This window comes from Rhinatrema bivittatum, chromosome 3 (genome assembly GCF_901001135.1).
Source record: "Rhinatrema bivittatum chromosome 3, aRhiBiv1.1, whole genome shotgun sequence".
NCBI classification, from domain to species: Eukaryota; Metazoa; Chordata; class Amphibia; order Gymnophiona; family Rhinatrematidae; genus Rhinatrema; species Rhinatrema bivittatum.
This window is the reverse complement of record NC_042617.1, coordinates 383,776,944-384,353,659: the sequence shown is the minus strand read 5'-3', so window position 1 is coordinate 384,353,659 and position 576,716 is coordinate 383,776,944. Positions and strand designations below refer to the sequence as shown.

At 42.5% G+C, this 576,716-nt stretch overlaps 1 protein-coding gene across 3 annotated transcripts; it reads right to left on the bottom strand.

Annotated features, from left to right (window-relative positions):
- Nucleotides 1–210,666: 210,666 nt before the first annotated feature.
- COL12A1 (collagen type XII alpha 1 chain) lies at nucleotides 210,667–570,488 on the bottom strand. 3 transcript variants are annotated; one of them, XM_029595614.1, is made up of 67 exons: nucleotides 570,248–570,488; nucleotides 528,364–528,455; nucleotides 497,431–497,541; nucleotides 479,939–480,055; nucleotides 476,198–476,341; nucleotides 474,566–474,622; nucleotides 471,431–471,694; nucleotides 471,076–471,240; nucleotides 469,854–470,027; nucleotides 456,331–456,621; nucleotides 442,740–443,342; nucleotides 439,716–439,988; nucleotides 435,384–435,656; nucleotides 432,339–432,611; nucleotides 381,682–381,951; nucleotides 378,003–378,269; nucleotides 377,124–377,316; nucleotides 368,611–368,732; nucleotides 363,889–364,038; nucleotides 363,682–363,801; nucleotides 363,410–363,574; nucleotides 361,304–361,450; nucleotides 358,946–359,085; nucleotides 356,275–356,404; nucleotides 354,178–354,323; nucleotides 352,182–352,311; nucleotides 344,572–344,711; nucleotides 342,784–342,913; nucleotides 331,916–332,055; nucleotides 330,863–330,995; nucleotides 330,206–330,232; nucleotides 328,767–328,903; nucleotides 319,581–319,710; nucleotides 317,708–317,847; nucleotides 313,654–313,783; nucleotides 307,024–307,166; nucleotides 302,263–302,392; nucleotides 299,312–299,454; nucleotides 297,979–298,108; nucleotides 296,614–296,733; nucleotides 295,786–295,932; nucleotides 293,786–293,902; nucleotides 292,547–292,693; nucleotides 292,134–292,208; nucleotides 291,205–291,344; nucleotides 289,514–289,637; nucleotides 289,171–289,314; nucleotides 283,439–283,603; nucleotides 280,796–280,834; nucleotides 280,560–280,698; nucleotides 274,624–274,766; nucleotides 272,152–272,261; nucleotides 257,268–257,417; nucleotides 254,661–254,738; nucleotides 253,174–253,260; nucleotides 252,431–252,484; nucleotides 250,214–250,309; nucleotides 248,034–248,087; nucleotides 247,337–247,390; nucleotides 240,077–240,130; nucleotides 235,225–235,296; nucleotides 226,445–226,480; nucleotides 226,281–226,347; nucleotides 224,273–224,458; nucleotides 221,123–221,200; nucleotides 216,547–216,717; nucleotides 210,667–212,855 (listed from the first exon to the last, which is right to left on the bottom strand). In XM_029595614.1, the coding sequence occupies exons 3-67, from the start codon at nucleotides 497,501–497,503 to the stop codon at nucleotides 212,845–212,847; spliced, it is 9,198 nt and encodes a 3,065-aa protein (XP_029451474.1). In that variant the 5' UTR covers nucleotides 497,504–497,541; nucleotides 528,364–528,455; nucleotides 570,248–570,488; the 3' UTR covers nucleotides 210,667–212,844. The 3 variants fall into 3 exon arrangements, with proteins under 3 accessions (XP_029451474.1, XP_029451473.1, XP_029451475.1); XM_029595613.1 differs by lacking the exons at nucleotides 528,364–528,455; nucleotides 570,248–570,488 and adding an exon at nucleotides 502,284–502,800; XM_029595615.1 differs by lacking the exons at nucleotides 368,611–368,732; nucleotides 377,124–377,316; nucleotides 378,003–378,269; ... (12 more) ...; nucleotides 528,364–528,455; nucleotides 570,248–570,488 and adding an exon at nucleotides 502,284–502,790.
- Nucleotides 570,489–576,716: the final 6,228 nt, after the last annotated feature.

Below are 576,716 nucleotides of genomic sequence, written 5' to 3'. Positions count from 1 at the left end.
GGAGGATAAAGTGACTTGCCCAAGATCACAAAGAGCAACAGTGGGACTCAATTGCTGGTCTCCTGGTTCATAGCCCACTGCTCTAACCACTAGGCTATTCCTCCTCCTTTGGAGAAGAAGTGTAGTGCATGGTTTTTGCTCTTTGGTATTTTTTTACTTTGTGGAGTGAAAGTGTATGTAAACTGGTAGTGGCTGTTTTTTTGCAAAATGTACCGCTCAAATACAATCATGGTTGAATTGTTATCTGTTGAGTATGGATGACTGTATGAATGTGTATTTGGAATCACCTCTATACAAGCTTGGTGAAGCTATGGCAATTTTTGGAAGGAATTTACTATTAATTTGTGCAAATGTGTGGTTTGGCACGTTGAGGTTGGGAAACATCCTAACTCTTTTACAGACTAGAAAGTCTGGTTTATTCTTTTCTTACCACTTTAAGAAATATGGATGATTAAAGGATAGTTTTGCTCAATGTAAATATAATTCACTCCCAATCAAAAGAGAGAAAATATTAAAGTTGTTTAAGAAACCTAAAGCACAAATTACATTTCTTCAAGAAACTCATCTCACTGATAAAGAAAATGGAAGCTAAAGCAAGACTGGGTTGGCCAATGTCACTATGCAATTTATTCCAGCAGGCAACAAGGTATTGGTATTTTGAAAAAATTGTCCATTTAAGAACATGCCATGCTGGGTCAGAGCAAGGGTCCTTCAAGTCCAGCATCCTGTTTCCTACAGAGGCCAAACCAGGCCACAAGAAACTGGCAATTATCCAAACACTAAGAAGATCCCATGCTGCTGATGCCAGTAATAGCAGTGGCCATTCCCTAAGTCAACTTGATTAATAGCAGTTAATGGACTTCTCCTCCAAGAACTTATCCAAACATTTTTTTAAGCTCAGCTACACTAACTGCACTAACCACCATCCTCTGGCAACAAATTCCAGAGTTTAATTGTGTGCTGAGTGAAAAGAATTTTCTCCGATTAGTTTTAAATGTGCTACTTGCTAACTTCATGGAATGCCCCCTAGTCCTTCTATTATCCAAAAGTGTAAATAACTGATTCACATCTACTTGTTCAAGACCTCTCATGATTTTAAAGTCCTCTATCATATCTCCCCTCAGCCATCTCTTCTCCAAGCTGAACAGCCCTAACCTCTTCAGCCTTTCCTCATAGGGGAGCTGTTCCATCCCCTTTATCATTTTGGTCACCCTTCTCTGTACCTTCTCCAGTGCAACTATATTTTTTTGAGATGTGGTGACCAGAACTGTACACAGTACTCAAGGTGCGGTCTCACCATGGAGCGATACAGAGGCATTATGACATTTTCTGTTTTATTAACCATTCCCTTCCTAATAATTCCTAAGTTTCTGTTTGCTTTTTTGACTGCTGCAGCACACTGAGCCAATGATTTCAACCTATTATCCACTATGATGCCTAGATCTTTTTCCTGGGTGGTAGCTCCTAATATCGAACCTAACATCGTGTAATTACAGCAAGGGTTATTTTTCCCTATATGCAACACCTTGCACTTGTGCACATTAAATTTCATCTGCCATTTGGATGCCCAATCTTCCAGTTTCGCAAGACCCTCCTGCAACGAGTTTCAAAAACCGTGTTGTTTTGCCTATATATAACATCTATTAAAACCTCATCAAAAAACTACTTCACAGCGCCTCACATGTGTGTTGCCTTATTCTTTAGGGGTTAACGAAGTAGCACGTAGCATAAGACGCCACTGGAATGTCTTGCAAGTACATCCAGTTTTTGATCTACAACCGATGATTGCTTTTAAACGAGGGTCTAATATAAAAGATCGTGTGGTAACATCACATTTTAGGATGTCCCCAAGAAAGGAGGTAGAACGAGAGGGTCATTCCCCATGTGGGTCTTGTACTATGTGCCCTTTGGCCCATTCTAACATTAATATACCCTTGGAGAAACTTAGTAGGTTTAAACCTATAGCAAGAACTTCATGTAATTCTAACAACGTTGTGTATGCTATATGGTGTTCATGTGGTCTGTTATATATAGGCAAAACAACACGGTTTTTGAAAACTCGTTTAATAGAACATAAAGCGCGTTTTAAAATGTAAAAAAATGGAGGCACCGTTGGTACAGCACTGTCTAGAGAAATCACACGATTTTTGCAGTTTAAAAAGCACAGTGTTAGAAGTAATACAACAGGATGAACGAGGAGGCGATTTAAATCTCCGCCTACTGCAACGTGAACAGAGGTGGATTTTTAGATTGTACACAGTGGCTCCAGCAGGTCTCAACAGAGAAGTTGATTGGTCGGTCTTCTTGTGAAGCCATGCTAATAGGTGCTTTTACTATTCATGATATGAAATAAAAAAACCATTTCCGTTCAAGAAAGTCAGTGAGCGTTTAGGCGCCATGTTTGAAGACAGTGTGGTATCGGAATGGTAGTGCAGAGCTGAGCTGAATTGTAAGTACAATTGAATGAACTGTCTAAAAATTTGTTATTACACAGAAGAATTAAGTAAAAAATATCTGCTTTTCTTATAGGCATTTAGTTGTAAGCCCCTGAAGCAGGCGCGAGTGGCGCGCCGAAACATTGTCAATGTCGGGCAGAAGAACAGCTGATAGCAAGGAGGCAATTTAAAAAACTAGCTGGAGAATTAAGCAGTATATGCATCATAAAAAGATAAGTGATTAAGTAGAGGGTTTCACACAAATGAATGTAAGAATAAGATTTTTAAATAAGTAATTTTATTGGGTAAGTTGGGTTATATTTTTCACAGTTGATATGGAGAAAAGAAAAATTTTACATGGAAAAGGTAGATGACGTGATTCAATAGTGCTAAAAACATGAGAAGGGTTGTAGCCCTGTAAGGGCAAGAGCCCATGAGACTGGGAGCACTTTTACAATCTGATACCATTTCCCGTAATTTTACTAAAAAAATGTTTTTTGTAGAGTGTTTATAAAATAGTTTTCTGCCTGTTAGCAGTAGTCCTCAAGGGATTTTTTTTGTTTTTTGTTTATGGTAAAAATTTTTGAGGAAGTGAGCCATTATTCTAAATATAATAGCTGCATCCATATGTTTGAGCCAGCAAATGCACGTGCATGTGCGCATGCGCACAGGTCTTAAAATTCACCTCATTGAGTGGATCTATAGCAAATCTGAAATTTGCATTTTGTAACATATACTCTATGCCCCAAATGTATTTAATCAGGTCTTCTTCTCTAAATTGCCCATAGAATTAGGACAATTCTTACAATATAAATTGATATTAGGTGGTGATTTCAGTTTACCAGTACAGACCTCATCTGCCACTTTACTGTACTGTACAGTGGAAGGCCCAGCAACCGCTGCTGCGGGATGCCGAGGCCTGGAAGACCTCATGGCTGCCACTGGAGAAGCCGACCCGTGACCTGCAGAGGAGCTAGCAAGGTGAGTTGGCCCCTGCACAGGCCGGGCGCGGATGGAGCGTGCAACAGTACCCCGCCCCCCCCTTTTTAGGCTTCCGCCTACGCAGCCGTGGCTTTTCAGGATAGGTCCTATGGAAGGTCTTGAGGAGCTCTTTATCGAGAATGTTGTGGGAAGGTTCCCATGAGTTCTCCTCGGCCTCATAACCCTCCCAGGCTAAGAGATATTCCCATCTGCCTCGACGCCGATGCACGTCGAGGACCTCTCTTACCTGGAGTGACGAATCTGGTCTGGTAGAGATCTACAGAGGTGAAGGATCTCTACGAGAGGGCCAGGAAAGGACAAAAGGCTTCAACAGAGAGACATGGAATGTGTTGTGGATGCCCATGGCACAAGGTAGCTGAAGTTGATAAGACACACTGCTCCCACTCTTCGAAGCACTGGAAACGGGTTGATATACTTGGGAGCCAAGCGATGAGAAGGGAGTCTCAACCTTATGTATCTGGTGCTTAACCATACCTTCTGACCAGGACAGAAGAGTGGAGCGGGACATCTATGGAGGCAACAAGATGAGAATTAGAAGCCAAGATGTTCAAATTTTAGCTGGGCTTTTTAGAGATATCATTTCCTCAATAAAGAATCTAAAATTTGGACATCTTGGCTTCTAATTCTCATCTTGTTGCGTCCATGGCTTTGTTAGACAGCCTTTCTTGTTGCTTTCTCAGCGGGACATCTATGGGCATCAGAAGTGTGCTTGGCACACTCAGCAGCCTGGGTAAGGCGTTCTTTGACTAGATTCCACACCTGGCGAATGGTGTGGGCCATGAATTGCGCAGCTGGAGAAGGAACAGTCAGAGGAACTGAAAGTGGCAGCCGAGGTTGTCGTCCGAATATCACGGAGAACGGAGATACATCGGTGGCAGCAGCAACTTGGGTATTATGCGACAGCTCAGCCCAGTTTGTGGATCTCCCCCTTACTAGAAATTGCAATATTATCTATAACCCGCCGCTTCAGATCCACAAAGTTATGAGTGTTGGATGCAGTGAGATACAATTGGGGCTTGTATCTTTACTATAGTCAAACAGCTGTGATGCTCAGTTAAACATGTACAAATAGGCCGTTTGGTTCTGCCTACATAGTATTTGTTACAGGGGCAAATGATGATGTAAATGACATGAGAGGTAGTACAGTCTGAGAAGGCTTTTGCTGTATAGGTGTTGCCCATGTAATGTGTCCAAGATGGTTCTGGTAAAATCTGAGCGCACACTGAGCATTTTTGGCATGGCCAATGTCTCAAAGGTAGATGGATCGACAAAGGTAGTTCTGGTCATAAAAACAAATGAGTAAATAGGTCTCGCAAATTCTTGCCCCGACTATAGGCTATAATCGGAAGTTCTGAAAAAATGGAATGGACTTTCAAAACATGCCAATATGTTTGAATTGTGGCCGTGATCCACAAACTTTGCTTAATCTTCAGGAACAGAGATGGATAAGAACATAAGAACATGCCATACTGGGTCAGACGAAGGGTCCATCAAGCTCAGCATCCTGTTTCCAACAGTGGCCAATCCAGGCCATAAGAACCTGGCAAGTACTGATTGAATTGCGTTCATCCGTCTGGCTTAAATGCCGTGATCGAGTGGTACACTATCATTTGAAATAAGGAATCACCTGTTGACAAGCTATGACATCAGCATTACTGCTATATGCGGTTGTCCTACATTGGTTGGGAGACCTTTAAAAATGGCGCATGTGCGGCCCCTCCGGTGGAAGAAACACATTACCGGATGGCCGACGCATTTGCTGCTGAAACATCAACATGTTAGTACCACTTTCTCAGTGTCTTGTGCAAGATAAATACTTTTGTTATAATCTTCTACATTTGCTTTTTCAGATATATATGGCCCCATGATGAAGGTTTCAGCTGAAACACGGACAGTGTCGAAAGCATGTTGCACCAAGCATTAAAAAATTGCATTTTATGACCAATGATTAAAATATCAGCAGAGGAAATGAATTCTGCTTACTAGCATTGCCGATGATGCCCAGTATGAGGTCATCTAAATGAAACAAAAAATATTTTTCATAGGTGAATGATAATTTTGAAAGATGGAGGTATATTAGTCCTGCTATTATTATCTTTAAGAATTTTGACAATTACCTCACTATAAGTTTAAAGGAGACAGTGTAGGCAATATATTATGAACATTCTACACAATTGTGATTGACACTCAAAATGTGGTCTAACATGTTTAGCTACATGGAACAACATGCAACGCAAGCTCTTCAGGGTACTCTTCTTTTAGATGAACCTGATTCATCAGATGATAACAATCACAAAACAGCCCACATACACCGAAAAGTGTACTCCAGTATACAAATGTGTAAACAAAACATAAATGAGAAATATACTGGTATAACTTATATAGCACCCCACTAACGAATATTTGTTGGACCTTTCAATCTCGAGTCAAGATTAATAAACAGACTCGTTTGTGATAAAGGGTCACGTTACTTTTTTTATTTTACTAACATTTCTATTTGATGCATCTTATTTATATATTTTTAATTTTTCATAAAAGTTCAAAACACAAAAGTGCTAATGAATATGCAAATGAAAATGGCAAGGCAATTCACTCGGTCACAATCCCAAAAATGTTTAATATATTTTATAGTACTTCTCACCGAAAAGGATAAGTTTTGGGGGGGTTGGGAGGGTGGGGGATTTGAAATAATTAAATTTAAAGGGTTGCAGTGGGTTGTTGTTTTTTTCGGCAGGAGACAGCTGAAAAAAAAACGCTAAGAACCACGGGAATGAAGATTTCCCGCGGTTTTCCCCAAACCTGATACCGGAAACGAGTCCGATACCGATTCACATCCCTACTGTTTGGGCACCCAATTAGGACACCCTGGCTTTTGGCACAAGCAAGCCTGTGTTTCCACGCTTTATGATGGATGCTACAGCTATGCTAATGTGTAGGCAGGGAGAAAATGACCTTCTGCTTTGTAACCAAACATTCCACCTTGGCCTGACTGTTTATTCATTCAGTCAAGAAGGGGGTGTGAAAATTGGTAGCATCAGAGCTCAGATATGCTGTGCCACTTTGCCGGATGAGCACCTCCCCCTCCCCAGCACCTGTGGTTCTCCCACCCAGTACATGGAGTGGACATATTCATATTGGTATCGAGGAGTGTGCCTGATTGGAAGAGTTTCAGCTATCAGGGGTGCTGTGGTGTTGGGGGGGGGGGGGGATTTAGATGATGTAAACTTATTTGGGGGTTGCAGGGGTGGAGGCAAGGGGGAGGGCAAATGGTGCTGTCATTCCAGGTACTTTCATGTTCATTAGATTAATGGACTGGGGGAGGAATCTGAGCCAGCAGGTTGATGATACCTAGGGGTGGGGGGATTGACAGGAGGCCTGTCCGTATTTGATTTACTCTTTTTCTATACAAAGGCTTAGTTACCCACTTATCTGTAGAAGATATCCTAGTAACTAGACAGTGAGCCTGCCACACAAGGCCGCATCACTTGAGGCTTACTCTACCATATGTATACACTGGCAGGTTAGGCCTAGAGAGAATCTGTCTTATGTAGCTACATTGGTTTTGGGTGCATAGATTAGGTGGCACTTTTATCCTTCTGATTACAGAGGACAGGTTCTACTGCTAACTGGAGCCTCATCACTTGTGCACTATCCAGCCTAATAATTATGCACCTCAGTCTACCTGCAGCCTGCCAAATGAGCAGGCTGCCTCTTCCTCTCCAAAGAGGTGGTGTCCCTCTCCTGGTGCTCACTACCACTCCCTGCTCATCTCCTTTCCTCCCCCCTCCTGCACTTGTCCTGCCAACTGACCCCCTGCCCTTTCTGTCTAGCCCTACCCTGCTGTCCTCTTCATGCCACACTCGCCTGTCTATCCCCTTCCCCCTTCTGCCTTCTTCTATCCCTTCCTATCTCTACTGCGGTCCCTAGTCCTAATCCTCCTCCTACCACTCAGGCCCTCCTCCTCCCTCCTACTCTCCCTCCTCTCCTCACGCCGCTCCTCTCCTCTCTCCCCATGCCTTCCATGCTCCATCCTCTTCAGTTCCAGACATCTCCACCACTCCTCCTCACTCCTCCATCACTCCTCCTCACTCCACCACCATCCAAGACAAACTGACAGATAGGACAAACTAAGAAATACCTCCACACACAGATAAAGACAAGAGACAAAGGTTAAAGGTAAACAGATGAGAACAGAAAACAGGACAACTCACTCAGAAATCGCAAAGAACCTCCACTAAACTCCAACCAAGAACTCACTTCCCTTCCTCCTTCTCCCATGCCTGACACAGCCTCAAAGAGGCAGCTGCAGGAAGCTGGTGTATATATAACCAAAGAAAATAACACACCAGACGTAAAAAGACGCATGACATGTAAAATGACGCAAGACGCATTAAGGCGTTGCAAGTTGCGAAACTTACCTACGCGATGCGGTATATCAGAAATTTCCCTAATCATGCCCATTTTTATTGCAGATGCTAAGCACTATATTTCTGTTTATTTATAGCATTTTGATGACTCTAGGCCATAGTTTGCTACACTGGGAGGCACAATGGCAAACCTGGTGTCACTAAGTTTATAACCACTTAAAATATATAAAATTTAAATCAATTGAATATTATGAGCATGAGAAAGGAGGTTGGGGACCTGAATTAAACCTTTATTCTGGCTTAAAAATGCATTTTAAACACATTTTCCACAGGGTGTTTTGGAATTTTTAAATACTCAAGACACCTGAGGAAAAACTAATTAATGGTTGGGAACATCTGAGGAGGTATTAAAGATCCCTATTTGACTATTATTTGGAGTAAAGATAGTGAAAATTTTGAATTATGGGTATGGTTGTTAATTTTTTGTGAGTTTTGAAGGGTGTTTGAGGATGCTTGGGTGACATGAACATTTCTTGGTGATCTTTGAATGAGGTGGAGTGTGTTGGGCTGGTTTTGGAGTTTGGAGTTTGAATTTTTTGTAGTTTTTGCCTCAATTCCAATGGGATTTTTTAGTCCATTTTGTGTTATCCTAAGTTGAACCTGGTAAAGATGAGGTCCATCAGCTCAGTGAAGATAAAAAAAAAGTCAACATTCTGAAGCCATTAGTATACAAAGAGCTAGCATGCTAACAAGTTAATTTTAAAACAGCTGAACCACACAAACTTTAAACAGCTTTAATAGTTATTTGATGAAAGAGAACTGAGTGAAAGGAAGAAAATATAAATACAACGGTATTTGATTTTAACACTTAAGAAATCCTAATTCCCAATATAATGGCAAGTGCTTTTTGAAATATACAACTAGTTTGGAGATGCTTTCTCATTGTCCCATAGAAAAAGCTTCTGATGTTCTCTCCAAGGGAGAGTTCCCTAATAATATGAGAGTATGTAAATAATGTTATATTTGGCCGTCTGCAGCAAACAACCCACGGCCAGCTTCACTCATCTGAGCGCCATCGTCGCCATGATTTCCTGCCATCACTGTTTTCTATGGCATGCGCACCCCAGGCCCTTGTATCACCACAGCAGGAATCTGATCAGTGGTGCCAGCTGATGATATCACTCTGCTGGGAGATTTAAATGCTGACTTCATAGAATGCCTTCACCTTGACAACAGGTCTCCTGTTCTCCTGTAGTACTAGTTGCTTCAGTGTGTTCCTCTTTTTCCTGGATCCAGTTCCTAATTGTTCCTGATCCTGCTCCCTATGGCTCTCTGTGCCCTGGTTGGTCTCTATCTGTGTTTCCTTGTTCCTGGTCTTGTTCTTGTGTCTCCTGTCCGGCCCTGTTACCAGTACGTCTGCCCTTGTCTGTTTCTTTGTGTTCCTCTTCCATCTTATTCTCAGTCTGCCTTGACCTCATATTGGACCTCGACTATGCCTGCCTGGACTGCAGATTAGACCTCTACTATGCATTGCTCTACACCTGCCTTGACCTTGGATTGGATTTCCACTTTGCTCTGCACTCTTCTGGCCTCGACCTCAGACTGGTCACTGAGCTTGCTGGCCACTACCACTTTTTCCTGGCCCTGGAAAGTCCTGCCAGCCACCAGAAACTGCAAACTCAACCCAAGGGGGAAGTGACTGGCTATGTTGAAGACCTAGTTCTATGGCATGTCTGCCAGTGCCTTTTAAAGCCTATCTTGCATTTGCACAAAATAGGCTGCACAAAATTAACAGCAGTCAAAGGGCTCAAAATAGACAAGCCAGTGTGACAGTGAACTGGTTAGGTTATAATGCTGGGTCTGATTTTAGGTCCGTGGTGGAAGAGTAAACAATAATTCTATTCTGGAATAAAATGTAAAATAATTTTAGGTTACAAAAAGGGAACAGATAGAAACTAAAAATTTTGTTTCTGCTGTTGAAATCACAAATGCTATATAAGTAACAGAAGTGCAGTATTACTGTTTTAAACAAAAGTAGTAAAAAAAATATAAAACCATTTGTTTCTAAATTGATGACAAATTGTTGCATCCGTCGGTCTCAGACAGCTTCGACCTCTGTGCCTCAGCTTTCTTCCTGCTCTCACCACTAGCCTTGGGAAGATGGCTACCACCATCTTCATGCCGCTCCCTCTGGCGTCCCCAGAACGGCAATGGCAAGGATATACACCATGTTTCTCCTGAAGGCCTCCTAGGGTGCACGCACGCATGCCACCAACGTCTTTATCTATGTCATGGTGGGAACCTCGGGGGCGTCCCCTCGAGTGATGTCATGCCATCCAGGTATTTAACCTGCCCTTCATTTGCTAACAAATCAAGTTAGAAAGGATTGGATACGCCTCCGGTCTAAGCTACTCTGCCGCTTCCATGCTGCTGCTGGAAGCTCTCTCTGCCCTTCGGGGTATTTCATCTAACCTGGGTACCTGCTCCTCGGGGGCCCTTTGCTTTCTTTCAGGTGCCTATCTGGGATACCAGGTACTCGCTCCTCGAGGGCCTGCTCTCCCTGCCTTGGTGCCTGCAATCCAACTACTTCTGTCTGCTGGGATCTCCAACAATACAGCTACCAACTCAGTGAGTAATCTAACCTTTTTCAGTCTGTCTCATCTACAGCTCAGCACTGGGAACCTGCATCCAGAATTCCTTAAGAACATAAGAAATTGCCATGCTGGGTCAGACCAAGGGTCCATCAAGCCCAGCATCCTGTTTCTAACAGAGGCCAAAACCAGGCCACAAGAACCTGGCAATTACCCAAACACTAAGAAAATCCCATGCTACTGATGCAATTAATAGCAGTGGCTATTCCCTAAGTAAAATTGATTAATAGCCATTAATGGACTTCTCCTCCAAGAACTTATCCAAACCTTTTTTGAGCCCAGCAAGACTAACTGCACTAACCACATCCTCTGGCAACAAATTCCAGAGCTTTATTGTGCGTTGAGTGAAAAAGAATTTTCTCCGATTAGTCTTAAATGTGCTACTTGCTAACTTCATGAAATGCCCCCTAGTCCTTCTATTATTCGAAAGTGAAAATAACAGAGTCACATCTACTCGTTCAAGACCTCTCATGATCTTAAAGACCTCTTTCATATCCCCCCTCAGCCATCTCTTCTCCAAGCTGAACAGCCCTAACCTCTTCAGCCTTTCCTCATAGGGAAGCTGTTCCATCCCCTTTATCATTTTGCTTGCCCTTCTCTGTACCTTCTCCATCGCAACTATATCTTTTTTGAGATGTGGCGACCAGAATTGTACACAGTATTCAAGGTGTGGTCTCACCATGAAGCGATATAGAGGCATTATGACATTTTCCGTTCTATTAACCATTCCCTTCCTAATAATTCATAACATTCTATTTGCTTTTTTGACTGCTGCAGCACACTGAGCTGACGATTTTAAAGTATTATCCACTATGATGCCTAGATCTTTTTCCTGGGTGGTAGCTCCTAATATGGAACCTAACATCGTATAACTACAGCAATGGTTATTTTTCCCTATATGCAACACCTTGCACTTGTCCACATTAAATTTCATCTGCCATTTGGATGTCCAATCTTCAAGTCTTGCAAGGTCCTCCTGTAATGTATCACAGTCTGCTTGTGATTTAACTACTCTGAATAATTTTGTATCATCTGCAAATTTGATAACCTCACTCGTCGTATTCCTTTCCAGATCATTTATATATATATTGAAAAGCACCGGTCCAAGTACAGATCCCTGATGTACTCCATTGTTTACCCTTTTCCACTGTGAAAATTGACCATTTAATCCTACTCTCTGTTTCCTGTCTTTTAACCAGCTTGTAATCCACGAAAGGACATCGCCTCCTATCCCATGACTTTTTAGTTTTCGTAGAAGCCTCTCATGAGGGACTTTGTCAAACGCCTTCTGAAAATCCAAATACACTACATCTACCGGTTCACCTTTATCCACATGTTTATTAACCCCTTCAAAAAAATGAAGCAGATTTGTTAGGCAAGACTTCCCTTGGGTAAATCCAAACTACCATGTGCTGCTAACATCTGCCACAGACCCCTGGACTGCTTCTACTGGATTACCTCACTACTGCCACCTCTGGTGGTATCATCCAGCTGTATAATAAAAGACAGATCTTCTGTGTTTGCGTGTCTCGAGTCTAGCCTAGTACTGTGTTTCCTCACGGGGCTCCTCCCCGTGGGAGTGGCCATCACCACAGTACCCAAGAATCCACTCTAACACCTCAAAGCCATAACACAAACCAAGAAAAACTTAATAAACTGATTAAGAAGAGATAAAACAAGGAATGAGTCTGTGTGTGTAGTCTGTGAAAACAATATTCTTGTGTTGGAAATTCATTCCTATTTGTCTCATGTTATCACATCTTATAGTCACATGTCTCATTTGGGTTGAAGAAGATAGTCCCTATTTTTTATTTATTAAAGTGAGGATAATAAGTGAAGCCTGAAGTTTGATGAGCGTTTCATGGTCGAGAGTATGGGAGTTCTTATCTCCGATATCAAGCATTGATATCAAGCTTTGATTACAAGCATCCCAGGATATACAGTATCAATGTACTCCAACAGCACTAACAAGTTATGCCTACAAATCTTTGTGTCTATGGAAATTTGAGCTAAGTGTGCACACTATCAAAACAGAGAAAGTGAAAGGCAGTGATTAGATAATAAAGTTTATTAAAGACAGACAAAAGAAATAGAAGAGAAAGGAGAGTATATACATATAGATGAGATACACAAGAAAGTATTGTAATACCATTAAAGTCACAGATCCAAGTTTTCTTAAGATTAAAAGATTTCTCTAAAGTATCTGTTAAAATAGCAGAAAGGAACAAGTCTTGAATTTATAATAGATAATAGCATAGCTAAACTGAAAACAATAAGATATAAGAAGATTAATAATCTGATCATAATCAGTAGTTTCTTAAAGGAACCAGTTCCATAGTAATGATAGTTCTGTAAAATAAGTGTATATTTTATTGATAAAAAGTACTGATACTTACTAAAAGTTTTATTTATATCCTATTCAATATTTTGCATTACATTATTCAATATTTGAACCTCAAATGTTATACATGATTTCACTGAAAGTTGTTTCGGGTATCTTTATGCAAATTCTTACCTTGTTGCCAGCTTGGTTATCTTCTGAACAAAATTTGTTACTTTATTGGAATGTCATTTTTAATTTGATAACTACAAAGTGGAAACCCCTAAAGTCCAAAACCATCGATCATTATTGTGACCATGCAATAATTCCCCACCCAGGTGATTTATATTAACATGCTTGCATAGTAATTTGTAGGGAGGGAGAGGCTTAACAATGCAGAGCCCATGTTTTACATCTTAACGGGGGGGGGGGGGGGGCTGTGTTCTGGCCAGATAACTTTACGCCTAATCAGAGCTATTCAAAAGATAACCAGTTAGGTATAAATGTATTTGACTCTAGAAAGCATGATATCTTTAATCAAGGAAATTCAATGGGATGTTTATTCCACTACTCATCCAGCTAATTTTAGCTAAATACGTTATCTGTTCTATGTTTTTTTGAATATTGGCCTCATTAAGTTTAAACTATGTTCTCAAAAATGTTGAATACATAGACCATGATATTAAACATAGTTAAGAATCCGTAAATTAACAAATTGCTTCTTTTTTATTTTTAAAAGATTTTATCTAATATGAGTCAGCATGCCACTCATGCCTGGTAGTTGTTTCATTTCATCTATAATAAGTCATTTGAAAGCTGTTAATAATAAACACATGGACTGATGAAATCTATAATATAACTTTTTTATTTTCATTTCTAAATTGCTGTGGCTATGATTCATTTTCTCAAGGCTTTTCATTTACAAATGTATGACTGTACATCAAATTCACTGGCTTAGCTTTTCCAAATTTAAATTTAAAAAAATTAAATGCAGCATGTAATAAAGTGTCATGCCAGAGACTAGGTCAGCATTTTACTGGAATCAAGACTTTACATTTCTATCCAGATAGGATGAGCAAAGCTGATTCCCCAGATGGAGAAGTATAGCTTATATCCAAAAAGGACCCATGTGATTTCTCAGAGAATAAAAAACACTCATTAGAGTACAGATCAAAACTTTTTGCAAGACAGGATAGCTCATTAGCTAGTAACCAAGTATTTGACCTTAATAATGTCAAGCAACAATGAAGAGAGGATACATTAATCTATTATAAGAAATTTAAAACTGGCATTGTAGTTGATCAGGTTTGTATTTGTGAATTACTTGTGCATTGAGGTAACTTTGAAAATTTGACCATCATCAATAATAACATACTAAGTAATAAGTATAACCCTTTTTTGGGAGTGGTTATTCCCTTAGGGCAATATCTAATTTATATACCAGGGCTGTTCCGGCTACCTGGCTCCATCCCTAGCTTGTTTCCTGCTCCCTGGAAGAGATTCTTTTTATGGGGGGAGACTCTCGTCTCTGGCCCAGACAGCGAATGATTCCCTTGTGTGTATTGGTAGCTGTGGTGGTGGCAACCCCAGAAGGGAGTTGCTGTGAATAAACAGGCCTGGAACAGGCACTGTGTGCTAAATAATAATTTACTGATTAGTTAAGGCAAAATATAGTCCATCTCTAAATAAGTGTGTGGTTACAGATGATTCTTGTACAATTAGGGTGCTTCATTCTGGGTAGGTGTCCTTTCCGTCAGCAAACTGGTTGAGCTTCCCAAATGGTGATGTGAAATGAGTGCTAAGGTTCTCCCAGCAGCTTACCCAGGATTCCTATGACATGGATCCCCTTAAAATTAAACCACGTAGTATGTGAGAAAAAATATTTGTATAAATAAATATTTTTGCCTAAGACAAACCCTCATATGTGAGCCAACATACACGTAATAGAACGTGTTTCGTAGCGTTCACTACTAAGGATCAGTTGTTCCAATATCAAGTGAACTGCTCACTATTACCTTGTTTCATATAATCATGGGGTTTGATGATTATATGAAACAAGGTAATAGTGAGCAGTTCACTTGATATTGGAACAACTGATCCTTAGTAGAGAACGCTACGAAATCATGGGGTTTGGGGGAGCCTAAGAGGTGGTGAGAGGCTTCAAGTGAGCGTGAGTCCGGAGAGCCTTACCCTGTAACATCTTTCGAAACCCCGGCAGAGCTCGAGAGACCTAGCCAGCCTGTGGAGAGGGAAGGAGGCGGGACCAGGTGACGTGAGCGGCGTGAGGGAAGCCCGTGCCCTATAAGATCAAAGGGCAGACGCCGAACTCCGGGAGCCTAAGAGGTGGTGAGAGGCTTCAAGTGAGCATGAGTCCGGAGAGCCTTACCCTGTAACATCTTTCGAAACCCCGGCAGAGCTCGAGAGACCTAGCCAGCCTGTGGAGAGGGAAGGAGGTGGGACCAGGTGACGTGAGCGGCGTGAGGGAAGCCCGTGCCCTATAAGATCAAAGGGCAAGCGGCACCCCGCCATCGCGCCGCGCTGCCTAAGCCGCGCGCTCCAAAGGGGCGCGCGGCTTTGACCGGCTTAGACCGGAGAAGGCCGGGAGGCAGCTCTCTACGCTCAATTGTCCCCTACACCACCTCAAGGAATTATGGAATAATTGCAGTTATTGCGTGGAATTTGCAGCTTGTTGGTGTACCAGATTGTTTAGTTTCTGATGCCGCACACGAAGCGTAAGGGCAAAGTTAGGCAAGAACCCTCAACCCTTGCCAGACCGTGCCCCAAACAAACAACGCTGACAACATTCTACCCAACTACGGAGATTTTGACCCCGTAGAATCCCGCTACAGATCCGGTAGGTGAGCAAACCTCAGTTCTGTTGGGAGAAGTGACTCTCAGTCCCGGGGCCCCAATTACACCTATACCACCTGCCAGCACCACAAATGTCACTGCAACAGACTTGGTAGAGGAACGGTATTCGTTTCTTCAATCGAGTCCGATTGAGGGGGGCAGGGACATGAAAGTTCCGCTAGTAAGAGGGGAAAAGGAAACTCTCCCTTTGGAGCAGGAGGTATTTCATGTCGGAGGTAGATCCGTCAAGAGATCTGAAACACCTGGAGGAAGTCCCCAATCCATTTCGTGGACTGCATCCAACCAGAATTTGGCAAACCCCCAGGAATTAATATCTATACCAGTAATAGAAAAGGGTACAGTGACTATGGAAATGTTATGGCAATCGATTAATATGCTTCAAAATAATATAACGAAATTAAATGGGAATATCAAGGATATGCAAGATGTCCTGCTAAATATAAATCCATTGGTTACAAATTATGGGGTTACTTTAAAAAAAGTTGAAGATGAAATTAGTACTGTTAAGAAAGTGCAATCGTCTATTATTCAGGGTGAAATGTTAATTACATAGAAAGTTGAAACTTGGAAAACCAAATTAGATACTCTAACCTGAGAATGGTGAACTTCCCTAAATTTAAAATGGTCTCATTAAAAGAACAGCTGAAAATTTATTTTTCAGAGATATTACAAATATCCTCAGATAACTTTCCAGCAGTTCTAAATGATTATTTCATAAATAAAGACAGAGTTAAAACATCCTCCCCAGATGTACAGGAAATAACATTGAATGTAACCGATTTGATTGAGACATCATATAGTTCCCAGGTAGAGGAAAGAGGGACTCTATTAGTAAAGTTTGCTTTATCATCAGATAGAGACAAAATACTTAAATTATTTATGTTAAAAAGATCCTCCCTCTACCTGGGACAAAAAATATGGGTCTACCCTGATGTCTCAAAAGACACACAGCAGAGGCATAAAAAGTTTATAACATTAGCAAATATGGCAAGAACATATGATATTCAAATAATGGTCAGATTTCCATGCAAATGTATCATGTATAAAGAGGGTAAAAAATATGTTTATTACGACCCAGAACATTTGGAAAAATTTTTGGGAGGAATGCAAGAAACCAAAGGAGGATAGTACTTCATAATGTTACTCCAGGTAAATTGGTAAATAAGAGAGATATACTCTGTAATCTGCAATTTATGTATTATTGATTATAGTTCATTACTCTTTTTGCTAAATTAGGCTCCTCAAATATTGTTTTGTAACAGGAATCAGGGTCAAACAAGATGTTTTCTTCTTTTTATTTTTATTTGAATATAAATTTACGTGAAGACCCTGATCCTATAAAATGTTCAATTAGAATATTGAATATATGTACGTTTTGAATTTTTTGTTGCATGATTGTAAAAAAATTCATAAATAAATAATAAAAATGTACCTCTCTGTCTGCCTCAGTTCCTCCAAGTCTGCTACTCTAGCCTCCAGAGATCGGACTCATTCCCTGAGAGCCAGGAGCTCTTTGCACCTAGTGCACACATACAATCTCTCACCAGTGGGTAAAAAATCATACATGTGACACTCAATGCAAAAGACTGGAAAGCCCCCCTCTTGCTGCTGGACTGCTGCCTTCATTTTATTTTTATTGAGTTCCTAGTTAAGTTTAGGATACTAAGGGAGTTGGAATGAGAGTACTTTAAGTTTACAGGTGAATTTACTAATTAATCAGTGTTGCATCCATCGGTCCTAGCGTCTACAAGCCGACCTCTCTGGCTTCCCTGGAATGGCTATGGTGCAGCCTCCTGCCATTGCTCTTCCCAGGTACCTACTAGGGTGCGTGTGCGCGCGCGCAACCCACGTCTTTGAACCATTCTTGGCGCAAACCACGAGAGCGATCCCTCATGCTAACATCATGCCATCTGGGTATATTACCTTCACTAATTTGCTAGCTCATTGAGTTAGCAAGGACTCGTATCCGTTCCTGTCTACGCTACTCTGCCGCTTCCGTGCTGCTGCAGGAAGCTCTCTCTCTGCCCTTCGGGGTAACTGCCAACCTGGGTACCTTCTCCTCGGGGGCCTTCTGCTTTATTTCAGGTGCCTTACAGGGAACAGGTACTCGCTCCTCGAGGGCCTGCTCTCCCTGCCTCGGTGCCTGTACCTTCTACAACATAGCTGGTGGAATCGCATATCAACAGCAAACATCTAGTGAGTACTCTAACTCTCAGTCTATCTCATCCACAGTATCTCCTCGCTGGGAGACCTGCTGTGGAACCTCCTGAAATCATCAAAGAGGTAAGGGCTCCCTCTGCCAAGGTCCCTGAGACTGCAACTACATACTGCCTCACTACTGCCACCTCTGGTGGCTCTCTTCAAGCTGTCTAATAAAGAACTATCTTTTGTTTTGTATAGTACGAGTCTAGCCCAGTGCTGTGGCTCCTCACGGGGCTCCTCCCCATGGGCGTGGTCATCTCCACAGCACCCAAGGATCCACCAAAACACACGTAACCATAACAATCAGCTAGTGTCCTACAAGGGGATGATTAAACTTTCAATAAGGGCTGGTACAATAGTATGATTTAGATAAGACCCTGATTGATTTTTAATGAGAAAGTATCTCGTGCCCTAAAAATCAAGGGTTGAGTGGGTGGGAAAGACAGACACTAGAATTAACTATCTCTGGCTTGCTTATTACCTCAGGCACACACAAATGCTAAAGAATATATCCCTTAATTTCACCTTTCACCAAACTTTTATAAGCCCAAAAATTTCTGAAAGCTATACTTACTAATCCTCTTTAACCACCGTTAAATTCATCTTCACTCAGTTAATGGAATGGTTTGAGATTAACGGTGCGTGCTTCTGGTCCTCCTCTACTGCAGAGGGTGCGGGGCCTCTGGAAGCTGGGGCTGTGGAAGTCAATCCCTCGATCGCTTGTGATGACCTCTGGACTCCTCTCCCGGGGAATGCTGGGAGCAGTAGGCAGATGAGCCTTCTGGTCCTCCTCTACTGCCAACTCTGGAATTCTCTGCCGAAAAAGATGCATAGGATGAGGAAGAGGAGAGGAGGATCTGCTTTCTGAAGTGGGCAAAAATAGTGCCTTGACTGCAAAGGTGGAGATTATTTTCCTTCCCACTATGGTTTCTGAAAAATTTTCATTCTTGGTTTCTGAAAATATTTTCATTCTTTCTTTTTTTTATTTTTTTTTCATGAATTAATATATATGTTGATTTTCAAACAGCCACTGAGCTGCAAAGATAACTGGTTAATTTTAATTGCTTATCTATGAATCCCAACAATAGGTGTTCCCATTCTAGTGAAACAAGGTGCAATATTTGGGATTATGAGTATTAAAGGAGTACTTTCTGTTGGTAAATCTGGAACAGAAGGATTTCTCCATAGATATACCCAGTAATATGGGAAATCCATTCTATAAAAATTAAGAAGAGCAATTTCATGGGAAAGCTGGAGAGATTCCGCAAGATTTAATATCCTGGAGTTTTCTCTGATTAGTTTATCTGATGATGGAGTAAGATAATGAATGATTTTCATGTTTTATTGAGAAGTATGATTATAAAGCTTCAAGGAAAGCCAAAAATAATGAGATCAATAATTATGTATGTTCTGGAATTGGGAAAGAAGTTAAACCTGAATTTTGCATGTTGGCCTGTGAATCTGAACCCAGAAGCTTAACATGGCTTTCTCAGAATTATGTATACGTAATTCTTCCTGTGAAGCAACTTGTAAATATTTTTCCTGTAAATAAAATTCAGGCCAGTTTTGGAACCACACTTTTGGAATGTCTACATATATTCCAGGGTCTTGATTACATTAACATCAGCTAACATCATCAGCTTCTGCTTTTTACAGAAAGGATTGGTCACCCTTACCATGAATGTGTATTTGTAATACTTCCCAAGCTGCCTGGCAGTGGAGGGAGTTTGTGTTGCTGTTAAGAAAATTATACCAAATTAGAATATATTTTTTGTACATTGAGTTGTAAGGGGAAACGTCCTAGTTATGTACTGTACCAATTGTTGGGGTAGTTTCTGTGGATGCAGGGTATATTGGATGAACGGTATATTGACAAAACTCAAGGTGCAGGGTTCATATATTGGTGGCCTATCTCATCTTCTTTCTCTTGTAGCTTCTCTTATCTACCTCAGGTTTGCTTATGTTCCATATTCTCTCTCTTCTGAAGCAAGCCTAAACTGCTTGCACTTGTCCATGGTTCTCGCTCCTCCTTCCTGTCCCATTGACTTCCTCCCTCTCTCATCTTCTTTTTGCGCTCTTTTTCTAATCTTCTTTTTCCCTTTCTTTTTCTCGCTCTTTCTTTCACCTCTATGATGTATATTTTCTCTCCTTTTTGGATTACATAAGATATAATATTACATACAGTTCAAAAATATGAATCCTCTCAGTATAAACATGCACATCAAAAGAATTTAATATGTTTAGAAATGAAAGTAACAAGAGTATTACTGTTATATCTTTCAATGCTAATTTTCCTACCCTTTACTCATAAACACAACTACATATTTTCCTAACCCACAGACCACAGCCAAGAAAACAGTACGCCAAAATATATGGCAATTGTTCTAACATAAGTCCTATGGAATTTTAACAGGTCATTGGCTTGGTCCTGCATGACCTGTTACCAGTTTCTGGAACATACTGCTCAAAGCCAATTACTTGTAATCAAAGCAATTTTATTCCATGAAAGTGTGCTATTTCACACTTAAAGCTTCTATACTTCAGTCTTAAGACACCAGGTTTTTCCCTTAAGATTATGGGTAACTAGCTATAGGCCAGCCCACTTCCCAGGAACATATAGAACCTACTTCCCCACTGTAGTTTGTGCAGATTCAAATCCCTATTCAGAGATTCAGAACATCTTTGCTTTTGCTTCAGAGTGAGCACTCTCTGGCTTTCTGTCTGGTACTTCCTATTCACTCCTGGGACCTGGCTGTGACAGGGGCAGCTGTAGTTGTGATAGGGCAGCCCTCTGGCTGCTCCATGAGCCTTTTCAGACTGGTTGGAGGTAGACGTGAATTCTTGAGGCTGGTGCCAGAAGGAGAAGGTCCAGTTTGGGAACAGACTGACATCAATCAGCTCACAGGTGATGGGTCACAAACAAGCCAGAAAGGTAAAGTCTGAAGAACAGGGAAGGGTCACGACAGGCAGCAGGTAGGGGGAGGTCCAGTAGTAGGCTGAGGTCAAGGCAGGCGGCAAACAAGACAGGAATCCATTGTTTCAAAGACTCTTAACATGCAGGAATATGACCTGTTGTGCAGGTATCACTAAACAGAATGAGCCAGTGTATATGCCTGAACAGTGATGAGATCAGCTTGAATCATAGGAAGTCCAGGGTGCTGGGCTTATAAACCAGGAAGTGAAGAGAGGCTAAGCCAAGTGAAGAGAGGCTAAGACAAGTGAAGAGAGGCTAAGACAAGGAGCTGATGCCAGAGGCTATGCCAAAATCTCCGAGGTGCCAGAAGTCAGCTCTGGAAGTATGTTACATTGGTTTTCCCATATCACCCTAGGGAACTGCCCTCTGCCTTGGCTTCCCTCCAGAGTGTTCCTTAGGGTTGACTAGCTTGATAACTGTAGTCATTCCTTTAAGGTATTCTGAGGATCTCTCATATGTACTCCTTCAAAGTACATATCACTCTCCCTCTCTTCTAATAGTATGTACTGAGATCTTTATTCACACTAACACATAACATAATATCACGGAGTAGGAGGATGAGGGTTAGATGTCACAAAGATTTGCCACAGAGAGGACACCACTAAGGGAGTAGACAAAATGAGGCAGAATGTAAGAAAATTTGAGGAGTGGTCAAGCATTTAGCAGCTATGATTCAATGTAAAAAAGTGAAGAATCACTTTTTATTTCATAGAAAACCATTATTGCTGTGACCCCTTATTTAGTTCCACAAGAATCAACATTTTATTTCCTTCCCATTGTACAGTTGCCTATATCTTGAGTACTTTCTGGATTTCCAATAAATAAGTGATTCTCAAGAGAAATGAAAGTATAAATAAGAAAACATACTTTAAAATATCTGTATGCAAATGCCAGATGTCTGAAAAATATGACAGAAGAGTTAAAATGCATGGATTTATACAAAGATGTGCACTGTACAGACATTTTAAAAACATGTTGGAAAAAGGATAACCAATGGGATATATAATACCAGGGTATAAAGTATAGCAATGTGATAGGAAAGATTGATTTAGTGGAGGAGAAGCACTATATGTAAAAGATGGCAAAAAAGTCAAGCATGATAAAAATCCTCCAGGAAACAAAATGCAGTGAGAAATCCTTATGGATAGAAATTCCATTTATGACAAGTAAGTATATAGTAGTGGGTGTATGTTACTGGCCACCTAGCCAAAATAAAGAAACAGACTGTGAAATGAAAGTTGAAATTTTAAAAACAAATCAGTATTGCAACACTGTAATGGGAGATTCAATTACCCCAGTCTTGAATGGGTCAATGTTTCATTAGGACAGGCTAGAGAGGTTAGCTTTCTAGATGCCATAAATGACTAGTCCTAGAACCAATGAGAGGGGCAACTACATTAGATCTTGCCCTCAATGGAACGTACAATCTGTGCTTCTCTGAAATACTCCCCTTCCACGCACAGGTCACCAGAGGCAGGCAGAGCTCCAGAGTCTCAATGCGTGGATGAGACAATGGTGCAAGGAAGAGGGATTCAGTTTTGTTAGGAACTGGGGAACCTTTTGGGGAAGGGGGAGTCTCTTCCAAAGGGATGGTCTCCACCTTAACCAGGGTGGAACCAGACTGCTATCGCTAACCTTTAAAAAGGAGATAGAGCAGATTTTAAACTAGAACAAAGTGGAAAGCCGACAGTCGCTCAGCAGCGCATGGCTCGGAGAGAGGTATCTTCAAAGGATCCTAATGATGCATTAGAATTAGGGCATCCTGACAGTGAGGTTCCAATAATAAGAAAAGTAGTCCAAGTGCCTGTAACTAAAAACTCACCTGAACTAAAAAAAATTCTAACTTATCCCTATCAATTAAAAAGCAGAATGAAAATACAAACAAAAAACAAACTTTGAAATGTTTATATGCTAATGCCAGGAGTCTAAAAAGTAAGATGGGAGAATTAGAATGTATAGCAGTGAATGATGACATAGACTTCATTGGCATCTCAGAGACATGGTGGAAGGAGGACAACCAATGAGACAGTGCTATACCGGGGTACAAATTATATCGCAATGACAGAAAGGAGCACCCGGGAGGCGGTGTGCTGCTTTATGTCCGGGATGGCATAGAGTTCAACAGGATAAACATCCTTCATGAGACTAAATGCACAATTGAATCTTTATGGGTAGAAATCCCTTGTTTGTCGGGGAAGACTATAGTGATAGGAGTATACTATCGTCCACCTGGTCAAGATGGTGAGACTGACAGTGAAATGCTAAGAGAAATTAGGGAAGCTAACCAAATTGGTAGTGCAGTAATAATGGGAGACTTCAATTACCCAACTAATAACAAAAAGAGTCAATACTGTCCACCATAACCAAATTCTGTCAAATATCAAGGTGGGACCGAATCAATTTCTCAGTGATAGCTATAGAAGGTGTCAGCAAGCCTGACGTTGTGTGACTTTAACCAGGCACCAAACGGTCTTCTCAATCATTCACCTTCTTGTATTTTTATTTTAAAAGATATTTTATGTTGAATTTTTTCATTTTCTTAGTCCTCCGGAAATCAAAAGTAGACTCTTGATTAATTTTACTTTAACATATAATAGCCCAACACAGCCAGTGTTTCACCCTTAAGCTTCTTCAGGGGCAAATGAAAGACGTCTATATCAGAGTCTTTATCCCGTTCCTCAGGACATCACGTCTCAGCGTTTGTAAACGGAACAAACGCTGAGACGCTGAGACGTGATGTCCTGAGGAACGGGATAAAGACTCTGATATAGAAGTCTTTCATTTGCCCCTGAAGAAGCTTAAGGGTGAAACACTGGCTGTGTTGGGCTATTATATGTTTTTCACTCAATGCAGTTAAGCTCTGGAATTTGTTGCCAGAAGATGTGGTTAGGGCAGTTAGTGTAGCTGGGTTCAAAAAAGGTTTGGATAAGTTCTTGGAGCAGAAGTCCATTAATTGATATTAATCAAGTTGACTTAGGGAATAGCCACTGCTATTAATTATATCAGTAGAATGGGATCTTCTTTGTGTTTGGGTACTTGCCAGGTTCTTGTGGTCTGGTTTGGCCTCTGTTGGAAACAGAATGCTGGGCTTGTTGGACGCTTAGACTCTCCAAGCATGGCAATTTCTTATGTTCTAATGTTCTTAACTATGGGAAGGCCCAAACTCCACCAACAGCAGCCATATCCTGGTAGGACTAGAAAAAAAGCAGAGAAAACAAGACAAAGGATCAGCATCAGGAAGCAGGCAGTTACCTGGAGCTTGGTTGGTGGACAGGAGGAGAAACTTGGAAAGAAGAATAGAATAAGACTGGGTGTAAACATCTAAGAAGAGTAAGGTGAATATGGAATTAGACAGAGCTTGGAGAGCAGGGCAGTCACTAGACAAAATGGAAAAGCATTGCTTACAGAGCTTCCCCTTCTTGTTTGGGCTTGCGTACTGGCAGACTGACTCAACAGGGTATCATGGTACATTAATGAAGGTCAGTATAGAAAAGTGTTAAATAAATAAATAAATTACTTGCTCCGTTTAGCTCCCAGAGCAGTAGCCCTGTTATAGAGGAAAATAGATTCAGAGAACAGAGCAAAGATTTGCAAGCAATTCCCAGAACCACAAAGACTGAACGCAATGGAAGAGGTGACAGGGGCCAATACAGTCAAGGGTAACTTTAATAAAACAACTACCATAAAACAATTCAAATATGTCACAATTTTGCCTTATCAGTGGCCTTTAGTATGTTGGCAGGTTTCATTATAGATGTTACCTTGATTAAACTAGTATTCACAATATCTTGATGATTTCCTTCATGGGGCTTTCTCCGTGGCCCAAACAGGAACTTTGAAAGTTTTCAATCTTCCCAGCCTAATGCATTGGAATGCAGAAGACTGTCTGACAGACAGAAAATAGCAAACTAATGGAAAGCTCCCGTTTACACAGGCTGTAATCATTTGGATTATGGAAAGGAACAGCAGCCTAACTATTCTGTTAAACTAAACATAATTTTCTTTTAAGATTGCATATAGAGCCTTAGGACACTCCAGTTAACAAGGAGAAACAAATGTTTGCTGGTGATGTCATTAGTCTCATGCTATAAGCATCACTTTAGCATGAATCCACTGACATGATAGACTGGACTTTTCGTTTATTGCTAAGTTGCTTCCAAGGAACTGGGAGCAGGTAGACGACCTTCACCGTAGTTAAAGTGGGCAGTTTTCAAGCTGTCTGCGCTAGGACAAAGACTGCTCATACTTTTTTGTCTGTGGCTTATCAGCATGTACTTTCACTTTGAAACTCGCCACAGGCACTGAATGCGAGTGGCCACGAGCACATGCTTTTCCTGCAGGTTGAATTTTGCTGGAAAAGCAAGTGTGAAGGATTGAAAATGCCATCTACACGTGTACTTTTCTCCCCCTGACTGGCTTTGTAAGGTGCTTTCATTGTCTGTTTACTCTGTTCTGTGATTCATTGCCATGATCCATTGAGGATAACTGATGTTAAGATCAGCAGAATAGAAATGTTTTTTTAAATCAATAAATAAGTAACAAATGCACTCTCAGAATGCCTCCTTTCAATGCAGCTCTCAAAGCTACGTCAAAGGAGGACAATTCTCAGAAAGCCAATTAACATGGACAAAATACTTTTTACTTGTGCAAATTGCTTTGAAAACGGCCCCCGAAAGTTGAGTAAAATAGTGTTATTTTAGTTCTCTAACTTTTTTATTTTTTAGCAGAAGATTCAATCCTCCTGCTTTAGCAATGATTGTTACATCATCGTGTCCCAATGGGGTTGAGAGGAAGGTTGTTTAAACCCCCTCTCCCCCCCACCCCCCAACTCTTCCTTATTCAACAGCATTCATTCTTGACCAAAAGGCAAAACAAAGGGGACTGTCTTCAGGCCATAGTTCGAAATCCTGTCTTCAGTACTACACTTGATGTTAGACAGAAGGCTGAGAAGCAACTTCAGTACCTTTATACTGAGGTTAAGTGTGATGCCGGGGTGTAGGGTTAAATAAGTCCTTCAAATTCATCTCACTGCAGACTGCCCAAACTGAGCAACCATTTGTTTGTGGGGATCCGTTGATTGATTATTACCCTTGGAAATCTATCTCCTCAACCAGCGTATTATCCTTTTAGTTTAAACAATTTTATTAGATTTTGAAGTATACAGTACAATCAAAGAACAACAGTAGTCCAGAGAGGCTGGAAACTGAGCCTCATCTGGACTTGAACCACAATTTCCAAGACCAACACTGACGTTTGCCCTGTTCCAACCCACCTCCCCGTATACCCTTCCCCCCCGGGTCCAAATAAACATGAAGAAAGTCCATGTAAAGAAAATACTAGCTCCAATTTCAATTTCATTTTTTAAAAAGAAGGTTTTCATTCATTGCTGTGGAGAGCATTTTTTCATCCCTGAAAGAAATTGCAACACCCATTTTCTTCTGTCTAAATGTTGCTTTCTTTTTTGCAGGCACTGATCAGATGATGTAACCAATGCCATTACCACAATACAGAATACTAAAAAGTCACAGATTTTGTATTTTCTTTTTTTGATCTAGCGGTTTCCTTCTTCTCTTTTGAGATTCCAGCTCATTTGGAGCCAGATCTGGGATCAGATGCCATAAAAGCCTTCAGTTACAAATACTGAGGGATTTCTTTTCTCTATTTTATATACCTTTCTGACTTACTTAGTCCATTCATTGCAGTGACAGACCTTGGCTGGGGGCCATGCACCAGGGCTCTTTCTAGAGCAGTGGATCTCTACAGGTGTTTCGGGACACACTAATGTGTCGTGAGGTCCTGGGAGGTGTGTCGCAGACCCAGCAGAAGGCTGCTCTTTCTTCATCAGTTTGGGCTCTTGCTTCCTTCTCCTCTTCCTGGGCCAGTGGGAGGTTGTTCCCTCCTTCTTCACCCAGATCAGAGTGAGATATCACCAACTCCTTTTCATATAGGCCCGGCAGGACACCAACTTTATTTTCCCCTGCCTGGCCTGGCGGTGAGGCTACTGATGCTCTCTTCACCCCATGGGAATTGGATGTGAAAGCAGGAGCATGAGGAAGAGAGGTGCAAGCTCTATAGATCCACTGTCGACTTCCACTGCTGCTGCCTCCTCTTCTTCCTCTCATGAATGCTTCTTGCCTTCATCTGCTGCTGGTAAAGAGGGAGGGAGTCTCTGGATTGGACTGAGGGCTTTTCTGCTGGCTGGAGCCAGGAGAAGTGGGAAATGTGCTAGGCAGGAAGGCATGGGAAGATAAAGAGTCAGGAGTCTGCTGGGTAGGAAGGGGTGGGGGAAAGGAGGTTGGGGTTGTAAGGTAGGGAGAGGTGGAGTAGGTAGGGGTGGGGCTTCTGAGAAGGGGGGAGAGATGGAAATGGAGGGAGAGATGGAGGTGTGGGGGCTGTTGAGCAGCAAGAGGTGGGAAAGAGATGGTCAGAGGTATGCTGGATAGGGAAGGGGAGAGGGAAGGGTGGGATAGTTTAGCAGGGGAGAGAGGGAGCACAGGGAAGAGGGTGGAGGGGGTCAGGAATGTTGGGGAGGGATATGAGCATGTGAAGGAATAATTGAGTAGCTGGGAAAAGTGAGGGGTAATAGAGGTATGGAGGTTAGTGATGGGATACAAGAGCTTTAATATGTCAGTTTTGAGAATATGCGTTTCTGCTCTCTTTGAACTTTGCTTATTATAGGAGTTTCTAGTTCTCCAGCTTTGCACTGCATGCAGAATGGTTTTCTGGGGTTTCCATTCCAATTATTGTTTCCACATTTATTTGTGGGGTTTTTTATTCTATATTTGGTGAAGGTGGGTCTGTCTGTGTTGTTTTGTGTGTGTGTGTGTGTGTGTGTGTGTGACTGAGATCAGGTACTTTACTAGCATGTAAGGATTTGTATTAGTCTTATTTGTAGTATTTTCTCAATATGATATTGCACTGGTGGTAAACTATTGCATTTTCATGGGTAGGGCTATTGCAGTTTCATTTCTTGGCGTTAGTGCTGCTGCAGTATGGCAGGTTTGATAAACATGCATAGAATGAAGTTTGTTTTTTTCCAGGTTTTGTAAAAACTCTTGGTCAGAAACTCTATCCACTGTAAGCTTATAAGTAAATATTATAGACAAGTGGCTATCTCATAGCTACTTAAAATTAAATCCCAAAAAAATGGAAATTCTATTCCTCAGCTCAATTATTGACCCTTCCAACAGTCCCCCCTCACATCTACTATTAAATGGTATTTCTATACCGATCCTTACAAAAACCCGTAATTTAGGAGTTTTACTAAATTCCGACTTGTCACTGTCTCAGCACATTTCCTTAACAGTTAGAAATTCTTTTTAGAAATTACCTCTCTTAAAATGCCTAGTTCCACTTCTATTCTATCGGGATGTCCGCTCTGTCCTTCAATCTTTAATCTTTTCAGGACTTGACTACTGTAATGGCCTTTACTTGGGACTACCAGACTCGGCAATCAAGCCGTTATAACTAATTCAATACTCGGCTGCCCATATTCTTTTTTTTTTTTTGGTCAAAATAATTTTTATTAATAACAAAGGAACAGCATCCCGCAATAACAGGTACATGAATACTATCAAAATATATAAACATAAATTGTGCTATTTGAGTCATTAAGCACAAAACACCAGAAGTCGTAGGAGCATGTACCCTCATCAATTTTTTGAAGAGTAACCTACTCCTACCCCATCACCACCCACCCCCACGAAAATTCACCATCCCATTAACCAACAACTCATCCACACCTACCAGAAGCATGGTGGTTGTATATGGTTTGATAGTGGAATGATTCTGGTAGCTGCCTATATCCTAACTGGTTCACCTATCAAAAACCACATTTCTCCCACATTATACACTTTACATTGGCTGCCTATTAAATTTCGAATACAGTATAAAATCCTGACCATTGTAAATTCATTATTACATAATCCATCCTCAATCTGACTTTGTACTATTCTTCGAATTTACAAACCAGCCAGACATTTAAGGTCTCTGAACAAAAGCCTATTAGATATTCCATCAGTGCACCAAGCACGTTTAAATATTACAAGAAACAGAGCATTCTCAGTAGCCGGCCCACAAATATGGAACTCGTTACCTACACCGCTTTGTCAAATTTCAAATCCAAAAGAATTCAAGAAATCATTAAAAACCTATCTTTTCTCAAAAGCATTTGCCATCCCAGATACAGATCTATTGTAACCTTAACACAGCCATCATTTTTCATTTTGTACTCTAAAGTCATGCAGAACTGATCTTTTTTATCTCTTGTTTGTAAAGTTTAAAGTTAGTTATTATTTTAAAATTTTGTTTTATAACTTTTAATCTTTATTATAATTCATGATTGTATTTTTTCTATTCTTTCATTTTTGTTTGCTTATGAACATTGTACACCATTTTGATCAATATTTTATTGTTAGACGGTATATAAATAATTTTAAATAAATAGATAAATAAATGCCTTAGTTCTGCTCTGCATCCTTTGTTAGAAAGTGGGGCATCCCTGTGGATGCAGAGTAAATATTTAGATTTACTCCCATGATGGCAATGTGTTCAGAGTGTCACGCATGTGAGCATCATCTCTCAGGTGTGTCCTGACAGAAAAAAGGTTGAGAACCACTGTTTTACAGCAGTGGCCCCCAACCCTGTCCTTGGGGCCCACCAGCCAGTCGGGTTTTCAAGATATCCACTTTGAATATGCATGAGAGAAAATCTGCATGTTATGGAGGCAATGCATGCAAATTTTCTCTCATGCATATTCATTGTGGATGTCCTGAAAACCCGACTGGCTGGTGGGCCCCCAGGACAGGGTTGGGGATCACTGTTTTAGAGCACCACAGTCATAGTCTCCAAATTTAGCCCCCAGATGTTGCTATTACATGACGATTTGAACTTTATCCCTCCCAGGGGCTGTGAATACTGCCCTTGCAGCATCCCCAACCCCAGCCAGCCTAGGGAATGCAGACCATGAGCCAGGACTAGACTCTAGGTCCTGCCATCTGGCAGTGGACAACAATGAGCTGGTCCTCAAGTCACTGCTTTCTACAGAAATCTCTGGGCAAATCCTGCTTGGCGCCATGTAAAGTACTTGAATATTCTGTGAGTTTTCTGCTTTTGGAAATGTATAAGCTGAGTGTTTACTGGTCTAAATTATAACAAACAAAATGCCTATTTCTGTTTTAAATGGATTGTGTATTAAAGTATTTTATAAAATATTGAATCGAAGAGATATTTTTACTTTGATTGCATAGTTGCATTGCTTCTGCCCTCCAAAGTCCTACAATTTCAGTCTGAGAAGGTGGTGGTTCTGTCTAAAGTGATGCATCCAAACGAATGATAAACCCTGAGTGGTAAAAAGAAATTACTTGTGATAAATCAGGAAGTATATTGGAGTTTAGCCTAATGAATAAAACTGATGTACTGTCTTGCCCAATGACTTCTTACTTTAACTGAAGGGTTTTCACCGTGACAAATTTTGCTTCCATATTCTCCTTCTCATTGGTCTTTGGTTAACTGTCTTCCTAAGCTCCCCCTCTATCTTGAATTATTCTCTACTAAATTACTTTATAGTTTACATCAATTATACTGAGAATAGAGCCATCACATTCGGGAAAGGATTACCAGTCAATGAAACAATTTATTATTTATTTAATGTTATTATTTAGATTTTGCAATGTTCTAGAATTTCCATTTATAAAATGCGGGTAAAACCCTTCTGTTTTTCACATGCCAAACAATTAGGTCATTTTCAACAGAAGCAAATCATCATTACTGTTAACAGTCTTGTCTCTAAAACAAACACAGCAAGGAAATTTGGATTACGTCTTCTCATAACATCCTGTTCTTGTCTGGGTCCAAACAAACAGGTATCCTTTCCTGGAAGCAGAACATATACCACAGAAGGAGAAAACAACAAGTAGGATACTGTATAAGGATACAAATATCTTACACTAGAATACAGCCTTCTCCTATAATCCAGGCCAGGTTTTCCACCGAGTTGCTGGGAATTTGCAAACCTACTGTGGAAAACCCTAGCACTGGCAGACAGTGTAATGCTAATCGGATGACAAGATGCCTTGATTAGGGACTGTTGTGCGTTGCGGCCGCGTGGGTGCCGTGACCAGGCCTGGTCACCTCTCGCTGCCCTCAACCAGCTCCGGTCTCACCGCTGCTGCCAGCTCCCGGTGTCCCCGTCGCTCACCATGTCCCTCTCCAGCTTCCTCCACACTGCAGGCCTCGCAGTGGAGCTCCCGTTGGGGCTCCGCGTCTTCAGCTGCCTCGGCCCCGCCCCTAGGCACGCACGCGGCCGACGTGCTACGATTTAAAGGGCCAAGCACGGGAACACCGATGGGGGCGCAAATTGATGACATCACTTGAAAGCTCTATATATAGGGAGACCCTGTCCCCAGGACCTCGCCTTGGCAATTGGGTCAACACCATTGTGTAGTAAGCTTGCCTATCCTGTGTTCCAAGTGTCTCCTTGTTCCAGGATCCCCTTGTTCCTGAGTTTCTGTGTGTTCCCGTATCCTGACTCAGGTAGTACCTCCTCAGACTGATCTCTGGTACTGACCTCGGCCTGTCTGACTACTCTCTTGCCTGCTGCCTGGAACTGAACACTGCCTGCCTAACCATTCTCTTTGTCTGCTGCCTGGAACTGACCACTGCCTGCCTGACCATTCTCTTTGTCTGCTGCCTGAAACTGACCACTGCCTGCATGACCATTCTCTGTCTGCTGCCTGGAACTGACCATTGCCTGCCTGACCATTCTCTTTGTCTGCTGCCTGGAACTGACCATTGCCTACCTGACCATTCTCTTTGTCTGCTGCCTGGAACTGACCATTGCCTGCCTGACCATTTTCTTCATCAGAGCTTCCAATTCGGGTCTGCTCCATCCTCTCTGCATCAGCCGCGCACACTTACTCGTGGCGGGAACACCCCTCCACTACATCTCCGGGAGATCATCTGAGGCCCACCTAAGTCCAGGCGGTCCAGGGACCCAATAGCTCAACTTGCAGAAACCCCGGACTGTTATTGGCGAAGCTCCAACTAGCCTCTGTCTCCTCGTGTGCTCCGCCTCCTGGTGGCAGGCGCTCTCTGGGTCCGACCAGAGGGCTGTACCAATCCTGTACCAGGCCAAGGGTCCACCTCCAGCGCAACAGGGACAGGCTGAAAGTGCAGCTTCTGCAGGCCTAGTGCTACTGCTTCTGTCATCATGGTCAGGTGAAAGCAGGGCATTTTTATTGGAAAAAGAACATAAGAACATAAGAAATTGCCATGCTGGGTCAGACCAAGGGTCCATCAAGCCCAGCATCCTGTTTCCAACAGAGGCCAAACCAGGCCACAAGAACCTGGCAATTACCCAAACATTAAGAAGATCCTATGTTACAGATGCAATTAATAGCAGTGGCTATTCCCTAAGTAAACTTGATTAATAGCTGTTAATGGACTTCTCCTCCAAGAACTTATCCAAACCTTTTTTGAACCCAGCTACACTAACTGCACTAACCACATCCTCTGGCAACAAATTCCAGAGCTTTATTGTGCGTTGAGTGAAAAATAATTTTCTCCGATTAGTCTTAAATGTGCTACTTGCTAACTTTATGGAATGCCTCCTAGTCCTTCTATTATTTGAAAGTGTAAATAACGGATTCACATCTACTCGTTCAAGACCTCTCATGATCTTAAAGACCTCTATCATATCCCCCCTCAGCCATCTTTTCTCCAGGCTGAACAGCTCTAACCTCTTCAGCCTTTCCTCATAGGGACCTTTTCCATCCTCTTTATCATTTTGGTTGCCCTTCTCTGTAACTTCTCCATCGCAACTATATCTTTTTTGAGATGCGGCGACCAGAATTGTACACAGTATTCAAGGTGCGGTCTCACCATGGAGCGATATAGAGGCATTATGACATTTTCCATTTTATTAACCATTCCCTTCCTAATAATTCCTAACATTCTGTTTGCTTTTTTGACTGCTGCAGCACACTGAGCTGACGATTTTAAAGTACTATCCACTATGATGCCTAGTTCTTTTTCCTGGGTGGTAGTTCCTAATATGGAACCTAACATCGTGTAACTACAGCAAGGGTTATTTTTCCCTATATGCAATACCTTGCACTTGTCCACATTAAATTTCATCTGCCATTTGGATGCCCAATCTTCCAGTCTTGCAAGGTCCTCCTGTAATGTATCACAATCCGCTTGTGATTAACTACTCTGAATAATTTTGTATCATCTGCAGATTTGATAACCTCACTTTTCGTATTCCTTTCCAAATCATTTATATATATATTGAAAAGCACCGGTCCAAGTACAGATCCCTGAGGCACTCCACTGTTTACCCTTTTCCACTGAGAAAATTGACCATTTAATCCTACTCTCTGTTTCCAGTCTTTTAACCAGTTTGTAATCCACGAACGGACTTTGCCTCCTATCCCATGACTTTTAGTTTTCTTAGAAGCTTCTGAGGGACTTTGCCAAACGCCTTCTGAAAATCCAAATACACTACATCTACCGGTTCACCTTTATCCACATGTTTATTAACCCCTTCAAAAATATGAAGCAGATTTGTGAGGCAAGACTTCCCTTGGGTAAATCCATGCTGTCTGTGTTCCATTAAATGATATCTTTCTATATCCTCTGTGATTTTGATCTTTAGAATAGTTTCCACTATTTTTCCCGGCACTGAAGTCAGGCTCACTGGTCTATAGTTACCCGGATCATCCCTGGAGCCTTTTTTAAATATTGGGGTTACATTGGCCACCCTCCAGTCTTCAGGTACAATGGATGATTTTAATGATAGGTTACAAATTTTAACTACTAGATCTGAAATTTAATTTTTTAGTTCCTTCAGAACCCTGGGATGCATACCATCCAGTCCAGGGGATTTGCTGCTCTTTAGTTTGTCAATCTGGCCTACTATATCTTCCAGGTTCACAGTGATTTTGTTCAGTTCATCTGATTCATCACCCTTGAAAACCATCTCCAGAACTGGTATCTCCACAACATCCTCATTAGTAAACATGGAACCAAAGAATTCATTTAGTCTTTCTGCAATGGCCTTATCTTCCCTAAGAACCCCTTTAACCCCTTGGTCATCTAACGGTCCAACCGATTCCCTCACATGTTTCTTGCTTCTGATATATTTTTAAAAGTTTTTATTATGAATTTTTGCCTCTATGGCCAACTTCATTTCAAATTCTCTCTTCTCCTGTCTTATCAATGTTTTACACTTAAGTTGACAGTGCTTATGCTTTTTCCTATTTTCTTCAGATGGATCCTTCTTCCAATTTCTGAAGGTTTTTCTTAAGCTAAAATAGGTTCTTTCACCTCACCTTTTAACCATGCCGATAATCATTTTGCCTTCCTTCCACACATCAGTCGTTGGAAGCATGGTGCCCCGTTGGGCATCGATGAGTTCCCAGAAACTAGTACTAGCAGAGTTGATAACACACCGATGAGAACATTGAGATGCTCCAGTAGTAGTTCCAGCAGGGAGACCATGGGCACCAATATTGTCAGTGCCATTGGCTCGATCCCCTGCAGTGCCTGATCGACCACCAACTGGACTCTGTGCTCCAACTACTCCTCGAAAGTTGCCGATACCAAAACAGACTGGGAGGCAGGAGGGTTGGCCTGATCTTCCTCAGATCCCTGAGCTGGATCAGCAACTGACATCAGGACTAGTGGAGACCATCTCAGACCCCCGGCATCAATGGAGGATAGGCAATCCTCACTGCAGAGTTGCTTCGGGTGCATTACAGCAAGCGCTAGCACCAACTCGAGCCCAGTACCATGCATCAAAGGTGACCAGTGCTGATGCTTCCTCGGCTTCCCTCAGTGCTCGGCCTGTTCTTTCCCCGGTGCTGAGGTGAAAGATGACGAACCTGATGTCCTTCACCTGGAAGAGACCAAGAGGGGCCGGTCCCCAGAGCCCCTATCCACCAATGATACCAATGGAGCGGATGGCCTCACTGATGTCGATGGCTCGGTGTCCATCAGTGCAGCTCCATGGTCCTTTGGAATCAATGCCGACGCCAACATTAATAGCTCAGACTTTTTCACCCCAAAGAGCTTCTCCATCTTGTCAAGGTGAGCGCAACATCCCTTCGGGGACATTTGGTCCCAGAGGCGGCACCCCCAGATGTCATGCAATGCCCCCAGACAGAGGATACACACGTCATGCAGGTCCATGATGGACATAGTCCTTGGGCACTGAGGGCATCAATGAAAACCCGACAAGGCCATGACAACACATACTGAGGGGGTGAAACCGAAAAACAGAGGCAGCAGACAACCGACACCAGTGGGCACCAAGGCACTGCCACCACAGGAGAATGGAAGTGCAGGAAAACTTACTGAACCATCGAGAAACCTGACTAGGACTCATTAGGTAACTGGAGAGTAACCCGCACCAAAAAAGACGTAAGAAAAACCCTGAAAATGACCGGGAAAAAGTTCTCCAAACACTTTCTATAAAATATGGAGTACGAGCTCAGTAACCATGCAGCAAAAGCTCCACGGAGACCCTGCATGGATGCATGGTCTAGGGCATGCTGGTCTTGCTCAGTATGCCTAGTCAAAGTTCTAGAAACTTTGACATAAGTTTTCCATGCCGGGCTCCATCAGATGATGTCACCCATGTGTGAGGACTGCCATCCTGCTTGTCCTAAGAGAAAGAAAACTCCTTTTCACGCGATATCTGCAAAACCTCATGTGCATATTTCTTAAATAATTAGAGCCCCTGCTCCTCTTGAGGCAAACAAAGAACAGGACAGTCATAGCAAGGATACACCCCCCCCCCCCCCCCCCAAGGACAGAAAGGACTCCATTTCACCTCAAGGCAGTAAGAAATGTGCATGATCATGGCAAGCCCACCCCTACCCTTCCCCAGAGGAGGGGTGGCCAGATCTTCCTCAGATCCCTGAGTTGGATCAGCAACTGACACCAGGACTAGTGGAGACCATCTCAGACCCCCGGCATCAATGGAGGATAGGCAATCCTCACTTCGGAGTTGCTTCGGGTGCATTACAGAAGCGCCGGCACCAACTCGAGCCCAGTACCGTGCATCAAAGGTGACCAGTGCTGATGCTTCCTCGACTTCCCTCAGTGCTCGGCCTGGTCTTTCCCCGGTGCTGAGGTGAAAGATTATGATCCTGATGTCGTTGACCTGGAAGAGACCAACAGGGGCCAGTCCTCTGAGCCTCTATCCACCAATGGCACCGAAGGAACAGACGGCCTCGCTGATGTCGATGGCTTGGTGTCCATCAGTGCAGCTCCGTGGTCCTTCGGAATCAATGCCGATGCCGACGTCAATGGCTCGGACTTTTTCAACCCAAAGAGCTTCTCCATCTTGTCAAGGTGAGCGCAACATCCCTTCGGGGTCATTTGGTCACAGAGGCGGCAACCCCAGACATCGTGCAATGCCCCCAGGCAGAGGATACACACGTTATGCAGGTCCATGATGGACATAGTCCTCGGGCACTGAGGGCATCAATGAAAACCTGACGAGGCCATGACAACACATACTGAGGAGGTGAAACTGAAAAACATAGGCAGAGGGCGACCGACGCCAGTGGGCACCAAGGCACTTGTGTCCGTCGGTGCCCGACGCCCTCTCTCGGCCCTCCATACCTATTTGGCACCTCCCTCTTCGTCCGCGGTAAGATTGGCTGCCGCGGCATCCTCCTGCCAAGGTCCTCCGGCATCCCCGGATCGGCTCCACACTGCAAACTGCCATGTTCCTGAGAGGCCTGGGGGTGCACGCACAGTGCGGCCCCGACAGAAGTACCGGCAATGGCGCGAACCTCGGGGGCGTCCCCCGAAGATGATGTCACCCGCGACGGATATTTAAGGTCTCAGTATTTGCTAACCCATCGAGTTAGCAAGGATATGGATTCTTTCTATCTGAGCTACTCTGCCTCCTCGGACTTAACAGGGGTACCCGCTCCTCGGGGGCCTCGCTCTCTTCTTGTTTTTCAGGTCAGCCTGGAACTGGTACTCGCTCCTCGAGGGCCTATGCTCCCGGACTTGTTGCTGAATTCCCTTCTGCATGGAAGTCTTCACTGCTATCTACTTCAGTGAGTTACCATCGCTATCTCAGAGCTTTCCCTAGAACAAGTACTCGCTCCTCAAGGGCCTACACCTTCCAGCTCCTGGGCTTCTGTGAGACAGTGTGTGAGTGTTACCATCTGGTTCGTTATATGAACTTTGCATACCCTGCCTACTCACTATATTTCAGTTTCTCTCCAGCTCAGCCTCCAGGGATCGCTGTTCCGATATCTGAGGGACTGCAGCCCAGCCAGGCACTCCAGCTCACTACTGCCACCTCTGGTGGTTCAATATACTGTTTAATAAAAGAACTAGTGTGTGTCTGCCTCCAAACTCTGAGCCTGACCTGTGGTCCCTCTCAGGATCTTCCCCCAGGGGCGTGGTCATCTGCCACCGGCCCAAGGATCCACCCACAACAATCCCAAACAATAACAGATTGCTAACTCCTGCAATCCGAGCTCCAACAGATTGCTAACTCCTGCAATCCAACAACAACAGCACTGCCACCACGGGAGAATGGAAGCGAAAGAAAACTTACCGAACCACCGAGAAACCTGACTAGAACTCACTACGTAACTGGAGAGGGACCCGCACAAGAAAAGATGTAAGAAAAACCCTGAAAATGAGCGGGAAAATGTTGTCCAAACACTTTCCATAAAAGATGGCGTACGAGCTCAGTAACCATGCAGCAAAAGCTCCATGGAAAAAAAAGAGACTGAAGGGGGACCCTGCATGGATGCATGGTATAGGGCATGCTGGTCTTGCTCAGTATGCCTAGTCAAAGTTCTAGATACTTTGACATAAGTTTTCCATGCCAGGCTCCATCAGATGATGTCAGTGATGTCCTAAAAAAAAGAAAACTCCTTTTCACGCGATATCTGCAAAGCCTCATGTGCATATTTCTTAAATAATTAGAGCCCCTGCTCCTCTTGAGGCAAACAAAGAACAGGACAGTCACAGCAAGGATACACCTCAAACCCCCTCCCCCCCCCCCCCCCCCCCCCGAGGGCAGCAAGACTCCATTTCACCTCAAGGCAGTAAGAAGTGATCATGGCAAGCCCACCTCCTTCCCTTCCCCAGAGGCAGGAGGAAGAACATTGATCAAAAGAACCAGGCTGCTGCAACTTTTAAGAAGGAGATGGAACAGCTTTTAAACAAAAACATGGGGAAAAGCAGAGTCACTCAGCAGTGCAAGGTTTGTAGGGAGTTATCCTCAATAGATACTGGCAAACCAAGTAAGTTAGAATGTCCCGCTAGAGAGGTGGTTATAAAAGCTGAGAAAACCCAGATGTAGACCATGCAGATAATAATGACTCCAAACTGCCTGAATCATCTGATAATAAGTAGGTTGTGGGTACATATAAAAATAGAAATACAAATAAAACTACTTTAAAATGTCTGTATGCAAATGCCAGAAGTCTTAAAAATAAGGCTGGAGAATTAGAATGTATGGCACTACGGAAGTTACAGACATAATAGGTATCTCAGAGGCCTGGTGAAGGAAGTATAACCAATGGGACACTGTGATACCAGGGTACAAATTATATCGACATGACAGGGCAGATACAATTGGTGAAGGGGTGGCACTATATGTCAAGGGTTACGGATGGCATATAGTCAAGCAGAATAAAAGCTTTGCAAGAGGCAAACTGCAATCTGAAATCCAAAGGTGAAAGGGAAGAATACAGCAGTGGGGAAACATTGCCACCCACCTAACCATACAATAATGGGAGACATCAATTTCCCAAGTATTGGTTAGGTATGTCACATCAAGACATGTAAGGGAGGTAAAGTTCTTAGATGCCATCAACAACTATTTCAAGCAGGACCTGTAATAAAACATAAGCAAACCAAAGGACTAGAGAAAAACAAGGCAGTCCTTTGTCTTCATATCCTTTTCAAAAGATAATCATTAGCCATACACTAGAGCAACGAAATAGGCAAGCTCCAATCAGGAAAAGCCAGTTGGGAGTCAATTTTCAAAGGGTTCAGGCTTATAAATTGGTCCTTTTGAAAATGTATCAGGGCTCAGTGCCTAAATTTAGGCTCCTAGTTGCATTATGTCCTAAATTTTGTGGCCTAAGAAGTGGGTAACTACAGGGGTGGATTTAGAGTGGGAAGACAAGGTTAGGAGCTTAGCAATGAATTTCAGAATTAGGTACCTAATTTAGGTCCCTAAATTCTGGAAAATGTATAGCAGGCCTAAGTTTAGGATGCTAAATGTATGTGAATTTTCTTCTGAAAACTTAGGAGCATAAATTTGGCTGAAAATAAGCTCCTACTTTAGGGACCTAATTTAGAAAGTTAAAATGCCTCTATTTTATCCTTATGTTCAGTGAAAAGAACATAAGAACATAAGAAAATGCCATACTGGGTCAGACCAAGGGTCCATCAAGCCCAGCCTCCTGTTTCCAACAGTGGCCAATCCAGGTCATAAGAACCTGGCAAGTACCCAAAAACTAAGTCTATTCCATGTTACCATTGCTAATGGCAGTGGCTATTCTCTAAGTGAACTTAATAGCAGGTAATGGACTTCTCCTCCAAGAACGTATCCAATCCTTTTTTAAACACAGCTATACTAACTGCACTAACCACATCCTCTGGTAACAAATTCCAGAGTTTAATTGTGCGTTGAGTAAAAAAGAACTTTCTCCGATTAGTTTTAAATGTGCCCCATGCTAACTTCATGGAGTGCCCCCTAATCTTTCCACTATCTGAAAGAGTAAATAACCGATTCACATCTACCCGTTCTAGACCTCTCATGATTTTAAACACCTCTATCATATCCCCCCTCAGTCATCTCTTCTCCAAGCTGAAAAGTCCTAAAATCTTTAGTCTTTCCTCATAGGGAAGTTATTCCATTCCCCTTATCATTTTGGTAGCCCTTCTTTGTACCTTCTCCATCGCAATTATATCTTTTTTGAGATGCGGCGACCATAATTGTGCACAGCATTCAAGGTGCGGTCTCACCATGGAGCGATATAGAGGCATTATGACATTTTCCGTTTTATTCACCATTCCCTTTCTAATAATTCCCAACATTCTGTTTGCTTTTTTGACTGCCACAGCACACTGAACCGATGATTTCAATGTGTTATCCACTATGACACCTAGATCTCTTTCTTGGGTTGTAGTACCTAATATGGAACGCAACATTGTGTAATTATAGCATGGGTTATTTTTCCCTATATGCATCACCTTGCACTTATCCACATTAAATTTCATCTGCTATTTGGATGCACAATTTTCCAGTCTCACAAGGTCTTCCTGCAATTTATCACAATCTGCTTGTGATTTAACTACTCTGAACAATTTTGTGTCATCTGCAAATGTGATTATCTTACTCGTCGTATTTCTTTCCAGATCATTTATAAATATATTGAAAAGTAAGGGTCCCAATACAGATCCCTGAGGCACTCCACTGTCCACTCCCTTCCACTGAAAAAATTGTCCATTTAATCCTACTCTCTGTTTCCTGTCTTTTAGCCAGTTTGCAATCCATGAAAGGACATCGCCACCTATCCCATGACTTTTTACTTTTCCTAGAAGCCTCTCATGAGGAACTTTGTCAAACGCCTTCTGAAAATCCAAGTATACTATATCTACCGGTTCACCTTTATCCACATGTTTATTAACTCCTTCAAAAAAGTGAAGCAGATTTGTGAGGCAAGAATTGCCCAGGGTAAAGCTATGCTGACTTTGTTCCATTAAACCATGTCTTTCTATATGTTCTGTAATTTTGATGTTTAGAACACTTTCAATATTTTTCCCTTCACTGAAGTCAGGCTAACCAGTCTGTAGTTTCCCGGATTGCCCCTGGAGCCCTTTTTAAATATTGGGGTTTCATTTGCTATCCTCCAGTCTTCAGGTACAATGGATGATTTTAATGATGTTACAAATTTTTACTAATAGGTCTGAAATTTCATTTTTTAGTTCCTTCAGAACTCTGGGGTGTATACCATCTGGTCCGGGTGATTTACTACTCTTCAGTTTGTCAATCAGGCCTACCACATCTTCTAGGGTCACCATGATTTGATTCAGTCCATCTGAATCATTACCCATGAAAACCTTCTCCATTACGGGTACCTCCCCAACATCTTCTTCAGTAAACACCGAAGCAAAGAAATAATTTAATCTTTCCGCGATGGCCTTATCTTCTCTAAGTGCCCCTTTAACCCCTCGATCATCTAACGGTCCAACTGACTTCCTCACAGGCTTTCTGCTTCGGATGTATTTAAAAAAGCTTTTACTGTGAGTTTTTGCCTCTACAGCCAACTTCTTTTCAAATTCTCTTTTAGCCTGTCTTATCAATGTTTTACATTTAACTTGCCAATGTTTATGCTTTATCCTATTTTCTTCTGTTGGATCCTTCTTCCAATTTTTGAATGAAGATCTTTTGGCTAAAATAGCTTCTTTCACCTCCCCTTTTAACCATGCCAGTAATCATTTTGCCTTCTTTCCACCTTTCTTAATGTGTGAAATACATCTGGACTGTGCTTCTAGAATGGTATTTTTTAACAATGACCACGCCTCTTGGACATTTTTTACTTTTGTAGCTGCTCCTTTCAGTTTTTTTCTAACAATTTTTCTCATTTTATCAAAGTTTCCCTTTTGAAAGTTTAGCACGAGAGCTGTGGATTTGCACACTGTTCCTCTTCCAGTCATTAAATCAAATTTGTTCATATTATGATCACTATTGCCAAGCAGCCCCACCACTAGTACCTCTCTCACCAAGTCCTGTGCTCCACTGAGAATTAGATCTAAAATTGCTCCCTCTCTCGTTGGTTCCTGAACCAATTGCTCCATAAAGCTATAAACAGAATTTATACATCTTGAACGAAAAAACATCGAAAGAATTCAAAATCCCATTCGACTTAAAAATGACAAATCAGTAGACTTAACTGATAAAGCTAGAAACCTAGGAGTAATTATAGACACGGAACTGAGCCTTAAGCAACACATATCAATAAAAACAAGAGAAGGCTACGCCAAACTAATGGTCCTTAGAAGACTAAAACCCTTATTAAAACAGGAACACTTTCTTACAGTACTACAAGCTTTAATATTTGCCAGCACGGACTACTGCAACACACTTTTCCTAGGATTACCATACACCACTATTAGGCCACTGCAAATACTACAGAACCCGGCCGCCAGAATACTTAATGGTAAAGGCAGAAGAGATCATATCACCCAAACACTTGCAGATTTACACCGGCTCCCAATAGAACAGAGAATTCAATTTAAAGCACTATTCACAGTTCATAAGCTAATAAACGACGAAAACTCGGTCTGGCTAAACACCGCATTACGACTACATGTCCCCCAAAGAAATCTCAGATCAGCCAATAAAGCTCTACTAACCATACCCTCAGTCAAAACAGCAAGTTAGAGAGAGAGCACTATCTTTGGCAGGACCATTATTATGGAACACATTACCACTAGAAATAAGACTAATGAAAGAAATAAAACTCTTCAAAAAAGGCTTAAAAACATGGCTCTTCAAAAAAGCATTTCACAGTGAGGCAACGGAATAACACATACACAAAGCAGGAAATCACCAAGAAAAAGCAGTATTGCTTACTTTTGTTGTTTTCTCACAATTTAAGTATTAAATTATAAAGACAGTTAATAGTAAATGGTAACCACACCCTTTCCCATTTAGAATATATTATCGAACTATGTAACCGTATAATAATGGCACCCTTTGGATAAATTAGAAACCACATATTTGTGCCTAACTGTAAACCATTGTGATGGTGCTCTACTAAACGACGGTATAGAAAAGTTTTTAAATAAATAAATAAATAAATCAATCAATCATTTATTCCATCCAGGAGAATCCATCTCTCTAGCGTGACCCAATGATACATTTACCCAGTCAATATTGGGGTAATTGAAGTCTCCCATTATTACTGCACTACCAATTTGGTTAGCTTCCCTAATTTCTCTTAGCATTTCACTGTCCGTCTCACCATCTTGACCAGGTGGACGATAGTATACCCCTATCACTATAGTCTTCCCCGACACACAAGGGATTTCTACCCATAAAGATTCAATTTTGTATTTAGTCTCATGCAGGATGTTTATCCTGTTGGACTCTATGCCATCCCGGACATAAAGCGCCACACCTCCTCCCGAGTGCTTCTCTCTATCATTGCGATATAATTTGTACCCCGGTATAGCATTGTCCCATTGGTTATCCTCTTTCCACTAGGGATGTGAATCATGTGCCCGATCGTCTTAACAATCGAAATCGTCTGACAGGAGAAGAAAATCGTGTTTGGTACGATGTTTTAGTTAAAAAATCGTTTTTTCCGATTAGTGCGCACTAACAGGAAGTTAGTGCGCGCTAACCATTGTTAGTGCACGCTAACAGAAAATGATACAATTTTATCCTTTTCAGGTCAGTTAAGGTCAGTTTAGGAATGAATATGTATTCCTATTGGCTGCCCTCTTATTTATTCATATTACCAAGGTTCCCACTGACAATATATGGGGGATGGGAAATGGAAACAGTTGGTAGCTTGACAAAAAAAAGTAATGTGATCAGTCAATGTGACTAGAACTTGTGCCCTATCCCTGATACCGGGAGTGTTGTGATCTTCCTGCATGCAGTGTCGTATCCCTGATACTGGGAGTGTTGTGATCTTCCTGCACGCAGTGCCCTATCCCTGATACCAGGGGTGTTGTGATCTTCCTGCACACAGTGCCCTAACCCTGATACTGGGAGTGTTGTGATCTTCCTGCATGCAGTGCCCTATCCCTGATACCAGGGGTGTTGTGATCTTCCTGCACTCAGTGCCATATCCCTGATACTGGGAGTGTTGTGATCTTCCTGCACACAGTGCCCTAACCCTGATACCAGGGGTGTTGGGATCTTCCTGCACACAGTGCCCTAACCCTGATACCGGGAGTGTTGTGATCTTCCTGCACGCAGTGCCCTATCCCTGATACCAGGGGTGTTGTGATCTTCCTGCACTCAGTGCCATATCCCTGATACTGGGAGTGTTGTGATCTTCCTGCACACAGTGCCCTAACCCTGATACCAGGGGTGTTGTGATCTTCCTGCACTCAGTGCCATATCCCTGATACTGGGAGTGTTGTGATCTTCCTGCACACAGTGCCCTAACCCTGATACCAGGGGTGTTGTGATCTTCCTGCACACAGTGCCCTATCCTTGATACCAGGGGTGTTGTGATCTTCCTGCACTCAGTGCCCTAACCCTGATACCGGGAGTGTTGTGATCTTCCTCCATGCAGTGCCGTATCCCTGCTCAGTGCAGGAAGATCACAACACTCCCGGTATCAGGGTTAGGGCACTGCGTGCAGGAAGATCACAACACCCCTGGTATCAGGGTTAGGGCACTGCGTGCAGAAAGATCACAACACTCCTGGTATCAGGGTTAGGGAACTGTGTGCAGGAAGATCACAACACTCCCGGTATCAGGGATAGGCACAAGTTCTAGTCACATTGACTGATCACATTACTGTTTTTGTCAAGCTACCAACCGTTTCCATTTCCCATCCCCCCAACCATCACCTCAGTGGGAACCTTGGTAACATCAATAAATAAGAGGGCAGCCAGCCAATAGGATTACATATTCATTCTTAACCTGAAAAGTGTCAATTTGTATCATTTTCTGTTAGTGCGCACTAACTCGGTTAGTGCGCACTAACTCCCGTTAGTGTGCACTAACCCGATTAACGATTTTTTAACGATAAATCGTTAGAATTCCTATTGTATCGTGTTCTTTAACGATTTAAGACGATTTTAAAATTATCGGACGATAATTTTAATCGTTGAAAAATGATTCACATCCCTACTTTCCACCATGTCTCTGAGATGCCAATTAAGTCTATGTCATCATTCACTGCTATACATTCTAATTCTCCCATCTTACTTCTTAGACTTCTGGCATTAGCATACAAACATTTCAAAGTTTGTTTTTTGTTTGTATTTTCATTCTGCTTTTTAATTGATAGGGATAAGTTTGAATTTTTTAGCTCAGGTGAGTTTTTAGTTACAGGCACTTGGACTGCTTTTCTAATTATTGGAACCTCACTGTCAGGATGCCCTAATTCTAATGCATCATTAGTATCCTTTAAAGATACCTCTCTCCGAACCATGCACTGCTGAGCGACTGTCAGCTTTCCCCTTTGTTCTAGTTTAAAAGCTGCTCTATCTCCTTTTTAAAGGTTAGCGCCAGCAGTCTGGTTCCACCCTGGTTAAGGTGGAGCCCATCCCTTCGGAAGAGATTCCCCCTTCCCCAAAAGGTTCCCCAGTTCTTAACAAAACTGAATCCCTCTTCCTTGTACCATCGTCTCATCCACGCATTGAGACTCCGGAGCTCTGCCTGTCTCTGGTGACCTGCGCGTGGAACAGGGAGCATTTCAGAGAATGCTACCCTGGAGGTTCTGGATTTAAGCTTTCTACCTAAGAGCCTAAATTTGGCTTCCAGAACCTCCCTCCCACATTTTCCTATGTCGTTGGTGCCCACATGTACCACGACAGCCGGATCCTCCCTAGCACTGTCTAAAATCCTATCTAGGTGACGCGTGAGGTCCGCCACCTTCACACCAGAACTTTATAGCTGTATATGTGCTGATTCAAATTAGAAGTCAAAACAATCATATCAGAAGAACATGCATCTATAGAAGCTTCCAGTCTTACCAGCACTATCCAGATGTCATCCAGGGTGTCTATTAGTGGCATGAACTGGGAAACTCTCATGTCCTGTGTTGTACTTGCTGTAGTACACATAAAGGAAGATACCTTGGGTCTCACACAGATGGCAGAACTTTCTCCAATCCATTATTGGCCTCCTATCAGTTCACTCTCCTACGTTTCTCATTGGGTCAGTGTTGCGCTCCACATAACCTCTTTCTCAAACACCATGGAAAAAGGTAACAACAAATCTTTGGCTCCCACACCAACAGCACCAATCACATTATCCAAATAGGTTGGTGTACTTGCCAAAGTCACAAAACCACAGATTTAGGAGCAGAGGAGGTTCTTGTTCTGGGGGGCTTTAGCTAAGCAATCACTCCTCCTCTGATCTCAGCAAATGGACTTTTGCCCCCTGTGCATCGTGTTGTCATCTTTCAGCTGATTCAAGGGAGAACCAAGGGACTCCAAAGGAAGAATCTTATCCTTTCCTGTTCCCCATTTATGAAAACAAAATGAAGGTAAGGAAATGCAGAACAATAAGGGGAAAAGGGGCAAGTGAGCAGGAGAGTTGTAAAGTCTCTGCCTTCTATACTGCCCAAGCTCTGCATATTTGAGCAGTAATGTATATTCAATATCCCAATCAGAGACAATGATGTGAAGACTCAAAAAGGATTTCTATTGCATTGCTACTTTAATGAGATAGTATATTCACTACATGTGTGCAATGGATTCCAACACTCACATATATTTATCTCTTGGTTTCTCCAGAATGGATGTAGAGGAGGAGGAAGGGTTGGCAAGAATGATACCCACAAAGGAATGCAGTGCATATGGTGACCAGCTAGTCAACCCCTAGGAATCTCAGTGCAGATCACATTCTATGTGGCTTCCTCCTAGGTGACACAGCATATGGGTCTCAGCCATGGCTCCTCACACCTGTGAACATCTTGAGGACTCCAGCAAACAGGAGATACTGTGAGGGTCAAGTATCCATATATTCCATATAAGAGTGGACGTTTAGAGTGTTGAAAATCACTTGACGTGTTTGGATAGGACTTTACAACACTCCCCATAGTGGGTATAATTGCTCATACATTAAAAAAACATAGTGCACCACATGCTAACTGATGTTTTAGTACGCATGTTAACATTTTTAGTAAGGTGCACGCTAAAAATTTTAACATGAGTTTTAGCGCACATCACCCAATGAGTAGGATTACAAACTGTCTCCAAGTTGATCCAATCCTAGGTTTTACCCCATGGAATTTATGAATTTATGTTTCTAGTTTTCCTGAAGTTTAACAGGACTCCAAGCCCTTATGGGCAAGGGGGCAAAATCAGTATTAGAGCAACCTGTCCTGAAAAATGCAGCCAGTTGGTATCTCTAACAGGAAGTCACAGAGCAAGGAGTGGCAATCTAAGACATTTCTAAATACTGAAAAAGGCAGGCATCCAAAAGTTATACGGATTCAAGAAAGAGATAAATTGGGACTTTTTTTTTCGTTTTAAAATAGCATGTGAGCCTTTAGAAATTAAAATCTGTATTCCTGTCACTGATCTGGTGCCATGAACATACCTCATTTATCATTAGAAGACTGAAAACATTTTAGAAGCTGGATTATCCTCACAGCCCCTGGAAAAATAGTATTTCTACACTGTGGATAGGATTCTCCTTTTCTTATCAGTATTATTATTATTATTATTATTATTATTATGTTTTAGCTTCCCTGAAACTATTTCCCTGTGAATGCGTAGTGCTTTCATGAACACATCGTGCTGTGCAGTACGCAGCTCTCAGAGACTATGGCTACTGCCAGGCATTGCATTTGAAGGCTTTTATACAACCATTACAAACAGAACTGCTGCACCTTTGTTGTATAAAGGCGTTTTCATCATGAAACAGTTTCCTGGGGATATTTTTCTTTGCCTAGGTATCAGAACATCTAATTAGCATGGATCTAATCTAATAGCCGCTGCTACAGGTTCATTGGCTGGGACAGAATATTTTCAGATTTCTGTTTCCTGAAATTGATCCCATCTAAACAGTTCAGTGATTGTCCATCCACCGTCCAAATGTCCATGGTCTCCAACAAGTCAGTTAATAGTTTTCTTGCCTTTTGGAAAACAACTATTCACGCCTTTTTTTTCTATTCCAGTAAGATTGTTTCAATTTAAAAATTTTACACTGTTAAACCTTGATAAATGGCCCATATTTGGAACCAAAAGAGTGGAACCTCTAGCTTTTTTAAGAAACATATTGCTTGATTGCTATCCAAAAAATAATTCAAAGCACACTTAAAAAATGTTTTCTTAAACAAAGTATTTAAATAGATTTCAATATTCTAGTTGTGTTCAATTTTCTCACTTAGGAAAAATGCTTTCCCCGTTTCTTGTAAGTGTTTACATAGTTGTGAATTTATTTTTTAATCAGGGCTTTTTAAAGTGGACCTGGAGACATATAATTACAACTCTATTCCATTTGTCTATCTGATAACGCCCTCAGAGTTCCAGATGAATTGACATAAAGGTATTTCAAGGACACCACTAAAAATTCCATACAGCCCAAGTCTAGATTACATGACCTTCGCATGGAATGTACCATAGCTTGGCTTAACACACGGCAATGGCTGTAAGGCTACAAAGTCCTAGGGGATGGTTTACTAAAGGTTTGCTCCAGAGGATTTGGCTTCAGATTTTGGGTTTAAATACTCGCCTTTCCAAACTCATGCTCAAGGAGACTTAACAATTCAACCACAGTAGGTAAACCCCTGCCCCACAGCGAGCTTCCAGGGTTAAGTTGATACCAGTGCAAAACTTGTCCCAAATTTGTCAATGAAACTCTCCCAGTATTTTAAATAGGAAAAACACCAGGGCAAAACTAGAGGAATTGTGGAAGTGGAGCAAAGTTTGATTGATCCCCCACCCCACCCCACACATACACAAACACACTTAAAAGATTGGTTTTCAAAAGGCAAATATTCAGGTTCTTGCTATTGAACTGAGCTCTTACTTTCACCAGTCACTCAGTGAAACGTCACCATGTATTTTGGAAATAGAGATCCAACGGCCATATTTACGTTTTGGGTAAAAATAAAGTGCAAAAGATCTTCCAACCAGTCTGCCTGCATAATTTTGAACATGTTATGCTTAAGAATTAATTTTATGCATTTTCTGAAAGGGAAAAATCATCTATAGGAAATAAAAGAAAGCAAAAACTTGGTGCAAAAAGTAGGATGCAACCTCTGTTGCAGTCTTAGCAGGTAGATGTTCAAAAGGGTTTGTCTGGCTAACATTTATGTCAAACAATAATGAAGCAACTACCTCTCCAAATTGATCAAGAAACAAAGGAGAGAGGAGCCTAAACCCACTCAATGATTACAACATACACTTTTCAAAAGAATTTTTGTGCAACAATTAATTACCCAACAAATGACAATATCATAAAGATATCCGCTCAAGTAGTGTAATCTGCAGCCTCTCGCCACGCAATGGGCCGCAGGCTGTTATCAGCTTAAAGAGCTTCCTTTATTTAATCATTTATTGTCATTTGTCCACCCACCGGTTACCTTTATTCAAACTAATTCTATAGCAATATAAATTTTTAAATTTTTAAGTTATCAACCTTTCTTAAAACTGAACGTTCTTTAAATGTCAAATTCAAAAAATAGAATACTTAGCCGTAAACGTTTTCAATCAAGCAGCTACAGTGCATTGCTGTTAAATTTTAAACATCCCAACATGAATCATGTTTCAACTGAAGTATCAGTCTTCTTCAGGGGAATTGTAACTCTCAAATCAGGCCAATATATTCCGTATACCCCGGACCAAAAGTTTTACAGTCTCTCTGGGGATTCAAAAATGGCACTACAGCTTTATTGTGCGTTGAGTGAAAAAGAATTTTCTCCAATTAGTCTTAAATGTGCTACTTGCTAACTTCATGGAATGCCCCCTTAAAGCCGTCTCTTCTCCAAGCTGAACAGACCTAACCTCTTCAGCCTTTCCTCATAGGGGAGCTGTTCCATCCCCTTTATCATTTTGGTTGCCCTTCTCTGTACCTTCTCCATCGCAACTATATCTTTTTTGAGATACGGTGACCAGAATTGTACACAGTATTCAAAGTGCGGTCTCACCATGGAGCGATATAGAGGCATTATGACATTTTACGTTTTATTCACCATTCCCTTCCTAATAAATCCTAACATTCTGTTTGCTTTTTTGACTGCTGCAGCACACTGAGCCGACAATTTTAAAGTATTATCCACTATAATGACTAGATCTTTTTCCTGGGTGGTAGTTCCAATATGGAATCTAACATCATGTAACTTCAGCAAGGGTTATTTTTCCCTATATGCAACACCTTGCACTTGTCCACATTAAATTTCATCTGCCATTTGGATGCCCAGTCTTCCAGTCTTGCAAGGTCCTCCTGTAATGTATCACAATCCGCTTGTGATTTAACTACCCTGAATAATTTTGTATCATCCGCAAATTTGATAACCTCACTCGTCGTATTCCTTTCCAGATCATTTATATATATATTGAAAAGCACCAGTCCAAGTACAGATCCCTGAGGCACTCCACTGTTTACCCTTTTCCACTGAGAAAATTGACCATTTAATCCTACTCTGTTTCCTGTCTTTTAAGCAGTTTGTTATCCACGAAAGGACATCGCCTCCTATCCCATGACTTTTTAGTTTTCTTAGAAGCCTCTCATGAGGGACTTTGTCAAATGCCTTCTGAAAATCCAAATACACTACATCTACTGGTTCACCTTTATCCACATGTTTATTAACTAGTTCAAAAAAATGAAGCAGATTTGTTAGGCAAGACTTCCCTTCGGTAAATCCATATTGACTGTTTTCCATTAAACCATGTCTTTCTATATAGAAACATAGAAACATAGAAATGACGGCAGAAGAAGACCAAACGGCCCATCCAGTCTGCCCAGCAAGTTATGCACTTTTTTTTTCCTCTTACTTGTTACACTTGGCTCTTAGTACCTTTTAGTTTTATTTCCCTTCCACCCCACCATTAATGTAGAGAGCAGTGTTGGAACTGTATCTAATTGAATATGTAGCTTAGTTAGGGCAAGCAAGCTACACCACACTTTTTTGTGAATGCAAATCCTTCTTTTTTTTTTTTCCACATATCCTCTTACCATTGAAGCTTAGAGCAATGTTGGAGTCGCATTAACCATGTGCATGTATAGTGAATAAGGGTATTATCTCCAGGTAGTAGCCGTCATTCCCGCGAGCCACCCCCTCTTCATTCACGTCCTCTAGACTTGATGGATCCACAGTGTTTATCCCACGCCCCTTTGAAGTCCTTCACAGTTCTGGTCTTCACCACTTCCTCTGGAAGGACATTCCAGGCATCCACCACCCTCTCCGTGAAGAAATACATCCTGACATTGGTTCTGATTCTTCCTCCCTGGAGCTTCAGCTCGTGACCCCTGGTTCTGCTGATTTTTTTTTGAAAGAAAAGGTTTGTCATTGTCTTTAGATCGTTAAAACCTTTCAAGTATATGAAGGTTTGAATCATATCACCCCTGCTCCTCCTTTCTTCCAGGGTGTACATATTTAGATTCTTCAATCTCTCCTCATAAGTCATTCAATGAAGACCCTCCACCTTTCTGGTCGCCCTTCTCTGGACCGCTTCCATCTTGTCTCTGTCTCTTTGGAGATACGGTCTCCAGAACTGAACACAGTACTCCAGGTGAGGCCTCACCAAGGACCTGTACAAGGGGATAATCACATTCCATTTCTTACTCGATATTCCTCTCTTTATGCAGCCCAGCATTCTTCTGGCTTTTGCTATTGCCTTGTCACATTGTTTCGCCGACTTCAGATCATTAGACACTATCACCCCAAGGTCTCTCTCCTGCTCCGTGCACATCAGCCTCCCCCACCCCCATCGAATACAGTTCATTCGGATTTCCACTCCCCATATGCATGACTTTGCATTTCTTGGCATTGAATCTCAGCTGCCATGTCTTCGACCACTCTTCCAGCTTCCTTAAATCCCGTCTCATTCTCTCCACTCCTTCCGGCGTGTCCACTCTGTTGCAGATCTTAGTGTCGTCCGCAAATAGACAAACCTTACCTTCTATCCCGTCCGCAATGTCGCTCACAAAGATATTGAACAGGACCAGTCCCAACACCGATCCTTGCGGTACACTGCTTAAAACCGCTCTCTCTTATATGCTCTACGATTTTGATCTTGAGAATCATTTCTAGAGATGTGAATCGTGTCCTCGATCGTCTTAACGATCGATTTCGGCTGGGAGGGGGAGGGAATCGTATTGTTATCGTTTGGGTGGTTAAAATATCATGAAAATCGTGAAAATCATGAGCCGGCACACTAAAACCCCCTAAAACCCACCCCGACCCTTTAAATTAAATCCCCCACCCTCCCGAACCCCCCTCCAATGCCTTAAATTACCTGGGGGTCCAGCGGCGGTCCGGAACGGCAGCGGTCCGGAACGGCTTCCTGCAATAGAATCGTGTTGTCCTCAGCCGGCGCCATTTTTCAAAATGGCGGCGCAAAATGGCGGCGGCCATAGACCAACACGATTCGACTGCAGGAGGTCGTTCCGGACCCCCGCTAGACTTTTGGCAAGTCTTGTGGGGGTCAGGAGGCCCCCCCAAGCTGGCCAAAAGTCCCTGGGGGTCCAGCGGGGGTCCGGAAAACGATCTCCTGCCGCGAATCGTTTTCCGTACGGAAAATGGCGCCGGCAGGAGATCGACTACAGGAGGTCGTTCAGCGGGGGACCGGAACCCCCGCTGAACGACCTCCTGCAGTCGATCTCCTGCCGGCGCCATTTTCCGTACGGAAAATGGCGCCGGCCATACGCATATGGCCGGCGCCATTTTCCATACGGAAAACGATTCGCGGCAGGAGATCATTTTCCGGACCCCCGCTGGACCCCCAGGGACTTTTGGCCAGCTTGGGGGGGCCTCCTGACCCCCACAAGATTTGCCAAAAGTCCAGCGGGGGTCCGGAACGACCTCCTGCAGTCGAATCGTGTTGGTCTATGGCCGCCGTCATTTTTCGCCGCCATTTTGAAAAATGGCGCCGGCTGAGGACAACACGATTCTATTGCAGGAGGCCGTTCCGGACCGCTGCCGTTCCGGACAGCCGCTGGACCCCCAGGTAATTTAAGTCATTGGAGGGGGGTTCGGGAGGGTGGGGGATTTAATTTAAAGGGTCGGGGGTGGGTTTTAGGGGGTTTTAGTGTGCCGGTTTTCCTGCCCTCCCCATTCCCCCGATTTACGATTTTTTGACGATAAATCGGGGGAATTGGTATTGTATCGTGGCCCTAACGATTTTTGACGATTTAAAATATATCAGACGATATTTTAAATCGTCAAAAAACGATTCACATCCCTAATCATTTCCACTATTTTTCCCGGCACTGAAGTCAGGCTCACTGGTCTATATTTACCAGGATCATCCCTGGTACCTTTTTTATATATTGAGGTTATATTGGCCACCCTCTAGTCTTCAAGTACAATGGATAATTTTAATGATAGGTTACAAATTTTAACTAATAGATCAGAAAATTCATTTTTTAGTTCCTTCAGTACCCTAAGTTGCATACCATCCGGTCCAGGTGATTTGCCACTCTTTAGTTTGTCAATATGACCTACTACATCTTCCAGGTTCACAGTGATTTTGTTCAGTTCATCTGACTCATCACCCCTGAAAACCATCTCAGGAACTGGTGTCTCCGCAACATCCTCATTAGTAAACACGGAAGCAAAGAATTCATTTAGACTTTCTGCAATGGCCTTATCTTCCCTAAGAGCCCCTTTAACCTCTTTGTCATCTAATGGTCCAACCAACTTCCTCACAGGTTTCTTGCTTCAAATATATTTTTAAAAGTTTTTATTATGAGTTTTTGCCTCTATGGCTAACTTCTTTTCAAATTCTCTCTTCGCCTGTTCTATCAATGTTTTACACTTAACTTGGCAATGCTTATGTTTTATCCTATTTTCTTCAGATGGATCCTTCTTCCAATTTTTGAAGGATTTTTTTTTGGCTAAAATAGCCTCCTTCACCTCACCTTTTAACCATGATGGTAATCATTTTGCCTTCCTTCCACCTTTCTAAATGTGTGGAATACATAAGGCCCTCCAAGTCTCCTGCTAGGGCAGGCTTCTTCTTTGTGGGGAAGAAAGACGGAACCTTACGCCCATGCATTGATTATCGTGGTCTAAACGAGATCACAGTCAAAGACTGCTATCTCTTACCACTCATTTCAGATCTATTTGACAGACTACAGGGAGCCAAGATCTTCTGCAAGCTTGATCTTAAAGGAGCATACAACCTTGTTCATATTTATTCAGGCGATGAATAGAAGACAGCATTTAATACCAGGGAAGGATACTTTGAGTACTTAGTGATGCCCTTCGGCTTGTGCAATGCCCCAGCTGTCTTCCAAAACATGATGAACGGCATCCTGCGTGACCTACTCTACCAATATGTCATTGTATGCCTAGACGACATCCTGATATTCTCTCAAGACCTGAATACCCACAAGGAGGATGTCAAGAAGGTTTTACAGAGACTGCAGGAGAATCATCTATAAGCAAAACTGTCCAAATGTGAATTCCACAAGGAATCTGTACCTTTCTTAGGGTACATAGTATCTAACAAAGGATTCCAGATGGATCCTCAAAAGCTGGAGAGCATTCATAAATGGACTCAACCCACTGGTCTAAAAGCTCTTAGATGATTTCTGGGATTCACTAATTATTATAGAACCTTCATAAAGAATTACCCCTCACTAACTGTGTCATTAACAGCTCTGAAAGAAAGGTGCCAATGTTGCCAATTGTTCTATTGTGGCTGTCACTGTATTCCAAAATCTGAAGGACGCTTTCTTTACTAAGTCATTTCTCCATCATCCGGATCCTGCATGCCCCTTCATCGTGGAGGTTGATGCCTCAGATGTTGGCGTAGGGGCTGTGCTAAGTCAGACCAGTGACTCCAAGATCCTACATCCATGTTCCTTTTTCTCCAGATGCTTCATACCGGCAGAAAGAAATTACAGCATTGGAGATAAAGAGCTACTGGTGATAAAGATGGCGTTCGAGGAGTGGCATCCCTGGCTTGAAGGCGTTCAACATCAAATCACGGTTTTTACAGACCATAAAAACTTAGAATACCTTTGCCATGCCCAGCACCTCAATCATAGACAGGCGAGATGGTCCCTGTTCTTTAACAGGTTTAATTTTGTCTTGAAATACCGACCTGGAGATAAAAACCTCAGAGCGGATGCTCTATCTCGCTGCTTCATATCTGAAGATGTACCTGATGCTCCGCAACACATCGTTGACCCAGAGAAAGTCATTCTTTCTGCTACTCACCCAGTGCCCTCGGGCAAAACAATTGTGCCTAACAACCTCCGGAAGAAACTACTAGCATGGGCTCATGACTCTAAATTGGCTGGACATCCCGGTCAATGGAGAACTCTGGTGAAGCTAGAACAATACTACTGGTAGCCATGTATGAAAGAAGACGTGTTTGCCTACGTAGTGGCCTGTACCAACTGTGCTAGACAGAAACTTCCGCCCGAACATCCTTGGGACCAGCTTCAACTACTGCCAGTGCCAGACTAACCATGGACGCACATCGCCACAGATTTTGTGGTGGACTTACCACTCTCTGGAGGCAACAATACCATCTGGGTAACAGTGGATCATTTTTCAAAAATGGCTCACTTTGTGGCACTTCCTGGATTACCAACTGCTAGTGAATTTGCAAAGCTTTTCATCAGCCACATTTTCTGCCTGCCCAGCATGCCTAAACACATCATCTCAGACACCTTACTTCTAACACTATCAGATACAATTCTAAGAGGTTTTGACAACCTGTCTTGTCCTGCTTTGTCTTATTCTTGTCCAGCATCTTCAGTGTGTCCTCGTCCTCCCTTGGTCTGACTCTCCAGATGATTGGGCGCTTAACAGGATCTTGACCTTTGCCTGGACATATTTTGCATGCCACCTGGACCTGACCTTTTGCTTGTTCCCAGCCTGCCCCAACCTTGGTCTGTCTCTGCCTCCATCTGCTGCTGCCTGCCCTGACTCCAGTGTGCTATTGATATTTTGTTCTTGCCTCTGCCCTAGGGACCCACCTAAGACTTGCCGGCCAGCAGAACCCAAGGGCTCAACCTACGGGGGAGTCAGATGGTATTGGTGAAGCTCCAGTCTATCCCGCTACAGGGTGCATTTGCCAGCTGCCAGCATAGGCCTCGTAGGTTCGTCTACACAGCTACATCAACTGCACCACAGCACCAAGTGCTCATGTCGACCTTTACACTATGGCCTTAAGGAGTGCAACAATTCATTTTTCAGCCCTGATGGAGGAAGGACAGCAGTCAGGAACAGATTTTTTTCCACCCTAGTCACAGGCCTAGTATGCCTGTGTATATATCCAGACCTGAATTTGTCTCACTGGAAGAACATCTAACATTCCCTGGTTTACAAGTGAGATTCATTTATTCCTGTCATGGTATATACAAAACAAACCAATTTGGAGATACTACCCCTGAAGAAAATTTGAAAATTCTGGATGAATCTTAAAACCAGAAATATGGGGTCATAAGAACATAAGAAATTGCTATGCTGGGTCAGACCAAGGGTCCATCAAGCCCAGCATCCTGTTTCCAACAGATGCCAAACCAGGACACAAGAACCTGGCAATTACCCAAACACTAAGAAGATCCCATGCCACTCATGCAATTAATAGCAGTGGCTATTCCCTAAGTAAATTTGATTAATAGCCATTAATGGACTTCTCCTCCAAGAACTTATCCAAACCTTTTTTGAACCCAGCTACACTAACTGCACTAACCACATTCTCTGGCAACAAATTCCAGGGCTTTATTGTGCGTTGAGTGAAAAAGAATTTTCTCCGATTAGTCTTAAATCTGCTACTTGCTAACTTCATGGAATGTCCCCTAGTCCTTCAATATTTTCAGAGAACAAACCCTCCCAAAAACTCCCCATTGCTTTTAGGGGAAGATGGTTAGAACCTGTAAAATACAACGACAAGGAAAACGTAAAATGAATTTGGCTCCTCGTTGAGTGACCCTATCTCGCATTGAAAGAAATTCTCTTCTTTTAACCTGAGTATTATAGGATATATCAGGAAAGATTCTAATAGTGTATCCGTGGAATTTAACATTCTGATATTTAAAATATAACCTTAGAACTATATCTCGCTGGGACAAATCTGTAAATTGTACTATTAAGGTGGCTCTTGCCTTAATCTCCATGTCTGATGATTTTTCTAATAATTCTGACAGATTAGTATCTTCCTTTTTGTCCTCCTGAACTTGATTTTGCTCCTGCATTTCTTCATGAGATACAGGTTGCGAAATATAATATATTCTAGATATTAAGGGAATAGTTGTCTCAGTGTATTTTAATACCTTAATTAGATAGCTCCTAAATAACTCCTTGGGGGATAGTAGATGAGTTTTTGGAAAATTTAGAATTCTTAAATTAGCTCTTCTAATCTGGTTCTCTAATTGCTCAATTTTTTCTGTATGTATCTTCTCAGATTTAATTAACTGCACTTGTACATTTTCTGTTTCTTTTATCTTGACCCCCAAGGCTGTTACCGAACCTTCTATCTGTTCTACTTTTGTTTGCATTATCTTATTAGCATTCAGGCCTTCCTGAACGAGTTTAGCCAAATCGTTGATAGATTTTTGCATAGCAAAGACCATACTTCCAATTTCTTCTAGTGTGAATTTTGTAGGAGTGATCAATACAACATCCTGCTGAACTCGCACCCGGTCTCCCTCTAGCTCCTTCTCCTTAGACGCCATTAGGGGATTAAATTCTTTCCCCCCCCTTTCAATATTCAAGGAAGGGGTCAGGTTCAATCTAGGTACTACGGAGATGAATTCTCCTTCCCTTTCCCTCATAGGCGGTTCTGGTGTTTTGGGGGCACCAGGGCTCAACGATGTTTCAAATGTCAAAGGAATTTGGCCCTGCTCTTGGCCAAACTCCCTAATGACTTCGCTTCCTGGTGTAATTATAAAGTGGTCCGAAATACATGGCTGATTATTATTAGAAACTGGTGAAGAAGTAGCCACTTTACCCTTTCTTTTGGTATGTGGCATTACCAAAACAGTAAAAACCACAAATTTTTAAGCAAATATGAAGATACGTTAAACCAGGACCCTTAATATACAACGTCCTATTTTACCAGTCTCATGTGACCGCTGTACGTGATCAACGACTTACGATAGTCCCATGCCAACTCCCAACGAATCCCGGCGAAGCCCGGCTAAGCCACGCGCGCCCCTTAGGCGCGCGGCTTTGGCGACGCGCCGACGGCGATTCGCGCCGTCTGGTCGCTGATGATATTGGGGTCTCAGAGCTCCTCCCCCTGACGTCAGAGCTCAGGGGCCAGCAGGGAAATGTAGGAAATGAACAGCCGAAGCAGTGTCAGTCGCTCCAAAAGCAGCAAATTGGCAAAAGAAATCTCAACAAGCAAATTTTCATAAGGAGCAGCGTCTACTACCTCCGGTAAGATCAGGAACAGCGGTAATCCTCACTGCCCGGACGCCGATGATATGCGCGTCTCAGAGCTCCTCCCCCTGACGTCAGAGCTCAGGGGCCAGCAGGGAAATGTAGGAAATGAACAGCCGAAGCAGTGTCAGTCGCTCCAAAAGCAGCAAATTGGCAAAAGAAATCTCAACAAGCAAGTTTTCATAAGGAGCAGCGTCTACTACCTCCGGTAAGATCAGGAACAGCGGTAATCCTCACTGCCCGGACGCCGATGATATGGGCGTCTCAGAGCTCCTCCCCCTGACGTCAGAGCTCAGGGGCCAGCAGGGAAATGTAGGAAATGAACAGCCGAAGCAGTGTCAGTCGCTCCAAAAGCAGCAAATTGGCAAAAGAAATCTCAACAAGCAAGTTTTCATAAGGAGCAGCGTCTACTACCTCCGGTAAGATCAGGAACAGCGGTAATCCTCACTGCCCGGACGTCGATGATATGGGCGTCTCAGAGCTCCTCCCCCTGACGTCAGAGCTCAGGGGCCAGCAGGGAAATGTAGGAAATGAACAGCCGAAGCAGTGTCAGTCGCTCCAAAAGCAGCAAATTGGCAAAAGAAATCTCAACAAGCAAGTTTTCATAAGGAGCAGCGTCTACTACCTCCGGTAAGATCAGGAACAGCGGTAATCCTCACTGCCCGGACGCCGATGATATGGGCGTCTCAGAGCTCCTCCCCCTGACGTCAGAGCTCAGGGGCCAGCAGGGAAATGTAGGAAATGAACAGCCGAAGCAGTGTCAGTCGCTCCAAAAGCAGCAAATTGGCAAAAGAAATCTCAACAAGCAAGTTTTCATAAGGAGCAGCGTCTACTACCTCCGGTAAGATCAGGAACAGCGGTAATCCTCACTGCCCGGACGCCGATGATATGGGCGTCTCAGAGCTCCTCCCCCTGACGTCAGAGCTCAGGGGCCAGCAGGGAAATGTAGGAAATGAACAGCCGAAGCAGTGTCAGTCGCTCCAAAAGCAGCAAATTGGCAAAAGAAATCTCAACAAGCAAGTTTTCATAAGGAGCAGCGTCTACTACCTCCGGTAAGATCAGGAACAGCGTATTGTGTTATTTCAAAATACGAGGTATATTTTTAACATGCCTGAACAACTGCGCTCTTATCTGGAATCTAGCTCTTGAATTCCTTAGTTAATAAGGGATTGATGGATGTATATGGTTCTTTATAACATATTTGATGTTGTATTCTATAGAATTCTGCTCTTTTCGTTTTACCAGAATCTTTTATTACTGAAAAAAAAAACATCTAGACTAGTACAGCTGTATGGGTAAATGAATAGATTATTTCTTTTTCTTTTTTTGAATGTTTTGTATGATAACTTTCTACCTAAGCTGTGTAATATTTCTTTGAAAAATGAAATGCTTAATAAAAATATAATAAAAAAAAAAAAAGAACCTGTAAAATAATGGTGACCACTTCATTCCAAAAGTCATCCCGCTTCAGCCAGTTTGAACCAGAGCAAAACATGAAGAGACACACAGGGAAAAAAAATGAAGCAGACATACACTCTCCTCCATACACACAGCATACCTTTCTCCAAAAATTCACATACACATCTTCCTCTCATATACACACACCCCTGACACACCCTCCCGAACCCATCTACCACCATACGTCCATAAACCTTCTACAGAAACCCTCTTACATACATGCTCACCTTTCACATACACCGTACTTCTCACACATTTCCTTATCCCCTGTACATATACGCTACATATACCCATACACATACCCTCACTCACTCAATTCCCCACACACCATCCCTTCCCACCCACACACCATATACCCAGCAGCACATCCCTTCCACAAACATACTTACAACCATCCCTACACACCTCTACAACATATACACACACATTCATACTCCACAAAACTTCCACATCCCTACAAGATAAACATAACACTCCACAAACAAGATCTCATATATACATATACACAAAACTCCCACACAGTTTCTTCCCAAACAATACCCACTCACTCCTCACACCTCACTATAAAAATATGCACAATTCCATATTGCAGTCATTTTAGTCATATCATTAAAATCATGTTTGTTGAAAATGTTTTATTATAAGTGGAAGGAAGTTAAAGGCTGCAGAATGTTCGTGTTGGGTTTATGGACCCTTGAGCTGGCTTGAGAGCAGATGGATCCACCGAGGAGAGGCCCTCTAATGGTACTCTTAGCCGGGAGGCAGTGCAGAACCAGAAGACCAGATTGGAGCTTCACCTTTACCAGCCCTCGTTCCCCGCAGGTTGAGCTCTTGGGTGCTGGGGCTGGCAGGACTTAGGCGAAGATCTCCTGGCAGGGAGAGTCCAGTAGGTGGTCTAAGTCGAGGCTGGTGAAGATCCAGAAGAACATAGATGGTCCAGGAGTCGAAGCAGGCAGCAGCCTTGCAACACGATAAACCAGGCCAGAATTTGAGGCAGGCTGAAGACAAGCAGGAACCAAAGAACACGCCAGAGGTCAGGACGGGCAGAAGACAGGAGAATCAGGATACCAAGCCGAGGTCAGAGCCTAGGAGACAACCGAGGACAGGAACTGGAAGAGGAGCGGAACCACAGGAGCAGGAACAAGCTGGAACGCAGGAACAAGCAGGAACATGGGAACTGGAATAAGCTGGAACACAGGAACGGAGACTGGAACACAGGAACAAGCAACTAGCTACTCTCAAGGCAAGGAAGGGAAGCAGGAAGAGGGCTTTTACAGCCCTAGCCCGTGATGTCATCATTGGGGGCTGGGCCGAGGTTTCCCGCTGCAGCCCCTTTAAATGTAGAGCTAAGCCGCATGCGCATGCCTAGGGAGGAGGAGTCCAGGAGGGAGTCGGTGGCGTCTCCCTCGTGGGAAAATGCCATGGTCAAGGCCCGATGCGGCCTGCCCAGCAGGACCGCGGAAGCAGACGGAGGCTGGCATCTGCCAGGTGAGTTGGGGAGACCTGTCGCAGCGGTCCACGGCCAGTGTTTACAACAGTTCATAAACGTTCCATTCCAAAAGCACACCTTCTCCCACAGTTTGGCATAGAGCAAGACAAGCAGACAAAACCAAAGGAAAATAAAATGTCTATAACAACTGGTGAAATAAGGCACTAAACGGTGTCTTCCAAGTCAAACCGGAATTTACACCCTTATATCCCCACATCCTCAAATCCCCTTTACCTTCCCCTAAATACATGCTTCCCACCCCTCACATCACTCCCAAAGCCCCAACAGACTACCAGCACCCTCCATACATGCACACACAATACGCACATTCCTCCCACACACATGTACACTGTTCACACATTTTCCCATGTGCATCACCCAACACATCACATATACCACATATACTCCTGCACAACTATACACTTACAGCAAATCCCACACACATCCTCCACAAAGATCACGCATTCACACCAGTACATACATCCTCCATAAAAACACAGCTGCATCCCCCCGCACAAACACACACATGCAGACATACTTTTTCAAAAAACAAATATGGACTCTGACACACACATACTGCCCACACATACACCCACACCCACACACATATACACTTCAATTTACATACTCCCCCTAGCACACACATCTCCTCATATAGCAATCATTTTTATCATGTCACTGATCATGTTTGTTAAAAAAAAAAAGGAGGCACATTCCTAATGCAGATGCATTGATCATAATGAAGTTAGCCACAGAAATGACATGATGTAATTGATATCTAAGATGTTCCCTTTCCAAGTGTAATCTCATTGCAACAGTCAAATGTTTCTTTTGAGGAGCACTAGCATAGTACTGCATTCACATATTTAAAAGAGGACTAGGTTATAAAGCAGCTGCTGTTTCCAGAGTCACAACCTCCTTTGCTAAGTGATTATAGTATTAATTTACATTAACATTCTTTAAAAAAAAAAAAAAAAAAAAAACCCATCTGTGGCTTTTTGTTACTTTGGCCCACTGCAACTTCAGCAAGGAGAAACTATGCTGTTCTTAAGGTTGTCTATTAAGATATAGCCAAGGGCATTTTTAATATAAACTCAGTCATGGTTGACTTGGGGAAAAGAGAGAATAGAAAAGACCCTGTATGATTTATATTGCCCATGGGGAACAAACGGAGAGAAATACAAATTCATCAAGCTCACTGGAATATTTTGTGAGGTTAGTGACTAGACCACAGAGCTATCTGTTTTTGCTCTTTTTTTTATGTGGCGTACCTTTTAAGTTCATGCTGTAGATTGCAATCTGAAAAAAAAAAAAAAAGGCAAGTTGCCTGCTGTATTTTTAAAGCCGTTAAATGGAACATAATGATATGTATCTGATATTATTGATCTAGGACTCATTCACCTCACATCATTTTGGCCCCACTGTCTTAAAAGGAAATATTCATAAGGTATTTGACACACACAAAAAAACGATATCTGTCTCTTCCTGAAAAAGAAGCCACTATAAAACATTCTGTTAATGCTCCACATTGTATCACTATCTATTTATTCAAATTTATATTTGCTTCCTAGAATTGATTTCCTTCTGCTTTAGGCTAAGCCCATGCCAGAGAACTGCCAGATCTATTTGGTTCTTATTACTTCTTCTGGGAGCAATTTTGATATTTTTTTTACCTTTTTTTTTTCACTAGAAGAAAAGTAGAAAACCTAACTGTGACAAACCCATTTATTGTACTCTATCACAAACTGTCTAAATATAATTTTGCAACCTTTTCTTAGTTTTAAAACCTAGTTAAAATTTCTTTTACAAAAGCCACTTTAAAAGGAACTGTGCCACTTTCTCAATCATTGTTTTGCTTTCTAAAAATTACCTTGACGAACCTTAATGGCTAGAATCTCATGCACAACAGGTATAACATCTCGGTTATTCCAATCTAAACTTAATTTTATTTACATCTTTGCCACTTTATAAAACCATTCAGTCATGCCTCACACACTCCCACTTGCATTGCACAGACTCTGCAAGTGTGCAAATCATTTTACACATATATACCTCTCATCTACTCAAAAACATAATATATATCAATATAACTATATAGAGGTAGATTTTTTAAAAAGTGCGCATGCAGGACCTGGCGCGTCCAAATGGAAGCGCGTATTTTATATCATGCATGGCGTGGCTGCGCGCATGTTATAAAATCTGGGGGCCGTGCGCACATGCACACCGGATTTTATAATCTGCACGCACATGTGCACGCGGTGCTTGTGGGGGGGGGGGGTAGATTTTTTCCAATTTATGCACGGCGACGAGATCGGGCCTCCCCCAGTTCCCTCCCAGTCTGCTCCAATTAAGGAGCAGACTGGAAGGGAACTTTCCTACCCCCCTACCTACCTTCCCTCCCTCCCTCTTCCCCTCTCCTCCCTGACCCCTTAAGAGTTCCTACCTTTTTTATTTGTCGTTGTTTCAGAACTTACGCCAGCTCCTGAGCTAGCGTAAGTTGTGCACGCTGGCAGGCTGCCAGCGTGTGATCTGCCAGCACAGCAGCAAATAGCCGCTGTACCTGCCACCTCCAGCCCTGCCCCACCTCCCCCGGACTGCCTTGCCCCGCCCCCAGTCCGCCCCTTTGCTGAGGCCTGGATCTTGTGTGCATAACGGGGGGTTGTGTGCGCAAGGCCCGGCCATGCGCATAACCCCCATATTTTACATGCACGGGCGATTTAAAATCTGCCCAATAATTCCTAGAAAAGTAGGACCATCAAAGCACACATACTGTTGTGGCATATTGTTCAGCCATTATGGATCTGCATTCATTTTGATCCAAATGAATTAATGCCACAAATGAGTAGATTTTTGGTAAGGTGCAGGGCAATTGAACCAAATGAATATGGTCCCAGAAAAATCCAAATTCTATCCAGCTCAATCAGTTCAGTCCCATTCAAGGTTAATATTCAGAAGGGTTTATCTATGTAATTTTGGGAATGAATGAACAAATTTGCAGTTTTAAATATCACCCCCTGATAATTGGATACGTTTTAAACAGATAAGTGACTAACCAGCTAAAGTTAACTCAAATTAAAAAAAAAGGCAATTTTGGGCACTTACATTCATTGTTAACTGATAAACTTACGGGATATCTCTGATTGGATATATCTAAAGATAAAGAGCCACAAAATGTTATTGATATAATTACAAAGGGGCAAGAATAGAATTAGAAAGGTGGACTCAGACAGAAATTTGTTTATTTAGTATCAGAAGAGTGAGAGGGAAGTGAAGGGGTCCTGCCTTTCCACATTTCTATTTATCTTTGGACCGCCAAGGAGGAGGGATCCCACACAGGGCTATTCACACCCACCCCACCCTTTCACAGAAAATAGACAATATTCAGTAAGCCAGTGAGTGCACAAAAGTTATTTGGATAATATTATTCACATAAAATTTAGCCAAGTATATTGAGCTGGAGACTTGTTCCACCGAATATTCAGCTAAATTTAGCTGAATAGCTTTACCCAGATACCTTTTCTGATGATTAACTTATTTAATATTCACCACTTAAAATTTATGGGGGAAGGAAAACAATGCATGTTTTGTATTCCAAGCCAGGCAGAGTGGAATCAGTTGGTAATTAGAGAAGGAAAGAGCAGGATCGATCATATGTCAGCACTTTTTTAACCAGCCTATCTCAGCTGACTGACTTTATAATTTATTTTAGGTGAAAGTGAAACTAAGAGCAGTTTGTGCAGTGAACGTTTTGTTCTGTCATGCCTCTGCTGGCTAAGAATCTGAAGCCTTAGAGAATCTAAGAAATGCTCCACTGGTTCACACCAAGGTCCATGAGGTCCAGCATCTGACAGTGGACAATCCAGGTTGCAAGTATATAGCAGATTCTATGGAGTTAGCGGTTAGCACATTTAAAACAAATCAGAGAAAATTCTTTTTCACTCAATTCACAATTAAGCTCTGGAATTCATTACCAGAGGATGTGGTTAAGCAGTTAGTATAGCTGGGTTTAAAAATGGTTTGTATAAGTTCCTGGAGAAGAAGTCTATAAACTGTTATCAATCAATAGGGAATAGCCATTGCTTGTTGCCAGCATTGGTAGTGTGGGATCTATTTAATATTTGGGTACTTGCCAGGTAATTGTGACTTGGATTGGCCACTGTTGGAAACCAGATACTGGTATGAAGGACCCTTGGTCTGATCCAGTAAGGTATATCTTATGTTCTTATGTTATGCAAAGTTGATCTATTTCATAGAAACATAAAAATGTGAAGGCAGAAAAAGATTATATGGCCTATCTAGTCTCCCATTCACACCAACTACTCAAATCTACAATCTTTACCACTTCTTCAGAGACTCCCAGTACTTATTCCATACTTTCATGAATTCAGAAACTGTCCTTGTTACCACCACCTCCACTAAGAGACTGTTCCATGCCTCTACCACTTTCTCTGTTAAGAAAATTTCCTTAGATTACTTCTGAGTCTACTCCCTTTTATCCTCATCCCATGTATCCTCATTCCAGAGTCTCCTTTCCTTTGGAAGAGGTCTGCTTCCTGTGCATTGATACCTTGGGGTTATTCAAATGTCTTTAACATATCTCCCCTTTCTCGTCTTTAGATCCTTAAGTCTGTCCACATATGCATTAGAATGAAAAACCACTGACCATTTTAGTTGCCACCTTCTAGACCACCTCCATCCTGTTTATATCCTAATTATCCTTTTGAAGATGCAGTCTCTAGAATTGTACACAGTACTCCAAATAAGATCTTACCAGGGACTAATTCAGAGGCAATATCAACATCTTTTTTCTGCTAACTATTCCTCTCCCTTACATATTTCTGGCTTTTGCTATCACTTTATCCACTTGTTTGGCCACCTTGAGGTAATCAAATATGATCACCCCTAGATTTCACTCTTCTTTCATTCTTAGAAGATTTACATCCCCTATACTGTTACTCTCATGTTTTTGCAGCAAAAATGCATAACTCTGCATTTTTTAGCATTAAATCTTAGCTGCCAGACCCTAGACCACTTTAAGTCATACAGAATGAAGGGAAAGGGAAGATATAGTTCGCAGTTATACACATTCAAAGATCCAGAAGGCTTCAACAAGGTACAAGAAAGCATTGTCCATAGAATTAAAAGTTCAAGTACAAGGTGTCATCTTAGAAATAAAGAAATCAGCAGATGCTGACATGATTTGCATTGATTGCCCATTTTTGCCTGCCTACTATGTTTTCATAGGTAATATGATCTATGTCCTTCTTCCTCTCCCTGCCACTAAAATCCTTTTTCACCTGTCCAAGGTATATGTTTTGTTCTGCAGTCCGCAGGCTAACCCCACAAACTGCCACCCTCACCTCTCGGGCCAGGCTCCGGTCACAGCTGGCCTTGCGGCAGGATACCACCAACTCCATGACAGGCCCCGATTTTCTTCATGGAAACACACCACCAGCTTGCTTCTTGGCAGGATGCCGCCAATTCCATGCCACTGTGCCTCCCCTAGGCATGTGTGTGGTCGACACTGCCCAATTTAAAGAGCCTGCGGCAAGAAAGTTCCTACTGTACACTCTGTTGACATCACGCAACTAGGCCTATAAAAGGCCCACCAGACCTCCACTTCCTTACTTCAGCAACAGGTCTCCCTACTTTCCAGTAGTGTGTGCTGCTCCAGCATGCCTCATCTTCATTTTCTGTGATCCTTATCTTCATCCTCCAGTTCCAGTAATCTTTGTTTTTATTATTCAGTTTTTTAGCTTCATTTCTTCAGCTTCAATTCTTCAGTGCATCTATGCCTCCCTTGCTGCCCACCTGTTCTTCTCCATGCCTTCCTGCCTTGCCTATCCATCCCGCCTTTCCCTTCTGACAGATACCCGGTACTGACCACAGCTTGACTCCTGCATACTCTTGATCACCACCTGTCACTGGCCACAGCTTGACTCCTGGATACCCTTGACTGCTGCCTCCAATGAACCTTTGCCTGCCATCATACAAGCCTCTTATACCCACTCTGACCCAACTACCTCAATGGACCCCATCATCAGCAGCAGCAGCAGAGGCCCCCACCTACGACCTACCAGCCCTGGCACGCAAAAGCTCAACACAAGGGGAACGTGAGCTGATTAAAGGCGAAGCTCCAGTTGGGCCTCTGCCTCATCCGGGTTTGCCTGCCGATGGAGGGGACCTGCAGGGCTGATCCTTGCAGGTTGTATTGATCTCACCGTGTCCCAAAGGACAATGAGCGCAGCAGCATACTTGAAGCAGAATGGAGAAAGGCTGCAAAAGAATGTGGGAAAATACTTTTCATTGAGACAGTTGTGAACATCTGGACCAGACTTCCACAGAAGTAGTGGGAGTCAAATCAGTGGATGTTTGGGATAGACTAAGTAAAATTTGTACAGCAGCCATAAATGGGCAACTGGATAGACCAAGTGGTCCTCATCTGTCAACATTTTCTATGCTTTCTGCACATAAATTCAAGAAATTCAAGAAATCCATGGTGGTCATATGTAGAAATCCACTGCATCTTTATTCATTTCAATGGCATCAATTGTGGATTGCCATGCAATTCCTGATAAATCCTCAGTATAATGTGGATTGCAAAACATTACAAGCAGCCAACATTAATATATGAGAGGAATCATTTGAAAATAGGGCCCAAGGCCTTCCAATTGTTTGTGTATGATACTCTATTACATCTTTGTCATATTTACTCTACTTTTTATTCAATTTCCTTTTTTGCAAATTGATTTGTCAGACAATTGCTAAGATCCAGAAAACTAAAATTATTGGCAAATAGTCATCCTATGTACACCATTTATTGGCAAACTACATGTTTACATTTCATATCAAAGTGTAAGGTATTGCTTTTGTTTTGTCTGTGTTCATGCTAACCATATTTTCCAAATTAACATATTACACCGACTCATTCATTCAAGTGTATTGAATCTGCTATTAATTTACATTACTAACATGTCATCCTTGAGTTAACCAGCTGTATATCAAGATACCTTCCTTGAAATCTTGTACATCATATCAGTAATTTTTTCAGTCATGTTGAGACATCCAAACTAGTGTGCCTTCTCATGTATCAAGATGATGACGAGAAAGTAAGATGGGGATTTTGGCTTTGCATAATCAGATGGATATGATGTAGCAACCCTTTCCACTATAGCTATTCTTAAATTAATATTTACCCCTCCCAAAATAAAAAGCATGCAAACACCGCCTGCATTTCCTCAGGGATATCTATTGTAGTGCAACTAGCCAGATAAAAAGGAATCCGTAGTAACTCAGTCAAGGTCAGGAATATGTAACTGTAAAGTAGATGAAGCATACCTGTCTGCTTCTAGACTATTTGATGTTGCAGTAACTTGCTAAGATTTTTATAACTCCACGCCCTTTGGTAATGAGTTGGCTTTAAAGATCACCTGCTGCTCAAATCAAAGCAATTTCTAGCTTTGAAGGTGTACTATACTTGCTCAAGATGAATCTGGCTCCATATAAACATGGCAGCAGCTGACTTTAGGCTGAAATATTTCATTGTATTTAATTACTTTCTGCTATAATTGCTCATATATTTTGGTAATTGCTCTTAAATTATATACAATTCAAGTTAGGGATCACGCATTCATTTTAACCCAGAACTATAAATATTTGTCACAAACCTCTGCTACAAAGCGAGAGGCCTCTATTTTCAATTTTTTGTTTGCCTCAAGAAATTAATCAGTGTTTATTATACTCAACAAAAAGAGGAGAAAACCACTGGGGAAAAAAAAGGAATCATTTTTTTCCACTGACTTCCTTCCATTCGGTTGGTTATAAATAGCACTAATAAATTCCCAGGAAAATAAAAATAAAAATTGTAAAGAAAGGTCCCTGTATAACACTTGCCCTGATTTAATGATGGCTCTTCAATAATTAGCACTGAATCAAAAAAACCACGTCAGGTGGAAAAACAAATCACATTGCACCTAGTATATCCTCCTATATCAATATATACTTCTGGAATTGAGCGTTAACTATAAACCCTCACTATAATTTGTGAAACACGATCGCTAGTGCTATTGAGGGCTAGTGTGGTGGGTGCCCACTATAATCAGTCTTTTTTGTGCTGCTGCATTACAGTGTTTCATAAAATCGAGAGCCACAATATTTATCTCAGAAGTATTGTGGCACTCGATTTGTATACGATAATAATAACACCACAATGCAAAACAAAAAAATACATCAAACAAGACCGCCGATCACGCTGGAGAACCGCTGATTTAGCCCTGGATAGCACTAACCCTTGTGTTCTGTGGACTATGGCTTTTTCAATATATTAGTAAATGTTGAGACATTAGAAAGGGTACAAATAACTTTAGCTTAACCAAAAGCAATAAAATCTGAAAGAATTGCTAACAAAGGATAGAATTGAAGAGAGACTTTAATACCGTAGGAAAATGTTTCCTACTGTGTGTGCCAAGCTTGCTTTTAAATCCAAAACCAGGAGCTAGAAACTTCCATTCTGAGGGAGGGAAGATGTTGTGTAAATATCTGTAGCATTCTGAAAGGAAGGGCTCTCTCCAAAGATTTGTGGCTGCCCAAGGGACAGGAAAATTGGAGGGAAGCCCAGCCAGGCAGTGAGCCCATTACACGGAATAAAATACACTGTGAATTATGGAACCATTTTAAGGACAGAAAATTCTTCAGGCATTTTTTGTCAGCCATGTAAAAAGGATTTTTTCTTTGGTTTTTTTTTTTTTTATGTGGAAATTTCTTTCATTCTGTTATTTCTATTTCTATTTCACTTACTACCTCGACCTTTCAGTCTAGCAAGACTGCCCAAAGCAACTTACAATAATAAAATTTCAAAATGCAAATCAGTGCTTTGTTAATGCAGGACATAGTCTCAAAAATGTTTTTCAACATTTCAGGTTATAAAGGAAACTCAGTAGCTTCTGCTATATGTATTTAGATCAAGAATTCATTGAGCTGTTTAACCATAAAAGACTATGGTGCTGTCATACAAATTGGAATTTTATCATCAGCTTTGCATTTGCAGAGAAAACAATTGTGAAGGCACATTCAGAGCTATTTACATAACTGACCCAGATAATTTGGCTGTCTGAAAATTGCCCTCACTCAATCTGGCTATAAGTACATGTGGGGTTTCATTGGAATATGCATAGTTAGCCAGATTGAGGGAAGGCATTCCCAGAGGCATGTTTTGGCAGGATTGAAAATAAAAGAAGTCATTTTCAAAGGGCCCCTTTGTAATTTGGAGCTAAAACGTAGAGCAGCCACTATCATTCTAGGCGACTTTAATTTGCATATTGATAAGGTCCCTCAATCTGTAGCCTGCGAAACATTAATCGATGCTCTTTCTGGTCTAGGTTATAATTTACTGTGTAAAGATCCCACCCATAAGCATGGACATGCTTTAGATTTAATTTTTTACAATGAATTATTAGGGATAGATTCAACTCCGATAATTACTCCAGTCCAATGGTCAGATCATTTCTTAATTCAAGCTTGTTTCAAATGTTCCAAAGAATATGAAAAGAAACCCACTGAAACAGAGAAATTCAAATGGCGACCAACATTTCAGACGGAAGAATTGAGTAAGGAACTCACAGAAAAATTAGTTAATATTGATCAGTCATCAGCTCAATTGGCTGTTGACTCATGGTTAAACATCACAGAGGAAATAGCGAATAGAACTAACCCGGTTCGTTCAAAAACTTTCGTTAGAGACAGGAAGAGTAATCCCTGGTATAACGAGCAAATCAAGGAAAAGAGAAAAACCCTCAGGAAAAAAGAAAAGATTTGGAGGAAGTTTAAAACGACAGAAACATTAATGAATTATCGTATACTTTTAACAAAATACAAAAAATTAATTGAGGCAACTAAAAAGGATTATTTTGGAAAAAAGATTCATAAATACTCCAACAACTATAAGGAATTATTTAATATCGTGGCCAAATTAACCGATGTGCAGACAGGTGTAAACCTTAATGAAGATCGCTGTAATGAAATTGCCTGTTTTTTTAAAGAAAAAATAGAGAAGGTGCTCTCCAATTTTGATAACATTACACAGCAGACAATAATCCTTGACACTAAAGAGTCACCCAAATGGGACAATTTTGATGATATTTCTGAAATTGAAACTGAATCCTTGCTGAAATCTATGAATCCGGCAAGCCATCCTTTGGATTCCATCGGCATATCAGATTTAAAACTGATTCCAGATGTGATGTGCCAGCGATTACTAAAATTATTAATATGTGTTAAATGAAGGAACTCTCCCTAGTAATCTTAAAAGGATGCGGTAGTGCGTCCCATACTCAAAAAAAACCTTGATCCTTCAATACTGAATAATTACCGCCCAGTTTCTAACCTCTCATTCTTGGCTAAGTTAGTAGAAAAGATAGTTTTGAAACAATTAACCTGTCATTTGGAGTCCAATGATATTTTATATCCATCCCAATTTGCTTTTAGACGTCATTTTAGCACAGAAACTCTGCTTTTATCACTTTCTGACACCGTACTGAGAGGGATGGACCACGGGAAATCTTATCTGTTGATTTTATTGGATTCATCTGTGGCCTTCGATACCATTAACCATCAATTCCTACTAATGAGACTAGCTGAAATCGGAATATCTGGAATCATGCTAAAATGGTTTGAATCCTTTTTAACAAACCATTTTTTCAAGGACAATTGAATAATACATGTTCCAGTAAAATGGATCTTAACACCGGTGTCCCACAAGGCTCTTCGTTGTCAGCCCCTCTATTCAACATTTATATGTTGCCAGTATGTCAACTGTTGTCAGGTCTCTGACTGAAATATTTTTTGTACGCAGACGATATTCAAATTTTATTACCAGTAGAGGATACTTGTAATCTCTTGTCAATATATATGAAGGCTATTAAACAGGTGCTTACTCAGATGAGACTCTTGCTAAATATTGAAAAGACTGAGATCATTCTTCTTGAGAGAAAAACCTCTTCAAGAGAAATAAACCATGTACCTCTGCAAGACAATACCACCCTAAAATTTTCAGTGTCAATTAGGGACCTGGGTTTTATAATCGATTCTGAATTTACATTTAAAAAACATATTTCAATTCAAGTGAGAGATGGCTATGCAAAATTATTAATGCTAAGACGGCTGAAACCATTATTAGACACAAACGATTTCCGCACAGTCTTGCAGGTGCTCGTGTTCAAGAGTTTAGACTACTGTAATTCCCTTCTGTTAGGATTACCAGCGTCCACAATCCAACCACTTCAGGTCCTGCAAAATGTGGCAGCCAGAATTTTAACCAGGGCCAAGAAAAGTGAAAATATCACGCCTGTACTATTTAAGTTACACTGGCTGCCGATTGAATCCCGAATTAAATTTAAGTCTATGTGTATTTTACACAAATTTATCTTTGCTGATCAGATAGACTGGCTGAATGCTGCGATTAAACTACATGTCCTGCAGAGAAATTTACATTCAGCAAATAAGGGTCTGCTAACTTTACCATCTGTCCATGGCGGGAACCTCGGGCTCGTCCCCACCGCATGGCATCAATACCTCCGGGTATTTAAAGCCTCCGCTTCACTACCACCTTTGAGTTAGCAAGGACTTCGGTTTAAGATACTCTGACCGCTCTAAGTTGCACGCTTAGATGCCACTCTACACTCCAAGGGCCTCGCTCCTTTAGAAGCTCTAGACACCCGCTCCTCAGGGGTCTCTCACTTCCATCATCCTTCAGGGCCTCTACTAACTGAGACAACCACTCTGCGGGGGTCTCTTTCTCGTATTCTTTTCACGATCTCCGGACTATCAGGTACTCGCTCCTTGAGGGCCTACCAGTCTATGTATCCCGTACCACAGACCTTCAGTCCCACCATCTCACTACCAGGAAGACACATACACTCCTGTGAGTACCTCTACGATCCAGTGCTCCAACTCTACCCACCAGGCTCAGCGTTGCCCGCACCCCAGGTCCCCACCTCTCTTGAACATCTGGGTGAGATTCTACATCTGAGACTGTTGAACATATTGGCACCTCGTGGACTTCAGTGGTTTACCTTCCTGCTTTATACCATCTATCTACAGCAGTACAATAAAGCCTTCCATTCACTCCGCGTCTGCTACCTGAGTTTAGCCTATCGCTGTGGTTCCCCATGGGGCCCCTCCCCGTGGGCGGAGTAATCTCCACAACGACCAAGGGTCCACAATGCCACAAACACAACAGTGCCTTGCTGCCAAACCCCAGACGTTATACCTTGATGTGCTTCTACCCACTTTTGGGGGGGTTATTGGCATCTCTCATGTTGCTTTGGTGTCTCCATGTCACTCTTTGGGCAGAAAGGGTAATTGGATTCAGATGACAGCCAATGCTGGGCCCCAACTTTTATGATCCAGGGAACTGATATGCAGACATTAGGGGAAAAAGCAAATGTAAACTGTACCCCCTGTGATGAAAATTATTTCCCCACCATTGTGGGGCCTGTAAACCACCTAGCAGAATCTCTCAGGGTTAGTAAGTGAGGGAAGGATGAGAATAAAGGAATAAACTTCCCTCTTATGTATTCTAATTTAATCTTTTTATTTTAGACAACAGTTCTCTATAGCTAGCAAACAACATTATTTTAATTGAATACAGTGTTAAACCACAATAAAAACAACTTCCAATACATTTTCTTTCTTTAAGTTTAGTCCCTAGTTCATCAAGAACACAAAGCCGGAAGACTCTGGAGTTCTGAAATTCTAACAAGTAGCACAATCAGCTAAGTATAAGTTCAGATAATTACTGCTTTTGTTCTACCTCTTGAACGTTCCAACAATGCAACCTTTAGAATTGATCTTTGTGTTTTCTTTCTTGTTGTGTTTCCCTAGAGTACATGAGAATACTTTTCTTCCAGAAGCTTTCTTGGGTAAGTATGTATTTATATTTTTTCATATGACATTTCTTTCTATTGTCTGCCCTTTTCTTGACTAATTTTTTTTCCTTATTCTTTTCCTTTTCCATTTCTTTCAATTTTTATTGCTTCTGGAATATTATCTATTGTTTCTAACAGTACAGGTCTGTAAGAATTGTTGGTGTGTACACACTTATCTTTGTTTTGGAAGCTGACGGGTGTGACTTGAGCTTATACCTGGAGTACACTAGCTGGAACCCTTGACTTGCAGATCTGTTATGCTCTACCAGCCTGTCTTTAATGAAATCATTAAAGAAAACTACCTCCATGGCTCCAAAAAGTCTTCCATCAATTATTTGTGTTCCCTAGTGTGAAGGGTCAGTGATGGCTTGGTGAACTTCTGTTGCTAACTAGAAAACAAAGGATAATTAGGAATTCCCTAACTAAATTACTGTTTGCAGTTGCAACATCTCAAACAAGATATAGTTGCTTTAGAGAAAGTGCAGAGAAAAGGGAGCAAAATGAAAAGGGGCATGGAACGGCTGCCCTATGAGGAAAGGCTAAAGAGGTTAGGGCTGTTCAGTTTAGAGAAGAGATGACTGATGGGGGACATGATAGAGGTCTACAAAATCATGAAAGGACTTGAACAGGTTAATGTAAATCAGTTATTTTCTTGCTCACATAATAGGACTTGGAGGCACTCCATGAAGTTAGCAATAGCTCCTTTAAAACAAATGCAAGAAAATTATTTTTCACTCAGAGCATTGTCAAACTCTGGAATTTATTGCCAGAGGATGTGGATATGTGGCTATGGCAGTTAGTCTAACTGGCTGGGTTTAAAAAAGGTATGGATAAGTTCCTAGAGGAAAAATACATAAACTGCTATTAATCACTAAGAAACAGTAGCTTGAGATCTATTTAATGTTTGGGTACATGTCAGGTATATGTGACTTGGATTGGCCACTGCTGAAAACAGGATACTGGGCTTGATAGACCCTTGGTCTGACCCAGTATGGCATGTTCTTATGTATCTAAGTTACTGAAAATAGGCCTGATTTTAAAAAGCATTTATTTATTTATTTAAGGGTTTTTCTATACCAAGGTATAGCTATCAGCCTTCACCCCAGTTTACAGTTACAACAACATATTACATTTAACAGTGAACTGAAAGAAACAGCAGAAATCAAAACTAAGAATAAATATTAAAAATTAAGGAATTAAAAGTCTTACAAGTAACTTTAAAATGTTTAACACTAAGTGTATTTATGATCAAACCATGTAATTACTAGCTTAAAATGTTCGGTGTCATATTTTAGTTTTTGCCATTTCATGTCTGATAACGGATGTGACTTAGATATGTTGTGTGGTATTAATCAATACCATCTTTGAATGCTTGACAGAATAACCAAGTTTTGAGCTCTTTTTTAAATGCCTTGATATTGGTTTGAGAGGATAAGTGCTCAGGTAGAGAGTTCCATAATTTTGGACCAGCTATGGATATGGCTCTTTTCCTTGTGTTGGCTAGCTTGGCTAATGGGAGAGATGGTATTTCAAGTTGTAATTTACTTGTTGTTCTAATTGTACGTTGAGATCTGTGTACATGTATGACATTGTCAAATGCCGTGTTGTCTGTTATGTGAATTGCATTGTGTAGAATTGTAAGTATTTTGAACTCGATTCTTTTATCGACTGGAAGCCATTGTAAACTGTTGAGAACAGGTGTAATGTGGTCTGATTTCTTTTTGCCAGTTAGGACTCTCGCTGCGGCATTCTGTAATAGTTGAAGTGGTTTTAAGGTCCCTTTAGGTAGACCTATCAAGAGTGAGTTGCAGTAGTCAAGGCTGGTGAAGATGAGCGATTGTAAGATGGTTCGGAGATCCTGGTGGTGAAGCATTGGTTTTAGGTGTTTGAGTATTTGGAGTTTGTGGAAACCTTCTCTTGTTTTAGCTGTGATGTGTTTTTTGTAGGATATTTCACTGTCAATACAGATACCGAGGTCTTTTACGTTGTCTTTAAATTGTATGTGGATGTTGTCTATATGGAAGGATGCGGTGGTATTGGGTCCTGATTTTTTTCTTTCTATTAGGATGTATTCCATTTTGCTTATGTTTAGACATAGTTTTAGGTGGTTTAGCATCTTTTTTATACCATCCAGGTGCGAGGCAGCAAGTATCATTGCATCTTCGATGGTTGATGTAATTGGAATGAGGAGTTGTATGTCATCAGCATACATGTAGTAAGATACGCCTAGGCTAGAAAGGAGTTGGCATAAAGGAAGTAGATAAATATTAAAGAGTGTGGCTGAAAGAGCGGATCCTTGTGGCACTCCTGTTTCGAGGGGGATGGCTTGAGATGTTTCGTTGTTGATGGCAACTTTGTAGTATCTATCTTTTAGATAAGAAGTAAACCATTCAAGAGTTTTGCTGGATAGCCCTATGTTTACTAAACTAGATATTATCTTTTTGTGGTTGACCATGTCAAATGCGGCTGAGAGGTCGAGAAGGATTAATATGTGACCTAAATTGTTCTCAAAGCCTCTTAGTATATTGTTTGATAAGTTGAGCAGTAGAGTTTCCGTGCTGAGGTTTTTCCTAAATCCGTGTTGGGTGGGATATAGTATTTTGTAGTTCTTGAGGTGTTAATTGAGTTGTTTCAGTACCGCTTTCTATGTCATTTTTTCAAGTAGGGGTAGATTTGAAATTGGACGGTAGTTGTTCATGTCGTTTGGGTTCAGGTTCTTTCTTTTTAATATTGGTCTGATTGTTGCTGTTTTTAACTTTACTGGAAGCTCCCCTTCTTCGAGAGATTTATTGATGATTGCTGCTAATGTTGGGGCTATAGAATGAGCAATTTCCTTTAGATCCCATGTGGGGATGGTGTCTAGGTCAAGTCGAGCTGGGTTTATTTTTCTAAGCATTTTTTCTGTTTCTGTTGAGGAGATAGGTTCGAAATTAGACCATGGTGTTGTGGCTGAAGTGCATGTTTGGATTTCTTCAGTCGGGGAGTTATTGAGGGCATCCGTTATTTTGGTTATTTTGTTCTTGAAGAATATTGCTAAGTCTTGGCTTAAATTTTTAGATTCAGTTGTGTTAGGGTTGATGTTGGGTTTTACACATGTAAATGCACTTTACCCATGTAAGTGGGCTTTTGAAAATTGCTACAATATATGCCATTGAATTGTCCAAATGATTTACCTATTTTTCAAAAATAACAAGAAGACATTACTGTTCTGCTCACCAGTTTATCAATGTATATACCTCATCATAATGATTAAATATCTTTATTTCATAAATTCTACATTCACAATGTTTTCACTGTATTCAAATCACCATACACACCTCATTCACACTAAAAATGTACTAGTACATATAAAAATACCACACTTATTTCATACCCCAAATGTGCATATCCCATAAGTCCAAACCTGATTGCTAACTTCTCATTAGCATTTTTTCTTTTTTTCTTGTTTTCTTTGTTTTCTCTAATGGTTCAGAGCTCAATGTCCCATAATCAAAGTTCCAACGATGACTGTCAAATATCTGAATTCACATAATGTTATTACTCCAACAGCCCAGTTCATAGAATGCAGTTTCAATGGGTTCACTCAATTCCCATGGTGGAAGGTAAAAGTATTTCAAAAGCCCGACGCCAAGGCATTTCAGCGGCGTCCTGCCTGCATCAGGAGCACTTCACAAGAATATCAACAAATTCAACTCCACCACAATAATTTTCCAGAGACGCTTTTATATAGGCTATCCATCAGTGTCTCAAACCTGAGCCTTGCATCCCATGTGTACAAACTGCCGCCATTTTCATTCTCAGTCCAAACTATTTATTAAATGTTCAATTCCCGCTGCCGCATTTGTCATGAATGCATTCAATATCTTGTGACAGAAACCGCTGCAAATGATTTACTACTGGTTCACATTATTACAATTTTTAAAGCACCATCTGAATCATCTGAAAAACGTAATATACATAACAAATTCTCATTCCCCATAATGAACATACATATTTTCTTCCCTTTTTAAAATTAATTACCAAACACACATACTGCAGCCCGACTACAGCCCAAATACACTCATACCGTACACTCACCCGCTCTTATCCAACCACACTTTTCTACTGGTCATTTCTCATCGTCAGTGACCTTCACCATATTTACTCTCAGATTTAAACCTTCCAATTCCTCCCCCCGTATATGTCAACATTTCCCACACGTGTATACTTTAGGTTCCTAACGATTTTCATCTTCATTTCTACATTCATACATACTCTTGATACCCAAACACTCAAACTATTACCTCTTCCTCTTATGATAAACCCATCCATACCCACACTAAAATTCATCACTAAACATACAAACTGCGACCCAATCACAGCCCCAAAATACACTAAGGAAATACGCTCACCCGCTCTTGTCCAACCACACCTTTCTACTGATCGTGTCTCAGTGTCAGTGGCATTCTCCATATTCCCTCTCCAATTTAAATCTCCCAACTCCTCCCCCCTAAAACATCATCATCCCCCATGGGAATATACTCAAAATCCCTAACAGTGTTCACCTTCACTTCTACCCAAAACACACATACTCAATCTAAAAATACCCATCAAACATATCCCTCCCCCATTCTATACCCACAATGATACACACAAAAACTCCCAGCGATAGTGAGCCGTACCGCATCATGTCTCTATCCCTCCCCCCTCCTCCCAGAAGTTATGTTATCAAGGACGCTTTACGGATGGGTGTGTCTCATCTCTGTATCCCTTGTTATTACACAAGCACTTTCTACTCAACTTCTTTGTTCAAACCGTGGGGGATCACCGTTTTCCACTGAAAAATGTATCTTTGCTCTTTGAATAAAAGTATTTTATTAATGTCTCCCCCTCTTCCCCGAACCACCTGTTCAATGGCTACAAATTTCAAATCCTCAAGCTTATGTTGTGCAGCTAACCAATGCTCAACCAGTGGAGCTTCCACCCGATTGCAACGAATACAACTCATATGTTCCTGGATACGTAATTTCAATTTTCTTATAGTCTTGCCGATGTATTGCAACCCACATGGGCACCATATCATATATATTACCTGTTCCGATTCACAAGAGGTCTTACTACGTAATTTAAATGTCTTACCCTCTGATAGCTGTATCTCCTTTCCTTGATACGCCTGGGGACAAACATTACACTGGCCACAGGCACTGTGTCCACCATACTTAGACCCACTTCCCCTCTCACTTTTAATTCCTGCATGGACCAAATTATCCCTTAAGTTAGATGCTCTTGAAAATGCAAACAGGAGTTTGGTATTAAATATGGAGTTTAAACCCAAAACTTCCCAATGGCGTAAAATACTTTTTCTAACTCTCCATGAGTCAGGCATAAAGGGTAAAACACAAACTAATTCTGCAAATTTTCTTTCTGTCTTGATGTCAACAATAACTCCCTGTTAGCCCATCTCCCCCATTTCATTGCTCTTTTTAATATTTTTTTGGGATATCCCCATTCCCTGAACCTGTCAAACATTTCATTTGCCTTCAAAAGATATTCCGAATTTGAAGAGCACAGTTTCCTCAAACGTAGAAATTGCCCCGTAGGAATATTTTCTCTTAATTTTAAGGGTGGCAACTCTGGAAATGAAGGATTGTATTCCTATCCGTTTCTTTTCTAAAGATGGAAAACATAAATTCTTTCCCATGTATACTGATCTCAATGTCTAAAAAATGGATGACCTTATTATTAATATCCGCTGTAAATTGTAAATGTCTGTTTTGGATATTCAACCATTCAATAATTTACCTGCCTAAGTGCATTTTATATACATAAATGACTTTTGAAAATTATAACTGCAGTATGTTACATTTACTCACATAACTTCTTTGAAAATTCACCTGTATGAATTTACTGCTGTGCTTTGCAATTATGGGGTAGATTTTATAACATATGTGCACGTGTCCATGATAAAACCATGCTGCCTAAGATATTGCAATCCATTGGATTCCAGAAACTGCATTATCCTCAGTTTTAGCAGCAATTCAATTAATTTGTTCACCACAGAGATTAGAATAGCAGACCGTTAGTTCCCAGCCTCCTCCTTACTTCCACTTTTATGAATAGGAACCATATCTACTCATCTCCAGTCCTCCGAAACTACTCCTGACATTAAAGAAGCACTGAAAAGATCAACCAGCAGAGCTGCCAGAGCGTCTTTAAATTCCCTTAGTACCCTCGAATGTATCCCATCTGGCCTATCGCCTTATCTACTTTAAGTTTAGTTAGCTCCTCATGAACACAGTTTTCTGAAAATCGATGTTTGTTTTATGTGATCCTGTTCCTGGCCCTTCCACAGTGAATAATGAACAGATGTATTTGTTAAGCAATTTCACTTTTTTCTCATCGGCCTCCTCATATTCCTCCCCTTCATCTCTGAGTCTCATAACGTCACTTTTATACCATCTCCTATTACTAAAGTATCTAAAACAAAAGTTGTGTCCCGCTTTTTACCATATTTATGATTGTTATTTCATTTGACTGCATTCCTGACTGCTTTCCCAGCTTCTCTTAGCATTTCCAGATATTGTCGCCTGTCTTCCTTTTTCTGTAGTTTATGAATGCTAACCTTTTTCTCCATTACCTTTCCAACTTTTTTTTTAGAAAACTATAGCGGCCTCTGTTTCCTCTTTCTTTTATTTACTTTCCAAACAAAAAGGTTAGTTGCCCTTATATCTCCTTTTACTTTTGCCTACTGCTTTTCTATTTCCTTTAGATTTTCCCATTCAGCTAATGATTCCTTGAGGTACTCTCCAATTTTAACAGTTTTCCTAAAGTTTAGGACCTTTTCCTTTGAATGAATCTTCATCTTCTGCACTCTAATACCAAACCACACCACCTGGTGCTCACTGGATTCCAGATGATTGCCCATTAAATATCAGAATATCAGAGATACTGCCTCTGTTGGTAAGCACCAGGTCCAGTATTACCTCCTCCCATGTGGGTTCTGTTACTAGTTGACAAAACAATTCTCCTTGCAGAGAATCCAGAATATCCCTGCTTCTAGAAGACACTGCAGCTGGGATGTTCCAATCAACATCCAGCAGATTGAAATCCTCTAGCAATAGCACTTCCCCTTTCATAGCAATTTTCTGACTATCCTCCATTAAATCACTATCCATTTCTTCTGTCTATGATGAAGGTCTGTATATTGCACTGATATAAATAGATGTTCCATTCCCTTTTTCCAAATTAAGCCACAGTGCCTCCTCCTTACCTCATAAATCCTACAATTCTTTGCTTTAATATTATTTTTATATTTAGTACCATGCCTACTCCCTTCCTTCCTGAATAGATTGTAGCCCCATATAACCATATCCCAGTCATGGTTTTCCATATAATACATCTCTGTGACAGCCCTTATGTCTAAATCAGCTTCTTCCAAGACTGCTTCCAGAGCTTGGATTTTATTTCCCATAAAATGAGCATTGGTGTACATACCTTTCTAAATATTGCCTTTTTCCCTTGTTTCTATGTAAGTATTTAGTGTTTTAGTTACAATAGGATTTTGTTCACCCATCCTTAACAATCCTAATTTAAAGCCCTCCTCAGTAGATTTGGCAGCCTATGCTGGAAGACACTGCACTCCTTCTTCAACAGCAGGACCCCCATTTCTGCTCAGCAATTCTTGAAATATCATCCTATGGTCCAGGAAGCCAAAATGCTCTCATCAACATCATCTATACAGCTATTCATTTATCTCCAGAATTTGTCTTCCCTGTCTGGGCCTTTATCTTTGGGAGGATGGAAGAGTATAATGCATGTGCACTTATCTACTTTATCCTATCTCCCAGAGCATTGAACTCATTTTGATATGTTCTGTATGGTACCTGGCAGTATCATTCATACCAACATGGATGAGCAGTTATTGAATAGTTGTCAATAAGCTTGAGGATTTTAGGCAATTGCTCTGTAATGTCTTGGATTTTGGCACCCAGCAGATAGCACACTTCCCAGGATAACATATCTGGTTGGCAGCTGGATATTTCTGTGTCTCTCAGAAGAGAATTATCAACCACTACTACCCTCTGTCTTCTATGTGCAATGGTTGTTGAGTCTGCAGCTTTGTGGTTTCCATATTTGGTTCCTCCTGATCCTGGTATAGAATGAGGCCACTAATCCATGGAAAATTGTTTTTCACTCAGCATATAGTTAAGCTCTGGAATTCATTGTCAGAGGATATATTTACAGCAATTAGTGTAACTGGATTTAGAAAAGGTTTGGATAAATTCCTACAGGAAAAATCCATAAACTGCTATTAATTAGGAATGTGCATCATTTTTTTGACGGATGAAAATATCGTACGATATTTTCTAATCCGTCAAGTATCGGGGGTCCCTGAAAATGATAGGAAAACCCCACGAGATTTCCGTGTGGTTTTCTTATTGTTTTTGGGGGGGGAAGAAAGGGCACACAGAAAAAAACCCCAAACCCACCCCGACCCTTTAGATCTAACTATTTACAATCCCCACCCTCCTGATCCCCCCAAAACTTTCCTAAAGTACTTGTGGTTCAGTGGGGGTCCCGGGAGCGCTCTCCCACTCTCGGGCCGTCGGCTGCCACTAATCAAAATGGCACTGATGGCCCTTTGCCCTTCCCATGTGACAGGGGCTATCGGTACCATTGGCCGGCCCCTATCACATGGTAGGAGCAATGGATGGCCCACGCCATTTTTTAATATGGCGCCGGCCATCCATTGCTCCTACCATGTGACAGGGGCCAGCCAATGGCACCGATAGACCCTGTCACATGGTAAGGGCAAAGGGCCACCAGCGCCATTTTGTTTACTGACAGCCGATGGCCCGAGAGCAGGAGATCGCTCCCGTGACCCCCACTGGACCTCTAGGTACTTTAGAAAAGTTTTTGGGGGGTCAGAAGGGTGTGGGATTCTAAATAATTAGATTTAAAGGGTTGGGGTGTTTTGGGGGTTTTTTTCGGCTCGGGACAGCCGAAAACAAAAACCATCTGGACCACGGGAAACGGAATTTCCTGCGGGTCCACGATCCTCAAACCAAAACCAATTCCAGCACCCGATTTACATCTCTACTATTAATCAATAAGGAATAGTAGCTTGAGATCCATTTAATGTTTGGATACTTGCCAGGTACTTGTGACCTGGATTGGCCACTGTTGGAAACAGGATGCTGGGCTTGATGGAGCCTTGATCTGACCCGGTATGGCATATCTTATGTTCTAAATCCCATGAATTAGTACATCAGCTCCAAAATCTGAAGACCAGGTTATATGTTATTGACATTTGAGTGATTCATTATTACACTGTAAACAAAGGGAGCCCAACTTGCAAGACTGACTGTGGTACATCATCTAATGGGCCTGAAGAGATTTATGCTAGCATTTTATAAACTGTGTGGTAGGAACCATACAGTTTATAAAACAACATGTTTGTGCCTCGAAAGTACATGTGTATGTTTTCAGTCCATACATATTTATAATGCAGGAACACACATATTTTCTTCTCCTATTTTATAAAAATAAGTCTGTATATTTTACATGTGTAATAACTGTAATAATTCACACATAATAATCCGGAATAAAACTTGGAAACAGATATTTTATAAAATATGTTCTCAAAATACTTACTTGTGCATGTACTTGGAATCACCACTTTGTTGATATTTCCACCTGTTCACCCAGACCATCACCAGTTCACCTAAACTATCCAACAATTCATCCTGTACCTCCATCATTGCATCCTGATCTCCCACTGAAAAACTACTGTACTAACAACAGCAAGTCTGATTTTAATTGCATAAGTCAATTAACAAATGTAAAAGTGTATGTACAAGTTTGGTAATGTATGCACGTATACCGCTTAAAAAATAGCAACTTGTGCACATACTTCTGAATCCTGCCCCAAAATGCTCTTTTTACCCTGTACATATATATGTGGGACACTGCAAGTATGTGCATACTCTTGAGGTTTATAATAAATAGTGTATAAGCATACATGCTACTTACTGTCGAGATGACCTCGAAAGGCCTTGTATTCTGTTACGTGAGGGGTGTTTTAGTGTGCCCATGGGCCTCAGCCCGACCCCAGATGGATCCAGGACCAAACCAAGGGTTGACAGCATGTTACACCATGGCTGATGGTCTTACCCTCTGCCAGGTCTGCAAGCTCCCAAGGCCAACAACAGGAAGATGTTGGAATGTGAATGGTCCTCCGACCATTCCGAGCCCTTTCGAACCTGCCGCTTGGATCGGCATGGGGCAGCAGGCCTGGCCTGAGGTCGAGGACAGACGGGCCTTGACACGAAGACATGACAGCAGGATCGATGCAAAGGCATTGCGGATGAAGGCACCAAGGCTAATGCAGACGGCATCAGAGACGAAGGCTGGCACAAGACAAGACACCAAGGTAGCTGAAGACATGACACCAGGTTCGATGCATAGGCATCACGGACAAAGGCATGACACCAAGGCTGATGCGAAGACATCACGGACCATTGATCGATGCAACGGCATCCCGGACCAGGGTCGATGCGACGGCATCCCGGACCAGAGTCGATGTGACGACATCAGGAACAAGACAAGATACTAAGAGTGATGCAACGGCATCCAGGACGAGACAAGGAACTGACGAAGTCCAGGCAAGACGAGAAGCTGGACAGAAGGACATTGGCACTGTCTCTCAGGGTGCCCTACTCAGCCCACCCGTGGGACTGAGTCGCGGACCACCCTGTCCCACTGTGCACCCTACACAGCCCGAGAAGGCTGGTCACGGACCATGCTGGGAGCAGGACAAGCGCAGGGAAGGATCCAGTCGAAGCAGAACTACAACGACGGAGCCGATGTCATCCGAAGCTCCACCAACGGCTGGCAGAACATGACGGCTCAAGAGCACAGGACACCAGTCCACCTGCAGGCTACTCCACGCTCGGGAAAGACGTCATCCAAGAGAGCACGGCCTGACAGGTACCAAAAGGCTCAGAAGCGCTGAAGACGAAGACACAGGAGCAGGACATCGAGGAACCAGGAACAACATGAAGCGGAGAACCAAGACAAGACACCAGGACACCTGGACAGGGACCTCAGGCACGAAGACTTAACTTGACGTGGCGTGATGTGATGTGACAACAACAAGAACTCCATGGAGAAGACAAAGAAGACCTGACGGAGATCTGGCAGGCAGGAGCCTCCAGAGTGAAGCAACTCTGATGCAAGGCAAAGACTGACTGTCAGAGCAGCCCTTTTATAGGGCTGCTACAGGAAGTCCCATTAAAGGTGGGGCCAGCACACTTCCTGTGTCTGGCCCTTTAAATGTAGCAGAGAGGCGCGGCCGCACGCCTAGAGGAAGCAGGAGAGCTGTGCAGGACTGCAGACAGCGGCCTGCACTGACGCACAGCGTGCAGAAGAGGCAGGGCTGGCCTGAGACGCAGGTCCGATGTAGGCAGCAGCTCCAGCCGCTGCAGGAAGCCTCGACGGCGGCTCCAGCCACCAGGAAAGGCCGAGGCTTTTGCGGCCTCCAGCCGCGAAGATGGTATCAGCGTCGGCGGCGGTCCCGGACCACGAAGAAAGCAGGAAAGTCCACGGCTCCGGCCGCGGAGAAAAGGAGAGACATGGGCGGCCTCCGGACCGCAGAAAGGAGTTAAGTCCGCGGCTCCGGCCGCACAGGAGACCCAACAGTGGCATCCTGCTGCGTCGGGAACAGAAGAAGCAGCATGGGGTGAGTGAGCCTGCTCGCAGGGGGACCCGCGGGCAGCGTTCATAACACTTACATGCATATAGGCTAATTATAAGCACACGACCACCACTTAACTCTCTGAAAATTACCTCCTATATTGTTAACATTGTTTTTGTTTGCAAGGGAAATGAGGGCTCTGAAGAATTTTTGTCTTGGCTAAATCAAAACAATCACATATTGAGCTTTACTTGATCAACTGCTTATAAAAAAACTTCCATTTTTGTATATAAAAGTTACATTTATTGATGGGGATATTACTACACTTTTTATTAGACAAACATAACTCAAGATTGGTTGAGTTTTTGTAGTTTTTACTTTTGATCAAATTTAACTGTGGGTCATTATTTTAGGCTATGAAGGATTTGTTCATAAAGGAAAGAATAGGTTATGCATTCTGGGAAAATGGTATCTGAGTTTAAAGATAGAGGGTTCCCAGCATGTTATTCAAAAGGCCCATAAATGGGCATTGAACAGCAATAGAGAATCATTACTGAGAAAACATCATAAGCCTCTTGTTAATAATATTATATACAGTGGAACATATTCTCTTTTAGCTAGAAAAATCATTTCGAAGAGAAGTTATGTGCTATCTGTGTATGATTTTATTAAAGAGAAACCTATTTTTTTTTAATAGGACACATCATATGTGAACAATGCTCTTGTTGTTCTCTGATGCATGTCTCATCCTAATTTGATGTGCCATCAACAGGTGTCACAAAAAAGGAGGCATTTCAGATATGTAGGACCTAATGCTTCATTAGCAGAGCATTTTGTTGAAATGAAACATAGACCTAAGGAATTCAAAGTATGGGTCCTGGAGGAAGAGGTGGAGATCTTGATTTATTATTGAAAGAGAGGGAATGTGAGTGGATCTTCAGTCTGAAGTTGATGTCACCTGAGGGCTTAAATCCTGATTTGGATTTGTCAGTATTCATTTGATTGTTCATGTGAACATACTTTGCCTATGGCCACACTATCTATCCTGAGTGTGTCCAATCTTGTTTGATCTTGGAAACTAAACATATGTGTGCTGGGTTACTTCTTTGATAGGCGACATCTGGTTATGATTACCTCCTGCTATGGGGTTTTTTTTGCATCTCAGGCTTTACTTTCTAAGATGGGTCATCTAATTGTTTTAAAAATTATTTCTTACAGTTGCTCTTTTTGGATCCTTTCCTCTGTATCTTTAATTATGAAATATTTATAGCTCATTTTGATTTTATATTTGAATTGAAATAGTTACTATGTACCCATTCCTTTTTTATATAAAAATGTCAACTCACTTGGCTTTATTATTATTATTATTTTAAATAATCATGTTCAGAGAGTTGATCACCTGGCAACTACTTGTTAAACCACTGTTTGAAGGCTATGAAGAACATTTTAACTTGTGAATTTATAAGTAATTCTTATGGTGAATAGATTTTTCAGTATTAATTTCTTCTAATGTGTTCAGTGAGTTCTCTGCTTTATGTTATGTGATGATATGAATCATGTTAGTACACTTTATAATTCTAGTTTATATTTTAGACAACTAAGCATGTATTTAATTGCAGTGTTCTTTATTTGATGTTGTAGCATAGGGGAATATGTATTAGATTTTTTCTTTTTCTTTCAAAATGTCCAAAATGTCCAAAATGATTTTTTCTTTTTCTTTCAAAATGTCCAAATGTATTTCCATTTGGACATTTCAGCAGTTTGCAAAATGGTCCAAAATATGACAGGCATTGATTTTTTAATCATTTCAAATAATATTTTGACATTTAAATATAGGAAATTGCTTGTTTTTAGAAATATATATATTTATTTCCTCAGTGAGTTTTCCCAAATCAGTCACCTTGCTTACCACTATGCTCATCATGACCACCACTTATTTGTGATTTATATCTTAAAAGTAATGGTTTTTATTTGTATTCTCATGTTTCATGTTTTTTAATGAGTAATTAAATTAATCATACAAATCATTGTTTAATTTTAATTATTAATGTATTTCATATTAATTGCATAGATGCATCTCTAAATGTATATTCATTAACACGTATTTTGATTTATTTATTTTTTTTGCAGACATTAAAGAGAAGAAAATTTACTGAAGAATCTCAGATCTTTGTGTCAGTTTTGGGGTTGACAGTTGTAATTTCTTCAGCTCAAAGAAAAAAGCAAGATGAAAAAAATAGACTTTGTTATATAGATATGATGAACTTGTGCTGTATACTAATTCAATAATAATATGAAGACACCCTGAACTGACCATCACCTATCATACCTGTCCTCACACACTCAGAAATCAATGAATCAACACATACTTGGAGGTCAAAGGCTGCAGTTTTATTACAACTCAGTAACCAAACTCACATAACACAAGCTTCATCTGTAAACTCAAATACCCAGTTCCAAACACTGACCCCCAGTAGCTTAACCACCACAATTCAGGAAGCTACTCCCAGGTCTCCCAACCTATAGGCCACGTCTGACTTCACGCATCCACCACAGCCAGCAAGGATCCCACCATCTGAGGGGCTGGACCCAGACCCCACAGTGCATCTCATTCATCAGATACTTCAACTCCAATGCTCTGCACATCTTGGCTCAGGTACCCTCTGCACTGTGACATCAACCCTAACTATAAGAACTGAAATCCACAATACAGCAATATTCAAAAGGAAAAAGAGGGTGGGTGTGTAGGGACAAACACCCAAGCAGCCAAAGATACTGTGTGAGCCTTTTAAACCCTGTCTGGGTAGGCATCCTTCTCCCCCTGTCCTCGTGGCACCGGACAACTGCAGCCTGTTATGGCTGGTTGCTCCAGCAATGCACGAGGGCTACTCAGCTCTCCAGCCTCCATCCACATTCTTCCCATTCAAGACCCACCAGCCATGAGGACTAGCCTCGTGAAAACGTGGAGGAGGGGGAGTAAGGGCACTGTGTCTCATGGCCATCCAGGGGTCCACATTATCTCAGGCAGACCAAGACCAGCCTAAGCTGCCGTGTATTAGTGTCTTGGAACAGATCAAATTCCTAATCAAAGCATGCACTGTGTGGGCAGGTGAACACTTCAAACACAATTAAAAACAATCCACGTACAGCTGAATTCTGCATGTACAAAAAGTGCCTTTTTACATCTGCTAGAAAGCATAAATGATTTCCCCTCCCCAGCTTCACCCCAGGAATACCTCTTTGCAGTACACATAAATGTACATGCAAAATCGCTTCTGTATGTACTTTTATGTGTACAGCTGCTGGGGTAATTTTCAAAAATGTCTTTTTACTTGCATAAACCATGTTTTACGCACATGAATGCTTTTGAAAATTGCCCTCTTCTGGGGGCTCTTTGGTTCTGTGTGCTTGGTTTTCATCCTTTCAAACCATATATAAAAGGGTCTGTCCCTGATATTAATTGCTTAATTTTTATTTCTCCTTATTTTTTTTCTTTTTAGATTTTATTTAAAATCTTTTATTTAGAATTTCACCAGAGAGCTGTCCAAAGTGGCACACAAACCTGCAGCACACACTGCTTCAAGATATCATCATTGAAACACAAAATCAACACATGAAGCAACTAGCAGAATAAAAGCAATGACATTGAAAATGAATGCCAGGTCTGGAGACCCAGAGACTCGTTCTTATTCTCCCACTAGAAAATGTCCTTCAATGAACCACTATTAGCCCCCCTGAGGTCAGACTGAGCAATAGAAGGCATTCACTCCACAGATAATCCTTCAGACATCAGAGAACACCCAAGTCTTCACCTGTCTCCTAAAGGTGAAGTAATGTGACTCTTTACTATCTATACTATAAGGTGGAGGCTACCAAGATAGGCTGACCCCTGCAGTCAATAGCATGCATCTCCCGCAGGGAACGTTACCATCAGTTGCTGGATCACAAACTGGTGATGTGGCTCATACCACACCAATTTATTTGCCAAGTAGAAGGGCAGAACCCCAGGTCCGGATTTAAGATTATTCTACCCATAGGCAGAGGACCAGGGGTGGGAGATTTTGCCCCCAGAAATCAGACAGCAGTAGATCGTGTCCCGGTTTTTGGATGCCTTTAGAATTTGGTACGCAAGGCAAGTGCCTTTGCTACCTATGCCTAAATCTGGCCCTGACAAAATCCTCTCTACACCCAAAATATTACTGCCAGAAGATAAATTTTGCCCTTTGCAATTTTCAACAACTGGTTTAATTGCCGCAGTAAGGGACCTATACCTGTCCAACAAAGTTTATCTATCACTACACAGGCAGTAATGATTTGAAGCAACTGTAGCTTGCTTGAGTGATTTTGATAGGGAAACCCACATTATAGGGCATTATAGTAGTCTATTTGAAATGTAACTAATGAATATTATATAACCAACTTGAACACATTAATGTACAGTAGGAGATATAAACAACTAATGACATATATCCTAAAGTAAGTCTTGCAAACAACCTCTAATATGTGGGTCTTCAGGCATCCAACCCCATCCACAGATCTTTAGCCCCTGAGCTTAAATAAATTCAGACATGTAAATAAAGCCACAGCAAAAGCTAGAAAGATGCATGGCTGCATAGGAAGAGGATTGGTCAGCAGAAAAAAAAGGAGAAGATATAGCCCCATATAAGCCCATGGTGAGACTTCATTTGGAAAGCTGAATGTGTAAAATTCTGGAGACTGTGCCTTCAAAAGGATATAAACTGGTTGGAGTTGGTTCAGAGAGTGGCTTCTAAAATGGTCAGTGACTTTCACTCTAAAGCATATTGGGACAGACTTAAAGATCTAAACATGTATACTCTAAAGCAAGGGTGGGCAGTTCCGGCCCTCGAGGGCCACAAACCAGTCTGGTTTTCAGGATATCCCTAATGAAAATGCATGAGAGAGATTTGCATGCACTCTGCCTCGGTTGTATGCAAATCTATGTCATGCATATTCATTAGGATATCCTAAAACCTCGACAGGTTTGTGGCCCTCGAGGACTGGAATTGCCCACCCCTGCTCTAAAGGAAAGTGGGATAGGTGAGATATGACAGAGACATTTAAATACCTCCAAGGTTTCCATGGAAAGGAGGCTCAAGAATGAGGAATCATAGGATGAGAGTGAAAGGAGGCAGACTCAGGGGTAATGTAAGGAAATATTTCTTTACAGAGAGGTTAGTGGGTGCATGGCACAATCTCCCTGAGAAAGTAGGGGAGATAAGGACAGTATAGGAGAAATTGAAGAATGCATGGGATAAACACAGAGGATCTCTGAGGAAGTGATAGGGATTGTAAAGATGAATAGCTGGTGTAGATGGGCAGACTGAGAAGGCCATAATGATCTTTTTTTCTGCAGTTATGTTTCTAATCACAGCCCCCTCCTTAGCTGTAGCAACTTAGCAATCTGCTAAACACCTAGATCCATAATGCCCAACTTCATAATTTTGGTTTTTACACAGAGTCAAAACTAATTTATTGATCACTAACCAGTTTTGTAGTTGCTTATAACTCAATAAAAATGAATTTAAAATGTTTAAAAACTATGCATTGCTTTCTAGTTCATTCAAGAACTATCATTTACCTTTATGTGTCTTTTTCTAAATTTTGGCTTTGAATGGTTTCCAAACTACTTCTCAAGCTTTGAGGTTAATGTGCTTGATCTTTTTTTGTTGTATCACTGACCATCCCAGTCAATTAAACTTTGTTGGTAATATAGGCATTTTGATTTAATAAAGTTCTTTCTGCATGCTAAAAATATGGTTATGTTATACCATTTGAATAAAATGGATTTGAATAACACTAGCACAATGGTAATAAATAATTCAAAGAACTGATTCAGTATTCTACTGTCAATGAAGGTTTTCACTGCTGGAAAAAATATATGATTTGTTAATTAATCCTTGCAAACATCCTGGAGCTTTTATTTATTTAAAAAAAAGAAAACGAGAGAAAGAAAAACACACAACTTTGCAAACTGTCTTTCCGTGACAAATTTTATATCCCACATGTTGAACAAATGATTAAAACTTCATCATACTGGAGTCATAAATGTCATTGTCTGAAGGGTTATGACCATTTGCTGAAGAATGCCAGAAGTAAATCAAGTGTTTCTACAGAACAGCTGCAGGTAGTCTACTCCATTCCTTATTGAAATCTGTTTTTCTATGCTGTAACAAAATTTAAAAGTTAGATGTGCCAAAAGCGTGTTAGGGTAAGATAGGGAGGGAATAGGAAGGCTGTGGGAGTGATTTGGGATCCTTCATTGAGATAACCACTTTAAATGCAGTGAGCAAAATGTAAGTAACAAAAGTCAGGAACTGACCAAGGCATCCTGATGAATGATGCTGGGGTCAGAGTCAGTGATGGAGGTGATAGTCCTGAGGTACCAGATTCTGACAGGGGCTCAAGGAGCAGAGACCAGGCTTGCTGTGCTGAGACCATGGTGGAATCCAAGGCCTCTGATGGGCTAGGGGCTGGGGACAACCTGGGAGAGATCTACAAATTGTTCCTAAGGGGAGAGACTGGAAAAGCCAATGACAGGCTCCCCATGAGTCAGCCAGGATGCTATTTAAACCCTGTGAGTAAGGAGAGGCTCCCATGAAAAGCAGATAGATGAGGAAGAAGAGGCAGAGATTGGCAGTACAGCAGCAGACCGTGACAGCTACCATTTTATCGCCAACATCCTGGGCAGTCACAAAAAGGAAGGCCCAGAGTAACAGCTGACCTGCAACTGCCGACAGACTAAGGAGGGCAGGAGATATCCATGAGAGGAGGTGCCTAGAGCGGTCAGCTGGAAGTTGGGCTGCTGATACTGCTGGCCCTTCAGCGACGAGCCAAGCCGCAGCAGTGAATAAAGTGAAGCAGCTCTGTCACAGGTTGGAAGAGGATGGCTACAGGACAGTGGCATACTATGGGGGGGTGCAGGGGTGCGGTCTGCTCTGGGTGACTGTTGCGAGGTCGATGGCCCCGAGCAGATCACATCCCGCTCGTGGTAGAAGAAGAAGAGGAAGACCTCCGGGCCGCGAGCGGTGGGAGCACTGGGTGACCACCTAGAGCGCAATGGGTCTGGAGCCGGCAACTGCATAACCTTTTCTTCTTCCTGCCCCCCGCGGCCCGGAAGAGGAAGTGGTGGGTCCACAGCAGGCAGGAAGAAGGAAAGGTCATGCAGTTGCTGCCCAAAGCAGGAGTAAGAGGAACAGTAATGCCCCCTACCCTACCAACTGCAGAAGCAGGAAGTAGAGCCGCACCAGCTCCCGTGCCACCTCAAGGGGGCTGAAGGAGGAAACTGCGGCTGTGCTTCTGATGGGGAGCGGGGTAGGAAGTAAGAGAAAGTATGTTTGCATCTATGTCTGTGTATGTGTTTGTGTGAGTGAGGGTGCATGCTTGTGTGTGAAAGAGGGAGCTGTGTGAAGGGGTGTACATGTTTGAGAGAAATGGAGGGATCTTGTGTGCAGGGGTGTGTGAAAGTGTGTGCAAGAGAGAGAGAGAGATCACTGGGCGGGGGGGGGGGGGAGAAGGGATGGAGACGTGAATGGGGGGAGGAGGGATGAAGAAGTGAATTTGGGGGGAGTGCCAAAGGAAGTATCCACTCCGGGTGCCAAATTCTTTAGGTTCAGCACTACTACAGGAGGTGTCAAGGCTTTGGGAAAGTCCCTGGTTCAGCAATCAAGATTGTTGTGATCCTGTTGATGTCAATGTTGATGTCAGCGGCAATCATGGATCCATGCCAAGGAGAATTGAATTTAATAAAAAATAAGAACTGAAATTAATAAAAATATGCAAATGGCCCAGGAGACATTGGGGATACCATTGCTATTCCTCCAGAGTATATTTCAAAGGTGCAAAGTTACCCGAAGGAGCCTTGATGATATTGGTGTCAAAAATTTCTTAAAATACCCTAAACCTGTGGAATTCTGGATGGAGTCAACAGAAGGGAACATGAATACTCTGGCCCAAGTGTTATTTAAACTATGAAAGTGGTTGTTTTTAAAAGGTGAACGTTAATACAATGAACAGCTTGGGGATCATTTGGGGGTTTGTGGTGATATAGATGCAAATGAACAGATTTTGGCAATATTTTTGTTGCCTAGAAAAACACCTTTTGAGCATGTTTAAGTGCAAAAACATAATATTTTTGGGCAATGGTAGCTAGAGATGTGACTCGTGTGATCGATCATCTTAACGATCGATTTTGGCTAGGGGGGGAGGGAATCTGATCGTTGCGGTTTTGTTTTTTTTTAAATTGTTTAAATCGTAAATCGGGGGAGGGCGGGAAAACCGGCACACTAAAACAACCCTAAAACCCACCCCGACCCTTTAAAATAAATCCCCCACCCTCCCGAACCCCCCCCCAAAATGTTTTAAATTACCTGGGGTCCAGTGGAGGGGGGGGGTCTTGGTGTGATCTTCCACTCTCGGGCCACGGCTGCGTTAATAGAAATGGCGCCGGCGCTACCTTTGCCCTGTCATATAAGAGGGCAAAGGTAGCGCCGGCGCCATTTTGGTTCCTGTCCCCCGATGTCACGAGCGCAGGAGATCGCTCCCGGACCCCCGCTGGACCCCCAGGGACTTTTGGCCAGCTTGGGGGGGCCTCCTGACCCCCACAAGACTTGCCAAAAGTCCAGCGGAGATCCGGGAGCGACCTCCTGCACTCGGGCTGTATTGCCATATTGCAAAATGGCGCCGGCCATACGGCCATACGGCCGGCGCCATTTTGCAATACGGCCATCCGGCGCCGGCGCCATTTTGCAATACGGCCCGAGTGCAGGAGGTCGCTCCCGGACCCCCACTGGACTTTTGGCAAGTCTTGTGGGGGTCAGGAGGCCCCCCCCAAGCTGGCCAAAAGTCCCTGGGGGTCCAGCGGGGGTCCGGGAGCGATCTCCTGCGCTTGTGATGTCGGGGGACAGGAACCAAAATGGCGCCGGCGCTACCTTTGCCCTGTCATATGACAGGGCAAAGGTAGTGCCGGCGCCATTTCTATTAACGCAGCCGTGGCCCGAGAGTGGAAGATCACACCGGGACCCCCCCACTGGACCCCAGGTAATTTAAAACATTTTGGGGGGGTTTGGGAGGGTGGGGGATTTATTTTAAAGGGTCGGGGTGGGTTTTAGGGTTGTTTTAGTGTGCCGGTTTTCCCGCCCTCCCCCTTCCCCTCCCCCTCCCCCGATTTACGATTTTTGACAATAAATCGGGGGAGTTCCTATTGTATCGCGCCTCTAACGATTTTTGACAATTTAAAATATATCGGACGATATTTTAAATCGTCAAAAAACGATTCACATTCCTAATGGTAGCTTCCACTCACCCAGGTTTATTGGTCCAGTCCAAGCCATCCCTGATGAAAACTAGGACTACCATAGTAACACAGATAAGGTTCCAAAGTCATAATCTTGTTGCCTAGATACAGATTTCCCTAACAATCAGACAGAAGCATTAACGAATTATCGTATACTTTTAGCACAATATAAAAAATTAATTGAGGCAACTAAAAAGGATTATTTTGGTAAAAAGATTCATAAATACTACAACAACTATAAGGAATTATTTAATATTGTGGCCAAATTAACTGATGATTCAAAGCAGACAGGTGTAAACCTTAATGAAAGCCGCTGTAACGAAATTGCCTGTTTTTTAAAGAAAAAATAGAGAAGCTGCTTTCCAATTTTGATAACATAAAACAGCAGACAATAATTTTTGACATCAAAGAGTCGCTCAAATGGGACAATTCTGATGATATTTCTGAAATTGAAATTGAATCCTTGCTGAAATCCATGAATCCGGCAAACCATCCTTTGGATTCCATTGGCATATCAGATTTAAAACTGATTCCGGATGTGATAGTCCCAGTTATTACCAAAATTATTAATATGTGTTTAAATGAAGGAGTTCTCCAAAGTAATCTTAAAGGTGCAGTAGTGCGTCCCATACTCAAAAAAAAAAATCTTGATCCTTCAATCTTGAATAATTACCGCCCAGTTTCTAATCTTTCCTTTTTGGCTAAGTTAGTAGAAAAGATAGCTTTGAAACAATTAACCTGTCATTTGGAGTCCAATGATATTTTATATCCATCTCAATTTGGTTTTAGGAGTCATTTTAGCACAGAAACACTGCTTCTATCACTTTCAGATACTGTACTGAGAGGGATGGACCACGGGAAGTCTTATCTGTTGATTTTATTGAATTTATCAGCAGCCTTCGATACCGTTAACCATGAATTTCTACTAATGAGACTAGCTGAAATTGGAATATCTGGGATCATGCTAAAATGGTTTGAATCCTTTTTAACAAACTGTTTCTTTCAAGTGCAATTGAATAATATGTGTTCTAGTAAAATGGATTTTAGCACCGGAGTTCCGCAAGGTTCCTCGCTAACAGCCGCTCTATTCAACATTTACATGTTGCCATTATGTCGTCTGTTGTCAGGTCTTGGACTGAAATATTTTCTGTATGCAGATGACATTCAAATTGTATTACCAATAGAAGATTCAGTTGAGGACACATGTAATCTCTTGTCAATATATATGAAGGCTATCAAACAGGTGCTTACTCAGATGAGACTTGTGCTAAATATTGAAAAGACTGAGATCATTCTTCTTGAGAGAAAGATTTCTCCAAGAGAAACAAATCATATACTTCTACAAGACAATACCACCCTAAAATTTTTAGAGGCAATCAGGGACTTGGGTTTCATAATCGATCCTGAATTTACTTTTAAAAAAACATATTTCAACTAAAGTAAGAGATGGCTATGCAAAATTATTAATGCTAAGATGGCTGAAACCGTTATTAGACATAAATGATTTTCACACAGTCTTGCAGCCACTCGTGTTTGGGAGTTTAGACTACTGTAATTCAATTCTGTTAGGACTACCAACATCCACTATCCGACCACTTCAGGTCCTGCAGAATGTGGCAGCCAGAATTTTAACTGGGATTAAGAAAAGTGATCATATTACGCCAATACTATTTAAGATACACTGGCTACTGATTGAATCTCGAATTAAATTTAAGTCTATGTGTATTTTACACAAATTGATCTTTGCCGATCAGGTAAAATGGTTGAACCCTGCGATTAAACTACATGTTCCACAGAGAAATTTGCGTTCAGCGAATAAACGTCTGCTAACTTTATCATCTGTCCAATCGGCACATTTGAATCAGGTGAGGGACAGAGCATTGTCACTAGCTGGCCCTGGAATCTGGAATTCACTACCAGCAGTCTTGAGATTGGAGTCCAATTTTAAAAAGTTCAAATGAGAGCTTAAGACTTGGCTTTTTAGTAAAGTTTACTCAAGCCAAGCCTAAATGTGTGCTATGTTGTCGCACCTGATATTAGAATTATCATATGAAAGGACTAATACTGACTGTATTTATATTTGTTTTAATTAATTTTATTCATGTTTTATTCATTAAGTGTTTTAGGATAAGAGTTGAGTTATTTCTGATGTTTTATGATTCCAGGAACCTATGTACTTTGTTAGGAAGTATTTTTTGGTTATGTTATTATGCAGTTTTTAGGCTTTTATTATGTACATTAGCTGCTAGGAACACTGTATTTTAAACTGTTGAGAACCGTTACGATGGATCCTGAGTGACAGTATATAAAAATAATTAAATGAAAATAAATGAAAATAAAAAAATGTAACACCACTAATACAAGCTAAAGCACAAATCTTCATAGGGTAACAGACAGTAAGGGAAATGAAAACAGTTATCAAAAATTGCTTAAGCTATGTAACAGTAGTGCCAAAAGGAGAGAGAGCATCTAGGTTGTTTAATAGCCCAAGAACTACTTTGAATGATGACGTCAGCAAGAGTAGTAATTTCAGTATGCTAGAAGTAACAATAGTTCAGAATTGGGCTGAAGCAGGGTTGACACAACCTGCAAAGCCCTGCAAGTTCCCTCCATTGGCAGGCAGACCTGGATGATGCAGAAGCCCAACTGGAATTCCACCTTTACCAACCCACATTCCCTTTGGGTTGAGCATTTGGGTGCCAAGGCCAGCAAGTCTTAGATAGGGGCCTCTGCTAATGGTTATGGGGTTCATTGAGGTAGCTGGGTATGAGTGGGCATATGAGGCTCGTATGATGGCAGGCAGAGGTTCATAGGAGGCAGTGGTCAAGGGTATCCAGGAGTCAAGCTGTGATCAGTGGCAGGTGGCAATCAAGAGGATCCAGGAGTCAAGCTATGGTCAAGACCAGGTATCCATCCAAAGGGAAAGGCTGGATAGATAGGCAGGTTAGGAAGGCATGGAGAAGAACAGTCAGGCAGCAAAGGAGGCAGAGGTACTGATGAACTGAAGCTGAAGAAATGAATCCAAGGGTCACTGAAATGGAAAAATGAAGACAAAGATCATAGGAACTTGAGAATGAAGAGAGAATCACTGGAACTGGAGACAGGGAACGCTTGAGCAATATGCACTACTTGAAAGTAGGAAGACCTGTTTCAAGGCAAAGAAGTAGAGGTCTGGAGGTCCTTTTATATGCCTAGCTGCATGATGTCATCAGAGCATGCTATGGGACCTTTCCCGCCATGGGAAGTTTTAATTGGGCAGCATTGGCTGTGCAAATACCTAGGGGAGGCATGGTAGTATGGAGTCGGTGGTGTCCTGCCACAAGACAAGCTGGCGCTGAGTTACCATGTAGGAGAGTGGGGCCTGGCTTGGAGTCGGCAGTGTCCTGTACAAGGCCAGCTGTGATTGGGGCCCAACCCAGGTGGCGGTTCATGGGGTTAGCCCGCAAACCACTGAATGCAACACAGATATATGTGTGAACGGTGGTGCGAGTGTGACAGGTGCACATAAGCTATGGAATTCTATCAAAGAAAGATTGGAGATAGCCAAGTTTAATTAAAAATACTGCTGAACTGTGAGAGTTAATGTCAATTTTTGTTAGAGAGTGGCTTGGGTGTAAATTTTGCCAGAGTGTAACTCTCAAACAAATTTAGAAGGAAACTGAAACTCTTGCAAAAATTTGGAAACACCGCCCAAGCTGCAGGGTATGTTGATGGTGGCACTACTAATAAACTTATAAAAAAAAGAAAACCTGTCTACCAATATTCAAATTGGTAAATTCTCTTACAGCCCTAATACTCTAACTAGAGTAGGAGAGAAGAGTTAAGTCAGCCATCATAACTGGTGATTCGATAATTAGGAATGTAGATAGGTGATTGGTGAACGTCAGGATTGCCTGATAACTTGCCTGCCTGGTGCGAAGGTGGCAGACCACACATATCAGCTAGATAGGATTTTAGACAGTACTGGGGAGGAGCCAGCTTTCATAGTATATGTGGGCACCAATGACATAGGAAAATGTGGGAGGGAGGTCTGGAAGCCAAATTTAGGCTTTTAGGTAGAAAGCTGTAATCCAGAACCTCCAGGGTGGCATTCTCTGAAATGTTTCCTGTTCCATGTACAGGTTCCCAGAGGCAAGCATAACTCCAGAGTCTTAATGCATGGATGAGACAATGGTACAAGGAAGAGGAATTCAGATTTATAATGAACTGGACAATTTTTGGGAAAGGTGGAGTCTTTTATAAAAAGGATGGGCTCCACCTTAACCATGGTGGAACCAGTGTTCTGGCACTAACCTTTCAAATGAGGTAGAGCAGTTTTTAAACTAAAACATGGTGAAAGTCAACAGTCACTCAGCAGCACATCATTCAGAGGATACTAATAAAACAGAAGTGTTAGGGCAACCCAACAGAGAGGTTCCAATAAAAGCAAGAGTAGTCCATGTGCCTATAAATAAAAAATCACCTGAGCTAAAAGATTCTAAATTATCCCTGTCAACTGAAAATCAGGTTGTTAATACAAAACAAAACATGTCTGTATGCCACTGCTAAAAATCTAAGAAGTAAGATGGGAGAGTTAGGCTATATAGCAGTGAATGATGAGATAGACATAATTGGCTTCTCAGAATCCTGGTGGAAGGAGGATAACCAATGGGTTAGTGATATATCAGAGTACAAATTATATCGTAATGATGGAAAGGATCAACTTGGTGGTGGGAGTGGGGGGGGGGGGTATTTTATGTCCAGGAGGGTACAGAGTCCAACAGGATAAAAATCATACAAGAGACTAAATGCATTATGGGTAGAAATCTCATGTGTGTTAGGTAAGAGTATAGTGATAGGAGTATACTACCATCCATCTGACCAAAATCATTAGACGATGATGAAATGTTAACAGAAATCAGGGACACTAAACAATTTGGCAATGCGGTAATAATGGGAGGTTTCCATAAGCCCAATATTGACTGGGTAAATATAATGTCGGGACATGCTAGAGAGGTAAAGTTCCTGGATGGAATAAATGACTGCTTCATGGAGCAATTGTTTCAGGAACCGATAATAGAGGTTGCTATTTTAGAATAAATTCTTACTGGAATGCAGGATTTGATGAGAGAGTGGTGGTGGGACCACTTGGCAATAGTGTTCATAACATGATCACATCTGAATTAATGACTGGAAGTTGGACAATATATAAATCTACAGCTCTAACATTAAACGTTCAAAAGAGAAACTTTGATAAAAAATGAGGAAAATAGCTAGACATAAAAGGGTAGTTTTTAAAAAATATGATTGCGTCCATGTGCACACACTACCTGGTGCGCACACATGGATGCGCAATTTTATAACATGCATGTGCCAGTGCACGCATGTTCTAAAATCTGGGGCAGCGCATGCAAGGGGGTAGAAATTTGCATGTTTCATGCAGCGATGAGATTGGGCCTCCCCCAGTTCCCTCCCAGTCCGCTCCAATTAAGGAGTGGATTGGGAGGGAATTTTCCTACCCCCTACCTACCCTCCCTCCCTCTTCCTCTCTCCTCCCCGACCCCTTAGAAGGCCCTACCTTATTTTTGTTTCCTTGTTGTAGAACATATGCCAGCTGCCGGCGTGCAATCCCCCAGCACAGCAGCAAATGGCCACTGTACCAGTCGCCTCCAACCCCGCCCCTCCCAGCCCCCAGACCACCCCTTTTCTTGGGCTCGGCACTTCTGCGCCTAATGGGCCGGATTTTCAAAAGGTTACACGCGCCGGGTCTATTTTAAAAAGGTCCGGCGACATGCGTAAAGCCCTGGAACGTGTGTAAGTCCTGGGGCTTTACTAAAGGGGTGGTCTGGGGGTGGGGCGGGATGGGGTGTGGGTGGGGCCAGAGGCCTCTGACACAGTGGCCATTTGCCGCTGTGTCAGAGGATCGCATGCCGGCAGGCTGCCAGCGCACGCAACCTGCGCCTGCCTCCAGGCAGGCGCAAAAGGTAAAATAATAAATTGGGGGGGGTAGAGTAGGGCTAGGGGGGAAAGGTTAGGGGAAGGGGTGGGAAGATCAGTTTAGGGGGAAGGGAATGAGGGAAGGCAGCGTGGCTCAGTGCACACAAGGTGCACAATTGTGCACCCACTTGCGCGCGCCGACTCCCAATTTTATAACATGCGTGCGCCTGCGGGCGCATGTTATAAAAATTGTGTGCCCATGTATGCATGCCAGGTAGCGCACGCACATGGATGCGCTCGCTCACCTTTTAAAATCTACTCCAATGAGAATTACACACGTTGCCGATCCCATTTGAAGATGCCACTCCTTACTAATTGGAATATCTTATTCAAACCTCAAACCACTCCAGATACTGCAGAACTCAGCAGCCAGAGTCCTAACAGGAACAAAAAGAAATGAACACATAATGCCCTTATTGATCTCACTTCATTGGCTCCCAATTAAAGCACATATCGCATTCAAATCAATGACCATCATTCATAATTTTTTTTTTAACTTTATTTTTATTATGTTTTTTGAAATACATATCAAGACAACATTTCTTGACATTTGAACATTGAAGCATAGGTAAAGATATAAAAAATAAGAAACTAAATAATTACATCCTCTTTTACTGCAACCATTTAACATTTACCTTACTTCACTAAAGATCCTCTATACTTCAAAAAGAGGATCCATCTCACAAAATTGTACTAATTCAATTCAACATAAATCTTAGAAGACAAAATCATATAGCCTATATATTGAGAAGAGGAATATTTCCTGATGAGAGATAATCACAGTTTATTGGGGACTTGGATGAACCTGGACATTTACCCCTTCAGCTCCCTGTATAATAACTTTATCAGAAAGAAACTGAGTTAATTGAGATGGTAAGAAAAAAAGATAGGTTGACCCTTTGTATTTTAATCTGACATTTGCAAGGGAATTTCAGTGTAAAACTAGCCCCTATTTGTAGGGCCTGTGTTCTCAAGAGTAAAAATTGTTGTCTTTTCTTTTGTGTCATTCTAGAGACATCAGGAAATATTCTCACCTGCAAATTCATAAAAGTGTGTAAGCGATATTTAAAAAACAATTTGAATATCTATTCTCTATCTGTCTCTAGTGCAAATGTAACAATCAAAGTACTTTTTTCAGCAATGCTAGAATCAGATGTCTCCAACATATCTGTTAGATTTAAATCTGACTTTTTACTTTCAATATTTAGAGTTTCTCTTAATTCTTCTACACCTTTTTTCTTTTGTGGTAAATAAAAAATTCTAACCAACGGTGGAATACATTTTTCAGACACTTTTAAAATCTCTATCAAATACTTTCTAAACATCTCTTTTGGTGATATATATGAAAGTCTAGGGAAGTTAACAAACCTCAAATTCCTAGACTTTAACATATTTTCCATAATTTCTAACTTATTCAACATTTTTACGTTATCTTTCATTAAAGACTCTTGAGATGTTCTGTTAGCATTTACAGTAGATTTCATTTCTGCACTCTGTAAGAGAACACTTTTAATAGTATTCTCTGCTGCTTGTATTCTCACTTCATGATCTTTTACAACTTCATTTATGGGAAGAATTGTATTTACTATCAAATTACTTAGTCCTTCTATTGCCGCCCAGATTCCATAGTAATTTATGCTGGTTTCTGCAATTTATATGTTAAACTTAAATCAACAGGGGTTGAAGAGCTCTGTCCTTCAGTTCCTCCTTGTTCTCCCCTAGCTGGACTGCCTTCCAACTCATCTGGGTAAATTTTCCCAAAGTCTTCACTTCTTCCACCCAGGTTTGGATTCCCTGCCTGACCCCCATTGCCAGTAGCTTTGGCATGCAATAGGGCCAGTTCCTCCCCTGGATTCCTAAGTGTAGCAGGGTTGGCTGGCGCTTCTCTCATAATCGGGGAAAGCGAGATATCTGAGTCAGGCATTGAGACCTGGGTTGCTTCCCAGGCTCCTTGCTTCAGTGACTGCACTCCCGATTCTGTTCCTCCTCTAATAATATGGGCATCCATAGGACTGGATACATCAGGGATAGGAGAGGCTCCAGGGTTAGCCTTCTCTTTTGCCCTGTGTTTCCTCACACTATGAGGCATAGTAATAATACTAAATACACTTAAGAAACAGGAGGTCTCATATATACTCCAATATTTAGGCTTTTATTTTCCTTGGATCCTCTTGTGCTGGGTAGATGGATAGTGAGCAAAAATTAAAAATAAATGAAGTAACTGCTTACCCGAGATGAAGGTTTTTCTTTTAAATCTCAGATATTGTAGATTTTTTAAAACAAAGCCGTGCGCCCCTTCGGCGCGCGCGGCTTAGACGACGCGCCGGTGGCTCGATGCGCCACTGTACGGCCGATTTTATAGGTCCCAGTCCAGCCGCCCTTTCTGACGTCACTTCCAGGTAATTAAATCGGAGGCTCCCATTCTGGGCTGGGATACAGTCCTCACCCGCAGGGAACCTTGGCAAGGTATTCACATTTGCTCACCTCCACCTCCAGAATTCACAATGATCATCAAGGACTAAATACCTTAAACCTAATCCCACAAAATCCTCAAACAAACCTACGATCAAATAATTCAGGTTGCTTAAACATACCCCCCATCAGAGATGCGCATCTTGCAACAGCAAAAGAAAGAGCCTTCTCCATTGCCTCCCCTAAATTTTGGAACTCCCTACCAAAAGAACTGAGAACCCAGCCTAACATAAAAACATTCAAAAAAGACCTAAAAACATTGGTGTTTCACAAATTCTACACTGACCTTCATACTTCTGAGCATCCTAACTCACAATCGAACTTTTATCCAAAAACATCATAATAACTTCTCTCCAACCAGAACTTTCAAACCCTCCTCCTCCCAAACAATGATTCCTCTGGACTTGTAATGTTTAAAATCTGTTTAATATACACATTGTTATACTTATTGCTCAATTGTTTAAAAAAATTTAAACTTTTTTGTAAACCATTATGATGGCTCTACTGAATGACGGTATAAAAAACTCAAATAAATAAATAAATAAATAAATGTGGCATGCGCAAGGCCTGGCCACGCACATAACCCCCGTTTTCCCCACATGCAGGGGATTTAAAATTTAGCTGAAACTGAAAAGTACAGCTGCAAAAGTTAAGAGTGCACAACAGGCATGGACATTTTTAAAAATTTCATCTTAGATGCTCAGTCCAGAAGTATTCCATGAATTAAAGGTGAGGAAAAACAAGCTATATTAGCCAAAAAAAATCTTCCTTCAAAAACTGGAAAAAGTATCCATCTGAAGAAAATAGGGAAAAGCATAAGCATTGGCTAATAAAAACTTTTAAAAATATATTCGAAGCAGGAAATCTGGGAGGGAGTTGGTTTGACTGTTAGATGATCAAGGGGTTAAAGGGACTGTTAGGGTAGGTAAAGCTATCACAGTATGACTAAATGAATCCTTTGCTTTGGTGTTTACTAATGAGGATGTTGGAGAGATACCATTTCTGGAGATAGTTTTCAAGGGTGATGATCTGGATGAAATGAACCAAATCACAGTGAACCTAGTAGATGTAGTAGGCCAGACTGACAAACTAAAGAGTAGCAAATCACCTGGACCAGATGGTATGCATCCCAGCACTCTGAAGGAACTAAAAATGAAATTTCAGATCTATTAGTTAAAATTTGTGACCTATCATTAAAATCATCCATTGTACCTGAAGACTGGAGGGTGGGCAATGTAACCCCGATATTTAAAAAGAGTTTCAGGGATGATCTGAGAAACTATAGACCGGTGAGCCTGACTTCAGTGCCAAGAAAAATAGTGTAAACTATTCTAAAGAACAAAATCACAGAGCAAACAGGAAGACATGGTTTAATGGAACACAGCCAGCATGGATTTACCCAAGGGAAGGCTTGTCTCACAAATCCACTACATTTTTTGACAGGGTTAATAAAGTTGTGGATAAAGGTGAATGGGTAGATGTAGTGTATTTGGATATTCAGAAGGCATTTGACAAAGTCCCTCATGAGAGGCTTCAAAGAAAACTAGAAAGTCATGGGATAGGAGGTGATGTCCTTTTTTGGATTGCAAAATGGCTAAAAGACAGTTAACAGAGAGTAGCATTAAATGGTTAGTTTTCTCAGGGGAAAAAGGTAAACAGTGGAGTGCCTCAGGTATCTGTACTTGGACTGGTGCCTCTCAATATATTTATAAATGATCTGGAAACAGATATGATGAGTGAGGTGATCAAATTTGAAGATGACTCAAAATTTTTCAGAATGGTTAAATCACAAGCAGATTGTGATAAATTGCAGGAGGACCTTGCAAGAGTTGAAGATTGGGCATCCAAACGGCAGATTAAATTTAATGTGGACAAGTGCAAGGTGATGCATACAGGGAAAAATAGTCTATGCTGTAGTTACACAATGTTAGGTTCCATATAAGGAGTTATCACCCAGGAAAAATATCAAAGCAACATAATGGATAAATCATTGAAATTGTCAACTCAGTACGCTACGGCAGTCAAAAAAGCAAACAGAATGTTAGGAATTATTAGGAAGAGAATGGTGAATAAAACAAAGAATGTTATAATGCCATTGTATTGCTCCGTGGTGAGACTGCACCTTAAATACTGTGAAATTCTGGTCGCTGCATCTCAAAAAAGATATAGTTGCACTGGAGAAGGTACAGAGAAGGATGACCAAAATGATAAAGGGCATGGAACAGCTCCCCTATGAGGAAAGGCCCAATCCTGAAATGGCAGAAGGTGAGCTCTGCCTGGGCGATGAGATGGATTTCCACCATTGGTTCACCGAAATTCACCAGGATATGGTGTACATAATGTAGGAGTTCGACCGTCTGGTTGCAGAGCTGCAGGGTGACGTGGCTGACCTCAGAAACCATGTGACAAAGATGGGATCATGAGTGGAGGAACAGGCCACAGATGTAGCGTCATGCCTGGAAGAACTGTCAGATCTCTCTCATTCAAAGGAAGAGTTGGAGGAGTGTCTAGAAGACTTTGAGAACAGGTCCAGAGGGTTTCATCTCTGCTTTAGAGGAGTTCCTGAACTGCCTGCCTTTAAAAATTGCTTCCAGGTGGCTACTAGCATTTGTACACAATTGCTGGACTCAGATGATGTCACTGCACCTCTGCCTGATATCAAACTTGAGAGAGCACATAAAGTCCTTGGTCAACCTGGTGGTAACCTCCCTCATGACATAGTAGTTTTGTTTTCATGATTTTACTTTGAAGGATAAGGTGGCCACTATGGCCCGGAAAAGGGGCCAGGTTACATGGTATGAACATAAGGTGGACATTTTTCAGGATCTCTCACTGATTTCTATTTGCAAATGCAGAGCTTTCAGGAACATATTATCCATCTTAAAGCGTGAAGATATCTATTACAGATGGACTTTTCCTTTTGGTCTTCAGTTTACTATTCAAGATTAGTCTATTAAAGTAGAAACTGTGGAAGCTGCAGCAGAGTCTCTGCGCAAGGCTGGTATATCTGTTCCAGAGGGAGAGCCTTCAGCATCATCCGGGTCTTGTGTGGAAAAGAAGAGAGATCAGCCTAAGTGGTAGAGCAGGGATGGCGAACTCCAGTCCTCGAGGGCCACAAACAGGCCAGGTTTTCAGGATATCCACAATGAGCACGCATGAGAAAGATTTGCATCCAGTGGAGGCAATAGTGCATGCAGATCTTTCTCATGCATATTCATTGTGGATATCCTGAAAACATGGCCTGTTTCTGGCCCTCGAGAACTGGAGTTCGCCATGCCTCTGGTAGAGGGTTCCAGGGGCCAGTCAGCATTTCAGGAGGCAGCTGTACTCACACTTGTCACCAGGAATGGCGAATGTTGAATGAAGACTTTAATCCAGGGACATTTTATGCTCTTTTTTTTTTTTTGCTTTCTCATGCCCTCTGCTATGAGTTCTATTTCATGCACAGTTGTGATGGGTGAACCAGATGTGCCCTAGGGTTGGGTCTCAGATTCTTATAGCTAGGATGAGTGTTGGGGTGCGTTGTTTTTCAGTCTGAATCTTTTCTTTTGGATTTGAGATGGGTTGGAGGTTAATGCCACAATTGGTGGGGTCTTCCTCTCAGAGGGATTATGCACCCTGTGGGGGTGAGGTATAGTTTAAAAGATAGGTACTGGAGGGGTGGGGGTGCCCATAAGGTTGGGTTGGTGGAGTATGGAGAAGTTTAGGGGCTTTTTTGGGAACACATTTCTTATTCCCTCACTGATGGAGACTCTCAAGATTATATCTTTATATACTAAGGGAAGCAATGGAAGTAAATGTGATCCTCTGCCAAGAAACGTATCTTTGGGCTAGATTTTCCCATCTTCTCGGCAATAAACGATTCCCACTTCAATTTTTCACTCCAGCATCAAAGGAAAATAAATACTGTGCGGTGGGGATCTTATTTGATCATAATTTACTTGTAGATATGAATTCTGTCCTTCGAGATGTCCATGGTAGGTTTTTGATTTTAAAGGTGTCCATTAACGGGGAGTTGCTTACTTTGGGGAACATATATGTTCCGAATACCCACCAAGGTGCATTTTTCCAAACTTTAATGGATACTTTGCATGATTGGGTGGAGGGTCATATTTTACTGAGGGGGAATTTCAAAATTAGCCGCTATCCTTTTTTGGATAACTCCTCTGGTATTGGGGGAGTGTCTCACCCTCAGCGACGCCTTTTAAAAAATTTGATTAATGCTTGGGAGTTACAAGATATTTGGAGATTGAGGAATCCTTCTTCATAGAACTACACTTTCTACTTCAGTCCTCATAATTCCTACTCACAGCATTAATTACTTTTTAGTGAATAAAATGTTGGTGGGAGATGTTAATGATACGGGTATTGGACATATTATGTGGTCCGATCACGCACCAACCTGAGTAGAGATTCATGTGGAGCATGTGCCGCTGGGCAACAGTTGTTGGAGACTCAATAATTCTTTACTTTCTGATAAGGAATTTAATGTGATTCTTCTTCAGGATATAGAGGACTATTTCTCACTTAATAATACAGAGGATGTTAGTCCAACGACTTTATGGGAGGGAATGAAAGTTGTAATCAGGGGGGAAACATTTCTCAGGCTTCCTTTCTTAAAAAACAGAAGGCAGAGCAGAGGCTGCAGCTAATGTGTTGTATAGGAAACTAGACATAAACAGAGTAGGGATCCCCTTGTTAACATGGCCCTAGACGAGGCCTGACAAGATCTGTGAGCTTTGGACATGGCAGAGATTATGTCTCAAATGCCAAGGGTAAAGCAACATTTTTTTTAATTTGGCGCCTTAAATCTCAAGCTATGCAAAATCAGATTCTTAAAATCAAGGATCAAGGGGGCACCATGCAGATCTTGGATTGCTTTGCTCAATTTTATGGTGAACTCTATGCATCAGATCGTGGTATCCTTGATGCAGAAATCACGATTTATCTGGTGTCTACATCTCTACCTTGTCTGCCTGCGTCAGATAGTGGCATCCTTGATGCAGAAATCGCAACTTATCTGGTGTCCGCATCTCTACCTTGTCTGCCGGAAGATGCTAGAGATCGCCTAAATGCCCCTATATGGGAGGAAGAGATCTTTACTGTCATTTCGGAGTTGAAGATGGAAAAAGCACCTGGTCTCAATGGATACTCAATGGATACTCAATGGATACTCAATGGATGGTCTCAATGGATACTCTTCCAGGTTCTACAAAGTTTGCAGGCCAGCTATTGTGAAACCCCTGGCATTTATGTTTAACTTCCTAAGGGAAGGGGGCTCTTTAGAGACAGGAACAAATGTGGCAGGTATTACTGTCCTGGCAAAAGAGAGATGATATCCCACACTCTGTGGTTCCTATCACCCTATTTCCCTTATAAATCTAGATCTCAAGATTTTAGCTAAGATCTTAGCTATTTGTTTTGGGTCTTATTGCTCCCTTGCTCATCTACGGGGATCAGTCTGGTTTTGTCCTGGGTAGATTGGCGGTCAATAATGTTCGGAGAGTACTTAATTTTAGTGGGTTCAGCATCACCAGATTCTGGTGATTCTCTTGGCCATAGATGCTGAGAAAGCTTTTTATCAGGTATCTTTCAGATTCTTGAGAAATTTGGGCTAGAATCCTTCTTTTTGATGTGGGTTAGAGCTAGGGATGTGCAAAGGGACGCCATACGTTGCATTCGTGATTCGGATTTGTCGGGGAGCAGATACATTGCATTTGGCCGTATGGCACCCTGATGTGTTAATACGGCGATTTCTATTTGTGTCCCAGCTAAAATTAAAATTAACTACAACCCCCCACCCTCCTGACCCCCCCAAGGCTTACCAAAACTTCCTGGTGGTCCAGCGGGGGTCCGGGACCCATCCCCTGCACTCTCACACCCTCGGTGCCAGTTTCATCATGGCACCAATAGCCTTTGTCACAGGGGCTACCGGTGCCATTGGTCAGCCCCTGTCACATGTCCATCGGCGCCATCTTGTGCTCCTACCATGTGACAAGGGCTGACCAATGGCACCGGTAGCCCCTGTGACATAGTATGGGCAAAGGCTATTGGCGCCATTTTGAGTACTGGCATCGAACGGCCGGCATGCAGGAGGTCGCTCCGGGACCCCCGTTGGACCCCCAGGGACTTTTGGCCAGCTTGGAGGGGCCTCCTGACCCCCATAAGACTTACCAAATGTCTAGCGGGGGTCCGGGAGCGACCTCCTGCACGTCGGCCATCCGATGCCAATATTCAAAATGGCGCCAATCGCCTTTGCCCTCACTATGTCACAGGTATCGACGGTCGGCCCCTGCCGATCACCTTTGCCCTCACTAAGTCACAGGGGCCGACCGTCGGTACCTGTGACATAGTGAGGGCAAAGGCGATCGGCGCCATTTTGAGTATTGGCATCGGATGGCCGACGTGCAGGAGGTAGCTCCCGGACCCCCGCTGGACTTTTGGCAAGTCTTGTGGGGGTCAGGAGGCCCCCCCAAGCTGGCCAAAAGTCCCTGGGGGTCCAACGGGGGTCCCGGAGCGACCTCCTGCACTCCGGCCGTCCGATGCCAGTACTCAAAATGGCACCGATAGCCTTCGCCTATACTATGTTACAGGGGCTACTGGTGCCATTGGTCAGCCCTTGTCACATGGTAGGAGCACAAGATGGCGCCGATGGCCATGTGACAGGGGTTGACCAATGGCACCGGTAGCCCCTGTGACAAAGGCTATCGGCGCCATGATAAAATCGGCACCGAGGGTGTAAGTGTAGGGGATGGTTCCCGGACCCCCCCCCCCCCCCCACCACCGCTGGACCACCAGGGAGATTTGGTAAGTCTTGGGAGGGTTCAGGAGGGTGGGGGTTTGTTTAAATTTTTATTTAAGTGGCCGTATAATTTGGCGAATATTCGTGTATTCGTGGGGAATCGCGATACGTTTCGCTTCCCCACGAATACTACAAATAGTACAGTATACGTTGCGGATCACCAATATGGCGAAAACGAATGCACACCCCTAGTTAGAGCGCTTTATGAGCAATCTAAAGCCCAGGTCTGTGTGAATGGGATTATTTAGTGTGGGCAGAGGCACCTGGCAAGGATGTCCACTGAGCCCTCTTTTGTTTGTGTTATCTTTGGAACGTTTCACATGTAAAGTCAAGAGTTCAGCCTCAGTTTTAGGAGTAAATGTAGCTGGGAAGTCATATAAAATTACTCTCTTTTCCGATGACAGATCCTGAAAAGTCCTTCCAGGTACTTCTAGGGCATATGAGGTGTTTTGGCTCTGTATCAGGGTTTAAGGTAAATGAGGATAAATCTGAGATTTTGAACCTATTCCTAGATGGAGCTATGGTGGAGCTTCTCCCCTTTAAATGGGCCTCTAGATGTGTGAAATATTTGGGGATCCGATTGGGCTCCGATTTGTCATCTTTATTTGCCTTAATCTATACCCCCTTATTTCAGGCAATTCTTCAAGGTGGGACAGATTTTCGTTATCTTGGTTTGGTAGAATTTCCACTGTTAAAATGAACAATCTTCCACGTCTATGTTACTTTTTTCAGACCTTACCAGTATCCATCCCCTTATGGGTACTAAAATATTGGCAGAAAGCTTTGATGTGTTTTATCTGGAAAAGATGGCTGCCCAGAATTGCAAGACTGGTACTGTTTAGACCTAAAAGCCAAGGGGGGTTGGAAGTTCTGCATTTGGAATTTTATTATGTAGCTACCCAATTTAAAACAGTTTGGGAATGGCATTACCGAAGTAAGATTAAGGTGTGGGTAACTTTAGAATAAGATGTGTTTGGGTTACCTTTAGACATGGTGGTATGGCGAGCAGTAACCTTTGAGCTAGAGTATCATAGGGGTTCCCCTTTTATAGCCCATTCTTTGTGGGTTTGGAGTCGGTATTGTACACAATTGGTGGGGGCTAAGCTTTACTGGCATTCTACATCTTTCCTGTATACTAAGGATTTTCCACCAGGTCAGTCACCTGATACAGCCACCTACTGGAAGAGTTTAGGTATTGAGAGGTTGGAACATGTATGGGGGTGTTGGGTCCATCATTTCTTTTGAGATTCTACATTGATCTTCCCCCCAGAGGAGAAGGATCAATTCCAGTATCTGCAATTAGCTTCTATTGTTTGATTCAAGAAGATTGCTATGGACCTTAGCAGAAGTAAATCTATGTTTGAAGTTTTTTGTGGTAGGGTAGATAAATTAGAAAACATGATTTCCAGAATCTATATTTTGATGATTGGGGATCTTGACTGTAAACCAAAGCATGTCCCGCTTTGGGAGAAAGATATTTCTGCAAGCTTTGAAGATAAGGAATGGGACAGATATTATCAAGCACTGGGGAAAAGCTCTGTATCTTCTCTGATCCTAGAGAATGGTTATAAATTACTATACAGGTGGTACCTCACCCCAGAGAAACTAGCAAGAATGTATCCAGGGACTTCTGATCTATGTTGGTGTACCTGTGGGGCTAGTGGTCATTTCTTTCATGTTTGGTGGTCCTGTTCTATAGTTTCAGGGTACTGGGATATGGTATTAGAATTTGTGGATGAGATTACTGATATTAACTTACCAAAATTCCCAGGGTTACTCTTGCTTTCACAAGGCCTTCTTGAAATTGACAAGCACTTTTGACGTCTTGTTGGATACATTATAGTGGGGGCGAGGTGAACTGGCCACCTGGTGATGGAAAAATCAGGTTCCACAGAAATTGTATTTGGAAATGAGGATGTCTAGACTTTCCACTATGTATAACAGCCTATGTACATGATGATATTCCAAGGTTTGAAAGTACCTGGAGTCCCTTTATACACCGGAGGACAATGACAAGGTTAAGCTAAGGGCCTTGTAATCTGCAGGTCATTATTGCTAGAGTGTCTAATTGTAAGCAATCCATTCCTGGGGGATGAGGGGTAAGGTTGGGGGCTGAGGGTTGCTTGGGATGGGTTGGGAACTGGTTCTCAGGGGTAGTCAAAATGTAGTTGGAGCTACTGACCTGTGTTTGGCATTGTGTTTTTGAAGGCCTGGTTCTGATCTGCTCTGATGTTGATGTATTTTGTATATCCCCCTACTGCTAATAAACAATAAATTACAAAAACTTGGACAAGCTCTCTGTTCAGGTCTCAGGATTTCAACCTCAGATCTCTTCTCTTAAGGACAATATTGGAATTATATTAAAGGGTCATTTTGCTCTGCAATATAAAATGGAATTACTTGAAAATGCGGCTAGATCTTGAAACATCAGATTAATACATTTTCCCAGACAGAAAGCTGCATCATGTTTTAAAACTTCCCGAGTATATATTACCACCTTTGGCTAAAAAGTTTATTATTTAGTATCAGCAAAGAAGAATCCTCATTAGAACTCAGATTTGAACCTTCCTTTGATGTTCTAAATATCACTAATTTATTGGAAAATTCAGGTGCTACAAAGACTTTGCTACAATATTAATAGCTACATTTGTGGTGAACTCAGACTGGATTTGGTGATGAGATATTTTTACCGCAATAGGATCGATCATTCCTTTCTACATTTCCTGATTTAGCTAAAGCAACCCAGGTTAGAAGAAAAAGATGTTTTTTTGTTGTGCTCTGGGGTGTTACAACTGGGGAAATTGTTTTGGTTAAATTTCCCCTGCAAGGGTGTGATCAAATTGCGGGGGTTCAAATATATATTATTTTGACCCCCAACAATTATCTAATTTTATAATTTAAAGGCAATCCTCATTCCCTTCTTTGGATTCTTCTCCTATGATATCAGCTCCTCATAATGATGACTAATATGTATTTATTTATTTATTTAACAGGTTTTTATATACCGATGATCGTTGGGAACATCTCATCGGTTGACAATGAACAAAATGCAGCAACAAGCTTTACAGAGAACAAGGAACTGAAAAAAAGGGGGGTTAGGGAGGAGGGGTAGGGCGAATTGGAGGAAAAAATTAAACGATAACAATTAACAAGGCATATAGATGAGAATAAAGCTATTTACAGGAGGGAATAAAATAAGATTTGCAGAGGCGTGAAATGAAGGAAGAACAACTGAGAGGTTGATTTACCACAGGGCTAAAATATGCTGAGTCTCACTAAGAGAGGTCATTTCTTTTTTTCCTTTTCTTTATTGTTAAAATTCAGTTCTTCTCTCTTTTTCAGTACGTTCCCTCTATTTGTGGGCTAAAGATTGATAGGGAAAATTTTCCTATGTAACTTGAAAGTTATTCCTGTTTTTATTTTTCTTTCTTTCTATACAAGAATTATTTCTTGGAACTATTGTAGAAGCAATAAGGGCCGTATTTTAAAAAGGTTATGTGCGTAAACCCGGAGGATTTACGCACGTAACCGGCCTTAAGCGTGCCGGGCCTATTTTCAAAAGGCCTGGCGACACGTGTAAAGCCCCAGGACGCGTGTAAGTCCCGGGGCTTTACTAAAGGGGCGGGGTGTAGGCGGGGCAGTCCAGGGGCAGGTTTAGGCTCCTGGCACAGCAGCCATATTTGCCACTGTGCCAAGGATCGTGCGCCAGCAGAGGCAGGCACAAAAGGTAAAATAAAGGAGCAGCCTGGGAGGGAACGGGGGAAGGCAACACGGCGCGGCGCACACAAGGTGCATAACTGGGCACCCCCTTGCACGCCCTGAGTAGCGCACGCACATGTAGGCCGCGTGCGCTTCTTTTCAAATCTACCCCTAAATATTTAAAATAAAATAAAGATACAGGGGTTTCATATTAAAAAACAGCAACAAAGTGTGGAAGACTTGATAAACTCCTGAACTATAAGGACAACAGGAAGAGGATTAAAACCATTAAAGCTATATTCATATCTTCCTTTAGTTCATGTACCCCATCAAAATGAGTTAGCTCAGAGCTAAGAAGAGCTAAAGAATGGAGACTTGCCCTGTTAATACTGTTCAAAAAGAGACAAGAGAGAGGAAACCAAAATAGAAAGTGAGCGTGATTGACTGTCGCTTTCCTTATTTAGAATAGCGTCAATCTATCATTTGATTTCTGTAGCTAGTCTTACAGTAACCCCAAGCCATCTGTGATCTCTTACATTAGAGAATACACACACTAGCTGGCAGAAGAATGGTGGGATTAGGAAGATAGACTCTCTTGTTGATTTTGTTTAAAGGTTAGTAGGAGGAAGAAGAAGAACTACCAAGTCAAGAGTTCCTGTCTGTGCTAGTCAGTCTCACGTGCGGGCCACGCCCGCAAGCTGCTTAAAATTAAAGTTGGGTGTACACACAACTGAGAAGATAGGCCTACAGATAGTAGAGACAGTAAGACAAAATAGAAAGAGTAAAGGAGAAAGAAGAGAACATAGTAAAGAAAGCAAGAGAAAAAGATACAAAGGAGACATTAAACAATACAAATATAAGGGAAACATCTGATATGCAGGTCTTTATCTGTAGCTGAAAAACAAAAACAATAAAAAAAACAAAGTATCAACTCTCGTATGCATTAAAACAAATAATATACATAGAAACAAAGATAGATTTGCATACAATGGAGGTAGTATGTACAAACCTATCTCATGCATATTCACTGTATATATCCTGAAAATCAGGCCTGTTTGTTGCGCTCAAGGACCAGAATTGGCTTTCCTCTGGCAAACTGCTGAATTCAAAACAGAGTTGTAGTGAGATCTAAAATGATTCTACACTCAGGAGATAGATAGATGGGCCCCTGAAAGACCTGTTGGGCCATGTTTTTTTTTTTTAAATCAGGTAACTGCAAGCTAGGAAAAGTTATGATAGCAATCATCTGCTAATTGGCTTTACTTCAAATTTTTGTTTTAGAACTGTGCGTCTTATGGGCTATGAAATATGGCTGTTTGGATTTTTATAACATTTAGCATAATTTATTACTGTATGTGACAGGACTCCTAGAAGTGTTTTGCTATTATTAACATTAGTTAAGGGAAAGGAAGTCTTCAGAAATGTTTCTTGTTGTGAATTTTATACTTGCTTTTGAAAAGTTGTGTGAACTGTGGTTGTGGATGGCTGTTAACATCTGAGGTGCATGTAGTTGTTTGCACAATGTTGAGAGAGAAACTGGAAAGTGGATATCATTATTGGCAAACCATTAACACATAGCACCTGGCTTACTTCTTATCAGGATCAGACAGGGATATATTCTGCTTCTCCTTTTAGATAATAAATAGCAGCTAGGGCAGAGGTATTGAGCCATCTTCCCCCAGCCAAAATGGGAGAAACCTTTTAATTCAGGTGGCCTCTAGCATTTTAAAACATTATAGTTTGGTAGTTGACATATCAAGTTGCACCAACAGTGCACAATTTTGGCTGGAAATGAGCAAAAAAATAAATAAATAAAAGTTTAGATCAGAATCATAAACTTTTACCAAAATCTGGGTATTTGCTGGTCATGATTCAAAATTACAAACAAAACAATATTCACAGAAATCACTAGTAAAATAACAAGTTCTTGATCATACTGAGGACTTTGTTATTTTACATGTGATTTTTATGGATCTTGTTGCATGAATTCTAGAGCGAGAGAGGTGACTTAAGAACATAAGAACATAAGAATATGCCATACTGGGTCAGACCAAGGGTCCATCAAGCCCAGCATCCTGTTTCCAACAGTGGCCAATCCAGGCCATAAGAACCTGGCAAGTACCCAACTGGTTCTGGTTAAAATAATGAGTAAGAAACCAGGAGACCAAAGCTCAAATCCTGCTTCTCCTGACACCCTAGTGAACTTGGGTATGTCATTTTGTGCCTAAGTACTAAATTATGCTAACATTGGCCATTAATGTACATAAATATGGTTGTTTGGGTTTTTTTCTCCTTATGCCTTACTGCTTCAGGCAAGGATTGGTGGGGGCCCCTTGTTAACTGTGGAGTCATGGAATACAGCCCTGCTTCCTACGCCTAATGCCAGTCCTGCCCCCTTTCGCTCCTGCTCCTCCTTCTTGTCCTTCTTGCAATTAATTACAAATGTAAAACAAAGCGATGAACAAAAAATAGGCAAAGCTAACAAAGCAATATACAGATAAAATAAACAAAATTAGTAATAAAAACTACAAATCAAATAAAAAAAACAAAACAAACTAAATACAATAAAAAATAACTAAATACAGATAAAATTCAAAGAAGAAAATGTCAAATTAGCTAGTATATGTTTATTTACAGCAGTGGTTCTCAACCTTTCTAATGCCGTGACCCCGTAATACAGTTCCTCATGTTGCGGTGACCCCTCGCCCCGCCCTCGCCCTGCGAGGGCGGGGTGAGGGCGGGGCTTTGGTCATATGGAGGCGGGTTTATGGATGGGGTTGGATTTTAGTGCATACTTATTTATTATGACATTTATAAACAGAACCACCATTCCTCATAAAACAATAAAATTAAGAAACATAAAGCATCAGTTATAATAGTAAAACCATACTAATAAAAGAATATTTTTTAATTACTGATAAATAGAATTTCTATTAATTAAAATCATATACATTTTTATAATTTCCCAAACACCAATAAAATATTTCAAAACAGCACATATATCAAATAACACACAATAATTAAAACTAATAAGGATTTTAAAAAGCCCCTGCTGTCCCCTTCTGTGGGAGCTCTTGATTTCCAGTCACCCTGATATTGTCGAGGATTAGGAGGTTATCCTCTCTCTCTCACACATACTCTCACATGTCCATTCTCTCTCACACATACACTGTCACATACATACACATTCATGCTCTTATACCCACCATAACCTCTCGCTCTCACAGACACTGATACACTCTCAGGGTGTAAGACACTCTCTCCCCCCACTCACACACACTCTTACTCCCCTGGATTTTCTCACACACACTCATGCTCTCACTCTTACTGGCTCCCTCACAACCTCAGAGCCTCTCAGATAAAACTCTATGCAGCAGAAATAATGCTGAATGTTGAGAATTGTGTTATGCAGACTAATCTGGAAAATGCACTAATTTCTACATGAGTCATAATGAATCAGTCCTCAGCTGCAGGCTTCAATTGATTATCCTGGCTCCCTTTAATTTAATGTTTGCCAAATACAGTTCATGTGTAACAGCAATCCTAATTCTCCACCAGATCAAGCTGATTTCACATCCCACTTCATACTTTGTCACCTCCAGCTGAGTCAAACAATTAATCTAATTACTGCCACTGCTGCCACGTGGCTATTGGGGAGGCGCTGATTGCTGCTATTGGCACTGAAGCCCATTCTGCTGCTTCCTCTGTGCAGGCCCCCTGGGTTTCCACTTCCTCCATGCTGATCTCGTACATTGTAAGATCCGCCATAGAGAAAGTGCTACTCTTGCACATTCCCAAAGATTACATGTACCAATCAGTAAAAAGTAATTTTTTTTTTTTTACATCTGCTTCCCTTTATTTTTTTGCCATTTCCTTTTATATTGCCTTTTTTTCTGTTTCTTTTCTCTCCACCTGTTTTCTTCCCTCAAACACACAGTCAGGTTCTCATTCTCATATGCATTTCTCTGTCACACACACATACACACACAGGATCTCACTGTCACATGCTCTTTCTGTCATGCAATCATTCATACACACAGTCTCTCACTGGCACAGGCTGTCTGAGTCTCACACACAGGCTCTCTCACACCCCCACATGCTGCCTTGCTCAAGCACAGGCTCTCACTGTCACATGCTGTCTCTTTCACACACACAGAGGCTCTCACATGCTGTCTCTGCAAACACACACAGTCTCTCAGTTCACTCTCACACACAATCTCTCAACTCATCTCATACTCGCACACAGCTCTCTCTCACCTCTGGGCCTCTTCTTTACGGGTTGCCACAGGATGGGCTCTGCAGCGGTCCTAGTCTTCCCGGCCCCGCTGTTCCTCTTCTGCACGCGGCTGACGCGCCTCCTCCTTCCTGCCCGTGCGGCTCCGGCAACATTTGTCTTCCGGGGCAGGGCGGGCAGGAAGGAAGTAGGAGGAGCACCGCGACGCGCTCTCTTTTGGGGTTGGAGGAGGCAGGTCTCCAGCTTCGCCCCGCCTCCCCGCAGCAGCCGCGGCGCCGCGGACCGGCAAAAAACCCCAACGGCCCGGTACTGGTCTGCGGACCGGGCCGTTGGGGTCGGTCCGCAGACCAGTTTTGGTCGAACGACCTGTGTTTTGGTCGAACGACCAAAACACAGGCGACCCCTGTGTTTTGGTCGTTCGACCCCCGCCGGGGTCGCGACCCACAGGTTGAGAACCGCTGATTTACAGGGTCATTCATCAAAATGTGTTATGGCTCCAATTAAGGAGCAGACTGGGAGGAAACTTCCCTATCTCCTACCCTACCCTCCCTTCCCCACCCCTAAATTTAAATTTATTTATTTATTTTACCTTTATGAATCAACTTACTTCAGCTCCTGAGCTGAAGAAAGTTGTGCATGCTGGCAGCTGGCACTGTCCCAGCCTGCCTCCTGCCCCACCCAAAACATGCCCTCCAGCCCGCCCCTTCCAAGAGAAGGCTGTCCTGAAAGGGGATTGGTCCCTTTCACTGACAAGTGACAGTGAAGGAGTGAATAAATGAATATTAAATGCACGACACAATATTAATCTTTTCACTCCTTCATTTACTGCCGAGGGAGTTTTTGGGGTCTGGCAAGCACTGTTTTAACAACAAAACAAACAAAGAGCTTTGTTGCGAACCTATATGTCCAAATCGCCAAAATAACAAAAGGTATCGCTTAGACACATCCAAAAATGCTCTTCACCAACCAAAAATTATTGTATGAGCCGGAACCGCATCAGCAAGCCTTAGACGACGTGCTTAGTAATGAGCTAAGCCGTCCGGTTTTCTCTATCATTTGCGGTCCGACAAAAACTTATAATTGGCACCATCCGGTGATCACAATATTTCAAATCCTTTATCTATGCCTATCAGACATATATTGAATATTTGATATTTATAAATCTCCAGAAATGAATTTAAGAATTGACTTGACAGCGGCCGTGTTTCGCAACTCTAAGGTTGCTTTATCAGGAGCATGGATAGCTTTATCAGGAGCACAGGTGGATCCTATGCGACCAAGGATCAGAAGAGTAGCCTGCCGAGGTAATCCAACGATGAGATGGCACCCAGGAGGTCAGGAGATACTTCACCCTTGGAAGCCCGCAGTCCCCCCGGGAGGAGACCGTGAGGACCTGAGCCACTGGGGCTTAGGAGAAACCTCAGAGCGGGTGAAGAACCTGCGGCAGTAGAGGGAAACGAAGCCGAAGTCCAGGAACAAGCCAAGGTCGGAGCCAGAAGTCAGATGTTGGATGCCAAAACCAGGGATGAATGCTGAAGCCGAAGTCGAAGAACGAAGCAAGGTCAGGAGCCAGGAATCAGATGTCGAATGCAAAAACCAGGGATGGAAGCTGAAGCCAGAGTCGAAGAACGAAGCAAGGTCAGGAGCCAGGAGTCAGACGTCAGGAACAAGCAGGAACCGGGAAGCAGGAAGCACAACTAGCTACTCCGAAGAGTGAACCTCGTTGTAAGGCACTGGCTGGCTGTGGCTGCCGGGTTTAAATAACCCGGCAGCGTCTGACGTCAGCAGGGGGCTGTCCTCCTGTTTCCCGTGCTGGCCCCTTTAAATCAGAAGCCCCGGCGCGCGCGCGCGCCTAGGGGGCGGAAACAGCCGCGGATCGTCGGCAGCATCTCCCTCACCAGGAGAAGGCCGCGGTAGGCCGCGTTTCAGGCCTGGGTGGCCGAGGAGGATCTCCCGCGGCCGGACCAGGCCGCATGGTGAGTGAAGGGCCCGGGGCCCGGCCCGGGACCGCAACAGCTATAGTACCCAGAATAGCTACCTTTTCATCAAAGACATAAGAAAAGAGCACACAATACTGGAAAGTTAGGACTTAAAGGGACTGGAAAATTCACAGAAAGAACCAATGAGAAAAATAAAATTAAACAGATATACAGAGACAGATAAACAAGAAGAAAACACCTTTCTTTACTTACCTGTAATCTGGGATTAGTAATCTTATCCTGCTAAAATTGTTTCAATAAGAATATAAGAACAAAAGAAAAGAAATTGCCATTCTGGGTCTGACCAAGGGTTCATCAAGCCCAGCATCCTGTTTCCAACAGAGGCCAAACCAGGCCACAAGAACCTGGCAGGTACCCAAACACTAAGAACATCCTATGCTACTGATGCCAGTAACAGAGGCCATTCCCTAAGTCAACTTGATTAATAGCAGTTAATGGACTTCTCCTCCAAGAACTTATCCAAACCTTTTTTTGAATCCAGCTACGTTAACTGCACTAACCACATCCTCTGGCAACAAATTCCAGAGCTTAATTGTTGATGAGTGAAAAAGAATTTTCTCCGATTAGTCTTAAATGTGCTACTTGCTAACATCATGGAGTGCTCCCTAGTCCTTCTATTATCTGAAAGTGTAAATAACTGATTCACATCTACATGTTCAAGACCTCTCATGATTTTAAAGACCTCTATTATATCCCCCCTCAGCCATCTCTTCTGCAAGCAGAACAGCCCTAACCTCTTCAGCTTTTCCTTATAGGGGAGCTGTTCCATCCCCTTTATCATTTTGGTTGCCCTTCTCTGTACCTTCTCCATTCCTCCCCTAGGAAGCAGGATTTCTCAAGGTCAAAATATAGGGTGACAAGTTATAAGGCTGCAATTTGTCAGACCGCTTGCCAATACCAAATTCATGGCAAAATACAAGGAAATGTTTTAAGGTTCTCCACAGCCTCCTTTCCTTTCACAGTTACTTTGTAAACCCCATGCTTCTGTGCAAGCAGTTCTAAAAGCTGGAGGGTATTGCAGAAGGCCACAATAAGTGCTTGTAGTAATATCTAGCTCTTTGTTCTAAGAACATAAGAAATTGCCACTCTGGGTCAGACAAAGGGTCCATCAAGCCCAGCATCCTGTTTCCAACAGTGGCCAATCCAGGCTACACGTACTTGGCAGGAACCCAAAAACTAAGTATATCCCATGCTACTGATGCTATTAATAGTAGTGGCTATTTTCTAAGTCAACTTGATTAATATCAGGTAATGGACTTCTTCTCCAAGAACTTATCCAAACCTTTTTTAAACCTAGCTACACTAACTGCACTAACTACATCCCCTGGCAACAAATTCCAGAGTTTAATTGTATGTTGAGTGAAAAATAATTTTCTTCGATTAGTTTTAAATGTGCTACATGCTAACTTCTATTATCCAAAAGAGTAAATAACCAATTCGCATTTACCCGTTCTAGACCTCCCATGATTATAAAGACCTCTCTATCATATCCCCCCCCCCCCCTCAACCATCTCTTCTCCAAGCTAGGGGCTATGATTCTCACAGAGGGTGTGAAAGGTCCTGGGTTCAAATCTTGCATAAATCTTTTAGCTTCTGTTTCTGCATTCTTGTAATTGAACAGAACTCTAATATTTTCCAGAAAAAATAGTAACTTTGCAGCTCTATAATTGTTTAATTGTATTTTATACTTTACTGTTTCTACCTAAGAGACCGAGGTGGGACTTTTCCTGGCTGTAATTCAGCGCTTTTTTGTTATTGCTGGCTAGTCTCTTCTCAGTGAAGGAGATAGGTTACAGAAAGAACCTCTTTCAGTTAGACAAAGTGGTCCCTGTACTTACATCTAGCATTTAAAAGGCTATATTTCCTAGCAGTTTAAAAGATGCCTAGGAAAGTTTTGAAATGCATCCGACTCTTTCTTACTGAAACAAAAATAAAAGAAAAAGAAAATGTTGGTTGTGGTATAAGAAATGTGGAGCAGCAGTCTTTAGAGAGACCTTCTGTAAACTTTGGAGTTTCTCTTTATAGACAACGCTTTGGAATGAGGATGGAGATGGCTCTACTCAGGGTAGAACCTGCCAAAATTAAAGGAGACACTTTTTAAAAATGCCAAAAAATGAGCTCTGAAAGAGGATTTCTGTCCAACTTTTTCCAGATTACAGTCCAAAGTAATTGGCACAGGTTAGCTCTATAATTTTCCGTGGGAAAAATATAAAATAAAAAATACAGTTTTCCTCCTATAGGCCTCTCAAACATATGCTTGATCTGTGCTGGATTAAATCTATTTGGGGTCAGTAGCTTTGCAAAGATTAATAAAAGCCTTGTATCTAGATTGGTAAATATCCCTTTGGTGGGAAGGACTTGGTGAAGTGAAATATACTAATGAGCAATATAGATGGAGCCTACATTTTGTGCACTTTAAAAAAAATATTTCAGACCTTTCCAAATACATTTTTGAGTGTTTCAATGCTATATGCATAGCATCTGAATAACCCCTTTTATGCCAGCTTTCAGGAACCCTCAATATTCAGCGACTCTTCACCTAATGGAGATCTTAACCATGGAAATGAATTGAGCCCTAGGTGTTCAAATTGGCTTCTCAATCACAGCCCTTTTATTTTCTTTTGTATAGAGCTACTGTATATGGTATTCCCTGAAAAATGTATACATTTTCTTTGCATGCTTTTTGATTGCTATTTGTTTTTAGAGATGTGAATCGGAACCGGAATCAGTTCGGTTCCGGTTCCGATTCAAATCTTATAATTTTTATCGTCCGGCCTGATTGGTTTTTTGTTTATCGGCTGCGCCCGATCCGATAAACAAAAAACCCACCCTGACCCTTTAAAACTGACCCCTTAGCCTCCCCCACCCTCCTGACCCCCCCAAAAACATTTTAAAATTACTTGGTGGTCCAGTGGGGGCACGGGGAGCAATCTCCCGCTCTCGGGCCGTCGGCTGCGCTAATAAAAATGGCACCGATGGCCCTTTGCCCTTACCATGTGACAGGATATCCGTGCCATTGGCCAGCCCCTGTCATATGGTAGGAGCACTGGATGGCCGACGCCATCTTTAAAAATGGCGCGGGCATGGCCAACTCAATCCTAGCTTGATGTTACCCAGGTAGAGAGTTCATCAAGCTAGTTTGAGAGAACATTGCACAAATCTCATCTTTGGCTGAGTTTCCTCACTCCGAAGATCCTCAAATCATCACAAGAGAGCACTGTGCTGTTCGTAGGTCTCACTTTGAATGTCAAAGTGGTTCCTAACCCCTATACTAATAACTAAACCTCGAGTTACTAGGTGGGCTTCCCATAGAGATATAAATACCTATCTAGTGTGAGGACATTATGGCTAGGTTCTCTCTCTCTCTCTCTCTCTCTCTCTCTCTCTCTCTCTGTCTGATATGCGTTGCAAAGTGTGAAAAGGTTAGCATTTCATATAGGTATTAGTATACTTTGCAATAAACTGCCTATTACCATAACACATACCCCTTTTCCTATCACATGTGATATTTTTCGCATTCTGATAAATCCAGGCCTTAGTCTGTTGTTTAACTGTATTCTTCTCTGAAGCCTCAAATAAATCTCCTGCTTATAAATGAATGAAACCTTTGCTCTGTGAATTTTCTGGGCAGTATATTAACATTTAGGTGCATATTTTAGACTGTGTAAAACAAATAACAAACACTAGCTGGCCAGCTTTCCAATTGTATTAGATGATTTGGTTATTCTTAAATGTGTTTTATTAAATGAATTTAGAATACTTTCCATTGTGCATCCCTACTTTGGGTAAATTCTTAGCAATTATAAAAATGTCTTGACATGTGAAAGGGTTGAGATTTCAAGAAATCAAATAGATGAGTCTATCTTCTTCTGTCCTCAAATGGTACCCTCAAAGAAACTAACAGGAAATGAATGTATTTATTCTTTTGTTTATTTGTAAAACTTGTTACTGTATTTTACATTATTTATATAATAGAGATAAATAGTGGTAATTTTCTAAAAAATAATTAAAAATAAAAAGGTACTCACAAAGTTGTTCCTGGGCTTCCTTTCACTCCGATTGGTAGGTAGAAGGCTGGTTGCCCCTCTCTCCTCCTTCCTCCAGACTCCCTAGGTCACAGCATCTGCCGCTAAGTTTTATAGCAGCAGTCGCTTACCGCTGATGTCACTCAGGTCGGGTCCCACCTCTCGAGGAGACTCTCCAGCTGGGCTCGCAAAGTCTTTTATTTCCCTAGGAAAGATACTGTTAAAGTTGGGGAACAAGGAATGGATTTAGCTGAAACATCAAGTATTGGAGTTTCAACATTCCTAGAGGAATCCATTGACATTATTCAACAAAGATCTACACTATTTGTGTCATTTCAATTAGAAACTGATAAAGATAGTTTATTTATTTCAAATACAAAGATATAAGCTTTTGTGGGCAGAGAGTTCAAATTTTCCAGGATGTCTCCTGGGCAATGCAAGCAAAGCGGAGACACTTTCTTTCCCTGAAAGGAAAATTACTAGCAATAGGAGCTATTTTTTTCCTGAAATATCCTTGTCTTTGTTACACTACCTTTCAGGGAAAAAATTCAGTTTCTCTGACCCCTTACAGCTGGAGACCTTTTTGCAAGATAAAGATAATATAGGAGTTAGCAATGATGACCATTAAAAGAGATGACTCTCCTCCTGACTTTTATCTTATATATGTTTATATATTCACAATAGTGATTTGATGTTATCTTACCCTTATTATGGGTTCTGTATTCAGATGAGATATGTACTTTTGTGAAGATATTTTCTTTTTATATATTGGAAATCTGAGTTTACTTTCATTGTTTTTGTTTAAATTTAAATGAAAATTAATAAAGATTAAATTATTAAAAAAAAAAAATTAAAATAAAAAGGTACCAGGTTAACTCCATTGACAACCTCCACCTTCCACTTTTTCCCAATGGGGAAATGAAGTAAGATCAAACAGGTACTGAATTGGTGACCTGACATGACCTGACAGAAAATCATCACTGGGTTACAATATAACATGGAAGAAAATCAGGTATACACAGGGGTAGATTTTCAAAGGGTTGCATGCGTAAGATACGCGTGCAACCCCCGAAAACCTACCCCTGCCTCCCCCTGCGCACGCTGAGCCTATCTTACATAGGCTTGGCGGCGTGCGCAAGCCCCGGGACGCGCATAAGTCCCGGGGCTTGGAAAAATGGGCGTTCCAGGGGCGAGGCTGGGGCGGGGTGTCGGCCTGGGGGTGTTCCAGGGGTGGGACCGAGGCCTCCGGAACAGCCTCCGGAACAGTCTCCGGAGGCAGGCGTAACTTCTTCAATAAAGGTCAAGGGGTGGTTTAGTTAGGGCTGGGGGGCAGGTTAGATAGGGGAAGGGAGGGGAAGGTGCGGGGGTGGAAGGAAAGTTCCCTCCGAAGCTGCTCCGATTTCGGAGTGGCCTTGGAGGGAATGGAGGCAGGCTGCTCGGCTCAGCGCGCGCAGGTTGCACAATTGTGCACCCCCCTGCGCTCGCCGACCCTGGATTTTATAACATGCACGTGGTAGCGCACGCATGTTGTAAAATCAGGCGTAGATTTGTTGGTGCCGGGTTGCGCGAACAAATCTACGCCCATGCGCATGTTATAAAATCTGGCCCACAATGTATAATAATGGAATTATAGCAGCAAAGAATGGCAATAATTTATCAAAAAAATACAGGAAGAAACAAGCTATTTCTGGAGCTTAACCTTTGGGGAAGACAAGACATTGCTACAATCCACCAATGACAGTGCCTTCTCAACATGATTCAGATTTCCTCTAATACACAAAATATTATTCAAGAAATCTCCCATTGTCTATTAGAGGAATTTATATCAGCTTTTTTGGTAGAAAGAGTGTCTCAAGAAATGGAACAACTCCAATGCACTTATGCTGGCACTGGCAAAATCTACAGACTTACTGGTGGCATTATACAATTTAGAAAAAAGTATTAGAAAACAATATATAGGAATCACATCAAGAAAATGAAAACATTATTAGAACATTCTTGGTTCCTGGAGTTATTTAAAGTGGAACAAAATCCCCAATATGTATTTTGTAGTACAATTCTTATTTTAGGGCATGGAGTAGGTGAGTGGGTTATTGTTTCTAGACACTTCTCTTGTTTGTTGCTTTTAGAACATCATTGAATTTGAATTGCTAATGTCTTGGCTTTTTTTTAATCCTAAATTTAGCTCAGCTCAGAAAGATTTATTGCTCAGAAAGCAACATATATTTAAAAAAATTATGCAAACTGACAGAAGTTGTAATGGTTTTTCTTTAATCAAAAGGAAGGTAAAATATATTAAAGTTCTCCAACAGGAGATGTTTAAAGTTACAGGACAGATTGAAACATCCAAGACTGAAACTGGGTCTTTAATTAAAAAGAACATGTTGCAATGTCAGAATGAATCATTAATTAATAAAATCTGTAATTAGCACATTCATCTCGTTGTTTTACCAGAAAAGGCAAAGAAGAGTTTTCTGGTAGTGATTAACTTTGGGAGAAAATTTTGGTTTTGTTGGCATGGCAAATATTTTAGCTGATGACTTAGATAATTTACTTCATGGTGGTAAGGCCTTTTGTGTATTCAGTACTATTTCTCAGGCTTCTTCTGATAATTGACTACCAAGCTTGGAATATAGGATCTAATATTAGTTATATTTTATGAATTTCATTATACACTGCATCAAATGAGAACCTTATACCTTTAGTTAAGAAAATGATAATTACTAAATTTGACCACTTTTGGGTGCACATCTTTTAAAGTCTGTAAATTATTTATTGGGTTGCATCAGGAATGTTCTAGTTTGGGATATGAGATTTTTGTCCATTTCTTGCCAAAATGAGCAGGATTATGCCTGTCAAATGCTTCTTTTCACATTATGATGTGAATGCTAAAATATTTTGCAGAGAAAGAGGGATATTTTTTGAAGATAATTCTGATAACTCCTTATTGGAATAATTACTACCTAAGGCAGAGTTCTCAACCCAGTCCTTAGGACCTACCCAGCCTGTCAGGTTTTCAAAAAAACAACGGAAAGGAAGCAGTGCATGCAAATCTATCCCATGCATATATTCATAGTGGAAATCATGAAAATAAGACTAGTTGGGTGTGTTCCACAACCTTGGTTGAGAACCCCTAATCCTAAGGGGTTGATTTTTGAAAACCTGTAGACCTGATAAAATAACAAACAAATGTACCCAGTTATTTTTCAAGGGATCCAATGAATCTTCCAACTAATTGTGTGGCTGAATATTTTGCTAAATTGCGGCCTATTTTTGCAGCCAGGGTTGTCTGAATGTTGTGCTAACTGGCCAAATTTGGAAAAACTGTCCTAGCAATGACTCTGACCCAGCCCCTTTTTTGACCCAGCTAATTATTTGGAGCTCGCACTTTTTACCACACAAATGTAGCTGGATGGTGCATGTGTGTATGTGTTTGTATGTGTGTGTATGTGTGTGTATACACATTTTTAACTAGGTAGATTTAGCCAACTGAAACCACATTTTCGCCAGGTAAATTTTTTGTATATTGAACTCTACATGTTCCGAAGATATTTTTAATGAGATTATTATTTTATAATTTTTATTATCTGAGGATAATGTTCTGAATTTATTTATTTATTTATTTATTTATTTAGCATTTTTTTATATACCGAGGTATAGCAGAGTTGCCTTCACTCCGGTTTACATACAGAAACAACATGTTTATGATTATATTCTAATTTTTTGTTTTTTAAAATCACATTTTAAGCTAATTAATATTTAAATGGAGGTATTACACAGAGAAGATATTACTGAAAAATAGTTACTATTTTTTCTATGGTATGTGAGCAACTAATCTTATTATTTTAATATTTATGATCCTTCTTTGGTCTCTGATTCCCAACATGGTGTGTGAGCTTATTTTGTCTTATGGCTATGTTAACATATTTTTTTACAATGTTTCATTATTTCTTAAGGTTACTGTGGTTTCTAATGTTTTCCTATATATTTGACACAATTAATAAAATATAAATCATAGTAGATAATATTTTAAAATCATCTGCTCAGTGTTCTGCAGCAGTCAAAAAAGCAAACAGAATGTTAGGAATTATTAGCAAGGGAATGGTTAATAAAACAGAAAATGTCATAATGCCTCTAAATCGCTCCATGGTGAGACCGCACCTTGAATACTGTGTACAATTCTGGTCACCGCATCTCAAAAAAGATATAGTTGCAATGGAGAAGGTACAGAGAAGGGCATTCGGTTATTTACACTTTTGAATAATAGAAGGACTGGGGGGCATTCTATGAAGTTAGCAAGTAGCACATTTAAGACTAATTGGAGAAAATTATTTTTCACTCAACGCACAATAAAGCTCTGGAATTTGTTGCCAGAGGATGTGGTTAGTGAAGTTAGTGTAGCTGGGTCAAAAAAGGTTTGGATAAGTTCTTGGAGGAGAAGTCCATTAATGGCTATTAATCAATTATACTTAGGGAATAGCGACTGCTATTAATTGCATCAGTAGCATGGGATCTCCTTAGTGTTTGAGTAATTGCCAGGTTCTTGTGGCCTGGTTTGGCCTCTGTTGGAAACAGAATGCTGGGCTTGATGGGTCTGACCCAGCATGGCAATTTCTTATGTTCTTGTTATGGAGTCTCAGTTTAGTGGACCCTTGGGCCGACCTGCAGGAGACTGGGAAAGGTGGTCAATGTCTCTTGTATGTGGCAGGCCGGGAGGCAGATGTTCAGGTAGGACGTAGAGGTGCTCTTCACCCTGGAAGCTGGTACTCCCCCGGGAGAAGCCCGTAGGAGCCCAACCGCTAGGACTTAGGCAGCTTCACCCTTGGAAGCCGAAGCCCCCCTGGGAGGAGCCCGTAGGGGCCTGGCCACTGGGAATTAGGTGGGTTGTTGATCAGGCTGGGAACTGGAACCAGACTAGGACTGTCTGGTTCCAGACTAGGACTCAAAATGTGCCATATAAAGACATAGGGAAACCAAGACATAAAGACAAGCAATGTCAGGGACCATGGTGGTTCTCTTGACTTGTTGGTAATATTGATTTTGAAAGCAGAAAAAGTTTTGTGTATGAGCGAAGCAAGTCAGCGTGATCAAGAAAGAAGTAGGGGGCTTGAGAGTCAATCAGTCGCTGGTCTTTGAAGCCACAAGTAAATCTTATGCTTATATATGAATGAAACCTTTGCTCTGTGAGTTTTCTGGACAGTATATTAACATTTAAGCACATATTTCAGACTGTGTGATGTTTAATTGATATGTGCTGGTTCACGCCATTGTTTGGACTTTGCTAATGTAATTTTTCTTGCCTCGTCTCAGCATAAGGCTTCAAAACTGGAAATCAGCAGGAAAATAGTATTTTATATGGACTGATAAAGCTAATGATGGCAAACCTATGCAAATACTCTCTTAGGCAAACATGTGTATAACCCCTTGTACATCTTGGGTCACCTGCCCAATCTCAGGGAGCATAGGGATCTCTATCCTGAGGCGGGGGAAAAGTCTCCAGTCCATGAGATGGGGGCAGGATAATCTGCAGGGCCAGTACTAGGCGGAGAACACTCCACACAAAAGAACCAATGTCCAGTCATAAGTTGTGCTCCAAAATAAAAATAGTTTACTGTAGAATCTTCAGAATAAAACATATTGGGGTAGATATTCAAACTGGCCTTGTAACTAAGTTAACTGGTTAGAATGCATCCAGCTAAGTTACGATGAATATTCAGTGGCACGGTGAAGCCACTGAATATACATGCATATAGCACTTAGCCAGATAGTTTTAGCCTGGTTACGTTTAGAACTGCTCTATGGGGAGTCTAAACTTACACATATACTTATGCGGCTAACTCTGAATATCAGTAGTTAGCTGTATAAGTTATATAGCTAACTTTCTCCGCCTCCGATCTGCTCAGTACACGCCTACTTTATGTGCGTGCAACTTTTAGCCATATAAGGGACGTATATGGCTTAAGTGGTGGCCGCTGAACGTAGGCGCATATTCAGCGGCCACCACTTAAGCCGCATAAGTCCCACTTATCTGGCTAAATAGCACTGAATGTACTTTGAATATCAGGCCCATTGGCAAACTCAAGTACATGCAGAAAAATAAACACTTCCACAGTTCCAGAAAATTGCCCAATTCCTTTCCCTTTAAACTCCTCTTCCCTTGGGAACAGCTACTACTTTTATTAACACAGTGTCTCATTCTATGTTGTTTCATTTCTTTCCTCAGTTTCTTCCCAAGCTTAGCCTGGACCTCTCTTCCGTTTCATAATTAAGTAAAATAGTTACTCACTCACTCCTGTTCAGCTGAAGGAGTAAATCCCCTCTGCTGCAGCTGACAGGAACCCAACAAGCCCTGCAACAAGTCACTGCTGGCAGAGTTTGTCCTCCTGGTCCAGACAGGTGCCTGCAGCAGTTAAGCACAGGTTTTCTTTAAATCTTCCCAGATTGTATTGCAAAGCACTCTCTTTCCTTCTCTTCAAGCCTCCTGAGATTTTTGGAGAAAATCTCTGCCCCACTCCTGCTACTCCCTTCTGTAACCCTGGGGGAGGATAACAGCTCCAACCTATCTGTGTCCTTTTCAGTAGTCAGGCTTTTATTACATTTTTCAGAGACTGAGCCCATAGAGAATGTACTCCACTGTCAGGCAAGAAGGGAATATAATACCCTCTGATCAAAAGATGACCTAGCAGCCCTGGAACATTCTTGCTGTTCAGCTTGGAGAAGAGATGGCTGAGGGGAGGCTATGTTAGAGGTCTACAAAAATCATAAAAGAACTTGAACTAGTTAATGTAAATAGGTTATTTACTCTTTCAAGTAATAGAAGAACTAGGGGGGGCACTCCATGAAATTAGCAAGTAGCTCATTTAAAACAAATCAGTGAAAATTTGTTTTCACTCAACGCATAGTTAAGCTCTGGATTTCACTGCCAGAGGATGTGGTTACAGCAGTTAGAGTAACTGGATTTTAAAAAAAGTTTGGATAAGTTCCTAGAGGAGAAGTCCATAAACTGCTGTTAATCAATAAGCAGCCAAATTTTAAAATGGCCACGCACGCAAATACCGGCACTTTCGTATGTGGCCAGGCCCTACGTGCACTGCGCGCATTTTCAAAAGGGCCCGGCCCCCCTGCGTGTGCCGCCCGCACGTACGCACGCGGATTTTAAAATCCGGCGCTCACGTGCGTGGCCCACAGATTTTATAACAGCACACACATGTTCTAAAATCCACGCACACCTTTTAAAATCTACCCAAGAAATAGTAACTTGGAATCTGTTTAATGTTTGGGTACTTGCCAGGTACTTGTGACTTGAATTGGACACTGCTGGACATAGGATGCTGGGCTTGATGGACTCTTAGTCCCAGTATGGCGCATGATATTTTCTTATGTAGTCTAGCTCCAGGATAACCTTTTGCCCTCAGTACATCCTTCTAGCAGATGATTCATACTTTGTTTTGAACTTTGCAGATTTCCCATAAGGGAAAGGCCTACACTTTACCATAAACCTGTTAACAATATCCATTCCTATACACTCTGACATAGGGGTGCCACATGTGAAAATACTCTCTTAGACAGAAAGTTCACTTACTATGATGCAGAGCTCAGAAAATGTCACGAGTAAAAAAGCCTAATGAAAAAAAGCCCATCTTTGAGAAGGATTCAGAAATCTAAACACAACTTACAGAGACAAATTAAAGTAAATAAGATCATGTCAAGAACATAGTGCAGGACAGTTCTAACAAAAACAGAAATGTAAGATCCTGCCAGACCAATGATGAAGCCAAGAGAATAATGCAGGTTGCCTGTAGGACGCCAACTTTTTGCACAGATGGATCGTACAAGAAATGTCTTCAAAGGTGTAGTTCACGCTCAATCGGTTTGGCCTCTGGATGAAAAAAAAACTAAAAGAATCTCAGTTGTCAAAACTGGACATGTTACAAATATCTGACAAAAATGAAAAAAAAGAAAAAAAGATATTTGTCATGAACTGGAAAGAGATATTCAAAGCACGCAGGAGGAAGAAACAGTTTAGGTGTTTCTTTAACATCGTCCATTCTGCCCACAGAGCTTCTAGCCAACATCCATTCAGGCAAGTAAAAGTATGCTTTCTATTTGCCTCTAGATCTGAAAATATTTACTCCTGCTGAAAGATGGCATAAGCTGAAGCGAGAGCACTATCAGAGGAATGCACCTCATGTATTATTACCAGGGGGCGTGACACGTTTAAAACATTGTTACCTGTGGGGATGAATAATAAAGCTAGTTGTACCAAACCCTCCTCTTTTTACTCTTCACTGCTTCTTCTGTATCCACAGATTTATTACCTCATTCTCACACACACTCAGTTTACATCTTCTGCATTCACGCAAATCCTGTCAGAGTGTGTAATGATTATGAAACATGTTTTAGGGGCTTTTTTTTCTGATTTTAACATAAGCCACTTCCCTAAATTCTAACATTCATTTCTTTATAAAAAAAAAATTTTTTTTGCACTTTTAGATCTTATTTACCAAAATATATTAATGTATTAATGCATGATGACGCAAGCTCCAGTGAAATGAATGGGATGTAGTTACTAACAATACATGTTAATGTGCACTGCATTACTGCATTTTGGATAATAGGCCCCTTTTTTCCATTTATAAATTGTTTCGCCATTATTTCCTATGCAGCTGGATTGTGTAAATATTCTTGAGCATATTTAAATGAGGCAGAGTGATTAAGTATGCACTACTGGTCAATTGATTATGGATTATGTGCTATACTTGTTATTTTATTTTTGGGTGCCTGCCACTTTAATTAATTGGGAGATCCATAAGAATTTTATAAGATACGCGCGTAGCCGCGCGTATCTTATAAAATTCGGGGTCAGCGCGCGCAAGGGGGTGCACATTTGTGCAACTTGCGCGTGCCGAGCCCTGTGCGCGCTGCTCGTTCCCTCCATCCAGCCGCACCTTCCCCTCCCTTCCCCTACCTAACCCACCCTCCTGGCCCTAGCTAGACACCCCCCACACACACACACCTTTATTTGAAAAGTTACTAGTGCCGGGCAGTAGTAACTTACGCGCGCCGGCGCGGCAGGCCCCGACACAGGCCCCTGTTTCGGGGCACTCAGCCATGCCCCTGGACCGCCCACACACACCCCGAACACGCCCCCGATCTGAAACCACGCCTCCTGGTCACGCCCCCGACCGCCCCTTTTTGCAAGCCCCGGGACTTACGCATGTCCCGGGGCGTGCGCAGGGGGGTTTTAAAAGGGTTACGCATGTACCTTATGTGCGTAACCCTTTTAAAATCTGGCCCAATATGTGTAGATGAATTATTTTTTGTGAAAAAAATATGTGGTTTTAAAATACAAAACTGTGAGCATTGTGGCTTCCTCAGATCTAATGTTATGTTGCAGTTGTGTAAAAAGCATCAAGGCTTATTGGTTAAGGCTAGTAATCACCATGTCTTCTATAAAGGGTAGTAACCGCCGCACCAAGCAGGTAACCCCCATGCACCCTTTTCATCATTTCCATCCTCTAGCCTTTAGGGATCTACAGTGTATATCCCATGCCCCTTTGAATTCTTTCACTGTTTTCATCTTCACCACCTCCTCTGGAAGGGAATTCCAGGCATCTACCACCATCTCTGTGAAGAAATATTTCCTAATATTGGTTCTGAGTCATCCCCCCTGGAGTTTAATTTCATGTCCCCTAGTTCTATTGTTCCCTTTCCATCATTAAAACCTTTCAATAAAACCTTTCAGATATCTGAAGGTCGGCATCATATCTCCCCTGAACCTCCTCTCTTCCAATGATAAGCCTTCCGATTGGGCCCCCAATCATTCTGGTTGCCCTTCTCTGGACCGCCTCCATCCTGTCTCTATCCTTTTTGAGATACAGGCTCCAGAACTGAACACAGTACTCCAGATGAGGCCTCACCAAGGACCTGTACAAGGGCATTATCACCTCCTTTTTCTTATTGGTTACTCCTCTTATTCAGCCCAGCATTCTTCTGGCTTTAGCTATTGCCTTGTCACATTGCGTCACCGTCTTCAGATCGCCAGACACCATTTCCCCAAGGTCCCTCTCTTGATCTGTGCACATCAGTCTTTCACCCCCATCACATACTGCATCTTAGATGATTGACTCTGCACTTCTTGTTATTGAATCCCAGCTGCTAAATCTTCAAGCTTTCTTTATTCACTTTTCATTTTCTGTACTCCTTCAGGTGCATACACTGTTGAAGATCTTAGTATCATCCATTAATAGAAAAACATTACCATCTATCCCTTCCGCAATTTCGCTCACAAAGATATTGAATAGAACTGGCACCAAAACTGATCCTTGTGGCACTCCACTTAACTCGGTTCTCTCTTCAAAGTAAGTTCTATTTACCATTGAACACTGTCTCCTATTATTCCACCTCACCCATTTTCTCCCAGTTTTCCAATTATTCCTCCAGATATGTTCCCATTTTGACAAAGTTCATATTTGTGAAATTCAAAACTAGGGTCTTTATGTGACTTCTCTGTATCCTATTTGCAATATTGAACTATACCATCTGATGATCACTGCTGTCCAGGTGAGTCTTTAATTGAATATCAGAGACAATATCCTCATTTGTGAGCACTAGATCGAATATCACACCCTTCCTTGTAGGTTCTATTACCATTCATTGAGAAGAGCCCCTTGAAGGGCATCCACTATCTCTATACTTCTTGTAGACTCCGCAGAAGGAATGCTCCAATCCACATCCAACAGATTAAAATATCCAGTGTCCAACACTTTTTCCTTCTTTCCCACCTTTTGGTTGTCTTTGATCAGATCTTTGTCTAGTTCTTCTGTTTGAGCTAGAGGCCTGTAGATCATATCAGTAAAAATTGAAGCACTTTCTTTTCTCAGGACAGTCCATAATGAATCTTCTGTCTCTCACGTCCCTTGCAGTTCAATTGTTTGGATATTATTTTTGACATAAAGAGCTAATCCTCCATCTTTTCTGTCCTTTTGTCTGGGTTAGCCATATCCCAATCACGAGACTCCATGAATCATGTCTCCATAACAGCAACAATGTCCAATTCCACCTCTACTATTAGGGCCTTCAGGTCTGGGATTTTATTGCCCAGACCTCAAACATTTGTGGTCATAGCATTCCAGCTGTTCTTCCTAGTCATCTTTTCTGTTTTTTTGACCTGATTGGTTTCTCTTCCCACTTCATGTATAGCTTGGGGGTGACATGCCAATTTCACTGGATACCTACTGCCACTCCCTCTCTCTAGGTTAAATGTCTGACAATGTATGATCTGAATTTTTCACTTAGCCTCCCCTTTCCTGCCACAGTTAAATATAGGCCATCCTTACCATATAACCTTTTATTGCTCCATACATGTCCCCAGCCCCCAAAGTATCCAAACCACTTTCTTTACATCAAGTTTTGAGCCAGGAATTGAAATTATTTATATGGCATAGCCTTTCCTTTCCCTTTCCATGAACAGGCAATACTTCCAAAAAGGCAGTAGTCTTTGCCAAGTGTCTAATTTTCTTCCCTAGATTTTGGAAATCTTTCTGTACTTTATGGACACCATTTCTAGCAAGATCGTTGGTTTCCAGATGGATGATAACATTCATAACAGAGTCCTTACTTTCTTATTGTTGCACCAGAGGTGGACCCTTGGACTGAGGTGGGGTTGACGCTACCCGTAGGAGGGACCCTATGGTTCCCCACCATTGGCAGGCAGAGAAGGAGGAGGCCAGCTGGTGCTTCACCAATACCAGCCCTCGTTCCCCACGGGTTGAGCCTTTGGGTGCCGGGGCCAGCTGGACATAGGTGGCCTCCGTCAGTGGTCATCAATGGGTGGATCGAGGTCAGCCCAGAGGCAGCAACTAGTGTAGATATCAGTCTGTACTGGTCAAGGCGGAGTCCCGGAGACCCAGGCACGAATAGGAACACAGTCTAACAGAGGGTGCCCGAGCAAGAGCAGGCCGAAGTCTGAATGAACCACGTCCAGGACAAAAGCTGAAGAGGCATCTTTAAGCAAGTTGGGATCAGGGCTGGTGGCAGTTTGGAAGCAGTGGCAAGCAAGGCTGAGGTCTAGACGAGGAGAGAGTCAAAAGGATGGTCAGATGAAGCAGAAGTCCAGGGCTGGAGAGAAGCAATGGCGTAGTCAAGCGATGCAGAGGTCCAGGGCTGGAGAGAGGCAACGGAGTAGTCATACAGAGGTCCAGGTCTGGAGAGAGGTAATGGAGTAGTCAAGCAATGCAGAGATCCAGGGCTGGAGAGAGGCAATGGAGTAATCAGGCAACGCCGAGGTCCGGGGCTGGAAAGAGGCAACGGAGTAGTTAGGCAATGCAGAGGTCAAACCAGGTTAGCAATCCGAAGGAGAGATGAAGGAACAGGAACACAGGAACAAGGAAACAGGAACAAAGGCAATCAGGATCGGGAACCAGGAACTGAAGAGGCAACGAGTACTCAACTAATGAGGGGATCTGTTGCAAAGGCAATTTTGGAGAACGGAGCCCGGGCCACGGGCCCTATTTAAGGACTAGCTGTATGCGCACCTAGGGGCGGATTTTAAGAGCCCTGCTCGCCTAAATCCGCCCAAATCCGGGCGGATTTAGGTGAGCAGGGCCCTGCGCGCCGGTGAGCCTATTTTACATAGGCCTACCGGCGCGCGCAGAGCCCCGGGACTCGTGTAAGTCCTGGGGTTTTCTGAGGGGGGCGTGTCGGGGGCGTGTCGGGGGCGGGCCCGAACCGCGCGGCGTTTTCGGGGCGTGTCCGGAGCGTTCCGGGGGCGGGCCCGGAGGCATGGTTACGGCCCGGGGCGGTCCGGGGGCGTGGCCGCGCCCTCCGTACCTGCCCCCAGGTCGCGTCCCGGCACGCAAGAGGCCCGCTGGCGCGCGGGGATTTACGCCTCCCTCCGGGAGGTGTAAATCCCCTGACAAAGGTAAGGGGGGGGTTTAGACAGGGCCGGGCGGGTGGGTTAGGTAGAGGAAGGGAGGGGAAGGTGAGGGGAGGGCGTTAGAGGATTCCCTCCGAGGCCGCTCCGATTTCGGAGCGGCCTCGGAGGGAACGGGGGTAGGCTGCGCGGCTCGGCGCGCGCCAGCTATACGAAATCGATAGCCTTGCGCGCGCCGATCCAGGATTTTAGCGGATACGCGTGGCTACGCACGTATCTACTAAAATCCCGCGTACTTTTGCTTGCGCCTGATGCGCCAGCAAAAGTACGCCTATTCGCGGTATTTGAAAATCTACCCCCTAGAGAGGGGCACGGCGCTGGTCAGGACGGCATTTCTCCACGGGCCATGCGGAAAGGCCCGTCACGAAACATCAGGAACTGCAGCAGAGCTGGAGGCCCAGTGGCGGCCTGAGGATGGAGCCGGCAGCCTACAGCTGCCAGAGATGAGGGACCAGATGCTGGATCACTTTGAAAGAGGTGGGGGGTCCAAGCCACGGGTCTGCCGTGGCTGGCAAGCGTAACACTTATATAAATACTTTGATCACCTGGTTAGCATTTCTAATAGCTGAGAATCCTAGAAGGCATTTAACTGTTATGTTCCCATCAAAATTAGTTCCCAATTGACTCCTTGATGATTGAATCGCCCAGCAGAATAGCTTTCCTTTATGACATTTGATCATGTTAAAGGGTTTTCTGATACATTGGGTGACTACTTCCCTTTCAGATGTCTCTTCATATTCTTTTGCTGGGGCTTCTTCATTTTCTAATGCAAAAAATGTGTTATATAAGAGTAACGGAAAAACAATTCGACTGCAGGAGGTCGTTCCGGACCCCCGCTGGACCCCCAGGGACTTTTGGCCAGCTAGGGGGGGCCTCCTGACCCCCACAAGACTTGCCAAAAGTCCAGCGGGGTTTCGGAATGACCTCCTGCAGTCGAATCGTTTTTCCGTACAGAAAATGGCGCCGGCCATACGGCGATGGCCGGCGCCATTTTCCGTACGGAAAAACGATTCGCGGTAGGAGATCGTTCCGGACCCCTGCTGGACTTTTGGCAAGTCTTGTGGGGGTCAGGAGGCCCCCCAAGCTGGCCAAAAGTCCCTGGGGGTCCAGTGGGGGTCCGGGAGCGATCTCCTACGCTCCTGATGTCAGGGGACAAAAAAACAAAATGGCGCCGGCGCTACCTTTGACCTGTCATATGACAGGTCAAAGGTAGCGCCGGCGCCATTTCTACAACGCACGGAGGTCCGAGAGTAAAAGATCACACCGGGTCCCTTCCTCTGGACCCCAGGTAATTTAAGGCATTTTGGGGGGGTTCGGGAGGGTGGGGGATTTATTTTAAAGGGTCGGGGTGGGTTTTAGGGTTGTTTTAGTGTGCCGGTTTTCCCGCCCTCCCCCTTCCCCTCCCCCCCCACTGGACCCCAGGTAATTTAAGGCATTTTGGGGAGGTTTGGGAGGGTGGGGGATTTATTTTAAAGGGTCGGGTGGGTTTTAGGGATCTTTTAGTGTGCCGGTTTTCGATTTACACGATTTACACGATTTACACGATATTTAAAAAACCCAAACTGTGATGATCCGATTCCCTCCCCCTCCCAGCCGAAATCGATCGTTAAGACGATCGATCACACGATTCACATCTCTATTACACACCACACCCAGAAAATCTAGTAGGTAGAGCCCTGTATTTCTTTCTTAAAAATACAAAGAGAATTTAAAAATAATAACTAGCAAAGATAATACCATCTAGAAAACAAGTGTAAGATTCCCAGCAATACACAAGACAGAATAAGAAACAGCAGAAATAAACAGCACTATATATTTTAGAAAAAACATTTTTTTATGGGGGGAGGGGGGGGAAATGTATCAGCCACACAAAGGCAGAAAGCATAACAGTAGAAATAAGCAATATCTATTGGGAAAACAATAATCTTGCCACACAAAAGAACAGAATCCAAACAGTAGAAAATTGTGAGAAACTGCAAGAGGACCTTGCAAAACTGGGAGACTAGGCATGCAAATGGTAGATGCATTTAATGTGGACAAGTGCATGTCACCACCCAGGTAAAGGATCTAGGCATCATTGTGAATAATATGTTGAAATCTTCTGCTCAGTGTGCAGCTGCAGCCAAGAGAGCAAATAGAATGCTAGGGATTATTAGGAAAGTAATGGAGAATAAAACAGAGACTATCATAATATCTCTGTTACACGTGCTGGCTGCAGCAGACCCATGGCTCAGCTCCCTCACCTCTCTCAAGTAAATCCAGTGCCTGGCCCCTCGTCTCTGGTGGTGGTAGGCCGCCGGTTCCGTCCTCGGGCCAATCTTGGTGCCTCCGGCTCAGCTACGGACCCTAGTACCTCCGGTTCAGCTACTGCTCCTGGTGTTCCACGTCAGGCCTCTCCGCGTGGCCCGCAGAGAGATCCTGCTACTTGGCGCAGTGCCCTTCCCTAGGCACGTGCATCACTGTGACTTAAGTAGGGCCCACGGCGGGAACCGAGCCGCAGCCCCAGATGATGATGTCAGCAGAGCTCCGGTAAATAAGCCCGAGCTTCACTGTCCAGCATTGCCTTTGCAACAGGTCTCCTCGCTGGTCGAGTACTCGTTGCCTTCTGAGAGATTCTTCTCGTTCCTGTGTTCCTGATCCTCGCTGACTCCTGTTCCTGGTTTCCTCATTCCTGTGTTCCTGTTCTCCAACCTACCCTCGGATTGCCTTCTGGATTTCAACCTCTGCTTTGCCTGACCACGCCGTTGACTCTATCTAAGCCCAGACCTCTGCTTTGCCTGACCACACTGTTGATGCTCTCCAAGCCCGGACCTCTGCTTTGCCTGATCATGCCATTGACTCTCTTCAAGCCCCGACCTCTACTTGCCTGACCACGCCATTGACTCTCTCCTATCCTGGACCTCTGCTTTACCTGACCACACCGTTGACGCTCTCCAAGCCTGGACCTCTACTAGCCTGACCACGCCATTGACTCTCTCCTAGCCTGGACCTCTGCTTTACCTGACCACACCGTTGACTCTAAGCCTCAACCTCTGCTTCGCCTGACTACTCTGTTGCCTCTCTCCAGACCCAGACCTCTGCATTGCCTGACTATGTTTGACTATCTCTGCATCCAGACCTCGGCCTGGCTTGCCACCACTTCCTGATTGCCGCCAGCCCTAACTCAAGCTTGCGCTACAACACTTCTTCAGTCTCGTCCTGGACTTGGCCTGTTCTTGCTCGGGCACCCCCTGTCTGACTTTATTGCGGGACTCTACCTCATCCAGTACAGACTGTACCATTTCTCTGTTGCTGTCTCTGGGCTGACCTTGATCTTTCCATCAACGACGACATACGGAGGCCCATCTAAGTCCAGCTGGCCCCGGTACCCAAAGGCTCAACCCATGGGGAACGAGTGCTGGTATTGGTGAAGCACCAGCCAGCCTCCATCCATCAGCCCACTTCGCCTGCCGACGGTGGGGACCCGTAGGACCCTTCCTACAGGTTGCATCAATCCCACCTCGGCCCAAGGGTCCACCTCCGGCACAACAGTCTCTTTATCGCTCCATGGTATGACCACATCTTGAAATTAGTGTGCTTTTCTGATCACCGTATCTCAAAAAAGATATAGCGGAATTAGAAAAGGTACAGAGAGGGGAGATCAAAATGATAAAAGGGATAGAAAGATTCCCCTTTGAGGAAAGGCTAAAGAGGTTAGGACTCTTTAGCTTGGAAAAGTGATAGTTGAGAGGAGATATGATAGAGGTCTATAAAATAATGAGCAGAAGAGAATGAATAAACACAAATCAGTTGTTTACTCTTTCAAAAAATGCAAAGACTAGGGGACATGTACTGAAGTTACTAAGTAGCACATTTAAGACAAATAGAAGAAAATATTTTTTACTCAATGCATAATTAAGATCTGGAATTTGTTGCCAGAGGATGTGGTGAAAGCTATTAGTATAGATGGCTTAAAAATGGTTTGGACAAGCTCCTGAAGGAAAAGCTCCTGAAGGAAAAGTCTATTAACCATTATTAAGGTGGGCATGGGAAAGTCCACTGCTTATCCCTAGGATAAGTAGCATGGAATCTATCTACACCTTGGGATCCTGCCATGTACTTGTGACCTGGATTGGCCACTTTTGGAAAAAGGACACTAGGCTTGATGGACCTCTGGTCTTACCCAGTATAGCAAATCTTATGTTCTTATGTAAGGCAGAGATAAAAATAGTATTGGTAGTAATGAGGTTCCCATCTGCCCAGTCAGCTCCTAAAAATAATTTTTCCAGGAGTGAGAAACCAGTTCACAAAGAAGTATAAGCTAAGGTGTTTTCTGATGTCATATATATCTGAAAAATGCATGACAGTCTCTCATGCATTAAGGTATTCGACAGATTCCTCCCCTCCCCCCATCAAAAGATATGTAGTAATACTCCTTTGTGAGCTTTCCAATTTAATGTAGATAAAGGATCAGGCTCTTGTGGGTCTTGGAAATGTGAAATCAGCCTAAGTGCTTCATATTTTCAATTTTCACTGAGATGAAACAGAATTAACAGAGAGAAAATGGCTAATATAAACTTTGCTGTGGAATTCACTGATGTCAATTTATTGTGCTTTTGGTGGGAGTGAAAGCAATTACGCATACAGCTTCAGAGATGAAACCAGATGCATATAAAATACTTCGGTATTAGTGTCAGTGTAAACTGTGATGTAAGATTGTGTGGAAAGTACATTCTCTTCATTTCTTTCTTAGTCAGAGCTTGAGTTGAGTTCAGAATCTGAAATTTGCTCTTGTAGCCATGCTGATGAAAATATACAGAAACAGAGAAACATGGCAGCAGAAAAAGACCATATCTAGTGTGCACCAAGTGCTCAGCTCTGTATTCCCTCTCACTCCTTCAGAGATCTGTGTTTTCCGCATGCTTTCTTATAGAAATATGGTAGCAGTGCCATTTTTGCACTTCCTTCTATCACTAAAAAAAATTAATCAACCCCTCCCCATTTTACCATATTTGCTATTTTCTTCCATTTGCACCTTCACTATTCTGACTACTTTCCTAGCCCTTCTTACCATTTCCAAATAGTCGCCTGTCTTCCTCTTTCTGCAGTCTCTCTTGTAGTTGATGAATGCTAATCTTTTTTCCCTTATTTTTTTCAGCTACTTACTTATTTTTTTTCCTCTTACCTTCATTTTCCTTTCCTAACAAAAAGATTAGTTTCCCTTATATCTCCTTTAAGTTTCATTCACTGCTCTTCTACTTCCCCTGGATTTTCCCATCCAGCTAACAACCTCTTGAGGTACCCCCCCATTTCAATAATGTTAGTTTTCCTGAAGTCTAGGACCCTCATCCCGCCTGCATTCTAATACTATACCACACCATCCTGATGATAAAACAGGGAAAGATGCTTATCCCTATACATTCATTCTGAAGACAGCCCATCCGATTGGAGGAGTCGCCTAGTGGTTACAGCAGCAAGTTATAAACCAGCAAAGCCAGGGTTTGAATCCTATTGGTAATCCTGCAGAAGTCATTTCGCCCTCCATTGCCTCAGGTATAAACTCCCATTAGGTGTCTATAAGCTCTTAGCAAATATGGCCCTAAAATTGTACGCCCTCTGGGGACAGGAAATATCTACAGTACTTAAATGTAATCCTCTTTGAAGTGCCTCAAAGGTGGAACATAAATAAATATTTTAAAACTGTTTAGACAGAGTGAAAAAAAAAATAGACAAAGTTCTTTTGAAATCAGGGCAGCCTAGAGCTCATTTTTAATTTTAGTGTCCATATCATATAGACCAGGTTTACTGGCATACTCATTATTTGTCTTTTTACTGTCAGTGTTCATCGACCATGAAAAGTCATCTGAAACCTAAAAATAAACAATTCAGGAAGGCATAAGTTGAGAACAAAGGATCCTTAGTTGAAAAGAAGTGAAGCGAAAACCAGAGATCAACTGGGGTTTATAGCATTGCAAAATGAAACAAATTGGGCCTTACGGCTCTTATCTACTATTACATTCCCTGTTTCTTGACTAAGACTAGTTGTATTTTAAAGAGATAAGGCATATTATAGACCTCTCTTCTCTGAAAATGTATGAGAGCTTGTGACATGCTTTCCAGGATAACAGACTCTAAAAAGGGAAGAGTCTTCTTGCTCAAAGCTCTGCTGAACTAATTGCCAGCTTGGCAGAGCTTTATGTGGTAGGGAAAAAAATATACCCAAGTTCCTGGTCTTTAATACAAAAAGTCCTGTGATTCCCTGTGATATATATATATCTCAAATTACCATTCTGAAAATTCAAATACACTGTATCAACTGGCTCTCCTTTATCTATATGTTTATTTATACCTTCAAAAATTCTAATAGATTGGTAAGGCAAGACTTCCTTTTGCTAAAAGCATGTTGACTCTTTCCCATTAAGTCATATCTAACTTAATTGCCTGTAATTTTGTTCTTAAGAATAGTGCCCGCTCTCCTGTGCGCACAATACAGTAAAAAAATGTATTTAAATTAGGCCCGGCGGTAAAAAGAGGTGCTAGGGACACTAGCGCGTCTCTAGCACCTCTTTTCGGACAGGAACGGCGGCTGTCAGCGGGTTTGACAGCCGACGCTCAATTTTGCCGGCGTCGGTTCTCGAGCCCGCTGACGGCCATGGGTTCAGAAACCAGACGCCGGCAAAATTGAGCATCCGGTTTTCAAGCCACGAGCCTATTTCAAATTTATTTTTTTTTTTTTACTTTTTTAAACTTTGGGGACCTCCGACTTCCCCTTTTTTAATTTTTTTTTTCTAGAAAACTCAAGCCTACCTATTTGGTACTGACTTACTGTTATTTCCCTCTCAGAAAGTGGAGCTATTCTCCTTAGCCTGTTTAATTCCTGTCCCAGGCAGCCCCTGTCTCTAGGCCTTAGGAAAGAGGAAAAAAGAAAAAAAATTCTTGAGTTTCTGGCTGTGCAATTTTAGCTCATAGATCCCCAAACTGACACCATATGTGGCACTGTGTGCAGTCAGAATGCCAGAGAATAGATGCAGGCCAGGCTCTGGCTGGATATTCATGGACGTTTATTAATTCACAGCAGGTAAATGAACTCTGCACATCTTTGCAGCATATAAACAAAAGAAGTGGTATCACAACTTACCAACTCTCAGTCTGGGCCTTTCCTAGGTTCCTCCTGTTCCCTCCTGGACTTGGCTACATATACACCTTCCTCTAACATGTATTACTCCCCAGCTCTATAGCTTGCATAAATATTTATAGTGACCATCATACTAGACATCATTGACAATGTTCAAAACATATCAAATTCTCTGCCTTCACTTCTTCAATATTTTAAATTTTTTGGCCCCAAGTTGTTCTTGCAGCGCCTGCTGCTGGCCAATTTGAGGTTCAATGTTGTTTGCAATTGTTGCTGTCCTGTAGCAAGGATCTAGATCACTTGCTCCATCTTCCCTGCTTCCTGTGCCACCTCCCCACTGGGTATCTTTCCATAGGAAAGTGAGAAAAGAAAAGAAAACACCTGCTAGCCTGTTCGACCCTGACTCACTGCAAAACCCCTGACTGTACAGGCAGTGCTACCCCCCTTAGCCTGTTGTAGCTTCAGTTGGGAGAGTGAAACTGGGAGGTCCCAGGAGAAAGAGGAAAAAAAAAACTTTGTAGGGTTTTTTTTTCCTTCTGCTACAGTTGTGGGCTTTGCCTGTACTTCCTGCTCAGGCAAGCTATCCCACTGCTACCATTACATGTGATGCCAAGTGATCAGGACTAGCCACAGAACAGACTCCAGGCTGGTTTCTGGCAAACAATCTTTATAAGCTTCTTTATTGTTAAGCAATAATAAACCAAACAAGTTAGATGATTTCAACATTTCAACAAAAGAATTATAACTTTCAGTTTGTATTTCCCAAGGCTTCTGTCCATCTCCCTAGGCCTCCCTCATCTCCCTGGCCCTGGTCTCTTATCCCCACTTGCGGAGATCATCTATCCCAGAATCCCTTGATGGGTTAAGGCTTAAGGAGGACCGGTGCAGATTGCTGTACCCAGTCCTTTAAGATGTTCTGAGGGATACAAATGTCCTACTGTTGAGAACTGCCTGTTTCTCATTATACCAACCCTGACAGTGTTACTGTGTCATATTATGATTTTCATCCACATTCCTTTATTTAGACCAATGGAAATATTTATTAACCAGTCAGATTCCTTGATTAATACCAAAATACATTTCTAAGAGCCTAAATTAATAAAGACTTTCTCCCAGTCTGTGTCCATGGGAAAGAGTATAGTAAATCTGGTCCTAAGTGTAGTTAAAATATATTAGTAATAAGGAAACCATTCAGCATGTACTAACAGCAATCACTGGTCATTCTTTCCAGATGTGTTCCAAGTTTATGGTGGGATCTGCGGAGGCTATTTTATTGGACACATATCAAGATCAGATAAGTGTGTTTTATAAGTTCATGTCTTATCTGAACAAGTATATATAATAATGGGAAATTATACTGATGCTCTACAGCAGAATCATTTCCTTTCAGTCTACTGATTCCCTTTTTTGAATCAAAGTTGCAAAGACTTGGTGTCTATGTACTAAAGCGTGTTAACACTAATGTAGGGATTTCACTCACGTTAATAACTACATTAGGAAACATAAGTTCTGAGGGTATTGTATCTTTTTTAACACAGTTATTTTAACCCTAACAATGGCCTGGGTTAACGTAGTTTATCATAAGGTACTACATTGCACTTCGAATGACACAAAATTATTCAGAGTAGTTAAATCACAAGCGGATTGTGATACATTACAGGAGGACCTTGCAAGACTGGAAGATTGGGCATCCAAATGGCAGATAAAATTTAATGTGGACAAGTGCAAGGTGTTGCATATAGGGAAAAATAACCCTTGTTGTAATTACACAATGTTAGGTTCCATATTAGGAGCTGCGACCCAGGAAAAAGATCTAGGCATCATAGTGGATAATACTTTAAAATCATCGGCTCAGTGTGCTGCAGCAGTCAAAAAAGCAAACAGAATGTTAGGAATTATTAGGAAAGGAATGGTTAATAAAATGGAAAATGTCTATATTGCTCCATGGTGAGACCACACCTTGAACACTGTGTACAATTCTGGTCGCCACATCTCAAAAAAGATATAGTTGCGATGGAGAAGGTACAGAGAAGGGCAACCAAAATGATAAAGGGGAATGGAACAGCTCCCCTATGAAGAAAGGCTGAAGAGGTTAGGGCTGTTCAGCTTGGAGAAGAGACGGCTGAGGGGGTATATGATAGAGGTCTTTAAGATCATGAGAGATCTTGAATGAGTAGATGTGAATCGGTTATTTACACTTTTGAATAATAGAAGGACTAGGGGGCATTCCATGAAGTTAGCAAGTAGCACATTTAAGACTAATCGGAGAAAATTCTTTTTCACTCAATGCACAATAAAGCTCTGGAATTTGTTGCCAGAAGATGTGGTTAGTGCAGTTAGTGTAGCTGGGTTCAAAAAAGGTTTGGATAAGTTCTTGGAGGAGAAGTCCATTAACGGCTATTAATCAAATTTACTTATTGAATAGACACTGCTATTTATTGCAGCAGTAGCATGGGATCTTCTTAGTGTTTGGATTATTGCCAGGTTCTTGTGGCCTGGTTTGGCCTCTGTTGAAAACAGGATGCTGGACTTGATGGACCCTTGATCTGACCCAGCATGGCAATTTCTTATATTCTTATGAAGGTTGATACAGATTCCAAGTATTGTATGTGCAAAATATTATCAAAGGAATCACAATTTAATACCATTTATTGTAAATGAACAGTTACAGTACCAATATACATATCACATAAATACTTCATCTATCATTACAAAATCAAACATATACCAATAGGTTACAAACTTTAGTGAATACACTTCTGCTAAGAAAAACAGCACATAAACACTTCACCCCATATATGTATGCAAATATATTACACCACTCATATGCTATCACACATGTAATCCATAAAATCCACATCATCACTCCATATCAAGCAACATATAGTTGCATCTCATGAACTCATTAACATGGCTATTGGCACTACTTGAACACAGCAAAATATTATTGAAGAAATCACAATTTAATACCATTTATTGTAAATTAACAGTTACAGTACAATATACAATAGCAATACATATCACATAAATACTTAAGAAATCATTACAAAAATCATACACATACCAACAGGTTACAAACGTTAATGAATGCACCCCTGGTTAAACACTCAAAACCAAACATTTATGTACACTCACCACACTGTTGGGCCTTCTAGAGGAGGACGTGGTAAAAGATCAATTGCCATTATGACTTTATATGAGAACCTTAAAGATGACAACAGAACTCTGAAAAGAAGCTCTCATGCTATAGTTGCTCTTGTTGAATTTTCTGGCCTAGGGCACGTTTCAAACTAATGTGGATGTTGTTAGTAGAATGGAGCAGCCTGGCATTATACAACATGCAAAGATAATAAGGAATTATATCAATTTTCTCTGTCCAGAGACAGCAATGGCAGAGTCTCAAAACTGATTTCTATGGCATTGTTGGGCTACCAGACATAATGGCTGCAATTTATTCAGGGATCTTTGTTTATTTTTCCTAGGAAATTATCAGTGTTCATTATAACAGCAAAGTTATATTTATCTATAAAATAGATAAGTCATTGGTTTCTACCCATTTTTATTCTTGAGGTAATAAAAACTGATAAATTCCCAAGAAAAAATAAAATAAAAACTGAAAATGAAGGTCCCTAAATCAGCTGTGCACAATGGGGTAGATTTTCAGAGGGTTACTCGTGTAACCCCCGAAAACCTACCCCAAACCCCCCCTGCGCATGCCTAGCCTATCTTGCATAGGCTTCCGGCGCGCACAAAGCCCCGGGACGCGCGTAAGTCCCGGGGCTTTCCTGGGGGGCGTGTCAGGGTGTGTGTCGTGACCGGCACATCATCGGGGGCGTGTCAGGGGCGTGACGCGGATGGCGCATCATCCGGGAGCATTCTGGGGGCTTGGCTGTGACCTCTGGACCAGCTCCCGGACCGGAACATGGCGCACGGCAGCCGGCCCAGAGCGTAACTTGTTCAACAAAGGTAGGGGGGTGGAGATAGGGTCAGGGGGTGGGTTAGGTAGGGGAAGGGAGGGGAAGGTGGGGGAGGCCGAAAGAAAGTGCCTCGGAGGGAACAGGGAAAGCCATCAGGGCTCCCTTAGGGCTCAGCACGCGCAAGGTGCACAAGTGTGCACCCCCTTGCGCACGCCGACCCCGGATTTTATAAAATGTGTGCGGCTCACACACATGTTATAAAATCAGGTGTAGATTTGTGCGTGCCGGGTTGCATGCACAAATTTATGCCCGCGCGTACCTCTTAAAATCCGGCCCTATATATAGAGAGAGGATAACTTTCAAATAACCACATTTTGTGAATTTTTCTTGTGTGCCTATGGTTCACCCAGGGATATGTTTAGAAGATATGTATACACTGGAAGTTTTTAAGATCCCTGAAACTGCACTTCCATCTATTGCTAGGATTTATTATTTGCCACTTTCTAAAAAAGAAGTTGAAAACAGATCTCAGGAACTCTCTCCTATAACGGACAACTCCCTGGATGTTACTGCCTATTGGAAACATATGATACTGTGTTTGCTAAGCCCTCTACATTGTTGGTTTCTTTGATACTAGACTCTGATAGAGACTGGCTCCGTAGCATGTATTTTAGACATCATGGTTGGTGTTACCATTTTACAAATGTACTGGATGTTGCAAGATTAACTCAATATAAAAGAAAGCAATTCCTTTTGATGAGACCTAGGGTCTGCAATTGTGGGCATAGATTTTTCTTAATTTCCCTTGCAAATGTTGTGTTAAATATAATAGTACTATGTATGATATTTTTTTACTTAGCCAATTATCTTTTTTCTTGCTAACAAAAGTGTATCTTCAGATCCTTCTCATTCTGGACCTAAGGTTCCAGTGTAGGCATTCTTTTTTATTTGATTTGCCCAGGAGATAGCTGTACTGTTCGTTTTTTCTTTTTTTATGTTATTATCTTCGAGTCCTCTAATTATGGACCTGATCTATTGCTGATTATTAAGTATGTTTTTGCTTTTTTTTTATCTGTGTTTATTGAATTTTTGAAGCCAGGAGAATACATTAAACAGAGTCCGTACGAAACCTCCAAAAGAATTCCAATGAACATTTACCATTGAACATTTGCAAAAGCTGGTACTTGCCAGGTACTTGTAACCTGGATTAGCCACTATTGGAAACAGGATGTTGGGCTTGATGGACTCTCAGTCTTATAAACTTTAGAAAGAAAATCACAAGCTGATATAGGAAATAAAAGACAAAAAAAGACATAAAATAAAAAAAGCTTTTTTTATTTTATGTCTTTTTTTGTCTTTTTTTGTCTTTTATTGTCTTTTATTTCCTATATCAGCTTGTGATTTTTATGTCTTTTTTTGTCTTTTATTTCCTATATCAGCTTGTGATTTTCTTTCTAAAGTTTATAAGACTGAGAGTCCATCAAGCCCAACATCCTGTTTCCAATAGTGGCTAATCCAGGTTACAAGTACCTGGCAAGTACCCAAACATTAAATAGATCCTGTGCTACTGATGCTGGTAATAAGCGTGGCTATTCCCTAAGACAGTAACTTTTAAATAGGCAAGTGAGTGCATGTTCATCGGCCTGCGCCCAGGGAAGTGTCCATTTTATAACATACAGACATATATGTGCACATGTTATAAAATAGCCTGAATGCGCACACATTTGCATGCAATTTTAAGTGGACACGCATCTATGGGGCAGGTTTTCAAAGGGGTACTTGCGTAAGATACGCACGTAACCCCCGAAAAGCTGCCCCTTCCACCCCCTGCACGTGCCGAGCCTATGTTGCATAGGCTCGGCGGTGCGTGCAAGCCCCGATTTTGCGCAGCCTTGCGCGCACTGACCCTGGATTTTAAAAGATACACGCGGCTACACACATATCTTTTCAAATCCAGCGTACTTTTGTTTGCGCCGGTTGTGCGTACTTTTTTAATATCTGCCCCTATGTGCGCAAATACCGCTTCTACCGTGTCAGAGGGGGGATTTAAAAAAAACACAAGCACTGATGCCATTAACAGTTTTACCAGCTCATTCCCAGTTCACCCAGATAAAGAATAAGATATCCAAACACCCCTAGTTTAATAGTCTCCCTTCTCCCCTGTTAGCCCCAACCCTGAAAACCCCACTGACGTGTTAGGGTTTTTTTTTGTTTTATGACATACACGTACACGCCATCCACAACAGAAGTAAAGTTACGCAGCAGAGGACTTTGGCACCACACATAGAGGCATAAGAATTTGCATGTAAATTTCAAGGTGAAATCCAGGAATGCCCATGCCCCGCCCCTTTTTGGAACTTTTCATTTGTGCATGAAGGGGAGACATGCGTGCACATGAGCAGCTTTACAAAGTTGCTCTGCATGTGCCGGCCCGAATTGTGCACATATCTCCCAGTTTTGGCTTGTGATGGGATTTTAAAATTCACCTTTAAGTTAACTTGATTAATAGCAGCTTATGGACCAATTCACATTTACCTATTCTACTCCTCTCATGATTTTGTAGACCTCAATCATATCCCCCTTCAGCCATCTCTTCTCCAAGCCTTTCTTCATAGGGAAGCTATTTCATCCCTTTTATTATTTTGGTTGCCTTTCTCTGTACCTTCTCAAGTGCAACTATATCATTTTTGAGATGTAGCAACAAGAATTGCACACAGTACTCAAGGTGTGGTATTAGAATGGAGCGATACAGAGGCATTATGACATTCTCTGTTTTATTCACCATTCACTTCCTAATAATTCCTAACATTCTGTTTCTTTTTTTGACCGCCACAGCACACTGAGCTGACGATTTCAATGTATTACCCATTACGGCGCCTAGATCCTTTTCCTGGGTGGTAACTCCTAATATGAAATCTAACATCATGTAACTATAACATGGGTTATTTTACCCTATATGCATCACCTTGTACTTGTCCATATTATATTTCATCTGCTATTTGGACACGTAATCTTCTAGTCTCACAAGGTCCTCCTTCAATTTATCGCATTCAGCCTGCGATTTAACTACTCTGAATAATTTTGTGTCATCTGCAAAGTTGATCACCTCATTCATCGTATCTCTTTCCAGATCATTTACAATACATTGAAAGGCACCAGTCCAAATACATATCCCTGAGGCACTCCACTGTTTACCATTCTCAACTGAGTGAACTAACCATTTAATCCTACTTTCTGTTTCCTGTCTTTTCAAGAGTTTGCAATCCACGAAAAGATATTGCCTCCTTTCCATGACTTTTTAGTTTTCTTAGAAGCCTCCCATGAGGGACTTTATCAAACAGCATCTGAAAATCCAAATTCACTGCATCTACTGATTCACCTTTATCCACATGTTTATTAAGAACATAAGAAATTGCCATGCTGGGTCAGACCAAGGATCCATCAAGCCCAGCATCCTGTTTCCAACAGAGGCCAAACCAGACCACAAGAACCTGGCAAGTACCCAAACACTAAGAAGATCCCTTGCCACTGATGCAATTAATAGCAGTGACTATTGCCTAAGTAAACTTGATTAATAGCCGTTAATGGACTTCTCCTCCAAGAACTTATCCAAACCTTTTTTGAATCCAGCTACACTAAATGCTCTAACCACATCCTCTGGCAACAAATTCCAGAACTTTATTGTGCGCCTCTAGGACTGTATTTTTAAACAATGTGCATGCCTGTTGAACACTTTTAACCTTTGCAGCTGCACCTTTCAATTTTTTCTAACTATTTTCCTCATTTTATCAAAGTTTCCCTTTTGAAAGTTTAGTGTTACAGCTGCAGATTTACTTATTGTCCCCCTTCCAGTTATTAGTTTAAATTTGATCATGTTATGATCACTGTTGCCAAGTGGCCCCACCACCGTTACCTCTCTCACCAAATCCTGCATTAACCCTATTACAGCAGTTCTGTGAGGCAAGCCTTCCCTTAGGTAAATCCATGCTGGCTGTGTAACATTAAGCCATGTCTTTCTATATGTTCTGTGATTTTTTTCTTTAGAATAGTTTCCACTATTTTTCCCAGTACTGAAGTCAAGCTCGCCAGGCTATAGTAACTTGGATCATCCTGGAGCTATTTTTAAATACCGGGGTTACATTAGCCACCCTCCAGTCTTCAGGTACAATGGACTATTTTAATGATAGATTACAAATTTTTACTAGTAGATCTGAAATTTCATTTTTTATTTTATTTATTTAAAAACTTTTCTATACCGTCGTTAAGTTAGGTACCATCACAACGGTTTACAATAAGGCACAAATATTAATGTTGGAAAAATATCTTGATTTCTATCCACTAAACAGGTGCCAACAATTTACATTAACATAGTTTGTTATAATTACTCATTGGTGGGTGTGATACATCATGTCCATTCTTATCAGTGACAGATTTAAAATAGATAACTTATAGTATCTTACTCTTTGGTGGTGAGCAAAAATATATAAAAATAAAATACATACCCGTATAGATTAGGGTAGTGTGCTTGGGTGTTCTGCAGATCGCCTCCCATTTTCCTTGTGTTCTACTCTCATTTCTCTTTGTTGTACACTTGTTTAAATAACCATGTTTTTAAATTTTTTCTGAAGGTTTTGATGTCTCTTTGTAAGCGGATCTCGACAGGTATGGTGTTCCATAGTATAGGTCCTGCTAAGGAAAGCGCTTTCCCTTACTTGGGTTAGTCTTACTGTTTTAATTGAGGGAATGGTTAGTAAAGCTTTATTTGCTGATCTCAGGTTTCTGTGAGGGATGTGTATGCGAAGGGCTGTGTTCAGCCATTCAGCTTTTTCATTATGTATTAATTTATGTATGGTACATAGGGTTTTGTATTGCATTCTTTGCTCAATGAGTAACCAGTATAGTTCAGCTAGGGTTTCAGTGATATGGTCTCTTTTACTTTTACCAGTCAGAATTCTTGAGGCCATGTTCTGCAGTATTTGGCATGGTCTTATCATGGTATATGATAAACCAAGTAGGACGACATTCTAGTAATCAGTGCTAGCGAAAATTAGAGCTTGTAACACTGAACGGAAGTTATTAGTTGTTAGTAGGGGTTTTAGTCTTCTAAGAGTCATGAGTTTGGCGTATCCTTCCCTTACTTTTAAAGATATGTGTTGTTTCAGGTTAAGCTCTGTGTCAATTATCACTCCAAGGTTTCTTACTTTCTCTGCTAATTCTATTTTTTGGTTGTTTTTGAGTATGATTGGGTTTTGAATGATTTTAATGTTTTTACGTTCTAAATGTAGGAATTCTGTTTTTTCTATGTTAATAACTAATTCCATCTGGTTTAGTAAATGATGATATCCAGATACATGTTGGCTATGTTCAATGTCTTTTCAATTGTGTCATCAATGGGTATAATTAGTTGAATATCATCAGCGTATATGTAGTGTGAGATGCCTAGACCAGCTAGCAGGTGACATAGTGGCAGCAGGTATATGTTGAATAGGGTGGCCGATAAAGCTGATCCCTGTGGGACTCCTGTTTGAAGGTTTATTTTTTTTTACATTATGTCTTTGATCTGTACTTGGTAGTATCTATTATTTAGATATGATTTGAACCATTTGATTGTTTTGTTACTTAATCCTATTTCTTCTAATCTATTTAGTAGGGTGTTATGATTTACAGTATCGAATGCTGCTGATAGGTCTAGCATCATTAAGATGTACTGTTTACCACTGTCAAAGCCTCTCATGATGTTGTCTATTAGGGCGAGCAGTAGAGTATCTGTGCTGTAGTTTTTGCGAAAGCCATGCTGTGATGGGTATTAGGGGTGTGCATTCGGTCCCTACGTATTGGCAATCCACAACGGATGTGGCCATATTCGTTGTATTCGTGGGGAAGCGAAACATATTGTGATTCCCCACGAATACACAAATCTTCGCCGAATTATTCGGCAGCCTAAAGAAACCAATTTAAACAAACCCCCCACCCTCCTGACCCCCTAAGACTTACCAAAACTCCCTGGTGGTCCAGCGGGGGGTCCGGGAGCCATCCGCTACACTCACACCCTCAGTCCCGGTTTCAAAATGGTGCTGATAGCCTTTGCCCATACTATGTCACAGGGGCTACCGGTGCCATTGGTCAGCCCTTATCACATGGTAGGAGCACAAGATGGCGCCAATGGCCATGTGACAGGGGCTGACCAATGGCACTGGTAGCCCCTGTGACATAGTAGGTCAAAGGCTATCGGCGCCATTTTGATTACTGGCAGTCAATGGTCTGAGTGCAGGAGGTCTCTCCCGGATCCCTGCTGGACCACCAGGGACTTTTGGCAAGTCTTGGGAGACCCTCCTGACCCCCACAAGACTTGACAAAAGTCCAGCGGGGGTCCGGGAGTGACCTCCTGCAGTCTGGCTGTCGGATGCCAGTACTCAAAATGGCACCGATCGCCTTTGCCCTCACTATGTCGGCCCCTGTGACATAGTGTGAGCAAAGGCGATCGGCTGCCAGTATTCAAATTGGTGCCGATCACCATTTTGAATACTGGCTCCTCATTAGTAAACACCAAAGCAAAGGATTCAGTCTTTCTGCGATGGGATTACCTTCCCTAAGACACCTTTTAACTCCTCACTCATCTAGCAGTTCAACCGACTTCCTCACAGGTTTCCTGTTTTGGATATATTTTTTAAAGATTTTATTATGGAGTTTTCAAATTCTTTCTTAACCTCTCATCAAGATTTTAAATTTAACTTGGCAGTGCTTATGCTTTTTCCTATTTTGTTCAGATGGATCATTTTCCCAATTTTTGAAGGAAGATTTTTTGGCTAAAATAGACTCTTTCACCTCACCTTTTAACCATGCCAGTAATTGTTTGTCCTTCCTTCCACCTTCCCTAATGCATGGAATACTTCTAGACTGAGCTTCTAAGATGAAATTGTTAAATAATGCCCACGCCTGTTGTGTACTCTTAGCCTTTGGAGTTGCACCTTTCAGTTGTAGTCTATTTTCCTCTTTATATCAAAGTTTCCCTTTTCAACATTTAATGACAGAGCTGTAGATTTATATAGTGTCCCTCTTCCAGTCATTAGTTCAAATTTGATCATGTTATGATCACTATTGCCAAGCGGCCCGTTACCTCTCTCACCAGATCCTGCATTCCACTAAGAATTAGATCTAAAATAGCAACCTCTGTCATCGGTTCCTGATCTAATTGCTCCATGGAGCAGGAACTTTACCACTCTGTCACTTCCCGATGTTACATTTACCCAGTCAATATTGGCTAATTGAAACCTACCATTATTACTACACTGATAAATTGGTTAGCATCCCTGATTTCTCTTAGCATTTCATTACCTGTCTAATCCTTTTGGCCAGGTAGATAGTAGTATACTCCTAGCACTATAATCTTACCCAAAACACACAGGATTTCTACCCATAAAGATTCTACTATGCATTTAGTCAGTCTCTTTATCCTATTGGACTTTATGCCCTCCTGGACTTAAATACCCCACCCCACCCCCCTCCACTAAGTTGGTCCTTCCTATCATTGTGATATAATTTGTAGACTGGTATATCACTGTCCCATTTGTTATCCTCCTTCTACCAGGTCTCTGAGATGCCAATTATCTCTATCTCATCAGTCACTGCTATATACTTAGGGCCGGATTTTAAAAGGGTTACACGAGCCAGGCCTATTTTAAAAAGGCCCGGCGACACGCGTAAAGCCCTGGGACATGTGTAAGTCCCGGGGCTTGCAAAAAGAGGCAGGGAGGAGGTGGAGAGGAGACGGGCAGCCCGGGGGCGGGGGCAGGGTCAGGCTCCCGGCTCAGCGGCCATATTTGCTGCTGTGCCAGGGATCGCGCACCAGCAGTCAGCCAGCGTGCGCAACTTACTTCATCCCCAGAGCTGAAGTAAATTGTGAAATAAAAAAAAGCAAAAAAAAAGGTAGGGGGGAAAGGACGTGGAGGTAGGGGAAGGGAAGGGAAGGTGGGGTGGGGTGGGGTGGGGGGGGTAGGGAACGGGGGAAGGCAGCGCGGCTCGGCGCATGCAAGGTGCACAATTGTCCATCCCCTTGCGCATGCCGACCCCTGATTTTATAACTTGCTCGCACCTGCCACGCAAGTTATAAAATCTGGCATGCATGTGTGCGCCCGAGTAGCACGCACACATCTACGCCACGTGTGTTCCTTTTAAAATCTACCCCTTAGAGTTCTAGCATTGGCATACAGATATTTAAGTGTGTTTTTTGTTGGTATTAACAACCTGCTTTTCAGTTGACAGGGATAATTTGGAATCTTTTAGCTCCAGTAAACCTTTACTTATAGACACATGGACTACTTTTGCTTTTATTGGAACCTCTCTGTTGGGATGCATTAGCTCTTCTGTTTCATTAGTATCCTTTGAAGATGCCTCCCTCCAAACCATGCACTGCTGATCAACTGTCAGCTTTCCCCCTTGTTCTAGTTTAAAAGCTGCACTTGATGAATGTAAACTAAAATTGCATAAATACAAATTTTGCGCACAGCAACAGATACGTCTGTATATGGCTGCTTGCAAATTTACAGTAGTATTGAATAACCTGCACATATTATAAATTATATGCTTCTTTTCCCTGTAACATACATGTGTATGTATGCTTACACACAATGTATTAAAAGTATTTGAATGTATTGAACGTGCATTCTTTTCCTACCTATTTTAAAAATATAGTATATGTGCTTATATTTTATGAGAAAAAATAAAGTAGGACTTACATAAATCAGAATTTATGCACTTAAATTAGTATATCTTAAAACAAGTGCACATAATTTAAATGACGTTTTACCAGTTATTCCACCAGTTCTCCCAGGCCTTCTCCAAATCATCATGACCCTCTTGGTGCTTCAGCCTTAACTCACCAAAGTCCACCCAAATCTCCCACCTAACCGATATTACTCAAAAAACATGTTTAATATCACTTAAGCAAGATAATTATCAGATGTAATATTATGCAAGTTAGCAAATCTACATGCATGTTTTTTAAAATAGCAACTTAGCGTGCAAATGTTAGCCCTGTCCAGAAACATCTCTAGATCAACCCCTTTTTATACGCATATATGTATGCAAGTAGATGCTACTTACTCATGTATATGCTAATTTTTATATACATAAATCTGAAAATTCAATACTAAATATTTAAATTGTCTAATTTCTTTAATATTTGATACATTTTGTTTTATTATTTGCTGTTGCTATTTTGTGTATGTATGTAGATTTTGATATGTGGTGGTATTGTTTTTAGCCAAATAATTATATATGTGAAATATATTGCACACATGAAACACTAATATCCTTTCATGACATTCTACAGCACCATATTTTTTCCATGAGTTTTCAAGTAGAGTGTGATGCATTGCACACATCTATATTCTGAATGTTGTACTCTTACATCCTGCAACAATGAATCTGCTCTATTCTTCCAGGTCAAGGAGGGCATGTATTTAATTTAATTTAGTATTTCTCTTCCATCTTTATGACTCCTTAGCCACTTCAAAATGGATTACATAACAGACTGCTGGGTCAAGTTAGAATAATTAAATTACAGTATAGGTCAAAACAGAAGGGATTCGTTTTGCTTGTGACTGTTATACTCACTTGTAAAGTTTACAAGTAAGATATGGCCAAAGATGGTTCTGGAGTAAGTTATCAACAATGTTTTAAAAAACCTTGATAACACTCACTGCAGTCATGCACATGCCTAAATTATCTTGCCATGAAGATATGATGCAGTCACCACATCATGCCTGTCAGGGACAAACTAAAAAGTATTTTCTCTATATTGCACTCCTACTACTGTATCCTACTCACCTGCTTATATTTCTTTTCCACAGGTAATGCAAGGTATGACGCGCGCCGGGCCAATTTTCAAACAGGCCCGGCTACGCACGTAAACCACGGGATGCGAATAAGTTCCGGGGCCTGAAAGGGGGGGTGGTCCGGGGGAGGAGAGGGGCAGCATGGGGGAAAGGGAGGGGCGGGGCTGGAGGCACCAGAACAGCAGCCATTTGCCACTGTCCTGGGGGCGTGCACGCCGGCCCACTGCCAGCGCGCGCAAGTTGCTTCTGCTCAAGAGGAGCAGCAACTTACAGAACCAAAAAAAAAAAGGTACGGGAGACTAGGTTTAGGGGGTGGGGAGGAGCTGCCCTGCCAGGATTGTTGGTATAACTCTTATTACTTGCCATTCGATGCCACCACTTTAGGTGGTTTATGGCCCCTTTCAAGTCCAGATCCAATATCATAGACTTTCACACAATCCGAACCATGCCACCCTGTAAACATGTGTTTACCTAATATTGCCTGAAATTAATCAGTGTTACTCTGCAGGAAAAGGAGAATAACATCATCACTCTAGAAACTCAGACCATAAATTTTTTTCATTAAGAATCATTCACCAATTCTCACAGGGAACAGGTAGGTAACGGGGCGGATTGGCCGATCAGGGGATCGGATATCCCTCGGTGGGCCGGTTGCTCTAGTCACGTGGTCTGCTGAGCGTGGCTGTGACAGAGCCACACTCATCAGACCATGTGGTATCTCCTGGGCCGGCCTGGGCGGTGAATTCGAGGGCCGGTTGTCATCGGGAATCCACCCCTGGTAGGTAATCATAATTCATAACTCATGGTAACATAGGAACATGGTAAATGGCAGCAGATAAAGTCCAAAAAGGCCCAGGTATTCTGCCCAGCAACAATTTGATTTGCATCTATCCAAAGTAGATGAAACTCCCACGTGGAACCCAACTCCCTCCCAATCCCATTGTGTCCCCTTTAGGGTTGCAAGTGCAATGTGAATGCCTTCTAGGAAGCAAAAGGCAGCTATATCACTCCTTCCTTGGGCTGCTACTATTGCTCAGTGAAGGTTGCCCTGTGCTTTTCATGCTTATTTATTTTATATTCCACTTTTTCGGCACTTCAAAGCAGATTACGTTTAGATACCATAGGTGTTTTATTACCACTCTCTTCTAATAGGGATCCTCTGTCTTATCCCATGGTTTTTTGAAGTCTGTCAATGCCTTTGTCATTACCACCTCCTCCGGGAGGGCATTCCAGGCATTCACCACTCCCTCTGTGAAAAAATACCTCCTGACATTGCTCCTGAATCTACCCCTTGGAGCATCATATTATGACTCCTAGTTCTACAGCTTCCTTTCTTTGAAAAAGCTTGGATTTCTATGCATTAATACATTTCAGGTATTTAAATGTCTGTATCATATCCCCCATCTTGCTTCTCTTCTAGGATATGTTGCAGATCTTATTGCTATCTGCAAAAAGGTAAACTTCCCAGTAATTTCTCTGTAATATTGCTAAGATACTAGTCAATAGAACCAAATCTAGCACTAGTCCCTGAGGTAATCGATGTATCACTTTCCTCTCTTCAGAGCAAATTCCATTGACCATTACCCTCTGCCATCTATCACTCAACCAGTTTCTAATCCAGGCTACTACCTTAGGTAACCTCACCTGGGTGTGCCTATCCCACATGGGTGGGGCCATAAACTTATTTGTATTGACTTCGAGGCTGAATTCTAGGTCAAGAGGGGAGGAAGATTACTTGCAAGGCCCCAACTGCTAAGAGTGTCCATTTTTTTCTCTTAGTTCTTGTCCCTGGGAGAGGGATAACTATGTCCCAATGTGTGCTGAGGGTGCCAAATAATGCCACTAGAGCTATTGTGTTAGTGTCCAAATTAGTCTTTACTGTTGAAATCACTGATGGGATATGGCACAATTAACGTAATTGACACTACTACAGAGTCTTTTACTTTTACCTCTTCCCTCGATCTGTGCATGAATCTCTGGCACCAAAACCAGGGAAACTTCTTCCCTCCAGGACTTGGGAAAAAAGTCCCCAGGTGGGCAGGTAACCCTTAGATGGGCAGGAAACCCTTTCCAAACTGGCTTAAAAAAACATGTTTCTCTCTTCCCCACAGTAGTGGAAACACTGGATGGGAGTCCCCATGATCTTAAAGTTCTCTTTGCTCACAATTATTGGTCTTCTGGATCTCTTTTATGACACAGTCTCTTTATTTGTTCTTTATGGATCCCTGATGGGGAGGACCCACTTGAAGCAAGTAGCTCTCTTGCCTCCAGGAAGTAGCTCTCTTGCCTCCAGGAAGGAAGGGCAGCCAAAACTTCCTCCTGGATCTTAAAATCAAAGTCTTTCCCTTCAACTGAAGTAAACATCGGATCTCCTCCTTGCTGCAGGTCACTGATACCTCCTTCCTCATGGAAGGTATGGAGGGCAGGTCATCCCTAACCTGTACTTTCCCAGACACAGGATTCCCCATGCCCTGAGCCTAGGCAGTGTACAGGCTCTCACAAGGCTCCTACCACTTAAAAATTTAAACCAAAAAAAAATTACCCAGAGGGAAAATCCTAAGGAAACCCTTCCCGATCCTGGTCAGGACCACCATGCAGGGTTTGCCTGGCTCCTCTGACTGGGCCTGAAAAACAACTTAAGTAAAAACTCCTCTCTAACTCCTATCTCTTAGCAAACCTAAAGGGAATGCCCCCTCAACTTTCTGTATGGAGCTGCTATATAGACTCTGTGGGGGGGGGGGGGGGGGGGGCATTCCAGACCCCTCAAAGGGAGGAGCTGCATTTGAATGATAACTTCCCCTCTGCACCAACCTGACCTTCCACAAGCTGACACAGGAGAACCCAAGACTTACTGATAGCATGACTGTAGGATCCACTACACTTAGAAACCACCCCCAAGCTGGGAGACAAGGAGAAGAACTGAGACAGCAGGACAGGACAGAGCAGGGTAACTGAATGACATAAGGCTAGAAAGATGAAGCAGGCTGGGCTGGAGAGATGAGGCAGGAATGAGGTGAGATGCAGAAACAGGAACAGTGGAACAAGCAGCAACTCACTCTACAAGGCTGTAGATGGCCAATTGCTGAAGCAAGATCTGGGAGACTGCAAGGCTCTTATAAGGGCTGAGGGAGATGATGTCATTCGAGGCACCGTGGCCTGTTTCCTGCTGCAGGCCCTTTAACTGCTGACGTTGGGCGCGTGCCCATGCCTAGAGGGAGCAGGGCCAGTCGAAGGATGGAGGCATCTGAGCCATTGATGAGAGGGTCAGCATCAGCAGCATTCTGCCACATGGGGCAGGCCCTGGCGGCATTCATGGTAAGTGCACCAGCTTGTGTGGCTGTCCCGCGAACAAGCAAATGGAACAGTCCTCAGGCAGATCTTTGCAAAAATCTCCTAGATAGAGATGATGTTCTAAGTGTTTCATGTTTGTAAGTGTTTATGCAAATATTATCTAGGCACTGAGGGCTGAACTTTCAAAACTATTTACACCCATATAACTTAATTTTTTCACTTAAATGGCTAATATAAAATTTCCCAGGATTCAGTGCATGTAAACGTATGCACCAGGGCTGGCGGAACCACTAGGCGAACTAGTCAGGGGCCTAGAGTGACAGGGTCCCTGGGGCAGCAACCGTGACAGCAAGATCCAGCAACCCGTCAGTCCTAACCCAACCCAGTGCTTCTCTCAGCCATGCGGTGGCTCCCTTAGGCTGGACCCTAGCTTGTGCCACCTCTCGCCATCTTACTCCGGCTTCCTCCGTGCGGAAGAGTGGGAGAGAGTGCGCAAGCCTGGGCAGGGCGGGGCAGGGGGGTGCGATGGGGGGTGCGGGGTGGCATGACGGGGGAGGGGGGCTCAAGGCAGAAGGGCCTAGGGCGCCTAATACCCTTATACCGGCCCTGGTATGGACGTAACAAAACTCTGCCTGTACTATTATACACATTGAACAGAGGCATTCCTGAGAAACAGAGCAGGAGCAGAGTTGACACTTGTGCATGAAACTATTTTGAAAAGTCTTCTTCATAAGTTCAGCCACACAAGTTATTCCCATGATACAGCACATGAAAATTTATGAGGGTTGAGTTTATGTGTGTAACAGAATTTTCAAAGAGAACTTAGGAGCTATAAGTTTGTTTTGAAAAGTCAGGGTAAGTCTGCTTATGAAAGGTATATGCAGACTTGACCCCTAGCTATACAGTTATAAAATTACCATTCTGATTGTCCATTTTTTTAACACCTATGGCTTTGTTCAAGTGTAGGGTCAAGGCATAAGCTAGATTTGAAGATTATTTATTTGTCCATATCAGTGACAATTGATTTTTCGCCGATAATGTGTGAGCATGCATATGGTCTGGTTTCTGAAAGACTGCCTTCACCACTTGCTGTCACACCTCTGCATGCACATGTGTTGGGTAGATGATGCCCCTGCTTGTGCCACTGTCAGAAATCTAAACATATTAATCCGTATGGCCCAGATATATGCCATTATCATAGGAATATAACATCATGTGGGGGAGGAAAAGGACTCATGGAGATACATGTGTAGGAGGAGGGAGTGGTAAGGTTCTGATATTGTTTTTATTCTTTCCTTTACAGCCCCTATGTAATGTACTTATCCTCCAGTAGTAAGAGGAGAGAAGCATAGAGGACCCTCCAGAATACCAGAAGGAGCAATGGCGAATCATCCATCCCCATCCAAAACAGCAGTAGTGAATGCCAAACCCCCCAGAAAATCTGAAGAATTGTGGCACTAGTCATAGTAGTACTTTTATTATTACCACTCATATTAATAGTTATATTTTTCCTTTATTGGTGTCTGTGTGTTCATTCATGCTGTTGTTGACATAATTAGAATATAAATGGCATGTCTGTGGATTCCAATAATGTGTTTGAATATTAGATGGAATTTTGAAAAAAGCTAACCAGCACCTGGGACAGTCCAAGGAGTGTGACTGGCCATGGAAGATGGCACTATCTGTGGGGAAGTGGGGCCAGCTGCAGGCAAAAAACAGTCCCTCTCTGTTGATGCAGCCAGTCGGGAACCCCCTCAGACAACATGGACTCATGCACAGGAGCTTAAACCTATGAATTCATTCCTTGCCATCTTAGCAGCTGTGGCAGCATGACGTCCTGTCCCCTCCCCCCACCCACGCAGAAGACATGTTGGTGACCGCTGGCACTCCAACCAGTCATGCATCATCGCCTGTCCCTTCTGACACCCCTGGGTTCTATGATAGGAGCATTGAAAAGGAGACTGTGTATTACAAAGCATGAGGGATGATCCTGAGGTAGTGAATTGTGGCTAGGGAGATAGGAGTCTGGTGAAAAGCTATGGAAAAAGGGGGTATGGAAGGAAACAGTGTAAAGCAGAGGAAAAGGTGGGTGAGAGAATAAGGGTTAGGCGGACAAATTCAAAACAATGGGCAATGAGATGATAAATCTGGAGTAAGTCATTCATTTTAGTTGAGAATATGAGGGACTAGATGGGAAAAAAAGAGCTAAAGTATTAAAACAGGTGTGAAGAGAGCGTGGGAAGAACACGGAGGTGGAGGGAGTTCAGCAGTGAAAGAAAATGAGAGAGAAAGAAGGGAATAGAAAAGGAGTGAATAAATGAATGGAGATAGAGAAATGGATATTTATTTATTTACTTATTTAAAAATTTTGCTATACCGTCGTTAAGTTAAATACCATCACAACGGTTTACAGAAGGGCACGATAAAGAGAAATATGGGTGGTATAGATTACAAATTACTCTTGTGCCATCATAGTACGGTAACAATGTAAAATAATAAACTAGGTGTGTAAATTAAACCTGATTGTTAGGAACAAATTCAGCAGTTTGATTTTAACATTAATATGCTTATGTAGGTTACTAAAAACTTCTAGCTTGGTGCATCCTTATCGCTCAACTATTTTTCTCCTTTTCTTTATCTTTATAAAATGCTTGTTTAAAAAGCCAGGTTTTAGTAGTCAATAAACAATGTCAATTGGTTACACAAACACAAAACCCACCAAGCAATAAAACAATAAAAAAGAATAATTGTGCACAATCATAAATTCCAAAGAACATTTTCACAGAGTACAATAACATCCATATTACAAAGAATAAGAAATAAATTGAATCAATTGTTTATAATTAGTACCAACGCAATCTAATTAGGTAGAACAAAAGAAACATAAAATATTGAAGGAGAGTAAAGGGGGATGCTTTAGGGGATGAGAGTCTAGGCACTTATTTGATTATAAATTTAGACACGAGAGTAAAGGGAAACACAGAGGGCAAAATGCAGAGGAGAACCATAATAGAAGGGAAGAAAAAGAAATAGGGATTCATGGGCTAATTGTTAAAGCCCGGTGCGTACCGAAACGAGGGGGATACATGCGTGGCCGGGCCGAGCATGCTCCAAACGCATTTTCAAAATGGCCTGGCCATGCGTATATCTCACGGTACTCGCGGAAGTGCCGGGCCTTTAAAAAGGGGGTGGGCTGGGGGTGGGGGCAGGGTAGGGGCGGGGCAGGGGCTAGCCGGGACAGAGTCATTTTGTGCTGTCCTAGTGAAGCGCGCGTTGGCAAGCTGGCCAGCGCACGGAACTTACTCCAGCTCTGTGGAGCAGCTAAGTTCAGAAACAAAAAAAAAAATGTGCTTAGTTAGGGTAGGTTTAGGGCTCGAGGAGGAGAGGAGAGGAGGAGAGGAGAAGGGAAAAGGGAGGAAGGAGAGGTAGGGGGATAAAGAAGTGCCCTCCCAGTCCAGACTGGGAGGGACCTGGGGATAGCCCGATCGTGTCGCCATGCATGTTTTATAAAATACACCCCCTTGCACGCACAGGTCAGAACCCGCACGAACATGCACTCACCAATATAAAATTGGGCGGCCATGTACGCGCATGCCTTTAAAAATGTACTCCTAAGTTAGTAAGGAAGCAAAGGGAAGACGTGAGTGTTGCAAAAACAGCTTTCATAGGCCTGAATGGAGAAGACAGTTGCTGCAGCAGTCAATTTGAAAAACAGATTACCTAGTGCTTAAACTAATGTATTGGAAACCAGGTATCTTGGGTTCAGATATTGCTTCTCTCATGAACACTGATTGTTACCTTGGGCAAGTCATTTTATCTCTCATTGCCTCAGGCACAGACTCACACCATCTGCATGTAATTAGTTGTAAAATGCCCTGATTTATAATGCTTCTATAATAAATGTCATAAACTGATTCTTGCCTCAGGTAGCAATAAATATATTTTTAAACTCACCTGGTACACAGGAAGCTTCCAAGTATTTTGCTAAATAATTCTAAAATCCATAGTGAGGAGGCAAAGTTGGGAGATGTATATGGAATGTCCATGGAGGTCCCAACATAAGGCAATCCAATATTTTATATAATGGCAAATACATATCAATTTTCTACAATAAATGCACTTCCCATAGTCTTGTCATGTATGGTTGTCTTGACTAGATTGTAAGCTTCATGGAGCAGGAACTGTCTTTTATGTGGAGGACTATTTTAGTGGTAAGAGCAGCAGGCTAGAAACCAAAGAAGCCAGGATTCAAATCTTGCTGATGCTCCTTGTGACCTTGGGCAATTCACTTCTTTTTTCATTGTGTCAGGTACAAATATAAATTGTAAACCCTCTGGAAATATGGAAATATTTGCATATAAGCTGCTTTGAAGTGTCACAAATGGTAGAATATACCTTTTTTAAAAAATGTCTATCTGTACAGCGCTGCATATATCTTTGGGTGTGCACAAGAAAAAATCTCAAACCATGAATAGTTTTTAATATTCACTGACTTATGTGCCTCCTAAACTTAATGGGATTGGCCCCTATGATGCACATGTATCAAGTTGTTTCCTAGTTTTTCATGCATGTAAACTTGAACCAGGTTGGCCTCTGAATTTTCTCATCAAAATATTGGAATATTTTAATGATAAATCTGGAGAAAACATTTGCTATACCTATCCTTCAAAGTGAATGCATCTTTATGTTGGATGAATTTGGCTTCCTGAGGTTCAAAGAAGCATCCCCCTCTAACTGCCTTTCTATTTATGCATCCAGTGCAGATGGCTCACAGTGAGAGACCAAAGTATTTTTGGAACTCCTTAGTCTGTTGGCTGCCTGATTTCTTGGGGAATGTAGGGATCAATGAAAAATTGCTTTGGCTGGATATTGTGAAAGACATCAATGGCTTGTAAACCTTTCTAGAGTCAGGCCCTTAAATTTAAGATATAAACATCCAGTTGTTGCTCTTCAATCCTGTATATACTTTCTAGATAGAAAGATCTTTGATTAGCTTAATTTTAGGGGGACTTTTAATGGATTGCATATAATGTATTTCATACAGGGGCTGAGTTTACTTGCAACATTATCTATTTCTATTGAATCTCCTCGCTTGAATTCTTGCTTAAGAATTTGCACAGACAAGTAAGTCTAAACAAAAGTGCTAACTTTTAAAAACTTGAAAACATCTGGATTCTTCAAGAGTGAATCCAAAATTCACTTAATTTCTCTTCAAGAGAAACTCAAACTTCCCAGCTGTAAACAAGATGTGACCCTGGTTCTAAAAATGTGACCTTTAGGTCTGTAAGGACAATTAACCTTAACTTTTATCTTTTAACCTTAACTTAACCTCTGCCCATTCTGATTAGTGATGTCTTTTTGTTTAAGCAGTCAGGGTTTGAAAAGAGGAATAGTGCCTTTAAGCTTCAAGGTATAGAGTGGAGTAGCCTCCTACTGGTTAGAGCAGCTGGCTATGATCCAGGGTTCAAATCCTCCTGTTGCTTTTTGTGACCTTGGGCAAGTCACTTTACTTCTGTTGCCTCTGGTACAAAATTAGATTATAACCCTGCGGGTTAGGGAAATACCTGAATGTAATCTGCTTTGATGTACACTTTGAAGTGCCAAAAAACAGAATATACAAAATCCATGATGATGTCAGCTGTGACACCTACTGAGTATAAAGGTTGAGACTTGTAGTTTTTTGTGCCTTTTATTGTTTTTCTTCAACTTAATTCCTTTAGTGAAGATCAACTTAATGGTGGTTGAAGAGAATTGATAAGTATAGCTTTGGGAAATCTTAGGACAAAAAAATGTTTGGAGAGAGGTGAAATAGTGGGATATATTCTTTAGGGTTTGTTTGTGTCTGAGATAATAAGCAAGTCAGAGGGAGTTAATTCTAGTATCTGTCTTTCCCTCTCATCCACCCTTAGCTCAACCCTTGATTTTTAGGCAAGAGACACTTTCTCATTAAAAATCAATCAGGCTCTTATCTAAATCATACTATTGCACCAGCCCTTATTGTTGTGTTCCGCGCCCGCGGATGGCTGTGGGCACGCCCCCCTACCTGACCGCGACAGTGACCCGCCGCGGCAAGCACCAGGTGAGGAGCCATGGTCTGGTGCTGTTGCTCCCGCGCATCAGCGCGGGCCCCCGGGGTGACCACAGGGCTGGGAGCCGTCCCTGCTCCTCCTGCGCGACATCTACAGCTTCTCCCCCGCGGCCGGAATCCAAGATGGCCGCCACCATCTTAGGCATGAGGCCGTGCCTCCTCACTAGATTTAAAGGGACCTGATCCCTTTAACTACATCCAGCTGTCTTCAATGTGCCAGAGCAGAGGAAGTATAAAAGGAGGCTTCCTCTGCTCATTCCTTGACTTGGCAACTTTTGGGTTAGTCAGGTCTGCTTGCTTCAGTGAGTTCTTTTACGTTGGATCCTTGTTCCTGTCTTGTCTTGGTGTTCCTGGTTCCTGACTTCGGATCGGCTAGCGGTGATTCCTGGTGTGTGACTTCGGATCGGCTAGCGGTGATTCCTGGTGTGTGACTTCGGACTGGCAAGTGGTGATCCCTCGGTGTGTGACCTCGGACTGGTAAGCGACGACCTCCTGGCACTTGACCTTGGACTTCTTCTTGACCATCGCCTCCATGGGCCCACCTAAGTCCCAGTGGCCTGGGTCTCTATGGGCTCCTCCAGGGGGGACCGCGGGCTTCCAGGGGTGAAGCTCCAGTCAGTCCTTGTACGGAACGCTCGACTTCTTGACCTCTCAAAGGTCCACCACCTATGTCCCAGCGGTCCTCCTGGGGGAACCGCGTGCTTCCAGTGGCGAAGACACAGTTCCTTTCCTCAACGTCACAACTCATCTGCCTCCACAGTCACCTCTGTCTCCAGTGCCGAGGGTCAGCTGGTCACGTCTTCTGTTCCTGCCTCGCCACCCGACGGGAGAACCTACGGATCTTCCTCCTAAGGTATACCACCCTCCCATCGGCCCAAGGGTTCACAAGCCTGAGCATAACACTTATTGAGAGTTTAGTCATCCCCTTGTAGGTCACTAGCAGATTAATTAGTGAATACACCTATAAATTTAACGTAGTCTAATTCCAACTCCCATAGCAACCTAAATTTAACCAAGAACGCAACAAAATTAAGATGAAGGCAGCAGTCCAGCAGCCAGAGGGGAGCTTTCCAGGGTTTTGCATCGAGTGTCACATGCATGATTTTTTTCCCACCGGTGAGAGATCATATGTGTGCACCTGGTGCAAAGCGCTCCTAGCTCTCAGAGATTGAGACTGATCTCTAGAGGCTAGAGTGGCAGACCTGGAGGAGCTGAGGCAGACAGAGAGGTACATTGATGAGACCTTCAGGGACATAGTAGCTAAGTTCCAAATCCAGTCTGGCAGGCCCTGTGCTGCCTTGGATCAGAAAGGTCTCCCAGTTGGAGAGTACCACCCTGATGTAGCAGGAAGTATAATAGGTCCTGTAGCAAGGACCTGCTCTCCAGGTGATGCAATGTCCTCTCACACTAAGGACAAGTCTCCCAGAGCTACTCCCCAGGAGAGAAGGTTTAGGCTGGCCATCATAGGTGGTGATTCGCGTATTAGAAATGTAGATAACTGGGTGGCTGGTGGACTTGAAGTCCACCTGATAACTTGCCTGCCTGGTGCAAAGGTGATGAACCTCACGCGTCACCTAGTTAGGATAATAGACAGTACTGGGGAGGAGCCAGCTATCATGGTACATGTGGGTACCAATGGCATATGAAAATGTGGGAGGGAAGTTCTGGAAGCCAAATTTAGAATTGTAGGTAGAAAACTGAAATCCAGAACCTCCAGGGTAGCATTCTCTGAAAAGCGTACCTGTTCCACGTGCAGGTCCCCAGAGACAGTCAGAGCTCCAGAGTCTCAATGCTTAGTTGAGATGATGGTGCATGGAAGATGGATTTAGTTTTGTAAGGAACTGGACAACCTTTAGGGGAAGGGGGAGACTTTTCTAAAAGGATGGACTCTACCTTAACCAGAGTAAAGCCAGGCTGCTGGTGCTAACTTTTAAAAAGGAGATAGAGCAGCTTTTAAACTAGAACAAGGGGGAAAACCGACAGTCACTCAGCAGTGCATGGTTCAGAGGTATGTATCTTTAAAGATTCTAATGAAACAGGAGTGTTAGGGCATCCCAACACAGTGGTTCCAATAAAAGTAAAAGTAGTCCATGTGCCTATAAGTAATGAATCACAAGAGTTAAAGAATTCCAAATTATCCCTATCAACTGAAAAACAGGGTGTTAATGCAAACAAAAAAATGCTCTTTGAAATGTCTGTATGCTAATGCCAGACGTCTAAGAAGTAAGATGGGAGAGTTACAGTGTATAGCAGTGAATGATGAGATAGACATAATTAGCATTTCAGAGACCTGGTAGAAGGAGGATAACAATGGGACTATATCAGGGTACAAATTATATCGCAATGATAGGGAGAATCAACTTGATGGAAGTATGGCACTTTATGTCCGGGAGGGATAGATTGCAGGAAGACCTTACAAGACTGGAAGATTGGACATCTAAATGGCAGATGAAATTTAATGTGGACAAGTGCAAGGTGATGCATATGAGGAAAAATAATCCATGCTGTAGTTACACAATGTTAGGTTCCATATTAGGAGCTACCACCCAGGAAAAAGATCTAGGCGTCAGAGTGTATAATACATTGTAATCATTGGCTCAGTAATCTGCGGCAGCCAAAAAAAGAAACAGAATGTTAGGAATTATTAGGAAGGGAATGGTCAATAAAATGGAAAATGTCATAATGCCTCTGATTTGCTCCATGGTGAAACCGCACCTTGAGTACTGTGTACAATGCTGGTCACAGCATCTCAAAAAAGATATAGTTGCAGTGGAGAAGGTACAGAGAAGGGTGACCAAAATGATAAAGGTCCCCTATGAGGAAAAGCTGAAGACTCTAGGGCTGTTCAACTTACAGAAGAGACAGCTGAGGGAAATGACAGAGGTCTTTAAAATCATGAGAAGTCTAGAATGGGTAAATGTGAATTGGTTATATACTCTTTCGGATAATAGAAGGACTAGGGGCACTCCATGAAGTTAGCAAGTAGCACATTTAAAACTAAACAGAGAAATTTATTTTTTACTCAATGTACAATTAATAGGGATGTGCATTTGTTTCCAATGAAATAGGAAATAAAGATGATATTTCCTATTTCGTTGCATTTTGGAGGGGCTGACAAAACAAAAGGAAAACCCACGAAATTTCGTGTGGTTTTACTATTGTTTTTTTTTTTGGGGGGGGGGGAGGGAGAAAGGGCACATTTAAAAAAAAACCCAAACCCACCCCAACCCTTCAAATTTAATTAATTATCAACTCCCACCGTCCCAACCCCCCAAGACTTGCCAAAAGACCCTGGTGGTCCAGCGGGGGTCCCAGGAGTGATCTCCTCCTCTCGGGCCGCTGGCTGCCAGTAATCAAAATGGTGCCGGTGGCCCTTTGCCCTTATCTTGTGACAGGGGCTACCGGTGCCATTGGTTGGCCCCTGTCACATGGTAGGAGCAATGGACTGTCGGCACCATCTTGTGCTCCTATCATGTGACAGGGGCCGACCAAAGGATGCAAAGTTTCTAAATACGGTAGCAAGTAGTTCAGTTCTGTGGCAGCCTTCTAGTTTCAAAGAATGTTTCCTTGTTTCCAGAAATCCCTTTGCAATGAACTGTAAGCAACTCAGTTCCTCAAAGATGTAGTTTCAGGGCCATTCTTTCTGGACCTTGAGCTTCCCCCATTGTCATTGTCAAGCTAACATACAGGCCAATACAGTACAGTGCGCTCTGATGGAGTGCACTGTTAACCTGCCCTTGGACGCGCATTTTCCCTTACCCCTTATTCAGTAAGAAGAGGAAAACGTGCATTCAACCCGCGGCACCTAATAGCGCCCTCAACATGCAAATGCATGTTGAGGGCGCTATTAGGTATGCCTGCGCGATACAGAAAGTAAAATGTGCAGCCAAGCCGTACATTTTACTTTAAGAAATTAGTGCCTACCCAAAGGTAGGCGCTAGTTTCTGCCGGCACCGGGAAAGTGCACAGAAAAGCAGTAAAACTGCTTTTCTGTGCACCCTCCGACTTAATATCATGGCGATATTAAGTCGGAGGTCCCGAAAGGTAAAAAAAGTTAAAAAAAAAGAAAAAAATTTTTAAATGGGCCGGCGGCTGTCGGGCCGAAAACCGGACGCTCAATTTTGCCGGCGTCTGGTTTCCGAGTCCTTGGCTGTCAGCGGGCTCGAGAACCGATGCCGGCAAAATTGAGCGTCGGCCGTCAAACCCGCTGACAGCCGCCGCTCCGGGTCAAAAGGAGGCGCTAGGGACACGCTAGTGTCCCTAGCGCCTCCTTTTGCCCGTTTCTACCGCACCACCTAATTTAAATACTGTATCGCGCGCACAGGCGAGTGGCCTGTGCGTGCGCCGGGAGAGCGGGCATTCGTCCGCTCTCTCGCGAACTTTACTGAATCGGCCCAATAGTAGTTAGAACACTTGTCTTCTTTCCCAAGTTATTTTTGGTTCAAGAACAAATTTTAACAAATTCCCAGCAAAAACAAATTCTCACAATGCCCTAAATTCTCTTTGTGGGCCATGCGAAATAAAGTTTTTTAAATATCCCACATTTCTCTAGAATAGTCCCTGTTATAACAGGCATTATTTGGCAAACTCAAATTTCCCCAGATAATCTCTGTCTAGTATTTAAAAACATTGGAGCAATCAACCATTTTATTTTATTAGTCTTTTGCCAGCTGATTGACAATGTGTGAAATAGTATACATCGGAATAAATAATTTTATTTAGGCCGTATGTACAGTAGCCAACTAGCTCCATTTTTTTCATGATCCTGCTTATGATTTCCCTGTTGATTACACTAAGAAAATCAGTGCTGAAAGTTCATGTATGCAATGGGTTAAAGTCAAGATTAGATCAGCCTGTCATGAAAATATGGACTGAGTTGGCAACCCTAGACCTGTCCTTTGAAAAAAATAATGCTAAATTCATTTAAATAAACAACAACATAAAATGATGGCCAAGAAGATATTTGGTGGATGAGATGCATTTGCATTGATGCTGATCCCCCTTGAGTTACTTAAAGCTGTTCTGGGAATATGTTTGTTGGCATTTCTCTCTCCATTGTTACATTTGGCTAGTCACAGGCAGGCCCGTGACCAGTCGCACTTACCCTGTGTACGCCAAGGCACCAGACGCCGCCAATGGGTTCCGCTTGGCAAGGATGCTGCCAAGACTCTGCTCCCCCTCCTCTCTGTGCCAGCCTTAGGCACACGCACATCTTAAAGGCCCTGTGGCTGGAAAGCCGATTCACGGCCCCTAGTGATAACCTTACTTGGTACCTTATTTAAGGCTTAGCCACTCTGCCTAGCATTCCTGATTCCTGTGTTTCTGTGCCTTGTCCAGCCTTCTCTTGTCTTGCCTTGCCTTCCATCCTTGCCTCCTCCAACCTTTCCTTCCATCCTTGCCTCATCCAGCCTTGTCTCCTCCAGCCTTGCCTTGTCTAGCCTTATCTTCTCCAGCTTTTCTCATCCAGCCCACCTTGTCCAGCCTCGCCTTATCCATTTTGTCCAGTGTCTTCATTGTGTCTGGACAATGGCCCTTGGCCTGACTCTCTGGATCTTGACCCCTTGCCTGGACCTGACCACAATTGCCTGCCACCTGGACCTGACCCCTTGCCTGGACCTGACACTCTTGCTAGCTGCCTGCCTTGACCTTGACCTCTCTCTGACTCCAGTCTTCTGCCTGCCCTGGCTCCAGCGACTCTTGACTTTAGTTATGTTCACTGCCCTAGGGACCTGCCTAATTCCTGTCAGCCACCAGAATCAAAGGGCTCAACCTGCAGGGGAGGCAGCTGGTAAAGGCCCAGACTGTCCCTCTCAAAGGCGTATTCTCCAACTACCGGCATAAGACTCGTAGTTTCACCCGTGAGGCTGCGTCATTTACACCACAGCACAAAGGACTGGCACACCTGCTGTCCTTCACACCAATCTACTTTTGATCTTCTTTGCATTAAACATTGATGACAAAACATAAATGCTGGATCAGTGTCCTATGCATTCCAGAAGGCCTGAAGGATGCATTAATCAAGGTAGCAGGATGGCGTTCAAGTGCAGAGATTTCAACAGTCGGTACATGACTGTGCTCAGAAGTCTGAGAATCCCTAAAATATTCAGAATATCTCCTTCCTCAAAGATTCAATGCATTGAACTGTCTCCTATCTCTGGAATACTTGAATCTGAGGCTATGAGCAAGTGTGACTCATTGTCACTTCTGATTGCAGCTGTGTTTTCTCTGGACCAAGACTCCCATGTAGATCTCAGAAGAAGAGAGTGTCCTATAGCAGTCTCATTGATTGCTGAGGATAGTTTAGAAAACAAAAGTATGGTGGACCTTAATTTGCCTGTTTTTTGTACATTTTAGAGACTACTGGTAAAATCATTTTGGAGATAATTTGGAAGACTGTTATAGAAAATAAGCATTATCTGTGAATTTGTCTTATATGAAATAAGCAGCTTAGAAGTTAGACATCAAGCTGGTCTCCAGGGCATAATCTAATCAAAGTTTAGCCAACTAACTTACGGATGGGGCAACAATAAAATAATTACAGGGGGACTTGTTACAAAAAAAGACGAAAGGTTCTGGACTGAAATAATTAATCAGGGATAGAATAGAAAGACAAAACATGTAAGTGGTGAATTAATTGCATTGAATTATTTAAGGTGTCTTCAGACTTCAAGGCCATTGTTCTTCTTAGCATCCCTCCAGTCTGCGAGAAGGATCCCATATGGCACTGTCTCTGATTGTAAGTACTTAGATCTAGCATCCATCCACAGCTCTTCTTTCTTCAAGGTGAGGGCCTCTAATATACTCTGAAGGGCCACATCAAGCTCCAGGTTGAACCAGCTCTGGGCTACTGGGAGAGTGAGGGAACCAGGGCAGAGTGACTCTTCCCTGGCCTTCCACTCACTTCTGATGCTTCTACTTTAAAGTAATTCCTGTATATGGTAGGTTGTATGGCCTACCATATACAGGAATTACTTTAAAATAGTTCTGCTGTGTTAGCTCCTCTCATGACTCTGGCTCCAGGGACTGCTGTCTTCAGCTGGGGGAAAGTTGAACTCTGGGCCAAGACCTGGGCAGCGATGTATTCCCTTGCACGTACATTATCATGTTTTGTTTTTAATTTCTTAAGCATTTATTTATATAGTGCTAATACCAGGGAACTTTACAACAAACTACATATAAGAACAATGAGAGTTTGCCCCAGAGAGTTTACAGTCTAATATGTGGTAACATGAGGAACGGAAGACAAAACAGCTTGTTGAAGGTCACAGTGAATATCATTGGGAAAAGTAGGATTTGCATCAATGTTTTTCTTATTGAAAATACATTAATGTTTTCTTTGATAAATCTGGCCCAATTTTTCACACTGGAGCAATATTGGCACAAATCTTTCATAAAGGACTCTAATTTATTGTCTAGTTTTTGGTGGTATTTGCTAATGAACAAAAACTGTAGAATGTAAAAAGCCACATTTATTTTGCCTCAATAGTAATAACACCATTGACACTACGGTTGTTTATCAGTTATAGTGTCTGTTTATTCAGAGCCGGAAGCCTTTTCTTGTTTCATGTAATCAGTGGAAAAATTTTGGAAGCTTTTCAATCATGTGGCTATATTTACCAGAATGTCCAAATAGTGTTTGAGGACCCTTCTTCCTCTCACCAAACATATATATATATATATATATTTTTTTTTTTTTTTTTTTTCAGCAGTTACCTAATACATGCCAGGGAATGCACTGGCTCTTAGCCCTTTTATATGGAAAATATATTTTGTTTTTCATTTCTTCTCCACAGATATTTCCTGGACAACTGAATCATTGTTATTTTAAATATAGCTGAAGGAGGTAAATAATCCAGCATTTCTGTATTTTATTTTCTATTTGATGTAACATAGTCTCACAGTAACACAGATGATGGCTGAAGAAGAACAAATGGTCCATCCAGTCTGCCCAGTTATCTTGTCCACACCACAAGAATATATTCCCGGCTGTCTGCCACAGAGTGTGACTGAAATGTTTCTCTTTATCCAGCAGATTTTTTTTTGTCATCTTCTTTGTTTGTACTTTACCATCTTGAGCAGATGAGCATGCGAGAACCTTCACTTACATCATGTACAGCATACCTCCTTTCCCATGTCAAACCAGAGAGCTTTGTAATACTCTAAATAGCTACCAATACTAACAGCTCTGTCGTCCAACCATTCAGCCTCCTTGACCTCCTGCACAGCCGGCCAGACAGACCCAGCTGTGTAAGTGCCTATATGTTTGCTGGGACTTCTAACTATACTTGCAGCCTAGCAGACAGACCCAGGTACGTGATTGCTTGCACTTCCACCATTCTATATTATTCACTTTGCCATTGTTTCTGGCAGACATGCCACTTGATTGTGCTTCGGCTATCTTTTCACATTTTGTTGTCTGTTACTGGTGTAGCCTCGGTCACCCACTCCATGAGGGCATGCCATGCATCCACCACCCGCTCTGTGAAAAAAATATTCAGTGGCATCGCTCCAGGGTTTATGCCCTCAAAGCCTCACTTCATGACCTTTCCATTGAAAAATGTTTACTTCGTGAACATTATTAATACATTTCAGGTATCTCAACTTCCCTGTATCTCTAAGTGTTCTCAAGCTAATATATTCTTTATTTTTCTTTCTGTGCAGAAGTTCCTATTTACCAAAACTGAAGGATATTGTTTTTCTATATATAAGGCCCTTTGCTTTCTAAAAGGGTAAGTTCATTATTAACATAAAGGGCCTGATCTGCTATGCTGTTACCCCTGTATACACAGGATCAAAGAGAAGCCTTGCTAAACCCAAAGAGTGTAGTCGTAACTGTTTGGTTTCTGCTAGTAAAGGGCATGCAGAGATCCCTGTGGGAAGTTTCCAGAGCGAGAGAGAGAGAGAGAGAGAGAACTGTTTCCCAAGAGAGGAGAGGGAAAGAGCTGAAAGCTCTCTGCTGGGTAAGATTGCCCAAAAGGGTTTGGGGGCCTCAACCACCTATTTTCCAGGTTAGCCTTGGATGCTCTGCCAGATTTGCAGTGGAAAAATGTCATCCAGCTCCTAGATCAACAAGACTTGGGATCAGCAAGTCAAATCCATTTAGGAAAATATTTCCTAATGGCTTGAGAATCAGAAGTACCTAACCCAAAATGAATCTGTGTGAAGAAGCTGCTTTTCTGTGCTGAGAAGCAGGGAAGAAGAACAGTGTTCCTGCTAAATTAGGAAATGTTATTTTTTATGTTAATAGGCTATTTATCCTGCAGTAAATGTTTGCAACTATTGTACCTTTAAGTAAAGGGATTTTTTGGGGGGAACAACAAGCAAGTGTATGTTTAATTTGAGAGAGACCAGGACTTGTCTCCCCACACATGGGCCTTGATGATCATTTTCCCCCTCTCCCCAATATCAACTTGCAGCCTATCAGACAGACCCAGGTATGTGGTTGTTTGCACTTCCATTTCATAGAGCATATAGAAAGACATGGTTTAATGGAACACAGTCAACATGGATTTACCCAAGGAAAGTCTTGCCTAACAAATCTTCATTTTTTTGAAGGGGTTAATAAACATGTGGATAAAGATGAACTGGTAGATGTAGTGTATTTGGATTTTCAGAAGGCATTTGACAAAGTACCTCATGAGAGGCTTCTAATAAAACTAAAAAGTCATGGGATAGGAGGCGATGTCCTTTCATGGATTACAAGTTTCTCAGTGGAAAAGGGTAAACAGTGGAGTGCCTCAGGGATCTGTACTAAGACCGGTGCTTTTCAATATATATATCTAAATGATCTGGAAAGGAATACGATGAGTGAGGTTATCAAATTTGCAGATGAAACAAAATTATTGAAAGTAGTTAAATCACAAGTGGATTGTGATACATTACAGGAGGACCTTGCAAGACTGGAAGATTGGGTATCCAAATGGCAGATGAAATTTAATGTGGACAAGTGCAAGGTGTTGCATATAGGGAAAAATAACCCTTACTGTAGTTACATGATGTTAGTTCCATATTAGGAGCTACCACTCAGGAAAAAGATCTAGGCATCATAATGGATAATACTTTAAAAATGTCGGCTCAGTGTGCTGTAGCAGTCAAAAAAGCAAATAGAATGTTAGGAATTATTAGGAAGAGAATGGTTAATAAAATGGAAAATGACATAACGCCTCTGTATCGCTCCATGGTGAGACCGCACCTTGAATTTTGTGTACAATTCTGGTCGCCACATCTCAAAAAAGATATAGTTGCAATGGAGAAGGTACAAAGAAGGGTAACCAAAATGATAAAGGGGATGGAACAGTTCTCCTATGAGTAAAGGCTGAAGAGGTTTTGGCTGTTCAGCCTGGAGAAGAGATGGCTGAGGGGGTATATGATAGAGGTCTTTAAGATCATGAGAGGTCTTGAACGAGTAGATGTGAATCGGTTATTTACACTTTTGAATAATAGAAGGACTAGGGGGCATTCCATGAAGTTAGCAAGTAGCACATTTAAGACTAATCGGAGAAAATTATTTTTCACTCAATACACAATAAAGCTCTGAAATTTGTTGCCAGAAGATGTGGTTAGTGCAGTTAGTGAAGCTGGGTTCAAAAAAGGTTTGGATAAGTTCTTGAAGTCCATTAACTGCTATTAATCAAGTTTACTTAGGAATTAGCCACTGCTATTAATTGCATCAGTAACATGGGATCTTCTTAGTGTTTGGGTAATTGCCAGGCTCTTTTGGCCTGGTTTGGCCTCTGTTGGAAACAGGATGCTGGGCTTGATGGACCCTTGGTCTGACCCAGCATGGCAATTTCTTATGTTCTTATGTTCTTATCAAGAACCCATGTGCATGTTTCATGTTAAAGAATGAGCCAGGGTTTTCATTTTTGCTGACAATAACATGTTCACAGCTTTTAGAAACTGCTTTTCCCAAGTTCAGCGCAGACATTAACATGTTGGGCAATCATGATCACTTTAATGAAGTGTAGAATTCCTTTCATCTACTGTGAATGAATTCATGGCTGACAGCATAAATGCCTTGAAGGAAATAAATAAAAGGAAACCAGAGTTTAAAATTAAACTTTGCTCAATGTGTATTCAACTTTGGTACAAAACATTAAAAACAGAATTCATTTGGATAAGGTAAAGAGTTTGATCCTTATGAGATTCTGTGAAAATAATACATTAAACTAGCTTTTCCTCCATCAGCAGAAAAGGAATAACAACTTAAAGGAGATTCTGTAAGGTCTGACTATATCATCTATAGTTAACGGCTACAGTAATTCGGTTCTCAGAATCTACTGAGTAAAACAAAATTATTTTCTAATCACTACTACTACAAGATGTACACAGCACTTAACAGACATACATACATAACAGAGAGACCCTGCTCCACTGGAGCTTTCAATCTAGTTTAGACACACAGACAAGAGAAATAAGAGATTCTGGGAGGTTTTTTGACTAGGAAATGAGTAACATAAAAAAGCTATGGTCTGAAGAAACCAGGGTTTGTTTCAAAAGCAGTCTCAAAGATATGAGTTTTTAGGAATGATTTGAAAATGGTAAGAAGTGAAAGAAATGAGGTGAGGTGCAGTGAGGTGAGTGAGGTGCAGAGCATGGAGTCATTTGGCAATGGAGAAGGAAAAAAACAGCAATAGGTAAAATTCTCATAAATCTCAGCATACCTGTGTATGGGTTGATGTCCTACATCAGAGTTCAAGGGCCCACCATTCAATTACATAGTAATGACACCAGAAAAACCCAGTGGTCCATCCAGTCTGCCCAGCAAGATTCTTATGGTAGTAACTGCCGCTCCGAGCAGGTTACCCCAAGCCTTATGTTAAGAGTAGTAATATTTACAATCAAAAACCAAACAACTGTCAAACTGATAACAAAAATACTGCTAGCAACATTTTTACTGGGTGAGCAGCCTTCTTCATAATTCAGACAATGCTGCTTGATCGTCCTTTACTTTTTGACTTGCCCGAAGGTCCTGTGCTTTTTCCCTAATCTCTGATTTCAGTACCCTGGTCTGTAAAGGTTGGGGTCCAGTCAACCTCTAGTCTTTAGGGATCCTGAATGTTTATTCCATACCTTTTTTAATTCATTTACTGTTTTCGTCCTCACCACCTCTTCCAGAAGTGCATTCCAGGTATCCACTACCCTCTCTGTGAAGAAATATTTTCTGATATTGGTTCTGAATTGTACCCCTTCTAGTTTCATTTCATGACCACTAGTTCTACAGTTTAATTTTCAATGGAAAAAATTCAAAGTTCGTGCATGATTAAAACCTTTCAGATATCAGAAGATCTGTATCATTTATCCCCTGCACCTCCTCTCTTCCAGGGTATAAGAATTCAGATCCTTCAGTCTCTCCTCATAAGTTTTCTAATACAGACCACACACCATTTTAGTCAAACTTTTCTGGACCTCTTCCGTCCTGTCTATATCCTTTTTGAGATACGGTCTCCAGAACTGAACACAGTACTCCAAGTGAGACCTCACAAAGGACCTGTACAAGTGCATTATCACCTCCTTTTTCTTACTGGTTATTCCTCGCTCTGTTCAGTCCAGCATTCTTCTGACTTTAGCTATCGCCTTGTCACATTGCTTCACTACCTTCGGATCGCCAGACACTATTACCTCAAGGTCCTCTCCCTAGTCTGTGCACATTAGTCTTTCACCCCAATCACATACAGATCTCTTGAAGTACCAAACCACTGATGAATGAATCTGCACTTCTTGGCATTGAATCCCAGCTGCCAAATATTTGACCACTCTTCAAGCTTTCTTAAATGACTTTTCATTCTTTCTACTCCTTCAGGCATGTCTACTCTGTTGCAGATCTTAGTATCATCCACAAATAGACAAACTTTACCTTCTATTCTTTCCATAATGTCACTCACAAAGATATTGAACAGAATTAGTCCCAAAACCAATCCCTGTGGCACTACACTTAACGCCATTCTCTCCATGTCAAGCCACCAATTTGGTGCCCACTCCCAAGCTTCTAATTTTATTCATAAGACTCCTATGTAGGTGTTATGGTTATTGGTGTTTGGTTGGATCCTTGGACACTGTGGCAGCTGACCATGCCCATGGGGGGCAGTCCTGTGAGGGACCACAGTGTCAGGCTAATCTCCGGACAGACAAACACAGATTTGAATCTTTTATTAAACAGAATATGGAACCACCAGAGATGGCAGTAGCGAATAGTGGTTGAGGGGCCCAGCTGGGCGTGTCTCTCACAGAACGCTGGAACAGCGGATCCTCTGTAGGCAATGCTGTAGTGGAAACAGTCTGAAAGTTATGAGCACATAATAGAATTAGCATTCAGAGTCCCAAGTAGAATAGGAGAGCTCCGAGCCAGGGAGAACAGGCCCTCGAGGAGCGAGTTCCTGATCCTTAGAGCAGAGAGACTCGGCAGCCTTGTGCTCACTAGCAGTAGCAGAGATTCCACTAGACGAGAGGTCTGGCACCGGAGCAGAGAGCAGGCCCTCGAGGAGCAAGTACCTGATTCCAGTGAAGCAGTACTGTAGAGAGGGATGTTTTCTGTACTCACTGATGGTGACTGTAGTTAATTCTTCCAAGTAGAAAGTAGAAGTTGCAGGCAGCGACAGAGGGAACATGGGCCCTCGAGGAGCGAGTACCAGTTTCCTGATAGCACCTGAAAGAAGCAGAGAGGCCCCCAAGGAGCGGGTACCCCGTTAGTGACCCCGAAGGGTAGTAAGAGTTCCAGTTAGAGCTAGAGTGGCAGAGTAGCTTAGGAATGGAGAGTGAATCCCATCCGTATGAATTCTGTTGCTAACTCAACGAGCTAGCAAATATAGTAGGTAGATATACCCTGGAGTCATGACATCAGAACAGGGGGACGCCTCTGAGGTTCACGCCAACGTAGAAATAAAGATGAGGGCGGCATGCGCGCGCGCGCCCTAGAGGTACCTTGAAGGAGAATGGCAGGAGGCAGCACCAAAGCCGGTCTGGGGACACCGGAGAGGTCGGCAAGCAGACTCCATGGCGGCCATCAGTCCAAGGTGAGCGGGAGGAGCCACAAGTAGAGAGAGGTAGGCGGAGGGAAGCCGTTGAAGACCGATGGATGCAACAGTAGGACCATATCCAAAACTTTGCTGAAATCCAAGTAAATCACATCAAGCACTCTTCCTTGATCCAAATTCTCAAGTCACCCAATCAAAAAAAAAGAATCAGATTTCTTTGATAGGTCCTTTCCCTGGTGAATTCATGCTTCCTCAGGTCCAGCAACCCACTGGATTGTAGTTCACTATCTTTTCCTTCAGCACAGTATCCATTAATTTCCCCAAACTGAGGTGAGACTAACTGGCCTGTAGTTCTAACCTCCTCTCTGCTACCACTCTTGTGAAGCAGAACCATAACCATTCTTCTCCAATCTTGCAGCACTACTCTTCCAGTTTCAGGGATCAATTAAACAGGTCTTTCAGGGGACCCACCAGCACATCTCTGAGCTCCTTTGGCATCCATACACGGAGTTACTTCTACCCTACCCCTTATATGGTCTTGTCAACCAGCAGTGGTCCTTCTCCAGTGAACACTGACCTGAAGGATTTGTTTAATATTTCTCTAACATTGGGCAAGATTCATCAAACTATCGCATGTGATAGGAAAAGGGGTGTTTTTTATGGTAATAGCCTATTTATCACAATGTGCACTATCTTAGCACAGAGTGCAATAACGTTTTCACACTTTGCGGTAATACCACAATTATTGCATTTCCTACCTACAACCACTGTGGAGAGAGAGAGAGGGAGAGAGGGAGAGAGAGAGAGAGCACCTAGCTATAAGGGCCTTCTAGTAGTTAGGTATTTATACCTCTAAAGGAGGCCCACCTGTTATGGCTTTGAGGTGTTGGCATGGATTCTTGGGTACTGTGGTGATGACCACTCCCACGAGGAGGAGCCCCATGAGGAACCACAGAACTAGGCCAGACTCTAGACACGCAAACACAGAGATTTGTCTTTTATTATACAGCAGAATGATACCACCAGAGGTGGCAGTAGTGAGGTGATCCAGAGGTAGCAGTCCAGGGGCCCTCGGCAGAGGAGACCTGTCTCGCAATGATAGTAAAGGGAGTGCAGGATGCAGGTTCCCAGTGCTGATCTGTAGATGAGACAGACTGACAATGTTAGATTACTCACTAAGTTGGTAGCTGTATTGTTGGAGATCCCAGCAAACAGAAGTAGTTGAATACAGGCACCGAGGCAGGGAGAGCAGGCCCTCGAGAAGCGAGTACCTGATCCCTGATAGGCACCTGAAAGAAAGCAAAGGGCCCCCGAGGAGCGGGTACCCAGGTTAGAGAAATACCCCGAAGGGCAGAGAGAGCTTCCAGCAGCAGCAAGGAAGCGGCAGAGTAGCTCAGACCAGAAGCGTATCCAATCCTTGCTAACTCGATTTGTTAGCAAAAAAGGGCAGGCTAAATACCTGGATGGCGAGATGTCACTCGAGGGGGCCGCCCCCAAGGTTCCCAGCATGATGTGGATAAAATCGTGGGTGCATGCACGCGCGCACCCTAGGAGGCCCTCAGGAGAAACATGGCGGATTGCCTTGCCATTGGCATTCCGGGGAAGCCGGAGAGAGCAGCTTGCAGATGCGGCGGTAGCCATCTTCCCAAGGCTAGCAGGGAGAGCAGAGAGAAAGGTGAGGCATGGAGGTCGAAGCCGTCTGAGACCGACGGACGCAACACCACCTAGTCACTCGAGGTGAGGTTTAAGTAGTAGTGTAGGGGTTAGGGGCCACTTTGACATGCAGAGTGAGATGCACGAACAGAACAGTGCACTCTTGTGAAGATTTGATGTCCTTCGGAGTGAGGAAACTCACACAAAGATGAGATTTGTACAATGTTCTCTCAACCTAGCTTGATGTAACCCAGGTAGAGAGTCCAGGGGTCGGGATGGGGCCGCTGTGCTGGGGGCTCATGCGCTGGCACCCTGCCGCCACGCGAAACTTGCTCCTGCTCCTTTGCAGAAGCAAAATGTGATTTTAAAAAATGGGGGTGGGGGTATAGGATAGGGAAAGGGAGGTTAGGAAAGGGGTTTGGAAGTTCCCTCTGAGTCCAGTTCCCTCCCAGTTCCCTTCCAGTTAATTGGAACAGACTGGAAGGGAACTGGGGGAGGCCCCGATGCGTTGCCATGTGAATTTGCTAAATTATACCCCCCCTTGTGCGTGCCGACCCGGAAATTTATAATATGCACGTGACAGCTCGTGCATGTTATAAAATTGCGCGTCCATGTGCATGCGTCGGGTAGTTCGTGCACATGGACACGCGTGCATAATTTTTGAAAATCTACCCCTTACTCTCCAAGACCCTGGGTGCTTACTGCAAGGCCGATACAATAAGGTGCACTCAGTAGATTGCACAGTTTTATCAGCAGTTGTGCACACATTTTTTGTGCACAAATGTTACTCCAAATGGAGCAAGGAGTTTTATGCACAAAAAAAATGTACATGCAGAACTATGTGTCCTGCTTAGCACCCTCATATAGAAAGCCACTGCAAATGAAGGCATTAACTATAAACTCCAGTGCAGAGAGGTGCATTGGCTTAACTTGGGTTTTCCTAGCACTGAAAATTTTGTTCATAGTCAGAGGTGGAATAAGGTTTCTAGCACTTGTGTCAATCTATGGGCAAAAGCGAAAGTTCTGATACCAGGATCTGTAATTGGGATTTATATCCAGAAAACATGCATTACACACAAAAAGCATGTTTTCAGTGCATACATATAATTTATGTGCACAAAAAATGTTTTCTCTGCTGAAACATTTATCTGTGCATAAATCATATTTTATGTGCAAAAATCTTTTTAATGTATAAATCATGTCTGAGAGACTCTCTCACTCCCCTAAATTTAAAATGTGCATTCAGCCTGTGTTAAGTGCACATTTTATCTTGGGGTTTGTGTACACATATTCCTGTCAGCGCTCTTTTTTAACTTCTGCTGCATTAGCATACCATTAGCCTACCGCATCAGAAGTTTAAACTGTAATCTGTGCAGTAAACAAAACTCTGCGTTGAATTTCAGTGTTCACTTTTAACCCACAAGTTATTGCATCAGCCCTTACATTAGTTAAAATCATACTGGAGGCCAGGCTGTGGTTCAAGCATAACTTTACAGAGGTAGATTCAAGCATAAAGCAAACATCATTGACAAGTCCAATTCACAAACAGCTCATTACATCAAATAAAGGTTTTCTGTATAAATCTCTGACTGATTCTTTTCAGGTAGTTTCCCACCCAGATCCTTCCCAGTCACAAATGGTAATTTTTCAAGATTCCCTCCAGTATTAGGGTGGTCTGCTTGTTTTTAGTAGCTATCCCAATTCAATTCCTAGTTGTCTTGAAAAGACATCTGCAACTTCTCCAAACCTCTCCAATACTTTTTTGTACCTGGATGGCACCAGCTCCTCGCTTCAAAATATCTCAGTGATGCATAAAGTGGATTAACACTGGATGGGATGCCACTCTGCTTCTCCTTCTCCAACCCTTTGGTACCTGGATGGCACCTTGCAACTCCTCTTCCCAAAATATCTCAGTGATGAATAAAGTGGTTAACAACAGATGGCTGCCACTGTTCTCTTTTACTCCTGTCTCCTTCTACAGGAACCTGCAGCAAGTGTTCCGGGCTCCTCAGCAGCTCTGTGGCTGTGGGCCTGAATTCCCCACCGGAAAGAATCCAGAGGGGCAAACCCCAAAAATAGGATCACTACAGAAAACCCATGAGATAGGGGAAGGGTGGATACAAATCTTCCCCACTAGAAATAAGGAAAAGGAGACAGAAATGGGAACTCTGTCCCGCCTTCTCCAAAAGAAACTAAAACTCCACACTTATGACTGCAGACAGAGAGCCGTTACCATGGCAGCAGCGCACGAGGGGGAGCAGAGATCAGGTGGCTTGCTCCTAGCACTGGCAATCTGCCTTTATGAATTTCAAAAAATCCTTACAAGGCCCTGCATCAGAAACAAAGTTAGAGAATAATTCTTGTGTCAGGGTACCCAATTCTGCCCCTTACTAGCAGTGGTTGCCCCATTAATGGTATGGCATCAGTGAGGTCAGCTTGCTCATAATGTGAGACAGAGGTCTCCATCCACACCCTGCCCTTTTGTGTGAGGTCAGTGTACGGTAGGTGTGTTAGTGACATGTGTCATTCCCCATTGGCAGAGGGTATGAGAGTTAAAGCTCATGTGACGCAGGCAGACCTGCCAAGTCCCCGGCATTTTGTGGGAGTATTCCACGTTCTCAGGTGATCTCCCGCACTCCCGCTGGGGCAGTTCAAATTTCCACCCACTTACACAGCCCACAGTGTGCCCACATTTCCTGTTGCTCCTCCCTTGTGCATGCCTGTGCAGCCAGATCGTCTGCTCTTTTCATCTGCGTCTCCTGGGGCAGCTGCCTTAATCACTGCTGCCTGCAGCTTTACCAGGCCATGCTGTCAGAGAAAGGCTTCAGTCTCAGAGAAAACACTACAGACAGTTCAGGCAGTGATATGTAAGTGGATCTGGGGAAGGGGAAAGGGGGTGGATGGTGGGGGGGGGGGGTTTGGAGGGGAAGCACTTTGCAGCTGCAGACTCAGCCAAATCTAAACCATGGTTGTTATTTTTCTGTCTCCTAGATCAGGTGAAGGGAGAGGTGAAAGGCAGACATGAGTTGCTATGTGGTGAGGGGAGGGCAAGCTGTTTAAAATGTATTCTATTCCTCGTAAAGGGACAGCACATTTGCACTAGCCACTGCCAGTGAATACATCTAACTCCTTTCCATTTTTAACCAACTAGTTACAATTATCATTTTGTAATCTTTTCCTACTCTTTTGTTGTAATCATTCTTTTTTATTACTTTGGCGGCACATGTGAAATTGTCATACTAATAAATGTAATGCCCCCTTGGCCGCTTACCTCGCAGGGTGTTCCCGGGTCCGGGACCAACCTAGCCGGGAGCCCTCCCAGGGAAGACTCCGTCGGTCCTCACATTTTTGGCGCCTGGTGCCTCTACCTGGGGAAGAAGTTGTTAGTGGGTAGGATTTCCCTCCCTTCACCCCAGGAAATCAAATGGGACTGTGAACATGGCTGACAGTATGTATAAATATATTCAGGTTTATTAGACTACATAGGTATTTACTTTTCTACATGACTATGTACATTGCTAATAGGATGTCAAACAGCAACTTATCTACTCATGGTTAGTAGTCTCATGCCACACAACTATACAGGTAGCAGGAACATTTAATATTTGGCAATTTGGGGTTGTTGGCCCCCACAGTATACCACCATATAGAATAGAAAGGATGTCTTGAGTTCATGCATAATCAAATATTATTATCCTCCCCCTTTTTTCCCAAGTCTTACCCATGTGAAAAGATGAAATTGGGCTGGTGGGCAGTGTTGGCCTGGAGGGTCCATTGTATCTAAACCACTGCCATTTCCTAGCTGCCGCTTCTGCTCTGCTGAAAGGTCTATGCCAATGCTGGAGTCCTCACCCTCCTTGGGACCCAACTCCATCTCCCTGTCTGTCACTGGGGTCCACACCCTCCTGGGGGACCCAACTCTGCTTCCTGGAATGCTGCTAAGATCCATGCCCTCCTGGGGGATCCCACTACACATCTGGACCTGCTACTGGGGCCGCTTCTTCTCTGGGTAGCACTCGATCTGCTGCTGGGGTCCATACCCTCCTACAGGACCATTCAATCTGCTGCTGGGGTCCCCTTATTCAAGTGAAACCCAGGGTCACCTCCAGATCTGCCAGGGACCACTCGATCTGCCACTGGGGTCCACACCCTCCTGGGGGATGGCTTGATCTGCTGCTGGGTTTTCCTTGCTTAAGGGGGACCTAGGCTCACCTCCTGATCTGTTGCTGTGGCCCCTTCCTCCTGGGGGATCACTTGATCTGCCACTGGGATCCACAACCACCTGGGGGACCACTGAATCTGATGCTGGAGTCCACGCTCACCTTGGGTCCCCTTGCTCAAGGGGGACCCAGGATTACTTCCCAATCTGCCACTGGGATCCACACCCTCCTGGGGTCCACTCCAATTTCAGATCTCCCACTGTCCTTTGGTTTCTCCCCCTTGCAAGGAAGGCTTTTCCTGGCTTGGGTTTACAGCTCCATTAGGCACATGGTTTGTTTAGCATTCAGTGATTCAGGCCCTTTGCAGTCTTAGCTTTTAGTGATTTTAGCTCCGTTAAGCTCATAACCAGTTATTAGCTGTTACCCAACCTGGATGGGTCATTTTCTCTTAGCTAAATAGCCATGACCCAGGCAGAATCATGTGAAGATAATGTGTGCACACCGTTTCATCCTGCCTGTTTTTTTTTCTTCTATTGCTTGAGAACTTGGTACCCAAGGGTCTGACTCCCCTTGTTAGTCAGGGTGATAATCTGTTTGCTTCCTAGAACTGTTTTTCAGTATATTTTTCTCACAAATCACTCTCTCATTCAGAATTCTCCAATGTAGGAATTTTCCAATCATAGTTCTGTTTGATTTAAAGAGATATTTCATTGCAAGTTACCAACAGTAGTCCAGGGAACTGTGACATGCAAATTCCCTACCTGAGTCTCTGATCCATCTATTTAATGGTCATTTAAGCACCTTCACAGTAAGAGGTCTGGCAACCTTTTCAATCTCATTCTCTGTTTCCTGGGCTGGTGGCTCATGTTACATAGCTGCATTATCCTCTTTTTTTTCTCTGCTGCATTTCAGTTAAAGCTCTTTACCCCTCTCTCCCTTGGGAGGGGAGATTTCATAACGTTCTCTGAATTTGAATCTACAGTGGCTTCCATGGGAAAGGGTGAAAGATGCATTGCTTTAATGGGGGGAGAAGATGAGGGATATATTGCTACAGTGTGGAGTGTGAGACAGTTGCTCTGGAGATGAGAGAGTGTGTGTTGTGAATTGCTTGGCTGGGAGGCTGTCTGTATGTGCCTGTGAATTGCCTGGGGGAGAGGAGGAGAGAGAGGATTGTGTGCCAGTTGCTCATGAAGGGGGCAATGAAAGACTTTCTCTGATGGAGGGGGTGAGGTATCAAATGCGCTGGGGGTAGATGGACGTTGTATGTGTGTTTGTGCGTGCTTGAGTTGCACAGGTGGGGAATATCAGTTGCTCCAGAGGGGTGTCTGTGTTTGGGTTGCTGAAGGGGGTGGGGGGATAAAATGTGTCAGGGGCATGTGTGTGTGTGTGTGAGTTGTTTGGGAGTGAGAGTAATGTCATTCATTACAGGGGGTAAGTTGCTCTTGGGGGATGGGAGAGGAGAGAAGAAAGTGTGTAATTTGCTTCTACTACTACTATTATTCCACCCTCCATTACCTCAGGTACAAACTTAGGGACCTATTTACTAAAGGTTTTATCCCCATTGTATCTATAAGTTGTACAATATCTCTTCCCCTTGGATAGAGTCCAGCTTACTAATTCACACTCTTTCACATCTTTCTTGCTCTGCTAGCCAGTTCTTTTTGGATGTTCCCTCTCCAAAAAAGGCTGTCTTTCAATTACTCATCAGTATTCATTTTCAATTTATAGTTCTCCATTATGGAACTCCCTTCCCAGTAATATCCACCTTACTACAGATATAAAGGAATTTAAGAAACTTCTGAAAGCCTATTTATTTACTATTGCTTTTGCTGGTACTGAATAATAACTTCACCTGTCCACCGCTTTTTCCATTAGCAGAAATATGTATGGATTGATTTGATTGTACTATATGTTTTATTTTGCTTTTCTTTTATGCTTATTCTGGGTTTGTATTTTTAATAATTTATGTATGTATTGTTGGTTCCCCATCTTGAACTACTTTGTTGGAGGGGCAGGTTATAAATTCTTTTAAATAAAATAAAAAGAAATAAAATCTTAGAAAATAGAACTCTTAGAAATGGATTTATTAAGCCGCAATAAGGCGATATTGCGAATTAACCAACATGTAGTATGTGTTAAATGTTGTTTATCACACCATATCACCATATAAAACAAGATTTCCTCTCCCTATGGAAATAAATTTATTTGCATGCATAAAATTTCCTAATGCATGCAAAGCAGCTTGTGGATAGGAAATCCTATGTTAATAAAATAACGCAGCTGTCTCTGAAAAATGTCAGCACCCTTATTTTAAGCATATTTGAGGGAGCTGTAGGTATTTTTCCAATGGGTCCCCGATAGTCATATGTAAAAATTAAAGGGTTTGAGGCACAAAAATACATCCTCCCCCAAAGGCCACAAATGACCCTGGGCATTAATGGAAACCCCTACTGCCTTCCGAGGCAGCATTGACCCCCCCCCCTCCCAAAAAAAATAATGCTCACTGTGCATTGACAGCCTGATCCCTGCCATAGCCCCTTTCCTGAATGTGAAAAAATGGCTGCTTACCCATACAACCCCCCTCGCCCCATCTCTCCCCACCCTATCCAAATAAAGCAAAATCACTTGGGATCTAGTGGTTCCCAGCGTCCACTCCACCCCAACTCAAAAAATTAGCTTGGTGGTGTAGCGAGGCAGACAGATTCCACCCCCATCTCCTGACCCCCCATACTTCAAAAAGAAGACATTTGGGTTCAATGAGGGCCCAAAATGCCCTATCTCCAAACCCATCAACATCATTTTTCAAAATTTCATCAATCTGACCTTATCCCTATCACATGATGGGGCAAAGTCTGGGGATCAGACCTTGGCGACGTGGCAGTTCTGCACAGGAAGGAGTTCAGCATCAGTCTTAGCAAAGGGCTAAGGGGGTAATTTTCAAAATGATTTACACGTGTAAATGTAACTAGCATTGTACAATTTTAAAAAGCCATTTACGTGCCTAAAGTACACTTACACGTGAATATCCTATGGCCAATTCAATGGCATATATTGTAATAATTTTCAAAAGCCCACTTAAACGGGTAAAGTATATTTACACATGTAAAACCCAATTTTAAGCAAGTAAATGCTTTTTAAAATCGGGCCCTAAGGGAGCACGTGTCCCTCCTTATGGAGAATATTTGTGTGTGATCTGTCCCTCCACAAGGATAGGGCTTGAAAAAAGGGATATTCCTTTTGGGCATGGGTTGCCTGAAAGGGCAGAGAAGTTGCAGAGACCAGGAGGGGTGAAATTCTGGTTCAGAAGTGTGAAAATCCCCTGCATTTGAGGAGCCCCAGAAAAGAAGGATTTCCCCAGAGTCAGAATGCAATGGAGAGAATTATCTTGGAAGTCCCGGAGAGAATGTCCAGGAGTGCTGACTGACTAAATCAGGCAGCCAGAGACCTCTATTGAGAGAGAAAGAGAGAGACTGTGAGAAGAATAAAATTATTGGGAGGTCCCAGGGTAATAAGAGGTCTGATCTCAGTGTTCTGGGTGCTGTTTGGAGGGGGGGGGGGAGAGATGTGTCAGGGGTGTGTGTGTGTGCATGTATATAAGTTGTTTAGGAGTGAGAGTAATGTCATTCACTACAGGGGGAAATGTCTGTATGTGCGTGTGGATTGCTCTTGGGGGAATGAAGAGGGGAGAAGAAGGTGTGTCATTTGATTCTACTACTATTCCACCCTCCATTACCTGAGATCTATTTTCTTGTACTTTAGACTGAGTTTGCTGGAGGGCACCATTATCTAGTGTACTCTGTTCTGGATTTTGTTATTCTTACCATCAGCTCAATAAAGATTTTTATTTTGTACAACAACCTTGGAGTTAAGAGTGATTTTTTTGTGTGACTGGACTGGTGTGCAGAAGAGCGCCAAAGAGAGACAAAACCCTAAGGCCCTTGAAAAATCATTCTTTCCCCCCTGTGCCGTGGTCTAGAAAAGGCCAAAATGCAATTCCAAAAATGTATTGCAAATTGTGTGATGGCCATTTTGGGCATATTGCACAGCCTAACACCAGGAAAAAAGGTGTAGTTATTTCTGGCATTAAAATCGTGCAATAGCATGTGTTATTACATGCTGCGATAATACTCCTAATTTAACTAAATCCTGCCCAAACTTCCTGATCCTACCTCCCCAAAAATTTGCATTTGAGCTATCGACAATACATTTCACATGCGTTAACACATGCATTAACGCGTTATCGCGTGTGTTAATGCCATAACTCATTTTGATGAATGATGGGGCTTGGTTTGCTAGAAAAATCAGTGTTAAAATTAATTTCTTTCCTGTACTGTGCTACCTTTCCCAGATGTTATATTTCCCAGACATTTTTGTGAGGACACAGAGAAAAGTCTTTGACTTTATAAGGAAATAGTGACCATCAAAGATCACCAGGAACACACTCTATTGATCTAGAGAAGGAAGAGGGTTGGGTATTAAATGGTATCACAGTGCATGTCAACTGAAATGAATCAGTAAATGATATGTCTTCACAGCAACTATAGAACATATAACTTAATACCAAATTAGATGACGACAGAAAAATATCAAATGGCCCATGCAGTCTGCCAAATTATTCCTAGCTCACAGTTTGGATATATTCAAGCTCTTAGCCATAGAAACTTGACCACTAATATGATATCATTCTTATCCAAGTCTTCACCTATCACAGGCTAGGCAACAGTGTCTGTTCCAGTTCACCACTGGCCTATCTTTTCCTAGGTCTCTCTGTAGGTAGGTTGATATTGAAGAGCTTCTTTCAGACATCTTTCATGTTCCATTGTTCTTTATGATAGTTGAGTTTCTTATTCACAGAATAGACATTTAATTATTTTCTTATAACTTTATTTACTGTATTTATCCTGCATAATTTTCCATTCTAAGCAGGTCACAAATTCAAATTCATAATTGTATTTTGTTTATTATATCTTCTAAGCAATCTTTAAAAAATGTTGGTGCTGCTGTAACATTATAAAATTAAAGTGGTTTTTATGTTTTAATTTTCCTTTTTAATGTTTTATGGATGGTGTTCTATGATGTCCCTATAGAAAAATTTCATCTTTTTACAAAGGTTCTTCACCTTACATATATGGTTAATCATACACCGTTTACAAAGGCCTGGATGTGTTTTGGAAGTCTGCAATTGCTGGTGTCTCATAGCTGGCAAAAAAGGCATTCATTTCAATTCATGGAAGCCTTGAAGGTTGGCACTGCTCACAAGTTTCAAATTTGTGCTGATTCAACCCCTTTTTGTATCTATTACCATGTGTCCAGCATATGTGCACATATCTTTCAGTGTAATTAACAGCATGACAAACTGCTAATGTTGAGGGATTTTTTAGCATACAGAAGTTCATTTACAGTACTTGGAAAGGTGACAAGGATTTTCTCAAGAAATATAAAAAAGGATGCTTGCACTATTTTAATTCAAAACAAAAGTGACATTTCACAGTTAAAAGTTTGTTTCAGTGTCTTAACTTGATAAACTGTTGATTTTTGTACTTGGTACATTTTTTGTGTTCAGTCTTTTTTATTGGTATTTTTACACATTTAATAATATAACCACAATAAACAAAATATGAAAATAAAAATAACAGGGAATGCAGGGGAATATATGCATAGAATTGAATCCTTAAATATGCATGTTTGGCCATCTTCAGGAATCTAGGAAGATTTATACTAGTTGGTACATTTTTTATTTGTATATTATTTCAATATTCTTTAAAAACAAATAACAGAAATGGTTTTCAATAGGGGTGTGCAGGCCAAAAAATGTTTTGTGCTGTATTGTTTTATTTAGAGACCAATTTTCATTTTTATTAGTTTTCCCTTTTTTTTTTTGTTTTCTTTATATTTTGAAAATAGTGCTCACTATTATGTGAATAGAAATAAAGGACACTATACAGAAACAGTGCATACTAAAAATGCTAGAAGAAAACCACAACATTTTAGTTTGAAAACAAGAAACAGCATAGACAATGTCATTGACATTTTCTATGTCATTTCAAACAAAGGGCCTCATTTTCCAAAGCTAGCTATTGCAGGCTTGCGCTGTTAGCGCAAGCCTGCAATAGCTAGTGAAAGTAGCGCAGGTCTGCGCTACTGAAATCGGGGTGGAGTCGGCCCCAGAAGAGGAGGAGTCGGGGGCGTCACCGGGGTCGACTTCGCAAGGACAGCGCGCCAAGCGAAAAGGTAAGGCCCTTTTCGCTCTCTATTTCGCGCCCAATAACTACACCTTCTATGGTGTAGTTATTGGGCGCGCTGTCGGCAGCGATCGCACCGCGGCGGTGCGATCGCTGCTGGACCGCCCCCCCACTTCGGCCCCCGCCCCCCCGTTAGTGCGATTTTCTAAAGTATCGCAGGCCTGCGATACTTTAGAAAATGAGGCCCAAATGCACATCCCTAGTTTCCAATAGAAAATTGACTTACTTGCATAGTCAGAGGTGTGAATCTTTATGCAAAATTATGCAAATTTGTCACATAAAATTACAGCAGATTTTTTAAAAATCTGCCACACAATTTTTAAATCCAAAGCAGGAAAGTGAGGGCCCTGACACTAGTTTAGGATTTTAAGAACTTCTTTGACCTCAAGTCCTTATATAGCTAGGTACACCTGAATGCCTGTCTTCTTCTTGACATCTTTAATAATTGTATCTTTCTTTTATTCAAGGCATTCTCAATTGCCTTATCTCTAAGGACTGTCTTAGCATCATTCCATAAAATTGCCTGCCCTACTTCTCCTTTATCATTTATTCTAAAAGAATCTTGTATTAAATCTTTCACTTCACCTTTGCCTTCACATGTTTATCCATGTAAAAATGTTTGATTATTATCCCACTGGTATTTCTTATACAATTTTCAGTTGTGTTTTTTTAAATTAATGTGGGCAGAAATGAATGTCTGCAACAGTGAAAGGTTATGAATCAAATAATTTTTTAAAATCTATCAGGAAAATAGTTTTGTATTCCCTAATGTAAGCTCATAGGCGTACATCTCATTAGCTTGTGCTGGGAAAAGTAAAGCTATCACATTGACTCACATTGAAAATCCCCTTGGCAATGTTCCTGACTTTTTAACTTAAGAGGGAGTTCACTTACATTTTAAAGTCAGCAGTTTAGCCTACATAATATCATGGACAAATTGCACATAAGGCCTAGGCTCACTTATCAAATCCTTTTGTGAGTCATTCAAAACATAGAAATATGATGGCAAAAAAACACCAAGCCCTAGCTAGCCCGCCTACTTACATCAAATGCTTAATTCTACAATCCCACCACTTCTGTAGAGCTTGTTCCAAGCTTTCTTGAATTCAACGCTGTCCCTGCTATTTCTACTATATGGAACTGTACAAAAACATAGACAGTCCTTACATAGTAAGGCTTAGAAGCTAATCAAGACAAACTTACAGGTCAAAAGAGACTTTGTGAATTCAATTTATTAAGATGGTTAAAATCACGCATATCCAGCATAGCTCTCTGCTTCAACAGCAGGGGAGAAGAAAAAAGGATTCGCACTCACAAAGCGGGGAGTAGCTGGCTTGTTACGGCGGTTACTACCCCAAACCAAATAAGCCTGATACTTCACTTTCAATGCATATCCTGCTTCAACGACAGGGGAGAAGAAAAACTGATACTACACGCATATCCTGCATAGCTCTCTGCTTCAACGGCAGGGGAGAAGAAAAACTGATACTTCACGCATATCCAGCATAGCTCTCTGCTTCAACGGCAGGGGAGAAGAAAAACTGATACTACACGCATATCCAGCATAGCTCCCTGCTTCAACGGCAGGGGAGAAGAAAAACAACCAATAAGGGCTGAATAACACAGTCTGGGTAAAACAAATAAGCATGGGTGTAGCTTGCTTATTGCGGCGGTTACTTCCCCTACTACCCATAACTAATCAAGCTTGATATTTCACTCGGTTGCAGCTCCATCACTGCTCTCTACATTAATGGTGGGGGTGGAAGGGAAATAGAACCAAAGAGCTAAGAGAAACAGATAAGTATGAGAAAAAAATGTGAAGCTTGCTGGGCAGACTGGATGGGCCGTTTGGTCTTCTTCTGCCGTCAATTCTATGTTTCTATGTTTCTATCTATCAATAAGGCTATAAGAGGTTAAAATTTAAAAGCAGCCTCAAAAAGGTGAGTTTTTAGACTGGATTTAAATAAGGCAAGAGAGAGAGCATGACTCACCAACTCAAGAAATCTTTTCCAAGCATATAGTGCAGAGTTGGGAACTGAGGGTAGAGGGTAGAGGGGAAGGGCATAGAATTGGCTAATCAGCAGAGTTCACTAAGGAGGTGTAGGGAGAGATAAGAGAGGAGTGATAGTGAGGAGTTGCAGAGTGAAAACACTTGTGAGAAAGAGGAGCTTGAACATTAAGATAGGGAGCCAATGTAGTGACTTGAGAACAGGGCTGGAGGAACCACTAGGTGAGTTAGGCCTGTGCCTAGGGCACCGAGACTTAGGGGGCGCCGCGGCAGGTGGCAGAATTTTGAAAGGGCAAAAAGTGCCCTTTCAAAATTCTGCCAGCCCCCAACTCGCCCTGCCTCCCTCCCAGTGCCACCCTCCCGACGCCCCCCTGGTGGTCCAGCGGAGGGCCCGGGAGCTATCTGCCGCTCCCGGGGCCTCAGCTGCCACTAACTCCCCGCCCATTACCTAAAGTATCGCAGGCCTGCGATACTTTAGAAAATGAGGCCCTAAGACTGGAATCTTCCCATTTAAAAGGGAAGATGACTAAGGATGTCTTTCTGTTCCATATCTCCCACATGAATAATCATACAACTGATAGTTTGAAGAAAGACACTTGCTTTATTGCCTGAAAACGTAAAACAAGAGAAGCTGTATGGTGTGGGTGGCTGTTCCTTGGGAGGACAGAACCTGAAGGAAGGGTGTCATTTCACCTTCTGATAGGAATGTGGTTTTCTTATTTAAGGGTTGGGAGCTTCACTTTCACTTTTAATAAAAGTGAAAAATCATGCAAGTCTGAAAGCAAGGTGCTTCTGTTAGAGTGTAATGTGTATGTGAGACAGGGAGGGTGCTTCTGTATGTATGTGGTGTATATGTGAGACAGGGAGGGTGCTTGTGTGTGTGCGAAAGAGATGGAGCATGTTTTTGGCTGGCTTGTGGCTGTGAGAGAGGGCATGTGTGTGATTGAGCCTGTTTGTAAGTGAGATAGAACATGTGTGTGATTGAGAGCTTGCGTGTAAGTGAAGTAGAGAGAGCATATGTGTGATTGAAAGCCTGTGTGTAAGTAAGAGAGAGCGAGAGCATTGTGTGATTGAGAGAGACTGGCCAGAGAGGTGATGTGTGTATGTATGAGAAAGACTGATCAGGGAGATGACTAGTATGTGTGTGCTTGTGTGAGAGAGAGAGAGAGAGAGAGAGAGACTGGTTGGGGAGATGATTGGTGTGTGAGAGACAGAAACTGGTCCTGAGGGTGTGACTGGTGTGAGTGTGTAGGAGAAAGAAGAGACTGGTTGTGGTCCCTAAGGAAGAGGACTGTGAGGACAGCTTCAGCAGCTACTGCTGCTTCTGGTATGGCCTGCAAGAGAAAGGAGTAGGAGAACTGCTGGAGAGGGTAAGTAAAGGTGGCTTTTTAAGTTCATTTTTCTTGATTGACTACCATTTTAATTATTGGGTAGTATGTGATTTGTCTGCTTTTTGAAATATTTTATTGGTATTTGGTAAAGTTTTAAAAATTTGCATGAGTCTTTAATTATTGGATATTCTAGTCATTAGCTGTTTTGAAATTATTTTATTTGTATGATTTTATAATTATTATTAATGATTTATATATCTTGATTTTATTGATTTGTTTCACGAGGAATGGTGAAATTTTTGTTTTTCCATTGTCACACTGAATAGAGTCTGGCGTGATGCGTTTTCCAGTTCAGTTTTTGTCTGCACATTTCTATTTATACTTTATGTGGCTTTATTCTGTATTTGGTGAGGGTTTGTGTTCTGCATGCAAAGACTGAGATGAAGCATTCTTTTAGCATGTGGTTTCTCTGTAGGGATCTGTAGTAGCTTGGCCTGCTCTGTTTTCCTGATAGGAGGTGTATTGATATTTTAGATTCTGGTGTAATATTTGTGGTATTCTTTTTCATAGGTGGGGTTGTTATTCTTTGAGTGTTGGAAAATAGTACTGTGTTGATACGGGAGGACCATGCTGAAATATATTATAATAGGTATGATGCCATATGAATTCCAAGATTCAAAGTTTTCTTGTTGGCATCACAACAGTGCATGAAATTATCACAATAACTTGTATATTAATTTTAAGTCAGAATGTCATTTTTCATGTAAAATATGTTATAAATGCATAATTTAAAACTGTGTGTGGGGAGGGGGCGCCAGACTAAGGTTTGCATAGGGTGCCTAATACCCTTGCACCAGCCTTGCTTGAGAAGAGGGTTTATATAGGTTTGTAACTTTGGTGAAAGATAAATTGTGCAGATGCATTATGGATAGTTTCTGGTGGAGAGAGATGGATCACTGGGAGACCAGTAAGGAGCAGATTGCTGTAGTCTAAGCCGAAGATGATGAGAGAGTGGATAAGGGTTCTGGTAGTGTGTTCAGAAAGGAAGGGATTAATTTTGATTATGTTATAGAGAAAGAAATGATACATTTTAGCAGTGTTTTGGATATGTGTAGAGAAATGAGTTGAAGATGACCCAAAGGTTACAGGCTGGGGGGACTAGGAGGATGGCAGTGTTATCCACATAGATAGAAAAAGAGGGATGAGGGAAATTGGGCTTAAGGGGATAGATAAGGAGTTCTGCCTCGGTCATGTTCATTTTAAGGTGGTGGTGGGATATTCAAGTAGCAATGTCAGACAAGTAGGCTATAATTTGGGAATGCATTCCTGATGAAATTTCTGGTGTAGAGAACAAAATCTTGGAATCATCAGCATAAAGAAGGTATTTCAAAGCCATGAGAGGAGATCAGAGTACCAAAGGAATTAGTATACAGAGAGAAGAGGCCCAGGACAGATCCTTGAGGCACAACAATTGATAGTGAGATGGTGATAGAGAAGGATCCACCAGAGGACATACTAGAAGTGTGATAGGAGAAGTAAGAAGAGAGCCAAAAGAGAATGGAGTCCTGAAATCCAAGTTGATCACTATCCAAGGAGTGGATAGTGATCAACAGGTCAAGGAGAATAAGGATTAAATAAAGGCCTTTGGTTTTAGCCATAAACAGGTTACTAGAGGCTGTTTCTGTGAAGTGTAGAAGGCAAAAACCAGACTGGAGAATATCAAGAATGGCTTGAGATAAAAGAAAGTCATGACAGTAGAGGTGAAGAGAACATGCAAGTAGTTTGGAAGCAAAAGGGAGGGGGAGATGAGACTCTAGTTAGCAGGGCACATACAGTCCAGTGAGGAGTTTTTGAGGAATGGTGTGATCACAGCCTGTTTGAAGGCAACAGGAACAGTTGCAGTGGAAAGTGATAGACTGAGGAAGGGATGGCTGCAGGGAAACTAGAGTGAAAGTACTGGGTTGGAATGGGGTCAGAAGAAGAAGAAGTAGTGAGTTTGGAGATGGAGAAGAGAAGATGTGCCATTTCCTCCACTGTGTTTCAGAAAAGGAGGAGAGTTTGGCAGGGGCCAGGGGAATAGTGAAGGAATGAAGTGGGGAAGAGGGAGGTAGGGGAAACCTGGCTGAAACTTTAATTTTATGAACCTCATCATGCAAGTAGCCAACCATAGTCTGGGCAGAGAATGAAAATTAGGTGGGAGGTAAAGACCCTTTGAGGAGGGAATTGAGTGTGGCAAAGAGAAGAAAGGGTGAATCTCCACTTCCTCCAATGGGAAATTGTTCCATGCATGCACCCTCTTTTTGGTATTTTAGCTTCTTTTCTAAGGGCCTGATTTAAAAAAGCATTTGATGCTTAAAATTGGGTTTTACACATATAAATGCACTTTACTGGAGTAAGTGAGCTTTTGAAAATTGCTACAATAAATGTGATTGAATTGTCCATAAGATTTACTTGTGTAAGTGCACTTTGAGTAAATGGCTTTTGAAAATTGCTACAATAGTATGTTACATTTACCCTTGCAACTCCTTTGGAAATTCAACTGCTAGTGAATTGAAAATAACTAGGGGTGTGAATCGTGTGATTGATCGTCTTAACGATCGATTTTGGCTGGGGGGGGGGAGGGAAATCTGATCGTCGTGTTTTGTTTTGTTTTTAAATCATTAAAAATCGTAAATCGGGGGAGGGCGGGAAAACCGGCACGCCAAAACAACCCTAAAACCCACCCCGAACCTTTAAAACAAATCCCCCACCCTCCCGAACCCCCCAAAATGTTTTAAATTACCTGGGGTCCAGTGGGGTGGTCCCGGCGCGATCTCCCGCTCTCTGGCCACGGCTGCGTTAAGAGAAATAGCGCCAGTGGCCCTTTGCCCTTATCATGTGACAGGGCAAAGGTAGCGCAGGCGCCATTTTGGTTCCTGGCTCCCGACGTCACGCGTGCAGGAGATCGCTCCCGGACCCCCGCTGGACCCCCAGGGACTTTTGGCCAGCTTGGGGGGGGGCCTCCTGACCCCCACAAGACTTGCCAAAAGTCCAGCGGGGGTCCGGGAGCGACCTCCTGCACGCGGGCCGTATTGCCAATATTCAAAATGGCGCCCCATCTTAATGCAACCATACTGCAGATGTTAGGATGACTGAGATATAATTGGTTGCCAGGTTTGAAGGTTGTCGACCAGTAACACTATAATTTTGCATATAGCAAATTACTTATTTATTTATTTATTTCGGGTTTTGTAAACCTTCGTTTCAAAAGAAGATCACAGCGGTTTACAAAATCAGAATCCAAATTAGATACAATAGATCAGGATTTACAGATCCAGCAAAAGTAGGAGAAAAAAGTAAAAACAGTCAGCAAAGCAGTTTGTTTTTGTAATTTTAAAATAGTTCATCTGTGGTCCAAAGCAAAAGATGCAAAAAATGTAACATAGGACTCTTTTCCAATCCTTAAATTTAGCCCTTTTGCACAAATGCCCTACAAGTTTTTGATTGCACAGTTTTCTATGTGGAATTATTTTCATGTACAGTAGATGTAGGAAATTAGAACTTTGAGCAAAATCAGTGCTGTGAGCAAATTTGTACTTTCAGATACATAATACCTCTAAAACCTTTTTTTTTTTTTTTTTTTTTAGCAGTACGCTTTACTGGAAAGGCACAGAGCCAGACCAGCACCCACAGCAACTGAGAGAAGCAGGAGTATCACCACCCATGGGGCTAATGCCCCAACTCTGATGATCAGTGCTCAGAATCGGATGCAGCAGAAAACAGCTATTTTGTTTACTGCTTCAGTCCCTCGCCTCAGCTCTGGATTAACCATTAAGCAAAATAAGCACGTGCATAGGGTACCAAGGGAAAGGGGGCACCTCAGAGTATTGAAAATTTGCATTTTTTTTTCTGTTGTCCCCTACTTATAAGTACATAATTTGCTTATATTGCTTACTGCTATTTAGTGTTAACTACATTTTTTTAAAAGTTTATATTTATTATAGTTGTGGGGACTGGCTTGGGGATGATCGCCTTGAAGAAAATTGAATTTTTAATCTCTTATTTCACCTTCAGCACTTATTGAGTTTTAACATCTCATCATTTAAGCAATGCAAGGGGCCGAGGGGCACTGTTGTTGTGCTGTGCTTAGGGCTTCAGCTGACCCTAATCCGGCCCTGCCTCCCCTTCAGGCAGCATGCAGGAAATAGGGTGGGGAGGTGCTAGAGAAGGAGCAAAGCACTTATTCTCTTCTCTGCTTTGCTGTCTTCAACCTCATCCCTTCCCATTCTGTCCCCACAGTCCTCATGTCAACATGCAGCAAGTTTCCTGAATCTGATCGTGGGAAGAAACAAGGGAAGGGCTGAAGAAGGCATCCCTTGGGATGGGGGTAGAGTGGGGCGAGAAGGGGAGTTGCTGCACAAATACAGCCTGCAGCTTTCTGAGATCCCAGGGCAAAGAGGGAGGGGAGGAGGGAAGGAAGGAACAGTGGTGCAAGTATGACAGTAGAGACAAGTGCGCAATACCAGGAAGATTTATTGCCAGTATTCAACACCTGTAACAACTGAGGAGGGGTCTGTAAAGCAGCACAATCTCTACCTCTCTTTCCAAGGCAAGTGGGGCAGTTTCCCCTATTGCAGAGAGCCTACCCATTTCTGCCACGCTTCCCTTGGTTTTCTGCAGCCAGCATGGACTGATATGTACATTTGCAGTTGGCCATATTTATTTATGTTACCCCTGAACTAGCGTCCCTTCTCATGACCCCAAAGACCACACCTCAAATAAGAGATTGAGCTGTAAAAGTCCTCTCCTGATGTTACTATAATCTGATGTCCCAGATTCCCTGTCAGGGAAGAAGATTACTTCCTAGGCCCTGAGCGTTGTTCAACAGTCCATCCAAGATTACAATTTCTTGTAAACAACAATAATCGTGCTGAAAAATGATTTGGTTTCCAACTTAATGTTTACTGATTAAATATGGAAAGTTGGTGAAAATATCCAATTACAAGTTCTTGTTATTTACAGCCAGTTTTACAGCTTTAGTTCTTCTAATAAATCTGTGACTTTAATCTTCCAATTTAATTTATTCTTTTACTGATGCCAATGGTTGTTTCTTATTTCTGATCTGTTCCAGTTGATGAGATAGTTTTGGAACTTCCTCCAAGAATTTGTTGGATAGGATAATTCTCCAAATCAGAAACCCAAACTTCTTCTACCAACACAGAGGGTCATACAACTTAAGACTTTGACAAATTCTTCACTGAAAAAAATATTAATTCCTCCTTTCATCCTAACACCTCCTCCATCTCACATACCCCTAGCACCAATCAATCCAATAATGCAACAATCATACAGGTAAATTCTATTCAACTCCCTCCAAACTTGATCTTGCTGTTTGTCTTCAGAACAATCACTCCATGAGAAGTGGTGAAGATCCTCCAGTGGATCAAACAGTCTGCTAGCCCATTAGATCTAATTCCCCCAAGATTCATCTGTAACCTGAAAGTTGACCTAGCCCCCTGGCTAACCAATATAATAAATGCCATTCTAACCCAAGACTCCCTACCCAGCTTCCTCAAAACTGCTATCAAACCTATCTTTAAAAAACCTGTGCTGATTCTAAAATAATCAACAACTATTACCCAGTCTCCAGCCTCCCTTTCATATCCAAGATGGTGGAAAAAAGTATTTTACCTTCAACTCTCAGATATTCTAGAGGAGTACAAAATCCTACATCTACATTGATACCAATCTGAGTTCAGGAAAGGTCATAAAACAGAATCAGTTCTGTTGGTCATTGCAAACAGTATCTGCCTCCATGAAGATCAAGATGGTGACCCTGCATTGTCCTACTTGATCTCTTGGCTGCCTTCAATATGGCTGATCACCATCTCTTAATCCAGCATCTCAAGGACATCAGCATTGATGGCACTGCCCTAAAATGTTTTGAATCATTCCTTGCCAACAGAATGTAATAAATTATGTAGGCCAACAACATCCTGCCCTAGAGAACTTACCTGTAGAGTACCTCAGGGCTCGGTACTCTCCCCAATAATTTTCAATATCTACATACGTACTATCTATGAGCTCATCCAGTCCGCTAATATCGAATGCCACTTATTTGTGGATGACATTCAACACTGTATCAAAATGAGACGTCGCCATCCATTACCAAATTCAGTAAATGTCTTACAGAGGTAGCCTAATGGCTTAGTAAACACAAAATTAGACTAAACCCATCTGTGGGACAGATCGGTGATCTCCTGGCTTGCAATAACTCCAGCCCTTCTTAAAACACTTATCTTTATTACAGCTTCACAATTTATTTTATTTTATTTAACAGTTTTTTATACCGACCTTCATAGTAAATTTACCATATCAGATCGGTTTACAATTTAACAAAGGGAAAAACTAGACCCGAAAACAATCATACAACTGTAGACTGTCTTCCCTTTAGAAGAGTGTATTCAATTACTCAAATTTAGTACTGCTTCCCTCAGTACTCACAGTTCAACTTTGGCACAGCTCAGTGTTAGGACAGTGATACTTATAGGAGTTGCCTTCCTCCTGGAGACCCGGACCTGGTCTGACTATCCCCACCTGAGCCCCAGCTCTTATTCCTCCCCTACTGGGTGCCACCCACAGAGATCTTTCCCACAAGAGGAATTAAAGAGGACCAGGCAACTAGCCTGGTCCTATACCAGTATAAGAGAGAACATAGAGGCACTGCCTCACGCCATCAAAATCAGAACTTCTCTGGCTCAGCTGCCAAGGTCATACCCTACAATCGCATCCCTTACTAGCAGACAGCATCTACATTCAAAGGAGTTGGTATGAAGCCTAGGGGTTCAATTCAACCAAAATCTCACAGTGGAACCAAACATTTTGAAAGTGGTAAGGTCCTCTTCATTATTCTGCATCAGATTTGCCAACTATATAATTTCCTTGATAAATGCAATCTTGCTACTGTAAGCCATGCACTAATCACTGCCCAAATTGATTATTGCATTTGCTTATAAAATGGAATCTCACAATACAGCTTGAAACACCTCCAGCCCCTACAAAGTACTGCTATGAGAATTGTGGTAGATGCAAAAGCAATTGATCATATCAGCTCCTGGTAGAAAACAGGATAAAATTTCAACTCTCTGCTTTGACTTCAAATACTTGAATAAACAAGCCCCTGTATACCTCTCTCAACTTCTCTCCCCTTACATGTCCTCAAGGGAATTCCAGTCTACCAAAATGGCTCTTCTTTCTTCTTCTTCTTCCCCGACTACTAACAGATTATCCTGCATGAAACTCCATGCTTTCAGCTGTTAAGCAACAAAGATTTGGAACAAAGTGCCACTAACCCTGCATCTGGAACCATGCTACCTTAAGTTCAGATAAAAAGCTAAGGCATGGCTTTTCAACCAGGCCTTTCCATAAGATCCACATCTTTGATCCAACTTCTGAATCCAGTATGAAGGACTGTGTAATACACAATAGGGACACAACTGGGTATTCATAAATAAGATTTCTACTGATCCCAATACATCATTAATCACAAATTCTGATTTGATTGTAAGCTGTTCCAATGCCTCTGTTCATTTAAATTTATTGTAATCCACCTTGAAACCAACTTCGAAAAAAAAACCAGAATATCAAATGATCATAAAAAATAATAAATAATCTTTTCCAAATTTAAAAATACTTAAGTAAAGTCAATTTTTTCATAACTCAGTCCAGTTATTCAGTCATTTTCCTTACTTCCACTGTTGGTACTGGGAGGGTACCTCCCTACTTCTTTCTTCAGCACCTTAGGATGTAGATGTAATTAACATCTGCTGAGTGTCACAGATCTTCTTCACACTCTCCTCTCTCCTCAGTACTGAACCCAGATCCATTCCTCCACCAGGACTTATGATAGTCCACCTATGCTTTCTGGTTGAGAGACACAGGTCCTCTTAGCTGAACCACACTGAGCCCCGTGGACCTAGGGTACTCAGGCAGGTAGTAAAAATAAACCTAAGGTAAACAGGAAACCCAAACTAGATAAAGGAAGGGTGAAAAAAGTTCTCTGTGAAAAATGAAAGGTTCCCAAAATGAAATGTTAAGGTTAGGCAAAGGCACCCTTTCTACTTTTTCATACCCAGACCTCATCCTTAGAGGTCCAAGAGTCCTTTCCTAAAAAAAACAACAAAACAGGAGCAAGCATGGTGGTATGCTCCCCCTATAAGGGATAACTAAAAAGTCCATACCCTAAAATGGTGGCATGAGTTAATATACTCAGGGGGTTTAACCATAAAGTCTCCCACATGTAGGAGCTACATCCTGCAATATCATTACTCCTGTTTCCGCTATGAAGAATGGAACATCCTCTTCAATAGAAATCATTTAGGCTCTCTACATTTATTTAAACGGTTTGTAATTTGCCTTATTCACAGTTAAAAGCAGAAATGCACACATAAAAACACTCACAATAATGATATTTATGCATGATAAACAAATCATATGAGATTTCAATGTATTAAAGGTGATGGAACATGTCATAGTAAATCTTGCTAAAAATTATTTACTTGATGCTCCTGAAAAACAACATGCAAAGTCCATCTTTGTATATTCATGAAAACAAATTTGTCAAGAACACAGGGGAAGATAGTGATGAAAAGGACTGCTAACAATTAGATGGAAGCAGTATCAACCAACTTCCTCATGCCCCAACCCCCATCCCAATTTACCATTACTGTTCTTTGCTGCCTGTCTGTCTTCCTTCAAAGACACTATAGCCGGCCAAAAACTTGTCAACGCTCTAGGTAGAGCCCGCTGCCCAGGTAATCAACTCCTACTACTGGTCCTGGCAAGGGAAGATCATCTGTGGCCAAGGACATACTTTGTGTAGGGCCCAAAACATTTGTAACTGCTAATTCCTTCTCCAAACTGATTTCATGGGTGCGAGAGGAAGAGACAGCAATCGGTGTGTGTGTGTGGGGGGGGGGGGGGGGGGGGCGCGGGTGTATGTGCTGCAGCCATAAGACACTCCATATACTATAGGGCCAAAACATCCTGCTATTCTGCTTCTGGGCCAATATTGTGAGTGTGTGGGGGGGAGGGGGGGTTAAGAGGCTGCCGGTCCATGAATATTTCAGTGCTACCACAGGCCACACAGCATCCAGTCAAAACTGCCTCTTCTCTACCCCAGCTCCCCAGACTTGGGATTGGAGGGGCAGCAGGGACTGAGTCAGGGGAAATACTAACTCAGGCCAATCCAAATAGTCTGATCTGGTCCTGGTTTTGCCTCATTGAATGCATGGATTAGTCCCTTTTTTTCTTAGATTTCCCTAAAACTAGAATCCCGAGCATTAAATAGGACAAAACTAGGACTGAATCAGCCTTTTCAGGTTGACTTGGGGTGGGGAAGGGGCCAGTGTCTTTTCTAGTTTTGTTTTGTTGCTAGGGCTGCCTGGTTTTGGACTGGACAGTTGGGTTTGGCTTCATTTTGTACAATGTCCAGTTATAATAGTAAACAGACACTAATATCTGTAGTCTGCATAGCACTGCCAATTGGAGCCTGCAACTCCAGTATCAATTCCTGATGCTTCTCCAGGTGCCCAGAACACATTTTTACTTCTAGTTTGTGGTCTCATATTCTGTATCTAGACTCTCTATACCAAGGTAAGATATTCTGCAAACATGTAATTTCTGTGTAAAAATCTATAGCCCTTTACAGCTGATCCTTCCCTTTGCTTCAGGAGCATAGAATGGGGTATGAAGTAGAACAACTGATGGTAGATCCTCTCCGCTCAAGTTTGTAGGGGACGTTCACAATTAGATTTAATTTTTCTCGATTCCAAATCCGAATTTGGATCAGATAGAGTAGGTAATTCCCTGCCTGAGAGGGCTTACATTCTAAGGGCCTGATTCTTCAAAGCTTTGCCTTTTTTCCCATAGACACAGAATGGAAGAAATGCCTTAGTGAATCACGCCCTAAGGCATGGCTTCCCAAACCTTTGGCCAATGTGACCCTATTTTAGCATTTGAAAATTCCCATGACCCCAGATAGCCAAAACAAATTAGTAGAGATGCGGTTCCCTTTCAACAATCACACTACTCCCACGTTTACCACACTCCAGTTGATCCTGTCTCTCAAACTCCACTCTCTCTAGTCAGTCTTTTCACTCAACCTCATCCCCCTCCAAAGGACCTCCTCTATTAATAGCCTGCCCCCAGCAGACCCCGTCTCAACCTCTGCCCCTCCAGCTTATCCCTTCTTGCATCTTCCAGATCATCTCACCTATCTCACCATCCCCTAACTTCCTCCATCCCTTTCTGCATTCCCCTTACCACAAGCCTTTTTTATAACAACCAACTGATCCTCCCTCTCATCTCTATCCTCTCATTACCCCAACCTCATCTCCTCCCTTCCAACCCTTCTTTCACATCCTCCAGCTGATTGCTTCTTCCCCCAGCTCCTCTTTCACATCCCCCAGTTGATGATCTGTCATTCCACTTTTCCCCCCTCCACAGTCAATCCCTCTCACTCATGCAACCCTCATACATTATCCATCCTGCTTCTGATCTCTTCCTTCTAGCAGTCCCTCCTGTAAAGATCCCTCTGACCAGAGTCAGCGACTGCATTTTCATTTGGATCCTAGGCCAAAGGTGGATGACAACTGGTGGGACGAGAGGGAAGGCTGAGGCCAAGGGAACCGTTTTTCTCTTGGGTAAGTTCAGTGATGGGTGAGAAAAGAGGAACAGTGGCAATCTCCACTGGCCCATGTGCACACAGCCCTCTCCTCCCCACATGACTGGTTCCAAGCATGATGGTGATCTGCAAACAGCAGCATCATCAGAACATTAGTAATGAAAGTCAACGCAGGGCTTGTGAGTCAGTGCAAGCTCAGACCCTGCAATGGCCCTAAACCCTCCTGATGCAGGGCTTCCAGTTACCACAAACTCATGCAAGGGTAGGCCTGTGAACACATTCTAGCTCACAGGTCCCATGCTTATACTACTAATGCTGTCGCCAGCTGAGCTACTTGTGACCCCAGTTGAAGGCTTTGGGACCCCATGTGGGGTCCCGACCCATAGTTTGGGAAACCCTGATCTAAGGGCCCTATATTTACTTAGCATTTTTCCCATAGGCACAAAATGGAAGAAAACCTTTAGTAAACAGACCCCTAAGTTTGTACCAGAGTCATTGGAGGGTTAAACTAATTTGCCAAAAGTCACAGCTTTTTAAGTTGAACATAAGAACATAAGATATGCCATACTGGGTCAGACCAAGGGTCCATCAAGCCCAGTATCCTGTTTCCAACAGGGGCCAATCCAAGTCACAAGTACCTGGCAAGTACCCAAACATTAGATAGATCACAAGCTACTATTGCTTATTAATTACCGTCATAGCAGTTTATGGATTTATCCTCTAGGAACTTATCTAAACCTTTTTAAACCCAATTACACTAACTGCTGTAACCACATTCTCTGGCAATGAATTCCAGAACTTAATTGTGGGTTGAGTGAAAGAGAATTTTCTTTGATTTGTTTTAAATGAGCTACTTGCTAACTTCATGGAGTGCTCACTGGTCCTTCTATTATCTGAGAGAGTAAATAACTGATTTACATTTACTTGTTCAAGTCCTCTCGTGATTTTGTACACTTCTATCATATCCCCACTCAGTTGTCTCTTCTCCAGACTGAACAGCCCTAACTTCTTTAGCCTTTCCACATAGGACAGCTGTTCCATGCCCCTAATCGTTTTGAACGCCCTTCTCTGCAATTTCTCCAGTGCAGCGATATCCTTTTTGAGATGGGGTGACCAGAACTGCACACAGTATTCAAGGTGCGGTCTCATCATGGAGCGATACAGAGGCATTATGACATCCTCCATTTTATATTCCATTCCCTTCTTAATAATTCTGAACATTGTTTGCTTTTTTGATTGCCACAGCACACTGGCCCGACGATATATGACACCTACATCTCCTTCCTGGGTGGTAGCTCCTAAAATAGAACCTAACATTGTGTAACTACAGCAAGGGTTATTTTTCCCTATATGCATCACTTTGCACTTATCCACATTAAATTTCATCTGCCATTTGGAAGCCCAGTCTTCCTCACAATCTGCTTGAGATTTAACTTCTTTGCAGAATTTTGTGTCACCCACAAATTTGATCACCTCACTCATTGTACCCCTTTCCAGATTATTTATAAATATATTAAAAAGCACCAGTCCAAGCACAGATCCCAGAGGCACTCCACTGTTTACCTTTATCCACTCTCTGTTTCCTATCTTTTAACCAACTTGCAATCCACAAAAGGACATCACCTCCTACCCCATGACTTTTTAGTTTTCTTAGAAGCCTCTCATGTGGGACTTTGTCAAACACCTTCTGAAAATCCAAATACACCACATCTACCAGTTCACCTTTGTCCACATGTTTATTCACCCCTTCAAAAAATATTGGAGATTTGTGAGGCAAAACTTCTTTTGGGTAAATCCATGTTGTCTGTGTCCCATCAAACCATAATCTATCTACATTTTTTGTGATTTTATTCTTTATAACAGTTTCCACGATTTTCCCCAGCACTGAAGTCAGGCGCACTGGTCTATAGTTTCCCAGATCACCCCTGGATCCCTTTTTAAATATAGGGGCTACATTGGCCATCTTCCAATCTTCAGGTATTTAATTTTTATTTTCATTTTTATAGTAATTATGTCCTGTATTCTGGATACCTAAGTAATAAGGTAACAAATATCTAAAATTAATTAAATAATGAATAAATACAACAAAAATAAATACATTCTGAGCCGGATTTTAAAAAGCCTATGGGCGTAAATCTATTTGATTTAATCATTGGATTTACGTGCGTAGGTCGGGTTATGGACGCTGGGCCTATTTTAGAAAGGCCCGGCGACACGAATAAAGCCCCGGGATGAGCGTAGGTCCAGAGGCTTCGAAAAAGGGGCGGGGCAGAGGCAGGGCAAGGCAGTCTGGGGGGTGGAGGGTGGGGTGGGGCGGGGTCAGAGACTCCAGGCACAGCGGCCATTTGTTACTGTGCTGGGGGATTGCGTGCCGGCAGGCGCAACAGATAAGATAAAGGTCAGGGAGGAGTATGGGTGAGGGCTAGGGGGAAGGGAGGGTTAGGGGAAGGGGAAGGGAGGTTAGGTTAGGGGGTTGGGAACGGGGGAAGGCTGCGGGCATCGGCGCGTGCAAGTTGCACAATTGTGCACCCTCTTGCGTGTGCTGACCCCTGGTCTTATAACATGCGCGCACCTGCACGCACACGTTATAAAATCACGTGTCCATGTGCGCGTGCCAGGTAGTGTGCGCACATGGACGTGCATGCGCAACTTTGTAAAATCTACCCCTCTGTATTTAGCTACTGAGAAGGTTTTTGTATTGATGGCGATGGAACATTTTTTTGTGGGGTTGGGGGCAGAGTCATTAATTGTACCAGTAAGAATTAAAATAAACTGGCAAGACCAGGCAAGATATTCAATATTTCAACATGGACTTGCAGACACTTTGTCCTACGTTTCCCCCCCTGTTTTTGTCTGGTCCTTAAATAGGGCCCAGAAAATGCACCCTTCCCAGTGATGCTGCAGATATTGAACTTGCTTAGTTTTAGAGATGGGTTATAAAGTAGAGAACTTGGAAAAGTTAATGATCAGTTGCTTGTGATGTTCTAAAGAAAATATGCACTAGTAATGTAGCAGTCAGAAGTGAGCGGGTCGTAACGTTAATAGCATTGCTATCATCTTTTGCACTTTTCAATCTGAAATTCCAATGTGTGCCCCTGGAGTTCTGCAATGGGCCCCACATTTACATTAAATGGAATGCTGAAGATTACACATTATCTGCTACATTTTGTCTTTCGATGTTTGTACTGTGTTACCAATGTTTGGTTTTTTTTTGTAAGTTCTTTTTTTTTTTTTTTAACCAATAGTGATCCACCCCGATATGAATCAGGAGATGCCACAATCACTCCACACCGGAACAGCACTGTGAAAGTTTTCAGTAGTTTTATTGAAAAAAAAAAACACCTCTTTTGTTTCAGAAATAAATAAAAATATAAGGCAGTGAAATTCACAATTTGCAGTTAAAAATATAAAAGCAGCAATTCTATATCCATAGTCTTGCAAACGATTTCCAACTGCTTTTGAGAACTGAGAAACACTATATTCTGCAAATAAAAATCCATACTAAATATACAACACAAACATGCAATTCCATCTCTGCAGGATTGTCTGCAATTTGGCATAAATGATGCTGTGTCTACAAATGGAGATTTAAGTTAATATAAAACTGTATCTAAATGATACAGTGCTTTCAGTTATATTATTTAAGGCTTGTGGTTGTTAAAAGAGATGTATAAGAGCAGTATATTCCCTATAAAGTATAACTGAGCATAGGAAAGTAAGATAAATAATAGCAATGAACTAGAACAAATTTGTGGTTTAATAAAGCAATATGTGACGTCAGAGTCAAATGAACTGTCAAACAGCGCTAAGAAAGGAATGGAACAACAAGTACTATTGCTGAAGCAAAGAGCCCCTAGAAAATCTGCAGCAGCTTTGGTTTTTTTGGGGGGTTTTTTTTTCAATTTTTCTTCTCAACACACAATGCTGCGCCTCTGTCAAAAAATGCACACTTTAAAGAGTTCTTAGCAGCCTCTGTAAGCAAAAGCATTTTACAAGCAATGTCAAGGGAGAATGAAAGCGTCTGAGGCCTCTGCATGTTATGACAATGCTGGCTGTCATTGTCACCTATACAAAGTTAACTCCTACCTACCATAAGTGTACTTTCTGCTCTGCTTTCCATGTACCTTCATATGCAATTACAGCCACACATAACAAAGGTTAGCTTTCACGGTTTCACTTTTGAGTTTCTCGATAATGATCTTTTCCATCGCATGTGTTCGGCATATTCTGGTGAGAAAACGTCCATTCCATAATCCTCAAATTCTTCCTCTGGCCTTCCTGCCTCCATTGGTACTACAGGTATGTAGGGGTCACTTTCAGGCTGATAAGGTCCACTTTCAGGCTCATATGGCTCTGGTTGAAAATAGTTGTCCGATTGAACATTATAGTTACCTTATATCTTTGAATCATGCACAATGAAAATTAATAAATTTGTATACTCATATCACCCAAAACTTAATTACAGATCACAGAAGTTAAATGTAAGACTCCATGCATTAATATTGCTCTCTATGAAATGACAAAAAAGCTGGTGGAAAAGAAATGTAAAAACATTTTCTGCTGGAAATACTATATCAAGCCATTGCTCAGCAAATGATGGAATGTTAATAATGAGGGCAAACAGATATGGAACCAACTAAGTCTAGTAACTAAAAAAAAAAAAAATACATTTCAGAAGGGAGTGGATGGGAGGGGAGGTATTGTTGTATGACTCGCTAGCACCACTAGTGAAATTCTACATGCCATATTCTGAAGCTGTTCCTGGGACACAGCTCGTGGTGGACATGCACCACTGACTCAAGCAAGACAGAAGAAAAATAGTTACATAAACATTGTGGGGGTTATCACTGCAATTGCAGAGACACCCGCAAAGGGATTACACACACAAAAGGACGAGTACCCAGAACCAGATTATGTCTCTAACGAGCAACAGACTAGTAGGTTTCATAAGATGTCGAGAGAGGTTATTCTGGCAAACAGCAGGCAGCAGGCTTTAATGCAGAAGCTTAGTGTAAAAAATGTTAACGGAGTTTAGTGGACACAATCCCATACAAATCATTTACAAGCCACAATTAGTTTATTATTTACACAAATCATTTCCATTGTACCAGGTTAAATCTCCCCTTCCCCTACCCCCGACCCCTTGTAACTGTGTTACCTCTGATGTTAGTAGTTTTATAAGCCTCCTTCACAACTGAGGCTTCTGGTTTGTTTTTGTTTTTTGTATTTTTATTGATTGATTGTTTTGATTACTGTAATGCAACAGGCGTTTTGTAAGACGGCATCGCTGTCCTCTTCCCCATTCAAGAGTGTTGTTAGTACCAAGAGTCTCCCCCTTATGATGCCAAACGAGTTCATTAACCGCATCCATGGAGAAATTTCCATACAGACTCATTTCATAATTAGCACGTGCGCAAACATCTCAGAAACAGGATTTTCACGTATTCAAACGGTAAGCAGCACTGACGACTTAGAAAATGTGTTAGCCGGAACCTGAAACAGGTCAAATATGATGTTAGTTTATTGAAAGTCAAACTGGTTTGCAAAACTATATTTTCTTCCACTGTACATTGACTGGGATGAGAATTTACAATCCCAACTGGTTGCAAGGCAGTCCCATGACTTAAAAGATAACTTGATCATTTTCATCAGAAAATCTTGTTTCCATAGTGCTGGGCAATAGTTGCTAAACTATTGACTACTGTATTGTACTTTTTGGATTAGTGTGATTGTATAAATTAAAATACAAATAAAATGGCAAACTCCTTCCTTGTTCACTTCTTTTGCCTCAAATTTTGTAAATAAATTGTTGGTCAACAGGAATCGCAGAGAATGATTTCCTCCTCTCCTGTCTTTCTTTTAAAATCAAACTAAAAGAGAATCTGCACTTTTTGGGAGTTAGATGAGAGGGGGGAGGAGGAGAAGCCATTCAAAATGTCTATCTCCAGGTTAGAAAGAATTAATAAAACAGATTTGGGGATTGTCAATTTCTAGAAGAAAACAATGACTGCTAGTGTGAAAATGTGAGGGCCAGAAAATACTAATAATACTAAAAGTACTGTTCTGTGAGACTCGAGTTCATCCATTCCCATGGTAGCCGATCCTGTCCCATTGCCTTTGAACTGCTGACCATTACTTTTACCTCGAAGGTCTGCTAGTACTTTGAAGCCAATGTACTCAAGTGCACAGAATTGTGCAAATGAAAACTTTGTGCGCTAAAAGGGCAAACGGTACACATAAAATGGGAAAGTGTGCAATATCTGCATTTTTAAAGGTTTATTTTCCAGGTAAATTTTAAGAGGAGCGTGTGTGCTCCCATAAACGAGGCTATTGGGCACGTAAACAAAAATATGTGTAATTTTATATTGTGCATGCAAGTACATGTGTATCATTGAAAATATCCCTATTGTACAGCCTTTACACACATGGGGGGAGAGGGAGAGAGAGAGAGAGAGAGAGAGAGAGAGAGAGAGAGAGCGCGAGAGAGAACTTCTGTTAAAGACACTCTATATAATCTCCCACTGTGAGAGTGGCCACTTTCAACGCAGGGTGGGTTTTGGGGGCGGGGAGGTGTTACAAGGGTCTATAGACCCTTGTGCCCTAGGCAGACCAATGTAACACTGACCCCCCCGCCCCCCCAAAAAAAACAACCCACTCTGAGTTGAAAGTGCCCTTTGATGGGCACTTCCTGGCTTCTTAAAATGTGCGTTGTTTGTGCATAGCCCACATACATGTGTATGGGGCCTTTTTTGCATGAACTTAGGGGGTAATTTTCAAAAGGAGTTACATGCGTAAATGTAGCTACTATTGTAGCAATTTTCAAAAGCCATTTACTCAAGTAAAGTGCACTTATGTGAGTAAATCCTATAGACAAGTCAATGGCATATATTGTAGCAATTTTCAAAAACCCACTTACTCAAGTAAAGTGAATTTACTCCAGTAAACCTGGTTTTTACTCGAGTAAATGCTTTTTAAAATCAGGCCCAATGCTTTTAAAATCTACCTGTATGTGTATTTAACCTAGTTTGTGCACGTATGTCTGATTTTGAAAGTCATCGGAGGGGTGGGGGGGGGATGGGGAGTTGTGCTGGGAAAAGTGTGCACGGAGCTCAATTACACGCATGCGTTTCCCACATCATCAGTAGAGAGTATCAGGGGGCACAGTCGGGGCAGGGAAGGTATTTAGGAGCATGCTTTCAATTTTCAAAAGTATTCATGGAAAATGTACAGTACATGCAGAAAGTTACACCTGCGCGCGAGCAGTTGTATCTTCCTACACATATGTTCATGTGCTTACCCACACAATCAGGCACTTTTCACAGTGGATTAATGCATACACGTCTACTTTGAAAATCTGGGCTGACGTCTGTGGGGGAGGCCGTTGAAAATTACCCTGAGGTGAATTTTAAAAGCCCGATGCGCGACTCAATCGGGAGATGTGTGAATAAGTTGGACTCACACAGGCCGAACGTATTTTATAAAGTGCCCAGATATGCGCGTACATGCCACAATGCGCGCATCTTGAAAGTCTTCAAAAAAGGGGCAGGCTGGTCTGGGTGGCCATGCACCTGAGATGTGCACGTAAATACTTACGCAATCTGACGCATGCCGAGCTCCCCTGCTGCGTAACTTTACTTCTGCTAAAGATGTCGTGTAAATTAAAATTTAAAGAAAACTAGGCAGACCTGTGGGGTTTTCAGTGTCAGGGCTAACTGGGGAAGTGAAAGATATCATTGGTTACCCCCTAAAGAACTCTCATGTCATTTACTTATCTTTATGCAGTCTAAAATAAAAAACCTAGCCTTATGCCGAACATCTGTTCTCCAGCCTTCACTAGACTCCGTAACTTTTACGTTATGTTATTAACCCCATATATCTGTATCCAAGTTATAACTACCTGTTCTTTGTGAGACATCAACTTGTCACTGTTATTGTTTAGAATGTAAACCGAATTGATCAGTAATTCTGTTACTGGAAAATCGGTATATAAAAATGCTAAATAAATAAATAAATATCAAACCAGGGGGGGCTGTAGGACCTCTCTCTTAACTGGGCGAACTGTGAACAAACTGGTACAACTGGGAATGGCATTGGCACGCGCGCCTCTTTTAAAATCCCCTGATTTAAGTGTTGGAAGCGGGATTTGCGGGCACATGTGCGTGCGGCCAGGTTATTTTATAATATGCATGCATATGCATGTTATGTTATAAAATGGTCACACCCCTAGACGCGGGCCGATGTGTGTGTGCAAACAGGCACACATGCGCCGGTTTGAAAGTTACCATCTTTGCACGCAATAGCTTCTCACATGGCTATTTCTCACAAGTAGTTTTTTTTTTTGCTTGCAAAACTTCATTGAAATTCATGGAGAACGAATGTCCATGAAAAATGATGCAAAGCAACTAATTCACTACAAATACATAGCTACATTATGAGCGAAAAAACCCTTTACAAACATGATTTCACAAAAAAAAAAAAAAAATTCAGCTCAATGAGGTGTAGCTAACGTTTCTGCAAACGGTTTCCACTGGGAAAACAAGTTGTGCTATTTTGCTACCAGACTTATTTGCACACTGTTCTGCTCACTTAGGTACATTGGCCTCATTGTGCCGGCACTGCTCCGTGCCAGTCACGGCTCCTACAGAGATCATCAGCTCCATGGGTGTTGCAAGTTAGTGAATACTTCTAATCTCCTACACCGAAATACTGAAGACTTTGTTTATTGGGTTTTCTTGGGGGAGGGGAAGGTTGTTTATTTTTAAAAACATTTCGCTGTGACATATTTTGTTGCCTGTCCTGATATGCCAGGATAAAGGTATTCAGAGATGTTAAACAAAACTGCATATATTAGAATATTCCTTTTCAAGAAAAATATACATAATTTCCCCCCTTATCTGAAGGATTGTATGATGTGTTTGTTAACAAAAATGAAGAAATAGTAAAGCAAAATGTAGTCATATATGCTAACTTTTAAACAAATATTCGTTAGTGTTATAGTAAACTGTTTTTATATTATATAATTTATTCCTTCCAGTCATTCCTTCCTAAAGCAAATCTGAAACTGGTATAAAAAAAAATTATACTCCTTAGACAAAAAAGAAGGATACTAATCTATATTCTCTTTTGAACTAAAACCTAGACTATATAAGAATGCATGCATGATTTTAATAATTCAATATCCTACCTGGGTATCCTTGACCATTATATGGGATGCTTGCACACATAGATGAATCACAATATCCAGGTGGACCAGGAGGACCCCTAATGCCAGGACTCCCAGAGCGACCAGGTGATCCAGGAGATCCCATTGAGCCTGTAGAACCTGGTGGGCCAGTTCTGGAGTCTCCGGGTGGGCCTAATTTTATAAATTGAAAAAAACAAAGAGGATGGAGGAATTTTTAAAATTAATTTTAGGACCTATTCTGATAGAACAGCTGCCGCATCTACTGTCTAGACACCATTTCAGAGCATGTTAAGCAACTGTTTCCATTCGACCGCTGCACGTGTTGTCAATGAAACCACCAAAGTGAACCAAATGAATGATTACACTTCTTCAGCCATGACTCATCAGATGCTTCTCTACATAGAAGGCTTTTTTCTTTTTTTTTCAGGGAAATTGATTTGGCAAGATTTGTACCAAGCTACCGACATCAATGAATCCTTTAATTTGTTTCCATTCCTCGCAAGATACGAAGCTCTCAGGGGAAACTACTGCATTCGACAGGCATACTGGATTGCAGTTATAATATAGAAGGACATCATTTTGCTAGCCTGCAGGTCCAGAACAGATGAGGTAATGTTTTTCTTGGCGTGACTTGTACTATGGTTAAAAAGAAATGTAGTTCTTTAACCAACTGGCACTAAAGTTTGTTGCTAGTTTCTTGCAGACCTTGTAATGAAACAATCATGTTTCAACTAGTAAATTAAAGACAGAAACAACTAAACATCTGCATTATGCTGCCAATACATCAGTATATGAGCGCTGAACAAACTCGCATGAGAGGAAAAACACAATGGAGGAAGAAGCATTATATTCTACGTTAGAAAATGGAACTTTTCTACCTGTTAGTTAGCTTAGAGACCCATCAAGCAGTGTCTGACAGTGGAAGCCTTCTCAAGATAGATGGAAATTCGAAGGTAGATTAATAATTAGAACATTTTGAAACTACCATTTTCATAAAGCAATAGTCCACCATGTGACAGGATCTACCAAGACAGCTGTCCTTGTTTGCTTCCTCTTGATGATATCTTCATCTTTGATATGGAACATCTTACTGACATTGTGGACAATTGTCCGACAGTAGAGTCTACCACCATGGGAGCTATTGCTTAATGAAAAAGAAAACTGTAATATTTGGGAAAATGTTGAAAATTACATTCCAACCATACTGCAGAATCTTTACTTATAGTTTTGGCCATAACACTGTGAAGATGAAATCTGCAAGCTACTTTTCTGCTTCTTCAAGATAGCCAACACCAGACTCTTTACAGCATACTTGCAATTTCATTTCATAGCAGACCCTTCGAGATTATAAGTTTGATGTGGATGTTATCAGGGCATGCCCGAATCAATTGAGATTTGAACAATAAGAAAAACGATACACCTCAAAATGTTCCTGACATATATCTATATCCATACCTTTTTATCAGCAAAGGCATAGAACGTTTATTTTATTTATTTATTTATGTATTTGCAGTAATTTCTTACCGACCCAATTACCAGACATCTGTTCTGGGGGAGATCACAATTTAAACATATAGGGGTAGATTTTAAAAAATAGTGAGATCGCGTACCTTTGTTCGCGCACCAGGCGCAAACAAAAGTACGTTGGATTTTATAAGATACGCGCGTAGCCGCGCGTATCTTATAAAATCCGGGATCGGCGCGGGCAAGGCTGCCGATTTTCGCCCTGCCTCCGTTCCCTCCGAGGCTGCTCCGAAATTGGAGCGGCCTCGGAGGGAACTTTCTTTTGCCCTCCCCTCACCTTCCCCTCCCTAACCCACCCCCCCCCGGCCCTATCTAAACCCCCCCCCCTACCTTTATCCATGGATTTACGCCTGCCGGAGGCAGACGTAAATCCGTGCGCACCAGCGGGCTGCTGGCGCGCCAAGACCCGACCTGGGGGCTGTTCCGGAGGGCGCGGCCACGCCCCCGGGCCGAAACCACGCCCCCCCCAACGCCGCGTCACGTCCCCGACACGCCGCATCATTTGGCGACGCCCCCGACACGCCCCCTTAAAAAAGCCCGGGGACTTATGCGCGTCCCGGGGCTCATGCAAAATAGGCGCGCCAGCGCGCGAGTTCCCTGCTCGCGTAAATCCGGCTGGATTTACGCGAGCAGGGCATTTAAAATCCGCCCGAAACAATATAAAAACCAAAGACAGATAACATGATAAAAATTAAATATCCCCAACACTCACTCAAAGGCCTCACAAAACAATGTGCCTTCACCTGCTTATGAAAAGTCATGTAATCCTGTAGCTGACAAATTTCCATGGGGAGCCCATTCCACAAAGAGGCGGCAACCCAGAAAAATGCTCTATTCCTGGTCTCTTGCAACCTCGCCTTGGTGCCTCCAGAGACTGATAACAAAAAAGCCCCCTCCGAATGCAACGATCGAATTGGAGAATACCATGACACTTGTACCTTTAAGCAGTCCTGCCCCTCCCCATGAACTGCATGATATATCAAGGATAAAATCTCAATTTAACTCTTTGACTGAAAGGGAGCCAATGTTGGGAGCTCAGCACTGGAGCAGCTGTATTCAGCATCGATTGCATTGCCCTCACCTTACCCTTAGGCGAATGGTCTTCCAATTATGGGATCAATGCAGTAACCTGCATTAAAATCGCCCATTAACTCAGGTTAACAGACAATTTTAACATGAGTGTTATCTGCCACTTTAAAGCCTAATAAACTAAAGGGTGTAAAGTCTTTAGTACATTGGTATTAACGGCAGATTTTACCACTGCAGCACATCGTAGCACCTTCTTGCTAGCCAATGCAATAAACTGTGTTCAAATTATGTGCTGAAATTTGGTGCCCAGTTTCTTAAAGCACAAGTTTTATTCTTTTCTTTTACTCCCAATGCAGTAAGCTAATGCTATGCTAATGCATCGGGAGTTAAACAAATAAATAAATACATAGATAAATAAATAAATAAATAAATAAGGGCTCAAACTGGAAAATGTGCATTGAGCAAGGGCTGAACGCACATTTTAAACCTGGGTGCAGGTCCTATAAGAGCAGAGGGGGAGGGGCGGGAGAAAACTTCAGAGATCCGAGGTCTGGCTTTCCCGATGTTTGGCCAGGAGGGGAGAAGAAAACAGCTTGAACAGAGAAAGAGAAAGCGGCTGTGCTGGTGAGTCCATGGAAGGAGAAATCCTTTTTTTTTCCCAACCGTAACAGTGCCAGGGACATGAGGTATGGCACCGTGGGGGGGGGGGGGGGGCTGCTGCTGGGAAGGCCACTGCGAGACTGAGGCAGTTGGTGGGGGGGAATAACAAAACAAAAATAATCTTAAAATGCAGTGACGGGAAGTTGCTGTGTGCTCTCGAGGTCTCTCCCGCTCCCTCTTGCCACATCTGACACAAGCGTTGGAGCCATTACTCCACCTCAGATCTGGAGTAAAATTTCCAGTGCTACTGAAACTTGAGCTGAGCCGGGACACCTCTCTGTACAGGAGGGTGGCAACGCTTAATGCTTTTATTTGCATGGGATTTGCATGCGAGGGCGCTAAGCAGGACGCACAATTTTACACATACATTTTAAGCACGTAAACCTCCTTGTTGCATCGACAGTAAAGGTTTATGCACTCAAAATGCATGCACAACTACAAGAAAAACTGTGCATTCTGCTAACCGCACCTTAGTGCATCGACCTGTAGGGTAGGCGATGGCCAGATCAGGGCATCAGATCCCCTACTTGCTCATTCAGGGATCTAGAAATAAATACAGCTAAGATTAACATTAATACACTTTAGTACATAGAACCCTATGATTGTCCTCAAGGTTCAAACTCGCAATCACTGAGCCCTGACCCTACGGTTCTGCCAATGAAATAATGGGCCTGATGCCATGCAGCTATTAATTAATGCACGGAACTGATTATGTTATTAACCATGTAGCAAATGCAGAAACCAAACATATTAGCTCAGAAGGGTTCTTTCAAGAGGATCCAGTTGTGCCTATTTCTGTTTTTTGAGTTACATAAAATGGCCACAGATAGAAGGAATGTAACCTTACTACTGATGATTTTTTTTTTAAATGCACTCGAACATATTTGTTAGTGTATAAAAAATAAAACACAATTGCAACTTTCACTTCCATGAGACATAAGAATGTAAAAGCATCATAAAACACATTTTTTTTAAAAAAAGGTCCAAGATTAGAGTAGCCTGTCTTTGAATGATCTAGGTATCATTTTTAAGAGATACAAATTCTGTTTGAACAAATGTGCTTCCTATTGATCAGCTAATGATTTTCTTTTGCAATCCAGTCTGTATTCTACTTGAGTTTTAGAATTCACTTTATAACACGAAACTCAGCAACAGACAAGTGGTCCCTTCAGAGTAAAGCAGCATTTTACCCATAGAAACAGCCTTGTTTGGTTGGTGGATTTTGATACTACTAATGAATCATAACTGGTTCCAGGTTTACAGAGTGCCAGCTTGCATTTTCTGGTCAAGTAATCCAGTCTCTCCCAGGGCCAATATGGTTACGAGAACTGTACAGTAAAAGTGAAAAAAAAATAAAACTAACCTGGTGGTCCAATCAAACCTCTTGGACCTTGTGATCCAATACCGGGGTTGCCTCTCTCTCCCTTCTCTCCTGGTAATCCTAGTACAACAATTGGAGAAAAAATGAAATGCAACTCAAAATAAACTATCTTATGAGACTTTATTAACAATGAGTTCTTCTGTTGATATTTCATTTAACTTTGTGAAAGAATTTCATTTTATTTATTTCATGACTACAGGGCTGTAAGTGTAGTTTGATTATCTAGTGGTGCAAAGATGGAGACCTTATGTTGATTCCCTTAACCACCACTCACTATAATATTCAACAAATTACTTAACACCCCTGTGCTCAGGCCTATATGTTAAGTTTTCTGAAGCAAGGATACTACAACAATATAAATTAAATGGAATCACACTGTGTACTCATTAGAGATGTGAATCGTGTCCTCGATCGTCTTAACGATCGATTTCGGCTGGGAGGGGGAGGGAATCGTATTGTTGCCGTTTGGGGGGGTAAAATATCGTGAAAAATCGTGAAAAATCGAAAAAACGTAAAATCGCAAAACCGGCACATTAAAACCCCCTAAAACCCACCCCCGACCCTTTAAATTAAATCCCCCCCCTCAAATGACTTAAATAACCTTCGGGTCCAGTGGCGGTCCGGAACGGCAGCGGTCCGGAACGGGCTCCTGCTACTGAATCTTGTTGTCTTCAGCCGGCGCCATTTTCCAAAATGGCGCCGAAAAATGGCGGCGGCCATAGACGAACATGATTGGACGGCAGGAGGTCCTTCCGGACCCCCGCTGGACTTTTGGCAAGTCTTGTGGGGGTCAGGAGGCCCCCCCCCAAGCTGGCCAAAAGTTCCTGGAGGTCCAGCGGGGGTCAGGGAGCGATTTCCCGCCGCGAATCGTTTCCGTACGGAAAATGGCGCCGGCAGGAGATCGACTGCAGGAGGTCGTTCAGCGAGGGTTCCGGCGCCTCGCTGAACGACCTCCTGCAGTCGATCTCCTGCCGGCGCCATTTTCCGTACGAAAACGATTCGCGGCGGGAAATCGCTCCCTGACCCCCGCTGGACCTCCAGGAACTTTTGGTCAGCTTGGGGGGGGCCTCCTGACCCCCACAAGACTTGCCAAAAGTCCAGCGGGGGTCCAGAAGGACCTCCTGCCGTCCAATCGTGTTCGTCTATGGCCGCCGCCATTTTTCGGCGCCATTTTGGAAAATGGCGCCGGCTGAAGACAACAAGATTCAGTAGCAGGAGCCCGTTCCAGACCGCTGCCATTCCGGACCGCCGCTGGACCCGCAGGTTATTTAAGTCATTTGGGGGGGGGTTCGGGAGGGTGGGGGAATTTAATTTAAAGGGTCGGGGGTGGGTTTTAGGGGGTTTTAGTGTGCCGGCTCACGATTCTAACGATTTATAACGATAAATCGTTAGAATCTCTATTGTATTGTGTTCCATAACGGTTTAAGACGATATTAAAATTATCGGACGATAATTTTAATCGTCCTAAAACGATTCACATCCCTAGTACTCATATAGTCCTATAGACAATCATTATCGTCATCATCAATATATGTCTATATAGGCATGCATATATAATGCACTTAGCCGCATTAAGGCCAGATTTTTAAGTTTTGCAGCCCAGTAGTCATGTGAGTGTGTATGTCTGGGCATGTTTGCACCTGTGTGCCGGGGGTGGTGGATGGTATGTGGGTGTGCCTGGGAGGAGTTTAGCGTGTTTTGCGCACCTGGGAGGGGTGGATGGTTTTGGGGGGGAGGGGATGCCCCTCTGCTTTCCTCCTTGAGCTTTGACATGTTCTCTCCTTCCTCTCACTCCCTTGAACTTCTCCCACTCTTCCTCATTCCCCTTGCCACTCTCCCTTTCCCTTCCAACTCACTTAGACCCCCTTCCCCTTTTCTTCCTTTCAGTGTTTTCTGTATCCCCCCTCACGCATGCCCCTTCCCCCTTTCCTTCAGTGCTTCCTTTCCTCCCTCCCCCCCCCTTCTTTCCCTTCCCCTCTAGTCTTCTTCCTTCTGCCGGCAGATGCAGGGGGGAAGAAGGAACCCTACTGGCACCACAATGTCAACCTCCTCTGGCCCTCCTAGCTCACCTTCGGCTGCCGTAGGGATTAGGCTGTGCCGGTGGCATCACTGCTCTCTCCCTTCTTCGACCCGGTTGTCCTCTAACGCTGGGCTGTGCGCATTTGCACTTTGTGGTAGTACTGGCCATAAAGGCGCACAGCCCAGCATTACGAAGGAATGCGGACTGACTTGGCTATTACAATAAGAATTAGGTTTTCAGGGGCATTAATGGGGGCTTTTTTGAGTTTTCTCTCTCAGTAATTATATGGGAATTACCTTTCTAGATATAGGGGTAGATTTTAAAAATTTGTGCGATCGTGTACTTTTGTTCGCGCACCAGGCGCGAACAAAAGTACGCTGGATTTTATAAGATACGCGCATAGCCGCGCGTTATCTTATAAAATCCGGGGTCGGCGCACAAGGGGGTGCACATTTGTGCAACCTGCGCGCGCCGAGCCCAGCGCGTGCTGCCTGTTCCCTCCGAGGCCGCTCCGAAATCGGAGCAGCCTCGGAGGGTACTTTCCTTCGCCCTCCCCCACACCTTCCCTTCCCCTACCTAACCCCCCCCCCCCCCCCCGGCCCTATCTAAACCCCCCCTACCTTTGCGCGCGCTGGCCGGCAGCCCCGCTCCGTGTTCTGGTCCCGGGGACTGGTCCGGAGGCCGCGGCCACGCCCCCGGAACACCCCGGGCCGAAACCACGCCCGCGTCGCCGCCCCCGAAACGCTGCATCACGCGCGACATGCCCCCGAAACGCCGCATCGCTCCGGGCACGCCCTCGACACGCCCCTTCTACAAAGCCCCGGGACATACGCGCGCCGGTGGCCTATGCAAAATAGGCGCGCCGGCGCGCGAGGGCCCTGCGCGCGTAAATCCGGCCGGATTTACGCACGCAGGGCATTTAAAATCCGCCCCATAGTGAGCATCAAGTCAGTTACCAATTTATATTTCTGATGCTTTTATACCAGCCCAGTTTATCCATGCATATTTTCTTATAGTTTATTAATTGCTTTGATAATAGCGCATAATCTGTTATCCTTTGCTTCTTTTCTAATGGGCTGTGAAATATATCTGCTTTTTTACAGGTTACTCACCTCTTTCGCCAGGTGGCCCGTGAAGACCAGGCGACCCTGGGAAGCCCGATCTGCCACCAGGTCCAGGTTCTCCTCTTTGTCCAGGACTGCCTGGAGGTCCAGGTGGACCAGGAGTTCCAGGTTGGTTGCGATTCGAGTAATCATTTGGAATTTGGTTCAGCATTTGGTTAAACCTATTTATTTGAACTGCAAAAAAATAAAATAATGTATCAGGATTAAGAATAAAAGCTTAGATTAGTAGGGGGGAAACAACCACTTGGGGATAAGTGGAACTGATACAAAGGTGAAAATCAGAATGAGAAAAAAAAGCATGCTAAAACCAATACCAGAATTCTGATAAAAATATCTATTTAACATACATTTTTGAAACATTTTTTAGGAGGTGATGCTTGAAAAGAAAGACCTGTTATCTATAATGGTAGACACATTAGTAGATCCCAGGACATCAAGAACTTGTAAAGAAGAAAGTATGGAGGGTTAAACATACAGTTTCAACAATCCGTGCCATCCCTGAATATAACACGTTCAAAAGATGTCTCATATAAGGGAACTGGAAGGGACGGAAAAGAAGAAAATTACAAAAAAACACGGGTAGAGTTTGTTTCTGTTCATATCCTAGAGTAAGTCAGTTCCCCCAGTCTATCCAAAACGGCTTTAGCAAGCAAACAGGACATTCCAAGAAAATCTTAACTATAGTGGGGTGAACGTGTCCAACTGGTGAGCCTCCCTTGTACTTACTTTCTTTTGACTAGTCTTTTTTTTTATTCAGCACTACCATTCATCATTGCCACAGTCCTGTGAACATGATCAAAATCACCCAACCACTTGTCATATAAAAATGTGGTGAGTAATAGGATCTTAGTAAAATAAATGCGGGAATGCAAGATAAGGATCTCAGTTGATATCTTTGTCACTAAGCTTTTGCAGAAAGACAGAGTCCGTCCGCTAACATAAGGAGACTACTGCGATTCTCCTGTAGTGCCTATAATGGAAATAATGACCGCCGTGGAATTATTCTTTGCTCCACCACCCATTCAAGAAATAAAATGTGAAAGGGTAAAAGTCATAACAATCACATTACACATGCAAACTGCAAGTCCAAAAGAGCATATTTTTAGCAAGCTAAAAACTGGGCCTTTCAAAACCGATTGGGATAAACAAGTTTTGGCTCAATCTAAACTTACATTCCAACCAGACTAACGTAGCACATTCAGGTTCATGAAAAGCTGAGCCTAGGCCGTCCACATGCAAATCATATTCAGAACCCTCCAACTAAAAGTTTGGTGCAGAACAGAAGGCCAAGTATTGTATTGCAGGCAGGTCAGAAAGCATTTGCAGAGCTATGTGCAATATACTCCCAAATAAGCCAATTTGTCCCCCAATTCTCTCTCCCTTAAGATGTGGCAATTCTTGCTCTACAGGAAGAACTTAAAAAAATTAACATAATCTTCCACAGATGTTGCAAAACTGAAAATCTGCTTGTTTCATTATTTATGTGTTCAAAAATATCTTAAAAATGAGGTCACAATATTAGTCCCTCTGATTATAACTCTCCTTCTATAAGCAAGATTACAGATTTATTTTCTTTAAAGCTCTGCCTAACATACCACAGTTTCTCATAAGCATTAAGCCAAAAAAAAAAGAAATACCTGATGCATTCTCCATATGGTATTCCACATAAACATTACAGTTAGTGGGTTAAAAGTGTACAATTGTTTTCAAGAGATTCTAGGGTACAAGGCTCTCAGTGAAGCTGCCTCCAAATATTTATACAATTTCCAGAAAATACTGTCAAGATGCATGGCCATAAATCAGCCATCTATCCTTGATCAATTAGATCTTCTTTCACTAATGGGTCTCTCTAATTCATCAGCTCTTACATACAGAAACTCATATGTTATCTCTTCTGATGAGAACATCTCCTTCCAAAATACGAACACACTTTTCTCATTAAACTGTTATGAAATGAAGAAGGAGGAAAAACAGGAAAATATGAAACCAAGCCTACCATTTATCATTTCCCCACAGACTTGTCTTGCAACAGATCGCATCATATTTTGAGAAGCCATGTCACCCTTAAAAGTAAGATTAAAACACATTTTTAGTAGCTGAATGTGGATGGTTTTATTAGACATGATAAACCAATGTGGAAAAAAAAATAGACACACTTACCCTTTCACCTTTTTCCCCTCTCAATCCTACTGGTCCCTATAGTAAAATAAATTCTGTTAATTCATGCAAAAGAATTCAGTACAGCCTATTGCTTACACATCTTTTAATAGTCAGCAAGGACAAATAAATAGCTTGTGATTAGAGTTGTGCTAATAAAATATCAGATTGTTAGAATCAAATGTTTACAAATCCCTCCTAGCAAGCCACTGCCATTTAATTTTCCTGCAGGAATTGTAACATTGTAGGGATTATGGATATAATTATCAAAGCCATATATGCTCATAAAATATGGGTTCATGCACACAGATGATCCGTTACCGTGCAGGGATTTTCTGCATAAAAATATGCACACGACCTGATTTTATGCCTACTTTTATGCCCTCAAAAAGCAGGCGTGCCTGGGTGAGGGGAGGTGGAAGTGGAGGAAGGGTTGGGTTTTACAGTACGAGCAGACTTTTGATTTTAAAAAGGTAGGCATGTAAATTAACACGCAGAAGTTAGGCCCTTCAGGTTAACTGGGAGGCACTTGGAGATGTAATTTTGAGCAGGTGAGCTGGGGAGCTCTCGGAGATCATTTTCAAAGCGAAAATAGGTGCATTTGTTGGCTTTGAAAATTGGCAAGCTTGTCGTTTTGGCAATGCGAAAAATAAGCAGGATGTTATATTCCTCTATGAATAACAGAATTTGCAATACTGCAAAACTGATTGACCCTACACTTGCAATGCTTTATTCTTACAAGGGGGGCTATGCTGTTGACTGCTTTTTTAATATCATTATAGTAAATAAAAAAAATTGAAAAATTGATTTCATCTGTTTTCTGAGCTACACTTGTTATAGTGGGCAAAATCCATTCATGCAATCAAAATCAGGACTGGACCAGCCTATTCAGATGACCCGGGGTCAGTTGGCAACCCTACAAAAACTCAATAGGACAGTACAATCTGAGTCATTAGATCACAGTTAAAGTTATCCAAACACATTTGAAAAGCTTTCAAAAGATCAAAGAGCTTTTGTTTTCCAATCTGGCTGTGCCACAGACCTTTCAAAACCCCATACTGTCATCTTCATTCATTTGTATGGCAAGTCCCCTTTCCTGACAAGAGCATAACTCCAAGCTTTTGTTACAGTTTTAGGAAAGCAGAGAGAGTTATATTTAGGAAACAAGTTCTTATAATTTATTTAATTATTTCCATTTTTGACTACTTGGACATTCTATATAGACTCCCATTCCTGATCGCTTTACAAGTAACTTTTACATTTGTGGTGTCTTAGCTTTAAAACCCATGGAAGTTGTATGTCTACATAAACACACATCTCACACTCTTATTTTTGGGTGATAAAAAAAACACCCCGCTGTTTCAAAGTGGCACATTTTGTGCTACACACTTTGACATTTTTCTGTAGGAAAGAGTTAACCTCTAGTTGATCCACATTTATTAGCTTGCGAAGCCAGCTCTACTGAAAATATATGACGGTATAATCAGCACCACAGCTTTTCAATACACCAACATGACTGAATGCATTCATTTCCATGTGTTTGGTCAAAACCTGTTAAAAGCTGTGTATGTGGGATGGGTCCCCATGTTTCAAGCTTTTTGATTATTTAGCATTTCTTATATTCCACCATTATCCAACGCATGTTCAATGCGGAGTACAAACACCACCTACAATACTTCGCCTTGTATTGTGGTGCAGGTGGAGCTGGAGGGGGCATCCAGCTTTAGGATCCCCCCATTTATCAGAGGCAGTCATGCCTATGTACATCATGGAGCTCATGCTCTTAGACTCGAGAAGAAAGAGAAGGCAGCTGCTGCTACTGCAGCAGCTCCTGCCAGTCAACGAATGGCTCTGATGGTGCACCTCAAAAGTAGAGCTCCTCGAACCATAGGGCCAGTGACCATCTCATGAGCCATCCAGATGTGTTGTCTGGGGAGAGGTGAGCAGAAGAGACCACTAACAGAGAAAAAAAGTTGGAAAAAATAAAATTAAAACTTTAGTAGACTTAAGTTTCTGGGGGTTTTTGGTTTTTTTTTTTTTTTACCTACAGGGACATGCAGTAAGGTCCAGCCTGCTGCTATCTGCATGTCCATGCGAGGTCCCCTTCAGTCTCATAACATAGCAAAAAATACCAGCAAGAAAAATAACATAACAAACCGAAGGTGAACCCAACATCGTGGGGAGGCGGGCGGGATTCCTGAGGACTAACATCCTGCTGTCCTAGGAGAACACCTGTTACAGGTAAGCAACTGCGCTTTCTCCTAGGACAGGCAGGATGGTAGTCCTCACATGTGGGTGATTACAGAGCTCCAGACTGCCCCCTGTGAACAGAGGGACCCACAGTGGCCGAACAAGGTGCCAACGGGCACAATACAACTGCGGCATTGTGTGAAACAGGGACAGTCTGGCCCCACATAGGGCACGATGAGAACAGCTGGGTTTAGGATTGGAATAGATTGCGCAGGACAGACTAGCCAAAGAGCTGTCCTGGAGACTTATCCTTGTCGAGACAGTAGTGGGCCGCGAATGTATGGAGACAACTCCAGGTCGCAGCCCTGCAGACCTCAACGACAGGGACCACACGCAGATGAGCCACTGACATACAGAATGAGCCTTCACTCTGCCAGCCAGCTGGAGGCCTGCCTGCTCGTAGCAGAAGGCAATGCAGTCCACTAGTCAGTTGGATAGGGCCTGCTTCCCCACTGCTGTTCCTAGCCTGTTGGTGTGAAAAGACACAAACAATTCGGTGGACTGTCTGTGACTCGCTGTATGGTCTAGTAGAAAGCAAGCGCCCGCTTGCAGTCTAGGGTTTGGAGAGCACGTTCCCCTGGATGGGAGTGAGGCTGTGGGAAGCACGTAGGTACGATGATTGACTGGTTGATGTGAAAAGCAGTCACCACCTTGGACAGAAATTTTGGATGCGTACGCAGCACCACACGATCATAGAAGAATTTTGTGTAGGGAACGTACCTAACCAGGGCCTGGATCTCACTCACCCTGTGAGTGGAAGTGATCACCACCAGGAACATAACTTTCCAGGTGAAGAACTTCAGGACACAGGATTTGAGAGGCTCAAATGGATGCCGCAAGAGCCTCGCCAGGACAAAGTTGAGAACACATAGGGTTGCCGACAGGCGAAGTGGGGGCTTCAGTTGGACTAGGCCCCACATGAAGTGCCCGACCAGTGGCTGGATTAAAATGGGCGCCCCAGCAACCCCTTGTGGTAGGTGCTGAGGGCACTAAGATGTACTCGGACCAAGCTGATCTGGAGGCCAGACTCGGACAGTTGCCACAGGTAATCCAGCATGCAGACGGGGGAGCAGGCAGAAGAAAGGGTCCAGTCCATGGCCTCCACACCAGGTAGAGAAACACTTCCACTTTAAGCTGTAAGACTTCTGAGTGAAAGGGGTTCGGGAATCAATCAAGACCCTGGAGACCCCGTCCGAGACCTGCAGGGGCTGGAGGATCATGCGCTCAATATCCATGTCGTGAGGGCCAGGGCCCGGAGGTTCGGGTGGCATAAGGTGCCCTGGTTCTGCGATGGGAAGTTGGGGGCTGTCCCCAGCAGAACCGGTGCGCTCATGGACAGGTCCTGGAGCAGAGGAAACTACACCTGCCTTGGCCAGGAGGGTGCCACCAGAATCATTGTCTCCCCATCCTCTTGCAGCTTCATCAGAGTCTTTGAGAGGAGTGGAATTGGGGGGTACGCGTACAGGAGGCCTTGTCCCCAGTGAAGGGAGAAGGCGTCGCAGGCCAGATGGTCCTTCCCCAGGATCCTGGAGCAGAACATGCTCACCTTGTGATTGGGGGGAGAGGTGAACAGGTCCATGTCTGGCGTGCCCCAGCGGCGGAATAGGCTGGCTGCTACTGCCGGGTTCAAGGACCACTCATGTGGTTGGAAGGACCGGCTGAGGCAGTCCGCCAACGTGTTTAGGTGGCTCAGCAAGTATGTTGCTCGCAGATACATCTCCTTGGAGAGGGCCCAATTCCAGACCTGCACAGGGGGAAGGTGCTTGTTGATGTACCTGCTTGTTGATGTACCACATTGCCACTTAGTTGTCCATTCTGATGAGGATGACCTTGGAGGAGAACCTGTCCTGGAAGGCCCACAGGGCATACTGGATTGCCCGCAACTTCAGAAAATTTATCTGGCAACGGGACTCGGCTGCAGTCCAAAGGCCCTGAGTATGCAGGCTATCCATGTGGGCCCCCCATCCCTGAGGCGAGGCGTCAGTGGAGAGGGTCACCTAGAGTGGGGCAGGCTGGAATGGGAGTCCTATCTCCAAATTGGACAGGGCTTCCCACCAGGTTAGGGAGAGCTGAAGAGGGTCTGTGACCGTCACTGGCGCTTCCAAATCCTGGGATGCCTGCCGCCACTGACACCGCAAGGCCCACTGCCGGTCCCTCATGTAAAGGTGGGCCAAGGGGGTAACATGGACTGAGGCCACCATATGGCCCAGCAGGCGGAGCAGCAAACAGGCTGGTACTGTCACTTTATTACGAATGAGGGTAGCCAGCAGAGGGTGACCGCTCGATCTCTGGGCAGAAAAGCATTCACTTGTGCCGTATCCAACCTGGCACTGATGAAGTCCAGCCGTGGAGACGGATTGAGGTGTGACTTGGGGAAGTTGATAACGAATCCCAGAATCTGTAAGGTGTTGACCGTCAAGGCTAGAGCATTCGTGGCCCCGAAGTGTGAATCGCTCCGGATCAGCCAGTCGTCCAGGTATGGAAAGACGTGGACCGAGCAATGCCTGAGGTAGGCAGCCACCACCGCCAAGCATTTTGTGAAGATGTGTGGGGCTGATGCCAGCCCAAAGGGCAGCACTTTGTATTTAAAATGTGCCGTCCCCATCAGACGTGTGGCTGGGGACAATTACAATATGGGCGTAAGCCTCCTTCAAGTTGAGGGAGCAGAGCCAGTCTCCTCTTTGGAGGAGTGGGATCAGCGTGCCCAGAGAGACCATCTTGAATTTTTCTCTTATGAGAAAGCAGTTCAACGCCCTGAGGTTGAGAATGGGGCGCAGGCTGCCGTTACTCTTCGAAATGAGGAAGTATCTTGAATAGAAGCCATGTCCACATTGTTCACAGGGAACCGGTTCTACGGTGCCCGCCGCTAGAAGGGTGGAAAGTTCTGATTGGAGGACGACCTGATGGGTAGACGAATCCCACGATGGACATGGAGGAGTAGTCTCTGGGAGTCTGCTGAAGTTTAGGCGGTAGCCCTGGTGGACCCAACTGCCCGAAGTGATCGCTTCCCAGTGGCTGACAAAGCAAAAGAGCCTACAACCGACTGGGGAATCTGCCGCCATGGAAACCAGTGTTTGGCTTGTGCCCCCTCACCGCTAGTCAAAAGCTGGCAGATGGGGTCTGCTGGGGGGCTGGTTGGGCCCTCAGTACCCGCTGCTGTCAGCCTCAGCCTCTGGAACTGGGCCGAGATGACCGAGTGCAGGTAGCTGGAGGGAAGTATTTCCTCAGCCGGTAGAAGGGCTTGTGAGAGCCCAGCCTGGAAGACCTTCAGGTTGTGGAAGGGCCTTCAGAGGGGCTGGTGGAAAGTTGCTGAAGAGTATCATGCAAATCCTTCAGTTGCGCCATGACCTCTTTCACCTTGTCCCTGAACAGGTTCTCTCCTGTGCAGGGGAGCTCCGCAAGTTGTCCTGCACCTCCGGGCGGAGGCTCTGAGCCAAGCCAGTCGCCTGGTGCCGACACCCTCGGCGGCTAGGCGGGCTGCGGTCTCAAAGGCTTCGTAGGTCGACCTGACCTCGTGTCTACCTGCCTCCAGGCCCAGCGTAGCGAGGGCCGTAAGGGACTCCTGCTGTTGCTGGAGGAGGTTCACAGTAAATTCCTGGACCTGCTTCCACAAGCTGAGGTCGTATTGTGTCATGTACAGCTGATAGGCTGCAATGTGGACCACCAGCATCACCCCCCGAAACATCTTTCTCTCAATGCCATCAAGCTTCATGTGTTCATGCCCCAGAGGAGCAGAAGCATGTGTCTGGCCTTTTTGAGTGCGGAATCTACCACCGCAGACTGGTGGGTTAAGTGCCGCCTTTCAAAGCCCACTGCCTGTTGAACTAGGTAAGTCGCATCAGCTTTCCTGTTCACCGGGGCCACTAACACCAGGTGTTACCACATGCAGAGGAGGAGCTCTTTAAAGATGTCATGGACCGGCACCGTCACGACCTCCTTTGGAGCGTTGATAAACCGGAGGACCCCCAGCATCTTGACATGAGTCCTCCTCCAACAGGAGTTGGAAGGGGTTGGCCTCTCCCATTGCCCTCACGAAGCTGGCGAAAGATAGTCACTCGGGTGGGGAGCAACGCCATTTCTCCGGAGGGAAAGGCTCCAAGAGGGGGTTGTCTGAGAACTCAGACGATGCATCCGATTCATCACCCCATGGGTCATAGGGGCCCTCCTCCTCACTAGGGTCCAGGTGCTGAGGACAGGGACCGGGAGGGGCACCAGGCCTGGGCCCCAAAGGAATGGAGGACCGTGGAGGCACCGACGGCATCAATGGGCCCTCGGGCATTGAGAGAGGCATTGGCCGTGGAGCACCAGGGGAAACCAGTGGTGGCCCAGGGACCGCAGGCATGGGCACCCGGTCCCCGTGTCCTCAACCTCCTCGGAGGACCTGGGAATAGGGATCACTCGGAAGAAGGCATCGGTGGGCGAAGAGGCATCAGGGACCTCTCGGGCACCGGTTGTATCGGTAGGGTGCCAAGAAGGATGTCAAGATGCTCCAACAGGGGCGCAAGCATGGAAGGCGGAGGCTTGGGCTCCAGTATGGGGACCGGTAGCTCTGGCAGCTCAACGCTCTGAAGCGCTTTGAGCACCGCCGATTGCACCCTGCGGTTCAACTCCTCCTGGAAGTCCAGTATGGTGAGGACTGATGGAGGGGAACAAGGCATCCCCGGCACACCCTCTGAGGAATCATGAGGGGACACGGCGCCCAACAACATTACCGGTGGGTAACACCTTGGGCTACCGGGGGCACTGGAGGATGGGGTTTCCGGTGGCCAGTGCCACTTCAGTGGCGGCTCGGCGGCCGCTGATGCCACTCCGGAACTGTGTCGGGACGGTGACCAGTTTCGATGCTTCCTGGATTTCCGGCGCTCAGCTCGGTCTTTCCCCAGCGCCGAAGTCGACGCCGACCCTGAGGTTAGGGGGAGGGGAAAGACCACGAGGATTGATCTCCCTTTCTTAAACTTTGACTTTCTTAAACTTTTCCGTGCTGGGCTCCATCTAATGATGTCACCCACATGTGAGGACTAGCATCCCGCTTGTCCTAGGAGAACCACTAATTTGTAAGGTCAATTAACTAGCTTTTGTTTCAACGAACATTTGTCCGCCCATGAATTAAGGACAAAAATATAACAATATACATAGAAATAACATCCAAACCTATTCAAGAAATCCAGTTTAGCTTCTAAACAACTCTTTTCTTTCACTTCATTTGGCCAAAAAATTGTGATTTTTTTTATCCTATATGAAATATTAGAAATGTCAATTTCTGACAGAAAGCATATTTCTTAAATTTTGCATATCTGAAGCTGTGAAACCAAATTTTGCCCAATATTTGTAACAATTGTAGCACAGGAAACAGATGAAATTAATGTTTTCAATCATTTTTCTTTCTTTACCTCACTGATATTAAAAGCTCAGTCAGCATGGACCCCCTTATATCCTGAAGGTGTATAGTCAATAGATTGTTTCTTGAACAGTCTTGCAATACTGAAAAATCTATTATTTGCATCAGTAGCAATCGTTGATGGCACCAGACTGAATCAACATAAAGAGCACATTTGTACTTTTCAGGATAGAACTGTATTTCCCAGCCCTATCCTAGACACAACTAACAGTTCTGGTTTTCAATAAAGGAACGGACTAGGAGGGAACTTCCCTAACCCCCTACCTAACCTTCCTCTCTTTTCCCCTTTCCTCCCCAACCCCTAAACCCTACCTGTCTGGAGCGCACTTCTCCTGGACAGCGCAAAATGGTGCTGTCCTGGCCAGCCCCCAGCCCGACCCCCCCCCCCCCCCCCACCCATCTCTTTTCTAAACCCTGGCTCTTCCACGTGTACCGGCAGAAGCACACGTGACCAGGCCATTTAGAAAATGCGCTCGGCCCAGGTACGCGCGTATCTGCCGGGGTTTGCGTGCACCAGGGATTTAAAATCCTTCCATTAGTGGGTGCCAGTGACAAGGGCAAACAACATTTTAGAGACCTGAGGAATCCTTGGTTAAAGGTACAACTCTCCTGCTCTCAGGTTGCCACGCAATGAATCTGATAATCAGCAAAGCTACCTTCGAAGTTCAAAGCGCAGTACATGCACTTTGTTAGAAGACTTCCCTTACGTAAGCGTAAAGCAAACTTTTGAACATCAGAAATTATACTGAATTAACATATTATGGGCTAAAGGGTATTTCGCATTTTATGTCCATGAGGAAAATGCTTAGCACACAGGCCCCATGCAGCATTCATGTAACAATTCTGAGGACCTAACGCTTCGTATTTGTACTGTGTAGAAGTATCTGACTCGATGCCTGTCATTTGCACTCACAACAGTGGAAAAAGATCACCACAATTTCCAGACCCAGCCATTCCAACCACTGAGAAAGATACTCTCTAAGAGCTAAATTGTTTGAAATTAAGGTTGTGGTCTAAGCTCAGTTACAGTGTATTAACCTTCAAAATGAAAACATCCACACGACTTCATGTCTAGCCATACTGTCCTCATACTGAATTGTGCTTCGCATGCCAGAAATTCAAATTGTTATCTTACTGGTAATCCACTATCTCCTGACTTTCCTGGTTTACCACTTGGGCCTGGTGCTCCTTGAGGTCCTGGGGAACCCTGCAAAAGAAGGTACAAATGCAACAGTATAAACCTTTTCAAAATCCTAGTCTAAATCAAACTTTAAATATTGTGATTCATTCTAAAATGATGTAAAAATCTTAGAGATCTACTATATTTATTGAATGAAACACTTTTGCTATACTTTATGAATTTTTATACATTTGCAATATATATATATATATATATATATATATATATATATATAAAGGGGGGACAGAAAATATTTACTTAGTATGCAAATGCCTCTTACTTGATCTATCCACAAACATTTCAAAGCAATTGTTTGTGCATTTTCTACTACCCCAAATGCATACAGTATCTCAGTCAACTGCACTCCAAGAGAGAAGAAAGAACGTAAAACAAAAAAAAAAAAAAAGAAGCATTTAAGCTTCAGAAAATAGAATGTGCTTATTCCCAAAAAGAAAACTTTGACCTTGTTCCCTAAGCTACCACTGTAGGTTTCATGAAGCAGCAAGCACAGGCCTCTTTAGGGCTCTTTCACCCATATAAACAGTTATATTTTTACCTCACCTTTCCAGAAAGCTCAATGAACATAACTATTAAAATAATAAAATCCAGAACAGCCCATTTAATAAAAGAGATATGAAATAGGACCATTTACTGAACAGACATTCATTGAAAGAATCAGGTTTTAGGCATCTGGACATTAAAAACTGGGAGGGTCATATTCAGTAGACTGGTTAGTTGCCAGAGGCTGTGCAGGAAGCCGCAACATGGGAACCTCACTTCTGGTCTGGGTATCAGAGGAGAAGGGGCAGGGCTGCATATAGGGATGGCAAGTGGGTGGGTCGTTGTCATAGGCCCAGATTTATATTTGTTTTGAAGAACAGGGAAAGAGGAGGCCCCCAAACTGCGAGCGCCAGGATCTTTTTTGAACATTTAGGGGGTGCTGGAGGCCGGAGGATGCCTAGCCCGAAGGGGCCAGATGAAATTTTGTGTGGGAAGTTGGGGATCAGGCCACAGGCCCTTTTATATTTTGATTTTTTTTTCCTTGTTTAAAAAACAGTGTTCTTAAGGCCTGCATTGGCCACTGTTGGAAACAGGATGCTGGGCTTGATGGACCCTTGGTCTGACCCAGCATGGCAGGTTCTTATGTTCTTACCCAGATACCTTCAAAAGATACCCGAGTACAATAAGTAGCAAGTCATCTAGCCACACAAGGCCAGGGTTTGGGGGCCAGGTCTACATGCACAGTGAGACTTACGAACAGCACAGAACACACCAGTGAAGATTTGACGTGATTTGGAGTAAGCAAGCTAGGGCGAGAGAACATTGTAGAAATCTCATCTTTGTGTGGTTTTCCTCACTCCAAAATATGTCAAATCTTCACTGATGTGTACTGTGCTGTTCGTACATCTCACTCTGCATGTAAAACAGCCCCAAAAGCCTAGACCACCACCAAAACCTCACCTTGAGTTACTAGCTGGCTCTCCTATAGTGTATAAAGAGTTGACTACTCTGTGGGCCATCCCAAAGTCTCTCTCTCTGTCTGTCTCCCCCTCCCCAATTTCCCTCACTCAGCCTGAAAATGCCCAAAATGGAATTTGCAATATTTATACCTTTATTGCAAATCCTGCATTGGGCCTATCGCCCAGCTTAATGCCAGGTAAATTGTCATTGGTCATTTGTTTAATTCCTTTAGGATGAGTGGAAGGAGAGGGCATTGGAAAAGAGCAAACTTTCCCCATCATACTTCAAATTATTGTTTCCTACCACTACTTCTCCTGGCATTTCCTAAGAATATATATGATCAATCTTAATATTGACACGAGGTGGGTGGCTCCTTATAGACTAACCAGTTTATTGAGGCATGAACTTTCAAGAACAGACACCTGATGAAGTAATTCGTCTCTCAGGTGCCACCCGCCTCATGTCCTTTTTTGCTACACTAGACTAACATGGCTATCCCTCTGAATATCTGATCCACTCCTAATACTGTGCTAGCAAATGTTCTCAGGTTGTACAATTTAATATAGTTGCCACACATGGGTTGAATTTTAAAAGCCATTCAGATACATAAAATATGGGTTTATGCATGGAAATGAAATGGCTTGTTGTAAAATGGGATTTGTATGCATAAAAGTGTGCTTGCCACCCAATTTTGCACATACTCTTACATGCACAAAAATGAGTCATTCTGGGGTGGCATTGAGGCAGAGTTTGGAGTTCCGCACACTATTTTGATTTTTAAAAGTCTGCATGCAAACTCGCATTCACAAGTCACACCCTGCATAGACCAGGTGTACTTTTGTGCATGTGAGTTTGTGCACATTATATTGCATAATTTTACTTTTAAATTTGGGGAAAGTTATGGGGTGAATTTTTGAAACCCTCTGTGTTGGCACATATGCACATAAGTAGCCTCTACTAGCATACAAAAGTAAAAAATTCACGCGTATTTTCACTTTCATGTGCATGTATACACGTGTATAAGAGGGGGAGTCTAGGGGTGTTCTGGGGCAGGGCCAATATTTACGCACATAAATTCCCCAAATTACTTGCTATTTATCTGGCGGAAGAGAGAATAAAAATGTTTATTGTGTAGTACTGACTGGATGGGAGGTCTGAGTGAACTGGGAAAGTTCAGGCTAAAGAATCAGGATGGCCTCGATGTCCTGGAGAAGGACTGGTCAAACTGATGGACTAATTGGTAAAACTGGTCATTTCTTTGCCGCGCGCATGTTTTCAAAAACATCGATTATGCACATAAACGCATTGACTTACGCAAGTTAAGTCCTACTTTATTTTCATGCATTAAATATAATTGCGTATTACTGATATACATACTTTCAATGCATTGCATGTATTCGTTCATAAGCCTACATACACATGTATGTTTCAGGGTAGAGCTATGCATATTTTATAACATGCATGCATATTACAAAATACTTGTGCAGATTTGCTTACGCCCATATATGCGCACATTTGTTTGAAAGTTATACTCCCTGTGTACTGCACAATAAACATATTTATTCTCTCTTCCGCCAGATAAATAGCAAGTAATTTGGGGAATTTATGAGCGTAAATATTGGCCCTGCCGCAGAACACCCTACTGTATAGGTTACCCATAGTGTTATACAATTATCCTCATAATAAATATAGTAACATAGTAGATAACAGTAGAAAAAGACCAATTGGCCCATCCAGTCTGTCCAGTTATTCATATCAACAATACAAGGATATATCCCAGCTGCAAACTATAGAAGCTCTTATCCAACTCAGCTTTTGTTGTCTTCCTCATTGGTTCTCCAAGTCCTGGGTAGATAAGCCTACAAGATCCCATACTTAATCCAATACCCAGCCCCACCCAGTTTCCCTCACCCCTCCATGTCTTTATCACCAAACTCTGTAATAATCTAACTACCAAAATCAATGAGGTTGCTGCTCAAACAGCTGGCCACCTAGATCCCCAAGGCTAATTGCCCAGCTACCATTTGACCACTAGTACAAACTAGAAAAGAGTATGAAGGTCATTTTTCATATCCAACAAGACCATTTCCATGCTGGTACCTAAATCTCTAGTATTCAGACCAATCATAGGCATACTAACTGTACAGAGACAGAAACAAAACGAGCAGTACTACATCCCTTGGAAGGCAGTAACAAACAGGCAGGCTGATCCAATATATCTGCACAGAAAATGGGCACTCAGGGTTGAGCGCCTGCTTTCCTAATGCACACCCAGCCACCTCTCCTGGGCATGGGATCGAATATTTAAGTGAGGGGTCGTGCTAAAAAGGAGGGGCTAGGGACCAATGTGCATCCCTAGCATGCTCAGGAGAGGTGGCTGTCAGCATATTAGGAAAATAGACGCTCTATTTTACGAGCAACTGTTTTCCTAACCTGTGCACAGCCACGGGTTAGGAAAAGGGACGCTCGTAAATTGAGCATCCCTTTTCCTAACCTGACTGCCGGCATGCTTTTTTCTTTTTAAGTTTTTTTTTTTTAAACATTTTTGTCTTTTTTGTACAGAAAAGCAGCATTTTCTGCTTTTCTGTACACTTTTTGGGCTGCTCAGAAATTAATGCCTGCTCTGCACAGGCGTTAATTTATGCGCATAAAAATGTGCACATTGGACGCACTTTTTTTTTTTTTTTAATCGGAGAGAATAGCTAATAGCCTCATCGACATGCATTTGCATGTGATGAGCGCTATTAGTTTTGCGGGGATGGATGGATGGTTGGATGCACGTTTTGGACTCACTAATCCCCTTATTGAATAAGGGATTGTGGATGAGCATCCAAAATCTGCATCCAACCATGGGTTAAACAGTGCGCTCAGCTGAGCGCACTGTATTACATCGGCCTGAGGGTAATTTATTTGCTAATGAGTATGTAATGGCACTAAGGCACTTATTTTTTTCATCATCTGTTTATGAATTTAATAGGATACTAATAAAGAAAGTGAATGTTTTACTAATCAGGGGGTGCTCTGATTTTTTTTTTTTTTTTTTTAGTCTCTGGATTATTTTTCTATGCTTTCTACTTTTTTCCATTTACTAAAGCAACCTCTTTTCCTGTTTGGATTTGAAACATTACAAGCATGCTTCTTTCTAGTCTGTAAATGTAATTGGTCAAAACAGCCTAGGGACTCTGGTTGACCAAAATGAATGAGCAAACATATCCTGTAGCACCTCACTATGCTGGGATATTATACAGCAACGCTCTTTTGCTCAAGCATCTGTTCTTATGTGCAGTCCTAATAGCTCACCGTGGTGTTCCATGGCAGCTCAACATAAAAGCAAAATAATATTTACCAGTGGCCCAGGTGGTCCTATGGCTCCCGCTACACCATCATTTCCTGTCAAGCCCTGTTTAACAAAATGGAAACCATAACAATTTAGCAGTTCATCTAGAGTTTCAAATGAAAAACAGACACGATGCGTACAGCCAGCACCAAACTGTAAAAAGTGATCCAATAAAGTTTACTTGTCTTAATCCCATCATTTCATTCTACAGAACCTGGGATCTGAAAGCACATTAATAAAAAAAAAAGATTTTTAACACAAAAATTCCATTGACATTCATTCACAGCATCCGCACTTGGCACCTTCCCCTCTTTAGGACTGAAATACCATCATTTCCACTGAGATGTGCTTAAAGTGTGTCCTGTATGTTCATAAATCATAAGAAATGTGCAGTCTAATTAATGAAACGCTCTTCTGTGCTTCAATAATCCATTTTATATGGTGGTAAAGCTCCTAAGGCTGGGAAGGCAGTGGCATGGCCACCATCCTGATGAGCCTTCCCTTCCCTTTCCCATACTCAGTTTCTGATGAGGCTGGTGCTGGCGGGTCAGCAGGGAAAAGCAAGGTAAGCCCTTTTCCCTGAAAACCTGCCCAAAAGAGAAAGAAGCAATAGCCCAGTGGCAGAGCATCACACATTAATCAGCCCTGCTCAGGCTAACTTCCTTTTAGATCTACTTCGCTGGTGCAGGAAGAGCTACTCACCCACCCTTTCAAAGGAGTTACAGAGGTGCAAGGTAAAAAAAAAAAAAAAAAAGGGAAGGAGAGACCCTTGTCACAGTTGGTGTGGAAAATACTCTTGATGCAAAGTACAGCCAAGGAGAGATACACAGTCCAAGACGAAAGCAGTGCTCAAGAACAATGGTCCTTCTAAGTTGTTCGGGTGCCTGCCTTCCATGTTCTAAGCCCTCCCACAGTTTGAATGCTTGGGGGCAGGCAGGTCCCACGGGACGCCAATGGGATTCCTTCACCCAATGTAGTTTAAGCAGCAGGAGGGCTGCAACATACCCTGCAGTTAGAATGTAGGCAGCAGACTCCAATGCTGCTTAGACGGAGCATTGTTTCTCAAACCTTATTACCAATGGCAGCTAGGGCTGCTGGTCAGTGCCATGTGCAGAAACATCTGTGGGCTAGTGTTGAGGCAGGCTGTCAGGTAGCTACGCTGATTCAGTCCACTACAAGTTTCAGGAGTCAAATAAGTCCAGATGGGAAGGTCATCTGTGGCTGGGTTCCGTTCAGTGGGCCAAGAAAGAGTCACTGCATATCCAACAGTGCATAGGAAGTGTATTTGAAATGGGCATGTCAACGGATAGAAATATACATTTGTGAACCCCGTTGCTGGTTTCTCCCAGCCACCCTATGCAGAAAACACTAATGGCCCTTGTGAGATCCTCTGTTGAGAGGTAGGATATGGTTTAAGAACTCTCAGGAATGAGGGCTTACTCTCTGGTTCTTCACGCCCCGTTGAGTAAGTTTAAACTCCAGGGAGTAACATAGTAACACAGTAACGACGGCAGAAAATAATCAAATGGTCCATCCAGAAGTTTCTTATGGTAGTTACAACCACTCCTTGCAGGTTACTGTTGCTCCATGCAGTTTACCCCCAAGTCTTATGGGTAGTAATATTTGTAATCAAAACCAAGCAACTGTCACACTCATAACAAAATCACTGCTAGCAACATTTTTAAGGGGTGAGCAGCCTTCTTGATAATTCAGACAATCGTGCTTGAACATGCTTTGCTTTTGGACGTAGCAGTAGAAGCAGTCCTGCACTTTATCCCTAATGTCTATGTATCAGTACCCTGGACCGTAAAAACCGGGGCTCAGCATTGGCTGTCGTCTGACTCCAATTCCCCTTTTTTGCTTTTTTGCCTCCGCGTTGAAGGGGAGAAAAGTGTCGCAGTTGCACCAAAAACCTCAAAGCTAATTGGTTAAGGGTAGCAATCGCCATGCCTTTTGTTAAGGGTAATAATTGCCTCTCCGTGCAGGTTACCCCCATGCACCCTTTTCTTTATTTCTAACCGCTAGCCTTTAGAGCCGCAGCCCAGGTCAATATCATCAACCCCTATTGGATGTTCAGTCTTGGGAGGACCACTCTGGACAGCTGCAGAGAGTGTAAGCACTTCATTGAATCTATGAGTAGTGGTTTAACTCAAGATCAAAATGGATTTAACATCAAGAAAGTTTAAGTCCCACAACTGTGTTCAGGAGTTAACATCTGTTAATGAGCTCAATGTCAATTCTTTCACAAAAAGAAACTACACACAGATACTTTATGTCTGTAGTATCTGTGTGCATTTTATGTGAAATAAAAACAAGAGAGTTGGACCTAGTAAGGTGTGTGCATTGCTGCTCTTTGCTTTCATTGTGCATGTGCGGGACCTCAACATAGAAAGAGGTGTTGCCCTAACAGAAGGAAGGGCACACGAGGTCTAATTTTGAATCTAATCAACCGATAGGAGAATCCTGAGGCCCAGCAGGCAAACACCATGACTAGGGGTGACATAGGCTTTTCCTGAGTTATGTTATGTTAAAGAGGTAAGCAGTATTATTTGGTTACCATTCATAAAGCTGAGACCTATTCTTTCCATAATTTGCACTATGTACTGTGTGTAATTAACTTCTGCTGACAGGTAGAAAAGAAGCCAGTTAGTTAACCTAATTAGGAGTTTCCAGGGGTAGGGAGAGCCAAAGAAACAGGCCGAGCCATAAGTAGACATGTTAAGTAGGGATGTATTTCCCGCGGTTAGGGCCTTTAAAATTCGGGGAGGCCCGAATTTCGGGGTTAGTGCGCGCTAACATTTACTGACTGTTTTTATGACCATGTTTTTGTTTATCACTTTTTACAGAATTTTATAGATTAATTTATTTACCTGATTTATTAATTGTTTTTATAATGATAGATTAATAGTATGCTCTTATGTTTTTATTACTGGCGTCTTATTTTTATTATTATTTTTTGGAATACGTGTATGTTTTTTATTATTGGCTCATGTTTTTTATTGGCTTTTATTATTTTTATTATTATTTCTTGGAATATGTGTTTGTTTTTTGAAATGTTTGCAAACCATTGTGATGACTAGTCTAAACAATGGTATATAAAAGCCTAACAAATAAATAAATAAATAGAAACCCAATGGACCTGGTTCGCTGATTTCGGCGATTCTGCGGAAACCAACAAATTCTGCCAGAAGGAGCAGCTTTGATGGGCCTTCCTGCAGCTGTGGGAATGACAGGAGAGCAAGGGCACTGAGTATTGCCATTAAAAGTTTATCTTTTCTCTTCCAATGAGTTTGTCCCACTCATGTGAGGGGATGTGACATGGTAGAAAAGAGCCCAAGCTACACAATCCATATCATGATGGACTGATTCACTTTCGTAACTCACCTCCACCCTTCCCATAAGAATTTGGAAGTGCATAAAACATTATGTACGTAGTAAGCCTTTACCAGACAAAGTGAAATGGACTCTGCACTATCCAAATTTGGTATTTTGCTGTATAAGACAAAAATGCCAAAGGGTCAAAGTTTGCCTGATCCGTAGTCATTTACAAGGTTCAGGAATTTGGTAGAAACAGCAGTTTGGTGTAGAATTTTTAGGAGTAGCAGCTCTGGTTACAGCAATGTTTGAATACTGTATTTTGTACAGAAACTTTCACTTTTTTTTTAGGGCCCTGTCATATACCTCTATGGCGCTAACCAGGAATAATTATTAGAAACGTACTTTCAAATAGTTTAATATGCCCTTTATAGAAGTTCAGACCTTAGCCTCCAGTGAATGACAGGATTAGTGGTCAAGATTATGCTACTGATTCAAATATTTAGTTGGGGGTGGGGGGGGGGGGAAAGGAAAACCTTTATAAAAATGAAGATCTCTTGGGTTGTGCACAAGCTATAGAATGTCTATTCATAAAGTAACTCATTGAAATGGAACTTAACAAAAATGTTTGGGTTTTGTGAACTCAAGCCAATTATATGCTGACATGGTCCAAAGATAGAAAGTTTCAAAGCAGCTTTGTTTTTTTTACACCACATAATGTACGTACATTACACATTCCTTTCTTACACATGGAAAATACATATTAGGTTTTATGACCCGAGAAAATATTATATTTCAGATTTCGCTCAAAGGGATTCCTTTTGACATGTGGCTTAATTCAAACAGCCAGACTGAGAGGACCTGAGCAGTGCTATTACAGCAGTTTTAGAATTTCCTGTTAGAAGTATAGGCTGAATTCTTTGCGGGTTACGATACCTTCTATTTGACCATCTTAGGAATAATTCAAAGATTGTTGTGCATGCATTTTCAAGACCAAATTTCTAACTTACAAAGGGCTGTTGCCAATAAGGGCAATTGTTTTATTAATTTTGTTCATACACTTTAGTGCAGGGGTCCTCAATCTATGACGCCTGTGGACCACATCCAGCTCGCCCCAGCTAAACTTCCCCTGGCCCGGCAGCTGCAGGAAGCAGGAGGCGTAGCGGGTGTACACTGGTCACCAGGCTGGCAACGGTACCAGCACTGCGGGCATGTTCAGAACTCATGGGCTAGTACTTCCTCTCCGCACAGGTTCAACAGTGAGGACAGGAAAGTAAGTGACGGCCCACAAGGTTAGTACGCGCTCCTGGTGCCAGTACAGTTATTGTCAGAGTGATCAACAACAGCAGGAAGGGTGCAGGACATGGGCCCAGGCGCTGGGGAAGTGGGGGAGGCAGCAGCAGCAGCAGTTTGTACTACTGCCAGTCCCAGGACAGTTCTGATACCTGACAGCACTGTGCGGGGGGTTTGATTTTTAATTCTTTTGGTGGGGAGACTGCCGGGGATGTGGAAGGAAAGAGAATGCTCAGGTCAGGAAGCAGAGAGAGAGAGAGAGAGAAGAGCTCTAGGGTTGAATTGAGGCTCAGACCTGTATACCTTGTTGCCTCCCCCTAGTTAACCGTAAGCCAAACACTAGGCATTCAGGGAGATGCTGGGAAGCGGGAGGCAGGGTTCTTGGGGGTGTGGCAGGATTGCCAACTTCTGAGAAATATGGAAATATTATTATTGATACTCCAACTGCCACCCCCCTGGGAACCCTGCCCCAATATCTACTCTCTGCCCCACCTCCCCCTCTTCCCAGCATTGGAAATCCCCTAAAGGGTTCCTCTTTAGCTCAGTAAATTCCAAAGGGAGGACCTTGCCCCTACTCGCCCAGCAAATTCTCTGAAAGGAACCTGCTTCCCTCTATTCTTGTTCCAGATGTGAAATATCCTACGTGGTCCTTCCCAGGAAAAGTCTGGGGACCCTGTTTTAGTGTGTTGGAGGATGCATGCTATACTTAGCATTCAATCTCAAACACAGAAAGAGTTGGGGAGACCTGTGAAGAAGATTTAGGTAAGATTTCATGCCTGAGCAGCATTCATAGCAGCTGCAGAGGCAGTGTTCACAATTTGTAGGGTGGGAGGGAGTCACAGCCACCACTCAACAGTGGCAGCCACTGGCCCCCCTTTAGGGTAATGTCTACTGAGTTCCAGAAAGTGCCATGGTCTGTGCCTTCCTGCTGAGGGATTGTCACTCTGGTGGTTGGGCTAGATTAGAATGGGGTTAAAATCAAGGGCAAACCCCTGGTTGGTTACAAATTTTGGATCATGATACCATAGACCAAGCAGAGGCCATTTCTGTAGGAGCTGGAAGGCAAGAAAAGCAAAAGAAAGAAACCTACAAGGACCAAAAACAATCAAAAAAAAAGAATGAGCTGAAAAGCTATTGCTCTATTCTTAATTAAAGGGCTGATATGCAGAATTTCCCATGGATTAGCGGTCTTCTTCCTATGCAAGTTCGCTGTGAATGCAAATGAGCTCCATAACAAACCTGCACAAGAAATTTTGCTGCAGAAAAAGATAAGTGCACCTCACTGAAGCGCTGTTCTGATTTTTGGGAAATCTGACATGTGAAGACATCTTTGCACACTGGTCTTGCTTGATTCTGAATTAATGAGCTACTTTGCATGTCGCTGCATCACAGCAGCTCATTAATTTGGAGTATTAGTAAATTATCATGCATAGTGGACTATGTGCAAAAGGAGAAGGAGATATTTTTCACATTTTTTTGCAAAAGGAGCCAACATGTGAAAATGGGCAAATTGACAAAATTGACATTTTTGCAAGTTTCATGGAAAAATGAGGGCAGAAAAAGACCGTATGTCCCATCTTGTCTGCCTATCCACACAACTACTTAGCTCTAGAATCCCTACCAGAGTCAGAGATGGTCGGGGTGCTTTGCACATTTTTTTTTTTTTCAAACATTGGCCCTTTTTGTGATTTAACAAAAAATTTGCAGCTTGGTACATTTGAATCCAGGATTGAGAACCTTAAAAAAGAAACAAGGTACTTGCATGCACAGAAACAAAAGGTTTATAAAACAAAATGGTGACCATAATTTTCTTTAAAAAAAAAAAAAAATGCACCACATAGTGTTCAATAGCTGCTTATTTTTAGTGAATGCAATGAAGTCACGCAGGGATATAAAACCCACAAAAAGAGCCTGAGGCTGGAGCTTGCCTGTGGCCAAAGGCCCAAAGCAGCCACCACCTGCCTGGCCTGGAGTGCCCCTTAGTCCTGGGGTGAGATGGTGGCTTGGCCTCTCCCCCTGCCCCTCAGCATTGCTTGTGGCCAGGAGGTTGGGCCAGCTGAAGCCTAGGAAGAGGGGGATCTATCCAGCCCATGGGGGGACAGAGCCAGCAGCAGACAATAAAGGCCGAGCACGCATGAGGCTTGGCCTCTTCCTTCCAGCGTCTGCTTGCTGAGATTTGTGCAGCTGGACAGGTTGTGTAGATTAGCATGGTCAATTTCTAAAGAACAACAATTCCATCCTTTCTATTTTTCACCGCTTGGAATTGGAGCTACACGGGGAAGGGATAATATTTTCTTTTTGTAGCCAATAAAAAAAAAAACCAGCAAAGAGGCTGATGGCTTTTTATACACCGACTGGTTCGTTGAGGCTTGACTTCTTTGCATTTGACAAAGGGGACTCTTGCTTGAAAGCTCGTGCCTCCATAAATCAGTCCAGTCTGTAAGGTGCCACCAGCCTCTTTGTCATTTTTGCTCCTACAGACTTAACACAGCCATCCATCCCTCTGGAAGCTTTCCTCCTTGTAACTCCTAGTCCGTCTTCAGCTGCAGGCCAAGGATTTCATCACGTGCCAAAACGGAGAGTGAACATGAGACATTGTTTAAGGTTCTAAATGATGCATTAATAGCTCAAAGAACATTCTACTCATGGAGAAAATCTTACCCTAGCACCTGGAGGTCCCATTGGGCCTGGTGGACCACTTACGCCAGGAGGCCCCTGTGAAAAAGAAAAGATATAATTTATCCACTGGAAAAATGTAAAGAAACTGGCTTTCTCGGAGGTAATAGCTAAACCCACTCAGGGAGTCCTTTAGTTACAATATTTTATATACATGTGAGAAATGGAAAAGGAAGTTAGTTACACTGAATATAACAATGTGGTAATTTGACATCAACTTTTAATGGATTACTTCTTTAACTAATCAAAAAATAGATAAAGGAGAACTTTCTCTTTGAAGTTTGAGAAATGATGTGTAACCTACTTAATGAATTCCAGATCTTGCCTTTACGGGACTTTCAAATCTAACTTGCATACTTTGCTAATCATCAAATATTTGATGTTAAATATTTATTCCTAAGGCATTCCATAATTTATTTCTACATGAGTACAATTTGGAGCATGAAGTGGCAAGTCACTAAGTGCAGCTTTTCCTATTTCCTCTCTAAATGTTTCTTTAGCACCTTCGATGCAGCTTATTTTTCTTCTGCTCTGTTTCAGCTACCAGCTGCTACAGTCTACAACTTTCCATCAATGTGTGGCCACTTCACCAACAAAGGAGAACAGTTTAATTCTGCTTGAATCTCTTTTATAGTTTCCAATTTTTTTAGAATACTCTGACACAAAAGAACAAATCATTTACCATTCGGCCGGGCATTCCTGAATCTCCAGGATCACCTTTAACTCCCTGGCGACCCTGTAAGGATATTGAATATATAGCTATTCATTTTTCATACGTCACATTAATATATTCATTAGACATATGAGAATTATTTTATCCATACAAAGCCATTGTTTTAATATTCTAAAATAAAGGAATGTAGACCATGCAGGGATTCTATGGCTATACTTTTTACTGCACCAATTTTTGATCCAGAGTGTGGACAATACAAAGAGTTTTGCACAATAGCTAAAGAGGGTTGCCATCTGGCTCCACCTAATTTTTTCAGGACAGATTAACCCAGTCCTGGATTCACCTTATTGCATGCATGGACTTGTAGTTCTTAATTCCCTAAGAAAAGCCAGACCGACTTAGTGCAATAAAACCAGGACTAGATCAGCCTGTCCTAAAACTGGAGCCAGCAATCAGATTCAGGAATCATAAGGGAACAGTGATTTTTTGAATCACATTTACACTTTTGAGAGCGGTACATTTAACTTGAATTACGTTTTCTGACATGAAAAATACATTAGAGCTTACAGCACATACAGCTCAAATGACTGTAGAAAAGAAAGGACAAGCATGCCTTTTATAAATGAAACCAACACAAAAGCATTGACTCCAGTTGCTTAATTACCACACTATATAATTTGGAAAGAAAAACAATTAAATGTTTGTTTCCACTTTATTTGACAATTAGTTGCAATGATATAGATGCCACAGTTTGTATGTATGTTCTACCACAAAAGACTTATTTGATAGTTTATGCTCATTATTGTGATTTATGCTATCAAGCAAAAGCCCTTGCAAAAGCTCAATCTGATAATAAGAAATTGCACGCAGAACTGATGGAGCCTACTTTCCTGGATGTATGCTTGTGTGTCTATGTATGCATGTGGATCAAAACAAAAAATACCCCTGCCAGGATCCCCCTGATATGTACTGAAAACCTGGAGTGGCAAGGACACTGAACCCCAGCGTTAGTATGGGCTGGAGGGCGACATACACACACAGGGTGATGGAATAGCCTTCTACCCTTCAGAAAGTTGGCTAGGATCTAATCCTTCTTGCTTCATTGCCTTTCACGACACTGACAGACTGACTAGACTAAAATAGTTATACTGAATTATCACCAGGCATGCCAGGATGACACGAATGGCTTCATATCATTTTTAACTTGCATATAACGTACCGTTAAATTCCAGCTGGAGTTAGAATGGTTTCTAACTGTTGGTACAATTTAATTTGCATTCAAGCAATCATCTTTTTAACTTTCAACCTTTTTTTTTTATCTGAGACAGTAAAATTTAGTTTTGACATGAAAAATATTTTTTATGTCCAAACTAACCATCTCAGATTTTAAACAAAGTGAGGTTAAATGGATTAGGCCCTGATGAGTGGTTGGTTCTTGGGGGCAGGGGGGTTGACAGTGATATTTGGCAGGGTGCTACCCTCTTAGATTGGGCTACTTGGTCTGAATATGTAATTTGGTATTGCTGCTAATTGGTTTTATGTTGGGATTTTATTATCTATTTTAAATCTGTAAACCACTTTTACTGTAAATTTTACTGGTTATGAAGGATATATCTTTTTTTTTAAGGAAATAAACCTACCCATTCAATATTAGTTTGGGTAGATTTAGCTGGATAGGCAGTGACACTTTTAACTAGAGAAGTGCCACTGAATATCCAGCCAAAGACAACTGGGTAAATATACCCGATTTCTCTTACTTCTAGGTGGGCTTTTTAATATTGACTTTTGTGCATATGACAAATGCGTGGTGCTTCAGAATTTAGGAAATTTGATCTTCTGAAACTTTGCAGAGGTTTCAGTCCTGGAGTGGAATGGTCACCAGCATCAAATGAAGTCACTTAAAGCTAAGATCCAACCTATTTGGTCTCGTAACAGACAGCACAGAAACAAAACAGCAGCATTGTCCATTAAGAAATAGTGGCCCTGAGAAATCCAACAGGAAGGCAGACAGATCTTTAAAAGCATTGCTCACGTTAAAAGGCCCGCGTATGCGAGTATCTGCGCATGAGCGATGTGTATTTTAAAAGCCGGAAATTATGCGAGTATATATGCGTGCGCGAGTTTAAAAAAAGGGGCGGAATTGGAGGCAATTGTCATGCAGTCATCAAGAGGATGTAATTTTAACTTACTGGTTCTCCTGGTATCGACAGCCCATTAGGCCCTTGAGGACCAGGTGGACCTTGAGGGCCAGGAGGGCCTTGGTCACCACGAGGACCTGCTGGTCCCTAAAATTGAGTATTAAAAGAGAAAAGTCAAAAGCTTATTAGCACAGGATATTTTGCGCAATATGCATCAGTTTAATATTCCAGCTTTACTTTCATACTGGTGGGAGTCAGGTCTAACTCTTCTGAGTGTAACAAGAAGTCGCTCTATTAGTTAACAGCAGGGGGGGGGCACAGTTTATCATTTTTTATTTCATTTTGTTTTCTTTTCACTTTTTTTTCTTTTCAGTTTTGGTTGATTTGGATTCACTTCCTTTATCTGAAACAAAATAAACCTAAAAGAACGAAAACGCAACGCAGAAGAAAATTCAAAACAAAAAGAAAAGAATGGGATCCCCCCCCCCTCCATTCCCCACTGCCCAAAAATAAAAAAATTCCACCAGCACGTAGGAAAAAAAAACTGTATCACTTCACGCCCACACTAGGGCCTTCCCCCCATCCCCCTCTCAACCTATCTTACTCCCTCCATAGGTTTTTAGAAATCCAAATGGGGTGGGAGCGATCACCCCATGGCTCCTGTCCTGTCAGGCTCTTATTAAAAATGGTGCCGGATGACCTTGAGACCAGCGCCATTTTGTTATACCGAGGTGTCTGCCCGCACAGGGCAGGTACACGTCTGGGAGCAGGCACGACTTGGAGTGGTGGTGGTGGCTGTCAGAACTTTGCGGGTTTAGCAAATACCTGCGGCCTTTAGGCCTGTGTGGCCTGTTTCTAAATGACTCTCTAGAGGCACCTATGGGGGCGCATGTGCACCACATATTTCTCCAGTGGACACGAACTGGGAAATAAGACCTTTAGTCCATCCAGCCCACCATCGTTTCTCCCACTGGAACAAGTATTTAGGATTGCAAGGCCATCTCCTAAATACAATAAATAAATAAATAAAAGAACTGTCATTTAAAACCATAACTGTTTTGATTAAAAAAAAAAAAAAAAAACCCCAAAAAAACCCAGGAAATCATACCTCAGTCCTTAAAATTTCATATTTCAGCTCAAATATAAAATGCTAAAGACTGGGTTGAGGGCAAGGAAGAGAACCTCAGATGGAGGAGAGGTACTAAGGCTTATAAAATCCCAGCGACATGACGGTAGAATCTAACACCAAAAGTTGTATGGGTAGATTTATAAGTTACAAGTATTTTCCACTGTTCTACATATTTTTAGATTATTTTGTTTTTTGGAAAGGGAAGGAAAGCTGCTTAGAAGCTTTTTCATACTAGTCGGCCTTCTAGCCCAATCAGAATCCAAACCAGCTGGGGCTATGGCATCATGAGGCTTTATTCACGGCTAACTGGTGGTTACCCCTGGTTTCTGGTTTTTATTCTAGCTCTGTCCTCCTGTCTAGCCAAGCCATTGGAATTACATGGACCACGGTTCCAGCAATGAGCAGCCCCTCCACTGGGCAGTTATACTGTATGTTTCACAATCAAGTCATTTAATTCCTTTCAAATTTGTAGTAACAAGCACTTTATTCTAATCTGGTTCATGAGCTAAGCTCATACCGGTGTTTTTTTAAAGTACAAAATGATTTGGATCATATAGTTGTTGAAACAAAATTTTAACTGATGGAAACTGATAAACTCTCCAACGTTCACAGCTAGAAATATCCTGCCTTGGGTATATTCTGCTACTGTATTTGGTAGTTATTTAAGCTGCATTTCATGAGGCTAAAAATTGCAAATGTTTTATATTTATCATATGGATCATTTTCGTAGCGATTTTTTTCCAAGGTCAGAAAGGGGCCTAGAATTAGTACCATGACATCAGCCAATGTAAATTTGTTTCATGCCAAAAAAGTTAAAGATATGCTTTGAAATTCTGAGGGCAAAGGTTTGCACTTTCATTGACTTGGGTAGCAGGCATTAGCAGACAGGAAATACATTCCCATGTAATGTGTCGACAGATGTTCTCAGATATCATTACTGGCATGTCTGCGTTGACTCAGCCAGGCATGCTGGGCTGTGCTTAATTGATTTCCGCCAAAGAGCTTGAAGCCTATTATCACAATACATTATTATGTCTATGCAAATAATTTATCTTAAGGTTCAAATATTAGAAATCAAAAACCCTGTTTGTAACCTGGAAGTTTCCAAATAACACTGCAAACGCATCTCTGATACTTACAGGTGGACCATTTACACCTCTTTCACCTCTTGAGCCTTTATTACCTGGGAAACCCTAAAACAAATAAAATTGAAAAAAGAAATACAAGAAAAATAAATACTGACATAGATATACACACAAATGAGATGACATTATCCACAAGATCAGCCAATAATGGCACTCTACCAACAACCTCCCCCAAACTCACTAATCTATCCTCAACACGAGCACGTGCTTTCTCCATTTCCGGTCCCACCATCTGGAACGCTATGCCCCTAGACCTAAGGCTGGAATATAACAATAGTAATTTAAAAAAAAAAGCTGAAAACCTGGCTCTTCAAACAAGCCTACCAATAACTCTCATACAATCTACTATCCCCCTCGCAATCTTTCCCCCCACAACCACCTTTCAGAATTTGAGTCCCCCAATCAACATCCTAACCTCTACAGTATTATTAGCTATACAATTTTTAATCTCCCCAGTTAACCACAACAAAGTCAATAGTTATAGTTACTTGTTTCTTCTCTGACTTTGTACGCTTTTGTTACTGCATCCTCTCCGCCCTCGCTGACTTCAGAGTATTCCAATTTTGTTAACTCCCAGTTTTCCAAACTGTTATGATGTAATTTCCTTTCTTAGTTCAATTGTGCTAATGTAAACCGATTTGATGTGTAAACGAATGTCAGTATATAAAAGAGTTAAATAAATAAATACATTTTGTGGATGATCTATGTGAATTTCTGTCATTCATAAATTCACTTACAGATGGGCCGGGAGGTCCTGGAGGTCCCACACTGTCTTGTGCACATGTGCAGGCATGTGGGAGAGCTGGACATTTTGCTTCATCCCTCTGAAAATTTGAACATAATTTGTCATCCTGTACTTTTATGATTAAATTCTATTTCATAAAATAGTATTACACTTGTTTTCACAACAAACGTTATAGACTGGGAATATACAACAGCATGTTTGTTACTGTTTGGGATATGTATAAATATTATTTGATTATGAATTGTATGTATAAATATTATTTGATTATGAATTGTATTTATATAAATTGAAATTATTATATTGTGTTCTGATTGTATTTTATTCATCTGTAAACTGCATAGGATGTTGCCATTGGTTTCAAAAAGGCAAGCTGTAAGTCAGAACAGAAATAGGAGCAGCTGGATGCAACACAGAGGTTCAAATGCTGCATTGGTGACACCAGGAAGCAGATACTCTGGCTGCCTGGGGGTGCTGAAGGCAGGATATGAAAAGCCACATCAGCAGCACTGGAGGGCCAGCTGGTGATTGGGGGGGAGGGCAGGACTTGAAACACTGCAGGTGCTTTGGCCTTCACTGGCTGCCAGAAGTTGCTGGAGGCCTTGAGACACTGCATCTGCAGCTTTGGAGCTGCTGTTTAATCAGCCTTAAAACAGGGCGAAAATTGGTCTAAACCAATTGTAACTTTTGGAAAGATACGGGAATTTATGGGTGAAAATCGGTTTAGACTGAAAATGAAGGACCCTAGCCATAGTCCAGTGTTTCTCAAGTCAGTCCTGGAGCACTTCCTAGCTACTTTGGTTTTCAGGACGGCCACAAGGAACATACCTGAGACAGATGTGCATGCAGTTGAGGCACTGCATGCAAATATCCACTCTTATGCACACAATCACCTGTGAGTGGCATTATTTTCAACAAACAATAAACGGGACAGTAAGACCTGAGTCTAGAAAACCTAACACTATCTTCTTTGAATTTGTTGAGCCCCCTGGTTGCATATTGACATGTGGCTCTTTTTAGTAGTATTCCAATTTTTGGTACCATATTGGTCCCCAGAAAAACTAGACATTGAAGGTTATGATATCTTATTCTCCTAGGTCCCTACTTCAATTGCAGTTAGAGGGAAGGCAGAGTATGTAAGCAGATTTTACTTAGACGGCTGCAAAGACATCTGACAAAGGGACCTATGAGATTCCAAATGCTGAGATTCCACACAAAAGCAAAGTGTAGTGAAGTAACAAGAAAAAAGAGTAGGCATTGTATAAATAATACCTGAATATGTTAAAAAATATATATATATATTGATGGAGATGATTCAGATATCCCCTCTATCCCATAAATGGTACCCATTTATATTTCCAAGCACAGTTACCTTGCTACCTGTGACTATATCAGTGTAATAAAAACCCTAAAACAAGTGACAAATATTGTCCTGACTTCTCTGAACACACAAGAACAGTAGTTCTTTTGAAGTATACTAACCATGGCAGGCAGATCACAGCATCTGTCTCTGCTGGTCCACGTTACAGTGCACACAAAGTCAAACATCTGGAGCTGGAACTACAGGACAAATGAAAATGGTTTATTTGAAATGCTGTTTGTTGTTTTTCTAGCTGCAAATTTCTAAGCATTTTCCCAGACTCAGTATATGACAAAAGGTGCCCATCTGTTTGTTATTTTAAAAGACGAATAAATCAACATGTCAGACTCAAAGGTCAAGCAAACATATTTAATCCTTCTTTCTATATATACCTTCTGAAAATGTTTTTATTCAAAAGAAGTGGCAATATTGTGGCAGCCTTGCAGTTTGTGAAGCATACATGCATACGGAAAACTACAGAAAAGCTCTTTTTCAAAAAAGCTTAAAATGCCATGATAAAAAAATGATTATTAATTTGAAAGTCCACCAATTGAAAGGCTTGTTGATATTCATATCAAGTGATTGCAACCAAGTACACTGCAGTAGGATTTGGAGGAGAATAATAGATCTAAGAAAATAGAAGGATGTGGAGATTGCATCCCCCTGAAGAAGCCAAGACAGGCGAAACAATTGCACCCATTGTTGGGGTTCTATATGTGCAATATTATATGAACTTTAGCGAGATAGTAAGGGGTTATTCACTTTGGATAATATTTTGTGAAATGTGCTAATTTGTAATTTTGTTTGTAAGAGTTGAGTTGAGTTGAGTTTGAGTGTAGAGTGAATGTATGTGTGATGTGTGGTGTAAGTGTTGATTTTTTCATATTGTATGTTTTTGCAATGTTTTTGTATGGAATATACGGAATGGTGAGATCTTCAAAATGATATTGTTAAGCATATTTCACAATTTGTATTTGATGTACTGCATTAAATGGTGAGATCTTTGTAAAGATGCATTGCATAAAATTGGATATAACTCTTGTGTTCTGTAAATTGATATTAAATAAAATGTAATATTGGGTAATACTGCATGTTAAATTTTGGATTCCTTTTGTGATTACATGGGTATATTGCATTATTTGGAATCTACATGTACCTTTGTATTATGATAGTGCCTTATAACATTCATATCGAAACATTTTGGCAGAAAAGGACCATATGGTCCCACCAGTCTGCTCATCTATGGCCTGCCTACTGTGCTGTCAAACATCTTGCTAGATCTGTGGTCTTCTCTCTCTCTCCCTTCTTCCTGTAAGGAATGCAACACTGCCTTTGCTCACTGATTTCTAGGTTACATTTGCTACTACTACTACTAATCATTTTACAACTCTACCAAACATATGCAGTACTATACAGATGCATGCAAGAAACAGTCCCTGCTCCGTGGAACTTCAAATTTATTCAAGTAACACAGACAAGACATACAGGAGGTTTCAGAAAATGTACTTATTGCAGTGAACATGGTTAATATCAACAAGGCTATGATCAAGAAGATCCAGGTATTAAGAATTAAAACCAACTTCAAAAAAGGTAGGTTTATAAAAGGACTTGAGGGTAGTCAGAGAGGGAATGATGTACCAACTTAGGGAAGTTGATCTAGGTATGTATGTGATCAAGCAAGGTGAAAAGTGCAGAGCTGGGAATTGGTTATGAGAAGAGCACAGATAAGAGCAGCTTATCTGATGACCAGAGGTCATGAGAAGAGTGTAGAGGAAAGCAGCAGTGTGAAGGTACCATGAGAAGAGTGTAAGAGGAAAGCAGCAGTGTGAAGGTACTTGCAGGTATATAGGAGAAGTCTGTATGCGAAAGTGAATGGGGAACTATTTTAGTGAATTGAGAAGAGGGGTTACATGGTCATAGCAGCACTGGAGGAAGACAACTTGTGCAGCTGGAGTGGAGATAGATGGCTCAGTGGGAGACCTGTTGTAATAGCTTAAATGAGAGGTGATAAGAGAATGGATAAGGGTTTTGGGTGTGTTCAGAAAGGAAGAGTCAGACTGTGGGCAGAGATCAGAGCACCCACAGAAGAAGGCCAAGTAAGAAATGATGGCTTGGTGAAAAAGAGACAATCTCCACTTCTCCCAGGCATGCAAGGTTCACTTGGTTCATAAGTCAAGCTACATTCCTTCTTTCACACCACTGCCCCTAAAAAATATCTTAACATTGAAAAGACTTACCCATCTTTACAGAAGAAATTATTTTTAACTATACTAAATCCACAGTGCACAAGATTTGAAAGAAATAGGAATAGCACTACAACCCCTTTAATTAACAGTCAAAAAGCAAGCAGATTAGAAAGGGAATATGATACTTTACTAAACAGTTTGAGTCAAACTCAAACCAAGTGAATTGTGGTGTATATCATGTACGAAAAAATCGGTGGATATAGCCAAGATCGGTGGGAAAATTCTGCCTGATTATGTGTCGTGTATCTCAGGGAACTCTACGCAAGCTGGCCAGAAATCTGCCAAAATCCATTTTCTAATGTGTCATTGGCAGAACTCAATGCATCTTTTCAATAATTTTATTTTAAAAATTATTTTCAAACTAATCTCTCTGATTTTACAGGAGTTTGGCAAATTAGTTCATAATCCTCCTTTTAAAGACATTTGCAATCCTTACTTTGGATATCAACCTTTGGTTTGAACAAATGACATGTCAATACTTACTGCTGCTGATTTCTTATCACCTTTTGCTAATTTTCCAAGCACTTCATAGCCATCGGTTGTGATGTTACCAGCTTCTTTTATTGGTTTCTCTGCCACCTCATTGCAATCAACATATATTCGGACATATGTTGGGGACACAACAATGTGAACCTAACAAAAAGGAAAAAAATAAACATTAATAAAACTGGTTTCCTCTAGGAGTCTAGAAATGGAAGCACCCATGATGCTGTAAAGCCAACATGTCAATAGGAGTTAGAAATGAAGTAAATAAAAACCCCATACTGAACTCATACGTTATTATTCATGGAAAACTGAACTGAAAGCTCACATCAAAGTGTGTATTCTTACTATTGCTTTACTTGATGAATCTTTCTGGAAATGGTGGTGATTCCTATTCATTACATTCTAGGATTGCTGTTCCCATTATTTTGTCTTCCGGTCACAATTTCTAACTTTTTTTTTTTTTACAGCCATATCTGTAGGTAAGCTTAACAGCAATCGGTTCTTTTTATTTATGTTATTTATATTTATTCATATTATTTATAGTTATTTGTATAACCACAATTTGTATAAAATTGAGGTGGATAATGGAATTAAAAGCATACAAGGTATGTAACTACGAACATCAGCACAGTACATGTATCGACATATGCCAATAAAGTCTCTGAAGCCACATGTATGGAAGATGTTGATGGGGTTAATTGTAATATGCCACGAGATGCTATACAGTTTCTAATGCTGCCTTGAAAGTGATTGGTCATTTGTTTATTTTTCTGATGTTATGCCCGTATTGTGCAATGCCCAGGTGATAATCGCAAGCCTCTTAATTCTTTGAAACCTTATTCAGTTTAATAAAATAAAATTATCCACCTTTCTACTGCATTAAGCCAAAAAAGCTATTCCAACTTTTCTGGAGTGGCCGAGTGAATCACTGATTATTGTATATTAAAACAGTCAAGTGCTCTGTCTCATGCTCTGAACCTAACAATCCAAACACATCCCTTTTATTCTAAAGAATGAATATGCAACAGTTTAAAAGATGCTTAAAATAAAACTGTTATGCTTTTATCTGAAGCAAATATGATTGGTAACAACTTAAACTTCATTAAAAAGCACATGCAAAAATAAAATGGTGAGACTAAAGGAATGAAAGAGAACGTTTCCTGATTGTAAGCTAAAACATAAATAATAGCAGCGTAATGCTGCCAGTTCTTGAGTATGAAAACTCAAAATTCATGTCATCTGTCATGGGAACCACAACTTTTGCCATCAAGATGAATTCAGACGTTTTCTAAGCATCAAATCCTATACCCTTAGTCACAATAACTTATGTATTGAAGGACATATTAGTCATAGATCTGACTGACGGATAAAATGGACTCTATTTTAAAAACAAGCAAATCAAAGGCTTGATGACTTGGCCATGTTTTACATTTCATATCAGTCATTAGCGCATTCATTTTTAGTAAGCATGTAAATTCAAAGTTTATTCAGGCATCTACAGTAACCAAACGGTAACCCTAGCAAAAAATAAGGGTGTCAAAGGTCAAGACAAGCATGTGAGTCAATTGCCTGCACTTTTTGTTCTGTACCGTTTCCAAACTAGAGCCCCCACCTGTAAGATGGACCCATAGAACAAGAGAATGGCTCCACCAGACATGGTGCTTGACAGCCCCATCAGGCCTGGGAAGTGGAGCAGTAATCTTTTGCAGATGGTCACTGCTCATTTCAGCCAACGAGATCCCATGGTTATTCGAGGCAGGGTGAAATTCCATTTTCATTTCCACATGTTGTCTGCTACTGGTATATTGACCTTGGCTGCAATAGTGTGCTTTTCTTCACATTAGCAACAGTTAATTCTACAATTTATGAGTTCACAACCTCAAATAGAATTATGGTCTTAAAAGTAAGAGTTAAAAACAAGCTGATGTCATTTAGTTCTAAATACATGTATATTAAGTCATTTGGAGAGCAAAACATCCAAAGCCTACAGCATATAAGGAAGAAATGGCTCCAGTGTTTTTGAACAGGAGAAAAAAGTTGAAAGCAAAATAGTCTGGTATATTTTTGTGATGTTAAACTGCAGAACAGGATCATTTAAGCAATTAATGTAAACAAAATCATAAAGATTCACTTCCTCCTACTGATTTTTATTTCATTCCTGAGCTGGTATCATTGTTTTAAGTTTTAGATAGATTTTTCACTCTAGTCATTCCCACCATTTATCTATATAATCTGCTCTGTTTGTGGGTTGGCCACTCTGGGGTCCATTTTCAGCAAAGGTAGTCAAATTTATCTAGCTAACTTTGCAGGGATATTTAGTGGCATGGGTGCGCTGCTGAATATCTTGGGCTATCTTAATGATAGCCAGGTAAGTTTATCTGGCTAACTTTATTTATTTAGATTTTTATAGGACAGTTCTTTGGCAGCCCTAAAGTTATCCAGCTCTTTTAGCCAGATATCACTGAAAATCAGCATTTATCTGTGTAACTTGCAGGGTCATTCTTTATTCTGCAATGTGCCGGTGTCACGTGCGATGGTATTAATCTTAATTAGGGGAAGGGGAGGAATGTGCGTAGGGTTTGGGCGGAGTTATCTCCCGGCAGTGCTGTGTCATATGTCCGTGTCATATTCCCCTAAATCACTTCTCTTCTAGGGTTTACATATTAAGGGGTGGATTTTCAAAGGGGTACGCGCGTATCATACGTGCGTACCCCCTGAAAACCAACCTCAAACCCCCCCTGCGCGCGCCGAGCCTATTTTGCATAGGCTCGGCGGCGTGCGCAAGCCCCGGGACGCGCGTAAATCCCGGGGCTTGCATGGAGGGACGTGTCGGGGGGCGTGCCGCGAGTGACGTGGCATTTCGGGGGCGGGCCCAGGGGCGTGGCACCGGTCCAGGGGCGTGGTCGAGGCCTCCGGATGAGCCCCTGGGTCGGGTGATGGCACGCCAGCAGCCCGCTGGCGTGCGCAGATTTACGTTTGCTTTCCGCAGGCGAAAATCTCCCAACAAAGGTAAGGGGGGGGGGTTTAGATAGGGCCGGGGGGGTGGGTTAGGGAGGGGAAGGGAGGGGAAGATGAGGGGAGGTGGAGGGAACAGGCAGCACGCGCTGGGCTCGGCGCGCGCAGGTTGCACAGATGTGCACCCCCTTGTGCGCGCCGACCCCGGATTTTATAAGATACGCGCGGCTACATGCGTATCTTATAAAATCCAGCGTTCTTTTGTTCGTGCCTGGTGCATGAACAAAAGTACGCCCGCGCGTACATTTATAAAATCTGCCTCTAAGTTCCTTCAGACTCATCTCATAGGGCTTCTGGTACAAACCCTGCAACATTTTGGTTTACTCTTCTCTGGACTGTTTCTAGCCTCTCTGCATCCTTTCTGACATGTCAGTATATAAAAATCAACAAATAAATAAATACAGCCTCCAGAAATGAACACAGCAGTCCAGATGAGAACTTATCAATGATCTGTAAAGAGACATTCTACTAGTTATGCCTCTACCATGCAACCAAGTATCTTCCTGGCTGTAGCAGCTACCTTGACATCATCCAACACTATCACACCAAGCTCCCTCTCCTCATTGGTGCACATCAGCTCTACACCACCTACCACTCCCATTAATTTCTGCACCCCAAGTGCATAACTCTGCACTTTTTGGCATTGAATCTTAACTTCCAAGTATCAGACCACCCCTCGAGCTTTCTAGGATCATTTTTTATTCTGCCTGTTCCTTCAGATATGTCCTTTTTTTTTTTTTTTTTGCAGATCTTAGTGTCAGCCACAAAAAAAGGCAAACATTCCCCTTCAATTCCTCCACAATATTGCAACAAATTATTGAACAGAACCAGACCTAAAACCAATCCCTGAGCACTCCACTTAACTTTCTCTCCTCAAACTAAATTCCATTTACCATTACTCTCTGTCTTCTATCACTCAACCAATGTCTAATCCGGGCTACTACCTTGGGAACCATCCACAGATTATTCAGTTTATTAATGAGCCTCCTATGTGGGGCAATAGCAAAAGCTTTGCTGAAATCCAAGTAAATCACATCTAGTGCATGTCCATGATCTAATTCTCTAGTCACGCAATCAATAAGATTCATCTGACACAATCTGCCTGCAGTAAAACTATGCTGCCTCAGATCCTGCAATCCCCTGGACTATAGATACTCCACTATTCTTTCTTTCAGAAGAGTCTCCATCAATTTTCCCATACTAGGGTAAAGCTAATTGGCCTGTAGTTTTCAACTTTCTCTCTGTTACCACCCTTCTCCAGTCCTGCAGAACCAAGTATGAGTCCAAAGATCTATTAAACAAATCATTCAGCGAACCTCCCAGGCCATCTCTGAGCTCCCTTTGTACCCTAGGGTAATCCCATCCAGCCCCATGACTTTGTCCATTTTTTAAAAAGGTGTTTTTGTAAAAAAGGTTTCCAAAACACCCACACTTTAATATTTTTGTGCATTTGTGGGAATTTTGCAAAATGTTTCATGCAAAAAAACTCTCAAAAAATTTTTGCAACTTAGTATATTGGTCTCTAAATGACTTTTTGAGAATTTGAAAAAGTCTGAATAGCATCCGAATGTCCTCGTTTATGACAGAAAGTATTTAAGAAGACACAATATTTGGCCACAATTCGCCTCCTGAAAGCCAAATCTACCAATGGTAAATTGATCCCTAAGCCTGTGATGCTCATTGAAATTAAATGATTTGATGGGAAAATTTGGCTTTTCAGCCAGGCCTTCCCCTAGCTTCCATAGTAGAGACTCTTCCTTCTGCTGCCAGAAATTCTTGATCATGAGCGCACAACTTCATCCGTCAATAAGCTACTCCTACTTAACTGATTCTTTCTACCCCTATATTAGGTGCTTATCTTATTATATATGCATTCATACTCTTGCATCCACTTTATATTCTTACTATCCAGTTCACCTAATGGGCCCTTTATTATCTACTATATGAATTATTACAGCCTAGATTACTACTACAATCTACCTCATATCTTAACCATATCAGTATACAGTATATACTCTACCTTTGTTCTTTATTTTGATTATAATTTTTTTATTGTAACCTGCCTTGTAACTAAAGGGGTCATTTTCGTAGCATATCGCACGCAAAAAGGGACTTTTCGCATGCGATAGCTAGCTCGGGGAGGAGTCAGCCCCGGAAGAGGAAGAGTCGGGGCGTTGTCAGGGAGGACGCGGCGGAAACATCGCTGGCTGCGAAAAGGTAAAAACCCTTTTCGCTGCCAGTAGTGCGCCCAATAGCACCACCTTTTACGATGGTGCTTTTGGGTGCGAAAGCCGGCAGTGATAGCACCGCGGAGGTGCGATCGCGTCCAGCTTTCGCAGCCCCGCCCCCTGTTACCGCCGGATTCTCTAAGGTCTGCGACCTTAGAAAATCCAGACCTAACTCAGTTAAAGATGGAAAATCAAATGTTTATAAATATATAAATAAATAAAAGGTTCCTTTCTGGAGCTGTGTATCTTTCCAGCATGTTTGTTTTATGTTTTTAAATGCAGGCAGGGGAACAGAGAAAACAGATCAGCAAAGTCAAAAGAGAAGGCCCAACCAGTAGTTGTGTCTTGTGGGTATAGTACATCAGGGAATGGTGTGCAAAGCAATTTAAAGAGAAAGGGAGAGAGAAAGGGAGAGAGATGGAACTCAGGTAGGGAAAAGCTACATACAAGAGTTGCCCCTCACCCCTCCCTCAGCTTTCATCCGTTCAGTTAATGAAGTAGAAAGGATCTTTCTGCTTTCAACATCATTAACTGGTAATATTTTGAATTTAGGACAATTCAATTTTAATAGTTATTAAAAAAAAAACCAAAAAAACGTTCAATGGGTCCTCTTGAAGGAAAATTGTTTTTTTTATTGAATAAGTGCTAAGAGCTTGGACTCACTCAAAACAGAGGTAAAATAAGTTTGAGGAACAATTTTTTTTAGTTTTTTTGGAGCCTTTTTCCTTTAAAGCACAGCAGGAAGATTACGAGTTTTAGATGTATTAGCAATACATAACAGCATGGCTCACCCCCTGCTCAGCCATTGTCTAACAGGTTGCAAGATAATAGGGTACTGAAAGCAATTACATTCTGCTTTTTTCTCCAGTCAGAATCCAAAGCTTGTAACTGCAGAAAATAAACTCATTTTCAAAGTGCTTAAATGTACTATACCCACAAAATCCACTACTGCACGCAGTCTGCTCCAAAGCATATCAGTAGTTCAAAACTATTTTGAAACCTCTGAAACAAGCTGAAACAGAATGAAATTCCCTTAAATGTACTGAGTAAACAAGAGCCCAAGCAATCCCCGGAGTCTTCTGCAGTAAGATTTTTTTTAATAACATTAAAGTATTTTCCCACATAGAGCTGCTACAGAAGCCTTAGCTCAGTTTATCTAGCATTCTGCAAATGCTAAACACATCCTACTCTTGTCCTTGAATTTTGTATTAAGCTTTTATTATCTGACATCTCATTTTTCAACATATTTAAATCAATTGGTGGCATTTTAAAACTGACAGCCTAGTTTATTACAAATAACCTTGCAAATAATTCCTTAAGATATTTAAGAACCAAATAAAGAAATAATTTATCTACCAAGCTTAATGTTGAATTTTAATATATTCACTATTTATATTCTGATTCACAGTTTTCTGAGAAAATAGATCTTAGAGCTAAAATTCTAATTGCACTAAAAAATTCATGTAGCATTCAGTCATAGGAAAGAATGACTTCTTTAGTGTGATGAAGCCACACAATGGAGGGGGTGCTCAAGCATAGTAGCATGGAAAGGTGGGGGAGGGGGAGATTGAGCTTAGGGGGGTGGGGCCTGAGGCCAGACTGGGATTTCATCCTTGAAGTGAGGAACACTGAAAAGGAGTGCGATAGATGACGAGCCCATAATTTCGGACTAGAAGACCTTCCCAGGACTGCTCACCAACAACAAGAGGGGAGGCTGGCAGGTTTACTGTGTAGCAGCCTGCCCAGAAGGGATGCCCTCTGGGACGCCAAGAATTAGCAAGGCACTGCTAGAGAACTGGCGGGGCCTTGGATGATTGGCAGATAATAGTGGAGAGACAAATGGCTCCTCTGATGGGCTTAGGCCAGGTTAAGTCAGGCTCGAGCACCTAAATTAGATTTCATAATAAATGACTGTGGTCATTAAAATCCAAAGGCACGGTCTATAATTAGAATGTGTGCTGCCTGTATTGTAATGTACTCTTTCAAAGAGTACAAAGACCAGGGGACACACAATGAAGTTACTAAGGCCTGGATTTTCTAAGGTCGCAGACCTTGGAAAATCCGGCAGTAACGGGGGGCAGACTTGTGAAAGCCGGCAGCCATCGCACCACTGTGGTGCGCTGGCTGCTGGCTTTCGCACCGAATAACTACACCATAAAAGATGTAGATCTTTGGTTTGAAACTGGCGGCAATAAGGGTCCTTACCTTTCGCCACCAGCGATGTCTCTGCAGAGTCGGCCCCCCGGTGCCACCCCGACTCCTCCTCTTCCGGGGCCAACTCTGCCCCCATTTAGTGAAAAGTCCCTTTTCACGTGCGATCGCTTTTGAAAATGACCCCCTAAGTGACGCATTTAAAACTAGTAAGAGAAAATATTTTTTTACTCAATGCATGATTAAGCTCTGGAATTCGTTGCCAGAGAAAGTGGTGAAAGCTATTAGTGTGGCTGCGTTTAAAAAAGGTTTGGACAAGTTCCTGGAGGAAAAGTCCATAAACCACTGTAAAGGTAGAGTTGCAGAAATCAACTGCTTATTCTTGGGATAAGCAGCTTGGAATCTATCCACCCCTTGGGATCCTGCCAGGTACCCGTGTGACCTGGATTGGCCACTGTGGGAAACAGGTTACTGGGCTTGATTGACCTTTGGTGTGACCCAGTATAGCAAATCTTATGTGTTAATGGGAAGCCTCCTAGTGTGAATCAGCGGGCACCATCAACAACGGGATACCCGTGCACCCAGTAGAACGAGACTGCCTACATTCACCCAGTCCTCTGGGTTTGGGTAGAAGGGGAGGCTCCGGCGTGCTGTGTCTCTGACGTGGACTGCCTGGTTATAGGCAAAGAATTAAGAACTGCAGTGGGCTCGGCCTGCAGACGCATTTCTAAACATATCTCTGGCGGATCAGAAGTAATCGGGGATCACGCCCGCCCCGTGGAAAAAAAGAAAAATACAGTAAGAAGGTTCGGGGGGGGGGGGGGGGGTCGGGAGAATCAGAGGGAGGTGCCCGGAAGTTGGGTTTTTTTTTTTCTTTTCCCAATAGGGATGAGATGTTTGTTGTTTAGTTTTTCCTATTCTGGTTTGTTTCATTTATTTTTCATTTTACAGTAAGAAGGTTCGGGGGGGGGTCGGGAGAATCAGAGGGAGGTGCCCGGAAGTTGGGTTGGGTTTTTTTTTTCTTTTCCCAATAGGGATGAGATGTTTGTTGTTTAGTTTTTCCTATTCTGGTTTGTTTCATTTATTTTTCATTTTAAAGAAAAGGAAACCAAAAAAATACAAAAAAAAAAAAAAGAAAATGTAAAACAAAAACAGAAAAAAAGTCTGTGCACAGCCCTAGCCAGAACCCTACACATGATTTCTCCCTGAAAAAAGCTGCAATTCGCTGAAGAAAAAACCCCCCACAAAATCATTTAAAGTTTATGAAACCTAAACCCTCTTTTTAAAGTACGCTTTCTTTTTTTCTTTGAATAATAGTTGGCAAAAAGACAGGAAAAGTCCCTTTAGAAAATCATCTTACCAGTTGCATTTTCTTGCCCACTTTTGCCTTTCGTTGCCTCTTCCCTTTGTCATTTCTCTAGGTAGCAGATGGTACGTTCCTTGCATTTTATTTGGCTAGTCATACATACTCTTCTAGATCTTTTTATACTTATGGGCATGATTTTGTAAAATAGTCTGCTTTAGCAATTTTGTCATTATGTTATTCTTTTAGTAATTATAAATTTAGCATATGACTACAGTTATTCGTTTAGAGAATTGCTAGTACCAAATTCTGACAGATCTGGTCTCAATTTACGAAGGCTTTCAATAGGAAGACGTGTAGCAGCTGTTTTAAATTGTTGGCTGTCCTTTCACTATTAAAAAATGACTGAAAACAATCAAAAATTATTTCCACTAATTTTCTGATGGGTAAGCAAACAAATATGACATGCAGATGCCGTGCCATATTGGTTGCAGAAATAAATCTGTTGCAGAAGTTATTGAAATATGTCTTTGGACAGAGTCACAGCTGTACTTGGCAGCTGAGATGAGACCTATGCAGTCTTTTCTTCAATCTGCCATAAGCCCAGTGCGAAATATCATCTGCCAGGAACCCTGTGCCTAAGAAGTCTTAACCTGCACTAAATATCAAGCAGCAACCTGAGCTTATCCAACCTCTTATAACAGATATGGGAAGAGAGATTGGTCACAAACTTATGCTATGATCAAGGCACTTGCCGCTGAGTGGGATTTTGAAAACTGATGCATCAATAGCTACTTTACTATTTTTTTTCCATGATTTTCTGAATCGTTTTCAAGTGATTTCAATATCGTAATATGTGAAATCCTACCCAAGGGTAAAATACCAGGATGATGAGCAGTCAAAAAACAAGCTGTATGAGGAATCAGATCAGTTCAATCTAGACTTCCTGAACACTGTGTATTTTCTTGTGATTTAAAGACGCCTTTGCAAGAAATCTAGTATTGCAGCCAATAATGTGAGGCAAGTGCATCTGATGTTTCCCTTGGTAGTCATTAATAAGAGTAGAGTTAAATCATTTATTTTATTTTATTTAAATGTTCTCGTAGACCACTTAAATTGAAACAATTGTGGCAAGGCAATGAACATGCCACAGATAAAACAAGAGAAAACTTAAGTACAAATAAAAATATATTAGTTGTTTTCATTCATTTTTGGCAGTGAAATGACAGCCACCAGCCTTAAAAGGCTCCTACATATATGTCTCCTGCAAGTTTGAAAAATCAATCATGGACTTTGCCATTTTGTCTCCGCTTTTTCTGATTTATTTTCTTGTGATTTTATCTCATGGTCCACAGTAAGTACCCTGAAGGTGGGCAGAGTTTATAAATGCAATCTAAAATCATTCTTTGTTTTCTTCTCTCTTTTATGATCTGAACTGGTTTTCCTGATTTCGTTCTGAGTCTCTTGACCCCTTCATATATGTACAACAGTTTGACATGGTTAATCAAAATCAGTTGAACAAATTTCTACTTTTATTTGTTTTCTAAACAAATCGCATGATCAAGTCTATGATATGTGCACTGTTCTACGGATGATTACCACGCGAGACTTCTGAATATCCTAACATATGGATCAGCCATGCCTAGATGAACAAATTCATTCCTGATGCCAACAAAAACATTTATTTTATAATTTATTTACAGCATTATTGCACTTCTGTATATGGGCAAATCCACCAAAAGGTCAAGTGTCCTTCAGAACTGTCAAATAAAGAAAGCCAAAGGGGCCGCATGCCAAGGAGAAGCAAAGACCACCCTGAATTTAAGCTTTGTACAGCTGCGATCCTAAGGGCTTACTGGAACCTTTTATAATGTCTCCATTTCAAACATTTCTGAAAAAAAAAGGAAAAAATGTAGCCGAAAATGATGAATGGTTGAGTAAAATTTGTATTTGGGAGCAGTACCCATAAATCATAAAAACTAGAATCAATCTCCAAAAGCAAAGAATCTTTATGTTCACCTGGGCTTAAACTGCAATAGGTCAACTTGATTAATGCTGCAATGTACTGTGCTGTGCTGTGGCAGATTGTTTCCATGTTACTAACAGCAAGTCACAGTTTGATCTTCTGCATCACCAGAAAAGCAATTGTAATTTCATTTAAGTTAGAGTTAATTGTGGCAAGACAATGCAAGACAGTAGTTATTCAAAATAATCCTCAGAAAGACAAACTATTAATGCAGACTCTCAAAGTGTACATATGCTGCAGCTAGACAAGCTCTGAGCTGTCGTCTTCAGCACTTGCAAATTGCCCAGGCTTTCAGGATAGAAGAAACATTTTCCAGACCCAGTGGGCTTGGCAAAATTCTGAGGAATCTATTGTTTCTATGTTAATTTGTTATTATTTGTTTTAATGAATTATGCATGTGATTTTGTATGCCGCCTTCAGCGATTTTTTTTAATTTGGGGAGGCGGGTAAAAAATATGCTAAAATAAATCACATTTAAAAAAAAACTATGGAATAAGCACAGATGATTTTTAGTTGCAGAAATTGAGGAAATAAACAAAGATTCAGAATAGTCTGGGGTATTGCAACACAAAGAAAAACCAAACAGATTAGATGGGCCTTGAAGTTTTAATCAGCAGTCATCCTGAACGTTTCTCTAATCCCTATTGGACCCTGTGGATCAGATCTTGAACACCCACTGTAGAATCTTTGAACAAACAAAAGATTCCTAGAACTGCAAATGCATTCCAAAGCAGCATTTCAACCAAGATTCTAAACATTTTGTAATGTTACTTGGCTAATGCAAGAAAATCTACTGTTAAGTCAAGTCACTTGGGCAGATTTTCAGTACTTTTATGAAACCTTTTCAGAAAGGTAACCAAGCAAGTTCCCAGCTTTGGGATGTCTTCAACTGGATAAATATAATTCCTTCCCAAATACAATCAACAGTTCACTTTAAGTCCTCACGATTTCCTTCAATGAGAATACCATTGCCATGATATGATCTTTATCATTTGAGAACAGGGAAAGGTAAGAAAACTACACTTTCAGCAAAAGTATGAACATTATTGAACTTTCCACAGTTAATACTTGAAAGAATGTGCTGAAAGCAATGTCTTCATCATGAATTCTAATGCTTTGTTCAACAGTCCATGTGGTAAAGCACTCAACAGTATGCCAATTATTCGAAACCCAAGTTATATGTTCACCAACCAAAGGGGAGGACATGTAACAAGATCACAAGCAATTATCTGTGATAAAGGAGAATGGCACTTTTACAAAATGAAATTTTAAATGTGACTTTGAGAGGATAGTCTTCAAAGGGATTTACGCAGGTAAAAAGTGTTTTACCTGTATTAATCAGCTGTCTAAAAATTGCCCTCACTTAATGCAGATAAAGGAGTTTTTATATGCATTGTAATTCCTTATTTTGCTCTGGGATTTGTATTTTCCCCAGAGAGAGCTCATTTTCTCTACAATAGTCTGCAGGTGATATTCTGATCTTTACAATGCTGTAGTTCAAACTGAGGTTTGGAATGCCTGCTCAACTTAGAGTGAGGCTTGGACAGCATATTTCCCAGCATCCTCAGGGAGTTGTAAAATTGTATCATTCTGCAATGCCACTGGTCAGAAAGCTATTACTTTGTACCCTGATTGGCCCTTCAGACAGACCACAAAGAACTAGCCCTTAAATTGCTAGAATTCTCCAGTCTTGACTGGGAATTCAGAGGAACCAGATTTGTGCCAAATCCCTGTCCCAGCTCTACACATCCTTGTGAAAACAGCCTGTCCTGAACCTCCCTAGACACTGGAAAGTACAGTGAAACTAGTCTAGTTACTATTAACTGTATGAATCCTTGATATTTACCTGTTGTTTTTTGCCCATTAAGTCCTTTTTTGTTGTTAATAAATATTTAGTTTATTAGCTCTGTCCTGTGACTGACTGATGAACCCAACATTTTTTCTAGGAACTGTCTGACCCTTAGGTTGAGTGAGATCTCAGGGTCTCTGGAAACCTCCAGGGGATAACTTGTGAGCAGGATAGTGGCCCAGAAGCAAGCAGGAACCAGGTTGGTGGGTAGGAGATTACCAGTAAAGGAGCATATGCACAGGTTTAGGTATGCAGAGCAGTACTTGGCAGGATCCTCCAAGTGTGCACAGCATTATCTCTGGATGCATGTTAGGGGTAACATGAAGGCATTATGTGACAGTAGACTTTGAGCTATATTAAGAGGAGGAATTACAGGGAGTGTGTTGAGGTCAAGGGAGAAAAAGTACATGCATAGATGGCACTTTCACATTTTAATGCCTACTCTTCTAGCAAAAATCTATCCACATTAAAATCAGATGCAAGTGACCATGCATATTCTATATCCACAGCAAGTTTGGGCAAAATTTGTGCTATTTATCCCAAGGAAGACAGTTTAAAAATTGCTCCTTAAATGTCTGTCAGAGTTTTTTTCTACATTTTGTACGTGCTGTGAGTTTCACCAACTCTGAAACAGCAGGCAATCCTAACTAAATAGCTGTTGCAAACATTCCATGCTCTCATGTTTCTTAACTGCTTTTTCTTAGCTTTATTTTAGCAAGGTCCCTTTTTGCTGAACAATGAGGATGAGGTTCATGCATGTCATCCCCAAATGAGATTTCAAATAATCCAATTTTCACACGTCATATCTCAAAGTCATTTAGAAGACAAGTTTTGTAGGACCAATACCAAAGGGATCTGTAAAACAATCAGACCCCATTTAGGATAGGTCACATTACTTTATTTAATGTATCATTTAGAGTCTCCCAAAATTCATAGTCACTTCTCAGGTTGTAATCCTTCCAAAAATTATTTTGCCACAGGACGAAAAACATATTTATAAAGCTTAATGCTTGATACTTAGCTTCTAATCGGGATCTGATTGTTGATACTTAGCTTCTAATCGGGGTCTGATTGTTGATACTTAGCTTCTAATCGGGGTCTGATTGTTTTACAGATCCCTTCGGTATTGGTCCTACAAAACTTGTCTTCTAAATGACTTTGAGATATGACGTGTGAAAATTGGATTATTTGAAACCTTATTATATTGGTGTGTATGCGTACTTTTGGTTTCTAGATATTAGGGTTTATTGTGTGTGATCCCCAAATGAGAGACACAAGGGTCTGATTCACTAGACTGCTATGTGTTAGTAGTGCATGCTGAACTCTTTTGGAATGCATGCTAAATAGTAGCTGATTCACTATCAGTTTAACATGAGTAAAAAAAAGCAGAGTTAACAAGGGCATACACATGCAAAAATCAGGATGGTCTGGAGGCCACTTTTAGTTGTCAGGGTGGGGCTCTCCCATGCTTACTGGCCCTTCCGCTTTGGCCCACTTAGTGCGGGATATTTCAAGATGCAGAGCACAGAGGGGCCTAACCTTCTTTTATCATAGCCCTCTTAATGTGTGCATGCTCTGCCTCTCATTTGCTTAGTGACATGATCTATAATGGTATGCATATTAAAAAAAATTTATTTTAGCCTGCTTTTAGTGACTCACTCAAAAGTGTGCTGAACAACTGAGGCTCCCCAAGCACAAAGTTCTAGAATTCTGGTGCCAATATAGCTGGCAGCACACACTGCTAGTCATTGCTTTCTGGAAACAATACTTTGAGTGCCAGAACACACATTTATATGCACTGTTTAATGTACAGTTTGGCAGTATTTTATGTTCCGTCTCCATTTTTGGTACACTCATTTCCTCTTCTGGCTAAGAGCACCTCTGAAAGCATCAATGGTATGTATTTTTCAATGAGAACCACTGAGCTATGCCTCTTAGCCCAATTTCTGAGTGACAATTGCTACTTAGTCTTAAGTTTCTGGGGCGCTGTCATATTAAATACAAACTGATCACAATGGCGAGAACTACTGGATAAAATGACTCACAAAACTTCATAATCCTCTGACAGATAGAGATATCTGCCCAGACGCGGTACCTAGTCATGAAGTCGTGCCACCGTGCACGTGCAGGGTCCACGACATGACTCAAACCGTTTTATTCTGTTTTAATCCTCACATATTCATGAACTGGTGGAGCACAAGAAATTAGTCCTGATTCATTTTTTATTTTTTTATTTTTTTAACCACAGGACACGATGAGCTCAGCAAAACATTTTTAACAATATGTCAACTTAAGTGAAGCAAAATTACCTTATGGAAACTTCCGTAGAAGAGTTTCTTTATTTCTTCATTATCAAATGTTACTGTCTGTGTTTCTCCACTTGTGCCCTTATTGAAGAATGATAATGATTTTTTGGAACCTGGAACAAATTTGTAAGTAATATTTACTAAAGTCCCCAAAACATCACTACAGCACAAAAACAAAAATGCACACACTATGAAAAGTCTTTTATTTCTGTGTCAACTAATGCATTTTTACTTTTTGTATTTTTATGAAGAAAACCTTCTGAGCATTGTTCTGCAGCAGCCGGATACACCTAGCCACTGACTATGACAGTGGTTACTTTCCTCTTCTCTTACCTAGGGCCTGAATCAATGTCTGGTCTAGAGCTTAGCACACCATGAGGGGTTTGGCCCTAAATTATACTTAGGAGCCAACAAGAGGGGCAGCTTGCCCGGGGGGGGGGGGGGAGCGAGCAAACCCCCACTGAGGGTGGGCGAGGAATGATTTGAAATGAAAGCATGGGCTGGTAGTGGATGAAAAGGAGAAGGGTGGCTCTCCTCCTACCATTCAGGTTGGGATAAGGGGAGGGAAGATAGGGAAAGAGGACTGGGGAGAGAGAAGCAAAGATCAGAGTGGTGATGGAGGGGAAAGAAAATTGTGCCTACCTGCTCCAGGCACTACAATGCCGAGTTAGGGTTTGGTCTGCAGGACACCTGAGTTCAGAGTTTCTATCTGTTGTAGCTAGAAAGTTTAGCTCTGCTATGGAGCTAAAGCCCACAGCCCTAGGGTGGAGAGGATGGCCCTATACTGCAGAGGTAAATCCTGTTAGGAGGGGAGGGCAATGAAGGTTTCAGCCTGAAAGGAGATTTTCTTTCCAGCCCTTGGTTAACAGATGCTTGGGGTTTGCTTTTTTCAAGGAGCTTCAGATTGTGACATGGCACACACAGCATAATGGATACTTTAACTCGCTGTTTCAAGATTTCCCTTTGGTCATCTGACTTTTAAAGAGCTGCAAGCAATCCAGGAATCTTATAGTTGATTCTGACTTCCAAAATACTACATCTGGATGTGACTAATTGGAGACTGATCAGAAAGGAAGAAGGCATTTAAAAGTGATGCTCTTGGGACTTCTAGTTCACTGGCTGGGCCCTTCAGCCTACAGCAATGTAGCAAAAAAGGTTTCAGGATAAAATAGAAAATAGGCTGAAATGCATTGTAATATAGAGTTTTGTTAGCCGCTAATTAGTTTTCAAAACTGTCCAAAAACTATTTCTTCTTTCTCAAAAGAGTTGTTAGCTGGATAGGAAAATCTAGGGGAAGTAGAAGGACAGTCGGCAAAACTAAAAGGAGACATCATGACAACTAATCTTTTTGCTAAGAAAGTAAATAAAGGGAAGAGGAAAAAGAAACCTTTATGGTTTTTAAAGAAGTAGCTGAAAAGGTAAGGGAGAAAAGGTACTTAAACTACAAGAGATCGCAGAAAGAGGAAGACAGGCGACAATATCTGAAAAATTAAGAGACGCTGGGAAAGTAGTCAGGAATGTGAAAATTCAAATAGAAGAAAAAATTGCAAATACAGTAAAACAGGGGGTGAAGACTTTTTTTTAGATAGGTTAGGGATAGCAGGTAAAAGCAAAATTGCTTAACAAATATTTCTGTCCAGTGTTCACTGTGGAAGGGCCAGGAACAGGACCACATAAAATAAATAAAATTGGAAGGTAAATCTCAATCGATGTTCGTGAAGAGCTAACTAAAAAAGTAGATAAGGCGATGGTCCCAGATGGGATATATCCAAGGGTACTAAGGGAATTTAGAGATGCCCTGCAGCTCGGCTGGCTGTCCTTTTCAATGCTTCTTTAGAGTCTGTTATTTTTTCATAAATGTCACCTTTCTGGGGGAGTTTCAGCTGCCTCCATGGGTGGCAGGGGGTATCTGGAGACCCCCAGGTTATGATTTTTGTCAGGGGAACTGGTGCATACTGTTTGCAAATGGCACACAAAACATGAAAGAAAATAAAACACGTAATTTTGTGTATTTTTCTATCATTTAGGGGGTCATTTACCAGACGGATCGCACGCGATAAGGGACGTTTCACACGCGAAAAGTCCCTTATCGCGTGCGATACCAAGATGGGGGCGGAGTCGGCCCCAGAAGAGGAGGAGTCGGGGCATCACCGGGGCCGACTCCGCGAAGACGCCGCGGACGACGAAAAGGTAAGGGCCTTTTCACGTCCTATTTCACGCCCAATAGCTACACCTTCTATGGTGGCGCTATTGGGTGCGAAACCAGCAGCGATCGCACCGCGGTAGCGCAGGCCTGCCCCCCGTTTCGGCCCCCTGCCCCTCATTATCTAAAGTATCGCAGGCTTGCGATACTTTAGAAAATGAGGCCCTTAGTTTGATATAGTCTATGTTATTTCAAATGAAAGCGCATCCCTAAAAGGAACTGCAAATTTCCATTGAGAATAAAATATATCCATTAATTAAAATCCTCCTTACCATCAACAGTCACTCCAACTTGCGGTTTGTAACCTTTATCTGTAATCTGCCAGATAGAAAATGGATCCGTTGGGGTTTCCGGAAGAAGTCGGAACAGCAAAATGATAGTGTATGAATTTGGTAATCCCTCTGGATGCAATTCCCTGTTGATAGTAAATGAATTCATGATGGTAAATAAAACATTTAGAAAAGAAGTCACTGTTAAAAAATGATGAACAATACTAATTTAAAGCTAAGGGTTCAGTTACTAAATTGAAGTCCCACAGCTCAGAGGGATGTCTCTAACATTTGGCTGGTCATGAGTGGAAGGAAATTGGATAAAAATTATATCAGCTCACAGAGGAATGACACTGAGCAGCTTCCAAGACGCCTCACCACTTCACTAAAATTATTTAAACAGAGTTCTGTTTTCTAGCATTTACTGCCAACATCTTTATTAGCAACATTGCAGAGGGACTGAAGGGAAAAATATGCCTGTTAGCAGATGATACAAAAATCTGTAAAAAGGTAGACACACCAGGAGGCATAGAAATAAATGAATAAGGACAAAAACTGGAAGACTAGTCAAGAGGTCCATATACAGCTGCTGTCCAGCTAACTTCTCTGGGATACTCAGAGGCATGGCTGCACCATTAAATATATCTAGCAATCTAAAAGTTAGCCAGATAAGTTTATCTGGCCAACTTTAGGACAGGTTTACAGCACAATCAGAGTTAGCCAGATAAGTTATCTGGCTCACGCTAGTAACTTATCTGGCTAACTCAACTCCTCCCAGTTACAACCATGCCTCGCCTGCCACTTAGCCGGCTAACTATTTATTTATTTATTTATTTATTTATTTAGTGGCTTTTTTATGCCGTCATTTAGAGCAGTTCCTTCACAATGCTTTACAGAAGGCATACAATATAAAACAATATAAAACCAATAACATTAAATCAAATGCCAAACATGCCATTTAAAATACAGTTGTACATAAAATCATCATATATATTAAGCTAAAACTACATATCCCCTCAATCTATAAATTAGGACACAAAATACAAAAAAATTATAAAAATTATCCCTTACAAAGTAAAACCAATAAAATCAAACTCCTCTATATTTCACTGGTCTCCGAAGCAAATGCCTTTGTGAACAGCCAAGTTTTAAGCTCCGATTTAAAATGTTTATGCTCAGCACACAGCCTTAAATCTTGTAGCATCGAGTTCCACCGTGTTGGGCCCACAAGTGATATGGCTCTTTCTCGTACTTGGGTGAAGCGTGCAGATCTTAAAGATGGGATTGGTAAAAGTGCTTTGTTTGCAGAACACAAATGTCTTTGCGGGACATGTAATCGGAGTTTTGTATTCAGCCAGTCAGTGTTTTCACCGTATAAAATTTTATGTATTGTACACAGGATCTCATATTGAATTCTCTGTTTAATTGGTAGCCAATGGAGCTTGGCCAGTACAGGAGTAATATGCTTTGTTCTTTTGGTACCTGTTAAAATTCTGGCTGCAGTGTTCTGTAAAATCTGTAAAGGTCGTATGACTGCGTTAGGTAGTCCAAGTAATAGAGAGTTGCAATAATCCGTACTCGTAAATATAAGAGCTTGTAAAATAGCTCTAAAATCTGCAAAAAGTATTAATGGTTTCAGATTTTTTTAACAGCATTAGTTTTGCATACCCTTTTCTCACTTTTAATGAAATGTGCTGTTTAAAGTTGAGTTCACAGCCTACCATTACCCCTAGGTTTCTTACCCTCTCTGCTAACTTAATTGATTGGTTATTTTTCGTTATAATTGGTGTTTGTACAATTCTAGATTGCTTCCTCTCAAGATGAATAAATTCTGTTTTATTTATATTGATTATTAATTCCAACCATGTTAACAATTGTTTGATTATCTCTAAATATAAGTTTGCTACTTCTAATGTTTTTTCAATGGTGTCATCAGTTGGTAGCACTAATTGTATATCGTCTGCATATATAAAATATAAAATTCCCAAACCCGATAAAAGATGACAAAGGGGTAAAATATAAATATTAAAGAGTGTTGCTGACAATGTAAGTAGTTATCTGGCTAAGTGGTGGCCTCTGATCCTGGTCAGACATTCAAGACCTGGTCGGCACCATTTTGAAAAATGGCACCAACTGGGCCTGGGGCTACCAGCTGCCCTGGGCCTTTGAATTTTGTAGAATGGCCAATTTTAAGGTATCAGGGTTGTGGAAGGGTTCTGGGGGGGGGGGTCCAGGTTAGAGGGCCACAATGATTTTTATTGATAGTTGGGGGTGGAGGGGCTCTAAATGGGGGCCCTACAGGCCTAGTGTTTCTATAGAAAAGGGGGCAGGAGTCACTATTTGAGGGGTTTCAGTACTTCTGGAGTTGGGTGGAGGGGGTCATCATTGCATGCCACTGGCTTCAATTTTTGTTACTTTTTGGGGGGGCTGCCTCAACTGGTGGCCTGGGGTGGGCAGAGGGTCTAATAAGACCCCTGGTGACTGTTATACTTCTTTTAGGGGTGCCATGTTAGGCTGCATGGCCCTTTAAGGAGATTGTGGCCCCATGCAGTTGGGGCTGCCAGCACGCTGGGCCATGGCCCCTGACACGTTGTTTTGTTTTTACTGTGAGAGAAAGCAACGTGTCGATACTGCTGTGATATTTTATCTGAAGGGACAAATTATTACAGGACTGAACACACACACACACGATATAGGGCCCCTCCCACGATTAAATATTGTGGCTTAGCAAATCCAGGCCTTAGACAACAAGCTCTCTGGAGAAAGGGAAATACTTGCTCTATCTGAATGTTATTTGCCTTCAGCTCCAACGAAAAGATTTGCGCTAAATTGAAATAGATAAAAAGTACAAAATTATGTATCTAGAACCTAGAAATCCATTAGCTACTTATCAGTTAGGAGGGCATGGACTGGAAGCTGCCAAACAGGAAAGAGAGCTAGAATTAATCACCTCTGATGACATGAAAGCTGAAATTAATACTTCATTTATTTCACGCTTTTCCAGCTAAAGAGTTCAAAACATGTTCCAGCAGCCTAATGTTTCCATTCACAATCTTATAACTATAACTAGGATAAAGGTGCAGGTCATGATATAGTTCAAAGTTTAGAATAAGTTAGCACAGTGATTAACAAGGCAATGGTAACAGTTCTAATAGCCTATTTAAAGGAAGGCATAGGGAACATTGGTGCATTCATAATTTCACAAGTAGATAATGAAAAGTATAGAACAATAACAGAGGGTCTAATAACATAGTTAAAGGCAGAGGAGATTATGGATGCAATTCATAATTGAACAAATAGGTAATGACGGCATAGGGTTACAAGAGATCAGCATTCACAGTTTCCACATCTCCAATAAACACATAGCATAGGGGTAATAAAGCAGCAGGAAAAATTCACAGAATTGCCATCTGACTATAGATGTTCAGGACAGGCTCCTACAGGCCTGGTTTTACCCTACTGCCTTCACAGCCATGCAGTCTTGCTTTTCTTGGAGAGATCAATAGGGTTACCAGAACTGCAAAACCATGCAGGCAGTGAGGTAAAACTAGGCCAGATTTTGAAAAAACCGGGACCAGTTAAACCCCCTTAAAGTTAACAGTATGCTGAGGTATATAAGGATACCACAAGCAGGAAAAAGAAGGCAATATTGCCCTTGTGTAAGTCACCGGTGATAACACCATCTTGAATACAAGTGTTTCCTTTGGAGTATCTTTGTAAAGACATTGATATTATGGAAATATTCCACAGAAGGGCTAGCAGAGAGGCTTAAAGAGCTCAAAATGTACTTGCTGGAAAAGGGGCTTCAATAAATAAAACAGAAGGCATTTTCCATTTAGGTAATAAATACAAGGGTACAGGGATCGTAATATGATGCTGGAGGGAAAAAAGCTCAGAGAAAATATGAGGAAAAGCTTCTTTCCCGAAGATGGTGTATGCCTGGAATAGCATCCTAGCAAAGACAAGCATAGAGGGTTGTGGTAAGAACAGCTAGGGGAGGAGTAGGTAAAAGAAATGGGGATGTCCTGGATATTACACATAGTTATGGAAACCTTGATGCTCAATCACATGGAACAGAAAAGAACCAAAGAACAGAGACGACAAAGTCAACTTGCGCAGAAAGGTAGAATGGCTGCATCCAATTCCTACGAAGAAGAGATCAACCAACTATCCAACATGAAAAGCAGAGAAGCTTTTATACATTTTTAGATATAACTGGATGAGGTGGCCAGTTTTCTATCAAGGACAGCAGGCTGATTTGGCTGCTGCCCAGTAAGAGAGAAGGAGAGAGATCCTGCAGTTGATCAACCTTGGACAGCTGATAGTTGGTAGATATCCTTAGCTCGGTGAGTATGGAGGGGTTTAAGGGTAAGAAAGGGTAATGTCCACAGGTAGAACAACGAAGATGGAGCTGCTTGCATGGATGACAGCTGAGAGATACCCTCTGCTCGAGAAGTATAGGCAGGCCCAACCTGGAACACCGATTGGGTCAAATGGTTCTTACCTGCCAATATCTACAATGTTTTTATCCTGTGACTGTTTAAAAGCTAAAGTATATTGGACCTGGCCAGTATTTGGATGGGAAATCTTCAAGGAACGCTAGGGGATGGAAAATGTAGTATTAATGTCTCAACAGGTGCCACTTTCCCCCAGGACGGTACTAAGTGGCACCACAACTTACAGGGCCATCTTTCAGGTGATAGATCAAAGTGAATTTCTATTTAGTTTTAGTAAATTAAGTTACCATGTCACATTTTGCAAGATAAGCTGCATATACAGCTTGTGCTGGAAACCTAACCTGCTAAAATTCTTGTACTGGAAGAGCATAATTAAACGCAGAATCCGGTACCTGTACCATGGGACACGCCATGAAACTTACAGATAAGAGATTGAAAACAAGCTGGAGAAAGTAATTTTTGACTCAATGCAATGCAAACTTAAGCTGGGGAATTTGTTGCCGGAGGATGTGGTCAAGGTATTTAGCATGATGGGGTTTAAAAGAGGCTTGGACACGTTCCCGGAGGGAAAGTCCATGAATAATTATTAGCCAGGTGGATTCAGGGAAGGCCATCACACCTCTGGAGTCAAGCAACAAGGAATTGGATCAGTCCTTTGGAGTCTTCCAGGCACTTTCTAATGCCCTGGATTAACCACTGTGGGAGACAGGATGCTGGGCTCTTTGGTCTGACCAGCACGGCACATCTTATGTGCTTAAGTTCTTATTCTCTAACGTTCATATCCTTTATTAAAGTGCATAGCAGTTTGATTTTAAATATTATATAAATTCAGTTATAATTATATAATGTATGAGGAGTGCAGTTGTTCAAAAAGTATTTACAAGGGCAAATGGATTTTTTTTGCCTTTGTAAAAACAGCATTTGAAAACTGCCCTTCTCCACCCCTTTGAAAGCACCTGCTTCTACAGCCAGGTCCCAAGGCAAAGCACATTCAAGCACCACTGTCTGAATCAACAAATAGGCTGCTCACTCCATAAAAATGTTGCTAACAGGAATTATGTTATGGGTTTGACAGTTGCTTGGTTTTGATTGTAAATAATATTATAAGGCTTGGGGGTAACCTGCACGGAGCAGCAGTTATCACTATAAGAAACTTGCTGGGCAGAGTGGATGGACCATTTGGGGTTTTTTTCTGGCATCATTACTGTTACTAAGTTACTGTGGACTCATAATTACCCCGAGCAATTTCAAAATCGCATTCAGAATATTTTAAGTTGAAGTTACAAAGAATTACTTAGCTTTGGTGCTGAAAAGGTTTTATTTTTTACAATGTTCTATTAAAACTTGGCAGGATATAAAAAAAAAAAAATCTTACCCAGCAGTATTAATACTTCTGAAGAGTTGAAATTCCACCTTTTTCTACAGTCCTCTCTACTTTGAAGAGTTTTACATATAAAAAAACACTTTTGTTTCACCACTTACGATGTAGGTTGAGAGAGGAAGGCATCTTTATGAAGTTTGTATGACATGAAACTGTTGAACGACCCTGGTTCCATGGATACCCCTTGCACGGTGGAAAAGTATTTCTCTGTCAGGTTATATGCTTCCAACATCCTAAAACCTGAAAAGAAGAAAAGTAAAAACAGTTATAAGCAAGAGAGAAGTGAAATAAATATATTAAGATCACATTCCATTGCAACACTGCAACAAATTCTTACCTGGTGAAGTATATCCATCCAAATAAATAAGTGGACAAGCTAAAAAGAGAGAGATAAAATGGTTAGTGTTCACTATAAATCCGGCAAGTTAGACATGAAAGTAAACAAATGCTTCCCATTTGTTCTAGTTGAGTGAAACTCTTGCTGCAAATTCAGAAAACAGACCGGACCATGAAATATATAATGAGGTTGAAGGTTACATCACGAAGTTAGTTTTCATAACTGGTAATAGATCAGGTGGGCTTGACCTGTGGATCTGCTGTCTGGTAAGCTGCTTTTTTAGTTTGTGTTGGTCTGCTGGCTGACCAGCCATTAAACAAAATGAAATAGTTGGACCTGATGAAAGGAATGTTAGGTTCTGAAAGCTAGTCAAGAAATACATAAAGGTAGCCCAATAAAAAGGCATCATTCTATTTTTTTTTTTTTGGTTTATTGACTCAGGGGCTGATTTTCAAAGCCCTATGCGTGTAAATCCGGGAGGATTTACATGCGTAGGGGAGTTACGCGCACCGGGCCTATTTTCAAAAGGCCCGGCGGCGCGCGTAAAGTCCCGGGACGCGTGTAAGTCCCGGGGCTTGAAAGAAGGGGGTGGGGAATGGGCGGGGCAGTCCGGGGCAGGGGCGTGGCCAGAGCCTCCAGGCACAGCGGCCATTTGGTGCTGTGCCCAGGATCGCGGGCCGGCCATCGGCCGGTGTGCACAACCTACGCCTGCCCGGAGGTAGGTGCAACTTATAAAATAAAAGTTAGGGGGGAGTTTAGGTAGGGCTGGGGGGGCGGTTTAGGTAGGGGAAGTGAGGGGAAGGTGGGGGGGGGCAGAAGGAAAGTCCGATTTTGGAGCAGCCACGGAGGGAACGGGGAAAGCCATCAGGGCTCTCCTAGGGCTCAGTGCGCGCAAGGTGCACTAGTGTGCACCCCCTTGCGCACGCATGTTATACAATCGGGCGTACATCTTAAAATCCGGCCCTCATTGTTCACAACTCAGGTGTTTAGCAATATTTTTAAAAGGGCCAGACGCAATGCAAAATGCGGAATAAACCATTTAGTAAATATGTCTGAACCTTTAATTAATAATTTATAGAAGGGATATTAGTTTTACTTATTTGTTTATTTGTTAGCTTAGTATTTATATATTGCCCTCAACTCAGAAAAAAACACAAATATGTTTGAGCGTTTTAAATATGATTATCCATTTATGGGGTCACTGACAATAACTGACTAGGGCAAAGCGCAGAATTCCTTGAAAACTGCATGATGGGATAGATCTAGAAATAAGGCAAGAGATCATTTTCATTAACACGGCGAGAAGAAAATATTGCATAACAGGCAAATCCAAAAATCCAAGAGTGTCCTGCCATGGAAGGGATCTGAGTGCGGGCACAATGTCAGACCAGTTCACCTGAAGTGGTGAAGATCAGAAAGAATGCAGATGTGGTACATCCAATGCCAACAGTGCATGTATTTTTCCCCAGGAGCAAAAGGAGTGGTGCTGGAGGTGGGGTTAGGGTGGGCCAGAAAAAATAAGCATGGGGATTTCACTTTATTTTATTTGTTTAGGTTTTAATATTGCCCCATCCCTAGAGCTTCAAACTATGTGCACAATCACTCAAAATATTGACAAAAGCTATGTGCAATATGCATCCCAATTATTATTCACTAAAACATGCAAATAATATCAAATTCTTAACTGCAAGCAAGGAAAAAATGTAATTTTGATTTATTTTGTTTGTTTCTTAAAACATTTTTCATTTTATTTAATGTTTATTTTTTTGTTTAATTGAAACAAATGTTTATAAACATGAAAAAAACCAAAAGAAATAAAAAAGAAACAAAAGGTTCATATTCCTCTGATATGGTTGTAGTACAAAATGGCACCGACCTTAGGGCCAGCCAGTTTTATTTTGACAATCGGACCTGGTGGGGCAGAAGCAACAGGGAATCACTCTTGCCCCATCTTGATGGGGGTAAGATCATGTGTCCAGGAAGGGTTGGAAGAGAAAAAAGGTGGGGGGGGGGGGGAGTGAACCTGTATTTTGGTGATTCTTGGGGGCTTATATGGCAGCAGGGGTGAAGGTGTTTTTCTTTTCATTTCAGTTTGAAAAGTTACAAATCAGAGTCTTCCATTGCATTTTTCATGTTGTTTCAAAGAAAACGCATACCCCTAATTACAAGTACAATTGCCATCGTTAAAATAGCTATAGATAAAATTATTCTATATTATATTACTTAAATCCCATCACTAGAAAGTCAGTATCAAACTCTTATTTCAGTACCCTGGAGATTTAAGAGTTAAAGGCTTCCTTATAAAAGTGAGCTTTCAAGGATCTTCTAAATTAGCCCTCCAACTCTGCAGAAAGTACCAGGCCTGCAAGCATCGTAAGGATGTTAAAAGTTGGCTTCCCTAAGACTTGAGAGCAAGCAACAACCAATCAGTCATGGTGCCACCTCTGACATCAAGAGGATCCTGTTACTCATGCTAAAAGATTTGGAAGAAACAGACTCTCTTTTTACAGAACACCACTGAAATGGGTGACCAGGGAAAAAAAAAATCACATTTTTTTCTTAACTATGCTATAAATGGATTTTAGCCGACACACATAACAGCAAGATGTTTGGGGGAGGGGGGGTATGTGGCCTGTTACTTACTTGAAGTAGCTGTCTCACAAACAAAATTTATAAGATTATCTTCAATCTTTTCAAAAGCATCAAAGTCGTCGACTATAAAGACATGGCGTTCGCTGGGTTTGCTGCCAATGTTCCTCAGTTCGTTGTAATCCACATCAGCTACGCCAACGACAAAGACACTAAAGCCTGCAAAGGCAGCATACAGTATGAATCACATGCCCTGGAAGGGTGCATTCATATAGGTCATCCTCATTATAAGGTTCAATATTATTGCGTTTTTTTGTTAATGTTCTGTAATGCTATATTGCAGTAGTTCTCAAACAGAAAAAGCCCTGTTACAACTATGCATGTCTTTAATGAAAATACAATTTTTTTCAATATAGTCTCGGGTTACTGGTGACTTCATGTCTGAAGTTAGCATGCTAATTGCAAGGTTTTTTTTTTTTAATAATTTTCACTGGCAACATTATAGAACAAAATTAATTAATTAATTTCCATTGAAAAGTACCAAAACACAAATTTCATCCTTTCACTTGTGAATTTTTTACCTTTCCAGAAGAAGTGTTCATATTTACAAGTTTGGCAAGATCCTCCTACACAGACAGTTTCAGCTAGTATGATATTGAAACTTGTGTGCTGCAAGAATTTTTATGTTATTACTTTGGTCTGGTAGTTTCCTCCGGTTTCCCTATTCCAGGCTACAATACAATGAGCCTTCATTCACAACTACCTATGGATTTTCTCCTCTTTTATAACCTCACCCCCATCCCAGCCATTGCAGTAACAGTCCATAGCCAAACGTCATAGCACCTTGATACCCTCTGGAAACCAGTACACGTGTCCCCTATCTAACCAGTGGGTATCACTGCGGAGAGGGAAGATGGCACTCCTTCCCCTAGAAACTGTAACAATATTTCCTTTATGGCATCCCCAATTCCAGCTGACCCAGGGAACAGAAGACCTGACCCAAGAATCAAACCTGAGCAGAAATTGAAGTGAAAGGAGGAAGACCAGAGGTGAAAATGTTAGACTGAGAAATGAGGGGAAATGGAAGGAGAGAGGACATGGAAAACGCAGAAATGCTAAATAATGCTTCTGTTCAGTTGTTCACTTTAGAAGGGATTGCAGAAGGATCGCTGATCATTGGCAAGCGTAATGTGGGAGTAAGGTAGTCTCTGCAGCATTTATGGCAGAGTGTGTTCTTGTGAAGCTAGCAAAACTAAAAATGGACAAAGTCTTCTCTCCAAGGATATCCTTGGAGAGAAGAGTGGTCCTTCGGGACTGGAGAAGGGTGCATGTTAAGAGGTAACAGTTAAGAGGTTGAAAAGTAAATGCTGGCTAGTTTCATCTCTATGGTAGGAAAATTAATGACTCTAATGAAGGAAAAGATAGTAAAATTTTTAGAATCCAATGGGTTGCAGGAGGATGGGTTGCAGGAGGATTGTTTTCTTTGAGTGGGTAACTAGAAAATTAGGTCAAGGGCATGCACTGGATGTGTTTTATCTGGATTTCAGCAAAGCTTTTGATACTGTCCTGCATAGGAGACGTAAATAAACTGAGTAGCCTTGGGGGTGAGTACTATGGTGCTGAGCAGTATTCAAAACTGGTTGAGTGATAGAGGATAGTAGTAAACTGAATTCACTCTGAGGAAATAAAGGTGAATAGTGGAGAACCAGCCTTGGGGATTAATCCTGGGGCTGGTTCTGTTCAATTTCTTTGTGATATTGTACAGAAGTTAGGAGGAAAAGTTGGCCTTTTCGCAGATGGCAATAAGATCTGCAACAAAATAGACACACCTGAGAGAGTAGACAGAAAGGAAAATGATGTAGAAAATCTGGAGATCTGGTCTAATACTTGGCAGTTAAGATTTAAAACAAAAATTCAGAGTCATAAATTTGGGGTACAGATATTCAATGAAGCAGTACACAGTGGGAGCGGGTGAGAATCTGATGTGTCCTGACTAGAAGTGAGACCTTGGGGTGATAGTGTCTGATGATTTCAAGAAAGTGAAACAGGTGGTCAGCTGGCATATTATGTTCAATTCTGGAGACCATTTCTCCAAAAAGATATAGACAGGCTGAAGGCAGTCTAGAGAAAGGCCACCAAAATGGTGAAGGATCTGCAACAAAAGCCATATGACATGAGACTTAAAGATCTAAATATGTACACCTTAGAGGAAACGTGTTAGAGACATATCTCAAAGGTATAAATCTGGAATAAGAAGCCAACCTTTTCATAGGTAAAAAGGCTCTAGAAAAAGAATAGCCGTCCCCTGAGAGGTTTTTTAAGCAGCTCCCTAGAGGAGTCTGTGGGCAGTCTTTTTCGGATTTGTGAGGTTACGAGGTAGTTCAGGAGCTTAGCCTTTTTGTTTTCCAGGCCCAGTCAAGGAAAGCAGGGTAAGGAGGGTTTCCATCCAGTCTACTAACTAGCTGGTTGGGATATCCTTCTGGGTATATTTTAGAGGGTTTTGCCATTTTCGTGGTAGGAGCCTCACTGGACACCTGCCTCAGGGCACAGGAACCCTGTGTCTGGGATGCCCAGACGTGGTGGTGACCCATTGTGGGAAGCAACTCCGGAGTTATATTCTATTAAGGAAAAGGGGACATTAATTTTAACCATCCAGGAGGAAGATTTTTGTGGCTGCTCCTTCCCACCTGAGGGGAATATCAGGAGCTGATGTTCCAGCAGGATTCCTCCCATAAGGGATCCAAACACCGAGAGATTCTCAGAGAACCACGAACAGTGAGTGAAAAGCAAATTGCGAACTCTGAGGACATTTTGCCTATTTTTATCCAGGGTCAGAAGGGAATCCCTGCCACACAACAAAAGAGGGTACCTTTTCCACCAAGGGCTTCCCCCCCGGAGAGTGGAGATACCACAGGTCCCTACGAGGGATACTTCTGCGCAGATCGAGGGAAAGAACTATAAAGTGAGCAGATTAATTGAGGTACTTAGAACTGGATAAATTGAACCCATACCCAATGCTTATCTGCAAGTAAACTTTTATTTTGGACACCATCTCGGCGTCTGGAGTGATTTTTATACAATGGGTCCACAGTGTGAACTTTCTCGGGAGATAGTCCTCTCCCAGGGGTACACAGGCCATCCTGAGACACACTTATCACTTGGAGGCCTGGAAAATTAATTTTCACTCCAACCAACAAAGGAGACACACCTTGGGGAGAAAAGAGACTATGTCTACTGCTAGCCAGGGCCCCTGCCCCAAAGAGACTATAAATAAGTTTCTAGCCCCATGCAGGATAAGCACACCAGGGTGGGGTTACACTTCCAAAGGTACTGTCTGCATGGCCCAGATTCTAAAGAATCTGTAGAAACTTTAAATCAATGTTTACAAACATTTGTGGGGAGCATGAAGGTGAACAAACTAAAACTAAATAAGATGGAGGCATCAAGGATGGGCGAGCAAACCAGTACCCCAAGATTCATTCATTCAACCAAAGCTTGATGGCTTGCCACTGCCACCTAGATCCCAGATTTGTAGAAGGGTTATTCAGATTCCATGCTCGATATGGAAGGACAGATTGCAGCAGTTTCAGTGAGAGCCTTTGCCCACCTTTCTCTTGTTCCTCAACTGTGTTCCTAACTACAGCAATCAGATCTCAAAACTCTAACATATGCTCTAGTATTGCCCATTTAGATTACTGCAGTGCATTGTATTTGGGCTTCCCCTTAAAAGGACTCATACACTATAGTTAGAGCAGAATACAGCAGCCTGGATAATGGCCAGTTATAGATTCGGAGATAGAATGACTCCGATTCTTGGAGAAGTGCCCTGGCTGCCAACACATTTTCATGGCCAATTTAAAATGTTAACACTTGCCTTTACAGTCTTGAATGGTCTAGGGGTCTGTGTGCATGTAAAGGGCTGGCTCTTCCATTATTTCCCTCCATGATGTTTTCCATCATTAAATGATTTTAGGCTAAGTAGCACATGGGCATGAGATTCTTTGTGTGCAGCACCTCAGCTCACCTTCCCTAGAGAGCCGTTTAGGACCCAACTATTTCATATTTAGGTGTTTTTAAATGTGCCGAGGGATAGCAATTTTCAAAGCCTCTTCACAGGTAAATTAGTCTTTTACCTGTGGATATGGGGGTCTCTGAAAATTGCGCACCCTGTATGCGAGTAAGAGGATATACATTGCTCCCCGACATGCATGCTTTTACCTGTACTCTAGTGGGGGTACATAGTTTTGGTTGGAAAAATTATCCTGAGAAAAAGCAGGTACAAATCTCTGTATCTACTGTTTCCTTGGGCAATTTTGAAAGTAAAAGTACATACATAACATTTTGAAAACTGGTGCAAAGATCGCAAATAAAATGTACCCGCAGACTTTGCAGCTAGGCAGGTAGTATGAAAATTGTTCCCTTGAGAATTTGTGGTCATAGGGATTTTTACTGTTATATTTAATTATTGCCTTTGTTATAATTATATTATTTTTGGGGGGTGGTAGGTCTTGTGCTGTTTTGGGTATTGTAAAATATATATGATGAATTATTTTTTATTTGTTGCATTTTATATTTTAGTATCTTTATTTTAATTCTGTTTTATTTTTATTAGTTTGTAAAATGTGTTCTGTCTTGAGCAATGTCTTGGAAAGGTCACTTATAAATCAAATAAATAAATAATAAATACATAAACTGGGGGTGACCTAACTGGAGCAGCAGTTACAATTCTAAACAGCAATGGAATGGCAGCAGCAGGCTTCCAAGAAGGAGGGATCATGTATAAAAACCCAAACTTTGATAAGCTTTGGGAGGCTGTCATTTTATTTTTATTTCTTTACATCTTTACTTTTCCAGCCACTTCACTAACAGAAGGGGGCTCCGAGTGTTGACTTAAATATTGGTCCTGGAAGAATCAGAGTTGAAAATGGAATGACCTGAGATGACCTTGTTTTGAGCATGGCTGGGACTGGTGTGATTAGCAGTGACAGGAAAGGGGTCATGGAGTCAAGTAGAAGACTTGGGAGTGGAAACTGGTGTTCTGTTGCACATGGAAATTGGGATGCATATCTACCCAAAGTGGACGAATCTTACAGGGCAGACTGGATTAGCCATTTTGGTCTTTATTTGCCATCATTTCATTTATTATGAATCCAGCTCCTCTACATAGCACTGTCACTGAGCCACATGGCCAGACTACAAATATTTTCCTAAACACAAAGGGGGAAACATATGTAAAACTGGAAAATGCATTGTTTTGCCTACAGAGTAGTCAAATTACACCATCTTTCCTAAAATGTAAAACAAAGGACATAATCCAGATGGTCCAGCTCTTTCCCCAAGGTTTAAATCTGATTTATATTTTACTCCAGCAAAACTGCCTCAGAAGCAATGTCTTTTCAGCTACTTTACTATTCAGCATAGATCCTCAAAATTATTATGCATTAAGAAACAGCACAACGCCACAACTGTGCTGTCTTGTTACAATGCCAGCTTTGCCCAAGGTGTCAATTTGCTGCATGACAAAATCTTGCAAAACAAATGGTTAAAATATGCAAAACCTACGACAGAATTTTTGTCCACTCCTGTTACAAACAGATTGAATTATCCATTTCTCAGAATATGAAGGCCAAAGCACAACAAGATTACTTTTAACATTATTTAATACTTTATTCTATTGTTAACAAATGAACATAGAATCACTAAGCAGATCAATCTCACATTTCTTAATCTGTTAAATAATCAAAAGAACGATAAGCAGAATCACCCCTCCTGTCCCCGGGGCTTACCAAATTGCTGTATGTCCATTGCGGCTTTCTTCACCTCATCCTGTGACCGCCCATCTGTGACAACTACCAGCACCTTGGGAACATTCCTCCTCATGCCATTTTCATGTGTCAAGACTTTTTCCCGGATGAATTTCAGTGCTTTTCCTGCAAATTCATGTGCAAAGCAACTTAAACAGGGAAATTCATTTTTGTGTGCTCATGTCCCCTCCCAAAACCCCACCATACTGCTAGGAGCATTAACATGGTCTTACACGATTCTAAAAAAACAATTTACGAATGCGACCTGCTATTCCAAAAGAGGACCTGGTATAGTGTGGTAAACATGGATAGGGGAGATCAGCACCTGTTTTTGTGTTTCCTCCTCTGTACCGAATATTCTGAAGGGCTCCCAGAGCCAGCGCTTTGTCAGCATAAGTGTTCAATTTAAATTCAGATTGGGCTTCGTCGCTGAATTGTACAAAGGAGACCTGCAAGGAGGAGCAGCACTGCATTCAGTCCGGTTCATTACTGGTGCTTTCAATCCAATGTGAACGATACTACAACCTGTTTCTTATACAAATGAAAAAAGCCACAATGCTAGCACTGAGTGTTGACATAAACACACACCAATTAGAAGAAAAAAAAAAAAAGGCTTTAAGCGATTCACTTCAAACCTGCTCAGAAGTGATGGCTCAAAGCCAGCTTTTTCTGATAAGGAGGCCCGATTGTTTTGTGGCAATGACACGTTCCTAGCAGGTGCCATGGCAAGAAAAGAATTCTACAGTGGGAAACTGGAGCCGATATTTTCTAGCCAGTATTTCCTATTACAGGGAAACCAGAAAACAGAGACCTTTGATTGTAAAATTGATTGCATGAGTGTGGCAGTGTGAAAACTAACATGGACATCGGTATTGATATAAAACAACCGGAGAGGTGGCTGCAGTGGTCTTTGGTAGCAAAAATGACACAAAGGTTGGTGGCACCTGACAGACTAAAAGATTTGTTGGGGCATAAGTTTTCAAGGACAAGCGCCCGCTTGTAAAGTCATGGGATGTCCCAGGAACACTCCTGCAGATGGACCCCCCCATGTGGGCGCGTCCAGAGAATAACTGGGCAGTCAGGAAAAAAGGATCCAGGGTCTCCTTTGAGAGAGGGACAGGGAGGTCTGGAGGAAGTCTGCAGCATGCAGGAAGGAGAAGGTTGGCTTGGGAAGAGCCAGATCCAACTGACTCACTGCCAGGTCTGCCGAGGCCCCAGGAGAGGAGCGTGGTCTCCAGATAAAGAAGCTCAAGGACTGGTGAGAGGTGTTATGAAATCAAGAGTAAAAGAGGGGATACCTGGCAAGGGTTGGGATTCTGAGAAAAGAATCTCCTGTGGAAGAAAGGGATTTTCTAAGGCGGAAAACCATGGATGTGAGCAAGTGCTCTGTGATCAAGCTCTCCGAACATCAGTATTGTAGGGGGAGAAGAGTTGTTTGGCCAATGGGAAAGAAAATCCTTCTGCAAGCACTAGAGGAGGGCTTTGTTGTGAATACTTTGAAACGGATGACAAGTACTGTATTCATGAATCCTGTATAAACTTTGTGAAGAAAAGCTGCCGCGTTGGAAACGCCACCAACCTCAGCGAGGCTTGCCTTCTTGGAAACCTAGAGCAGGTTATGGATACAGTTTATTCTTGAGAAGGTGTACGCTGTGTCTTCCCCGCCACCCGTGCTCCATTACACTATCTATTTGCCCTACTGCCACAAGCACTCACATAACTGAAGCCGCACCTGTATAAAGGCTTTTTTTTTACAAAATGAAGTCTGTGCATCAACAAAAAGGGGCACGATAAAAGCAAACATACAACCGAAGTTATTATGAATTCTGAAGCAATTCCATTTAGATGGTGCCTGATTCATGATATTACATCCTGCACTTTCACACGAGGATCAACAATTCCCTTTTTTGATGCAAAAATATATAGAACCTTGAGATTTCAGTACTTGCTTTGCACTGAATATAAGAGTTTATAATATATGCTCAAAAGGATACAAGGGAACAACAATTGACACACCTGAATTCCAGCGGGACTGATAATATCAAAAGCTCCAATAGTATTGAAAACAAACTGGCGCACTTTGTTGAAGCTCTCATCACCTATACTCCAGGAGGCATCAATAAGGAACACTATGTCTGCTTTGGCTCCTTTGCATACTGGAAAGACAAAAGGTACTATATGAACCTGGGCAACCTAGGAAAGATAGCCAAGGTCCCATCGCCCCTCCCTCAAACCCACCATTTTCTTCCCACAGTCTACTTTCTGGTAATTTGGGGGAATAAAAGAATCCATAGCTTTATTACATCCCAAACACTGAATTATAGAATTACACTGCTTGCATCCTAACAGCTGTGTTTTTGACTTCATAGTATAGAGCCTAGACTCATGCTAACAGTATTACAAAGCACTCATATTTGCACTGAGTGAACACTGCTGATGTCAGCTTGCTGCACAAAGGCTGACTGATTCCCTCACCACTGCTTGTGGCCCGATTTGTGACAAGCTGCTGGGCAGACCCGGTTACTTCTCTACATTCCCTCCCTATAACATGACTTCGGTTAATCCCCACAGTTCTTTGATGCTAGACACTCTCTTCTTCAGGATGATGCACAAAAGACGGTAAACTCTGATTTCTGTCACTCCGCCACATACAGTACAAAGATAGTTACTCTAAAGTTGCTCTGTCCCCACTCGCATTGTTATGCCCAGGACCACTGGACTTGTACCATGTCTGGCCAGGGAATATGGCTGATATTGATGTCATGCTGCAGGTGCCTTTTTATACTGGGTTGTTTCCCTTCCTTCTCACCCTGTGTAAGGGGGAGGCCGATGCTGTGTTGTCATTGTTAAGGGCGGTCATAGGCTGAGCTTACTCCACAGAAATATTTAGATACGTGCAATCGAGAAGAGTGAAAACAGAAATCTGTGTATGGCATTCTGCTTACCTTCGCGAGCGGGTGGAATGGTGGGAGGTGGAGGAGGGGCAGGAGGTTCGGTTGGCGATTCTGTTGGTTTAATCACTAAAATGAAATTAAAACCAGATTAAAACCCCTGTTATAAATTGAACCAAAAATGAGACAGCACAAATCCTTATGGAATGTATCAAATTATAGAGAAAAGAAGAGAAAACGCCTAGTAGTTTCTCCAACTATATCTGTCATATTGCAAAAAAAATAAAAAACAACCAAAAGGAAAATATTGGTAAAAGGCATGCCATAAATTATAAAACCAATTACTCAGGCTACAGTTACTCTTGACTGTTATACAAGCACATGAAGGCAAATGGTTGAAACAAGATCTGTTGTACAATAATTCCATAATCCTACAGATGTTACTAGGTCATTGCCTCCACACTTACAGGTGCGTTCTTTCACAGAGACTCCACGGCCCTCAAGGTTAGGTGTCTGAACAAAGACAGTAGCATTGTACTCTCTGTCTGGCGAGAGGTCATTGAAGCAATAAGTTGTCTCTGAACTAGTTACTGTAACTTCTTGTCCACGAGATCCTGTAAATACAAGAGAATAAAGTACTGTGATGCCCACTCACAAGAAAAAAAAAAGGCCAATATGGAAGCTCATGCGTATTTTAATTAAAATGGCACATTATTTTATCTGGGCTGAGGTGTGGCCTAGTGGCCAGAGTAATAAGCTGGGCCAGCATTCAGATACTGCTGCTGTCACTGCCATTCATTGTGACCTTGGGTAGGTCACTTTTTCTCCTGTTGTTTAGTGGTTTAGTGTGCTATATAAATACTAAAATGCATAACTTTGTTGTTTTCTATCACAACCAGCAAACTGCAGCATGTTCACATGTACTGCTATTCAATTCATACCATGAATCTTTTAAACTGATGTGCACATTCCTAAAAGTGATAGAGGGGGCTGGCATTTTTTGAAAGAAATCTTCAGCAGAAACCTATTCAGTGAAACCTATCAATAAAAGACCAGTACTGTCTATCAATGTTTGACCTTTGCAGACTTTGAATCCTAAAGTACAGATTTTTTGCAGTCAATCAATGGTCCTTTTAGTGACATTTGGTCTGGTTTGCAATTTTAGAATGCAAAGCCTCATTCAGAAAAAAATATCTGAATGCTTCAGCAGATAGATTAGGTGCTTAAGGCTTGAGTCTGCCAGACTGTTTTCAACTCATGACTTAAATACCTTAACAGAGAAGTATTTTGGCTGAATGAGGCTATCAGTTTTGAAAAAGCACAAATTTATAGTGCATATCTATCCAAATGTTTTTCTTGGGCTTAATCAAACATCAAACTTTATCCCAGAATTCTACAAGAATATCTGTTTTTACAATGAACTGTATTCCAGTTGTTTTCATACATTGTTACTAGCAAAATAGCTTTATGATATCACCAAGCATATGGAGAGCTGCCTTGCCAAGGTTTAGTGCCATTTGCACTAAGAATAGGATCTGCATGAATAAGAAAGATGTAACTGAAAAAGCATCCTAGCCATCAGATCATTTTCAGTTTTTAGTATACATGGTACTGTATGTCACCCAAATTCTTCTTTCCGGTTTATAAATAAGAATGCATTGCATACCTGTATGCAAAAGTGCCACAAGAAAATTATAGATATTTACCATCAAGTGGATTTAACTTTAATCTGTAGGATGTTGCTGACCTATGAGGGGTCCATCGAATACAGAAGGTATCCCAGCCAACTTGATAAGTAGTTAGATCGGTAACATTCAAGTATACTGCAAGAAATCGAGAGGATCAATTGAAAGAAATGAAAACTGAAACTGTCGAATATCTCATGCAAAAGGAAGAGAGATATGCTGGGTGTGCTAGCCGTGTTTTCACTGTGACTGAAGAAGCAACTCCCAAAACTCAACCAAGTCTCATCTGTGCTATCACAGACCTCATACACACTGTGACAAGTCTCATTTGTGCAATGTCAGCTTTTGCCCACATGTCACAAGTCCCATTCCTATTATCACAAATTATCTCTGTGGGAAAAGAAGTCCCATATCTGCCATGATGTCTCATGTGCACCATCACGTTTCATGTGTGCATCCCTAATCTCTTCAGTGTCATTGCTAATCTCACATGTGCCATCACAAGTCACATCCCTGACAACATGCTTCATCTATACCATTACAAATCTCATGTGCCACAAATAAATTCAAGCCTGGTGGGTCAGTGGCAAGCACTAGGCATCACCATGCCTAGTGCTTGCCACTGACTTTGACTGGCTTTGACTACCGAGCCAAGCTTCTCCTTAGACCTGCTGGAAGCTACAAAGGCATCCCTGGGAGAGATCCCTAATCATCATAGAATGATGAAAGCTAGTGGCCAAATTTTATTGCAGGGATTCCAGGTCCCTAGTGTGTGGCCTGGCCTCTGCCCAAGGATTGCTGTTGCACTGACTGGGCTGAGTGAGTTGGGAGAGGGATAAAAATAGGGGGAGGGGGGAGATAATAAGCTTATTTGCAAATAAAGACTCATGGCACTTGAGCCCAATGGAAGATAGTTAGGATTGAGCTGGCAATCCAGTGGAACAGGAGGAAATTGCCAAGCCACGCAAAAAAACCTCTCATCCATGTCATAGCAAAATATCTCATCCAGATCATCACTAATCAATTTCCATGCCATCACAGTCTTCTCCAAGTCCTCACTCATCCGAGTCCTGCCATCACAAGTATTGACCATCTCTAAAAATTCTACCCTCTAATGAGGACAATAATAAATTGCAAGAGACATGATTTTTACTCTCCTATAACTCCGTCATGGAGTACAGCTGCCAACCAGTCATGAAAATAGGTGTTGTTTAATGGATTATGAAATGTCATCACAAATCCAAAATGAGATTATATCCCAGCACTTATTCATTTTGAAACCTTGCTCATATGTAATGTATATACCGATATTTAGCATGCAATGGTAACTCCTGATCAGGTTGGCAAGCCCCTCAGAAACTTTGAGAGACATGACGGTGTACTGAGAAATCTATGTGCACAAATGAAACAATTTTCTGCAAAGCATCTGGCAGCAAGCTACACAGATACTTTTGCACTTGTGTAAAATTTTGTAAATTTCCAATGAGAAGCTACATGGAGTGATTGCATTGTACAAATGACCTCCTCTTTTGTACCTTTCATTTAATCAAATGATAGAAATTCTTCAGCCCCCAAATGATAGAAATTCTTCAGCCCCCAAACCCACCCTGAGTTGAATATGCCCATCTACAGTACTACTTATATAGAGAGCGTCCTATTTACCCTATTAAAGTGATCTCTTTCTCTCTTTCTCCCCCCCCCCCCCTCCATATTTATAGCAAAATGAAGTTAGAGTTTCAGATAATCGAAGCATCCATTGTGGAACTTAAAAGACAGCTCTCCATCTGTCTTTTCCTACCCTTATTTTATTACTATTAATTTATTTTTCCACTTTTATATTTTCACTGGGCCAGCTCAGATACACTCTCTCCAATCTTTTCCTCGAGTTGCATTCATGCACAATTCTTTTTCATGGGAGGGGAGGAATTTTCATAGAAAAATTAACATAGATGAAATTAAAGCTTCTAAAAGTTACATCAGAAGATCTTGATATCGTTAAAATAGTGATAGGTTTAACCTACATGTTGTTCCGTCGCCAGTTAGGGGCCCGCTCATTCCAGTATCATACTGGGCAAATACATTCACATCATACGTGGTTCCTGGAGACAGGTTCTGCAACGTGTACGTAGTCACATCGCCAACAAACACCTCCCTAGAGTCAGCACCATCTTCAGTGAGAGAAAGTCAGACAGTCTTATCATTTGATAGGCTCGGGAAAACTTGGTGACAAATAATTATTGTACCATTCTGTAAGAGTTGGCATAATCCTTCAATACACTTAAAGCACTTCTGGCAAAGAGTTCACTATAGATTTTACTTGAGAGTGGGTCAAAATAGAAATCACACTGACCTGTCTCATATGTACGGCAGAACTACAGTACAAACTGCTGAAGTGTGGACTCAGGGAAAGAGATTTGATCCTAATAAAAGCTGCATGACATTTAAGTAGGAAAGTATAACAACTAGGGCGCAATGGAGTCAAGAACTATCCTGTTGATTTTCTGTATATTGCTGCTTCATTATTTACCAGTCTCATTCTGCCCACAAAATTAGCAGTTGAGCTAAGCATGAAAATGTAAATTATTTTACTTTTTAAAGAAGATCTGCCTTGGTAACCATCCCCCCCCCCCTCCCTATCAAATACCCCCATCATCACCTGGAAAATACTGTCAAAGCATAAGGAAAATAAAATGGACTGCCGTAAAGAATAATTCTGCCTACTAATGAAACAAATTTGCTAAGCTATCAAACATTTTTGTAATACTTTGTAGAAGGCACAGAACTTTTTGGCAGTAGTTTTGTATCCTTTAAACTTGTCCTTTCAAAGATTGCCAGGAATATTCTCTTACCAGTAGGCTTGTACACCAGTTTATACCCCAAAACAGGAGATGCTGCTGGATCCCAGGAGACCTTGAATCGAGTGTACCATTCATCTGAAACACGCAGGTTCTGAGGAGCAAGCAGCCCAACTGAAAAAACGGAACAATAATAATAATTCTTATTATTTTGTTACTTCTGTTACTATTAATACATCTGGTTGATCTATATGTTTCAATTAAATATGTAAAGTGAAGCTTAAGCTGGAAGAGCCAAAATCAGTAGCTAAAACATGGATAGGTCATATTCAAAAGCATTTAACCCAGAAGTTAAATCAGCGAAATGAATATTTGGACACTTATCCAGCTAAATTCTAGCCGACTAATAAGATAGCTGGCTAGAATTTAGCTGGTTAAGTTAGGGGCATTCCAGGGGATGAGTTAAGTTAGCCAGCTAAGCCTAATATTCAAGGTTAGCTGGATAACTTAGCTGGCTAAGTCTAGTCAGGCCAAAATCCTATCCTAAGTTAGCCGGCTATAGTTATCCAGCTAATTTTAAAATTACCGGCTACATTCAATTGTTTGAATATACTTCCAAAGTTAGCCGGATTAGTTTGTGCAGCTAATTTTGCTATCCAGACTGTGTCTGAATATGGAACCTCACAAGTAGTTGGATAGAAACGATATCAACTAATGATTAAAATAGAGGTTTCTATTAACAGATTATATTTTTGGTGGATAAGCACCAATCTCCTTTTTAATTTGCCTTTATCTGCCCTTGACATTGTCACCTGCCCCTAATCCCCCTCCAACCCCAGTGCTGCTCATTTATCAGTAGGGGACTCCCCAGTAGGATACTTCCCATCCCTCGATGGCACATCCAGGCCCGACTGTCCCTGATATGTAAGGGATCTGATCCCAGTACTGCCATGTCAGCTCCACAGTTCTCCCCTTATACTTTTAGAACTAATGGGGATTGGATCAACTCTGGCTTTCATTTTACCCATCTCTTTAACTCTTCTGATACATTTTGCAAGCAATTCCTTTTAACTTCTGACATCCACCAAGAATACTCATTGACCTTATAGTATTTATTTATTTATGTATTTATTTTATATACCACAATATCCAAAGTTCTGTGTGGTATACTGAAACAAAACAATCATAAAAACATACAGATATATTATCTGAACAAATAAAAATCTGACAATGCATACATCACATGTAATGATAGATAGGTAAGGGGGGTTCATATTATTTGTGTCTAGTTATTTTTTCTTTGTATCCCCAATCAAGCCTAAAGTTATTTCCCATTTCAATAAATGTAGTGTCTATTAACAGAATAGTACTTCATCACAACCAAGGTTTGTAACCAATGTACATTTCAAATTAAATTACCAGTTTTTCCATGTCCTGTCAATTGTCCACCATCACCATCTGCATAGACAGCCACAACAGTAATTTTGTAGGGGGTGTCAGACTGAAGTGGTTGGAGCACCGCAGTGTTTATTCTACCTGGCACCGATGCCTAAAAATTAGAAAGTGTAAAATATGTATCCTGGGGAATATAGACTAAAGATCACCCACCAACAGAGATTTTTTGCCGAAATAAATGTGCTTTAACACACTTTCTTCTTAGTGTTTGGGTAATTGTCAGGTTCTTGTGGCCTGGTTTTGGCCTCTGTTAGAAACAGGATGCTGGGCTTGATGGACCCTTGGTCTGACCCGGCATGGCAGTTTCTTATGTTCTTATGTTCTTTGGAGATAATTTTCAAAAGGAATTACATGCATTATCTGGGTTTTACCCACATCAATAGGCTTTTGAAAATTGCTACTTTTATGTGCGTCACTCCTTTGAAAATTCACTCCATATGGCTGAATCATCAAAAGGTTTAACGCACAAAAATAGGCTTTTGAAAATTGCTACTTTCATGTGCCTAACTCCTTTGAAGATTAGTTCCATCGCTTTCATGGTAGGGTAGGTAACAGGTTTCCATGCTAAGACAAATCTTACACATTCTAAAGCATGACAACCTCCACAATAAACATGTACTGTTGACATATGTTACAAAGCATTATGTTTCAACTCCTTTTTTATGAATACTGTCAATCGTCTTGTGAATGTTTTGAGTAAGGCAGTATATCAAGTTCAGCATATAAATAGATAAATGTCAGTATTTGAAAAATGCTTATTAGGTTTTCCATATTGGGTTACCATTTCAGGAGTCAGATTAGATGGAGAGTAAGTATACATACAAGACTCTACAAAAATATTTTGACCGATGATCTGGTCTTTTAAAAAGAAATCACAAACTATTCTCATCTAACATAGATATGCTGTTCTCTCTAAGGAGCCATTATAAGAAGAAGCTGTTTCAGAACATCTTGCTCTAGGGTAGTTTCTTCCAGAGTGCAACTAACCTTGAATAGTAGCAATATTTTCAGGGAAACTAATAGCTTGTCTGGTTTTCACTTTTGACAGAATTGTAAACAAAGACTTGAGTTTTCTTTGTGAAAACTATGTGAATACAAACTTCAATAGCAGAGATCTAGACTAAAAAGGCCAATTAATTGCTTGGTTTTGACTTTAACGATGTTCAAATACAAAAAGCAATACCTTATCCAGAAAGTTACTCAAATATTGTATAACAAAGTCAATTTTGCTGTTTTTAGTTATACAGATGATTAATGTTTCTTCCACAATGCATAATGGAACAATAACATGACTTACATATTCATCGATAGGATCTCCAACAGTTGGAGAATAAATAATTTTGTACTGGTAGACTTCTCCATCAGCATGGTCCCAGGATACTGAAAGACTGTTTGTTGTTTCTCCAAAAACTTTCATGTTCCTTGGCCCACTGCGAGGCACTAAACGAGGAGCAGCCAAGATAATTAGTTTGAGATCAGTGACTGAGTTCCTCAACAGTGTATCAATCTTGAAAACAAATTAGTAAATGTAAATGGTGAATGCAATGCAATTTGGGTAACTATGATCATAAGTCAATAAAACATATAAGTGTATTTTAAGATCAGTGCTTTCTCCTTTTATTTTCCACTGCTAACTTCATAAGTTAGCCAAATCCTTATGTCATGACTGCCTTAAGATCCATTCTCAGGCAATTATAGCAGACGAAAAAGAGGTTTACTCATCCCTCCTGGCAAGGCTCTTCCAGGTGGTAAATGATTTTCTTAAGCCTGTCTCAACCAGACCTTCCTCAGTAACACCTCCTAATCTGGAGTGTAGCTCCTTGGTTAATTTCTTCTAAGAAACAATTCACAGGGACCCAGATACTGTGCATAAGGAACTGCACAACCACCCCAGGGCCTAACAAGTGAGCCATGGCTTTTCTTCTCAGATATTGGTCCCTTCAAATTAGAAAGAACTGAGAGCAACAACATGCTCCCTTGAGCCATCCTTCCTCCCTGCCACAAGCTCTAGGTGACCTCTTGGGACTCCTGGGACAAATAGTCAATTCTTCACTTTCTGAGGGTGACATCCCAAAATGTTTCCTAACAATGCTCGTGTAGTCCTTTCTCATAAAACTGTCACTCGACCCATGTTATCACATTAACTACAGACCTTTCTCCAACCTTCTACTTGTAAGAAAAGTGATCAAACTTGTGATCCACGCCCAACTGGTAGACTTTAACTGGTAAGAGCCTCCTGGATCCTCTTCAATCTGATTTTAAGTCCAACTGCAGTACAGAAACTATCTTGTTAGGAATCCTGGATGACTTCTTGATAGGGACTGAGTCTCCCTGTTGAATGTACTCAGTTTCACAGTAGCTTTCAACAAACTTGACCATATAATTCTGCTTGATCACCTAGCTGATTCAGGGATACATAACCATGCCTATACCTGGTTAAAGTCCTTTCTGCTGGTGTGGCAACAATTTGTGCAATTATCTGTCCCAGAGAGGTCATGATTCAGTGTTGTCTCGCATTGTCTTTAATGTCTATATCTGTCCATCTTGCCTTGCTACTGATTAACCTCAATGTCACCTACTATATGTATGCAGATGACATCCAGTTAGTGATTCCATAGGTTCAAACTGACAGGAAGCAGGTACAAACACAAATAATTTTCTAGCAAAAATATTACAGTAGTCTGTCCAGAACAGGCTCAAGTTGAACCCTCATAAGATCAAAAGTCTCTGTGTCAAAAAGCCCTCTATTCAGACTATCCTCTACTTCTGCTTAGTGAAGTACTTCAGTATACAAGCTCAAAAATGAAGAGTCTTGGTTTCATATTCAACAAATCCATAACACATCAAGGCCAAATCTCATCTGTAAACAAACAGCCATCTGGCAGCTGTCATACATTCATCAGCTATGGTCATTATTTATTCTTAGTTCATACCTTTTCATTGCTAGCTCAATGAGAGTTACATTCAGGTTTTCCTATCCCTGGAGGACTTACCAATGAATGGTTACGTAGGTCGCCCAAGGTCACAAGGAGGACTAGCAGAATTTGAATCCTGGCTTCCCTGCTGCTCTAACCACTAGATTACTCCTTTACTTCTTTATTCCACTATCCTTCCTCCATCGATTTAGTCACTGTAGTCTATGCATACATCTTTTCTCATCTAGACTACTCAACCATGATGCTCTGCAGGTTATTATATTGCCTCCTGCATTATTTCCTCCCTGCATTTATTTCAATTATTGCAACCTGCTAAGGATTTGCTACTGTATTTTCATTGTGCATCATCTATTCTGTGGGTTGTTATTTTCCCACCTTGTATTATTCATCCCCTTATTTATTGCAGCTAATGCAACCCACTGTGGACTTGTTACTGTATTGCCGTCTTATACAGTCCATCCTCTAATTATTGTAACAATTGTAATTCACTCTAAATTTCTGGAAGTGCAAAATCTAAATCCAATAAATAAATGAATGAATGAATGAATGAATGAATGAATGAATGAATGAATGAATAATGGCAATAAGACCGTTCAGTCTAGGACTTCCCAAACCCATTCTAGTGACACCCCCCCCCCCCCCAGCCAACTGGATTTTTACAATATACATAACAGGTATGCATATACTAGGTCTCCAGTGTATGCAAATTTATCTCATGCATTTTCATTGTGAATATCTTGAAAATATGACTGACTATGAAGTCCCTAGGACAAGTTTGAGAAGTCCTGCTTCAGATATTGCATACCTGAATCTGGTGTATGCAGTTATCTCCAAAGCATTCCTATCTCAGCTACTAAATCACTCTCATGAGTTTCATGAGTTTTAGAATTAGGCAGAGCCTTGGACAAAGCCACAGGGGTTTAAGTCACCAAGATACTCTGAACAACAATTGTCCAGCTCTATAGGTCAATATTTCTAATATAAATCTCCTCCCTCTTATTTTCAGTTATGCTAAAGCTGTTTTAGAACTGTCTTCCTGTTTACTTTAGAGATCTTTATTAGTGAGAAAACAAAATTCTCAAGTAAATGCAATATTGGAAACTAGCTAATCAGAGTTACAAATTCAATACTCCAAGCTCCTCCTCAGAGGTATCTACTATGTCTTAAAAAATTCAGTATAATTTATAATGAATCTTCCCCAGAATGGCTCAATAATGTCACAAGTCAGTGTTTCTGACACAATAATTGTCTATCACACTGGTTTTTAAATTCATATTCTGAGAGGTATCAAAGTAGAAAAATCATGTCTTACAGGTTGTTCCTTCTCCTTCGCTTGGATTTCCTTCTCCATCTGCATATAGAGGCACAACGTTCACATTGTAGGAAGTATCTGCAGTAAGACGCTCAAGAAGTACCATGCGGGTGTTTCCTGGTACTACAACCTGGGTGGATGAGGCAATTTTCAGAGTCAGTTTATCAGCTGCAAATGTTTCACTATAATAGTTGCCATCCTCATTATTCTTGCTCCTAGGAGGCAGGACAGTTATACTATATGAACAAATATTGATGTTACTTGGAAAACTAAACTGAAGGCCATGTTCTTAAGATTTTTTGTTTTACCCCAGGTCTCTTGCTACACAGTCCACTGGAATGATTCTATTCATTAATAAATGCTGCTTGCTGTGACTTACTCAAAGAACCTACACTTCAAATATTATAGCCAGAAGGATCTTCAAATCAACAAAAAGCTACAAAATCCTTTAAAACCAGAGGTTTGAGAGTATGCTCACATAATGACGAGACAGTTACGTATAGTTCAGCAAACAAACTGTGTATGGCAATTGTTCACTGGATTAACCCAAAATGTTCTCGGCAAGCTTCGGAGAGCTTCATCATAGAATTAGCGACTGTGTGAGACTTTGCATTGGAATAAAAGATACAGAGGAAACAAACTGCACAGACATGTCTGACCATCAGAGGTTAGAACAGGGTTATCCATTAACAACTGCGTGGGCCTCTCTTGCAGCGACTCAGCTTGTGACACTACAATATCCTGCAGAACTGCATTATCTCTAATTCTGGCAGTGCACATCGAAGAACAACAGCAGTAAACGGAGCAGAAGGCATTGCCATTGGCTAATGTCAACCTTATGTTCTTATGTACTAGAATATCCAGTATTAAGGTTAGTTCCTTTTTGCCCAGTATTTCCTCCTATATCTTTGATCTTCCAGCTCAACTGGAATTGGGGAAAAGAGGATCTGGTGCCATGAGCCCTGCCAAACCCACTAAGCCCAATCATTGTAGCAATAGCCTTCGGCCGGGCAGCCATGCACTAGGGCTCCTTCCAGAACCTTGCCATCATGGGCTTTAAATCTGGACACTAGGTATCACTGTTTCATGATGACTGGGACTGCCCCCTCCTCCAATATCACTCCCCCATCCCCCTAGGCTGAGAATAACGCTGCCTTTATACCATCTCTACCTCCATTCAACCCAAAAAGTAGAAGACATGAGTTGAGAATGCAATCCAGGTCTGCCACATGGCAGTACATAGCAATGAGTTACTGAGCTGGCCCAGTTCCAAACAATTTATGATATTTTGTGGCTGGTTCCTTAAGTGCAATGTGATTTTCCTGTAACACAAGTCACCATTGCCTAGTAGATCAGTGACTTATTCTTAACTCAGTTTAAAGTGGAACTCTGCTAAACTACCTTGTGACTTACAGATTATATTTGCTGAGTTTACTGTATAAAATTTCTTTTAAGTATTAAAGATATGATTAATCCATTTTGCAATTGGAAAGGAGGCTGAAGTGAATGGGTAATTGAGCAGGCCAGGGAATAAAAATATTTGCTATCTGAAGCAAAAGCAGGGGCTACACAAGTCAAATAGAGTCGAAGTGGGCAGTACTAGGCATATAATGATGCATTTCAGAACCATTTTGCTCCAAGCTGTAGAATTCATTAGCTGTTTAATTTCCCCATGTATGATTACTCCTTTTTTGGCCATGCAAAGTGACACTGTGATATCAGTTCCCTTTAGAAAAAGGTAGGGAAACCTCACTGAGCATGCGCCAGCTATGATTGCAGTCTGAAGACAAAGAGAAGGAGGAAACAGTTGAAAGATAAGGACGCACCAAGTAATCAGTTTTTTCCTCTAATATCTCCAATTGCATATTAACGCCAGATTGGAACCGCTTGACAGTTTTTCAACCGACATATAAGCCTTAATTAACACATAGTATTTTCTTATTAAAATATGTTACCGTACTGTGTTGGCACATGAATAATTTGTAATCTATACCAATTATAGTGTTTTTTAGGGGGTTTTTTTCTTATTGTACCTTTCTGTAAACCGTTGTGATAGTGAATTAACTTAACGACGGTATAGAAGAGTTTTAAAATAAATAAATAAAATAAGTAGAAATTGCCTGCCTACACATTTATCTCTACGTAGCTTCATTTACATACCTGAAACACTTATTAGTCCTAGCTCCATAGTATTCAGTGAGGACAACACTAGAACTTACATACATAGAAAAAATAATGCATATAACAGTCACATAACATTTTGCCAGTGTCTTAGCAAGTTGCAGTGCATGAGGACCTGCTGACACGAAAGGGCTAAATGTGTCTTAATTGAAAAAATATCCCTTTTACTATTTACTGAACCTTTATCCAATATCCTTCCCTCATAGTTGTCCTCTTTATGAAGGGTCAGTATTCACAGAACATTAGCCACGCCACACACCTTCCCTTACATGAAATCCTCAAACTTGTATTACTGTCATATCTTCATACTCTCTCAATCCCCTTCCACATGGGTCAGAATGGTTACAGGCGTAGGTCACATCTGTCATACACAAGGGTTCCAGTGCTGCACACAATACCCTGCATTCCCAGCAGTCATGGCACAATAGAGGTGATACTTTTATGGACTGATACCATCAGACAGACAATGCATTCCTGGAGTATGATGATGTTAGTGCCTGATAAAATATCAAGAGCTTTACATGCCAGTCCAGTTGCTTTTCTCACTGCAGCACCATGCTAATGCAACAATTCGCACAATATCATGTAGCATACTGCATTCAGGGGTAATTTTGTAATAGCCCACGTAACTTATCTGCATTTCTGTACTATCCTCAGCCTTGTTCAACATCTATTTATAACCCCTAGGTACCATTATTTCTACCTATACAAACTTAAATTTTAAAGTAAATGCCAATGATAACAGTTACTTTTTCCTATAAAAAACAATTTACCCTTGACGAGTCTATGTTAAATTGTCTGAATGTTGTAAGTTCCTGGTTAAGACAAAACCATTTGTTTTGAAATCTTGCTAAAACAGAAGCCATGTGGGTTAATCAGACACCGATCCATGATGAGCTGACTAATCTGGTAGTTGATGGTGTTTTATTTCCATTTATTGACACCATTTCAATAGGGATACTATTTCATTCCCAACTATCTTGTAAACCGCAGTTGAAAGCTGTCATAAAATGAGCATTTTTTAAAACTAGAATAAGAATGCTACAGTACATTCTGCCTAAGAGTGACTCTCTCATGGTTGTTCAGGCTTTCATCTTAATAACTGTGGATTATTGCAGTTGCCTTTATGTAGGCTTGCCAAAATATTCACTTAAGGCCTTACAGCTGCTACAAACAGCAGCAGTGCGATTAATTGCTTCTTGTTCTGTTAGAGATCATATTACTCCCGTCTTGCTGCTTATTGTGCAACGTGTTGTTTTTAAGATGTTCACTCTTGTTTATAAAGCTCTTCAGAGGAGGGTCCCACCTATCTTGCAGCTCAGCTTGTTAAATAGATACCATCTCAGTCACTCCATTCTGCACAAAGGCAGATGTTGAATGTTCCCTCTTTTAAAGAGTTTCATCTTCGGGTTACCTGTGGCTGTGCTTTTTCATTAGCAGGGCCATTTCCATGCAAAGGTTTGCCTCTTGAGCTTCGGGAAATAAAGGACTGTTTTTTGGGGAAAAAGCTAAATGGTTACTTATTTGATGATTTTATCAGCACTTTCCTTTTAATATTAATTTCTGAGATATTTTAAATGTTTCATTTATTTTATTGAATTATGTTGATTAGTTTTATTTTATGATTATTTTTATTATTTATGTTTATATGTGAACTGCTTAGCATGTTTTCTATTACAAACAGTATGTTAAAACGTTTAATATACAAATTTTTTAAATCAAATTTGCATGCGTAAATTCATGTTGAAAATTATCCCACCAAAACTACCCATAGAGACTAAATTGTGCATGGATGGTTTTTTCCAAACTTTAGTCACATACTTTTCAAAATGGAAACGTATACACATAGGGCCTGATTTTAAAAAGCATTTACATGCATAAAACTGGGTTTTATTCGAATAAATGCACTTTACTCAAATAAGGGGACTTTTGAAAATTGCTACAATATATGCCATTGAATTGTCCATAGGGTTTACTTCTGTAAGTGCACTTTGTGTGAGTAAATGGCTTATGAAAATTGCTACGATAGTATGCCACATTTATGCATGTAACTCCTTTGAAAATTACCTCCATAAGTTCTAATCTTTTCCCAGCCCTGTGCCCAGAATGCCCCTGCTCAGTGCAGGTAAACTTACACACATACAGGGTGGACAATTTTATAACAGACCACTTCCATGGATAAAGCACTGTTTTATCTGTGGCAAAGGTGCCTTGACACTTACTCTCCCTATGGCTAATTAACCCATGTCACTACTAGATGACAGCACTACAGTAGCATTAGCCATCATATATCTTTCATATAATAAAGTTATGAAAAGCCAAGCATACACATTATGGGCTTTCAGAAGATGTCAGTGATACCAATTTATTAATAGGCCAGTTCCTGGTTAGGGCACGAAGTTCAGGAATAATAAACAATTATGGCATACCAGACAGAGGATGCATGCACTGTCTAGAGTCTAATCAGTTATTTAGTACAGTTATTTTGCTGTTTTCGGTAATTTACAATCACCTTAGGAAGTAAGTTAGTAATGTTCTGATTGCTTACACTGTAAAGCATGCTAAGATAAAGTTACTCACACTCTCTGGCGGCCTTGTGGCACGTAATGGTGCATAGCTGACTCTGTACTGCTGCACTGGTCCTGGTGCAGGTTCCCAACGGACATTCAAGGTGTTGGTGGTGGGATTGTACACTTGAATGTTTCTAGCTGTTCCCTTCACCACTAGAACCATTGAAAAAGAAAAAAAAAAAAAAAAAAGCTTGTACAATGATACATACAATTTTCTATTTTCTCCATAGACCTACCCAGCAGATTAATCAAGCATCAAAGAAAAGGGCCAGTTTATTGTGTAAGGAACCTTTGGCCTTCTTACCCAAAGGAAAGACCAAATTATTAAAGGGATGCAGAGAGTTGGTGTAAAGCAGAGGTCTGGATTTTGCTCCACGTGGGAGAAGCAGATGGTTTGCTCAGAATCTTTATAAACCCTTGCCACCATCTTGGGGTATGGATTTCTTTTCTAGATTTCAGTCTGGATTCCTAAGCTAACTTTTTAAGGGTGGCATAGCCTATGCTGAACTATTTTGATTCTTTTTCTGGGTTAGGATTCTGGGAGAAGTAAGGAGACAGAGCTCCTGTCCACAGTAGTCTTTGTCCATGTTTTGGTAGCTATTCTAGTTGCCTGAGGAGGAAGTTCTTTTTCCACCCATTCCAACCTCTTGTTGGGTTTATTTGTGTAACCGAGAACCCCAGGACCCAGGGGCTCAGATGCTGCTGGCTTGAGGAGCGGTGCCTTTTCTTTTGAAAGGTCTGGGGGGGGGGGGGGGTGAGAAAAGACGTCATCAAGGATGAATGGACTCACATCCATCTCCAGGAAGAAGAAGAAGGAGCTAAGGACTTTGTATGAACTCAGGGAGAATCACTAGAGAAGAGAAGTGTACTAAGGTACCCATTTGGTGCCACAAAGCTGGGAGTGGAGAAAAGTGAACACTACAGGGAAAGGTATGAGAGCCGGAGCTGTTGTTGCTGATAATATATATGTGGATAAATGTTTCTTCCATTCTCATGGATTGAAACTGAGGGTTAAGAAGTAAAAAGACCATGAGCTGAGGACTCCAGTGGTAGAGAGAGAAGTAATTAAGGAATGAAATTACTCCAGAAATTGGCTGGAACAATAGGAGTATCTGTTTCTGAAAGAGGTGGTCACAAATTTATTGAATTTCAAGTTGTGAAAAGCGAGTGAAAGTTTTTCACTTCTGAGTCAAAAATAAATCATCAATTCACGTTTCCAACCTGGTTTCCAAAACTGAGTTGGACCCCAAAGAGTTTCCAGCCTGGTTGTTGTTGCTGTTAAGAGAAGAGGCCTTCAGTGCTGTTTACAAGGTGTGTGAAGAAACACCGGGATGTGAATAATACGAAAGGGCCTCAAAGCTGAGTTGCTTCCACAGGGGATCTTGGACTCTCAGGGGCTGATTCAATAAGATGCACGCTGGAAAGGGGCGCTCATATTGAGCGTCCGTTTTCCTAATGTGCACGCAGCCACATCCCCTGAATCCGAGGGACTGCACAAAAAAAAAAAAGGGCGCACTAGGGGAGAACTGTGCGCCCATTAAGGCTCAAAAGGATCGGGTGCCCACAATTGCTATGGACGCTTAATATAAGCATCCATTTTTATCCCGCTTCTTCAGATGCGCTACTTTGCTGAGGCTGTTGAAGACGTCCAGAGCTAAGCACCCCTTGCTATGGGCGTCTAAATTGTGCAGCCAGAAGAATTTATTTTTTAATCAAGCCAATATACATTCATTTCTCAAGACCGCAAGCAGCTAATTTAAATGTCACTACAATACTAACAGGACACACAGAGGACCATATTTCTTTTATTCTTCATGAGTATTTGGCTCATGAATTGACTTTACGCCACCTCCAGGGCTGGAGTTAAATTTGTGGCATTAAAACGTGTGCATTGGGTGCCCTGCGATTTCCTGCATTGGCGGGTAATAGCTAATAGCCTCATCTGCATGGAATTTACATGCGCTGATCGTTATAGGCTACACATTTGTTTGGGCACGAGTTTTGGATGTGCTAATCACCTTATTGCAATGGGAGCTGGTCTAACATTGTCCCATGTGCAGACGCGTTTGCTAGGCTGAGTGCACTTTATTGCATCGGCCCCTCTGAGTGGTATGCTATCCTGGTGAGATCTTTGCTAACAGGCTCTAAACTTTGAGATATGAGTCTTTGGGTTTCAAAGAATGTCTTTTCCACTCAGGGTTAGAACTGGATAATATTATGTACATTAATTCCACCCTGCAATGTTGTAATGTCTAAGAATACTAACATAACATAGTAACATAGTAGATGTCAGCAGATAAGGATCACTTGGCCCACACATTGTGCTCGGATCGACCTTACTCAGGATCTGCTAATCACCCTTCCTTGCCCTTATCATTATCTTCTGCAATCCACCAGCTGTCAGCTGTACAAGGAGATTGCTTTAGTCACTTGGGGATCTGTTGGGCTGAAGTACCTATGACACATTTCGGAACACGTGGGCTTGTTCATCATTTCTTGGAAACAGCAGTCTTTTCCTGAATCTTCTGTCTGATTTTCTCCTGAACACTGCACTGCTCTACCAGCTAGAATGGCTGTTTGCCCAGCTAAAAGAATAGGTGAATAGGGTATAAAAATGTATTTTTACTTGATAGATTCATTCTATTAAATTCATTTTCTGCTAGTAATAAACTTGAATCCAAAATTATGCATGATTGACTATTTTGCTTTCATAATACTCTGAAAAGATTTAAAAGATTAATATGTTTTCTCTCTGTTAGGGCTATGCAAACCTCCTTCAAAAAGGTTCATCCCTAATTTGCCAAATCTACAAATAAATTCTGCAGATTTGTGAAGCTCTACATAAAAAAAAAAAATTTGCACGAGGAAAAATTCATTATGGAGTGAATTTTCAAAGGAGTTACATGCATAAAAGTACATATAATGAGGGCATTTTCCAAAGCCCATTTACGCATGTAAAATCTTTTGAAAATTCAGCTCTATGGCTCTTTCAGAAATCCACAGATTTCTTCAAATCTGTGAGGCTGCCTGGTTCACGTTTGATTTCCAATTGTTCACATAACCCTACTCTCTATCACAGATATTGGCATAAAGTTTTCTTTTCTCAAATATCTGCCATCACTTTTTTATCTTGATAGAGAAATGTCTGCAGATCTACAAAAAAAAGTGAATTGAAGGATAGAATCAGAAAGATTTTAGTTCATGTCATGTGCATGGCACAGATAAATTAAGAAGGAATACATATAATCATAAAGGACAGAGATTTTATTTTAAGCCTAAACTGTTTTATTTTCTGCGGGAAAGAATTTGGAAGTGAAATTGCAAGATTAATGTAGAAATTAGCCATGATACGAGAGGAACATTCTTACTCCTGTGAAAGGTGCCAAGGCACACATAAGGGCCAACTTGCTGAAGTCATGCAAAGTCCCTGCATAACTTATTTTTCCTGTGGGAGACTTGCACAGGCATAAAGAATTGCATTTATTCCTAACTTAGCTTAGGTGCATGAAAAAAGCTGCACGCTAGACCTGTCCGCGTAGCATTGAGGACATTGTGTAAACAACTTATCCTGCTTCCCGACTCCACTCGTGGCAGGAACAGACAACAGGCAGCTTTGCACGTGCACACAGGATGCTGAGAGGAGGGCGTAGGAGGACAGTAACTGGAGAAAGGAGTGGAGGATCGGCTTAAAAATGTTGTGGAACGTGGAGGTGGAGCTTTGGTGTCTTTAGTCTTGTTTGAGTGAGTTGTCCTCTCTGTGCCCTGTGACCCTTTGTCATCATCCCCTTGCTGTTGGCTTCTATCATGTCGTTTGAGTGTGTGCTGTGTGGGTCTGTGTTGTCCCCTGTCTAGTCAGTAAATGTCATAGAGTTCGAGTGGCAGGAGCAATGTGCCTGAGTGTGACCTGGATGCGGCATGTGAGTGGATGGGTTATGTGGGTGCAAGTGGGGTGAGAATGCCAAGTATGCAGAGTGGGCTGATGGGTAAGAGGAGTTGGTACAAGAGTCAGGAGGAAGAGGGATAGAGGAGAGTGAAAAGGCCTAGTGCTAGCACTGGGAGCAGAAGTAGGGAGAAGGGCCAGAGGACTGAGAGAATTTATTTATTTATTTGTTGAGTTTTATATACCGTCAATCGGCGAAGCCATCACAACTGTTTACAAGAATGAATAAGCGGGAACAGGAGAGGGAAGGAGGTATGGATGTAGAGGGGCACACAGGCACCCCTTAAAAGAGAGCAATGGAGAGGAGAGGCAGGAAGAGGAGGAGAGAATTGGGGAGGAAGTGCAGAAGAAGGAGGAGGCTAGAAGGTGGCACAAGTAAAGCAGGGAGGGCATCAGCAAAGGACTGGGGGGGGGGGGGGGAAGGAAAATGGGAGAACACAAGTCCATCACAAGCCATTTGTGTGCTGTGCAGAATTACTTGTTTGCATAAATAATTCCTCAGAGTTCCTTACTCAAAAATCCACTGAGCGGGAAAGTTATTTGGATAATTTTATCCAGATACTCAGCAGCACTTATCCAGATGAGTGTTCCACTGACTTTCCAGGAAAAGTTATCCAGGTAACTTTAGGTCTTCTATTTGTGGAGACCGATTTGCCCGCACAAATTTATACAAATGGTGCTCAATTTATAGGGTCCTTCGGTTTAAACCAGTTTTCACCCATAAATTCCCAGATTTTTTTTTTCCAAAACTGACAATTGGTGTAAACCTATTTTTACTCTAATTTCAGGCTAATTAAAGAGCAGCTCCAGAACTGCAGCGTTTCCAGGTCTCCAGCAAACTGCTGGAAGCAGGTGTGGGACAAAGCACCTGCAGTCTTTCAAGTCCTGCCCTCCACCAGCGAAAGCACTCGCCCTCCAGTGCTGCTGATGTCCTGTTTCAAGTCCCACCTCCCCCCCCCCCCTACCACCAAGCAGCCAAGGCAGCATTTGAAGTGGGCCATGCCCACCAGAAGCATTTCTTGGCCCACAGAACTGAAGTAGAGTTGCTGCAGAGCTCGGGCGCCTCAGCAAGCATGCTGCCGAGGGAGAGGGAAGATATATCTGGAGCCACCGGACGTGAGGCTGAATACCGTTGTAATGGGAGGGGGGAAATGGAGATTCTCGTTAGGGGTGTGGGGAAAGAAAGGGACGAGTTAGGCAGGAGACGGGAGCAGAGATAGGGATGCTGCTGCTTGGGAGAATCTGCTTAATATTGTATTTTCCTTCTATCCACCAAAGTAAACTCCGATATTTACTCGGAAAAATAATGAGTCACATTTTCCCCCCAGTTTTCACTTGTCATAATGAACCCTGATAAATTTCCGGGAAGATTTTTAAAAATAAAAAATGGAAAATGAAGGTCCCTAACACTTTAGTACTATCCTGGTAACTCGGACAGCCCGCCTTCATCACACGTCTAGCCCCAGCGCTTTGTGCCTGATCTGTACAACTTTTGAGCTGACAAAGTTATCCAGACAAAAAGGAGATATATTTCAAAGGCAAGATTTAAGAGGTGAAAAGGAGATTTTCCCTGCATACATTTTTGAATATGGACCTGTCATTAATATACATGGGAGCTCAGTGTTTTCAAATGGGAGCATCCAGTTCTGTTAATGTGGAGACATGCCATGTAAGACCCTAGTGGATAGCAAGCTGTTATACTCAGTCAGAAACAGCTATTTACCTAAGTGTTAACAACATTTAGTGATTCAGCCCTTAATGTTATGTTCCCAGAGGAGCCATAACCTCAATGTAATCTCTCATCCATAGGATGTTAGGAGACGCCCCTGTCTTGAACCTTCATCAGTCCCCATTACACCCAGGGGCCGATTTTAAATTTTACGTGTGCGGGGTACATTTGTGCATGCTACCCAGCATGCACAAATGTACACCCGATTTTATAACATGCGTGCGCTGCCGCACGCATGTTATAAAATCCAGGGTCAGCGCGCGCAAGGGGGTGCACACTTATGCACCTTGCACGCGCTGAGCCCAAGGGGAGCCCAGATGGCTTTCCTCGTTCCCTCCAAGGCCGCTCCGAAATCGGAGCGGCCTTGGAGGGAACCTTATTTCGGATCCCCCCCACCTTTCCCTCCCTTCCCCTATCTAACCCACCCCCCGTTCCTACCTAAATCCCCCCCTACCTTATTTGATGGAGTAACGCCTGCCGGCCGGCTGTCTATGCACAAACCTCCGGCACGGCCGCTGTGCTGGAGGACTTGGGAACGCCCCTGGACTGCCGCCACGCCCTGTGCCCCACCCCCTGCCCTGCCCCGGCCCCGCCCCCGGACCACCCACTTTTGAAAGCCCCGGGACATACGCGTGTCCCGGGGCTTGCACGTGCCGCCGAGCCTATGCAAAATAGGCTCGGCGTGCGCAGGGGTAGGTTTTCCGGGGTTACGCGCATATCTTTCGCGCATAACCCTTTGAAAATCTACCCCCCAGTGTGTTCTCTGAAAGAATTCTTGAAAGTAACAGCCAGGTCCAACCCTGCTTAGCTTCAGAGATCTTATAATCAGAAGCCAGGCAGTAGTTGCAAGATATTCATAATTAATATCCACAATTTCTGCACACAAAGAATAAACATGTAACGATAACTCTTTGGCCTTTAATGAATCCAAACTATTGTGAACAGAGTCCCTTTTGGTAAATTTTACTTACATGTTTTTCCAGTTTCAGACATGCGTCCACCATCTCCATCAGAATAGACTGGAAGTACTGTTACTGTATATTCTGTATCTGGCTGAAGACTCCTAAGAACAGCATAGTTGGTATTCCCTGGTACTGTTGCCTATTGTAAAAAGAGAAAGCATGTATTGAAGATAAATATAGGTGTTTCAGAATCTTTTATGATGGTACAGTGTAGGGATGTGCAGAGGGACGCCATACGTTGCATTCGGGATGCAGATTCGTCAGGGAGCAGATACGTTGCATTCGGCCGTATGGCGCCCCGTTGCGTTAATATGGTGATTTCTATTCATGTCCCAGCTAAAATTAAAATTAACTACAACCCCCCACCCTCCTGACCCCGCCAAGACTTACCAAAACTCCCTGGTGGTCCAGCGGGGGATCCGGGAGCCATCCCCTGCACTCTCACACCCTCGGTGCCGGTTTCATCATGGCGCCGATAGCCTTTAACCTACTATGTCACAGGGGCTACCGGTGCCATTGGTCAGCCCCTGTCACATGGCCATCTGCGCCATCTTGTACTCCTACCATGTGACAGGGGCTGACCAATGGCACAGGTAGCCCCTGTGTCATAGTATGGGCAAAGGCTATCGGCGCCATTTTGATTACTGGCAGCCGATGGCCCGAGGGCAGGAGATCGCTCCGGGACCCATGTTGGACCCCCAGGGACTTTTGGCCAGCTTGGGGGGGCCTCCTGACCCCCACAAGACTTGCCAAAAGTCCAGCGGGGGTCCTGGAGTGACATCTACATAGAAACATAGAAATAATGGCAGAAAAGGACCAAATGGTTCATCCAGTCTGCCCAGCAAGCTTATGGTAGCATCTGCCACGCCATACAGGTCACCTCCATACTTAGTTTCCCAGACTGTCAAAGTCAGAGCCTTTGTTAGTTGCAATCTGAGTCCAATTCCCCCATTACCTCTTGCTGCTGAAGCAGAGAGGAATGTTGGCGTTGCATCACAAGTATAAGGCTTATTGGTTAAGGGTAGCAACAGCCGCATCAGCAAGTTACCCCCATGCTTATTTGTTTTTCCAGACAGTAAAATTCAATGACCTTGTTGGTTGCTGCCTGAATCTAATTCCCCTTTTCCGCTTTATATCCTGCCTTTAAAGCAGAGAGCAATAATGGAGTTGCATCAAAACTATGAAGGTTTATTGGTTAAAGGTAGTAACTGCCACACCAACAAATTGCCCCCATGCACTCTTTTCTTCGTTTCCATCCTTTAGCCTTTAGAGATCCTCAGTGTTTATCCCATGCCCCTTTGAAATCTTTTGCTGCTTTTGTCTTCATCACCTCCTCCAGAAGGTTTTAGTGCCACATTGTACAGGAAATCTACTGAGACTAATAGTTATTTACATTTTCATAGCGCACATCCTCCTACTTTGAAGCTCGATCTATCCATCAACCAATTTTTCCGCTTACACCAGATTTGTTCTCATTTAGATGATTTTTGTTTGACCGATTTTTGGCTCAAGGATACCACACACTTGAATAAAGAAAGCCTACTTGCAAGCACATTTTTCGCACAGTAAGTGGCTATTGCTACCTAACCAAAAATCTACCACCGAGCATTTGACTTGTGTGTTGCCTTTTTCTCCTGGTATAAGCAAAGTATGTGGTGTGATTCGCCATCATTGGCATTTGCTGCTATTACATTCAGCATTTAAGGAACCTCCACATTTCACTTTTACACATGGTGCTAATCTATGGGATAAATTGGTACATTCAGGTTTTGTGCGTGACACTATGTTAACATTTGGGTTTCTCCCAGTCATACCCCTTGTGGACATTGTTTGTTTTGCCCCAATTCGATGTGCACAGATTCACTATTACCCCAAGTGGTTATCAGATCCATTTTTTCAACTCCATGTCAAACAAATGGGGTCTTCTATATTATTAAATGCCATTGTGAAAAATGTAACATTGGGAAAACTATTTGGGCCATCAGTACAAGGATGAATGAAAATCACAGCTGCTTGAACAGGAGTCGCTTGACAGCATCTATTGTCCCACATTGCTTTGAGTTTGGGCACAAGTTTGGGTGTTTTTGGAGGCATATTTGATTCATTTCAGATTTAACAAAATGAAACATAAAAGGACCTCATTCAGTTCAGAATGCACATTTGTTTTAAACAAGTATACATCGCTCTAATAGGTGCTTCTACAGAAATGCAGGCGGATTTATGCATAAAGCACACATATGGCAAATAGGTCAAAGGGTCCGATTTACTAAACTTTTTTCCCATAGATACAGAATGGGGATAAAAGCCATAGTAAATCAGACCCAAAGTATTTGCTGAGACTGTTGCATGCATGTGTTGTATGCATCAGCCAGGACTTCGGTGGCAGAGTGGTGGCTGAAGATTGAGGTGGCAAAGGTAGCAGGTGGGAGGGTTAGGGATGTAGGAGTAGCCTGGTGATTAGAGCTTTGGCATAGAAGTCTGTTATTATTGTTGTGGTTTATATTCTATTTCTAGTAGTTTTATTGTTTTATTTGTTCTTATGGTTTTATTGAATGTATTCTGGAGTTTTTGTTTGCAAGGGATGATGTACATTTATTTTGTAATTCGCATTCATCAGTTTTCTGTATATGAATGGAACAGAAATCTTTCAGATAAATAAGTTTTATATGTGTAAATTGAAATTTCTGATTTTAAAATTGCATTACTACATAATTATATAAACCATCTTGGGTGCTAGTTGGACTGATGGGATACAAAACAAATTTAATAATTTATATTCCACTTTTTGGTACTTCAAAGCAGATTACATGCAAGTACTGTAGATATTTCCCTGTCCCCAGATGGCTTACATTGTAAGGGCTTCATTTACTACATCATTTTTCCCATTCACTGACGGTAACTTTGAAACAGTCGTCCGGGCACACATGTTCGTACATATGCCAGCTCTCGTCCACAGAGACGGCTATTGCACAACATATGCGCAAAGATGCGTTCATGTTATAAAACAGGCTGAACATGTGTATATTTTGTGCGTGACACTACTGTTACATGTGTATATGCGCATGAGTGTGCAAATCCCACGTCTATTGTGTAAATTGGGGAAATTTTACAAGGAATGCGTGCCAATGCCAATCCCTCTTTTCCCAGTTTGTTCCCAATTTGCCCAGTTTAGGGATAGGACTTGCAAACCCCCCCTAATTTTATAGCCACCTTTCCCACCCGTTAGCCCCACTGCCTGGCCTAAATGTTTTTATTTTACTACTTACACTTCCTCCATAGCAGAATAAATGTATGCCGCAGGGGACCCCTGCACACACCTATGCGTATAAATATTTGCATGCACATTTTTTGGCCAAGCTCCGACACACCCTTTCTAAATTAGGCTGGAGCGTACCTTCTACGCTCCAGCCTAATTTAGAAACTTTTCACTTGTGTGTGCAGCAGGAGATACGCATTTCCATGGGCAGCTTATAAAATTCGCCTGGCACACACACCAGCCCAACTTGTGCTCGTATCTCCTACTTCCCCCCGCGCACACAGGGCTTTCAAAATCTACCTGTATGTTTACAGGAAAAAACATTGTAAATAAGGTTCTAAGTTTGTACCTGAGGCAATGGAGGGTAAATTGACTTGTCCAAGGAGCAATGACAGAATTTGAACCCTGCAGCAATAATTCACAACACTCTGTTCTAACCACTAGGCTACTCTTGGATGAATGTAGACATTATAGAGTCTAGATTTTTTTTCAGGACCAATACAGATATTGCTAGATATAGAATTCTGCATTAATGTATATATGGTGAGACAAAGAAAAGTCACAACTAAGCTAAGCAGTTATCAAAGGACATACATACATTTATAATTAAGAGATAATCTGGACACATTAGAAATATCATCAGTCCTGCTTAGTTTTACAAATATATATATTCTATATGTACTGAACGTAATGAGTGAAAGTGGCTCCATCAAGCAGTATTATATCCTGTCAGAGCATTAAACAAAATGAAATAATGTAACCTACTTGATAATTAAAGTTCATAATAAGACTAAAAAGTATAATTACCGTTTCCTCTAACCCTCCGTCAGTGGGTACATATAAGATTTTGTACTGACGAACATTTCCTTCTGCATGATCCCAACGGACATTCAGGGTGCTGGTAGTGGGGTCGTACACTCTGAGGTTTCTTACTGTGCTGAGTGGCTCTGAAATATACCACAACTGCAATTAGGAGGTGAAAATCACACTATTTGTATTTTGTCTAATGTTTGTAGCAAAAACACATAGAGGCCAATATTCAAGGTCATTAACTGGATAGCTCACATGTTATCTGGCTAAATACCAAGTTTTCAAAATTGTTGGCACTTATCCAGCTGACGTTTAAGTCATTATCCAGCTGAAACGTAGCTAAACAATTAATGAGTATTTCAAAGGCATGCTGGGGCTAGGACAAGTTGGCCAATGAACTTATCCAGCTAGCCAAATAAGTTAGCCAGCTAACTCAAAACATGCCCTCAAGCAGGTCTACAGTTATTGGGTCTTGTGCCGCCAAATAACTTTAGCCTTAACCAGTTACATTCAAAAGAATATAGCCAGTTAAATGGTGAAACAGACTTTTTAAAAAAAGAATGACAGCACTCTCCTAAGCTAAGCTATAGCAATGGTCCCTCCCGGGCCTAGCATCCCCGCCCCCTCAAACCCCTCTAAGTGGATTTAAAACTAAAAATGGACGTGGTCTGGGCCAGCCTTCCCGGTTCCTCCGATTCAATATATATTGCCACAAATAGCCCTCCTATACCTCCTTCGCACCCCAACAGCACCCCTCCCAGTACCTTTGACAATCTCAATCTTCAGTGAGATCGTGATGCACAAAGATGGGAGGGTTAGGGTTGGAGTGAGGGTGGCGTGGGGTGGATGAATGGAGACAGGTAGAGCAGAGCTATTTGTGGCATAACTATGGTGAAGCAGGGCAAGGGAGGACCCCTTCCACTTTTACTTTTTAAATCCACTCAGAGAGGTTTGGGGTGGTGCTGCTAGGCCCGGCAGAGCCCATGTTACAACTTAAGTGGGGGAGCTGCCATTCTGGGCACTGGTCCCATGAGGTACCTTTTAGAGTCTGCGTTGCTACCTTCTTTTGAATATAACCTAAGGCTAAGGCTAAACTTATTCAGCCACACAAGGTCAGATAACATTAAACCTAACCATCAATATTCAAAAGATAGCCAGTTAGAGGTAAAGTTATCTGGCTAATGGGAACCAGATAACTTTAAACGGGATATTCATTGGGACATTTATTCTCTTGAATATCCACGATAACACATCTGACTAACTTTAACCAAATACGTTATCCACTGGAGGCCTTTCTGTATATTGGCTTCATGGTTGTGACAGTGTTTTAGAGAAATGCAGTTTCATGATCCTGGAGATGGACTCGAGGGTTTTGCTGGAGGCGGGGCAGGATGGAGTGGGACGTGGTAGGGGGAGGATTGCGTCACAGACTGCCCAGCTCGTGATGCTGCGCTGCTGAGAGACATGCCGCTGGGCAAAAGGTCCATCTCAGGACCCACACAACTCAGGCACATTTTTCCAGGAAACAGAACGACACGTCTCCTTACAAGAAAAACGAATGCTTTGAAATGTATTTTTCCAATGACTGTTGTGCAGTGTTTAATATACTGACAGACTGTTTGTAATTGTGAGGTAACCTATAATAAAAAGGGGATTAGGTACTTAAGGTAAGCCAATGAAAATAGAGATTTCATGGCAGGCACTCGTGGATAGATTTTGGGGGAAAGCGATGTCTTTCGGTTTCCCATAAGTGAGCAGCACAGAGCCCTGAAACATCTGCGTGAACCAAGCAGGACTACATGCAGAAGTGTTGGACACATCTAGACAAATGGGGGATAATTGTAAAAGGAAAGGAAGCTGCATGACATACTGGTCTTCCCGCTGCCGGTAATCCATCCTCCTTCTCCATCTGCGTAAACAGATGCAACAGCTATGGTATACGGGGTATCGGGCTGCAACTTCTGTAGCACAACATTGTTCATCCTTCCTCCTACTGTAGTCTGCAAACAAATAATTTGAATACAATATTTTCTCTCACACACACCACTGTGGTAAAAGCAAAACAAAGCAAAAAAATCCCTATTAATGTGATACATGTTGAATATATTTACGACCAGCCAGGTGCTCTCACTCAGTGACAAGGTGGGCAGCAGAGTTCATAGATTTGTAGGACTCTGAGAAGGGTCATGGTGTCAGCATTTCTGTTATGGCCTCTGCAACTGAATTAAGATCACCAACTCTTTACACGTAGGTCACCATTGGTGTTAAGTTCCTATCAGCCTGAGATGGATTTGAACTGGTAATGTAGAAGACTCTAGTGCCTTCACAATTCCCAGTGTAGGGTCGTAGCCAGAACTGAATTTTTTAGGGGGAGCTAAGTTTAACATGGGTGGGCACTGTGGCCAGCTCTGCCCCCACCCATTACCCCACCCTATGTGGCTCTTCACGGCAGTGGGCTACTGTATCTCCTGTCTCTTTACTCTCTCCTTGCCCTATTTCTGCTGTTTCCTACTTTTCCTCTGTGGTTAAACCAGCTACTTTATATAACAGTTAATCTCTCAGGCTGATGAAGAGCAATTATGTAAATAGGCTTCCAGCCAGTGCAGGCATTCCTGAACTTTTCAGGGGCTGACAGGAGACAAGATAAATAGGATGTCCATTCGTTTAAAACAAATTAGACAATTTCAACAAAATTTCTGAAATTTCAACAAAATTGTCTAATTCGTCATGGTTTGGGAGCGCTCAAAAATGAAAGAAATGTTTCCGAAATTTCAGAAAAATTCGTATTTTGTGTTAGTGCACACTAACTCCCATTAGTGCGCACTAACACGAAATTCAGGAACCTCGTAAAAAAGATCCCAAACCGCGGAAAAAATGAAATTACCCGCGGGGGACCCTAACAAAACCATAAAACGAAAAAAAAAAACCCGATACACATCACTAATAAATAATTACTTGCCAAAACTAAACAGAAAGACTTTGATGGGCTCAGACTTTTGCAGGCCTAGCCCAAGGGCAGTGGTGTTTCCCACTGGAGTTAGTCCCCTTACAATGATTCCAATGCTTCTAGGCCCTCTAACTCCTGCACCTTTAAGGGGCTGACTGAGATGGGACAAGACCCTGCTGCTAGGGATGAGTGCCCGAGCCCAAAGCGAGGAGGCACGGGACCTCAAGACTCACTCGTAGCTATGTCCCTACTCCTGTGGAAGACCTTGATCCTAAGGGAGGGAACAGTAACTGGCTGACAAATATATTTCCCCAAAAATGAAAGCTGGGACTGATATTGCTTCTAAAAGACATTGTTCCTTTTCAAGCGTCCAGTCTCATTCTATCACAGATAAGGCTGCAAACTATGGGGTCAACGTACTGAGCCACATTAAAACTAGCCATTAATGCATGCTAATGGATGATTGTAACATGGGCATCATCACTCACAAAACATCAAGTTAAATGCCGATTTACTAATGGGTATTAAACTCAGTGTTGTGGTGGGCAATACTGCCGACGCGTTAACACTGCTGATAATGCACAGCTCACTATTTTTCACGTGCATTTTGCTGCTGAATAAATATCCCTTTCGAAAACAAGGAAAAACAAGGTTTGGCCCTCCCTCCTCCGCTCGGGAAAACATAATTACACTGCAGGGACATGTAGCTAACTTTTTACCCTACAGATGGGTTAACATAAATCTCATTGCTTAATGGAATTTACATGAACTCATTTTAAATAATAATTAGCTGATCTGAATGCATTTGCATGTAGCTCAGTTCATTCATATTACTCTCCTATCAAGAATCCCACAAAGGGGTAAGTAGGGGCTGAGGAGGAACTTAACGAGAACAAGGTGGGGGGAGGCCCTGGATGGGCTTGGCTCATCCGTGCCGGGTAGACCTGAGCCCCAGCTTACTGATGGAGGGAGGAGCATCGGAGGGTCCCGGGAACGCCTAACTGAGCTTGACAACCCAGCCTGATAGGCTCTGGCCACAGCTTTGTGATAGGATCACATTTTTTTTTTTTTTTAAATTTCTCAGCTAATAGTGTGCACGATCTGCCAAAATGAAAAACAGCTGAAAACGCTTGGTGTTCTTAGGGCCAAGGCATTCATTTTGGGTAAAACAAACCAAAACAAAAATTGGCTTTTGGTTCAGATTACCCATCATTTCTAAATGAATGCATACCCTTAATATATCTTTCTGAATGGCCTATATCAGGTTTCTTTAGAAACTTTCTAATATAATGCCACTGTTTAAGGGCCTGATTTAAGGATTAGGGGGAAAATTGCAGTGACATCATTACTGCCAGATGTGTGGCTATTTATCCCTCTCAGCAATTTTGCAAAACCGTGGTCAAAATCTCTGTCTAACCAGTATACCTCCAAGTCCATCTTCATTTGTAAAATGAGTTGCATTAAGGAGATTTTGAAAAAGAAAGAACTACATGAGTACTAGTATAACAGGAAATATCTAAAAAATGGTTCAGTTTACAGACCTACGGAGCATGCAGCATTCTGGTAACTCAGCTATCCTTGGCTGCTCTGTGTTCCCAAGGGACACTTTACACCAGGCCACAGTCATGATTTTGGAAGCTCTCTGAAAATTCTGAATAATATTTGACATGTTCCCAGACTACATCTGAGCAAACCTTTACAGTAAGATTAGGTCAGCACCACCCTGACTTATTTCTATCGCTCAGCGCTCCCTAGCTGTCTGCTTGCCGAAAGCAATTTGTACATTTTGTTAAAATGCAGATGCTTACGCCAGAACAATCATAGTTTGATGAACAAGGGAAACTCCCATAGGGAGCAAGTGTTTTGCAATCCATCATGTTTTACTTCAGTTCAGATTACTTTTGCTTCCCTTAACTCCTATGAACTGAATTGCTAGGATCTGAATTTTAAAGTATCTACAGTAATGTCTTCAATACTGCTCTTTCCAATCTGGATTTATTATACAGCACTTTTTTGGTATACAACTAAACCCCCTGCCCTTCATTCACCTAATAAAAGTGTCTGTTGGGCTGCTACTGTTAATGGACTTTAAATATTTAAATAAATTCTCTCTTTCTCCCCCTCCGTTTCTCTTATCTGTCTCTCCCAAGATGTAAGTAACATTTTGTTACCATGGGTCTTCCACACTAACTTTTACATCCTGGTGATCAGATTAGCTGTTTGGAAAGATACCTTGAGTCTAGTCTTGGCAAGTATCCTCTCTCATAATTATTATTTTTTTTCCTTATTTTACATGCAATTTAGACATGTCAAGTGTACAACATGTATAGTGGTGGCAGCCAAGATTTTGGAAGAGCACTGTAAACCAGACGTACTGAGAGGGGACCACAAAGTCAAGTCAATTATGTGGTGTTTTGGCCACAGATTTTATGTCAATTACAATTCTAAAAACAGCTGTAAGATTACTTAAAGGAGGCTCAACTATGTAGCTGAGAATAGAGGATGAGCTCTTCTTAAGCTAACGAATGTTTGAAGACGTAAACTTTCTGGATTTCTAAGGTCCCTTCCTCTACAAAGATCAAAAACATGTGAATAATTATGGATATTAACTTCCTTCTCGTGACAAATTCGTTGTATTTCTTGTAAGACCTTATTCCTGAAGATAATGCCCGGGAGTTACCATAAACAGGCGCAAAGCATTCATAAAGTGAAGGAGCACATACACAAGTGTAATATATTCCTGTTTTACCATCTCCGTGAGAGCTGCCCTACGTGATGCTGAGACTCATCCTGCAGTTGTACTACACAAAACGGTAAACACGCCTAGCCCCTCCAAAGGTCTATGTCTTCATTGGCTGAGGGGGGATATGATAGAGGCTGAGGGGGGATATGATAGAGGTCTTTAAGATCATGAGAGGTCTTGAACGAGTAGATGTGAATCAGTTATTTACACTTGAATAACAGAAGGACTAGGGGGCATTCCATGAAGTTAGCAAGTAGCACATTTAAGACTAATCGGAGAAAATTCTTTTTCACTCAACGCACAATCAAGCTCTGGAATTTGTTGCCAGAGGATGTGGTTAGTGCAGTTAATGTAGCTGGGTTCAAAAAAGGTTAGGATAAGTTCCTGGAGGAGAAGTCCATTAACGGCTATTAATCAAGTTTACTTAGGAGTAGATTTTTAAAGTTATGCGCGGGTGTAGATTTGTTCGCGCAACCTGGGGCGAACAAATCTACGCCCGATTTTATAACATGCATGCGCTCCCGCACGCATGTTATAAAATCCAGGGTCGGTGCGTGCAGGAGGGTGCACAATTGTGCAACCTGCGCGCGCTGAGCCGAGCAGCCTGCCTCCATTCCCTCCGAGGCCGCTCCGAAATCGGAGCGGCCTCGGAGGGAATGGTGGGCGTGGGCGTGGTGCCCCCGAGCTGGCACCACGCCCACGCCCCCGGAACGCCTCCGAAAGCTGCGCCGCCCTCAACACACCGCCCGACAACCCCCACCCAAGCAAAGCCCCAGGTCTTACCCGCGTCCCGGGGCTTTGCGCGCACCGGCGGCCTATGCAACATAGGCGCGCCAGTGCGCAGGTCCCCTGCGCTCATAAATCTGGCTGGATTTACGCACGCAGGGCTTTTAAAATCTGCCCCTTAGGGAATAGCCACTGCTATTAATTGCATCAGTAGCATGGGATCTTCTTGGTGTTTGGGTAATTGGCAGGTTCTTGTGGCCTGGTTTGGCCTCTGATGGAAACAGGATGCTGGGCTTGATGGACCCTTGGTCTGACCCAGCATGGCAATTTCTTATGTTCTTATGAAGATCAGTTGACAAATTACACACGTGGTCAAATATTTAAACATCTCCTCTTCAACTCTGCATGCCGTACTGTCTGGCTACTGATTATCATTTGTTCCATATAAGAAAAAAGCAGAGAGAGGATGGAAGAAAGTCACTTGGCCTGACAATATTCAATAAACTGGCCAGCAGCAAAGTCGTCCAGATAAAGTTACCCAGCTAACTTTAGCCAAATATTCAACGAGACAAGGAACCCCTGAATACATGCTGCCAATTTTGCCTCTCTGTGACTTACTGAATATTAGAGATGTGCAAAGCCCGAACCTTTCAGTTTGGGATTCGTTTTTGGCCCGCCGCTGGAAATTTCATATTTCCCGCGGTTCGGGCCCTTGTAATTCGGGGGACCTGAATTTCGGGCTAGTGCGCACTAACCCGAAAACCGAACTTTCCCAAGTCTTTGGGAAAATTTGGTTCAGTTTTCAGGTACCCTGAACCAGGACAAACTAGGAAATTTCATTGAAATTGCCTAATTTGTCCTAAACCATTGCACATCCCTACTGAATATTGCTTTAACAAAACAAATATAAAATACTAGCATCCAGCAGCAGCTGATTACCGATTCCTTTACCTCTCTACCCACCTCCCCCCAGTGAAATAAAAATTGTACTAGGAAAGCTGCTACCTGTCCCCCACACACACACCCCAATCCTAATAAATTAAAAACTGTAGCAAGCCAAGTCACCCACCCACCCCCCTCCCAGTCCCAATAAAGTATAAATCGTAGCTGCCCAAGCAGCTTCCCCCTACTGATCCCAATAAACTGTAGCAGACCAAGCTGGCTCCACCCTCCTCACCTACTGATCCCAATAAATTAAAAACTGCAACAGACTGAGCCTGAGTTCGGAATGGGAATGAAGAACATAGAAAGGGCCATGCTGGGTCATACCAAGGTCCATTGAGGCCCACATTCTATCCCCGACAGTGGACAGTCCGGGTCACAAGTGCCATTCAGATCCTCAATAGTTGATCTATTTCTCTTATCTTGCTTCCAGGAATAAGCACTGGCTTTCCCCAAGTCTATGGAAATCTATGGAATTTTCCTTCAATGAGGGACCAATCGGTGGCAAGGGAAATGAATTTGAAATGCAGGTCCACCTCTCAGCTGCCCCAGCATTTGCTACTCAGGCCAGCAAGAAAAGGAAAAAGCTTCTCCTCTTCCCACTAGCTTAGATGGACACTGGTGGGTTAGTGAGCATGGGCATAGGGTGAGAGGTGGATTTGGGGGGGAAGAGGAGGGTACCGGCTCAGCCCTCTACAATGTTTTTATTTATTAGGATCCAGGGCAAAGCCGGAAAGATGCTTGGCTGCATAGGGAGAGGAATGGTTGGCAGAACAAAGGAAGTGATATTGCCTCTTTCTAGGTCCCTAGTGAGGCCTCATTTGCAATACTGTGCCCAGTTCTGGAGACCGCACCTTCAAAAGGATACAAACCTGTTAAAGCCGGTCCAGAGGGCGGCTACTAAAATGATCAGTGGTCTTTATTGTAAAGCATATTAGGATAGACTTAAAGATCTAAACATGTATATCCTGGAGGAAAGGCGAGATAGGGAAGATATGATAGAAACATTTAAAGGCCTTCAAGGTATCAATGCACAGGGGGCGAGCCTCTCTCAAAGGAAAGGAAGCTCTAGAATGAGGGATCATGAGATGAGAGTGGAAGGGGGTAGGCTCAGGAGTAATTCAAGGAAATATTTATTTACAGAGATGGTAGTGGATACTTGGAATGGCCTCCCCTTGGAGGTAATGTTGATAAGGACAGTATCTGAATTCAAGAAGGTATGGGACATGCACAGGAGATCTCTGAAGGAGTGGGAGGGATCATAAAGCTGACCGCCATGTTTCTCTTTCTAATTTATACTATACAGGGATACCCCTGGTGGCAGGGGGCCTGCTACAGTTTGTAATTTATTGGGACGGGGGAGCCACTCAGGCAGCTCAATTTGTACTTTAGTGTGGGCCAGCAGGAGAGAGAATCGGCTGCTGCTAGGCAGCTGCTTGTTTTGCTTTTCTTGGGGTTTCTTCAGTTATCTGACTAACTTTAGGGCTGATTTTTTCTGACCAGAGTGAGTCCCAGAGCCTTACCCGGCAGGCACTGACATTCAGCGCTAGCCAGATAAATTTGAAATGTGCCCCTGGAACGGCCTGCCCTCCCTCCTTTCTATCTGGCTAAGTTTTAGCTAGGCAATGGTTTTCTCAGCTAAAACTTAGCCTTTCAGCAGGGTGGGGAAATCCAAACCTTGGGGTTGACTGACTGTGTCCTGAATTTAGCCAGACGAGCCCCTTTGAATATTGACCCTTCTGGGTTTATATTATTTTCCATTAAATGGTGCCCATGGTTTTCTTCTCTTACCAAGTGCTGCTTTATTTTGGTCCAACAGATCATTCTCCTCACTCTGTAGGAGGGGGTAACATACTAAAATATTATTTAGCTACTTTTTTTTTTTTTTTTTTAAGCAAAGTCACTCCATTGTACTGCTGAATCTATTCTTCTTCAGCCTAGCACTTGTTTTTTTTTTTCATTCTGAGCCTGCGATGATTTACCTTCAGTAATCAAAACTGGAGCCTGCCAAAGTTTAACATTGTAAAATGATTCAAATTAAGACTGAAAGAAAGAAAAACTTTACTTATTCTCTGCTTCCTCCGCACCCTGAGATAATGAACTACTATAAACACCAAACTGCTGTTTCAGGAGAAGATCAACTTTATTTCAAAATGTTAGCTCTGGAAAGAAATTCCCAGGCAAGCTGATGTATAATGCTACAGATCAGACTAATCAAACTTGAGAGAGTATCATTATCTATGTGAAAACATAAATAAATTCATTGTACGTAATATGTTCTAGTACCATGATAGTTGATTTTAGGTTACTTTTTTTTTTTTTTTTCAAAATTACTTTTATTGTTTTGGCAGCTATGTGTGTTTAAAGTTCTTTTTGGAAGCATGTTTCCTTCAAAAAGTCAACATTGTCATTTTGAACAGTATAGTGGGGAAAGGAACTGTAGCATTCATGAAGCTTTTCCATGGCCATTCACCCTGACCTTGAGTGCTATGAATTAGATAAAACTTGCAAAAGCTGGCACGAATATGCTGAAGGAATGTGTCACTTGGATTATGTTACTTGGACTGTGGATGGCAGTTTCTTCCTTTTATCTGCACTACATTCTACAAATGCTTCCAATATTTATGGGCATTGTGTCCTTAAAATGCATATCTACTCGTTTTCTGTCTCCTGAGATGACACGGATGTTATGCAGCCCACGCTGCAATGACTACTGCGCTGACAGATCATGGCACGGCAGCCAACATAATTTTCTGGCCACATCAGCAAGAAGCTCAGTTTTCCCTTAATAAAGCAATGACTTCCAACCCCCATGAAGATACCTCACTTCGACATGCATCATTCATATCCAGCCATTTCAAGAAAGAGATTAAGCAAGGCCCTCAACAGATAATGATTCAAACAAATAGGCAGGTAAATGCTTTCTAGGTAAGACTGCAACTTTTACAGTATCAGTTAATGTGATTAATTCATCTGGAACGCAGAAATATATCTCGAGGACCCTAACTGCCTATTCCTGCTGTAATATTTCAACATCCTTCTTACTAAAAAAAATTGGAGTCAGTATGCAATTGTTTGTCTGACTAAGTTCAGAACTTTGCCGGATAAACCAATTGCTTTTAAGATTCCTGAACTTTGACCGCCTCCAAGTTAACCGGATACAACTTATGTGGATAACTTAGAGGTAGTCCAGTGGCATTTTGGGGTGCAGTTGAGTTAGTGGGCTAAGTTGTCCGGTAATAAACTCCAATATTCAGACTTAGCTAAATATCTTATCCGGCTAATTCTGGTTGTGCCGGAGTGTAGTCCTAAAGTTAGTCGGATATGTTTACCCATCTATTTAGGGCTTTATCCAGCTATATTCAGCAGAATATTTAATCAGCAGAACTCCACTGAATATCCCAAACAAGTTATCTGGCTAATTGTAGCCATGCTGCTGAATATAGAGCTCATAATGTTTCTGCTCTGCAAATATCCTTTATATATATACTTCCCTTCTAAAATAATTCCTGCAAATATCTGTTTTGATGCATTCTAACACCTAACAGTAATAAAGCAAGCAAGGAAGGGTTGTTTTTTTTTAAAAAGGAATGGTAATATTATTATCACAAAATGAATGCAACTCTCAGAGCCCTGAAACTTGTTTTTCACATCTAGAAAAAACAAAAATAAATCCACATTTTAGAAGTGCATTATACCGTTTGTTCCGGCCCATTTGCAGGCTGGTAGACGATCTTGTACTTCTGTACTCTTCCCTTGGCAGGATCCCACTTCACAGTCAGACTGCTAGAAGTAGCATTGTACACCTGAAGATTCCGAGGAGCACTCGTCGGGACTGAAGTGAGGGTATTAAAGCAAAAAAGAAGAATTCAAACAGAATGCCCAGGTCATAAGTAACACAGAAAGGCAAGACTGAAGGCACGAGCTAAATGAAGACCAAAAAAAAAGCAGAAAAATCCTCCCCAAGTGAGTTTACCTGCACAATTCTAAAATAGCACAGTTTTGCTCCAGGTTTGAATTTCCCATAACTTCTGGAAGAGGGAAAAATTATGCAAGAAAAAACTTGCAGAAAAAATTATATGGGACTTTTAACCCCAAGAGCTAAATTTAAAGATCCAGCAAAAGGTCCTGCAGTACAAGCTTTGCTTGAACTGGTTTTTTGGTTTTTTTTTTCTGTGGCATTTTTGTCCTATGAAGAAGCTGTAGAAAGATAAAACCTTGTGCAAAAGATGCATCATTTCATATTTCTGCAACCACAAGAATTTACAAGGGGGTCTTTTCTTACTCTTTTTGCCCTGATTTTGCCCAATCCTTTAATCCAGGGCTTCTCAAATCTGTCCTGGGAATCCCACATTCAGTCGGGTTTTCAGGTTATCCACAAGGACTATGCATGAGATAAAGTTCCCTCCACTGGAGACTCGGTTTATGCAAATTTCTCTCATGCATAGTCCTTGTGGATAACCTGAAAACCCGACTGGCTGTGGGGTTCCCAGGACAGGTTTGGGAAGCCCCTGCTTTAAACTGAATAAATAAAGGACATGACTTGCAAGGTGACATTTCTCATACGATCATTTTATTGCTATATGGGAGCAACAGTTATACAAAAATGGTAGCAAAGCAAGGGACTGTGATGTGCAATTTATCCATCAGCTGGGTAGGTGAAGTCGTTTAAAATGGCATTGAAAACGCCATTTTTTGTTTCATTTCGTGTCTTTTCGGAAATGAAACACAATTTTTTTTCTTTTTTGCGTTTTTGCAGTGCTAAATTGGAAAACAAAGCCAAGGTTTCCCTCTCAGACCCCTACTGTCAGCTGAAAAGCTGGTAGCACTATGGTCTCTCCTTCTTCTCTGGTAGATTAGACTGATGAGGTGTAGGGAGGTCAGGAGTTTGCAGCAAATAGTTGGAAGGGTCACGAAATAAAAATATAGAACAGGTACGGGTACAATTTTAATATGGCTTTGTTTTAATTCATGTGATTGTGGTTTTAATTATGCAGGTAATTTTGTCAACGGCACCGAACAATTTTATTGGGAAGAGCAGAATACACGTTTTATATATAAATGAATAAAATAAAAATATAGATGCCTTTTTTGGCTAATTCCATTACAAAATTAAAATTGAGAATTTAAGTCTTACCTGGTGGTGTGGTAGTTATTTTGGGCACTATGAAAAAAAAAAAAAGAAACAGTTTTGATTCATTTCAGATGTATGCTTTTAAACCTTTTTTTGTATTTATCACCTTCCTGAGCATCTGAGCTTCGGACTCACTCAGAACTTCTCCAGCACCTCGGAAAGGGTGCTAGCTGCCATCTGCGCTCCCCATACTGCTGCACACACCCCAAGCAGGAGGCGCAGAGCCCTTCCGGGTACAAGGCCAGGAACAGATGCCACCTCTCATCATCTCCTACGCTCATTCCCACCAATACTCTCACAGCTATTTATAACAGGGGTTCTGAAGCTGATCTCTTCATTTTCAACAGCCAGAGCTTTTTCTTCATTAGACACTATCTTCCTCTCTTGATTAGATTCTGCCATTTCAACAACGGACCTCAGTTTTGAGCCACAGACTGCATCTCTCTTCAGAACTCGGCACGCATGCCCACTAAATCCCACCCTAGGTGTTGCTATTGTGCCATAGCTTAGATTCTCCTCACCTCTGCACCCTTCGTGGACTGTGAATACTGCCCTCATGGCATTTCTATTCTCTACTCTTCCAATGAATAGCAGGAGTCCCAGCCACTGGGTCAGTCCCATTTAAACTTAGTCTAACATCAGAAGAATAAGATAGCTTACATGTTCTTTCAGTGCCAACTAGATCATCACTTTCTGATTCATCAGGATAGATACCAGTAACTGCAACCTCATACAACGTGTCTGGTGTCAAGTTGTCAAAGACCATAGTGTTAACATCACCATCTACAATGGTCTTGAAAACAAAAAAATATATATAAGATCAGCATGGTCATAAACATTTGGAGGGAAGGGTTATAGACATTGCTATCAGGATTTGTAAATTTGATCCATTTTCAAATATCACTGTGCAAGTAAGAATGATCACTAGACAGGCCATTTCCAGGCAGTTACCACCTGTGTGATTGAAAGGCCCAAGATAAAGCCAGGGATCCTTGACCTGCCATTATCAGCAGGGCATTCCTGGACTTTGCTATCAGTATTGCATTATAAAGCTCCCATCAGACATTTTCAATTAAAATTAAACCATTCTGTTTATTTAAGGGGTCCCTTATCTCACTGGCAAAGGTCTCAGAAGTAAACAGTACTCATCATTACATTTCTGATTTCTTCAGATGAAAAAATATTTCAGTGGGAAACTCCAAAAGCAAGTTTATAATGTTAACAATATTTTCCAGAATTTGATATCTCCTGCATTTTGAGCAGCGGTGGGTTAAGAATCCTTGACTTTTCTCTAATTACAAGGGGTGGGATGAGAACCTACTCTGATTAGCAATTTTGGGCTCATTGCTAAAGACCTCTGAAGTAGAGTGTCCGTTTTGCAACACATTTTAATTTAAAATAATGATTTTATTACTTTTAAGTTTAAAAACTTAGGGCCTCATTTACTAAGCATTTTTCCCATAGACACAGAATTGGTGAAAAGTTTTAGTAAATCAGGCCCTTCATAAGAGATATTTAATAATAATTAAAAAAAAAAAAAACACAAAACATTCATGTAGCCCTCTGGCTTTGCCTTAGAACCTTAACGTCTCCTGCCAGGGAATTAACTGCAAGCAAATATTCTCTCTATAAGTCATTATTGCCTAAGTTTCAGAAAAAGAGCAAATCTTAAAAGAAATTTCCTTAATAGATCCACATTAATATTAGTCCTACCTCAAGCTTGTCTGTTGTACCAATGGGTGCCCAGGTTATTCTATAGAGAGCAACATCTGGAGCACCATGGTCCCAAGTAGCTCTGAAACTTTCTTTTGTGACGTCAGAGAATTTCAGATTGACTGGAGCGGGAACAGCACCTATTAGAGGAAGAGGAACACTCTAAAATCATGCTCAAGAAACCAAACACAATAACCATAGTCTTATTAAGGAAGATGTAAAAACGACCAAACCTCCCGACTGACATGTAATCATGTAAGATGGCCCACCAAAGGCTTTCACCCACAAAAATGGGCTTTCGAAAATTGCTATGATGTATGCTACTTTTACATGCATAAATCCTTGTGATAATTATTTCCCTATCTGTGTAATTTTGATGAGAAGTATCTTCAGAAAAACGAAGTGCAAATCTCTGCGAGTTCTTTTTTCCTTAGGCAATTTTTGAAGTAAACCATGCACACATACTCTTCCTTTGAAAACTGATGCAAAGACAGGGAGCAAAAATTGCCAACAGATTTTTCAGCAATGCAGGCAGCTTGAAAATTGCCCCAAGAAAATCTAGAGTTTTTAATATTTTTAAAAATATGTATGTTCTCTAGTTTTGGCTGGCGAGTGTTGTGCACTATAACATTTGCTTCTCTTCCCTGCACCACTCCCCCTGTCTCCCTGGAGTGCATAATCTATGATGCACTGTCTAAATGTGCATTATAGACTTTCTTCTCAGGGTCCGGAGTAACCATGTGGTAACACTCCCTCCAGTTCTTTACTCCTTCACCCCTTCTATGATACCCTCTAGCTCCTCCCTGACATGCTCCTCCTCTAATCCTCAGTGTCATGCTGGACAGCCATGGATCAGGCTATGGGTGCCACACGCTCACAACCTCTGCTACTCCACAGCCCATCTCCGCCCCCTCTTGGGAATCCTTCCAATGTAAGGGCAGGAAATGAAGCCACGTCCCATGAGATTGTGAGTATGTTGTAGTTTATAATCTCTGTCTTCAGCCCCCTGCGTGACCACCCAGTGTACATTTAAGGAACTAAACAGCTGTATTAGTAGTGATGGAGGCCCAGCAAAGGCTGGTTGCACATTGTCAACAGAGGAGGAGGCCCAATGGGAGGTATCAGTAGCAGGGAGTGGATTGTACCAGGTGCCATGAACAAGAAAGAGGGAAATATTAAGAGGTCTATATTCAGTAAGCTGGTTAGTCGACAAGTTATATATCAACCTAAAGTTATCCGGCTACATATAGCACGATAACAAAAACCCTAACCGGCTATGTTGGAATACACTGTAGCCAGGTAGGTTTTTAGTTATCCAGCCTTGTGAGGCTGGATAACATGCTACTTAACCAGATATCTTGAAAGAGGCAGCACCGGAAGCGTAAGCTGACGTTGAAGTTTATGCTTCCAAAACTGTCTCTGAGCAGTGCTGGAGGCACCAGGAGCGGGGCACGGGGTCCCTCGCTCCCGGCTCGGATCAAAAAGGTAGTGGGGGATACTGGGGAGGGTCAGAGGGATGGGGGTGTAGGCGCCATTATGAGTCTTTGTGGGTGGGGGGGGGGGGAGGCAGCCTGATCCTGTTTAATAGCAAATCAGGACCGGGTACAGCATACAATCAGCCCCTTCCTAAGTTTTTACCAAGGTTTGTTGGGGGGGGGGGGGGTAGGACAGTACAGCCTGAGGGCCTTTCTATTAAGCTTTGGGAGGGGAGGGAAGGGAAGGGATTGACCTCTGAATCTTTCTTTGGTTTGATATGCGGTTAAGGAGCACATTCTCCAGCCACACAAAGCCAGATAACTGTGGACCTGATAAGAAGAAGATCTAAAGTATACCCGAATTCAGCAAGATAACTCAATCCCTCCCAGGAAAACTCCTGAAACACCCTTATAATTTAGCCGAATAAGAGGCTCAATATGCCATATTTGCCATTTAGATGGATAACTTGTGAGTTATTCCTCTAAATGGCTTTTGAGTACAGACCTCTAACAGCAGTTGTGTTGGCTGGGAGGGGGAAGGGACTGCCATATTTTGAAGCTGCCCAGGGCAGGTAGAAACCTTGAACAGAAAGGTACATGGCAATGATACAAAACACATGCATCCTACAGTTTAAGGGTTTCCCAAAGCTGCTGGCATCACTGAATCCGCACAACCTACCTGCCAGCATGCAGACGTCCCCAGCCAGCTGCTAAAGCTATGTGCCTCCACTAAGTAGACTGTTCTTATTGTGTTGGAGGAAAACAGCCAGCACCAAAAGGATAGTGTGGAGGCTGCCAACTCTTCAAAGAGCAAACTTGCTTAATGAAACCACGTGGCACTAAACTGGCTGCAGGCTGCCTGAGGAGGTGGAAAGAGAGACTGAAGTCTCTTGTTGGGAGGAGAAGGAAGGAAGAAGCAACAGTGGTGTTTTTGGAGAGGAATGGAAACTGCTGATCACAGGGGAAAAAGAGAGAAGGAAGGAAACAGACTCCGTGGGGGGTGGGAGGAAAACGTCTGAGTTGAATGGAGAGGTAGGAAACAGGCTAAAGAAAGAGAGCTAGAGAGATGGAAAAAGGAGAGAGAAAGTGCAAGCTTTTTGAAATTGCTTTTCCGTCTTAAACCCTGACTCCTCCTGTTCATAGCCTGGAAGATTTTAACCATGTTTACCATAGTAAATACAGTACATTTCCTGAACCCTCTTATCTGACTCCTCTATGTGTCTTGGCTCAATTGTAAACGCCACGGAGCAGGACCTTTCTCTTATGTGTATCTGTACAGTGCTGTGTAGGTCTAGTAGCACTCTAGAAATGTTATATAGGAGTAGCAGAGGTTGGACTTGTTGTGTCTATGGACCCTATGTTGCGGGCCCCAGAGTCCGGGAAACCCACCTGGGGAGCAGCACGGGACTGCAGGGCAGAACTCGGGAAAAGACAAGGCCCCGTCTTCAGCCTAACCAGCCCTCTCCCCAGCAGGTTAAACCCTTAGGTTCTGGGGGCCAATAGGTCTCTGCGGCAGCAGTACATCATAGTGGTGAGTCCATATAGGCAAGGCCTGGACAAGGTAGGCAAGGCTGGGCAGGCTGGACAAGGCAGACAAGGCAGGGCAGGCTTGGCAGACTAGACAAGGGAGTCAAGGCTTGGCAGGCTGGACCAGGCAAACTTGGCTGACAGGACAAGGCAAGGCTAGATACTGAGCAGAATCTGGAACTAGAAAAGACAAGGGTAAGACAAGGCAAGGGCAGGACTCTGGTACAAGCAGGACTGGATACTTGAACAGACAGGACAAGACCAACAAGGCAGACTTAGGGCAGGACTGGGCAAGACAACAAGGGAAACAAAATACAGAAGCCCGAAGGCAGCACAACTAGGAAGAGACAGAATGGGCTTGAAAGCTCCAAGGCAGGATACAAAAGAGAATAGGTCAGATCAAGAAAGGGAACAAGGCAGGATAGGCCTGAGGGCCTCAAGGCAAGGCAAGAACAAGGCAAGAAGGCCCGAAGGCCACAAGACAAGGCAGGAACAAGGGTCAGGTCACAGAGCCAGAAGTGACACCATGAGAAGTCAAGATGCTTCTGGCAAGGCTGGTTTATATAGGGCTGGGGCCTGGGCATGACAAGGGCAGAGAGGAGGCGTTTAAGAAGGCTAGAGGTGAGGCACACCGAGGGCCTCTGCTGGAAGGGAGGCATCATTGCAGGAATCCAGAAGATAAGATAAGGCTGTGTAACAGGAGAAATCCAACACCCTTGAGCTGAGGTGACATTGGTTCTACCTGAAGGGAGGATCCTGCAGGATCTCACCATCAGCAAGTGAACCGAACAGGGACCAAACAGGACCTTCACTTATACCAGCCCACGTTCCCCTCGAGTTGAGACTTTGGGTGCTGGGTTCAGTAGGATTTAGGCGACAGTCTCCTGATGACTGAAGATGTGGTCTGTGGCCAAGTGATGGTCATAGGAAGGCGGTGAATAGACTTGTTGAGGCAAGGGTCAGAGGCAGGCAGCAATCAGGCATATCCAGAGTCCAGGAAGAAATCAAGTGCAGGTAGTGGTCAGGCGTCCCCAAAGACCAGGCAAAGGTCAAACCAGGTATCCATCCGAAGGAGAGGAAGAGGGACAGTTAGGCTGAAGCATGCAGGCAAGGGTTGGAACATAGAAACATAGAAACATAGAAATGACGGCAGAAGAAGACCGAATGGCCCATCCAGTCTGCCCAGCAAGCCTCACACATTTTTTCTCTCATTCTTATCTGTTACTCTTAGCTCCTTGTTCTATTCCCCTTCCACCCCCACCATTAATGTAGAGAGCAGTGATGGAGCTGCATGCAAGTGAAATATCTAGCTTGATTAGTTAGGGGTAGTAGGGGCAGTAACCGCCGCGATAAGCAAGCTACACCCATGCTTATTTGTTTTACCTAGACTATGTTGTACAGCTCTTGTTGGTTTGTTTTTTTTTCTTCTCCCCTGCTGTAGAAGCAGAGAGCCATGCTGGATATGCATTGAAAGTGAAGTATCAGGCACATTTGGTTGGGGTAGTAACCGCCGTAACAAGCCAGCTACTCCTCGCTTTGTGATTGCGAATCCTTTTTTTTCTTCACCCCTGTCGTTGAAGCTATGCAGGATATGCGTGAAGCATCAGTTTTTTTTTTTTTTTTTCCCCCTGCCCTTGAAGCAGAGAGCTATGCTGGAAATGCGTGATGTATCAGTCTTTCTCCCATGCCGATGCAGGAGAGAACCATGCTGGATATGCATGGAAAGTGAAGTATCAGGCACATTTGGTTTGGGGTAGTAACTGCCGTAACAAGCCAGCTACTCCCCGCGTTTTGAGTGCGAACCCTTTTTCTTCTCCTTTGCCGTTTGTAGCAGAGAGCTCTGCTGGATGTGTGAAGTATCAGTTATTCTTCTCCCCTGTCATTGAAGCAGAGAGCTATGCTGTATATGCATTGAAAGTGAAGTATCAGGCATATTTGGTTTGGGGTAGTAACCGCCGTAACAAGCCAGCTACTCCCCTCTTTATGAGTGCAAATCCTTTTTTCCATTACCTCTTGCTGTTGAAGCTTAGAGCGATGTAGGAGTCACAGTAAGCATGTGTATGTTTATTTAGTAAGGGTATTGTGTCAATAGCCATCATTCTGGCGAGTCACCCACTCTTCATTGGTGGCCTCTTGACTTTATGGATCCGCAGTGTTTATCCCACGCCCCTTTGAAGTCTTTCACAGTTCTGGTCTTCACCACTTCCTCCGGAAGGGCATTCCAGGCATCCACCACCCTCTCCGTGAAGAAATACTTCCTGACATTGATTCTGAATCTTCCTCCCTGGAGCCTCAAATCGTGACCCCTGGTTCTGCTGATTATTTTCCTTCGGAAGAGGTTTGTCGTTGTTTTTGGATCATTAAAACCTTTCAAGTATCTGAAAGTCTGTATCATATCACCTCTGCTCCTCCTCTCCTCCAGGGTGTACATATTTAGATTCTTCAATCTCTCCTCGTACGTCATCCTATGAAGATCCTCCACCTTCCTGGTCGCCCTTCTTCTGTACCGCTTCCATCTTGTCTTTGTCTTTTTGTAGATACGGTCTCCAGAACTGAACACAGTACTCCAGGTGAGGCCTCACCAAGGACCTGTACAAGGGAATAATCACTTCCCTTTTCTTACTTGATATTCCTCTCTCTATGCAGCCCAGCATTCTTCTGGCTTTTGCTATCGCCTTGTCGCATTGTTTCGCTGTCTTCACATCATTAGACACTATCACCCCAAGGTCCCTCTCCTGCTCCGTGCTCATCAGCCTTTCCCCCCCCATCGAGTACAGTTCATTCGGATTTCCACTCCCCATATGCATGACTTTGCACTTCTTGGCATTGAATCTCAGCTGCCATATCTTCGACCACTCTTCCAGTTTCCTTAGATCCCGTCTCATTCTCTCCACTCCTTCCGGCGTGTCCACTCTGTTGCAGATCTTAGTGTCATCCGCAAAAAGACAAACCTTACCTTCTATCCCGTCTGCAATGTCGCTCACAAAGATATTGAACAGGACCGGTCCCAACACCGATCCCAACACCGAACAAGCAGGCATTGAAGAATGGAGACAGCCTAGAATGAATATTGGACACAGGCTGGAACACAACACGCACTATTATGCAGTAGCTGGACCTGTTGCAGTGAGGGAAGGTCAGAGAAAGCCTTTTATTGGACTAGGCATATGAAGTCATCAGGAGGTGCTTCAGAGCTTTTCCCACCATGGGCTCTTTAAATATAGTGATGTCAGGCTTGTGCACCTAAGGAGGAGCGGGGCAAGTTGGAGCCAGCTGTACCCTGTTGCATGGTAAGCTGGCAGCACTTTGCCGCATCAGAGAGTGGCAACCCACTGCATGGAGAGCTGGCAGCATCGGGCCACATGGGCAGCAGGCTGCCAAACCCAACTGCACCTCCCTCTTAAGCCCCTTTCCTGAAGCCTTGGGTTTCTTGGGGTATCATTGATGAAAGTCCTTCAAGAGGTTGGTGTCCAATATGTTGGAGGATGGCTCCCGTGAATTTTCTTCAGGCCATAGTTCTTCCAAGAGTTTAGATACTCAACCTTTTCTCCCTTCTGGCAGGAATCTAGGACTTCTTGGACTTCATATATATATATTGTCTCCATCAGCAGCCAATTCTTGAGGTTCAGATGGCACTCTAGAGGACCACAAAAGCACCACTGGCTTAAGCAAAGAAATGTGAAACACATTATGAATCTTTAATGTAGATGATAGCTTTAGCTGCACGAGACAGGGCCCAATTGCCAATGAACAAAGAATAGCACAATAAAACATGGTGCAGGCACATAAAGGAAAGTTGTAGGCGTAAGTGCCGGGAACTTAGCCAAACCTTCTCTCCCATCTTGAGCTGAGGAGCTGGCCTTCTTCGGGCATCTGCCATCTTCTTGACTTGGGTGGCGGCTTTCTCAATCAACAGATTGGTCTGTTTCCATAGTTCATGCAATTCCTGGGCAGAGATTTGAGCTGATGGTGAAGGAACCATCACAGACAATGGCAGAGGAGGCAGAGGTTGAATTATCATAGACCAGATGAAAGGGAAAGTAGTCAGTAGATGCGTTGACGTGATTGTTATGGAGAATTTGGCCCAATGTAAGAAGGTGGCACAGTTATCCTGGCGCTCTTTAACATAAGAGCAGAGGAAGGTTTTAAGGGTGCGATTGGTGCATGCCACGCCCATTGCTTTGCAGGTGGTAGACCATAGTGTACTCAAATGTGATACCAAACTTTTTGCAGAGAGAGTTCCAGTACCTTGCAATAAACTGAACTCCTCTATTCAATAGAATATGCTTTGGTAAGCCATGTAGGCGAAAGACATGGAGGGTAAAGAGATGTGATAACTCCGAAACAGAAGGAAGGTCTGGTAATGGGACAAAGTGTGCCATCTTAGAAAATCAATCATTCACCACCCAAAACACAGTGGTACTGTTAGAGATAGGGAGGTCCACAATAAAGTCCATGGACAAGTGGGTCCAGGGTTCCCTGGGGGCGGGCAATGGCTGTAACAGCCCCCAGGGTCAGCCATGCAGTGCCTTTTGCTGTGTGCAAGTGGAACATAAGTCAACATAGGCCTTGACATCTTGCTTTATTTGAGGCCAACAGAAGTGCTGTTGAACCAATTCAAGGATTCATGCCCACCCAGAATGTCCTGCGACATGGAAGTCATAGGCCCATTTCAACACTTTCTCGTGCAATCTGGAAGTTACTACCATCTTCCCTGGAGGGATGGGTATCGTAGTGACTAAGAGTATGTTAGCAGGATTGATGATGTGCCTAGGAGGTTCTGGAACATCCTTAGTCTGCAAGGAGCAAGAGAGGGCATCTGCTTGTTGATTCTTGAGTGCTGGGCAGTATCATAATTCAAAATTGAAGTGAGCAAAGAACAAAGACCAACCAATCTATCTTGAATTAAGCTGCTGAGCTTGTTGTAAATGTCTAAGGTTCTTGTGGTTCATGTATATAGTGACATGGTGTGGAGCCCCTCGAGAAGAAGGTGCCATTCCTCAAGAGCCAGTTTGACATCTGAGAACTCTCAATTTCCAATGCTGTAGCTGCGTTCACAGGGAGAACTTCTTAGAAAAGAAGAAACATGGATGAAGTACCCCTTCGGAAATGTGTTAGCTCAGGACAGCCCCTACCACCAGGGTCAAGGCATCTACCTCTAACATGAAGGTGGTGTGGAATCCAGGTGACATAGGCAAGGCTTATCAGCAAAGATGTTTATTAACCTCTGGAAAGCCTCAAAAGCCTCAGGTGGCCAATCTTTGGTGTTGGCGTCCTTGAGGGTAAGAGCAGTAAGGAGGGCTACCACAGAGGAGTAATTTGGAATAAACTGGCAGTAATAATTAGCAAACCCCTGGAATCTTTGTAAAGCCCAGAGTCCTATGGGGTGACACCAGCCCATGATGGCTTTTACCTTTGCAGTATCCATCTGAAACTCAATTTGTGAGACTATGTACCCAAGGATGGGGAGCTCCTCTTGTTCAGAGACATTTTTCCAATTTGGTGTGGAGATTATTCTCTTGCAGATATTGCAGGATAGCATGAACATCTCTACAATGGGAACCGAAAGTCCAGGAAAAGATCAACATGTCATCCTTTTTGTTTCTTGGGTACAACCACACAGTGTACAGCAGATTGCGGAAGATCTTGTTGACCATTTTCTGGAAAACCGCATTGCAAAGCCCAAAAGACATGACCAAAAACTCGTAGTGTCCATTGCAAGTGTTAAATGTGGTTTTCCATTCATCACCAGCCTTGATGCGGACGAGTTTGTACCCTGAAATCCAATTTCATGAATAGCTTGGTGCCCTGTAGGCGATCAAAGAGTTCCGCTATTAGAGTACTGGATAATGGTCTTTCTTACTAATGGTATTTAGGCCATGGTAGTCTATGCACAGTCTGAGAGATTCATCTTTCTTCGTTATAAAGAAGAACCCAACCCCTGCCGAAGGAGAGGGCTGGAAGAACCTATGTTCCCAATTCTTTTGAATATAAGCTGACATGGCTTGAGCTTCTGGGAGAGACAGTGAGTAAACCTGACCTCACAGGGGTGTAGCTCCTGGGATAAGCTCTATACTGCACTCATACGTGCGACAAGAAGGCAAGTTTCAGCACTCTTTCAGAAGACATCCTTGTAATTCCCATACTGGGGAGGAAGTCCTGGAAGTATGGAAGCCACAGTTACCAGACAAGGACATTGTACAGGTACTAAGCAAGAATTATACACCTGTAACCCCAACAGGATAGTTGTAAGGTAGACCAATCCAGGTGAGGCTGATGTTGGAGCCACGGCAGACCTAGTATGATGGGATGTTTTTCTCTGGAGATCATGTGAGGACTGATTTTCTCTAAGAGCAAGAGACTGTTGCATAAGGCTACAGACACCATACTCTGGGTAACCTGGCTTGGAAGTGGATCTACATAAACTGAGTTCACCAGTGAGGAAGTCATTTGGACCATGGAAATCTGGAGTTGGTCAACCAGGTCTTGTAAAATGAAGTTTTTCCCCAGAGCTGGATAGAGAAAGTGTAGAGCCCAGTTTCAGTGGGGCTGGCAGGAGGAGTTGGGGAGCCAGTACAGTAAAGCCTAGGGTCATTTCCCCAAAGGACCCTAGGCATTGACGTTTCCCAACCTCTGTAGGCATTGGGCCAAGAGATAGCCAAGAGCTGCGCAATAGAGCAGAGGCCCTGTTTTCTGTGCTGGAGCCTTTTTTTCTGGGGCCAAGTGGCAGACTCCCAACTGCATTGGTTCCTCAGAAGGAGGAGGTGAAATTGAGGGTGTACCAACTAGAGGTGAAAGTGGATGTTGACATCGTGGAGTCAGCAAGATACTCCTTCGTGCCAGATGGGTCTCTCGAGCCCTTTACAGTAACCGACAGTCTATTTTGCTAGTTAGGGCAATGATTGCTTTAAGTGAGGTGGGAAGCTTCCTAGTGGTGAATGAAGAAAAGCCTTCCAAGCCTTCCAAGAAGATGGCAACTAAGCTGTCCTCTTGCCGATTTATCTTGGAAGCCAGTGTATGAAATTCCACTGCATATTCGGCCAAGGTTCGGGAGCCTTGCCATAGGTGGAGCAGATCAGAGGCCATCACTGCTGCTCGGCCTGGCTCCTCAAAGACAATGTGAAACTACTCCATAAACTGTGGAAGGTCGAGCAAGATGAGACCCCCTTTTTCCCAGAGGGGAGAAGCCTAGGCGAGTGCTGTTCCACTAAGTAATTTAAGGATGTACGTAATCTTAGATTGGTCACAGGGGAATAATGAAGCCTGTAATTGGAAGTGCATTCTGCATTGATTAAGGAATCCTCGACACTGCTTGGGATCCCCGGCATATCGGGTGGAACTGGAAACTGAGGGACTGGCTGGAAGGGCCATAAGCAGCATCTCTGTTTGTGTGTGTGAGTGCCCTTACTATGTCACAGGGGCTAACGGTGCCATTGGTCGGCCCCTGTGACATAGTAAGGGCAAAGGCTATTGGCACCATTTTGAATACTGGCAGCCGACGGCCCAAGTGCAGGAGATCGCTCCAGGACCCCCGCTGGACCACCAGGGACTTTTGGCAAGTCTTGGGGGGGGGGTAATGAGGATGGGGGTTTATTTGTTAGTGATACGTTGTATTCGTGGGGGTTCGCCATACGTTTCGTGACCCCCACGAATACAACGAATATGGCATATTAGTTGCGGATTGCCAATACGTTGCAAACGAATGAACACCCCTATGAGACAGACCCTTTAGGATAAGTTAAATTTTCTTTACAAAGCCTGTAATAAGTTAGAATCCTTTCTTGAATCAAATCTACATTTTTACAGGTTCCCATAAGTAGTATCTGCCAGTATATTCACAGTCATTTAAAAGCTTCTAGGACATACCTGTCGTAGCTTTTGCTACCCTTGGTGTGGACTCTCCTTCATCATACACTGCAACAAGATTTACATCATACTGAGTTTGTGATATAAGATCACTGAGTGGTGTGCTTGTCTTTGACCTATCCACTTCCACCTACAAATAAAATCACAAAACAATATCAGCACTCTACACATTTGAGAGCACACTTTGGTATTTATCTGCTATGTACTAATCTTAGTTCACACATCTAAAATATATGGACTACATGAATATTATTAGATTTCTAACCACTGAGCTAAGCATATCATTATTATTATTATTTAAATAAGTAATAAACATAAGGAAAATCATGAAAAGGAACTGCAGAATATTGAAATGAATGCAATGACTTTACATCATTTTTTCTCATTCCTTCCAACCCAACTCATCATAATTGTCAGACCCCATTTTCTGACTTCAAACTAGCTGTCATCCACTGCCTGCCCGCTCCTGCTTCAACCAAACATCCATCTCTCTTTGAGCAGTCTCACTTCCTTTAAAAGAATGCTACAATCTCTGTACTGTACAAGATTTCCAAAGCACATCCAGCAAGCCAGTTACTAATTAAGGATTTCACCGTTAAGTCATTAAGCGCTTTTTGCTCTTTTCATATCTGGGAGTTAATGTCCTTGCAATCTGTTTGTAGGAAAACAGGCATTCAAATTCTGTTTCAGCAATGCTCAAACTGACTCAAAGTTACCTTCCAAACTAAATAACATGTATTTCCATACATTCAGGTGGATTAATATGGCAACCACAGTACTTTATCCAAGCTAAATGACTCATTAACCACAATCAGCAATTTCTTAACAATCCATCCATTGACCAAACAGCATCTGTAGAAGAGATACTTTGTCACTCTTATCTGACACCAATTCACGCCAGAAAATTACAAGAAAAAAAGAATAGCTTAAACTTCATAAAACAGGCATTTGTACCCTCTCCTGACTCTAACCCAACCCAATAAATGCCAACAAAAATATAAATGGAACAATAAGGTGGCAGCTTTATTAAAAATATAACAAGCATTAAAACTAATTAGGAAGGTTAGGTTTTTCTAAATTACATAAACATCAAAAAGGCTATCACCTTCCCCTTCAACCCGCCAAATCAGTCAAATATTTCATAATTCAATTTATATAATACAGCTACTAGCCAAAACCTTCCTATGGCTTCTAGTCCAGTCAAAGTTTGCTGCCAAACTCAGCCCACTGACTAGGTGGTGATGATCTAGTCATGATGAGGTAACTGTATGCAGCGGCTCACTTCGATCACTGCCTGTGGTGTCACTAGGTTGAGAGGTACTACCAAAGCATTGCTGGACTCCCTGAGAACCCATTAGTCCATAGCGGTGTCATTCGTAGTGTCTGGAGTACTACTAGAACCGACTCAAAAGATAATCTTAAACCAATACCTGGGAGTTTGTAATGATTCACCCCCTGCCCTAGCTGTGAGAAAATCCCAAACCACCCATAACAATGATGCCTATGCCAAACATTCTACCAACTCAAGAAAGCAAAATCCGAGAGGGGTAGCCTCCAGAGCAGCTGAACCGCTACGTCTGAGTGGGCAAACCATCACCCTTCCACACGGCTCCGTCCAATCCTCCAAAATCCCCACCCCTCCCTCAAACCACCTTTTATTTAGCCCAGCCGAAAAAAGGAAAGAAAGCACAACCCCAAGGAAAAGGCCTGGCTCCTGGTCAGGCAAAGAGGCTCAGCCATGTTATATTGAACCAAGGGCTCCCTTTCTTCAAATGCTTTTTCGCCTACCTCTTTGAAATCATTTTCCTCCGATGTTTTGTATCTCACAAGGTATTTGCGTACATTGCCTGGGGCAGCATCCCAAAACACATTCATGGAACTGTGAGTAACATCTCTAATCCTTAAGTTTCCAACTCCACGAATAGGCACTGCAGGACCACAAAACCATCAGTGTACATTAATTCTTTTTTTTAAAGTAAAAAATAACACAATATAAGAGCAAAAAAACAATGTTGCCCCAAACAGAAATGTTTTCAAAGGCAAGCCTTACAGGATTGACAACAAACCTGACCGCCAAAGTGAACTAGGCGCATGCTTAAAAGAACGTACCCAGAAATTAAACAGCTTTCATATAAATGTATAATTAAGCAAATTTCACATCAGCATGATAAGAGTCTAAGGTATTTTCAAAAGGTAATGAGAGGAGATGCATTGTACTATAACGGTGTGCAATAAGGGGTAGATTTTCAAAGGGGTATGCGTGTAAGATACGCACGTACCCCCCGAAAACCTACCCCAAACCCCCACTGCGCGCACCCCGGAACGCGCGTAAGTCCCGGGGCTTGCATGGAGGGGCGTGTCGGGGGCGTGCCGGTCGTGACGCGGCGTTTCGGGGGCGGTGCCATGGGCGTGGTTTCGGCCCGGGGGCATTCCGGGGGCGTGGCCGCGGCCTCCGGACCAGCCCCTGGACCGGAACATGGAGCGCAGCAGCTGGCCCGGCGCGCGCAAAGTTACGCCTGCTTCCAGCAGGCGTAACTTTGCCGACAAAGGTGGGGGGGGGGGTTTAGATAGGGCCAGGGGTGTGGGTTAGGTAGAGGAAGGGAAGGGAAGGTGCGGGGGGCTGGAAGGAAAGTTCCCTCTGAGGCCGCTCCGATTTCGGAGCGGCCTCGGCGGGAATGGAGGCAGGCTGCGCGGCTCGGCGCACGCAGACTGCCGATTTTGGGCAGCCTTGCGCGCGCCGACCCCGGATTTTAATGGATACGCGCGGCTACGCATGTATCTATTGAAATCCTGCGTACTCTTGTTCGCGCCTGGTGCGCGAACAAAAGTACGCATGTGCGCAGATTTATAAAATCTGCCCCTGAATGTCCAGGGGAGCTCATGTACAACCTCCAGCAGAAAGACGCCCCAGCAGCGTGCTGTGTAGTGCCAAGACACACAGAAACATTAAAAGGCGTGCCAGTTAGATTTTCTAAAACACTAATCAACACTGCTCCAGGGGATCTGTTCAATCCCTGGCGGTGTAAAAAGGTCAAGGGCTGTGGGATCTCAATACCCTATTTGACTGTTCAATCAATAGCTATGTAACGTTATCTAACGTTACATGGGAAGCAAGGAGCACGACATACTCCGAGTAGCCAGAAAACTGGCCAAAGGCTATGTTTAAGTTTCGTATTACTTAAAGAAAGTTAGGGTAAGAGTTATTTTTTTTTTAGAGCAAAAGGGCTCGTGAAAGGAGGCTGAGGTATGGGGGTGAACTGGGGATAAAATTGGGTTTCATAATCTTTCAAGATAAAGTTCATTGGCAAGGGATATGATTTCCTTGTAATCTGTCTTGTACAGAATTGGTTGGATGCAATCTTTTGAAAACCAGCAATACATTAAGCACCTTTAGTCTCTTAATTATCAAAACTTCCCGCCAGCAGATTGGCATCCGACGTATGTCTCTTTATACTTGCTCAAAGTGGATTTGCTTGTTGAAACCCAAAACAAAATGTTAACACATTTCCAAAAAAAAAAAAAGCTTATTGGAGTGCTTGTCATCTTTCAAGTCTCTCAGCCGGTCTTTACAATCTTTTGTTACCTCTTCCTGAGCAAAATAAATAAATATATAAATGGCGGCCACCCTTGTAATCTCCTGCTTCTCTCCCCTCCGCCTAAATTGACTGCGGGGCTCAGCCTGTGTGGGCAAGTTTGCCCCTGCTTTTTTTGCTCGTAAGAATCTTACCTGCTAAAGCATGTCTTCTTCTCAGGAACTGATTTCACTGCAAATATCATTATGCACACTGCCTGTGCATCATTCATTTTAATTTATCAAGCTGTTTTGCACAGGCAAATCCAGACACAGCTTGCATCAGTGCTATTAGCTCACATTTTGCCACTTCTTCTGAATAAAACCTTGTTTCTAGCATTAACATTGCTAACCACAACTTTTAAATATGCTCTCTGTTTCAACGCCGAATTTAGCCTTTTGCAAATGAGCCCCTTGTATCCATTTACAAAAAGGGTTCTGTGAAGAGGTTTGGCATTCTTTAAAAAAAGGCATTTGATAAATTAAAAAAAAAAAAAGAACAGCCCTGACGTCTAGTAACCACTTTCATTGCAATCAAGGAAAAGATTAAGACCAAACCAGACCCCCCCCCCCTTTTTCTTCTGGTTACAATACAATGATGGCTGCCCACATGCTTTCATGCCACCACCAAACCTACTATACAAATGGAAAATTCTGCCAGGATACCATGATCAACAGTGAACACAAACGCTGAAGCGGGCAAAGCTAGGCAGCAACAGGGGAGTATGAAAGAGATGAAGAAATTAGGTATAGTGGAACTGAGAAAAGTGGCCAGTGTCTCTATCTTTCATATAAAGAGGGTAGCAATACAAGGCAAAGACATGCAATAATGACCTTGGTAAACAGTTTGAAAATAACTTTCAAACAATTCTGCACAGTCCCCTATAGGCACATATATATAGCTGCGTGTAGACCTGCAACAGTATTTTGCAACTTGCGCCTATCAGGTATGCGCAGATTATAGAAAACAATATGTCTAACCCACAACATACGTGCATATGTTTGGTTATGCATGAATACCTGCAATGCATTGAAATTACGTACCTCTCCTACCTACTGTATAAACATATGCATGTTTATTTTACACGCAAAAAAAAAGGATACAACTTGCTTGCTTATGTAAAACCTTGATTTATACATGGAAGTCGGCATAGTTTCAAACATGCAGATGTAGCTGAAATCATCAGTTTGCTGATACCTCCACCAGTTCAGCCAGTCATTCTCTGGGTCATTGAGACTCTCCTAGTTCTTCGCCCTGAACTCCCCCCCCCCCCCCCCCTGTTCACCCAGATCTCCTACCTAACCATTAGCAGACAACGAGTCTGGATATCAGTTGTGCGAGATAATTAGCAGTTCTAAAATTGCGCAAACAAGTTGCTCGATGTATTCACATAAATATGGAATTCATTGCCAGAGGATGTGGTTTCAGCAGTTAGTGTTACTGGGTTTAAAAAAGGTTTGGATAAATTCCTAGAGGTTAAAACCATAAACTGCTATTATAGTAATTAATAACCAATAGTAACTTGTAATCTAATGTTTGGGTGCTTGCCAGGTACATGTGACTTGGACTGGCCACTGTTGAAACAGGATGCTAGGCTTGATGGACCCTTGGTCTGACCCAGTATGGCATTTCTTTTGTTCTTATGTTCTTGTAAAATAGCCACTTCCGCATGTTCCTCTTGGCCCAGCTCTGGAACACCCCTAGATCACCCCTTTTTTTTTCCCCGCAGGAAAACGTACGCGTGACACTGACAGTACACGTATATTTATGAGTTTAAAAAAGAGCATGTACACAAGTATAAGATACTTATGTGCATGTATGCTAATTTTATGGGTGCAACTCCTTCGAAAATGACCTCCTATCTGAAAATGTAGTCTTTACTGGAGTTCTGCTATACCTCCTTTATAATATTCTTCATGTCATTATCCTGAATGCTATCTAGATCTGCAAGATTTATGAAGTAACTTGGAAGCACATGAAATCATGACACCCGAAACCAATAAATTTACAGAGCTAGATGGAACTTGTCCTAGAGTGCCAACAGCCAGGATTTTGCAGGCTGACAGCAACTTCGCCAAGTAAATGTATGTCTCTATAGGACTGGAAACAGTAAGAAGTAATACTGATTTATTTTTTTTCCTTATTTAAACCATTTATTTCTTGCCTTCCCACGGGGATGTACACAAGGCAAGTTACAATATAGTGGAATAAAATAACAGTATAATATATTGCTATAGCAACAAAATAAATCACAGATCCCCAAGGGAGAAAAAAATCCATACATATCATAATAAACCCCAAAGTAACCCCAGGGAGTCGACCCAATACTACTGAAAACAGAAAGCACCAGAGAATAGAAAAAAAAAAAAAAAAGCCCCAGACCCAAAACACAAACCCCACTCCTCCCCCACTCCTCAACTCAAAGAAATCCCAAAAGTGCAGCACTACGAAAGGGATCAAACAAAACAATAAGCTAGGCTGCATAATCAGCTACCAATCCAAAATAACCCCTTATCAAGCGAGAGTAGACAGTGTAAGCATTCGAAAGATATGTAAAGGAAAAGCAGTGGTGAGGACGCAGTTAAATGGATTTGGAATACTATAGAAGTAGCTACCTGATATCTATGTATATGATCAATAATCTCATAGAAAATAGCCAGCCATGCATCAGAAGGGGAAACCCCCACCTCAGCTAGTCTTCATAACTTGGAAGGCATTTAAAGGGGGAAAAAAAACATGCTTGGAATAGAGGGGGCAATTTTCAACCTGCCCATTTTGGGGCAAAGTTGGCGGGTACTTTTAACCTGCAGACTTTCTCCCAGTTTCAAAGGCAAAGGGTGAGCGTTCTGCAGACATACAGCTGCTTTTCTTTGAAAGCTGAGTCTGACATGAAGAGCTATGTGAAACTTACGCAATAAGGGGTGAATTTTCAAAACTCTTATGTGCATAAAATTTGCATATACGCATATAAGTAGCTTGTAACCATATACAAATTAAAGGTACATGCTTTTAAAAACATCAAACGTGCAGGCATATTTTTGGTCTCACATGCACATTTACGCATGACATAAGGGGCGGTCTAGGGGCATTCCAGGGTGGGGCCAAGATCTAGGTGTGAAAGTCGCCATTTTATAGGAGACTTACATGCTGAAATGTCAACTTATTTTAGTAAGAACATAAGAACATAAGAAATTTCCATGCTGGGTCAGACCAAGGGTCCATCAAGCCCAGCATCCTGTTTCCAACAGAGGCCAAACCAGGCCACAAGAACCTGGCAATTACCCAAACACTAAGAAGATCCCATGCTACTGATGCAATTAATAGCAGTGGCTATTCCCTAAGTAAATTTGATTAATAGCCATTAATGGACTTCTCCTCCAAGAACTTATCCAAACCTTTTCTGAACCCAGCTACACTAACCGCACTTACCACATCTCTGGCAACAAATTCCAGAGCTTTATTGTGTGTTGAGTGAAAAAGAATTCTCCGATTAGTCTTAAATGTGCTACTTGCTAACTTCATGGAATGCCCCCTAGACCTTCTATTATTCGAAAGTATAAATAACTGATTCACATCTAATTTTACACCTGCTAATTATCTTGTGCAATTGATATCAGACTCATCTATTGTTCATTGCTGGTTGGGTGGGAGGCCTAGCTGAAGTGGGGGAAGTTTAGTCTGAAGAATTAGGAGAGTCTCCATGACCTGGAGAAGGACTGGTTGAACTGGTAGAGATTTCAGCAAACTGGTGATTTCAATTACATGTGATTACATATTTTAAAATATATCAGCTTCTGCATGTAAACAGGGTTTCACAAGAGCAAGTTACAGTTATTTTCACGTGTAAAATACACGCACTTATGATTTTAAAATAGGTAGGAAAAATATGCGCTTTCAAGGCACTCCAGGTATTTGCATCTGACCATACATATGTACATATGTTTGGTAGTAGACCTACAACGAAGTGTGGAGCGATGGGCAAACACACTAATATGAACACAATCCAACAGGTGTGCTGCAAAATCAATTGCAAAGGTCCATGTAAAACAAACTATAAAAAACAATTTAAACAGGAAAAATTCAATAATTCCAAATTGCCAAATCTTTATTGAAATGTCAGTCCCCGACAGGGACCATGTTTCGCAAAGGCTGCATCAGGAGGGACCAATTACATATGGTAAAATAAAGCGGCATTACATTCTTGAGAATTGTGTCCCATTTGATACATCAAGGGGAATTTCCAGAGGATAATTTGGGAGGTTGAACCAATTACAATTGGAAGAGCACCGTTCTAATATGTGTGAAGAAGGATGTTAAATTGTAGAAAACAATGGCAGTAAGATGCAGGTTGATAAAATCACTGCATCTCATGTGTGTGAATGAAGTGCCTTTCAAATGTGCACTGGTGAGGTGTCAACATATGAAAAGTCACTCAGGGTTGTTTAGTCTGAGGCATTCCGTCAAGATTCAGGAACAATCCCTCAATATAAGGAGAAATTGTATTTAAATGATCGAGTTGCAGCCGAAGCTGGTAGTAGACTTACACATAGTTTATAATGAGGTAGATCTTCAAAACATACGCGCGCGTGTACTTTTGTTCGCGGCACCGGTGCGAACAAAAATACACCAGATTTTATAAGATACGCGCGTAGCCGCGCGTATCTTATAAAATCCGGGGTCGGCGCGCGCAAGGCTGCGCAAAATCGGCAGCCTGCGCGTGCCGAGCCGCGCAGCCTGCCTCCGTTCCCTCCGAGGCCACTCCGAAATCGGAGCGGCCTCAGAGGGAACTTTCCTTCCACGTCCCCCCACCTTCCCCTCCCTTCCCCTATCTACCTCACCCCCCAGCCCTACCTAAATCCCCCCTACCTTTGTTGGGCAAGTTACGCCTGCTTGAAGCAGGCGTAACTTGCGCGCGCTGCCCCAGCATCCCCCGGCACAGGCCGCACTGCCAGGGGACTCGGAACCGCCCTCCCGGCACGCCCCTGAACTGTTGCCACGCCCCCGGACCCGCCCCGGACCACCCCCTGCCCCCGGGCACACCCCTCGGGCACACCCCCTCCCGCCCCTTTTACGAAGCCCCGGGACTTACGCGCGTCCCGGGGCTTTGCGCGCGCCGGCGGCCTATGCAAAATAGGCGCGCCGGCGCGCAAGTGCCCTGCGCGTGTAAATCCGGGAGGATTTACGCGCACAGGGGTTTTAAAATCTACCCCAATATGTGCGTACCTCATCCGCGAGGTTCGAAAATACTATTATTGATCGCCGTGCGGCCATATACGCGGATATATGGAGCCATGCAGAGTTGTTTGAAAGCTATTCTCCTTGTTGGCAAGAGATTCTGCAAAGAAATGCTCAAGTTTCACAACATTTGCAGAATTTTCTCCATAGACAATGATGTGGGAAAATTAGAGCAAAATGAAGTATTTTGCAGATTTCCAGGGCATTCAATGGCACTAACTGCAGAAATCTGTATTATTCCACAGAATTCAGTTGAAAATCCTTTAGAAATGATTAGATATTCCTTTGCAATTTTTAGTTGAATTTTTTGACTAAACTTGAGAAAATTCACAGAAAATATACATTTCTCATGGAAAAATTTGTCACATCTCTAACTGAATGGCTAAAAAACTAAAGGACTTTCTTAACCCGTGGAGGCATCCATACAGAACAGTTCTGAGGTTCATTAACAGACTAGTCATTGCAAGAATTTATGGCCGCCATCCATTGTGTCTCTTTTCTATAGATTAAAGGAAGACTTCAGTGTCCTACAATATCAATCCACCAACTTCACAAGAGCAAAAAAAAATTACAAAATTAAAGAAAACTTACATGTTACTTCCTGAGTGGTGAGAGGATCACTAGTGAGCTCATCAAAATTTGCATAAATAGTTAAAGTGTACTCTGTATTAGGAATGAGGTCTTGCAGCTGTACATTAGTTACTGAACCTTTAACTCGCACCTGTAAATAAAAGAAAAGTCAAAAATTAAAGTAACAGAACAAGGGAAACAATATATTAATGTTCAATACTGATATTAGTAATTTCATGACTAATATGATTGAGAATATTATGACATTAAGGGTCTGAATCTCTAAGACTTTTTACCAATTCTGTGTCTATGAGAATCGAGCCCTATACGGTATGTACAATATTTTTAAAGCAGAGATTATCTGCTCCTTTTTGCCTCCATTCTTAAAAATTCAGAGGTGTGTTATGGGAGTCTCAGTTTAGTGGACCCTTGGGCTGACCTGCAGGAGACTGGGAAAGATGGTCAATGTCTCTAGTGAGTAGCAGGCCGGGAGGCAGATGTTCAGGCAGGACATAGATGCTCTTCACCCTGGAAGCTGGTGCTCCCCCGGGAGGAGCCTGTAGGAGCCCAAATGCTGGGACTTAGGCGGCTTCACCCTTGGAAGCCGAAGCCCCCCCTCACCCCCCGGGAGGAGCCCGTAGGGGCCCGGCCGCTGGGACTTAGGCGGGTTGTGGATCAGGACAGGAAACTGGAACCAGACTAGGACAGTAGAAGTACTGTAACAGGGCTCGGGTTCTGGAACCAGGCAGGAACTGTAGCAAGACTCAGGTACTGGGGAACTGTAGCAGGACAACAGGAACCAAGCAGGTACTGTAGCAGGAACGGAGCGATATGACAAGGCAGGTCACTCCGGGGCACAACACAACAGGGAACCGGGAGGTAAACCCGTTGCAAGGCCAAGACTGGATGTCCGCGGCCGGCTTATCAAGGCCGCGGCGTCTGACGTCAGGAATTGGGCGGAGTCACCATTGGCGGGAAAAGCGCCCAAGTGGTGCACTCGTGCGCTTAGAAGCAGGGCGTCCATGGGAAGCTTCGTGGAGGCGCAGCCCCAGCAGGGACGCCACCAAACAGGCCACAAGCCAGGCCTCTGGAAGCGGGAGCAGGCCCAGGAGCACGGAGGTAAGGGGTCTGGCCGCGGCGCTCACGGCCAAAACCGCAACAAGGTGTGCAAAAAATTCAGCTCAGATGTAAAATTCCCTGGGTGAAAGCTGACTATCCTGTGAGCCCGTCTGAAAGTCTTTGTGGCATGACGAAACTGCCACAGGCCAACTCGAGAGTTTTTCAAAGCAGAGGCCAAAATTATTAGGAAAATGTCATCTGTAGCAGAACTTACATTCTAATAAAGTACACTAAATTATACATATATGAATGTCACATGAAAAGCACGGAGATCAATATTCAAATTGTCTGGCTACCTTTAGGAGTTAGGTGGACATAACCCAAGATCTGAATATTTTCTCCAGTTCCCTGCCTAAATTTTGAGCAAATAACTTGTTATCCACACACAATTTACCCAGATACGTAGAGCCAGAGCTGTGGGTGGGGAGTGAGGCATATTTAGCCCTAGCTGGATAAAGTTAGCCAGGTATATCTGCTTAGGAAAATACCTGCCTGAAGGTTATCCTGTCAACTTTAACCAGATATTTTCAGCAGAACTCTTATTCAAGTAAGTTCTGCTGAACCTCTGGTTAAAATCATCCGGGTAACTTTATCCGGATAGCTTTCCTACTCACCGGCACTCTGCATATTGACCTCACTATCTACATCACTCTTTGATCTAACTTTGCAATCTATGATTCATTCTCAAACTCAAGTAAAGGACCAGAAAATGATCTTAGAGGAACTAATAGCATTCAAAACAGTCCCAATGTCAATAATGACATTCAATTAGCCAGCTATGTTACATCTTTCGGCCATGATAATGGCTACCCAGTAAATTTCTGTCTTTTGCTGATAACTGCTTATGACAATAAGAAAGGCTAACACAAGAGAAAACAAAATGTATAACATTCCACACCTCTTTTTCTGTTGCAGGCACAGTGGCATTAACAGGATTATATAACAACCAATACCCAGTAGCTCCAGGAGCAGCGTCCCATCTCAGTCGCATGGTAGTGCTTTCAATATCATAAGCGTTCAGGTTTCTGACAGCAGGAATTGATACTGGTGAAAAATTAAATCCCAGAAATGAGTTCATTCAAATAGTTATTTGTTTCTCTTTTTTCTTTTCTGCAATGTTGTTTCACTCTAGAGCAATGTTTTCCAACTTGGTCCTAGAGCTTCACCAAACAAGTTTATTGAGAGATCTGCAACAAAGTGTGCAAACATATCCCATGCACAGTCAGGTCTCCAACATATTGTATATGTGTCTCATGTACATTTGTTGTGGATCTCTTGCAGATGTGAGGATCCAGCACTGGGCTAGGAAACGCTGCACTAGACTTACACAGCAAACACAAAGAATTACAAGAGGCACACTGGAAGTGATTTGGGAATAATTGCAGAGCTTGACCAATAATATGGATAGTTTCATTTTTTGTACTCTCTGTGCTGTTAATGTAGGGCCTAATACAAACTTTCATGGCTGACACATAACTCTCACGCAGAAATTTTGCAAAATCGACCAATCAGATTGCAGTATAACAACATCTATAAATTTTGAGGTACGTTTTCCTTGACTGGAAATGACCTGACCATGGTGAATTAACTCATGCTTAGATATAAAATGCCATTGTTGCTTAATAGATTTACAAATTTGTATTTATCCTATGCATGACAGTCTATGTGGTAAAATACTACTAGAAATATCCAACAGAAACAAAGTGAAGATTAATTTCCAGATGACTGTAAATTAGCATAAAACAATGTAATGGCAATATTATATTACACACAGAGTACCATGCCAACATACTTATGCCATAAATCACTAACCTCACTGGTATGTTGACATAGTAGAGTGAATTTATACTACTACAGATGATATTAAGGTCATCTTGTATCTGAGAAAGTACAAATGGAGATCAGCAGCCAAAGTCCGTATTACCATGGGTACTTAGGTGCTCAGAGGATTCCTCCCCTCCATGCTGTCGTTATAGTGAGGGGGAAGAGATGAAGGGCATAGAAGATTCCGCAGGGAGTGCACCTTTCAAATTTGAAAGAGGCAGTCGGGTGGTGGTACCAAATTGATTGGCACGGCCAAAAATCATGGAGGTCGGGAAAGGAAGGTTGTTGGGGGCAAGAAGAGGGACCCTTAATGGCTTATCTGACTCCTTTGGCTTTTCTCAGCACCAGAAGCACCCAGCCGCCTCTTCCTTTTTTGAAAATATGATTTGGTTGGATACGTATGGTTTGTTAGAATGTTTTATTATCACAGTGGATAGGGGCAGCATAACGACCCATCAGAACTTCGTAATAAGTTTAATTAGCAGTGAATTGATGGCATTCCTGTGGCCAACTGGCTAGTAGGTCAGAGAAGCCTGAAAGTCTGAATACCGAAGGAGCATGGTGAGGAAGTTATGCCTAAAAGGGGGCATTCCAAGCTAATAATAGGGCAAGAAGGTTAGGTTGTATCAGCAGCATATGATTGGTTTAGTTTGTTTATTTATTTAATAGCTTTTATATTACACTTATATTAGATACATCATTCTAAGCAGATAAATACATGTACAATAATAAACATCCAAAAATATACACATCCAAAATAATCATAAAACCTATCAAAAAAACCACCTGTATAAACAGATGAGTTCTGCTGGTCTGGCTGGTGGAGGAGCCACTTAGTATTATGGTGAGTAGTACTGCTCTGTCTGATAGGTTGCCCTATGCTTAGGGCTTGGATATGATTATGTTAACATATAATGTTGCGAATAAAGCAGCAGACTCCTTGTTTCCAATGATTTGCGAGCTGTGTGGTTATTGGTGGGAGTTTTGGAGGAGAAGCAGGGGGACTGGGGGGGGGGGGTGGTGACCCTTCCCTGCCACACTTCTTACTTTTGAAACCTCTCATTTAAAACATAGAAGTTAAAAAGGGACCATTTTAGGACTTGTGGCATTCTAATTCAGTAACTATATTATGTTGGGATATATTTCACAAGTGAAAACTATTAGAACTTACAAGTCGTTTCTCTGCCCTGCAGAGGTTCACTGCTTTCACCTTCTACCACAGAATATACTTTGACCTGGTATTCAGTTTCAGGCTTCAGGTTAGTCAAGACTTTAGTTGTCTCCGTTCGACTTACAGTTACCTGTACAAAAGTCAGAGCAATGTTGATTTTAAAATACATTGTGCTGAAATGGATCTATCTGAATCACTCAGATTCACACATTCATCAACTGTCCATTCATAGTTGCTTCCTGGCTTCTCTAAAGATACTACAGGGAAAATCTAGCCCTGATTTGCACACTCAAGACCTTCATGTTTTATGTGAAAATTCAAGGCATATCTATTAGGGATGTGAATCATTTTTTTATGACGGGTCGGGCTACCCGTGGAAAACTTCATTTTCCAATGAGTCGGGGGTTTTTTCTCGGCAATTTTTGACGAAAAAAACCCACCCCAACCCTTCAAATTTAGTTAATTACACCCCCCACCTTCCTGACCCCCCATAACTTGCCTAAAGTCCCTGGTGGTCCAGCAGGGGTCCCAGGAGCAATCTTCCACTCTTGGACCGTCGGCTGCCAGTAAACAAAATGGCACCATGGCCCTTTGCCCTTACCATGTGACAGGGGCTACCGGTGCCATTGGTCGGCCCCTGTCACATGGTAGGAGCAATGGACGGCCGACGCCAATGACACCGGTAGCCCCTGCTACATGGTAAGGGCAAAGGGCCACCGGTGCCATTTTGTTTACTGGCAGCCGATGGCCCGAGAGTGGGAGATTGCTCCCGGGACCCCCGCTGGACCACCAGGGGCTTTAGGCAAGTTTTGGGGGTTGGGAGGGTGGGGGGTTGTAATTAACTAAATTAGAAGGGTTGGGGTGGGTTTGTTTGTTTGTTTTTTTAATAAATGTGCCCCTCCCCCCCCCCCCTCGCGTGCGCTAACCTGAACAACAAATTTTCCCCAAAGTTCAGGGAAAATCCGTCTCGGGATTCGGGTCCTCTAACCCATGCCGAATTGGACTAGTTCTTTGAAATTTTCCAATTCGGCCAAAACGATTGCACATCCCTAACACCTATAGGGCAAGTATTTTGAGCTATATTTGCAACCTCCTCGATGAAACTTAATAAGTGCAAATTTTATTATTGCTGAATTATAAATTCATTTTCAGGTTTTGTGCTCATGCTATTAGTTGAGTAAATTGTCAATGAGGTCCCACATATTTTCAGACCTTATATAGAAATTTGATCTGAGCAACGTCAATTGTTAGACATAAACACGCTACAAAATAGTTGTTTCCCTGTTTCATTTTCATCTCATTGGTCTCTGCTACCATTCAATCAGTCCTGAGTTCCCCCTCTGTGTACTTCCTCCATAAAGTACCAGGGCAAATCTTATTGTATCATTCTATCATTTATTGATGTATTTTATTGTATTATTTTATGGATATGCTTATTGCTTATTAAGTTCACTTAGAGAATAGCCACTGCCATTAGCAATGGTAACATGGAATAGACTTAGTTTTTGGGTACTTGCCAGGTTCTTATGGCCTGGATTGGCCACGTTGGAAACAGGATGCTGGGCTTGATGGACCCTTGGTCTGACCCAGTATGGCATTTTCTTATGTATTTTTATTGAATCCTTTAATTGATGTATTTTATTATATCATTTTAAAGTTATGTTGTTTATTTTAATATGTTATTGTATATTTTATGAAGTTTTATGCTTATTTCGCATCTATTTGTAATCCGCCTTGAACACATGGATATGTACGGAATCTACATTTTTTAAATAAATAAATAAATATTATAACCAATGGAGCCTCTTCTCTATCCTTCAAGCCTTTAACCTAAGAAATCAATATATTAGCAATTTGACTATTCTATGAGTACTTCTTGAAAAAAGGACATCGACCACAGTGGGCTAGGAAGTTAACATGAAGAGGTCAAATCTGCAGGACTGACATTGCTTCTTCATTCTATGATGATCCAACAGGGTATTCAAGAGTGCTAAGAAATTATGGAGCCTGCACAGCTGCCATTCAGCCCCTCAGGTTCCATCAGAACAAGTTCTGCATTACCGATTCCCAGTTTAGACTCTTAAAGCAAAACTGTGATACAGAAGCCAGGAAGAAGAAGTATAGAACTTCTGAATTTGCATTTCCTTATCAAGTGTCTAAAAAAAACCCCTTCTAATAGGAATCAACCCTTCTGAGGTTTGCACAATTTCAGCTCTCTCTTATTCTCTGCAAAGGAGGTCATCTACACGACTGCAAGATTTTTGACTCACAAATTTCACCTCTGGACTACTAAACAACTAGGTTTGATATCATCATCCCCTTCATGTAATCATAAGGTCCTTCCTCCGGCAAGATGGAGTCAAGGTTAGGCATTTTTCCTTTCAGCTGAGGTTCAGTGGCAGAAAAAATAAATTCTTAAACTAAAAGGCATTTCTTTCCTGCAGATGTTTTTAGTGAACCAGTAGTAAAAAAAAAAAAAAGCATGCAAAAGTTCATAAACTTAATATGAAATGTGTTTATGATTTTATTCAACATTATTCTGGAAGTAGTAGTACTTTCTAGTAATGTTTTAGTATCAAACATACTATTGACAGCAATCTGCTACAAATGCATGCAATAATCCTGTATGTGTGGAAGAATCTTATTGCTCCTGGTATATAAGGAAACATACCTCTTGTGGTCTGCCTCCAGTGACAGGGTAGTATTCCAGCTTGTAGCTATCCACGCTCAGGGTAGGTGGCACCCAAGTCACCCTGAAAGACTGAGCCGTCACCTCAGACGTAACTAGATTGGAAGGAGGTTCCAAGTCTCCTAGAGTGAGGGACAATAAAGTAAATCCATGGTTAAAAAAAAACCAGATAAATCTAGGTGTCATTCATGTTAGCTTAATTGCCTTTTCTCTGGCCTTTTTAGTTAACCTGATTTGAAGAGTCATAGCTGCAACGGACGACAGGAGTAGAGCGTATTTGTAAGTGATTGACGGTGCATCTCTCACCTGCCGGATCCTTTCCCCCATTCGAATATTACTTTGTGCTATGCAGTATGTCACTATGGGCCAAATTTACTAAGATTTTTTTCCCATGGGAAAATAAACCTTAGTAAAATCAGGCTCTATGTATTTGATATGTTTGTTTCCATCCTGACTGACTCTGATTTTATTTTGCTTGTTTATCTCGATGTGAATGATGTCTATGCAAGAAAATAACATAAGAAGAAAATAAATAAATAAATAAATAAATAAGGATCAGAGCAAAACTCGTGTACATTTTAATTTTTTTTTATCATTGCTGTAATGACTAATGCTGCAGTAAGAATATAACAGGATACCTTAACTGCAAAACTGTAGTGTCTTTTCACTAAAGCAAAAATTATTTCAATTTTGGGTTATTCTAACAATAAAATTCACACATCCATACAGAAAATAAAAGACAAGCATTGTCAGAAGGCCCTGAGTTCAGAGGAAATGAAAATAAAGCCAGAGGGTGTTGGAAGACTGATAGTAGAAAGTCGTCTTCTAGCACAGACAGCAAAAGGTTAACACACAACACTCCCCCCCTTCCCCCATCTAACACTGTGTGGGAGGAGTGGGCTTCAAGATAGCATATATATATATATATATATATATATATATATATATATATATATAAAACTTGTACTAGAGAACGGGGTCTCCAGTCTTTCTCCCTACCAGCTTAATCACCTGTGCAGAATCAGGTAACTGGATATGTAATGTTTGTTGCTTTTCTAGCCCAGTTTTCAAACTAAAGAATTCATGTACACTGCCACAAAAGAGCTCTGAGTCCTTTCTGCTTCACAATAAGGGCCGGATTTTAAAAGACCTACGCATGTTAAACCCGGGGTTTTACATGCGTAGGTGGCCTTACGCGTGCCGGGCCTATTTTCAAAGGCCTGACCACGCGCACAAGTCCCGGGGTTGCTGAAAGGGGTGGGACGGTCAAAGTAGGCGCAAAAGGTAGATAAAGGATTTTGGGGTGTTTAGGATAGGGCTAGGGGGCGGGAAGGTTAGGGGAAGGGGTACGAAGGTTAGTATAGGGGGTAGGGAAGTTCCCTCCCAGGCTGCTCCTAAATTGGAGCGGACTGGGAGGAAACTGCGGAAGGCCATGGGCGCCGGTGCGCACAGGTTGCACAAATGTGCGCCCCCTTGCATGTGCTGCCCTCCCGATTTTATAACATGCACGCACCAGCGCACGCATGTTATAAAATCGCGTGTCCACGTGTGCACACCAGGTAACATGCGCGCATGGATGCGGGTGCGCCAGCTTTTAAAATCTACCCCTAAGCATTTCTCCTGGGGGCGTGGGGATCCCTGCTGCGCATACACCCGGTTCTGACCCTGAATAAGCAGATCAGGCCAGAACGGGGTGCGACCAGACAAAGGAGGTCAGGTGGCCTCTACGGTACTGCATGGGGAGGGGTTTATGGGCAGATGAGATTGTCTTTGTCTGCCATCACATTGACTGTTTCTAGACCTGTATAATTGCTTGAAACTTTGGTATACATTGATTTATTGACAAAAGTTGGACTGTCTGCATGTGCTATTTTCATTTTATAAATGGGAATCTAGCACTGAGAATTGCTTTCATAGGCCAAACATGAGAGATCTTATTTGAAAGATGGTTTATATATCTAACAAAATAAATACGAGAAAGGTTTCAAGAAAAACAACAACTTAAATGATCTGACACATGGGCCCTTATATATTAAGCAATTTTTCCATAGATAGAAAATGGGAGAAAATCTTTAGTACGCAGAACCCTCGGAGGCTTAAACTTATTGAGCATGTTTAAAGAATCAAACCGCTCAATACAAAAATAAAGCTCATCTGTTTTTACGATACAGCAGGAGAGCATAAGTGGAGCTGTCAACGTGGAATGAAAAGGAGAAAGACAAACTGAACTGATTTTGTCTCTTTATAGGGAGAAATGAAATGGAGCCTAGAAAACTAGGCATTGCAGTAAAGCTCAGCATACACTGACAAGTGTGGTGGAGTGAGAAAAAAAACACCTACCAGGGCCTTTTACACTATTACAGAGGTTAACAGTCAGGTCATCAACAATTGTAGAGAGGAAGGAGAAATCTGCGACGTTAAAAACGTGGGTGTCATCCGGATCCGTAGCAATCTGTTTCAATTCATTTTCATCTGCATTTTTAATACCTTCAGGATCAAACAAGAACAAGGAAAATGCAATGCATTAGACCAGGACTGGAAAGGCATCCAGAATAGCACATTACATAGGGCAGTACAATATCAATGCACATATGCATTCATAAAGAATGCAATCAAGTTCAGAGAGTTAAATGTAACAGTGTGCTAATATCAATGCAGGGCTGTCAAACTGATTATAGACAGATAATAAGATGAAAAACTGTTATAAAGGAAAACTGTTCCAATATACCATGTCAATGCTAAGAAGACATAGCAATATGATTGGAAATCATAGTATTACACTAATGAATGGTGCCTTGTCATTCAGATTTACAGGGTTAAAACACAGAGGAGGGCAAACTATGGCCTGCAGGCCACATCTGGCCCATGGGAGGTTTCCATTTGACCCAAGGTGGTGAGTTTTTTCCTGGCCTGGAAATGACCTCATTGGGCTGGAAACAATGTGCTGTTGGACCTTCATAGGGGTGGGGATGGGAAGTCAGAAGCTGTCAGACCTCCAGAGGTGGTCTCTGGGGGGAGGGGAGGGAGAGGGGTGCTTTGGCAGGAAAGGAAGCTCTTCAGAATTCCAGGTGGACCCTACCTGTCCCTGGATCCTCGTTGCCCCCATCACTGGGGGGCCAGGCTCCCAGTGTGATCCTTGAGGCCAAAAGCTTTCCCTACCCCAGGTTGAGCATGTGCAAAATCATTGTTACTTTTCATACAATGAAAACAGTTTTAACATAAAATTGTCTTACCTCATATCTATCTATTTAAAGAGATTTGCATGGGTAAAATGCATTTTATCTATGTCCAGTAAACTGGCTCTCTGAAAGGAGCCCACCCTCCATACGCATGGACATTTAGCCGGGTTGAAAAGAGGAGTTCCCGGGCTTGTGTTTGCCCTGGGGGAGGAAAAGTGTGCGCATCGATGGCACGTTCAAACGTATGGGCATACTTTCCCCACGAAATTCAGACTGCACAAAAAGCAGTTGCAAGTGACCACATACTTTCCTTTTGAAAACTGATGCAAAGTCCATGAGTTAAAAAGTAAGGCAATTTTCAAAATTGCCCCCTTTACAGTATATACAGAGATAGGGGAGTCAATAAATACGGTGATCTGATGCTGTACTTAAATTTACCATTATTGACTCTCCCTCATAGAAGTATATATTTCAGTGTTATCCAAAATTTAGCATGGCTGAGGTGTTCGTCACATCGGTGCTTGATCGGTAAATGGAAAACTACATAAACTGGAATCTTTTTATTAGACTAACAATACATTTCTTGACTAGCTTGTTGAAGCTACACGCCCTTCATCAACTCAAAACCTGCTCAGTTCATTTGGGAGTGGAGCTCTGAAAATCTCGTCAAGAAATGTAGTACATTAGTCCAATGAGAAGGATTCGCCTTGCCTGTGTTTTCATTCATTGACCTTCATTGCCATCCAAAATTTAAAATTTTGGAGGAGGAGAGATTTTAGAATTTAAAAACACTTCAGAGACTCTTTGAGGGTAATTTTGTAACGCTGCACATAAGTTATCCGGCAAATATGCAGATAACTTACACCAATTTTCAAAGCAGACTTACGCGCATAAGTCTGCTTTGAAAATTATCCCAACAAAACTTTCTGCACACAATTCCACCTGCTATTTGGTGAGCAGGGTTTGCCAAGAGAATTTACAGGAATATTTTTTTTAAATCAACTTATGTGCATTAAGTTCCAAACTTGCCCAGAATCCTCCCCCTAGAACACTTCTTTCCAATGTCCATAAAAGTACACACATACAGGGTATATGCAAGTAATTTTATGAGTGTATCAGTCACACAAGTTTCCAAAGGGCCATTTCTGCAGGTAAAATCACTTCTGTACATGCAGAAATCCCTTTGAAAATTACCTTCCCTAGGTCTGCCTGCCCTCAATCAGTTTTAATTATGTTCTGAGAAAGACCTGAGCGGACCCAAGCTTACCAATTGCATAAAGTTCTATCCCCTGCTCACGCAGCTTGGTTGATGGAACAACAATGTCATCCTGTGATTTGCCATCAGTGATAAGGACTCCAATATGGCGGGCTTTGGGCCTCATGCCAAACTCTGATTTGAAGTTGTTCACCAGGATGAAATTCAAAGCCATGCCTAATATAACATAAAGAATGGATACTATCAGTCTATGTTACAGAAGTGAAAAGAAAACTATGAGTACAAATATCACTGATCAAATGACAAAAAAACCCTTAAGTTACCCGTAAGAGTGTTTCCTCCTTTGTAAGGTAGGTTTGACACTGCATCCAGTAAAGTCTTCTTGGTTTTGTAAGCATTTAGGTGCCACTCAGTTCTAGGATCTCCACTATACTGGGCAAGACCTGAAAAATGAATACACATCTGTCAGATCATCAATAAAATCAAAGAGACTAATATTTCTAAGCTACAGAGACGTCATTACAACTTACCGATCTGCACTTTGTCAGGACCAATGTCAAAGACATTAACAACGTTTGCAATAAAGCTTCGGACTGATTTGAAATTTGGCCGACCAATACTCCATGAGCCATCCACCAATAAAACAATGTCCGCAGCTGCTCTGGTTATACACTCTATACCTGTCATGTCAACAAGAAGAAAATGTGTAAGGCATGTGACGCCGTGTGCTTCTTCTCAAAACTGACTTGCCTGTCCGTCCTGTCCTCGTTTTCAGAAGGCTTTTACCACTGGCACTGAAACTAGCAACCTATTTGCTTTGGCGAGTCAACTTCATAACTACTTGGCACACAGCCCATTCCTGCTGAGTGTCGTGAACAGCGCTTTTATGATGCCTTCCATTAATGCCAACCGCTTATTGGGCATTGACGTTCCATCGCCTTTCTACCTGGCACATATTATTAACTGCCTGCGTGGGGAAGTCTTTCCTTTGCAGGCCAAAACCCATAACTTATGCTGTATGTTACTGAGGCTACCGCTGGTTTTGACCCCAAGCTACAGGAAATCATTTGAGTTCAGCTGCCCAAAGAATGTGAAGTTTATTTACCGAAAGCATTACTGTGCTAACTCTAGCACTGCTACTGCCACTGCCCTGTACCTGAAGCTCAATATATTCAAAAACTACCACCCTGAATCATCTTTCAAATAAACTAAAATTAAGATTTTAACTTTTCACATATCTTTCATATGTAAGTGAGCATGATCTTTGTAAGTGTATTAAGCTAGTCTACAATTCTGCAAAAGACAATATTCAGCAAACAGCCAGCATCATACTTAGTGGCACTGTGAACGTGTTTCAGGTTAAAAAAAAAACCAAAACATTATTTCATTTGAACTGAAACAAATAAAAGAAATGATTGCAGATGGTGCAGAAAGGTGCACATCTTAAAAAATGTCAGAAAAGCAGGAGTGGGAACTTAGAAAGAGAAACACGCACACACATTCAAATTAGGAGATAAAGAAAGAACAAATAAAAACACATATATACAGATGCAATCCTATGCAAAATTCAAATTATCCAAAATGTGGTTGAGAGGCAAACAATAAATCAAACATAAAAATAAAAAATGTTCAGTGCTGCCATACACAAAAATCACAAGATATGTACAAAGTAGAAAATCACAAGTGTTTAAATAATTATAGCATCAGCCATCATGAAAATATTGCTTTTTTTGTTTCCTGAAGATTTTGTTACCAGATGCATATTTTCTGGCTCCTTGCCATCACAGCTTCTGGTCTTTATATGGAAACCATCCCAATGGAAAAACTCAACGCACATTCATCACAGTTGAAAGATAATGTGGTTTCACGTACTCTCCACATAACTGATCCAATATTGCAGGCTGGGGAATAACTATTCCATGTACTGTACCTGAGGATTTAAAAGTATGTTCCTGTTCTGCGTAGAAAATACAGATCTAGACTTTATCAACAGAGTTACAAATCGTTTCATTTAAAAAAAAAACCAAAAAAACGTATTCAGTCAAAAAATGTGCATGCATATACTTTTCCAACTACTTCCACCTATATCTGCTGAAACAATTTACATTCCTAGGTTTCTTGCATTCTGCCAAGCTCTCCTGAGAAATCTGAGTAAGAGGGTACATTAATTAAAGAGCAAATGGCCCAATCAGCCTTCATTTTTTCAGCAATATTGTCTTCCTGTGCAGTAAATGGTGCCAGGCTCCATGCACTAAAATAGCTGTTTACTATCAGGACTCATAAGAGCCTAGAGGAGCAATAAATGCACTAACATAAGCATTGTAAATACTTTTATTAAGTTACTGTGTCGCCTGAAACCCTGAGGAATCCTCTTTTTCTGGCAGCATGCAGCTTAGAAGTCTGCCACTCATTCCTTCCTCCCTTAGGATAAAACGTTCCTGTCTGGGAGCAGCAAATTCTCTTGAGTCCTACAGTTTAAAGAATGCTTTATTTTGTCTGACGCTGGAACACAGCTGTCTACGTATAGCAACCATTACTATGTTGTAAAACATTTGGAATTACAGACAGATTGGGGGAGGGGCGGAGGTGTCTATATACCTGTTGCAAAAAAAATGTGAATTGATCATTTTCCGTAGAGCTCACAAAGCTAAGATTACATGTGTTCCCCATTTAACAAAATCATGCCTTCAGAAAAGCAATGTAAATGTAAAATAATACATTTAGTTTCTTCTTGGAATTGGAGGGGGATGTGGAGCCACAGAAATCAGTGAGGTGGATCTGCCCACACACAGTTCTGAGAAGTGAGAATAGTAATTATTCAAGTATTTGCAGCAAGCATGCACTGTCGATGGACCGCATAAGGATGATGTTAAGGGCACTAATACAAGGTGTTAGAAAACTGAGCTGTAGGTTGATTGTGCAGCTTCCGCTGGCTACAAGAATAGCCCCATTCCCTTCTTGGAAACCAAGTGGATTAAGAGAACATGGGAATTCATGGTCATGAAGAAATTAAAACACAGAAGACTGGAGAACGAACATAGATATTTTGAAATCCGGAAGCCCACTCATTGACTATACAAGTCAAATTTATGCAAGGGAGAGTATGTCTCAGCAGCGGTGACCCGTGTACATGTTTAATGTAGTGACCTGCTTGCATTTTGTTGATTTTAATGTTACCCTAGCCATGTCCTTACATGACTATAATGCAATGTGATAGTGACGGTAATTGTTTTTTGCGCTGTTAAAAACTGAATAAAGATTAAGACAAATAAATAAATACAAGATATATTAAAATTGTTTCTTCTTTCTTCTCTTGTCCTGTCTCCAGTGGACAGGAAAAAAAAACTGATCATGATGCTCTTCATTTATGTACTGAAAACTGTGAGCAAGTCACCCCTTTCTTATCTAAATTATATCAACCCTTCTCCTTTAACCTTTCATCATGGGACACACTAAGGGCCGGATTTTCAAAGGGTTATGCGTGCAGGGCCTATTTTCAAAAGGCCCGGCAACGCGCATAAAGCCCCGGGACGCGTGTAAGTCCCGGGGCTTTACTAAAGGGGCGGGGCGGGTAGTCCGGGGCAGGGCGGGGTCAGAGGCTCTCAGCACAGGGGCCATTTGTCATTGTGCGCGGGATCGCGAGCCGGCAGTTGGCCAGCATAAGAACATAAGAAAATGCCATACTGGGTCAGACCAAGGGTCCATCAAGCCCAGCATCCTGTTTCCAACAGTGGCCAATCCAGGCCATAAGAACCTGGCAAGTACCCAAAAACTAAGTCTATTACCATTGCATACGCAACTTACTTCAGCCCCAGGGCTGAACTAAGTTTTAAAACAAGAAACAAAAAAAGAAAAAGGTAGGCATGCGCCGACCCAATTTTATAACTTGCGCGTGCAAGTTATAAAATCGGGCGTACATGTGTGCGCGCCGGGTAGCGCGCGCACATGTACGCCCACGAGCACATTTCAAAATCTACCCCTAAGGTTGTACAAATCATTGGTGAGATCTTATTGGGAGTATTGCATCTGCTCACAAGGGCCAAGGGAGGTAGTCAAAGGACTAGAAATAGATCTACTATTGGGAATCTTCTGGGTATTTGTGACCCAGACTGGCCACTATCAAAGACAGGATGCTGGGCTCGATGGACCTTGATCTAGTCTAGCATGGCACTTCTTATGTTCTTACATTCCACAGTGAGATTTAATGACCCAAATATACATACCTAGAGCAGAGAGGGAAGATGGGGGTTTTGATGGAGATAATCAAATGTATTAAAGGTATAAATAATACAGAAGAAGCATTAATTTTTTAGAGGAAAGGACAATCTAGCATGGGATGAGCCTGAAAGAGGATGGATTGAGGAGTAACACAATGAAATATTTCTTCACAGAAAGGGTGGTGCAGGCATGAAACAGTCTCCCCCCCAAAAAAGTTTCAAAATGTAAAAAAGCATCAGATGGTCACCAGATGAACTTTGGTTGTGAGAAAGTGAAGGTAAAGCTGGTGTTCTAGCAGAGTATGCAGTATTGTAGCCAGAAGTGAAGATGGGCAGACTGGAAGTTTCTATCTAGACCTCCAGTTTTTATTGCTCGCCTCTGAAGTTTCTTCAACACTGCCGCAACATTTTTGAAGTGTTGCGGCCATAAATGCGCACAGTACTCCAATAAAGATCTTAGCTATGTTACAAAGCATGGAAAAATTATTTTGTTTTGATCATATTAGGGGGTCTTATTTATTTATTTATTTAAAGCTTTTCTATACCGACTTTCATGATACAGATCATATCAAATCGGTTTACAGGGAACAGAAGCATTATAACATTAACCTTAACCAGAAGGAGCAAAAGGTTACAATAAAACAGGGGAATGTAACTGGGAAGATGAAAATGCAGAGGGGGACTTGTCTTATCAGTATTCCCCCAATATTGGGGGGCCATAAATATACTGGCCTATGATCATAATCCAATAAATGTAACTCTCCAACTGAAACCTGGATTAAGTATTAATAATGATTTTGTTTGTGAGTCATCTTTTTTTCATCCCTTCTCTAATTCATACATCTTATAATGCTGAATGAGGGAATTCTGGGTGAAAAAAAAAGATATCATAAAATCACAAATGACATTTCTCTGAATTTTATGCTTGAAAATCCAGACGTGTCTGACAATCCTAGATGCACCTGCTACAGGAGACTTGTGCAAATAAGCTGCAGATGCTTTTTATCTTCATTTCATTTGAGCGTGTTTCTTTACCTGAGAATTTTAGTGGCGCATCTGGATCATCTGAAAACGTGGTCATTTCTTCTCCAGCTAGAGGGTTACTCTCTCCCCCATCAAACACTCCAAAGACATTTACTTTATATGAAGTGCCTGCCCTGCAGCGTTAAGGAGATAAAAGGGAGTCAACCTTTGCAAGAATAAAGCGACAAAAGTGAATAATGCAAACTAGTTTTTACCCATATCAGTCTTGGGATAAAGTTCTCAGTCTGGATCTACAAGAGGAGGTGCCTCAAAAACACTTCTTCTCAAGATGGTGAAAGACTGTCAATCCAGCAAACAAGAAAGCATGATTAGATGATGGATATCCTCTATTTCAAAGAGCGTTACCGGCAGATGGGTACAAAGGCTTTATTGGGTGAAGTTCTTAGAAGACAGTGATGAATTTTCAAAAGTCAATATATTCAAAGAATCAATATGTCCCCTCACATGATCCCATGTTTCACCTGAAGGCTGCGCTGCGTTGAGTGTGAAGGCAAAAGCTCAATCCCATAGGAGACACATCCATAATTTGAGACTGAATTACTAATGAGTCTCCTATGGGATTCAGCTTTTGCCTACTTAGTCCCTCCTGACACAGCCTTCGGGCAAAATGCAGGACCATGTCAGGGGACATACTGACTCTGAATATATTGACTTTTGAAAATTCATCACTGTCTTCTAAGAACTTCTCACAATAAAGCCTTTGCAGCTATTTGCACCTATCTGCCTGCATGCTTTCTTGTTTGCTGCCTTGAAGATTCAAGCGTGATTTCCTCCTCCATATTGATTTTTTCGAATGTCACAATCTAAACACTGGCCCAACTCTCTTGTACATTACTTCAGGGGGAGGGAATACTAGGTACCATTCATGCCAAGCTGAAAGTAGCTATGGATGAGCTCTAGAGAGCGAGATGCATCCTACCTTTTCAACCCAGTCCTCGGGGACTGCCTACTCTTCCGGATATCCATAATCAAGATGCATGAGAAAGATATGGATGTACTGCCTCCATTGCAAGCACATTTGTCTCACGCATACTCTTGAGAACATCCAGAAAGCCAGGCTGGCTATCGCAGTGATATTCACTTTGGTCCTTAAGGGCTCTAAACTGGTCAGGTTTTCGGGACATCTTCAATGAATATGCATGAGATGCATTTGCATACACCTGAGGCCATGTGCATGCAAATCTATCTCATGTACATTCATTAGCAATATTTTGATAACCTTTCTGATTTGCGGCACTTAAGGTCTGTCACTGAATACCATTGAGCTGGTACCAGCTTGAGAAACATTGCTCTCACAGCAAAGAACACTGAAGTACCTGATCCTGTAGTAGGAGAGTGGGAATGAGAGAACCGGGGAAACAAAGGGCAAAAGACAATGAATGATGATACCATGAATATTACCTTGAACTCTGACTACTAAAAGAGAGTCTGGTGCTTATCCCCAGTCCCTCCCCATGGGCAGGTCCATTGGAAATTTGCAAGCACAACGTAATTGAAGTTCAGCAGTTCCCACTTCTCTGAAATGTTAAACATTTTGGGGGCAATTTTCAAAAGCACTTAGGTGCATAGGAGTGAATTTTCTAAGGGGTTTCACATGTAAAAATAGCATACACCTTTGTAAATAGCATGTTCACATGTACATGCTGTTTTATAAACATAGTACATGTATGCTTTCTGTATGGCGGATATATTTTAATGGGTTTAAAAGGACAATCTAGGGGCTTTCTGGGACAGGGATCAGTAATTGCACAAATTGCAATTTTGTAAGAGGTAGATGGGCATGCAAATGACCAAACATTTTTACATGCAAATCACATCAGAGTAGTCTTCTGTCAGCAGCTTTTGGGTGAGAGGTCTGAGTAAAATACTGGGGGTGAAGTGAAGTGCTGGAGGGTATAGGTGAACTGGAGAAGGACTGGGTGAACTGGTGGAAGTATCGGCAAATTGATGCGTCCAAGCATGTGCACAATTAAGTATTTTCAGAACAATATACCGGTAAGTGCATACTTTATAAAATGCCTGCCTCTGCATTTAATTCAGGGTTATTATGCAGACATGTTATATTTTTTACACACCTACATTGGAAGCATTTTCTGGTATTGAAAATATATGCGATTTCAACATACGTGAATGCATTCAGGGCAGAAATACATGGTATTGTATGAACTGTGCATCCCATCTCAGTTTATAAAATACTTTCTTAAATCTCCTTGTGTCCAAGTAAACACACAAATTGCATACTATGGGCCTTTTTGAAAATTAGGTTCACAAAACCCAGTTTAGTGCCCATAAGGGACCCTTTGAAAATAGCCCCAGCATGTTCGCGCAGAAAAGTATCCCTGGAGCACGACCGCACGCATATTTTTCTGTGCCTGCCAAATAGGTGCTCTGGGGATAGCAGATGAGGATGGGATCAGGGGTTATGTGCCTACTTTGGATTTTCAGAAGGTTTCAGAAAGCATGCATGTAAAGCCACCCTCTGGATCAAGTGTAAGTTTGGGCGTGCATGCCTTGCCAGGTTCCGGGAGCGCCCGTGAATTTTTCAAAGTGGATTTATTCACTTAAATCCATTTTGAAAGCTCAGGCTACCGTCTGCGGGTTACAAGTACCTGCACACGTTTGCCTACGCTGGCTGCCTGGAAATGACCCTCCCGCTGCCTTCTTTCTGGTGGGTTAGCATTTCTTGGCAGTTTTCTTCCTGGCTAACTTTTTTTTCTTTGTTAGCTTCCAGGTTTATATGTTTGAGCAAGCTTAAGGTCAATGGTCCTCACTAAAGCTAAATCGATACCTGGGGAAATCCCAGCTGTGAAGGAGAAAAGACTAAGTGATGGCAGCCTTACAGAAAAGTCATTCTAGAGAAATTCTATAAAAAATCAAGAAAAATAACATATTTACTGTTTTCCTGCAATTCTTATGACACTTTCCCCACAATTTCCCAGTGGATTTACCCACAGGGGAAGTTACAGGATTATCTGAACAGTTCTGTGTAAACTATGGTATGTCATAAATTAACCAGTGGTAAAATAAGCAGGTGGGCATGTGAGTGCACGAAATAAAACATCAAGAGTAATTTAGAAAATCTTCTAAAATGCTAAATTACAGTGAGCGCACATCCATCATAATGAGAAAAAGAATTCTTCCGTTTGACAGCTTCGTTATGGCCAGGTGACAGATAACCTATCGCCTTTCCTTTTATCTTTAAATATAGTACCGAGTACTTCTCAAGTGGAAAACAGATGAACCACGTCTCTAAAATTCTCTAGCCGGCAGTATTCTGGTGGCCATCTGGGGTCTGGAGAAAACTGTGCTGCCTTTGATAGGAATAGCATAAGGATTATTCAACAAAGCTGTACCACTCACAAGGACCCTTCTTCCAATATACATTCAGATCTGAAGGAAAGATCACACACAACCAACTCAAAGAATCCTTACACTGAACCAATAAACAGCGAGCTACAAAAGCTTCCAGATTTGGTTGCCCAGTTTAAAAAGGGAAAACATTTCCTTCTATTTCCAGATGAATGGATTCAGCACCAGTCACTTTTGTTTCAGCCAGGTTCACAACAATATGATGAGGAGGAACATAAATACTACATTTCCCTTTCTTCTCAAAGAATGTGTAATAGTTTGGAAGTTGTGATATCTCCTCTCATTTATTTATTACTCATATTAATAAAACTGCCCCTACAAAAAGGGCTCTGGGCGAGACAGATATTTCCAACATTAAACAAATATAAACAAAAATAAACAAAATAGAAAAGCAATAAATATAAAATAATACATTCAACCATGTAACAAACAAAATGTTACTCATAGACGTTACTGTTGATGAGCATTTTGAGTCTCAATGGTCCAATAAAAAACTTAGAAGGCTCTGAAAAGTCACGGGCCACAACATCTAAATATAAAACATTTTTTGCTGTTCCATAAAAAAGATATTGCAGTCTCTAAAATGTAACCGCTTTCCTGAGACCAATACAGCAACAGAGCATGGTAATCCACAGAAATGTTGCAATTAAATAGAAATGAGAAGAGAAGAGCAAAGAAGAGAGGATACCTTTTATTGTAAATGAATGTCTGAATTCTGGACAATAATTTGTTAATGAAATTTGCATATTTACTATTCTTATAACTGTAATCTCCGGTTTAGCTATAATTGCTTTAAGCCTCCTTTTTTGCCAGAAGAGATTGCAATTTGTTTTAATTTATAAGTGTTTGAGCAAATGAAGAAAGGGAGGAAGGATGTTAAGTAATCCTGAGGCCTATGAACTAAGCCACAATCTCTCGAGAATAATATGAAGTACTTTCTATCAGAGATCATGCGAGACAAGACAGATTTCTTTAGCAAACCCCATTGTAAGGCAGAAAACAGACCTGTGTCTCTTTGAGTTAGTTTTGCAAGCTTCCTCACAAACTCCAACACCGACAAAACATACAGCAGAAGATTTTGCTTCTGCCTTTGCGAAGAAAATAAAACACATCCAAGCAGAGTTTGACTCTGATACCACCTCATCTATATCTGATTCACCTGAAGCTCCTTCCTCCCCTGAAGGCACTAGAATCTCCATATGCAAGTTTTCTGCCTTCAATAAGATCTCACCTGCCAGCTTGCAAGTAATCTTGAGGCAAATCAACCCTTCTTTATTGGATCCGTTACCCTTCAAACTCCTAAAAAAAAAATCTGGTCTTGGGTCTTTCCCCATTTTTAACCAATATCATAAACATCAGCCTAGGGCAAGGATTTCTACTGGGTGACCTTAAGGCAGCAAAGGTCTGCTCAATGTTAAAGAAATATCATCTTGATCTGGACAGTACTCACAACTATAGACCTATCTCCAATCTTCCTGCCCTCTCTAAAATTATAAAGAAAGTGGTCCTAAACCAACTCTTAGGGGTAGATATTCAAACGCTACTTAGCCGGATAAATTGGACTTATCTAGTCTGCCGCTGAATATCTGGCTATATCACTTATTTGGTTAAATAGCTGTATAGTGAGTGAGCAGGCATTGGGTGTAACTAGGCGATGCTACCTTTCCAGATAACTCAGCCAGATCAGCTTTTAGTACCATTGACCATCATTTGCTGATTAAATGCCTGATTAACATTGGCATTTGTGACTCTTGACAACTGGTTCAAATCCTCTCTTATAAACAGAACCTACCAGGTCAACTGGAACTTGGTCTCACTGAGTCTTCGATACCTCACTTGTGGTGTTCCACGGGATTCTAGTCTATCACCTACACTTTTTAACTTGTATCTTACTCCCTGGCTACCCTGATTCAAAGCCTTGGCTATTTTTTTTATACTGATGATATCCAAGTTGTCGCCAACCTGGACTTTAAGCCCTCAGCTTCTCTGGGTAAATGTAATGGGGGCGTTACTGAGATCGCAAATTGGCTTTGTTCATCCAAGCTCAAAGTAAACCCTGAAAAATCTAAAGCAATGAGGTTTGCCAGGAATATAGACTTACAAAACCTTCCTTCTTTGATGGCTGGCTCATAAATACAGCTTAAGGGTGTTGTCACCACTCTGGGAGTTAAATTCGACCCTGCACTTAGCTTCTCTCCATCTATCTCCAATCTTGTGCAATGGACCTATTATTTTCTATGATTTAACTGAAGACTCAGACCTGCATGATCTCAAAACACTGATTTATTCATTGGTTTTAAGCCATCTCAATTACTGTAATGCCTTGTATCATGGCCTCTCTTCTAATCTCACTAAAAGGCTTAAGATTGTACAGAATAGTGCTATCAAACTGATTTTGGGCAAGAATAAATTTGATCATGTAACTCCGTTGCTACAAGACCTCCCCTGACTACCTATCTCTAGTTGCATTTAATTTAAGATTGGATATCTTACTTTCAAGGCATTTCACTGGGGTATTCCCCCATACCTTTCTAAATTTCTTATTCCACACCAACAGGAAGAGTTTTGCATTCTTCTCAACATGAACTGCAGCAATTACCTTCCCCAGAGGAAATCCATTTAAAGGAACTCAGGAGATAAGCTTTTCTTACTTGGCCCCTAGCCTATGGAACTCCCTCCCACTTTCCCTATGTTTAGAAAAGAATTTCTCTAAGTTTAGGAAAGGCCTCCAGACATGGTTTTTCACATGAGTTTTTAATAACTAGACAAATTATATAAATCCTGTCTTGTTACTGGCTCCTTGTAGTTTTTGATTATTTTACTATCCATAACTTGCCTTTACTATTTTATAATGTTTTTTATTTGTTTTTATATTGCAATTTTTTGTTTCTCCTTGTCATATGATTCTTATATTTGATTATTTTTACAAAAATTCTTGAGGCCGATATTCAGCCGCTGAGCTGCTGGCTGAATATTGGCCTCAATATACTGTGGTTCAGTCGCGCCATTGAATATACCTGGCTATCTTAAAGTTAGCCACATAAGTTTATGTGGCTAACTTTAGGACAGCCCTACAGCGTGAGCAGAGTTAGACATATAAGTTAAGCAGCTCACTCTGAATATCAGAGTTAGTTGCATAACTTATGCGGCTATCTCCACTCCTCCTCGAAATGCCTTCCACCAACCCTCGACTTATGTGGCTAGTATTTAGCTGCATAAGGCTTTTAATATCGCCGGTTAGCCATTTAGATGAATAATTTTTCAGTTATCCGTCTAAATGGCTTTTGAATATCAACCTCTCTTATTTCTACTAGCCGCCATACCAATTTTATGCCAGTTATATTTGTTTTTTATATGCTCTTTTGTCTTATATTTTATATGGGGGTTGCTTGCCCCAACTAAACTTTGATCTCGGGCGAGTGAAACAGGATTTAGTCATTAGTGCTGATTTTCAGTGCGATCAGCTAAAGTTTAATAAATCTAGCCTGTTAAATTGTTCTGCTAGATTTAACAAGATATTCAGTTGCATTTTTAGCCAGGTAATTGCAGCTGACTATCCAGGTGGAGATAGCTACGTAAATGTAAACATTTATCTTTTCTGCTCAGGTTTCTGAAAATCTGCCTCACAGTTGCTTATAGGCAACAGAGTACCCTATGGGGTACGAGAACTGTCCCGTTGTCATAGGAGGATTAGGAGTAGTATTACTGTGGGTTTTAGTTTCCTCATATGAGAGACAGTATGGGAGAGTCATGTCACCATTTTAGGGTTTGCACTCTTTATTTATCCCCTGTAGGGGAAGCATGGCACTATACTTGCTACTGTCTTCTTTACTTTTCCTAGGAAAGGACTCTTGGGCCTTGAAGGATGAGGCTTGAGTATGGAAAAGTAGAAAAGGCACCTTTGCCTAATCTGATTATGTATTTTTGTGAGCATTTTGTTTTCCATAGAAAGAATATTTTTCCAGCCTTTCCTTCTTTCTCCTGTGACATTATTTGTACAAGACACAGTAGTACCCTGGGGCCTGGTGGCTCAGTGAATGCCATCTAAGAGGAGCAGCGTCTCTCATCCGGAGAGGAGGAATGAATCTGGGTTCATTCCTGGATAGAAGGAGATCTGTGGCAGCCATACAGTCCTAACCACATCTACATCAGGATGCTGAAGGGAGATGCATGGAGATGCCCTCCAGGTACCAGCAAGGGAAGGAGAATCACTAGACAACTGGACTAAGGAATGAAAACTGGAAATTTACTTAAGTATATCCATTTGGGAGTAATCATCCTATTCACCAAATTCTGGGAGGAAGCTTCACATCTACCCTGGAAAGGATCAGGAATGAGAAATATCAAGTGAAATCAGTAACAAACTGAATTAAACTGGGATCTTGAGGTCACAAATTTATTAAAAGAACCAAAGCTGTAAATAGATCGCAGAGAATAAAAACTTGTAACGGAACATTTTTATCAACTTTCTTTCATTAATCAATAAAAGTTAAATTGGAAACCACCAAATGCTTCCAGCATGATTCTTACTACTATATACAAGAGAATATAATGTTGAATTAAATACGGAGCAATGCTCAGGGCCTAGGAAATAATATTACCCCAGATGGGGAATCTTGAATTTTCAAAGTATATTAACATCAGGAAAGAACTTTACCAGTTTAAGCCCTATGAGGTGTGGCTTTTTGGGTCTTGTGAAGGGACGCTAGCCCAGGGGTTACATATAAAACATTTTCTTTCCAGATAAACTTTACCTTAACATAGAAATTAACTCCACAGCATTAGGGCAATTCGTTATTACCTCAAATGCATTGATATGCATATATGTATCATATGTATCTAGTTAAAAACCCCAGCTTCTTTTCTCTGTTCCAAGTTATTACTACCCTGTTTTATTGTAACTGCAACCCTTAACTTTCACTTGTATATTATTACTATTACTACTACCTTTTTTAATTTTTGTTATTTATTGTTATTTATGACCTCTTGTTACCTCTTCACTTGTTAATTGTAAACCGACATGATGCGATACCCATCGCGAATGCCGGTATAGAAAAACTTAAAATAAATAAATAAATAAACCAAACTTAATTCAAACATGTACACATACACATGCCTAGAGACATTCACTGTACCTGAGTTCCTCTAATACGACTGTATTGTCATAGGGGCCAACCACTAATTCTCCAAGGTGCCTATCATCTCCATCTGGATGAAATGTGATTTTATAGCCCTTCACCTCCCCTGGGGCAGGCTCCCAGGTCACTCTGAAAGTTGACATTGTGGGATCAGACGTTTGGAGATTTCTAGGTGATTTGTACGGTGAGGCTATAATGAACAAAGAAAAATATTTTTAAAGAAGACCAATGTTTTTCTACATGGCGGCTTGAATGACTCAGTGGACTACAAGAGGAACAGAGTTTTTTTTTTCCCTCCAGCTTACCAGTTCAAATCGAATTTGAGGTAGAGATTAGAAACAGGTTGGTTTTTTTCACATGATGAAATTTCTATAGTAATGTAGTAGTTGTTATTGGCAGAGAAGGGCCTTTTGGTCTGCTTATCCCGCCCAGTTACCAATCTCAAGGGAGAATTCATAGCTGTGCAAAACCTTTTCACCCTTAGAAATAGTGCCTCCAGAACCAGATGGAAGCTAAATGGCAAGGTGCTGTGGGAATACTATTGTCTTTGTTGTATCTTAATAAGTAAATAAAATAGAATCCTTCATTTTACTGCTGTCACTATGACATCCTTTTGAACACTAAAATTCACTATGATTAGGAATACAGAATAAATTATATTACTTACAAATCAAATATTACACTTAATTTCATTTATACTCAGTTGTCCTTTTTCTTTAGCAAAGACTACCAAAATTATTTTCCGATGATTAAGAAATTTGTATTATTGAATGCATTTTTAATGTTCAGCTATCGCTTATAATTGGATGTACATTTCTAACCTATCATCATGCAAACTCTACATTTAAGACTTTTCTTTACATGCATAAATCATACCTGTAGTCCCTTCTCCTTGCCTTGGTTTTCCATCACCCGCCTTATAAACTGGAATCACAGTGATGTCATACGTGGTTAGCGGCTGGAGTCGCCTTAATACAGTAGATGTGACAGCACCTGGTATTTTGGCAACCACCTGCCTCCCGCCAGGGCGTGACCGGTAGATGACACGATAGTTCACAACGTTCCCAGGTGCAGGCTTCCATGTAACCTTCATTGAATTTTCCGTCTCGTCTGATACCACCACGTTCTTAGCATTGGGCGACACTGATTGGAATAATACAAAAGGCCTAGCATGAGTCTCTGCAACCGCCTCTCTTCAGAAGTTATAATCTCTGTGGGAGTGCGACCAAAGCAGACGTCCCCACTTTTGAGAAGCTGACAACACAACAGCAGCCACAAATGAAACTTAGCTCCTGTTCCCATGCATGAGCTATGAAGTATCCAGGTATAAAACAAATGTAGCGCTTTGCAAGTTTGCAGTCAGTCAGTAATCCAGCATCTAGTTAAGGGGCAAGTATTCTTGCTAAGAAGCTTGGGTATTTATATTGTAGGAACTTTAAAGGCAAGATTCGTTTTTGATATGAAGTCGTGTAAATGAAATGAAAGCAATCGGCAGATATTTAATTCAAATTTTGGAGGAGATGATATCGGCTAACATTGGATTAACAATAGGGAAGTATATGCTGTAAGCTGGTAATACGATACACATGAAATATTTATACGGACGGTAAGAAATTTTTCCTGGTACTATTAAATAAATGGTTGGTGTTCTTTAGAAATTATTTTCATTAGAAGAAGACTGAGTAATATTCAATATTTTTTAATTGTAGTCCAAAGCTTTGTGGGGACCATACGCACCTTAATGAGATGTGCATAGTATACAGTTTTGAAGACAGCGTCTTGATGTGAGATAGAGAATCATAGAGAGGAAGATCAACGACAACACGCTGAAATTCATCCAACGTTTTAATGGATTAATTGATGAATTCAAGGGTTAAACATCGCTTACATTAAACCCATAATTCCACAATATCTAATTTAGAGAGTGTCCCTGATGAAGCCTGCTAGTTCAGGCGAAACAAGAAATCTCGTCGGGAACAATATATAATGTGTTAGTGGATTCATATGAACAATTGGGTGTAATATATAATGAGCTAGTGGATTTATGTTTATAATTGTTGGAGAATCACATGTGTAAACGTTCATAATTGTTGGAGAATCACATGTATAAAGGTATATAGATGCACATGTATTATATGTTTTATGAATGAATGGTGTGAATGAAATGAGTATGAGTGATAAATGATGATGTATAACATGTATTTGTTAGATTTTTATTAATTGTAGATGCATAAATGGTCCACACATAGTGCGGACAAACAAATGTAAAAAATTGTTTGTATATTGAATAAAAAATCTGTTTGGCATTTAATAATTGCCGAGTTTTCCTCTGGTATGGTAGCATAACTGTTCAAAAATATGAGCACTGCTTAGTGTCCTCGCACGGAAATGCAAAGGACGGCATTAAGCATTTCTCCCCCCCCCCCCCCCCCATGCAGAGAGATGCGCTGGCTGAACTCGTGTTCTTAACGGTCGAAACTTCACACCAGATAAAAGTAGTTTCTAGTTCATGTGCTAGCAGTGTCAAGAGAGAGCAAGAGAGGCCTAGGGTGCACACAGCAACTTCCCCTTGCAGCAATTTCCATTCTTGGGGGAAAATGTTACTTGCAAAAATGATTCCCATTAGCAGCCCCAACACTCATCTGCAGTCAGTAAGCTGCAATTACTTGCCGAGATTCTCAGGAGCCCGGATACCGCTGCTGCCAGCTCAGAGCCCCGGCCACGGGAAAGAGCCTGCTTGCTGAAAGCTCTGCCCACTTCTTGATATAAAATGTGCGTTCAGCCTGAATGCACATTTTCCAGTCAACGCACTTTTTTAAAATTTCCGATGCAGTAGCATAGCATTAGTTAACTGCATTGGAAGCTAAAAAAAAATTTAATCTGTGCATTAAAACTGTGTGTTGAAATCCAGCATACAGATTCTTAGGGGCGGATTTTAAGAGCCCTGCTCGCGTAAATCCGCCCGGATTTACACGAGCAGGGCTTGCGTGCCGGTGCGCCTATTTTACATAGGCCTGCCGGCGCGCGCAGAGCCCCGGGACTCGCATAAGTCCCGGGGTTTTCCGAGGGGGGCGTGTCGGGGGCGGGGCCGATCGGCGCTGCGTTTTCGGGGCGTGTCAGCGGCGTTTCGGGGGCGGGCCCGGGGGCGTGGTTTCGGCCCGGGGCGGTCCGGGGGCGTGGCCGTGCCCTCCGGAACCGCCCCTGGGTTGCGTCTAGGCGCGCCAGCAGCCCGCTGGCGTGCGGGGATTTACTTCTCCATCTGGGAGGCGTAAATCCCCCAACAAAGGTAGGGGGGGGTTTAGACAGGGCCGGGGGGGTGGGTTAGGTAGAGGAAGGGAGGGGAAGGTGAGGGGAGGGCGTTAACGAATTCCCTCCGAGGCCGCTCCGATGTCGGAGCGGCCTCGGAGGGAACGGAGGTAGTCGACGCGCGCCGGCTACACGAAATCGGTAGCCTTGCGCGCGCCGATCCAGGATTTTAGCAGATACGCGCGGCTCCGCGCATATCTACTAAAATCCAGCGTACTTTTGTTTGCGCCTGATGCGCCTACAAAAGTACCCGAGGGTGCCCTGTATGAAAATCCACCCCTTAATGCATAGATTATTGCATTGGCCTGTTAGACACAGAGGGGACGATGCAATAAATATGCACAGAAAGTGGGCGCTGAACAGTCAGCGCCCGCTTTCTTAATGCGCCCCAGGCGCCCCCAAGGGGAGTGCCATGCAATATTTAAATTAGGGGGTCGCGTTAGTAAGGAGGCGCTAGGGTTGCTAACAAGAACCCGATCGGCGTCAGCAGTCTGCCAGTTAGGAAAACAGACGCCGAGTTTATCGGCGTCGGTTTTTCCTAAACGCCGCACAGCCAGGGGGTTCAGGAAACGGACGCTTGTCATTCGAGCGTCTGTTTCCTGCACCCGACTGCCAGTGGGAGGATTTTTTTCTATTTTTTTAACTTTATTTAATTTTGTTTTTCCTCCTACTTAATATCGCAGGCTGGCGTTAATTGCTGAGCGCTAAATGTGCGTCCTAGACACACATTTTTTTTTTTTTTGCATCTGGAGTGAATGCTAATAGCCTCAAACACATGCATTTGCATGTGATTAGCGCTATTAGACTCTCTCTGCTTCGGAGATGGGTTGAATAGGCGCTAATCCCCTTATTGCATTAGGGGATTCATTAGCGCCTATTCAACCCGCGTCCGACTGCGGGTTATACAGTGCGCTCAGCTGAGCACACTGTATTGCATCGGCCCCAGAACCAGGAAAAAAGGACCAAGTTCTGTTTAGAAGAGGAAGGAAAATGCCAAGACACTAGAATTATTATGGCCCTTCTGCAAGTCTACTCTTGGCATAACTCCATTGCTCCCGGCCGTCTTCTGAATCAGTGCTTTGGGTTTGAGAGTTCATGATATGAAGTACTGTTATGTCATCTTGTGTACAGAAGCATCAGTACAAAGAAAAGCAATTAAATAAGGGAAAAAACAAGCATTAAAAAAGAACGATCCCAATTCTTGGCAACACTGAAACTGTTGTAGAATAATAATAATGCTCTGCCGTACCTTCGGTTGTTGCCTCTCCTTCAATGGGTTCTCCCTCTCCACTGCTGTAGGTAGCAAAGACTTGGATCTTATATTTCGTTTCTGGCTGCAGGTTTTCAATCACAGTATTAGTTGTAGTACCAGGAATAGACTTTTCTCCGGCATGATCATCGAGGAGTGAATTCCATACTATTCGGTACTCACGAACCATCCCTGGAGCTGCTGTCCAGGATACGCCGATGCTAGTATCAGTAATATCTTTCGTTATCAACTCTCGAGGTGAACCGACTTCTGTAAGAATAATGGAGAAGCTATAAAGTGTACCTTCTGTGGCAATTAACAAAACAAAATAGTTCTATTTCTTTTGATCTAAATAGAGAAAGTTTCTTATATACTCCCTCGCACACCCATTATCCAGCTGACAACACTTGTTTCAACTTTAAGGGCCTCATTTTCCACGCCACTCGCATGTGATAAGGGACCTTTCGCACGTGAAAAGTCCCTTATCGTGTGCGATACCAGGATGGGGGTGGAGTCGGGGCAGAGTCGGCCCCGGAAGAGGAGGAGTCGGGGCGTCACCGGGGCCGACGCCGCAGACAGCAAAAAGGTAAGTGCCTTTTCGCGGCAGCTTTCGCTGCCGGCTAGCACAGGCCCTCCCCCTGTTTCGGCCCCCCGCCCCTCATCTTCTAAAGTATCGCAGGCCTGCGATACTTTAGAAAATGAGGCCCTAAGACTTCCTAACATGCACACTTTGGTGTGGTGATGACCATTAGGACTGACGACGTGAAGTCAATAGGAAGAGCACAAAGGACGTCCTCTCTGCAAAGCAGTGTCCGTGCAATGTCCTATATGCATAACTTGTCACTTTCCTCTTACACAAAAATAAAATTAATGACTTAGAATGTGTCTATGCTTTTTAAAATACTATATATTCCTAAATTTCAAGTTATTTTGGTGAAAATAGGGTATTAGGCCTTGCTGTTAGAGCCAATACCACATTTATAACGTTGTTCTTATGGGGAAAATGATTTTGACTTACAACATTTCAACATAAGATATGGTTTTCATGAACCAATGATGCCTTAAGTCTGAGGATTTCCTATATTATTATTATTATTTATATTGTATGAATACCTCCATGTTTGTATACATAATAAGCTGCAAAGGATTCTCTTATTAAACAACTCTGAAAACATGCTTTATTTTCCTAACTTGAAATTCATTTCAGTTATTCATAGGAAATTGATTTATAAGGCTTTACTATACCCTGCTATGGTAAGAGTGTAGATTGCACTGTGACATTTTACTGTTTCATTTTTATTGTTTTTATTGTAAACGGCTTAGCACAGTAGGACCACTGTAAGTGGAAAATAAATGCTTTAAATAAAATCAATAATAAATCATAGGTTAAGCACAATGTAGAACAAGTCCAGATATAAATAGATAAATAAATAAATAGATAAATATTGTCTACTCTGCATGAAGCCAAGTTTTTGTTCTCACTGCCCGTCCAAAAGGAAGATGCAGATTTTATTTGTATTGTGTCACTTTGTTCTCATCAAGCCAAAAAAAATGATGTGGGTCACCATTCACACCTTGGTTGAGGGCCCTTATCTCCTGTTCAGAAATACACGAGGAGAAAGCACTGAACCCAGCAATGCCATTGTCCAATCGGATAAATCAGAAAAGATTCAGCTAATGGAGTTTGAACTGGAGCCTAAGAGCTTGCATCATCTCTCTAGTTGTGACTTCTCTGCAGGATTTTCACACTTCACACTTAAGAAAAAATGTTCAGTAGTCCAGTGCTGCACTACTTTAAAGTCAGGAATGACATATCTTTGGATCCAGTTTTATGCTGACAGCTTCGCTCTGCTGGGTATGTGGTCCTGCCCACTCCTTTCCTGCGTGGGATCCTGTATTTGGACATTCCCTCTCTCTCTCTCTCTCTTGTAAACAAAGATCCAGTAAAGTGTTGCATGCCAGCATGTAAACTACTGTACATGTGCAAAATGTACTGGAAAATAACTCGGGGAATGAAAAAACAAGCACACAGTGACTTTTTAACAATGTCTGAAGAATCCGAGAATTCAAAAAGGGTAGTCAGAGAAGCAGAGGTAGCAGAAACTGCGTAACAGAATATAAATTAGAAAGGAGCCCACCCAGTTGGAAAGCAGCAGCACTACTTGTTACCCTGGAGGAGGCATGGCCAGGGGTTAAGATAAAGCTTAAAATGTAGCCTCAGATACTGCTAAATAATGGCATCTACCAGCTAGCCAGAGGATACACTTACTTCAACCAGCTTCATAAAGAAGTGATCAGTGTAACACAGGCCACTAAGCTATTCAGGGAGGGGGTGGGAACTAACAGAGGAAAGGAGAACGTAAGACTTGCCATACTGGGTCAGACCAAGGTCCATCAAGCCCAGAATCCTGTTTCTAACTGTGGCCAATCCAGGTCACAAGTACCTTGCAGGATCCCCATGGATAGATGGATTCCAAGCTGCTTATCCCAGAGATAAGAACTGTATTTCTGCATTAATTATTAAACTATTAATAATGGTTTATGGACTTTTCCTCCAGGAACTTGTCCAAACCTTCTTTAAACGCAGTTACACTAATAGCTTTCACCATATCCTCTGGCAACAAATTCCAGAGCTTAATTATGCATTGCATAAATAAATATTTTCTCTTATTAGTTTCAAGTATATCACCTAGCAACTTCATTGTGTGTCCCCTGGTCTTTGTAATTTTTGAAAGAGCAATCGATTAATGTTTACACATTCCATTCCACTCATTATTTTATTGACCTCTATCATATCTCCCCTCATCCATCTCTTCTCCAAGCTGAAGAGTCCTGACCTCTTTAGCTTTTCCTCATAGGGGACTCGTTTCATCCTAGTTATCATTATTACTATTTATTTATTTATTTATTTGTATACCGTCAATCTGAGTGATCAATCTTGGCGGTTTACAGTACATTGAACAACATAAAATAATAGCATACATAATCTTAAATTACAATAAATTATAACCTAATATACATAACTTTAAATAAACAATTATAATCAACTTAAAATGCTCAATCACTGTTGTCTTTTGGATATGTGATGTTAAACAGCCATGTTTTCAATGCTTTTTTTAAAGATCTTACTGTTGTGGTTGCCCTTCTATGTATCATTTCTAACTCTGCTATATTTTTTTGAGATTTGGTGACCAGAATTGCACACATTATTCAAGATGATGTTGCACCATGGAACGATACAGAGGCATTTTGATATTCTCTGTTTTATTCTACATTCCTTCCATAATAATCCCTAGCATTCTATTTGCTTTCTTGGCTGCTGTGACACACTGGGGTAGATTTTCAAAAATACACGCAGGCGTACTCGTGTGCGTTCATGTTATAAAATCGAGGGTCGGTGCACGCAAGGGGGTGCACACTAGTGCACCTTGCGTGCGCCGACACCTGCAGCCTTCCCCCGTTCCCCCTAGCCTGATCTTCCCACTCCTTCCCCTAGCCTTTCCATCCCCTAACCCTAACCTAACACCCCCCCCCCCCCAAATTGTCTCACCTTTTGCGCCTGCCTGGAGGCAGGCACAGGTCGGGCACTCCAGCATCCTGCCGGCATGCGATCCTCCAACACAGCGACAAATGGCCGCTGTGCCGGAGGCCTCTGGCCCTGCCCCCACCCCCAGACCACCCCGCCCCTTTAGTAAAGCCCTGGGACTTAGACGCGTTCTGGGGCTTTACGTACATCACCGGGCCTTTAGAAAATAGGCCCTACATGCGTAGGGCTTTGAAAATAAGGCCCACTGAGTAGAAGATTTAACATATTATCAATGATGATAGAGGACTATAAAATAATGAGCAGAATGGAATGATTAAAAATTAATCTGGAATTTGTTCCCAGAGGATGAGGTGAAAGATATTAGTGTAGCTCTGTTTAAAAAAGCTTTGGACAAGTTCCTGGAAGAAAAGTCCATTAACAATTATTAAGGTAGAGTAGCAGAAATCCACTTCTTATTCTTGGGATAACCACCTTGGAATCTATCTACTCCTTGGGATCCTGCCAGGTACCTGTGATCTGGCTTGGCCACTGTTGGAAACAGGATACTGGGCTTGTTGGACCTTTGGTCTGACCCAGTATGGTAAGTCTTATGTTCTTATGACACCAAGATCCTTTTCCTGAATGGAGACTTCTAAAGTGGAACCTTGCATAGTGTAGCTATAATATAGGTTACTCTTTCCTAAGGGGATCACTTTGCACTTGTCCATATTAAATTTCATTTTCATGCCTAGTCTCCCAGTTTTGCAAGGTCTTCTTGCAATTTCTCACAATCCTCATGTGATTTAACAACTTTGAATAATTTTGTTTTAATCAGCAAATCTGCTCACTGTTCCCATTTCCAGGTTGTTAGTAATAATATTGAAAAGCAGTTGTCCCAGAACAGATCCCTGCGGCACTCCACTATTCACTTTTCTCCATTAGGAAAATTTACTATTTCGCCCTACTCTCTGTTTTCTATCTTTTAACCAGTTCTCAATTCACAATAGGATACTGCCCTCTACCTCATGACTTTAATTTCCTAAGACATTTCTCATAAGGGACTTTGTCAATTGCTTCCAGAAATCCAGATACACTATATCAACTGGCTTACTATTATCCACGTGTTTATTTATTCCCTCAAAAAAAATAGGTGAGGCAAGACTTCCCTTGGCTAAATCCATGTTGGCTTTCCCATTGTAGAGTGCTACTTAGAAGCATGCAATCCCCTGGGGACAGTTTTACACGTGGCTTGTGTACAGTTCCTCGGAGAGAAAGTACAATTCACCTTTTTCTTCCTGGCAGAGTGCAAAACTAGGATTTGGAAATGAGCTACACACCTTGCTATGTAACTTGAGGAGAAAACAAAGTGTAGGGCATGACACCTTACTAACACAGAGAGTTCAGCCAAAATGCTGCACTTGGTGAACTGTACTCCTCTTTTTTTCAAAGAAACAATGAAAGAAAAAGCCTAACCCTGTTTTGGAGTGCTGACTAATTCAGGACAAAATCTGTCTAACAGAGACAGGGCTAAGCCCTTTAGCCTCCAAGACATAACAAAAAAAAAAAAAAAACCCCTTCTCACATACAAAAAGTTTTATTCTTCCTCTTTTGCTGCTTCCTACAGCAATTCTGGCCAGTGTGAGTCTGGGACTGGAGAAAGGGGTTTGGGAAAACTAAGAGGTTATTTAATTATTAACATTTGATATTCCACCATAGTATTAAGAGAAAGTTCCCCATTTTGTATAAATTCTCTTTTAAAGATTTAGGGGAAGATTTTCAAAAGGTTACGTGTGCTGGGCCTATTTTCAAAAGGCCCAGCAATGCGCATAAAGCCCGAGGTCGCGTGTAAGTCCCAGAGCTTGCAAAAAGGGGCAGGGAGGGGGTGGGAAGGGGCGAGGCGGGGCAGTCCGAGGGCAGGGCGGGGTCAGAGGCTCCCAGCACAGTGGCCATTTGCTGCTGTACTGGGGATCGCTCGTCGGTAGTCGGCTGACGCACGCAACTTACTTCAGCCCCAGGGCTGAAGTAAGTTTTAAAACAAAAGTAAAAACAAGAAAAAGGTAGAGGGGAAAGGGCGGGGGAGGTAGGGGAAGGGAAGGGAAGATGGGGTGGGGGGGGGGAAGGAACGGGGGAAGGCAACAATGCTCGGCATGGGCTCGGCGCTACGGGTAGCACGCGCACATGAACACCCGCGCACAGGTTTGGAAATTCACCCCTTATTGTCCAATAATGTCGTTAAGATCTGAAGGACAATGTTTGTTAGAGGTTCCCAATTACAAAGCAATTCATTTAGTTACCTACAAAGAGAGGCTCCTGTCTGTTGAAGAAGTGATATTGTGGAACCTTCTTCCAATAGAGTTTCTGTGCGTAAGCAATCTTATTTATTTAAAAACATTTATTGCCCACCCCTCCAAAGTTTGGGATGGGGTACAATAAAACATTCATAAAAGTAGCTAATAAAACACAACAAACAAATAACAAAACATAACAAGATTGCAATATCTTGTGAGGTGAAATTAAAGGATTAGAGAGGCAGTGCATGAAAACCTTTAAAAATAACTTAAAATTAATTTATTTAAGCAAGCTTTTTATTAACTTATTCAAAAGATTTTATTAATTTTAAGAGAATTCTTCATGCAGAGTATAGAACATTCTGCATTTTCCGGGTGGTATGAGGATAATATGTTGTATATTTAATTTTATTTAAATTTTAGGGAAATTGCTGTATTTATTTACTTGTCTATTAACTAGTTGGAGAATTTTTGATATGAGAAATATGCTGGAGTAGTGAGGTACATGCTGTACGTATCTTTTGTTTATTGCTCAGTAGGATACTTTAAGTGGTTTTTTAGTTTTAATTTATTTTATTTTTAATTATTTTTATTTACCCTGTTATTAACATTGCTATGTTATTATACTTGGGTTATGAATTGTATTAATTCCATTTTATATTATATATATTAAAGTGTAAGTTGCCTAGACCATTGGATTGTGTGACTTATAAATTTTTAAATTAAATTAAATTTTCCCAAAGTTGTTTTTAAGGCAATTACAGTGAATTTAAATAAACCAATGCAGTAGAACAGCTTACAATTAAATAAGAATTTGCAATTAACATAGCATTGAGGTTCAGCATAAGAAACCATTTGTGAAAAGTTACAAGACCCAGTTGTGTCCCTGTTGTGTATAACACAGTCCTTCGAAGAGGGTTCAGGAAGTTGGGTCAAAGATGTGGATCTTAGGAGAAGGTCTGGCTGAAAAGCCATGCCTTAACTTTTTTTCCTGAACTTAAGGTAGTACGACTTTACGTGCAGGGCTAGTGGTACATATTTCCAAATTTTTGTATGTTAACAGTTGAAAGTACAGAGTCTCTTACAGGACAGCCTGGTCAGTGGAAAAGAGGAAACAAGAGCCATTTTGGTGGACTGGAGTTCCCTTGAGGTTGTATAAGGGGAGAGGAGATGAGAGAGATATTCCAGGGGCCTGTTTATTCAAGCATTTGAAGACAAAGCAGAGAGTTTTAACTTTTAACCTGCTTTCAATAGGGAATCAGCAAAGTTGATGTAGAATAGGCTCTAATATGATCAGTTGCTTTTGCACCTACCAAAATTCTTGCAGCAGTATTTTGTAGGAGCTGGAGGCACTTCGAACTGTATTGTGAGATGCTGTTGTATAGGGAATCAAAGTAATCAAATTGGCTGGTGATTAATGTATGGATTACAGTTGCAAGACTGTGTTTATCAAGGAAATTGTGAAGCTGTTAATTCTGATGCAGAAACATGAAGGAATATCTTACTACTTTCTAAAAGTGGGGTTCCATTCTGAGGTTTCGGTCAGGTTGAACTCCTAAGCTTTGCACCACCTCCTTTGACTATATGGTGGTATCTGCCTGTGAAGGAAATGATTGTAGGAGGTGACCTTGGTGGCTGAGCCAAAAGAGTTCTGATTTAGGCCTCCTGCTGGACACAGACACAGTCCTCCTTCATATGCATATGAATCCCCCCACCTGCTTAAAAATTGAAGATCAATCAACAGAAATTAATCTAGTAACCCATACACATCATCTTGGTGTGATCACTGACACAACTCAACTTCAAAAGACATATCTCTACTAAAATCAAAGATGGATATTACAAATTTTTAACTTTGAAATGACTAAAGAAACTCCTTAATTTCTCTGATTTTAGAATAGTACTACAACTTTTGATTTTTGCTAACATAGATTACTGTAATGCACTTTTACTTTGTCTTCCACTATCTTCAATTTGACCATTGCAGAGCCTTCAAATTCAGCAGCTAGAATACTAACAGGTACAAAGAAGCAGGATCATATAACTCCAATACTAATATCCATACATTGGTTACCTATAAAATTTCAAGTCAACTACAAAATATTGTGCATTTTACATAAAATTATTTACGCGGAGCAGACAGATTGTCTAAATGCAGCTATCAGGCTTCATGTCTCACAGTGCAATTTGCGATCCGCGAATAAAGGCCTACTATGCATCCCGTCTGTACAATCAGCACACCTGTGTCAAGTAAGAGATTGAGCAATCTCGTTGGCTGGCCCCAAAATATGGAACTTGCTCCCTGTCGAATTATCATTACAAGCAAATTTAAGCTCTTTTAGAAAGGAAGTAAAAACCTGACTATTTATGAAGGCATATCAGGACCTCACATAATCACAGCAGCCGCCTGTACTTTGCACATATATTTTCATTTTATTCTTTTAAGTTGTATCTTATTATTTCTTGTGATCTTATGTTTTATTATATGCTCTGTTATTACTTTATTTTAATCACTTTCATAACCACAGCAGCTGCATGTACTTTGCATACATATTTCTTATTCTTTTATGATATATCTTATTACATCTTGTGATCTTATCTTTTAATACATGTATTATTACCTTATTTTAATCAATTTTATCTATTTTTTTTATTATTTATCTTGCTCACTTTATCTGTTTATTTGATATTTATTGTCAATTTTTAACCTTGTAACAATGGAAACCGTTGTGATGGTCCCACCGAAAGACGGTATATAAAATCAATCAATCAATCAATAAATAAATATGCAATACCAGAGTTTTATTTACAGAGACAGGTTTCCTTAACAAATCACGCAGAACCTGATTCTGCAGTCTATAACTCACAGTAGGTATTTTGTCCAGGTCTGTTCATACCAAGTTACTTCACTGGTATTCCCTATTCAGAATCCAGAATAACCCTCCATCGTACAGCCTTCAGCCATCATTTGGCCCAAACACTGGGTCTTTCCCAGTAACCTCTTGAATCACCAAGGACCCATCTGGATCTTTGCTGGGGAGGGGAGGAGGGCATGTCCTAAGTGACATATGTCCGAGGTTTCCTTAGTTTTAAGTCATTCTTTTGTCTCACTGGCAGGGCACCAGCTTTTGACTAGATCGACCTCAGTTCCAGGGCCATCTAACACTCTAACAAAAGACATCTATCTACTCAAATACCTATGTAACTGTTATTTACCTCCTGTAGCCCTCACACAAAAATATATTTATTCCTGCTCCAGGTTGGCTTAAGTCTGAACCAGAGCACTGCCACAGCCTCACAGCTCCCTTTTCTTCCTATGAAGGTTATTCTGAAACTTTTAAAAATTGTGATGCTAGCAGAAAAGTAAAAAAGCTATCTGCAATGAACCCTCTTTTTTTTTTTTACTCTACCAGCCACCCCTTATTCATTCACAATTAGACTCCACGCACTTTCTACATGCATATAAATCCTTTTCTGTGTATTCACATCTCATCTTCTACAGCAGCATACATATGTACAATTATGTTTTCTCAGGGCTATCAAGACACGAACAGTGCTGTGATACTCAGCTTCATTAGAAAGCATGACTCACCCACACTGACAATTTATAACATTAGGTTGGACTACTACAGAGAGTCATTTCTGTACTTATTCACTCATACTTCTCTTTTATATCACATACAAAGACCTCCACCTACAAATTCATCCTCAGGTCTTCCGGTACATTACATAGCAGAACACAAAATCATTCATAGAGGAGCTGATAGCGCACATAATAGAAATATAACCATAATACAACTTTCATTTACACAATAGAAAAAAAATCAAACTTAAAACTGCACCATCAGCCACTAAGTCCTGAATTTGTTTGAATTTAACCGAGTGTATAATAGCTGGCAGACTGAAATTGTGATGTGAAAAACAGATGGATTGTTAAGATGCATGGAACTTTTTTTGCTAACTTTTTATGAATTAGTTGCATCTGCTGTTTTGTCTGGGAATGCTTCTTATTCAGCTGACTGTTTTTATTGCATAGTGTTGTGGTTGGAGAGTTAGGGAAGGTGATGATTGGAGGGCCCATTAACTGCTTGCACGCAGACAAAAAAAAAAGACTTTTGTGAGTAAGAAAACCGCAGACTGTAACGCTTTGTAGTCCTCATTTGCTATTGTTTGAGCTGAAGCTTTAGACATGTATATGGCCTAATAAGGTTTGCAGGAAGATCTTTTCCTACTTGTTTGATTATATTAAATTATCTGTGCCAAAACCACATGTCATATTAAAAAAAAACAACTCAGCTGCACTGGTAAATGCAAGAAGAATGATAAGTGGGAATGCAGGAGATGGTAACTGAATCCGAGCGCTACTGCTTTAGTAATTTATGTACCCTGGGGATGAGGAGGTGGCTAGAACAGACCTGGCAGGAATTTTCTTTCTACTACCCAAAGGCAGGTTATGAAATGACAAACACATACTGTAGTTTGGTTGTTAGATTAAATACAATTTATTTTCATTTGCAAGATTAAAAGGTAGATTAATAAAAAGGCTACAAAAAAGTCTTAGAGTAACTCAGCCCCTAATTTTCTGAAATAGAAAAATAGTTCCAAACTTAAAAAACATTAACTCCCCTGATAAGTGACAGCCATGTCCCAAAGCTATATCTCGTGGAGTTAACTAGAAAAGTTTTTTTTTTACAAATAAACTGTGAACTTTTAAACACTGTAACATGCTATGTTTTATTATACAATGGTAGAAGCAAAAATGATTTAATTAATTCACTTGGACATATAAACAATCATTAAGTCTTCTTTTGTTTTGATTTTATATTTCATTGTACGGTGACATATAAGTGATTAAAGGCATTCCTGGCTCAGGATTTCCCACCATTCTAAATTAAGTAAAGATGTCCAGAGAGGAGATCTACCAGAATGGTGCAGAACCTGTACCATAAACCCTACGAGGTGAGAATTAAGGACTACAGATGCCAGTAAATATCAGAGGCTACTCCCTAAGTCAACTTGATTAATAGCAGTTAATGGATTTCTCCTCCAAGAACATATCTAAACCTTTTTTAAATCCAGCTATATTAATTGCACTAACCACATCCTCTGGCAACAAATTCCAGACCTTAATTGTGCATTGAGTGAAAAAGAATTTTCTCCAATTAGTCTTAAATGTGCTACTTGCTAACTTCATGGAGTACACTCTAGTCCTTCTATTATCCGAAAGTGTAAATAACCGATTCACATCTACTCGTTCAAGAACTCTCATGATTTTAAAGACCTCTATCATATCCCCCCTCAGCTGTCTCTTCTCCAAGCAGAACAGCCCTAACCTCTTCAGCCTTTCCTCATAGGGGAGTTGTTCCATCCCCTTTATCATTTTGGTTGCCCTTCTCTATACCTTCTCCATTGCAACTATATCTTTTTTGAGATGCGGTGACCAGAATTGTACACAGTATTCAAGGTGCGGTTTCACCATGGAGTGATATAGAGGCATTATGACATTTTCCGTTTTCTTAACCATTCCTTTCCTAATAATTCCTAACAATCTGTTTGCTTTTTAGACTGCTGCAGCACACTAAGCTGACGATTTTAAAGTATAATCCACTATGATGCCTAGATCTTTATTCTGGGCGGAAGCTCCTAATTTGGAACCTAACATCGTGTAACTTCATCAAGGGTTATTTTTCCCTATATGCAACACCTTGCACCTGTCCACATTAAATTTCATCTGCCATTTGGATGCCCAATCTTCCAGTCTCACAAGGTCCTCCTGTAATGTATCCCAATCCGCTTGTGATTTAACTACTCTGAATAATTTAGTATCATCCGCAAATTTGATAACCTCACTTGTCGTATTCCTTTCCAGATCATTTATAAATATATCGAAAAGCACTGGTCCAAGTACAGATCCCTAAGGCACTCCACTGTTTACACTTTTCCACTAAGAAAATTGACCATTTAATCCTACTCTCTGTTTCCTGTCTTTTAACCAGTTTGTATTCCAAGAAAAGGACATCGCCTGCTATCCCATGACTTTTTAGTTTTCTTAAAAGCCTCTCATGAGGGACTTTGTCAAACGCCTTCTGAAAATACACTACATCTACCGGTTCACCTTTATCCACATGTTTATTAACCTCTTCAAAAAAATGAAGCAGATTTGTTAGGCAAGAATTCCCTTGGGTAAATCCATGTTGACTGTGTTCCATTAAACCATGTCCTTCTATATGCTCTACAATTTTGATCTTTAGAATAGTTTCCACTATTTTTCCCGGCACTAAAGTCAGGCTCACTGGTCTATAGTTTCCCATATCGCCCCTGGAGCCATTTTTAAATATTGGGGTTATACTGGCAACCCTCCAGTCTTCAGGTACAATGGATGATTTTAATGATAGGTTACAAATTTTAACTAATAGATCAGAAATTTCATTTTTTAATACCTTCAGTACCCTAGGATGCGTACCATCCAGTCCAGGTGATTTGCTACTCTTTAGTTTGTCAATCTGGCCTTCTACATCTTCTAGGTTCATACTGATTTGGTTCAGTTCATCTGAGTCATCACCCTTGAAAATCATCTCCGGAACTGGTATCTCCCCAACATCCTCATTAGTAAACACGGAAGCAAAGAATTCATTTAGTCTTTCTGCATTGGCCTTATCTTCCCTAAGAGCCCCTTTAACCCCTCGGTCATCTAACGGTCCAACCGACTCCCTCACAGGTTTCTTGCTTTGGTTATATTTTTATAAGTTTTTATTATGAGTTTTTGCCTCTATGGCCAACTTCATTTCAAATTCTCTCTTAGCCTGTCTTATCAATGTTTTACACTTAAATTGACAATGCTTATGCTTTATTTTATTTTCTTCAGATAGATCCTTCTTCCAATTTTTGAAGGATGCTTTTTTGGCTAAAATAGCCTCTTTCACCTCACCTTTTAAACATGCCGGTAATTGTTTTGTCTTCCTTCCACCTTTCTTAATGCATGGAATACATCTGGATGGCGCATCTAAGATTGCAGTTTTAAACAATGTCCATGCCTGTTGAACACTTAACCTTTGCAGCTGCACCTTTCAGTTTTTTTCTATTTTCCTCATTTTATCAAAGTTTTCCTTTTGAAAATGTAGTGTTAGAGCTGTAGATTTATTTATTGTCCCCCTTCCAGTTATTAGTTTAAATTTGATCATGTTATGACACTATTGCCAAATGGCCCTACCACCATTACCTCTCTCACCAAATCCTACGTTCTACTAAGAATTAAATCTAAAATAGCTCCCTTTCTCATTGGTTCCTGAACCATTTGCTCCATGAAGCAGTCATTTATTACATCCAGGAACTTTATGTCTCTAGCAAGTCCTGATGTTACATTTATCCAGTCAATATTGGGGTAACTGAAATCTAGAAATCCAACGAAGCAACAACCTGCACTTAAGCAAGTACTAGAAACCAATAGTGCAAGAAAAAGTCTGAGTTCCACCAAGAATTTCAAATGGTGTATATTTATTTCACAATGCTGAACTGGCAACTCCACTTTTAAACAGCAAATAACTTATAAAAGTCCCCTGACACGGTCCCGTGTTTCGCCGTGGCTGCGTCGGGAGGGACCATAGACTTCAATGTGATCTGCAAAAAGATATATACATACAAATAGTGGAACGAAAAGAGATAGCTACCATGTTTCAAACAGTATAAACACATACCTTTTGTAATGGCATTGAAAATTTCACCAAGGAGCGCAAATGCTCTCATAGGTGACAGGCATTTAAAGAGAAAGAAAGGCGCGAAACGGGAATCCAAAGCGTGAGCCATATACAAGCACACCAAACTGGGGGCCATGGTGGCCCCCATGGCTGTGCCTTTAACTTGTTGGTAAAAGATCTTGTCAAACTGAAAGAAATTCTTTGTGAGAGCCAGTTCTGATAGCTGTACCAAAAAAGCGGTAGAAACACGGTGGGGGGCGGGACATGAGTTCAAAACATCCTCTATGACTCTAAGGGCAGCATCCTGGGGAATGTTCGAATAAAGCGAGATCACATCCAAGGTAACAAAGAAAAAGTTCTCAGATGGCACCACCAAGTCAGCTAAAATAGAAATAAGATGAGAGGAATCTCTAACATATGACCTGATCTGCGGTACAAAAGGTTTTATAAAAACATCCACAAATTTTGACACAGGCTCCAATAAGGAGGTTTGAATAGAGAGATTGAGTGGTATTTGTTTGTATGACTGGTTGGACAGCCCCTATCTCTGTAGTGATTGGTCCGTATGAATCTCGCGATGGATTCCCGTTTCACGCCTTTCTTTCTCTTTAAATGCCTGTTACCTATGAGAGCGTTTGCGCTCCTTGGTGAAATTTTCAATGCTATTACAAAAGGTATGTGTTTATACTGTTGTTTGAAACATGGTAGCTATCTCTTTTCGTTCCACTATTTGTATGTATATATCTTTTTGCAGATCACATTGAAGTCTATGGTCCCTCCCGACGCAGCCACGGCAAAACACGGGACCGTGTCGGGGGACTTTTATAAGTTATTTGCTGTTTAAAAGTGGAGTTGCCAGTTCAGCATTGTGAAATAAATATACACCATTTGAAATTCTTGGTTGAACTCAGACTTTTCCTTGCACTATTGGTTTCTGGTAACTGAAATCTCCCATTATTATTGCACTGCCAAATTGGTTTGCTTCCCTGATTTCTCTTAGCATTTCATCATCTGTCTGACCATTTTGTCCAGGTGGACGGTAGTATACTCCTATCACTATACTCCTACCCAATACACATGGGATTTCTACCCATATAGATTCTACTGAGCATTTAGTCTCTTGTATGATATTTATCCTGTTGGACTCTATACCCTCCAGGACATAAAGTGCCACACCCCCACCAAGTTGATGTTCCCTATCATTGCGATATATTTTGTACCCTGATATAGCACTGTCCCATTGGTTATCCTCCTTGCACCCGATCTCTGTGATGCCAGTTATGTCAATCTCAATATTTACTGCTATACACTTTAACTTTCCCATCTTACTTCTTAGACTTCTAGCATTGTCAGACATTTCAAAGTGTGTTTATTGTTTATATTAACAACCTGCTTTTCAGTTGTTAGGGATAATTTTGAAATCTTTAGCTCAGGTGCTTTTTTACATGTAGGCACATAAACTATGTTTGCTTTTATTGGAACCTCTCTGTTGGAATGCCCTGACTCTCCTGTTTCATTAGTATCCTTCAAGGATACATTCCTCTGAACTGCTGAGTGACTGTCGGCTTTCCCCCTTGTTCTAGTTTAAAAGCTGCTCTATCTCAGTTTTAAAAGTTAGTGCCAGCAGCTTGGTTCCACTCTAGTTAAGGACTCCTCCTTCCCCCCAAAGTTTCCCCAGTTCCTTACAAAACTGAATCCCTCTTTCCTGCACCGTCTCATCCACGCATTGAAACTCTGGAGCTCTGCCTGCCTCTGGGGACCTGCACATGGAACAGGAAGCATTTCAGAGAATGACACCCTGGAGGTTCTGGATTTCAGCTTTCTACCTAAAATCCTAAATTTGGCTTCCAGAACCTCTCTCCCTATGACGTTGGTGCCCACGTGTACCATGACAGCCGGCTCCTCCCCAGCACTGTCTATAATCCTATCTAGGTGATGCGTGAAGTCTGCCACCTTCGCACCAGGCAGGCAAGTTACCAGGCAGTCCTCACATCCACCAGCCACCCTGCTATCTACATTTCTAATAATTGAATCACCAACTATGATGGCCGGCCTAACCCTTCCCTCCTGGGTAACATGAAGAAGGGAACATGGGCTGACTGGATAGGGCCTGCCATTATTGTCTGCTATCATATTTGGCATTTTTAAGTTTCCATCTAATTGGGTTGAGGCTGCATTATCTTTGACTATCTCAGCCAGTAAGAACCTCACCTGATTGGAATGGCCAAGGATCTAGCTGTTATAAACTAAGAGGAAATGGTAAATGTCCCACAGGTCAAAGAACATTTAACAGTGACTGCAACATACAGTAACTTGAATCATGACAAAAGCAGAAGGTATTACATTTTGAAAGGGTCAGCTTTAATAAACGCATGTACATTTTGGTGCCTAAAAGGGATACAAAATTCTTCAAAAAAGATACTGAAGGGAATGGAAGGTATTTAAAGAGATTTTACAATGCTGTGAAGAGTTATGGATGTCCATGGAAACAAAATAGCATAAAGATAAATTCAATATGGCTCAGTCATGAAGTCAAAGAAAAATGAAGTCTTTAAAAAAATTAAAAAAAAAGGAAAGGAACAGAAGATTCCTTACCGTGCTATACGGTATATGGAAGGAAGCATCAGAGTAATTACATGAGCTAAAAGAAACAATGAAAATGTATTGCTAAGAATGACAAAAAGAATCTCCAAAATATTCCTTGGCTGTATTAGTAAAAAATAAGCAGGGAAAGTTTTCCAATGTAGACATGTACATGTAGTGTGTGTGAGTCTGCGGGGGGGATTTGTGGTGAAAGTCTGTTTGAGGGTGGAGGTGGAGTGTGCATTCTGTGTGGAGGTGGATGGAGGGGTGTGTGTGTGTGTGTGTGTGTGTGTGTGTGTGTGTGTGAGATGGGTAATGGGTATAGGACTATGTGGGTTGTGGGTTTGTATGTGAGAGCAGGAATGAGTGTGTGTAGGCTGTGTATGTCTATGTGTGTGGGTTATGAGTTTGTGTATGGTGGGTGTGGAGGAATGTGGGGGATGTGTATGGAGAGTAATGGGATAGGTAGGTGTTTCTGTGTAGGTAAGTGGGGATATATGGGGAATTGAGTGGGTGTGTATATTAGGGTATGTGATTGTGTCTGTGTGCATTTGTGGTGTGTGTGATTGTAAAAGTATGTGGATATGTGCATGTGGGATGGGTGTAGGAATGAATTGTGGGTTTGCGTGGGTAGAAGTGTGTGGCTATGTGTGTGGTGCATGAAGGATATAGATATGAGTGTGGGTGGCAGGTGATTGGTTGTTTATGGGGAGCCAAGGTGGGTATGTACATGTAGTTGTGGGTTTGTGTGAGTGTTTGAGCATATGTATGGGGTATATAATGGGGTATGTATGTGGGTTGTGGGTTTGTGTGTGAATGTGGAGGTGGGTATGGGGGTAGGTAAGTGTGGAAGTAAGGAGTTTGTTGGAATGTGTGAATGTGGGTAGAGGCAGGTAAGTGTGGAGTATATAGAAATTTGGAGTTGGTATGTGGTATGCATTGGGGTGCATGAGTGAAGTTGTGGAGTATGGGTATAGGAGTGTGTTGGTTGTGCATTTGCAAGGGGAGGGGTGGGGCAGTGGTAATGAGAGTTGTAATGTGTGTGTGTGTGTGTGGTGTGGTGTGGTATGTGTATGTATATAACTTTAGAAGTGAGAAGAGATGGTTTTGAAACCACCTTTTTGAGCCATCATTTTCCAGTTACTTCAATTTTTTCCATGTCTCTGTCTCTCTCTGCCTGTTTTGCTCTGTTGCAAAGTGCTAGAAAGGGAAGGGGAAAAGGAGCATTTGGAATGGAGTGCTGGTCAGCATTCTCACAGCCTCTAACAATTTCCCACAGAAAGCAATGGTGATTTTTTTTCTTGGAGGTTGATTCTTCGAAATTCCAACTTGATGTTTCTAGCTTTTGAACTCTTGCACGATATTCACATTTTCTTCCTACATGTCAAATTTGGTAAAATCCTGTCTCTTTTTAGAGAATTATCATGCCTACAGGCAGACAGACAGATATCTCTTTTATATATAATTCTTTCCAACATTCTATATGTTGGAAAGCATAAAAAATGTGGCAGGGATGCTATAGGTTCCTTTCTTTAAAGTCAAATTACTAGAGACAGTGACAAAGCAGAAATCTTAAATGATTTTTTTTTTAATTTCAGTATATAAAGTAGAAAGGCTGGTTGAAACAAAAAAGTGCTAGATCCAAACTTTAGTCACACTGAGATTTACATAAGTCAAACTTCAGCAACTGATGCTGAGCATATGTCGGCATGTGTTAAATGGAGGCTGTAAGCATAGGAGCAAGACGTTATCCCCCTTTGAAGAATGCTCTTCTCAGGTTGCATTGAGAGTTTGAAGAGCAGTTTTGGGCACCTGTTCTCAAAATGGACACCCATGGTTGGAAAAGTATAAAACAGGCTTCATAGCTAATGAAAGGGATATGAAGGGCTACTTACACTCAAAGATCTTCCAACCTGAGGTTATTTTCCTTGGAAAAGAGAAGAATGAGGAAAGGTTTAAATGACACTGAACAAATATACTGTAACAGTAAATTTGCAGGCATCTTGCAGTGGATATTTTGGTCTTTGGAACAACAAACCAAATAAGAACACACACTTGAAATCTAAATGGAAAATAGATTTGAACATCTTGAGGAGAAGGGAATATTTTTCTGGTGGAGAAGGTCATGGCCACAGCGCTAAATATGTCTTCTTTGCTGCTTTTCCCTGGGACTTTTTTTCTTCTAGAGCCTCCATCAAGGGAGATGTCAAGCCCCTGTCAGCTTCATTACTAATCCAGCTGTCATTATTGGGCCGAAGTCATGCCCCCCACTGATGTCATGTTCTTGAGGGGAGGGTGTCAAAAGCCAATAGGGAATTGTGCGGTTGACCTTCTGTATCCTCTCTGTGTCTTCTCCCCAGGACATTGGAGATTTTTCCATTTAAGAGCCCCCCATTGAGGGAGATGCTGTCAAGCCCCTGTCAGCCTCATTGCCAACCCAGCTATCATTCCTGGCCAAAGCTCTGCCCTCCTGGTGATGTCATCTACATGGGAGGTTCAAAAGCTGGCAGGAGATGCTGGAGGTGCACTTCATTGAAGGAGTGCATGCTCCATCGCACGTATCAAAGAAGGCAACAAAGCAGCTCCTTTGGGTGCTCCTTCATGCCTAATGAGGGCCAAGGAGGCCAAAGAATCTGTGCCTCAATGCCCAGGCCTAGCTCAGTCATCTGCAATTCTGGTCATTCTGGGGAAGTGATGATATGCTGACTTATATGCCATTACTGATAGATCAACTAATGTGCTGACATCTTGTCTAGTCTCTATTCAGTAGCAATATCCCCCGGTAATTCTTTGGTCTCCCATGCCACTTTCTCATTAGCTCATTAGAGCTCATTAAAGCTCATTAGAGCAGCTTTTAAACTAGAACCAAGGGGAAAGCCAACAGTTGCTCAGCAGTGCATGGTTCGGAGAGAGGTATCTTCAAAGGATACTAATGATGCATTAGAATTAGGGCATCCCGACAGTGAGGTTCCAATAATAAGAAAAGTAGTCCAAGTGCCTGTAACTAAAAACTCACCTGAGCTAAAAAATTCTAACTTATCCCTATCAATTAAAAAGCAGAATGAAAATACAAACAAAAAACAAACTTTGAAATGTTTGTATGCTAATTCCAGAAGTCTAAGAAGTAAGATGGGAGAATTAGAATGTATAGCAGTGAATGATGACATAGACTTAATTGGCATCTCAGAGACATGGTGGAAGGAGGATAACCAATGGGACAGTGCTATACCAGGGTACAAATTATATCGCAATGACAGAGAGGAGCACCCGGGAGGCGGTGTGGCACTTTATGTCCGGGATGGCATAGAGTTCAACAGGATAAACATCCTGCATGAGACTAAATGCAAAATTGAATCTTTATGGGTAGAAATCCCTTGTGTGTTGGGGAAGACTATAGTGATAGGAGTATACTACCGTCCACCTGTCAAGATGGTGAGACGGACAGTGAAATGCTAAGAGAAATTAGGGAAGCTAACCAAATTGGTAGTGCGGTAATAATGGGAGACTTCAATTACTCCAATATTGACTGGGTAAATGTATCATCGGGACAAGCTAGAGAGATAACGTTCCTGGATGGAATAAATGATAGCTTTATGGAACAATTGGTTCAGGACCAATGAGAGAGGGAGCAATTTTAGATCTAATTCTCAGTGGAGCACAGGACTTGGTGAGAGAGGTAACAGTGGTGGGGACGCTTGGCAATAGTGATCATAATATGGTCATATTTTAATTAATGACTGGAAGAGGAACAGTATGCAAATCCACGGCTCTCGTGCTAAACTTTCAAAAGGGAAACTTTGATAAAATGAGAAAAATTGTTAGAAAAAAACTGAAAGGAGCAGCTACAAAATTAAAAAATGTGCAAGAAGCATGGTCATTGTTAAAAACTACCATTCTAGAAGCACAGTCCAGATGTATTCCACACATTAAGAAAGGTGGAAAGAAGGCAAAACGATTACCGGCATGGTTAAAAGGGGAGGTGAAAGAAGCTATTTTAGCCAAAAGATCTTCATTCAAAAATTGGAAGAAGGATCCAACAGAAGAAATAGGATAATACATAAACGTTGCCAAGTTAAATGTAAGACATTGATAAGACAGGCTAAGAGAGAATTTGAAAAGAAGTTGGCCGTAGAGGCAAAATCTCACAGTAAAAACTTTTTTAAATATATCCGAAACAGAAAGCCTGTGAGGGAGTCAGTTGGACCGTTAGATGATCGAGGCGTTAAAGGGGCACTTAGAGATGATAAGGTCATCATGGAAAGATTAAATGATTTCTTTGCTTCGGTGTTTACTGAAGAGGATGTTGGGGAGGTACCCGTACTGGAGAAGGTTTTCATGAGCAATGATTCAGATGGACTGAATCAAATCACGGTGAACCTAGAAGATGTGGTAGACCTGATTGACAAACTGAAGAGTAGTAAATCACCTGGACCGGATGTTATACACCCCAGAGTTCTGAAGGAACTAAAAAATGAAATTTCAGACCTATTAGTAAAAATTTGTAACCTATCATTAAAATCATCCATTGTACCTGAAGACTGGAGGATAGCTAATGTAACCCCAATATTTAAAAAGGGCTCCAGGGGTGATCCGGGAAACTACAGCCTGGTTAGCCTGACTTCAGTGCCAGGAAAAATAGTGAAAAGTGTTCTAAACATCAAAATCACAGAATATATAGAAAGACATGGTTTAATGGAACAAAGTCAGCATGGCTTTACCCAAGGCAAGTCTTGCCTCACAAATCTGCTTCACTTTTTTGAAGGAGTTAATAAACATGTGGATAAAGGTGAATCAGTAGATGTAGTATACTTGGATTTTCAGAAGGTGTTTGACAAAGTTCCTCATGAGAGGCTTCTATGAAAAGTAAAAAGTCATGGGATAGGTGGTGATGTCCTTTCGTGGATTGCAAACTGGCTAAAAGACAGGAAACAGAGAGTAGGATTAAATGGACAATTTTCTCAGTGGAAGGGAGTGGGCAGTGGAGTGCCTCAGGGATCTGTATTGGGACCCTTACTTTTCAATATATTTATAAATGATCTGGAAAGAAATACGACGAGTGAGATAATCAAACTTGCAGATGATACAAAATTGTTTAGAGTAGTTAAATCACAAGCAGATTGTGATAAATTGCAGGAAGACCTTGTAAGACTGGAAAATTGGGCATCAAAATGGCAGATGAAATTTAATGTGGATAAGTGCAAAGTGATGCATATAGGGAAAAATAACCCATGCTATAGTTACACAATGTTGGGTTCCATATTAGGTGCTACAACCCAAGAAAGAGATCTAGGCGTCATAGTGGATAACACATTGAAATCGTCGGTTCAGTGTGCTGCGGCAGTCAAAAAAGCAAACAGAATGTTGGGAATTATTAGAAAGACAATGGTGAATAAAACGGAAAATGTCATAATGCCTCTGTATCGCTCCATGGTGAGCCCCCACCTTGAATACTGTGTACAATTCTGGTCGCCGCATCTCAAAAAAGATATAATTGCGATGGAGAAGGTACAGAGAAGGGCTACCAAAATGATAAGGGGAATGGAACAGCTCCCCTATGATGAAAGACTAAAGAGGTTGGGACTTTTCAGCTTGGAGAAGAGACGGCTGAGGGGGATATGATAGAGGTGTTTAAAATCAGGAGAGGTCTAGAACGGGTAGATGTGAATCAGTTATTTACTCTTTTGGATAATAGAAAGACTAGGGGGCACTCCATGAAGTTAGCATGTGGCACATTTAAAACTAATCAGAGAAAGTTCTTTTTTACTCAACGCACAATTAAACTCTGCAATTTGTTGCCAGAGGATGTGGTTAGTGCAGTTAGTATAGCTGTGTTTAAAAAAGGATTGGATAAGTTCTTGGAGGAGAAGTCCATTACCTGCTATTATTTATTTTATTTATTTATTTATTTATTTATTTAAAGGCTTTTATATACCGGAGTTCATGTACTAGTACATACCACTTCGGTTTACACAGAACCAAGATTAGAAAATTACATCAAATAATTAAACAATTACATCAAACAATTCAGTATAAATAACAAGGCTAACTTTCAGGTCGATCCAGTAAGGCCGCGGTAGAAACAGTGCGGTAGTGTCAGGTAGTGTCAGGCGCACCCTTCCTCCCCGCACGCACAGTTCTCTTCACTAACTCCCCGATACTCTCCTCTAATCGCATGCAAATGCATGCCGCGGCTTTAAAGCGGTAGGGAAGGGTTATGCCCGCGTAACCCATTTTACTGTATAGGCGCTTAATACAGCGCCTATACATTAACCTGGGTGCGCTGGTACCTGTCATTTCAAATGACATTTGAAATGACAGGCACCAGGAAGTGTAAAAATCAAAATTTTTAAATACCTGTTGGAGGGCCGCGTGGGTCCAGGCGGCCGGCGGGATCCGGGGGGGCCGGTGGTCGCGTGTTAAATCTAGGCCGCGGGCGGGTGGGCGCCTGTTCCGGGCGGCGGGTGGACGCGCGTTAGTTTCAGACGGCCGCGTGGGTCCAGGCGGCCGGCGGCGGCGGGAGCCGGGTGGTCGCGTGTTAAATCTAGGCCGCGGGCGGGTGGGCGCCTGTTCCAGGCAGCGGCGGCGGGGGGACACGCGTTAGTTAGAGACGGCCGGCGGGTGGCGGGTGGTCGCGTGTTAAATCTAGGCCGGGTCCGCACAGGCGCGCATTCATTCATCCAGGCGGAGGAGCCGGTGGCGAAAGCAGCCGGCTCCTCCGCCTGGATGAATGAATTCATTCACTGCCGGTGGGGGCTGCCTCTCCGGCAGCCCCCACCGGCAGTGAATGAATGAATGTGCGCCTGTGCGACCCCTGCGATTTGGCGCTCAAGGCAGTCACATGCCGTGACGTCATTCACTGCCGGTGGGGGCTGCCAGAGGCAGCCCCCACCGGCAGTGAATGAATGCGCACCTGTGCGGACCCGGCCTAGATTTAACACGCGACCACCCGCCGCCCGCCGGCCGTCTCGAACTAACGCGTGTCCCCCCTCTGCCGCTGCCTGGAACAGGCGCCCACCCGCCCGCGGCCTAGATTTAACATGCGACCACCTGGCTCCCGCCGCCGCCGGCCGCCTGGAACCACGCGGCCCTCCGACAGGTATTTAAAAATTTTTATTTTTTCTTCTGACAGGTTTTATGTGTCCCACATCATTACATTTTCTCGATCATCTCTGTATCGCTTTTTTTTTAAATTGTGTTTTATTGTTTTTGAGTATCTTAAGCGGTGTCGATGGATTTGTTACTAGACTCACAGTCCTAACTCCTACTAGGGGGAGGCGGTAAACTAACACGTTACCGCCGCGGCAAAACAACTAATGAGAGAACCTGAGTGCCCGTTACGGTATCGGAGGGGAATAGCTAACTCCTTCATTATACAGCTAATTCGTTCATTTACATGCCGGGTGCGGGAAGGGTTACGCGTCTGTTTTAAGAAGCGCTACGGACGCGCAAAACTGGAGACTGTATCGCTGGTTTGCCTTACGCGTCCGAATTGTGCGCAGCGAGCTCGTTACAGACGAGAAATCTTCAACTGAACTTTACTGTATCGAGCTGTTTGTAGGAACTTAGAACTTGAGGTAAAGGAGAGAATAGGACCAAGTGGTAACAGAAACAATGTACATAGCTAAATAATAAATACAAATTCTTATAATAAATACAAATGCTTACAGATTACTAATTACAGATATTAATTACAGATATTAATTATAATTATAGTAATTATATTTATATTAATCATAATTAATCATAATTATATTAATTATAATTAATTATAATAATTAATTAATTGCTCAATTGCTAATTGATAATTAATTAATTATATAATTTGTTAATAGTTATAATTTATATTTATTATAATTATAATTACAGATATTAATTAAGTTGACTTAAAAAATAGCCACTGCTATTACTAGCAACGGTAACATGGAATAGACTTAGTTTTTGGGTACTTGCTAGGTTCTTATGGCCTGGATTGGCCACTGTTGGAAACAGGATGCTGGGCTTGATGGACCCTTGGTCTGACCCAGTATGGCATGTTCTTATGTTCCATATCTAATTATCATAGTTCTAATACTGATCCCACAGAAAGCATTTTGAAAAAAAGAGTCATATTGATAGTAGTGATTTCTCTAAACTAATTGAGAATGAACTGGCTTTATTTCATGTTAATAACATTGAGTCTGCTGCTGCTGACTGGGAATTTATTGTCACCTCCACTGCTGATTGCCTGGTTCCCCTTCAAATGCTACCTAGACAATCTAAGAAATATTCACCCTGGCTGACTTCAAGTACTAGTGCTGCTAAACATGCCCTACGCAGGACTGAATGTAAATGGCGTAAACATTGTACACTAGATTTCTTGTCAGCCTATAGAAATTCCTTAAATGAATATGGAATTCAAATCAATGGAGCTAAAATGGCATATTTCTCAAAGCATATTCATGATAAAGGATATAACTCAAAAGAACTATGCAACATTGGCAGGAAGCTTATAACTGCCCCCTCTTGGGATTCCTCAGGAGGGATGGATTCATCAGTTTTTAGTTTCGATGATTTTCTTAATTTTTCACATCAAAACTTTCAAGTTCGGTTTGCTTTTTTGATTCAGTCCCCAGTTGGATCATGAGTTTTATTTTGGTATCAGACATACACTGGCTTCCTTTGCGTGTGTCTCAGTGAATGAAGTCTCACAAGCAATTGTAAAAATGAATCCATCTTAATGCACTTTAAATTCTTGTAATGTTGCAGTTTTGAAAGTTTCCAGAGATCAATTTCTCTATCTCTGGCATTAATCATAAATGCCTCATTAGCACAAGGTGTAATTCGATAACACCTTATAAGAGCCTCAGTCAGACCATCATTAAAAAAACAAGGTCTAAGCTCTTCTAACTTTATCAATTTTAGACCTATCTCATCTTTGTCTTTTAGGACAAAGTTGCTTGAAACTATGGTCTTGTGACAATTTACTTGTTTTATTGAAGAGAACCAAATTCTATACTGTAATCAATTTGGTTTTAGGAAAGCAATGAACCCAGAAAGGCTGTTGGTTTCCATACTGTACGCTCTCTCAGACGGGGCCTAGATTCTGGCCATCGTTTTCTCCTTATCTCATTAGACATCACCTCGGCATTCGACACACTTGATCACATCTTGTTATTTCATCTGAAAGAGTGTAGTTTCACTGGAGTTGTCTTAGCTAGAGTCGTTGTTTCTATCTGAACATTCTCAAAAAGTCAAGATTGGCCATAAGCAATTAAAGTGGGCACTCATGCACACTGGAGTTAAGAACATAAGAACATAAGAAAATGCCATGCTGGGTCAGACCAAGGGTCCATCAAGCCCAGAATCCTGTTTCAGAGGCCAAACCAGGCCACAAGAACCTGGCAAGTACCCAAACACTAAAAAGATTCTATGCTACTGATGCCAGTAATAGCACAGGCCATTCCCTAAGTCAGCTTGATTAATAGCCATTAATGGACTTCTCCTCCAAGAACTTATCCAAATATTTTTTAAACCCAGCTACACTAACTGCACTAACCACATCCTCTGACAACAAATTCCAGAGCTTAATTGTGCATTGAGTGAAAAAGAATTTTCTCCAATTAGTCTTAAATGTGCTACTTGCTAACTTCATGAAGTGCCCCCTAGTCCTTCTCTTATCCGAAAGTGTAAATAACTGATTCACATCTACTCATTCAAGACCTCATTATTTTAAAGACCTCTATCATATCCCCCCTCAGTTGTCTCTTCTCCAAGTTGAACAGCCCTAACTTCTTCAGCCTTTCCTCATAGGGGAGTTGTTCCATCCCCTTTATCATTTTGGTCACTCTTCTCTATACCTTGCAAAGGAGACATTGCAACTATATCTTTTTTGAGATGCAGCGACTTCACTTGTACACAGTATTCAAGGTACAGTCTCACTATGGAGCGATAAAGAGGCATTATGACATTTTCTGTTTTGTTAACCATTCCCTTCTTAATAATTCCTAACATTCTGTTTGCTTTTTTGATTGCTGCAGCACACTGAGCTGACAATTTTAAAGTATTATCCACTATGATGCCTAGATCTTTTTCCTGGGTGGTAGCTCCTAATATGGAACCTAACATCGTGTAACTACAGCAAGGGTTATTTTTCCCTATATGCAACACCTTGCACTTGTCCTAATTAAATTTCATCTGCCATTTGGATTCCCAATCTTCCAGTCTTGCAAGGTCCTCCTGCAATGTAGGAGGACCTTGCAATCCACTTGTGATTTAACTATTCTGAATAATTTTGTATCATCCGCAAATTAGATAACCTCACTTATCGTATTCCTTTCCAGATCATTTATAAATATATTGAAAAGAACCGGTCCAAGTACAGATCCCTGAGGCACGCCGCTGTTAACTGAGAAAATTGACCATTTAATCATAATCTCTGTTTCCTGTCTTTTAACCAATTTGTCATCCATGAAAGGACATTGCCTCCTATCCCAAGGGTCAGCCCTATTGTTTAATATCTACTTAGTAGGAATGTGCATTTGTTTCATTCGTTTAATTCGTTTCATACATTTCCCATTACATGTCAATTAGATATGCATTCGTTTCATGTTTCATACATTTCATATTACATGCTTGTATAGGAAACGTATGAAATGGATGAAACGAATGCACATCCCTACTACTTAGTACCCATTTGCAAAATTCAGGCTATCCTTTGTAAAGGTTACAAGATTTATGTGAATGACAAACATTTTTTCATTTGGGTTCAACCTACTTGGTCTGATACCGCTAAGCATCTGCAAATCTGCCTGTCTGCACTCAAAGAACAGTTAGTCCTTAACAAACTTGCTCTTAACATGGCCAAAACTGAATTTATTTTAATACAGCCTATAACAATCACCATCAATGGTCCCTCTTTTTCCATCAGTCCTTGTGTAAGAAGCCTCACTTTCTGGATCAACTCAAACCCTTCTTTCCTTTCACAAACTGCAAGTGTTGTCTGGGCTAAAACACCTGTTAGATCAGGCCAACCCCGGGATTCATCATTCCACTATAAATATCACCCTCAGCACTGCCGGGCCATAACCCCACCCAAACTCCTCCCCTTCCTCTGATTTAAATAGTATTGCCGCAATGCAGCCAGTATCACGTGCGTTAGGGCCTTAATGCATGTGATAACAGTTCATCGCAGTTTAATAAATGACCCTGTTAGATTATTGAGGGTCTCTGTACCTTGGCCTTCCTGCTTCAGTTCTTAAACCAATCTAATTGCTCCAGAATTTGACCATCCATTTGATTGCTGCAAAAAATCATCAGGACCATATAACTCCGACACTTATTCTTATACTTCACTGGCTCCCTGTAGTTTACCGAATTCAATATAAAGTATATATGAATGTTCTTAAACTAATCAGCCAAGACACTGTGCCTTGGTCTAATGCTTTACTGCATCTTTATTGTCCAACAAGAGCTCTTAAATCCTCTCAGAGAAGACTATTAAACATTCCATCTGTCAAGCAAGCTTGCCTCGCTGATACAAGAGAATGTGCTTTCTGGAATGCAGCACCCACCCTGCGGAACGCACTTCCATTGGAATTACGGATGTCACACTGCCTGAAGGTGTTTAAGAGAATGCTTAAAATGTTTCTTTTTAAGTAGGCATATTTTTTAACTTTTTGTTACTGCCATGTCAACTTGAACTTGCTGGCCAAATAGCATTATGGAATCTCCAGATAATGTTGTTCCCAGCCATGGTGTGATATAGGCAAATGCTGTCCATGTTACTGTTTGTTTTAATTTTTATTAGGTATATTCCACGTGTATACTGCCTACAGCTAAGACGTTTTTTAATAAAGATAAAGATAATTTTGTAGGGAAAAGAGTCTGGTGGATGTGATAATGTAGGACACAATTCTGATCCAGACTTTTAAACTGATTGCTATAATTTGTGCTGGGAAGGAAATTTTCCACTGTTTTCTGTTATTGGCTACAGATGTGCAGTGTCAACTTGTATCTCTTCCTGGATTACATCATGCAGATGCTTGTTAGGCAATTATTGGGCTTTATGGAGCTTTGGTTTTCTTGCAGCTTAACTATGCAACTCTATAGCCATATAAAACTTGAAGTTTATCAGTATCAATGAATGCAGGAAGCAATGGAACTAAGAAATGGGCAAGCTTATATCTGAGCAGTCTCAATCCCACTGCAGTTTTAAATCCAGTGCTTTCGCCTTATCCCTTCTAATCTATGTCTCAATAGAAACATAGCATGCACATTTCATATTTTCTTTCCATATTTTCTCCTGTATACAGGCCAAATATTACAAGGATGTTTAGTGGAAGAGGAAACTATCTCCAGTGCCATCTGTAGTGCCATGCTTGACCCACTATCAAGTGTTGCCATCAGACTGGCACTTGGCTCAATCTTCCCTCAAGTGAACACTAATGCCGTGGCACTCCCAATCCAGCCCATTTCAGAAATCAGAAATCTGAACTGACAATACACCCAGGTCTGCATAAAGGGTTGCCAACTGTCTCTCTATTGTTTTGTTTTTTTTTGCTGGTCAGGCTGCTCTGGTCCTGGTTTTACTCTATTGCATGCATAGACTTGCAGTTCCGATTGGCCCAAGAAGAGCAGTCTGTGCAGGGAGTGCACTGAAAGCAGCACTGGATCAGTCTAGCGGAAAGAGAGCAAGCTGGCAGCAGCGTGGAGTGTGTCAACAGCAAAGGGTGTCAGCTACACGCCCCTCTCATCGCCATGAAATATGTTTAACACAGAGCAGGCAAGACATAAATCATCGCACCGCGCGGAGGGTGCAGCTATGTGATACCATCATTAGGTGGTGGAAGCTTTAACTGCTGGGAGTGCCCGGACAGCGCTCTTTCTATTCCACTGAAAGGACAGTGCTGTTTTTTTGGGGTTTTTTTTTTTTTTAATGTTAAAATGGCTTTTAGCTAGAAATCAATGTTGCATCTTCAGACGAAGCCTTCAGCAGTTCTCCCAGTATCGCCGAGTGTTTCTCGTGCCAGGAGAGGGGGGGAATAGTGGGGCTTAGAAACTGTAAGGTCCTTTTTTTTTCTTTGTTTTGCTGTTTCCATAGACACATAAGAATGCTTCAGGAACTAATGACCTCCTACAGACTGAAGCGCCCTAGCCGGACTGACATTTCATTACAAAGAAAGGTTTTAGCATATCAGAGGAACTCTGCGTAAGACTCGAATGGCAGAGCGTGTCTTCGCTGCAGGCTGGAACAAGGACTCTGTGTGTGTCCAGGGGAATTAGTGCTGCCTCATGCATTTTTTCAGATAAAGCCTTCAGAGTTTTTTGACCTTGACATTTCCTACTGGCTTTTATGATAATCATGACACAATAATTTCCTTTTCGCGAAATTTATACCGTGCATAGGAAAAAACAAATTAAGGGAGAGGATGTGGGGTTTTCTTCTATCATGGAAGAAAAATGATAATTATTCAGCAGTGCATACCAGCCTGTTAACTGTTAAGAGATTTAGAGTGGATATCTGTCAAATGGTTCATGAAGTTCCTACCTTTTTTTTCCTGATAGTTAGTCACGTTGAATAGGGAAAATGATTGGCTAGAGCTGTGGTATTCACTCCCCATCCTCGAGGGCCGCAGAGAATTTGGGGCTCACCTGATAAAAATCGTTCATCTAGGAACAATTTCACACTCTTCCTTAACTGCCTGTCCTTGCTGTTAGGATATATATATATTTTATTTTATTTTCTTAATTCATCTTTTTTCTATAGCACTGAGCCCCATTCAGCACAGTGAGACAGAATGCTAGCAATGGCCTGTAAAGTACCAGCATGGTACAGAAGGGCTTGGAGTGGAGGGAGAGGGGCAGATTTCTCAAAGATTGTTATTCTTATTTAAAAATCTCCCCAGTTATCTTCTGGCATTTTTGCCATTGAAAATCAGAGAAAGGGGATGAATTTTTTGCATTTGGCCAAAAGTTTGATACTTGGGATCCCTGTCAGGTACTTGTGACCTGGATTGGTCACTGTTGTAAACAGGAAGCTGGGCTTGATGGACCTTTAGTCTGACCCAGTTTGGCAAATCTTATGTTCTTATGCTCTTATGTTCATGTGTTCCATTGTCTGTGTCGCTTACTTAACGTGAGAGCCCTCCTATTTATTAATATTAAGTCCAACTCCTTTAGTTTTGATGTAATCCTGTATTTTTTTTCTTTTAAATATGTAAACCATTGTGATGGCATGTCTGAACGATGGTATCGAAAATTTGATAAATACAATGTATTTTATTTATTTATTTAGATTATAAATAAATAATCTAAATTAAATGCTAAACCATAGTGACTGAAACCTTTGGGCATGCAGGAAAGTATCAGCTTGAAATCAAGGGGCTTTAACTTTATACAGTAGATGAAGAGCAGGGAAAAACAAAAGATTCAATCAATTTATACTTTTGAATACAATGCTCTGATAATATAGTCACGAATGCTACACCATACAAGAATAGAAACATAAGAACTTAAGAAATGCCATGGTGGATCAGATAAAAGGTCAATCGAACCCAGCATTCTGTCTCGGACATTGGCCAGTCCAGGTCACAAGTATCTGGCAGATCCCCAAAAATAGAACTATTTCTTGTTATTTGCAGGGACAGTAATGGCTTTCTCTAGTCTACTTGGCTAATAATATTTTATGAACTTTTCCTCCAGGAACTTGTCCAAATCTCTTTTAAACCTTGCTATGCTAGTTTCTGTGACCACGTCCTCTGGCAACAGATTTCACAGCTCAATACCCCAGATGGGATAAATCTGAGGGTATTAAGGGAAAAAGAAGTTCTGGAAGCTCCACTGGCTGACCTTTTCAATGCTTCTTTAGCATCAGGAGCTGTTCCAAAGGACTAGTGATGGGAAGATGAGGTTCCTTCTCACAAAAAAAGTGGAAGTAAGGTGGAGGCTAGGAACTACAGGCTGATTACTCTGACCTCTGTAGTGAGCAAATTAATGGAATTGTTGCTAAAGCAAAGGATAGTGCAGTTTATGGAGTCCAGAGGCTTCCAAAATCCAAGGCAGCACGGTTTTATCAGAGGTAGGTCTTATAAATGAATCTGATCAATTTCTTTGATTAGGTGAACAGAAAGTTGGATCAGGGAGAACATTAAATGTAGTATACTTGAAATTCAGTAAGACCTTTGACACGGTTCTGCATAGGCGACTTGTAAATAAATTGAGTGCCCTTCATAGAAGCCCTAAAATGACTGACTGGGTTAGAAACTGGTTGAGTGAGAGGTGACAAGAAGTAGTAATAAATGGGGCTCACTCCAAGGAGACGGGGTTACCAGTGGTGTGCCACAGGGATCGGTCTTTAGACCGGTTCTTTTCAATATTTTCGTAAGCAACATTGTGGAAGGACTATCGGGAAAGATTTGTCCTTTTGTGGATAATACTAAAATCTGCAAAAGAGTAGACAGCCTGGAAGGTATGTAAACCATGAGGAGAGATTTAGCATGATTTAATGCTAAAAAATGCAGAGTCATGCATTTGGGTTGCAAAAAACCCAAGGGAATGATACAGTATAGGGGGTGAAATTCTTCTAAGCAAGAAACCACCCTTTCTCCCTTTCAGTGAAGAAATATTTCCTGATGTTGCTTCTGAGTCTACCTCCTTGGACCCTCATACCTCTTGTTCTAAAGCACTCCTCCAGGAGATAGCCTGTTAGTGACCCGATGCAAAGGAGATTCTCAGGAGGAAGTGTCTGGCTGCTCCTGCCTACCTGAAGGGAACATCAGAAGCTGCTGTTCCAAATGGATTCCTTCCATAAGGGATCCAAGCACCAAGAGAACAATGAGCTGTGAATAACAAATAAATTGAGGACACCACACGGGAGTCTTCACCCTGGGGAGAGAGAGAGAATTTTGCAACTCTCTGTGCCAAGACGGTTCGGCATATTTTAATCCAGGATTGGAGGGGAATCCCTGCCACATCAACAAAAGCGGGTACCTTTTCTACCCAGGGCCTCCACTGCTTTTATTTCTTGGAAGTGGGGACATCCTGGGTCCCTGTGAGGGATACTTCTGCACAGACTGAGAGAAAGAACTGTAAAGTGCCCAGATTAATTGTGGGACTCAGACTGAATAAATTGAGCCCATTTATCACTGCTTATATGCAAGTAAACTTTATTTTCGGACACCACCTGAGAGTCTAGAGTGCTTTTTTGCATAATGGGCCCACAATGTGAACTTCCTCGTGAGATGCTCCTCTCCCAGGAGCAAACTAACATTCCAGAGACACCCGTTAGTACTCAGGGCCTTGGAAGATAACCCCCCCCCCACCCCCATCCAACAAAGGATCCACAACTTGGGGAGAAAAGAGACTATGTCTACAGCTAGCCAGGGTCCCTGCCCCAAAGAGGCACACCGGGGTGGGGTTACATGTAGCAGATAATTTTTGTTCCATCTGGAGCTGAGTGTCCTTGGTACCAGGGAATCAACTTTACATTCTTTCAGAAAAGGCATTTTTCACCTAGAAAGAGCCTGAAGAGTGAAGGTTTGCTCATCTAAGAAGTGGTGAGAGAGAAATAACTGAGAGAAGTGTGTTTGCTAATGATTCAGGTGAACTGCACTTGAGAGGAGTGTGCCCATCTGGTATTTCATAAGGAGAAGACTTCAGGAAAGGTATGAGAATTGGGACTTATGATAAAGAATTGGGACTTTTTTCTAACCACTACATAGTGGGTAGATGCTGGATTAAAATTAGAAGTTGGAAGGAGGAGTAAACTTTCTTCAAAAGCTGAGTAATTGGACAAAGGGGATATTGATTTCTAAGGAATTGGCATCAAGTGAATTAAAAGAATTTACTAGAAGAGTGAGGTCACAAATGTATTAATTTTCCTTCTGCCTATGTAGAGTTTATTAAAACTCTGAAATGAGTGCTGTAAATATTCATCAGTCATCAAATCAACTATCAGTAAAGAAGTTGGAAACCACATTGCTTCTCAGTGTGATTTGTGGAGGCACACGTCTGTGACTGTTATCAAAGCTGTTTACAATGGAGGGAGGAGGGGCCTGCACTGCTTTTAATGCAAAAGGGTCTTGGAGTTATTCTCCACCACACACCACACTCAGAAAGGTTGTGCTGTCTGTGGGCAGAAGGGATCCGTTTCTCTTCCTGTGTGCCCCTGGGTGCAGTCTGAGGGAGGATCAGGGGTGACAGATGCTTAGATTTACAATTTCATGGAGCACTAATCTTCCATAACATGAATAGTTTATGAATTTGTAAACTTCTACATCTAAAATTCCTCTTACTGGCCCCATGCCAGGGTTGCCAAACTCTGAGAAACATTCTTACTAACAGTCTTAGGGGTTTGTTTGTTTTTTTTTACTGATAATTCAACTAACTTTTTAGTGGCTGTTAATAAAAATGTCTTTCTGGTCAGCTGAGTGGAGGAGCAGGCAGTATGTCTCCTTGCGGGATCAGCGAGAATGGATGGTTCCTTTCAGAGAATCATCTGAGCCGGGGCCATCTATCTCTCCCTGCTGATGCTGATGCGGCCCTCCTCCCCATCAGAGGCATCCAGAAGAGATATGTGGCCAGGGTCTTCCCCTGCTGGTAAATTTATGGGCAGCCTGATGATATATGGACCAGTCCATTTTTGGACTGTTTTTATGAGCAGTCTATAAAATGTACAGGCGATTGGTTTGGCTTTTTTCATTGATACAGGTAGGAAACCTCCACATCTAGTATTCTCTTAGAATAATGACAAGTTTCTCAGCACATTTAAGCAGTGCTTTAGGTCATTTGCTGAAACCTGACACCACACCTTTTCTCTAGAAAGCTAAAACACAGGGCCAGTATAAATCAATGTGATGCCGGCAGGTGGGCAGGATATGGAAGCAAGTGAAAGGGAACATAGTTATGATAGTGACCCTCTTGATAATATACTAGTGGAAGTATAAAGAACAAGAAAAAGACAAGCCCACATCAGGGATTAGGCAACTGCTCACCCATTTCCTCCTTACGTCTTTTCAGTTAAGTGCTCAAAGGAAATATAAAATGTTACCGAAACACATAGGGTGTTGACTTGACCCTTCATCATTTAGGGCAGGGCATAATACAGACACAGAGCGCATAATCTCTCTCTAGGTTTGGAATTACTTCTCTGTGTTTGGCAGATGTAGTATTTGAAAAGTGGTCTGTATGGTCAGGCAGTTGCACAGATCAGTTTTATAGCGTAAGAAGCAGTGATGGATCTACATGAAGTGGTGCAGTAGATATCACTGAAGTGGTACATATGGCATCTATGAACTAAAGTGAATATAGAATGCAAAAACATTAACACAGCTGCATCTAAAGCAAAAAAAAAAAAAAAAATCTGAAATAGACTGTATTCTGCTTGAAGCCCCAAAAAAATCTAATATGTTTTCTAGCCAGCAGACAGCAAGCAACATGATAGAAAAGCAGATTTATTACATTTTATGGAATACACAGACACTGCGCTGTGAAAAGCCAGCTAGCTAAGGAAATGTGCTTACGCTGCATCTCAGACAGTGTGCTTTAACTGACTCACCCATGCTGGTTCCTCAGGTAAGAAAAATCTATTAGTGAGTATCAAGTTTCCAGCTTGCAGGGCTATTCAAGTCTTGAAATTGCCCCCCTTCAAATATGATCTTCTCCTAACTGGAAATAATACAGCAACTGTCTGAAAAGGCTCATTTTTCTTGGAATATATCATGAGCTGTCAGCAATTTTTCCCCATTTTATTCCAATCAGACTTTTCCGTTAAGTCTTGGTGGTTTCCTTGGAAGCCTAAAGCCTTATTTTTTATCAAACCCAAAATAGTAACTTTTTGCTTCCAAGGGATTTCTTTTCATTTTCCAGTGCTGTTTTATATTTTGTAGAAGGTAGGCAGGATTATGGTTCATTTGCAGGCAGAATATTTGCATGCACTGAGTAATGGGTCATATCATTTTTAATGAACGGAGCTTTTCAGGATGAATTTTGCTGTTTCTTTAGTACATGCCATTGACTGCAGCTTTTAAGAGCTTGCTGAAATTGTGCTGATGTACAGATATTTTCAAGCTGAAATCATACTGTGGCAAAGCTCTTGTGTGAAGTGTCCAGTATGCAGTGACATATATGTTTATTCCACCATAAATCACAAAATATGGCAAAGTACATTTTTGGTTGTGAAATAGTGAAGTTGAATTCCCATACTTTTTCCATTTGGATATCTTTGTTGTTGCTGTTGTTCTTTGAGTGAAATAGAAAAGTCAAGACTTGAAATTATTAGCTCATGATGGGAATCATAAGGTTCTAAAACTGATTTTCAATTTTGTAACCATTCCAGGAAGTTCTATGCTGATTTCACTAAGGACCTGAACAGATTCTGCACTACATAATTTCAAAAGACACAAGATGTGCATCATCTTGGCTTGGTACTGGGGCTGTAGATATCCATGTCTTTTATATCCTGCATAGTAGTGTTTCCCAGCCCTCTCCTGGATGCACACCTAACCAGTCGCGTTTTCAGGATTGCCACAATGAATATGCATGAGAGAGATTTTCATAGCCTTGGTCTCCCACGTATGTAAACCTATCTCATGCATATTCATTATGGATATCCTGAAAACCACGGCCGGTCAGGATGTGCCTCCAGGAGAGGGCTGGGGAACACCACTGTATGTTCTTTTCGGCTTCACTCAATGGAACTATAGAAGAAACAAAAGTAACTTTAATTCATCTCTTCATCCTGCCCCAGCAACATCTTTCAGCTTTTTGCTCATTCCTGAACATAATCCTTGTTTCTATGGGATTGACTCCTTAGCACCAGCAATCTTTGAAGTTTTGGTGAAGGAAGGACTGCAATCGTATCAATGTTTCCTCATCCAAACGTTTCAAAATGACAAGTTTGTTGTGGCAGTATCTTATCAAATGTTTCCCTTACCTAGCAAATGATGGTTGATAAGTGCCGATCAGTCCACCCACTCTGCCCAGTTCCCTACCACTCTGGGTACATGAGCATATAAATTCTCATACTTAAACCAGCACCACTGCCTTCTGTGTCCATCCCAGCCAGGCTTTAATTCTATTAAAAGCATTGTCATCTTTTTCTTTGGTTCTTACAAGTCTTGTACTTAATCCAACATTCAGGACGTTTCCAAAGTTCTTACTACTAATGAGGCTGTTAGAATATCTAGCCTCCCTGTGCTTGTCGATGCTGCTCCATACAGGTTCTCCCAGCCTTCTAATAAATCTAACACAGCTTTACTGCTGATGTTGGGTTTACAACCATGGCTACTCCTAGTTCTGATTTATTGCTTTTTGTGGGGAGAGGTCAGCTGGTCTCCTTTGACATTCAACCCAATTGGGATCTTCTGCATGGTGGACACCAGGATCCTACAACTGAGATACCAAGGGCTTTCATGCATAGACATCTATGTACTTCTCATCTTTTGTGCAAGAGTGTTGGGGCTATGACAAAATGAGGAGAGCCTGGGAAAGAAACAGGACAACCATGACCCCAGTGCCTGTGGTGTGGAGGTCTTGAGTACTTCATGGCAGGGTGGCCCCAATGAAGAGTTATGTCACTCAAACAGAGAAATCTTGGACCCACAGTGGTCACACCCCAGAGGAATGTGGACAAAGGTGAGAGAGTAGGAAGCATTGTCACCGTAGTGAAGCCATTATGAATAGAGCACAGATACTGAATTACTTTCGGGAACAGGATTTCATGGTTAAGCTCCATCAAATCTTTACTTTCCAAATGAGCAAAATTGTGCACACTATAATTCCCAACTAGACATGGCAATGAAAACAGCAATACCCCAGCTGAGCAAGGCACTTGTGCATCTCCAAAGAAATGTGGCATGCCAGACAGAAAGTAAGATCTTCAGGAGGTAAACCAGGGGATAAGTGAAAGAGTAACCAGAAGGCAGCTCTATTAATTAGAGCCTATCTGGGAAGAGTACCCAGGGAATCTTCAGAACTAAGACTACTGCTCCACAACAGAAGAAGTCAAAAAGCCGACAAAAATCTCCTCCAAATTCCCACAGTAAAAACTGCCAGACTGAATTTAACACGTAACCGTGCCTTTCCAGTCCCAGGACCTAAACTATGGAATTCTCTACCAATCATATCCACCAACCCACCACAAAACATGATTTCAAAAAAGCTGTAAAACGTACTTATTCTCACAAGCCTTTCCTAGCCCATAATGCCAACCCATTAAGTTAAATTGTACTACCCATCTTTACTTATCAGTCTGTAATTCATATCTTGTATTTAATACTTTTAATTTTGCTTTTTTAAATTGTTTGATTATTATGTATGTTTCTTTTAATTGTAATCCACCTAGTTGCACTTTGTAAGTGTATATGCGTTATATAAAAACCTGTTAAATAAATAAATAAGTCATATGATGCTGCACAAGCCAAACTAGTTAAGAAAGCATTAGCAGCTGTAACCTCATCTCAAGAGGACCAGACTCAAAGGAAACTTGAAAATTAGAAGCAGCATGGGCCAAGTTTGATCTCTTTGGGGGACTACCCAAATGGGAACCTGGCAGAGTCCAGATAAAAAAACTTGGATTTTGTAGACTCAGTGGAGGAAGATCTGAGTTTATCAGAACTAAACTCTTACCCATGTTAAGTCAAAGACGAGCTGCACCTAGAAATTAGCGGGGACATTGCCACCAAGGACAAGTTCCAAGGAACCAAACAATTTGTGGGGCATGCAATTTCCTCAGGCCTCAACCAGAACTGCTGTCTTCCAATACACTGGCCCTCAAAGGCTAAATACTGTTGTGATTGAACTTATTTTTAATAACAGTTTTTAATAGTCATGCCTGATATCTTTGTTTTCTTACAGGGAACCCTAGATTGGGGTCACAACAAGGGATCTTTAAATCCTGCCACCTGGGAAGGCAGTAAAGATAACACCCCAAGATAGGAGCTTTGAATCCCAAGGGTACCCAGCGGTTACCACCGAAGGGAGGGGGATGATGTTAGGGCGTAAAGCATTTTGCAGGCTTTGAACCAGGCTTAGTGTCCTTCTAGTGAGACTATAGAATGACTTAAAATGAGGCAACCTCAAACCCATGTTAGCCTGGGACACAGCCCTATCCCCAAGGATATGGATCGGTCCTCATAGGGTTCAAATGAGGATGCTGGGAAAAGCCCAGTGCTTGGCCAACTTGATGGCTGAGGGCTGTACAGTAAAGTTGAGAGGAAAAGCTCCATTGCTGTAGGGTAAGCCTGGATTCTGAATGGGGAATACCAGTGAAGCAACCTGGTAGGATCAGACCTGGACAAAACATCCACTGTGAGTAAACAGACTGCTAAACCAGGTTCTGTGTGATTTGTAAAGGAAACTTGTGTCTGTAAATAAAACCCTGGTTTTGAATATGGAGAAAGCGCAGTTGCTTACCTGTAACAGGTGTTCTCCTAGGACAGCAGGATGTTAGGCCTCACATGTGGGTGACATTATCCGATAGAGCCCAGCACAAAAAACTTTTGTCAAAGTTTCTAGAAGCTTTGACCAGCACACTGAGCATGCCCAGTAAGCCGCTATCCGCACGTCCACGCAAGGTCCCCCTTCAGTCTTTTAACAGAGAAAAATATGAGCGAAAAAATAAAACAAACCAGAAAGAGAACCCAACTCCATGGGGAGGCGGGCGGGATTCCTGAGGACTAACATCCTGCTGTCCTAGGAGAACACCTGCTACAGGTAAGAATCTGCATCTTTCTCCTAGAACAAGCAAGATGGTAGTCCTCACAAGTGGGTGAGTACCAAGCCCCAGACTGTTCTCATCTATAGGACAGACAAACAGCAACCGAACAAGGTGCAACAGGCACAACAACAACTGTGCACTGTTGGTCGACCGAGGACTGTCTGGTTCCCACAAGAGGCACAAACAGAAGAGTTGGGTTCATGTCTAGAACAGGTTGTGCAGGATGGATTGACTGAAGGCACTGTCCTGACGCCCATCCCTTGTCCAAGCAGTAATGAGCCACAAATGCTTGAAGAGAGCTCCACGTTGTGTCTCGACAGATTTCAACAACAGGGACTGCACACAAATGAGCCACCAATGTCGCCATAGCCCGCACAGAGTGAGCTTTTACTCTGCTGGCTAGCTGAAGGCCTGCCTGTGCATAGCAAATGGCAATGCAGTCCACCAGCCAGTTAGACAAGGTCTTTTTACCCACAGCCATTCCCAGTCTGTTGGTATCAAAAGACACAAAGAGCTGTGTGGACTGCCTGTGGCAAGCTGTGTGATCTGGTAGAAAGCCAGGGCCCTTTTGCAGTATAGGGTATGGAGAGCCTTTTCCCTGGGATGGGAATGAGGCCTCAGGAAAAAACGTGAGTAGAACAATTGACTGATTGAGGTGAAAATCAGTCACCACCTTGAGCAGAAACTTAGGATGCGTACAAAAGACCACACGATCATGGAAGAACTTCATGTACAGTGGGTACGAAACCAGGGCCTGAAGCTCACTGACCGTATGAGCTGAAGTAACCGCCACCAGGAAAATCACTTTCCAGGTGGGGAACATCAGATCGCAGGATTGTAGCAACTCAAAAGGAGAGCACATGAGCCATGCTAGGACAATATTGAGGTTCCAGGATGCAACAGGAAGCCAGAGAGGGGGCTTCAATTGGAGGAGGCTCCGTATGAAGCAGCCTACTAACAGTTTCACCAAAACAGGTGCGCCAGCAACACCCCAATGGTACACACTGATAGCGCTAAGGTGAACCCTAACTGAGCTGGTTTGAAACCTGAACTCGGAGAGATGCCACAGGTAGTCCAGCAGCCGGGGAAGGAGACAAGAGAAAGGATCTAGATCATGTCCCATGTACCAGGTGGAAAATCTTTTCCACTTCAAGCTGTAGGACTTCCTGGTGGAAGGTTTCCAAGAAGCCACCAGGACCTGGGAGACACAGTCCAAGAGTGCCAAGGGCTGGAGGATTATTTATTTATTTATTTATTTATTATTTTTATTATACCGAGTTTCATGATAGGAATCACATCAACCCGGTTTACAATTAACAATGTGAGTAAAGGCAGAGAGTAACAAAGTAAAGAACATTTCCCAATACAACAACAAATATAGTATGAAACTTAACAAATATTATAACAATATTTTGGATGTGAGAAAGTTACAAAAAAACATGGATTATGTGCTCAACATCCAAGCCATTAGGGCCAATGCCCGGAGGCTCAGATGGTGCAAGGTGCCCTGATTCTGAGAGATGAGATCGGGCGCCGTCCCCAGCTGAGGGGGGTGCCCGAACCGTCAGGACCTGCAGAAGTGGGAACCACACCTGTCAGGGCCAGGAGGGTGCCATGAATATCATGGTTCCCTGTCTTGCTGAAGCTTCAGCAGTGTCCTCAAGAGGAGTGGTAGAGGGGGGTATGCGTACAGCAGCCCTCTCCCCCAGTGGAGGGAGAAGGCAACGCCGGCCGGATGTCCATCCCTTGACACTAGGGAGCAGCACCTGCTCACTTTTTGGTTGTGCGGGGAGGCAAAGAGGTCCACATCCAGCGTACCCCATCGGCGAAACAGCTCGGCCCCCACCTCCAGATTGAGGGACCACTCATGTGGCTGGAAGAATCAATTCAAGTGGTCCACCAGCACATTGAGGCAACCTGGCAGGTATGTCACTCACAGATACATCCCCTGTGAAAGGGCCCATGCCCACATCTGCACCACATCGTGGCAGAGGAGGAACGAACCTGTGCCGCCCTGCTTGTTGATATACCACATCGCTATCTGGTTGTCCATCCGAATGAGGACGTCCTTGTGTGACAACCGGTCTCTGAACGCCCACAAGGCATAATGTATCACCCGAAGCTCCAGGAAGTTAATTTGACAGCAGGCTTCATGAGTGGTTCAGAGACCCTGCATGTGGATACTGTTCACATGGGCTCCCCAGCCCTGAGTGGGTGGTTAGGATCATCTGAAGTGGAGCAGTCTGAAAGGGGAGTCCCTTCTCCAAGTTGGAAAGGTGTTCCCACCAGGATAGACCAAAATATAAAAAGTCTAGCTGGAATTATAAATAGATTGTATATATTTGAATATATTTGAACTGGGGAAACCTCATAAAGTGCCAATTTTAGGCTATATGGATATGCCTAATGGCTACTTGTAACACTCTAGCTCCAACTTTGTGGTTGTTAGAAAAAAGTTATAATCATTGGTCACCCCAGATCATACAAGTTGCTCAGTCCAAAATTCTAATGGCTAACTTGATAGTCCAGTGCAAATCAGCTGTGATGGTATACAAAATCAAATGTTATACCAATCGAGACTCACAGTTGTGACGCCTGATGTATACAAAACTTCATGCGATAAGTATTATGATCCCGACAGTGCAGTGTTTCGAGTTAATCCTCTTCATCAGGGAGTAACTCTTAAGCATGGAATATACCTGTATGTCTCAGCTGTGAAACTGTACTCATTGGGTGATGGCAAAATTTGCTCCTTCACTTGAGCGCTGTGCTAACGCTGAAACTGTAGCGATGATTATTTCTTCTTGGTCAGAGTGCTTTTTCCTTTCTCAGGATGCGCGATAATGATCAATTTGTACCGCTGCTTTGGCACTACACTATCAGAGCCAGAGCACTCAGGGCCCCCACCCGGGAGGCGCTCTTGATCAGCCAGTCGTCGAGATATGGGAAAACATTTACCGTTCGACATCTGAGATAGGCCGCCACCACCGCCAGGCATTTGGTCAGTGCCAAAGCAGCGGTACAAATTGATCATTATCGCGCATCCTGAGAAAGGAAAAAGCACTCTGACCAAGAAGAAATAATCATCGCTACAGTTTCAGCGTTAGCACAGCGCTCAAGTGAAGGAGCAAATTTTGCCATCACCCAATGAGTACAGTTTCACAGCTGAGACATACAGGTATATTCCATGCTTAAGAGTTACTCCCTGATGAAGAGGATTTACTCGAAACACTGCACTGTCGGGATCATAATACTTATCGCATGAAGTTTTGTATACATCAGGCGTCACAACTGTGAGTCTCGATTGGTATAACATTTGATTTTGTATACCATCATAGCTGATTTGCACTGGACTATCAAGTTAGCCATTAGAATTTTGGACTGAGTAACTTGTACGATCTGGGGTGACCAATGATTATAACTTTTCTCTAACAACCACAAAGTTGGAGCTAGAGTCTTACAAGTAGCCATTAGGCATATCCATATAGCCTAAAATTGGCACTTTATGAGGTTTCCCCAGTTCAAATATATTCAAATATATACAATCTATTTATAATTCCAGCTAGACTTTTTATATTTTGGTTGATTACATAAGTGCCTGGCACTATCTGGATTATTTTTTGAGTATTGACCCACCAGGATAGAGACATTCACAGAGGATCCGTGACTGCGACAGAAGTCTTGAGGTCCTGGGAGACCTGTCGCCATTGCAGCCGTCAGTTCCATTGAGCCCTCTGCATGCACAGGAGAGCAAGAGTGGTAACATGGATGGACGCTGCCATGTGACCCAACAGCCAGAGCAGGATGCAAGCGGATAACTGCCGACTGCTGCAAACGTAGGTGGCCAGCGAGGCGAGAGCAAGCGCATGATCCCTGGGCAAGAACACTGTTTCCCATGCTGTGTTCAGTCTGGCTCCTATGAAGTCCAGCTGAGGAGACGGGAAGAGATGAGACTTGGGGAAGTTGATAACGAACCCCAAAGTCTGTAGCACCTACACTATCAGAGCCAGAGCACTCAGGGCCCCCACCCGGGAGGCGCTCTTGATCAGCCAGTCGTCGAGATATGGGAAGACATTTGCCATTCGACATCTGAGATAGGCCACCACCACCGCCAGGCATTTGGTGAAAACGCTGAGGTGCTGGCTATGGTCTAGATGCTCGCTGCTAGAGAGGACGGCCCCTAGAACCAGTGCATGGTGTACAAGCTTGGGAGGATGGAGGATAATATTTACCTATTTGTAAAAGGGTTTCTGGGATCCCGGCCTGGAAGATTTCCTGGCCAAGGACAGGCCTTCGGAGGCACTAGCAGACAACTGTTGAAGGGTGTCATGATGATCCTTCATTTGCGTCACTGCATCCCAGACCTTATCCCCGAAGAGGTTTTCACCTGTGCAGAGGAGGATGGCTAGCCTTTCCTGGACCGCTAGACGGAGGTCAGAGGCTCAGAGCCAGACCATCCTCCGGGCGCCAATGCCCTCCACAGCCACACGAGCCAATGTCTCGAAGACATCATAGGTGGACTGCACTTCATGCTTGCCAGCATCTAGGCCCAGTAGAGCAATGGCCGAAAGCGCCTCCTGCTGTTGCTGAGGCAGGCCCTCTGCAAAGTCTTGGACATTTCCAGAGGTTGCGGTTATACTGGGTCATGTAAAACTGATAAGCGGCGATGCAGGCCACCAGCATAGCGTCCTGGAAGACCTTCCTGTCCAAGGCATCAAGCTCCCTGTGCTCTCACCCCCCCCCCCCCACGGGTGGGGGTGGGCAGAGGAATGGGTTCGGGAGTGCTGGGCTTTTTTCAGGGCAGACTCCATGACCACTGACTGGTGGGGGAGATGTGACTTCTCGAACCCCATGGCCTGCTGCACCAGATAGATAGCATCAGCCTTTCTGTTGACCTGGGAGATAGAAATAGTGTGCTCTCAAATCTGGAGGACCTTGAAGATGTCGTGGATGGGAACCACCATGATCTCCTTAGGAGCGTCAACAAACTGGAGTACTTCCAGAAATTTGTGTTATGCATCCTCCAGCGTGAGCAGCTGAAAGGGGATGGCTTCAGCCATACCCTTTCAAACCAGACCCATTGTTGATATTGGAGAGCTATACCATCGGAGTGGATGGCTGCAAAACCGCAAAGACGAGGCCTCAATAAATTACGGCAAACAGAGCTCAAAATGGCGATGGCTGCCAGTGCTTCTCCATCCCCGGAGTCGCGCGATGCAAAGGTAACTGAAATGGTAGACGCAGTCATCACGGCGCTCAACATTAAATTTGACAAGCTGTATCAAAAATTTGATGATATGAATCAAATACTGGCTGACACAACAGCTCGATTACAAGAAGTAGAAATGCGTCTAATGAATACAGAGGACCGAGTAGATCAGTTAGAGAAGCAGCTAACTGACTTAAAAACTGAGGCTGAGAAACAGGCTAAAAAGCTTGATGATTTAAAAAATAGATCCAGAAGAGGAAACCTACGTTTTGTTGGCTTTCCTGAAACCATTTGAGAGTACATTTGGCAGAGCTACTGGAAACTTGGCTCCCATGTGAGCTTGATCTCCCCACCAAGCATGGTGTTCTAAGAGTTGAACAAGCTCATCATTTAGGCCAAAAGATGGCAGGCAGGAATAAACTGCGGCCAATCATTGCAAAATTCCTGAACTCAGCGCACAAAATATATATTTTATTGGCTTAAAGGAAGAAACAATCTCGACTATGATGGCACCCTGATACTAATTTTTCAGGACTATTTCGCACTCGTAGTGGCACAATGAAAGGCTTTCACTCTGGTCTGCGCAAAACTCATACAACACAAAGTGGCTTTTATGCTACAATTTCCAGCCAGGTTAAAGATTACATGGTGAAATAAGACTCACATCTACGATTCTGTTGATGTGGCAATGCAATTTGTGAATACACTAGAATTACAACCTTTGGACTCTAGCAATGGCAATAGAGATTTCCGCCTCAGCCAGCTCACGTTTTGGCTCCACCATGTAACCAACTTGGGGATTGGCTTTTTTCACTTCTCGAGCTCACCAGGTTCACTTCTGCTGTCATATAAACACAGGGGCGGTGGGCTCGCTTATTCTGATCATCAACATTGCGGTTGACGATTTTGAGAGCGACTGATCCACAGACTTAGTGCAGCTATTTTGGCCCTATACTCCTGACTGAATAATAACACTAGGAGTGGACTTTTCAGAGGTTATCACCTTGCCCCATGTAGAATCAAGGGATATTCATGCTTTTAGCAGCCAGTTTGGTCTTTGGGCTCCCCTGATCGCACACCTGCTTGCTGTTTGAATTACGAGTGGATCATTATATGGTTTTTATTATGTGGAAGACCTCTTACATGTTCCTCTAGGCCAGAGGCTATGGCACCTTTGAGAATGACTCTGCGTGCATTTCTGTTCTGTTTCTCAACATAATATGGATGCTTCTTTAATGCACTAGAACTCTTCATTAGACCAACAAATGTTTGTGCCCTGTTTACATATATATGTCTTTAAGTTCCTTTTTTTTTCTTTTTCTTTTTTCTCATCTCTGGAGGGAGGAAATGTCCCATGCAGGAGATTGACCCAGTTCTCTAGGTATAGAGACGTAGTGGGAGGGAGTTATTGGGGGTCAAGGGGAGGGAGGGGGTAATGATGTTTATTTGAAATTGATTGATCCTGAATTACTGGAAACTTCACGAGGAAGCATAATGTCTCTACTGTTCTATAGTACATTCAACGAAGGGTTTGGGCTCTGGCTGGGAAGTCCAAACTCTGGTCTATGGATTATGTTTGTTGGTTACCTTTTGAAACACCTAGAGAAATAATATGCCACAGACTCCACTGCAATTTTGGTCTTGGAATGTATCTGGTATAGGCTCGATATTTAGGTGATACAAACTTTTACAGTCCCTGCAAAGATATCATGTCCATATAGCCTTATTGAAAGAGACAAAACTAGATAAAATAGAGCATCAAAAACTTCATCGCATGTGGGTGGGCCAGGTATTTTCTGCGCAATCCCCCTCAAAGACTGCAGAAGTTGCAATACTAGTCGGTAAGCAAGTTCCCTTTCAGGTTAAACAAGTGATTTCTGATGATGGTAGCAGATATCTCATTCTTATCAGTCAACTTTATGGGCAAACATTTACTATTTGTAACACATAATAGCTTATTTGGCGACTTGAAATAAAATTTTGCTTCATCAGATTCGCTATTTAGAAGCAAGAGTTAAAAGAAGCTAAGCAACAATTTGACAAAAATCCTACCAAACATTAGTGGTTAATATACAACATGAATTAAATTCCATATTGCACACGAGAGCACAAAAAGCTTCCTGGTATTTTAAAGCCAAATATTACCACTATGGTAACAAACCAGGGAAACTCTTGGCAAATATGACCAAAACATGGGAAGGGAAAAGGCATATTTCCACCATGCAATTCCCCATGGGCCTACTGGTGAATTCTGATAGGGATACAAGTGATATTTTCTGTAATTTTTATCAAAAGTTATATCCTGCTGACTCAGCTGACACAGTTCGGATTGCAGAATATTTATCTCATTCTGGCTTACCCTGACTATCTGATTCTCAGCTAGCGATCCTAAATCAACCGGTTACGGCACAATAAATTTATGATAATATAAAAAAGGCCAAATTGCTCAAAGCTCCAGGACTCAACAGCTACTTCGCTAAATTTTTTAAAATACTTTTGCATCAAATACCTTTACGCTTAAGGGCCATGTTTGAAGATCTTGTTGATCATTGTAATTCATCCTTTCAGCAAAATATGGCGTATATTATAGGAATGTGCAGAGGTTCGCCATACGTTGTATTCGATATTCATCGGGGGCTGATACGTTGCATTCGGCAAGGGGGGCCCCCGATACGTTCATGCGTTAATTCTTATTCGTTTCCCGACTAAAATTGAATTAACTACAACCCCCCCACCCTCCTGACCCCCCCAAGACTTACCAAAACTCCCTGGTGGTCCAGCGGGGGGTCCAGGAGCCATCTCCGCACTCACACCCTCGGCTGCCAGTATTCAAAATGGCGCCGATAGCCTTTGACCTTACTATGTCACAGGGGCTACCGGTGCCATTGGTCAGCCCCTGTCACATGGTAGGAGCAATGAATGGCCGGCGCCTCCTGACCCCCCCCCCCCCCCCAAGACTTACCAAAACTCCCTGGTGGTCCAGCGGGGGGTCTGGGAGCGACCTCCTGCACGCGGGCAGTCGGCTGCCAGTATTCAAAATGGCACTGATAGCCTTTGCCCTTACTATGTCACAGGGGCTATCGGCACCATTTTGAATACCGGCAGCCGAGGGCATAAGTGCAGGAGATGGCTCCCGGACCCCCGCTGGACCACCAGGGAGTTTTGGTAAGCCTTGGGGGGTCAGGAGGGTGGGGGGTTTGTTTAAATTCCCTCCTTTAGACGGACGAATAATTCGGCAAAGATTTGTTGTATTCGTGGGGAATCGCGATACGTTTCGCTTCCCCACGAATAAAACGAATATGGCCCTATACTTTGCGGATTACCAATATGTAGGAAACAAATGCACACCCCTAGTATATTACAGTCATACCCAAAGATAATAAAGACCCCACTCAACCAGAATCATACCCACCCACTTCCCTTCTTAACTTTGACATCAAACTGCTCACCAAAATTATGGCAGATCGACTATCTACTATGCTGCCACTGCTCATACATGATGACCAGGTTGGTTTTGTTAAGGAAAGGAGTTCCTCTATGAATGGTCGCAAAATTTTACCCTCTTTAGAAATCTATCATTGGCAAGAAATACCTTCCATGTTGATTAGTTTCGAAGCAGAGAAAGCATTCAACCGTGTTAGCTGGTCTTTCATGTTTGCCACTTTAGATGCTTTAGGTATCACTGGTTATTTTTGCCATGTTTTAATGGCATTATATTACCACCCAAAACCTCGGTGTTGGTCAACGGGATCCTCTCGGCTACTTTTGAACTACACCGAGGGACTCAACAAGGCTGCCCTCTATCCCCATTGGTTTTTATTCTTACCTTAGAACCTTTGTTAAATAATATCAGGAATAACAACCACATTAAGAGGATTTCCCCACGCCCAAGTGAACCAGCACCTTATAAGTTGTTAGCTTTTGCAGATGACATCCTAGTTCATATAAGTACCCCAGAGGTGTCTTGGGAGGCCCTAAAGAAAGAATTCTCTCAATACAGACAAGTGGCAGGCCTGAAATTAAACCTGGGGAAATCTACGGTTATGCTTACTAAGCCAAAAGCGCATACATGGATTTGGGAAGACTTCCCGATCCCTCAGGCAGTAGATTCCATAGTATATCTTGGAGTCCTTATCCTGCACATTCCTACTTTGGTGCAATCTTTAAATTATAGGGCCATATGGAGAAAGACGAATGCCCAGCTCCAAATGTGGGTGGATTTGCCAATAAATTTAGAAGGGATGGTGGCATTGTATCAAACGATGATCCTCCCCAATGGCTCTATGTCATGCAACTACTCCCTGTTTATTGATCTAAGAAGGAGTTACAGGGGATAGATACTCAAGCTCGAAAGTTTTTGTGGAAAGATAGAAAGCCCCATATTGCTTTATTAAACCTCTGCTACCCTAAGCTACATGGGGGATGGGGGGTTAGCCAACTTAAAGTAATATAATGTGGCCTGTCAACAACATCACATTGGTGACTGAATTATGGGTACCAGTTACTTTACACCCTTTGCCACAGAGCAACTTCAGATCCAGCCTCTACAGCTTTCTTATATCTTACATAAAATGATACAAGTACTCCCCATCTTCACCATAATGTACTCCTGCGACCTACTCTAGCAGCATGGCACTGGTTTTTTCATAGACTGGGGTTTCCTCGACAGACTACTCACATTTTGCACTTCCTAGGAAACAAAGATTTCCTTCCTGGAATGCATAACAAAGTATTTAAAGATTGGTATGAAAAGGGTATCCGGGCTATATATCATATGGTAGATGAGTCCAATACTATGCATTCCTTCCAGGCCCTTCAAGGTGATTGTGGCCTTCCCCCACAGCATTTCTATGCGTATCTGCAAATGCGCCATTATATACAATATTTAACCTTGCCTGACCCACATAATCATGCCTAGGAACTTCTCTCTGATTTTCTAGATCTGGATGATCCCACTCCACATAATTAACTTATACCAAAAAGACAGCTTAACAAATATCAACCTACTCTATGCTGGGATACTCTCGTGGATAGCTGGAATATGGAACTGGGGACCAAGTTAACCTCAGTATATTATAAAGGTTGTTTTGCAATCCCTGTCCACACATATTCCTCTTCAGGAACTTCAATTTAAATTTTTACACAGATTTTATATTGCCTCCGCAAAGGCTAGCAAATTGGGGAATTTTGGCAGTGGATGCTGTCCCAAGTGTGGAGATGCCCATGGTACACTTGGACACCAATTTTGGATGTGCCCAGTAATACGCTCTTTTTGGCTTCGTGTCCATAAATATGTGATTCATATGTGTGGCACATCCCTTTCATTCACAGTAAACCTCTTTCTCTGGGTTGAAACCAGGGGCATTTTGTTTCCCAATAAATACGTGAAATGGTGGTATAAATTGACGATATTGCTAGCGAAAAAATGTATACTACAAAAATGGATCTCACGGGATCCACCAACTGTAACGCAGTTTCGTAATCTGATCCACCAAACCTGTGTTTTAGATAAATACATTGACAAAACTGAATGGTTCAATAAGAAAAGAGATTTTGTCAACCGTTGGGAATTATATTTCCAATCTCTTTCTCCCTTAGCTCGAGGTGTGCTCCTCAATGATCTACCTGTTGACCAGATATAATTCCACTGCTTTCCTTTTTTGCAAGTTCAGTGATGACATTGTGTATTTTATACGAACGTTTTGATGATTCAGGATCTTATAGTTTGGGAGGGTGGGTGGGGGGGTGTTTTGTATGGCATTCCTTTTCTCTATTATGTGTGTATTCCTTTCCTTTTAGATAGCCTATCAGTTTGCAGAGCTCCCTTCTGATAGGTAATAGTTGATAATCTTGACATAATTAATGAATCTACCAAGAAACAAACTTTCTTTCATGATGAAGCATTTATTTAAGGCAGCGCTGTGCTATTTGTCTCTATTTCATGTTCATTGTTTACTAAAAATGATTTAAATAAAAGTATTTCTTATTGACATTAAAGCGTGATTTTCAAACTAAAAAAAACTCTGCTTCACTTCATTGGGACGAACAAGCTATAAATCTTTTAAAATGAGTAAATTAGTGAGCATGCAAGCAATCATTACACAGAGCTAAGTAGGTACCCCTTTTGTCCTACTTAGGACACTATTTTCAAGAGCTTTGATGTATTTACAGATTTGGGAGGCAAGGCGGGGTGCGGGGCAGGTGGGATACAAATTCAGTTTTAAAAGAGAGCCTTCACTAGAATTTTCGGTCCAATCTGTGAACATGTCACCCTGCTTCTCATACAATATCTTGACAAAGCAATTGTTGCACGTTTCTCTCGGAAAACTGACAAGCGCAAAAGCAATAAATTCTAACAAATTTGGAAACTCAGGGGGTCATTTCTAAAGGGATCACATGCGAAAAGGGACACCTTTCACGGTAACGCTATTGGGTGCGAAAGCCGGCAGCGATAGCACCGCGGAGGTGCGATCGCTGCCGGCTTTCGCAGGCCCGCCCCCCCCCCCCCCCCCCCCGGTACTGCTGAATTCACAGAGCCGCGATAGTTTAGAAAATCCGGCCCTAAATGCTATATTACCTCTTCATCATTAAACTGCAGGCTTGTCCTGTCCTGTGACCAAAAAACATCGCCCAAAAGTTCAAATGTGGTAGTAAAAAGGCTTACCTTCAATCGTGGTGCCCTCCCCAGTCAGCGCGGTTCCTGCTCCAGATGCATAGAGTGCCTTGACGGACAAAGAGTACTTAGTGCCTGGGTCCAGATCTTTCAGTGTTGCAGTGGTGGCAGTTCCTGTCAGTGTCACCTCCTGCGGGTCGCCTCCAGCTGTTGGGACGTACGTTATTAGGTACCGCTGCACTTTGCCTGGAGCTCTGTCCCATGACAGCTTCATAGTGGAAGTGGTAGGGTCAAATACTCTCAAGTTTCTAGGCTCTCCCAAGACTGTAAAAGGTTCAGAAAACGGACGCATTACGAATGAACTTTAAATCACAAAGAGTCATTAACGTGAATGAGAGTTTCCTGTATGGATTGCTGACTCCAGGGCCTGATTTAAGAACCTTTTTTTTTCTCCCCTTAGTAACAGAATGGGAGAAAAGCATTAGTGAATCAGGCATCTAAACTGCACAGGAAGGACAATTTTCCAAGCGATAATTGTGAGTAAAATGCATTTTATCTGGATTCACCAGATGCCTGAATTGGCCTCCGTTATTAATACGGCTAAAAGTACCTGTGATTTTTTTTCCACCAGAAACACACTTACAGCTGCACTGAGAAGAGGCATTGCCAGAGGTTAGATCAGGGGAAGAAACATACACTCATAGACAGCATTTCAAACCTTTGTGTGTATTTTCTTAGCAAAAATCTACCTGCAGGTAAGGTAGATGCATGTGAACGTGTGTTTAAACGCCGAAGTATGCACATACTTTCATTTTGAAAATCTGAGCAGAGCCCATGAGCATAAAGTCGGAGCAGACTTTGCTTCGTTGCAAACTGTTTGAGAACTGCTCTCTTAATTCTTAAGGCTCCGTATGCCCGAAAGCAGAATTTTTAAAAAGTGCATCTCAAAAGGCCCTGTGTATCCCAGATAAACCCCCTTTTTCATAGCTTTTTAGTATCACTCGAAATTGCAGGCTATCTTAGCACTTTGCTCCAATATGCATGGCCTTCATTATGTCTTTCCCATAAGCAGAAAATCTCTCCTGATATCACCACCATCTGAAGCAGGTGGAGGAAGTCCAAGGCTCACGCTCATGGAGTCTTCTCCACTGTACTAAAATGCACAGTGAATCCGTAAAAGGGAACGTTGTCCGAAAAACAAACGAGCAAGATGCCACAAAATAAGCAAAAAATTCAAAAATCTGGGCATTTTGCACATTATTTAATGCAAAGTCCCCTTTCTGCAAAATCACTTCGGACTTCTCCCCTTCACAGATAATGCTATGCATGAAAATGTATTAAAATTCTGAGTTAATGAACTGCAGTGATATCATTCAAACAACTCACCTCACTCAGGGAGAGTAATGTACTAATGTGTGTAGATATCAGCCGTTAATTCATGTCAATCAGCTCACATTAATGTCCATGTTAATGACATGCAAATGAGTTTTGTATTAATTTACTAGCATTAAAGTCAGTGCATTAATGAGAGCTTTTTCACCAAAACTTAAGTACACATTCCTGTGGTATGGTTAACTTTTTTGCCTTAACAGGCATGGCAAGGACACTTTTGCATGTTTTAACATGCATTATTTTTCTATACGCTAATAGATAATATGCTGCCTTGCATAGTTTTGCATGTTATTACCTTATTAGCATAGGTTTTGTGTTAAAACTCTTGTGCACTAATTAAAGAGCATTAAAAGTGCTGTTAACATGCGAAAACTAGATCATGTGCACTAACAGCGCTTTTAACGCGCATGAATGCTTGCTAAAGCATTAGTGCACTTTAGTACCTCAGCCTCTTGGACTGTAAACTTTCTGGGAACAAAAATCTGATAGCTATGTTCGTATTTTTACAGCACTGGGTAGATGGCACCACAGAAATACTACATATTAAGGAAGCAGCATGAGGAACAAATAAAACCTTTTAGCAGAAGTAACAAATTACAATTATTAAACAGCCACGCCGCCCATCACCACCCTCACCCTTATTCTTTCATATTTGAATTTCATTCTTGAGGAGATAAATGCTGAAAGTTTTTGAAAGTTGCTTCTATTATGATGTCGCTCCCCCAATTCGGACTCCAAATAGATCAAGTTGCTACAGTGCTTGTCATCATCGTCAGAACCCCATGAAAGCACCACAGTGCTACAATTAAAGCATTAAGGCGTCATGGACAACCAGAGAGAAATTCAGGAAAGATACACATTTTAAAAAACAAAGTTAGATGCACCATGTTTAATCCATAAAATGTGTAAAATAGAAGAAATGAAACACTGTGCAGCAATAAAAAAGAAACCTGGGATTAAGTAAAAAAAAACGAAGCAGGGTGATATTCTGATCATGATGGCAGGGGCTCCGCTCTGAACCCTCTACCAGAACCCCTATCCACTCTCTCATCACCCTCTGCTTAGACATCCGCAACCTGTTCCTCACAGGTCTCCCAGTGACCCATCTCTCTCCACTATAATCCATCCAAAATTCAGCTGCAAAACGTATCTTTCACCAAAGTCACTATACCCATAGAACCCCTCTTCTCAAGTCACTATATTGGCTCCCTATCCATTCCCACATACAGTTCAAGCTCCTGTTCGTCCCCTACAAAAGCCTTCACTTTGCAGCTCCTCACTACCTCTCCTCTCTTATCTCTCTACACGTTTCCTCGTGCACTCCACTCATCAGGCAAGCCACTGCTGTCTATGCTCTTCTCTTCTCCCACCAATTCCCGACTCCATGCTTTCCACCTGGCTGCACTGTATGCTTGGAATAGAATTCTGAGTTGGTGCTTCATGGTCTCTCTCTTGCCTTATTCAAATCCAGTTAAAAATCCCATCTTTTTGAGACTGCTTTTAAATCTTAACCCGCTGATTATCCCCCTTATAGCCTTATTGATTTTAGTCATTCCATTAATGTCTTTTGTCCTGTATGTTTGTTTTGATTATATTGTAAGCTCTGCTGAGCAGGGACTATCTCTTATATGTTTTTATGCAGTGCTACATACATCGAGTAGCACTATAGAAGTGATAAGTAGTAGTAGTAGCAATTGACTCTACCTTCATCTGTTGCGCCAGTTCCAGTCAGAGCATCTCCTGGTCCAGACTGATATTCCGGAACAACAGACACTTGATATTTCGTATCGGGGAAGAGGTTTTGCAGTGTAACTGCTCGCTGTTTTCCTGGAACAGTCTCTTCTTTCCTTTCTCCTCCAGTGACTGGCCTATAGGCAATCCGGTATCGTAACACATTTCCTGGCGCTGGGGTCCAGCCGACCTTAAAGCTATCAGTTGTCTCATCGGTCACCCTTAAATTCCGAGGCGCACCTCTTACTGCATGAAAAACAAACATCGCTTAGATATCTGAGCTAAGCAATATTATACCAGTTAACCTGTCGAAATCACTATGCTAGGTTAGTCATTAGTACACTGGGCCCAAGAGTAGATGCTAAATGTGGTCTGTTTTCAGACCATAAAATGTAGCTTTTTGTCAAGAGCTAGTATTAAACTGCTGGGAGGGGTTCATGTCTTTATCCTTTGCCCAAGTACATGTTAAAAATATGTCCATACTTCCCCATCCCTTCCCGTATGGATCTCCAAAAAAATAAAAAATCCCCCACCTCTGATTGCCAAAATTCTAACCCCTCACCTCTTGATCCCCCTCCCTACTCACAACCCTCTCCTTCCCTCCAAAGATTTCCTCTTTCCTTCCTCTGATCTCTTTTCCTCTTCTTCCTTCCCTCTAGTAATTCTCCCTCATTCCCATTCCTCCAGCCTCTTCCCCTCTTTCTTCCTGTCTTCAGCCACTCTTCCCATGCCCCTGCTTTTCAGCCTTTTTCCTCACCTTCAGCCACTTTCCCCACTCCCCTTCCTCAAGCCTCTTTCTTTTCTTATCTCCTTCCAGTTTCATCCTCTTCCCTCTCACACTTCCCTTCCATCATCCAGCCTCTTATCCCTCTCCCCAACCACTTTCATGTGGTCTGGGCCATGGAACTCCATGCAGGCCTGGGCTAGCTATGAAAGAGGCATTTCTTCTTTTTTTTTTTTTTTTATTTATTTATTGGCTTTTTCAAATAATTTTACAAACCAAAATAGTTCATAACAGAAATCTCAGATATTAACAGATATCATTTAACATTAAACAAAGGAAAACTTAATATCTTAAATAAGACATATATGTGTTAATTCTTAATATAACTTACAATGACTCAAATTGAAGGCTTGAAATTAATGGGAAGTAAATTTTACACCAGCTTTAAAAGAAAAGACAAGATGGTAGCAAAATAACACCTGTAATTTTATCATTGTATCTGGGGTTGAGGTGGGTTGTCCTTTAAGTTGTATGAACCTTGCCAAATGTTCAGGTGTAAAAAATATATTGCATTCATCCCTTTTTTTAATCAAACATTTACACGGAAATCGTAATTGAAAATTATATCCCAAATTTATGGCTTCTTGACGCAAAGTCAGGAAAGCCTTCCTTCTTTGTTGAGTAGCCATGGCTAAATCAGGAAAAATTTTTACATTAGAATCATGATAGATAACCGGGTATTTCCTAAAGTAAACCTTCATCACTTTGTTTACATCAAAAGTTGTAAGTAGAGAAACTAATAATGTACCTTTATCAATTACCACTAGATTAGAGTTTTCCAAAAAATTGGTTAAATCTCCTTGAAAAGGAATGTTAGATTCTCTACTTCTTGAAACAGGTAAAAAATATCAGGAATTCACCACAGGTATATCTGAATCTGAGAAACCTAGTATCCCTACCATGAACTTTTTCAAAGTGGTGTATGGTGACTCCCCTACAATACGAGGAAAATTTAAAAATCTTAAATTTAAACTTTTAGAATTATTCTCCAGAGTCTCCATACGCTTCTCTAACTTCAGTCGGTCCTTGGCTACTACAGCTTTAAATTCCAGAGTTTTTTCTTCTTTTTTTTCCAATTGGGTTATCCTGCAATTAGTCTCAGTTAGTTTCCCTTCTAAGACTTTTAATTCCTGATGTTGCTTGGAAGAAGCTTGGCTTAGTTCTGTGCAAACAGCTTTCATTTCAGATCTAAATCCCATTACTAAATCCCAGATACCTTCTAAGGTCACCACTGAGGGGCGGGGGGGGTCACCTCTGAATCCGATGCCGACACTGGTCTCTCCCACTCCTGCTCCAGCAGTATCTGGGGTCGTCACAGCCGTGCCTTCGGTAAGATGAATTAGCTGCTGTAGCTCTCCCGGGTCCCGGGCTTCTTGCATCACGGGAATCCCCTCTGGGGTCGAAGGCGGTGTCTTCTCCGGCATCTCCGATCCAGCTCCCCCTTCAGCTCCGCGAGTGACCCCGGAAGCAGTGCAATTCCCCGGGTCAATCGTCGCGTCACTTTCATCGCCCCTTCGCTCCGGTGGCCTCCTCAGATCTGGGCTCAGGGAAACCTCCTCACAAGGAACCAGAGACTCTCCCAGGTCTCTGCGTCCAGCGGTATCTTCGGTTCCTGGAGTTGCAGGTGAAAGTAGATACCGAAAGATTTCTTGCTGAATCAGCGAGGGTATTATTTCAGATGGATATACCCTCACCTTTCCTTTTTGGAGGCATTTCTCAAGGAAATCTAGAAATCTTTCAGCCGCGATCTTTTCAGCGTCTACTTCCTGCCACCATCTTGACAAGCTCTAAAGTGAAGACATCCCAACCTATCAGAGGTATTTCTTCTTGGGTCAAGGCCTAGGCTGGCCACAGCAGCATCTACTTTCAGACCCAGGCCGGTTGTGGCTCCTCTTGTGCCTGATCCTGTCTAGGCACCAGGCAACAAATTAGAGGCACCTGAAACTCTTTGACTCCTGATCATAGTTTTGCTTATAGTGCTACATACTGGTCAGCACTCTTTTACTAACATACAAGAAACGCTTGATCAAACAGGAAAAACATTGGGTTTGACTCCCCCTTTTTCCTTGGTTGAGGAAATAATCAAATGAAGTATGATACAGGAATGGGTCTCAAACTCTACGTGATATGCAGCAAGGATCTCCATGCCTAATGCAGCCAGTACTAACTACGCATTTCATTGATTTACCTTCTCGTTTATGGAAGAAAACTAATGAAGAGTTAGCCAAGAGAATTAATCTAGCCAAAATGTGGAGAACCTGCTTCCTCACCTCACACTATAATGCTAGAGCTAACATGTTAGTTTTATTGTAAGTCAATAGATTGTTTGGTTGTGAGGAAGAAACCATTAAGGAGCAGCTAAGTCAAGCTTATTAAGTGTTGGGAACATTTTCCTACTTCTGTGACATAAGGACATGGCTGTTTCTGAAGAAGGACGAAAACTGCAAATTCTTGCTCTTTGATTCGAAGAGCCAACCCTTACAAAAATTATGTCAGCAAAGAACTCATTTAAAGAGCCGCGCGGGTGTGCATGTGTGCGTATAAGCCAGCTCACGCGAATGGGCGCGGCCAATTTATAACATACGCACGCATTGTATAAAATGGGCTGTATTCACATACATGTGCACACAATTCTCTATGGACGCGCGCATGTCACGCAAATACTGGCTTTACCGCATAAGTGCGGGGATTTTAAAAACAATGCACGCTAACGGAATAGCCCATTTTCCCAGTTCGCTCTCAATTCACCCAGTTAACAGTTCGGATTTCCTAACCCCCCTTGTTATTTAGCTTTCCTTTTACCCCCGACCTGTAAAACCCTGCTAACTCACCTAGGCTTTTTAATTTTAATATTTACACGCCATCCACTTCAGAAGTAAAGTTAGGTAGTAGGGACACCAAATACTTACACGCACATTTCAAAGCAACTTCCTGAAACACCCAGGCCCCACCCATGCTCCGCCTAGACTGTGCCCACATCCCAACCCTTTTTATTTTTTTGATTTGTGTGCATACCGGGAGATACATGCAACCTCGCGCACTTCTTAAATTACGTGTGGTGTGTGCTGGCCTGAAACAGTCACGTATCTCCTGGCTTTGGCACATGTAGGGCTTTTAAAATTCACCTTTAAGGAATCTGGTTAGACTTTCTCTCAGCTAGAGAATCCATTCTCATTTTCTGTGGTTCCTCTGCTCCGGGATAGGAACTCTGGTCCTGGAATGCAAGAAATATATCTGGTTTTCAGGATATCCACAATGAATATGCATGAGATATATTTGCATACAATGGAGGCAGTGCATGCACATATACCTCATACATATTAATTGTGGATATCCTCAAAACCAGCCCTGTATGTGGTACTCCAGAACTAGAGTTACCTACTCCTACTACTCTCCTCACCCACAACAGAATGACAAGGAAACCTTCCTCTTTGTCAACTCTGAACCAAGATATTTTGATAAATCTGGTACAAAATGTTTGCCTTTCAGAGAAAAAAAAAACACAAACAATATGCTATTACCTTCCAATGTAGTTTCTTCTCCTTCCAAAGGAGGACTTTCTCCTTCCTTATACTCTGCCAGCACAGCAACTTGATACGTAGTTTCTGGGAGTAAATTAGTAAGAACTGTAGTAGTAGTTGGAGCTGGTACTGAAACAATAACCTCCTCACCACCAACAGCCACCTTGTACTTAACAAGATAAGACAAAGCATCCTCGGCAGCTGGAGACCAGGTCACTCGGAAGCTGTTTGAAGTCACTTCAGAAAAGTTCAGATCTCTTGCAGGGGTCAAAGCTATGTGGAAAACAAATGTTCCAAATAAGCAAGATCCATTACTATCGGGCACTAGAAAAATTGATTTCTAAACTCTACTGAAATCCACACTTAGGAAGGAAACAAAATTCCAACATTTAACATTGAATGGCTGCTCATAATCTGATAATTAAGTCTGCATTTTGTTGGATGTCAGCATTTTCTTTTAAAAACGTTTGCTCTTCTTAACAGAAGGTATAGCAGCCCAGAAAAAAAAATAAAGTGTGCATTCCAGCTACCATCTTCTCAATAGTATATAAAACAAAACTTTTATGAAAACAGCACTGTATCTGGATCACTAGAGTGGTATTTTTTCACTGGATGCTGGAATCCTTCTTGCAGACTATTGCATCCCCTTTTCAGTGACCACCACCAGGGTAGTTCTTTCTTTAACGAACCTGCTAGGAAAGTGCTGTGGCTGAAACGCATCATTTATCACGCAATAAACTTGAGTTCCAGAAGGTCATTTCACTGAACACATCTTTTCAAACCAAGGTCCATCACTAATCACAGGAATCTTAAGATGACACTTAAATGGAAGTACAAGCAGAGGGCCTACATACAGCTATGCACAAACTGTCCTGACTCTTGCGATAAAGATAAAGTGAGCCTCCAGGCCTTATGGTTAAATCCATGACCTATGACTCTGGAGACCTCCTAAGATTCATAAGCTCCAATTCGTTTTTTCCCCACTGGTATTCTCTGACCTTATGAAAAGCAAGATGGAAAGCAGCAAGGCTCTGTCTGGGTATTTTCAAAAGGGTGCAGAGCTAAAAAAAGGGTGCAGAGCTAGACCGTTTAAAATCCTGAACTGCGATTGGATGTTAGTGATAGGTGGATATCTGATTTTGGATCATAATCCAATTTAAAAAAAAAAAATCCTGACAAATTCTCAACTAGAATTATGTCCTTTTGAATTGTGATTGTTGTGATCCTAAAACCAGACCACCTTCAATTACTTTATCTAACTGTGCTTCAGTTTAGCTAATTGTAATTACGTAAATCATTATACATGAGCAAATTGAGAAATCTAGTTGCCGGGATGGTATAATACTATTTATCATGCTTTCTGATGAAAGTGGCATGCTCCGTGCTGGAGTGTGACTGGCATGGATCCAGCTGCAAGGAATGCAATGCACGGCCCCAAAGGCACTTCTTCCCTTTCTTTCATCCCCTGTCCTCTTATTTCTCCTTCATCCTTCTCCTTTCTCTTCTCTTTTTTTCTCTCTTCTGCCCCCTGCCCCTTCTCTTCCAGCTGACAGAACAGCATTTCTTAAATACAGTGAACACATCCTACTGGAACTCAATCTATGTTCCAAGGCAAATGAGCCTGGTAAGTCGACCTTTCGACCAGTTTTAAAAGAAAATAAACTTTCAGAGTTGAAAAAGCACTCGTCCTTTGCTATTCCAGCTTACATGATTAATAATACTATGGAGAGCAAGAAAGTCAAAGAGACATTATGGGGGTAATAAAAGATTTACACGTGTACATGTAACTGCTAATTTAGCAATTTTCAATGTAGCAGGTCTAAAGTTGTCCAGCCTTGTGTAGCCAGACAACCTTATACTTAACTAGCTATATTCAAAAGAATATAGCCGGTTAAGTTACGTTCCTGTTTGAAAAAAAAACCCAAAAAAACACTGTGGGCCTATAGGCCCAAACCTGTCCCCCGGCTCCCTCTCACCCAAGTTCCAAAGGCTCTATGGAGCCAAACTTGACGCTCCCTCTCCAAAAAAGCCCATTTCATTGTTTTAGAAAACAATTATTTGGGCCGAGAGATCCCTCTCCCACACCCCTGCTCCATTTTCCCCTTTTATTTAACATCTTGTTGTCTCCAGAGCCCACCCCAACCCGTTCCCCTTCTATGCCACACCCCCTATGCCATAATTTGAAGTAATTCTCCCCGGATCGCAGTAGCCTCCTACTGCAATCCGGGGCTAACAGTAGCTGAATATACATAATCAGTTATCCAGCTGTGATTAGTCGGATAACTTTAATCAGGGATATTCAGTGGGACGTTTTCCCCAATGAATATTCAGGACAAAATATCTGGCTAACTTTAGCCGGATAACTTGTCCACCAAACAGCCGACTGAATATTGGCCTCAAAATAGGAGAAACCCCCTTAGTAAATACATCCCTAAGTTTGTACCTGAGGCAATGGAGGATGAACCTTCTTGCCCAAGGTCACAAGGAATGCCAGTGGGATTTAAACCCTGGCTTCCCTGGTTCTCAGGCCACTGCTCTAAACACTAGGCTATACTCCTATTCTATGCCTATGAAAAAATGGTTTTGAAAATAGACCCCAGTATTCTTCCACTGTCTTACCACAGATCAATTTGAGGGCCTGTTTTCCAAATATGAAAGGAAAAAGGGCTTGGTAGACCAGGCCCCTAGTTACGTGATATGCTGTGATTTGGAAGAGTAAAAAGGCATATAACAAAGTCTAATCATGTTGTACTCTTTTTCAAATCTAGTCAGTCTACCAGAACTACTGAAGTATACTAAATTATAAAAGTAAACGATTACAAACATACAGATTTTGAAAAGACACAGAAAAACTAACTTCTTAAAATGCAAACACCACTACTGGTTAGACTGTTCAGAAGTGCTTTGACCTTTTGACTTTCACATTAGTCAGTCACACATTGTAATAGAAAAATTATTCAGCTATGCACTGGATGATGTCAAGCGTTCCATTTATTTTGTTTTCTGTTTCACCATAATACTTACATTTCTGTTTTATGACCTCCAACTCCTGTTCTATTCTAAGGCAAATGGACTGTGTAAGTTCAAATGATATCCTCTGGAAAGCATCGAAATCTTCTACAGTGTACACATGGGTTTCTTCTGGGGGAGATGCAATTGCTTCCAGTTCAGTACGCACTGCGTCCTTAACGCCCACTGCAAATATTTCCACATCTGACTTCCGCAATTTGAGGGCTGGGTCTTTAAAGGCATCAGATGATTTCCCATCCGTAATAAGAATCATAACTCTTGGGACATCTGGTCTTGCTCCTCTGCTTTCAACAAATACTTTTTCTCTTACATAGGTCATGGCTTTGCCCGTGTTAGTTGATCCACCTCTGTAGGGGAAGGTGTTAATGGCTTGGATAATATCATCAATTTTATCATATTTGTTCAAGGTAAACTCTGTGTAGGGATCTCTGCTGTACTGGACAAGACTTATTTGCACTTTTTTCGGTGAAATGTCAAAGCTTTTAACCAATACTTCCAAGAATGCTCGCACTTTAGCAAAATTGGCAATGCCGATGCTATAGGAACCATCCACTAAAAGTACAACATCAGCTTTTATATCCAAGCCCCCTGAGCACTCTGTAAAGAGAAATAGTAACCATTAGACATTTTCCAGAAACTACCTTCTAATTTTAATTTGCAAACATTTAGGCTAATGTGCAAATCCATAGGGTTTCTCATGGGAGATTGCACTTTACTGCAAAATTTAGCTTTGCATACAGATATGCTCTGTTGCAAAATTTTACACAAAATCGCTAGTGAAATATTTGCAGATAAGATAACCTGCCACCTCTCTTTTTGCAAAAAACCATCCTGTAAAGCCTTTGCCATGCCCAGGTTTTCAAGAACTTCATAATTTAATTAACTACTTTACATTGCATTACACCAGTTCATTAATTTGAATTTGAATAAAATTTCATGTGCAGTGGAGTATGCATGAAATTACACTTATTGTTGCAAATGTGGAAAATGTTGCATTTTGCACACTAAATGGCAAAATAGTGCATAATACTGCAAAAAGCACACACACTTTCGTAATGCAGTGTGTGACATCTCTTTGGAAGAGTTTTCTACACCTTAGTACATATGCCTCTTTGTCTTCCATTGTAAGCGATTTAGAATCAAGGGGCAAATTTTTATAAATGTTGCTAGCGCTGAAAGGCCCATATATGCGGATATGTGGACCGAGCGTGAATGACACATATTTTAAAAGCCGCTGATTATTCACATATATACATGTACTCAAGCAAAAACAAAGGGGTGGAAAAGGAGCAGAGTTGGGGGCGGAGCATGGGTGTTCCAAGACAGGGCTAAAAGTTATGGCAGTAACTTTCAAACTGAGGCACATGCACGGTCATGGTTGCATCAGTTTTATAACATATGTGCGTTTATGTGCGCATGTTATAAAATCAAGTTACCCGCACTCACGATTTTATATTGACACATGCATGTGCGCACTAATGCCATCGCGAGCACGTAAGGGGAGGAATTTGAGTAGGTATGTATGCTGATACATTAGGCCTATTTCCCAGTTCACCCCAGTAACTCAGTGGACTCCCTAAACCCCCTACCTAACTTGCCTCCCTTTTACCCTACTAGACCCGACCCCTAAATCCCCGTTGACTCCCCTATATTTTTTATTGCACTGCTTACACGCAGTCCATAGCAGAAGCAAGTTATGCGTTTGTGGGATCCAGGCGCGTGCTTGTGCACATAACTGAATTCATGCTGCAGTCCCAGCCCACCCACGTCCCACCCAAAGCACACCCATGCCCCACCCCTTTTTCCAAAAAATGTTAATGCACGTACCAGGAGATACGCAGAAGTAGAATGCTTTATGACTGCTGATTCTTGTACATTGTTATTATGTTATAGTTGTTGTATTTATTCAATAAGTATTAATTTTGTTATGCCTTTCAGTATTATCCACTCTTCCTGTTAATTGTATTTTTTGGTTACTTGTAAGGGCTCTGCCCAAAAGTTTTTGTTTTTTGTGAACCGATACGATGTGCGAACGGCTATCGGTATAGAAGAGACTTTAAATAAATAAATAAATAAATAAATAAATAAATAAATACGCATATGGCTGTGGGCCTTTTAAAATCCGCATGGCCCGCACACTTCCAAGTCACATGTGTATCTCCAGCTTGGCTTTGCATAGGGTTTTAAAAATCTACCTGTATGTGCATAACTCCATATTTTAAAAGTGGCCGCCACAGCATGCAACACGCTATTAGTTACATATGTTTACTTCTGCTGCTGATAAGCTGCAAATCTTCATAAATCTCTGTTTAGACCTAGATCAAATGGGAGAGGAGTCTGGGTCAACTGGGGGGAGTGCAGGATGACGAACCAGAGGGGTCCGAATGACATTGAGATGAATGGGCAAACTGGGGGTAAAACTGGGAATGGCCTTCACATGAGCATGTTTTAAAATCCGCTTTCCTGAGTGCATTAAAGCCGACAAATTCTTAAGGAAGATCTGCGTTTTACGTATGCTCGAGTAACCGCTTAAAATTAGAAGTACACATGCATGCATGAACCCCCCTCCCAAGGAAGAGAGGGTAAATAGCAAGTTACCATTTAAGTGGACTGCAGCAGAGAAAAAAAGAGGACAATGCAGCTATGTAACATGAGCCGCCAGCAAAGGAAACCTAGAATTAGGTTGAAAAGGTGGCCAAACCCCTTACCATGAAGGTGCTTAAAAGACCATAGAACAGATGAGTCAAAGACTCAGGTAGAGGATTCGCATGTCACAGTTACCTGGAATACTGTGGATAACTTGCAGTGAAATGTCACTTTAAATCAAAGGATAGCAAAATCTTAAATTACAGTTCTATGATTGGAAAAGTCCTACATTGTAGAATTCTGAATGAGAGAGGGATTTAAGAGAGAAATATTCAGAAAAAGCTGGCCTAGGAAGCAAAACAGATTCTCATCCTGACTAATAAGTGGAGTCAGATTCTTGAGTAACTAGTTCTCAGACAAAAGAAAAAGAAGGCCAGGCAGGATGGAAGGGTGTGCACCCATTCTGTTTCCATGGTCCTGCCTGAATCTTGGCCTTTTGGCTGAGAGAAGGTGACCCATTCAGGCTGGGTAACAGCAAATGACTGGCCATGAGCTTAGCAGAGCTAAAATCACTGAAAGCTGAGATTTTAGAGGGCCTGATTCACTGAACAATAACCAAGTCATTAATGCAGTGGAGCTGTAAACCCAAGCCAGGAAAAACCCTTCTAACAATGGAGAAGAACCAAAGGACAGTGGCTGATCCAGAGGTGGAGCGGTACCTGAGAAGGAAAGGGACCCAGCGGCAGATCGAGCAGTCCCTCAGGAGGAAAGGGACCACAGCAGCAGAATGGGAAGTGACCCTGGATCCCCCTTGAGCAAGGGGACCCCAGCAGCATATAGACTGGTCCCCCAGGAGGACGTGGACCCCAGCAGCATATTGAGCGGTCCCCCGGGAGGGCATGGACCCTAGCAGCTGATCAAATGGTCCCCCCTAGGAAGAAGGGACCCCAGAGGCACATCTTGAGGTGCAGTTGGGGTCCCCAGGAAGGTATGTACACCAGCAGCATTCCAGGAAGCAGAGATGGGTTCCCCAGGAGGGTGTGGACCCCAGCTACAGACCAGGAGGTGGAATCAGGTCCCCAGAAGGGTGTGTACCCCAGTGTTGGCATGGACCTTTCAGTGGAAAGGAAGTGGCACCAAGAAGAAGGCAGCAGTTTAGATACAATGGGCCCCACAGGCCAATACTTCCCACCAGTTGCATCTTTTCACATGGGTGAGACTTGGGAAAAAAGGGGAAGGATAATAATGATACTTGATTAAGCAGGAACTCAAGAGGTCATTTCTATTCTATATGGTGGTATACTGTGGGGGCAAACATCCCCAAATTGCCAAATATTAAATGTTCTTGCTATCTTATAGAAACGTATATAGTTGTGTGGCCTGAGACTATTAACCACAAGTAGATAAGTGTGCAGTTTGACATCCTATTAGTGATGTACATAGTCATGTAAAAATGCATATACTTATATAGTCTAATAAATCTATATATATTTATAAATACTGCCAGTCTTGTTCACAGTCCCATTTGTTTCCTGGGGTGAAGGGAGGGAAATCCCTCCCACTAACACCTACTTCCCCAGGTGGAGGCACCAAGCACCAAGAACATGAGGACTGATGGAGTCTGCCCTAGGGGGGATTCCCGCCAGGTCAGTTCCGGACCCAGGAATGCCCCACAAGTTAAGCAGTCAAGAGTGTGTTCTGGAATCAATTTGATTAATTTTGATTTTTCTTACTGTGAACAGGACTCGCAGATTGGGGAAAAATAGATGCTATGGATGTATTGGTGTTGAAAAATTGGTGTAGAGGTGAAAGGGTTAACTTGTCATGGGCAATATTGGTGAATGGTGTCCCCAAGAACATGGAGTCCGCTGCCATTGAGCAGGCCTCAGAAGATCTCAGGTGTTGGAGCAAGTAAAGGTTAGGGGGAGATTTTATGATGATGCACAGGGGAATGTGAAAGGTTTCTGTACTTGCTCTATGGATTTAAGTCCTCACAAACCACCCCTTACAGTTTTGCTGGGAGAAGAGGTATCTGTCCCCTTAGTCACTATGGGGAGTAAAGTGTCTGTTCCCCTTAACCCCAATGGGAGGGTGGATATTCTATACCAGCCTCCTGGTGGTTGGCAAGAAAAAATATAGGCTCTGTTAAGAAGAGAGGGAAAAACTCTGCCGGATGTAGCAGGAATTCTACCCCAGGTGGGACAGCTAGCCTATTCCCCTGACACACTGATTGGTACTATAAGGAAGATACTAGAGAAGTGTCTACAGCCCCATTATGATACCAGCCTAAACAAGAGGTTGAGAGTATTCTCAGGAGTTGAGCCCACCCCACCAAGAGAGTAGGAATTTGACCACTGGATGGTCTTGGCCTTTCAGATACTACAAGAATGGCAATGCACTGATTTGGAGAAAAAGAAGAACACAGTAGCGGGTTTGCGTGCCCTGCCCTTGATACAGTAATGTCTCTAACTCTTTCCAAGTCTGATGCTACTGCCAAGGATTGCTTGAACATTTTAGAATGCATGTATGGTTGTTTTCTGTACTAAGAGGATTGCTTTATCCACTTCAAAACTACCATGAAGAGGCCTGGGGAAAAGCTTTCTCAATAAGCATCCTGTCTAGAGCGTGTCCTACTTAAAGCTGTGAGGAAGGGAGCAATCGAGGCACAAGACATGGATGGGGCTCAAATTGAACAGATAATCAGGGGGGAGGCATATATTCAGATGTGACTGTGATCAAAATTGGGTTAGCAAAAAAGTGAAGGGACCCTCCTCCCTTTGCTATTGTAATGAGGGGCTTCAGGAATGAGGAAGACCGAGAGGCTATGAGGAGCTCTCTAAGTCACTCCAACAGAGAGGGACCTCACCTCACATTGGAAGGGAGAATAGTACTAGAGGTTAAGACTCTCCAGTATCATCCAAAAACCCCTGCTATAGTTCAGAATCCATAGGAACAAAGGAGTGGGGGAGGGCACCATGAACCTACTTCAATCTCAGAAAAGGAATACCAGGCTAGAATCAATGAGTTGGAGTCAAGGTTGGAGGCCCTTCATATCAGACTCAACTCTCCAATGAGGGCTACTCCATTCCAGAGGAACTGGAGGGGGGGGGAGAACTGCCCAGGCAGTACAGAAATAATGCACTTGCATCAGGAAGAAACACTAAGCATTCTGGTGTGTGTCACAGGTGTGGGACGTCATGGCACTATAAGAGAGAAGGTAGGTTCCCCTGGCCACATGGGGAGGGGTGGGGACCTCTGAAAATCAGAGGAGCCATGGAGAATCCAGAGAGGGAGAGCACACAGGAGCCCTATATGTTGATAGCGCTTCATCTCCCATAACCCATGCAATTGGGCAGGAGGCCCTATGCCAAAGGGGTTAGTGGGACCGAAAACAATTCTCCCACACCAAATTGAAGATGTGGCCACCCAGGCTTTATTGGATAGTGGGTCCCAAGTCTCCCTTGTATACCAGAACTTCTATGATGCTGGGTTGTCACACATCCCACTCCAACCATTGCAGGGACTGGAACTGAGAGGCATAAATAAACATAGTTGTTCCTATGAGGGCTATATAGTGGTGACAGTGGAGTTTCCTCAACACCTTACTGGGGGAGCTCAGCAGCTAGAAGTGTTGATACTGCTGTGTCCACATTCCCAGTTTGGAACCCACATCCCTGTACTATTAGGTACCTATTTGCACATGTTGGCCAATTGGTACAGGCATGCCAAGAGGCCACAAGCAGCTGAGATTGGCATCCCTCCCCAGATGTAATGATGTTACAAGCATACTTTGTAGGGGGCTGCACAGAAGTGAGGTGCTGGATTTAGTGGGGGAGATATGGCAAAGGAGCAAAACCTCTTGACAATCGATACCACCTTTTCACACAGCACAGTGAATATTGAGGCTCTAGCAGAGGACTGATTGCCTGCAGGGTACTGGTGCAGAATGGTGTACTAACTCTAGATGGGGGGAACGAACACAGAAAGTGTTTGTTAGACTGAAAAATGAGTCTAACTATCCTGTCCAGTTACCCCCAGGGATCAGAGTGGCCACAGTGAGCAGAGTGGAGGCTGTGCAGAGTTTAAGGTGAAAACAGACAATAATCCACTGATTTATGTTTTAACAACTGCAAAATTGGATGCAACTGGCCACCAGTGGTTGGCAGCACTGTTCCTTTACATATTGAGTTTGCAGTACCAACTTGGAACTGCAAACAGGGATGTGGATGCACTGCCCCGGTGGCCCCACAGGAGTGACACTACCCAGGGGGATTGGTACAGTTTATCAGAGACTGGAGTGGTAGCAGTGTATAACTAGGTGGGGAATGGGAGTGAAGGTAATACTGAGACCTTATGTCGTGCTGCAGAGAGATTGGGGATCCCTCCCAATAGAATTTGCCTACTGTGATGTTGTCTCTCTGGGCTCCACTAACAGGCCAAAATTGACTTTGCAGCACATTTGACAAGCACAACAGACTGATGTGCTCAGGGTGAAGGAGAGAAATCTGGGGACACACGCAGTCCATCAGAGCCCCCCCAGACACTCAGTTGCTAATCAGAGAGTGGGATTGTTTATTTGTGCAGAATCAGGTACTATACAGAGAAAGGAAAGATACCAATTCAGGTCATCCCAAACCACTGTGTTTAGCACAAAAAGTCCACAGAACTGTGCTACAGTTTTTCCATGATGATATGGGGCATATGGGGATAGAGAGGGTCCTATAACTTGTGAGGGACAGGTTCTATTTGCCTAAACAAGCACAAGACATTGTAAAACATTGTAGACAATATACTAGTTGTATAAAAAGAAAGACCCTACCACACAGAGCAGAGATGGTAAACATTACTAGTCAAGGCCTTATGGACTTGGTGTGTATAGACTTCTTGACTTTAGAAATAGACTCCTAGCATAAAGAAAATATTCTGGTTGTCATAGACCATTTCACCAGGTATGCACAGGCATATCCCACCAAGGACCAGAGAGCAGAGACTGTTGCCCGAGTATTATGGGAGAAATTCATTGTGAGCTATGGACTCCCAGCATGGATACACTCTTACCAGGGGAGGGATTTTGAAACAAGTCTCATTAAAGAGATGTTGCAGATGGCTGGGGTTAGGAAGTCACACACCTCTCCCTATCATCCCCAGTGAGACCCCCAGCCAAGATGTTTAACAGGACACAGTACACAGAAACCATCTTCTGCCCATTGGACAGTTGGTATTTCCCCTACAGGAACTCCAAGCTATAGCTGAACCCCCTCTACCTTGACCAAGAAGAAGGGGAACAGTAAGACCTGAGACCCAACCTCATTGGACGTTTGACAGGAATCCCCATCGGGAACTAGTAGGGACCTCTCAGTATCCACTGGAAGACAGACATAGTGGATATGATAATGAGAATTCAGAAGGAGAGTTAGGTGGGGGACATATGAGTTTCACCTGGGAGCCACTTTGGAGAGACCAAACCCCTAACCAACAGACACATGATGGGGACTTAGTAAGAACGTTCCTGGGGTTGAAAGCCCAGGAGAGGGAAATCCAATAAGCCTTCCACAGTAATGATAGGAATAAGGGTGGTACAGAGGGCAAGAGAGGGATGGACAGCCTGGAACAAGAAAGGGAAAGAGGTGCCACAGATCAGATTCACCCCCAGAGAGAAACAAAAGCTACAGTGGCCGAGGAATTGGTTCCACTGCCACTCCGAAAGCCCAGAAGGACAGGTAGGTCTATGAAGCCCACAATAATGATCACTTATGATAACTCTGGAAACCCAGTGAATGTTCCCCTGACAGTAGCAAACAAACAGGTGACAGCCTATTACCCAAAAGTAATGAAGAAGTGCCTTGAGACTTAAGTTTAAAGGGGAGGTGCATGCAAGAGAGTGGCTTCTTGTTAAGAACAACAAGAAATTTAAGTGGGGGAGAGTAAACCCCACCCCCCCCCCACCCCAAGGGAGAGGGGGTAAAGAGCATGATAACTTTTAAGTGAACTGCAGCAGAGAAAAAAAGCAGACAATGCAGCTATGTAACATGAGCTGCCAGCCCAGGAAACCTAGAATGAGATTGAAAAGGTGGCCAGACCCCTTACTGTGAAGGTGCTTCAATGTCCATTGAATTGATGAGTCAGAGTTTCAGGTGGGGGATTTGCATGACACAGCCCCTGAATTCTGTTGGTAACTTGCAGTGAAATATCACTTTAAATCAAAGGATAGCAAAATCTTAAATTACAGAACTATGACTGGAAAAGTCCTACATTGGAGAATTCTGAATGAAAGAAGGATTTATTAGAGAAATGTACTAAAAAAAAAACAGTCCTAGGAAGCAAACAGATTCTCACCCTGACAAACAAGGGGAGTCAGACCCTTAGGTAACCAGTTCTCAGACAAGAGAAAAAGAAGGCTAGGCAGGATGGAAGGGTGTGCACACATATGCTTGCCATAGTCCTTCCTGGGTCTTGGCCTTTTGGCTGAGAGAAAGTGACGCATCCAGACTGGGTAACAGTGAATGACTGGCCATGAGCTTAGCAGAGTTAAATCACTGAATGCTGAGACTGCGGCGGGTCTGAATCACTAAATGCTAACTAAGTCATGAGTCCAGTGGAGCTGTAAATCCAAGCCAGGAAAAATCCTCCTAGCAAGAGAGAAGAATCAAAGGACAGCAAGTATCCAGAGGTGAAGGGGCCCTGGGTCCCCCTTGAGCAAGGGGACCCAAGTGCCAGATTGAACGGTCCCCCAGGAGGGAGTGGACACCAGTGGCAGATCTGTAAGTGACCCCGAGGCCCCCTTGAGCAACGGCAGATCGAGTGGTCCTCCAGGAGGGCATGGACCATGTCAGTTTGATTGGTTCTCCAGGAGGGTATGGACACCAGCGGCAGATCAGAAAATGACCCTGGGTCCCCTTGAACAACGGCAGATCAAGTGGTCCCCCAGGAGGGCATGGACCCCCAGCAGCATTTCATTAGGCAGAGTTAGGTCCCCCAGGAGGGTGTGAAACTCAACGACAGACTGGGAGGTGGAGTCAGGTCCCAAGGAGGGCATGGACCCCAGCATTGGCACAGACCTTTCAGAGGATCGGAAGTGGCACCAAGGACATAGCAGCGGTTTAGATACACTGGACCCCAAAGGCCAACACTGCCTACCAGCCCAGTTGCAACTTTTCACATGGGTGAGACTTGGGAATAAAAGGAGGAGAATAATAACACTTGATTAAGCGGGAACTCAAGAGGTCCCTTCTATTCTATTTGGTGGTATACTGTGGGAGCCAACAATCCCAAATTGCCAAATATTAAATGTTCTTGCTACCTTGTAGAAATGTATATAGTTGTGTGGCCTGAGACTATTACCCACCAGTAGATAAGTGTGTGTGGTTTGACATCCTATTAGTGATGTACATAGTCATATAGAAATGTATATACTTGAACAGTCTAATAAACCTATATATATATTTGTACATATTGCCAGCCTTGTTCACAGTCCCTTTTGTTTCCTGTGGTGAAGGGAGGGAAATCCCACCCACTAACACTTTCTTCCCCAAGTGGAGGCACCAGGCGCCAAAAACATGAGGACCGAAAGAGTCTGCCCTAGGGGGCTCCAGCCCATCAGTCTGGACCAAGGAATGCCCTTCAATATAAGCAGTCAGGGGGGTATTACACGTAGTAGGTTTATTTTAAATCCTTCGTGCATACTTGCACGCATGATTTTAAATTTTAGTGTATAGGCTCAAGCATGCTTGTTTTAAAGTTACCGTCTTAGGTTCTACACTGTTATTTTGTTCAATCATTGATTCTTCTTTTGTAAATCTTCTTTAAAGAGGTAACCACTAGGCTGTTAGAAGAGGGTTGAACTTGTAGTAGAATTTGTTGCCAGAGGATGTGGTTAGGGAAGTTAGCGTAGCTGGGTTTAAAAAGGTTTAGATAAGTTCTTGGAGGAGAAGTCCATTAATCAAGTTGACTTAGGGGCCGATTTTAAAAATTGTACATGCGCAGGGTACATTTGTGCGTGCTACCTGGCGTGCACAAATGTACACCAGATTTTATAACTTGCGGGACCGCCTCGGAACCACCCCGGACCGCCCCCGGACCGCCACCATGCCCCCGGGCCCGGACCACTCATTTTTGAAAGCCCCAGGACAAACGCGCGTCCCGGGGCTTGCGAGTGCTGCCGAGCCTATGCAAAATAGGCTCAGCGCATGCAGGAGTAGGTTTTCTGGGGTTACGCCCATAACCCTTTGAAAACCTACCCCTTCGAGAATAGCTACTGCTATTATTAGCCTTAGCAGCATGGGATCTACTTAATATTTTGGGTACTTGCCAGATACTTGTAACCTGGATTGGCCACTGTTGGAAACAAGATGCTAGGCTTGATGGACCCTTGGTCTGACCCAAAATGGCAACTTCTTATGTTCTTATGTAGTGTTTCACTTTTCACTCATGCTCATGTTACCTCTTCTGAACTGAAACTAAGTTGCAGACACACACAATAAAAGAAGTAAAATGTCTAATATTGTAATGGTCTTCTAGTAAAACATATCTAAGGTATATCATTGATGACATCAAAGTTAAGCCAAATAACTCTTTCCATGTAAGCCTCACTAATTTTTAGTGTTAGAATCTCAAAAAGTAAAGCTTAACTTTCATTTTGATTGCCAAATTATGTTGCTTTTCCCATCTGTAATGTGCAAGATTGTAGCCTATGTATGAGGGCAGTTCTTTAAATCCTAAGGGGCGGATTTTAAAAGCCCTGCTCGCGTAAATCCGGGCGGATTTACGCGAGCAGGGCCTTGCGTGCCAGCGCGCCTATTTTCCGTAGGCCTGCCGGTGCGCGCAGAGCCCTGGGACTCGCGCAAGTCCCGGGGTTTTTTGTCGGGGGCGTGTCGGGGGCGGGGCCGATCGACGCGGCATTTTGGGGGCGGGACGCAGCGTTTCGGGGGCGGGCCCGGGGGCGTGGTTTCGGCCCGGGGCGGTCCGGGGGCGTGGCCGCACCCTCCGGAACCGCCCCTGGGTTGCGTCTCAGCGCGCCAGCGGGCCGCTGGCGCGCATGGATTTACTTCTCCCTCCGGGAGGCGTAAATCCGTGGACAAAGGTAGGGGGGGTTTACATAGGGCCAGGGGGGTGGGTTAGGTAGAGGAAGGGAGGGGAAGGTGAGGGGAGGGCGAAAGAGAGTTCCCTCCGAGGCCGCTCCGATTTCGGAGCGGCCTCGGAGGGAACGGAGGCAGGCTGCGTGGCTCGGCGCGCGCCGGCTGCCCAAAATTGGCAACCTTGCGCGCGCCAATCCTGGATTTTAGAAGATACGCGCGGCTATCTACTAAAATCCAGCATACTTTTGTTTGCGACTGGTGCGCCAACAAAAGTACGTGAACGCGCATTTTTTTAAAATCTACCCCTAAAAAAATGCGCCGAGACGCAACCTGGGGGCGGTTCCAGAGGGTGTGGCCACGCCCCCGGACCGCCCCGGGCCGAAACCACGCCCCCGGGCCCGCCCCCGAAACGCCGCGTCCTGCCCCCAAAATGCCGCGTCGATCGGCCCCCGACACGCCCCCGACAAAAAACCCTGGGACTTATGCGAGTCCCAGGGCTCTGCGCGCGCCGGCAGGCCTATGGAAAATAGGCGCGCCAGCGCACAAGGCCCTGCTCGCGTAAATCTGGGCGGATTTACGCGAGCAGGGCTTTTAAAATCCGCCCCACATAGTGCAATATTTGAACTAGAATTTATAAATGCAATATTTGATAATCATAAGCTTCTATTGTTTAGTTAAACTTACAGCAGTATTCTTAAGTATAACTCTGGACACATCAAGGAACCTCTCTACTGGCTGTATTAAGAGGAGCATAACATATCAGTACTGATTTAAAATGAGCTGCAGTGAGATGCAAAATCCCAGTTGTCCAAAAAAGTTCATTTTTCAAAATTCTGAGACTACACAATAAAAAAAGAATCCCCATGCACATGAGTATGTGGAACTAATTTACAGGCTGGATTGCATGAACCTGAAGCCCAACAATCCATATTTCATTGGAAGGCAAGCATAAAAGCTAGGCTATCCCTGAATCCTTAAGACGATAATCCTAGATATTGCACATATGCTGGGATACTGAAGTAGTACCTTAGCATTTCCAAGTTTTATTTTTTAAGCTGTGGGAGGTTAGTGGCAACTGTTGTTTCTCTTGGGTGCCTCTATAAAGAAAATGATTTCCTTTCTTAAATACAGGGTGATTGAAAAGTCACTGTGCACCTACAGTACACTAATGAAATTACTCTGAATAAAAAGAGAACTGATCATTATACTGACAGAGGTTTTTGAATTATAAAAAGAGAAGAGGGTAAGCTGAGAAGGTCCCTGTGCATGGCAAAAATCACGAAAGCCATTTCCACCAGGAAGGGGGCTCAGGGCTGACCCAAGAGAGGTGAGAGACTATGATAAATCAGCATGCAAGAGTCCCTGCCCCTGCTAAGGTCCTATCCAAACCTCATTCCCTCCCCCCTCAGTTCAATCTCTCCTCTTACATGCATCTGTCTCCTCTTTCCCAGCTTCAATCTAATTTCTGACTGAATGGGACCAGGAGTTCCTATCCCCATGAGACTATGGGGCCTCTCATATTCAGACCAGATTGAAGAAGGCAGAGGAGGAGGAACAGAAACATGAAAAAGCTGATTTTTTTTCCTTCCAGGGGGATAGGGAGAGGATTAAAGGCCCCAATATGGGCCCAGTGTGGTCTCCCTAATTCATCCCTGATGGGGTTGCTTTCTATGGTATAATTGGGATTTGCAGAAGTGCCCAGGAATTTATTAATCGCCTGCTAATAGCATTTAGTCTCCTTACAATATGAGTGAGGCCCATCTCTGAACTCCACTCCATGTGCACAAGCTCATGATACACGTCATAGCATAACACTTGTTATAGATCAAAATCCTGAATCAAGCCCTTAGGCTTAAAGTAAATAGATATACCACATGCAGGATACTTGACAATATTGCAAAGGTGTCTTTTTCAAAAGAACTTACCCACTCGAACTTTCACCGCCTGTGTCTTTTCCATGGTTGTGACTGGCTCACTGGCTGTCAGTGCCTTCATGGCAAACAAATTAATCTGGTACTCCGTATCTGGCGAAAGATCTTTGACATTTACAGTATTTGTTTGTGGACCAACGTTCAATGCATGTTGTTTACTTCCTGCCAACATTGGAATGAGTAGAACTCTGTAGCCCGTCACTTGGCTAGGAGATGCATTCCAGTTTATCCTCATAGATTTTGCTTGGATTTCTGTGACAACTAAGTTTGTAGGAGGCTCCACCACTAAACATTAAGAGGAAAAACACAATGTCAGTAAAATAGTAAGGGGAAAACAGAATGTATGTCAAACTGAGCAAGACAAACTGAGATCAACATGTGGGAGGAGAGTGGCTACCCTGTTCTTGAAGGCAGAAAGTGCAATAGTCTGGCTTTATCACAAATAAACTGGGAGCTGAAAAAAATCAGTTTCTTATTAAGAGGATTTAACCATTATCACAGTAGATTTATTTCAGGGCATGTGGTTGCAGTTTGTTATAACCGAAGTATAATCAAAAGGGGGTACCCAATCAAATAATCAGGCAGCAGGTTTAAAATGCAAAAAAAGAGCATCACTTCTTTAAACAATGCATACTTAAACCATGGAACTTATGGCTATAGGATACTGTAGAGGCAAATGGTTCAGTATATTTTTGGAAGATAAGTCAATGACAAGCCATTAAACCTACAGTAACAGCAAGGGATGTGATGCCTGGGTCAGTGCACTCCTAAATTCTGACTGCTGTAAATTCGAAAGTTATGACAGGGATGGTCCATTTATGTCCTGTCTTCTAAGCAACTGCTATTTGCCTCTTTTGGCGATCAGATGCATTCTGTTTATTTATTTGCATTAAGGTTAAGCCTTTCCATTGGTATCTCAAGGTGGAAACTATATCCACTTTAATTTGACAGCATATCAGCTCTATCGCTCTTAAGTAAAAGGGGAACCTTATACCGCCAAATTAGAGATGTGCACAAATATGTTTTGGTTTGTTCATTTAGTTCGTTGGGACCCATATTCATTTCATTAGTTTCAATACAAAAACAAAATGTGTTTATTCATTAGAGTTGCATTTGGTTTTCCATGAAAACCTATGTGGTAATTATTACAGTCTATTATAGGCTCTAGAATGGTGATTTTTTTTTTTTTTATTTTAATGAAATTTGTGAGAAGAAATCATCAGAAGGGGAAAAAAACTGCAAGGTATTTAGAGTGCGGCAAAGTGGCATCAAAAGTGGCATAAATATAAATGTAAGGCTCTGCAAAGGGGTACCAGGCTTACGGGACTAACAGGAGTTCTCTAAAGCAATGTGAGTGAAGCAAAGAAGCAGTAAGAGGAGGAAGAACATCCCAAGGTTTAAAAAGAGGATGGCTACCCAACAATAGTGTCATGAACAGACTTGATGGCATCACAAGAAGCAAAGTGGCACCAAATGTGGCATCAGGAACTTAAGGCACCATGAAGGGGGAATGAAGCAGAAAATATGGCAGAAAAAAATCCCAAGATACAGATAAAGGGACCAAGAATCAGAAAGAGTGGTATCAAGATAAAGAATTCAAAAGCATGAGAGAGGTGCACTGCAGCACCTCAGATTGACAAGAAGTCATAAAAACATGACATAAGCACATAACATATACCATACTGGGTCAGACCAAAGGTCCATCAAGCCCAGTATCCTGTTTCCAACAGTGGCCAACCCAAATCACAAGTGCCTGGCAAGTACCCAAACATTAAATAGATCTCAAGCTACTATTGCTTATTAATTCATAGCAGTTTTTGGATTTTACCTATAAGAACATATCCAAACATTTTTTAAACCCAGTTACACTAACTCCTATAACCACATCCTCTAGCAATGAATTCCAGAGCTTAACTATGCCCTGAATGAAAAAGAATTTTCTTTAATTTGTTTTAAATGAGCATCTTGCTAACTTCATGGAGTGCCCCCTGGTCCTTCTTTTATCCAAGAGAGTAAATAACCGATTCACATTAACTTGTTCAAGTCCTTTCATGATTTTGTAGACCTCTAGCATATCCTCCCCTCAGTCGTCTCTTCTCCAAACTGGACAGCTCTAACGTCTTTTGCCTTTCCTCATAGGGCAGCCATTTCATGCCCCTTATCATTTTGGTCGTCCTTCTCTGCACTTTCGCCAGTGCAACTATATCTTTTTTGACATGCGGCGACCAGAATTGCACACAGTATTCAAGATGCAGTCTCAACATGGAGCAATACAAAGGCATTACAAAAGAGGACTTCCTAAAAGGCAATACAAAGAGGACTTCCTAAATAATAGTATCCCTAAATTATCGACATCTCACCAATTCCTACTATCAGGACTCCACAACTGCTCAATCAATTTTTGAATCCATAAGTTCACTATATTACTCTTATTGTATCTATAAGGTAGATTTGACAGGTCATCTCTACTACGTTAAATAGTTAAATTGTATGTACATATTATATTATATTATATTTATTATTACTATGTTAAATTGACATCCGGTTTTATTGTTCCTTATGTTCTACAGTTCTATGTAAAGCCCCCATCAGCTGTTGGGCAGTTCATCGTTTTATGTAAACCGGAGTGATTTGTAATTCCAACAAGAACTTCGGTATATAAAAATTAAAAATAAATAAATAAATTAAATTATGAATCCACTGTTTTATTCACTATTCCCTTCTTGATAATTACTAACATTCTGTTTGCTTTTTTGGATCCCCGCAGCACACTGAGCCGACGATTTCAATGTTTAATCAACTATGACACCTAGATCTCTTTCCTGGCTGGTAACTCCTAAGTGTTACGCTTGGGCTCCGGACAGGAGTCGTGCACACCACCCAGCAGGGTGGCTCCAGGTGGAGAGAGACAGGAAGCTCGAACAGAGTCAGGTACCAGGCTGGGTCAGGGCAGGCAGCAAGAATCAGAGTCTGGGTTCAGGCTGGGTCAGGGCAGGCGGCAAGTGGCAGTGTCTAGAACAGGCTGGGTCAGGGCAGGCGGCAGTCAGCAGTGTCTGGGTCCACGCTGGGTCAGGGCACAGTAAGCAGGGCAGGGCAGGTCAGAAGGCCCGTAGGCCACACACACACACACACGGAAGGCCCGTAGGCCACACACCAATAGCGGGGCAAGGCAGGTCAGAAGGCCCGTAGGCCACACACACACACACGGAAGGCCCGTAGGCCACACACCAATAGCGGGGCAAGGCAGGTCAGAAGGCCCGTAGGCCACACACACACACACGGAAGGCCCGTAGGCCACACACCAATAGCGGGGCAAGGCAGGTCAGAAGGCCCGTAGGCCACCCACACACACACGGAAGGCCCGTAGGCCAGATATGGAAATCGAGGAAGAAGGCCAAAAGGCCGCACAAGGCAAGGCAAGGAAAGGAAAGGCCCGAAGGCCACGCAAGGCAAGGCAAGGCAAGGATAGGCCCGAAGGCCACGCAAGGCAAGGCAAGGCAAGGATAGGCCCGAAGGCCGCGCAAGGCAAGGCAAGGATAGGCCCGAAGGCCACGCAAGGCAAGGCAAGGCAAGGATAGGCCCGAAGGCCACGCAAGGCAAGGCAAGGCAAGGATAGGCCCGAAGGCCACGCAAGGCAAGGCAAGGCAAGGATAGGCCCGAAGGCCACGCAAGGCAAGGCAAGGCAAGGATAGGCCTGAAGGCCGCGCAAGGCAGGCTAGAGCAGGGAGCCCAGGTGAGCTCGATGCCGAAGCACCGAGGCATCTGTCAGGCAGGGTTAAGAGGGCACACCCAGAGCATAGAGTGGACATAGGAGATGGACTGGGCCTGTCAGGAAAGCCAGCACTAGAGGGACCCCTGGTGGTGAGGCGGTAGCACAGCAGCCACAGCCGTAACAGTACCCCCCCCTCAAGGCCTCCCCCTCCTCCTGGATCCCATCTGTGCAGGAGGTAATCAAGAATACCGGGAGACCACTCCGGGGGTGATGCGGCAGGTTCAACTCCTTTCCGAGGCAATAAGGCAGTCCAGAACCCCACCTGGGGTGACAAGGCAGACACAACCCCAACCTGGGGCAGAAAAACAGTCCATAACCCCTCCTGGGACAAGGCGGCAGGGTTAGACCCCTCCTGGGGTAGCAGAGGCGATGCAGATTTCCATAACCCCTCCTGGGGTGACAAGGGGAACACAAACCCCACCTGGGGCAGAGAAATAGTCCGTAACCCTTCTTGAGGCGATAGTAGGACCGGTCCGGACCCTTCCAAGGTCGGCATCAAGACCGGTACAGGCCCCTCCAGGGGCGGCAGCTGGGTCAGTACAGCAGGCTCGGATAGTTGAGTAACAAAGTCAGTTGGCAGGACCGGTTCTGACCCCTCCGGGGGCGTCAGCAGGACCGGTATGGACCCCTCCAGGGGTGGCAGCAGGGCCAGTTCAGACCCCTCCAAGGGCGGCAGCAGGACCGGTACGGACCCCTCCGAGGACGGCATCAGGGCCGGTACGGACCCCTCCGAGGACGGCAGCAGGGCCGGTACGGACCCCTCCGAGGACGGCAGCAGGGCCGGTTCAGCAGGCTCAGTTAGAAAGTCTGTTAGTGGTACCGGTTTGAACCCCTCCGGGGGTGGCAACAGGACCGGTTTAGCAGGCTCTTCTCGGGGTAGTGCAGCAGGCTCGGACCCCTCTTGGGGCGATGAAGCAGGTTCGGACCCCTCTCGGGGCGTTGTAGCAGGCTCGGACCCCTCTCGGGGCGATGAGGCAGGCTCGGACCCCTCTCGGGGCGATGAGGCAGGCTCGGACCCCTCTCGGGGCGATGAGGCAGGCTCGAACACCTCTCCGGGCGTTGTAGCAGGTTCGGGCCCCTCTCGGGGCGTTGTAGCAAGTTCGGACCCCTCTCGGGGCGTTGTAGCAGGCTCGGACCCCTCTCGGGGCGATGAGGCAGGCTCGGACCCCTCTTGGGGCGATGAAACAGGTTCGGACCCCTCTCGGGGCGTTGTAGCAGGCTCGGACCCCTCTCGGGGTGATGAGGCAGGCTCGGACCCCTCTCGGGGCGATGAGGCAGGCTCGGACCCCTCTCGGGGCGATGAGGCAGGCTCGAACACCTCTCCGGGCGTTGTAGCAGGTTCGGGCCCCTCTCGGGGCGTTGTAGCAAGTTCGGACCCCTCTCGGGGCGTTGTAGCAGGCTTGGACCCCTCTCGGGGCGATGAGGCAGGCTCGGACCCCTCTTGGGGCGATGAAACAGGTTCGGACCCCTCTCGGGGCGTTGTAGCAGGCTCGAACCCCTCTCGGGGCGATGAGGCAGGCTCGGACCCCTCTCGGAGCGATGAAGCAGGCTCGAACCCCTCTCGGGGCGATGAAGCAGGCTCGGACCCCTCTCGGGGCGATGAAGCAGGCTCGGACCCCTCTCGGGGCGTTGTAACAGGCTCGGACCCCTCTCGGGGCGATGAAGCAGGCTCGGACCCCTCTCGGGGCATTGTAGCAGGTTCAGATGGCAGAGTAGCATGGTTAGAGGTAGTGTGCATGGAAGACACAGATTGTACTGCCGTGGGCTTGATACCTCGAGCCAAAGTCTGATGCTCCTGATTTTGTTTCTGGAGGAGCAGTTTAGAGAAGGCACAGGCAGTTCTAGGACGTCTAGGGAAGGTGCTCGTTAGTGTCCACTTGGCAGCTGTGGGAAGCTGAGCCCTGCTAGCGTTAATCAGCTCTCTCCGTTGTAGAGAAACCTGTTCCCGAGGCTCTAGCACTGGTCTCACAGAAGCCTTCTTGGCCAGGTAAGTCCTGGGTTTTTCTACCCACAAACTGCCAGCAAAAATGTCTGTTTTAGTTGAGCCAGAAACAGAAAACTGGTTAGGAGAGCTGATAGCTTTTTCTAATGGCACAGCTGGTCCTTGAGCAGAACAACAGGGGCAGGGTTTGCCTGGTGGTAACAAACACGGGAGACAGGAGCATTTCCACCACCCTGGTTTAGGAGCCAGACAGTTCAAACACTCCTGATAGACAGAGACATTTTTCTTGTTGCAATTATTGCATGACCAGTGTTCCTGACCAACAAGTTCACAGGCTAGACAGTTCTGATAGCTTGGGTAATTCAAAGTTTGACAGGAATTGCAGGTATAAAACTTTAAAGAAGGAGGCATCTTGAATTAGTGAAAAGTTGACTCACCGGCAGGACACAGACCTATCTCTTCCCCTGGAAAATGTGATGGCTTCGGCATACTGTTACGCTTGGGCTCCGGACAGGAGTCGTGCACACCACCCAGCAGGGTGGCTCCAGGTGGAGAGAGACAGGAAGCTCGAACAGAGTCAGGTACCAGGCTGGGTCAGGGCAGGCAGCAAGAATCAGAGTCTGGGTTCAGGCTGGGTCAGGGCAGGCGGCAAGTGGCAGTGTCTAGAACAGGCTGGGTCAGGGCAGGCGGCAGTCAGCAGTGTCTGGGTCCAGGCTGGGTCAGGGCACAGTAAGCAGGGCAGGGCAGGTCAGAAGGCCCGTAGGCCACACACACACACACACGGAAGGCCCGTAGGCCACACACCAATAGCGGGGCAAGGCAGGTCAGAAGGCCCGTAGGCCACACACACACACACGGAAGGCCCGTAGGCCACACACCAATAGCGGGGCAAGGCAGGTCAGAAGGCCCGTAGGCCACACACACACACACGGAAGGCCCGTAGGCCACACACCAATAGCGGGGCAAGGCAGGTCAGAAGGCCCGTAGGCCACCCACACACACACGGAAGGCCCGTAGGCCAGATATGGAAATCGAGGAAGAAGGCCAAAAGGCCGCACAAGGCAAGGCAAGGAAAGGAAAGGCCCGAAGGCCACGCAAGGCAAGGCAAGGCAAGGATAGGCCCGAAGGCCACGCAAGGCAAGGCAAGGCAAGGATAGGCCCGAAGGCCGCGCAAGGCAAGGCAAGGCAAGGATAGGCCCGAAGGCCACGCAAGGCAAGGCAAGGCAAGGATAGGCCCGAAGGCCACGCAAGGCAAGGCAAGGCAAGGATAGGCCCGAAGGCCACGCAAGGCAAGGCAAGGCAAGGATAGGCCCGAAGGCCACGCAAGGCAAGGCAAGGATAGGCCCGAAGGCCGCGCAAGGCAGGCTAGAGCAGGGAGCCCAGGTGAGCTCGATGCCGAAGCACCGAGGCATCTGTCAGGCAGGGTTAAGAGGGCACACCCAGAGCATAGAGTGGACATAGGAGATGGACTGGGCCTGTCAGGAAAGCCAGCACTAGAGGGACCCCTGGTGGTGAGGCGGTAGCACAGCAGCCACAGCCGTAACACTAAGAACATAAGAATATGCCATACTGGGTCAGATCAAGCCCAGCATCCTGTTTCCAACAGTGGCCAATCCAGGCCATAAGAACCTGGCAAGTACCCAAAAACTAAGTCTATTCCATGTTCCTAAGATAGAACCTAACATTGTGTAACTACAGCAAAGGTTATTGTTCCCTATATGCATCACTTTGCACTTGTCCATGTTAAATTTCATCTGCCTTTGGAAGCCAAATCTCCCAGTCTCGCAAGGTCCTCCTGCAATTTAACATAATCTTCTTGAGATTATGCATAATTTTCTGTCATCCGCAAATTTGATCACCTACTCATCATACCCCTTTCCAGATCATTTATATTAAAAAGCACCAGTCCAAGCACAGATCCCTGAGGCACTCCACTGTTTCCCTTTTTCCACTGTGAAAACAAACCATTTAATCTTACTCTCTGTTTCCTGTCCTTCAACCAGCTTGCAATTCACAAAAGTACATCGCTTTCTATCCCATGACTTTTTAGTTTTCTTAGAAGCCTCTCATGCGGGACTTTGTCGAACACCTTCTGAAAATCAAATTCACCACATCTACCGGTTCACCTTTGTCCAAACGTTTATTCATCCCTTCAAAGAAATGTAGGAGATTTGTGAGGCAAGACTTCCCTTTGGTAAATCCATGCTGGCTGTGTCCCATTAAACCATGTCTATCTAAATGTTTTGTGATTTTATTCTTTATAACAGTTTTCATAATTTTTCCCAGCACTGAAGTCAGGTTCATCTATCTATAGTTTCCCGGATCACCACTAGAGCCCTTTTTAAATATCGGGGTTACATTGGCCATCTTCCAATCTTCAGGTACAATGGATGATTTTATGAAAGGTTTCAAATTAATTGCAATAGGTCTGAAATTTCATTTTTTCAGAACCCTGGGGTGTGTACCATCTGGTCCAGGTGATTTACTACTCTTCAGTTTGTCAATCTGGCCTATCATATCTTCCAGGTTCACCGTGATTTGGTTCAGTTCATCTGAATCATCACCCTTGAAAATTGTCTCTGAAACAGGTATCTCCCCAACATCCTCTTCAGTAAATACCAAAGAAAGAAATTGTTTAATTTGTCATGATGGCCTTATCTTCCTTAAGTGCCCCTTTAATCCCTCAATCATCTGACAGTCCAACCAACTCCCTCGCAGGCTTTCTGCTATGGATATATTTTGTAAAGTTTTTACTGTGAGTTTTTGGCTCTATGACCAACATTTTTTCAAATTCTCTCTTAGCCTGTCTTATCAATGTCTTACATTTAAATTTGCCAATGCTTATGCTTTATCCTATTTTCTTCTGATGGATCCTTCTTCCAGTTTTTGAATGAAGATCTTTTGGATATAGTAGCCTCTTTCACCTCACATTTTAGCCATGCTGGAAATCATTTGACATTGCTTCCACCTTTCTTAATGCGTGGAATACATCTGGACTGTGCTTCTAGAATGGTATTTTTTAACAATGTCCATGCCTGATGCACACTTTTTACCTTTGTAGCTGCACCTTTCATTCTTCTTAACTATTTTTCTCATCTTATCAAAGTTTCCCTTTTGAAAGTTTAGTGCTAGAGCCGTGGATTTACTTACTTTCCTCCATCCAGTCATTAATTCAAATTTGATCATATTATGATCACTAATTTCAAGCGGCCCCACCACCATTACCTCTCTCACCAAATCCTGTGCTCCACTGAGAAATACAAAACACAAACTTCTGTTTTTTGCCTGCTTTTCTGACTACCTATTCAATACAGACATACAAACACACTAAATAATATATCTCAATAGTTTACTTCTCCTCAATACTTTTAAGTTTTAAAAATGTCCCCAAGCAGTACTTACTAATTCTTTTCAGCCACCAGCAAGGTCATCCTCTCCTCTCAGTGCTCCCACTGGATTATGGGTTACTGAGCTCTTCCTTTGCCTGAAGTATATCCTCCAATGGATATACTTCAGGACTGCACATACTATCTACTGTCGTGTGGATTGAGATAAGTGCATTCACTAGTCATTGCATACTGAACAGTGTCTGCACTTACAATATAGCCCTATATGGTGCATATTAAGAGTTTTAAGCAACCTATAATTAGACAAGCCCGGTGCTCTATGGGCTTCACAATATAAGCCAACAAGCATACTGTGGCAATATATGACGGTTGCAAAACACACTTATGCACAGAGTTCTTCATATAACTGAATCTACTATTGTATGCCAGGAAGATACAGGCAGAAAGAAGTTAAAAACATGAAGGTGTAAAATCTGCAGATATAGCAGCAAGGCTGAGCAGCACAAGGATCTGAAGGTGTAGGATGAGGGGCATAACATTAAGGCAGAGTGGCATGGGAGATACCAATTATCCCACTGGAGCATACAGAGGAGGATGCTTCTTCCTGTCGAAGTATGGCTGCATCTGACTAATCCACCAGTACAGGAGGATATGTTTGTGTCATGGAGTAAGCCATGCACGTCATAGATAGATAGTAGAAAGGTACCCAAGGTGCAGTATAGTGGAACTGCATGTGGGTCATGAAATCATTTACAGCTCATGAGGTGGTGCCACAAGTGTGCAAAAGAATGGATAGTAGCGGGAAGAGCAAGAGATGGCAAGAAGGTGTGTACCATAGATGAAAAATGGTATCAAAATCCTGAGGAGGTTTTTCAGTAAGTTTGCAAAGCAATGTACGGCTAGGGCATAATGAAAAGTGGGCAGGAACTGTAGGGGAAGGATATTTAGCAAGAACCTTGAATACAGCTGGAGTAGTAAGAAACACACTCAGGTACCAAAACCGGCTTGGAATGGCAGTGGCAGCAGTGGTGCTGGTATATCTTAAGAACTTGAATGGTAGGAGCAGAGCAATGCAGCAGGCAGGGTACCTGTTTTATCAACCCCAAAGGTGTTTGCTGGTTCTTGCACATGCACAGAGCAGCAGAGCGAGCAAGCACCATAATGTGGCAAGAATAGCTTGGAGCTGCAGCAGCAGAAATAGTATTGGTTAATAATTTTAAAAAATTGGAATGGTAGGATCAGAATAACAGAGTGAGGAGTGTAGCTGAAACACCCACAAAGGTGTGTTGATGTCAGTTTTAGGTCCATGTAGCATTTAAGAAGTACCTTTGCAAGTAGAAAATATAGCATTCCTAGGGACTGCAAAGTTTATTGGAAATAATTAAGGATCCTGAGCCTTGCTAAGACTGTTTTGATATGGTTGGAGGATGACATGCTGAAGCTGGAATTATCAGGTCCCAGGGGTTGTGGTTGGAGCTAAATAGGCTTAAATAGGATACATCAGGACTGAATAGATATGGTGGAGCATAGGATGCTGCAGCTGGAAGTGTCAGGCTACGGAGGTGATGGCTCGAGCAAGACAGGCTCATGCAGGATACATCAGGCATGAGTGGATATAGTGGAGCATGGGATTCTGCATCTGCAGCTGGAAGTGTCAAGCCATAGTGGTTAAGGGTTGAAAATGGCATGCCATAGCTGTAATAGACAGGCCTCAGTGGTAATGGTTAGAACACGGCGTGCCGCAGATGGAAGTCTCAGGCCATAGAGGTTAGGGTTTGAAAATGGAATGCCATAGCTGAAAGTGACAAGCCTCAGTTTGGTGGATGGGGACAAGTCAGGGGGGCAGCTGGGAATGACAGGTCCCAGTTTAGTGAGTGGGGACAAGTCAGAAGGCAACAGGCAGGCCAATTGATCAGTGCATGTTAGCCCCTGTGATCTTGGTAAGGGTAAGGCAGATGGATTGAGTCAGTGCATCTTGGCCCTTGTGATGTTGGTAAGACCAAGGCAGGTGGATTGTGTCAGTGCTTGTTGACGCCTGTGATGTTGGTAAGGGCAAGGAAACTGGATTGTGTCAGTGCATGTTGGCCCCTGTGATGATTTTGGAGACATGGGAGTAGGAAGCATGAGATGTGTGGCCCAAGTGGCAATGTTGGGGACACAGCAGAAATCAGCATGGTGTTTTGGGGCTTTTGGATTGGCTTTTTGAGATATGGAGGCAGCAGCAGTGTGGTTGTTGTAATGTAGCCCAATTGGGGGTGTTGGTGACACAACAGGACTCTAATGGTATGCTGTGCCCCTTGGATTGATTTTTCGAGCCGGGAAGGCTGAAGCAGTGTGGTTGTTGAAGTTTGGCCCAACTGTCAGTCCCCCAAGTATTGGGGACTGAGCAGGATATCCAGCATCCAGCAATATCCAGTCACTGGATATTGCTGGATGCTGGATGTAGACCCTATTGCTGTTGAGGCACGGCAGGCAGGCAGGCAGAGCAGTCAGCTACAGGACCTTCAAGTTCCTTTCATTCATCTTGCCACTTACATGACAATCTGGAAAGCCAAGCAAAGGCAGGTTCATTTTAAGGAACACTAGCTTCTCCATCAAATGTGGTGACAGCCTGGAGCGATGAGGGTTATGATGTCTCCTGTCATGGAAAACATTCTTTCACTGGGGTCACTCGTTGGGCAAGAGAGATAGCGCTGAACCACTGCCAGATGTTGGGATTGTGGTGCCAATATGCCAGCACATCTGTCTCCATGTCCTCAATGGTCTCTGCGAGATAGCCTGTCACTGAGATTTGAGCTGCTGTCTCTTTTGCTGGTATCGGACATGTGTATTTCTTCCCAGTGGCTTTTGCGATCCCCTGGGACAGAAGTGAGGATTGTTTCCGTTTTACTGTGATGGAGGGAATGCTAAGAGATGAACACAAGATGCTGCTCCAATCTGCACTACTGTCTGACCTGACCAATGATGGTGTTTCCTCCTGTGCTACATCCCTCCTCTGCCTCAACCTCTGGTACTCTAGTTTATAGACGTCCTCTGTCAGCATGCTCTTCATATGTGTCAGATTATTGGCCTGCAATGCGAGTCTCCCTTTCACATGTGGATCACATAAAGTAGCGAGCATGTGTATGGGGTCTGTGGTTTTATGCTTTACATATTAATATAATCATGTACAGCAAAAGGGTAATTTTATAACAGCCTCCATGGGGCTGAAGTCTGCATGGCATATACCCATTCAGGTGCAAATGTGTGTACATGTACATTTACATACATACTTTTGAAAATAAAAGTATATGCTCAAATGGTTTCCCTGCCCCCAACTCCATGCCTGGGAGTTCATGTAAAAATATGCACAAAATCATTTCCATGCATACTTTTACATGCACAACACCGGGGCAATTCTCTAAAATGCTATTTATATGCAAAAACATGCATTTTATACATGTAAATGCTTTTGAAACTCTGGCCCTTTAAAGGGAATGTATTTTTGAAGGTCACATTTACTCTTTCTTGAAGCTGAGGATCCCCAGGTAATGCTGCCATATGTTTCTGCTATGAAGATCCCAATGAAAAAATGTATATATTCTGGAGTATTTTAATAAGATATTTCTATAAAAGAATATCCAAGATCTGGATACATTGCTTTCACATGGTCCTTATGAGAAGTTAAGTCTCATATTAACACTAGATGTGAACCTAAAAGGGCATATTCAACAGTACTGACTTTAGCAGCACATTTGTTTCATTCCCAGTATGCTGGGAAGGTAGGCTTGGTGTTTCTGCTTTCTACCACAGACCATAACATTTAGGAACTCGGACCCTGATTTGGAAAAAGGTTTTCTCTTAGGCACGGAATGAGAAGATATATTCAATAAATCAGTCCTAGCATGTCATATCAAGGGTCTTATTGAAAAAGAACTTTAGTCCATTTGTGCCTAGGAAAAAATAGTTCTGGAAGAAGGCCCTATGGGGCAGATTTTTTAAAAAGTATGCCTGCCATCGTTCCCTCCGAGGCCGCTCCGAAATCAGAGCGGCCTCGGAGGGAACTTTCTTTCCGGCGCCCCCCACCTTCCCTTTCCTTCCCCTAACTAACCCGCCCCCCAGCCCTAACTAATTCCCCCCCTACCTTTATTTCAAAGGTTACGCCTGCCCGACGCATGCCATGTTCCGGTCCGGGGGCTGGTCCGGAGGCCGCGTCCACGCCCCTGGAACGCCCCCCGATAACGCGCCGGCCGCAACACGCCCCCGACACACCACCCCAGGCAAGCCCCGGGACTGACGCTCGTCCCGGGGCTTGAACGCGCCGCCGAGCCTATGCAACATAGGCTCGGCGCGCACAGGGGGTGGAAGGGGCAGCTTTTCGGGGGTTACGCGCATATCTTACACGCATACCCCTTTGAAAATCTGCCCCTATGTGTATAGGCTGTACGCTGTATTAATACTTTACAAAACATCTTACCTTCTTCCCCACTAACAAGGTCACTTAGTTGTTCATCCACTCCTGAGCACACTTGAGAGATGATTTCGTTCTGGATATCAACAATTGCATCAAAATTGGCAACATTGAAAACATGCTTCAGTGAGGGTAAGGATGCCATCTGTTTCAGCTCTTTAGCGTCTGCTGCTTTGATTCCTAGAAAGGTATTGATAGTGTTTTAAATGAGAGCACACCATTGGGGAAACAAATCTGTCCTAGACATTTGTAGTGACTTTCACGAGTCCTAATTACAAATATACAATGTATTACTTCTGGGATGCAGTTAGCATCTTTGATTCCCATACAATGGCCTTTTTCTTCTCTGATGAATATGCATGAGAGATTTGCATAGCATTTGGGTAGTGTGCATGCAAATCTCTCTCATGTATATTCATTTGCAATATTCTGAAAAGTTGATGGTTTGGTGGCCTTTTATAACCGGAGTTGCCTAACTCTGCAATTAGTTTTTAAAAATAGCCCAAAAATAATATACAGTATATGAGAGATTTACATGCACACTGCATCAATGATATGCAAATCTCTCTCATACATATTCATTAGGGATATCCTGAAAACCCAACTGCTTGTTGGCGCTTGTGGACTGCAGTTGCCCACCAGTGTTCTAGAGGGCAGAAGCCCTCTGTGCCCAGTACAGATTATCCCCAAGCCTTAGCATAAGATTTGGAGGTAACCTGCATGGAGCAGCAGTTATTGCCCTAAGGAACTTGCTGGGCAGACTAGATGGACCATTTGCCGTCATTGCTATGTTACTCTGTTATATGTTAAAAGATAGGGGATATGATAGACACGTTCAAATAAATAATTATGCACCAGAAGCAAACCTTTTTTTGAGGAATGGAAGTTCTAGAAAAAGAGGTCATGATCAGGCTTTAAAGGGGTAAACTAACGAGCAACATTCTAGGAATATTTCTTCCTAGAAAGGATGATGGATGTATGGAATGGACTTCCAAGGGAGGTGGTGGAGGAAAAAAAAAACAGTAACTGAATTCAAGAAAGCCTGGGACAAGCACAAAAGACCCTTAGTTGTGAAAAAATGAAGGGAAAGCCAGAAAAACACAGGGATCTGTGGTCTGCACCGGGAAATAAACCAGGCAGACTGGATGTGTTAGCTCGTTTAGAAACAGAAATGCATGGCTACTATAACTAGATAACTGTGAGTTTTACTGCAATCCCTTACACATACCCAAGGAGAAGACTTCAACTCCTGCATTGCGAAGCTCTCGGGCTGGAATTTCTACCTCATCTTGGGATTTTCCATCAGTGATGATAATTGCTACTCTGGGGAATCCTTTCCTTGCGCCAGCAGATTCAACGAAAGCGTTTCTAAGCAGGTAGTCGATGGCTTCACCTAAGATTTAAAAGCATTTACTGTTTACTTTGCGACTTCAATATGTTTAAGCAAAAAAAGAGGGCTTAACTTATCAATTTAAAATTGTAGCATGCGAGTGATATAAAGGAAGTTTTGATTAAGCAACTGTTCTGCCAGCCGGTGTTAATCCAGTAAACGTTTTGCACCGCTAAAAGAAGAAAATGGATACCTGTCATCGTGTTGCCACCTTTGTAAGGTATTTTTTTAATTGCAGAGATAAGGTCTTTCTTTCTGAAATATTGGTCTAAGTTAAATTCCGTCCTTGTGTCAGAACTGTACTGGACAACTCCAACCCTGCTCTTGTCTTCGCCAATGTCAAAAGCAGATACAAGAGAAACCATGAAGTCCAAAATGTATTTAAAGTTATTTCTCCCTACGCTCCATGAGCCATCCACAAGAAAAACCAAATCCGCCAGTGCACTGATGGAACATTCTAGAGGAAAAGAGAGCACAGAAAAAAGTGTTTAACTTGCAGACCTTGTAAATATTTCTTCAAGTTATAACTCTATGGTTATTATCATCCAATATGCAATAAAAATAAATTCTACACATAGCACTCTATATGTTTAGATTTGGGGAGGTACAGTTATGTTTTTGTGATAAGGGCTGCATAAATGCATAAATGCAGTAACTATAAAGCTAGTAAATTAACACTCAATGGCATGTCATTAACATGGGTCATTGACATGAGCTAATTAACTCCTGTTAACGATCGATGTTAATGCACTTCATTACACTGGCCTCTAAGCTTGACAAGATTTGGGAACAATGTAAATTTAGTTAAGCAGTAGGAATAGTCACACAAAAGGCCCAGTTTTATAACATGGCTCTTAGGGCTGAAGTCCGCATGTACAATGTCACGTAGACTTCAGCCAGAATTTACAAAGCTGACTTACACACGTATACCTGCTTTGAAAATTAGCCAGTACGTGTGAACCCTTATGCATGTGCACCTGCATGGGAGCACATGTACATTTTCTCATGTATGTTTAAGAATATACTTTGATTTTAGAAAGTATGGGGTCGATTTTCCAAACCGCGCACCAATTTTATGACATGTGCATGCCGGCACACACATGTTATAAAATCCGATGTCCGCAAGCACATGCACGCTGGATTTTAATATCTGTGCGTGCATGTGGAACGCGACTCACATGTGCGGGGGGGGGGGGGGGAAGGAGGGAACTTCCCTACACCCCGGCCTAACCTTCCTTCCCTTTCCCCTCTCCACTCTGACCCCTAACCCCTACCTAGCTATCCCAAATGTTTTTATTTCACTACTTGCTGCTCCTCCGGAGCAGAAGTATTTTCCACATGCCGGCCAGTTGCCAGCACGCGCTTCTCCGGGACAGCAGCTGTCCCGGCCATCCTCCATCCTGCCCCGCCCCTCCCTGCCCACACCACACCCCCGGCCCACCCCTTTTTCAGGGCCCAGCACTTGTGCGCATAACAGGGGTTACACGTGTGGCTGAGCTTGTTCTAAAATGTGCGCAGCGCGCACAAGGCCCAGCCACATGCATAACCCCTGGTTTTTTAGCACATGGCCCTTTGAAAATTTACTTGCAAATGTATAAATGGTTTCTCCACTCCAATTCTGCCTCCAGGAACACTTATCTCAACTAGATGAAAAGGTAAGCATGAAATTGCTTCTGCGCGTACTTTTATGCACATAACCCTCCAGGGTAATTTTCAAAAGTTCTATATACACGTGGAAAACAGCATTTTACATGTGTAAATGCTTTTGAAAATTCACTTATAAAATGTTTTGATTTGGTTCAGTCATTCATTTCTTCCTTTTTTAGAGGGGGCATGTTTTTTCGATCTGGTTCATTTGTTTTAAGTGTTTATACATGTAAATGCCATTTTATGTGCATAGAATAAGATTTCATGTACATATATTGTACTTACATGCATACAAATTTAATTGTATGAGCTTAAAAAATGTACATGCATAAACAATGAATATGAATGCACATGCTTACTGAGCAGTTAAGAGTACGGAAGGAAATGTAGATTTCAAGAGGGCAATAATGCAACGCCACAAGGAACTTGCAGGTTTGTGGGCATTTTCTATCCATGAATCTCCAAGCTAATTTTCAAAGAGAAATTCCCTGGGGAGTTTCCCTTTGACAATGTGGCCTGGACACTCAACTGTGGATACAAAGCACCTATATACTTTGCATCTGCACTGAAATAGATACAATGTGAGTGTCCAAAATTATGCATGGGGATTCCAAGATGAAATTGTTGCATGAACTTTCCTGTCCCTATGTCAACCCTTCCCCCAGCACCACCCATTTTTAGCATGGGTAAAAGCATGCACGCTTTCATCCAGAGTGCATACTTTTAGCCACATTCCTGGACAGCAATAATCAAACTGATTTTAGGTCAATTTGCCCCTTTCAAATAATAATAAGCATGACCCTGGTCAAGTCCCATCTCCTTGTGTCCCAGTTCACCCACTATAATCAGAATAGCCTTGTTCCTTTTCCCACTTCAAAGATTGTGTGTAGTTCAGGAGTCAGAAATGTGCTATAATGCCATGGACCACAGAAAGTGACTGCATGTATGTTTCTGGAGTATCCGAAAATGAATTCCAACTCATGAAGAGATATATTTACTAAAAGACACCAGCAAAAGCATTCAATTCCTATGAATTCTTCTTACTGAAATTACTTTCTTAAGGGGACATCAAATGTAGAAAAACCTCTGGAGTAAATCTTCTACAGAAAAGGCACTTTCAATGTGCCATCTTGGGAATAGGAAGTGTCTTCAACACTTTATTGACTTTGACTTGAGCAATTGATATCTTCTTCATAAGATATTGATGAGGATTTTGATGCTTTACAAACATCAGGACTATGATTTCACATTGAAAGTGGTGTTTTCTCTGGAAGATTTACTCCAGAGTTTTTTTCCATGTATGATGTCCCCTTAAGAAAGTAATTTCAGTAAGAAGAATTCATAGGAATTGAATGCTTTTGCGGGTGTCTTTTAGTATTAAGGTTATAAAATATATTAGATCCTGTCTGGATGAAATGTCCTTGTCATGCAGGTTGCTATTAGTCTAATTAAACAGGTTTAGATTTAGAATAGTTCACCAAAACAAAACCTTTCCTCCACTTTCCCTACACTGTGTAAAGAAAGGTTTTTTGTTACTTCCTAATCACTTATGCTATTTCAGGATACGGCACTACAGTTTTTCATGCTGAGTAGTACATTTTTTATGACTAAAAGCAGCGCCAACCATATTTAATTATTAAACTGTTTAGCATTTCCATGAAAACATAAAACAGATTCTTACTTGGTAACTCATCTTTAGGTTTTGCTTCATCAGGTCTCAATGGACCTCCTGTTTGAACTGAAAAAAAAAAAAGTAAAATCAATGACACTGATATATTTCAAACAGGAGCTTTCCTCTTCCTTCTGGGTTCTTTCTTGAAAGCCACTGAAATAGCCAACATCTTTTGAATTAATGTGATTGATTAATTCATCAGATTTAATTGAGTCAGATGCATCATTTCCAATTATTTTTAATTCATTCTCATCTATAGTTTTATCTCCTAAATGTATTTTGACTTCTGCAAATTTTGATGTGTTTTTAAAATATTTTTTGTTTATACTTAAGAATTTACTTCATTTGAATTAATGAATATTTATATTTAATAATTTGACTTAATCCATGCTGGATGGAAGGGGATTCTAGGTCTTTTAATCATGGTGGTAATAATAGTCGCTAGAGAAAGCTTCTATGAAACATGAAAGCATTTACAAAAGCATTTACAAAAGCATTTCCAAGCCTTGAATAAAACCTCACTTATCAACACAAACTCTTATGCAATAACTGGATCTAATTAAGAATCCACCTATCACAAACTTACACTCAATATTACCTGCTGAGTTTTTATCATATCTTCACCACGCACTACTATGTCATATTTATTCTCTTGGTTACTTATTCTACCATTTCATATTTATGTACCGTCACATCCATTCAAATAGTATGGCAGAGTAAATAAATAAGCCTATCACATTAATCAGATGAAATGTAAATATTGCTTTGTTTAACCTCTCCCCTCTTCCAGCTCCAAGTTAATTTTCCCTGTTTTATTGTAACTTTCTCACACCCTTTAATTGATTCACTGTATTTAAAGTTCACAGTTTTATTGGAAATATTTATTACGTTACGCTATACTTTACACACATTGTTATTTGTAAACCGGGTTGATGTGATGCCTGTCATGAAACTCGGTATAACAAAAATAATAAATAAATAAAATAAATAAATAAATGAATTGGGACTCTAGTCTATCCATTCTGCATGCCAATAGCCAATATTTTTATAATAACAAAGAGACTTAACTTGGAACTCTGCCTTAGTTCCATATTTTCTTGCTGGATTTCGGTGTTTTGGGTTTTTTTAGGGGAGGGTTCGCTATACTCCATTGCTTTATGCCTGGAATGCTCCTGTACACGATTCTCTTTTCTCCTATCTAAGGATACACTGAATGCCTGAATCATAGGAATAACTGGTTGTCTCCAAAATTCAATGACAATGTTGCAGTAACTCGTATAAGAAAGAAAATGTATGTGAATGTATTTATAACCCTAGCAAAAAACAGTCCTGAATCGAATGCTTTGTCATCTGAGCCTGCTTATACATTTTATATTGCAGTATGCTCAAACATTGCATGTCTGATATTCATGTATGAAAACAACTGTCCAAAAAGTGCTTTATCTAATAGCCTTCTGCCTGGAATATCGGTCAACAATATCTTTTGTGTTGGCTTCTGATAGAAATTAACAGCTATTATTAACCTTAGACACAGATAATCTTCAACTTAGCAATTATATCAAAATGTGTTTCTCACCTACAAACTGCAGTTAAAATTCTTGTCTAATTCAATTGCCACTTGATGTAAATCTTAATACTTACTTGTAAGTTGGCCGAAGACAGGTGTACTTTCTTGAAAGTCATCAAATGCAGTTATAGTTACAACATATTCTGTGCCTGGTATAAGATCTGTTAGTAATGTTTGGGTAGCCGTAGCTGGAAGACTCATTTCCTTAGTGGGTCCATCTGCAATATATTATGATCAACTTTTAAGTATCTAAGATTCTTAATCTTTTAAAAGCCAAGGGTTTCACTCAATATCATACCTCACTGTCCTGCGCTCAGTTAAAAAAAATATTTACTAAATAAGGTCATTTCATGAGGAATTCGACTGACAACAGAAATACAAGAGAAGATATATCTAAGTAAAAAGAAACTCAACTAACTGACATAAGAACATAAGAACATAAGAAATTGCCATGCTGGGTCAGACCAAGGGTCCATCAAGCCCAGCATCCTGTTTCCAACAGAGGCCAAACCAGGCCACAAGAACCTGGCAATTACCCAAACACATAGAAGATCCCATGCTACTGATGCAATTAATAGCAGTGACTATTCCCTAAGTAAACTTGATTAATAGCAGTTAATGGACTTCTCTTCCAAGAACTTATCCAAACCTTTTTTGAACCCAGCTACACTAACTGCACTAACCACATCCTCTGGCAACAAATTCCAGAGATTTATTGTGCGTTGAGTGAAAAAGAATTTTCTCCGATTAGTCTTAAATGTGCTACTTGCTAACTTCATGGAATGCCCCCTAGTCCTTCTATTATTCGAAAGTGTAAATAACCGATTCACATCTACTCGTTCAAGACCTCTCATGATCTTAAAGACCTCTATGATATCCCCCCTCAGCCGTCTCTTCTCCAAGCTGAACAGCCCTAACCTCTTCAGCCTTTCCTCATAGGGGAGCTGTTCCATCCTGTTTCATTGATCTTGTTACCCCCCACCACCCAACACACAGTAGCCAAAATGTTTCCTAGTGATTCAGGAGGTCAACTTAAAAACTGATCTAATGTTTTAAGGAATCCAGATGACTCTGACAGTGTACACATTCCATGAATCTGAATCATGACTTTCTTATGATAGCCTGACCCCAATATACTACAAGAAACACATTCTGCGCATAACTCGTCTTTTCTTTCTCTTCTACATGCGGCTTCCTATGCTGACACCAAATGCGAACTTTGAAAATAGAACATTCCCTTCAAAAAATCATTTGGAAGGATGAATATTCATATTTATATATATACCATATGGCTAGCTTTATTTGGAAAATGAAATGTAGGAATCAGAGATTACTACAGATGAACACATATTCTTACTAGCTGAAAACGTTCCTCCCCTCCTCTCCCATTCCTTTACACAAGCTTCATTCTGCAGTGAACCAGAGAAAAGACTCAGCTGCACCTGGCATGAGTAGTGATGATGATGGCAGCAGAAACTTTACAAAATGAAAAGGACTTCCACAACAGTGCGAGTCTTACCAAGGAAGCATTTCCTCTCTCACCTACAATAAGAATCTAAGGCATGGAGCTGCGGAAATTAGAAAAAAACTATCCTGGCCCCAGGAACCTATAGAGAGATTATTTGCCTAAATTCTTATATTTTCCCACTTCTTAGGGAACCAAAGACTTTAGCAAACATTCTACACATCTAATTCAGGTTTATAGCTGTTTAGGCAACTTATTATAGAGAGACCTGAATCCAAATTTCAAATGGGAGACTACATAATCATCAATGAATGATTCATACCATAAAATATAGTACATCCCTCCTTTAACTATCTCTAAAAATGCATGTGAAATGGGTATCAAACCTCTTTTAAATACAGTTCATTCCATGGGGCTTTAAAGCACTATTTTACAGTTTAAAACCACTTTGAATAGAGTTTTCAAACCATATAGGATAAGATGCAATAAAAAAAAGTATTTTATATGGGCTAGGCTGGTGGCTAAGTGGCAGTAAGGTGCACCACCATGTGGAAGGTCCATGGTTCAATCCCAATTTTGGCTCTTCCAGTCCTTGGGTTGGCTGGGTATGGATCTGCTGCAGAAACAGTGTTCAGAGCCCCAGGGGAGAGGGAGCTGTGGCCATTACATGATGGCGACATCTAGTGGCTGGCTTCAGGAGCATGATTCTGGAAGGACTATTGTTGAATGGTCTCTAACCCAGAGCCATCACTGCAATGACCAATCTAGGTAACTTGGAGATATAAAAAAAGGTGAAAAAAATTCCTGGATAACTTCAAATGAAGGCTCAGTGCACCCAGTCCCGCTGCCAACTGAGCTGGAGGCCCAAAGGGCAGAAAGAAACTGCCAAGTCAAAAACAACCGTATATTTATTTTCAGAACCTCATGCTATGGTGAGGTTTCACTGTTAAAGCTGGTCATTCTTATGGACTCCAAGAATAAATAAATATATATTCCACTTAATATTCTGAAATTTCCTAAAGTAGCACAAAGCAGATGAGAAATAAAAGAATGTGTACCATTTGATTACAAGGAAGCAAAATATTGCTCTCTCTTTCTTTTTCTTCAAAATCTACAAATTACATTATTACCAATTGTTAATGATATTGCTACTATTTGGGGGACTGTTTGGATGACTCAGTGAATTTGAACAATCACAGGTTCAAATCTGGGTCTAGTCAGTAGTAAGAGAAATTCATTCCAGTATGAAGAGTGTTTGGTGATCTTTGAGAAAGAGTTGGTGATCTCTGTCCTTTTTCCAATGCACACATTTCCATGAGTTGACACCATTGCTGGCAGTCTCAACAAAGAGATCAAAGATTGCACAGATGTGGAAAGTGGACTTTTTCATCCTTGGACGTGGTCCGGCCCAGAATTGACCTTAGGAGAATGCAGGGCCCATGGCAAATCAACCACAGTGGGGCCCTGGAATGCTGAAATAATAGTGTTGGGGATGGGTCTAGTATGGCAGTGCAGGGCCCAGGATGGTTGCCCCTGTTTTCCCCTCCCCTTGAGGACAGCCATGGTCCTGCCAACAGAGTGGGGGCATACTCATACAGCAATGAGGGGATGCATGCTCTTCTGCTGTTTATGTTGTACCTGTTTTATGTATTAGAGAACTTTGGATCCTAAATGCTGTTAATCTAGTACCTTTCATGAGCACTAAATTCAATAAAAAAAAAATGTTAAACTTTGCATTTTAAAAACTTCTTGACCTGATAAAAAAGGAAAAATACCTATGGAGGTAATTTTAAAAAAGGATTTACATGCTGAAAACTGGGTTTTACATGAATAAAATACCCATTTAAGTGGGCTTTAGAAAATTGCTGCAAAATATACCATTGAATTATTAATAGATTTTGCCCATGTAAAGTACACTTAATGTGGGTAAATTGAATTTGAAAATTGCTTCAATAATGTTACATTTACATGTGTTACTCCTTTGAAAATTACTTCCCCAGGGGGTAATTTTCAAAAGGATTTACAAGTGAAAATGTAACTTCTATTGTAGCAATTTTCAAAAACATTTACCTGCATAAAGTGCACTTACACACGAATATCCTAAGGACACAATTACATATATCGTCGCAATTTTCAAAAGCCCACTTACATGATAAAGTGCACTTACACATGTAAAACCCAGTTTTACGCAATTAAATGCTTTTGAAAATCAGGCCCCCAAAGTTTGACGTTTCTCAGGCTATACCATCAGTAAAAATATAAACTGCTGTCTGGTATTTTTTCATTATTTCTATCTTCTATATTTCTGTGTGAATAATATGAAAGGAAGGTTTAGAAAACGCTAACTTACCATGTGTGGATACCACTGTAATTTTGTAACCCCGTATTCTATCAGCTGGTCTACTCCATGACATCTGAACTGAGTTTTCATCTATAATTTCAAACTGTATATCTGAAGGTGGATCAACTGCAAAAGACAGTTTACAACACATGCATTTTAGAAAGTGTCAAGATTGATTACTTAAATTCAAAATATAGAAAGAGAAAGATTTCAAGCAAAGCTTACTAGGTATGTCTTTGCATAAATTTGTTTCCAACAAACATGCACGTATGTTGTTGGGAAAACAAGAATAAAATAAAAGCTGACAAGATATGACAACACATTAAAAGAATGTACATGTTACAAGGACAGCACATAACATTTGTTCCTTGAGTTGCTAAGTCATTCGAGAATGGCCAGCAAAATCAAGCACAATAGAAAACACATTTGGATACAGGTACAATGAATTTACAGGTAATAACTACAAGTGCAAACTTTTCACGTAACAATTAAAAGGATTTTGGTTTGGTACATGCTGGGTGCAATCCATACAAGGCATGCCAAATCACAGTAATCTGCTTACAGCTGTACAGCATAAGATAATGTAGGAAAATGGAGACAGCATTCTTTTCCACGGGACATCAACAAATATACGCAGTCCATTCACAATGGTTTCTGCCTGGTTTAGCAACTGTTATGTCACTGGTTCTACTATAACAACTTGGCAATGCTGGAAGAGTTGGTAGGACTGCCAAAATAGCAAGGGATGGAACTGTATGATCCAAGCAGTCTCCTCATGCCAAGTAGACAATATTACTATTTTATAGTGGAGAAGGAATAAATAGTATTCCATAATGATAAATCTGAGAGCTTCTCTGTATTTAAGCCCACTGCAAATAACTGTAAGTTCCAGAAGTGAAGGGGTAATTTAGAATCTATTTCAGAGGGCACTGATTTAGAAGCCTATGCCAAGTCTCTGTGTAACCTTGAGCAAATCATATTATTAGCGCCCTCTATGTCTGCGCATCCCATCTAAACTGGGTACTAATGCTAGTTTCTTGGGGAAGAGATCAGGTTGATTACCCTTATTCAGCACCATAAATATGGATGGCACTATAAAATGATAAATACTAATATGCATGTTAAATAAAATGTGCATCTGTTTCTAGAACCATGCAAAATACTGTTCTAATATATTGAGGGAGATTAATGAAATGTAATTCTGAAAATGTTAATTTAATATTTTCCCTATGTGTGTTGCAGACTGATATAAAACTAATTTTCTACCTGTCTACACCAGTTTGATGTTACGTAGACCTACAATAAATGAATACCTTTCTGGTCACAGGTGCACATAGACCCATACTTCAAGGGGCATTTTAGTTTTAAAATGCCAGTATGGTTTATCACAAAACAATGGTTAATAATGAAAAGACAAAATCAGAGCATACCGATGGACATTTATTTACAATACTCATAGCAAATAGCAGATAGGGCACTAGTGATCTGAACAAATGACGGCAAAATGGAAACAAAAAAAAAAAATCATAAGGGTTGGTGACAGAAATAACTGAAGAGTACAAAAGGAAACAGTATTATCTTGCAGCATCATGCATGGGTACATGAAGTGTTGATTTCTTTGAGCTTTTCACGTTGGACAAAAGCCTCCATGTACAAGGTTCATTACAGACAGACTTTTCAGAAATATTTTATAATGATATTCTACCTTTCACATCATCATGCCAAATCATGCAGCACTTTGCTGACTCACTCTCGGTGCATGGTAGGGTATATAAAATATATAGAATGACTTATAAACAGGTTTGCAGAAATACATTTGCATTGTTTTGGAAGTCACCAAGTCAGACAGTCACTCATTTTTCAAGTATGGTTCAGGGGGAGTATGGTATCACTGCTTACAGATCCCACCTGCTCATTTAAAAGAGCAAGTTTTGATCTTAAGTCGCATCATTTAAATTGCTCCCAAAGCATAAATCCAATTGGCCTTTTAAACACTGAAAATAGAAGGAGCTAGAGTTGCTTTTAATTTAATTGCCTGCCATTTCTAACCATAGGATAATATGGCTTTTTTTGACACTACTACAAGATGTATACTGGAACTAAAAATGTTATTTCCTTCTCTCCATACACAGGCAGTGAGATTAATCTGCATGCACAGGTTCATTAATTCTCATACCATACTTACGTTGTTAGAGTCAGCTGAAGTAGCTCTTTAGTATAAAGCATGCAACAGATAAATAATATGATATATATATACTGTGTATATGTGCATGTGTATATGTGTATGTAGGTGTGTGTGTGTGTGTGTGTGCACTTATGTATACATATATCTTAAGAATATCATTATAAAATATAGTTTGAGTAGCTATGCCTCAGGACAAATTTAATGCAAAGGCAGACACAAATGACCTGAGCATGCTATGAAAAAGAAATCAGGACATGGGAAAATAGTGCCACCAACCTTGACCGTAAATTGATCAGATGCTGCAGAGACCCCTAGGCTTTAGCTGCCGGAGGTCAGCAGCCGCCCAGCCTGTTGATTTCCAAAATGACTGGCTCCCACATAAACTGAAAAACTGATGGGTTGGCGGGGTAGAGTCGTCAACTCTGTACAGGGTGTTTTCAATCCACTTCATGAAAGCTCAGGTGTAGCACTGGTCAGCTCCGAAGCACGACATGACAGTCAGCTAATAAGATATATGTCCGCTTTTCTATATATGTAAAGGTGTCAATATGGATTAACTGTTCATCACATTATTGATGCCACGGCTTGTTTCAGTAAAAAGGAAAGTTTTGTAGGTTATAGTTATGGCACTACCTAAACTGAAAAGGGCAATACTAAAGGCCCTACTCTCATCCTTTGTGATCTGTGTTTTGTGAAATCCACCTTAAATTTCCTTTAAAATTCCCCATGCGTGTCTGTGAAATATGCCAAAATCAGTGCATGCTCTCCATACATAACCATTCACTTCAGGAGAGACCCACACATCTGCAATAATGGACAATAAATGCCTAGAAAGGAAGGAACACGGTCAAAGAAACAAGTTAACTAGCAGTCTACCTGTGAAAACAAATACCAGATTCAGGAGCAAGGTCACCTTGTCCTCAAACAGCATTGGTTCATGTGCTGTAATTTACAGACAATCACCATAGAAGGCATTCAAAGATTCCGGCATTCAGTATATCAACATCCTTCCAGACATGCTATGCAGCCAGTAATACATGAAAAGGTTTTGCATTCATAACCTTTCAAAATTCAAATATGAAGTTGTTTCACTTATCGCTTAAATTCTAGCAACTGTATTATTTGGCAAAACAACATTTCAATATCTTTCTCTTAGAATTCGATAACTTATAGAAATGTTAATACATTTTGAGACAGCATAATACTCTGGGCTAAATGGCCAACTTCACATGGTTATGTTGACGATATCTAGTGCTCAGGGGGGGGGTTGTAGACTTTAAATTGTGTTTGGGATCTTTTTCATGATCACAATGACACATCACAGGACCATGTATGTTGTCAAGTACTATTACATTTTTCAGGTGATTAACAAAATTCAGCCTCTTGTCTCAAACACTAGCCACAAACTGGTTGATTTTAAAAGGCTTGCGTGTGCCAAAACCCGGAGTTATGCACGTGGTTTGGACCCGCGTGGATTTTAAAAGGCTCGCAGCCACACGTGTAGCTCCTTTTACACACACAAAAATCTTGTTCCCAAAAAGGGGTGGAGCATGGGTGTGGTCTGGGCAGGGCATGGACGGGCTGGATCTGTAGCATGAATCTAGAGCATAAGTAGTTATGCATACAAGTGCACACCAGGGTCCCCTACCGCATAACTTTACTTTTGCTATGGATAGCGTGTAAGTCATATAACAAAAAAAATATATGCTAGTCAGCAGGGTTTTAAGGGTCAGGGTAAGAGGGTGAAAGGAAGGCAAGTTTACTGGGGTGAACTGGGAAAAAGGGCTATTGCATCAGTGCGCTTAGCTATTAAAATTCCCTCCGCTTACACCAGTGAGGTGGCATTTGCATGCATATTCAAACATCAGTATAAAATCGTGCACACATATACTCGCGTATAGCCAATTTTATAACATGCACGTGCATATATGCGCGTATGTTCTATAATCGCCACATCCATGTGCTCGCACCAGCAAACATGCATATGTGCGCCCGCACATATGCATGTTTGCCTCAAATTTACCTCAAAGTCATTTTTTGACCTCTAAATGCAGTCTTCTTCTGTCCAATTGATTATATAATCTATAACATTTGCCTCATATTTACCTCAAAGTCATTTTTTGACCTCTAAATGCAGTCTTCTTCTGTCCAATTGATTATATAATCTATAACATTTCTTATAAGACTTATCACACTTCAGTCCAGGTACCACCTTTCAAATCTATGACAATCCATTGCGTAATGCATTGCAGATGGCATTATGGCTTAGAGGTCTATATATACTAGCGTTAAAACCAGTAGGTAACATGGGTTACCTAACAGTATTAACACCGGAATTATTGCCCAATGAATGAAATTAATGAAATTTATTAAAGATAGCGTGGCCATGGGAATGCCAGCATGTTCAACAGCTCAGGTCTCCCAGCACTAACTGGACCATAGAGCAGGAGAGTTCAAACCGGTTTGCTTGTATAATATCTTTCTGTGTGTTTATTTCTCTTCCAGAAGCTACAGGATATGAAGGGCCTACTACTAACTACTCTTACAGATTATATAAGAAACTGGACAGAAGAAGCTGCATTTATTGGTTGTTAAAAGACTTTGTGGATAGTGTTTGAGACAAGAGGATGGATTTTATTAATCACCTGAAAAATGTAATAGTATTTGAAATACATGGTCCTGTGGTGTGTTATTGTGATCAGGTTTTCAGGATCTCTCTAATGAATATGCACAGAATGAATTTACATGAACTTCCTCTATGCATGTATTTTATTCATATTCATTAGGGATATCCTGAAAACATGACCGGATGAGGAGGACCCCGAGGATCAGTATGAACACCTCTGCCTTAGAGAAAGGGCCTTCCCACCCAACACCCTAAAGCTCAGCGGGCCTACAGGCCCCATACCCATCCGAGAAATAAATCTGGATCTATGGACCAATCCCTCTTAACATTAAATCCTAGCCTCTGGCTCCTCCTATCCCCAAAAATCTTTACCAATAGAAAAATGTCAGTCTTCCGCCTGCCAGCTACGGCACCAAATCTAAATTGTGCTTTGGCATTCAGATCAGACTGTTTATGGCTTAAGCTCATTAGTTCCAAGGATATGCATTTGTTTTTAACTTGTGCAAAAGATTCAACAAATGAGACCACCGCAGTTTGTTCCAAATGGAAGAAACTAAAAATGGTCTCCCACAAAACTACACAAATATTTTCAGGTATTATTGGAATCGTTGCAGAAAAACAAAAAAACAAACAAAAACTGGGCTTCACATAGCCCTACAACCACTCTCCTCCTCTGTAAAATCCTATCTAGGGCCTGGGCCTGCCTGGCTAGGCTGAGCCACATCCTTCCAGGATCTTCCTAGGCCCCAACACCCCCCCCCCCCCCCCCCTGTTAGTTGGAGGCTGCGGATCAATCTTTACATTCCAAGTAAGTAGTCCAGAAGAAAGAATGCACATGCCACTTAAATATAAGTACCAAAAAGAAATGATTAACATTTATTTGAGAAAACAAAACATCTATGCAAAAAAAAAAAGCCTACTCTTATTAGTTAGCTGCAGGACAGTTGCAGAGCAGATCCAGCAGATCAGAAGTGAAACTGAAAGCAGCAAACCAGCAAAGAGAGAGAAAGAGAAATTTGACATCAGCTCAACCCCCTGTCCAGTCACAAGCAGTAAGTTTGAAACAGAGGGGAAAACATTTTAACATTACCTTTTTTACATAAATTTGCATTAATTCATACAAAGATCAGAACCTTCCCTCCCTTTTACACTTTTAGGAGTGAATACTCCCAACAATCCCCTTCTCAGCAACTCCACACATTTGCTATTATTACCCTAGTCCCAATGCATCATGCAGGGCCAAGAAACAATCCCCGGACAAAGGCTTAGTTAACATATCTGCCACCCTGTGGGGCAGTATTTCAGTTTCACCAGTTTCTTTGAACACATAGCCCTCATGTAATGTATTTTTTATGTCCATATGTTTCATGTCTGGCCTGAGTTGTTTTGTATCTACCAACCACCATCATAAAGCTGTATTGGCACCAGCTAATCAATCCCAAAGTGCAAGAATAATCTGCACAGCCGTACAAGTTCTCTGACAGCATGCTCTGCCACACAGTACCCGGCCTCTGTGGAAGACAAAGCCATAACTGTCTGCTTCTTGCACGACCATGTGAAAGAAGACATAATCCTGTTGATTTTCAATCCGTTCTGTCTCCTCTTCAAATCTGCATCTACTTAGCCAGTCAGATCTGAACTCTCAGTGGCTGGTAACTTAAAACTAAAATTCATCGTCCCTTTCAGATACCTTCCCAGCCTAACTGCTGTCCAATCCTCCTGAGTTGGATTAGCCCCTCACAGCACTGGATATGTCAGGTCTGGACACTGTTACAATAAGGAGAAGTTTCCCACTTGCTGTTCTGAACTGAGTATTATTGGTAAGTCTTTTTTGACTTCCACCGCCCTTTTGGTAGCCTGTTTCCGTTGGAGTACTTGTTTCACAGCCTTCAGACAGACCCAGAAACTCTATAAAATCATTGATCTTTTGTCTTTGGTTTAATAAGTAACATCCATCTTTATCCTTTTGTATCTCAATCCCTAGATAGTAACTTATATTTCCTAGTCATTTTACTTCCTCTTCTTTGTTTAAATAGTCTATGGTTTCGGAACCTTTGTCATTCTTTGCAGAGCATACAATCAAGTCATCTATATAACACAAAATGTACATCCATCTTCCAATTTTGTGTCTAAAGAAATGAGTCAGCGTCTCCTTGCTTGAACCCCATGCTTACGAGCAATCTCATTTAGCTTCTCAGCCCATGGCTTAGCAACTTGCTTTAGGCCATATTTGGATTTATGTAGTATGAATAATACCAGTCTCTCTTTGTCTGGTTTTTCAAATCCTGGTGGCTAATGCATACACATTTCTTCTTTAAGCTCACCATGCAGAAAAACAGATTTCATGTCAAGATGTTGCACTCCTAATTTTTTGCTTGCTGCCACACTAAGCAGGATTCTTAGGGTTGTATGTTTCACAACTGGCGCAAATGTTTCACCACAGTCAATGCTAGATATTTGTGTGTAGCCTATGGCTAACAGTCTTGCTTTGTGTCTGCACATTTCCCTCTGCATCGTACTTTGTTTTAAAAATCTAATGGCATCCTATAGCTTGCCTGCTTCTTGACAAGTTAATCAGTATCCATGCCTTATTTTTGAGAAGAGTTTCTGTTTCTTCTTTTGATGCATTGCTGCATTTTTCTGCCTCATGATGTTGGGTCAGATGCTTCTTTTTCTTGAATAGTGCAGCACATCCGTCCTGGTGGATTTCCTTTATTTGATCTTTTAGATATCCTTAGCTTTGGCTCTGGTTCTATAAGAGCTGCATCTCCGTCCATCTGATTATGATGGTCATATTCCTCAGGTTCTGAGATTGTGAAGTTCTCTGTCTGAGAAGAAACATCATCAGCATCTGCTTACAGGTCATTACCACTGGCAGCTGTTCTTTCTCTGCTTGTATATCAGCATCATCAGCTTCTTGCTCAGTATCCCCCATCTTTTTCTCTTAATAGGTAGAGCCATGTGCTGCTGGTGGATCTTGCTTTTGTTATTTCAGACCCAGGGCTTAGTGATTCATTCTGGTTCATCCATTCTTTCTTTTTCATCAAAATATGCCAAGCTGCACAATTTTACTTCTTTTGTTTTGAGATCATGGATTCTATATTCCTACTACATATCCCAGCACGATTCCCAATTCACTCCTGCATTGCAGTTTGTTGCTCTTTTCTTTGGGAATATAAACATAAGCTTTCCAGACAAACAATCTCAGATGAAATAAATTGTGCTTGCACCCAATTCCACAGCTCATAAGGTAGGCAATTCCATGAACAGGTGCAACACTGATTGCTTCACCCCAAAAGTCATCAGATAACTGTGCATTTAACAGAAGACATCTAGTCATGTTTAGCAAGCTCTGATTCTATCTTTGTACCTGCCCATTCTGTATAGGGCTTTAGCTTATAGTCTTTTCATGCTTTATGCCTTTTTCTATTAAATTCCTTTATTTCTTTGCTGCACATTCCCCTCCATTGTCAGTTCTAAATCTCTTAATTTTTTCTCCTAAATTTAATTTTCAACATAGGCATATCATTTTTAAACATTTAAAAACCCTTACTTTTATTTGACAAAAAAATAGGTGTTAGTGTACTTTGAATAGCTGTTCACAAAAATAGCTCTTTCCAACCTTTGTTTTCACTGCTGGGGCCATATACATCTGCACAAATCAGATCCACTGTTTGTTTACTTTCCTTTGCAGCATGGGAAAGCTTTGCTTTGCCTTTGTTCTAATACAACATTCACAGGTATGCTTTTATCATCTTTGCGGTTGCAAAGGTCAAGAACATTTGCAAGCTCCTTTTTCTGATCTTGTTCATGTATTCATAATTAACATACCAACAGTGTCTGTGCCATATATTGATCCCTCTGATTCAATGTAAATAAGGTTTAATTGCACTGAACCTCTCTGTAGGCTGCTACAACTCAAGTACGTTTGAACTTTTAACATGATCTCCCCATGTCTCTCTACAATGCATTCATTGTTTCTTAGATGGATCTCAGTGTCTCTTTCCATCATGTAATGAAGATTTAGTTAATTCCCATCCAGTTCAGGGATCCAATAAGCATCCATAAACTCAACAGTTTTAACTTCCCCCTCATCAATCAAACATCTTATCTGTTTTCTCTCTTTTCCCCATGCTTCAACAGAGCTGCCATCTGCCAGGCAAATCTGTGCTCTGTAGAATTTATCTAAACAAGTGAACACACTTTCATTGCACACATATTGATATGAGGCACCTAAATCCAGATAATATTTATGTTTGCTATCTTCATTTGAGTTGTTTGCTATCTTCAATAAACATTTTTCTGCTAACATCATTATTGACATTTTCCCTTTCATCTCCGATCCTGCCTTACTGAGGTTTGAAAACTTCCCCTCCCCCTTCTCTTCCTCAAACGGTCTTGTTTTACTGCCAGTAGAAGCAATTTTAACAATGTTTTTATTTAATTTACAATGCCTCTTTACATGCCCTTTCTTCTCACACAGATAACACACTACATCAAAGACATTATGAGCCCTTTCTGAACTTTTCTGCTCTTGTAGTTGCCTGAATGTTTCAGGCTGTGCTAATGCCTGTTTCAGTAACATTTCAGACTGTAGTCCAGGTAGACCCACAGTATTTACGTAGCTCTCGGTCAGTGAGTAGAGTTTATGCTCCTTTATGAGACCACCTAGCAAGCTGACATCATTATTTTTAAGAGTCTTTTGTATCGATATAAACTCTGACACATGTGTAGTCTGGTTTCCCACTTCTGTTAGCTTTCTGCTTAAGTCTTTGGAAAATTATAGAAATGGAAACCATAGATACCTGTGCAAATGTTTCCTTTAACTTTTGCCACATCCCTTTCCCTGTAGGCAGATCTGCAATTAGTTTTAAGATGTCATCACTTACATACTTTAAGCTTGGCTTCATGCCTTTCCCACTGCTGCTTGGCCTCTGTTTCAGCTGGGCAGTATTGTTCCAATGCATCCATAATGTACAATTTGTTGAAGAAGGTTTGCATCTTAGTTAACCATGCAGGTTAGAATTTTCCATCTTCCATTATCATAAAGTCTTCCATTTTAGCTCAAGCCATGTTGCACAAAAAAAAAATTATGAAACTTTCTGGCATGGCTAAAACATGTTCTGTAGTTAAGACTTGTTACAGTCCAAAATATAGCTACTCACTGGATGTCTAGGCCCATAAGCCAATGTTGGAGTCTGTGGTTCAACTTTTGTGTGCAAAGTACGGTAAGTTGTCCAAAATAAAGAATGCACATGCTGCTTAATAATAAGTTCCAAAAAGAAATGTTTAGTATTTATTTCGGAAAACAACACATCTGTATAAAACAAGAATGCCTATGCTCATTAGTAGCTGCAGCACACTTGCAGGACAAATTAGAAGTGAAACCGAAAGCAGCAAAGAAGCAGAAAGTGAGAGAGAGGAAAAAATGAGTCTTATGACATCAGCTCAACCCCTTGTCCACTCACAAGCGGTTAGTCTGAAACAAAGGAGGGAAAGCATTTCAACATTACCTTATTTACATAACTTTGCATTAGTTCAAACAAATATAAAAACCTTCCCTCCTTTTTTTTATGCTTTTAGGAGTTGATGTTCCCAACACCGTTACAATGTACAGGGCCAGGGATCTCCCTCCCTGACTCCCACTTACCCCCTTCCCACAAGTCCAGCTAAAAGAAATGCTAAGGACATGATTGATTGAATCTTTAAAAATGTACCTGGAGGACTGCACCGAAGTGATGTCACTTTGGTGCCTGTCTCTGGTGTGGCCAGAGCCATTATGTTTTACAGCCATACATTTGTACTGGTGCCAAAGTGACAACACTTTAGCATAGTCCTCCAAGTGGCCAACACCTTTTTTTAAAAAAAAGATTCATCCGCCAGAGCAGGAGTGAGTAGGTTTCTCTCAAACCCTGTTTTTAGCCAGACCCACAGGAAGGGAGTAAGTTGGGGCTGGGGAGGGAGGTCCCTGGCATATTTTAACAGGGGGACAGGTGGGACTTGGAGAGGCCCAGTCGTGGCCCAGGCTCAACTTCATTTTAGGGGTGGGAGTCACAGGAACCCAGGGAGACCCAGAGCGAACCCAGCTGAGCAGGCTTGAGCCCCAAGAAGATTTTATATGGAGAGAGAGTGGTTGGAGAGCCTCGCAAGACCCCGTTTGTTTATTTTGGAAGGGTTTTGAGAATTGAACAAAATAAACATTTATTAAAAAAAAAAAAAAAAGGGAAAAAATCATGAAATGAAATGAAAAAACTGAAAATGTTTGGTCTGCACATCCCTAATTAGTACATAGTAAAGTAGAGGCTCAGCCTAAGACTGGAGGAGTAGCCTGGAGGTTAGAGCAGCAAGTTATGAACCAGGGACGCCAGGGTTCAAGTTTTACTGCTGACATTCCTTGTGACCTTGGGCAAGTCACTTTACCCACCATTGCCTCAGGTACAAACTTAGATTGAAAAGCCTTCTGCAGAAAGGGAAGCACCTGAATGCAATCTGCTTTGAAGTGTCATGAAAGTCTGAATATACATAAAACGTATCATTATCAATGTTAGTTGGTTGGGTACTAACACCAAGATTTGAGCATCATTACCAAATTAATATCAGAGAGGAATAATTTTGAGTCCAGCATTGCTGGAATTGCTTCTTTTCTCTTGTGACATTATGCCAAAGTACTTTCTCCACTCTGGGCATTCAAACAACTCTTTAACGAAGTCACTCTGAAGGCCTTCTAAGTTACAATGCTACATATATATCTGCAGGAAACAAATTAATTTTAATTTACAAATCTGGAGATGCTCAATTCATAAGGCGTTCACTGGTGGGGCCCAGTAGGGCCCACAGGACAACCAAGAAAAACTAGACCTGGATCGAACCCACAAATTAAAGAAGTCAATAGCTTCTAATTTACATCTTATATTTAGCTCCAGGGCTTGTACAGTGCCATAACGGTGAGTTGTTGATTTAATGCCACCCTGCATTTGGTGTAAGAGGTAACAATATTAAACCTGTTACCTGGCCAAACTTAATGTCGTCCCCGCCCAGGACTGAGCAGTGAATTGGCATACAAATGATCGCTAACTACTCCTACATCAGAGGGGGCGACCCTTACAATGTTCGTGCATGTGGAACACTTGGGCATCTTGTTGAATTACAGGTGTTACACCCGTACATGTTATTATAAAAGAAGTGTAGTTAAACACAAAGGATAAAACAGTTATTAGCAAGGTAAGAAATGGAATGCTACAGAATAAAAGTGTAAAACTAAATTTCACAATTTAGAAGTTAAAATGCCAGACTGCTATTATGATGAACTAAAAATATGCAGAAAAGCAAAATACGTAGGTAGGAACATGGCAGACATCTGTTAGGAGGCATGTTGGCAGATGAATGCAACAAGAAAAGTGGGTTTTCAGGGTGGTATGAGAGAATAACCACTATAACTTGTTACATAAGAATGTAACAGCCGTTGCATGAGGGGAGACAACTTGACGCAAGAGTTTTAGAATAATAATGAAGAGTAACAAAACAAAGCACATACAAGCAGATCACAAGCACTGGGTACAATGGAAGTGCAAAGTCAGAAAGACTGAAATGGCAAAGGGAAGGCAGCAGCGGAATTTGAGCAGACTAAAAGCAAAGGATACAACGGCAGGGCCATGGAACTAAAGAGTAAATCAGAAGAAAAGCACTGATTAAAAAGTAAAATAAAATTAGGAGCGACAACAATATTCAATCCAAGGGTGGTATATTTAGTATAATACTATGTGCTCGCGCAGAGAATGAAGGGTGACATGTGCCGAGCTAAACAGCGTTATTGTACGCAGCTATTAAATAAATGCTGGACAGTACCTGAGAAAAGTAGAGGAATGTATGCAGAGCTCTGACGGTCAGAGTGGCTAGGTTAGATAGATAGATAGAAATCATACTAAAAAAAAGCTTTCAGGCAATATTCGAGAGGCTGTTTTGCGTGCAAGTTATCATGCTAAAGTTATCCGGATAACTTGTCCCGTATATTCAGCGGGATAATACACCAGCCTAAAGTTATACCGCTACATGTAGCTGGATAACTAAAAAAAACTAATCAGCTAGATTTGAATATAGCCAAGTAGGATTTTTAGTCATCCGGCCTTGTGTGGCCAGATAATGTGCTACTTAACCAAAAGATATCTGGCTAAGTAAAGCTGTCATAACCAAACAAAACAAAGGAAATAAAAAGACCATAAGGCCAACCCTCTCCTCCCCCCCCCCCCCCCCAAAACAATGTCATACAAAGGCTCTGTCGGGCCATGCTCTCCTCCCCACCCCCAAAGCTATTTTAATCCTACAGAAATCGCAAGGATTGTACTCGGATCCCTTGTCCTAGTTTTTGATGTCAAAAGATTGGCCTGCCCCCCCCCCCTTCTCTCCTACGCACCCACAAGGATGATAAGCGTCACTCTCCCCCTCCTCTTGCCCCGACTCTCCCCTATGCTCCTCAATATCTTATTTTTGCCTGCCAGGAGCAGGGGCCTCGTTCCCAGTGCTGGAAGCGTAAGCTTACATTCTAAACCTATAAAATCTACTAAAATTCTCGTAATTGTAAGCAGAAAGCCACCCAGCTCCAAATCGTTTTCTGACCAGTTCTGGACAGATCTGTACTACCTTGGGTAATGCCACCAGCCCATTCTCAAACTTCAAATAGTTTTCTAACTTGCACAATTCTTGCTTTCCTTTTTTTTTTTTTTTTTTTTAAACTGCTGGTCAAATGAAACCAAACCAAGCCTCTCCTGGGGTATCATTTCATGCAAATGCAAGTCTTCTCAACCATTTTTTTTTAGCGCTTTCAGACAAATTCTCTTGCTGGCCATATTTCAACCCAACCTCAATTAACATTTGCTGATTTTCCTTCTTTGTGTGCCTCTTTATTTCGTTTATGTAGCTACATATATATACATATATATATATATATAAAGAGAGAGAGAAAGAGAGACTGTTTCTCTATAGGCCTCACACAAACTTTCTTTGTGGTCATATATTAGCTAGATATCAGAACTTCACTCACCTGAAAAACCCAGATTGAGACTTTGCAAGTGAATAAAGTAGAGATGCATGCAACATTTTTCAGTTAAGCCTTAAATTCAGATTTTTATTCTATGGTGGTTAATCTTTATCTTCCCAAAATACTTATTTAAATTCTCAGTGAAGTTGAAAGATTGCCAACTGAATGAGGTCACCAGTAAGTCAAAGTGAACCAAAATTATCGCATTTGAAGTGCTAATGAATCTCATTGTCAGAGTACTTTATCACACACTCACATGTTCTTCGTAGCCTCTTTTTTGGACAACATATTGACCTGTTAGCAAAGACGGAGAACCTGGACAATATGGATGGGTTAATTCTACCTTGTTCATTCCCAGATGGCTTTACTCTTTTACCAATTGTCTTCATTTCCATTACACCAGTCCCAAAATGCCCTTCAAAATAGCATTTTAAAATTGGGCAGCTTACCTTCCATGTTGGCATCTCACAGTTGGCATATTTTATCATCAAGTTAACTTTCAAAAAAACCTCTCTTTTAAAAGTCACTAAAATAAAGTGTTACCATAATATGATTGCTTAATTCAGGAATTTTCAAGTCACTATTTAGGTGGTGAACAATATTAAGATTAGATGTTGGGAGCACTGATGAGTGCATACTTCCAAAGTTGTCAGAATTCATTGATGTTTCTTTGGTATTTTCCTGCATTCCTTCAGTGCTAATAATTGAAGGGTGCTATGATTCTGAGCCAAGGAAGAGCTGGGCTTCTCTAATAAATTTCTAATACACCAATGGAGCGCACATGCCTATGGCTTGAGGAAGAAACAAAACAAACAGGTAGACAAAAATGGATGAACTGTGGTCGGGATGGCTGGGCCGCAGAAGGTTCTTTTGGTAAAGGGAATCCAGTTTCTTGCCTTATTCTCCAAAGCAGAAAAGAAATGGCGGAACAACTGGCTTCTTTACAATCCAGCAGGCAGTAAATAAAAATGTCTTTAAGCAATTTAAATTGCCACAAAACAGCACAGCTGCCTTATTCATAAATAGCTTTTTTTTTTAAGGGTCTAGCTTTTCCTGGCAGGACTTGGTACATGAGCAAGTTTGCCAGATTAACTGCAGTGTGACTTTCAAACGCTTGTCAAACCCTTGGCTAAGTTTGAGCTTAATTGGAACCATATTTTGAAGGCACTTAACAAAATGTAACTCACTCTTTCCCTTGCCCCGCACCTCCTCCCCAGAGGATGGAAAGGCTACGATCCTGGAGATAGAGATGGAAAGTGGATTTGTATGTTCCCTGCAGTAGGATGGAGCCACTGAGCTGAGGGAACAGGATTTCCTTCTCTTAACTAAGGCAAGGATTCATTTCTCTGGACTTCCCCCAATGTCAGGGTTTTTGAAGGGAAGGAAAGGCAGCAGGGAAGGTTCTCATCCTGAGCCTGATTCCAAGGTTTAGTTCTCCCATGAATTTAAAACGGGAAAACTGTGATAAATCCTGTATGTTTTATATAAGCATCAGATTTATAAAAGGTTTTGCTTCATGTTGTGTCTATGAGAAAAACCATTTACAAATCAAGGGCCTAAGAGGTCAATATTGAGCCACAGGCTATCCAGATTAAGTTAACTGGCTAAAATTACTCAGGTAGCTTAAACTGGACAAACCAAAAGTTACCTGGGTACATTTATCCAGATAACTTTAGGACTGCCGTGCGGCATGACTAAAGTTATAACTTACCTGAATACATCTGAATATTGGAGTTATCCAGGTAAGTTATTTGGCTAAGTCTGGCCCATCCCAAAAGAGCCCTGGAATGCTCCTGATTTACCCGGGTACATTTTACCCATCTTAAAATGTACCCGGATAAATAGAACCGGTCAGCGCAGCAGGATTTTCGATTCCCCCCAGTTTCTCCAGCTAAGTCCCTATCTTAGCCAGACAAACCATCCAACTCCAGTCTACCTGTTTCCCAGTAAAGAAGGCTGGCCACAAGCCGCATTCTCTGCAAACAGAAGAAATGGGGAGAAGCTCTCCACAGACAGCACAGAGCAGCAGGAAAGTCTCCCTATCCAACAGCAAATGGAAGATTCTCCATCGTTACCACAAAGGGAAGTTCTTCATCCACAGCATTAAATAAAAGGAAGTACCCAGACAACAGCAGCACAAAGGCGAGAACCTCCAGGGACATTCACACCATAGTGAATGGAAGAGATTCTCCACAGGGAGGAAGAGAGTCTCCAAGTATGAGAAAGAATGGAAGAGAGCAGGATGAGACTCTGCGTTCACAGCACAGACTGGAAGAGACTTTCCATAAGCATTACAGAAGAGTAATGATTCTGCAGATAGAGACAGCATAGAATGGAAGAGACTCTAAGTAATTAGTAAGTATTTTATTAATTATATATTTACTTACATTCTGCCTCTCTGCGCTTAAAAGAAGATTACAGGCAGGTACTGTATGTTAAGTCCCGAGAAAGAGCTGTTAAGCCGATGGTTCTCAACAGGCCACTTCTGAGCCTTGGGCCTACTTGGCTCTCTTTTTCCCTCTACCGGCTGCTTTAAGAACTGTTAAAGCCGAAGGTTTTCAACAGGCCACTTCCGAGCCTTGGCACTCTTTGGCTCTCTTTCTCTTCCCCCCCACCCCACTGCCCCGCCATTGGCTGCTTGCAGCCCACTGGAGTGTTGCAAGCCCTAATTAAGCAGCCCTGCAGGAGGCTGAGGACTTTGCAGGAAAGTGGTGGATGAAAGTATCTCTACCCACCCCTCACAGTATAGTAATAATCCCTAATCTGTTAAGTATAACAGCCAGAACAGAGTTTCCCATGCACAAAGGAAAACTAGAGGAAATAAATGTGTTGACTTTCATTCAGTGCTGAGTTCCCAATTTCTTATCCTAGGGTTTTCATCACCTTTGCTTCATTTAGTGAGACTCTCTCTAACATTATTTACCAAGGGGCTCTCTCGGGATCCCACTCTAGTGCATCACTGACTGTTATTTTGATTTTCGGTAAGGAACTGATCGCTAAGGCTATTTTTCCTTTCTATAAGTAATAAAAAGAAAAAGAAAACTGTAACAAATCAGTCCCTAAGCAACGGCAAAAACCAATGGGAGCTTGTTAGTCCTTTGAAAGGCAATGCACCTCTGAACTATTCCCAAACTAATGACACACACAAAAAGCCAAGATCTGTTGGAGTATTTTATTATTTGTTTTTAAGAGAAACTGTTTTTGACTTCACACAGCAGAAAAAGACAGATAATTAACAAGCAGAAGGGTGTGTGCCAGTGCTTCAGGGCCTCTTGATTATTAATTTCGGCTTTCGTGTTTGCACAGGCACCTGCTTCCTGAGCACTGTGCGGCCAAGTCTGGAGCGGGGCGCTTGCAGTCAGCCCCGACCCGAGGGGAAAGAATAGCCAATCCTTTCCACGTGCAACCTATTTAACCTGCAAACCAGGAAGAATGGCAGCTACAAACACGGGACAAATTAAAACTCAGTGACAGGCTGGACCCGACAAACAACTGAGAAAGGGGAGAGAGAGAGAGCACAGGGAAAGGAAAAGGTGATTCTTTCAAAGACAAGTACCAGTAGAAAACAAATATGAGGAAGAAACAAGAGAGCAGGGGCTCAAAGTACAATCTGTAAATTCTGCACCATCATTGAAGAGGGTGGCGGGAATGGTTACCTTGAGCATCTACAGAAGCTAAGAGCAGAGCTGCACATAGGGCAGCCAGCGCTGACGAGAGCCTGATCTTCATTTCTCTGCCCTCCCCGGATCACAACAACATGAAGGGATCTGGAATAACAAAAGCAACGATAAACACCAATGAGAGGACATTAGTCATGACACTTACAAAACGAGCCTGGCAGGCTGCGTTGCTCTCTGGAAGACCATGTTAGAACCGCCAGAGCTGAAACCCATCCAAAACTATCACAAAAAAAAAAACAAAAAACTGCACTGGGGCTTGGCAAGGCAAGGCTCTTGAAGTATCTGTCGGGGGGGGGGGGCTGCTGTCTCATCCTCTAGCTAATCATACCACAGATCCGTCTGCTTTGCGTTCACCTGATGTTTATTTAACTTTCAAAGCGTCTAAGGGGGGGGTCCTGCTGCACTCAGCTCCATTACTTCACCCTCTAGGCACCCAGAGGAGAGGGGAGTTGCTGGGTCTTTCTGCGGACTCACTTAGCCTTGGCAGAAGCACTGCTACTACCGCTACAAAAATGAAGTCACCCCTCTGCCCTGCTCAGCCTCTTAAAGCGGATCTCTTTTCCTAATCGCTTTACTGTAAGGTTGCATTTTATTAGTTCATGGAGAAGGGTGGAAACTGGAAGGAAACGTTGGCGTTTTTAGGTTCTCGGGTTGCCTGCAGTGCAAAATGCAATCATACAATCCTTACTCAAGGTTGGACTATCTTCTCAAACCACACCAGAAAAAACTTACTCCTGCTAGCCCCACCCCCCACACACAATTGTTTGGCCTTCCCCTCTCTCAGTTCTCTGCCCCTATTCTTCTAGCCCTCTCTGCCCATCCCAAAACTGCTTTCCACCCTGTCACCTCTTCTCAGACCCACTCTCCTAACCCCATCCTCAGACATTTCATCCCGCCTTCTCTCTTCCCTTTCCTCAGCCTCCCCTCATTTGCCACTCTGCCTCCATTGCCCCATCTTCCCCATCATGTTTTCCCTGCCCCTCCATCTTCCTGCTTCCCCCCCCCCCCCGTCTCTCATCCTCCTCTCAAGCCAGAAAAACCTAAACTGACTTCAGGAAGTTAAAAAGGTGGAAGAAAAGGTTATAGAGTGCCCCTCACTCAAAAATGTCCAAAAATAATATCTGCTAGATAGATCAGAAGATATAACTTATGCAAGCAGAGCACCTTTACATGTCAGTTGTTAAACACACAGTTTCAATATATAAGATACAGAATACATCATTTCAAAGGTTCAAAAGTCAGAATTATGTAATTTGAAAAAAGGATTCTTGTTCTACCCTTGCACATTTTCTCAGTCTCTCTCCTGTTTTTATCCTGTCCATCTTCGGATTTGTTTCCTTCATTCTTCTTTCATTCTATTTCCTCTCGTTTTCCATTTTTCTCCTTCACTGTATCTATTTCTTACACCTATACTAAGTCTTTCACATGACTTCGCATCAGCTTTCTCATTTGCCTCTCTTCACACATCTCTTGACTTCTCTTTCTTTTCTGAATCTCTCCCCATTATTCCTCCCGGTGCCCTCTCTTCCCCTTACTACTGTTTCTAACCTCTGCTAGTCCCTCTATTTTTTGTCTTTCACCCCTTCCAGCCCTCCATTTCCTGCTCTCCACTTCTCAGCTCCTAATCTACTTCCCTTCATCTTCCCCCATTCCAGCCTCCAACTCCCTCTTAATTTCTTATAATCTTCCCAGCCTCCTTCCCCACGACCCCTTCCTTAATCTCTCCCTCCTTCATCTCATCCCTTCATCTCTCATCTTTGCTCTTGTTTATAAACACTCTCTCTCTCACTACCTCCCCCCCTAGACTGTTTGATCTTGAGTCCCCACTTTTCAGTTTGATCTGCCTACTTCTCTCCCCCTCTTCACTCCAACTTGCTCCCTGGCCCTTTCCTGCCCCTTTTCCCACACACACATTGCCCTTCCCCCTCTCACCCCAGCTCCATCCCCAGGCTTCTCTTTCTTAATCCCACCCTTTCCCCATTTCAATACTCAATTCAGTTTGCCAGTTCAATCCCAGATCCTCTCTACTTTATCCAGCCCATGGCTCAGAATCTGGTCCTCTCCTAGCTTAAAATCTGGTCCTCCACTCCCCCCCACCCACTTCCAGCTCCTACCTTCTACCTCCCTGCCAACTTAGTCCCTGGTCCTCTCACCCAGTTAATTCCCTGATCATGTTTCTCATCCCTCTTCCACTCCCCAGCTCCTGTCCTCCTTGCCCCAGTTCTGCCCCCTCCCCGTATTCTTTTCTCTTCCTCCCTCCTATTTCTTCGCTCCTTCCTCACTCCTTCTGCAGCCTTGCTCCCTCCCTCCCTCCCTCCTCCCCTCTTTCTAGCCACATGGCTGCAATAGGAATTGCACGGTGCCAACAAGTCCCAGGAGAACATCAGGGGATCAACAGGTGCCTTGTGGTTCCTACTACCATAGCACTTGGAAGAAAAAATGCAGTTAAGCACTCTGTCCTACTTCTAACAGGGAAGGAGGAGGGGTAGAGGACCAGAATGGGAAAAAAGGAAGACCACTGAATTGAGGAGAGGGAGCATACAGAGGAGGTTACCAGATTGAAGGAGGGGGAGGAAGACCAGAGTGAAGGGGGAGGGAAGGGCATGGTTGAATTATATACAGCACCAGTATACTGGGAAATTTCTCAGTGTCCCAGTTCAGTAGTCAATCTGTCTTTACTTCCCTTCAGACTTGAATAAAGCGGGATAATTGCCACGTTAATCCATTCAGACACCCAGAAACAAACGTCAAGAAATAAAATGTAGACGATCCTTTTTCTTGGACTTGGTTAATTAATACAGTTATGACTAGCTCTCTAAAGTTAGGTACAAAAGAATCCCATTGATCCAGTTAAAAGGTATCACCTACAACTTGGCTATTGACCTTTAATTCCTTCAAACTGAAGCTGATAGCAGACTTTTAAGGGCAAGCTACGCGGTAACTGATGCTGCAAATTGTATGTCCATCGCAACATTTTGTCAGCATTTCATTTACACGGTCATAGATCGGCAGAGGTCTACAGCGCTTTCTAAAACTTTTGACAAGCAGACAAGAAAGATGCTTTCTTCTACAATGGCCCCCAAACAAAAATATATATAATACCCCATAACACAAATCCAGAAGCAAGAGGCGTATTTGGCACGGCTCTCAGAGCAAAACAGAAAAATAGCACAGGGTGCATAAATCGGGGCTGATAACATCTCATATAAACAGTTCCCAGCACATAATTATCAGAGAAAGAAAAGACGAACACTAGACAAAATTAGAATGTTTCTAACTAATGTCTCAGAACTTCCGAGCAGAAAGCTTTGCATTATTATTATTATTATTTATAATATTATTTTATTCGTATATTTTGAGTTGCTACTTAGATTCTTTACTCACAATAAAGAATAAAAGTTACACGAAAAAGGCAGAGAGAAGGCAATAAGAAAAAAAAAAAAAAAAAAGAGTAAAATAAATCAAGCACCGGCCAGCCTCTGGAGGAGGATACCCCCTTCCACGTTTCGGTTCAATCTCAGTAATGCCTAACATTTGTAAGTCGGCCTTTGATATAACGCCCCCCTCCTTTTTCCCCGCGGCCGAACAGGAATGCTGCCACCTGAGATTCATTCACATCTGTGCACCGAAAGCCCTGACAGATCACGGCCACATGCCCATCGGAAAACTCCTTTGAAAATAAACGTGCGAAATGAGCACATTTGTCAAAGCCAGGGGGGGTTTCTTTCCCTTATCTTACACTGCCACCTCTCGGCTCAGCAGAAACATACAAGAGAATCGTCGCGGGTACCCCCAATCACTCTACCTTTTCCCCAGCTTGCTTTCCCCCTCCCCCCCCCAAACTTCACACACATATTTCCAAAAATGAATTCTTCCCTGCCCAAAACGATTCATGCATTCTTCTAAAAACCCGCGGGACCTGATCTCTCTTCTTTCTTTTATCGCCTGGTAAAAATACTCTTTTGTGCTGCAAAAAAAAAATAATGAAAAGGCAAGCTATAATTATTTTCCTGATCAATTGAGTCTTCCAACCTTGACCCTAACCCTCCATAATCAGCCAAAAAAAAAAAAAAGCAACTTCAAAGAGCAGACTTAAAAGCGGTTTCCCTCTCTTCCCTGAGCTAAACTGTATCAGGAACCTGTGCAACGCGCGGCCAGAAGATCCCACGTCTTATTTCCCCATCAAAGTCTGAGGCCGGAGGCGTTTGATCTTTCCACAAAGCTGAGCCACCGAAAGGGGGGGGTCCGGGGAGGAAGGTCTCACCCAAGAGAGCGAAGGGGCGCCCTCCATGCAAAACAGGCAAAGGCGCCGGAGCAGCAGCTACCCCTACCTCAGCCCAGCTGTTCAACAATCTCCTTCCCTCTCTGCGAGTAAGTGCCCTACAGATCAGGAGAAAAGCCACCCAGGCTCCCCAAGGACCGTGCCTAAAGTGAACCCTCTGCAGCCGGAAGAAACCCCAGCAGCTTTGGCCAGACAAGGGCTGTGACTTTCTCAGATCTTAACCTCCCCCATGACAATTGATTGCACTCTGCTTTTCTATTCTGAACAACCCAAGAGAAAAAAACAGCTCAGATTGCTTCCAAGGTGCACCGATCCTGGAACTCAGCAAGCAAGAAAAGAAAAAAAAAAAAAAAGCAAGAAAAAGAAAAAAAAAAAAAAGACAGATTTCAACTGCAATTCTCCTTTCAGAATTCTAGTATATTGCATAGGTGCACCCCTCACCCCACTGCTCCTCAGAGCAACTTTGCATTTTAGGATAAAAAGCGAGTTGTAACCAAAATAAGAACCCCAAATCCCTGAAAAGGGGGGGACGAACGCTTGCTCGGACCTGCAGTGGCAGCAGTGGTGTGGGTGCGTCGGTCCCCGGCACCAGTTCCTCCAGCTCCCCCTAGCTTTGCTGCTGCTGCTTGAGGTGGTGGTGGTGGTGTTGGAGGAGGCAGCACAGGTCCCTTCCTTCCTTCCTCCTGTGCCCGGAGCGATCGAGCGCGCGCCAGGAGAGGGGCGGGTGGGGGGGCGCGGCTCTTCTTCCTCCTCCGTGCGGAAAGCCCTCGCTCGCCTCCGAGTGGGAAGGAGCTCTCCCGGCCGTCTGCTACTTAATAGAGGGCTGTTCCCCGGGCCCTCGTAAGCGCTTACGAAAGGCGGACGGCTGCCCCCGGACGGTGATCTATGACGTGCGTGTGGCGCCGCGGCTGCCAGCGCTCGGCATTCCTGCTCCGTGAGGGTCGTCCCCGCCGCAGGGGGGCTTCCTCCCAGCCGGGCAGGGGGCCAAGCAGGCAGATCGGGTTTCCTTCCCCCTCCGGCCGGGGCAAAAGCGATTGCTTCGTGGAGAGGGATGGAAAAAGTGAATCAAAAGCCCGACGATGCGTTTCCGAAAAAGCGCGCACAAGCCTTGAGATTTGTGGCCTCCCTGGTGTGTGTGTGTGCGCGCGCGTTAAACCCTGAGAATGTTTCCATTAACTAACTGTCTGCGAATTTACCATAGGATTTGGGCAAGGGGGAGGGGGTGGGTTGTTTTTTGGTTTTTTTTTTTTTACTTAATACATTGACAGTGATTGAAAACATTTGCAGAAACAAACACCAATTCGCTGTTTCCCCGGAGCAGCAGCGCTGATCTCCTAGGTCTACCTTTGGTCAATTGAAAAGGATCGCTGGCTAGAGACAGGAGGGGACGAGGCTCCGGGCGGCAGGAAAGAAATAGCTGGGAACGCAGCTTGCGGAGCCCGGGTCCTGCTGGGAGCACCTCGAGCAGGTCTACAGTAAATTCAAAAGCACGGGAAGTAAAGGAAGCGCGCGCGCTGGCCCTTGGCATGGCCCAATTCTGCCGGATGATAACCCGTCCGTACCAGAACTCTTCACGGTTGTCCCGGACCCGTCAGCGAGGGCGGGAACCCAAGCTCCCCGCACTGCCAGGTCACAAAATGTTCACGATGCAATCACGATAAATCAAGCGAGGAAATGCCATCGGTGTGACACCCTCCTGCCGGCCATTTATCATCTGAGCTGCAAGCCTGTTCCCATCCCTTCGCCACTGCAATGTCTAGGAACGTCTGTAACCCCCCCAAAAAAAAAAGTGCCTTAAGGCCACGGCCAAGGAAATTACATCAGCGCCATCTGATAAACCCATTCAAGTCGTCTACGCATTACAAATGAAACTGCAGACCTCCCAGATTAAGAGCTGCCACTTGCCTTGATATAATGAGATGCTTTACATTGTTAAAAAAAAAAAAAAAAAAAAAATCAGCCTTCCTGAAGTGGTTCGACCTCAGTAAACTGAATTATTTTCATATGTTTCAGCATTAGAGGTGTGGCCCCTAGTTTTCCCTAACTGCACAGTCCAGAAATGGCCCGCATTATTTTATTTTATTTTTTATTTTATTTATATTCCACTTTTCACAGGCACTTCAAAGTGGATTACATTCAGGTACTGCAGGTATTTTTCCTATCCCCCAGAGGGCTTACAATCTAATTGAAACAACCTCTCTGGACTGCCATAGTGACTGTAGGCTGCCCCCCCCCCCCACACACACACACACACACACACACACACACTTCTCCCCCACATACACACTCGGCTGACTTCTCCCCTACACACCCACATCACAGAAACAGCGCTAGTGGATGCTGTTCTGACCCTCCGCCTGGTGGTACCACGTGATCCCGGTGGCATCATGTGTGAAGTGGCACCGGTCAAACTTTCTGGTCTTATGAGAGTGTGATTGGCACCGTGTGCCTCACAGTAAGTAAAGAAAGTCACAAGTGGTGTGTAAAGTCAAATTTATGGTTACCCAAGCAAAAATTTCAGGGGACTTCAAGAGACCCCCCCCCTCTCCAAATATATAAAAGTCACGAGGAAAGCACCAGAGGTCCATAGCCCCTTCTTGGGCCTCTCCCTCATTCCATCCCTTCCCAGGTCCTCTCACTCCTACTTATTTTGCTGATGCGGGGCCCCCCCGAGTGACAGACGTCTTCAGGAAACAAGAGGAGGTAGCAATAGAAAGAAAAGTCAGCAGAGGCCTGTGAGCCGGTGCTTGCTCACAGATCCTGCAGTGGTCCCCGCCTTCATATGTGTTTCCATGGTAACAGAAAGCCCAAACAGGAGGGGTGGGTGCACTCACTGTTCTGATTCTCCCTTTAATTATTGCCGCCACCGCCCGAAGATAGCTGTTGAATATAGTTGTTTGCTCCAGGGCAGCAACCAGGCCCCCTTCATACCACAGTCGAACATGGACCACTGCGGGTCATGAAAGGCAGATCCGGCTTAATGTGGCGTGCGTCCATAAGCGGGGGGTGGGGTGGGGGGGGGGATTGCGTTGCCCTCTCTTCTCTGAGGAGGTGGAGAGGGAACAAACCCCCAATCAAATCCTCCCTTCCTAGGGCATCCCATCTCATCCCCCTCCCCTCCTCCAACTCATGGCGCCACTTGCATGCTGTAGCTGCGCCGGCTCTAGGGCAGAAGCAGCAGTGACTCAAATTAAGTCAGTGCAGTGCTTCCTGCACTCCTCATGCAGGGACTGTTAAGTATCAAAAGCCTGCTTAAAAAGATAAAACTTTACTAACTTCCTAAATTTTACCAAGGAATTCTAAGCTCCAGAGGTAATTTGTTCCAAACAGAAGTTCTGGACACATAAAATATCCTCTGTCTGGACTCACAAAGTCTGATTTGGCATACAGAAGAGACAGAGCAAAGGTTCCTTACAGGCTGATAAACTTTAAGAATTAAAGTGTGCTGGAGCGAGCCCATGCACACAATTAAACACAAGCAGAATAACTTTAAATTTCACGAATAATAGGAAGCCAGTGCAAGTGTTTCATGACGGGATAATATGCTCGTAAATACTACAACCAGTGATTAAGCGAGCAGTGGCATTTTGAATAAGCTGGAGTGCTTTTAAAGATGCCTGGGGCACGCCAATATACAAAGAATTGCAGTAATCAATTGAAGAAACGACTAAGACATGCACAACGAGTCACCTTCATTCAAGTAAGACTTAAGAGCTCTCAGTAACCAAAGTTTATAAAAGCTGGAGCGGACAACATTTTTAATGTGTGTTTTGAAAGACAAGGTAGAGTCCATACAAATTCCTAAATTCTGCACTTGATGAGATACCTTAAAGTCTAATCCATCAAAGTTAATACAAACTGGAGGAGTCATTAGTTGATATTTTGAGAGAAAAAGAAACTCGGTTTTATTCAATTTCAATTTATTGTCAAACAACCAATTCTTGATAGTCCTTAAGCACTGGGTAATCCTCACTACAGCCTCATCCATTGAACTAATCAGGATGAAAAACGTTGTTGGCGTAAAGCCGACAACCAACATCCAGGTTAGCTAAAAGCTGACTTAAAGGAAACATGCATAAATTAAACAACAAGGCGGATAAGGCTGAACCTTGTGGTACTCCTGATTTAACACAGGTAAAGATGATTACTACTTGTTGAGAACGATGTGAAAGAAGTGAATGGAACTAATCAAACACAATCCCAGAGATGCTGACTTGTTTAAGTTGCCCTAAAAGAATGCCATGGTCTAAGGTATCAAATGCCACAGAGATATATTTCTCTGACTCCTGCAACAAAGAGTCAAGTCAAGAAGCTGGGCATTTAATGCAGCAGAATGTAGGTAGAGAGTTTATAAGTTAATTCTCATCCGGGCTGTCCATTTCTTCTTGGTAAGGGCATGGCATTTCCACCCCAGATTCTCACTATGGTGTCATCTGCATTAAGCAGGTCTATGGACGTTCACAGCTTCTTCTTTTCCTGGACCTAGCACCACTGTGCACTGGAACTTACAGGGGGTCTAGGAGTAAAAACCTGGCAAGGCATTCCTCCTGGGTATCAGATGATTTGGCTCTGGTCTGCATTTTGCCATCCCATTTACTTCCCTGTAGAATAATATTCTCTTACATGACACAAAATGTGGATTTCTTTTTTATTCTTTGGATTTGAATTTGAGTCGATTATCTGTTCTTTTCAAGACGAGTTACATTTCAGGGAAGGCAGGGTTCAAATCCTGCTGCTGCTCCTTGTGACCTTGGGCAAGTCATTTCACCTTCCTTTGCCTCGGGTATGAACTTAGATTGTGAGCCTTCTGGGGACAGAGAAATACCTGCAGTACCTGAATGTAATCCACTTTGAAGTGACTGAAAGGCAGAATATAAATCGAATAAATAATTCATAAAACTTTCCCTGTCCCCAGAGGGCTTGCATTCTAAGGGGCTGATGCAAAAAAGGTGTGTTCAGCAGGGCATGCAGGCATGCGCACATTTTTTGTGTGCAAATGTTCCTCCTGATGCAGCAGAGTTTTGTGCACTAAAAATGTGCACGTAGAACTGTGTGTCCTGCTTAGCACCCTTGCATGGAAATCCCATGCAAATGAAGGCATTAGTTATTACCCCCAGTGCAGAGAGGTGCCTGAGCTTAGCTCAGGTTTTCTTAGTGCTGGAAATTTTACTCTTGATCAGAGGTGGAGTAAAGTTTCCAGCATTTGTGTCAATCTATGCGCAGGCACTGAAGTTCAGACACCAGGACCAACAATTGGGATTTCTGCACTGAAAACATTTTTGTATGCATAAATCATACTGTATGCACACAAATCACATTTCGTGTGCATGCAAGTCTTATATGTGTTCAAAAGATGAATTGTGTGCACATAAATCATATCTGCTACCCCAAATTTAAAATGTGCATTCAGCCTATGCTGAGCGGACATTTTAACTCGGGTTTGTGTGCACATTTTCCAGACTGTACACTTTTTAAACTCCCGATGCATTAGTACAGCATTAGCTTACTGTATCAGGAGTTTAAAAAAAATGTTAGCCTGTGTGTTAAGAAATTGTGCACCGAGTTTCAGCACACAATTTTACTGCATCGGCCCCCTAAGTTTGTATCTGAGGCAATGGACAGTGAAAGGAGTTGCCCAAAGTCACAAGGAGCATCTGTGGGAGAATCAGAATCTGAACCCTCTACAGGGTTCAAATGTAGACCGAGTAGCAGGAGGTCATTTTCAGCAAAGGTTCAAGTGCGAAAAAGTGTGGCTTCTGTGCAATTAGCAAGCATAGACTTTCATCATGAAAACCTTTCTAATTTTCCAACAGAAAATGACACTAAAAATCCAAATATTAGTATATATTTTTCAACTAGAAGAATATTCAGTTTCAAGAATACTTTGAAAATCCCATGCCCGCAGCATCTCCTTTGTGGACCCTTACTGGTGGCACTTCCGCCAGTCTGATAACACAAATCCCTGGAAATCTTAGGAAGTGACTAACTTGCGCTTCACTGCATGATCTGAACTTGAGTCCCTTTAGGCAAGGACACTATGATCAGAGCCTTTGTCTCATGCTCTCTCTCCCTCTCAAGATTCAAGAAACTTTATTGGTTTAACAATTTGTTCATGTATTGCCAAAGTATGAAGGGGTAAGTACGGAAGAACTAGAAGAGAGACAATTCTGGTGATGTTCCGCATTGGCTCTGGTCACTTTATGTTCTGGCCTGTTAGCAGCATGCAATATATTTTGCTGATAAACCTCCTCTTTCTCCTTGCGCTCAGAGGATTATACAAAGTTTTTACTGCTCATTCTTTGTGGAAAGCTGTTTCTTATTTTTTTTTTCCCCCCATCAGTTTTAAGAAATACGCATCTCTGATATCATAGACATAGAAACAGAGAAATGACGGCAGAAAAGGACCAAACGGTCCATCCAGTCTGCCCAGCAAGCTTGTATAGCAGGTCAGATGCTACCATAAGTCACCCCCTTACTTAGTTTCCCAAACTGTTAAAGTCAGGGCCCTTGTTGGTTTCTGTCTGAATCCAATTCCCCTTTATTTCTTGCCGTTGAAGCAGAAAGCAATGTTGGAGCTACATCACAAGTATAAGGTTTATTGGTTAAGGGTAGTATCACCCGCATCAGCAAGTTACCCCCTGCTTATTTGTTTTCCCAGACTATAAAATTCAATGTCCTTGTTGGCTGCTGTCTGAAACTAATTCCCCTTTTCCCCCTGCTGTTAAAGCAGAGAGCAATAATGGAGTTGCATCAACAGTATGAAGGCTTATTGGTTAAGAGTAGTAACCGCCACACCAGCAAGTTACCCCTACGCACTCTTTTCCTCATTTCCATCCTCTAGCCTTTAGGTATCCATAGTACTTATCCCATGCCCCTTTAAAATCAATGCCAACACGCGATTGGATACGCGTTTTGGATGCCCGTCCATAACCTTTGATGCAAAATGGGGGTTATTACTTCCAAAACACGCATCCAATAGAGTGTGTAACTAATAACACTCATCACATCTAAATTCATGTTGAGCGCTATTTCCCCCCAATGCAAAAAAAAAAAATGTGCACCCGATGTGCACATTTTTACCCTCAAAAATGAACACCTGCCCCGGAGCAAGTGTTAATTCTTGATGAGCCCAAAAGTTTTCAGAAAAGCAGAAAATATTGCTTTTTTGTACTTCCTCCAACTTAATATCCTGGTGATATTAAGTCAGAGAAAGTGAAAAAGTAAAACTATCCAAAAAAAAAAAAGTGTGATGGCAATCAGGTTAGCAAAAGGGGCACTCCATTAACGAGCGTCCATTTTCCTAACCAGTGGCTGTGCACAGGTTAAGAAAACGGACATTCGTAAAACCAAGCATCCATTTTCCTATCCCGTTGACCGCCACCTCTCCTGGGCGCCCACTGTCAAGGAGGTGCTAGGGGCACACAATTTCCCCTTGTGCCTCCTTTTTACCGCGGCACCCCATATGCATATTGCATTGGGTGCCCCACAGTGGTTGATCGGCATGTTTAGGAGAGCGGACACTCAGTCATGAGTGTCCATTTTCTGGCGCCGATATTGCATCAGCCTGTTTGTGTTTTGCAGCATACAGGAGGAAATGCAGTTCTGTTTCTGCACTGCATATAGAGTTCAGCTGCTTGGGGTTTCCGATTCAGTTTCTGGCTGTATATTTCTATATCTAAGAAAAAAAAGAACCATAAGAAATTGCCATGCTGGGTCAGACCAAGGGTCCATCAAGCCCAGCATCCTGTTTCCACCAGAGGACAAACCAGGCCACAAGAACCTGGCAATTACCCAAACACCAATACTCTGTATTTGTTGAGGATCTGTCAGTGTTGTCACATATGATTGAAATGAGAGGTTCTGCTAGTGAGTAATTTGGGTGTAAGGATCTGTAGCAGCCTAGCCTGTTAGATTTTCCAGTCTGCACCTCCCATCCTCCCAGTAGAAGGTGAGCGGGTGTTCTCTTCTGTGTGGTGCCTTTCTCCCTTTAGCAGCTGTTCTGCCCTGAACCATACATTTGGAGAAGACTTAGGAGGCAAGCCATTCATTCACTGTCCAACAGCGGTAGCTAGTGGTGAACTGGAAAACCAACAACAAAATAAAGTCAGCATCAGAAAGGATAAAAAAAAGACATGAATGCTTGAAATTTCAGGTTTCAAATATGCCATAATGCTCCGGTCTAAACACAATGCTACACTGTGTGAAATAAAATTAATTTGATTAGGGGAATTCATATTGAATTAAGGGAAATGGGACAGATGGGAGAAGATGTATGATATCAGTGCAAGGAGGATAGGTTGTTGGAGGCTGTCAGTGGGCAACGGGACGTGGGGGAGATTAAGGTAGGTGGTTTGGAGAGTGGAGATGTGGGGGGTTTTTTTGTAGGATTTTAAATGTGGATTATATTTTATATGTGATGAATGGAGTTTTTATTTTATCGTAACCTGCTCTGGAATTCTGATTCAGGACATCAAGTTTAAATTATTTAAAAAAAAAAAAATTAAATAATTAGTGTTAAATGGTGCATATGCAGTATCATTTTTAAGGAAAAAGTGAAATTATTTCTACAGTACTTTGTCAGAAGTGCAAATGTTGTTGACCTTTGACAACTGAGATTTTAAAACAACGCTCACCTTCCTTTTTTTTCTTATGAATTATTATTGTACAGAAAAATGAAGATACTACTGCTGCTACTACTTATAATTTCTCTGGTGCTACTGGATGACGACATATGCAGCACTATGCAAATACAGATAAGAGACTGTCCCTGCTCCGTAGAACTTACAGTATAACCAAGACAAACACTCATGGCAAACAAGCATCTACGAGAAAAAGGCATTTATTATAAAGGATGGGATAGATTTAAAAGCAGCCTCAAAAAGGTAAGCTTTTAGACTAGGTTTGAACGTGGCCAGAGATGGACCATGATACGCTGACTCAGGAAGTCTATTCCAGGCATACGGCACAGCAAGGTGGAAAGCACAGAGCTGGGAGTTGGTGTTGGAGAACGGAATAGATGAGAGCAACTTTAGCGCATGCTAAAATGAAACAAACAATATAGATGGAGAAAAACAAAACATAAAAATGACACAAGTCTAAAATGAAACATGACGCAAGATGACGTTGTTTTTCCATGTGCATCTCTGCTACAGAACAGCATTTCAGTAAGGTCTTTACATACGGTTTCACCCCAGGCTCGGAGATGGGATATACAGATGAGAAAAGCAGGATGAAAGGCCTGTAGCTCACACCTGGCTGAAGGGAACTGCCACAGTGTACAGAGCCTTTCCCCTCTCTGTCGCCATTTCAGATCCAGCTCAGGTTAACGAGGACCTTAAAAGGTGGCCTTGGTGAAATGAGTTTGATGATCTCAATCCAGTTCAAGAGACCACAGCAGAAGCATTCACATCACAGCCCCTGGGAATCCCGCTGCATGCCTGTCATTGATTTGTGACAAGGACAGAGAAACTACCTTGCTCTGTGGGGTTGTTTTTTTTTTACTGTACGGAAGAGGAAAGGATTCATTGAGTGAGCTCAAGTATTTTCAAAATATCAAATGTATCTCTTTACAGAAAATCAAACAAATTCCAGGTACACCACATCTGGAATATTTTTTTAAACAGTAATTAAACAATGAATAAAGCCATGTAAATAAATGTTTATTTCTTGCCTTCCCTCCTCCCATCATACACTATTAGTTTGCTAGAAGCTACATCTTGGATAGAGCAGTGTGGCTGCCATGTTAGTCCACTAGAAATGAAGATCCGCGAGTTGCAGCTGATTCCTTTTTTTTTACTGAACTAACTTAGGGGGGCTTTATGGATGTGTGTGCTTTATGGTCTTGACTTTGTATCTGCTACAAAGCAGGAACAAAGTCTGTGGGTGTGCAAGTACCCACGGGTCAAACTGGCTCCCAGATTTTCAAAGAGAAACTTTGTGGGCAGGTTCCCAGCCTCTTACATTATGTACATTGGATTTGTCTTATAATATTGAATCCTCTGATCTATCCATAAGATACAGATGAAATAATGAGCATGGATAATATTTTTATCATTATAAACTATTCAAGTTTGGTGAACAGTATTTTATGCGTGGATATATAAATATTTGTTTGCCATGTTTGTGAACCTTTTGATGGTTATAGGTTTTAATATCTATGTAATTTTGTGCTCTGGCTAGAATTTTAGATAGAGCAGGTTATACATTTTTATAAATACGTAAGGTGCATGGTGCCAAGATCCCCATGAGCTGGAAGCCTAAAGGAGCAGGAGGAAACTGCTGGGTAAAAATAAAAATTAAAGTCCCTTACATTTAGCAGAGGCTCCCGCCTTATGATGTATGTGATGATCAGGGGGAGGGTGCACTTTTTCACTTGGCCATAGGTGCCACATGGCCTGGCTACGGCTCTGAGCGCTATTAGCTACACACTTGTTTGGACGCGCTAATCCCATTACTGCATCAGAAGCAACTCTAGCGTGTCCAAAACACACGTCCAAGCTGTGTGCTAGACTGAGCGCACTATATTGCATCGTCCCCTTAATGCATCTCCTACAGTGGCAGTCACAAAAATGTTGCTTCATTATTTTTTTTCAATTTGATTTATCTTGTTTCCTTTTAGTGCACATTATTTTTAATGCATGCTAAAAACCATTTCAGTGTATGTTAACACACAATAAAATTATGTCAGTGTGCTGCACATTTGTAGATTTAACATACACTAATATGTTTAGTGTGGTCTAAAAAAATGTAATGCACACTAAATGAAATGAAAGAAAGCAAAATGAGATTAATGCAAAGGATGACATCGCTTGAATATACCTGTGATTTACTCATGCATATGGGTAATGTCAACCATTGCAAAAGCCAGCTCATATTGCTTTCACCTGATGAAAGAAGCATAGCACTTGGATGCAAGTGGGAAATGGTTTAATTAATCCAAAAAGACTAATTGATTGGCCTTCCTTTTCAGCATTTACAGAAATCAGACAGAGCAGAGATAGAAAGCAGGCTCTTTCTTCAATTGTTTAAGGGCTATTGATCACTCTAGTAAGGGGACAGCTGAAAGTTTTATGTGCTGGTAGCAAAATGCCTTCTGCAGTTCCCAGCGAGACCTTGGAACCCCAGAAGTGAAAATCTTTGCATGTAACATTTTTAGTTTCGGTGTAATATGTCCCCTTTTAACAAAACATATTTTGGAGCGTATGTAGGAGCACCTCTTTGGGAAGTTGTCAGAATGGAATGTGCTGTGAACAGTAAAGAGACTTCCCTAGAGTTTTCTAGAAGAGGTGCCCTGATGTAGAGGTTTAGGGAGAGATCAGTTCTTTCTCTCTCTGCAGTGTGAAGCAATGGCTGTTGAATTCAAGAAAGCTGCAGACCAGGGCCAGTACTAGCTTTTTTGCTGCCCTGTGCAAACAATTCATTCAGTCTCTGTCCCGGGCCCATCAAAAAAAGCCCAGCTCCCTTCAGCAATCTTATTTTTTAAAACGGACACCCTCCCCCAAACGGAAGCCATGGTCAAAGGATGGGTATTAGGTACTCTAGGCAAAACTTAACAGCCTTGCACAAACACACACACCCTCTACAGATGCACACCCACAATTCAATTATGGAGTTATAATAGATTTTACATGAAAAAAGCACATTCAAAAGTCAGTCTTCTGAGGCAAAAATACCACTTACAACATGCATATTATATTTACATGCACTACTATGGTGTGAACCAGAAAACACCTAAAAAAAAAAAAGACACTTGGAACTCCTATGGAATTAGACTTTGTAATGCATGCTGCGTGTGAGCTTGGCCCTCAGAAAGTCATGAATAAATGGAATTACCATTACAATATAGTAAACCTCCCATACCAAAACAACCCTAATTGCCAGCACTCGAACAGTAACAACCTTATCCATGAAAACACTGCACATATTACACCAAGGCCTATAACACCAATACACCTTCTATTAGGAAAACAGAACAGATCAGACTGCTATAGATCCCTACAGATAAATTATATGGTAGCAGGATACCTCACTTCGGTCACATATGGAGAACACACAGACCCTGACCAAATACAGACTAAAGAGACCAGAAAGTATAAACAGAAGCATGCAGAGAAGAACTAAACTGGAACCCACAACAAGCCAGCCTCAATAAATAGAGCAACAATGGAAAAACAAAAACGTTACCATTCTTCATAAAACATTAAATAATAAAATCAAGAAATCAATCATAATAGTAAAATCATAGTCATAAAAAGAATAAATATTTCAAACCAGTTAACAAATAGAATATCCAAAATTTCCCAAACACCAATAAAATATTTCAAAACATCTGTTGAATAAAAAATTCCAATAATTAAAATGTACTACTATTTCCCCACAAACACAATAAGATATTCAAAACAGCAAAAACATCAAATTACACCCCAAAATTAAAACTAACAAGGATTAAAACATCTCCTGCTCTACATATCTGGGATCTTTTGATTTCCAGTCACCCTGACATTGCCGTGCATTGGAGGAGGTAGAGCCACACAAACTTTCATCTTCACACACATACACGCACACATATTCATTCTTTCATATATTCCATCTCTCATATACATGACTAAGCTCTCACTCACGCTCACACACTCTCTCTCTCCCCCTCACAGACACATTGCATGCCTGTGAGATCCTATATGTGACAGAGGTTCTCACAGGTACACACACACATGCACTCACCATAAGCTCTTACACAGACATATACACATGAACACAAGCTCTGACAGACACACATGCACACATATACATGGACACAAGCTCTGACACAGACACACTCAAGCTCTCAGACTCATACACATGAACATAAGCTCTAACTCAGACACACATTCAAGCTCTGACACAGACACACACGCACACATATACATGGACACAAGTTCTGACACAGAAGCATACTCAAGCTCGAAGACACAACACATCAACACAAGCTCTAACAGACACACACACATACACATGATCACAAGCTCTGACACAGACACATGCACTCAAGTTCTCTCTCTCACACACACACACACACGCACACGGCCTCCTTCCTCCAGGCTCCTAGCGTGGCCCCATCCACCCTCTTCTTCACTTTGGGCCATGGTGGAATGAGCTCCACCATGGCCCCGCTGGCCTCCTTCTCCCTTAAGATCAGGCCGTGATGGGATGAGCTCCACCACTGCCCCACGGGTTTGTCTTTCCTTCGGCCCCCACCGGCCTTCTTGTGATTGAGGGGGAAGGGGAAGTGGGGGTGGGGGCCAGAAAGCTGTGAGCGCACGTGTGTGGCAAAAAGAGAAAACTGCCGCGGCCTTTCCTCAACCTGCTGGTGACCCGCCTCTCTTCTTCCCGTCTTCTCATTTTTAGCCGCCGGCGGGTTGAGCTCTGCCAGCGGCCCCATGTCCTCTCCTGCTGCCGCTCCCCCCCCCCACCCCACCCCAGGTGTGCCGCCCCATGAAAATGCACGGTGTGCACACCTGATCGTGCCAGGCCTGCTGCAGACCTAGGTTAGGGATCTTGTATGAGAGTTAAGGAGGGAGAAGTTAAATTTGAAGCTTTCCATGCCTATATTAAATTCCTAAGATCATGGACATGAGAAAGAGTGGTAGCCACCCATGTATGCATGCTAGCTCTTACTCCAGGGAGCAAAGAGCCCTAACCTGAAGTGAGAGAAGACTCATAGGATTGCCAGAAGAGACCTGGAAACCATGCAGCACTCGGCTGTAATTTTTCTTCAAGGGGGGGAGATGTTTCATTCTGACTCCTCCTGACAGTCTGACCCAGTGCCAGAAAGGCGCAGCACCACTGGGAGAAGAACAGTCGGCACCCACATGGTACAGGAGAGCAGAGCCACTGGCATTCAGGTGGCAAGGGGTGTCCTAGGACTCGAGTACAGGAGCTCCCAGCCCCCGGCTTCAAGAGATCCTACGTGCGTGGCTCGTGGCTGTGCAAATGGAAGCAGCAAGTTCAGCTCCAAAAAAACGTACTTATTTCTCCGAGTGTCACAATCAAAAATGTTTTGAGCGTGGAGGGCGTAAACCCTAACGTCCTAGAAGTGGATCTTTCTGCTCAGGAACGGACGTCCTGCCATAGCTCGCCCACCCCTTTTCAGTGAGGACACTGGAGGGAGACCACATGTCGAACACAAGAAAAGTAACTTTTTTTTTTCTTTGAAATCCCATTTTAATGGGAACAAGACGGTGAGAGTAATTTGGTATAAACAGAACTGGTATTTTTTTGTGCCACCACGACAACACATTCTTGTGTGGATGTAACATATTTTGCTGACATAAAAGGAAACATTCACATCAAAGAAAATCGTTAATATTTTCTGTTCTCTCCCGAAGGAGGATCACAGCATCTCTAATAGGTTTTGTTTGCTATTCAGGACAGAAAGTTTCATAAACTGCTTCTCTTCACCAGATGAAGCATTACTACTGAAAATTAAAAAAAAAACAAAAAAACAGTTTCCAAAATAGTTATAGTGCAGTTTGGGGAAAAGTAAACACAATCGGGTTTTATTTTATCCCGCCATATTTGTGTTTGTGCAATAAACTTTATAGCATCACTCACCCAGGAATTATGTACTTCCAGGACTTGTTGTAACCTCTCTGTTGAAGCATGTGGAGGTTGAGCTTTATGTGACTGCAGGATTTCAGGACTTTAGAAATAATCTGTTAATCACGTAGATGACCTTTGAACTAGCCACAAATTTCATGGCTCTGTTCTGAAGATCACCAGGGGAGAGGTTGAACAGGATTAGTAACCAGCAAAGATTATGCCACTAAGAGAGGAGTTTCTGCAGGAGTCACTGAAGGGACAGCTAAGCGCAACTCATTCTGCCAGCTGCAGAAGAAAGGAGAAGCTTTGAAGACAGGTTTGTGGGGGAAGGGAAGGAGAACAACTGGATCAGGGGTGAGAGGAGAGAGAGAGATAGTAGGAGAGGAGACAGGGACAGTGCAAGAATGTTCGGCACTCTAGGTGAACCTTACAGCCTTGCAAGCCCCCACCCCCAGTTACCACCCACCCTACACACAATTTAAAAGTATGCTTTTATAATAGATTTTACATGAAAGGATATTCAAGGTTCAGTCTTCTGAGGTAAAAATATCACTTACAGAGAGAGCTCTATTGAATCTTTACTAAAGAAGCATTTTATTGTTACTAAAGGAGTATGCCAATTTATTAAGTAGGGAGAGAAAAGAAGTAGTTTGGTTGGATTATAGCTCCCCCATGTGGGAGAATTTAATAGTGGAGTTCTTGCCTATAAAAAAAACCCAAGGCACCATTTTGTAGGTGTAGATTTTGAGTTGCCCTTTCTAAAGGCAACATACTACCAATTTTGCTCCTCTCTTTGTCTATTGGGAAAAGACCTATGGTTTTCTTTGAAAGAAACTTGGGTACAGAATAGAAGACCAGGTAGCTTTTACCCTCTTAGAGAATTTAGCTTTTGCTTGGAGGAAGACGTTCTGCTATCCTTCTTTCCTCGTTTTGGGTTATTTCTGGAAAATGATTTTTATTTCTAGCATTCATCTGAGTTTCCTTTGGGACCCAGGAACTCAGAGAATGTCATCCTAAGAGAGACTCAGTAACCTTCCAGAGGTTACTGAAGGAATGAGTCCTCATCCATTCCTCGTCGGAGAAGTTGGACTTCAGAGAAGACCAATGGCACTGATCTGGTGTCAACACGAGCATGCAGGAGATTGGATTGGGAAGCAAAGAGTACATTTTATTCATCTGGCCAAAGGTATGCTTTACAGGACTTTAAATTGCAATAGCTAAATTGGATTGGAGAAATCCAAATCCAGAAAGTGGGAGGGAGCACATGTATTCTGGAGTTTCCTCCAGATGCAACATTTTTGGTGGAAGATGATCAGTTTTCTTGGTCATATTTTGGACCAAACCATCCCATGTACTGCCAATATCATTTTATTTGATGGCTCTTCCTTTCATTTACATTCAGAGATGAAGGGCCGGGATAAGACATTGGTGAGGAAAGACTTTATTTTAGGAAAGAAATTGATTGTATTTGTCTGGAAAGGTTCTGATGGACCTTCGTTTTGGCATTAGTGCAACCAACTCCATTCTCTGATAAAAAAAAAAAAAGAAAATTTAGCCAACCGTTCTTCCTTTCCATGTAGCTAGAGGGTGGGTTATCTCCGTTTGAGATGGTATTTTTCTGTAGAAGTTTGGATTTCCTCAAAGTTTAGATTTACTGTTCGGGGGTGGGGGGGTAAGAACTTGGAAGGTAGAGGAAGGGGGTTTAGCTATTATTGTACAAAGAGTTGGTCTCTTTTCAGGCTATGGGGAGCATAAGGAACAAATGCACCCCATGGTTATTTAATTTTAAGTCGGAGTTAGCAGCATGGAGCTTTGTTTCTGTGTTAAGGGGAGGGGGGAAAAGAAAAGAAAAACCGCTAACTATGTTAGTTGTGTTATTGCCGCTTGTATTGAAAGAGCTGATGTTCATGGTACAGATGTTTTGTTATATTCACTATTATTTAATAAAAAGATTAAAATAAAATTTAAAAAAACCCTTAAGGTGTACCTTGAGAGTTGAGGTGGAGGAAGAATGGTATGAAAAGCCTGAGGAATGGTGCAGCAAGCGTGCAAAGCAATGGATGGCCAGGATAAGAGCAAGAGTCACCAGGTTAAAAGTACCTGGCAGGATCCCGAGGGATAGATAAATTCCAAGTTGTTTATCCCAAGAATAAACAGTGGATTTCTGCAACTTTTTTTCTCTCATTGCTGCTTAAATGTATAGTACAGGGAACCAATCACATTAAGGTAAGTTTAGATCTTTGGTCAGGACAGTAAAATATTAGGGGAACCTTTCAGATAACAAACAGTATGCTAGATCTATTAGCTAGCTCCTTCTGTCAAATCAAAAACAAGTTGCAGTCTATAGGGATATACACATATGTGTTAGAGAGACTTCCACAATGCAATCTTCTGCAAACATTTATAAAAAAAAAACTGTCGAGACTACTTTCAGAACTGGGATATTGTTGGCTAAATCTTGGTGTAACCTGGGTTCTTAACATGCACATTATTCACTTCTAACTGAGACCACCAGCTCAGAGACAGCCTTTGCTGAGGGCTCCTCAAGCTCCTTGCACCTTCTTCGCATCTGCCCATGATGAGCCATCCCCATATGCCACAGAAGGCTCACCTGCCACTTCTTATATGCGGGCGGATTTTCAAAGCCCTGCTCGCGTAAATCCGCCTGGATTTACGCGAGCAGGGCCTTGCGCGCCAACGCGCCTATTTCCATAGGCTGCCGGTGCTTGCAGAACCCCGGGACGCGCGTAGGTCCCGGGGTTTTTAGAAGGGGCGTGTCGGGGGCGGGGCCGATCGGCGCGGCATGGCGTTTCGGGGGCGGGACCGGGGCGTGGCGCCGGCCCGTTCCAGGTGCGTGGCCGCGCCCTCCGGAACCGCCCCTGGGTCGGGTCTCGGCGCGCCAGCAGCCCGCTGGCGCGTGTGGATTTACGTCTCCCTCCGGGAGGCGTAAATCCGTGGATAAAGGTAAGGGGGGGGTTAGATAGGGCCGGGGGGGTGGGTTAGGTAGGGGAAGGTGAGGGGAGGGCGAAAGAAAGTTCCCTCCGAGGCCGCTCCGATTTCGGAGCGGCCTCGGAGGGAACGGAGACAGGCTGTGCGGCTCGGCGCGCGCCTGCTGCCCAAAATCGGCAGCCTTGCGCACGCCAATCCAGGATTTTATAAGATACGCGCGTATCTTATAAAATCCAGCGTACATTTGTTTTGTTTGCGCCTGCTGCGCAAACAAAAGTACGCGAAGGCGCTTTTTTAAAAAATCTACCCCATTTTGTCTTTCCCCTTTCCCATCTGTCTCTTCTCCTGTGTCATTGCTAGCCTTCCCCCTTTACCTTTCCCTGTAAGGCTTCCTCTGTGCCACAGGTGTGTATTAAGAAAGGCCCTCCCATCATTTTGTGTTTGGGGGCAGTGGAGGAGGCCTCCCCCCTCCCCTGACAAACCCTGCACCTACTGAAAGATAAGCACCTGAACAGCTCTCTAGTGCTGGGGCTGGTGTGCTAAAGCAGCTAGCGCTCCTCCTACAGATCCCGGCTCTGATACAGTTGAAGGGCATGGACTCTACTTGGCCATGAAGTGAGCTCTTCCCTGGATTGACACAGCATTTCAGACAGTCCTTTGCGCTGTCTGGACAGCATCCTTTAAAATTCAGAGTCATTTTTGCTGAATTTATTTTTATTGTGTTGTCACTGTCTTATTTAAAGTCACATATTTTTAGGAACACTTGTACAAGATTTACCCTGTCACAGGCCAATTTGGTGAAACAGGGCCATGCCAGAGATTTTATTTTGCATTTTTGAGAACTGGTTTGTTTGACCTTTGTCATTTTATGGTTATTTATTTATTTATCTTTTATTAATCCTTTATTTAAAGGTTTTCACATACAATCCAAGAAGAACAATTCCGCAGCAAAGATACCACTTAAAACTCTTCCCGATTCCCCCCTCCCACTCCCCCACCCTCCCTGAGACAAACAATGCTGAGTCTCTTCTTTCTGATCTGAGTTTCCAAATACTTAAGAGATAAACCAAATCTACCTATACACAGAATGCTATGTAAGCATGAAAATACTAAAGGTAATATGAAAAGTCAGGAATGTATGCAAAAAGGTAAGACAAAATGTAGAACAGAAAGGAAAAAAAGAAAATGGATACAGAAAACATAGGGCAGGGTTCCAGGTCAATACTGGCATTATAACCTTCCCCTCCATTCTCTTTAACGCAATGCAAAAAAGTACATTTCGTGTTTTGGCATTCAATGACAGCAGATAGTCCGGCCACATGTTTAGAAAGAGCTCATATATAGAAGATGAACACCTTGCCATGATATGTTCAAAGAGCATCTTATGCAGTTTTAATTTCCAATGAGTGAAAGTTGGCTTTTCCGCAGTAATGCAATGATCCAAGATCAATTTCTTAGCCAGCAGAAATGATTTTTGCAGAAATAATCGTTGGAATTTTGTGGAGCTAGCTGCTATCTCTTCCATGTCATCAAATAAACACAGATGGGAAGAAACCGGCATGGTGAAGCTGACCAGGTTCTCTAAATAGCAGAATACTACTGTCCTCAACAATTTAATCACCACTCAGTCCCCAAAATAGTGAAAGAGAGCACCTGGAGCCATTGAACATTTTATACATATATCTGTGGATACTAATTTTATTTTAGCCGCCCAAACCTGTGAGACATACAGCCATCTAAGGAATTTAAAACCCGTTTCCCTGACTGATACATTTTTTGAAATCTTGTAAAGATTTAAAAACAAGTTTTTAACTTTTTAGAAGTGACAGGGGCATCTAAATCTTGATTCCATCTTAACATTAGCTCTGGCATGAGTGTCAGTTCTTTTTTGCTTTTAAGAGCCTTAATCATAGATGCACAGGATACACTTTGTCCTGAGCACACTTGGAAAAACTGAGCAACCTTTGCAGCATTTACAAGTTGGGATCTTTTATAGAGAGCACTTTCCACGAAATGTCTAACCTGCAAGTAAGCATAAAACTCTGTAAGAAAGATCAAACTCTGCTCGAAGCTCCTGAAATGGATGCACTACCCCATCGATATGTGTAAGCTGCCTTAAGCCAGACAAACCCTTATTTGCCCAATCTAAAAACAGTGGGTTATCCAAGCCTGGGGAAGCTCTTGATGCCCAAGAACAGTGAGAAAAGGGGAAACTTCCCAGTGGGTCTGAAGTTTGCTGCACCCTAGCTTCCATATCTGTCGAACGGATGAAATGATAGGGTTCATTCGAACAAGCTCTGGGAGCACATATCCAGGTACATGTAAAAGAATTCCAATCTTTAGTGGGCTATGCCAAGCCTGTAAAAACCCAGTAGAGGAAAATATATCTGAACCAAACAACAAGTCTCGAACACTGTGAAGTAGGCAAGCAAGATTATAGATCTGCAAATTCGGGCAAATTCCTCCTAAGATAACTGTAAATTGCTCAAGGCTCACCGCACCCTTTTACCTCCCCATAAGAATGTCCTTAAAGCTTTATCTAACTCATCAATATGTTTGAATTTAATCCAAACTGGTACCATTTGTAACACATATAGCCATTTTGGCAGTTCAATCATTTTAAAACAAATGGATCCATCCACTGATTGTTAGGGGCAGCGCTGCCATTCTGCCAATTTCGTTTTGGTCTTTAAAAGCAGAGATAGAATTTTGCAATCATATAAATTCAGTGCATCTGTCGGGATTTTAACCCCTAAATATTTCATCACAGTGGTTACCCACCATAGGGGAAACAAGCCAGGCCAGGAGGCTTTGAAGAACCCCATGACATCAAGAGCTTCCAATTTGTCAAGATTAATTCTAAGACCAGAGAATTTAACAAAGTGAATCTGTAAATCCATTACCACTCAAACAAACTGGGTCTGTCAAAAAAGAAAATAAGACATCATCTGCAAATGCTGCTATTTTAAACCATTCCCCACCTTTCTCAAAACCCCAAATATCAAAAGATTCATCTATCTTCCACAACAGTGGATCTAAAGACAGAATACATAATAGCAGAGATAGTGGGCATCCTTGTCTCGTGCCTCTTTTTAATTCATATTCCTGTGACATGCAACCATTAGCCAAAATAATCGAGCAAGGCTCTTGATATAGGAGGGAAATATTTCATAAGATGTCACCCTCAAAGCCATATCTGTGTAAAACTGAAAATAAATATTTCCATACCATCCGATCAAATGCCTTTTCAGCATCGAGCCCTATCACCAACCCCGGTGTCAAAGATAATTTACAGTGTACCATTGCTGTCCATAACCTCATAATGTGTTTGCCCGCTGGCCTGCTTTTCACAAAGCCCGCTTGGTTCAAAGAGATCAAAGCGGATAACCCTGTGTTCAAGTGACTGGCCATAATTTTAGCAAAGTTTTAAATCAAGCTTTAGAAGAGATATGGGCCTTTACGAGGCCGGGTGGCATGGTTTTTGATATCACTGTTCCATTTAATTTGTTGAGGCATTTTGAGAAAACCATGCCAGGTAAGCATGGATCCCCCCCCCTTTTTGTAATACAGTAATATAAGCCTTTTTGGCTTCTCTGGAAAAGGAGCCTCTAAGCAAGGCATCTGCAAATAAATCTCGCAAAGTACCCCCTAAGGCCCCATTCAGAATCTTGTAAAAAACTGCATTAAGGCCATCAGGCCTGGGGTCTTATGTAAGGGGCTTGACTTGATTCCATTCATAATTTCTTGTATCTCCAATGGTCCATTCAACCAAGACAACTGATCTTTAGTAATCCTGGGCAACGACAACCCTTGGAAAAACAACTTTTCTGCTTTACTAGCCCCTTCCTCACTATCATCTTGATATAACTGAGCATAAAAATCATGAAAACGTTTACAAATTTCTTCTGCAGAAGTCTGCTTTATCCCATCCCGATCTTTCAAGGCTTCAATGTAAGTTTGCCCTGTCCCCAATCTCACTAATTAGCCATTAATTTTCCCACTTTGTTTCCAAAAGGTATAGTTTGTGGGAGGTGTAAAGTAGGTCTCTTGTTGTTCTTTGATGTAAGTGACAATTTAAGGTGTACAGGGCCTCCCTATAATGTTGCTCGTTGGGCGTGCACTGTGAACTGCTCTTTAGCTTTTTTAAATTCCCTCTCCAACTCCATTATCCATTTATTAAGCAACTTAGCCCTCCGAATTTGATGATCTCACCCGTCATTACAGACTTCCCTGCTTCCCAAAAGAGAGTAGGATTCGCCTGATGCTGAGAATTATTTGCCTCATACTCTTTGCATTTTTCCTTGAGATATGCTTGAAAGTCACAGTCTCCAGAGAGATGTATAGGAAACTTCCATTGCTGACATCCCATTTGTGGGCCTCCTAACCTAACATCGACCCAAATAGAATGATCTGAAAATTCAGTAGGCCCAGTATCTGCCCTAATCACCTTAGAAAAGCTGAATGTAGAAGGCATTATATAGTCAATATGTAAAATACACATATGTGCTCTGGAAATATGCATAACGTTTTTCTCTTTTGGGTGTAGGAGCCTCCAAACACCCAACAATTGTAATTCCCTACAAGTATAAGGGACCCCTTTGTTTTTCTCCAGTTTAGGTGTTGATACCTGGGAAGATTTATCCACTGTTGGATCCACCACACAATTCAGATCACCGCCGAATAGCAATGGACCTTGTGTATGTTCTATTAAGGTTCTCACCAGTCCCTCAAAGAAAACATGATTATATACTTGGGAGCGTATACACTACATAGCATGATGATCTGAACATATAGCTTCCCTATTACTATAACATATTGTCCCTCATGTTCTTTATTTATTTATGTAGTACTTTTTTATACCAACATACATGATACAGATCATATCATATCGGTTTACAAGGAACAGGGGTTATAACATTAACCTTAACATAGAGGAAGAAGCAAAAGTTACAATAAAACAGGGGTAATGTAACTAGGGAGAAATATGAGCAGAAATATGTTCAAATGCTACCTGCTTACCCACCAGGATAGCTACGCCCCTTTCCTTCTCACCGCGGAGGAACAAAATACACTACCCACCCAATCCCAAAGGTGTGTTTCTTGTATGCAGGCTAATTTAGCCTGATGCTGCTGGAGTGACGTTAATAGTTTGGCCTGCTTCACTGCTACATTCCTGGAAATAACTCTCAGGGCATCAGCCATATTTGGTCCAGAAAAAAACAAATTGCTCACTATATAGCCACATTAGTATCCAAAAAATACTGATATCCCCCCCCCCCCCCCCGGTCCCAGTTTAGGGAACCACTGCCCACACTCACTATCCCCCACTTAGCCCTGGAAAACCAATGAAAAAGACTCTGCCAGGAAGTGACTGTCTTAAGATCCTGTACTCCATCTGAACCCCCACCCACTCCCTCCCTCCTGACTATCCCCCCATACACATAAACCCCCCATGAGTAATATCTGTCCTCTCCACGAGAACATGAAGTACACAAAATATGTGAATATGTGCCTCCCCCAGTATCTATAAGAATGAGAAAAAAAGAATAAACAATAGAAAAAAAAGACAGCAATCCTAAGAACCAATTATGCCTTAAGAATCCGAGCCCCACCTTGATGCCCAGTATTGTTGTCAAGCAGAAAAGCTTATATGGAACCAACTTATGCAATAAAACAATAAGATGAGCTTCGTTTTTCTGGCTCGGGTCAGGTTTTAGTTTGGGCGCTTCGTGGGAAAACACGTTTTCCCACGGATCGTTTTTCGGCAAAAACGAAGCTGGAACCCAAACCCGAAACCAGAAAAATGAATTAAATTTAAAAAATCTGAATCGGAAAAAAACCCACTCCAACCCTTCACATTTACTGTATTACAACCACCCCCCCCCACCACCACCACCACCACCACCATCCTGATCCCTCCCCAAGACTTACTATAAGCCCTGGTGGTCCAGTGGGGTCCCGTGAGCGATCTCTCCCTCCAGGCTGTCAGACTGTCGTGCCTGCTATGAATCAAAATGGTGCCGATAGCCCTTTGCCCTTATGATGTCATAGGGGCTACCCAGTGCCATTGGTCGGCCCCTGTCACATGGTAGGAGCAATGGACGGCCGGCGCCAACTTGTGCTCCTACCATGTGACAGGGGCTGACCAATGGCACCGGTAGCCCCTGTGACATAGTAAGGGCAAAGGCTATAGGCGCCATTTTGAATACTGGCAGCCGACAGCCCGAGTGCAGGAGATCGCTCCGGGACCCCACTGGACCACCAGGGCTTTTAGCAAGTCTTGGGGAGGGATGAGATAGGGGGGGGGGGGGGTTTGTAATACAGTAAATGTGAAGGGTTGGGGTGGTTTTTTTTTTTAAATAAATGTGCCCCTCCCCCCCCTGCACAAACCCGAAAAACGAATTTTCCCCGAAGTTCGGGGAAAATCCGTTGTGGTTCACATCCCCGAACCACGATGAATTAGGCAATTTCGTTGAAATTGCCTAATTCGTGATAAACGAATGTACATCTCTAAACACTATCGCAGACAGAGCAGTCATTTCCCCCTCAGGTGTAAACCCCCGCTAACAATAGTACAAACAACCATCTGTGTCCCCCTTAGCAGGAAGAAATTGTACACTGCAAAGGGCCCCTTAAACGATCAACCCCCTCAAGGGGCCCAACGAAAAACAGTGTTAGTTCACCTGTACCCCAAATATTTCTGTTGCTTGGTGGTGCTATATTACCAAAGTCCAAACCTCTTTATTCTCGATTTATACAATCCATGGCAGCACCCGAGTCATCTCCGGCATGACCCATAAGCTGTCCAATACTGTGGTTGCCGCCAAAGAGCGGACTATAGTGACATGTGCAGGAGAAACTACATCTCACATTGCTCAAAAGCAAAATGGCAGTATTGAAAAACAGAACTTTATTGCAAGCCTGAAAAATGCAACTGCCAATGATCGCAATTATTTCGCCAATAAAAAAAAAAGAAACACAGTCATAGGTTATTAACAAACTGACGTGCTTGTTCAGCATCTTTAAACATTTGTATGCTGCCATTAAGCCAAACCCATAAACATGCCGGATATTGCAAAGCAAATTTGATTTTCCGCTGCACTAACATGGCACATACAGAGTTGAAATCCTTCCTCTTCACTGACACCACAGTGGAATAATCTTGAAACAGCCATACAGAGCTGTCTTTATATTTAACTTCCTGCAGCTGGCAGTATTTTTGCTGCACTGCTTGTTTATGGGCAAAATTAAGCACTTTAACCAAAGTGGTCCATGGCCGTTTCTCCCCATCCCACTTAACACCAAGGCGGTGAGCTTGCTCAGTTTTCATACCACCTTGTAACTAGCGAATTTAAAGCCTCCGGTATCCAGGCCTCAAGGATAGTGGCTAGATTAGATTCCTCCTCATTCTCTGGCAGATCCACCAGCCTGATATTATTTCTGCGTGAACGATTTTCCAAATCGTCAGTCTTTTCTGCCTGTGCCTGTAGTTGTTTTTTTCCAGGCTAATGAATTTACTTTCAGATGCCAAGGCCCCGTCCTCCTCCACCACCGATAGTCTTCCCTCCATGGTGTCCAAACGGGAACCACAGTCTGGCAAGGTAGATTTTGGGTCTGCTATCTGTTCCAAGATAGCAGATAGTTTCTACAACCGCAGTCATTAGTTCTGCCACCAGATCATGAGAGAGGCCCGGTACAGGAGTTCCTCCTGCAGCAGCAGCAGCCGCCATTTTTCCTCTTCCTTCACCAGGCTTTTCTCCATCTTTTTTCGCCCCCTTAATGGGCAGAATTCCTGGCAATTTTTGCATAAATCTGTCAGTAGACATAAATACTCTCACGGTCGTTGCTGTAAATCCAATTCTGGGGCACGGAAAGGTAACATTGCAGTTGATCTGAGAGGATGGCACCCAGAGCTCCGAGAAGCACATCTTCTCAGGCTCACCACATCACGTGACCTCATGGTTATTAATAACAAAATGTCCGCTTGATTTTATTGTGTACATCCTATTCCCTGCAAGTGTAAATTTGCTATACTCGTGTTCTATTTTCTCCCAAACCTCCTCCACGTTTTGGGTATATGATTGTGACATTCATGGTGTTCTGCCTCTCCGTTGTGATTTTTGTCATTTAAACAGAACCCTATGCTCCCAATGTGTTCTGACGTTTTCTACAGTGCTAGAATGATGTCCTCATTCCTTGTTTCTACCCCCTGTCTAATGCACATGCTGTAGCTGTTGCTGCTTGACTTTATTTACTCCTTCTCCCTTTAACAACTAATTTGTGGAGGTCTTTTTCCTGATTAATGTTAGCAAGCAATGCGCCATTCAGTGTATTGTACCTGCTTCTTCTTCTTGTGACCCAAATGTATTGCTCTGCACTTTTCCACATTAAACTTCATCTGCCAGTTGTCTGCCCATTTGCATGAAGTCTATATATGTCCTTCTGTACAATCAATGAGTCCTGCTATGTATTTACAGTCTGATCTTTTGGTGTCATCTAAAAATATTGCTATTTATTATTTCAAGATCACAAAAAAAAACATCAATAATACCAGCCCCAACACACATCTTTGTGAAACCCCCACTTGTCACTTGTCAATCAGAATATGTGCCATTAATTGTGACCCTCTGCAGCCTCCCTTGTTAGCTTCTAAGCCATGTGCAAACATTACCACTAACCTCAACTTTCTTCATTTAAAAATCAACCTTTCTTGTGAATCCAGATAAACTATTATCAGTCAGATTTCCCATATTAAGTTTTGTCTAACGTTCCTGAAAAAAAAAAAAACCCAGCAAGCTAGTGTGGTGGATCCTGTTCCTCCTGAACTCATGCCGATTCTTGCTAATCATTCCCTACCCTCCAAGATTGGCCAAAGAAAGCAGTAGCTCCACCGCTTCAGGCAGTGGGAGGTCTCCTATCCCAGTGATTCTCAACCATTTTCTGTCGGGACACGCCTGACAGATGATGCTCACTTGTGTGACACACTGAACACATGACAGTCATGGGGCTAAACACAAACATACACTCTGCATCCACAGACATCCCCCACTCCCCAATAATGGGTGCAGAGGAGAACTAGGATATTTCCCCATACAACTCACCAGACAAAAAGATATTCTGATTTTTTGGGTGTCAGCTCAGTAACAGCATCGCCGACTTTCTCGATTACCAGGCGCGTTGTAGAATACAAAACCTGGGGGGGGGAAAAAACAAACTGTTCAGCACATGCATAGCAAACCTGTCATACCATAGCAGCACTAACTCCTAGGAATCAAACAGCAGTAGTCCCACCCATGAAAAGGCAGCAGTACACCACCAATGAATGCCCTATCGAGAAATACAACAAATAAGGCTTAATCAAATCCCTATATGCTTGTAAACTATCTCACCTCGGTCACACGCACAGAACCAACCTTCGCCAAATACAGAATAAAAGACCACAAATTGCATATGCGGAGACGAAAACTAGAACAGTAACCCCAAGAAGCCCTTCTCCACGCAGTGCAAAACAGTGGCCAGCTCGCAGGTGGAAGCTGTAATACCTAACTTCCACTGTGGGCAGGCTGCTGAGCATGGTGAGGATCGCCACGTGCAGAAGAGCAAGGGAATTGATGGTGTACTGCCGATTTCATGCCGCTGCTACTCTGTAAGCTTGCAGTTCCCTCGTAGGTGTCTGGATCGTGCTGTGCCACTGCCGGTGTGTTGCTTTGGTGCCGGTCTTTGCACCGTGCTGTCACTGCTATTCGCTGCCGAGGCTGTCTTTGCCGTGGCACCATTTTGAGATTGTCCAGGACAGGAATCTGCTGCTCCACCGCCTCTGCTTGACCCCAGTAGGGCACTAATACAGCCTCTTGGTTGGGATGGGGGTGGGCTGGGGCCAAAGTGAGAAAAGAGGGAGATGGTGGAGAGCAAAGCATAAGGTATCAATGAGGTGTGTTAATTTTCTGTAATGTTTATGTAATATATTAGTAATATTTGTTATATATTTGTTGATACTTATGTATTATGTATGTACTTATGTGATCTGCCCTGGACACATTTTAAAGTGGGAAGTTGTGGAATATAAGTATTTTAAAATAAATACATACATAAATAAGTGGGGTGGGGGAGAGAAAAAGTGGGGTGGGGAAGAGAAAAGAGGGAGATAGAGAGAGGAGAAGAAAATTGGGGAAAGCTGAAAAGAGGGAGCTGGAGAGAGGAGAAGAAAATTGTGGAGAAAAAGAAATCAACACTGGGCAAAGCATGGGGGAAGAGAGAGGGCTGGTGTTAGGGGGCAACCAGGTCAATTGCCCCATGCCCCCATGCCACACGGTGACAATGTACCTGCCAAAGCAAGCAGAGCCAGGTCTTGGGCCCAGTGGTGGCAGTGACGGAGCCCTTCAGGAGCAGCTATAGCACAACAAATCAGCACTGGGCCTGTGTCAGGCATGCACTCACATGCCCTGCTGCGGTCCCATCCCCTTTTACTGCATGGAGGTCTTTTTTTATCAAGGAAACCCAGACAAGGGGCAAGGCCACTGCGGTGCCCTCTGTTATAGCTGTGCTTGAAGATCTCTTGCTGCAACTACTCAAAATAGAAGATGATGGGACCAGAAAGCTGGAGAGTACCCTGGGAGAGGCCATGACTTGGGGGGGTGAGAGCGTAGAAGGACAGGAAGATATCTGGGAAGGAGTCATGGGGAGAGAGGGTGGGGAAGGACCCAGGAAGAGGCCACAGAGGAGCTGGTTCAAGAGTTTGAGGTCCTTTTGGGATGTTCAAGGACTGCAGAATGGAGTGAGAGGCCAGGAAAGGGCCATGCAGAAAGGGATGAGATGGGAGAGAACCGGTTTGTGGGATGCAGAATGCTACCTTTTGCCACTCTAACATGGAAAGTGACAGCAGTATAAGGTATTTTTGGTAGCTGTGTGGATTACTAGAAAACTTGGTTGATGCTGAGCTTGTAAGAATTTTATTATAATTTGAATATGATGGGGCCTGAAATGGAGGTGGCGATGTTAGATTTGAGTTTGGGATTTAATTACTTACCTTTCCAACGCTGCATTCTAGATGAGTTACAGTTCAGGTACAGTGAGTAGGTCCCTTCCCCAGAGGGCTTACAATGTAATTTAGTACCTGACGCAATGGAGGGTTAAGTGACACGAGGAGCATCCATGGAAGAAAGAGGATTGGAATCCTGACTTCCCTGCTCTAACTTCTACTAATCCAGTTCACCGCTCAGTCTGAAGCAGTTCTAGGCATGCTTGGCACTGAAAGGGGGTTGAAAGTTTAAGGGTGAGGAGCTTGTGTTGGGTTGAGCCTGGGCATTCACATGCTCATCGGCACAAACTGGATGATTCCCCCTCCAATAATATCAACAACAAACAAACGACTACTAAGGGGAAGCTTTATGATGTGTTCTACTGTGCGGTAGTAACCACTTAATGGTTAAACCATTTCTGTTGCATACAGTCTTTAATTCAAAGGTGGCTCATGATTTTTTGATTATTTTCCAGAAATGTCTTTACTTATCTTTTTTTTTTTTTAATCTATTTTTTATATATAATTTTAATTGTTTGTTGTGGATTCTATATTTGGCAAGGGTCTATCCATGTTGTGTCTGTGTGAGCAAGGTAAGGTATTCAGCAGCTGCCAGCTAGAGCTAGTGTGCAGCTTCTATGTAGTGATCTGCAGCATTCAGCTTTGTTCAGTTTTCCTAATAGGAGAGATCTTGGTATTCTAGGATTGGGAATAATAATTGCCATGCTGTCATCTCATAGGTTTTGCAGCCAGTTACATGGAGCAAGTTGGTGGTTGCCTTTCCCATCCAGGAAGGGCCCTGCATGTGAGTATTTGCACTATTTTTCCCCCCAGAAAAAAAGGACTACTTTTTGGCACTTCATAGCAGATTATATTCAGGTACTGTAAGTATTTCTCTGTCCCCAGAAAGCTTACAATTTAAATATGCACCAGAGGCACCGTGACTTGCCCAAGGAGCAGTGGTAGGATTTGAAGCTTCCCTGGTTTGTAGCCTGCTGCTCTAACTACTAGGCTACTCCTCCACTTGCATAGCACTAATTCTTCTAATTCACAAAACTGGCAAAACCGAAGAGGCCACCGTCCACTCCAAAAGATCTGGCCTTGCCCTGCTAACTGAAATATGGGTTTTAATCACAGTCACTCCATGCAGATTAGCTTAGTGTTTGGGTTGCAACCATTGCTTCATGCAGGTTACCCCAATGACTACCAATCTAACTACTCCCATGACCTGTGGTGTTCAGGTCATGCTTCCACTATTTCCCTTCTATTACTTTGTAACCTGGGATCCCATGCCTTTTAGAAGTCCAATACCATTTTAGTCTCCACCACTTTGTCTGGGTTGGGGCGGTGATGGGTGTAGGATGAAAAGCAGCAAGTAACTTAGCCAGGGCCCAGAATAGCTACAGCTCCTGTGTTGGGGCAGAACTGACTCCTTATCACACTTATGTTCCTCATTTTTGAAAACTTATATTTTTTTGGTGGAACAAAAAGGAAAGCCAATGTTTCAGAGTTGCCAGGAACTCTCTTTCATAATTCAAATCTGCAGAGTCCTATCACTACAAACCATGCTCATATTGATAAAGAATTTCCAAAAGGCTCTGAACTCTGGTCATTAAAACTCAAGACCTTGAAAAAGTCAAACAGAAAAACAGGCAGATGTGGTCACAAGATTGGCCAAACAAACAATCTCAGACAGTGATGCTAGCTTCCTACCAAGTAGCTTGACACATTGCCCAAAAGAAAAAAATATTTGTAAAAACATGCATCAGTGATGTGATTTCAATTGTATCACCAGAAAAAAAAAAAACCAACTACAAAAGATTCAAAACTCTAACTCATGTCACACAGTAGAGCGCAAAATCTCTGACTTAAGAGAGATATTGAACAATAGCTGCATTGATACCGTCAAAAACGTGAATACCTAAGTATCTTTGAACGAGTCATGCGCACATACAGGACAAACCTTAGTTATCTGTATTTGTGCGCACCATGGCAGATGAATGTACAGTAGGGGTGTGCATTCATTTAAAATGAAACTGCAAACGTGACAAATAAGATTAATTAGTTTCATTAGGGCGCCCCCCCTTGAATGAAACAAACTTTATTTATTTGTTTCATTTTAAACTAATGATACAGCACTAGGTCTGGCCATACAATTGCCATATATCAAAATGGTGCCGTCTGCTGGATTGAATGCACCAGAGTTAATTAACTGCAGTGCGACCCCAGTGGACGCCGTCATTGTGCATGGGGCCAAAGAAAGAAAAAAACGCCTGAAGAGGAGCTCCAGGCCTGGGCTCCAAGACCTGGGCCTGACCCTGAGCTGAGGCCCCAGCATCAGGACCCAGCCTTCGGGTCAGGTTGCAGCATTGGGCCTGGTTCCAAGCTGAGGCCCTGGCGTTGGGGCCAGGTTTTGGGCTAGGGTCTGGGCTGAGGCCTCAGCATCAGGACCCGGCCTCCGGGCTGGGTTACAGCATTGGGCCTGGGTCCGTGCCCCTACCTAGGTTGAGGCCCCGATGTCGGGACCCTGCCTCTGGGTCAGGTTGCAGCTTCAGGCCTGGGTCCAAGATGGCAAAGGCCTAGGCTGTCTTGGACTAGGCCTGTGCAAAGTCGAGGCTTCGACCTAGTCCAAGATGGAAGATCCCCATTGGGCTGGATAAGTGGGGGAGCTGGGGGGATCCTGGCCACTGCATTTTTCTGGGAGGGTGGGAGAGAGGGCTCATTTTTGGGTTTTGGCCATTTTGGCAGGATGATTTAATTGCTTGATTCATTTTTTTCCACACAAATGAAACAAATCAAGGAATCTATGAACCAAAATTTGTGGGGAAAAAAACCTCCTGAAAACAAAACAAAAAATGAAGACATTTTTTTGACTTGCACATCCCTACTATACAGTGAGAGATGAAATTCTTCACATTGAGTCACTTCAAGACAAAACCCAGTGTGTGGACATTAAAGAAGCATTAATGTCTGTGAGCACAAAAACCGACCTGCCTTTACAGAAGCTTACTGCCATTGCAACAGATGGGGCACCGGCCATGACGGGATCCGTAAATGGGTTAGTGGGGCTCTGTAAAGCTGACAATGTCTTTCCTGAATTTTGGACATTAAACTGCATTATTCACAGAGAACTGGTGTCAAAACATCTGAATTTAGATCATGTTATGGAACCCATTTTGGACAGGAGCGGCGGCTGTCAGCGGGTTTGACAGCCGACGCTCAAATTTTGCCGGTGTCGGTTCTCAAACCCGCTGACAGCCACGGGTTCGGAAACCAGCCGCCGGCAAAATTGAGCGTCCGGTTTTTAACCCGCGGGCCAATTTCAATTTTTTTTTTTTTTTACTTTTTTAACTTTCGGGACCTCCGACTTAATATCGCCATGATATTAAGTTGGAGGGTGCACAGAAAAGCAGTTTTTACTGCTTTTCTGTGCACTTTCCCGGTGCCCGGAGAAATTAACGCCTACCTTTGCGTAGGCACTAATTTCTGAAAGTAAAATGTGCGGCTTGGCTGCACATTTTGCTTTCTGAATCGTGCAGGAATACCTAATAGGGCCATCAACATGCATTTGCATGTTGCGGGCACTATTAGGTTCAGGGGGTTGGATGCGACTTTTCGATACGCTATTACCCCTTATTGAATAAGGGGTAAAGCTAGTGCGTCACAAACGCATATCCAATCGCGGGTTAACAGTGTGCTCCGCTGGAGCACACTGTACTGTATCGGCCTGTTAGTGAGGAAAATCTCCCTCAATCAAATTTTTGAACTGTCAGTGGTTGAGTGCATGAGTACAAATATAGTTGATAATTTTTTGCATCGGGGTAATAGCTAATGTCCTTATCTACAAGAAATTTACATGTGATGGGCGCTATCCATTACATATTTGTTAGGGTGTACGTTTTGGGCATGCTGATCGCTTTATTGCATTGGGTGCTAGTCTAGAGCATCCAAAATACGCACCCAACCACAAATAAAACCGTGTACTAGGCTGGGCGAACTTATTGCATTGGCCCCAGACCCTTGGCACCCACAAGCAGCTGCAGACAGAGGCAGAGAAGATAAGATTAATACCATTATTATTATTAATAATCTTTTAAATGTTAAAAAGTTGTTGCAAAAATGTGTGGCTGTTGAGCTCTCTTTGTTTTGATTTTTCAGCTTTTGGTCTGTGAAAGGTCAGCCACTCCTGGCCTAGCAGCACTTATAACCCATCTCTCTTCCCCACCATTCCCCCTGCCTAACACCTATTTCCCCTCTCTCCCCCACCTCTCCCTGCCTAGCAACTTTCACATTTCCCCCTCGTCCAGCTTTCCAACCAGTGAAAAATCTTTTCCAGTCCAGAATCTCTCCCCCTACTTACTGACAGCAGATGAAGCAAGAAGCACTGGGGAGAGGAAGAGGCAGCAGGAGCAGAAGTTGGCAGTGGATCTATGCATGTAGAGCACGCACCTATCTTCTTCCTGCTCCTGCTGCCTCTTACTCCAGCCCCGCAGCATGAAGAGAGCAGCATCAGCATCACTGATGGTCCTGGTGAGTGAGGGGAGATAAAGTTGGTGTCCTGCCAGGCCCAGAAGAGCAGAAGTTGGTGATGACTTACTCTGATCTGGGTGAAGGAGGAAGGAATAGCCTCCTACTGGGCCAGGAAAAGGAGAATGAAGTGGGATCACCCCCCTGTCATGCGCAATAAAGAAGTCAGCCAACTCCTACTACCCAGGCTGATGAGGCAAGAGCAGAGCCCTCTGCAGGCCTCGCAACGCACCTCTTAGGACTTCGTGACACATCATTGTGTCCAGACACACCTATTGAGAAGTGCTGTATCCTATAGTATGATAGACTGGGGTGTGAAGGGAAGTTGGTTTCATTTCATTATTTATTTCATTTTGGGGTTTTTTTTCTTTTAATTTTTTTTTTGTTTTACATCTACTTTAAATGGTTTGAAATATTCACTAAAATGGCAAAAAAAAAAACCCAAAACACAAAATTGTTTTTCTGTTTTCTTTCATTTCCTTTTGAAAATGACACAAAAACAAAATAATGTCACCATTGTTTTCAAATAAAATCACGTCCCTAACAAGAGATCACCTCTTTGATCTAGCATTTGCTATGGCTGCTTGAGTACTGTGTACAATTCTGGTCGCCGCATCTCAAAAAAGATATAGTTGCGATGGAGAAGGTACAGAGAAGAGCAACCAAAATGATAAGGGGAATGGAACAGCTCCCCTATGAGGAAAGACTAAAGAGGTTAGGACTGTTCAGCTTGGAGAAGAGATGGTTGACGGGGGATATGATAGAGGTCTTTAAAATCATGAGAGGTCTAGAACGGTAAATGTGAATCGGTTATTTACACTTTTGGATAATAGAAAGATTGGGGGCACTCCATGAAGTTAGCAAGTAGCACATTTAAAACTAATCGGCGAAAGTTCTTTCACTCAATGCACAATTAAGCACTAGAATTTGTTGCCAGAGGATGTTAGTGCAGTTACAGCTGAATTGTAAAATAGCCACACGCACAAATACCGACACATATGATCAAATTTGAATTAATGACTGGAAGGGGGACAGTAAGCAAATCCATAGCTCTAGTGCTAAACTTTCAAAAGGGAAACTTTGAGAAAATGAGAAAAACATAGAAAAATACTGAAAGGAGCAGCTATGAAAGGTAAAAAGTGTGCATGAGGCATGGGCATTGTTAATAAATACCTTCCTAGAAGCTCAGTCCAGATGTATTCCACACATTAAGAAAGGTGGAAGGAAGGCAAAACGATTACTGGCATGGTTAAAAGGTGAGGTGAAAGAGGCTATTTTAGCCAAAAGATCTTCATTCAAAAATTGGAATTAGGATCCAACAGAAAAAAATAGGATAAAAGCATAAGCGTTGGCAAGTTTAATGTAAGACATTGATAAGACAGGCTAAGAGAGAATTTGAAAAGAAGTTGGCCGTAGAGGCTAAAACTCACAGTAAAAACTTTTAAAAATATATCCAAAGCAGAAAGCCTGCGAGGGAGTCAGTTGGCCGTTAGATGATCGAGGGGTTAAAGGGGCACTTAGACAAGATAACGCCATCATGGAAAGATTAAATTATTTCTTTGCTTTGGTGTTTACTGAAGAGGATGTTGGGGGGATACCCATTCTGGAGAAGGTTTTCATGGGTAATGATTCAGATGGACTGAACCAAATCACCGTGAACCTAGAAGATATGGTAGGCCTGACTGACAAATTGAAGAGTAGTAAATCACCTGGACTGGATGGTATACAACCCAGGGTTCTGAAGGAATTCAAAAATGAAATTTCAGATCTAGTCAAAGATTTGTAGGGACTGAGAGGAGAAGGACTGCCTTAAGTTTTCCTTTGAACCGGGGGTAAGAGGTGCCTCAGTGCCCCGACGGTGATTACCAGCTGAGACTTACTGTGACGCAGAGGGCAGGACCCCGGAAGTGGCCTTATAAGAACAGGCTACTCTTGGCGCGCCGCCAACGCTGGCACGCGTGCCTAAGGGGCGCGCGCGGCTTACTGGGCTTTGCCGGGCTATGCAGGGATTCGGGCTATGCAGGGATTCGTAAGGATTCGCAAGGAGAGTATTGATATTTTTAAGAAGATCCTTCTGACCTTACAGTCTCCACGTGGGGGAATGAAGAAAGAGTTCCAGCAGGTGAAGTCCATGTACACCCCAGAGTTCTGAAGGAACTAAAAATGAAATGAAATTTCAGACCTATTAGTAAAAATTTGTAACCTGTCATTAAAATCATCCATTGTACCTGAAGACTGGAGGATAGCTAATGTAACTCCAATATTTAAAAAGGGCTCCAGGGGCGATTCGGGAAACTACAGACCGGTTAGCCTGACTTCAGTGCCAGGAAAAAAAGTGGAAAGTATTCTAAACAACAAAATCACAGAACATACAGAAAGACATGGTTTAATGGAACAAAGTCAGCATGGCTTTACCCAAGGCAAGTCTTGCCTCACAAATCTGCTTCACTTTTTTGAAGGAGTTAATAAACATGTGGATAAAGGTGTAGATGTAGTGTACTTGGATTTTCAGAAGGCATTTGACAAAGTTCCTCATGAGAGGCTTCTAGGAAAAATAAAAAAAAGTCATAGGATAGGTGGCGATGTCCTTTCGTGGATTACAAACTGGCTAAAAGACAGGAAACAGAGAGTAGGATTAAATGGACAATTTTCTCAGTGGAAGGGTATGGGCAGTGGAGTGCCTCAGGGATCTGTATTGGGACCCTTACTTTTCAATATATTTATAAAGGATCTGGAAAGAAATACGACAACTTAGGTAATCAAATTTGCAGATGATACAAAATTGTTCAGAGTAGTTAAATCACAAGCAGATTGTGATAAATTGCAGGAAGACCTTGTGAGCCTAGAAAATTGAACATTAAAATGGCAGATGAAATTTAATGTGGATAAGTGCAAGGTGATGCATATAGGGAAAAATAACCCCAGCTATAGTTACACAATGTTAGGTTCCACATTAGATGCTACTACCCAAGAAAGATCTAGGCGTCATAGTGGATAACACATTGAAATCGTCGGTTCAGTGTGCTGCGGCAGTCAAAAAAGCAAACAGAATGTTGGGAATTATTAGAAAGGGAATGGTGAATAAAACGGAAAATGTCATAATGCCTCTGTATCGCTCCATGGTGAGATTGCACCTTGAATACTGTGTACAATTCTGGTCGCCGCATCTCAAAAAAGAGATGGCTGAGAGGGGATATGATAGAGGTGTTTAAAATCATGAGAGGTCTAGAACGGGTAGATGTGAATCGGTTTTTTACTCTTTCGGATAATAGAAAGACTAGGGAGCACTCCATGAAGTTAGCATGTGGCACACTTAAAACTAATCGGAGAAAGCTCTTTTTCTCTCAACGCACAATTAAACTCTGGAATTTGTTGCCAGAAGATGTGGTTAGTGAGTATAGCTGTGTTTAAAAAAGGATTGGATAAGTTCTTAGAGAAGTCCATTACCTGCTATTAATTAAGTTGACTTAGAAAATAGTCACTGCTATTACTAGCAACGGTAACATGGAATAGACTTAGTTTTGGTGTACTTGCCAGGTTCTTATGGCCTGGATTGGCCACTGTTGGAAACAAGATGCTGGGCTTGATGGACCCTTGGTCTGACCCAGTATGGCATGTTCTTATGTTCTTATGTTCTAATGTTCACTTACGCACATGGCCATGCCCTGCACGCACTGCGTGCATTTTCAAAAGTGCCTGGCCATACGTATAAGTGCCGATACACACACAAGTGCCGGGCCCTGAAAAAGGGGCCGGCCGGGGGCATGATCTGGGCGTAGAGGGACAGGCCAGAGGCCACCCAGGACAACGGCCATTAGCTGCTGTCCCGGGGAAGCGTGCGCTGGCAGCCGGCTGGTGCGTGCAAGTTGCTTCTGCTCCAACGGAGCAGTAAGTAAAAAATTAAAAAATATCTTTTACTTACGTAGGGGTTGGGGTGGAGAGGGAAAAGGGAAAAGGGAAGAAAGGTGAGGCAGGGGTGTAGGGAACTGGGGGAGGCCTGACTGCGTCACTGCACATAATTTGCTAAAATTCACCCCCCCCCCCCTGCGCATGCATGTTATAAAATCCACGCATCAATGAGCACACGCTGGGATCCATGCACACATGAACATGCGCACTTACCTTTTAAAATCTACCCCTAAGTGTAGCTGGGTTTAAAAAAGGTTTGGATAAGTTCTTGAAGGAGAAGTCCATTAACTGCTATTAATCAAGTTTACTTAGGGAATAGCCACTGCTATTAATTGCATCAGTGGCATGGGATCTTCTTAGTGTTTGGGTAATTGCCAGGTTCTTGTGGCCTGGTTTGGCCTCTGTTGGAAACAGGATGCTGGGCTTGATGGATGCTTGGTCTGACTCAGTATAGCAATTTCTTATGTTCTTCTTTTTTGTATAAATGTTTTTTGTCATTTGACCAATTACTAATTTTCAAACATTTCTATCACCGTTTCTTCCAATGAAGATGGTGCTGTGCAGGTAACAGTCATACACACATACATGACACTGTAAGCAAACACTTATAGCTCATCAAATAAACTACCTGGCATTACAAACTTACATTAAAAACCTCTTTGAAAGACAATGCCTTACTGCAAAAATGAGAAAAGGATTTATTTTTTTTAATGAGTCTGGCCTTTCAGGGTGGCTGTTCTGGAAGTGTGATAAAATAACAGCCTTCTGAAAAAAGGAGGCCGTTTGTTAACACCTGCCCAGATAAAGATCTGCAGACCTGGACAGGACAATAGGACATGTGCCCAGGCTTTCCTCCGGTACTGCTGTGACTATGAAATCTCTGCTATAGATTGACCTCTCACAGTTTACATACAGAGAGCCTTCAGGGCTCTCTGTGCATCTGCCTGAATTTTGTTTTTTTTACTTGACCTCTGTTATCACTGAGACCTTTGAATATAAATAGTTTCTCCAAGAAAAAAAACCAGATAAATGGAGTGAAGTAAATCTTCAAAATGAAAAGGGGTCATATAAATGGAAAAGAAACAGATTCCTAACTGGGATCTGAAGATTTTACTCAAGTCTACAGTCTTGCCAATAATATTCTGAAAATGAATCCCTTTTGAAATCTTAGCATTTGAACCAATAATATACAGTAAAGAGAAAATCTATTTTCCGATGGAAATCCAAACTAAAGACACTTTGGTCGAATTCTAACTACTAAATAGTGATAAACTTCAGAGCAATTATTTGACAGCAGCAAATTACAGTGAATCAGGAGGCATTTTAAATAAATTGGAAGCTGGGCAAATATAGCGACATTATAGATTTCAGCTGATAAGAACAAATTGAACTACCCATTCGCCTCATTATCCCTGAATGCACTCCTCTGGCTCAAGATATAAGAACATAAGAAATTGCCATGCTGGGTCAGACCAAGGGTCCATCAAGCCCAGCATCCTGTTTCCAACAGATGCCAAACCAGGCCAAAAGAACCTGGCAATTACCCAAACACTAAGAAGATCCCATGCTACTGATGCAATTAATAGCAGTGGCTATTCTCTAAGACAACCTGTTTAATAGCCGTTAATGGACTTCTCCTCCAACAATTTATCCAAACCTTTTCTGAACCCAACTGCACTAACCACATCCTCTGGCAACAAATTCCAGAGCTTAATTGTGGGTTGAGTGAAAAAACGTTTTCTCCGATTAGTCTTAAATGTACTACTTGCTAACTTTATGGAATGCCCCCTAGTCCTTCTATTATCCGAAAGTGTAAATAACCGATTCACATCTACTTGTTCAAGACCTCTCATGATCTTAAAGACCTCTATTATATCCCCCCTCAGCCGTCTCTTCTCCAAGCTGAACAGCCCTAACCTCTTCAGCCTTTCCTCATAGGGGAGCTGTTCCATCCCCTTTATCATCTTGGTTGGCCTTCTCTGTACCTTCTCCATCTCAAATATATCTTTTTTGAGATGCAGCAACCAGAATTGTACACAGTATTCAAGGTGCGGTCTCATCGTGGAGCGATATAGAGGCATTATGACATTTTCCATTTTATTAACCATTCCCTTCCTTATAATTCCTAACATTCTGTTTTCTTTTTTGATTGCTGCAGCACACTGAGCCGATGATTTCAAAGTCTTATCCACCATGATGCCTAGATCTTTTTCCTGGGTGGTAGTTCCTAATATGGAACCTAACATCGTGTAACTACAGCAAGGGTTATTTTTCCCTATATGCAACACCTTGCACTTGTCCACATTAAATTTCATCTGCCATTTGGATGCCCAATCTTCCAGTCTTGTAAGGTCCTCCTGTAATGTATCACAATCCACTTGTGATTTAACTACTCTGAATAATTTTGTATCGTCCGCAAATTTGATAACCTCACTTGTATTCCTTTCCAGATCATATATATATATATATATATATATATATATATATATATATATATATATATATATATATATTGAAAAGCACCGGTCCAAGTACAGATCCCTGAGGCACTCCACTGTTTACCCTTTTCCACTGAGAAAATTGACCATTTAATCCTACTCTCTGTTTCCTGTCTTTTAACCAATTTGTAATCCACGAAAAGACATCGCCTCCTATCCCATGACTTTTTAGTTTTCTTAGAAGCCTCTCATGAGGGACTTTGTCAAATGCCTTCTGAAAATCCAAATACACTAAATCTACTAGTTCACCTTTATCCACATGTTTATTAACCCCTTCAAAAAAATGAAGCAGATTTGTTAGGCAAGACTTCCCTTGGGTAAATCCATGTTGACAATGTTCCATTAAACCATGTCTTTCTATATGCTCTATGATTTTGATCTTTAGAATAGTTTCCACTATTTTTCCTGGCACTGAAGTCAGGTTCACTGGTCTATCTCCCAGCAATTAGTCATTATAAAGGGCTATTTTCAGCCGCAGTGTTGTTAGTTAAGTTAGCTAGATAGCAATCTGGCTAACTTAATAGTGATATTCAGCGGCGTGGTTGTGCTGCTGAATATCCCCGGCTATCTTAAATCTAGCCAGTTATGTCTAACCGACTAACTTTAGGACAGGCCTAAGGGTCGACCAGAGGTAGCCACATTGGTTAAGTGGCTAACTCCAAATATCGGAGTTAGCCACGTAACTTGTATGGCTAACTCTGGCCCACCCTGAAATGCCTCCTGGACCGCCTCCAAATATGCACCTAAATTCTAGGGGTATAACTCGCTATGCCCCTAGAATTTAGGATGTACATGGTGATGCAGTTATACATCTAAATGGCTTCTGAATATCAACCTCGTAATTTTTGGGAGATGCTTGCAAGATATCACTTCTTATCAAAGTCCATTTTGATGGCCCCCTTCTGCTATTTCTACCATTTTGAGTAGGTGAACGTATACGTTTCAATACCTATACCAATACCCAGCTCCAACTCTCCATCCCAACCCCATTCTTTTTCACCAGCCTCTCCCCTTCCTCTTACCACTGTCTGCTGCATCCTACCCTCCTTATACTCCCAGCATCTTCCTCGGCTTCACTTTCTTAAGATGTCCCCATATTGAACAGCCTTGTAAGTGATTGTAAATAACCCTACTGCTCTGTATATAAGTTACCTTTATATGCAACTGCTTTTGTCTCATACATATTTCATTTAGGCATTTATTATGTTAATTACTTCATATGTACCTGTTCTCTTGTTATTTGTCAAGCGCATATTATGCGCAGTTTCACGTTTACTGTAAACCGATGTGATATCCCTGATGAATGTCGGTATATAAAAACCCTTAAATAAATAAATAATCATACATAAATTCTGTTACACCTCTGGTGCCTGTTAGGTAAATGAATAGAAGGTACATCATCTGAAGGTCTTGAAACAGCCCTACAGGGCAGTTAAACTTTGTTTCATTAAAATTATATAAGAGTTTTATACATATTTCAATCATCCTTTCAATGAGTTTACAAGGCATTTTATGAACTTACTGCTTGGATCAAATGATCTGGTTGTATCTGATAGGATGCGGCAGTGCCACTTTCGGTCTGATTCTAGCTCTCAATGAAGTAGTTCCTATGTAAATTTTAAGATGTCAAAGTATTTGAAAGCTAGCCCATTGAGACTGTGTTAGGAGTGTCAGATTCATGTGATTACTTCAACCTGATAGTATTCTGCAATCTACTTTAAATGAGATAAGTGGCAGCTCATGCATTTGACTAATGATGAAGATACCATTATGGTTTCCTTGGAATTTAAGGGACAATACTTCATGTAAAGAACTCAATTGTATCTAATATGAGTTTATAAAAAAATTTATTTCCAGAAATTGCTGGAAAAATTTAGGTTCATATAATCTATAACTTCAAATAATATCTTTATTGTAATTTAAAATAATCCCCCCCTGAGGATGCTAGTTAATAATGAAATGGAGGCCTCTGACGGGCTTTGGGTGTTTCTATATGTTGTAGGTATGAGTGATAAGTGATGTGTGAGTTATAATCATAGTTATTTGTGGTTTCCTTGCTCAAAAGAGGAAATATTGATTATTTTGCTAAGTGTATTGTCCCTATACATGTATTATATCTTGTTAAAATAGTACTAGCAACTGTAACTGTTCTACACCCGGGCGGCGAGCCTTTTTATTGGCACATCTGCTCTTGTTTTGAGCCGAATTTCCCTAGAAATTCACTGTAAGAGTGTCCCTTCCACATACACACACCCTCATACAGGCTCCCTCACTCTCTGGCGCACACACACACTTCCCCTTATATAGGCTCCCTCTCTGAAGCCCACACTCAAGCATTCCGCGCACTCCCCCCTCTTACCAACCAAGCTGTCTCTTGCACTTCCCCACACCCCCTCTCCTCTCTCACACACACACATTCTCTCTCAACGGCATCCCCCTCTCCTCATATAGGCTCACTCTCTCTGAAACCCACACTCAAGCATCCCCCATCCACCCTCTCTTACCTCCCATGCTCTCTCTCACACCCTCCCCACCCCCCTCTCACCAACCATGCTCTCTGTCACCCCCCCTCACATACACATTCTCACCAGCATCCCCCCATGCTCTCTCTCACACCCTCCCCACCCCCCGCTCACCAAGCATGCTCTCTGTCACCCCCCTCTCTCACGCACACATTCTCTCTCACCAGCATCCCCCCCCTCCATGCTCTCTCTCACACCCTCCCCACCCCCTCGCTCACCAACCATGCTCTCTGTCACCCCCCCCCCCTCACATACACATTCTCTCTCACCGGCATCCCCCCATGCTCTCTCTCACACCTCCCCACCCCCGCTCACCAACCATGTTCTCTGTCACCCCCCCTCACATACACATTCTCTCTCACCGGCATCCCCCTCCATGCTCTCTCTCACACCCTCCCCACCCCCTCGCTCACCAACCATGCTCTCTGTCACACCCCCTCTCTCACACACACACACCTCCCCTCATATAGACTCCCTCTCTCTGAAACCCACACTCAAGCATCCCCCCACCCACCCTCTCTTACCTCCCATGCTCTCACACCCTCCCCACCCACCGCTCACCAAACATGCTCTCTGTCACCGCCCCTCTCTCACGCACACATTATCTCTCACCAGCATCCCCCCATGCTCTCTCTCACACCTCCCCACTCCCGCTCATCAACCATGTTCTCTGTCACCCCACCCCCCTCACATACACATTCTCTCTCACCAGCATCCCCCTCCATGCTCTCTCTCACACCCTCCCCACCCCCCTTGCTCACCAACCATGTTTTCTGTCACCCCCCCTCCCCCCTCACATACACATTCTCTCTCACCGGCATCCCCACATGCTCTCTCTCACACCCTCTCCACCCCCCTCTGACCAACCATGCTCTGTCACACCCCCTCTCTCACACACACACACCTCCCCTCATATAGGCTCCCTGTCTCTGAAACCCACACTCAACCATCCCCCCACCCACCCTCTCTTACCTCCCATACTCTCTCTCACACCCTCCCCACCCACCTCTCACCAACCATACTCTCTGTCACCCGCCTCTCTCACATACACATTCTCTCTCACCAGCATCCCCCCCCCAATGCTCTCTCTCACACCCTCCTGCTGTCTCTGACCCTCCCCGACACACATTCTCTCTCATTGGCATCCCCCTCCCCTCATATAGGCTCCCTGTCTCTGAAACCCACACTCAAGCATCCCCCCACCCACCCTCTCTTACCTCCCGTGCTCTCTCTCACACCCCAACCATACTCTGTCACCCCCCCCTCACATACACATTCTCTTTCACCAGCATCCCCCCCCCATGATCTCTCTCACACCCTCCTGCTCTCTCTCACCCTCTCCGACACACATTCTCTGTCACCGGCATGGCATGGGTCCACCCACCCTCTCTTACCTCCCATGCTCTCTCTCACACCCTCCCCACCCCCCCGCTCACCAAGCATGCTCTCTGTCACCCCCCCTCTCTCACACACACATTGTCTCACACCGGCATCCCCCCCCCCATGCTCTGTTTCACACCCTCCTGCTCTCTCTGACCCTCCCCTCGCTGACAAACATTATCCCTCACCGGCAAGCCGCGGGACCCGCACTGTTCATGGCGAAGATGAAGGTCTGGTGGCGAAGATGAAGGCCCGGCACGCTGTTCGCGACACACGGGGGCCTTCCATTTTCAGCGTGATCAGAAAATAGCAGCAGAGAACCTGGCATGCCGTGAACGGAGCGCGTCCTGCGGCACACGCTCCATTCACGGCAAAGATGAAGGCCTGGGCGCACCGATCACAGCACATGGAGGCCTTCCCTTTTCACTGCAAACGGCGCGTCGGGTCTTCCTCCTCGCCGCGAACAGAGCATGTGCCGCGGGACGCCCTCCGTTCGCTGCATGCCAGGGTCTCCCCTGCTATATTCTGCCTCTCCCGCAATGGCCACTGTGTCATGTTTGAGCCGCCTGCACTATCTATCGGCGGGCTGGGAAACTCAATGCCACTTGAAATTAGACTGCAGAGAAGCTTTAAACTTTTCAAAGTAAGTCTAAAAACCTGGCTTTTTAAACAGGCTTTTTATAAGGAGATCGAAGAAAACAAATGAGCACATAAGTAAGCACCAAGCAATCAGTTTTTTTTATAATTTTTCTTTCCTATCTCCTAATACATATTAGAGTGTTAAATTTATATAGGAACCATAAAGAAGTTTTTTCAGCCAACATATAAGCAAAATCAACACATAGCTTTTTATATTATAAAAAACATGTTACCATTCACTAATGGCACATCTATAATATGTAATCTATACCAATCAACTTTTAATACTATTTGTGCCTTTTTGTAAACTGTTGTGATGGTGAATTAACTTAACGACGGTATAGAAAAGATTTTAAATAAATAAAAATAAATAAATAAATATTATAGCGCCATCTATCGGCGGGCTGCGGAACATCCGCGATCACTGACGGACACACTCCAAGCCCGATATATTATGGCTGTAACACTAAGAAAAAAATCTTGTATTGCATTTTGGCCTTCTTTTTTATATGTTTTTACACTTCTGGTGCCTTCTATTTCTGCTGTTCAGCTATTCCAGGCACCTTTCCCCTCCCCTCCCTCAGCATCTGCCCTCTGCCTCTCCATCCTCTCTCAGACTAGCTAAGCAGTGGGAACCTGTCCCTCCACTTCCTACTGCTGCACCTCCTCCCTCAAGGTACCGGTACCATGAGCACATTTGAAATTTGTGGGCCAGTATCATGAGACCAGCAATAGGAAGTGCTGGCTCATGAATTTAGCACATGACCCTGGCACCTTGACAGAAGAGGTGGGGTGGTAGGGAGCAGATGGATAGAACACCACTGATCCTGTGCTTGTGGCTGCAGATCTCTGTCTGTCGGGGCCTGGGGATCCCCACAAGATATGTTACTCCACCCAGTGGTTCTTTCTCCAGCATGGGGTGTGCCCTGGCTCAGGTGGCAAATCATTTTTGGGGCAGGATATTTTCCTATGCTCATAAAGAAACTTCCTTGATAAGAAATTGGCAGTGGCTAGAGCACCTTGATAAGGAATTGGTAACATGTCACTGACTATGATGAATATTATTCAGATGAAATGTGTTTGGGTGATAAAACTTGTTTGTTGTTTATGCGTCTTGGGGGAAGCAGAGTATTTTTTCATATCTGAGTGTTTTCAAGGTTTTAGGTACAGATTGCCAGTACAGGTCTGTTCCGAACAGGAGCAGACAGCCTCCAGTCCTCATGGGCACCAATCTGCTCAGGTTTTTAAGGATGTCCTTAATGAATACGCATGAGCTAGATTTGCATGCAAGTCAAGCATGGATATCCTGTAAAGCTGAGCAGATTGATGTCCATGAGGACTGGAGGTCACCTATCTCTGATTTTGAAGTGTTCTGTTTTTTGGGTTTTTTTTCTCTTTTATTAAGAAAGTTCATGTCTGGCTTTAAATGTCATATTTCACTAATATCCCTCAAGCTGTGATTTTATTCTGTTACCTCTGTGACGGGGATTTTTTTTTTTTATTGTTACTAGGAGGAATATGGCTATGCAGTATCTCCCTTGGGTAGAATAACTTTAAGAAACAGCAAAAGCTGTGCAACATTGCCACATTGTGGCACTCTTTAGAAAACTATTCTGATCTGTCGATAACTGCTGGCCGTTAGTAAATGATAAATATATAACAGACGTCTTATTAAAGTTTGTCATTAACTATTAACAGTTCAAGTAACCCTCTCCCAATAAGAGAAAGTGGATTGTAGATCACCTTAAACACTCCCAAGCTACCATCTGTTACTTGCAAGAGACACACTTAAGCCTGAGGGAAACAGGTCCCCTCTGGTCAGTTAGGGAAGTGATATGAATTCTTCTAAAATGATTTAACAGATGTTGGAGAGGACCATAAATAGTAAATCTTTCAAACACAAATAAATCACAAGGGAGTAAAAGTCACGAAGGGTCACAGTTTGTCCCATTTCTTACAAATCCAAACTGGGCATAGATGGCAACTCAAAGCAGTGACTAAGTTTATTGGCTAATAAAGAAGCTAAAAACATCAAAGATAAGCGTTCTCTTGGAAAATCACAGTTCTCAAGCGTAGTTCCCATTATACCACAGAATGACTTGCACAGCACAGAACAATCTCATCAGATAAGCTCAGATCATCCGGGGAGTTAGTCGTCAGAGATGACAACTATTAAAAGTATGCACAATGAAGCAAAGTCTTGCAAGATGAGACACAAACAAAACTGCTAACCACTAGAAGGGTCTTTTCCCATAGATAGAATGGGAGAAAAGCAAATCAGGCTCAAAACAAACTTCCACCATAAATCAGTGATTCCAGAGTTGCCAGTGCCAAGTAATACAGTTGAAGGAAGGAGACTTTTGGACAGTTCTGTTTTTGGCAGGTACATCTCAGTGTATTATGATAGTTGTAGTCTCTGCTTCTATCATACGAAATCAGCACTGCATCGGAAATTCAGAAGTGGCCTGAAATCTTCCTCCTTGAACTGAGTTACTTGGCCTCCCTGTGACTTTCCCAGATCCCCGAATTGAGTTTCCAGAGTGATATTCAGCCCAAGGGCCTAGTCTTCTTCCTTCCAGAGCACATTAGTTCATTAAAGCAATTAGAATCATTCTGTGTACAACTGCACCCCTAAGACACATCGGGAAAGTTGAATAGGGCTAATATCAAGCTGCACTGTACGGTCTTGTGTAGGAAAAAAAAAAGGAAAGTAGCTTGTGACTGAGCAAGTTCTTCCTGGTTAATGTAGCAAACTGGTCTACTGGCAGTCTCACAGCTTCAAGGTGCACGGTATCGCTGAATGCTTTCTGAGGCCTGCAGCTTCTAACCTCACTTTACATCCCTTATTGATTCACTTCGACAACAAACTGAACATAGGGGACTTCATCAAAGCTCCATACAAAAAAGAAAACATTTTTTACATATTAAATAATGCAAAGGTGCCACAGAATATCCATCAAATTAAAAAAAAAAAATAATGTTGAATCAGAATTTTCTGCTATGCTTGTTGCAGGGTTTGTCCCTGCGCTACCAGAAAACTGGGGGCTTTGTCTAAATATGGACATAAAACTTGCAAAAACGGTTACCTCCAACATGGAGTCTCTTATCATAGACCAATATGAAGTCTCCTCACCGAGCCCAAACTGGTGATATTTTCAATAAGCCACTTAATTGTTAAGTCCACATGTACTCTGTAACTACTCAGGTAGTTTCTCTTTCACAGTCAAGTAGCATGAAGTTCATATGTACAAAGGGCCTGTGTACTTTGCACCTCCTATCTGCAAAATAGCTCATGTACAGTATATTAGAAAGTAAAATGTATGCACTCTCATTTTTCTCCTCCAATTTATTCACAACCCCTGGCACTCCTCTTTTTAATCTGGCTAGAAGTGTGCATTCTGTGGAAGCCTGCATAGATTTTTAACTGGGCAAAGAAGAATCATTTTCAGCCAGGCCAAGTTTACTCAGGTACATCAGAATCTAACCGGGTGATTGACTTTGAACATAGCCCTCTAGGTGGACAACCTTCCCACATTTGTAAATGTCGTACAAACCCTTGTAAAGGATTGTGAGCCCTTGTACTGTGGCACGGTTGATGGCGGAGCGAAATAAAATAGGCAATGCTAACAAAGCGATGTACAAATAAAATAGGCAAAGCTAACAAAGCGATATACAGATAAAATAAGCAGTTAGTAATAAAAGCTCCACTCTCAGGGCCTGCAGTGGCCCTGCTCCCTCCTGGTTTCCTTATTAGAATGGAGCCTTTCAGGAATTTTAATGTTTCTTTCATATCACCTCTCTCCTCACCTCTACAGCACATCCTACCATGTACTCGTGACCTGAATTGGCCACTGTTGGAAACAAGATTCTGGGCTTGATGGACCCTCAGTCTGACCCAGAATGGCAAATTCTCATGTTCTTTTGTTCTTAGAGTATACATATTTAGATCCTTTAGTCTCATCTCAAAAGACTTTTGGTGCAGACCCAGCGCCATTGAGGTAGCTCTTCTCTGGACCACCTCCACTCTGTCTATACCCATCTGTAAGTACGGCTTACCACATTGGACACAATACTCCAGGTGAGGTCTCTCCAATGAACTGTACAACAGCATAATCTTGTTTTCTACCTGTTATGCATCTCCTCATGTCCCCTAACATCTCTCTGGCTCTGCTCACTGTTTTGTCGCACTGTTTTGTTATGTTAAAGTCATCAGAAATAATCACCCTGGGGTCTCTTTTCCTGGACATCAGTATCTCAGTCTAACCATATGGTACCTCAGATTTCTGTACCCCAAATACCTAACTTTGTATTTTTAGTGCTGAAGCTGCCAAGCAGTCGATCACTCCTCGAGCCTTTTTAGATCACTTCTCATTCTGTACTCCATCCAGTGGGTCCACTCTATTGCAGATTTTAGTATCATCTGCAAAACTACAAACTTGTCCTCCTAATTCCTCTGCGATATCACTTGGGCGATCTAGCTGAGTAATTTGGATATTACCTGGCAAACTTTTTGAAAATTGCCTTCATGGTGCTTTAATAGCTATACTGAGCTACAAAGGCATGAACACTAAATAGCTTATTGCTGGGTTACAATTTTATCTTTACAGGTCTAATTCAAACAAGACAAAATTAAATCTTTTTCCAGCATTTTACTTTAAGACAGTGCATGTGTCTGCCACCAAAGAAAGCTAATGCACAAAGAAATAGTGAAGTCGATATTCAAAGACCTTTATCTGGATAACTAAAAAATTATCTGCATAAACGCCAAGGTTTGAAAATCAGTGCCATTAATCCAGATAAATTGTATCCAGATATATGGTAGGCATTTTGGAGGCATTCCAGAGTGAAGTTCAAGTAACTGAATAACTTATTCGGCTAACTCTGATATTTAGAGTTAGCTGAATAAGTTATTTAGCTATCTCTAGATATGCACAGCAGGGTTAAAGGAATCCGGGAACTTACTAACAAAGAATACAGCCCATTTAGAAGCATTCGCATTAAAAAACAAACAAACCAATAGAACACTCCCGAGCAGGCCTGCCAGCCCGATCCTCCACTCTTGCGAAATCAATGCTGGCCCTGTTGGTCGATGCCCCGTCCCTTTGAGTCCCCCAAAATTTGTACAAAATGTTGTGAAAGGCCTCCCTCCCACCTTCCTCCCTAAAAGTCAAAACATAAGTTAATCAAAGGTCCCAGAATTGAGATTTGAATCCTGGCTTCCCTGGTTCTCAGCCTGTTGCTTTCCCCACTAGCAGCTCGATCCAGTAAAGTTCAGTTGAAGATTTCTCGTCTGTAACGAGCTCGCTGCGCACAATTCGGACGCGTAAGGCAAACCAGCGATACAGTCTCCAATTTTGCGCATCCGTAGTGCTTCTTAAAACAGACGCGTAACCCTTCCCGCACCCGGCATGTAAATGAACGAATTAGCTGTATAATGAAGGAATTAGCTATTCCCCTCCGATACCGTAACGCGCGCTCAGGTTCTCTCATTAGTAACGCACTGTTTTGCCGCGGCCGTAACGTGTTAGTTTACCGCCTCCCCCTAGTAGGAGTTAGGACTGTGAGTCTAGTAATAAATCCATCGACACCGCTTAAGATACTCAAAACAATAAAACACAATTTAAAAAAAAAGCGATACAGAGATGATCGAGAAAATGTAATGATGTGGGACACATAAAACCTGTCAGAAGAAAAAATAAAAATTTTTAAATACCTGTCGGAGGGCCGCGTGGGTCCAGGCGGCCGACGTGGGTCCAGGCGGCGGGAGCCGGGTGGTCGCGTGTTAAATCTAGGCCGCGGGCGGGTGGGCGCCTGTTCCGGGCGGCGGCGGCAGCGGGGGGACACGCGTTAGTTCGAGACGGCCGGCGGGCGGTCGCGTGTTAAATCTAGGCCGGGTCCGCACAGGCGCGCATTCACTGCCGGTGGGGGCTGCCTCTCCCGGCAGCCCCCACCGGCAGTGAATGAATGAATGCGCGCCTGTGCGACCCCTGCGATTGGGCGCTCAAGGCGTGACGTCACGGCATGTGACTGCCTTGAGCGCCGAATCGCAGGGGTCGCACAGGCGCGCATTCATTCACTGCCGGTGGGGGCTGCCGGGAGAGGCAGCCCCCACCGGCAGTGAATGAATTCATTCATCCAGGCGGAGGAGCCAGCTGCTTTCGCCACCGGCTCCTCCGCCTGGCTGAATGAATTCATTCACTGCCGGGAGAGGCAGCCCCCACCGGCAGTGAATGCGCGCCTGTGCGGACCCGGCCTAGATTTAACACGCGACCGCCCGCCGGCCGTCTCGAACTAACGCGTGTCCCCCCGCCGCCGCTGCCGCCGCCCGGAACAGGCACCCACCCGCCCGCGGCCTAGATTTAACACGCGACCACCGGCCCCCCGGATCCCGCCGGCCGCCTGGACCCACGCGGCCCTCCGACAGGTATTTAAAAATTTTGATTTTTACACTTCCTGGTACCTGTCATTTCAAATGTCATTTGAAATGACAGGTACCAGGAAGTGTAAATTAGCATATGTCCAGTAGACATATGTAATTTACCCCTCCTTCTTGTGTGCTTAGGAATGATTTTTTTAATGACATCTTTATCCTATTTTTTTTTTTTTTACCAAAAGGTTTAATCCTCCTGCTTTGGCAAAGGATGTTATATCAGCATGTCCCTAAAGGGGACTGGGTTATAGGAGGTTAACCCCACATATTTAACAGCATTCAGCCTTGGCCAAGAGGCCAAGAAGGGGCGTCCTCATCTCATCGGCTGAAAACTCTATGTATGAAACAACACTTGGCCTTAACCAAACGATTTCTCCTGCTGGCCCAACACTGCTTCTGCCTCCTGTTCTGCTGCTGCAACTACCACCCGCAGTCCAGCTCAGCATATAGGATGACAGGTCGGCATTTCCTGAGCAAAGTTTGGGGTACCCTCTCTAACTCAATTTTTTGGTAAACGCTGAGAGCTCAGAGTTACTGCCAGCACCACGATGCTCATTCAGGAAGTGTAGGGCTAACCAGAGGACATGAAATGAGTACAGAATGATGAGTGGGAGGGAGGGTGCAGTGAGGAGAGGAGAATGAATGAATGAGAGGGACGGAGGGAGGGAGGGAGGAAGGGACAAGCTAGTGTGAAGAAAACAGAAGGGGAGCAAAAAGAGGAGAATGGATAAGAGGGAGAAGGGGGAAAATGTGAGAGGAAGGAGAGAATGGAGGAGAAAGGACAGAATGGGGCAGATTTTAAAAGCCCTACGAGCGTAAATCCAGGAGGGTTTACGCGCGCCGGGCCTATTTTCAAAAGGCCCAGCAGCACATGTAAAGCCCTGGGACGCGTGTAAGTCCCGGGGCTTGAAAAAATGGGCGGTCTGTGGGCGGGGCAGGGGCGGGGGCATGGCCAGAGACCTCTGCAAGGCCACTGGGCCGGGCGATCACGCATCGGCAGTTGGCCGGTGCGCACAAGTTACGCCGACCCCTGATTTTATGACATGCGCGCGGCTGTGCGCGCATGTTATAAAATGTTATAAAATCGGGCATACATTTGTGCGCGCCAGGTAGCATGCACAAATGTAGGCCACACGCATACATTTTAAAATCTGCCCCACAGTGAGGGAGGGAGGGAGAGAATGGATGGAAAAAGCAAAGAAAGGGAATGGGAGAGGAAGAGAACAGATGAGGGAGGAAGATTCCTTCTGGTGAACTGGAGAGGAGGAATGTAAGTGTAACTCCCTGGACTAAGGTCCTCGCTGAGAAGTCCACATGCCACCCTCGATTCCAGAGGCTTAAGCTTTCAAAACTTTCTATAAATATCTTAAGACCCTCTCTGAGTTCCAAGATTTCCTGTCAGGGGGCTGGGACAGACTTCTCCAAGGCCCTGAGCCTTAAGACATTCCTTGTACATGGCAGTAATAACCATGCTGGAAAATGATTGCGGTTTCCAGCTTAACTTTACTGACAACTGAAGGTAGAATAGTGAAAATGCAACCCAATCCATTTACATGTCTGGCTCTTCAATAAATCTGTGACTTTGCAATGCTTAATACAACTTTTCTGTCATTGCTGTGCTGCTTTGTACTACTATCCTACAATTGCCAATTGTAAAATTAGTTTAGAAGCTCCCTACCAAATTTTTGGATTCAGGTTTCTCTAATCCAATTCATTAGATAGACTTTAAAGTCCTGTAAGGCATACCTTGTACAGATGAATAGACTTCACTCCCTGCTTCTCAGTCCAGTCTCCTCTCTTCACTATCCAGGAGATAGTGTAGTGGTTAACACTACACTATCACCTGATATCCAACTTCTCCTTTCAGGAATAAATGAGGATTCATCCTTCAGTGACCTTCGAAGGTCAGTGGATATCTCAGGTTGAGAGATTTATCTTCTCCTTTTAGATGGTAACACTGAGGCTGATATTCAGAAGCCATTTAGATGGATAACTGAGGTCGTATGTGGCTAAATTCAGAGGCGCACGGGCAGGCACCGCTGTATATCCCAGGTAAGTTAGCCGAATAGTAATATCCAGCAAACTTAACTAGCCATTCTGTGACTGAATGTACATCCCACTGGGAAGTCAGACATAGGGTAAAGATAAGCCAAATGTCCAAAAGGTAACCCAAATTGAGGAAAGAAGGGTGGATATAGAACGTCTTCCTCAAAATGGAAGGGTTAAAAACTGGACCCATTAAGATGGGAGAAAGGCACCTTTTCTTCCAAGAAACCCAAAGGTTCTTTTCTCGAATCAAAAAAAAGCCAGGAGCAAGCATGACAGCATGCGGCCTGCAAAATCCACACCTACAAAATGGTGCCTTGGGTTTTTATAGGCCTGGACTCCACCAATAATTCTCCCACATGTTGGGGGAGCTAGGACCCAATCAAAGCTAATTCTTTTCTCTGTCTGCTTAATTAATTGGTATGCTGCTTTAGTAGTAGAGCTCTCTACATAAACCTGAAATAGAATAGGCTGGAAACGAGGGAGAGAATGGAAGGAGGGCGTTGAGGAGAGAAAAAAAAATAAAAGACATTTGATTTTAGAAAGAAGAGAGAAAAGGAAAGGAAAAGAAGAATTAATGTAAATGTTAAAAATGGAGAAAGGAAAGAAAAGCCAGCAAAGGAAATTAACCAGACACACAGTAAAGACGTGAAAACATTTTATTTTTAAAATGAAAACAATTACAAAATTTACAATGCAAATTTTGACTTTTGTGCATATTAAGTAATGTAAATATGCATGCAAGCTGAGCAGCAGAATTTTCTAACCCTTGCTGCAGGAAACGGGGACTTTAGTTATTGTTGTTTTATATCATAGGTAACCTACTCCTGTTTCCCTCTAATGCTACGCTGGTATCAGCAGATGAGACAGGTAATATCAGTTCTTGGTCTTTTGGTTAAGAACAAGCATGAGGTTTGAGTCCTGAACTGAGGATGATCCCTTCTTGGTCTTTTGGCTGACGTTAAGAATGTGGGAGGTTAACATCTTGCCGTTTCACTCCACTGGACCCTGATCAAATCTGTAAGATTAAACATTTGCGAAAAAAATATATGATTATTGTCATATATAATGTTAATTCTCCCTCTCTTTCTCTAAACATATATGTAGCAAGAGAGAAAGCAATAATCAGAGTGATTTACCTGCGTAAAATTGTAATATGATTATTGCCCTCTTCCCCTCCCCCTGGTGCAGATAAAAAAAAGGGTGGAGTCAGGTTAAGAGACAAATTACACGTGGAGATTACATAACCTATCCAACATTCAGCTGCGCAACTTATCTTTTGCCCAAGTCACTGCACCCGTATAACCCCTCTTCTCTAGTCACTGGATTGGCTCCCTATCCATTCCCTCACTACCTATCCTCCCTTATCGCTCTACACTTCTCCTCGTGCACTCCGTGTTGGCACTGTGGACCCTTGGACCGGGACGAGAGTTGGCGCTACCACCGAGGGACAGCCCCCAATGGTCCTCGTCGCCGGAAGGCTGTGCAGGTGAGGACGACCAGGCAGGAGCTTCACCTATACCAGCCCTCGTTTCCCTTAGGTTGAGCCCTTGGGTACCGGGGCTGGCAGGACTTAGGTGCAGGTCTCCTCAGAGAAGCAGAGTCCAGCGGCAGGCAGAGGCGGCGTCAGGAATCCGGGACGAGGCTGGCAGTGAAGGTGCAAAACGGAGAACCAAACCGAAGGTCAGGGGCAGGCAGCAGCCGAGCGGAGACGAGGTACAAAGCCAAGGGTCAAGACAGGCAGCAGACGGGCAGAGAAGAGGAATCAAGCCGAGGTCAGAACCAGGAGATCAAGCTGAGGAAAAGGAAGCTGGAACCAAGGACAAGGAAGAGCACGGAGTCAGGAACAGGAACACTGGATCAGGAACAGCAACTAAGCACTCCAAGGGAGATGGATTTGTTGCCAAGGCAAGGAACTGAGGACTGAGCCAGGGTATAAATACCCCTCAGTCCTGACGTCATCTTCAGGGCCGGGCCGTCATTTCCTTTCGTGGCCTCTTTAAGAGTCGGGCTGACTCGCGCGCATGTGCCTAGGGGACCGCACGTGAAGCGAAGGTCGGCGGCGTCTAGAGCCATGTGGAGGCCACGCCATCGGCTGGCTCAGGCCCGGAGCATGCAGCACCGAAGGCTGGGGAGCCTGCCGAGCGTCAGGGCAGGTAGTGGGGACCGGGTGGTTGTGGCCGGGAATCCCAACACTCCGCTCATCAGGCAGGTCCTTCCTATCTATGCCCTTCATCCTCTACTGCCAATTCCCGACTCCGTGCTTTCCACCTGCCTGCACCGTACGCTTGTATAGACTTCCTAAGCTGGCGCGTCATACTCCCTCTCTTGCCTTATTTAAATCCCATCTAAAAATCCATTTTTTGAGGCTGCTTTTGTATCTTAAACCCTGATGCTTCTGCAAACAGCCTCATTAATTTTTAACCATTGCATTAATAAATGAAAGTCCCACAGTCTCTTTTGCCCAGGATGGTTTCTCTTGATTAGATTGTAAGCACAGGACGCTCTTGTATGTTTTTCTACAGTGCTGCCTGCATAGGGTTGCCAACTTTCTATTATGAAAATTCCAAACACTTGGATGGGCCGAGTAAAATTTTCACCAACGGTGTCCTTCCACTTCCACACAATTCTATTATTCCCATCCTTGCCCCTCCCCCCGCCCCCCATTTCTTCTCCAGTGCCCACTCTCTCCTAGGCCCAAGCGCAGCAGAATTGCAATGCACACATTTCTCTTCAATGCTCCCCTCCCCCCATCCCCACCCATTAAAGCCCAGCAGTCTGATATTCCCCACTCCAATATCCCCAAACAAAGGCCAAGAACCTCAGCACTCTGTTAGGAGGAGCAATCCCAACAATAAACCCACGGTATTTAGCGCAGTACCGGTGTCCATTCCTGATCCTCAACAATGTGGTCGAGCAGCACTGGTGGCTGCAGCAGCTGGAGGTCAGCATGAGCAGGACAGGACTAAGCAAGTTAGGAAGACAAGCTGGGCTACAGGCAGGCAGCAGCGGGCCAGGAGCGGCAGGAGTCTCCAGCTCCTATGCTCTAGTCAGGGGATGGGGTCCGTGTCACAGCGACACGACCCGGCAGCAGGACCAGCAGAGAGGGGGAGGGGGAGGGGAACCAGGGCAGGTGAGGCTAATTTGTGTGTTGGCGCTTCTCCCCACCAAATACTCCAAACTTGCCAACAAGAACTGAACTGGTAACTGCAACAAGCTCAACTATATTATGCAGTACACCGTGGATAAAACAGAAATATCAACATTCCACACAAAACATCAAGCAATAAGATCAAGAGATATAAACAATTATTCATAATATTAAAATCATACTAATAAAAAGATTGTCAAACAGCTGAATAGAATATCCAGAAATTACAAACTCAGATAAATGTGTTCTAATATTTCCCAAACACAATAAAATATTGCAAAACAGCATCCAGAAATGAAAAATGAATAAGGATTAAAAAGTCTCCCACTCTCCATACCTGGAATCTTTTGATTTCCAGTCACCCTGAGATTGTTCTGGATTGGGGGGAGCCGCACAAACTTTATTCTCTCTCACACACTTACACACACACATATTCATTCTTTCATACACTCCCTCACATGCTTTCACACACACACACACACTCCCATTTTCTCCCTCACACACATGCTCAAAACACTCATTCCCCCTCTCTCTTGCACACACGTTCTCACACACTAAAGGGTAGATTTTCAAAAAGCTACACGCATAAAAAAAACGGGTGTTACGCGCACAGCTGGGCCTTGCGTGCGCCGCATGCATTTTCAAAGGGTCCCTGCCACGTGGATATCTATTGAATATATTCAAGTAAATAGCAAGTTATCTGTCCACACAAGGCCTGATAAATTAAACACATAAATGGCTGTATTCAAACATAGCCGTTTAAGGGGGTCATTTATCAAACTGCTATATGACATTTTCGCATGCAAAAAACGCCATAATGCAAAAAAGAAAAAGGGGAGGAGTTTGGGACCAAGCTTCATGATTTGCCCTTCTACAAGGAGAGAGAGAGAAAAAAAGAGAGAGAGAGAGACTAGCCATAATAGCATCCTACTAGGTAAGTATGTATACCTCTATATGAGGCCCACCTAGTCACTCGAGGTGAGGTTTAGGTATTAGTGTAGGGGTTAGGGGCCACTTTGACATTCAAAGTGAGATGTACGAACAGAACAGTGCTCTCTTGTGAAGATTTGATGACCTTCAGAGTGAGGAAACTCATATAAAGATGAGATTTGTGCAATGTTCTCTCAACCTAACTTGATGTTACCCAGGTAGAGAATCCATCAAGCTAGGTTGAGAGAACATTGCACAAATCTCATCTTTGTGTTTTCCTTAAGAAAGCTGGGAATTCCTCAGGAGAAAGAAGCTTGAGAAGTTTTTTCCTGCAGAGTGTCTCTTAAAGTATGTAGTGAGTGAAGAGATCAGAAAGATCCTTTGCCTGGATAAAAGAGGGGGATCAGGAGGGTGAGGGTTTTATTCATTAATGATACATTGCATTCGTGGGGGTTCGCCATACGTTTCAGAACCCCACGAATGCAACGAATAGGGACCTATACGTTGCAGATTGCGCATTCAAAATGAATGCACATCCCTACTGAACGGTGCCTTGGCAATTGGGTCATATACTCTGGTGTGTCTAATTTGCCTTCCAGCATCTCCTGTTCCAGCATCTCCTGTTCCAGCATCTCTCCATCCCTGGTAGTACCCTTTGGACTGATCTCATGGTACTGACCATTGCTTGCTTCTGACTATTCTTGACTGCTGCCTGGAAACGACCTCTGCCTGACCACTTCCGGAATGACTACAGATACTGACCCCTGCTTTGGCTGACCATTCTGAACTATTACTCTGGCCTTGATCCTCGTTATCCATTCAGACTCTCTGTTCTGGCCTCCTGTGACCTCTGGACATTCTGGTTTGAACATCGACTGCACGCCTTTGATCGTGGTGGGCACTCCCCTGTGCTTCCTCTCTAGGAGATCCTGCGAGGCCCACCCTAGATCGGGCAGCCCAGGTAACCAAGTGCTCAACCTGAGGGAACCCCGGGTTGGTACTGGTGAAGCTCCAGCTAGCCTCTGTCTCCTCCTGTGCGCCGCCTCCTGGGGGAAGGCATCTCCAGGTCCGACCGGAGGGCCGTACCAATCCTGCACCAGGCCAAGGGTCCACCTCCAGCGCAACAGTTATATGTATGCTGTTAATTATATTAACTGTTTTGTGTATAGTACATGCCTGGAGCTCTGACTGGATTATAAATAAAGAAATAAACATATTTAACTTAAGCACCTCCATGAACAAAATCATTCACAGACAGGATACATAAACTATATTTCTTTACAAGATTTCCTGCCTTCTCCCATTGATAGAGGCAGGTTACAGAAATAAAATCATCCATAAACTAAAACAAATATTAGATGGTTAAAAGAAAACAATTATACAAGGCTACCAAATAAAACAAACTTGTATCATTTATTTCAACTCAGAGCAGCAGTGAAAACAATATAAGAGTGTATATCATAACTGAAAGCTTCACAAAAGAAATATGTTTTAATCTTTTTTGAACTGTTTTGCATCCGTGAGTAGACGAAGATGTTTAGTAGAGAGTTTCACAATATCGGGCTTGCCACTGAGAAAGCTTGATCGTTTGTTTCAGCTTACCTGCTGAAGAACGTTGCTGCTCCTGCTGCAAGGCCTGCGCGATCGGCGCCGGCGTCCCATCGGGGTAAGGCCTTTCTTTAACCACCTCTTACCCGGACGGGGCCACCGCCGACAGCGCGACCACACCAGGCACTGCTACAGGCCCGCTACCCTCGCGACCGAAGCCCGCCCCCCACCGAGAACCGGCCAATCAGCCGACCGCTGCAAGGCAACCAATCACAAGCCATTTAGCGGTTCCTTTAAACTCTCACCCTCTCTAGGCGGCTCGCGCCGTGCGTCACGCGCCGAAGGAGCGCGTCAAAGGGGCCTGCCCCTTTGTCTCGCCCCTTCGTTGCAGCCCCGAGGAGCCCCGATCCTCTCCCGAGGAATACCCACAAATAAACAAAGTCTCCATACAGACGACACCACCCACCTGGGGAAAACCACAATTACCGGAAACCCAACTAACCTACTGCCGCCTCACCTAAGCCTAGCCCCAAGGAGGACCTATAGACGGTACAAATAGCAACGAGACTAACAGTGAGTCAATTGCAACCGTTCACCTCTCTCGATTGTCTCCCTGGAACCACTTGACACATGTATATGTTCCACTAGAATTGCTACCCTTCTATCTATACTACTAGACTGTTTAAGAATAAGTATATCGACCACAATACCTTTGAATCATAATTTCAACTTGCCTCCTACTTCTCTTTCCTCCTACCCCAAAACATCACTCTATTACTTTCCCTATGCTAATGTCTCCATGCTGATATCTCAATTTTAAAATTGAATCATCTATGTTTATGTTTCACTAACATCCCACCCCCTTGCAGTGAACAATCTTACGACTCACACCTATCATCCAGCTACCATACTGTAACCCTTCCTTTACTCAGCATCATGGGTTATCAACACGTCCAACACATTCCTACCATCACACACTTCTACACTTCATACAAAGGACTCCGAGACACCGACCAAACCATACAACACAGATCAATCATACCCATAATGACCTCTCCCCTTACACAAATGATAGGCTTAATGACCTTCTCTATTCTTCTTCTAAATGCTCAATCTATTGTAAAGAAAACCACTCTCCTATTTGACATACTTACTGACGAATCCCCTGACATATGTGCCATCACAGAATCCTGGTTAAAGGATACCGACACTGCTCTAATCAACCAACTCCCCACAGACACATATAGCATCTTCTCCATTCCTAGACCTAAAAAGAAAGGGGGTGGTCTACTCCTTGCCGCCAAAAAGAGACTCAACTTCTCACTCCAATCTACCCTCCCTCCACCCAAATTGGAGATCAGCATCTTTAGATCCAACTCTCTCCAACTCTGCTTAATCTATGCCCCCCCTGGCATCCTAGAAAAGAACCCCTCCCCCCTCATAGAATACATCTCAAAAAACATAAATATTGCCAACCCAGCCATCATTCTTGGAGATCTCAATCTCCATGTCGATTGCAACCCCCTCTCCACTTCATGCGAAACTATATTGTTAGCTATGAATGCCCTGGGATTCAAACAGATCGTGACTAACCCCACGCACAAAGCGGGTCATACCCTTGACCTGATATTTACTAACACCTTAATCCAAGCTGATCACCCCTTTTGTACGCCCATTCCCTGGTCAGATCACTATCGTATTGACACATGCTGCACTATACAAGATTCCCCCCAATCCTCCCAACCTACAAAAACAATTAGTTTTCGCAAACAGGCTAAAACCGAAGATATCATAGAGGCCCTTTCAGAGGAACTACCTAACCTAGACCTTACAGATGCTAACTCCGCTACCTCCTCATGGTTCCAAATCACCACCAACATAGCAGATAGACTCTGCCCCTCTCAAACCAAAAAAATCAACTTAGAAAAGAATAACAAAAAACCATGGTATGTAAATGAGCTTAAAACCATGAAACTGAAACTTCGTAAATTAGAAAAAACCTGGCGAAAGAACCGCCTCCCAACCACGTTATTTCAGTTTCGCACCCATCTACACACCTACAGGAAGGCCACAGAAAAAGCAAAGAAAGATTTCTATGCCACAAGAATCCATCAATTCCAGTTCAACCCACAAGCCCTCTTCCAATACGTAAACAGCCTCATTACATCTCCAGACAGATGCAACCCCGACAATGATGATGAAACCAAATGCGAGAATCTAGCATCTTACTTCCTTTCTAAAGTGGAAACCATTATGGCACGCTTCACAGCTCATTCTGGCTCCCCGAACACATCAGCAACCAAAAACACCCCAATAGACTACACCAATCAAAGCATACAATCACACCCACACACAAAGAAACCCAAACTCTTCACTACTGAAATTCGAAAACACATCTGCACTAGAAATTGAAAATACCCTCAAAAAAATCAAACCAGCCTATCACCCCTCAGACAACCTGCCCACCAACATACTACTCACGAGCCCAGCTACCACAGCCAAACACATCGCAAACATCCTGAACAAATCCATTACCCTAGGCCAAGTCCCGAAGCAACTCAAGCATGCCATTATCAAACCTACCCTTAAAAAAACTAATTTGGATCCTAATGAACTAGCTAACTATCGCCCAGTATCAAACCTCCCATTCCTCTCCAAAATACTGGAAAAGATTATCAACAAACAACTCACCGAATACATTGATGAACACAACATACTCTCCACATCCCAATATGGTTTTCGCAAACACCATAGCACTGAAACGCTACTCATCACACTCTCAGAATCCATACTTAAAGCCATGGACAACGGACAATCCTACATCCTTGCACTGTTAGACATATCTGCAGCATTCGACACAGTCAATCACCTCACACTCATCAAACGACTCATGGAAATTGGCATTGCTGGCACAGCCTTACTATGGTTCCAATCATACCTTAGCGACAGAAGCTACAGTGTAAAAATTGGTTGTAACAAATCCAACCCTGTCAAACTATCTCAAGGAGTACCACAGGGATCATCCCTCTCTTCAACACTCTTTAATATATACCTCCTCCCCCTCTGCCATCTCCTCTCTAAACTGGGTATCCAGCACTTTATATATGCGGACGACGTGCAGATACTCATTCCCATTAGTGATTCCATTACAAATGCAATGAAGATCTGGAACGCTGCACTATCTGAGATAAATAAACTACTTTCCGAAAATTTCCTTGCTCTCAACACCAACAAAACAGAACTACTCATTCTTTCTCCTCCTAACAACCCCTCACGCAATCTCTCCCCCACCCCCCCACCCCCCAGCTGCCCTCCTACCTTACAAGTCCGTAACCTTGGAATTATGATAGATAACCAATTTAACCTCAAAAATTCATTTCGGCCACCATAAAAAGCGGATTCTTCAAACTCCACACCTTGAAGAGAATCAAACCTCTTCTTCATTCCTCTGACTTCCGCACAGTACTGCAAGCTATGATCCTATCCAAAATTGATTATTGCAACGCTATTCTCCTAGGCTTACCAAAAAGTACTCTACAACCACTACAGTTATTACAAAATGCTGCTGCACGCATCCTTACCAATACTCACCGTCATGAACACATCACTCCCGTCCTCCAATCACTACACTGGCTTCCTGTAACCTCCAGGATAGTATATAAAGTACTCACGCTCATACACAAAGCCATTCATAACCATGACATGCAATGGTTCCCAGAACATCTCCTGCTTCACACTCCGACCAGACCCACAAGAACGCATCACCAGGCCAAACTTCAGACTCCCTCTCCTAAGCTCATGAAACACACCACCTTCAGAGAGCGATCATTCATCATTACAGGCACTACCCACTGGAATAAAATGCCTTCTCAACTACGCCAGGAACCTTGCCACAAAAAATTCAAGCACAATCTTAAAACATGGCTGTTCAAACTAGCGTACCCGGACTAACGAATTGACTCCTTCCAAAGATGCGACATGACCTCCCGACTGACGCTTGCCCTTCCTACTTACTCTCCCCTCCTCCCACCCACTGTGAATATTCTCCCCCTCCCCTCCCTTATTTCTTTCCCCTGCTAATTACCCTGATTACATTGATGAACGCCCTTGTAAAAACTAACATGTATATATGTATATAATTCTCATATCATCTACTCCTGTCCATGTTTACCCCCTCCTGTTAAAAAACTTTATTATTGTAAAGCCTGTTGCTCAGTTATGTTACATTGTGAACCGAGGTGATGTTTTGCAAACGTGCCTCGGTATATAAAAAAACCCGTAAATAAATAAATAAATAAATAAATAAATAAATAAATGAGCGAGCTCGGGTGACGATAACTCAAGAAAACCTTTGTTGGCAGAGCAAAGGGAGCGGGATGCTCTGTAACTTCTTAAGGCAGTGATGGCTAACCTATGACACGCGTGTCAGAGGTGACACGCCGAGATGTTTTTGCTGACACATGCAGCGTTTCATGGACTATTGGGAATTTTTTTTTTTTTTTTTTTTTTTTTAAATCGGCTGCGCTGAGCCTTTTTTTTTTTCGGCTGCGCCGACCGTTTAAAATTTATTTTTTAGTATCCCCTCCACCACCACCACCCCCAATGCCCCCGGGCGCAGGGAGGCTCATGTGGCGCAGCGATAGGCAGATAGGCAGGGCCGTGGTGAGACTCACATCACCACGGTCCGAAGACAAAGATCGGATTTAAACGCACTGATGCTCCTCCTCCTTCCTGCCTGTGCGGCCCCAGAAGTAAACGTTGCCGGAGCCGCACGGGCAGGAAGGAGGAGAAACATCAGCGCATGCAGAAGAGGAGCAGCGCTTGCGCTTACGGGCCGAGGGGAAATCCAAGTCGCAGCAGCCCGAGAAGAGGAAGAGGCCCAGTAGCAGGGCCGCCGCGGCCTGAGAAGATCAGGGCCACTGCAGGGCCCATCCTGCGGTGACCCGTGAAGAGGAGGCCCAGAGGTGAGAGAGAGGCTGAGGGTCTGTAGAGGGTGTGTGTGTGTGTGTGTGTATGAGATGAGTTGAGAGATTGTGTGTGAGAGTGAGGACCTGAATGTTTGCAGAGACAGCATGTGAGAGCCTCTGTGTGTGTGAGATAGAGAGAGCATGTGCCAGTGAGAGCCTGTGTGTATGAATGATTGTATGAGAGAGAGCATGTGCCAGTGAGAGCCTGTGTGTATGAATGATTGTATGAGAGAGAGAGCATGTGCCAGTGAGAGCCTGTGTGTATGAATGATAGTATGAGAGAGAGAGCATGTGCCAGTGAGAGCCTGTGTGTATGAATGACTGTATGAGAGAGAGCATGTGCCAGTGAGAGCCTCTGTGTATGAATGATTGTATGAGAGAGAGAGCATGTGCCAGTGAGAGCCTGTGTGTGTGAGAGTCAGACAGCATGTGACAGTGAAAGATTGTGTATGAATGATTGTATGAGAAAGAGCATGTGACAATGAGAGCCTGCGTGTGTGTGAGAAAGAGAAATGCATGTGAGAATGAGAACCTGACTGTGTGTTTGAGGGAAGAAGATGGAGAGAAAAGAAACAGAAAAAAAGACAATATAAAAGGAATTGGCAAAAAAAAAATAAGAAAGGGAAAGTGGGAAAAAAATGCCTGTGACCAACCAATTAGAAAACTAAGATCAGACAGCAAAGGCAAAAAAAAATAAAAATTACTTTTTAGTGATTGGCACATGTAATCTTTGGGAATGTGCAAGAATAGCACTTTCTCTACAGATCTCACAATGTATGAGATCAGCATGGAGAAAGTGGAAGCCCTCAGGGCCTGTACAGAGGAGGCAGCAGAATGGGCTTCAGTGTCAGTAGCAGCAATCAGCACCTCCCCAATAGCCATGCGGCAGCAGTGACAGTGGCAGCAGAGGAATGAGAGAGGTTCCGAGATTGCTGGCAAAAGAGAGGGGGGTCTGCCTTTAGTGTGTGCATGTGTATGAATGGGACTCTGACTGGGGGTGTATGTGTGTGAATGCATGGGTGCCTGCCTGGGGGTCTGTGTGTGTGAGAATGAATGTGTGCATGCCTGGGGGATGGGAAGGGAGTGGTGTGAAAATGAATGGGAGCCAATAAAAGAAACTGACTGACAGATGACTTTTGTAACGCTTGCTTGGGCTTGAAGTGTACAAAATACCAACCTTCAATTGAAGATTTAGCCAATGAAATTCAGCAACAAAAAAGTCACTAAGCAGGTAAGGTAAAGAATTATTTGTTTTTGCTTTATTAATAAATACAGTACATATATTAAAATTATAACTTTTTGTTATGGATTAGAGCTACAAATATCACAAAATTATTGGTTTTTCTAGAAGTGACACACCACCCGAGTTAGGCTCGGTTTTTTTTATGAATTTTGACACACTAAGCTCAAAAGGTTGGCCAAAAGATTGGCATGAAGTAATCCAGGGTCTCTCTAAATTAACCAATTTGTGGATTAAAGTCAGGGCTCTAAATTTAAATTCTGCAATTTATCAGGAGCCAAGGCAAAGCAACTAGAATGGGGGTAATGTGCTTATGCCTGGGCGTCCCAGTGAGAACATATGCACCTGTGTTCAGTATCAACTGGAGAGCTCGCAGAACATTAGCCAGAAAGCCAAGAAAGGGAGTTGCAATAGTCAATGGATAGAAATATTAGTGCCTGTAGCACAGAATGAAAATCATTCAATCTTAGCAAAGGTTTTAATCTGCACAACATCCTCAATTTCATGAATGATGTATGCGGACGTATAGATAGGGAAGCATCTAATCTTACTCCCAAATTCCTTGTCTGTGTTTTTATGCAAAGTGAAATATCATCAAGCATAAAATCATGGATCATTAACCCTGGGTAATCTACACAGATACACCAAATAAGTCTTTCTATATTCAAAATCAGTCTGTTATAATAAAGCCATTTTTTTTATTGAAGATAAACAAAGTGATAAAAATTGAAATGACCAAGATGATGTTACAGACACTCAGGATAGCTAATAATTTGCAGAGTGGAGATAAATAAATATTGAACCAGGGCCACAGAGAGCGTAGAACCCTGTAGTACACCCTCATCTATCTGCTGCCAAGAGGAAAAGCTACCTCTTATCCTTACCTGTTTGTGTACAGTTAGTGAGAAAGGGAATAAACCATGAAAACACGCGCATGTTATAAAATCCAGGGTCAGCACACACAAGGGGGTGCACACATGTGTACCTTGCGCGCGCCGAGCCCAAGGGGAGCCCCGATGGCCTTGAAGGGAACTTTTTTCCACCACCCCCCCCCCCCCCCCGGCTTCCCCCTCCCTTCCCCTATCTAACCCACCCCCCCATCCCTAACTAACCCCCCTATCTTTGTAGGCAGGCATAACTTGCGTGTGCCGGCTGGCTGCCGGCGCGCCATTCCCCGGCCTGGGGGCTGCTTCGGAGGCTTCAGCCATGCCCCCAGGCCGGCACTATGCCCACGGCCCCGCCCACAGAACGCCCCCCCCGAATGCCATGCCGCCCCCGACACGCCCCTCCCCCAAGCAAAGTTCTGGGACTTACGCACGTCCTGGGGCTTTGTGCGCGCATAAATCCGGCTGGATTTACGCGCGCAGGGCTTTTAAAACCTGCCCCTAATTGCGTAACCACATCCTTTGGCAATGAATTACAGAGATTAACATTGCTCTGAGTGAAAAAGATGGCAAAATTAACCTAAAAATGTTGTGCCAAACTTGTACAGGATATGTTCAGTATTAGGTAACCAAAGGAGATCAGTCAGAACTGGTGAGATATGATCTCTACATTTATTTCCTGAAATTAAGCGGCTGAGTTAAGCAATAGTTGCAATGGCTTTAGTGTTATTGCTGAAAAGCCAACATAGATGGAATTATAGTAGTTGACAAAAGCAAAAATGGAACCCTGTATAAATGTCTGAAAGTCAGTTTTATCAAGGAGGTTTTTCAGACCGCATAGAATTTACAACTTGTAAAAGCCAGATTTAATAACCACCTTGACATGAGGATGGAATGAAAGAAAATTCTATACTAACACTCCTAGGTTTTTTAAACTGGAGTATAACAGAAATGTGGTACCCTCAATTCTGATGGCCACATGTTGGATTTTGGTATGCGGTCTCTGGATTAATACAAATTGAGTTTTTGCAAAGTTCAAGGCTAGTTTATTTAAAAAGAACCATTTCTGAATAGTTGATAAACAGATCTTCACTAATTCATCTGTTTCTGGCCATGATGTAAGAACACATACAAAAAAACTGTATGTCATCTGCATAAGGTTTATACCCATCACAGAGACTGGCAAGAATTTTACATAATGGGGCTGAGCCCTGTGGAACACTTGTACTGATGTCATACCATTTTGAACATTTATTATGATTTCTGCACGCTGTGTACTTTGTGAAAGAAAAGATTCAAATCAAAGCAAAACAGAGTTATGCTATATTCCTTCATAAGAACATAAGAAATTGCCATGCTGGGTAGATCAAGGGTCCATCAAGCCCAGCATCCTGTTTCCAACAGAGGCCAAACCAGGCCACAAGAACCTGGCAATTACCCAAACACTAAGAAGATCCCTTGCTACTGATGCAATTAACAACAGTGGCTATTCCCTAAGTAAAATTGATTAATAGCCACAATGTGGGCAGTGGAAAGCCTGCATCTGTTATCCTGTCTGCTGCCATGTGCCCCGATGCAAAATGGCTGCCGCCATGTGCCCCGATGCAAAATGGCTGCCGCCATGTGCCCCGATGCAAAATGGCTGCCGCCATGTGCCCCATGTGCTCCAATGCAAAATGGCTGCCACCACCTGCCCCGATGAAAAAAAATTTGGCTGCCATGTGCCTTAATGCGAGATGTGCAGTCAAGCACCTTCCCCAAGTACCTTCCCTTTTACTCTGCCACCCTGTACACTAATAGCACCCTAACCATATTGTAGCTATACAAGCATGCCTCCATGTGCTTGTTACTTTGTGCATCCAGGACATTTTTTTTTTTTTGTTTTTCCAGTCCCCCCCATATCAGGCATGGAAGATGCACGCATGTCCCGAACAACTCACCATACTTCTATAAAGAAATTTTTATATATAAGCCCCCATAAAGCAGGCAAATAGGCAGAAAACACACATGGGCAATTTAAGCCCCAAGCAAATTAAGACCCGAGTGATTCTCCCCTTCCCCCACCCGGACTGAAACCCCCAGCCCAGCCAGCAAGACCGCTGGACCCGGACATGCGGGCACACAGGCAAAGCACACAATTCTTTTTAACCCATGATGCGTATAGGCAGAGCACAAACTTAGCACATAAACAGGTCGATCCAGTAAAGTGTGCTCCGTCGGAGCGCACTGTCACCCTGCTCTGGACGCGCGTTTTCCCTTACCCCTTATTCAGTAAGGGGAGGAAAACACGCGGCCCACCCACGGCACCTAATAGCGCCCTCAACATGCAAATGCATGTTGATGGCCCTATTAGGTATTCCCGAGCGATCCAGTAAGTAAAATGTGCAGCCAAGCCGCACATTTTACTCTAAGAAATTAGCGCCGCCCAAAGGTCGGCGCTAATTTCTTCCGGCGCCAGGAAAGTGCACAGAAAAGCAGTAAAAACTGCTTTTCTGTGCACCCTCCGACTTAATATCATGGCGATATTAAGTCGGAGGTCCCCAAAAGTAAAAAAAAAAAAAAAAAAAAATTTTTGAATTCGGCCCGCGGCTGTCGGGCCGAAAAACCGGACGCTCAATTTTGCCGGCGTCCAGTTTCCGAGCCCGTGGCTGTCAGCGGGCTCGAGAACCGACGCCGGCAAAATTGAGCGTCGGCTGTCAAACTCACTGACAGCCGCTGCTCCAGGCCAAAAGGAGGCGCTAGGGACGCGCTAGTGTCCCTAGCGCCTCCTTTCCCTCCCTCGTTTGCACTGCGTCAGCTCATTTGAATACTGGATCGCTCGCACCGGCCAAGGGCCGGTGCGTGCGCAGGGAGAGCGGGCGTTCGTCCGCTCTCCCACGGACTTTACTGGATCGGGCTGAAAGTTAGCCAGCAAGACTGCCGGACCTGCAGCACAGTGTGGTCTCCTGCATTTAACTTAGACGCAAGCCAGCAAAAGCATACATATATGCGGAGCACAAAACCAGCCAGGAATACCTCATTCCTACAAACATTGCCAATCGCAAAGCAAGCAAAATGTGTATACATTCTCCCTTGTTTTTTCCAGTCCCCCCCCATATTGAGACCCCTCAGGAACCCTTGCAATCCACAATATATAACGTTGGTGAATTACCACGGCAGCACATGTGGTCTCCCTGGTTAAAGACACACACAGGCACATCGGAGCAAGCATTGTCGAAAGCCAAAGAAGCCTGCTAGCTCCAAGCATAACAAACAGCCAGAATGCGGTTACTCTTTTTTTTTTTTTTTTTTACATACGGTTCCGAAGAATCAGCAAGATGTATCCTGCGAGATGAGACAAGCAGCGCGATTCTCGCGGTGCTAAGCCCGATCTCGCTGCGCTGGACTAGAGGAGGAGAAAAGCAGCGACCTCCTGCTTCCGATCTTGCAGTGCTGGGCTGGAAGAATGAAGGGGGGAGCCGCGTGGCGACCTCCTGTTTGGCCTTAATCGAAAGCGAAAGCAAAACTAGCCAGCCGGCCTTAATTGAAAGCGAAAGCAAAACCAGCCAGCCGACGCAAAAGGGAAGCTCGGCTGTAGGAGCTTCCCTTTTAACCAGACCGCCGGGCCGCCCCCACCCTCCTCTTCCCTCCCCTACCTCCCCCTTTACTCTCCCCGCCCCCACGCTGGCTCCTGCCCGTCTTGCCTTCCACGCCCCATTGTGCCTCACTCCCTCAGTGTCTGTCGTGAGGCTCTTTAATGGACTTCTCCTCCAAGGAGTTTTTTCTGCTTTTCTGTATACTTTCCCGGTGCTGGCAGAAATTAACACCTACCATTGGGCAGGCGTTAATTTCTGAAAGTAAAATGTACGGCTTAGTTGCACATTTTACTTTCTGTATGGCGCAGGAATAACTAATAGGCCTATCAACATGCATTTGCATGTTGCGGGCGCTATTAGTTTCAGAGGGGTTGGCCGCGCGTCGCACTATTACCCCTTACTGTATAAGGGGTAAAAATAGCGCATTGAAAATGCACGGTCAATCGCGGGCTAACAGTACGCTCCAGAGCGCAATGTACTATATCTGCCTGATAGTGAGGAGGGACCAAGACCCCTGGGCACCAGGCTTGTAGGGGGCACCTGGGGGTTTCAACCCACCCAGCAAAGAGGCCAATAGCCACTGGGGAATCCCATCCTGCCTGGTAGCAGAAGTAGAAGGGACTCATCAGAAATGCCCTGATGAGTCAATCCAGCAGTCATGTGTTTAGTGTTGGTCACAGTGACCCCATGAATTCCAGAGCTTAATTGTGCATGGAGTAAAAAAATAATTTTTTTCTGATATGTTTTGAATTTGCTACTTACTTCCTAGAGTGACCCCCTAGTCTTTGCATTTTTTGAAAGAGTAAATAATTGATTTGCATTTACCCGTTCTGTTCCACTCCTGATTTTATAGACTTCTCTCATATCCTCCCTAAGATTCTCTTCTTCAAACTGAACAAGCCCAATCTCTTTAACTTTTCCTCATAGTGGACCTTCGCTGTACCTTTCCCAATGCAAGTATATCTTTTTTTAGATGTGGCGATCAGAACTACACACAGTACTCTAAGGGGGTCATTTATCAAAATGTGATAAGGCGTTTTCACATGCAAAAAGCCCTGTTAATGCATGTGATAGCACCATATTGTATGATGCAAATGGGCATAGTTAGCCTGTCTGCAAAGAGCTATCACACTGATTTTAACTACACCTCTTTGAATTGCATTAGCTGCCATGATGTAAGGTTTCATTGCCATAAGGCCTATTTCAGCTGACGTGATATGTATATGTGTGTGAGAGAGAGAGAGAGAGAGAGAGAGAGAGAGAGAGAGAGAGAGAGAGAGAGAGAGAGAGAGAGAGAGAGAGAGAGAGAGAGAGAGAGACTGGCCATAATATCATGGCCCATAGGTAGGTATTTGTATCCCTATGGTAGGCCCACCTAGTAACTCGAGGTGGGGTTTAGGTAAGAGTGTAGGGGGTTAGGGGCCACTTTGACATTCTACGTGACACCTACGAACAGAACAGTGGTCTCATAAAGATTTGATGACCTTTGGAGTGAGGAAACTCACTCCAAGATGAGATTTGGGCAATGTTCTCTCAACCTAGCTGGATGTTACCCAGGTAGAGAGTCCATCAAGCTAGGTTGAGAGAACATTGCCCAAATCTCATCTTGGAGTGAGTTTCCTCACTCCAAAGGCCATCAAATCTTCACAAGAGACCACTGTTCTGTTCGTAGGTGTCACGTAGAATGTCAAAGTGGCCCCTAACCCCCTACACTCTTACCTAAACCCCACCTCGAGTTACTAGGTGGGCCTACCATAGGGAAACAAATACCTACCTATGTGCCATGATATTATGGCCAGTCTCTCTCTCTCTCTCTCTCTCTCTCTCTCTCTCTCTCTCTCTCTCTCTCTCTCTCTCTCTCTCTCTCTCTCTCTCTCTCTCTCTCTCAACAGTGGTTGAATACAGGTCTAGCACTTATCTCTGAAAATGGTATCACAATTTGCACTAACTTAGCTCTTCACATAGGGGCGGATTTTCAGAGCCCTGCTCACATAAATCCGCCCAAAACCGGGCGGATTTACGCGAGCAGGGCCCTGCGCGCCGGGAAGCCTATTTTACATAGGCCTCCCGGCGCGCGCAGAGCCCCGGGACTCGCGTAAGTCCCGGGGTTCTCGGAGGGGGGCGTGTCGGGGGCGGGCCCGGTCTTCGGGGGCGTGTCGCAAACAAAAGTAGGCTATTCGCGCACCTTTGAAAATCCGCCCCATAGGTAATAAATGCTATATTAACATAAAACATGCGGTACTTACCGCATTTTGATAAATCCAGGCCTAAGTGCAGCCTCACCATGGAACAATATAGAGGCATTTTGATATTTGCTGTGGGGATGTGTAACTCAGAGTACTTTAAATTTATGTGATGTATTTAATGTTAGTTTGTCAATGACCAGCAAGGGGGCAATTAATCTACTTGATAAGAGCTAGGTCTCTCCCTTGTTCTAGATCAGTCACTGACTGATGTTTGATGTGGAAATCACTCTTGTCCTCTTATATGGGATAAGAGTTTATAAATCAACAAATGTGCTCAAGGGTGGCTGGAAGGAAAGGAAAAGACACTAGAAATAAATTACCTACCTCCTTGGTCTTCCATTTTTTATCAAAGGCACACACACACAGACACTAAAAAAAGAAAAATTACCTACCTCTATGGTCTTCTGCTTTTTAACAAAAGCACATACACAGACACTAGAACATAAGTTACTTACCTCCCTGTTTTTTGTGTTTTTGATGGAATTATGCATGTTATTCTTGTGCTCTGCCTTGGCTGATCTTTGTATAGGGGAAGCGATTAATAAGCTATTTTAAATAAAAATAAATAAAATAAACAAGCCAGCTCAGTAAACAGAATGCAATTAAGTACAGTCCATAATAGACCACAGCAATAAATTACACAGCTAAATGATACAAATAACACCTTAAAAATACATCAAGTTCTTTATCAAGCAAACTATCCCCATAAATGACCTATCCCCAGTTCTAACTGACTATATATATTTCATAGAAGGCAGCTGTAGGCAAGTTTCATAGTTAGATCTAAAACTGCAAGTCAGTTAGATGGTCCCTCAAGTAACTTTGTCCATTTGACTGTAAGACTCTAATATGCCCAATGTTTTCAAATAATCCTTTTGTATTTTGTTATAATAATTTATAAAATAAAAAGTGTATGCCTGCTTTCTACTTGTATTTTTCTACTTGTTTGACATTTTAAATGCAATATATTGCTTAGTTTTAAAGTTCTTAGCCGCTTTCATGTCAAAATGGAATTATGATGAAGCAAGTGCACAAATAAAATAAAATAAACCTAAATCTAATCAACAGCCAAGGGAGATTTCATGATATGGCAGTTATTGTGAATTTCAGCTTCCAGCCAGAAATTTAGAAAGATATTTTTTGGAGGGATACCCAAATAAACTTATAGAAATTAAAATGGGAAGTCATCATTCTCTAATTCACAATATGAAAGTCCAAAGATCTAAGGAATAGGTGCAACTGTTTGACCAAATATACCTGTTAGAAAGCCTTTTTTTTTTTTTTTTTTTTTCTTAAATAACTACTGCTATTTGGGTCTCCATGGACAATGCCAAGTCCAGAATTATACCCACATTTTGGACTTGAGAACCAAGGGTTATTGAACACATAGAAACATTATGGCAGAAAAAGACCATATAGACCATATAGCCCCCCCCCCCCCCCCCCAAGCTGGCCAAAAGTTCCTTTTGGGCCCAACGAGGGGCCCGGAGCGAACCCGCGGGGAATCATGTGACGCCGCGTCACTCCGACGTGGCGCCGACGTCACGTGCTCCTCGCAAAGGAGTTCAGAAATGGCGTCCTGACTCCCCGCTGGATCACCAGGGAGTTGTGGTAAGTCTTGGGGGGGGGGGGGATTAAGGAGGGTGAGGGGTTTAAATTTTTATTTGCACGTATGGACATAGACTCAACTTATGGAATTCTCCATATGTCCATATTGACCACAAATGGGACCCCCTTTCGACTTATGGACTTATGAACATAAACTTTTGCTCTGCACATCCCTAACAAATGGATATTTATATTCTCTTGGGGTTTTTTTTAGGGGATTTATGTTTTATTTTCATTTACTTGATTGTTTATATTTGGTTGTATTTTTAACTTGAACTCAAATAATGGGACATCCACCCACTATTAATTAATTATTTTTTTTTTATAAATCATCCTTATTGGGGCCATGCAACCAACAATGCAGAGCCACAAAGAGCAAAAAGCTCATAGCAAAAAGAAGGAAAGAGAGATCCAAAAAGTTTTACAAGTTTTTTTCTGCGCCCCCCCACTCCCCCCAATATTCATTTCCCCTATGAGAAGACACAGCTACAGGCACACCGCATTCACACTGCCCAAGTATATACATACACAGATTCCCTGGGAAAGGGCTGCAGATGTAGGCAAGCGTGGAAACAGTTAAGTCTGATCTTTTAAAACTTTATGCCAGCAAGGAAAGTAACCCCTAAGAGCACGGAAAGCCTTGTGAGATGCCAGTCCTTTTTGCTGGACAGCCTCTAAATGGGCAGTTTGCACCATTAGATTTTTTCCAATGTGAGACCAAGGGCTGCTTCTGCCAGTTTCCAATTAAGCATAAGAACATAAGAACATAAGAAATTGCTATGCTGGGTCAGACCAAGGGTCCATCAAGCCCAGCATCCTATTTCCAACAGAGGCCAAAACCAGGCCACAAGAACCTGGCAATTACCCAAACACTAAGAAGATCCCATGCCACTGATGCAATTAATAGCAGTGGCTCTTCCCTAAGTAAACTTGATTAATAGCCATTAATGGACTTCTCCTCTAAGAACTTATCCAAACCTTTTTTGAACCCAGCTACACTAACTGCACTAACCACATCCTCTGGCAACAAATTCCAGAGCTTTATTGTGCGTTGAGTGAAAAAGAATTTTCTCGATTAGTCTTAAATGTGCTACTTTCTAACTTCATGGAATGCCCCCTAGTCCTTCTATTATTCGAAAGTGAAAATAACCGAGTCACATCTACTCGTTCAAGACCTCTCATGATCTTAAAGACCTCTATGATATCCCCCCTCAGCCGTCTCTTCTCCAAGCTGAACAGCCCTAACCTCTTCAGCCTTTCCTCATAGGGAAGCTGTTCCATCCCCTTTATCATTTTGGTTGCCCTTCTCTGTACTTTCTCCATCGCAACTATATCTTTTTTGAGATGCGGCGACCAGAATTGTACACAGTATTCAAGGTGTGGTCTCACCATGGAGCGATTATAGAGGCATTATGACATTTTCCATTCTATTTACCATTCCCTTCCTAATAATTCCTAACATTCTATTTGCTTTTTTGACTGCTGCAGCACACTGAGCCGACGATTTTAAAGTATTATCCACTATGATGCCTAGATCTTTTTCCTGGGTGGTAGCTCCTAATATGGAATCTAACATCGTGTAACTACAGCAAGGGTTATTTTTCCCTATATGCAACACCTTGCCCTTGTCCACATTAAATTTCATCTGCCATTTGGATGCCCAATCTTCAAGTCTTGCAAGGTCCTCCTGTAATGTATCACAGTCTGCCTGTGATTTAACTACTCTGAATAATTTTGTATCATCCGCAAATTTGATAACCTCACTCATCGTATTCCTTTCCAGATATATTGAAAAGCACCGGTCCAAGTACAGGTCCCTGAGGCACTCCACTGTTTACCCTTTTCCACTGAGAAAATTGACCATTTAATCCTACTTTCTGTTTCCTGTCTTTTAACCAGCTTGTAATCCACGAAAGGACATCGCCTCCTATCCCATGACTTTTTAGTTTTCGTAGAAGCCTCTCATGAGGGACTTTGTCAAACGCCTTCTGAAAATCCAAATACACTACATCTACCGGTTCACCTTTATCCACATGTTTATTAACCCCTTCAAAAAAATGAAGCAGATTTGTTAGGCAAGACTTCCCTTGGGTAAATCCATATTGACTATGTTCCATTAAATCATGTCTTTCTATATGCTCTATGATTTTGATCTTGAGAATAGTTTCCACTATTTTTCCCGGCACTGAAGTCAGGCTCATTGGTCTATAGTTACCCGGATCACCCCTGGAGCCTTTTTTAAATATTGGGGTTACATTGGCCACCCTCCAGTCTTCAGGTACAATGGATGATTTTAATGATAGGTTACAAATTTTAACTAATAGATCAGAAATTTCA

What these genes read in the sequence shown, in the direction of transcription:
- COL12A1 (XM_029595614.1), bottom strand. Translation starts at nt 497,503, where the DNA reads ATGAAGATCAGGCTCTCGTCAGCGCTGGCTGCCCTATGTGCAGCTCTG. An exon ending in CTGGAGGCAGACCACAAGAG is followed by an intron (nt 356,405 to 358,945) that starts GTATGTTTCCTT and finishes ACTTTTGTACAG; the next exon opens with GTAACTGTAAGTCGAACGGA. An exon ending in GGTAGCAAAAGCTACGACAG is followed by an intron (nt 332,056 to 342,783) that starts GTATGTCCTAGA and finishes TTCCTCTAATAG; the next exon opens with GTGCTGTTCCCGCTCCAGTC.